The following is a 506,398-nucleotide window of genomic DNA, read 5'->3' as shown; positions in this document are numbered from 1 at the left end:
CCCTCGGGAGGATATCTGCCCTTGAAACAGCTCTGAGAGAAGAAAGAAACTTCGCGTTCAAAAACAAGGATGTAGTCAGCCCCGTGGAATCTTTATTGTGGGCCCCGGGAGGTGGGCGTCCCTCGGCTCCCGCTCTTTCAGCTTTTCTGTGTGTTTATAAAATATTGGGAGGACTGAGGGTGGCGCTCAGTGCCATAGCGCCTGCACCAAACCCTGGGTTCCATCCCCAGCACCTCGAAACCAAAGTAAAATATGGGGAAAAGCTAAACTTGGAATAAAAATCGCTGGTTCTGTTTTGAAAAGCGCCTCCCCCGCCCTCCCCGCCCCGTGGGGCTTCCTAGATAGAACTGCCTCGGAATAGGTAAACAGAAGGTGTTTATCCTGATGGCCCCTACTTCCTGTTGGTGTCCCCAGGGCCACACACCTAGCTACCACCCAGTATGTATTAAATGAATGTGTATTGTTGTTTGACACAATCATGTCTGTCACTCAGTCTTTTACCTTGAGGCAATCCTCCTGCCTCAGCTTTCCACGTGCTGGGATCACAAGGGTACGCCATGCCTGGCTAAGTTAACTGGTTTTGATGTTTTTCCCACTCTCCAGGCAAACATTCTGGCCTGGAGTCAACAAGCTTTTGGTAGAAGCATTGCCCAGCCATGTTTTGGCTAAGAGTCTGGAATGTTCCGGAACCTTGATGGTGCCCAGGGAGGGGAATTTCAAAGAGTAGGCTTGGGGAACTTGCTGATTCAACCACAAAGTTCCTGCTGTCCTTGGACCTGAGATACCATTCAGCCCCCTTTTAATGGGTACAGTCTATTACTCCCAAAGTTGCTCTCCAAGACACGTTGGTTGTTGGTAAAACCAGGACTGGATTTCACTTATCGGACCCCAGATCCTGCTCAACCAAGTTCCAACGCTGTCGCTTCTTCCAGAACCACCAAGGTCAAGGGGACTTAGGTCTGGATACTTGGGCATCACGGAGAGGAAATAGTCACCCGTTAGTTTAGGGCCAGGGGTGGTGTTGGGAAACACCTTGGCCTGACATCCATTCCTGAGAGTCAAAGATGCCCTGCCAAGAAGACTCACAGGACAGCTGGGGCTCCCCATGGGGACTTGAGCAAGACAGAGACATCACTAAGAGACCCTCATGGGGCTGTATAAGGATAAAGTGCCTTGACTTACCCCAAAGTCATCAATCACCATTTTGATAGACAAAACTGAGCGTTGTCATAGGAATCTCATTTGAGCCAGGACCCTAAATCCCACAATCAAATCTGGATTGTGGGGGCCTGGAAAGACGACCCAGCAGCCAAGAGTGTGCTCACTGCTCTCACAGAGAACCTGAGTTTGGTCCCAGCACCCACATTAGGCTGCTCACTACTGCCAGTAGCTCCAGCTCCAGGGAATCGGCCTCCTCTTCTGGTCTCCCAGCGCACCTTCATGTGCATGTGTATTGTAACTCATATATACAAGTGAAAAATAGGAAGAGATAAAAAATAGAAACTGTGGAGCAGATACACCTCTGTCTAGGCTGCTATATGTGGCTGTGGCTGGTCTTGTCTGGTTTGGATCCTCCCCTGCCCCCCCCCCATCAGTGAATTAAAAGACAGGAAAAAATCTCACAGAAAGAAGGGGGGGAAAGCGAAGAAGCACACGGCAAGGCACAGAAAGTGTCCCCAACAGAGCAGAGAGAGGCTCAGGGACACTGAAGTCCAACCCCCAGGACAGTCTGTGCGGCAGGATTCAGGTGCCCAGCTTTGTGAGCTGTCACACAAGCTGGGATGGGCTTTGGTGATGCAGCTGACTTTGAGTCATTTCCATTCTTGTGAGTGACCCCAATAAAACTCATTGGCTCACCAAATTGGACTTTGGTGGTATGCTGTGGGATGGTCCTTCTGTACACTGTGAATGTGTGTTGTTGCTCTCGTTGGTTGATAATAAAGCTGTTTTGGCCTATGGCAAGGCAGGATAAGGTTAGACGGAACAATCAAACTGAGGACTCAAGAGGAAGATGGGTCGAGTCGAGGCAGACAATGGGAGCCAGCCACCCAAGGAACAAGATGCCAGAGGACTGGTAAACCATGGACCACATGCAATACATAGATGACTAGAAATGGGTTCATTTAAATGTAAGAGCTAGCATTTTTTAAAAAGATTTATTTATTAATTTATACAATGCTATGCCTGCATATATGCATGCACACCAGAAGAGGGCGCCAGATTTCATTACAGATGGTTGTGAGCCACCCTATGGTTGCTGGGAATTGAACTCGGGACCTCTGGAAGAGCAACACAAGCTCTTAACCTCTGAGCCATCTTTCCAGCCCCTAGTTAGCATTTATAATTAAGCCTCCGTGTGGTAATTTGGGAAGCAGCTGCTGGGTATTTGGGCAAAAGTTCTGCCTCTGCTTACAGTGGTATCGTTCTTTGGTCTGTTGTGGGTTCCCTACCTAGGGTAAGTAGACATGTTGCATCTCCCCAGGAAAAGTTTGTCACACAATGCAAACAGCCATAGCAGGCCCTGCTGGCAGGAGGAACGGACTTCCAGGCTATTGTCTCAGGTCGGGAGGGTGAAAAAGAAGCAGTGAGCTTCTGATCTTCATTATCCATTAGACAGAATTTCCCTGTCTGTCTGTCTGTTGGAGATGTGTCTAGCTCCTAGTCACTCACACGCATTTGGTTACTTGCTCCTTTGCTACCCAGAAAGGTGAATGTCAGCCAGCCAGTGGTAGTGGCGCTCGCCTTTAATCCCAGCACTCGGGAGGCAGAGCCAGGAGGATCTCTGTGAGTTCGAGGCCAGCCTAGTCTCCAAAGTGAGTTCCAGGAAAGGCTCAAAGCTACACAGAGAAACCCTGTCTCGAAAAACCAAAAAAAAAAAAAAAAAAAAAAAAGAAAAGAAAGAAAGAAAGGTGGATGTCTCCATTCCCACTTTCCAGGTGAGTCCAAGAGACTCCATGACAGGAGAAGTCAACAGAAGGGTCACAATTCGAACTCAGGTCTCAGGCTGCTGAATCGTGTTTGTTTCATGAAGTACTGGCTGGGGATGGATGCCAGGGACTCTTGCATGCTGGGCAGGTTCTCTGCCACTGAGCCACACCCCTGGTCCTAGATGCCATGGGGTGGGGGTAGGAACGGACTGGGGTTCTGGCTGCTTCACGGAGATTGCATCAGCGGCCTGGGTCTTTCAAAACTCAGGCAAGCCGTTTTTGTGCCAATTATTTCTGCCCTACTCTTCCTGTCCCTAGAGGTGACTGAGAGATGAGTCTTAACAACAACAGAGGTGTCCCTTGGGACTTTGGGGGGGGGGGGCAGTAGGGACCAGCCTGAGTGGAAACCTGCTGCTGCAGCCGGCCGCCTGGATTCCGGAGAAACAAAATGGCAGATAAACAGGCAAACACTCCAAGAAGAGGGGCTGGCGGGGGAGGAGTGGAAAACAGAGTTTTCAAGGGAGCTTGCTGTTTGTAACCTGAACCCAGCCTCTCTGGACCAGAGACCCCAGGATGCTGAAGTTCTGTGCCTCCGAGACCCATGGGACTTGAAAGGAAGATCCACCCCCTAGAAAGTGAAATTGCCCTTCTCAGAGGGAATAGGATGATAGATGGCCATCCGGTTCCCAGAGAAACAGACCCTGGGGGCTGCTGCTAAGAGGTGGATGAGCCAGGTACACGTACAATCGGGGGCGGCCAAGCAGGTTCTGGGAGATAAAAAAACACACATAGATAATGAACCACACATAGTCAACAATCCTGAGCCCCTCGACTGGAAAGGTTCCTGTATGAAGTAACTCTCAAGTCGCTCTCAAAAAAGAGACCTGCTGGGAGCTGGACAGAGGGCCAAGGGGGTGACCTTGGTTCCCCTCTGCTGCACTTTAAATAGATACTCACCTATTTGCATGTGTCTGCGGCCAAGACGGTTGTTATTTCGCTAAGAACTGGGGCATGTAGCTTGACCTGTGTCTTCGTCTGTGGAGGCAGAAGGAGCTGAGTGGGCTGGGGGTGTAGCTCAGTGTTAGAGCTAGCATTGGGTAATAGCCTCTGGTCTTTAGGAATTGAGTCAGGCTGTACGGGGCAATAGCCCCTAACCATCAAGGGTTCCTAGGCACCACCTGCAGAAACAGTCTGCCTTGTGTGGAAAATGACCCACCCTGCTGCCAGCCAAACCACAGAAAAAAGAGCTGGAACTTCCTGGTGGCTACCCATGCATATGTAACATGTGCCCCGGTCCCACTAAATGCCACTAAATAACCTTCATCCCTGGGAAAGGTTGAGGCCCCTAGCTGTCCCAGTAATGCCTTCTCAGTCTGTTGCGCTCCAGGATGTCAGCCTCTTGACCTCATTTTTCTTACGTCTGGTGCAGAAACCTGAGATCCTTTTAGGGTCCTCTGGGCAGAAAGCCCCACTTCTCCATTCCCCCTTCCCCTGGGTCCTTCCTCTGGACACATGGGCACCCTCTAAGCTCACTATATAGGCTCAACAGCCACCAGTCTGACCTGCGACCTCTGGTCTTTTGTGGCCTCTGCCTCCAAGAGTAGGTAGTGCAAGCAAGTCTCATGGATGGACCGTCAGTTCCTGGGGCTTTGTTGACGCTCTGTGTAAATCCAGCTTGGTTTGACCATAATCCTCTTCTCTCTTCCGAGTCCTCCCCATCCATCTTCCTCTATCCTTTCCTCTAACCTCTTCCTCCCAGACTCTCTGAGGTGCCCAGACCAGACCCCAGAAGTCCAGGGAGCTTCTCACTCCTTCTCCAGATCAGGCAGTTTCATGGGTTCTGGGAACCTCCCAGATGTAACTGACTTTGTGATTGATTCTTAGGACCCTGGGCCCGGTGTTTATCTATTTATTTATTTATTTATTGGTGGTTTTTTGTTTTGTTTTGTTTGTTTTTTGTTTTTGTTTGTTTTTTATCTTTCCCCACCTGGGGGATGCCTCAGGCATCGGGATAAGATTTTCCACCAGTCCTGCCTGTCTTTTCAAATTTAAACCATAGAGTTCAACATTTTAACCTGAAGAGTTGGTTGTGTTTTAAGTTGGGGGAGTAGTTTGCCAGTAATAAAATGTAGAACCTTCCAAAAAAAAATTTTTTTAAACCAAATTGTTTAAATGGGCTCTAAAAGTTCTTCTTCTCTCCCCCACTCCCCACCCTGAGACAGGTTTAGCTGTCCTGGATCTCACTCTGTAGACCAGGCTGGCCTCGAATTCAGGGATCCACATGCATCTGGCTAACGTCTAAAAATGGAGATGAGCTCTACCAATACAAGAAAGCTGTTCTATATATTGAGTAAAAGCCCCAGATATTACCCAGCACCTCCTCTTAGAAAAATTTAGCTGGGTGGTGATGACGCACATCTTTAAACCCAGCACTTGGGAGGCAGAAGCAGGTGGATCTCTATTGGTTCAAGGCCAGCCTAGTCTACAGAGCAAGTTCCAGACCTGGACAGGGTTACACAGAAAAACCCTGTCTCGAAAAACAAAACAACAACAAAAAACCCAACAAACAAATTTCTTATAGCAAATGATTAGTTTACTTTTATGTCTCTACCTATCTATCTACAATCTATCTCTATCTATCAATCATCTATCATCTCTACCTATCTATCTATCTATCTATCTATCTATCTATTTATCTATCTATCTATCTACCTACCTCTCTCTATCTCTCTATCTCTCTATCTCTCTATCTATCTATCTATCATCTATCTATCTATAGTTGTAGTTCTTTGTTTGTTTGTTTTTCTGAGACAGGGTTTCTCTATGTAACAGCCCTGACTCTCCTGGAACTGACTCTGTAGTCCAGGCTGGCCTCAAATGCAGAATTCTTCCTCTGCCTCTCAAGTATTGGGACTAACAGCCTGCACCACCACCACCTGGCTGATGTGTGTGTGTGTGTGTGTGTGTGTGTGTGTGTGTGTGTGTGTGTGTAATTACAAATGTCTATCTCTGAATACCACCTTCTTGGTTCTTCTTAACTTAAAACCTGCAACAACCAAAAAAGTTAACAATTGAAATTCCATATACAGGTAATCTTAATTTGGTACAACATGATGTCTATTAATTCCCGAGATTATAATGGTCTGTTCACGTTAACGAAATCCAACTTATAGATGTATGTCTAATCACGTATATCTTTGCTAACTTTGTTAAACTTTAGCAACTTGGAAAAACTGAGTTTATATACAAAACTGTGATCTCTTATAAAAGTACACTATAAAAGGCTTGGGAGATATGGTTCCTGGTTTTTCCATGGACTGTATCTATGGTTTAAAGTTTACTTTAATATGAAAAGAGCTTCAATTCAAAGTGAAAACTTGTGTTTTGTTTGTTTGTTTGACACAGGGTTTCTCTGTGCAGCCCTGGCTGGCCTGGAACTCAAGAGATCTGCCTGCCTCTGCCTCCCGAGTGCTGGGATGAAAGGTGTGTGCCACCTAGCTCAAAATTATAACTTTTTTTGTTTGTTTTTTGGTTTTTTGAGACAGAGTTTCTGTCCTGGATCTTGCTCTGTAGCCCAGGCTGGCCTTAAACTCACAGAGATCCTCCTGGCTCTGCCTCCCGAGTGCTGGGATTAAAGGCGTACACCACCATTGCCTAGCTCAAAATTATACCTTTTAAGGCTCAAAATCTTTAACAGGAATAAAATTATAAAATCCTACTCTTACAAGAGTTGCTAACTTACTGTAAACTCTTAACAATAATTAAGACATAAAAGTTAATATCAGTCACCTTATAAATGATAAAATTCTTTAATGTGCTCCAAATTACGTTTGTAGCTATGTTAAGTACAAATTAATTTATTTACAGGGACAAGCTTGGAGGGAGAGAGCAATTTATATCTCCTGTTATATAGTCTTCTGTATATATTGTCACTGTCAAAGGAAGCCTGAAGCAAATAACTCAAAACAAGTTTAAAGTAAACTTGCTTAATGTAAAATAATATTCAGCTGGGCAGTAGTTGCCCATGCCTTTAATCCCAGCACTCGGGAGGCAGAGGCAGGCAGATCTCTGTGAGTTCGAGGCCAGCCTGGTCTACAGAGCGAGATCCAGGAAAAGCACCAGAACTACACAGAGAAACCCTGTCTCGAAAAACCAAAATAATAATAATAATAATAATAATAATAATAATAATAATAATAATAATATTCAAAATCAGGTATATTAGAAAAACTGGTTATAAAAAAATTAAATACTTGAGTAAAGTTGGCTAAATTTTTTTTTTTTTTTTTTGAGACAAGGTTTCTCTGTGTAGCTTTGAGTCTTTCCTGGAACTCACTTGGTAGACCAGGCTGGCCTCGAACTCACAGAGATCCTCATGGCTCTGCCTCCTGAGTGCTGGGATTAAAGGCGTGAGCCACCACCGCCCGGCTAAGTTGGCTAAATTTACAATACACTTGCATGGCAGGATGTTCCCAGATCCAAGTAGGACCTTTTCCCTTGGATGGGACACAGTCCCACCAGAAAAAGATTGCATGCTAGCCTCATTACAGGACAAGGATGCATGGGGAAGTGAGACCTGCCAGAGGCCTGCTGTTCCTGTCTCCAGCTGTGTGGGCCAAACCAAAAAGAACTACCTCCTATAAACTACAGGGAAGATAAATTACTTGTCATGTCTCACATGGCAGATGTGTATGTGTGTGTGTGTGTGTGTGTGTGTGTGTGTGTGTGTGTGTATTCTCTTGCTCAGTGAAGGATCTCAGAGTCAGCATCCACATCCTAAATGTTTCAAACAGTACAGAGGCAAATAGAAATTACCCTGCCCTCAGTGTCTCCCGAACTGACATATGACGATGCTGTGAACAGGAGAACCTTGCATCCAAAGCTACCATCCTATGGGAACAAGACCTGCATGCTGGTTCAGTTGGCAATGCCCTTTACCCTGGCTTTCAATGCTTCCTCTTAGCGAGAGCTAATTCCAGGGTCCACACCCTAACCACCAACGTTCCCTGATTAAAGGAGGCTGCCAGATATCATCACCAATCTCACAGCGTTGGAAAGTTATTCAGGATATCCAAGTAGGGTCTTTGAAAACTTTGCTAGACAATCCTATAAAAAAAAAATGACTCAATGGGATTTTATGTGTCTTCTAAATTGTCAATGAGATGCTGACTTTAGCTGACTTCTTTTTCAAAGCTTCCAGGTGCTTGTTCCTCATGTAGGAGGAGTCTGATGTCGCAAACTGCTAATTACAGTCACCTTATCCTTCTCCAGAACTCTGGAGTTGTACAATTGTATTTAATCTTATTAAGCAAAAGTCACGTTAGCTCTGTCTCTTAATGTTTCTCACAGGTTTGCAGTTACTAACCCCTGACTTTTGTTCTGGATTCTTGCCATCTGTTAACTTTTATCGTCCCCATGCATGGACCCTCCTCTGAGGCACCCTTAACTGCTGCCCTTTGTATATCATCCCTTTTGTCAGGTTGAAGAGAAATCTGCACCCTGAACTGTTGTAGAGTATTATTTTAAGCCGGGCGGTGGTGGCGCACGCCTTTAATCCCAGCACTCAGGAGGCAGAGGCAGGTGGATCTCTGTGAGTTCGAGGCCAGCCTGGTCTACAGAGCAAGATCCAGGGCAGGCACCAAAACTACACAGAGAAACCCTGTCTCGGAAAAAAATAAATATTATTTTAAGTTGTATTAATTTTTTTTTATGTTGCATTTGTTTAACTCTGTGAAGCTGTGTCACTGTGCCTGTCTAAAACACCTGATGGTCTAATAAAAAACTGAATGGCCAAAAGCAGGGCAGGAGAAAGGATAGGCAGGGCTGGTAGGCAGAGAAAATATATAGAAGGAGAAATCTGGGAGGAGAGAGAGGAAGAGAGAAGGAGAGGAGGACACAAGGGGCCAGCCACCCAGCCAGCCATGGAGTAAGAGTGAAAGTAAGATATATAGAAGAAAAGGAAAAAAGGCCAGGTGGTGACGCACGCCTTTAATCCCAGCACTCAGGAGGCAGAGGCAGGCAGATCTCTGTGAGTTCCAGGCCAGCCTGGTCTACAGAGCAAGTTCCAGGCCTTTTCTCCATCAATTAACCTGTCTCTCCAGCTCTCAAAAAAACCTTAGAGAAATTTCAGACCAGCTTAACATCTTTCAGGACCGACTCCATTCTCCGGCTGCTGCAGTACTTCGTGACTAGATCTGAGTACCACTAAGGATGAGGTCTGTGCCCTCCTCCTCCAGGAAAGCTGCTTTCACCATCAGCAAATCCTAACTAGTTTGAGATGAGGCCCAAAGACACGGGGACCAGACAAAAATTCAACCACAAGCCTCCTCCTATGTGTGGACTTCTAGTTCCCCCCAACTCTGGCTCCTCCCTTGTAGTGTCCACCTCCTCCTTGTCATTCTCATATTCACATTTTACCCTGTCTTCTCAATGTTTTAATTACTGAACCCAAACAAAAGGCTCTCTGTCAGCCCACTCAGCGGATCTCACCCTACAATAGCCTCCCGGGGAACAGCGATAAGACTCCAACAGGAACAAGGCAGTCGACCCAATCACCTTATGGAAGACCCGACCTTGGTACAAGAAAGCATAGTTACCCTAAGATCAAAAGGATCCCCTGGCTGGGGTGGTCCTCCCAAACCTGAGGATGAGACTTAATGACTGCCAACAGGGAGGCATCTATGTCTTCCTGGAGAAAGAATGCTGTTTTTATGCCAAACCAATCTGACTTAGTCCTGGAAACTGCCAAACAATTATTAGGAAGAATCCCGAACAAAACAAAAAAATAGACAATACTTTCTGGAAGGACATCTGGACTGCTTGGGAACTGTGGAACACCTCCTTGGCCGGCCCAATCGTTATAAATTTACTAACTTTATCTTTGGTCCCTGCCTTTTCAGTAGTCACACCATGTTCCTTCAACAAAAACAACAAAAAAAAATGACAAGCTTCACTGCCCAGAGGATCCCTGAGTTCTTCATGGCTCAAAACTACCAGCCCCTATCCCACCTCCACACGTCCCCTCCAGCTGGAAGAAGCGCCCTCCCCTGAAGCTCTGGCCCTTCTCCCTTTTTCTTTTTGCCCTTCCAGAGTTGGGACCTGCTGGGTAATAGCCTCAGGTCATGAGGGCTTGCGTCAGGTTGTCCTGGGCAATGGTCCCTACCCATAAACAGTGGCTTAGCCCCAGCCTGACCATTCAGCTCCAGCTGCAGAAACTATATGCCCTGTACGGTAAACAACCCACCCTGCTCCAAGCCAATCCACAAAATAACAATGGTAACTCCCTGGTAACTACCTATGTATGTTTACATGTCCCCCAGCCCCTCCAAGGGCTGATAACCTTCACCCCTCTGAAAGGGTGGGCCCCTTGCTGCTCCAGGAGAGCAGACCAGCGTGGTGAGGTCAAGTCTGTCTGCTTTATTTTTCTTACACCTAGCGTGTGTCTGTCTCAAAAACAAACACAAATAAAGACAAAACAAGACAAAAACACACATAAAGAAATTTAAAAACAAATCCAGGACCAAACAAGCAAAAAAAAATGTGAGGTGCTCATTGATTTTGTTTGTTTTTGTTTTTTAAGTCAGGGTTTCTCTGTGTGACAGCCGTGGCTGTCCTGGAATTTGCTCTGTAGACCAGGCTGGCCTTGAACTCAGAGATCTGCCTGCCTCTGCCTTCCGAGTATTGCGATCAAAGGTGTGTGTCACCACAGCCTGGCAGCTCCCTCTTTTTTGTTAAGATTTATTTTTTAATTTTGTCTGAGATAAGGAACCCCAGAAGCAAGCTAGCTAGTTAGACCACCTGGATACAGCAAGCTCTGAGTTGGAGTAAGAGACCCCGCTCAGGAGGAAGACTCCTGATGTTAACCTTGGCCTTCACATGCCCACATCCCTCATAGCACGGGCTGTAGTTTGGGTGTAATCCCCAAAGTTTGTATCTTGAAACCTTAATTCCTAGTGTTGTTTTAATGGGAGATCACTAGAGTAGATAAATCGTGGTCTAGGCAGAGGTCCTTAGCTGGAGGGTAGATGGCTGTATTCTTGTGTGTACACTCCCCCCCACCAACCCCCACCCCGCCATCCCCTCTTCCCTCCCCTGGGAGGCAATGTGGCCCAAGCTGGCTTGAACTAGCTATGTAGTAGGAAGTAACCTGGAACTTCTGGTCCTCCCTACCTCTACCTCTTCCCTGCTGGAGTCGCTGTACCTCCACATCCGGTTCCAGCCAGGTAGCCCCGTAGTGACTGAGCCACACCCCTCCGTCCCACCTTTTCCCTTTTGCGCTCCTGTGTATATACACACACACACACACACACATACACACACACACACACACATACACACACATACACACACACACACACACACACACACACACACACACACACACAGTCACTTCCCTCAGCTTTCCGAGGTGTGACAGGGTTATAGAATCCTCTGGAAGCTGACCCACGTTCTTGGACTTGTCAAGTGTCAGAACTGTAAGCCAAACGCACTTCTTTTACATTCTAACTGATGAATCATCAGGTATTCTGCTACAGCAATAGAAAAAAGACAGCACCAGAAAGGAGAGTTCGTTCTCACTGGGCACCACGGCACCAGCCTTCCCAACTTTTAACACACTCTACTCAGAGTTCATGTCCCTGTTCTACAGATAAAGAAATGGAGGCCCAGAGAGAAGGAATTAACCCCCAAACCATCAGAGCCTTACATCCGAGCTTATAAAAATGAACTCCCTGGGTTCTGATATTTCCTCATCAAGCAATGGATTTGGGTTTTTGTTTTGTTTTTTATTTATTTTTAAATTTTTTTTTAAAGACAGAGTTTCTCTGTGTGGTTTTGGTGCCTGTCCTAGAACTTGATCTGTAGACCAGGCTGGCCTCGAACTCAGAGATCTACCTGCCTCTGCCTCCCAAATGCTGAGATTAAAGGCGTGCACCACCACTGACTGGTTTTAATTCTTAATTAATTAATTAATTAATTAATTGTGTGTGGTTTCCCCCCCTCCTTAATAATCTCAGAGTTTGAGTACAAGTTCCTACAGAGGCCAGAGGTGTGGTCTGATTCCCTTGAGCTGGAGTTACAGGCAGTTGAGAACGCTGGGAGCCAGGACTCAATGGCTGAGCCATCTCTCCAACCCTGTTTTTGCTTTGTTTTTATTTGACCGAGGGTTTTTATTTGTTTTTATTTTACTATGTTGACCAAGTTGTCCTCGAACACATGGGCTCAAATCACTCTTGTGCCTCAGATTCCCGAGTACTACTTGAGACTGTAGCTGTCCGTTGCTATGTCTGGCTTCAGGAACTAGTTGTTAGCTCCCAGGACGGAAAGGTTTTGTGATAAAAGCTATGTCCCCTAGCTACAGGACAACGCGCACACTTACACCATTGTCAAAACCATCAGGGCTGGAGTGGTGGGGCACCCCTGCCACTCCAGACTCTCTGGAGGCCAAGGCAGGAGGAGGCTGAAGCAGGAAGATTCCAAGTTTGAGGCCAGTCTGGGCTACGTTGCAAGGCCCTGTTTCAAAATAACAATGTAAAAGGTCAGTGTGGTGTCGCATGCCTTTAATCCCAGCACTCAGGAGGCAGAGGCAGGTGGACTGCTAAAGTTCGAACCAGCCGGGTCTACAGAACCAGCCGGGTCTACAGAGTGAGTTCCAGGACAGCCAGAATACACAGAGAAACCTTGTCTTGAAAATAAATAAATAAACAAATAAATAGGCCGGGCGGTGGTGGCACACGCCTTTAATCCCGGCACTTGGGAGGCAGAGGCAGGCAGATCTCTGTGAGTTCGAGGCCAGCCTGGTCTACAGAGTGAGATCCAGGAAAGGCACAAAGCTTACACAGAGAAACCCTGTCTCGAAAAACCAAAAAATAAATAAATAAATAAATAAATAAATAAATAAATAAATAAATAAATAAATAAATAAAATAAATAAAAATAAAAAAGAACAAAAACAACAACAAAACCAAATTAACAATTTTAAAACAGCTGGGGTTGCAACTTAGTAGCATTTGCAAGACTTTGGGTTGATTCTCCACAACATTAAAATACATTGGTTAGGAAAGGGCTCAGTGGTTTAGAGCTGGTACTGCCGCTCTTCCAGAGGACCCAAGATTGGTTCCCAGCACTCAAGTCAGGCAGCTCTTAACCGCCTCTAACTCCAGTCCCAGAGAGTCAGACCACACCCCCTTCTGGCACACACACATAAATAAGCCCTTAAAAAAAAATTACAAATTTTATAAAAAAAAAACAACAACAACAACAAAAGATACACTTACAACATACATTTTAACACGCTTAAAAAAACACACAGCAAACAACAAAATAACAAAAACCAGTCCTTGCAGGTCTAAACTGCAATTATAAACATGTTGTTTCAGCTGGGCATGATGCACACACTCCTCCAACGCTTGGGAGGCTGAGGCAGGAGGATCAGGAATTTGAGGCCAACTTAACCAGTTTCAATAACAAGAAAAGAAAGGAAGGAAGAAGGAGTTCTAGTTTTCTTTGTTCTGACAACCATTATGACCAAAGACAAACTGGGGAGAAAGGATTTCTTTCATTTTACACCGAAGTCCATTCACTCAGAGAAATCAAATCACAGCGTTCCCTGCGGTAGAAGTCAGGGAACGCTGCTTAGCGGCTTCGCCTAGGCCCACTGCCTAGGGATGGCACCGCCCACAGTGGGCTGAGCCCTCCTACATTACTTAGCCATCAAGAAGATGCCCCACGGATGTGCCCACATGCCATAAGACCGAGGCAATTCCTCAGCTGAAAGTCCCCCTTCTCAGGTTTGAGTTTTGTGAAGTTGATAACCAAGACTAGCCATCAGAGAAAGGGAGGGGGGAAAAAGATAAAACAAGAAATGACTGACCAGCTTACTTACAAACTTGGGCACCAGGTGGCGCTCTCGGCCCTGAGTGGACCCTGGATCTCTCAGCCAAGGCCATCTAGATAACAGTCATCATAACAAGCTGCTTGAAACTCAAAAGAATTTTAGAGATTTCGGTTTAGCCAATAGCCACCGCCCGTCAGAGAGGAGCCAGGACAGGCCCAGAGTTACTAAACATCTCATTCAAGGTCACAGCTCATGGGAAAAGCCAAGACTCACCCACAGTCCAGGCCCTGATTGTATAAAATGTATCATCGCACAGTCCCTGATCCATTGTTCAGAGCTGGGGACACAAAGCACTAATTCCTCTGGATAATCCAAGGACACCTTCCTCCCTGCTCTCCCCACCTCCCACCCCTGTCTGGGAACACTATAGACAGTGACTTCTGTGCAGTGTTAGCTGTGGGAAATAGAGACATTCACCCCCAAAATGTGATTTGTTTGTCCCCCAACTACTACCTTCTTAGAATACCCACTCATATTTTAATTGATTCCTTCCAAAGGGCAAGAAGTTCTGTTTAGTCTTTTTTTTTCATTGCTACTGAAATACTGAAGAGAAACAGTTTTTTTTTTTTATTTTCTTTCTTTCTTCAGTTAGTTATTTGGGTTTTTGAGACAGGGTTTCTCTGTGTAGTTTTGGTGCCTGTCCTGGATCTCACTCTGTAGACCAGGCTGGCCTCAAACTCACAGAGGTCCACTTGCCTCCGCCTCCTGAGTGCTAGGATTAAAGGCTTGCGCCACCACCGCCCTGGCACAACTTGCTTGTTTGTAAAGTAACTGTGTGGAGGTCAGAGGGCAGCTTCCAGGAACCAGGTTTCTTTTTCTAGCACGTGGGGCCTGGGGACGGAACCAGGCTGTCAGGGTTAGCTGTATGTCTTTTCGTCTCCAAGTCCTCTTGGCGGTCCCACCCTGCCATGTTCATTACTGTGACTCTGCCGATTGCATTTTTCCACTTAACGCAGTTGGGGGTCTTCTTCATGCACGGTCCAGCTGGTGCTTTGTGCAGGCTGCATGGTTTTCCATAGTGGAGATTGTCATCTAGTTCACTGTTCACCCAGTGGGCATTCAAATTCTTTCCTCTTTTTAAAAAAACTCTCCAGTGGTAGGTGAACAGCACGGCTTTCGGAGCCTCCTGGAATTTCGTGGAGGACTCCAAGTGTGGAGAGGGGAAAAAGACCCAACTTTGTCTCTCCTAGATTCTCACAACACAATCACATCTGTGGCTGAACGTGCAGCGGTTCCCCCATCCCCCGCCCACCCTCCCCCCATCTGTCATTCCTGCAGCAGCCACCTGACTCCAACTCATGCAATTCTGACAGTCCCTGCAGGTGGAGATCCCCCAGCCTCCGACTTCAGCACCCCCCAGAGTGGAGGCTGTCTTCCTAGTGCTTCGGACGTTCCTACAACTCCCTCCTCTTTCTGGCTCAGTTCATTCACTACAATGTGGCCCAGACCTCTCCTGGAATGACTTCTTTATCATAAAGAATATCACAGAGGGGACAATCACCCTTAGAAGCAGAGGCCCATGAGGCAAGGCATGTGGGAACCAGTGCGGAACTCCCTTGCCCTCCCTAGGTGCCGCCCAAGGTCAGCTTGTCTCTGTCCCTCTGAGCTATGCCTCGCTGGTTATTTTTTTTTTATTATTTTAATTTAATTTTATTTATTTAATTATTTATTTGGTTTTTTTGAGACAGGGTTTCTCTGTGTAGCTTTGCGCCTTTCCTGGAACTCACTCTATAGACCAAGCTGGCCTCGAACTCACAGAGATCCACCTGCCTCTGCCTCCCAAGTGCTGGGATTAAAGGCGTGTGCCACCACCGCCGGCTAATTTTATTTTTTAAGAACCATCCCTGTATACACAATTGATCACCTTCCACCTCTTTCCTCTCATGGAGAGCCCAGGGTGAAAGTCCCACCCTCTCGCTTCCACCCTAAATTACCCAGCCAGTCAACTCAAAAAAAAAAAAAAAAAAAAAAGGGGGGGGGCACCTGTCACTCTGAATGCCCAATGATCTCAAGAATTCTGTGCCAGCAAATGGGACATGTCTATTTCACAATGTAGCACAGGCAGATTCTCAGATGAGATGTTACCGGGTACAAGCAAGCATGTGGGGATTTTCCACAGATCCCTCCAAGTTGCCCCCTAAAAAGATGTCACTCCAGCAGCTGTGTGCAAGCCGACCCTTTCCCCACATTCCAGGAAGTACCACAAGTTTCAGAGAAGACTTAAAAGCCCCGGACATCTCTTAGCAGGCAGAGTGCTTGCTTTTAGTGGGTACCACATCCTGACTTCCATCCCCGGCACTGCGTAAACCGGGTGTAATGGGGACCTATGACCCTAGCACTGTGTAATTGGAGTATAATGGGCACCTATCACTTTGACAGACTATGACGATGCACTTTTCAGGGGTGGGGGGACGACGGGTAGGAGGGTCTGAAGGTCAGGGTCATCTTGGCTACTTACCAAGTTCAAGGCCAACCGGGGATAAAGAGAAGCCATCTCAAAACAACAACCAAAGAGCTGTTGATGTAGCCACCTGGTAAAGACATTGACTCATGAGTCTGACTCCTGAGTTTGATCCTGGAAACCTACCTGGTGTGAGACAACTTATTCCTAAAAGTGGTCCTCTGACTTCTACACAAGCACTGTGGTTTAGATGTGCTCAAGCACACACACACACACACACACACACACACACACACACACACACACGATAAAGGAATAAATGCAACAATTATTATTTTTTTAAATCAAAAACAAAAAATTCAAAAGAAGGCCAGGATTGGGGACACACACCTTTTAACCTCAGCATCCTGGAGGCAGAGGCAGGTGGATCTGTGTGAATTCCAAGCCAGCCAGAGCTATGTAGTGAGACCCTGTCTCAAATTGACCCCCACCCCACCCCAAACAAAAAGGAAAAAAAAGGAAAGAAAATCCAAACACACAAATAATAAATAGTTAAAACTCATTTTCTCCTGATTACTTCAGCTTGAAAATTAATTATATGAGAGAAAATGATAATTGGAATATTGGTTTAAATAGATGTATTATTGAAACTAATCGTACCTATTTCTTTTTTGCCTTTGACATATGGCTACTAGAATTTTAAATGACTTAGTTAAGTGCAGTGCCAGAGACAGAATCCAGGCCATCACAGATCTGGTCAAGTCTTATACCTTTGAGCTATCCCCAGTGCTAGACTGAAGATTTTAATGTCTGAGTTTCTTTTCTTTTCTCTCTTTTCTTCTCTTTTCTTCCTCCTCTCTCTCTCTCTCTCTCTCTCTCTCTCTCTCTCTCTCTCTCTCTCTCTCTCTCTTTCTCTCTCCCTCTCTCCCTTTTATTTGAGACAGGGTTTTCCTACATAGCTCTGGCTGTCCTGGAACTCACTCTGTAGACCAAGCTGGCCTCGAACTCACAGAGACCGGCCTGCCTCTGCCTCCTGAGTGCTGGGAATAAAGGCGTGCACTGCCACCACCGGCACCTCGCGGCTCTATGAGGTCTCTTGCTTCCCTTTGAACGGAGAGGGGATGCAGTGAAGGAAAAGGATAAATGATTTAAGGAGTTGGAGAAGCTGCACTTCATTCGCCGTTAACACTGACATTAGACCTACAACTGTACATCAAATGATGTGGCTGTTGTTCTCCGTGAGAGCTCCTAACTGCACCGTGGCATGCCTAATTGACACGAGAGGACTACAGATTTTACTTCTAATCTGCCTGTGTCTGTGTGAGTGCAAGTGCCCAGGAAGTCCGGAACGGAGCAAGGTGTCAGGCCCTCTGATGCTGGAGTTACAGGTGACTGTTGCCACCCAATGTGAGTGCTGGGTCCTCTAGAAAAGCAGTGTGCACTCTTAACTGCCTAGTGAGCTCTCCAGGCCCGCTGAAGAGGACGAAGAGAAAATCCTCCATCTATCTCTCTGTCACACCCCTCCTCCCACCATGAAACATGGAAATGACCTCCCAAGTCTATTATTTGTGTCTACAGCAGTGGTTCTCAACCTGTGGGTCTCACATCAGACAGCCTGCATGTCAGATACTCACATTATGATTCGTAACAGTAGCAAAATTACAGCTATGAAGTAGCAATGAAAATCACTTAATGGTTGGCGGGTCACCACACGGTGAGGAACAATATTAAAGGGTCACAGCATCAGGAAGGTTGAGGACCACTAGACTCTACAGCAACTCATAATCATGAATGCACCCAGCTGACTGCATTGCAGGCTAACCAGAGCAAAAGTCTCTCCCGGCACAATCACACGTGTCCACTGAGGACTTTGTCCCCGCTCTGAGGAACCGACTTGGTGCTCTCATGTGTTTCCCAAGGTCTCTGTTTACTCACCTTGAACTTCTGGATGGACTGTAATTACAGTGTTCCCGTGCCAGTTCAAACCAGTTTGGGAGGGCGTAGTATTTCCAAGGTTGCTGTGTTTTCCTAATTCCAGATGCTTAATTTCCGGAGGACACAGAATGTTTCGGCAAACTTGTAAGGTTTTGATATGGAGAGACGGAGTCTATTTTAATTAAGTGACAGATACTGTACACAATTTTTATTAAGTGTGCACCAGGGCAAGGTGTTAATCGATATGGCGTAATTTTTTTGCCCTTTCAATTGAGAAGGGACGTCTGCAATGGTGTGGGTACTGTTCATACACCCCAGAAGCTGTAAGGGCAGGCAAATAGCCAGCCATGGTCACTGTTGTAACAGTGGCTCTGTATCTATAATCCCAGCCATCTGGAGGCTGAGGCAGGGGGATTGTGAGTTCTAGGTAAGCCTGAGCTAGACAGCAGTAAGACTATACTTCTCAAGAGAATCCAAAACTGGGACCAGGAGGATGGCTCAGTGGATAAAGACTGCCACGCCTGATAACCTGTGTTTGATTCCCGGGGACTCACATGGTAAAAGAACAGAACCAAGTCCTATATGTTGTCCTCTGACCCCTCCCCACCTGCTCCCGTACACATAAACAAACAAACCAAAAAAACTTAAAAGACCCAAAGAGGCCAGGAACTGTGGCACACACCTTTAATTCATGTACCTGAGAGATGGAAGCCCATGGAGCTCTGTGAGTTCAAGGCCAGCCTGGTCTACACAGTGAGCTACAGGCCAGCCAAGGCTACACAGGCTACATAGTGAGACCTTGTCCCCATGAGTGGGGGATGTTGAGACACAGAGACCTTCCCTCTGTGGTCTCTGTGTACTGGCCTGGATGTCAGCAGGCTGTAAGCAGTAGTGGTCTCCTCGCTCATCTACGGCTGTGAATGGAAATCCCCGCCAACTTCGAGTCTCAAGACAACACAGATTTGTCACGTCTCAGTATCTGTAGCTCAGCAATACTGGGTCCTCTGCTGACCCAAGGCCTCTCAAGAGAGGGTCTAAAGCAGATGGTCTCAACCTGTGGGTCGAGACCCCTTGGGGGGGTCGAATGATCTTTTCCCAGGGGCCGCCTAAGACCATCGGAAAACACAGGTATTTACATTATAATTCATAACAGTGGCAAAATTACAATTATGGATTAGCAATGAAAATATCTTAATAGTTGGGGTCACCACCACTTGAGGACCTGTATTAAAAGGTCGCAGCGCCGGGCGGTGGTGGCGCACGCCTTTAATCCCAGCACTCGGGAGGCAGAGCCAGGCGGATCTCTGTGAGTTTGAGGCCAGCCTGGGCTACCAAGTGAGTTCCAGGAAAAGGCGCAAAGCTACACAGAGAAACCCTGTCTCGAAAAACCAAAAAAACAAAACAAAACAAAAAGGTCGCAGCACCAGGAAGGCTGAGAACCATTGCTCTAAGGTATCAACTGAGGCTGAGGACTGACTGAGCTCAGGGCAGACCTGAGCTGTCTGGTATCTGAACAACCAGATAAACAGGAGAAGGATCAAGAGTTCAAGGGCAGCCTAGGCTACTGTGGTAGTTTGAATGTAATTGGCCCCCATAAGCTCATAGGGAGTGGCACTGTTAGGAGGCGTGGCCTTGTTGCAATAGGTATGGCCTTGTTGAAAGAAGTGTCTCTGTGAGGGTGGGCTTTGAAGTCTCATATATGCTCAAGCCATGCCCAGTGTTTCAGACCACTTCCTGTGCCTGTGGGTCGAGATGTAGGACTCTCAGCTCCTTCTCTAGCACCATGTCTGCCTGCACACCACCACGCTCCCGTCATGATGCTAATGGACTGAGCCTCTGAACTGTAAGCCACCTCAGTTTCCTTTATAAGAGTTGCCATGGTCATAGTCTCTTCACAGCAATACAAACCCTGACTAAGGCAGCTATGTAGCCAGTTTAAGTCTAGCCTGGGCTACATGAGATGCTGTCTCAAAAAGAAATATGTATTTCCTGACTCCTTTCAAGGATTTTTTTTTTAAGGTGCCAGTGAGAATATGAGGTGTGTTTCAGCAGCTTTGACACAGACACACAGACACACACACAGACACACACACACAGACACAGACACAGACACAGACACACACACACACACACACACACACACACACACTCATGCATGCTCATGCACACATCCCAAGCCACGGGAATCCAGACAATTTCCAAACCACATCTCAGTCTGGGTCCTTGGCCAGCAGTCAGCTCCTGTGTGCCCTGAGGTCACTATGCTCAGACCCTCTGTGCCTCACAGTGGCAGCTTCCAATGGCAGACCACGGCCACAGGACACAGAGCTTTGATTTCCTCTAAGCCTTTCTTGAAGCCCTTGCCTGGCAGAAGCAGTACTCTGGAAGGAAGCCGCCCTGCTCACCAACCACATTAGAGAACTTCCCCACACTCGGCAACCCAAGGTTCCACTCGTTCACTGGAGTCTACCCACTGCCAGAGCCTCCTGGAGCCCCAAGCTGGACCCACAAGCTGGCCCATGACAACCCAGAAAAGCACACAGACATTGGATGTGTGTCAGTAAATCTAAAATAAATATAAATATAAAAATCTTTCTCCTTTCTCTTGTTGCTTCCTCGACTTGTTTTAACACATGCTATAATTTTCATACTTTTCCCCCCCTTTTGAGACAGGGTCTCATGTAGCCCGTGGTTGGCTCCCTAGGTCCCCCACAGCTGTGTTTTTACCTGGAGGCTTAGTGCATGTCGCTGAAGCTGGAGACAGAGGAGGCTTTCCAGACATTTGCAGGGACACCCAGCTCCTTAACCCCGGCTAGGAAATGTCACTTCCTTGATGTTCTCTCTGTTCCACATCCTGAAGACATCTCAAGCCACTCTTGGCCCACAGCAGGCCACATAAGGTCTCGTCTCTTCTGGGTTTAGGCCTTTGGCAATTCCCTGAGCTGGGGAATGAGGAGGGAGAGGAGAAGTCTTGATATCCAACAATTAACTCGAGATCACACAATTCAAGATCTGTGGACACCAGGCAATTGCTTTAAAATGCACATTTTAGGGGCCAGCAAGATGGCTTGGCAGTTAAGGAAGGGGAGTAGCTGCTCTTACAGAGGGTACGAGTTCAATTCCCAGCACCCACATGATGGTTCACAACTAACTCCCTGTTACTCCAGTTCCAGGGAATCTGATGCTCTATTCTGACTTCCTCGGCTATCACATACACACTCATGTGCTGTCTTAGTTTGGGTTTTATTGCTCTGAAAAGACACATGACCATGGTAACTCTTACAAAGGAAAACACATTATTGGCTTGCAATTTTAGAGGTTTAGTCCGTTATCATCATGGGGAGACATGGAAGTGTGCAGGCAGACATGGTGCTGGAGAAGGCTCTACATCTTGACCTGCAGGCAACAGGAAGTGGTCTGTCTTCCTAGACTTGGCTTGAGCATATGAGACCTCAAAGCCTGCTTCCACAGTGACACACTTCCTCCAACAAGGCCACACCCTCCTAACAGTGCCTCTCCCTTTGGAGCCATTTTCTTTCAAATCACCGTACCTGGCTAGCCTGGAATTTAATATGTAGACCAGGCTGGCCTCAAAAACTCACAGGGATCTGCCTGCCTCTGCTTCCCAAGTGCTGAGATTAAAAGACTGTGTCACCATGCCCAGTTAAAATACACAGTTTTGCAAAGTATTTTATTTTTAGTCAGATTCCCAACACTGTAACAAATGCCTGGGGAAATCAAAGAGAAAAGGCCTGCTACGCTCACAGTTTTGTAGGTTTCCATCTATTATCAACTGCTTTCATTGCTCTTGGGCCTGTGGTGAGGTAGTTCATGCATCCTCGTGCACACAGTGGAATTTAATCACTCCCCTCACGATCAGAAGGAGCGCACTAGAGAACAGGGTCCACAGTGTGCCTCATTGACACTTTTATCCATTGCCTAAGACTGCCCACCAGGCCCTACCGCACAGTACTGCACAGACTGGGGACTCAACCTTTAACACATGGGTCTTTGGGGAACTCTTATCTGAACTATAGCAATTTACATATTAGAAAGTTGTCTTAGTTAGGGTTTCTATTGTGTGAAGAGACACCATGACCTCGGCAACTCTTATAAAGGAAAACATTTCACTGGGGTGGCTTGATTATAGTTTCAGAGGTTCAGTCCATCACCATCATGACAGGAGCATGGCAGTGGGCAGGCAGATGTGGTGCTGGCTATATCTTGACTGGAAGCACCAGGAAGTCAACTGAGACCCTGAGCGGTATCCTGAGCATAGGAAACCTCAAAGCCCATCCCCACAGTGAGACACTTCCTCCAATAAGGCCACACCCACTCCAACAAAGCCACACCTCCTAATAGCGCCACTCCCTATGAGATTATGGGGCCAATTACATTCAAACTACCACAAGTGTTCAACTAGAGTGCTCAAAGAGGGTGAGGTGGATGATCTTGTTAAGGTGATGGGATTTAGAATGATGTAGGAGGCAAACCTCTGGGGATGTTTGTGAAGGAACTTCTAGACCGAGTAAACTGAGGCAGGAAGACCCACACTAACTGTGGGTGGTACCATCCCATAGATTGTGGTCCTGGACTGCATAAAAAGGAGAAAGCGAGCTGAATACCAGCTTTTATCACTCTCTGCTTCCTAAGTACAGGTGCAATGTGACTGGATGCCTCTTGTCGCCATGCCGTCCCCCCACCCCCCATGGCCTGTGCCCTCAAACTGTGACCCAAAATGAACCCTTTCCTCTTCACTTAGCATTTGTGAGGCACTTTGCTGAAGCATGAGAGAAACGTAACTGAGAGAAAAAGCATGTAGACACATGTATGCATTTTCATGTGAGTAGTATATGTTGCATGGGTTTCTTTTTTAATTAATTTTTTTTAATCTTTCATATGTGCTCAAGGAGGGGAGAGCCTTATGAGCCTACAGATCCTTTCACCTCCTCCAGGAGGCACTGTTAACAGGATCTTATATCAGAAGGTCTCCTGTGGGTCATCATAGCTTCTCTGTTCAAAATATCAAGTGTGTGTGTGTGTGTGTGTGTGTGTGTGTGTGTGTGTGTTGGCTTAGTGGTAAAGGTACTTGCCACCAGCCAATCCTGAACGGAGCTCCATCCCTAACACCTCATGGTAGAATAGGAGAGATGGGACTGCCACAATTTTCCTCTGACCTCTATACTCAGACCTGTGGTAAGAATGTCCAATACTCCACTCCTACCCTCGCACACACACACACACACACACACACACACACACACACACAATTAATAAATAAATAGAAAAAAAATCAGTGGTCATGTCATTCATGGAGATTAGAGCGCCCCTATAATAGATATACAGTCTATTAGATATACACTTAAAAAAAACCCCGCAAGATGGGTTGCAATCAAATCCTCTTCACATCTGCTTCTTTCCGGAGATTCATATATTTTCTGACCGCTTCTAGCCTTTGGAGGCTGCTCTGTCTAACTGCAAAGCTGTCGATGGCTGGTCCAGCTTTGCTCACCCTTCTCAGTCTGGTCCTGCCAACCCCGCTTTCCATTTCTCTCTTTCAGGGCTTCTGGGATGACCTGGGAGCCACCCAGGAAATATCCACATTCTGAGGCTATCTGATTGGCAACCTAAATTCCATTTTGTCTTGTAAAGTCACACACTGTCCGTAGGAGAACTTGTTCAGGTCTCAGAAAAGCAGCCGCCATCTTCACGAGCTCAGCTGTTCTTCCTTGGCAAGCCACCGTCAAGAAGGGGCTTGCTTGTAGACTGTGGACAGTCTCTCATAGGAGGGGGGGCGGGGCTGTCGTTGAAGCCTCAACCAAGATCCAGCCACTCCTCCCAACCAGGTGTATGCAATTCTGCCCTAACTTGCAGGCATACAGGCTGGGAAGGTTTATTGAAGAGAGGTTCCAGTGTGGGCATTTATGGGGCGATGGGGAAGGCCATCATCTGTGTTGGGTGCAGAACTTTCAGTCCTGCTGCTTTGGGGTCACCCACACTCTGCAGATCAGTCCAACAAATTCACTGATTCCCCGGGGTGGGGGGGGGGGCGGTGTTGAACTTGGGTGGCACTTAAAAGTCGTTTAAAACAACAAAAAAAAATAATTCAGGGAAGAAACCGTGCTCGTTTTAAGAAATGCAAGAGAAAGAGCAAGGCCTTATCATTGGGAATTGCGAAATGGGACAAAGCATCCTCCAAACACAGAGAAGAAGCAGCAAAAGCAATCTAAACCCTAGTAGCATTGAATGCAGAGCCCCGCAGGCGCGGGCGCAGGAAGGTTCGTAATCCCCTGGGCTCTTGGACCGCCCAGCTCCGGATCAGCCAATCAGAGGGCGAGGGGCGTGACCTGCCTTGAGATTGGCCGAGCGGCGGCGGCTAATTGCGCAAGCGCCATGGGTTCGCGGCACTCGGGACTCAGCGCGTGTGTCCTGGCCGTCGTCGTCGTCGCTGTCGCCATGCCTGCCGATATCAGCCAGTGGTCCGGGCCGCTGAGCCTGCAGGAGGTGGATGAGCGTCCCCAGCACGCTCTGCGGGTCGCCTACGCCGGAGTGGAGGTGGACGAGCTGGGCAAAGTGCTGACGCCCACCCAGGTACCGCGCAGGCCTGCGGGCGAGGGAGGCCCGGGAGCAGCGGGACGGAGCAGGCCTCGCACCCAGGGCCTCCGGGCTCAGCTTTTGCAGCCCCAGCTGCGGGACAGGAGTCCCACCCCACAGCCGGGGGCGTATTATGTAACCCTTCTTCACTGTCCAGAACTTGCAGCCACCCCCAGCGAGCGGCCTGCACTTTGCTGGGCTGCAGGGCCAGCGCCTTCCCATTACCTATGTTGTTGGTGGGGGTGGGGGCGGGGGCGGGATGCTGAACCCCAAGAGCGGCTCCAAGCTCAGAGAAACTAGGTCTCACCCTTCAGTTTGTGTATTTAGAGCACAGGGTTTGGGATGGTGACTTCGAAGTTTCCAGCGGGAGGCCTGGCCGGTCTCCATTGTCCCAAACTTTGTGCGTGTCCTTGGGCGTTCTCATTTTCTGAGCTCTTGAACTTGTTCAGTGAAGGCAGATTACGCATCAGCTGGCCACTATATTCAAAGGCGTGGTGGCTCAGGACCCCAATAAGATTGTGGAGGAGGACTTGGTGCCACGGTTGGACATCTGTCCCACCGCTTTCTGTTAATAACATGGGAATAGTGTTGGTAAGGCTGGTATGTGTGTGTGTGTGTGTGTGTGTGTGTGTGTGTGTGTGTGTGTGTGTGTGCTCAACTGTGTAGCTCTGACTGGCCTGGAACGGAGCTCACTATATGACCAAGCTGCCCTTAAACACACAGAGATCCACCTGCTTCTGCTTCCCAAGTGCTGGGAATTAAAGGCATGCACCCCATCTGGTTTCTTCTTTTAAGATGTTTTATTTTTATTGATATGTCAATGTGTGGGTGTATGTGAGTGAGAGCAAAGAGCGTGGAGGTCAGAAGAGGCATCAGATCCCCTGGAGCTGGAGTTGCAGGCAGTTAAGAACCGCCCTACCCCCCACATGCCTCCCCTCCCCCACGGGTGCTGGGAATGTCAGTTCTTTGCAAGAGTTCTTAATGACTGAGCTGTCCCTCCAGCCCCAAGATTCAGGTTTTAATAGAGGTCATACTCAGGAACTTCTATTAATCTGCTGTTGCAGACTATAGTAGAATACATGGATGAAAATACAATAAATATTTTTGCATCCTTAGTTAAAAAGTCAATAAAAAAATAATCTTCATGTTTTACCTTTTAGGAATATAAGGCTGCAAAGTGTTGAGTTTGAGAGCGTTTCTGAATCTTTAACCTCAAACTGGTTCCTTCCTCCAGGTTAAGAATAGACCCAGCAGCATTTCATGGGATGGCCTCGACCCAGGGAAACTCTATACCCTGGTCCTCACGGACCCTGATGCTCCCAGCAGGAAGGACCCCAAATTCAGGCAAGTTGGGGAAAAGATGATGAGAGGCAGTCATCCAGATACGACCTGTCCGGTGGAAGTTCCTTGCTAGACAGGAACCCATAGACCTCCTGGGGTTACAGCCTGGTTTGTAGTGCTGGGGAGGAAGGCCAGCTGAGCCACATCCTCAGCCCCGGAAACGGGGTTCCTACAGCCCTCTCGTTTGTATGGGAAAGCTCTGTCATCTGCCATTGCAGCCCAGCGTGGAGTAGGTGGGTGCTCGTCACATCCCTGTCATCTGGTGCTCACAGTCGTTTGTTCTGTCTCCTCTCTCTCCAGGGAGTGGCACCATTTTCTGGTGGTCAACATGAAAGGCAATGACATCAGCAGTGGCAAGGTCCTGTCCGATTACGTGGGCTCTGGGCCTCCCAGTGGCACAGGTCAGTAAAGGTTGCTTCAGGGGTGGGGTGTGAGAGCAGACCGGGGGAGTGTTGGGATGGCCCGGGGGGGGGGGGGGGGGCGCGGGGGGGGGGGCCGGGGCGGGCACAGCCCCGCTTTATTATTTCCAAGCCTTACCCTCAGGGAGACACAAGCCTGCTTGCTCACCCCTCGCTTGAAGGACTGTGGGGGTTCTGACTGGGCGGGTCCTCTGTAGAATCACTGCTTGGACTCCTCGAATGCCATGTCAGTGTGTGATTTCTGGTGGTCCTGAAAAATTACAGCCAGGGCCCTCAGACGCTTTAGGCAAGCTCCTGTCTCTGGGCTGTCCAGTGCTTTGAATGAGCAGGGGCACAGGGAGCAGGCGGTGCTGTGGGGAGCGTGGCGTGAGTGTCTGGGGGCTGCGTGTGGGGCAAATGAAGTTGAGCCCTTCTGGTCCCTGACTGATCGGCTTCGTGTGATCTTAGGAGTTTCCGATCTTATGAACAGGTAGTGATCACCATTTTCATACCGATGCCCAAAGACTGCCTTTTATATCTCTTTATAACTCCTTTTCTCCCCACTGAAGAGACAGACACACACACACACACACACACACACACACACACACACACACACGCACGCTGTAGCGACCGACATTGAACACACGCTATTTTGTGTTTACATGGACAGTATGAGTCAGTGAGAGTCAACTCCGACATCGAAATTCCCCAAAGCACCCGTGGAGCTGGTGGGGGACATGGTTACTGCCTGTTGCCTGTTACACGGTGTTCCCATCCGCTGGAACATGGCCACGGCGGTGATGGGTGATGCATGGCAGAATGCGACCTTCTGTGCATTGTTCCGCCCTGAGGACTGACTGGAATACTAATAAGTACCCGATAAGGACAAGGACCGTTGCTCATGGCTCACGGTGTGGCCGCAGGCCCGGCAGCTTCCAGGTGCCTTGAAGGCCTCTCGCATGTTCATTACAGGAGAATCAAGAAGCAAATTTCTGGGGACTCTGAGGTTCTCTAGGGCACCTACGAAAGGAGGTGATTTAATTATAGACGGATGGCCCTGGGGAGTAAAGCCATTCTCTGGAGGAGGAGCTGTGCTCTGCTTCCCAGACTAGAAACGCCAGCAGCTCTCGGGTGCTCTGAAGGGTTAGCCTGTGTAATAACTGATGGGTCGTGAGGTTTCAGGCAGAGGATTTGAGGCACACACACATCTGGACACCCCAGGAAGATGCAGGCTCTTCCTGCCCCCGCGAAGGTTTCAGAGGTGGCCTTGTTCCTGTGGCTCCCCTAGAGCTCAGCGTTTTCTGCCCACCCGCCTCCACGGTCACTTTGGCCACCACATTTCCAGTGGGCAGAGTGTGTGGGGTGTGTTAACCTGGTGAGCGGTCATCCTGGTTCTAGTTCATTTCATTAATTAGTATTCTCTGTTCCCGTGCCTCACGGTTCAGCCTTCCTCCTCCTGGGCACTTGGCCAGATTGTGGGTGTCGTGAAGAGAGCCACTGTGTACCTTCCTGGCTGTTCTCAGCAGGGGGTTCCATCACTCTTGGGTAGACATCCCAGGTCTAAGAGTTAGTTGATCTGGAGTTCTCCAAAATGGACATTCTGCACCCTGATCAGCTTGTATGAGGCTTTTGTGAGTTTGTAAAATCCTTGCAGCTCCCCAGGAGGTCTTTTATACTTTTGTGACAGGTGGCATACTGTGGCTTCCTTGTCCAGCGCTCTGATGGATGATGGCCATTTCTGTCTTTACCATCCTTGTACGTGTAAAAAAAAAAAAAAAAAGACTTTTTAAAAAGTGGTTAAAACCATACGATTTTGACATAGTTTCATGTAGCTCAGATTGGCTTTGAACTTCAGAATGATCCTTAACTCCTCCTCCAAGTGCTGGGGATGCTGGTGTGCACCACTACACACTGTGGACCGTTGTGCTGTCTAGAAAAGCAAGCCGGGGATTTTTGTACATGTTAGGCATGAGTCTTCCCAACTGGGGCTCACTCCCACCCCACACTTACAGTCTGGGTGATGCTTGCCTCTCCCTGCAGGCCTTCACCGCTATGTCTGGCTGGTGTACGAGCAGGACAAGCCGCTGAACTGTGATGAACCCATCCTCAGCAACAGGTCAGGAGACCACCGTGGCAAGTTCAAGGTGGCGGCCTTCCGCAAGAAGTACCACCTGGGAGCCCCAGTGGCGGGCACGTGTTACCAGGCCGAGTGGGACGACTACGTGCCTAAGCTGTATGAGCAGCTGTCCGGGAAGTAGGGAGCCGGCAGTCCTGGGGACCCCCCACAGTATTGTCAAGTTGTATAAAGCATGCTGTTTCTCCTTCCTTCCTTCCTGCCCCCTTTGCAGGGAGTCCTGAGCTGTGCTAGGGTAGAGGTTTAGGGTGATTTCCCGCTACCCATCCTTATGATTCTACTAGTTGCATCCTGGTTTATGTTTGCTCGAATTTAGGCTCCATCTGCGGGGTGGTTGGTGTTCTGATGGAGTCATTGTATCGTTAATTTAAGAAGCGCAACTCTTAGGGCCGGGTCCACGGGCTAGTGTTGTCTGTACGTGGTCTGACAAGGGCTAGGTGCAGAACCAGGTACGGTGGCATCTTCTGAGATGTGTTTTGAGAGTTCTGTCCCCCGACTGAGACAACCCAAGGCTTCCATGTCAGCCAAGCCCCGAGAGTCCATATGGGTCAGGTGGCTGCACAGGTGTTGATGTCCTGTAGCTAAGGAACAAGGGCTGCTGTGCTGAGGCGTGGCCATGGAGAGGATCCCTGCTAAGCCTTGCTTCTCAGTGTTGTGAGCGAAAGTCACTGGAGTTGCTACATGTTTTAATTGTGTGTGTTCATCGGCAAATAAAAATAAAAGGCATTGGAATCAGACATGCAGGTACTTTCCTTACTGTGTCTGGGTTTCACACGTGGCCGGAGTCAGAGCCCTCTTGAGGCAAGCAGCAATGCGATCCGGCCACAGGGAGGGTTCTGCCATCCCTTCCTTCTGGGTGCTTATAAAGGCTGTGGGAACAGAGGAGTCAGGAGTGGTGGCGCATGCCTTTTGTCCTACCGCTTGGGAGGCAGAGGCAGGTGGATCTCTGTAAGTAGGCTAGCCTGGTCTCCATAGTGAGACTGTGTCCCAACAAGAATGAAAAAACAAAACAAAACAAAACAAACCAAACTCCCAGGCTTCAGGCTGGCCTGGGAATGGTGGATCAGACCTGCAATCCCAGCATTTGGGAGGCTGAGGCAGGAGGATTGCGTGAGTTTGGGGACAGCTCGGGCTACATAAAAAATAATGAAGGCCACTGAGATGACTCAGCAGGCAAAAGCACTTGTCAACCCTGATGGCCTGACTTCAGACCCCGGGACCCAGTGTTGGAAGGAGGAAACTGACAACTGTAGGTTCTGATGTCACTTCAACACGTGCGGCTTAGCACACGGACACCCGAGCACAAACACATCATTTTAAAAGGTATTTAAAGAGGAAGAGGCTTGCTCTGGGCCAAGAAGCACCTTTACTTCTGACGAGTTCTTTCTTGTCAAATGCCCTTGCTCTTGTCCTCCGTGACGGAGCTGATGAGCAGAAGGGCTTGTTTTGGCTCGTGGGTCTGTCACAGCAGGGAAAGCACAGCTAGATGGCCCAGGCTGTGGTGGTGGGACTGTCTGGTGACGGGGGTTCACATCCCGGCAGAGCAGAGAGCATGGGGCTGGAACCAAGCGGGCTAGAACTCCCAGAGGCCTGAGCCTTTGGCCTTCTTCCTCCAACCAGAAACGAACTCTTAAAAAGTTCACAGCCTTCCAAAACAGCACTCCCACCGGGGAAAAGAATCCCGTGAGAGATGGACCAAATCCAGAACACAGCCCTACTGCATCCCTTGGTGCCAGGGATGGGACCCAGGACCCTTCTGCGCTCCCCACATTCTCCACAAGCCTTCCCCTTTGGTGTGGTGAAGCTGTCAGTGTCTCAGAAATAAACACTCCTGATGGTTCCCCCACGGGTGTCAGAGGAGCAGGTGGAGCAGACCCAGCTCCTGCCTGGTGTCAAGAGGTTCCTGTCACTGTGACTGGGCTCATGGGGAAGGATCTGGAGTTAGACCTCCCCATCACTGCTATTCTTGGATGGTGACAGGCCTTACAGCCTACCTCAGGCTGGCCTTGAATTCCTGATCCGGCTCTGCGTCCCTCTGTCCCTGGAGTTACAGGTATGTGCCATCTACCCACCTCCTAGTACTTTCTTTGAAAAATGTTGAGAACATGGCCTCATGGTTCCTGGGTGGGATCAGGTAGGTAGAGTTTGTGGAAAATGTATTTTTAAAGTAAGTTAATAAAATAAAAGTTCTAATGAATGATGGGGTTGGGGTGTAGCTCAGTGGTGGACATGCACTTTGCATGTACATGCCCCCGGTTTGATCCCAGCACCAAAAGAAACACACTACACACACATGCAACAGAGCGTGGAAAGAAAGTGCCTTCCAACTCAACATGGTGTCGTGATGGCAGACAGTCCCTGGCTTAGATTTTCTTCCAGAAGAAACAAAATGTACATTATCTTTACATCCTTAAGATAAAGAGATAAGTCATGGTCTGGACACTGGTAAGCACTGTAAGGCACTTACTTAACAAAATTGTCTTGTTTTTTTGAGATAGGGTTTCTCTGTGTAGCCGTGATTGTCCTGGATCTCACTCTGCAGCCCAGGCTGGCCTCGAACTCACAGAGATCCGCCTGCCTCTGCCTCCCGAGTGCTGGGATTAAAGGCATGCGCCACCACCACCCAGCCAGTGCACCCTCTTAATCACTGAGCCTTCTCTCCAGCCTTTTCTTTAAAATTAAAAAAAAAAAAATTTTTTTTAGCCATCCATCCATTCATCCATCTATCATGTGTTGTGTGTGGATGTAGACACATGTGCACATGCACACACACGTGTATACTGCAGCATGTGAAGATCAGAATTCAATTTGTGGAAGGTGGTTCTTTCTACCCTGTGGGTCCTGGGATCAAACTCCTATCATCAGGTTTGGTGGCAAGCACCTCTATCCGCTAAGCCATCTCACCGACCCAGGTACCTATTTTCCAAACCTACTAACTACTCCATACAATGGTTCTTCGGGTGCTGTAGTTCCATTTTGAACCACTGTGTGGTTTTGCCTATTTCCATTCATTTGCTGTTATAAATAGTGCTTCAGCAAACACCCTTCATACAGGTGTGGGGGGAGCCCTAGTATTGTCAACAATGTGTCCGCAGGTATGCGTCTTTTCAGTTCTGATATGTGCAGACTGCCCTCCAGGAAGAGTGGTGTGTGAGTCCCATCGCTACTGTTGGGCCAGTTTTATTGAACTTCAAACATTTTGACTTAGTATTTACATATATTTAAAATCATCCACTAGCTTTCTTCCTCTTACGAGATTTTTCATGTGATTTTGCATCACTAATTGCAAGATGTTAGGTTTTCTTAAAAAGTGATAATCAGGGTGAAGCAGTCCTCTGCTTCCCTGTCTAAACACGCGTAGACTCAGGCCAGCAATGAGGCAAAGTCACTGCCACCAAATCTGACCCAGGGGACCCACAGTGTGGGAGGAAAGAACTGACTCACCGCTGACCCTCGTGTGTGAGGTGTGGTACACGTGGGCATACACACATACACAAAATAAGAAATGTAATAAATGGGGACTGGAGAGATGGCTCAGAGGTGAAGAGCACTGGGTTCAAGTCCCAGCAACCACATGGTAGCTCACAACCATCTGGTGCCCTCTTCTGGCCTGCAGGCATACATGCAGACAAGCACCTGCATACATTAAAAAAAAAAATCAATCTTAAGAAAAAAAAGAAATGTAATAAATGATTAAACTGAACCTGATTTGACATGCCTGAGCAAAGTCCAAAGGCTCAGAGCCGTTCCCTGATTACAGCCTTCCCAAGAGCTTAACACAACGGTCTGGAATGAACACAGAGACAAGTGAGAGCGGTTTGAAGGCACAGGCCATCCTGGCGGGGAAGGCGTGGTAGGAGGAGCTTGAAGCAGCTGTCACGTGACACCCACAGTCAGGAAGCAGAGAGAGCTGAATGCTGGGGCTCACTCAGCTCGCTTTCTCCTTTTCAGGACCCTGGCCCGTGGCATGGTGACACCCACAAGTACAGTGGATTGTCTCACCTCAATTACCTTAATCCGGATAATCGCTCACAGGCCTGCCCAGAGGTTTATCTATGATTTGAGTCTGGATCCTGTAATAATAATATCAGCCACCACAAGAGGTGTCTCACCATCCAGCCGGGCTCACAGCCCAGGATTACTTAAAATGGTATCCTGTTACTTTGTGTGTGTCCGTGTACGGTTGGCATATGCATGCATCATGCGGGGGTGTGCAGCCCAGCGTGTGTGGCCAGTGGAAGACTTGGTGGAGCTGGTTCTCTCTTACTAGTTCAGGTATTGAACTCACGTCAGTCAACAGGTTTGCACAGCAAGCCCCTTCCTTGCTGAGCTGTCTCGTTGGCCCTCAGCCCAGTGGTGTGTCTAAGGTTGGAATCTGGGGACGTGCCTGTCATTCTGACCGCATGTGGATGGGAACATGTGCTGCGTCAGTCCCTCTGGAATTCCTGAATTCACCTCTAGTTAACGGAGACCACGTCCCAAAAGCAGGGCTAATATCTCATCAGTGTTTAAACCCAACTGCACAGGGTGGAAACGTGTCTTGACGTGGGTGCAATGTCAGGCAGCCTCACAGTTGATTGGAAATCCCTGGTTGAAGCTGGGCAGTGGTGGCGCACACCTTTAATCCCAGCACTCCGGAGGCAGAGCCAGGCAGATCTCTGTGAGTTCGAGGCCAGCCTGGTCTACAGAGCAAGTTCCAGGACAGGTTCCAAAGCTACACAAAGAAACCCTGTCTCGAAAAACCAAAAACCAAAACCAAACAAACAAAACCCCCAAAACAAAAACGGAGATCCCTGGTTGATTGACAGATGCTGCTGGGATAGATAGAGCCTCGGTCCTTCGCAGGGCCTGGGAGGCGTTTGTCATCAGATCCCCACAAGTCTCTTGACTCATGCAGCTCCTACCTTGCAGGAGTGCCTCCTGGTTCCTTGAACTTGCCAGGCACTTTCAGATCTGGCCCTTCACACACACTGTCATTTTTCTGCTCTCTCTGTTGACAGTGATGACCCTTACAGTACCTTGTCTGAGCGGGCTAGGTATTCCCATGGCTCTGTGGCCGTGTTTCCAGTGCCATTTAAAGATGCATGTGCATATAGGTTTTCTTTCTTTCCTTCTTTCCTTCCTTCCACCCTCCCTCCCTCCCTCCTTCCCTTCCTTCATTTTTAAGGCAGTGTGTTACATCTCTCAAGATGGCCTCAAACTCAGACCTCCTATCCTCCAGCTCTGCCTCTCGGCTGCTGCGATTCAGCTGAGCACCACAGCCCCCCGTTTATGCAGTGCTGGGAATGGAGCCCAGGGCTCTGTGCGTGGTCAGCAAGCACCCCATCAGCTGACTGGCCTCTCCAGCCCCTGTGTGTAGAGTTTTTTGAATTCTGGTCTTGTAAGAGATTATTTTATTTTTTTATTTTTTAATTTTTTTAATTTTTTTATTTTATTTTATTTTTTGGTTTTTCGAGACAGGGTTTCTCTGTGTAGCTTTGCGCCTTTCCTGGAACTCACTTGGTAGTCCAGGCTGGCCTTAAACTCACAGAGATCCGCCTGGCTCTGCCTCCCGAGTGCTGGGATTAAAGGCGTGCACCACCACCGCCCGGCTAAGAGATTATTTTAAAATATGTCTATGAGGGTATTTCTGTGTGGAGGTAGATGTATGTAAGTGCAGTGTCTGTGGAGAGAGGGCACTGGAGTTAAAGGCGGTTGTTCATATATGTGTGTGTGTGTGTGTGTGTGTGTGTGTGTGTGTGTATGTGTATGTGTGTGTTCTATGTATGTATGTATGTATGTATTTAAATTTAATATTTAGAAGGTAGTGCTCTTCAGGATGTCAAGGACTGAGAATGTGTTGGGTGGAGGCATGGCTCAGTGGTAGAATCCTTGGATACTGTCTGCAAAGCCCTGGGTTTTTCCCCCAGCGCTACAGGAAAACCAAACAAACAAACAAACAAACAAAAAAAAAAAACGCTAACGAACAATAAGAAGCTACAGTCCCCAGCAGTGGAGGACACCGCCTGTGTCCTGAAGTCTTCTGAATGATTGACAAGGGGTCCTTAGCTTCAGGGACTTTATTTTCTCTCTCTGTTTTGAGATGGAGTCTAAGTGCATAGCCCATGTTGGCTCCGGTCAGATCGGTGTCTGATAGCCCAGATTGGCTCTGGTCTGATGGGCACCTGACTCTTTCCTACATGGACTTCTGTGTCCATAGGACTTATTGTTTTTTTTTTTTGTTTTTTTTTGTTTTTTTTTTTCCGAGACAGGGTTTCTCTGTGTAGCTTTGCGCCTTTCCTGGAACTCACTTTGTAGACCAGGCTGGCCTCGAACTCACAGAGATCCGCCTGGCTCTGCCTCCTGAGTGCTGGGATTAAAGGCGTGCGCCACCACCGCCTGGCCCATAGGACTTATTATCAGTCACTCATCATGACCACTAGTCACTGGGTGTCTCCCAGCCCTGCACTGTGACGTCACCTGTGGCAGGGACATGGATGGGCACATGGAAGGCACTCATGTACAGCCACAAGAACCACAGGACAAGGCTTACCAGCTACACCTTAGCTATATGCTTGACAAACTTGTTTTTCTAAAAAAAAAAAAAATTTGATTTTGTGTGTGCTTATGTGTACACACATGCCATGGTGCATGTTAGAGGTCAGAAGACAGCTTGCAGGAGGGGGGTGTTGTCTTTCCTCCTGTGGGCTCCAGGGTTTGAACTCATGTTATCAGGCTTGGCAGCAAGCACCTTTTACCCAATGAACCATCTTGCCAGCCCATAAACCTCTTTTTATAATCCTCTTTACACTCAGGGGAGTTTACTACATGCTGCAAGGGAGGACTCTGGCTTTCTGCCCTGTCCTTGTGTTTCTTTTATACCTGGGTTGCTGGTTTTTGTTTTTTGTTTTTTTTGCTTTGTTTTGTTTTGGTTTTTCTGAGATAGAGTTTCTCTGTGTAACAGCCTGGGCTGTCCTAGAACTCACTCTGTAGACCAGGCTGCTGTCCTAGAACTCAGAGATCTGCCTGCCTCTGCTTCCTGAATGCTGGCATTAAAGGCATGTGCCCCCATGCCAGGCTCCTCCAATCTTACTTTCAATGTGCTGACCATAAACACTAACTGAGGGGCCTGGGATGCTGGGCGGCTGTTACCATAGGCTTTATGGAGGAGTGAATCCATGTTAGTAACTGTGTTATTTTACAGTTGTCAGATTTAGTCACAATGAAACCGACAGGTTACATATGTGCTTGATAACACTCTCTTTTAGGATCTGAGAATGGTTCTCAGGTTCCTCATTCAAAAGAGCAGTGTTAGGGATTTAGCTCAGTGGTAGAGCGCTTGCCTAGCAAGTGCAAGGCCCTGGGTTCGGTCCTCAGCTCCGGAAAAAACAAACAAAACAAAAAAACGAAAGAGCAGTGTTGGCAGGGGCAGGGGCAGGGGCAGGGGCAGGGGCTGGGCCGGGGCTGGAGAATAGTCCTACTACAGTTGGAATAGTGCCTACCTAGCACACAGGAGGCTGAAATTAGACCCCTGCACTGCAGAATCAGAAAACTGCATGTGGCCTCAGCTTGGCTGAGCATGCCTAAGCAGCCCAACTCTCAGGTCATTAGGAAAGCACAAAACAAGGCTGGGTGTGTAGAGGCACACGCCTCTAATCCCAGCACTTTGGGGAGGTGATGGGGTAAGGGTAGAAGGATCTCTGTGAGTTCGAGACCAGCCCAGTCTGCATTGTGAGTTCCAGGGGGAAAAAAAGTGGGAACACCAAAAACAAGAAGAAATGAAGAGACAATAATAACAAGAAAGCAAAATCCAATTTCAGTATGCACGGCTTGCAGAGCTAAGGGTATAGGTGTGAGCCATCCCGGAAGTCCTGCTTTTACTGCATGGTTACTCTAGTGACAGGAGGCCGGGAAGGGATGGAGTCTGCACTACAGTGGGACAGTTTCCTTCCGCAGCTTGCTCTTCTTCGTGGGGTGCAGTCGTCTTGCCTGCGATCCTGTGTGGCTTGTGCTTCTAAGGCTAGGGGCACTGAGCTGGGCCGGTCTCTGTGAGCATGTCAAAAAGCGCACCTCCATCTTGGTCCAGAAGAAACTGGAAGATTCGGCTTCCCCTCAGCGTCCTTCTGGAAGGAAGCCCTGGAGCACGGTTCCAGGAGGACTCAGCCTTTGGAGTGAGTCATCCCCCAGAGGCACCTAGAAGGGAAACCCTGCCACAAGAACACAGCCAGGCAATGTGACGAACACTTTTATTTACAAATATAATTAAAAGCCCTGACAGTTAATCATGCTCTTCCTCGGAACCTGAAAAAGGTTTTTTGTTTTTTTTTTTTTTTTAAAGTGGTTTTTTTTTTTTAAGGTGCATGCCAAAGGAGTAAAGCCTTTTTTTCTTCATCATTTTTTATTGTAAGAAAATACACAGTTTGAAAGGATGAATAATGCAATATTTATGACCAAAGATAGGGGGCGCGGGGAGGGAAGGAGAAATAAACGGAGATGATCGGACTGAAAAAGACATTGAACTCGAGACTGAACTGGAAACCGCCGGGAGGTGGGCGTGGGTGGGTAGGGAGGAACAGGAGGAGGAAGTAAAAAAATTTTGATCAGAGAAACAGTTAAAATACAATATGAAAATAAGCAATTCCTCTCCTTAGATTCCCTCTATACACAAAATACATGATTTGCCAAAGCCCAATTTTGTGCTACTGGGATTCTGTGAGTTCCGTACGTGTATTCGCACCGTCTGCAACAGCAGAGGATGCCGGGATACAGTAGACCAGGCTGACGGCAAGGCAAACTCTTGCCGGCAGGTTCTTAAAAATCACAAGCTCTCTGCACCCCACCCCCCCACCCCGGCCCCAAAATAGTAATAATATGTTACCACTTCATATGTACATCACAATTAGTTCCTGTAAAATGTATCAAATTTTCAATCTTTAATAAAACTTTGTTTTTTTTTTAATTCCTGATGAATAAATACCAAAAAAATAAAATAAAATAAAATTATGCAGCAGCTGGTTAAGGTGTAAGGCTGCGGATTTTGTGTCTCTCTCCCCCTTGGCATGTATTATTTATTTAGTTTTCTTTCTTTAGTTTATTATTTTTTTTTGCTTTATTTTCACTAGTTGGTGACAATGAGGGATTGCTTAAAGCAATATCCATCTGTGTTCCATCGCTGTTTGTTGGTTGACTGACCCCAGAACCACCTCCAAGGTTTTCGCCAGAGCATCTGTGAGCCACACCGGTACTTCGGTGTGGGTGGTGGACGGTAGGGACGGCCGGGCGGGCCGGCCGGCGCTGAAAGTTGACATGGGGGAGGAAAGGGCCCCTGATGGAGTAAGAGTAAACAGGCACTAGGTCCGACACGATGTCAGGAAGAGAGAGAGAGAGAGAGAGAGAGAGAGAGAGGGGGAGAGAGAGAGAGAGAGTGTGAAGTGAGAGCGACGCCCGTTAAAATGGGGAATGTAGTTTTGCAGGGTCTGAATTTTTTTGTTTTCTTTTTTTCATTTTTTTTTTTTTGTAAATGGCAAAAAAAAATTTAATCTCATCTATAGTCCTCCTTAGGAAAATCTAATGTCACCAAATTCCCAAATCCCATTCTGAGGCTCTCCATGTCAAAAGTCTCCGTCTCTCGCTCTTGTCTTTCCAGGAGAATCTTGATCCTCTCGCTACGTTCCTTCTGCAGGGCGGCCAACTCCTCTTCAATCTGCACGAAGCACAGAAGTGGGCCTCAGTGCCAGGGCTCATCCCACAGCCACGAGGAACCCCCCCCCATGAGTTTGAGCTCGTGCGTGCGAACACACACACACACACACACACACACACACACAAGTGGGGAACAGCCTAGACCTGAGAGCCGGGAGCCCAGGAATAAAGTATCTTGGATTTGATCCACTATGTCTCAAACTTGCTAGGGCTGGGGTGTGGCAGTGGTGTGGTGGGATGGTAGTGGTGTGGTGGTGGTAATGGTGGTGGTAGTGTGGTGGTGTGGTGTGGTGTGGTGTGGTGTGGTGTGGTAGTCTGGTGGTGTGGTGTGGTGGTGTAGTGTGGTGTAGTGGTGTGGTGTGGTGTGGTAGTGTGGTATGGTGGTGTAGTAGTGTGGTATGGTGATGGTGTGGTGGTATGGTGGTGTGGTGGGGTGATGGTGTGGTGGTGTGGTAGTGTGGTATGGTGATGGTGTGGTGGTGTGGTAGTGTGGTATGGTGATGGTGTGGTGGTGTGGTGGTGTGGTGGTGTGGTATGGTGATGGTGTGGTGGTGTGGTGGTATGGTGGTATGGTGTGGTGTGGTGTGGTGGTGTAGTAGTGTGGTATGGTGATGGTGTGGTGGTGTGGTAGTATGGTATGGTGATGGTGTGGTGGTGTGGTAGTGTGGTATGGTGACAGTGTGGTGGTATGGTAGTGTGGGTGGTGCTAGTGGTATGGTGTGGTGTGGTGGTGTGGTATGGTGATGGTGTGGTGGTGTGGTAGTGTGGTATGGTGATGGTGTGGTGGTGTGGTAGTGTGGTATGGTGACGGTGTGGTGGTATGGTGGTGTGGTAGTGGTATGGTGTGGTGTGGTGTGGTGTGGATGGGGGTGGCGATGCTATCTGAGCCTGGGCTGATCCAGGTCAGTGTCTTCTTCCCTCTTGAGTCCAATGAGTCTGTGTGATAGCTTTTTTTTTTTAATGGGGGTGTTGGGCTAGAACCCAGGTCCTCCTGTCTGCAAAGGACACACCTTCCCCACTGGGCCATCTCCTCAGCCCCAGCTTTGAGCTGCCTCATGGCAGTTTCCACTCGACCCTCCTACAGCAAGGCATAATTCCAGGGGGTTAACATTTACTACACGTGGCAACACCAACCTATCTTGGTTTTTACTTTAAAAAAATTATTTTTATTTAATTATTTACGTCTATTTGTGTCTGTGTTTAGGTGTGTGCATATGAGTGCAGTGTCTATGGAGACCAGAAGAGGGTGTCAAATACCATTATTATTATTATTATTATTATTATTATTATTATTATTATTTGTTTGTTTTTTTCGAGACAGAGTTTCTCTGTGTAGCTTTGGAGCCTATCCTAGAACGCTCTCTGTAGCCCAGGCTGGCCTCTAACTCACAGAGATCCACCTGCCTCTGCCTCCTGAGTGCTGGGATTAAAGGAGTGCACCACCACCGCCTAGCTCTCATTTTATTTCTTTTTTTTTTCTTTTTTTTTTTTTTTTTTTTTTTTTTGGTTTTTCGAGACAGGGTTTCTCTGTGTAGCTTTGCGCCTTTTCCTGGAACTCACTTGGTAGCCCGGGCTGGCCTCGAACTCACAGAGATCCACCTGGCTCTGCCTCCCGAGTGCTGGGATTAAAGGCGTGCGCCACCACCGCCCGGCTCATTTTATTTCTTATTTAAAGAGCCTGCGGGTAATTTCATTCGCTGAAAAAATTCAAGTCTTATTTGACGTTTTTTTAGGCCCCTGGGCCGCCATGTTGGCATTCCATAGTTCTTATGTAAGTGATGTCATCCAGCTGGCTAAGATGGCAGGCTTCCTAAGCAGCGCCTCGGATGGTTGAATAACCTTCCTGAGCCATCGTGTCCCAGGCCTGGAGATAATGCCTGCCTCTCTTGGGTACCAGGGGTAAGTTGAGAGGGTCACTAGGGAGGGCTCCGTACAAAACCACGACCCTGCCCCACCCCAGCCCCAGCAACCCGCTCCCTACCCGGAAACTTCCTACCTTCTGCTCAAGATGCGCTCTGCGCAGAGACACCCTCTGCTCTAGCTTCTGCAGCTCGCGCTCGTGCTGGGCCTCCGTCTGCATCTTGATTTTGCTCTGGTAGGCGTTGAGCAGCTCCATCTCCTGCTGGAGCTGTAGTCTCAAGGCCTGGCACTCCGCCTCTTGCGCCTCGTCTAGCCGTAACTGTGGGTACAGAAGACACACGCTATATAGATACACACAGCAGTCCACGCGCGCACCACTCTGGGGACGACTGGGAATGGTCCCCTTGCTCGGACTTAGGCGGAAGGGCAGAAACTCGATAGACATTGCAATTTGGATTAGAGCCAGAGGAGTCTGCCCGGGCAGCCACAGGATCCTAAGAGTACATTTCCTTCGGTGCGGGCCTCAGATCCCAGAAGGCTGTCTACTCTAGACGCTAAGCATGAGCGCTCTGGAGGTGAGCTGGTGACCCTGAAGCCTGGCTCTGCTGCTCCAGGGTGTCACTTTGCTAATTATTCAGCCTCCTTTGGTTTCATTTCTTTCTTTTTCTTTTTTTCAAGGAACCAATCATAATAATTCCCATTAAGGTTGGCATGAGTTTTAAATGAAAGACTCCATATAGGATCCCGACCCTAAGACCCCCATACATACTACAATGTCCAATAAACAGCAGCTATTACATTATTTTGTTTCTGACAAGACAGTGTCCATATTTAAACACCTTTAACCATAAAACCATGACATCATATAGACGTGTTTAGTGCTACAGAAGTGAATTCAACAACAATTCATATTCATGAAGACCGTGCCCACTGTAGCTGTCATGACCGAACAAATCATGCTGGCCATGGCTGTGGCTATACATGGCATCTTCCTCGCCACCAACCCAGAACCCCACGGGTTCAGAAATCTCACTCCTCGAGAGCAGCTGATAACCTCAGGGGACGTATCTTGCTTCAAAGCAATGGGATCTAGATTATGCGCGCATCCTGGCCCAGTTCCCTTAACTTTACATTTTGTACCAAGATGCCCAGATCTTATGTGGAGATGGGCCAAGTCCACCTGCAGAATCTAGAAGGCCGGAGCTCAAAGATGTTCCTGGGTCAGATCATTAGCATAGCACGGGTTAGGTCCTCTGTACTAGGCAGTCCCTCAGTTTGGCTGGGATTACTGAGGTCAGAGCCCCGAGTCAGGCAGCATGGCTACCCTGAGTTTCTTTGCACCTTTCCATACAGTCCATTTCCCCAGTATCATCTTCAACTGATCTACGCCTGTGACACCTGACAATCTTTCCCAGCGTGTGCAGTGGGAAGTGACTTTGGAAACATTAAGCTACTTGTAGAGTGTATTCTCGAGTCCTTCTGTGGGAAATATGCCATGAAGTTAAGGAGAAGAAGTGTGTTTTCTGAGTCCCACCCTAAGCAGTCTATGTTAGAATCTGCTAGAAGACAGGCCATTCTCTTCCCATTTTCCATTTGGGGCAGGGTTGCTGCACACACAGTCTACAGCCAGAATAGTTCACAGATGATGTTGAAATGTCCCGTGGCTCCCAGTGAGGACTGTTACGGATTTTCTCCTGATCTGAGAGGTTCCTTACCAGGAAAGAAAATGACAGCCCAGCCATTCTCTGCTTCTACACATTAGCTGCTGTGAGCCCTGAACAAGCCAAGAGTTTAGACCTCCAATGGGCAGTTTAGACCCTTGAAGTGTCTCTCTCTGAGACAGGGTCTCATGCAGGCCACGCTGGATCTGGAACCTGCTGTGCAGCCAAGGATGAGCTTGAATTTCTAATCCTCCTGCCTCTACCTCCCAAGGGCAAGTGTGCACCACCATGTAGGGATTACAGGTGTGCACCGCCATGCAGGGATTACAGGTGTGTACCGCCAAGCTGGAATTTCAGCAGTGCTGGTGACAAAACCCAGGACTTCCTCCATGCTAGACCAGCCCTCTCGAGCTAGATCCCCAGCCTGCAGTTTCTAGCATTTAGCTATCCTCTGCTCTGTGCCAGCTCTGACCACCCAAGTTCAGGTGCTAGAAACCACAGGTGTTCCAGATTTTGGAATGTATCACCCGCAGTCAGTCACACATACAAATGCACCCTAAGGTTTATAATGATGTGGGTGACTATCACGCTTGCTTCCTCCAGTGGTTTACACACAAGAGGAGGAGGCAAGGGAGTGTGCAGTATAACTCAGTGGTGGCCTAGCGTACAGCTCACAGCCTCCACCCAAGATGTGACTCCCTCCACTCCCCCAAATGCTGGAAACGGGAATGCTACAGCCCCTAGGCTGTGCCTGTTTATAACTAAAGTTTTACTAGGGCATGCAAGCTTGCTCTCTCTTACACACACACACACACACACCCCATTTCTGGCTGGTTCTGCAGAGGTGAGCTGGCTAGTGGGATGGACACCTCAAGGTCTACACAGCTTCTCACATTTATGACTTGTCCCTTTACAGAAAAAAAGTGCCAGCTCTTGTGCCAAGCAGTAGCTAATGTGAACGGCCTTCCTTCAGTGAGCCTCCAGTTCGCACAGGTAAAGGAGGGAGTCACAGCGGGTACTTAAAAGGTTACACCTGACTCATGGCCCAAGGCCAGTGGTGGACAGCTGTCATGGCCATACTCAGAGTCTCCTCCTCCCTGGTTTAAAAGAGAGGGCACTGCTCTCCTCTTAGCCCACATTCCTTACCCTGTGTCTGCCAGCTTACATAACATGTTCACTAGACCTTGCCCCCTTGACAAGGGCCAGCCTGGGGTGTGGCTGGGTTGGCAGAGTCCATATGGGGCACGCATGAAGCCCTGGTCCCATCTCAAGCCCAGAATAAACAGGGTGAGGTGATGAACATCTGTAATCCCAGTGCTTGGGAGGTGGGGAGGCAGGAGAATCAGGAGTTCAAAGTCAACCTTGGCAACATAGTGAGGTTCAGGCTAGCCTGGGCTACAAGAGACCCTGCCTCAGAACAAAACAAAGACCAAGACAGGAATCTACCCAGTGCTACCCCCATCACCTTTCTTGCTCCTTACCTCTCATCTTTCCCTCACCGTCCTCCACTTACACCCTCATGCTCAGGTTTCTGATCATCTTTGTGAGGTCCCTTAGTGACCTCACCTCCCAGCAGGGCCTGCCGCCGCTGAGGGCCTCCTTTCTTCCAATTCCTTCCTCTAGCCTGGACTTTGTCTCTGATTTCTGAGACACTGCGTCGCACCCTCCCCGTGTTTTTCTCCCCATTCTACTTTCCCAGCTAGTCCCTGCCAAGCAGGACCTTAGGAAATGTGGGCGCTGCGGGCCTTTAGCCTGGGTCCTCTTCTAACTGCTCCTCCTGAGGGCTCCTGTTTCCTCCAAGAGTATCTCTTGGGCAAATGCTGGCACACCAGAGTTGCCTGGGAGGGTAAGTCCTCCAGTTTTCTCCCTTGGTTTCTTCTGTTTAGGTGCTAGGCAGATTCACCTGGGCTGTTTGGTAGACCCACGAGTTCAACATGACCACTACAAACTCAACTTCCTGCTTCCCCTTCCCCAGACTGTCCCATTGCCTTTTTAATAAGCCATCCCTGTCACCTACCATTAAGCTCAACCCAGAGACTTAGGTCCTTCCTTAATCCTCACTCAGCATCTTGGCCCTCTCCCAAGCACACTCCCTGAACCTCTAGCCTGTGTCTCAAACATGGCCTCTCCCCTCACCCCAGCATCACATCTCTAGTGAAGCCAGCGTCCCCTTGTGGCCGAGCGAGAGCACAAACACCATAGTAGGCTCCTGTCGCTCTTGGGGACTCTCAGGCCATTCTCGTGTGTCTCTCAGGGATGGTCCCCTACACTTTAGTGACAGTGCACTGTGCCGAGGCCTGCAGACCTGACTGTCACCTGGCCCCTGTGCAGCCCTCCTGTCTTATTCCCAGGCGAGATCCGTGGCTCTCCACATCCCAGACAGAACTGATGCCTCCGAGTTCTTCAGGGGGGCTACGGTTTTCCCACTTCTGCCACTATAGACCAGGCTAGCCCTTCTGGGTCCACTGCTCCCTTCCTGCTTCTGCCCTCCTCCATGCACAGCAGCCCCCTTTTGATGTGGCTTCCTCCGTTGTCCCTGGGGACCTGGTTGGGGAGTGAGGATCTCTTATTTATCATGTCCTCTCCAGGGATGCCTGGAGCATGGTGCAGTCAGTCATAAGTGCTGGATGGATGGATGGATGAAGGTGTGAATGAGTGCAGCAGCACCCATCAGCTTAGGAACATGTTTAAGCCTCTCTCTACTGGCAGCAGCTTCCTTTAACTGTCCCCTCCATGTGCTACATGTCTATCTGCCTCTACTGACGAGGATGGGAGAGGGAGTCCCGTGTGCGGTTTCTTCTTTTTATGGGCATTCTTTATTTTTGAGACAGGGTCTCATGTAGCCCAGGCTGGCCACAAACTTGCGAGGTGGCTGAGGATGACTTTGAACTTCTGATCCTCCTGCTCCATCTCCCAGGTGCCGGGATCACAGGTGGGTGTCACCATGCCGGTTTCTGCAGTGTGGAGGACCAAACCCAGGGCCTCATGTGCGCTGGGTAAGCACTCTGCCCGCTGAGCTGCGACCGCATCCCTTTGAAGGGGAAGAGTACCTTCCGCTCCTGCTGCAGTCCCGCACTGGCTAAAGCCACTGTCCAAAGCGGGAGGTCACCGGGGTTTCCTGCTCTCGCAGCTCCTGCACATTTGAACCCTCCGGTGGGAACCTTCGCTCTGCCTTCCGTGACTTGCTCTCTCCTGGCCCCTCCTGATCTTTGGGTACTCATCCACTTTGATCTACACCTACCCAGCCTTCAAACATGGATGGCTACCAGATCCTGCTCCAGCCTGCTTCTCAACCCCCCCCCCCCCCCCCCCGTAGATTTTACTTACTCCTAACTGTCACAGCTGCTCCCACGAGGCAAAGGCATGGGGCCTTTTGTCTTTACTCCTGGCGTCCCTTCTGACCGGCAGATTTCAGTATCTAGATCTCTCCACATGGACACCTACAGGGCTCAGTGGCACCCTACTCAGTTACTGTGCCCGGCATCTGAGTCTACCCTCTTTCCTCAACCCTCCCAGTCTCCTGTCAATTCCACTCTGAAGCTCAGTTCTTCCTGCCACCCCTCCAAAGTGTTCCCCAAACCCTGCCCAGCCCTCGCCATGTCCACATGCCTGCCTCCCACCTCCCTCTTGTGCTGTGGTGGACCCCAGGGCTCACGGCAATGACACACTGGACATCTGAGGTCTCTTGTTGTAGAGTAACAGCTCACCTCCTGCCTCGGAGCCTCTGACCCTCACCTGCACCCCCCCCCCGTGTGGTACTCCCCTGCTGTGGCAGCTGGTCGGGCTGGCCATTCATTCTCAGACCCTTTGGGGTTTCTGCATCTTTGCCGGCTGCACCCTCAGGTGGAACTAATGCTTCTGTTGAGTAAACCATTGGCCATTGGGGCTGGGTGCTGTGGGATGACGTCATTCAATGACCTGACAGACCCATTTCCCAACCTACCAACATCCTTGGGACACAGTGGAGAACCAGGAGAGACTAGCCTGGGAATAAGACAGGAGGGGTACACGGGCCCCCCTTTCTCCTTCCCTTTCCCTCCCTCTTTCTTCCTCCCTCTCTTCCTCTTTTCTACCTTTTCCTCCCTTCTTCCTTCCCCCCTTCATCTCCTTTGCGGCGCTGGGGGCCCTCCTGCAAGTGGTCTACTGACGAACTACATCCCCCGCTTTGTTTTGTTTCGCAAGACTAGGTCTCGACAGTAGTCCATGCTGCCACGATCCTCCTGCCTCAGTCTTCTGAATGCTGGGATCACAGCTTTCCTCCTCCTTGACCCTCCAGCTCTGAGCCCCAGATGCACACTCTCCTCGTCTGGACCTTTGTCTATATCGTCGGCCCATGGATTTTCATGGCTTCCTTTTTGTTCTCCAGGTATTTCCAGGCCAGGTATTTCCCTGTTCCTCCTTGTCCTTCCAAGGCCCTGGGTACCCCGACAACTAAGGACTCAGTGTGCTTGGCTATTCCCACTCAATGACCTGGCTTCCCAGCCTCCCTGACACAGCATGAGACCTAGCTAGCTAGCTCCACTGTCTCTGGGCCCAGCGCAGCGCTGCCTGCCGAGGCTTGGCCAGAGTTTATTTAGCATATATGTCTGTGTGTGTGTGTGTGTGTGTGTGTGTGTGTGTGTGTGTGTGTGTGTGTCTCCCCTCACTTGACCGTGAGCTCAGAGGCAGCAGGGCCATGCCTGACATTAGTTGGGGTGGTGGTCAGTAAACCTCTGATGAATAAGCGTAAACACAACACGCGGTATCCATCCCGTCTCGCCCTCCCTACGTGCGCCCCCCGCCCCCGGCTGGACCGGCACTGCTCCTTCGGCTCCATCTTATAAGACGCATTCCGGCTTGTATCCGAATGGCCTTGGCTTTACTCAGCTACTCAGCGTCGTCGTCTTCCCTCCGTTCCTCGGGCAGGAAAAGAAGCCACCAATAATACCCTAAACCAATGTATCCCGGAAGGTGCTTGGGAGTGAAAGCCGGATCTTGCCTTTTCTTGAGATTCCCAAAAGCTCTCGGAGCCGTGGCAACGAACCTACCCACTTACCGCCTGAGAGGCCATCATCTCATTTATACTCTGTTCGTACTGCTCTGCCAAAATGGCCAGTTTTCTCGTCTGCTCGTCTTTCAGTGTCTTTAAGATTGTTTTGTGCTCATTCTTTGGAGTGACTTCCAACTGGTGGTTTTTGAGTGCTTTGTACTGTTTGGTCTGTACTTTGCAAGTGTCCTGAAACTGTTTTTTAATTTGCATTTCCATGGCCTGGCAGGGAGAAAAAGCAACAGAGAGAAAAAGAGGGTCAGTCCACGCGGAAGTCCCTGGGTTGTGTGACACAGAACAAGCACGGGACTGCCACAGGACAGCCAGCAATCCAGAAAAGGACAGGGACAATGTATGCTGGAGGTCACACTATGCATGCTCTGTTTTTTGTTTTTTTTTTTTGTTTTTCTTTTTTTGGTTTTTCGAGACAGGGTTTCTCTGTAGCTTTGGAGCCTGTCCTGGACTAGCTCTGTACACCAGGCTGGCCTCGAACTCACAGAGATTCACCTGCCTCTGCCTCCCGAGTGCTGGGATTGAAGGCGTGCACCACCGCCGCCTGGCTGGCCCCACTGAGTTTTCTTTCCTCTGGGCAAGTGTGTACATCCATGTATGCACTATTCCCTTTTATTTCCAAGCTCAGAAAGGGGTGACACTAGACAGTCAGCTTCCATGGCCCTCGCTCCAAATGTCTCCCTGAGACACTGATAGAAACAGAGCACCCGAACGGCACTTCACAGCCTAACCCATTCCTACTCGACTTCAAGAGAAACTGAAAGAGAAAAGTGGCCTTGGATCTTTGATTCCATTAAGAGTATGATTTCAGCTGGGCGGTGGTGGCACACGCCTTTAATCCCAGCACTCGGGAGGCAGAGCCAGGCGGATCTCTGTGAGTTCGAGGCCAGCCTGGGCTACCAAGTGAGTTCCAGGACAGGCGCAAAGCTACACAGAGAAACCCTGTCTCGAAAAACCAAAAAAAAAAAAAAAAAAAAAAAAAAAAAGAGTATGATTTCACTCTGGAAAGTGGGGAGAGGAGTATGTGGCAGGCACAGGCCACTCTGTGGTCACATGTCCCTTGAACACTCAGGGCTTCTGCTGGCAGGGGTCAGGGATGTGCCAAGGGTTTGCACTGGAAGACGTGCCGGTGTGACTAAGGGTGGCCTGCGTCTGTGCCAGCACTGACAATCGGCCTCTCTTTGTGACACATGCCGGTGGCTGAGGAGGACACAGAACTTGGCCAAGGAGAGCCATGCTCGGATTAGCTGGAGGCTGCAAGGGCCACCCCCACTGCAGCCTGGAGAGCCAGGCCCGATTCCCAGGCCCACGGCAGATGTCGCTAGTGAGCTACACCGGAGCCTACTGACTCTGGCTGTGGCTTTGGAGTAGCCTCTATTTGTGAATAGCAACCTTGAGGATGGCTGTTCTCACTGACTGGGGCTAGGACCATGGACAGTTCCCGAGCCACTTTTGCTGGGAGCACTTGTGTATATGTAGATGGGGGTCAGAGAACAGCCGTGGGTAGGTACCACAGATACTGTCCATTTTTCTTTTTCTTTCTTTCTTTCTTTCTTTCTTTCTTTCTTTCTTTCTTTCTTTCTTTCTTTCTTTCTTTCTTTCTTTCTTTCTTTCTTTCTTTCTTTTTTTTTTGAGACAGTATCTGGCAAAAGCCTGGGGCTGTAAAACAGGCTAGGTGGGTGGGCAGCCAGCACCAGGGAGCTGCCCAGAAGAGCTTACAGACAGCATTTTTTGTTTGTTTTTTTCCTTTTTATTTGGTGGCACAGGGTCTCACTGTGTAGCTCTGCCTGGCCCGGAGCTCACTACGTAGACCAGGCTGGCCTTAAGGGAGCCTGTCTACCTCTCTGTGTGCACCACTACTATATGTGCCCAGCCCAACTTTTGTTTTTTTTTTAAAGATTTACTTATTTATTACGTATACTGTGTTCTGTTTGCATGTATCCCTGTAGGCCAGAAGAGGGAACCAGATCTTATTACAGATGGTTATGAGCCACCATGTGGGTATTGGGAATTGAACTCAGGACCTCTGGAAGAACAGCCAGTGCTCTTAACCTCTGAGGCATCTCTCCAGCCCTAACCTTTTTTTTTTTTAACATAGGTTCTAGGGCAGTGGTCCTCAACCTTCATAATGCTGAGACTCCTTAATGCAGTTCCTCATGTTGTGGTGACCCTCCACAATAAAATGATTGTTGTTGCTACTTCATAACTCTAATTTTGCTACTTTTATGAATTGTAATATAAATATCCATGTTTCCTGATGGTCTTAGGTGACCCCCGTGAAAGGGACATTTGACCTTCATAGGGGTCATGACCCACAGGTTGAGAACCACTGCTCTAGGAGATAGCCCTCGGGTCTTTGTACTTGCAAACACTTCACTGACTGAAACGTCTTCCGAGCTGTCCTTGCTCACTTTCAATTTTTTAGCTTTATTTTATATGTATGAGTATTTGGTCAGAATGTGTCTGTGCACCGCATGGGTGCCTGGTACCCTTGGAGGCTAGAGGAGGGCATCAGATGCCCTGGAACTGGAGTTACAGATGGTAGTGAGCTGCTGTGTGGGTGCTGGGGATCAACAATCTGGAAGAGCAGCCAGCGCTCTTAACCGCCGAGCGGTCTCTCCAGCCCCTCTTCACTGCCTTTCCAAGACGGTGGGGAACCAGTGGCTCAGGTAGGCGAAGGATTGAACTACAGGGAGGGCCAAGGTCCCTGAAGCTTAGAGGGATTCCAAAGCCGCTTCCCAGCCTGCAGAAGGAGCCCTGGACACCACACCTGGAGAGCCCGATTCTGTGGGGTGGAACACAGACAGGCCGCTGCGGCCCCGCCCCCTGCGGCCCCGCCCCCCTGCGTGAGGATGCGCGCCAGGTCCTCTTACCTTTAAGTTTTTCGGCTGTTGCCGAAGCTCCATGACGTGCTTCCGATGCAGCTCCCGCTCCCGCCTCTTATTGTACTCCAGCTGGTTCTCCAGCTCCGTCTGGTGCTGTAACCGGATCAGGTCCATGCGGAGCTTCTGCAGGGTGTGCAGCTGCCTGTACTCTAACTCTCGGGTGGACTCGTCGTGACGGATCAGCATGGCGTGCTCCATCTCCTTCTGGGTCCTCTTTTTATTTAGTTCCTGCACCCAGGAGCAAAAAAGATGAAGGGAGAGAGATGAGCGGAGCGGAAAAGGGAGGGACACACGGGCGCGGTGAGGGATGGCTCCTAATTAGTCCATTAGTGTTTGCAGCATGACTTAATGAGATCAGAGGGGCGGGCCCCTGGAGCTTTGCATTCTGGGATGAGGCCACCACTCACAAGATGGAAACTTCCCAGCGGTCACAGCTGTACTATCTGGGAAATGGGGTTAATCCCCCATGGTCTTTCCTGTCTCACAGAGCGGCTGTGGGTCTTCGATTGTGTGAAGGGCTCCCGTGCTGGCTACCCATTAAAATCATATAAGGAAACACATGCCCAAATTCTGACAGTTGTCTGGGACTCCTCCGTGCCCCATTTCAATTTTAAAGCCTTCTCCAGGTGACTCTTGTTATGTGACCAGGGTCAAGATCTCCAGGTGACTCTGATATGGGGCCAGTGCTGAGAACTCAGTTGGGAATGCCCGCATTGCCCTCAGCTTTCGGGGAAATACCCTGTTTTTGTACATAACAGAAGTAGGCCAATTATCTATTTTTTAAAAGCAGAGCTTAGGGCATGCTGGGAGAAATCTGAGCACAGCACTTCCCTTTCATCTTTCCCACGGCAGACGGATCGTGTCTAGATCTAACACTTGGTATTTTCAGTTCTACGTCTTCCTTCCTTCCTTCTCCCTCTCTCCCGGCCTCTTCCTATGGCACTGGAGACGGAAGCCAGAGCCTTGGACATGCTAGGCAAGCGCTTTTCCACTGAGCCACACCCCCAGACTGCTCCTTAGTTCTACTCCTGCCCGTCTGATGCTTTTCTCCTCCTTTCCTCCCTTGGAGAGTGGGGAAGGATCTACCAGAAAAAAAAAAGAAAAGATCAAGTAAAAGGTTTTCCCCACTAACCTGAGACTGTTTTCATCTCTCATTCCAAACTGGGGATTTGAACCTCAGGCCCTGGGCTTTGCATCCAGAGCATTGCACACCTGGGCAAGTGCTCTACCACTAAGCTACACCTCCAGGCCCTTGAGACTGTGTCCTCAATCCACTAGTTGCAAAGATCTAAACCAGGAGCCCCGGATTCAGGCCAGCGTTCACTAAGCGGTGGCTGCTGCCCTCGACTTGGGGATACTCTAATGGTGAAGGAGGTGCTGGTCTCACAGCCGAATGGATCCAAGGTGGGCCCAAGGCATAATAACCAGTCTACTTTCTCTCTTTGGAATTTGGAGCTGTGACTCGGGGCGGCCAGTTGTCTCTGTGGTGGCTGGGGTGACGGTACATGCAGGGACTATGGGATGGTCACCTGCTGCTAGGAGGGATGAGATGTAGATAAAGCTAGACTTCAGAAGAAAGGGAAGAGGGAGAAGGGAAGGAGATGGAAGAAGGAAGTGGGGAAGGGAGACAGGGAGAGGGAGAGAGAAATGGATGCAGTGAGTATTTTGTACCCACGTCTGGGCTGCATTTCAGCCCATCCCTATGTCCAGCTGTAGTAACAGCTGATGAGATTGTTGTTCATTTCTGTTTTGGATTCCCCCCCACCCCCCAGACAGAGTCTCACTACGTAGTCTAGACTGGCCTGGAACCTGCAACCTAGACCAGGCTGGCCTCAAACTCACAGAGATCCACCTGCTTCTGCCTCCTGAGTGCTGAGATTAAAGTCACTGTGCTTTGATTGGCGCTTTTCCTGTATTTCTACAGTGTCACTCCTGGTTTAGACCGAAGACAACCCAAATAAATTCCAGTTAGCATGCAAGCCAGAGTCTTTTTTTTTTTTTTTTTTTTTTTTTTTTTTTTTGATTTTTCGAGACAGGGTTTCTCTGTGTGTAGCTTTGCACCTTTCCTGGATCTCGCTCTGTAGACCAGGCTGGCCTCGAACTCACAAAGATCCATCTGCCTCTGCCTCCCAAGTGCTGAGATTAAAGGCATGCGCCACCACCGCCCAGCTCAGAGAGTCGTAACCAGCTCAGGGAAACAGGATCTGTACACATTGAAAAGGGAAAAGAGCAGGGCCCGGGAAGAGGATACTCCAGAGAGGGTGTGTGTTAGGAAGTTTGGTGGAAGTAAGCTCGGAGCTGGGCTTGGCAGGGGAACATCTGGGTGCCCCGCCTCTCTCGGCATCTGTGAGGGGAGGAGATGGGAGGCATGCGTGTTTACAGGGATGTCAGAAACGGATGGGTATGGGTGCTTGTAAGTATCCTGCATACACCGGCTCTCCACCCACAGCATCTAGCACTAGAGCACTGCTATAGAACATTCATTTATTCACTCAGCAAGCATCATTACATTCTTGCTGTGTGCCGATGCAGACACAGACACAAGGGATGGAGCTGGACCAAGGGCATCCCTGGGGCTCGGCTTTTAGTAGCTACAGTAACAGGAGTAGCTACGGTGTAAACATGGTTTAAATGTTTCAATTCACAAAAGCGAATCCTGCCAGCTTCCATGCTTTTCTTTCTAGTGTTTTATTTTTGCCTCTTTACAGAGACTACCAAATTCTTCTTTTAAAAAGAATGATTTTTATGTCTATGAGTGCTTTGCCTGCATTATAAGTAAATGCACCACACGAGTGCTGGAAGAGGCCGGAAGAGGGCATCAGATCCCCTGAAAAGGGAGTGACAGATGATTGGGAGCCACCATGTGGGTGCTGGGAACTGAACCCAGGTTCTCTGGTAGAATAGCCCATGCATTTAACCACTGAGAGACCTCTCCAGCCCCAACTAAATGTCTTCTTTCAAAGACTAGTGAGTGACCTCTAGGTGGTAACATAGGAAACTGGCCCTTCCCAGATCAGGTAATCAGGTAAACCCAGGGAGTGCCAAAGAAAGTGCCATAAGTGAATGAAGGTCCCTGTCCCACAGTCACTTGAGCCACAGTGCTGAGCTTTCTAGCTCTACACTAACTCCTCTGAAACCCAAATTGAGCTCAAGCTGCTCAGAGACTAAAAGTAAATAACATCAAGTACTAAAGTAGACATCATGGGCTTCTCTTCTTGAATGGACTGGCTCTGGGTGCTGGGAGACACCTGCACAGGATGCTCTAGGTGCTGGGGGACACCTGCACAGGATGCTCTAGGTGCTGGGGGACACCTGCACGGGATGCTGTGGGTGCTGGGGGACACCTGCACAGGATGCTGTGGGTGCTGACAGCACCTACATTGGATGCTCTGGGCTTGAATGGACACCTGCATGGGGTGCACTGAGCTATGCAGTGGCTGCTGACCAATACTAACGTCCAGGAGTCATCCAAGCAATGCTCAGGTGAGAGTTAGCTTTGGTCCTGCTGGTGACTCGAGGTCTGTGGCTTTGGCAAGCTTCCTATGCAGGGAAACCCCTTAACACACATTTTAGTTTCTTCAGGCATAAATTCAGGGCCTTCCCACCCAGCACAAATAATGCTTGTGAAGATGATATGACAGATCCTAAGAAAACGCTTCAGAATGTAACCATGAGTCACTGTTTTTCTGTACTTAGAAATGAATAACTGGCATAGAGTATCTTAGACTTGGTTTTGCAAATTATTTAGAGAATGTAAGTATGGTAACAAAAATGGTTTTGGGGTGCAATTTCTAGGCCGGTCCTTTATCATAAATCCTATATCTGAGTTTTGAGGTGTAAGATGGCCAGCTGCCTGTAATAGTTCCAGCCATGGAGAGCCCTTTCCTATCTTATTTCATATCTGTCTTATCCTGAGTCCAATGCCATGCCTACATGACAACATGCAAAGTACTTTCAACTTTTTTCTTTTATGTGGGAGTATTGCTATGGTGCCCAGGCTGGTTCCCAACTCCTGCACCCAAGTAATCCTTCTGCCTCAGACTCAGCCTTCCAGACAGTGGGGACTTCAGGTATGCAACACTCTACCCACTTCTCAAATTAAAAAAATTTTTTTTCTTACAGCTCACCCAGTTCTAACTGTGCCTCTCTGTAAGGTGAAAACGTTGCAAAGATTTTTATTTACTTGTTTGCTTATTTATTTATTTATTTTTGGACAGTATAGATGGCCTGGGACTCTATGTAGACCAGGCTGGTCTTGAACTCACAGAGAGCTGCCTGCTTCTGCCTCCTGAATGCTGAAATTAAAGGCATGTGCCACCACTCTGAGGGCTCCTTATGAAGACTTTCATAGGTAACCGTGAGGCACTGGGGAGCTGAAGGTCTAAGATCACATACAACTTCTGTGCAGTTGAATAGAGGCTAATAAAATTCTGCTTTTCAGGTTTGCAACATTTTCTGTGAAAAGATATCCCAGTGAAGTGTATCTTCCTGTGTTAGAATGCTCTAGACACTGACGATACATTATATGTTAGAGCCATGCATGTCTGTGGCTGAACCATAGTTGATGAATGAGCTGAACCATAGTTGATGGCATTGGGACCCTGCCTGCCAAGCACTCAAGGTCCACATGCCCCGGGGGAGTGGGGGCAGAGGCTCCCTTTGCCAGGAAGGGGTTCTCCCACTAAGCAAAATCTCCAGCCCTTCTCAAGTGGTATTTTGAGACAGGGTCTTGATAAGCTTCCCAGGCTGGCCTCCTGACTCACGATTCTCCGGCCTCAGCCTTCCAAGTGCTGGGATTATGGGTGTGTGCCACCCACACCTGGCTTAGAATTCAAACTTCACAATGGTGCTGCTGTTGGACTGTATATTTAGCAATTTCTTAGTTCTGGTATTTGGAGTTCTGGTTCTTGGACAGGGTTAGGAAGACTCAGACAGACACTGGTGTTCCTTTATACCTGCTTTGTGAGCTAAAAGAAGTACTGACAGTCAGCTCAGAAAGGGATGAATGAAGTTATGTTCGCTGGTAGAACTACAGACTCCTAAGAGAGTGACTCAGTAGCATCTGTCTGTTTTTAAATTTTTATTACTCTATGAGTGTACATGTGTGGGTGCATGTGGTTTTTAGGGATCAAGCTCAGCAAGTGCCTTGTACTGGGTGGTTTTGTGTGTCAACTTGACACAAGCTAGAGTCATCAGAGGAAGGAGCTTCAGCTGAGGAAATGCCTCCTTGAGTTCCAACTGTAAGGCATTTTCTCATTTAGTGATTAACGGGAGAGGGTTCAGCCCATGGTAGGTGGTGCCAACCCTGGGCTACTGGTCCTGGGTTCTATAAGAAAGCAGGCTAAGCAGGCCACGAGGAACAAGCCAGTAAGCAGCACCCTCCATGGCTTCTGCATTAGCTCTGGCTCCAGGATCCTGCCCTGTTTGAGTTCCTGTCCTGACTTTCTTCAGTGATGAACAGTAATGCTGAAGTGTAAGCGAAATAAACCCTTTCCTTCCCAACTTAGGTATGCACTGAAATGCTTAGTGACTGATTTTTTTTTTTTCTGCAGTGCTGGGGATGGAACCTGTAGTGGTATTTGCTCCCAAGGTCATGGGCGGAGCAAATACCACTACAGGAACCCATGGCCTTGTGCATACTAGGTGAGCTGTCTACCACTGAGCCACACCTTGAGACACTAAAAACACTTGCATACAGAGATGTTCTTGGTGGTGGTGGTGGTGGTGGTGGTGGCATTCCCATTTCCACGGATGCCCTGAGAGGAGCAGCATTAGCTACAGCTCTGTGACTATAGGTGAATCCTGTGATGCTCTGGAGAGCAGGGCAGTGCTCTGCATGCTCCATGGTAAATGGAGAAAGGTGAAGTCGTGTGGTGGACATCTGATATTTCTGCACTCTCCCTGCCCTATCCTTCCTCTTCTGCTTTGAGAAAGGACTCCATCCTTGCTGGAGTCAGAGTGTTACACTGAGGACAGACATATTACCCACTCAAGTTCTCTCCCTCCTAGGAATTGGATCCGGTACAGAAATGATACAGTAACAGGACTGAAGAGATACAGCCCAGTGACAGTGCCCAGAGGGGCAGAGCTCTTGCCTTTTGCATCACGGAAGGTGCTTTCCCAGCACATCTCCTCATCATTCCTGGCTCTTTCCCTCAGCTCTGTTACCTACCCCTTACCCTTCCAGGTAATTCTGGGGTTGGAAAGATAGCTCAGTGCTTAAGACAGCTTGCTGCTCTTGCCAAGGACCTGGGTTGGGTTCCCAACACCCACATGGTGGATCACAACTGCCTATAATTCCAGTTCTAGAGGGACCTACCACCCTCTTCTGGCCTCTTTCACATGCAGACAAAACATCCATACACATAAAATAAAAATAAATTCTTGAAAAATGTCATTACCATGCCTAAGCCAGCCAGAGTTTGTGTCTATTGCTTACAGATAATGCCACAGAGCTAACGTCATACATAAGATAGGGGGAGGTGGGGGTGGGGGAATCTAATATATACTAAATGAATGGGAGTAGAAACTGGATGATAAGAAATTATGAAGAAAGTCTGATTGACCAAAAGGCACCAAATTTTCATTATGCAAGATGAATAATTTCTGGATATCTAAAGGACAGCATGATGACAATAGCTTGCCATGTGTATATTTGGGAGGATGGGACAGAAATTTCCTCACTCAATCAGGAATATACACTTTCACATAATGTATGCATATACACTTGCACATAATATATGTATATACACATATATACTTGCACATAATGCATGCATATACACGTGATACATGATGCCTGCACACATAATGAATGCACATAATACACAAAGACATATACATACACACATCATGCATGCACACATTGCGTACAATGCACACATTGCGTACAATGCACACACATACAAGCAGAAACTGTGGGGCTGATGGATGTGACAATGAATTCAAATACAATAATTTCACAATGAACACTATATCAAAGCACTGAGTATATATACCTTAAGTAGAGACAACTTCTATTCCATAATTAAAAATAACATTTTATATTACACTTTATGTTTTTCTATTCTTCAGTGTTTCTGCTGCTTTTTTAAGTAGAAAAGCACTGATCATTTTCATGAAAGCAGGTAAGATTAAAAAAGGAAAATCTGAATCCTTAAGAAAAATACTCCCACAGGGCTATCGTTTGCTTATCTCTGTGTGTGTGTGTGTGTGTGTGTGTGTCCACGTGTACTACCTATGTGCAGTACCCGTGGAAGCCAGAAGAGGGCACTGGATTCCATGGAACTGGAGTTACAGGTGGTTGTAAACAGCCATATGAGTGCTGGGAACTGATCCCAGGTCCACTGCAAGAACAATGAATGCTCTTATCCTCTGAGCCATCTCTTCATGAATATAGCTTTTTTTTAAAAATCATGTTGGGGAGTAGTTACTTTCTATAATTTTTATTGGTGATAACTGACCCCTTGACCTCAAAGTTTCCCTAAATATCTGCTATTGGAGTAACAGTAATTGTCAGATGAAAAAAAAAACCCAAATATTTTATTTCTAACTAGCTGTAGGGCTTTTCATTTTTATTTTATTTTATTTTATTTTAATTTTTTTATTTTTTTGGAGACAGGGTTTCTCTGTGTAGTTTTGGTGCCTGTCCTGGATCTCACTCTGTAGACCAGGCTAGCCTTGAACTCACAGAGATCCACCTGCCTCTGCCTCCCGAGTGCTGGGATTAAAGGTGGCCACCACCATCGCCCAGTGTTTTGTGCTGGAGGTGGAATTCAGGGTTCTGTCACGCTAAGCAAACACTTGCCAGCTGAGCATCCCAAGCCCTGTTCACACTGTCTGAAAGCACAACTCAGACTGAGCTGCCTTTTAGAGCCTCCCACCACCATGGTGTGGCCCCCACCCGAGTTCCCACCCCTGACCCTTTGGTATCTAGTCTCTCCTCTCTAAAGAGCTTTTCTCAAGTATTGACTGTTGTTATCACCTCTGTAATGAATCTGTCTAGTTTTCCTCTCCTTTATTTACTCAGATCCCTGACACATCAATACAACAGCTCACTGTGCCCCTCTGTCTACGACTGTGAGCCAGCAGAGCGCCCCATGCTACCACAGTGTCTAGACACCTCTTCTCACCCTAGAACCATTTTCATCCCCTTGGGGTAAGTTTGAACTTCACTAGGGCCCCTCATCCTCATCAACCCATGTATCACCCCAAATGATGTTCATCTCTCTCTCTGGTCTATAGTTTATCAAATCACTGCCCCGATGGGAAATGTCCACCAGTTTCTCCTTCCCAGACGTCGAAACACAAACACAGAGCCTGGCTGGTCTAGAATGGTTGGTGGTCAGCAAATTCCAGTTGGCTTTGCTCTTTCTTCCGATTTGAACCCTGCCGAGAGCATGCCTATGATCCCAGCACTCAGGAGGCTGAGGCAGGAGGATGGACAGTTCAGGTCAACTGGCCCACAGAAGGAGACCTTGTCTCAGAAAACAAAACAAAAAAGGTGTTTTGGTTTTTTTTTTCTGAAACATTTGCCCCAATTGCTCTTCTGTTAATGTTAATGAAGCGGTTGCTGCCCTCCTGCATGTGAACATCAGAATTTCACAAACCATCAGTATTTTTACCAATGGTTCACAGCATGTCTTCTCAGATTATTAATGCTTTCCTGACAGACATGCCTTCTATATCCTCAATCTCAGTGAGGGCCATCATGCCCCTCTAATCTTCCAAACTGGAAGACTGGCAGTTATTACTATTATAATTATTATTGCTATTATTGTTATTGTTATGATTGTGCGCGCGCATTTATATGTGTGTGGGGAGGCCAGAAGTTGATGTTGTGTGTCTTCCTCAATCCCTATCCACTTTATATTTTCAGACAGGGTTTCTCATTGAACCTGCAGCTCCCTGATTAGCCTGGACTGGAGGGACAGCAAGCCCCAAGTGTCCTCCTGTCTCTACCTCCCCAGTGCCGGGATTACAGATGCACACTGTAGCACCTGGAGTTTTGCTTTGGTGCTGAGAACCCAGGTCCTCATGCTTGTGTGGCAAGCTCTTTACAGACCGATGCACCTCCCTAGCTCCATCATCATTACTTTTGAAATGTAGGCTTCCTATATAGCTCAGGCTAGCCTCAAACTTGTCAGCCTGCCTCAGTCTCTAGGCAGAAACCATTCTGGACTCCTCTGTTTGAAATCCCCATGGGAAACTGGTAAGAACTAGCAGCATCTGACTTGAGGCATGCCGCTCTGATATGCCCCCCCCCCTTTCTGTGCCAATGCCTCCTCTGGGCTGGAACTCATAGAGGAAGAGCACCTGTTTCCTCCTTGCTCTTGGCTTCTCACCAGCGTAGCCTGGGTCTCACACTGATGCTCTGGGTCTTCAAAGCAAAGCTAGTGCTTGCCAGGTCACTCCCCTGCCTAAACACCTCTGATGGCTCACACTGCCTTCAGGGTACAGTCTGTAGGCCTCATTTTAAATGAGGCCTGCAGCCTGCTCCAGCCAGCTCCCCTTGTCCCCAGGCTGCATTCCACACGCCCGCCCGGATCTCTGGCTGCCCTTGATTTCTCCTCCAAGCCCCCATCTCAGCCTGTCACTGCCACTCAGGCAGGAGATTGACATTCAGTCAGTTATGTCTGTTTCCCTCCCCAGACTTCAGCAGCCAGGTGTTGCTTGGTCGCCCTGGTGTCTGTCACAGAGCCTGGCACAAAGGAGGCACTCTGTGGGCACTGGATGACAGTGAATGTGATGATGTGCAGAGCATCGCTCCGTCATTTAAGTGTTTCTTGTAGAATCACAAAACCTAGGGCTCTGACAAGCAGGCTGGAAGCAGAAGATTCCCCCCCCCCCACCGCCCTCTCTCATGCCCCGCTTCGTGTGATAGGATGCATGTGCACCTTCGTTATAACACAGCTTTTCACCCATTTCAGGCTGGTCCTTATGCTGAAAATGGCTTTATCTTATCGGAGGTGACATCATCCCCTGACACGTTTTGCATAGGACCCCTGCCTTGTGCGAATGGCTAAGGACATAGGAACGGAATGGAGGAGACGGACCCCCCCACTGCCCCTCAGACGGCTTCGGTGTGACAAATACCTCCCGAATGTTCTGCTGTTCCACCTCATGGCGCTTGATCATTATTTTCCGCTTGAAGAAGCGACAGTTTCTGTCATAGTACAGTCTCTGTTGAGTGAGCAGGTGGGCTTCCTCCTCGGCCTGCGTGTGCTGCAGGTTCTCTTTATGCTTCGATATCCGCTCCTGCTTCTCCTTCTTGGGTGTGCTATGGTCCTCGTTCATTTCCTTAAAACGACAACACAAACGGGCTGGAGAGCTGGCTCAGCGGTGAAGAGCACTGGCTGCTCTCCCAGAGGTCCTGAGTTCAAGTCCCAGCAACCACATGGTGGCTCATAACCATTTATAATGAGATCTGGTGCCCTCTTCTGGCCTGCAGGGATACTTGCAAGCAGAACACTGTATACATAATAAATAAATAAACCTTTAAAAAAAAAAAAACCACAAACATATTCAGGCCCATCAAACGGGATGGCACTGAGGACAGGTCAGATCATGGAGATGGTAAGTGTGGATCTCAACACAGAAAGGTTTTGTGGTACACCCCTCCCCCCCCACTTGTCTTCTCCCCAATTACTTGAGTGTTAAGTGAGGGGGTACTTGAGTTTGCCTCCATCTGTCTTCTCACGCTCAGAGATCATGTATTCAGTCAACAGCCAATGACTCTAAGCCCTGACCACAGGGTTAGTAGGTGGCAGGTGAGCAAGGGATCCCAGCACCTCGACACTCAAGGGCTGGACAATCCAGAGTCCAAACTGGATTTCAGAGCCGTGGAAAGGAATGAAGTGATTGTCAAAAACCTGCCTTTGAGGGAAGGACCGGCGTCCTCCAAGAGGATTTGGTGGAAAGCATTTGACCTCAGTAACAACTATGTGGATATCGGAAGGAACGGATGGGAGGTAAGTAGGGGACATAGGCTGACGGAGGGAACAGCCTGGGAAAAACTCTTGCATGGGGTGGAACTAATTCGGTCAAGAAGTGATGGGAGGCAGTGGCCTGTGGGGTCTCACAGGCCACGAGGCTGGTCGGCCCAGGGACGTGTAGACCAAGTTCAGATTGGTGTTTTACTCAGTTCTAGGGACTGACCCCAGGGACTCAGACATGCTGGGCAAGCACTCTACCTGTGAGCTACATCCCAAGCCCACCAAGGACCTTGGGTCTGGGAAAAATGGCTATTCCGTATGTGGGAGTTGCCGTCATGAGGAAGTGGATGCTGGCTGCTGTGTGGAGAGGCAGGACCAGGACCAGCTGTGCAGGCAGCTGGGAGTCTCCCGGGAAGGTCAAGTTGGGGGACACAGAGTGGCTTGGAACAGGGAGGAGGTAGAAGGCTTAAAGAGAAGTGGATGGGTTTCAGAGTTGGGAAGGGACTCTGCAGATGTGGCTAATTGAAGTTCTAGGAGAAAAAGAACTGTGCTTCATTTGGGATCAGAGAGTGAGGAAACCACGCATAGGAAATCTCTACTCTGGCTTCCCAGAATACATGGGCAATGTGAAGAGGGCTGTCTACCGGAAGATCTGGGATGCTAGACTGTGGAGAGGGCAAGAGGACTCTTCTGGAGAGCATACAGAGTACCGACCTTCGTTCATACCAACGAGCTTGACCTAGGTTCGGTTAACCCTCACACATCCGAAACCACTTGCTTTTCTTATTGATTGTCAAAGCCCACCATTATTTAGGTTAGTTTTGGCCTCTGCCGATAAGTCCTTGTAAATCAGAGAACCTGCGACAGACAGGCTGAATGATGTCTCTTTATGCCATGATGTCACCCCGAGGTTCAGTGTGAGCCCCAAGTTTGAATGTCTGAGCTCAAATGTGACCATAAAGAATCACTCTAGAATCAAGACTGGATTATTAATGTCCTTCCCGTACCGCTCTGGTTGGTCCACACGTGAAATTTTAGAGGTATCTGAACACAGGCCATGAGCATGCTCTACTCCTAAGTGGCCAAGGCCACCTCAGGTTGACTTTGGACCTGCTTCTTTCCAGGAAAAGGCCCAAACCTTTTACATTATCTAAGTCTGGTGACCCAAAGCTAACCTGAGGACTGGGTTGGGTGTGGGACAGGACTCCGGAATAGATGTCTGGTGGGGAATCTCAGCCGACCCCCAATATCCTGGTGTTGCAAAGGCCCAAGATGGCAGTCATACTTCTAGAGGATGGCCTTGAGAGCAGGAACAAATACGTAGAGTTTATAAAGGAGAAAGTATTTGGAGTTGAGGGAAATAGCAAAATTTCCTATTGGAAAAAAAAAATCAAAGCAACCTCCAAGATCCAGCAAGATCTTGCCAATCACAAAAGAAAAATACCAACGAAAAGCTGAAGAAAATGTGGACCCCTTTCTTCCCTGAGCTGTTTCTATTGACTCTCTAGTTTCCAGAACTCAGAGAGTCAGAGACCCCCGGCACTCAGACAGTGTGGATCAGCTTACCTGGGCAGAGCCTGAGATCCTCTGGATACCCCACCCACCCCCTCCCAGATCCCTCACTAGGCCCTGTGCCCTTTACCCGCCAATCAGATGGTGGGCTCTAGCATAAGACTTCACTAGGGCAGTGCCCCAGGCTGTGCTTTATTCAGCCTCGGGGGACGCTCTTAAGTCCATCTGCGTTCTTCAACCAAACGTTCTGGAATCATCTATTCAGGTGGCAAATAGACTCATGTATCATACACAGTCTTGGGCAACACCAGACATGCTCTCTGCTTTTATGGTGTTTAGCAGCTAAGTAAGGACTTTGAATAATTAGTAAAAAACTCTAGTTTCGTGAAACGGGAGAAGTGTATCTTAGCCAAGGCAGTTAGAAAAGGCCTCTCTGGGGAAATAATATTTGAGTTAAGATTTCAATAATCGATCCTAACTTTTACAAGGAGGAGGAATGAATTGGGCAGAACTGCAGATGGGGTAAAGAAACACCATGTGTAAAGGCCTTGGGAGGGAGAACTTGTTACATCTGAGGAACTGAAGGGTATCCTGGGGATGCAGCAGCCTTGAGGAGGCTGGGGTGGGGAAGGGAGGTGAGGGGAGACTGGTGGTTAACCACGTGGGGTCTTCAGAACTTCCACCTTCTCTGAGAACAGTGGGAAGATGGTGGATTTTCCAAGGACGAGGTGGGTTTCAAATGGCTTCAATCTACTTCTTTGGCTGATGTGTGGAGAAAGGTTTGGAGCATGGTCACACCTTAGATCAATGATTTCCTGAAATGCAGCCCCTCGCCCAGCAACATTGGTGTCCCATGGGATTTGTCAGAAAGGTGAGTTTTCGAACTCTACCCCAGGCCTAGCGAAGACGGGAGGATGGAGGGGTGTGCCGATCTCGGCTTTACTAAGCCTTCCAAGGACTCTAATGAGAAGTCAGGGCTGCTGAATTCTAATGCCGATCCCAGGGCAAGATGGGCCATTTCAAGCTCTTAGCCAGTTCAAAGTGCAGGTGACCTCGGGTGCAGGCATCCTTACCTCTTTTATTTTTTCCTTACAAATCTTGTACTGCTTCTTCTGACTTTCTAAGAAAGTTGTCAAGTCCTTCTTCTGCTGGGCCAGAATCTGCTGCTGGAACTTCTTCTCATCTGCTGCGGCTACCTTTGCCTGAGAGGAAGACAGAGGTGGCCGAGGTCAGCCTGAGCTCCCCAGACTCAGCTGTCCATGAGTGCCAGACAATGTCACCCCTGGACGGAGAACGAAAGACTATCTATCTAAAGATATGCCTTCCAAGCCAGGTAGGTTGTGGTGGTGGTGATGGTGCACGCTTTTAATCCCAGGCAGAGGCAGGTGGATCTCTGTGAACTCAAGGCCGGCCTGGTCTACATAGCAAGTTCCAAGACCACCAGGGCTGTTACACAGAGAAACCCTGTCTCCAAAGAAACACACAAAAAGACAATGCTTTCTGTGGCTCTTCTGCATCTTAAAAAAATACATTCCCAATGATAGGGGAGATATGAAGGTAGATCAGATATGAAGGTGCCTCTGTGTGTATGTGCACATATGTGTGTGGATGCATGTGGACACCAGAGGCCAATCTCAGGTGTTGTTCTATGAGGGCCACACACACTTATTTTTTTCTTTATTCACCCACTTTATTTATTTATTCATTTATTTATTCATTCATTCATTTATTCATTCATTCATTCATTTATTTATTTATTTATTTATTTATTTATTTATTTATTTATTTATTTATTTATTTATTTATTTATGCGGTGTACGAGCATGGGGGGTGCTTGTGCTTGAGTGTGCACACTCCTGGAGACCAGAGGAGGACATGGAAGCCCTGCTCTATCCCTCTCCACCTTACTGGTTTGAGACATGGTCTCTTGCTGAGTCTGAAACTAGACTAGTGCCCAGCCAGCCCCTGTGATCTTCTGGTCTCCATCTCCACCACACTGGAGTTACAGGTGTGCACACAACCATGCCCATGTAGGGCGCTGGGACCCGAACGCAGGTCCTCACGCTTGCATGGTAAGTGCTCTTATTTATTGAACCATCCCTCGCCCCCACCCCACCCCATCCCTCGCCCCCACCCCACCCCATCCCTCGCCCCCACACCATCCCTCCCATTGGTCTGAGGTTTACCACCGATTAGGTTAAGCTGGCTAGCCGGTGGGTCCCACGTATCTGCCTGTCTCCACCTTTCCTTCACCTTTTCTGTGGACTATGCCTGGCCCATCATTCCCTCCTAATATTAAACATTTGATAGTAACAAAGACATTATCTTGATTTGTCTTATTTTATCTTTTTTTCTTCTTTTTTGATGTGACAAGGTAGCACGATAGAAGCCCGGAAGGCCTTGAGTTGGGAATCCTCCTGCCCTGGCACCCAAATCCCTGAGATTACAGGTGCCTTCCAACACATCCAGAGAGAATGCTCTCCAAATTAGTTTAGAGGGCCCGAGAGTGACTCTCAGGTGAGCATGCAAGAAAGTCTTGGTTCCATCCCCAGCACTACCAAAAAATTAACTCAAATAATTACACTGGCTAAAGACCTGGATGAGGAAGAGAGCTCTTTCCTCAGAAAACCCGAATCACAGCCAGATTAACTTCCTGGTGGCCAGCGGCTGATACAGTAGCAGTCACAAGCAGGGATGGATGTTCCCCACTAAAGGGGCTGTTTGAGGGGAACAGGGGTGCTGCCGGCGCAGACAGATCTGAGCTCTCTGGCCACTGTGGAGGGAGCTCTGCTCTCGACACATCAGAGTGAAGCCACCTGATAATTTTACCTTCCATGGCGATTTCAGGGAGGACCCCCAACCCAGCAACAGTGCCCCCCTGCTACTCCCTCCCTCTCCCTGCTGACTCTGCCACCGGTGGAGACTGGCTAGGGCTGGCAGCACCTAAAGGTCCCCCCCAGCCCCTGCCTCCTGGCCGCCCCCCGCCCCCAGCACCCGAGGGCGCCCCGCCCCCCACACCCCGCACACTGACCTCCTTTTCTATGGTAGCCACCTGCTTCTTGGCCAGCTTCTCCAGCTCGATGGACGAGTTGTTGGCATGTGTCTCCACCTCCTTCTGGAGTTTGAGGCGGTGCTCGTCCATCTCAGCCTTCAGCTTGTTCTCCAGGGCGATCAGCTGCTTCTGGTGCTGGCGCCGCATCCGCTTATAACCTGACATCTGTTCCCGCAACTCGTTCTCCTGCTCATGCTCATGGATCTGCCGTGTAACCTGAGGCAGGTGGGGGGACAGAGCTCGGGTCACCGGGTGGACCGGGGGTGCCCTTTCGAGTAGAGAGTGCCCGGTGACCTCGGCATCCTCACCGGCCTGTGGTGGCCTGGAGCGGGGGCGCTGCCGGACACTCTGTCATCCTCAAAACGTCTCATTTGCTTAGCGCTTTTACACACTCACGAGGTCGGTGTTACTGCTCTCGTTTAATAGAGACATTGAGACTTGAGGGAGGTCATTCATATATTTTTAACAGTCATTCACACACACACACACACACACACACACACACACACACACACACACGGGGTAGTGGGGCTCTCCAAGTGAGAAGCTGTGCTTTTTCAAAGGATCATCCTAATAGGGAGACAGACAGACAGACAGACAGACACACACACACACATACACACACACACACACAAAGTTTTTAAACTCTGTCTCCCTTAGCCACATCCCTAAAAGATCTGCCCACAAGTTACAATTTTTTTTTCCTACAAAAGAGACAGTGTTCCTATGAGTGTCCCTGGACCACTTTTCCCGATTTCATTTCGAATTCAATGTCCAGCAAGCCCAAGTCTGCCAGGGGAACCTGCAGCCTGGGTATCTCGACTCCTCCTCTGACTCTTCTGGGAATTTCTAGCCTCCTTCGTTAGTTCCCCCCCCCCCCATGGAGCTGTCCATCGCTTCCTTCTCCTTTTCCCTATTTTAGAAAAGCCCTTGGATTTCAGCATCAGGATGCTAACTTTACTTTTCACGGTATCATCTGGCTGCTCCCCTGGAGAAGGAGCCCACTCCCCACTTCACCCCCAAAACAAGTTTTCCTGGAAAATCCCACGCTATTAACGCCCTGCACTGTTTGCAGTTTGTGGGCCAAACTGTGTTTCACGGATGGCACACCCATCAGAAGGGTGTCCCTGCACTCTCCACTGGGCCCTTACTATAGAGCAGAGGTTCTCAACCTGTGGGTTGCGACCCCTTAGGGGTTGCATATCACATATCCTGCACATCAGACATTTATGTTACGATTCTTAACAGTAGCACAATTACAGTTATGAAGTGACAACAAAAGTGATGCCGTGATGGGGGGTCACCACGACATGAGGAACCGTGTTAAAGGGTCACAGCGATAGGAAGGGTGTTCTAGAACCGCACTATCCTAGGAGCGGACTTTAATCCTTCCTGATGAGCGAACATGCGGTTTCCTATGCATGCCTCACTTGGAAGGACATTCCTCTCCAGGACTGAGAGCAGAGGATATTTTAAGACCAGCCGACAAAGAACACCCTGGCATCACCCTAAAGGCCTCTAGTACTCCGAGAGAAGTGAGTGATGTGTTTCGTCGCTACAACACCAAGTGATCTATTTATTTATTTATATTCTGGGTACGGGAAAGGAAACCAAGGTTTCCGGTGCCAGCCTGCCCTTTATGCAGGCTGGTCTCAACACGCTCCATCCTTCTCTTTTAGGCAGGTGTGTTTATGCCATGTTTGCCCCCTCCCCCCGATGCTGGGAGTGAGACACTAGCATGTTCTCTACCCCTGAGCTAAATCCCCAGACATCTTTTTTTTTTTTATTTTCCTTCTGGAGACAGGGTGTCCCTGTGTAGCCCAGGGACCTTGACCTTCACGGAGAGCCTTGGCCTCCGTTTTCCGAGTGCCAGGATCAGCAACTCATCTCACTGTACCTAGTCCCTTTATTATTTTCTTAAATGTGTTTATATCTGGGTAGAGGGAAACACAGAAGTATTTTGAGATATGTGTATAAGTTTCAATCCCATATGCTTATATCACACACGAGGATGACTTTAGGGAAAAACAAAACAAAAACGGCCCCTTTTGAAATCAGATCCCCCCCCCCCCCACACACACACACAAGTACAGTGGCCATTTCCAGGTAGACATATTTTATCCAGATATTAACTTTTCACTTTAGTATTCCCGTGTGTGTGTGTGTGTGTGTGTGTGTGTGTGTGTGTGCGCGCGCGCGCGCGCGCGCGCAGGCACAATCACCCACGAATGTGGGCATGGAGGTCAGGTGGTTGGCTTTCTCTATCATTCTCTACCTTATTTTTTGAGAGAGGTTCTCTCACTCAGCCTGGAGCTCACAATTTTGACTAGGCTGGCTCCCCGGAGAGGCCTGGGAATCCTCCGGTTTCTACCTCCCCAGTGTGCTGAGATCCCAGGTGCACACTACAGTGCCTGGCTTTCACATGGGTGCCAGGATCTGAGCTCCGCTCCGCAGCAGGCACTCTATCCACTGAGTCATCTCCCCAGCCCTCTGGAATTCCCTCTTTAATGAGATTCCCAGAGGGAGCCAGGGCTTACCCTAACGCCACCACGATGCATCTAAACCCTGCACATGTCCCGGCCCACAGCTGACACTCTGGGATGACTAACCTTATGCCAGGAGGCCTCACGACGGACCGGGAAGGAGGCGAGGGACGTTTCCTGTCTTACCAGGGCCTGGGTCCCTGCAAACAGGGTGGTCCCACTGCCTGTCTTATCACACCCAGCTCAAATGTGTGACAGAGGCAACTGGCAGAGCCCAGCATGCCCTCCTTGTACCTGGCTGCCTTCCAGGAGGGCAGCTTTGCTTTTGGCGCTCCCCACGGTTAGGAGAATCACCTTCCTCAGACTCCAAACACAACCTTCCATTTGTCACCACCGAACTTCCTGACTTTCAGACTGTCTTCCTGAGCACATACAGAGAAGGGTTGTTTTTTTTTTAAATTTTTTTTTTTTTTTATTTTCCGGAGCTGAGGACCGAACCCAGGGCCTTGCGCTTGCTAGGCAAGCGCTCTACCACTGAGCTAAATCCCCAACCCTGAGAAGAGTGTTTTGATATGAGGTCTCTCTCTGTAGCTCAGGGTGACCTCTAACTCCCAGGTAGGAGGTTAGCGGGTGTGAGCCACCAAGGTAGACACACAAGCTTAAGCGAAAGTATGAGCAACGGTCAGTTGTGAAATGCAATGTGAGATATATTGACCATTTGTTAATTAGGTTATGAATTCTCATTTCACTTTTACACCATGTGTCTGAAGAGCATACCGTTTGGTCCATAGCATTTTAAAAAAAACTGGTAATTTGGGGCTAGAGAGATGGCCCAGCGGCTAAGGGCCCTGGCTGCCCTTCCAGAGGACCTGAGTTCAGTTCCCAGCACCCAGATGGCAGCTCATACCTGTCTGTAACTCCAGCTGCAGGGCATCTGACACCCTCACACAGACATACATGTAGGCGAAACACCCATGAACGTGAAATAAAAAATAAATTATATATTAAAAAAACTGATAATTTCATATACTTTATATGTACTTTATAATTTATCTTTTAGACTTGTGTCCGCGTGTGGCGGATGTAGTTGTTAGTATGGGTGTGTGCACATACTTGTGAGTGTGCCTGCCTGCTGACGTGTGCGGAGGCCGGAGGGGAGGCTGACACTGGCTAGCTCTCCTGAACCTCTCTCTACGTTTATTTTTTGAGACAGGGTCTCTCGGTGAGTCTGAAGCTCATGAACCCTGCTAGACTGGCTGGCCAAAGTCTGCCATGGATCTGCCTTTTGTTACCCCTTCTGTGTTGGGGTTACAGGGACCTGCCACTGGGTTCTGGGGATCTGAACTCTGGTCCTCCTGCTTATAAAGCAGACACTTTACTGTGTAACCTGGTCAGGCCCCAAACTTGTTACTTTCCCTCCTCAGCCTCTCAGGTACTGAGGCTATAGGCTGCCACACTTGTGGCTACAGACTACCACCCTGATTCTCTCTTTCTCTCTCTCTTTGTAGTGTTCTTTTCTTTTGCAATGGGGTCTCACCGTGCAGCCCTGGCTGGCCTGGAACTCACTATGAAGGCTCTGTCTCCAGCGTGCTGGGATTAAAGGCTTGCATTAACACACCCAGCTACTTCTTTAATTTTTATACACCATGGGTATCAGAACCAAGGGCCCACGGTTCTTGAACTTCCTGAGGGACCTCATCATCAAGGAAGATAGATAGTGATCATTTTCTGTTATAAAGACACCAAAGAAATCACCCCCCCCCCCCAAAAAAAAAAGTCAAAGCTGGGGAGAATGGTAAGTCTGAATCACACATTGAGTGTCAAACTGCGAAGAAGCTGTGGGGATGTGGTGACTACAGTTTTACAAGGGCATCTCAATGGGACCAAATGTAAGTGGGAAGTGCCACAGTGCCATGCCAGGCTGCTTGGAGAAAACACCCATTCTGTCCTAATTATGACCTTGGGCAAACATTTGACCTCTTCAAGTCTTTTGATGCTTCCTTAGGGAAAGAGGGGTGAGCCCAGGTCTCCTCAGTGTGGTGGACTGGGTGGGGTGGCCTGTGTCAATGTGTCGAGGAGCCTCTGACTCGAGGGAACACGAATGACCTGTTGCTCCCCTGCTCTCTCCCGCCAGCCCCGGAGAAATGTCTCCCCTGTGCCTCTGCTTCTGGTGGGGCAGGTCTAGCTTTCAACAAGTGGACAGGAGAGAAAGGGCTTCGTTTCATTTCCATTCTTAGACAGGATCTCGCTCTGTAGACCAGGCTGGCCTGGAACTCACAGAGATCCATCTGCCTCTGCCTCCCAAGTGCTGGGGTTAAAGGCATGCACCACCAATCCTGGTGAGAGAGCACATTTAACAATGCAGTCACCTATGGCCAGTGTGTGGGCTTTAAGGTGGAAACACGATAGAACACATGCTTAGCATGCTTGAGGCCCTGGCTTCTGTACTCAATACCTGCTCCCCGCCCCCAACTAAAAAGGGATCAAGTATGTATATTTCCCACTGTGTCCCGCTCTACCACTGAGCTATGCTCCCAGGCAGGCCACATATAATTTCTGAGTCAGAATTACTGCTCACCTCGCATACCTGGAATAGATACACTATAATAAATAAGCGACAGCTAAGGAGTCATAGCCAGGAGGCCTGCAACACCTTTTAAAGGAAGATCACAGTTGTTCAACACCACCCTGTTTAATCCTAGAAGACCTGGCTCTGAAGCAAACCGTTTCACCTACAGCCCAGAACACGCCTTCCACGTGCGAGCATGAAGGCTGACAGTAACTACTCAACAATAGGCACTCAAGTGACCAAAGCCCATGAACAGGATTAAGTCTTCCTAAGGAGCAGAGCAGTGCACACAGCGGATGTGGTCACCTCAGCGCTGAGCAGTAATCACCCGCCAGCAAGTTCTCAGAATATGGTGAGTGCCTCAGGTTGGCTGCAGAGCCTCGACAAGATGCCCTTCAGAACACCCAAGGGAAAGGTGTTTTAAGTTCTCCACTAACAGCTGAGGGATACCAGGAGATTTCTGCGTCTCTCTCTCTCTCTCTCTCTCTCTCTCTCTCTCTCTCTCTCTCTCTCTCTCTCTCTCTCTCTCTCTCATTCACACACACACACACACACACACACACACACACACACACACAGAATAAGCGACACTCATCGTTTTTTTGAAAAACGGGAGCTAGGATCTCCTTATGTAGCCAGGCTGGTCTTGAACTCGAGCTCTTCCTGACTCTGTTTCCCATGTAGGGGCATCACAGGTTGCCCTACAACACCCAGCTAAAATGCGCACTTCTCAATCCAAATCCTCATGTGGCAGTGGCTATGGGGACATCACTCATTCAATTATGTGTTTACTGAGGGAGTGGCCATGTGGGTTGGACATATTGATTGACAGACAGCACAGGTGAAAGAAACTGGGATCAAATAGTGAGTTAAGAAGGCAGGCAATGGGAAAGAAGTATGTAATATTCATGTGTGCGCACGCATGTGTGATATGTACATGTCCATCTGGGTGTGCACATGTGTACAGAGGCCAGGGGTCAACATGTAGTTGTCACTCTCCATGTTCTCCACCTTATTTTTTTTTTGGGGGGGGGGATGAACACATTAATTCAGCTAGGCTGGCTGGCCAATGAGCTCTAGGGATCTGCCCGTTCCTACTCTTACCCCTGCCTTGCCCCGCCCCCGCCTGAGAACTGGTGGTACAGAGTCACAGGTGGCTGGCTACACGGGTGCAGGGACAATCTGAACCTCACTGACCGAGTTGTTCTCCTAGCACTGAGATTTGTGGTGTATCGATAACGCATCCTCTGGTGCACCGTCCTGAAGGAGACATTTTCAAACTTAGCTTAGCGCTGGGCTCCCGAGAGTCGCCACTGGAGTGCTTCCGGTGGGCCACACTCATGGAGATGTTACCAGGTGAGTTCAGCAGCTAGACAGCGCTTCAAACATTCCAAATGCAGATCCCCCCCCCCCCCAGCTCTTAGGAATTTTTCCTCTCAAGCTGATGAGGCCAAGTGAGAGAACCAGCTCTACAGGGGATGGAACAACAGTTTCTCTTCCATGTTTTTCTGAGGACCTTAAACCAGACTTTCCTCTCATGCTCTCTCCCTAATGTGTGGTCTGTTACAAACTCGCTCGTGTGGCCAGACCATTCCTTTCCAATGAGCCTTCCTTTAGGAGGCAATGAATGAGCCATCCAGTAGACATGCGTGACCCTGATGCTCTTTATGACACCGTCTACTACAGAAGCTGCCAGGGACCCAGAACATCCCAACATTTGAAGAAGTGACTTCAAACATCCAAACAGCCAGAATCGCTCTCATGGGTCAGTCGCAGAATGCAAACACTGGGCGTTCCGTTCACTGGCAGTAAGACGCAAGGAGGGTCCCCCTCAAAGGGCCAAGGACTCGGAGAGACAATCCTGAAGAATGACATAAACTGCTTTCTTCTAGACAACAGACCAGCTCAAGCCATGCTTCCTCACAGAGGGTAGGAGAAAGGCCATGACTTTCCTTTCCTTCTCCTAGGTCTACATGAGGCTGGTAAAGGCTGCTCATGGGAGGCTTGAAAGAAGCAGCTGTATTCTAAAGCCCCACCACGGCTTGCTTTTCTTTTGTCCCACAAGCAACAGAAGAGCAGTGTGTGGAACCCAGAACACTCTGTTTTAAGGTGCCCAGAGAACCACGCCCCCAGGAGCAAGAGCCCACAGCTCATGGCCACCACACACCCAGGAGCAAGAGCCCACAGCTCATGGCCACCGCACACCCAGGAGCAAGAGCCCACAGCTCATGACCACCACACACCCAGGAGCAAGAGCCCACAGCTCATGACCACCACACACCCAGGAGCAAGAACCCACAGCTCATGACCACCACACACCCAGGAGCAAGAGCCCACAGCTCATGACCACCACACACCCAGGAGCAAGAACCCACAGCTCATGACCACCACACACCCAGGAGCAAGAACCCACAGCTCATGACCACCACACACCCAGGAGCAAGAGCCCACAGCTCATGGCCATCACACACCTCATCCAGAGACACAACACAGAGAGCCATACTGAGTGAGAGGAGGCAGTGTCCAGCGAGGGCCTCCTTTAGGTTTGTGTGGAAAAGGTGGGTTCATGAGACACATCTGAGAAGTGGTTAAGTGTTGGCCTGGGTTGGCAAGTCAAGTGAAAAACGTTCTCAGCATTTACTGAGCTCACAATGGAAGAGTGAGCTTGTGTGTTTCTGTCTGTGCTCTTTGCTAGTCACCTCCAGATCTCTGTGACTCGTCAGCAGCCACCAGAGGGAAGCCACGGAGAAAGGGTACAATCCAAACCAGCCAATGAACTCATGGTGGACACACCAACCCATCAACCTGGTATTGCCGTCACCTGTCAGTTTGACCAGTGGCTTGACTACTGACGAGAGGATCCCCGCTGTCCCGTGACCCTGCGCTTAATGAAATGCAGTTTACACTACCTAAGTCCTTTGCACTTGAACTGGGATCTATGGAAACAAAAATAGGATGTGTGATCCATTTTCTAAAATTGCACACTTCTTTCCACTACTCTAGTGTCATGGCTTGGGCAGTCCTTGGGTTGAGTGTCTGAGACCATGTGGTGAGGGGCAGGACTGACATACTTGATAATATACATGAACATAGCCGTGGCAATAGTTAGATCGCCCCAAATGGGACATAGACACGACCATCCAATGCCACACTCCATTCTTCCCTTCATTCCTTTACTTGTCTCCCTCAAAATTTGCCAGCTACTCAGAAGAACTTCCAAGATAGATATCATCATGACTCGGACAGCATCCCATCTGGAGAGGGTATGTGCCCAGAGCGCCAGCTGCCGCCCCACCCAAACCCAGGCTTCTCGGTCTTTAGGTCAGGATCGGAACAGAGACCTTTCGACACATCAGAATTCCACCGGAGGGATGGACCACAGCAGTTTCCTGCACTGGGGGGTGGGGTGGGGTGGGGTGGGGTGGGGTGGGTTACTCTGAAGCCTGGAGCATCCAGGGAGGCTTCCAAGGGCTCTGCCCATAGCCTGAAGTGGCCTGGCAGGGGAGCGGCTTCTATTAGGCACTGAGAAGGCGGCTGTGGTGGCTGGAGCCCACGCTGAGCGGCCCCGGAGGGAGTTTTCAGAGGCCGGCATGAGACTATACCAGCATGGCTGTAGTAATGAAGGGCGGGAGGAGAGAGTCATGAATATATGATGTGGGAAGGAGGGCGTGGCTTGAGGGAAAGCAGAGAACCTGTCCCACAATGGGGGAGACTGCCGGGACTGGGGTTCACCTCCCTGCAGCCTGCCCCTGCTGCGAGGGCTCCCTGTGGCCTCTCTTCCCACTCCTCGGAGAGCAGGTGGGGGGTTCAAGGGACGAGCCCCACGGGATCCTGTGGTGAGTAGTCACAGTTTTCTTGTCAGACACCGTGGCACAGAGGCAACTATGGACAGCCCCACCATGTTCTAGCGGATTCACAGGCGTGTTTTTGGAGATGCTTGCCAAGCATTAGCAGCCACAGAGTGGACATTTTGAGATCTCCGTCACACGGCAGGGTGTTCCTTTCAGATGAAAAATTGCCCATTAAAGAGGTTACAAGAAACTTCAGCATCAAAGAACTCGGGAGTGGGATTCTTTATGAACAGACTACGTTAAACTGTGTGATTTTTTTTTTTTTTTCCTGACATGGAGTGGGCATGAGCAATAGACTGCTGCTATGGTCTCCATTTTCCTTCCATTTGCTCTTTCAAAGATTATAATGCCTTCTAAATCTCAAACATCACTGGAGCCTTAAAAAAAAGGACTTGGTGGGGTGGGGGGGGATAAAAGTAGAAATTAGGTTTGAAAAATAGGACAAGAAAAAACCGATTATTTCTGGGTCGGCCTCAGATGATGTCATCATGGGTTCTGGATGTAACGGCCAAGCAGTGTACAGTAACTCTTCCCGCTCATGTGACCTCTAACATCCATCTGGGCAAAACAACTAATATTTCAATAATTTTCCTGCCGGAGAAGTGAGATTCAGGTGGAAAGGCTGAAAGAGAGTTCCAAATGCTAAGGATGAAACGGGGAGAGAGAGAGAGAGAGAGAGGGAGAGATTGTGTGTGTGTGTGTGTGTGTGTGTGTGTGTGAGAGCGCGCACGCGCACGCGTGGGGGGCCAAGGGGAGGAGGCATGAAAACTAAGTCTTCCTGCGCACACCCCTTTTGCTACTACAAGGGCACCCGGCAATCACATTCGCAGTAGTAAAAATGCTGAGGAATCCGGCAGCCCCTGGGCTCCCACCGCTGCTGCCAGCCTCCCCTACAAAGCCCTCCTCGCTTTATGGCTCTCAGGAAATTCTTCAGGGGTTAAATGGGGGAAGCTCGGCCACTACCACCATTGCAATAAATAAATGAATGAACCAGAACGAACCAGTGGACTATCCCTGGGAAGCAAGTGTCTGATTTTTCTACAATTATACAGATGGTAGCCGGCAACCATCTATACATATTTTTTAAATCGTGTTTTACCTTTTGATGTGTATGTGTGTGTATCATAGAGACACACATGCACCTATATAAAAAGCATAGTGTCCTACACACATCCATACCTTAAAAAATATTTTTAGATTTATTTTGATTAAAACACAGATCGCTTTAAAAAAAAAAATTGGTCATGCCAGCAACTCATCCCCAAACCTTATATTTTACATATACAGCACACACACACACACACACACACACACACACACACAGAGGCTTTTTTTTTTTCCTATGCCATAGACAATGCTAAATATCTCAGATCAGGTTGCTATGCCAACAGATTTTTCCCCCCCCTAAAATGAATAAAATTATTTGGAGGGAGACAACATCCCTGGCTGCTTTTCCTCCCATCCATGAAGCCGAGGGAGGCTCAGGGAGGGCCAGAGGCTGCCAGACAGGGAGGAGGGGAAGGCAAGGGAAGGTGGGGAGAGCAGCATCAGCTTACCAAAGACGCGGATTTGATCGTGGCAAAGCGCTCTCGGTTCCGATAGTGGAGGGCCTGGCTCTGAACTGACTGGGTAGGCCGCGGCTCAGGCCTGGGATCGCCGTGGCCCGCCTCATCCCTTACGAATACATGATCCTGCAGAAATGGATGAAGAGAAGGAGGAAGTCCAGCTGCGCTCTTTCCTCGCCGGCTGCCTCTCTCTCACCCCTCTTTCTGAACAAGCACCGCTGTTTGAAATGCATAGTTCAGCTTCTCTAGTCCCCGCAGCTCCCACGGTATAAAATGAATAAGCAACACATTGCAGCCTTCGGTTAGGAATGTCAGCTGATCGCTCGTGGGATGCCTTCTGACGCCCTGGCAGGCTTTTTTTCCCCCCTTTACCTCCGGAATCACATAGATGCAAAAGCAAAAAGGAAAAGGAGAGAGAATGGCGCGGACGGACGACGCTTCAGCACGGTCTGCTTAAAACGCGGTGACCAGATAATTCCTTTAAAAATGTCATGTCCGTGTCTGGCGGGGAGGATGCTGGTGGCTTTTAACATAAAAGCGAGCCTCCGCCTCATTCCCTTGAAAGAGCTGCGTTGTCAATTGAATTGGATCTGTGAGCTGGTCGGTGGGGTCATCCTTCTTCTGGGGGGTGGGGTGGGGGGATCAGGGGAGGCTTGTGGCCAGCCGCCTCTCTGTCTTGTGCTGGGAAGATTCGGCAGTCACTGAGGGATCCTGCTTTCCAGTCATGATCGTACACAGTTCTAGCACCTTCTCTCTACAGCTTCTGAAAGGATTTTTTTTTTTTTTTTTTTTTTTTTTTTTTTTTTTTTTTTTTTTTTTTTAGATTTAAAGAGACAGGCGTACAATTCCAAACCAAATGATACTTTCACAAACGGTCCCTCAACTTGGCATCGGTATGCCAGCAGACTCAGCGAGGCTGGTATTTAATGTCCTTGACTGATTTAATCGAGTTCTGTGCTTTCTTGATGGCCAAAGATGATTAATCTCATTCTAATGCCCCGTGGAAAGAAAAAAAAAAATGCCCTGGATGGATGATAATGGATGTTCCTTAAATGCAACTGAAATGACTTTTAAAGGAAAAAATGTTTTCAGAGGACCATGCCCCCACAGTACAAGATGAGCTGGTCATTCAGTTAGTTGGGAGGTTAACCTTTAGAAAATTAAAAACAGCCCTCCCTCACCCCCAACAGTACTCTGGCAATTTGTAGCTCAAAACCATGTTCAACAGTGGGGGATTTTTAAATAGCACATGCTCAGATGGGGAAGGAGAAATCAATTTCTTATTCCCCAGGGTTCTAGGAGAAACCGTTTGTTTGCATTTTCTCCAAGAGTACCTGGAAATTTTAAAAAACATAATTGCCCTCCCCTTCATTACAAAGCAAGGACCAAAGAGATTCAGAATATACAAAACTATATCATTTATCTGAAATTGTCAAAAAAAATCAAAATATGTAGACTTTTTTGAGGGAAATAAAATGTTATAACCAGGTCTTGATGTAAAAGCTACAATAATAATAAATAAATAAACAAATAAACAATGCATTACTTATGCTGGGTCAGGTTGTGTCCACCTATAATCAGCACCCTCCAAGACACACCTGCACTTTGAAGCACCCAGGAGGTAGGAGAAATTGCAAATTTGAGGTCACTGTGGGCAGAACAGTGAGAGCCTCGCCCCACTCCTGAAATAATTAAAAATAAATTAACATAGGTATTTAACATAGGTATTTTGAAACTTAGGAAAAAAATGTTTGAAGGATCCTTTTAAATTAATTTGTATTACTTCCCAGGAGGTCTGAACTTGCGGCACACAGACAAAAGAGCTTGGCGTGAGACGGCGACCCTGCAGTGGGCCTGAGCTTCTTGCAAGGCCCTCTCTCATCATCGTGTACTTACTAATGAAATCTCACCATATCTAAAACTGAACTTACTTAACACGACAGGTTCAGAAAAGCATGAAACTTTTCAATGCCAGCCTCGTAAGAGACACAAAGTCTGGGGCTCCGAGCCGTGACTTGGGTGAGAAGTCAGCAGGGCCATCGAGAGAGGACGTGGGGTAAGGGGCAGCGGCAGTCACTCTTCAAATGGTGGTGACTTCACGTACAAAGATGGCCAGTGGCACCAGAAGCCACAGTGCTCACAGCACACACACCCATATATAATAAAAAACTAGAACCCAGGGTGTGGCGATGTATGCCTACAATCCCAGCGCTCAAGAGGCCGAGGAAACAGGGCAGTTGGGGGCCAGCCTGGGCTACGTTAGTACGCCTCTGCCTCAAAAAACAAAACCAACAACCAAGAAAGAAAACCCCAACCAAACAAGCAAAATTATGACTATTTTAGGTTTAGGACCCTGATGATTAAAAGTCACTGGTGTTTTTATTGTGCTAGATGTATGGGAATTGGAATACATTCAGAAAGTTAAAATCTGACAGCACTTTTGATTGTTATCAACAGATCAAATAACTCACTAAAGTATGTATTAAAAATGCTACACACAGTGTGAAACCTGTCTCAGAAAAAGAAAAAAAGCTAAGACACCACTTTAGCAATTAGTTCAAAGACGAGGGCCAAACTTTTAACTTACTTTAAATATAACAGACAAAATGAATAATGTGAGTCTTTGCTTTACCCTTTTTCTTGTTTAAGAATTACATTTATTGCCGGGCGGTGGTGGCGCACGCCTTTAATCCCAGCACTCGGGAGGCAGAGCCAGGCGGATCTCTGTGAGTTCGAGGCCAGCCTGGGCTACCAAGTGAGTTCCAGGAAAAGGCGCAAAGCTACACAGAGAAACCCTGTCTCGAAAAAACAAAACAAAACAACAACAACAACAAAAGAATTACATTTATTAATGTATGTTTGTGCATGTGTGTGTATATACATGCTACGGCACGTGTGTAAGGTCAGGGACAACTTCAGGAGTCAGCTCTCTCCTTCCACAATGTGGGCCTCGGGTATTGAACTCAGGTCATCAGGCCTGGCAGCAAACGCTCCTACCCACTGAGCCATCTCACTGGCCCTGCAGGTTTTTTTTCCCTAAGAGAAGTCTTAGATTTGCTGATCAGTTTGGCACCAGGTCACCATCTCTAATCTAGTACAAGAGAGGCAAATGATCGGGCTGTGAGTCATTCTAACAGTGGACACACCCATCCCTAGGGTATCAGGAAAGGAAGTCTGCTTGTCTTACATTTTATTTATTGACTTCTTTGGAGACAAGGTCTTGCTACTGTAGCCTGGCTGGCCTGGAACTCACAGAGCTCCATCTGCCTCTGCTGAGTACTGGGATTAAAGGGGTGGCCACCATATCTGGCTTACTTGTATTTTGTCTTTTGGGGCAACCATTTGCTAACACTGAATGACATTCCCAGGCCCAAGAAATAAATTTGCAAACATTTGATCTCATTGGATTAAAAAAGGCTGAAGTTTCCAAGTCAACTAATTAAAAATAAGGGGATGTGGCCTGAGATCTGAAGCCCAAACACAAGGATACGTCACCTTCGTTGAACATTGTCCCTTCAAGTCACAGACCCTCAGAGTTTAACCGCTGTATATGGTGCTCACAGTTTGTGTGAGCTGGGCATGATTTAGAAGTAGCCGTGGAGAGGGTCAGTTAACATAATAACAGTAAGAGCCTGCTCTCTGCCCACGAGGAGCTCAGGGCTGACATCTCTGAAGAACGTTTCTATGAGATGAAAGGCAAACACCACGCTACACTCTACCAAGACCAAATATGTGTCTTGGTGGTAATTTACCTTTAAAAGATTATTATCAGGGGGGCTAGGGGTTTAGCTCAGTGGTAGAGCACTTGCCTAACAAGCACAAGGCCCTGGGTTCGGTCCTCAGTTCCAGAAAACAAACAAACAAACAAACAAACAAACAAAAAACATTATTATCAGGGCTGAGGAGATAGGCTCAGTGGGTAGTGGTACTTGCTTCCCAGTCTCAAAACTTGCATTTAACTGACTCCTGTGGGTTGTCCTCTGACCTTCACAGGGACACTGTGGCACACATATACACACACATGTGCACGCACAGTAAGTAAATAAAAAGTAATGAAATATTATTGTTCAACAACACATGAAATAGTCCTTTGAAATTTTTTTGGGATTAGAGGCCCATGTTATTAAGCCCATGTATTTTAATCTGGCAAATGTACATGTGTGCTCATGGTTAAAAAACACCAGAAATATTTCCTCAGATTAAAAAACTGATGTCACTCTGTGGGCAGACCTCCAACTACTACCTGCTCAGCACCCTCTTACAGTATATGTAATAAATTTGCTTTTCCTTAAATTGTATTTTTTATTCAAAAAATTTTTTTTTGGAAACAGGGGCCTTGCTTTGTAGCTCAGGCTGGCTTGAATCTACAATCCTCCTGCCTCAGCATCCTGAGTACTAAAATGACAGGCAGGTGACAGGTTAAAAAAGAATTACATTTTTATATAATAGAGTGAAATATATCACTTGAGAGGCACAAACTTATGTCCTGGCATTACTGTGTATGTGTGTCAGCACATGCGGAGGTCAGAGGTCAACAGTGGTGTCTTCCTCTATTGTTTCCGACCTTGTTTTTTGAGGCAGGGTCTTTCACTGAACTAGGAGCTCGGATGGGCTGGCCAGCAAACCCCTGGGATTCTCCTGTCTCTGCCCTCCCAATTCCAGGATTACAGGTGCGTGCTGGTGATGGAACCTGGGGCCCTGTGCATGCTGGTAAGCACTTCATGAATGGGACTACATCGGCACTGCTAAGATACTGCTTTTAACTTAGACGGAAGCTTCCTCCCAGACAGAACTGCCTCGTGGTCACAAGTCTAGAAAGTATATGAGGCAGAGCCAGGTGGATCTCTGTGAGTTCAAGGCTAGCCTGGTCTCCAAAGCGAGTTCCAGGAAAGGCACAAAGCTACACAGAGAAACCCTGTCTCGAAAAACCAAAGGAAACAAAAAAAAGTATATGAACTTGGCAGTGATTTGGGTCCTTCTCCTCCTGACTGCCTTGTGGGCTTGGCTCACTTTTCCCAGTTCACTTCGATTTCTGCCTGGGACTGTGAGGCTTGGACAAACCCTGTCTCCCTAGGACTTGGCCTGAGGTGTGGCGCTTTGTCTGGGAGGCCATGGCTCAGTAAACTCAAGAGGAGAGGAGAAAATGGCATTTTCTCTTGGGTTATTTAACAGAATTCGTATTGGTGTTTCCTCAAAGCCCGCTACTCTGTTTACAGGGAAGCTGTAAAATGGTGACACACACACACACACACACACACACACACACACACACACACACGCACGCACACACGACACAGCCCACGGGTGTGACCCGAAGCAGCTTTTCTCTGACTGGAGACATCCTCTACAGACACCCTCACCGACCTGTCCGTGGACGAGGGGCCAGCAAACTCACTGCCCCCATCTTCAAAATATCACTTTGGTTTTGTTGAGACAGGCTCTCTATGCAGCTCGCGCTGACGTGGAACTCACTCTGTAGACCAAGCTGGCTTCAAACTCAGCGGCCTCAGCCTCCCCAGGACGGGGTTAAAGGTGTGAGGCACCAGACCTGGTTCCCAAGGCTGCTCGATGGAGCTGGAGGGGAATCCCGGGTCTGAACCAGAGAGACAGGGAGGGAAGATGGCAAGGACTGAGGACAGGGCCATGACGGCAGGATGCTCCTCGTCCCTCATCTGCACCATCGCTCCTTCGGGTTCTCTTTGCTGAGTGTAAGCGGAAGCAGCAGTGAACCTGGCCCTCTGTCCGGCAGAAATAACCACAGGCCACGGGAGCAAAACGTACCTAGGATGCCCTAGCCCCTCAAGGACTTTTCTTCCTGCCAAACAAACTGGGGAAAGAAAGCTGTTCTTTGGTTTTCAAAGATGACAACAGGGCCGGCAAGAGGGCCGGGCGGGTAAAGGCACTTGCTGTTAAGTCTGATGACCTGAGTTCTAGCCCTGGGAGCCACACGGTGGAAGGATAGAACAGACAGAAATCTGTCCTTTGACCTCCACATAAATGCTCTGGTGTGCAGTGCATGTGTGCACATGCACACACAGACATCCATACTAAATGTCATAGAAATGAGTTTACACTCATGACCTGCACACATCACACACACACACACACACACACACACACACACACACACACAACTTTAGACTTAGGTTTTACATGAGACACAAGAGAATATAATAGGACACATATGGGTGAAAATGCCATAATAAAATCCATTACTTTTCATATAAAAAGTAACTAAGAGAATGTAAGGGCAGGGTATATTAAAGAAATGATAAATTACTTGAAGGTAACTGACACAAATATTCTCTTGGTCAGCAAATACTTTTTAAATTTTGAGTTTTTCCATTGTATTATAAACAGTTAAGAGTATTGGAAATCATAGTTTTAATGTTCCGTGGTAAGCCTGAGAATCATTGGCATGTGTGTAAATACATGTGCATACATGAATGGTGAAACTGTAATCAATGCACATATAGGTATTTTTAAAAGGTGAGCTTGATAAGATGGTCATCTTCTAAGACGGTAACCACCTGTAGCTCCGGCTCCAGGGGACTCTGATACCCTCTTCTGGTCTCTGAGGCACCTGAATGCACATGCTACACAGTCATCCAGCCTCACACACATACGCATAAATAATAATAATAAACAAGAAAATGAAAAGGGAAAGTTCTGTCTTGGCTCTCCTTCCTAAAAGTGTAACCAGGCACCCAAATGTCTGACCGTGTGGTAGTGCGGCTGCCGTCCATCAGCATGGGCAGGGAACCGACTTGGGCAGGGCGTCTCGAAAAAATCCCATTACAGGGAAATCTCAGGTGGACTGCATATCCCTACTGTAATACAGAAAAAGCAGCCCTTCTCCTGGCCGGGGTGGGTGTGAGGCCGCTGTTTCCCGGATCGTGGAAACAAAGGCAGGAGAAGCCAGTCTGGTGGAGCCCTTGTCACCTGTGCCACGCCCACTGAGCTATAGCTCCCGTAGCCCCAGATCCGTTCTAATGCCTCCCTTGTGCACTCTACTCATGAGACCCCAACGGGTGGTAGAGAGACAGCCAATGCCTGTGAGCACCCACGGATACAAAGGCTTTGTTATTTTACATTTTTCTTTACTTTATGCCTCCCCGACCTGTAGCTGCACATGTTCCCAGGACATAGGTCAGGGGACAACATGCGAGAGTTGGGTCCCTCCTCTCCTGGGGACTGAACTCAGGTCATCAGGTTTGGCAACCAACACCTTTACCCACTGAGCCATCCTCCCAATCCAATCCTTTCTTTTCTACGCTTTACATACATGACCATTTGCCTATAATCCAAAGAGTCCAGCTAGTACGGAGGCAAATGGCTTTCTTTATCTGATATCGCCCATTTATTTCCTTAAACTTCCTGGTCCCCAGAACCTGACGTCTTCCCAGTCTGATGAACACCCACTTTCCAGGCTCCAACCTCCTCGACCTTTGCCCTCTTCCTTGATATGTAATGCTCCTCCTGCCCCAGGGCCTTTGCACTTCCTGCTCTTGGATTCACTCCTCTCCCAAGCTATGAGGCTTCCACATGTCTGTAAAATTTCATCTAAACTGTCATCCTGTGTAAACTTCCCATTATTCTCTGGTTGATTAAGATTTCCTGTTACCCAGAACAAATTTTGCAAGAACACTACACACAAATGGCTCAGATACTTAAGAAGAAAAAATTAAAAAAAAAAAAAAGAAGAAGAAGAAGAAGAAGAAGAAATGACCAGGGGTTGGGGGGAGGTGCAGAAGAGATGGCTTGGAGGAGGTTAAGAGCCCTTGCTGCTTTTGCAGAGGACCTGGTTCAGTTCCCATCACCCATCATGGCCTGCAAGTCCAGTTCCAGGAGGGTCAGACACCATCTTCTGGCTTCCATGTGTACTGCATGCACATGGTACATAAATACATACATGCAGACAATACATGAAATGCTCAGCTACATGAAATAAAAATAAAGTAATAAAATTTTAAAATGACAAGGGATCTTTTTTATAATTTTATACTGTGGAATGTTGACCTTGAGCCAAAGCAATGGCTTTGAAGTAAGCCTTAACTTTTTTCATAAAGAGTCTTAACTTAGGACAGGTTTGTATAAAATGGGCATTCTGCAGGTTAGGTTTTTGCCACCTTGATACAAGCTAGGATCACTGGGAAGAAGAAACTTCAACTGACAAACTGCCTCCATCAGACTGGCCTGTAGACAAGTCCGTGTCACATTTTCTTGATCAATGATTAATGTGTTAGGGCCCTGCCCACTGTGGGTGGAGCCATCCACAGGCTGCTGGTCCTGGGTTCTATAAGAAAGCAGGCTGAGCAAGCCAGTCAGCAGCACCCCTCCATGGCCCCTGCATCAACTCCTGCCTCCAGGTCCCTGCCCTGTTTGAGTTCCTGTCCTGACTTCCATCAGTGATGGACTGTGACCTGAGAGTTGTAAGATGAAATAAATCCTTTCCTCCCCAAGGTGCTGTTGGTCGTGGAGTTTATCACAGCAACAGAAAGCCAACAGGACAGACATCCTAGGACAGGCATCCTAGGACAGACATCCTTAATCAGGACCATTCAATCAAAAGTCAAAACAGGGGCTGGAGAGATGGCTCAGAGGTTAAGATCACAGGCCGCTTTTCCAGAGGTCCTGAGTTCAATTCCCAGCAACCACATGGTGGCTCATAACCATCTATAATGAGATATGGTGCCCTCTTCTGGCATGCAGGCAGAACACTGTGCACATGTGTACTAATAAGTAAGTAAATAAATAAATAAATATTAAAAAAAAGTCAAAACAGTTAACGGGGTAAGGAGGCTTGCCTGCCACCAAGCCTGATGCCCTTGGAACCCCCTTCCCCCAATAGGGGAAGGACAGAATCTACTCCTGAAGGTTTTCCTCTGATCTCTACATGTGTGCTGGTCACACATATGTGCACTCTCCCCACAAAACAAACAAACAAACAAAATAAATCTGTACATGTAGTTAGCTGGCAAAGAGCTAGCCTTAGAAGGATCATAAACAATAAATTCTAGAAACCACATAGAAGAATAAAAACCATCCCTAAAATAAACAGCACTCAGGACTGTAGATTCCAAAACACTTCCTACCCCTGCACCGGGTAATGGGGGTGGAACCAGGGGACCTGCCTATGACAGTCATGGACGCCACCAGTGAGTTCTATCTTCAGGCTTCATCTGCTGCTGTTTTGTCTTTGTCTTTTCGTGTTGAGACAGGGTCTTTGTAAGATGTTCACCTTGAACTCACTCTGTAGCCCTGGCAAGCCTTGAACTTGCCATCCTCCAGCCTCAGCCTCTTGAGTCTCTGGGGTTAAAGATGAACTGCCAGGCCTGGCTGTTAGCTTTCTTCTGATGGTCTGAGGTGTGGAGGTCACTGCTTTACAGAGGATCTCTCCCTCTGTAAAGATGAGTGTCTTTCCATGAGGCTCTGGGAACTTTGACTTCCTCTTCTTCTTCTTCTTCTTCTTCTTCTTCTTCTTCTTCTTCTTCTTCTTCTTCTTCTTCCTTTTTTTTTTTTTTTTTTTTGTGAGACAAGGTTTCTCTGTGTAGCCGTGGCTGTCCTGGAACTCGCTATGTAGACCAGGCTGGCCTAGAACTCACAGAGATCCGCCTGCCTCTGCCTCCCGAATGCTGGGATTAAAGGCATGCACCACTACCACCGCCGGGCATGAATAGGTGTTTTACCTGCATAAATGTCTATGCATTTTGCATGTCTGGTGTCTGAGGAGGCCAGAAGAGGGTGTCAGAGCCACCTGATTGGAGTTAGATGATTGTGAGCCATTTATGTGGGTGCTGAGAATTGAACCCATGTCCTCTGGAAGAGCAACCAGTACTTTTAACCTCTGAGCCATCTCTCCAGCCCCCCCTTTTTTTGTTTGTTTTCTTTCTCTTTCTTTTTCCTTTCCTTTTCTCTTCTCTTCTCTTTTCTTTCTTTTTTGAGACAGGATTTCACTGTGTAACCTGGGCTGGCCTACAGTTCACAATGTAATACAGGGCAGTCTTGAACGGTGGTAATCCCCCTGCCTCAGTCTTCCAGGGGCTAGCATTCTAGACCCTGTGCTACTTGTGCTCCACTGGGATTTCTTTACTGCCAGCCATCAGAGCAACCGGAGAGGGTAAAGCCACAGGAGGAGTAGCCAACATGGTCTTCTGTCAATCATTCCCTGAAGTCCTTCCTGCTCTTCCCATGCTTTGGTCGCAAAGCAGAAGCCCACCCACCTGGAAGCAGTGTGTCCTGAGCTGGCTTTGCTGTGACCACCCAGCCTGGCTCGTGAGGGTCCCGGGATGCCTACCTTCTTGTGCACCATGGAGGAGCCGGGGCTGACAGTGCCTTCATCCTCCTGCATCATGACGAGCTCGGGGCTGCTCTCATCCATGACCTCCTGCATGCTGTTCACACTGCTGCTCCGGCTGCCTGTGCTCACGGACACGCTGGGGATGGAGTGGATGCTGCCCAGGCTGTCCACCTCCCTGCTCAGGTTGCTTCCATGTTCACTGTCCTGTAAAAATGGGCAGTGGGATTAAAAAAAAACAAAAAACAAAAAACAAAAAACACCTGGAGATCTAGTGCCGACTCACTGACTGGGCCACTGAGTACTCAGTTCTGCAGCGTCGAGTGCTTTTCTGTTGGTGTGAAAAGATCAAGTGTGTGTGTGTGTGTGTGTGTGTGTGTGTGTGTGTGTGTGTGTGTAGTAGACAGAGGTCAACCCTGGGTGTTGTTGCTAAAGAGCTATCTACCTTGAATGGTATGCATGTCTACTGGGCCAAAGACTAACAGCGGGCTGGGGTGAAACAGTGTGGATATAGCAGTTAACCATCACAGAAGAAGCTCTTCCCCCACAAGATTGAATGTCACTAAGTCAATCTAGGTACAGATAAGCCTTGTTTTCCAACCCTACTCTACATAAACGAACTCAGTAAATTGCTATGTAGACTCGAGAATACAAACAATCACTCAGTCATACAAAATGGTAGACGATACACCACTTTTTCACTTTTGTGTTTTGAAGACAGGGTCTCAGTATGTAGCCAGGGCTGACCTGGAACTCAATCTGTAGTCCAGGCTAGCCTTGATGCACAGAGATCAGCCTGCTTCTGCCTCCCTAGTGCTGGGATTAAAGATGTCTGCTTCTATGCCCCACTATTAACATGTCATATTCCATATTGGAGATGCCAGAGCTATGGGTACCTGCTGAGGAGAGCTGCTAACAGGGAGTAGAACCAGCCCAAGAGAAAGAAGTGTGTTGCAGTCAACAAAGCTGAACAGAGGTGGAGATATGAAGAGCTTCTTGACATCAGACATGGAGATGCAGAGTTTGGAGTTTGACCAGCTGATCTTTGTCTTACTTTGGTCCAGTGTTTCCTCACTGTGCTTCCTTCCCTATGTTTTGGAATGGTAATGTATATCCAGTGCCATTATATGTTGGAAGTATGTGATCTCATTTTTGATTTTACAGGGAATTACAGTTAAGAGATTGCCATGACTCTCAGAAGAGATTTTGAACTTTAGACGTTTATATAAGTTTGAGACTGTTATGGACTATGGGGACTTTTGAAGTTGGACTGAATGCCTTTTTGCATTATGATATAGCAACAGGTCTTTGGGGGCCAGGGAGTAGAACGTGGCGGTTTGAAAGAAAATGCCCCCCAAAGGGAGTGGGGACTATTAGGAGGGGTGGCCTTGTTGGAGTAGGTGTGGTCTTGTTGGAGGAAGTGTGTCACTGTGGAGGTGGGCTTTGAGGTTTCATATGCTCCGGCCACACCCAGCAAGACAGTTCTTTTCCTGTTGCCTTTGGATCAAGACGTGAAGACTCTCACCTCCAGCACCACGTCTGCCTGCATGTTGCCATGCTTCCCCCCATGATGATAATGGACTGAACCTCTGAACTGTGAGAGAGCCACCCCAGTTACATGTTTTCCTTTATAAGAGTTGCCAGGGTCATGGTGTCTCTTCCCAGCAACAGAGACCCTGACTAAGATAGGGTGGGTGGTAAGGTCCTGAAAGAGCTGTAGGGAGAACAGGGGCTGAATGTGACTGAAAGGATTTGTATGCATGTGTGAAATTCTCAAATAAAAATATATTTAGAAATTTGTGCTGTGCCCATTCATGAATGTCTATTCCATTCCACTATACCCTCACTCCTACCCAGCACTGTGCCCCGCCCCCCATGCTGGGGCTGGACCCCCCAGCACTTTTCACAGTCTACCTTAAGCAAGAGTTGCTGCACTTATGTTACTTCGAATGTTTCATAGGGGAGAGAGCACCCATTCTGTTCCCATCCTCCAAAATGTTTTCCCTGTACCAACTCGGGAAGCTGAAATCAGGGGGACCTACTTCTTCTTCTTCCTGGGACTCATTCAAGGGTCCGTTCCGAGTCTCCTGGAAGAGGATCTTCTTCATTTTTCTGTATTGCAGGTTGTCCAACTCTCGGACAGCATCTTTTGTCCTCTGTATGAGGTCAATGAGGACCCGTGGTGGCCGCTCCCTCCGAATGAAGTCGTGCTGATTGACAGGGGAGGAAAACACGGATGATGAGTAAGCCTTACCTTTATGAGCAATGGATACACAGAAGCATCCAGGGGAGAGGGAACAGGTTCACGGACCTTAGAAATAAACGTGATCTTGAGGCTGGTGTCCCTCAAGGGGACTCCCCCTTACAAAGACATTACAATGCTTCTACATTCTGTCCCAAGCTCCTCTTTGCAGACTTGGCTCTGGAGTCTCCACAAGACTTTTTTTTGTTTGTTTTTGTTTTGTTAAGCAGGGCAGTAGTGCACAATTTTTAATCCCAGCACTAGGAGGCAGAGGTGAGAGGATCTCTGTCTCTGCATTTGAGGCCAGCCTGGTCTACACAGTGAGTTCCAGGCCAGCCAGAGATACATCATGAGACCTTGTCTAAAAAGACTTTCTCTTTTTAATTATATATATTTATGGTATACAATGTGATACTTTGGTACAAATTGAGAAGTAACAGAAGGCAGTTACTACATCATCATTTCCCATTCTCGTGTCTGTAGCAAAGGTGCCTAAAACCCACTGCCTTCAAAATTTGCATGACATTTACAGTTTTCAAGTCAGACCTTAGGTCTCACTACTCAGTATACTGCAGAAGTAAAACACTGGGCCCAATACCCTCCCCAATTCTCTTCTACATATTCATTTGTATGTGCGTACACACATGTATGTCCAGGTCAGAGGACAACCTGCTGGAGTCGGGTCTCTCCTGGGAATTGAACTCAGGTCTTTAGTCTTGGTGACAAGCCCCTTTCCCTACTGAGCCCTCTCATCAGCCCTAATTCTCATTTCCATCCCTGAAACCATCTTTCTACTTGTTTCCTGTATCTTTGATTTTTAAAAAAGTGTGTCATGTATACAAGGCCGTGTGGGGCCTTTCTTTGTATGTCTGGTTTCTCTGACTTGTAGAATGCTGTCTAGATTCAGCCATGTCATCACATATCATAGGTTCTCTCTCTCTCCCCTCTTCTCTCCTCCTTTAATTGAAACAGGGTCTTATGTGGCCCAGGCTGGCCTTGAACTCACTACGTAGCCCTCTGATCTCCTGCCTCCACCTCCTAAGTGTTGAGCTTACAGGCGTGTGGTACCATGTCTGGCTGGGAACTCTTATTCCCAGGCTGAAAACGATGGTGTTGTGTTTGTGTTCCTCTGTGTGTGTGTGTGTGTGTGTGTGTGTGTGTGTGTGTGTGTGTGTATCACAGCTTCCCTTATTTTTTATCCCACTGATGGACATGTAGGATTGTTTCCACACCTTGGCTGCTATGGGTAGTGCTATAGTAATTATGGGATGCAGACATCTTTACAAGATAATGAATTCCATTTCTTTTAGACGTAAACCTGGAGGAGGGAATGTTGGATCAGATACAGTCCTTTGTTGTTATAGTTGTTTCTTATTTTCTGGGGAAATGGCACACTGATTTCCACAATAGTCACACTGATTAATAAGCATTCCCTTTGCTCTGGGGTGATGTTATTCCCTAAGATTTACTTTATCATAAATATAATATAATAAAAACCACTAGAACTTAGGGCTGTAGTGACGTCTTAGTGACTGGAAGTATGTTGTAGAGGACCTGAGTTCAGGTCCCAACACCCACATGGTGGTCCACAACTGTCTGTGACTCCTGTTCCAGGGATCTAATGCCCTCCTCTGGCCTCTGTGGGCACTGCATGCACATAGTGCACATACATACATGGAGGCACCAAACACAAAATAAATAAAATCCTTAAAAAACTCATGACGGGGCTGGAGAGATGGCTCAGAGGTTAAGAGCACTCACTGACTGTTCTTCCAGAGGTCCTGAGTTCGATTCCCAGCAACCACATGATGGCTCACAACCATCTGTAATGAGATCTGGTGCCCTCTTCTGTTCTGCAGTCATACATGATGTATACATAATAAATAAATAAAAATCTTTAAAAAACAAAAACAAAAAACAAAAACTAATGACAAGAACCTTAAGTAACAAAGATAGATTTGTCCCTTCCAAAGCTGAGGTGGGACAAGGTCTATCCCCACCACAATTCGCCTCGCCTTCTACCTACCTCTCACCAGCTTTTGGAAAACAGACTTGTGCATATTTTGCCTTCTCTTTCTTTCAGACACACCATGAAGAAGACTGCATAGCTTGCTCACTGGTTTATCTAAATTGCTCACAATTTAGATAAAAAAACATGGCAGCTGTGCAGTCCACCAGAGGCCAGAGTTCCTGTGAGGCTGCCCTCCATTAGGGAGCTGGACAGGCAGAAGCAAAGGACCAGGGTCTCCGAGGACCTGCACCCCACCCCAGCTGCTATTGGTGGCAAGCAGCAGCCCAGCACACACAGGCAGAAGCCTCTGAGGTTTCTTTTGTAGATCAAAAGGAAGACGTGTAAGGAGAAAAAAAAAAAGGTGTTTTGTCTTTAGCCCTGTGTCCTTCCTGGTCTGGAATAAGGATTGAGTCCTGGAGTTGTGGCAGTCATTTTCCACCTAAGAAGATGGAGGCCACGAGCTGTGGAGAAAGCGGACAGAGGAGTTGGGGCTCAGAGTGACATTGCTGAGTCACAGTCACACATTACTTTAGACCTCACACTAGGAGAGGACTCAGCCCTCCCCTGTGTACACCTTCTGAAACATAGAAGTACTCAACGCCTAAGTACTCAGTGCCTAAGTACATCTCTCCGTCTGCTGGCGAAAGCCTGCTGCACTGGGTTCCTGCTTTTATTCCAGACCCGGTTCTTCCTTCTCATCCTCCTAGCCAGTGCACAGAGCACTCTAGAGGATGGTTGGCCCTGGCCCTGCCGCTGCCACACCTGTGTTGTGCTCATACTCCTTGCCTGCACCCCCACACCCCTGCTGCTCTCCGCACCCCTGCAATCAAAAGGTCCAGACCCCTGTAAGAGAATAATCTGTAAACCAGGGGTGGCTCATGCTTGTAATCCTAGCGCTTGGGAGGCAGAGGCAGGAAGAGCTCTGGGAGTTTGAGGCTAGCCTGGTCTACAGAGTGAGACCCTGGCCAGGCAAAGCTATAGATCGAGACCCTGTGTCAAACAACAACAAAATAATAACTTTATTGTTCTTTACAATGTTTAACTACTCAAATAATATAGAAAAAATGCTTAAAGGAAAATAAGGGAATTCCAATTTCCATCATCCAGAAGAAAATATTGTAAAATTATAGGATGTCAACTTAGGTCTTAACAATTCCCCCCCACCCCAGAACAAAGACTTTTAATAAAAAAATTTCAAATGGGAACCATATCATAGATTCTAATTTAAGTATAATCTACAAAGCTAAAGATGTACTTGAATTTAACAGAATTAGAAGAGAGTGAAATAAAATAATTGCTTCATTTTAGTTATATATTTTTTTCACTGCCAGCATTATCTATTCCTAAACCCCCCCTTTAAAATTAAGGAGAAAAAAAAATAAAATAAAGGAGAGCCATGAATTTGAGAGAAAGCCCTGGAAGTGGGGTGGGGTGGGGGGCACACGGAAAGGGATGTGGGAAGGTTGGAAGGAGGGAAGGGAAGAGGGAAAATTATGTAATCATATTTTAATTTCAAAAATTAAAAAAATACGTAATAATCTAGGTACAAATGCGATCCTCAATAAGTAAATAAATCAATAAGTAAATAAATTTAATTAAATTAAGGAGAGGGCTGGCGAGTTGGCTCAGTGGGTACAGGTGATTGCCGCCAAGACCGATGGTGACCTGAGTGTGACAGCTGGGACCCACACAGTGGAAGGGAAACGGAGAGCAGGTGACATGTGTGCGGGACACACATGCTCGTGTGCACACATACGCTCTCTCTAAATAAATACGTCATTGCAACAAGACATTTCAAAAAATGAAGAGAAGATATCATACAAGGCCTAAGAGAGCGGGTCACCTGCATCAAAACACTATATTTCAATCTGAAAAATAGGAAAATTAATACACGGGTAATTTCCTGGCCCTAGTTTTCTCTGGTTGCCTTTGTTTATTTCGCCAGTGTTTATCACGTCACATTGCGGTTTTTAAACATTTCAATAATTTTTGCCTTAGTTCTCTATATTTAGTCAATGCAAAAGTGACATTTTAATGGCAGGAAGAAAATATGAGGGAAAGAAGGATTATTGAAAAATATTCAGGAATACGTAGATAGCCAGCTGGAGGAAAAAGTGAGACTCTTACCTTGTGCCTTTTCAAAATTCATGCAAGGCAGTCTTCGGCACAGAGGAGGCTAAAGGCCTCTCGAATAGCAGTCCCGCCAGGATTTTTACTTTTGCTCAGGACTGCTTTGGCTGTCAGTGGTCTTTTCTGGTTCCATCTGAATTTTAGGATTTTTTTTTCCTATTTCTGTGGAGAATGCTTAGGTACTTTGATTGGGATTTCATTGAATCTGTACATCACTTTGATAGGACGGTCATTTTCACAATATTAATTCTACCAACCCATGAACATGGGAAGTCTTTCCATTTTCCAGTGTCTTTCTTAATCTCTTTTTTCGGAGATTTGAAGTTTTCTTTCTTTCTTTTTTTTTTTCTTTATTTTATGTGTAGGGGACTGAGTCACAGACAGTTGTGAGCCACCATGTGGATGCTGGGGATCAACCTGCGTCCTTTGGAAGAGTGGCCAGTGCTCTTTTTTTGTTTTGATTTTTTGTTGTTTGTTTTTTGAGACAGGGTTTCTCTGTGTAGCTTTTTGCCTTTCCTGGAACTCACTTGGTAGCCCAGGCTGGCCTCGAACTCACAAAAGAGAAGTGTACCCATGCCCTCTTTCTCAGCCTGTCTGTGTTAGTAGATAGAAATGCCTACTGATTTTTAAAGTTGATGTAGGGACCAACAAAGGTCCCAGTCCAGGCACAAGTAACCCTCTTTGTAATGGTTGGTCAAGGCAGTCTAAGTGATATCCAAAACAATATAGATTATGTGTAGCCCTAGGTTGCCTCTCAAGGGTTGGGGTAGACCTCTATTGCTGAAGAAACTACACACTCAGGACACAGGAATCATGTGATTTGAGCTGGAACTGACCTGATTGTCTCTTTCCTGTGTCCTAGCTCCCGTGGTTCCAGAAATTACTGTGTAAGCTACCAAGGGAGGGAAACAATTAAACAGCCCTACCCAGCTATAACACTTATGAACCATGACAATTACCAGTGTGGCAGGGTATTACACCTTTATGGTGTAAGAAGTGGTGCTCACATGTCAGTGGCAACCGACAGTTGTCTAATTGGACTCAAAGGAGGGACATCATGCCTGGTGCTAGAAACCTGGCCATAGTCCTGGGGCCGACGAAGCCATCGACCTTAGAACAGAATCTGCTGCTGATACTTTGCCAGATCAGCCTAACTGCTTACCACATTCTAAATTTTATCTTTATACCCCCAGATAAGTGTGGCTACCATCCTTCATCAGAGAAGCCTCTCTTAACTATAAATGGAGACCACCACAAAAAAGCACGACTGGACACATGCAGACGTCAATAGATATGGGAAGCCCAGCCCCAACATCCACATCCACATCACAGCTCCTGCATCCATGGCTCAGGGAATACCAGGGAGGAGGGGGTGGGAAGATTGTGAGAGTCAGAATCACGAAGTCGGCTGTGAATCAATCCCTCCTGGAAAAGGCTGCACAAACATGACCAGAACAATGGCAATAGCGATGGACATGCGACCATGGAAGAGAGACATTTTTAACGAGGTCTCACCCCTGGACAAAGAACTACAGGCCACAGTTGACTGCTGGGAAAGGAGAATTAGACTCTCCCAGGGATAAGCCCATTAGCGGTTGTCTAATGCAGAATGATCAGCCTGACAACTACACCACCAACAAAAATGGACTGAGCAGGGTGTATTTTTATATATTTTATATATTTGTGCACACACATACACACACACGTGTGTGTGTGTGTGTGTGTGTGTGTGTGTGTGTGTGTGTGTAATAAGAATGATAAAAAAAGGCTATCAACTTGAGATTGGGGAACACGAGAGGGGTTGGAGGGAAGGAAACCGGGAGGATATGGTGAAAGTGATGGAATTACTCTCATTTCAATTAAAAACATTGTAATTTACAAAAGAATGCTAAAGTAAAAGTAAGAAAGATGTCTGCAAGATTCGTTATACACGAGTGAGGGGAAAAATCAACAACAGACAGACAAATGGCAAAGATCACAGAGAGGCCTTAGACCAGGGAACAAACGGCATTGCAGCTTAGGGAAAAGACTTCTCCAAGTGATGAGAAATAAAACTTAAAACTACAGTCAGAGGGGCGGGTGAGTGTGTGTGTGTGTGTGTGTGTGTGTGTGTGTGTGTGTGCATCTCTGTTGGCACAGTGCAGGCCTTACAGGGGTGAGGCCCTAGCTTTGACCCCCAGCACTGCCCAAGACCTCCAAACCAAATGAAAACAACCCCAATGAAGTTGAAAAAGATACTATAAAAAAAAAATCCAGAAAAAAAAAGACAAAAAACACCCAAACCACAACCAGAAACTTTTTTTTTTTAAATCACTCTAAGCTGTGCAATTCAGATGCTCACTTGGTCTGGGGGGTAAACCCCAGGGTGATCTGGCAGTATGCATTCCAACCTAAGATCCGCCTTTTCCTTCCTGAGGGCTGTCATGCCTGTGGATGCTCACTGCAGGGCAGGGTGTAAGGAGGTAGAGGCTGGGAGTGAGTGCACAGCTCCCACTTCCAAGCATGCATAGCTGGCCACTTTCCCAGCATGCATCAGGCCCTGGGATCAATACTCTTTGTGTAGCTGTTTCCTCCTAGATTAAAGCCTTCCAAGCTTGTTTACAGAAAGGTAGAACAGCTGCGTGTTCTAAGCAGAGATGAAACACTCTATCCTACAGGGAAGCTCCTTAAGCTCAGGAAGGAAACAACTCAAAAGCTTCAGGAAGTCCCTAAAACTGACCAGATTCATTAGACTTTCCCTCCTGAAGCTTATATAAACAGGAAGGACTGCTGAGGGTCACTCTCAGACCAGCTGAGATACCTGGAAAGGACACTCTCTAGCCTGCTGAGTTGCCTGCAGGCTGTGCAGTGTGCTCTAGATGTCCAGCTTTGTGAGCTGTCACCTGTGCTGGGGTGGGCTTTGGTGATGCAGCTGTCTTGGAGTCATTTCTGCTTCTGTCAGTAGCCCCTCACCCATAATCCTGTAGCCCAGTAAAACTCACAGTTTACCACGTTGGACTTTGGTCTGTCCTCAGATCCTAATCTGCAGTGAGCAGACTGCTGTTCATGTCTTCACATGAGTAGTGTCACACAAAATTCCCCAGTACTGGGAAAACATTAGTGTGTGTGTGTGTGTGTGTGTGTGTGTGTGTGTGTGTGTGTGTGTGTTATGTGTGTACACATTTGCCTGTGAGCACAGGTGTGGAGGATGTTGGGTGTCTTGCTCCACCACTCCCTGTATTATTCCTTTGAGGCAGCATCTCTCACTAAACATGGAACTAGGCCGGTGGCCAGAAAGCATTAGTGTCCTTCCTGTCTCTGCCCCCAACAACACTGAGGCTACAGGTTCATGTAGCCCTGCCCTGCTTTTCATGTGGGTGCTGGGATCAGAACTCAGGTCCTGATGCTTAAGTGCTCTTACCACGGGGTCATCTCCTCAGCCAAAAATGTATTCATTTTTATTTCATATGCATGAATTTTTACAACTTATTTTGTGTGTGGGGTGTTTGCCTACACATAAGCAGTCTGTGCGCTACAATTGTGTGCAGTGCCTTCAGAGGCCACAAGGGGGCACTGGATCCCCTGGAACTGGAGCCACAGATGGTTGTGAGCCGTCGTGTGGATGGTGGGAACTGAACCAGGTCCTCTACAAGAACAGCCAGCACTCTGGACTGCTGAGCCATCTCTCCAGGCCCGCAGCGGCCACTGTTTTAGGCCTGACACATTGGAGGAATACAACCCTTCTGGGTTTTTCCTCATAAACAAACCAACAAACAAAACTGCTCAGAAGAGGATCCATTCTCAGGGGGAAATGAGCAACAGGACTAATAAACACACACACATAAAATGGTAGAGGTCTGCATTATCCTATGCCAGGCAGGAAATGTTTACACCATGGTGGATTCCCATCCACTACATGCCTGTTGATGGACCACAGCATCATCACATAAAATCAACACACACAAGCAAAGAGAGGCTCAGGACTGTGAGGTTCAAATCAAACCAATGCGTATTCATTTTTAAAAAAGGTCAGAAGTCAAAGAAAAGAAAAAGGAAAATATCACAGAATGGAAACTTTCTGTGCTGATGGAAATAGGCTCTCATGCAGCCAAGGCTGGCCTAAACTACTGATGCTCTTGCCTCCACCTCCAGAGCTGGGTGTGATGACAGTATGCTCCTGTAATACCAATGCTGGGGACGTGGAGGCAGGAGGATCACAAGATCAGCCTGGGCATGTGGTGAGATTACAGGCATGCCACCATGGCCTCTTGAGTATAGTTATGTGACACTCTTGCAGTTCATCTGTATGACCCGAGTATCTGGTTTTAGACTGTCACCCTACATCTTCACTGCCTGGATTTGTCACCAACCTAACTGAGATTGGCAGAGTGGGCATTGGTGTTGTTGGCAGATCATCGTGAGAGCTCACTCGAGTTCAGTCAGAAAAACCCTGAATGGCAAGCAGAGCAGGGAGGAGAAACTGACTGGACTCAGGCAACTCAGAAGGGTGGGGAGGAAAACACTGCCCACAGGGGTGGGGTGGGGGACGGCAGGAAGGACATGGATCCTGACAACCTTGCCATTTTTATGCCTATTTCCATCCTAGGGTTGTAACCAGGGAGCACACCATACACCAGTGTATCACAGTGCTCAGCCATGGAGTAACTCTTTGCCCGGTGGTCAGACTTCATGGCCCCTCCCTGGATGGAAACTGGAAAAATTTACCCGTAAGAGTTCCACTGCGGCTGGTCTTTCCTGAGGTATCTTGTGCAAGCAGTAATCAACGAATCTCCTGAAGGAGTCGGTCCTGTGTGAGTGAACACATCAAGGAGAGCAGTGAGGGGCCGAGGGACACAGCATACAGAAGGCAAAGTGCATGGGAGAGAACACTTGGAACTTGGGACTCGTGTGTGTGTGTGTGTGTGTGTGTGTGTGTGTGTGTGTGTGTGTGTGTGTGTAGAGGCCACAGGCTGACATCAAGTGTCTCTCACAGTCACTCTCCACCTTAGATGTTTGAGGCAGGGTCTCTCCCTGAACCTGGAGCTCACTGATTTGGTTAGACTGGCTGGGCAGTGAGCCCCAGACATTCCTTTCTCTCCATCTCCCCACACTGGGATTTCAGGGTCCAGCTTTTGCATTGGTTCTGGAGACAGAACTGATATCCTCTTGCATGCCACAGCAAGACTTTGCTGACTGGGCCATCTCCCAGCCAGGAGATTCCTTTTCATAAGGCATTTTGAAATATCAGGAGACCTGGACCATTTTCAAGTTATGGCATTGAAAATTAATTCTTTTGGATAATGAGGTGGACACAGTCCCAAGCTAGTCAACGCAGTTATACACATAAGCAAGGCTAGGTCAAATCACAAAATAGATCAGAAAATAAAAACACCATACTTATGTGTAATAGTTTAATATGCATTCCCCCCTCAAAGGTAACACCATTCCTAATGTCCAGTCTGCATTCTTCATTACCACTCTGCTAACCCCTCTGCCACCCATAACCTCTAAGGAATAAAAATGAAAGCACATCGGGACAGGGAACCTGGAAACACACTTTCTGAATGAAACTAAGTCCTCTCTTGGAGACTTCTTTGGGTCCACTCTGGTTAGATGGCTCATTCCCTGTAACTCTTGTGGTCTCAGTAGTTACAAACATGCCATGATTTTCGGCCAACAACAACACATCTTCTGAACAGAGGGTAACGTGTTCTGTCCCAGCCCGTTCGGATAGACACGGAGACAAACAATGACACCAGCCAGGGCATCTCACAGCTGCTAAAAACTACAAATGAGATGTGATGAGCAGGACCTGAGGGCTGAGGTGTGGGAGGGAGGTAGGGGGCATGTCCGTGTGTGTGTGTGTGTGTGTGTGTGTGTGTGTGTGTGTGTATACAAAGGTACACTGTTTGTGGGGCATCCATTCTTCCTATTGCTGTGATGGAAGAATGCAATGGTATTTTAAGGCAGATCTATAAAATGTAGTTTAATGAGAATGTCAGATACCCACAGTGAGTTTCTTGGTGATGTCTTACCATTCCCTGGACTGTAGCGTGGGCGAGTCATTCTGGGCGATGTGGTAGAGGGCGCTCATGGCGTTCATGTTGAAGAGGGGGGGCTTCCGCTCCGCTGGAAGAGGAAGCAGGCACAGTAAGGCATTCTCAAAAGAAGTAAGGTAGGTAGCAAAATCAGGATTATCAATCAACGAGACATCATTCTCCTGTTGTACTCTTAGGGCCAGCTCAAAGGAGTCATTGCTGGCTGCTGGTCACTCACTGTCCACTGGAAGGCTCCCAGCAGAACCCATTTTGGAACAATGGGAGAAAATGTCCTTATTTTTTCATAGGTTCTGCATAGATTGTTGTTGGCCTGTTTTTCAATGACAAGGTGTGAATATGTGTGTGTATTTTAATAAAAAAAATACATATTCATTAAATAAAATCAGAAAGCAAAGAAAAGTAGAACAAAAAATATTACTATGGAATGGAAGGGCTGGAGGGATGGTTCAGTGGTTAAGAGCACTGTCTGCTCTTACAGAGGACCCAAGTTTCAGCACCTATAAGGTGGCTCACAACCATCCATTAACTCTAGCCCCAGAGGAGCTAGCGCCCTCTTCTGGGCATGCATGCACACGGTGTAGTAAATACAATACAGGCAAAAAATTTATACATGTAAAATAAATAAATCTCTTTTTAAAAGAAAAAATCTTACTGTGAAGTGGGACAGACATTTAATTATTTATTTAGAGCCAGGGTCTTTCTCAGCCCAGAGGCCAGCCTGTTTAAATAGTGAGTTCCAGTACAGCCAGGGATACATAGTGAGACCTCGTCTCCAAAATAAATAGATAGACACATTAAAAAAAAAGAAAAAAAGGCGATGATGTGGAGGGACTTCTTAGTCTTTTAAAAAATATTTATTCCTTCATGGTCTCATAGTGCATTTTGATGACAGTCCTCGGTGGGTCTTTGCTGACCGGTGTCTGCAGATGCCTCTGGGATGGCCCACTAGAATCCTGCAAGGATTTCTTCTCTGCCTTTCCTGCCCCTCCTTCTTGCCCACCCTTCTCTCTCCAGGGTCTCCAGCATGGCCCCAGCTGGTTGGCCTCCCCCGTAGCTGAGATCACACACGTGCACCACCGTGCTGCAGAAGACTGTTTACATGCATCAAGCAGAAACTGGCAGAAGCTGGTCAAAACTGGCCGATGGTGTGTGAACTGGTCTGAGCCGGAGCAGTGTGGACAAAGGTTTTCAAGCACAGGGAAGAGACAGAAGTGCTTTCGGGCTGTTTTTCAGGAAGTGGACTCTAGAGGTTTCTAGAGCGTGGTCTTCTGGTGATGTCAAGTTCTAAAACCGCATGGAAACTGGGAACTCCTGTGGACACAAGTGCCTTCCCACTCCTTCTAGCACTAAGTTCAGACCACTGAGCAGCGTCTGCAGACCTCCATGAGCTTGTCCTGTCCCGGGAACAACATGGGGCTCGGTCCCCCTTGGTCACCTCTCTCCAGCCATCAAGAACAGCCATTTCACATGGATGTTTTCAGTCCAGATTTTAACCTTATCAGGCTAATTCTTTTAAACAATGCTTTTATTATTATTATAATTAATTAATTAATCAATCAATTAATTAATTAATTAATTTTTTAAAGAGATGAGGTCTTGCTATGTTGCTCAGGCTGGTCTGAAACTCCTGGGCTCAACGGTTCTCTTGTTTGTCTCCTGCGTAGCTGAGAGCATGTGTGCTCCTGTCTCAGCTCTGGCTAATTCTTAACAATCCTGTTGTGGCTTGAACATGAAATGCCCCCACAGGCTCATGAATGGATGAAAAAAGAAATCAAAAGGAAAAGAAAGGACATGGCTGCTCCTAGGTGTGGTAGAGGAAAAAGTTTATTGTAGGTAAAAGGGAGAGCATAAACCGGGCCGTGGTGGCACACACCTCTGATCCCAGCACTTGGGAGGCAGAAGCAGGCGGAGGTCCAGGATAGGCTCCAAAGCTAGAGAGAAACCCTGTCTCGAAAAAGCCGAGAGAGAGAGAGAGAGAGAGAGAGAGAGAGAGAGAGAGAGAGAGAGAGAGAGAGAGAGAGAGAACATAGGCAGCGACAGGGACATCTGGGAGAGTCCAGCGTGGACATGACCATGATGAGCTGGGTCATGTGCGGGGAGGGTGAGGGGGAGAGAGGGGAACCAGGTGCAGCAGCCAAGAGATTCAAAGGTACAAAAAGAGCAGGAAGCCAAAATGTCTGGATTATGGGGAGAGCCCCTAGGGGAAGGTCAGCCTAGCCCCTGGACTGGAGAATTCAGGATAGAGGGTGGGGTATGCCAGCCATACCCCAGTGTGGGTAGGAACTGAGGGATGCTGTGAGAACCTTGAGGCCAGGTCCACTTTGGTATGTTAAGTGGCATACTTAAACACTGGGTCCCTCAGTTTTGGAGGTCCTGTTCTAGAAGGCTATGGAGCCTCCTGGAGGTGGACCCTCACTGGAGGAAGTGAGTCAGGGAAAGAAGGTCTTTGGATTTTTATAGCCCTGCCCCACTTCCTGTCAGTCAGCTCTTGCTTCCTGACAGTGGAAACAATGCAACCAGCTGACTTAAGTGCTCTTGGCCATGCTTTCCCTGTCGAGGAGGGACTGTATCCCCTCAAACTGTGAGTGCTAAACAAACCTTCCTCGCTTACAGTGTTTCTTGTCAGGTATTTTGGTCATAGCAGTGAGAAAAGTAACTGAGATGAACTCACTTTGTTTTTGCAGTAATTGAAAGCATGTTTATTAAGGGCTTCTGCCATGTGAACGGTTACTTCCTCAGAGAAGCCTTCTGTAACTTTTGTCACTGCGGACTGTATCTGTGCTGCTTTTTTTGGCCATACATTACAACTCTCATTATCTTGTGTCCCTTACTAAGTGTCTAAACTTCACAGGGGCAGTGACCATGCTCATTATGCTCATTTTGTTCTTTACTGTCTGGTGCCGAAGACTCACCTTGGAAGGCAGTCCGCACAAAACCTGCTAAGTAAATTAATAAAGGACAACTTAATGCAAAGAACTGTATCCACAAAGAATCTTTGTGTGGGCTGCTGAGATGGCTCAGCATCCAAGGTGATTGCTGCTGAACCTGAGGACCTGAGTTTGATCCCTGGGTCCGGATGGTGGAAGGAGAGAAATGACTCTGGCAAGCTGCTTTCTAACCTCCACTTATATGCCAAAGCACCCACATGCACTTCCTCTACCCCCCATAGACGGATAAATAAGTATTTATTATCTATATAAAATTATTAAAAAATGTTTTAAAAGAATCTATGTGTAACAAACGGGCATAGAAATGATGAAAAGAGACCAAGGTCTTGGGGCTCACATCAAATACCATGTGATTGCCTCACCATAAGAGGGATAAGGTCACTCTCGTTCCCAGGAAAATGCAAAACGATTCAAGCTGTGCAGAGGAACACTGAGTTGCATAGGAGAAGCAGTGAAAAGGGGACCAGATAGAGAAAACAGAAGTTTAGAAAGAGGATGTGGGAGCTGGAGATGTAGACCAGTCTATACAGTGCTTGATTACCATGCAGGGGGTTCAACCTCCACACTGCACAAACCAGGTGTGGGGAAGCATGTTTGTAACCCTAGCACTCGGAGTGAACATAGGAGGATCAGAAGTTCAAGGTCATCCTATGTTCGATAGTGATTTCAAGACCAGCCTGGGCTATAGGAGATCCTGTCTCAGAAGAGAAAATCGAAACCAAAACTCAGCATTAGTGTAGAGACAGCAGCAACTCCGACTCGAAGCCTAAGGGTGGGCCCAGGACAAGCAAGCAAAGTGTCTGGGAACAAGCCATAACAGCCAGCCCTTAGATGGTGGGGAAAATCACTACAGTAGAGAAACCAGAGCCTGGGGCCACCCTCCAAACACCAGATTTGAAAGGTCTGGGCTACCTTTGAATTCTTTACTGGAAGAACTCTCCTTGAGCCAGCTGAGCCTGGTGCTGAAGGCTGTAATCTCTGGGTAGGCTAAAGCAAGAAGATCTCAAGTTCTAGAACAGCCTGGGCTGCACAGGAAGACTGTCTGCAAGCAAGCGAGCGAAACCAGCCTCACAGCCACAGTGACGGGGCTTGTCACCGAGACAGAACGCCACAGAGCAAAGGCCAGAGCCAGCCAGCAGCCCACTTCTGCGTAACGAGGTGTTTTCCACAGGTGTTTCCTGTTCCAGTGGGGAAGGTACAAGCAGTGCGGACACTCACAGCGGGGCCTGCGGAGTCTAAACATCCATCATCTGGTCCTTCCCAGGGAGTTCATCACGGCATTGGAGGGGCACATCAGGGGGCCTAGGTCTGTACACAGTGCAAAGCAAGGACTGCTGGTACCTGAGACAAGGACCCATGAGTCCTTATTTTGTGTGTGTGCGCGTGGGTCTCTGTGTTTGCACAGTATTTACAAGTTTGCAGGTGTGTGTGTCCGTGTGTTGGGCATATGTGTGTTTTTGTGTGTGGTGTGCATGTGAGTAGATGTGTATACTCACGTGTATATTTCATATGTGTATATGTATATTTGCATACGTGTAGGTGCACAGGTGTGTGCATGTAGATGGAGGGCAGAAGTGGTTTTCCTTGACCGTGCTCTATAGGGCCTCTCACTTGAACCCAGAGCTTGCTGACTCGGCTAGTCTAGCTAGCCAGTTTGCTCCAGAGGTCACCTGCTGCTTCCTCCTGAGCTCTGGGATTAGTGTGTGTGTGTGTGTGTGTGTGTGTGTGTGTGTGTGTGTGTGTTCCTGTTTACCTGACAGACAATGGTCACATCTCTGCGGATGCGCCATCTGTGCCAACCAAGATCAAGGTTTAGGGAGCTCAGTTGAGTGGGTTGTTGCTAACAGCTCTACCTGGATGTGCTAACTTGGAACCAGTGGGTTGTACTCTTTTTGAGAAAGAGAGGCGACCCAAAGGCACCCCACTCTTAGATCAATGCTTTTTGTAAGTCAAGGTTTTCCCATAAACAAATATGGCTGGCAGCCCTAGCTGAAAGGCAACACTAACTGCCATGAGTTGCTTAGTTCCTATCCCATATCTGGCACTCACTGCCTCAGGCATGGCACGGACACCATTCATCACGCCCACCGGAGCCTGGCAGCTAAGTGTACCCTCCAGTTTCCTAAGGGACAGCTAGGCTCAGTACTGAAATGGGTGACAGATTAGTGGTCATCAGCCCAGACCCCAGGAGCCTCCCAACTGCTGGGACGTGTGCACACCACTGTGCTTGATGTGTGTGAGTGTGTGTCTAGGTGTACAAATAAATGCCAAGTGAGTGCAGGTGCCTGCTGAGGCCAGAAGAGGACATGGCATTCCCTGGAGCTGGAGTTACAGATGGTTGGGAGCTGCCCAAGGTGGGTGTTGGGAACAGAATTCAGATCCTCTGTAAGGTAGCAAGTGGCCTTAGCCCCTCCCTGAGCCATCTCTCCAACCCCATGACTTAAATTTTTTGATTTATAAACTATGTGGATATGTGATCTCATTGAAAAAAATTAAGTAAATACCCTAATGTTCCCCCTTGAATCATTTTCTTCTCACTAATCTCTCTTTGATGCAAAGTGACAGACAGGTCATGCATCTAAGTTTTTCTGTTGGAAGATGTGGATAAAGTGCTGGGAACAGCATGAGTATCCCAGGTCTCCTCTACAGGACAAACTTCTCAGGAATTCTGACAGGGTTCGTGCAGAGACCAGGAAAGAAGAATTTAAATTAAAAGAGATATAAACCTTAAAAACTAGACAAAGAATTTTTTTAAAAATGTAGTTTTAAGTTTCTAGATAAGGCAGATTAAACCTGGACCTGGTTACCCTGGCTTGGGAAGGCTAACGGCCCCTCCTGTCCTCAGACCCATATCTAGTGAACAGTGATGGCAGCTTACACTATGGAAACACGCAAAGGCTACCCTGGGTCCTTCCCTCCAGCATCAGATCGGTTTGTTAAGTTTATTGGCAGGTATACTGTGGGACAGACGTCATTTAAAGACAAACCAAAATTCAAATGTGCAATCAGGAAAACCAATGTATTTTAGGTAGTTTTAGGTTATAAATATTTGGGGGACAACTTTAAAGATGTGTGTGTGTGTGTGTGTGTGTGTGTGTGTGTGTGTGTGTGTGTGTTACCCAAGGAGGCTAAAAGATGGCATCAAACACTCTTGGATCTGGAGTGACAGGTGGTTGTGAGCCACCCAGTGTGGGTGCTGGGAACTGATTCAGGTCCTCTGAAGATTAGTAAGTGCTCTTATCCACTGGGCGTCTCTCCAGTCCCTGGGGGACAACTGTCATGCTAGTGCATCCTTTACTATGAAGTTTCCTTCAAGGCTCCACTGTCAGGTCAATGTTAAAGGCATATATTCGATAAGTCTTCTAATATTTCCCCTATAGGGTTGTAAATGTGAAGCAAAGCAGTGGGGGTTATTGTAAAGACAGGGTATGCGACGTCACCCCGAGTAAGGGGTGTTTCTCAAACATTAGCAATTACTGGCTTGTTTTTCATGGAGACACAGCAGAGAAGGGACAGTCTTTTGGGGCGCACAAGAGCACGGGAAGTGTCTACGACAAATTCACATTGCCTGGCCTGTGCACAGCCGCCAGTCACTGAGTGAGTTCTAGACAAGTTAACCGATGAGCGGGATGAGGACCAGTTTGCAAAGATCCAGGGAAAACTGCTCTTCACTCACCCAGTTCTATACAGGTGATGCCGAGCGACCAGATGTCAACTTTTCCATCGTACTGTCCTTCGTCCATGGCTAAGATCACCTCTGGGGCCATCCTGCCAAACACAACGTACAGAACTCAAGTTGTCAGTAGAAACAGAATTTCCATTATAAAACTACTCGGCACAGCAGATTTAAGGGTACTCAAAAGTATTTCTAAGGTTATTTAAAAGTTTTTTTTTTTCTTTTGTTTTCTGGGAACCAAACCATGGTCCTCTGTAAGAACAGCAAGTGCCTCCAACTGCTCAACCATTTCTCCAGCCCCTGCTTAAAGTTCTCAGCGTTTGTCGTGGTGTTTTTTGTAGAAGCCATGGAATGAAACCAGCCTTGACAACCAACAGAGGCACAGATAAGGAAAACACGGTCCAGGTACATGATGGAGGTGCCTATGATGTGGTGGTCTGAATGAGAGTGGCCCCCATAGGCTCATATACTTGATTTCGGGGTCCCACTGGTGGAACTGTTTGGGAAGGATTAGAAGGTGCCGCCTTGCTGGAGGAGGTGTGTCAGTGGGGGTGGGCTTTGAGGTTTCAAAAGGCTCCTGCCATTCCTAGTGTCTCTCTCTCTTTCTGCCTCGTGGTTATGCCTTAAGATGTGAGCTCTCAACTGCTCCTGCTACCATGCTTGCCTGCCTCCTGCCACGCTCCCTGCCCTGACAGTCACAGACTCTAACCCTCTGAAATTAAAGCCCCAAAATAAACACTTTTTTTTTTTTTAAAAATAAGTCGATTCGGTCATGGCATTTTATCACAGCAATAAAAAGGAACTAAGATGTGGGATGCAACAGGGGATCATCATGTTACGTGAAGTAAGCCAGACTTAGAAAGATAAATCCAGGAGAGAAGGAGGGAGGGAGGAGGGAGGAGAGCAGAATGGGGACTATTGTGGTGAGGGAGCCAGTGGGGTGGGAGAATGGAGGACACGGGGATGAATGTGAACCAAGTACAAAACGTGACTTATATGTGAGAGAATATGTCACAACCTATTCTTCCGCACAGCAGCTAAAAAATTAATTTAAAAAAATTGAAGATTCCCCCCCAACAGAAGTTTTCCTTACACAAACCACTGGGAAGAATATCGTTCAAAACACAAACGTCTTTGGTGATGTCTAGGAACTACTACACGATTTTCAACACATCCCGGCTCTATCCATTGCTCTCTGTTTGCTCTTGAGTCTGTTGCTCATTCATGGTCTGTCTGTTTCTTCATCTAAACAATGGAGAGACCTGTCATAGGGACCTCAGGCAGATACGTAAACACTTAGTGTGTTGTGAGCACAGACAAATGAATTACTCTAAAAGACATGAAAACATATCTGGAGGGACAGCCTAAAGGACTGCGATCTGTGCTTCCAAAGACATTGTGATTTACAGACCCAAACAGGTAAAGGTGGGCAGCATGTGTGACCCCTCAGAAGGGAGAGGCTCTCGGCCTTGAGTTAGCTTTGGTTGGTGCTGCGGTCTATTCCATGTCGGAAGTGGCTTTGTAAATCCTATCTTACGATGAGGGCACAAGTCGAATAGCAGCTGCTCTTAGCGGGTTTTTCCAGAATGTGTCTTTCTCAAAGTTACGATAACATGACGGGCGTATCTGTGAACGTTTGGAAAGGGGATCTGGAGCAGAAAGTGGAGGACAACTCCAAGTCAGAATGACGTCAAAGTGGATGAAGTGTCAGAGAACTCGATAGAGTTGGGAGCTTGGATTTCTTCCATCCCGGCTTGGTAGCCAGCCAGAGGGCTGTAAAGAAGATCCCTTGTCCTGAACACGCTGCCTCTGGGGAGCAGTTCAAAAGAGATCTCAAGTGAAACCTTAGACAGAGCTAGCCCAGCAAATCGATAACACACAAAGGAGACCCAAAGCCAGCTCAAAGCCATTTGAGCAATTTCAGGTCACTCTGTTTGGCTAGTGAGGTCTCTAACCTTCTCAAATGAAATCCGATTGGGGAACATTGGGAACACAGTTGTTTTTTCTTTCTTTCTTTTCTTTCTTTTTTTTTTTTAAATAGAGTCTCTCTCTATGTAACCCTGGCTGTCCTGAACTCACTGTGTAGACCAGACTGGTTGAACTCACAGAGACCCATCTGCCTTTGCCTCCTGAGTGCTGAGATTAAAGGTGTGCAACATTCCTGGCTGGTAACACATCATTGAGAGACAAAACAAGGCTAGGCCTGGTGGTGCAGGCTTGTGTGCTCAGCTCCACGGTAGCTTGAGGCAGGAGGATTGCATATTCAAGGGCAGCCTGGGATAGAGAATGAATACGAGGATAATCTGAACAAATTAGTGAGGCTGTGTTTCCAAACAAAGGAGCTGCGGTGTAGCTCAATGGTTGAACACTTGCCCAGCATACTCCAGGTCCTGGGTTCAATCCCTACCACTGTAGAAACAGCAAGGCCGATGCCAAGTGTCCCTCCTGCTCACACTTGTGTATTTTAAGCCTGCTTCATATCTTCTATGTCTACGCACCAGTAAGGCGTCCCCACGAAGGAGTTGGCAGGAGAAGCCATGGAGGCGGATCCAAAGTCAGCCAGCTTCACCTGCCCGGGTTCTGTGAGGAGGATATTTCCAGCTTTAATGTCCCTACAGGAGAGAGAGAGGGGAGGATTCGAGAGTTAAGGTCTCAATTCTTACTATGCAGGAGGCCAGAGCATGCAATTAGCAAGATAAAAAAGTTTCTGAAACACACAAGCATACTTTTCTCAGCGGTCACTGCGTGTTGTAAGGGAGCCCGCATTCCTGGGCGGTCATTGGAAGGACTTCCAGGAGGAGCTGTCTTCAGAGGGAGGGGTGGAGCAAGGGAAAGAAGTAGCCATGCCAGTCAAGGAGAGCTCCGAGTTGGCGACCCTTACAAAGCGGGTTTTTCAATGTTCTATCCCCCCACCGCCAACATTCCTCGTGCGGGGAAAGTTGGCGCCATTCGGAAATGCCTGCTGCTTTCCCCCTTCCAAAGCTGTCTGACATGCCTGTGTGGCCCCCCTGGCCGGGGCTCCTCAGCTGGACACATACCTGTTCTGTCTTGCCCGTGACCCTTTCTCTCTGCCTTTAACTGTAACTGCCCCTCTAAGGCATGGGAGGGTACAGGCTATAGAAAAAGGTGTTATTTAAGAAATAACACTGTACAGTAAAAAGAAGACCCTGAAAGATCAAAACAGACAAGGATTAGGGGTTAGGAACTTGCATTTCAGTATTGCAATGGCGGGTTGTGGCTGGTTTGCTATTAAAGATGTTTGATATTTGATGCAGTGAAACGTTAGGGGAAAAAAAATACCATTTGAAAATTCAGAATGAGAGGATGATGTGGATGTCCCCTTATTTTTCTTAAGGTATGAATGATGTGTAATGAGGACTGGGACCCACGAACAGCAAGTTGGTAATGGGCCGTGGGAAGATACAGCTGAAAAAGTGGAGAGAAGGTGATAGGCTTAAACGCTTCCAAAAGTCCCCTTGAAATGACAGGTTCCCTCCTCCGAGACGACACTGGGCAGAGGGGCTGCAAACAAAGGTACTGTTTATTCTCTTACAACAGAAGGGCTCGGAGACGAAATGTCCCTCAAAGCAATACAAAGTTGAGATGAACGGTATTCATGTTGTTTGAAGACTGGGCCCCACATAGCTCAGGCTGGTCTCGAACTCTTTATGTAGCCGAGGTTGGCCTTGGACTTCTAATTCTCTGCCTCTATTTCACAGGTGCTGAGATTATACGCCTATGCCGCTGTACCTGGCTATGGGCTCTTTAAAAACAATTTTTTTTTTTTTTTTGAGACAGGTTTTCTCTTTGTCCTGGAGCTCACTGTATAGACCAGGTCGGCCTTGAACTCACAGGGATCCTCCTGCCTCTGCCTGTTGAGTGCTGGGATTAAAGGTGTGTGTCATCATGCTTGGCTTTCATTTTGAAATGTAAAGAACTTACATTTTTGATTTTTGTCTTCTCAATTTCTTTCATAAGTACCATGCGGATTAAGGTAAGAGGGACGCATACGAACTGAACTGTGGCTTCAGAAAAAAAACAGCAGACTTGCAAGCAAGTCACCATCCAGAAATTATACCTTGGCGCCAAGGAAACAGACCTCAAAGATTTGCTAAATCCATTGATTAAACGGTAAATGGGTTTAGTTCTTATTTACTGTATGCGATTGGTTCATGCTTTGTCTATTTCATTTATTTTTTGTGGTGCTGGGGATGGACAAGGACATGATGGCCTTGTATGTGCTATGCAAATGCTCTGGTACCCATCCGCACACACCCCAGTCTAATCTAGCCTTTCTAAAAAAAAATTATTTATATTTTGTGTATGAACATTTTGCCTACATACATGTCGTGCACCGTGTGCATGCAATGCCCACAGGGGTCAGAAGAGGGCGTCAGAACTCCTAGAACTGGAGTTACAGGCAGCTGTGAGCCACCGTGTGTGCTGAGAGCCTTCCTGACACAGACTTCAGGAACGAGAAGCCTTTGGAATGGGAGAAGAAAAGGCAGGGGCTCAGCTTGGCTGCTGTTCCGTGCATGGAAGTCAGTGGGTTTCTGTTCCTGGCTCAGAGTGGAAAAGAGGATGGACCGATCCTTCTTCAGATTTGCCTGTGCCACCAGGAGGCCAAAGCCAGGCATGGCACTGCCCGCCACAATGTCAGCCCCTGGAGGCTGAGGCGGGACAAACGGAGTTCAAGATTCACCTGGGCTACATGGTGAGTTCAGGGCCAGCCTGGGCTACATTGTAAGACCCTGTTTCAGAAAAGAAAAAGAAATCTAAATTAAAAATAACCACCACCACCCGCAAACAACAAATAAATACCCCACCCCACCCCCAGCACCCAAACATCAGAGGGATGCTGTCTTCATGGAGCTGTGGAGAGGCCTGGGGGTCTCTGCTTGTTCCCTGTGGTCCCTTGGGCACGGAACTGGAACACACACTGATTCCCACGGTCCCTGGGCTCCGGAGTTGGGAAAGCGAATGGAAAGGAAGCTGGGGTCTGGACTTACCTGTGGATCAGGGAGTGAAAGTGGAGGTAGGCCAGCCCCTGCAAAGCACCATGGGTGATAGCAGCAATCTCCACTTCCTGAAGTGGTTTCTTATGAACTGAGGAGGAAGGGGAGATGGTCAGGATGGATGACCAGCCTTCCACACCGCACAGTGACACACACTTTACCAAGGGACAACTAGAGAGCGTTGTCACCTAAACACGTGGAAGCTGTCCCTTCCGTAATACAGCAGGAGACGAGGAAAACCAAGCACATTAAAAAAAAAAAAAAAAAAAAAAAAACGAAACCAACAAAACAAAACCCACAGGCCGGTGGCATTAATTTACTGGTCAATGGTGAGTTAGAGCTGTATGGATTCTAACCCAGCTGGGCCCAGGTGTACCAGTGCCCCTGACAGTGATCAAGGCCATGCTCTTCTCGGCTGCAAAGCCTTCGTAATTACCCCCCTTGACCTACATACAGGTAAAGCGGCCATGAAGCAACTTCTGCTGAGAGACCATGGGCGACTTCAGACATTTTTGTTTATTTATCTTTTTTTTTTCTTTCTTTCTTTCTTTCTTTTTTTTTTTTGGTTTTTTGAGACAGGGTTTCTCTGTGCAGCTTTTTTCCTGGAACTCACTCTGTAGCCCAGGCTGCCTTCGAACTCACAGAGATCCACCTGCCTCTGCCTCCTGAGTGCTGGGATTAAAGGCATGTGCCACTCACTGCCGCCCGGCTAGACATTTTTAGCACTGGTAAGGAGGGATTGGGTCCGTCCTGACACCTCACATGGGTAGATACCAACATGAGTTGACAACACGTGTGAGCACACACACACACACACACACACACACACACACACACACACTGTCTCACATACATGGTCCATCGTGACACTGGCAAAAGGTAGATAGCAACACTTACACATGGTTTTGATGGTTTTTGGCTATGGGTATCGCAGCCTGCCCTGGATGGCCATGGCCTCAACAGTAGGAGGACCGTTGACATCACCCAGACATATAAACTACATGGCAGAGATTATGTCTGCACAGCTTACCCACATGACCCTTAACTTTCAACCAGAGGCCCAAACTGTACTTTGTCTATTTTTCTAGAAGTAGATAACATCCATAAAAAAAGATTTTATTTTAGAGGGTGTGTGTGTGTGTGTGTGTGTGTGTGTGTGTGTGTGTGTGTGTGTGTCCATGTGTACGTGAGCGCAGGTGACCGTGGAAGCCAGAAGAGCGCATCAGGTCCCCAGAGCTGGAGTTACAGGCATTTGTGAGCCACCTGGGAGCCAAACTTGGGTCCTCCCCAAGAGGAGAGTGTTTTTGCCACTGAGCTGCCTTTTCAGCCCCACAGAGAACATGGTGGAGGGAAGAACAGGAGAAACACAGTGATGTCATCCTTACCTTCTAACAAGTCCGAGGCTGACCCTAAGCAGTACTCCATCACCAACTGGAACAGATGAAGAGATCAGAATAATCAAAGTTAATAAGAAGTTCCTCAACTTACCAACCAACCAACCAACCAGCCAACTAAACAATCAATCAACCACAAAACCAACCAACAGCCGGGCGGTGGTGGCGCACGCCTTTAATCCCAGCACTCGGGAGGCAGAGCCAGGCGGATCTCTGTGAGTTCGAGGCCAGCCTGGGCTACCAAGTGAGTTCCAGGAAAGGCGCAAAGCTACACAGAGAAACCCTGTCTCGAAAAAAAACAAAAAAAAACAAACCAAAAACCAAAAAACAAAAAACAAAAAAAAACAACCAACAACCAACCAACCACACAACTAATCAAGTATCCAAACAACCAACTGAATAGCCAATCAACCAAGCACACAACCAACCAACAACCAACCACCCACAAAACCAACCAACCAAACAAACAAATAAACAACTAACCAAGTACCCAAACACTCAACTGAATAGCCAATCAACCACGCACACAACCAACCAACCAAAGCACAAAGAACATCAAGAGAAAAGACATTTGGCCTGACCTAAACCTGTCTTATCTGGTCACTTGATAATGAATTTATTTTTAATTTTCCACATTTCAGTTCCTGTCACCTTTCACTTGGACTTGGCCTCTTACCATATGAGGGTTGATATGAAATAGTCACTGTAGATGGTCAAGCTGAGATTGCCAATTCTGACCTAATACTTTCTTCCTACAGTCTTGTTTCATAATTGGTTTTGAGTGGCTAGATATTATTGCTTATTATTTACTATAAGATAAAATTTGTTGGGGCTGGAGAGATGGCTCAGCGGTTAAGAGCACTGGCTGTTCTTCCAGAGGTCATGAGTTCAATTCCCAGCAACCACATGGTGGCTCACAACCATCTGTAATGAGATCTGGTGCCCTCTTCTGGCCTGCAGGGATATGTGCAGACAGAACACTGTATACATAATAAATAAATAAATCTTAAAAAAAAAAAAAGATAAAATTTGTTACTTAGTGTCAAGGAATACACAAACCAGAAAAACCTGTGTTGGGCTCAGGACTTTGCACCTCACTTATTTGGGGTTAAATCCTTAGAACCCAAAGTAAACAGAAACCCCCAGTTAGCAGGCCTCCTTGTCTACACTGTCTAGAGCTTGACACAAGGAACGTGTCTTTGTAGGGCTCAGTATAAAGACATGGCCTGCCATGTGCTATTATTACCTTGAATCAGTCTAGTGCTACTGCTTTGAATTGGAGTCATCTGGAGATTTCAATTTGTATCTTAAAATATTTATTTAATATTTAACCCCAGAACCCACATGAAAATATTCAGGCTAGCAATGCTCATTTGTAATACAGCCAGCCTAGACTACCAGAAGAGGTCTAGGCCAGTGAGAGACCCTGTCTCAAAAAACAAAGGGTGAGCACCTGAGGAATGGCATCTGAAGAAGTCCCCCGACCTCCATGTACCCCCCCCCCCCAAGAAGTGTTTATGTGATCATGCTACTGAACGTTCTCAGGTAGGCAGTCTGAGAGGCTTCCTCAGAGCAAAAGTGAGGAGACACTTCCTCTGCTGCCACCCCAGACACTGTGTCCCAGACTTCCGATTATGGCCAAGGCCACAGCTGTGAATTCTCTGCCACCCACGTGAGCACACACTCCTGCCAGTGATTATTTTGTTATTCTAAAAGAAAGCATGAGTGCCAATTCCTGTGACCACCCAGACATAACCAGTGTCACCAGAGTGGTTCCTTTCATTATGAACATTAATATGAAGCATTAATATACTATATACTTCACAGTACTCAAATAATCTAGATTTTTATAAGTTGAGGCACTTTATTATAATATTCTTCTTGGCACATGAAGACAAATTCAAGCAGGGTGTGGTAGCTCACATCTATAATTCTGCACACAGGAGGCTTAGGCAGGAGGATAGTCACAAGCCAGTCTGTACCACATAAAACAAAACAAAACAATCCCAAACTGAAAACCCAAATGAAGAAGATCAGAAAAACAACAAAGATAAACATTCATAAGTGTTTTCTTTTATGGCTGGTAAGATAGCTCAGTGGGAAAGGAGCTTGCTGCCAACCCGGGAACCCTAAGTTTGATCTCCAAAACCCACATGGTGGAAGGGGAGAACCGACTCCTGCAAGTTGACCTCTGACCTCCACATGTTCAACATGCATGTATGCACATGCATACACATAAAACAAACATACTTTAAAAATTTAACAACTATATTTTATTTCTTACTGAGACATGAAAGAGCCTACAGAAGTAAAAATTTTTCATGAATGTTAGTTTTACATGTAACCTACTTCTTTTTAAACTAACTTGGAAGGAAAACTTAGTAAACTATCACTTGCTTTTTTTTTAGGTAAGCAGCTAAATATGCACACTAAACTTCCTTAAACTGAAAATGTAAGCTATGAGTACAGCTGTTCCTCTGCCCCATAAGCCCATGATAAGTTGGGGATATCTTAGAAATTCAACTTCAGGACATGGGATATAGCTCAGTGGTACAGTGCTTGTCTTGCACATCCAAGACCCTGGGTTCAGTTCCTAGCACCATCACCAAAGAAAAAGAAACTACCAAAGGAAAAGACCAAAGAGGATGAATTCAACCCCAGGAAATAACTGAGCATCACAGAGCAGCCACAGAGCACAGGACCTCATGTCTGTGATACAGTGTAAATTAGCCACACAGCACAGAGACCCCATGTCTGTGATACAGTGTAGATGAGCCACACAGCACAGAGACCCCACATCTGTGATACAGTGTAGATTAGCCACACAGCACAGAGACCCCACATCTGTGATACACTGTGCTTAGCCATACAGCACAGTGTACAAGCTGTGATTTTTCCTATCTTGGTTGAATTTTCCATAGTCAAGTGTGGTCCAAACATAGTAAATGAAAGATTCCAGAAAAACAACAATTCACAAGCTTTAAGTTGTACATCTTTCTTTCCTGCTCTGCATGAGAATCAGCCCCTGTACAGAGTATCCACTCTGTATACACCATCCACCCAACAGACCCATGGTCACAGTATCTGTGTCCAAGTAATCCTAAGTAATTATCTTAGTCAATAATGGACAAAAGCACAAGAGTAGTGATGCTGGCAATTCCCCTGCAGCAGACACCTGGAATGGCTTTGCTTCAGCTCTTACTGCTGTTAATCTACGTCTGATTTAGAAATTGGCACCAGCTGGGTGTGGTGGCACGTGTCTTTAATCCCATCACTCAGGAGACAGCGGCAGGCTGTTCTGATTTAGAGGCCAGCCTGATCTACATAATGAGTCCTGGACTCATTTTTGGCTCTGCCTCAAAAACAATTTATTTTATACCTTATCAAAGGCATGTATAACCAGGAAAAAAATCATAGCATGTACAGAGCTCAGTACTATCCATGGCTTTAAATACCTACTGGGGTCTGGGAATATGCCCCATGGGTGATAAGGGGCCACCATGCTCTGTGGAGAACTGGCTGTGGGTGCTTGTGCTCATGAGACACAGCCCAGCATTATCAGGGAGGACTGTAGTACACATGCCAGCCCAGGAAAGGGTTAAAACCAAACTCAGCTTGCACTTTCCACTTAGTGTGGTGGTTGTGCACCACTGTGATGTCAAAGAGTCATATGCTGAGTCACTGGGTCCTCACACATCTTTAAAACAGGACAGGAGGGAGCTGGGCTGTGTGCGTTAAAAGGCCCTGAACATTGCTCTCCCAGAGCTTTCCCCAGCCCTTCACACCAAGCCCTGACAGCCCCGCTGCCCTCTTGTGCTCTCTCTACTTCTTCCACATGGTCAGGTCACTCTTGGTGCTGTTTGACTCCCTGCCTCTCGCTGCTCAGTGCCTATGAGCACCTTCTAACTAGTAGTCAAACTAGTTGTCGATGGAAACCAGGTAGCCAGGCTGGTTAGCACTCCACGAGTCAACAGGCTGGAGGAAGAACTCCTGAGGCTTTGCCAAGACTCCTGGCTAAATGGAATGTGCAGCATTTACCCTTCCTGAGTGACATCTCTCCAGACTCCTCCAAGGCAGCTGAGCTTGCCCAGAGCAGCTGATGTCCGGATAGGATGCTCCTTTGATTGACAGCTGCTTGGAGATGAAGCCGTGGTTCTGGACCACTGAAGGACTGCTTAGGGGCTGGAGAGATGGTCCAGAGGGTAAAGCTTGCCCTGTAAGCTTGAGGGTCAGAGCTTGGCCTCCATGTAAAAGTGGGGTATAGAGGTGTACGCCTGTAATCCCAGTGCTGGAGAGGTGGACACAGGGGTTCCCTGGGGTCCATTAGCTAGCCAGTCCCATCAACTGGGAAAACCCCAGGTTCAGTGAGAGACACTGTCTCAACAAATCATGTGGAGAGCAACTGAGGAAGACATGTGACTTTCAACTTGTGGCATTCACATGCTCACACAGAGAAATGCATGTGTACACACACACACACACAGAAAAATGCATGTGCACACATGCACACACCAAATGAACTCCTTGAGCAGAAATGTTTACACATAATGTTTGGGAACAGACTGTCCATTTCCTGTAGGCAACAGGGTCCAGAAAGGTCTTGGCTCATCACAAGCAACTCATCACAGACGGACGTTAAGCTAAAATGCCCAATGTGACTAACTGCAAAGTTTAACATTTTCATATTCTAATTTGTGTGTGACATGCTACTTCAAACAGTGACCGTCACATAAACAACATAAACAAACCATGTGGAAGGAAAGGGTACCCACTCCAGCGGCACAGTGGTGGTGTCATTTTGTAAATGTTGTACAGTGACAGTGTCTAGCAAAGTGCCCATGTTTTGGTCAGATGGAATGGGGAGGAGGGTCGAAGTGGCAAAGATGAAATTCTAGAATGCGGGCTGGAGAGAGGGCTCAGTAGCTGAGAGCACTGGCTGCTCTTGTATAGGACCTGGGTTCAATTCCCAGCACCCACCTGGTGGCTCACAACCATCCATCACTCCAGTTCCAGGGGATCTCACGCCCTCTTCCGACCTCTGTGGGCACTGCACACACGTGGTGCACTCACATGTATGCAGGCAAAACATTCATACATACAAATAAAAATAAATCTTTAAAAAAAAACCCTAGGATAAAGACCAGCTAGATGGCTCAGTGGGTAGAGACAATTGCTGTTGATGACTTGGATCCAGTCCCTGAAACACATTTTGTGGAAGGGAGAGACCAGCTCCACAAGTTGACCTCTGACCTCCACATGTGCACATGGCAAACAGGCACACACAAAATAAATGTGACAAAAATCTTTAAAAATTCTAGCAGACTAAAAGGATTTACTTTTGGGTTTTACAAGATGACGTTAACTTTTTCCCATCCCTTTGCTAAATATTTTCAGAATGATGTTTCCAATAGGCTAGACTGGCATACTTAATCTCAGGGAATACATATCATAATGCAAGCTGGTGTGCACTGGTAAGTGTTAAATCAGCAATTCCAAAAGTCAAAGGGGACAGAAACAGGGCTCATAATTTTATAGTTCAAATAAATAATTAAGAAATTAACAGAAGGGAAGGGGAGGGGGGAGAACAAAGGAATCCGTGGCTGATATGTATTACTGAATTGTATTGTAAAATAAAATAAAATTAAATTAAAAAAAAAGAAATTAACAGAAAAAAGAAGATAGAGACTCTCTGACTTACCCAAGCAGTATGCTCTTTTAAATAACAACCTTTGTACTCGATGGTGTTTGGATGCTTCAACTGTTGTAAAAATTTAACTTCCTTAAGAATATCTTGCCATTTCTATGGAAATCAGAAAAATGGTTTTAATTATCAGACTGAAAACAGTATTTATCAAGTGTGTATATACATAGATCAATACATTTTATATATTTCTTCTTCTGTGTTAGAAGGACATAAGGTAAATTTTAATAAATGAACCAGATAATCTCTCATCAAATATATCAAAATCAAACCACTGCTTAAGTCCATGTTCTACGCTGGAAAGCTGTTGCTTAGATGTAATACCAAGAAGCGTTGCTAGAGGCCCCACAGAGACAACATGTGGTCAGTAGTGCTCCGGGTTCCAGCTACGCGGCTTCCGAAGCCGGCCCACTCACTGAGTAACCCAGAAAAGCCTAATTCCCTTTTCATCTTTCTGAGTCTTTTCTCTTCATTTCTTTTTCTTTTCGAGACAGGGTTTCTCTGTGTAGCCCTGGCTGTCCTGGAATTCTCTCTGTAGACCAGGCTGGCCTTGAACTCAGAGATCCCTCTGCCTCTGTCTCCCGAGTGCTGGGATTAAAGGCGTGTGCACTGTTGCCTGGTCTACAGGTTTCCCTAACACTTTGAGCCTCTTAGCTGTTTCTCTACAGCAGTGGTTCTCACCCTTCCTAATGCTATGACCCTTTAGTACAGCTCCTCATGCTGCGGTGACCCCCAGCCATGACATTGTTGTTGCTACTTCAGAACTGTAATTTCATTACTGTTATGCACCGTAATGTAAACACCTGACATGCATGATATCTGATATGAGACCCCCTATGAAAGGGTCATTTGACCCCCAAGGGGTCACAGCCCACAGGTTGAGAAACACTGCTCCAGAGCCTCCCTCCCTGTCTGCCATGTGCCTGACTTCTATGCCAGCTCAAATGGCAGTTTTTTGGGTTTTTTTTGTTTTTTGTTTTTTTTCTCGTCTCCACGCTCTCTCTCTTATGGACAGCTACTGAGGTTTACAATTTGCCTTCCTTGGGAGGGTTTTCTTTAAAATTCTTATAATATTGTCCCTGAGCAAGGGCTGGAGAGATGGCTCAGTGGTTAAGAGCACTGACTGTTTTTCCAGCGGTCCTGAGTTCAATTCCCAGCACCCACATGGTGGCTCACAACCATCTGTAATGGGATCTGATGCCCTCTTCTGGTATCAGGGCACTCATATACATAAAATAAATTTAAAAATCTTAAAAAAAAAATTGTCCCTAAGCTTAAAAGAAAAAAAAAAAAAAGAACATTGTGATAAATACTTAGGTAACATCTACGGATTACCGTACCGTAATTACCCTGAGATGGTGTCTAGCACGTTCATCATCTCAGACACTGACCACATCCCTGTGATGAGAACAGAGGACCATCCCTTCCCGTGAGTTTTGAAATACACACGGTGACCCTGGGAACCAGCTGCCCTCCTCTGTGTGGGATGCCAGAGCTCAGGACTTGGCTAACCTCACCCTAAACTGACACATCTGTGGAGGCATGGGGCTGTCTTACCTCATGGGTCTGCTTCCCACTGTAGGACATTTTCTTAACTGCAACCACCTCGTTGGTGTGAGCATTTGTTGCCTGTGATAAGAGAGGGGAAGAAAAAGAAAGAGTTACGATGTCCAGTCACCTTAACTCAAGCACTGGACTGGAGCCTTGCAGCATTTGTCCCGACATCTCAGCAAAGTCGTTCTTAAAGACAATCCCACTGACAGGCTAGAGCGCCACTCCACCCTGACTTCATGGGAACCACTCCCTCGAATTCCTTGCTGTAATAACATGCGTATGACGTGTGAGAGTTATAACAGGACTTGAAGAAAACACACGGTCAAACGGAAGAAAAGCAAATTTATAAACATTGGGATTCATCATCTTAGATGCTGGACAATGGAGAACCAGCTAAGAGACCAACCAGGAAGTGAAATAACCAATCAGGCCGGAGAGAGGGCTCAGCAGGTAAGCTCTGGCGCTCTCACAGAGACCTGGGGTCAGTTCTCAGCACCCACATGGAGGTTCAAAGCATCCTAACTCCAGTTCCAGGGGATCTGGCACCCTCTTCTGGCCTCTGTGGGTATTGCACACACATGATATATACATGCAGATGAGTACTCATACATACAAAATTTAAAAAAATATATCTTTAAGAAAAGAACCAGGCAATCCACAGACAAATGCACACACACTCATGTTTATTGCTCTACTATTCGGTAGGTAGCCAAGACATAGGCTCTTTAACCCCAGGTTCCTGATGCTGAAGTGTAGGGAACATGAATACACATTAAAAAAAATTTATAGACTCACTAAGGTGACAGGATTTGTTATAAAAGGCATCTACTAGTTAATTGTTTCCAATTCTGAAGGCCTTTAGAAAGGCACATATAAGGTAATTATTGATTTAGAAGCTATATATAGACTTTCATTAAAAACAAAATCTTGTTCTGGGAGTCGGCCATTGGTAGAGTACTTGCTTAGCATGAGTGAGGCCCTGGGTTCCAGCCCAGAACCACAAACAAACAAACAAACAAAGAAACAAACAAACAGTTATGCATAGCACATGCCTGGTCACTGAACTACATTCTAACCTGTAAAAAAAAATCAAATTCTTCACATTTATAAGAAGAAAACAGGATAGAAGTCTAGCTTGATGGAAGAGCACTTGGCCAGTGTGTGTGAGGCCTGGGCTCCACCACCCCAGGGTCAGGGAGCAGGAAAGAGGAGAGGAGACTTGGGTGGAATTAGACAGTGCCACTGAGTAATTGCTCATTAAGGAAATGTATAGTCAACGTTGTTTGGCGTTGCTTTCCTACATCTACAGAGCCATCCGAATTAGACCTAACAGTGCGCACTTTCTCTGGGACCGGAAATTTGGAAACAATTTCCATGTTGATTTTCTTGTAGACACACGAAGGTGCTTTGGACATGCATGTGCGTACATGTGTATGTGTAGATGTGCGTGTGGAGGCAAGTGGAGGAAAGAGTGTCCAGCTCTGTCACTTTTCACCTAATTCCCTTGAGACGGGGTCACTCACTGGACCTGGAGCTAGACTGGCGGCTAGTGAGCCCCACCCATCCATTCCCCTACATTTACTTAACTCCTACCATTGGCAGACATTATATTAGTTCCTAGAAACACAGTAATGAATGAGATGGACAGACCCCTGTTATCATGGTGCATAATTTAGGGCGAGGGACATAAATGACTAGGCACTCTGCTAGCATGTATCTAAACATAAGCACAGGCTGTTACGAGGCAGAGGGCTGAATAGTAAAAACTATCTTGTGGAAGTAACGTTTACTGAAACCTGCCGGACTAGCCAGGGCTCCGAGGTTGGGGTGCAGGGTTTAGAGGCTTTGGGGTGAAGGGATAGAGAGCAGAGGCTGAAGGAGCTTGGCATCTCCAGGAAACACATGGGGCTCAACTTCATGCTTATCACTTCACCTTACAGCCGCTGGAATAGAGCCTAGCGCTCCGGAACTGCCTTCAGCAATGACCGCGCATCTCTACACGGAACACAAGTGTGTTCTGCAGCAGACAATGGGGATCATCACCCTTTCTGAATCTACTCTACCCCATCAACCTGTTACTTACAAAGTACACGGCTCCGAAGCTCCCATGTCCGATCTCATGCAAATCGATAAAAAGCTCTTCGGGGTCATCTTTGTAGAAGAGATCGGCAATCTCTGGGTCCCTCAGCACTCCTTTCCGCATGGTGGCCAGTGGGGCAAGCACGGTGCTTTTTGGTGGCCCAGTCCCTTGGTCTCTCTCATTGACCACTGTTTTTGTTCTTAGAAACCTTCAGTCCCTGCAGAAAATGAGATTTGCCGGTCAGTTCTTTCTAACACACTGTTTGGATGACAATACAAACACAGGCTTGGGGATTTAGCTCAGGGCCTAGCAAGCGCAAGGCCCTGGGTTCGATCCTCAGCTCAAAAAAATAAAAAAAATTAAAAAAACCCAAGATAATACAAACACAAATGAACATTAAAAAGTACTTATCTCGGCCAATGAGATGGCTCAGCAGGTAAAGGTGCTTGCTACCAAGGCTGATGACCTGCGTTCCATTGCCAGAACCCACAGGCAGGAGAGAACTGACTCCCGCAAGTCTCCTGACCTCCATATGTACACTGTGGCATGTATGCACTCACCCACCCCAGAGAGAATAGTATGTAATAAATTCAAAAGTATCTTTATCTTACAACTCAACAGTAAAAGAACAAGAAAACCAAATTTAAAAATTGGCACAGGATTTTAATAGACTTTTCCTTAAAAAAAAAAAGAATAAGTTACAAAGCTTGACATCATCATCAGAAACAAAAATTAAAACCCAAAGCCAAAACCATTTTGTGCTGAGACAGCTATAAAAACAGACAAGTACTGGGAACTGGGGAAGGCAGGGACAGAAAGGGCTCTCTGTCCCAGCAGGCAGGAATGCAGAACGGCACAGACATCTTGGGAACAACAGTTCATAAAAAACAAAAACAAAAACAAAACAAAACAAAACAAAAACCAACCGATCAATCAAACAAACAAACACAACCTAGTACCTGAAGTCAGCACTTGCCTAAGGAATTCTGCTCCATGGAACTAAAGGGTTAAGAGCATATGTTGCTCTTCTAGAGAACCTGAGTTCCATTCCCAGCACCCATGTTAGGGGGCTCACAACCACCTATAATTCCAGCTTCAGGGGATCCTAAAACCATCTGGCTTTTTCAAGCATACACACACAAACACACACACAACTAAAAATAAAATAAAATATAGCACTGTTAGGTACATACCCAAGAGAAAGGAAAAGATATCCATACAAAAAACTCAGACACGTTTCAGAGTGGCATTATTCCTAATCACTAAAAAGCAGAAATAACCCAATGTCCGTTAACTTGTGAATAAATAAAATGTAGTAACCCATGCAGTGGAATGTGGAATATAATAGTTAGCCATAAAGAGGAATAAAGGGCCAGGCATGGTGGAGTATGCCGGTATTCCCAGCACTTGGAAGTAGAAGCAGGTGGATCGAGTTCAATCACCCTTGGTTTATAGTGAGTTAGATGGCAGTGTGGGCTTCATGAGACTCTGTCTCAAAAAGGAAAAGATAAAAAAAGGATGAAAGTAGTGGTCTATGCTCCGACATGAATGGATCTTGTAAGCATTATGTTAAGTGAACAAAGCCAGCCATAAGAGACCACACATGTATGACATTATCTACATAAGATTTCCAGAACAGGTAAAAAAGGAGAGACTACTGGCTACCCAGGAGGTGTGCTCAGGGACAAATCAAGTTGGCAACTGGGCCATCAGGATGCTAGAAGTGTCCTAAGTTGATTGGGGAATGATGGGGTAGTGCCAGGTGGATCCAGCTCTAGATGGTACAGGAAGGTCCACGCTCTAGACTGGCATGTGATGCTTTCTTGCATCAAGGCGCTCAGGTGACCCGACAAACTGCTATAAACTGGAGCCCGTGGCCACGCCCATTCTGAGAGGCCGCTGGACGACTGGAAGTGCCCAAGAGTAGCAGGACGCCATTTGACTTGTCTGTGTGTTGATATGAATGAACACAAGTTCATTCTGTGCCAATTCTATTCTTTTCCTTGATGTCTGAAAACTACTGAGGTGTTACTTTCCCTCTGTCGTTTTATTCCAAATAACCTCTCCTATACACACATAACCACTGATTTCTGTTTGACCTAATTATAGCATAGACTGTCTCTTCCTTGACCCCTGGCTAACCAGGCCACACATTTAGTTATTAGCCAGTAAATCGATTTTTCTTCAAAATATGATATTCTTGAATTCTAAAAGGTCACTTGTTAAGGAAGTAGAGGTGACGGTGGTGGCAGACACATGTCCTCTTGTGCTGTGAAAGCCTGGGGTGACAGTGCACACGACATCATGCCCTCAGTTTACTCCAATCATTAGTATATGTCGGTGAACAACCTAATCATATCTACCCATCAGCTGGACCCATTCTTTCTTTTAACACTCACTGCATGCTTAGTGTTTTCACAACATTGTATTGGGCTGAGCATTAGGGTCAGAATCCATGTCATCCTGGATTTTATGAAGGACTTGGGGTCGCTGCTTGGCGGTGGTGGTGCATGACTTTAATCCCAGCACTTGGGAGGCAGAGCCAGGCGGATCTCTGTGAGTTTGAGGCCAGCCTGGTCTACAGAGCGAGATCCAGGACAGGCACCAAAACTATACAGAGAAACCCTGTCTCGAAAAACAAACAAACAAACAAATAAATAAATAAATAAATGAAAAATAATAAAGGACTTGGAATCAAGTGAAGTAACAGATACCCCAAAGACAAAGCAGTTGACTGTTACAACCAAAGGGGAGTGTCTCTCAATATAAGGGTTTAGAAGGCTGGCCTGGTCTAGTTTTTTTTTTTTTTTTTTTTTTTTTTTTTTTTTTTTTTTTTTTTACTTACAAATCAAAAAGCCAAGCCTTCTTAGGGAAAAGTAATGCAGTTCATTTACTATGAATTGGTGGGAGAGATGGGAGCAGAAAATACAAAGCTGTTTTTAAGCCAAGAAAAAAAAGCACAAAAGGCCTTTAAGCCGGGCTAAGAAATCTGGACTTGATGCTGTGTGGACCAGGGTGCCACCAAAGGCTTTGAGTAGGAAGGGTCTGGCTCGTCAGCGCTGCATCTGTCCTCTCGGGCAACGGTCCGGCTCATCTTTAGACACTGACAATCAGGTGCAGAGCCACCACACCAATACTTCTGGGGAAGGAACCGAAGTAGAACCCCCTGTCAGTGAGATAACTGAAGACACAGAGGACTGCTCAGAGTGGGTTTGCCTTCCTCGTTCCTGACAGGAAGGGGTCCCAGCAGGAAGTGGATGGGACCCCCTTAACAAAACCAGAGAGAGCTAGCGACTGCAATTCAGTCGCTGCAGTGCGTTTTGAATGTCTGAATGCTTTGGCTTCACTTTGGACTAAACTAAGTTACTAGCAATCATTTTTGAGAAGACAAGGATGATGCTGTTCTACTATAGACCAAAAGGAGTTTTTTTTTGTTTTTTTTAAGAAACAGGGGCAGTGGTGGTGCACGCCTTTAATCCCAGCACTCGTGAGGCAGAGGCAGGTGGATCTCTGTGAGTTCGAGGCTAGCCTGGGCTACAGAGTTCCAGGAAAGGTGCAAAGCTACACAGAGAAATCCTGTCTTGAAAAAAAAAAAGAAAGAAAGAAAATAATTATTGCTGGACAGTGGTGGCACACGCCTTTAATCCCAGCACTCAGGAGGCAGAGCCAGGTGGATCTCTGTGAGTTTGAGGCCAGCATGGTCTACAGAGCAAGACACAGGACAAGCACTAAAACTACACAGAGAAACCCTGTCTTGAAAAAAAAAACCCAAAAAAGAAAAGAAATAGATATTTAACTATTAAAAAAATGAGATCTTAAAAAAATCCCAGAATAAATGAGTGAATGTTTAATTACCAAGCACTACAGCAGAGGCAGAAGCCATACACTAAATCAATAAGCTTGACTACTCATAATTAGTAAGTTCAGCAGTAGAGTGAGGAGATTTCTGGTTCTAGCCAAGATGGAGGAATGGGCACTTGATTTATTTTATTTCCTGTCACCTGAAACAATCAAAGCATTAGATGAAACACACGTAGGAACGTAGAATGGTATTTGAAGATCAGGCCATGGCCAAAGATCCCTAACATAAGAAGCAGATGTAAGCCACAAGAGCTCCAGTGTGCGCCTGGAGACGGTTTCCAGGGGGTGTGGGTAGAGGCTGGGGGACCGTGAGAATCTGAGGTGACCCTGGTGGTTAGTGTTCACAGGGCACAGCTCCAATAGAAGGGAACAGCACAGGAGAGGGTGTGGGGATCCACAGCCGGTGCCCCCCACATCTGCAGTATGGATTGGCAGCGAGGAAGCTATGCCAGCCCAGGACAAGGCCATCTGAAACTGGAGAAAATGCTATCTGGAACTCACTCTGCAGCCCACGCTGCCCTTGAACTTGAGATAACACAAGGACAGTAAACAGGACAAGAGCCCACATGTTAAAAACAGAACAAGGAACACTTACAGCAGAGACATACAGGATGGAGAGACTCAAACAGCCAGCATTGGGGGAAACCAGCTGTGTCTGGGATAAGAATGTGTTGTATGGAATGCAAAGTGGAAAAAAATATTAGTGAATGTTTTTGAATGAATCTATGAAATCCAAATGAAAAACAGAAGAAAAGTGAATAAAAGAGAAAAAGGAAGGGAGCAAACAGCTGGGGACACCTTCGTGCAGCCTTGTACATGTTTAGCTGGCAAGGAGAGGCAGATCTGTTAAGACGGTAAAGCAAATGGGGCTGGAGAGATGGCTCAGTGGTTAAGAGCACTGTCTGCTCTTCCAAAGGACCTGGGTTTGATCCCCAGCACCCACACAGCTGCTCACAACTGCCTGTAACTCCAGTTCCAGGGGATCTGATGCCCTCTCCTGGACTCTGTATGTACCAGGCATGCATGTGGTACATAGACATACATGCAGGCAAAACACTCATACACATGAAATAAACAAGTCAGATAGAAAAATGAGGTAAAAACAAAATAAATACACATTTCTTTGGAGAAATCATGTTGGGAACACTCACAAACTGGTGAAAATCAGAAACTCAGGGATCTACAGATGTCTATGAAGAGTCGGGGACAAAACACATGAAGGACATTACACCAAGGCGTGTGACAGAAAACTGTTCAAACTTGTGGTAAGGGGCTGGAGGAGTGACTCCGGTGAAGAGCGCTGGTTGTACTTCCAGGGGACCAGGGTTCAATTTCTAGTGTTCACATGGTAGCTCACAACCACCTGTAACTACAGCTCTAGGGTATCCAACAGGCTCTTTTGGTCTCCATGGGTACCCTGGGCAGCGGGAAACTCACACAGTATACAGACATAGACACAAAAAAAACCACCCCCACGTGTAGAAATAAAAACTAAGAAAACGAATTGCGATAAAGTCATAAAAATAGTGCGGTGGCTTATCTCAATTGTCAACTTGATATGCTCCAGAATGGCCTGGCAGATGGAGCCTCAAGTCACACTTTTATAGGGATTATCTTGACTATTAATTGAGGTGGGAAGAAAGACCCACCCACTGTGGGTGGCCCCATTCCCTGGGCTGGGATCCTGGGCTGGATAAAAAGGTGGAAGTGAGCTAAGCGTAAGCATTCACCCCTCTCTGGTCCTGGACTGTGGAGACTGTGACCAGCTGCTGCACATTCCTATGATGTCCCTGCTACCTACAGACTGTAACCCAGAACTGTGAGCCAAAATCCCTCTCTCCCTGGAGTTGCCTTTGTCAGGGTGTTTTATCACAGCGACAGGAGAGTAACCAAGACAGACAGTCCGGGGAAAACGGAGACAAGGATAACAGCAGATTCCTCATTATAAATATCATAACCGAGAAGACAACAGAATGCCGTTCTTAAAGTGCCAAAAGGAAGAAAAAAACCACCAAACTCCAAATTCTATACCCAGGGAAAATATCTTTGCAAAGTGGAGGCAGAAGAAGGGCTTCTGGACACAGAAGCTGAATGAATGCTAGCGGCTTACACTGTAGGAAATGCGGAGGGGAGTCCTCCAGACAGCAGGGAAGCCACACTAGACAGAAACACAGGCCTGCACGAAGGGAGGAATGCACCAAACCGGAAACTCCTTGGTGAGATGTGTGAGGTTTCCCATTACGCACATTTCTTTAAAGCACAGTCAATTGTTCCAACAGAAATCACGATGCAGCGTGAGGTGTGGAGCATAGAATGTGACAGCCCCAAGACTGGGATGGAGGGGAGAAGCTGGAGTGTGTTGTTGTAAAAATACCGCACTGGCCTGAAAGGGTATGTCAGTAGCACCCATTTCAGCACAGAGCACATGTATACACAAGTCACCTATAAATACATATGCACTTCAAACAGAAGACACAAAGAAGCTGAAAGTCAAGGGACAGAGGACATAAGCCTGCTGAAAAGAGAGCCGAGTTTGCTACTACCATGAGGAGATTTCAAAGCAGGTCACTATTGATAATGAAGGGCACAGATGATATTGATAACGTTAAAGGCATGGATCCATTAGAGAATATAATGACCCCAAGTGTGTAAGTTCCACAGATCAGGACCTTAAAATATGTGGTTAAAAACTAACTTGATGGGGGCGTGTGAGGTTAAGATGCACTGCTTACATGTATGAACTTGTCAAAGAATAAGTACATATATTCTATTAAAATACTTTTTAAAAGACAATTGAGGGGCTGGAGAGATGGCTCAGCAGATAAGATCACTGGCTGCTTTTCCAGAGGACCCGGGTTGAGTTCCCAGCACCCACGTGACAGCTCACGCCAATCTGTAACTCCAGTTCCAGGGGATCCGATGCCCTCTCCTGGCCTCTGTGGGTACCAGGCATGCATAGAGTGCCCAAGTATACATGCAGGCAAAATACACATACATAAAATAAAATAAAAATAAATAAATCCTGAAAAAAATAATTCATGGGTTAAAGAGCAAATGAAGAGAGAAATAAGAACCCATTTGGACTAGATTGAAAACACAAGCCCAGCTAGGGGTGGGGCAGCCCGCAACCTTAGTGCCAGAAGAGTCTGAAATCGGATTGTTTGACGCCAGCCTGGGCTACAGAGCGAGACTCTGTCTCAAAAGGAAACACAATGGAATAAATGTAAAAAGAAAAGCAAAGACAGGCACAATGTATCCAAACCACATCAGGCTGCTAACCTTCCAGGGAAATGTAAGGCACAGAAGAGGGAAAAAGTTTCAAGTCAGGGGCCTCGGCTTGCACTGTGTGTTCAAGAAACAAAACAAAACACCCAGCAAAAAGAGTCCCCTGAACCTAAAGCGAGCAGAGGAAATAATGAAGATTAAAGAGGAAATCATTGAATCAAAACAAAACACAAAGCAAAGCTGACTCTTTTAGGAAAAGAGTTGTATTTATTAATCTCATATCAAATTTATTTGCTAATAAAAAAAGAGCGACGAAACAATGACTAATCAGGAATGAAAGAGGAGACACCGGTCCAGCTTCCCAGGCGCTAAGGTAATGAAGAACTTTTCCCAACAACGTTGTACAAAGAAATTCAAGGACTTGGAAGAAATGGCCGAATGCTTCAGAAGACACAAATCGCCACAGTTGGCTCAAGGAAAAAAAAAAAAGTGTCTGACCATTCTGTTAAAACAACTGAAATCTGAGCTGGTGAGGTAGGTGGCTCAGCATATAAAGATGCTCGCCAATGAACATGCTGAGCTGAGTTCAGTCCCTGGAAGCCACGTGGAGGAAGGAGAGCACTGACCTCTGACCTCCACACGTGCACTGACACACACACACGGAGCCAGGGTGCTTGTGGCCAGGACCAGGGAGGAGGGGCTGAAGGGGCGCAAATGAGCTATGGGCAGCAGAGGATCTGTTTATCATCACGGGGATGATAGCTTCACATGCATGTCTGGATGAACTCAGAGTCAGTGTCAGAGGCGGAGCAGAGACACATACATGTGCCTAGCCACTCAGAGGACGTGAACAGGAAATTCACACGAGAGACACCAGTGGCCACGGAGGACAGGCAATGTATGTGACATCACAAGCAGTCAGAGAACTGGCCTTTAGCCAGGCAGTGGTGGCACATGTTTTTAATTCCAGCACTAGGGAGGCAGAGGCAGGTGGACCGTTGAGTTTGAGGCCAGCCTGGTCTACAGAGTGAGTTCCAGGACAGCCAGCACTACATAATGAGACTTTGTCTTAAAAAAACCAAAAACAACAACAACAACAACAACAACAACAACAACAAGACACTTACTTTGCTTACCACATTGGACAAAGAAACTACATTTCTGCAAGTTTATCTGCTTTGGCCTGGCAGTGTCCTCTGAGGGCTCATACAAGGCCATGTCTTTCTTTTGAAATTTTAAAAATTATTATTATTTTATGTGTATGTTTATGTGTATGTTTTACCTACACGTTATAATTACATGCATGCCTGGTGCCCGCGGAGACCAGAAGAGGGCGCTGGATTCCTTGAAACTGGAGTTACAGACAGTTGTGAGCCTCTGTGTGGGTGCTGGGTATTGAACCTGGTCTTTTGGAAGAGCAGCCAGTGCTCTGAGATACTGAGCCAGCTCCTCAGCCCAAAACACTTTCTTTAAATTAAATATATATATATGTTTCTTTTGGTTATTTTTAACCGGGGTGCTGCGGACGTGAAAAGGTTGGCTCTTTAACTGACAGGCACGGGTTTCTTGGCAGCCTGTGTTGGATCTGAAGCAGGAACTGGGATTTCTGGTAACGTTTAATGCCCTTCTTTTTGTTTATCTGTATTAAGAAAAACATGTTTTGAAAATCCTAGTACATCTGGGAAAGTGATATGAATCCACTTTGGTTTGGATCCTGAGCACCCCTCCCCACACACACACTGAAGCCCCGGTGAAGACTCGGGTGAAGACTCGTGGGTTGCTGTTACTGGGCACAGCGGTGCCTGGGAGAGGCAGAGCCCAGTGGGGGACCTTTGGGTTGTGGGTTCACGCTCCGAAAGGTGCTGTGGAACTTCACCTCTCTCTCATTTCTTCTCTTGCTCCTTGGGGATGAAGGAGAAGTTTGCCTCTACCACGAACTCCTATTATGAACGGTTACCTCACCAAAAGGGCCAAGTGATCGTGGACTGAGATCCCTAAACTGTGTGCCAGACAGACATTTTCTCCATATAAGTTTATTAGTTGGGGCTGGAGAGATGGCTCAGCAGCTAAGAGCACTGGCTGTACCCCCAGAGGTCCTGAGTTCAATTCCCAGCAACCACATGGTAGCTCACAACCATCTATAGTAGGATCTGATGCCCTCTTCTCAAAAAAAAAAAAGTTGTACATGCAGATAGAGCTCTCATATGCATAAAATAAATCTAAAAAAAAAAGTTTATTAGTTTAGATATTTCATCACAGAGACAGAAATGTAACATGGAAACTATTTACAAAATTCATAATCTAAAACCTAACTACAATAAAAATAGTGCTGTCTCTCTGTATAGACAAGTGTATATGTGTGCGTGCGTGCATGCGTGCGTGCCTGAGTGTGTATATGCGTGCATGCATGTGTGCATGTGTGCATTTTCCTGGAAAAGGGCATCAGCAAACCATTTTTTGTAACCAAGTGATTCTCCATGGTGATCTCTGACAGAGAATCTGTAAAGAAAAGTGTGTGTGTGTGTGTGTGTGTGTGTGTGTGTGTGTGTGTGTGTACATGTTTATATGGGTGTGGATGTGCTCAGCCATGTATGTACATGTAGAGGCAGGAAGTCAGCAAAGGTCTGTTCCTCAACTGCGACTCCATCTTACTTTTTTTTTTGGGGGGGGGGGTTTTCGAGACAGCGTTTCTCTGTGTAGCTTTGGTGCCTTTCCTGGAACTCACTCTGTAGACCAGGCTGGCCTCAAACTCACAGAGATCCATCTGGCTCTGCCTCCCGAGTACTGGGATTAAAGGCGGGCGCCACCACCGCCCGGCTCCATCTTACTTTTGAGACATGGTCTTATACTGAACCCAGAGCTCATCAATTCAGCAAGGCTGATGGCCAGTGAGCCCCAGGGTGCCTCTTGTCTCTGTCCCCACAGTGCTGGGATTACAGCTCCATACCACCATGCCTGGCTTTTTATGAAGGTTCTAGGGGGATCAAAGTGAGGTCTTCATGCTTGTACAGCAAGCAATATGCTGACTGAGCCATCTCCTCAGTCCTAAAAAAAAGACCACTTTTAATAATATAAGATTTAAAAAATTTATTTCATTTTGTAAATTGTGTACGTGTATGTGTCTCTGCGGGTTTGTACACATGGGTGCAGTGCCAGTGGAGGCCAGAAGAGGGCGCCAAACCTCCTGGAGCTGGAGTTATAGGTAATTGTGAGCTGTGCTGTGGGGGTGCTGGGAACAGAACTGAGGTCTTCTGCAAGAGCAGAACATGTTCTTAACCACTAAGCCATCTCTCTAGTCATTTAATGTACTATTTTCTTACTTACGTGCTTACTCCTTTTATGTTCTTACAAAGACAATAAAATTTCACCATAGAAAGCATAACTTGTTCCTATTTTCTTAAGTGGAAGCCATGCGCAGTACCTTCCATCACAGAGACACAAGAGTGCACAGTACCTTCTGATGTGTGGCACAAGACCCGCAGGATCGCTCAGGTTCATTGTAGCAGCAACCTCTTCTCGCTGGCAATCCCTGTCTCCCACACCTGCGGACAGAAGGGGAAAATACATAATTATAGGAGAAAGGAAGGGAGGGAGTCATTAAAGCTGGATGTGGTAGCAGACATTCGTGGTCCCAGCAACCCTGGAGGATGGGGACTGTGGATGGCTGGAGTCCAGGAATTTGATGCCTGTGCGACCTAATGAGACCTTTGTTGTTTGTTAAAAACAAACTAATGATGTGGTAGTTTTAAATATTTACAAAATCATATAAAGCATTAATTGTCGTGCAGGGATGACAAATGTAGAGATCCAACTCTCACCCTGGGCTCCTTAGATTCCCACGAGACAAACATGTCACTAGACTCAGGGTCTACACAGAGGAGGCCGCAGAGCCGTATGCATCCCACGTTACTCAAGACTACCCGCCAGGTGCAAAAGAGCTGGCTCAGCCGTTAAGAGAACCTGCTGCTCTCTCTTCCAGAGGGCTCAAGTATGGTTCCCAGCACACACGTGGGAGGTCACAACCTGCATGCAGCACCAGACTTCTCCTAACCACTAAACCATCAGTCACTCCATGGCTGATCTCTCCCGATAGTCTAGTCTGACTATAGCCTCCAGAAACCAAGGTATTCCTGATGACAGTGTGTGAAAGTTACTGAGTAAACTTGTGATGTGAGTGTGTGTACATGTGTGTGTATATCTATGTAGAGACCAGATGTCAGGTGTCTTAATCACTTCTGCCTTATCTATCTATCTATCTATCTATCTATCTATCTATCTATCTATCTATCTATCTATCTATCTAATCTATCTATGCATCCATTTATCAGTCCATCTATCCATCCATCCATCTATCTATCCATCCATCTATCTATGCATCTATCTACTATCTATCTATCTATCTATGCATCCATCTATCTATGCATCTATCTATCATCTATCTATCTATCTATCTATCTATCTATCTACCTACCTATCTATCTATCTACCTATCTATCTACCCACCTATCTATTTACCCATCTATCTATCTATCTATCTATCTACCCACCTATCTATTTACCCATCTATCTATCCATCCATCCATCCATCCATCCATCCATCTAGACAACGTCAGGAGCTCACTGACGGGGCATGGCTGGATGGCCAGTGAGCTCCAGGGAGCCCCCATCTTCCTCCCCAGCACTGGGGTTCCAGGCACACACTGGCCCACTCCTGGCCTTTCCTGTGGGTAGAGAGCAAGCACTTTGCTGACTGAACTACCTCCCCAGGCCTGGCTTCTAATTTTAACTCTTTCCTTCGGTGCTAAACAAACAGATAAACACACCCAGGAGTGTCTGGAGTGTCCGCCTCAGAGAAAGGTACACTTTCCAGTTTACTTCTTGGTTGGGCTATGTGTTCTTGAGTTATCATTAAAAAAAAAACCTGCTTTATTGGAATATAATTCCCATATCTAATCTGCTCATTTCAACTGAGAAGTTCAGTGTTTTTTTTTTTTTTTTTGGTGTTTTCCCAGGTTCTGTACAACCATCACAACAGTATTTTTAGAAACCCACAATCTTCACTCTCCCGCCCTTCCATGCTAGCAAACACTAGCCAGTGCTTGTCTCCTTCCATTTCCTGGTTCTTAATAGTTCATGAGAACAGGTTCATGCACCATGTGCTCTTTGGGAGCCTGCTTCTTTTTCTTTTCTTTTCTTTTTTCTGGAGCTGAGGACCGAACCCAGGGCCCTGCGCTTGCTAGGCAAGCACTCTACCACTGAGCTAAATCCCCAACCCCGAGCCTGCTTCTTTCATGTGATATAGGCCAGCATGTAGCATGAATCAGTGTTTCATGTCTGGTCAATGCCACGTAGCATTCCATGATGTGGACATACCACAGTTCGCCTGTCAACAGACCAGCTGATGGACATCTGGACTGTGCCCACCTGTTGGCTGTTGTGAACAATGGCGTTACAGTCATTTGTGCCCATTTTTTTTTTTTTGTAGACTTCTGTTTTTATTTCTCTTGAGTATATACCCAGGGCTAGACTAGCTGGGCTCTTTGGCCTCAGTAAGTAGCTGATGATCCAGGAAAACCCACACCAATCTCCTCTTGTCCAATCCAATCAGAACCAAAAATGAGAACTGAAACCCACCCTCCCTTCCAAACACAACTGGATACATTCTCCCCTGGGGGGATTTCATTTTGAGCGTTCGCTGAAATGACATGCAGCAAATCCTCTCCCCTCCTCAGCTTCCTGCAACCTTAAATGTCACATGGACAGTGATGGGTGGGGACAATGCCAAGAATGTTGCCTTTCAGGTCTTGGGCCTTTGGGTCAACTAAACAATCTGGCTAGCTTAGCTCTCATCAGCGACAGCAACTGAAATAACACCGTTTACTCTTGTTCCTCAGAAATGGAAGCCTTCCAACGATGGGAAGCCAGTAAGTGGCTTGTTCACAGACCTCGGGGGGGGGGGGGGGGGAGAAGAAACAGAGAAATAGAGAATAGAAACACAGCGTTTCCATGACTTCCCTTCCCAGAAACTTTGAGAATGATTCACTGAGGCTCTTTACTGCTTTACCATTTTTAAAAAAGATTTATTTATTTTTATGTGCTTTGGGGTTTTGCCAGCATGTATGGCTGTGTGAGGGTGCCAGATCCCCTGGAACTGGAGTTGCAGACAGTCGTGAGCTGCCATGTGGGTGCTGGGAATTGAACCTGGGTCATCTGGAAATGAAGCCATCTTAACCTTAACCTCTTAACCTCTGAGCCACCTCTCCAACCCCAGCTTTGGCATGATTTAATCACACCACTTCTGAGACAAACCAGGAGCCAGTGAAGCCGAAAGCCTACAGGATTTCAACATCAAGGAAGGGAGGAAGAGTCAATGCTTCATACTGGAATACCACCTCCCTCCCCGCTCCCTTCTTTCTTCCTCTTCCTCTCTTCCCCTCCCCTTCTCTCTTCTCTCTTCTCTTCATTCCTTGAACATGCCGAGTTTCAGGAACTTAACTGTTACTCCACACCTGCACAGAAGTCTTTCCTCAAACTGAAACTCAGAATTTCTTATTTCCCAGTCTAGAAAGTTTCCCCTGAACCACACGCCCGGGCCCCAGTCAAACTTCCATACAGCCCAAGTCGTTACGTTTTGGAGGGCAATTCAGAAGAGTTTAGTGTCATGTGAGATTGGGTTCCTGTGTCTCCTGTGCCCCTGAGGATCTCCTAACACTTGGTATATATGTGTATTCGGTACTTCAGCCCTTGGAATGGAGAATTGGGGGACATCTTTAAGGAAATAATACAGGGCTGGAGAGGTGGGCTCAGTGATTAAGAGTGGGTACCGATCTTGCCGAGGACCTGGGTTTGGTTCTCAGCACCCACATCAGGTGGCTCACAGCTGCCTCTCACACACACCTGCTCACATACATGTGTGGATATACACAGATATCCATGCCTATAAATAATTTAGAATAAATCCTTTAAAAAGAACATAAAATTCTCACATAAATATATGTCCAGAGGGCTTGGGATGTGATTGGACAGCCAAACACTTGCCAAGTGCATACAAGGTCCTGGGGTCATCCCTTAGCAGAGCACAAGAGAAACAAAGGAGGTGTGGTTAGAGAGCCTTGAGGGGGACCAGCCACTTGGGGTCTACACTGAAGTCAGTCTTTTAAAATAACCGTTAGTCATCATTTGCTTTCAAAGGATGGGCCAAGGCATTGGCGGGCTGGAGGGATGGGGCATTAGAGGACAGCCTGGGGTATCAGAGATAGGGTTGGGTATCAAGAGGGTAGATGGGGCATCAGAGGGCAGATGGGCATCAGAGGGTGGGCTGAAGCATATTAATCCTTGGGCAGGAGGGAAAACTGACTTCAAATAGGAGTCAGGGCTTTCTCAAAGTTGGAATTAGTGGTGTGGGTCACCACGCCCCCATGCCTGCCACTCAACCCGGGTACAGACTTGAAGAGAGTCACCTGCCAAGAACGTCACAGAAATCTTGGTCTGCTAGCTGCTGGGCCTGTCCGCCACCACTAACTTATTCCGAGGTAAGAAAACTGCTTTTTATGGCACTTACATGTTTGGCAATGAAACCAGACAACAGTTAACTTTTACATCACCGAGATCGTATAGTGCAGGGTGCTTGTGTGCCACAGCACTTGAGAGCTGGAAAGGGACCTTGCAATCACCTGAGCGCCACCTCCAAAGTATGTCCACGTTTATTGATTTTTCATAATAAAGACAACGTTTAGCCTGCTTCTGGGAGAACTGACATTAAATTATATAACAAAGACTCTTCCTGTCCCTTTTTAAGACTAAGGTCTATATCTGTGTGTTAAAAACAAAAACAAACAAACAAGACATCAACAAAAAAAAAACTATTGCTTGTTCTGATTGACTGGACTGGTCGACAGAGGGAAGAAGATAGATTCCTTAGATCCTCAACTGCATGGATTTTTATTTTGTGTGTGTGAGTGCTTTGCCTGTGTGCATGTCTGTGTACCATGTGTGTGGTTGGTGCCCAAGGAGATCAGAAGAGGGTATCAGATTCCCTAAAACTGGAGTTACAGATAGTTGTGAGCTGCAATGTGGGTGCTGGGAATTGAACTTGGGTACTCTGGAAGGGCAGCAAGTGCTCTGAACCACTGAGCTTTTTTTTTTTTAAAGCCTGGATCCCTTAAACTTGAATACAGAGTAACTTTGTACTGTCTGCTACTTTGATAGGAGGCCAAAAGCTTGAGATCAATGCTACATCTATCTCAGAAAATAAACACTACTCGCTGGGCAGCGGTGGCCCACACCTTTAATCCCAGCACTGGGGGGGGGGGGGGTTAAGAGGCAGGGGGATCTCTGTGAGTTCAAGATCAGCCTGGTCTACAGAGAGAGATCCAGGACAGGCACCAAAACTACACCGAGAAACCCTGTCTCGAAAAACAAACAAACAAACAAACAAACAAACAAAAACAAAAAACCCAGTACTCCATGCAGGTCTTAAATCAAGACCAGGGGGCTGGAGCAATGGTTCAGAGGTTAAGAGCATGTGCTGCTCTTGCAAAGGAAGGACCTTGGTTTGAAAGGACCTGTGTTTGGTTTTCAGCTCCCATGTCAGGCGGCTCACCACTTGTAACTCCACTTCTGTCTGGCGCCCTCTTCTGGCGTCTCTGGCACTGCACTCATGTGATACGCACATAGGCAGACACATGCACACATACACATTAAAAAAAAAATCAAGAACAGTACAAAAATGGTATTCATCTGGATTTATAAATTCCAAATTATTCTAATAGATTTACCAAACTGTAGTTGTCATTATATACTACAAACTTAATGATATATCGCTATCAAATGCATAATATGAAATAAATGATTGCAAAATAAAATAATAATTTATATTAACATTTATCTATATCCATTATCAACCATTTTTACAGATCTCTAATTCTTTTTAAAAACTTGTTTTCAGTTATTTGGTTAATTCACTCATCACATATTTATTCATTCACTCAGCAAGAATATTAAATGTGGACTGCATGTTCAGCACTGAGCAAGGCTTTAGGTTCTGAGACAGGCTTTACCTAACACTTAGTACCTTATACCTTAAACGTGTGTGTGTGTGTGTGTGTGTGTGTGTGCAGGTGCACGTGCTCGTGGGCAGCATGCATGCAGGGGGCAGAGTAGGATGCCAGGCAGCCTCTGTCAGTCTCGGCATTAGTGGCTTGAGACACAGTCTCTCACTGGCCAGCACGTGCTCGGATCCTCCTGTCTCTGTCCCACAATGGTGGGGTGACAGGCACACACAATATGAATGAGCAGCTTTTTAAGTGGGTGCTGGGGATTTGAACTTAGGTCTACGTGACTGAGGAACGAGTGTTCTTACCCACTGAGCTGTCTTTCCTGCCCTGGCACCTGATTTCTTGACCTGTGGGCTATGATGTCGGGATGAAACTGTGTAACTGAATGCAGGGGTCACAGAAAACCTGTCAGCAGTACAGGGAGGTTTCTGTGTGTTCAGCGACCAGAGATTAATTCAAACTCAAATGCTAATGAATACCAGGTGTTTCTGGCAGCCCTTACTGTAGAGCATGATATCACTGCAGCCATGCTTCTGAACACTGAACATGTGCACTTGGCACTGTGCATATTGTTGTACTATGCAGAGCGATGGACACTTCTGGAAACACCTGGGCTCAGAGTCAAGACTGCTGTATGTTACAAACTGCAGTGGGGGTATACAAAGTTTCCTATTCTTATAGAAGCATTATTGCTGAAATACACAAAACAAAGACTTTTTAACATTTTCCTACCATCATTCCTAGAGTCTACAACTCAAAAACTCTAGTGGCAAAAAACAGCCAAATCGTCCAACAGGTTAAGCAGACAGGTCTCAGAAGAAGACAGGCAGAAAGCATGCACAGGATTAGGAGCTACGGTGGGCGGGGGGATGCAAATCAGAACTACGAGGACACGCTGCTTCCCTCCAGTAAGGATGGCTATTACCAAAGAGACAAAGACAACAGGAGCTGGGAAAGGGAACCCTTCCTGGCACAGTGTGGGTAGGGACGCACAAGGACGCACATGAACACACCCATGACGCCCAAAGGATGGAGGCTCCTCGGAAAATCCGATCCCTGTTTACCATAGCGCTGTTCAGAGCTGAAAATGGGAGCAACCTAAGTGCCTGGCCGCTGATGAATACCCAAGCAGGTGCTGCTTACACACAGGGTTATTTTTTCAGTCATTTAAAAGGGTGAACTCCCATCATTGGCAATGGCATGGAGAGAGCTGGAGATCATTGTAGTTAGATCTGAGCCAGATTGAGAATGACATCATCGCTGTAGGACGTCACTGTGTTGGTTTCAACAAGAATGTCCTCCAGTGGGTTGGGCGGTGGTGGCACACACCTTTAATCCCAGCACTAGAAAGGCAGAGCCAGGCGGACCTCTGTGAGTTCGAGACCAGCCTGGTTGACAGAGGCACCAAAACTACATGGAGAAACCCTGTCTCGAGAAAAAAAAAAGTGTCCCCTGTAGGTTCATATATTTGAATACTTGGTCCCCAAGTTGGTGAAACTGTTTGGAAAGGATCAGGAGGCGTGGCCTTGTTAGAGGAGGTGTGTCACTGAAGGTGGGTGTTGAGGATTCAAAAGACTGTGGATCAAAATATAAGCTCTCAGCTGCTGCTCCAGTGTCATACCTGCCTGCCATGCTCCCCACATGACGGGCATTGACTCCAACCCTCTGAAACTGTAAGCCTCAAACAAACCCTCTTTTCTGTAGGTTGCTTTGGCCATGGTGTCTTATCATAGCAACAGAACAGTGACTGAGACGGACACTAATCCCAGGATTTGAGAGTAGAGTGGTGCTCACAGGCTGAGGTGTGTACAGGGGAGGGAGAAATGGACACAGGTCGACGGACAGGTAATAAGACACAGGTAAAGGGGGTTCTAGGAAGCTGTGGTGCTATAGAAAGAACCAGAAGACTACAGATCAAGTTTCAATAGAGATTATTACCGGTGCTGGGAACATGGGTATTGTCTGTTCTTTTTACCTTTTCTATTACTTTTATTTCCTTACTGATGGCCATTCATCACTTGTGCAGTGAGACCCTGTTAAAAAGTTTATTGTAAGGATTGGGTTGGAATAGCTGGGGACACGTGTAGGGAGGGAGGGCGGGGGATGTCAAACAAAACAGATGGTTTATTCTAGGATGTGGCAATAGAACCGAGACCAGGCCGACACCCTCCTGTTGCTCCATGAATCTGGATGTATGAAAGGGGTAGCACCCTACTAAGGGACTGACAGCCGACAGGCTTGTGTATCCCAGAAAACACATGGAGTCTGAGGTAGTTCCGGGGCCCTAGGAACACGTGACAAGGTCTCCCTTTTTGTTTGCTTGGCAGGTGAAAGCCGAGAGCTGAGCAGAAGGATCAAGCCTGGTGGGGAGAAAGATGAGGGTTTCTAGCCAGACGGAGTTAAAAACACTAGATGGGCACCCAGGAAGAGGCACACAGTGAGCAAGAAGAAACGGACGTCTGGGGTCAAGGTCTACGATAGAGCTGGGAGAGACCTGGAGAGCGCTGACCCAGAGAAGGAGGCTGTTCAGAGCAGCAGCAGTGACTGGGAGGGAGAGAGAGCTGAGGACCACGCCAAAGCTGAATTCTTACTGAGGGCTGGATGGATGCTGAGCGTATTCTTCCCACTGAACATGCAGTTGAAACGCTGAAATGACTTCCTTATGTCAAACAAGTGAGATGAATAAGTGGATGAATACTAGTAGTAAAATTGAGGTCCTTATTTTTAATTTTATTTATTTATTTATTTGTTTGTTTGTTTGTTTGTTTTTCGAGACAGGGTTTCCCTGTGTAGCTTTGCGCCTTTCCTGGGACTCACTTGGTAGTCCAGGCTGGCCTTGAACTCACAGAGATCCGCCTGGCTCTGCCTCCTGAGTGCTGGGATTAAAGGCGTGCGCCACCACCGCCCGGCCTTATTTTTAATTTTAAAGATTATTATTTTATTATATGTATGAGTGTTTTGCCTCCATGCATGGATGTGTATCACACGTGTATCAGGTGCTTGCCGAGGCCTAAAGAGGGCACTGGATGCCCTAGGACTGGAGTTAAAGATGGTTGTAAGGCACCACGTGGGTGCTGGGGATGGAACCCAGGTCCTCTGCAACATGTGTTCTTAATCACTGAGAGACGTCTTCCAGGCCCAGGTTCACGTGTACACACAAGTCTAGGATTTGGGGAATGTTGATCAATATATACATATATATTTATTTTTGAAGACAGAGTCTGACTATGCAGCCCTGGCCGGCCTGGATCTTGCTCTGTAGACCAGGCTGGTCTCGAACACACAGAGATCCGCCTGGCTCTGTTTCCCAAGTGCTAGGATTACAGGTGTGTACCACCGCTGCCTGGCTCCTTAAGTTTTCAGAAGATGACTATACACTTGCTTCATTGTAAAGAAAAAGAAAAACAAACAAACAAACAAAGCCACACACAAACCACACCTTTGTCCTTTTTCTGTTTTAGGACATCTTCCTCCCCGCTCCCTTCTTCCTCTTTCTTTTCCTGAAGTATGTAGGGCTTGATACCACGGTGAACAAACTGAAATTCATCCACATATTTAAGTGTGTGCTTTAAGGGTCGATGTATAAATAGCACTTAGGATTTGGAGTGGATCTGGGTGGGGCTCTGGAATGTTGAGGTGTTTTTTAGTAGCTTCGGGGATGGAATCAGCTGGTACTTGGGACCTGACAGCCGGGACTGAATTCCTGTAAGGTACCTGTGCCTTCTATGCTGCGCTTCAGGGAGGCAGCCACTGGGGACAACCGAACTCAGAATAGGAACCTTGGGAGAAACAACTCAGAGCACAGCCAGAATGTGGCGGCCCCGCAGGAAGAAAGGCCAAAGCTCGAGCAGGCTCTGCAGGCACACTGGGCTCGGACTTGCAGCCTCCACTAAATACACATATGCACACCGAGATAGACACACTTTTATACCTATGTAGATGTATTATCATATCATGCACAAGTGTATTTTATATTTATATATAAATGTTATATCAATATTTACATATACAAATACATATGTAAACACACATATATGGATGTGCATATACACATATATTGTATGTCTTAGTTAGGGTTTCTATTGTTGTGATGAAACACCATGACCAAAGAGCAAGTTGGGGAGGAAAGGGTTTAATAGGCTTATACTTCAGCATTGCTGTTCATTACTGAAGGAAGTCAGGACAGGAACTCAAACATGGCAGGAACCCGGAGGCCAGAGCTGATGCTGAAGCCATGGAGGGGAGCTGCTTACTGGCTTGCTCCTCATGGCTTGCTCAGCCTGTTATTCTTATAGAACCCAGGACCACCAGCTCAGGAATGGCCCCACCCACCATGGGCTGGGTCCTCCCCCATTGATCACCAAATGAGAAAATTCCTTACAGCTGGATCTCAAGGAGGTATTTCCTCAGCTGGGGCTCCTTCCTCTGATGACTCTAGCTTGTGTCAAGTTGACACACAAAACCACCCAGTACATTATATAAACACATAAATATGTGCATGTTTACATACATATAAGTCCATATTTTATATATAGATTTTTCTGCATTGATACACAATTCCAAGATAACAGATGAGAGAAAACATATGGTATTTGTCTTTCTGCACTTATTTTTCTTAACGTGCTGATCTCCAATTGCTCCATTATCCAGCAAATAACATCATTTCATTTGTCTCTGTGGCTGAATAAACAGTAAGAGTCCATCTCACCCCAGTCAGAATGGCAGTCATCAAGAAAGGAGGTAACAGGAAGCGCTGGTGAGGAGAAGGGAACTCTAATTCGCTGCAGGGGGGAATGCAGATTGGTGCAGCCACCATGACAAGCAGTATGGAGATTCCTCAAAAAACTTCAGAGCAGAACCACCATGTGACCCATCTGGTACTTATGGGTGCATCCTGAAAGACTGAGTCAGCATGACACAGCATCAGCCGATATGGCACTAGTAGTGAGAGCTGGGTTACGAGTCGGTCACAGAGGAATAAAGAACATTATTTCCTCTCAAAATGTATCACGGGGGCTGGAGAGATGGCTCCGCAGTTAAGAGCTCTTACTACTCTTGCGCAGGCCTGGAGTTCAGTTCCTAGCACTCACATCAGGTAGCTCCCAATCACCTGTAACTCCAGCTCCACGGGGATCTGTTGCCCTCTTCTGGACTCTAGAGGCACTGCACTCACATGCACAGACACAGACAAACATAATTAAAAGTTTTTTTTTTTTTAAGAAATCACGAAAAAAAATCACAATAATTCAAAGAATAAGGTACAAATATTCTTTGAAATAGAGGGAACGTTTATAATATACTTAAGTCTTTGCCCAATAACTGGGGGTGGGAGGATGACCAACACATAAGATTAGAGTACACATAAAAATTAAGTACAAAGTCTTGACCTAAATGTGTCTGCAAGTGCTGTTTAGATGTATCTGAGCATCAGCAGTTCTGGATGGGCATGGATACATGAGTGAAAGTCCCTCCAGTCAGCAGCGGGTCATACTGCCTCATTCTCCAGCTACATAAGGCAGTTTCTTTACCTGTGGCTGATTTCCTCAAAATCTGTTAATGGTGTGAACTTAGCCGGGGGCAGAATGATAAAGAGTGTTTGCCCCTAAGTATCAGGCCCTAAGTCCTGCAAACCAAAAACCCAGCCAAATTCAAACCAACGGAAATCCAAAGAAGAGCAAACTGAATGAGCACTATCAACCCTCCACTCACTGTCCACGCCCCCCTTTGGTTTCCTGTAGCACAGGCTGGACTTGAACTCACTATGCAGTGCGGGTGACCTTGAACTTCTGATCCTCCTGCCTCCATCTTCTGAGTGCTGGGGTCCATAGACTAATTTTAAATGTTCTTTATAGCTGCTGACGAATGGCATCTACCCTGCACACTCAGCCAGCACCATCAAAGTCACAGGTTCCATAAGCCACCCCCAGGTGCCACGCCCACTAATCCCAATTGTCACACAGCACCCTTGGTCCTTGCAGGTGGTATAAGACATCCTTCTTGGTCAATATTGGGCTCTTGTCCTCAGTGACTCCAGGGCCCCACACAGATGCCACAGCTATCTCCAACTACTTCTCTGGGATGCCAAGAAGCCCACTGCAAAAAAATGAAGAATGGTGGGCTTTGCCCAGCTAGCTAGGAACTGCTCAAGAACCCACCTGGGTCTTGCAGGTGTCTGCTCTCTGTCTCTGTAGAAGGGTGCAGTGACTCTGTTATACACAGTACTTACTATACAAGATTTGGGTCATCTTAGGCATGTATCTCCCCTGCTAGAGGCCAGGGGAGACCTACACAGACACACATACCCATAACCAAAAATAATCATACCAGCACGCAACCGACGGGCCGATAGTGTGGCTCTAAATGCTGTGGAAGGGTCCTCAGCCCCCAGTCACACTTCTTAAAGTGGTTGATATTTTAAGGGGCCGGTAAATATTTTGTAAAATTCACAAACTTCATTCCTTCATGCACTTTTCTGGATTACTACTGTTGTTGAAAGATTTACTGAAGTTTTTTGTGCATAAGTGTTTTGCCTGCATGTATAGTATATATGTGCACTAAGTGGGTAAAGTACCCATGGAGGCCAGAAGAGGAAGTTAGGTTCCCCTGGAACTGGTGTTATAGGCAACTGTGAGATGCCATGTGGGAGCTGGGAATCAAACCAGGGTCCTCTGCAATAACAGCAAGTGCTCTTAAACACTGAGTCATCTCTGCAACTCCTGAATTCCTATTTCTACTGGTTACATACACAAATGAGTTTGCCCTTTATGTTGTAAATGTCTATTTTATTAAACCAGGTGATAGCCAACTGATTACGATTTCAGAATGATCTGTACTTTCAACTTATTCAAGAACCTCTGATGTTACAGACTGCATCAGGGGATGTTACTGGCCCTTTAAGCATCTATGAAGCACTTTGGAGTAGAATGTACATGTAGTCCTCTACAACAGTGAAATAAAATGCAATCACATGTGAAAAAAATTAATCCTTTTGTGTATTGTTCTTTTCTACACAGGAAGTCATAAGACCTGGTACTGTTTCTTTTAAAGATTTATTTGATTATTTTTGTTCCTGTGAGTGTGTGTGTCTCTGGGGATTTGTGCACATGACTGCAGGGACCTGCAGAGGCCGGGAGAGGGCCAGGGACGCCCTGGAGCTGGAGTTACAGGCAGCTGTGAGCTGCTACGTGGGTGCTTGGAACTGAACTTGGTTCCTCTGAGAGAGCAGCATGGCTCTTGGCTGCTAAGCCATCTCTTCAGGCCCTGTTCAAGTCTGCTTTCACTTGGTCACCCAGCCCAGGTACCACTTATCTTGATTTAAAGCATTAGTGTTGTCTTTTGTAAGTGAACAATCTTAGAACGAACAGGAGAGTATCACGTGAACACATACATCTTTTAGACTCATTTTCTTTTCAGGTCCAGGTTACCATAATTGTTATCACCATCATCACACATATTTGGTACTCACTCTGGCCAGGTGTTCTACATCCTTAACACAACACTGAGAGAGAGAGTAACAAGTGTTGATCCACACACAGAAACCTGAGGGCCAGTTCTGTAGAGCTGGTGTGCGGCGGAGCCAGGATGTGAGTTTCAGCTGTGTGACTTCAACCCTGTCTTTACACGGCGCAGTAGAAGCATCAGTTAAACAACGGTATAAAGGACTCAGAAATCAGTGACTGGGTTCAGTTATAAAGGGATCTGTGTAGTGTGCGAGCTGGTGATGCTTTATTGGGCTATCTATCACTTTGGTTTATTTTACCAAAGACATGCTGGTAGGTTTAACCTCTTCCACCTGTGTGGGGGACCAGCCCCACACTTATTTACCCCAGGAACTCTTGAGGAATGAGGGATGAGGGATAAGAGAGTTAGTTGGAGAGTTAAGAAGCAGAGAGAAAACACAGGATAGACTCGGGTGGGCCTGGATCCTTATCCACTGGCCCAGAACTTTATTCCAAAGGTCTATTTATAACAATGCCAAGGGGTGGAGCAAAAGACCTCCCCCTTGCTAGTTAGACCCTTACAAACACCTGGTACCCAGGCCCGTGGTCCAATCAACCTCTCATGCAGTCCTGCTGGGTACAGCCACTAGGAAACCTAGTGGGCTCCAACACATCTGTAACTTCCTTTTTAGTTTGTGCTTTTTCTAAGGCATTGAGTGGCTAGAGCGATGGTTCAGTGGTTCCTGGCACCAACGTGACAGTTCACAACCACCTGCAACCCCAGTTACAGGGGAATGTGATGCCCTCTTCTGGCCTCTGTGGGCACTGCACACATGTGGTGCACAGACGTACACATGGAATAAAAAATAAATAAATGTTTTAAAAGGCATTGAAGAGTTGGGCTGGAACTTGGTGATGGAGCGCTTATCTAGCATGTGTGAAGCCTGAGTTTCGGCCCTATTACTTAGAGAAAGGAGAAAAAAATAACGTGGAAAGCTGAGGCAGGGGGGTCCCTAGAATCTAGGAATTCCAGGCCAGCCTGGGGATCATAATATTTAACCCCCAAAGGCTATGTTATCACTGAGAATTTGTTTGGAGATTGCTTTATATTGGACACTTAACAATTAAAACCCAAAACTCCGGGGCTGAGGGGAATGGCCCTTCATATTTGCCGTGCAAGCACGAATACCAAGTTCAATCCCCAGGACCCACGCAAAAAGCCAGGCATACCAGAGCATTCCAGAATCCCAGTGTTGGGGAAGCTGAGGTCCCTGGGGCTCACTGGCCAGTCAGCTTAGCTGAATCAGTGAGCTCCACCTTCAGTGAAAGACAATTTCAAAGCACACACATGGACATGTACACATGTAAAAGAAGTATTTCTAGGGGCTGGCAAGATGGCTTGGTGGGTAAACGTGCTTGTATCTAAGCCTAAGGACCCAAGTTCAGCTCCTGGATCCACATGGTGGAGAGAACCAACTCCTACAAGTTGTTCTCTGACTTCCACACGTGGTATGCACAGGCACACTCTGTCTGACTGTCTGTCTACCTATCTCTCCCACTCCTCCTCCCTCCCTCATTCACTCAATGTAAATTTTAAATAAATGTAAAAATTAAAATATCCAACAAAAGTGTAAAATACTTTTTAAAAAATAAAAATAAGGGGCTGGAGAGACGGTTTAGTGGTTAAGTGCTGTGGTATCGCTCTGTATAAATAAAATGCTGATTGGCCAGTAGTCAGGCAGGAAGTATAGGCGGGACAAGCAGAGAAGAGAATTCTGGGATATGAAAGACTGAGGCAGAGAGATGCTGCCAGCCGCCATGATGAGAAGCAACATGTTAAGATACTGGTAAGCCACGAGCCATGTGGCAACTTATAGATGAATAGAAATGGGTTAATTTAAAATATAAGAACAGTTATCAAGAAGCCTGCCACGGCCATACAATTTGTAAGCAATATAAGTCTCTGTGTGTTTACTCGGTTGGGTCTAAGGGGCTGTGGGACTGGCGGGAGAGAGAGATTTGTCCTGACTGTGGGCCAGGCAAGACCAGAAAAATTCTAGTTAAGAGTTAACTATTAACTCTAGTTAATAGTTAAGAGCACTTGTTGCTCTTCTAGAGGACCCAGGTTCAATTCCCAGCACCCACATGATGGTTTACAACCATTCCTAACTCCAGCTCCAGGGGATCTGATGCCCTCTTCTGACCTCCAAGGGCACCGGGCACACATGTGGTGCACAGACATAAATGCAGGCAAACACTGACACACAAAATGAATAAATCTAATAAAAATTTTAAATAATAAAGACCCTCGAAACTCTTACCCAATTTCTAGTGTTGAAAGGGTGCATCTGTATCCTTGACCACTGTTAATTTGGCTTTGCCCTGGCAGCTGGGGCAGGAACCCACAAAGGCAGACAGCTGCATGTTGGAGCAGGTCACTTGTTGCCTGCTACGCTCAGGCAACCGCGCCTCTCAGGAGATGGAGATGTCTTATTTTAAAAAGATTTTAAAATATTTTATTTTTAATTATGAGTATGTGTGTGTGTGTGTGTGGGGGGGGGTCTGTATCTGGGATGTGTGCACATGCGGCTGTGGAGACCAGAGTGTTTGATCTCCTGGAGCTGGAACTGCCAGAAGTTGTGAGCGAGCCGATGTGAAGAGTGGGAACTGAACTTGTGTTCTCGGAAAGAGCAGCAAGAACCTGAGCCATCTCTCCAGCCCCTGGAAATGCCTTCTCGAAAAGAAGCTGAGACATTAAAAAAAAAAAAAAAAAAAAAAATCAGGGGACTGGAGAGACGGCTCAGTCGTTAAGAATACTGGTTTTTCTTCCAGAGGACCTGGGTTCGATTCCCAGCACCCACACGGCAGCTCACAGTCACCTGTAACTCCAGTTGCAGAGGACCCAATGTCCTCTTCTGGCCCCTACAGGCACCAGGCACGTATATGTACACAGACATACATGCAGGCAACATACCCACACACACAAGATAAAAATATCTTTAACAAGCAAGTTTAAAAGAATTGTTCTTCTAACGTCAATGGTCCTGCCATGATGGACCTGAGCTGCTTCCAAGTTCTCAAATGAACTTTGAGGGTTAGAGGGACTATGGTGTGGTTAATACCCAGTGGAGACAGCGATGCAGAGTGGAGATGAGACACCACACAGTGGAGAGAAACACCGAAGCCCAAAGTGACGCCCGGAGAGAGTTCAAGCACACCGAATCTTCTAGTGGCTCCCCAGATGCCGTTTTCCCAACACAGAGGGCTCTGAGAGCATCACCCTACTACTCAGAAACTATGAAGACACCCCAAAACCCACAGCAAGCACTGCATACTACTGAGACATAGTTTCAATTCAAGTTCACTGCTTCCTGAGCACCCCTCGGATGTGCCAGTAATTCCTGAGTGCCCCTCGGATATGCCCGTCCTCCCTGAGCGCCCCTCGGATGTGCCGGTCTTCTCTGAGCACCCCTCGGATGTGTCCGTCCTGAGCGCCCCTCGGATGTGTCCGTCCTGAGCGCCCCTCGGATGTGTCCGTCCTCTCTGAGCACCCCTCGGATGTGTCCGTCCTGAGTGCCCCTCGGATGTGCCGGTCCTCTCTGAGCGCCCCTCGGATGTGTCCGTCCTCCCTGAGCACCCCTCGGATGTGCCTGTATTTCTGTGTTCCCTAGGCTCCGCTTATATCTTTTATTTAGCTTTTAATTATTGCTCCCCTTCTTTAAAAGTCAAAATTCAATTGTTCTTTTAAGATGCAGTTAAAAGCTGAAGTGTGTGAAGAAGCGGTAGTAGACTGCTCAGCTCTCAGAGGGACCCACTGTGAAGCCCAGGGAATGCAGAGGGAGGGGAGAGAAGGGAGGGGAGGGAGGGCCATGCAAAGGTCAGAGGATGGGAGAGCCGCAGTACTGTCTTCTGCATATGACATGGCCCTCGCCCACGTGAACTCACTGCACCTGTAGTCACCTGCACAGGACAGCTTCTCTCAATGTTTCCTCACGGACCGGGGGCGGGGTGCTCATGAGACCTTCATCCCTCCAAATGGGCAGTTAATGGTTGTTGTGGAAAGAGTGTCACTTTCCTTAGTGGTTTAGCTACTGATAAACAGCACGTGTAAGCAAGCCTTCTTAACTCAGTAGGATACACACACACACACACACACACACACATACACACACACATTGACACACACACACATATACACAGACATACACACAGACACACACACATAAACACATACAGATACAAACACACAAACACATACACACAGACAGGCACACACACATACACACAGACAGGCACACACACACACACACACACACTGACAGACACACACACATTGACACACAGACAGACAGACACACACATAAACACAGACACACACAAACACATACACACAGACAGGTGCACACACACACATTGAAATAGGAAGGGTTTCAGTGCAAGAGGCATGAAGGAGAGAAGGGAATGGGGGTGAAAGTAACCAAGTGTGCTAAAATGCATACAACTGTAAATAAAATAAAGAGCCCCCACTAATCTCTGGTACTCTCCAGCCCCAGCCTTATTTGTGTCCATCCTGACATATGTCACCTTTCCTGATGTTACAATAATAGTTTACTGTAGACATGATGGCTCCCCCAGCTGGAAAGTTTTCTTCCAGGCGTGTGCCTAGCGTGCATGCCCAAGGCCCTGGATTTGATCCCAGTACCACCAGAACCAAACCAAACCACACCAAACCACACCACACCACCAGCAACAACAAAAGAAATGGCTTCTGTTCCTCTGCTGCTCTTAAAGCAAAGTGAGCATTTTTTCCTAAACAATCTAAGTTTGAAGCCCAGTGTGGTGGCGCACGCCTTTACTCCGGAGGCAGAGGCAGGTGGACCTCTGTGAGTCTAGCCTGGTCTATACCGCAAGCTCCAGTCAGGACTACATAGGGAGACCCTAACAAAACAAAAAGTAAGTTTAGATAGGGTAACTTGAGCTGCAGTTTCAATTTACCCACAATTCACTTACAGCTGTTATTTATGGCCCTCTGGACGCTGTTCTGGGCACTTAGAGGAACAGAACAAAGCTCCCCATTCTTGAGAAGCTTAAATTCTAGTGGAGAGAAATAAATGGGCAATTAATAATAAATATGATAAATAATTAGCATAGTAAAAGAATAATGAGGGGGAGGTGAGATGGCTCAGGGGGTAAAGGCGCCTGCAGCCAAGGCCAGGGGCCTGAGTTCAGTTCCCGGGACCCACAATGTTGAAGGAGAAAACCAACTCCAAGTTGTCTTCCGACCTCACATACACACACACACAAAATAAACATACAAATAAATGAGAGTATAATGAAAAGGGAAAATAGAAGTGTAAAATAAGATGAGATTAGAAACTCCAGGGGTGTGGGGCAAGCTGCGACTTGTATCAAGGCTGTGGGCCACAGCTCCGTGAGGAAGTGAAATCTGACCCTTCTCAAATCTGGAAGCAGGTGCCAGTGTGTGGGGGAGCCTCTTCTTCTGTTGGAAGGTGGGGGAGCACCCGGTGCAAAGGCCGCGCAGGAGCAGTGGGTGGCTGAGCAGAGCGAGGTAAGAGGGTGAGTTGGAAGCCAGGGTTAGAGAGACAGAACGAAGGGGCAGAGCCCTAGGGCCTGGTGGAATCCTGCTGCTGCCAGGTCTCACTCTGGCAAGGAGGCCACAGCAGAGCTTGGAGAGGTCCATCGCTACTGACTTCCTTTTTAAAGGGTCTATGTTGAGACTGAAGCCTGGAGCCCAGCTAGGGGGCTGCTAGGACGTGCTGGTGGCCTGAGTCAAGGAGCTGGTAACAGGAGAAAGAGCTCATTTATGCACAAAAATGTATACAATTCGGTATAGGTCACATCATGGAGACACAATGATCACGTGGCAGTTCCCTAAGATTCTAATGGTGACAGGCTATGGAGGTGGCTCAGCTGGGAAAGCAATTGAGCAGGTGTGAGCATCTGAGTTTGATCCTCAGCATCCACATAAAAAAGTCAGGCATGGTACACGCCTGTAAGCCCAGCACTTGCTGGCCAGCCAGCCAAGAGCAATAGCTGAGCTCCAGGTTCACCGAGAGACCCTGTCGCAAAAAGCAAGGTGGAGAGAGATTGAGAGAGACACCTAACACTGACCTCTGGCTTCATCATGTACATGCACACATACATGCATAGATATATGCATGCATACCCCTGACATGTCCACATGAATATTTACATGCATAAACACACACACACACACACACACACACACACACACACACACACACACACACACGACTGTAACGGTTCTAACAGCTTCCTATTGCCGAGTAACGCAGCTACACATGGCCGTGGGGATGCCGGGGCAGACAACTGTATTTTGGCATGTTGAGAGACACAAGCTCTTGCCTCTGTGTCACAGCAGTTTCCTGTGTGGAGCACTGTACTGTACTACCCCAGTTAACAGCCTAGGATCGCAGCTTACCACGGAGCTCAGTGTGTCCTGGTCATCAGCAGCCAGGTTTGTGCGAGCCTGCCCTGATGCGCTCCTCAGAACTAACCCTCTGTCGGACAACGCGGGACTCGATTCAGAAATGGGATTAGGAGCAGGGTGAGGTGGTGTACTCACTCTTCCAATCCCAGTATTCTGGAGACTGAGGCAGATGGATTCCTGTGAGTTTGAGGCCTATCTGGTCTATACAGTGAGTTCCAGGCCAGCCAGAGCTATGCAGTGAGACCTTGTGTCAAAGGGAAAAAATGAGGAGAGGGGAGGGAAGAGAAGAATGGAAGAGAGAGAGAGACAGAGATACAGACAGAGAGACAGACAGAAAGAGAGGGGTTGGGAGAAAGGGAGGAGAGAGAGAAAGAAACTGACTTTAGGGCTGGCTCAGTGGTCAAAGCGCTTACCACACACATGTGAGGACTGGAGTTCAGATCCCCAGAACTCATGCTGCTAAGAAGGTGGAGACAGGTGATCCCCAGAGCAAGCTGGCTAAGGAAACTAACCACATCAGTGAGCTCTGAATTTGATTGAGAGACTCTGCCTCACTGAATAAAATCGAAGTATGATTGATGAAGATTCCTGATGTCAACACAGGTCTCCACATTCTCAAGTACACATGCACAAGCCTGTGCACCTCCAAACACAAGTAACCCTGACGTGCAAACCTGCATACATACATGAAAATGGAGAAATAAAAATAAAATAAAAAAAATACGAGATTAAGCTGAAAGGATAGTTACACCAAAATGTTCAATTAAAAACCAGGATCCTGGGGCTGGAGGGCTGGCTCAGCAGTTAGAGCACTTGCTGCTCCTCTATAACCCAGGTTTGGTACCCAGCACACACATGGTGTTGTGCAACCATCTACAACTCCAGTTTCAGAGGATCTAGTGTCTTCTTCCGGCTTCCATGTGCACATGGTGTATGGATAAATGTGCAGGCAAAACACCCATCCTCATAAAATAAAATAATAATGATTTTTTAAAAAGGATCATTTTGGCATATAGAATGTTATCATCTCCCAAAGTCTGCAAAGGGCCAGCACGTCATACACACGCCTCCCAGGTTAACACAGGGCAAGCTCAGATGTCTACGGCCCCATCCCCTCCCCAACTGTGGTGCGCTAGCTTGATTTTGAAATACAGTAGCCATCTTTAAAAAAACAACAATAAATATCAGTTTTCAGCAGTCTATCAGAGTGCACAAAATCAGTTTGGAAATGCTTTTTCCAAGCCTGAGGTACTTAAGGTTTCTCGAGTTTTCTCAATTGTTGGCAGAGTTCTATTTCATTAGGCTGAAACTGAACTTATTTGGAAAGAACTGCAAGTGTTTACCTCTGTGAGTGATGGGGGGAAGGGTTCTGATGGTGTAGCCCCACACGCGTGTCTGGGGAAGAGGATCAAGCTTGTCTTGCCGAGCAATCAGGGGCAGTGGGTGGCTTTGCTATTCTTCCTCTTCTGTCCCCTAACCTACAATTAAAGCTTCATGTGTACGACTGGGGCATGTTCACTGGGCCAGGGCCTTTCTGGGCAGGGTATGAATTGCTTTTGTGCTCGATCTAGAATGTCGGCCAGGAAACCTTCATCAAAAGAAATCAAGGATTCAGAGACGCAGATGAGATGCTCACCCGAATGAGGAGCGTGCACTGGGGCTCCGAGAGCTGGACCCAAGGCTCAAATCATGGAAGGTGCACAAGAGTAAATCTGGTCACTGCTTTGGAACACGAGGCGCTGGGTCTGCACCTGCCTGAGGGGTAACTTTCAGAAGTCTGAGCTGGGTATCAAGTGAGAAGAGAGAGAGATTTCTGAAACTATCTATGTAGGAGGCTTGGGAGCTGCGATCCAAAAATGGAAGAATTAGTTCAGGGGAGGATGTTCACAGGCCTAAAACCACCATAAGGGGCCAATGCCCACAAACCGGCTTTCTGAATAACCTCCGTAGAGTGAACATTAGAAACTCTCGAGCCTGTGCACACAGGCGGCCTTTAACATGCTGAAGGGTATTTTCCAAGTTTCCTCCCTCCCAGAATTCTGCTATACTGTCCTTCAACAGTTCCTTGTGTCAGTGGCCCAGTGGGCACAAGTCATCAGATGGAGTGAAGTACAAATGTTTTACGTCGTGAGCCTGCCTGTGTTACTGCGGTGCTTGATAAATTCGAGATCAGTACACAGTACCACAGGCGGCTGCCAATGTCACCACTACAGACGACAATTAAAGCTGCAAGGAGGTGGAAATGTCAAAGCAAAACCACTCCGTGACAGCTTGAGTCAAGTAAGCACAGGAGAAACGTAAATGAGAAACCCCAGCGTACAGTGGTGTCCGCCATGGGGAGAATTTAATAATGAAAGTTTATTTGGATGTTTGTTGAAATGTGAAGGGCCTTTCTCTGCATAAGCTGAACCCCTCCCGCAAAGCTTAAACTCTCAAAGGAGAGTTCATGAATGTGAATTCAGCAAGAGACTTCGTTTTATGCACATGTGTAGTTATTAAACGAGAGAGGACCGGAGAGGGAGCTTGTAGGTAAAGGCACTTGCTCCAAAGCCTGATGAGTTGGATCCTCAGGGCGGAACCAACTCCCAGAAGTTGTCCTCTGACCCCAACCCCCAAATGCATGAAGCCCATGCCCATGAATACACAGAAAATAAATAAATGTTAAAAAATAGGGTTTGGGGATTTAGCTCAGTGGTAGAGCGCTTGCCTAGCAAGCGCAAGGCCCTGGGTTCGGTCCTCAGCTCCGGAGGGGGGTAGGGGTGCGAGCCACAAGTAGTGGTCAGAATAATCAAAGTTGGAAGCAAGACAAAAGGACATGGCCACCTTCTGCCACTGTTTCTTCCCATCCCATTTAACTATTACTAAATGGCATGATTTATGGGCAAGCTTTGAAATTATTTTATGTGTGTGGGTATTTTCCCTGCATGTATGTCTCTGCAACATGGTCATATCTGGTGCTCACAGAGGCCAAAAGAGGGTGTTGGATCCCCTAGAACTGGAGTTACAGACATTTATGAGCATGAAATGCCTTTTAAAAGACTTTTCGTAGGCTTCCTTTTTCTAGCAGGTGTGGCTTACCATCCTCTGCCTCGTCCTCTCCTAATTGGGCGAACCAAACACGGCTTTGTGCGCTAGTCCGAGAAGGAGATCGGGTGGCCGCAGCCTTGCACTACGGGCTGGCTACACTCACTCTCTGCCGGCAGTGGCAGAAGGCAGAGTGAGCATGTTGGCAAGAGGGAGAATTAGGCCAAGAGCCCCAGGTCTGGGGCTGAATGACGGAGTGGCCCAGACCATTCTGGCACAGGCACATCTCTCTGGCTGACTCCTGAAGGTAGCCCGGCATGCAAGACAGGGATGCTGGCTCAGACTCAAGTGGACCTGGGCTTGAGTTCCGGCTTCTGCCTCTGGCATGCAGTGCTGGTCAGGCAATTTAACCTTTAACCTTTCCCCATTTTCTCACCGGGACAACAGGGGTACTCCTTAGAGGTGGTGGGGATTATATGAGCTATTTCAAGCAGAAGGGTGACCGTCACATGTCAAATCACACCCCATGAAGTCTTGGCTGTGGGGTTAATGATAGAAGATGGTGCCTGCTGTTTGCTGTCTACTGATATGCCTATGAATGGTCTATACCTAAAAACAAACAACAACAACAACAACAACAAAATCCAGGGCTGATGGCGGCGCACACCTTTACTCCCACCACTCAGGAGACAGAGGCTGGAGGATCTCTGTGAATTCAAGGTCAGCCTGGTCTATATAACAAGTTCCAGGACAGCCAGGCTACTATATAGTGAAACCCAGTCTCAAAACCAAGCCAAACCAACAAAATAACCAAACAGAAAAAATTCCTTCCTATGTCCCTTCCTTCCCTTCTTTTCTCTTTCTCTCTTCTTCCCCCTTTTTCCTCCTCCTCTTCCCCCCTCCTTTCTGGTCCCCTGTGTAGCCCAGGCTAGCCTTGAGCTTACACCTACCCTGTTGTCTTCAGGCTCCCTAACACTGGGAGTACAAGCGTGTGCCATTACACTTGGTTCAGACAATATTTTTCTAACTCCTCAACTTATCTCTCACAGCACATGTCCTCCAGGTTGTAGCCCCTGCTTGAAGAAGATGGTATTTATTTGCTGGAAGATGGCTTGCCGCGGTTTGGATGCTTGGGACAAGTCCCAGTACAGAAGGAATGCCCTGGCAGACCCTGCCTGCTGGCTGCCTACCTGACACCAGTTCCTCCCTGCATCCCGCTGACAGACATTTCCTGTCCCACCATGCAGGGTGAGGCTTGATAGTCATGGCAACATGTTAATTGCCATTGTGGCAGTGAATCTAGGGACAGGCATGGGACCCAATCCTTTCCAACATAACCTGAGGAGACATCTGTCAGAGGCTCCTGGGCATGAGACTTGGCAGAAGCAAACACCTCTTTGGGCTAGGGATGCAGTTTAATGGATGGAATGTTTGTCCTGTATGGACAATACCCTGGGCTCCATCCTCAGCACCACATGCATAAAACCAGGCATGGAGGCACACACCTGGAACCCTAGCACTCTTCTGGAGGTGCAGGCAGGAGGGTCAGTGAATAAGGTTATCCTTGCCTAGGTAGTGCCTTTCATGCCAGCCTGGAGTCTATAGGATCCTGTCTCAAAAACAAACAAATACACAACACCATCAACCAAACACAAGCCCCTACCCCATTTATATGCAAAATTGTAAATTAGCCACGTGGGTCATTTACCCGGTGTATAAGACCATGGGGAAGGGATCTGTTATGTTACCCAGGCTCGCCTGGAAACCCTGGGGTCTCAAGCAAATCTTTACCACAGTCTCCTGAGGAATGCTGTGCTGAAGACTGTAAAATTTCATTTCTTTTTGGTTTTCCTGTTTTGTTAAGATTTATTTTTATTATTTTAAATGTGTGTATTTGTGTGTCTATATGTACATGTCTCATGAATGCAAGTGCCCACAGATGTCTGAGGTGTCACATAGCCCTGGAGCTGGGTAACAGGCAGCTGTAAGCAGCCTGATGTAGGTGCTGGGAATTGAACTCAGATCCTTGGGAAGAGCAGTACATCCTCTTAACCACTTAGCTATCTCTCCAGCCCCCTCATTTTGATGTTTCAACTGGCTTTCTGGAACTCATTTCTATAGACCAGAATGACCTCTAACTCAGAGATTCACCTGCCTCTGCCTCCCGAGTGTGGGGATTAAAGGTGAGCACCACAGCATTTTGTCTGTCTGTGTGTGTGTATATGCACCACATGCATGCTGCACCCAAGAAGGTCAGAAGAGGGCGATGCATCCCCTGGAACTGGAAACAGTTGTTAAGCTGCTTATAGGGGCTAGGGATGGAAACTGAGTCCTCTGCAAGAGTCGTCAGCACTCATTGCTAAGCCATCTCTCCAAACCAAGGCTGGTAGAATTTAAAGACAGAGATTTCAATGCCACTCTTATACAAATATGAAATTGCTAGGTGGTGTTGGGAGAATGGATGGACACCATGAGAACAGTGAGCTCATACCTGGGTGTTCTAGAACAATTTCAGGTATACCAGCGGGGCTACCAGGTAATAGCTAGTTGAGTGACCCTATTAAGTGGTTTAGTTATTTATTTATTATTTTTTTTTTATGCTGGCCTTGAACTTGCAATGTCACCGAGGATGACTCTGAAGTGTTGAACCTCAGCCCTGACCTCCAGAGTGCTGGCACTGTATATGTACCCCCCCCCCCACTGGTTTTCCTCTGAGTCATTTAAGAGTTCAAAGTCTAGGGGAACTGGAGAGGGGGGCTCAGAGGTTAAAAGTGTTTCTTGTTCTTACACAGGGCCCAGGTTTGGTTCCCAGCACCCCCACAGTGGCTCACAACTCCAGTTTCAGGGGATCCCATGCCGTTTACTGGCCTCTGCAGGCACCAAGCACACACATGGTCCATGCATCTATACACACAGCAAAACACTCAGGCATATAAAATGAAAGCATTATTTAAAACAAGAGTTCTCAGTCTCATTTTTGCCATCCATAAAAGACAAATCCTCAGATGGCAGCCACTGCATCGAGCAGTGAGAGACAATGGATGGAATTAATTAACAGCCTTTCATGTACCAGGTAACACCTGCGATCTTTCCCCTCAGCTTTCTTCCAGAAGTTATGTGGAGAGACCATCATCTCTGAAGATAGAATGGGGAAGAAAAAAACTGGGTAGGGTGGTACATGTCTGTAAGTCCAGCACTTGGGAGGCTAAGGAGGGAGGGTCATGAACTTGGGGCCAGCGGGACTGCAAAGTGAGATTCTGTCTCAATATCCTTTCCTACATCACAAAAGGGGAGGAAGAACTGTGAAAGCAGACAGAGAGGAGATGAAGGATCCTTTCTTTCTTTCTTTCTTTCTTTCTTTCTTTCTTTCTTTCTTTCTTTCTTTCTTTCTTCTTTTTTTTCTTTCTTTCTTTCTTTCTTTCTTTCTTTCTTTCTTTCTTTCTTTCTTTCTTTCTTTCTTTCTTTCTTTCTTTCACAAAATACACCAAAGTCTACTGAGTAGCTACAATTCATAAGGAAATGGAGGTTACTGGTTAGTGTAGAGAATACTATGTCGCCGCCGGGTGGTGGTGGAGCACGCCTTTAATCCCAGCACTCAGGAGGCAGAGGCAGGCGGATCTCTGTGAGTTCAAGGCCAGCCTGGGCTACAGAGTTAGTTCCAGGACAGGCTCCAAAGCCACACAGAGAAAACCTGTCTTAACCCCCCCCCAAAAAAAAATACTATCTCAATTAGCTGGGGAAAGTTTTGGTTAGGAAGGGGGAATAAAAAGAGAAGGAAATGAAGCCATGGGAAAGGGGTATGCCAGACTCCAGAAACAAGTGAGTAGCGGGGTCAAGCGCAAGTCTATGTAAGCAGGAGATCTGGGCTTGCCTGCCCAGAAGCCAGGAGGAAGGGGGAGACAAGCAAAGCCATTCCATTTCAGAACTGGCAGTGCAAGAGCTACTTAGGTATGCTTCCAAGGAAAATACCACCTGCCCAGATAGTCACTCAGCAAACACTGGTTAAATGAGCAAGTAACTAATGGGACAACTCTTCACTGTAGCATTTCCACAGACCCAGCATTACAAAGAGATGTGGGGACAGGCGGGTTTGTCCTAACTCTGAAGACCTTTCAGAAGTTTAGAAGGGTAGAGCAGTGTATTTCCCACAAACAAAAATCCCAACATCGAGCTGGGCGGTGGTGGCGCACGCCTTTAATCCCAGCACGGGAGGCAGAGCCAGGCGGATCTGTGTGAGTTCCAGGCCAGCCTAGGCTACCAAGTGAGTCCCAGGAAAGGCGCAAAGCTACACAGAGAAACCCTGTCTTGAAAAAAAAAAATCCCAACATCAGGAGCTCGGTGGTTAGGAGCACTGGCTGCTTTTGCAGAGGACCTGGGTTTGGTTCCCAGCACCCATATGGCAGCTCACAACTGTATATAACTCTAGTTCTGGGAGACTGTCACCCTCCTCTGGTCTCTGCAGGTGCTGCACACATGTGGTATCCAGACATACATGCAGGCATAACCACCATACATGGGCGGTGGGCTGGGGGGAAGGTGGGGGGGGCATAGGGGGGAGAACAAGGGAATCCGTGGCTGATATGTGGAACTGAATTGTATTGCAAAATAAAAATAAAAGTTAAAAAAAATGCCAACATGACAAAATAGCATTCTGTACAAGGGTTGTTTGTGATGGCACGCTGTGTGTATAGGGATCTCAGGAAGACGAGTGTGGCTCTGATCCATTATCAGGAGAATTTTTTAATCTTACGACTATCAACCCCTCAACTCCCTCACCCCTCCCATATACTAACAGCCACCCCAGCACAGGACTCACCAGGACCAGCACATAGGTGCATACCATCTGTGCCTTCCCCTGGTCCCTATCCTCACTAAAGCAGAGGGTTCGAAGCTTTCAGCTTCAGCTCCAACAGATGAATGCTGTGACTTCAGTAAGGAGAAACCATCAACACCCTGCTCAATTCAAAGCCTCCTTACCTCCACCCTTATCCTCTCCTCTGCCTTTTTACCTTAGGAATAGCATCAGTATCACCTTCTAAACTGCAGTATATTTTCCTTAATTGCACACTTTCTGTCTCCTGTTTTTAGAAGGTAAACTCTGTCAGGGTAGTCTCTTGCTCATGACTCCATCTCCAACCTTTGACAGCCGGTATTTGGTTAAAAAAATTAATTAATTAACTTCTTATACAACAAAACAATGTTGTAAAGCTTCTCTTAGAAATTAAGTGTGAAGAAGCAGGTGGATCTCTGTGAGTTCCAGGACAGCCTGGTCTACAGAGTGAGTTCCAGGACAGCCAGGACTACACAGAGAACCAGCTCAAGACTGGGTGTGGTGGCACACATCTTTGATCCCAACACTCAAGGGGTGGTGGTGGGGGGGGTGGGCAGAGGCAAGGGGATCTCTGCGAGTTCCAGGCCAGCCAAGGCTACCATAGTGAGACCCTTTCTCAAAATAAAATAATTTTTTTTTAAATGCCGAATGCTGTTTATTGAAGGAGGGAGGAGGTCTTAAATACAGGCTTACAGCACAGTGGGAGAACCCTGGAGGGCAGAAGTTCACTACTGATGTTTTACAATCTTGCATCTAAGCTGTTAACGCCCATTATGCAGGATACACAGACAAGGAACTTCCCTTAAGCATTCAGGAGGGTAGAACCCGGCAGGGAATTAGCATAGGGAGGATATCAAGGTCAAGGTCAGCAAGCAAGGCAACAGTTACCCAAAACGGGGGTCAGGGCCCTACAGGTCCCCCTTTTACTAAAAAATGAGTAAAAAATAAATTTTTTACTAAAAAATAAAATAAAAACAAAAATAAAAAAAAATTACAATAGTGGCTGGGGGAGGTGGTTCAGCACATAAAGGTTCTTGTTCCCAAGCCTGAATACCAGAGGTTGATCCCCAGGTCTCTTATGGTAGAAGGAAAGAACATGCTCCTGACATCTGACCTCCATACAGGTGCCATGGCACACATATGACGCATGTGCACACACACATGACGCATGTGCACACACACATATACACACAAATGACATTTTAAAGGATTTTTTTTTAATTGCAGAAGATTGGGATGCGGCTCAGTTGGTGGAGGGCTTGCCTAGCATGCACCTTTAAAGGTCTGGGTTTAACCTCCAGCCCTGCATAGAACTAGGCATGGTGGTGCATGCCTGTAATCCTAGTCCTGGGGAAGTGGAGGCAGAAAGATCAGGAGCGCAAGGTCATCCTGGGCTGCACAGAGCGTTTGAGACCAGCCTGGGCTCCACAGCACCTTGTGAACTGGGGGAGATATTATACACTATTTTTAATTGCTATGAAGGGCTGAAGGTAAATGGAAAAGAACATGGCATCTGGGACGGGCTGCAAACCCTACTCGCCGGAACTACCTACAGCTGCTGCCTGAGGAGGTGAGAGGCGGGTCCTGTTTAAAGCAGAATGGGGTTCAAGCCCCAGGTCTACCCTATTATGACCAGGGACAGGTCTTGGGCTCTGCTTGGCTTAGGGTCCTATCTGTACAAGAGACATAATTCATCTAACACACAGCTCGGCTTAACTGCTCCACAGCGTGACTCAAGCAGCAGAAGCCGTCAGCAACCTTCGATCACTACAAACAAGAGATGGACTAACATGGAGAGTCGGTGCCGGGCACACAGAAGACACACAAAGAACACACCTGTCACCTTTCTTCTGTGTTACACAGCGTTGGCTAAACTGCCTTCAGTTCCCTTCCTCGCTAAGCAGATGCAGGAGCACAACCTGAGGCTGGGCTAGCTAGGCTACCTCCTAACGCTGCGACCCTTTAATACAGTTCCTTGTGTTGTGGTGACCCCCAACCATAACATTATTGTTGTTGTCACTTCATAACCGTAAATTTGCTACTGTTATGGATCATAATGTAAATATCTGTTTTCTGGTGGTCTTAGATGACCCCTGTGAAAGGGTCACTCGAGCCCCAAAAGGGATTACAATCCACAGGTTGAGAACCACTGAGTTAGGCTTTCTTTACTGAGCCTTAAATTTTGCTACAAAAGCCAGGCAATGATGGCGCACGCCTTTAATTCCAGCGGTCGGGAGCAGAGCCAGGCAGATCTCTGTGTTCAAGGTCAGCATAGTCTACAGAGCAAGTTCTAGGACAGCCATGGATACACAGAGAAACCCTGTCTCAATCTCCCCTTCCTCCCCCACAAAAAAGATAATTTCATGGGAACTTTAGCTTTTCACAAAATAAAGACTATAGAAGGATCTTGGAATTGGCCTCTTCAATTCTGCCTCTTATTTATAATTACTTTCTCACTTTCGTCCTGTCTTGACTTAGATTCTTCTGGAACACCAAAGCACGTAACACTTTTGGCCATTTAAAATCCACTTGTGTCCCTAGAGACTAAAACTAACAAAATTCTGTCTTTACTTATATTTAGTGAACACAAATATTCAAAGCATGTCTCTACGTGTGAGGCATGTAAGTTTTCATGTGTGTCGTTGTGCATGCATATGTAGAGGCCACAGAATAACCTTGGGTGTCCTTTCTCACTATCCACCTTATTTGGGGGGGTCTCTCATTGGCCTGAAGCTTTGCCACACAGGCTGGGCTAGCTGGCTGGTGAGCCCAGGGACCCTCCTGTCCCCACCTCCCCACTTCTGGGATTATAGGTGTGTGTTACTGTGCCAGGCTTTTTATATGTGGGATGGGTTCTGGGGATGAAGCTCGGGTCTCACACTCATATGGCTAGCACTTTACTGCCTAAGGCCCCAGCCTCTGACTGTAACGCCACTCACACAAGGATAACGAAGTCACCCGGTTCTCTCTGCCACTCTCTCCCTCTCCCCTCCTTCCTTCTTTCCAGTGTTTCCCAACACAGTCCTGTGTATTTGAGGCTGGCTTTGAACATGCCATCCTCCTGCCTATTTCTGAGGTCACACCAGTGTGCCACCATATCAGCTAGGATCCGTCTTTAAAAAATGATTACTGCCGGGCGATGGTGGCGCACGCCTTTAATCCCAGCACTCGGGAGGCAGAGCCAGGCGGATCTCTGTGAGTTCGAGGCCAGCCTGGGCTACCAACTGAGTTCCAGGAAAAGGCGCAAAACTACACAGAGAAACCCTGTCTCGAAAAACAAAAAAAAAAAAAAAAAAGATTACTACTATATTATTATTTTACCTGTTACACTTTGGATTCAATCATTTCATTACAACTCGAACACAGTTAACATTCACCCCTGGCTTTCAGTTTATATAGGATCTGCACTTTGGAGTGAGCCTACCCCTCCCAGTATCTACCCTGGTAGCCATTTACAAGTGGCTGCTTAGGCAGCTGGCATATGGCCAGTGGGACAGAAGAACTGAATTCCTAACTTGTTTCCTTTGAATTAACCGAAATGTAACTATCTGTTGGGGTGAGCAGCCACATCACTGGAGATAGTTCAAGGTGGTGTGAAAAGGCTCCAGTAATTACAGTAAGTTGTATAATGACGAGACTCCCAACTGAAGTGCACAGGCTGTCTGTCTCACAGTCCACCCTGCAGACGCATTGGGTGGTGCCCGAAGAGTCAGCGCTGGTTTTACCACTTTATGAATCAACCTTCTGCCCTCCCCTGCCCCAGTGGTGTCCTCACATTCTCTGTTTGAAGTCATTTGTGAAAAACAAAGTCAAGATCAGAACTCTAAGGAGGGGGTCTAACACTTTGACCCTAGGCAACAAAGCCCAACTGCTTCCGGACTGATGATGCTCCACGGCCCCGCCCACACCTCCTCTTTGGATGGTCACGTTGCCAGTGATCTGCGGGTCTCTGCTCTTAAGCTGATGTCAGCTGGCCCTCAGCAAGGAAGGGGTGAGGGCAGGTGTGTCCCTGTGTCTTTTTTCATGGGGCACAGGAGAGCACCTCCACCTGTCCTCAGAAACACATTCCCAAACACTTCACAGTGGCATTCTATGGCTGGCTAGAGGTCATGGTTTCGGTCATGAACTGTTAATGAACTTTCAGATTCTAACAACTGGTTTTAAATGCCCAACTCGCCACCCCAGAGAATGCATCTCATAACTCAAGAACTGTGAAAGGTTAGGCTGCCGATAGCTCCACCGTCCTGCTACCATTTGTCCTGGCTGCACCACACCATGGCTGTGGTTCTTATCCCAGTAGCAGTCAAGGCAGCCTGCTGGGGTCACGTCTGGCCTCCACTCATCTTAGAATAACTGCATGAAAGCTTTTGTTTGCATAAGTGTTTTCGGGGACCTAACCAATTTCAATTAATTTAATCATCTCACAAGATGAAGGAATCACTCTGATCACACCCACCGTGGCCAGGGCATCACCCAGTGTGGTGGTCTGAATAAAAATAGCCTCCAGAGGCTCCTAGGAAGTGGCACTATTAAGATGTGTGGTCTTGTTGGAGTAGGTGTGGCCTTGTTGGAGGAAGTAGGTCACTGGGGGTGGGCTTTGAGGTTTCAAATGCTCAAGCCAGGCCCAATCTCTCTCTCTCTCTCTCTCTCTCTCTCTCTCTCTCTCTCTCTCTCTCTCCCTCTCCCTCTCCCTCTCCCTCTCCCTCTCCCTCTCCCTCTCCCTCTCCCTCTCCCTCCCTCCCTCCCTCCCTCCCTCTCCCTCTCTCCCCGCCTCGCTCTCGCTCTTCCTGCTGCCTGCCAATCCAGATGCAGAACTCTCAGCTCCTTCTCCAGCACCATGTCTGCCCACATGCTGCCATATTTCCCACCATGATGATAATGAACTAAACCTCTGAAACTGTGAGCCAGCCTCAATGAAATATTTTGCTTTATAAGAGTTGCTGTGGTCATGGGGTCTCTTTATAGCAATAGAAACCCTAATTAAGACACCCAGACACAGCCCTGCAGAAAAAAGGCCCCAGAAAAAGGCGACTAGCTCATGGCATTGCTGTGATAAAATACCCTAACAAAAGTAATTTAGGGGAGACATGGCTTATGCTAACTCACGAGTCCCCCTTTGGAGCCTAGCATGGCAGGGAAGTCAGGGTGGCAGGAGTCTGAAGCTGCTGGTCACAGCCACAGTGTGGAGCAGAGAGAGCCACTCTCTCTCTTCACCCAGTCTGGGGTTACTCATATTGGGGGGGGGGTGTCTTCCCACCTCAGCTAACAGCTAACCCAATTAGAACACACACACACACACACACACACACACACACACACACACACACACTCCACAGCTTTCCTTGGTGTGTCTATGGGGCACCTCTGATAGGGTGCATCTGATGGGGGTGCTGGAAGTCCTTTCTTCCTTTAATCCAGGACAGAGTGGAGGAAGACTTAGTGTGGGAAAGAAAGATGCCAGCGATGGGCAGAGTGCAGACAGGAAGCCTCACCACGGTGGAATCTCATCCCATGCAAAAGGTATTTTACAATATGTAATTATGTCTCCCAGTCATCCGGAACAACAGCCGCTGGCTTGATCTACAAAATCTGTGTAGATCCTGAGTCTTCAGAGCCAGCTTTTCATAGATACCGCCAGAAACTCACACACTATAATTAATGAACTCTATCAAATTTTTCCAAAATTAATGCAATAAAAATGCAAAATATGGGATCTCTAGCTGAGTAAAGGCTAAAAGAACTCACAAATATTTGTTTCCCATTTTTACCACACAACAAGGAAACCTCTTGCTAGCCTAACTACTACCTTAAGTGTGGCATCAAACCTTCCCCTCAGGGACCATGGAAGATGGGGAGACCAATTCCACGAAGATTTGAGTAGTTATAGGAAGGAAACAGCAGTAGCTGTATGCAGAGGAAGTGCTTTAAAAATCCATAAATAGGAAAAATGACGGGTGGAAAAGACTTTTCGGGAACAAAGGTGCCATATGGCAGAGGACAGCTGTATCAGGGTGTACTGCCAATCATAGGATCTCACAGCAAGGACAGAAGTCAACAGATGATACCAGGAGCCAAAACATGGAATGCAACATGGCTTGGAAGTCAAGAGAGCTGTGGGAAAAGGAAAACATACAATCACTGCTGAAATAAATGAAGTCTGCAAGGGAAGTTGAACAAAGAACTGGTAACGCTGAAAAAGGCACAGTGACTCAAGGATGCTACTGACTCAAGGATACTACCAAGCCTTTGGAGAAAACAGCATCAGAAGATGCTGAACAAAGTTAAAAAAAAATTAAAGGAAATTATAGACATGAAAGATGGACACATTAACCATCAGTATTCTTGAGGAAGATAATGAAAACATATTAAAAGTATAAAACTAAAATAATTCTAGAAATAAGAAAAAAGTTGAAGCTGTAGTTTGGAAGGACCACACTATCCCAGGCAAAATTATCATAGAATTAAATAGTGAGACATACTCTAAATTACTGAGTTACTCATGCTAAAAATAAATTCTATAGCACAGAGACGAAAAGACTCAAAGGCAAGTTTGGAATATTTACAACCTAAAGACTACTCCAAGGCCGATATTCCACATTAATACTTAAATTTACTGGTTAGAAATTATTATTTATCATCAAAAGTGTTTTCATGAGTATTATTATTTCACTGTTTTCTTGAGATGCTTTAAACAAAAATTGTTGCTAAGGAAAAATCAAAGCAGATGAAATGAATAAGACCCAAGGGAGTCCTCACATTATTAGGTGTTTAAAAATGAGAAAAGAGGGACTGGAGAGAGGGCTCAGCAGCTAAGAGCACTGGCTGCTCTTCCAGAGGACCTGGGCTTGATTCCCAGAACCTATATGTAGGTTCACAATCATCTGACACCCTCTTCTGGCCTCTGCAGCCACACAAGTGGTTCACAGACATACATTCAGGTAAAATACCCATATATATAAAATAACAACTGAAAACCATTTTGAAAATGTAGTGCTTTAATTCAATATTTGTAGCATAGAAGTCTATGGAAGCTGTCTGGGGAGGCAGCTCAGTAGGACAGCCCAGCATGTCCGGAGCTCTAGATTCAACCCCCAATAACCCCACTCTCCAGGTAAGTCTATGAAAGAAATACGGTTCAATTCTGTAGCAACATGGTCTGCTAGACTCAGCAATGTGGGCCTAGTACACATGAGGCCCTGGGTTCGGTCCCTAATACTGCAAAACAAAGCGGTGGAGAAAGAAAAGAGTGTGTGTGTTGGGGGGGAGACTATACAACTACACCATAATTTTGGGGTGCTAAGGTCACACATGCTGTTTCAGTCATCTATGGATAGTCTTGCCTCACACAACTCCAACCAAGTAAGGTATTGTTATGGGTTGGCTGGGCGAGTGGATGGTAATAAGGGAACAGGTTCTCAAAATAATGTATCTGCTAAAGGTCTATGATTAGCTAGGCATAGTGCTGCATGCCTATAGTTCCAGCACTGGGGAGGTAGAGGCAGAAGGATCAGAAGTTCAAGGCCAGCCTCAACAGCAAGGTTGAGGCCTTGCCTCACAAGAGAAATGCTAAGTTTATGGTTGATAGCTGCCTTAGATTTCCTTTTTCCTGTTGCTGTGATAAAAAACAAACAAACAAACAAACAAACAAACAAAACTAACGTTGGTAGAAGCAGCTTTATGGAGAAAGGGTTAACGTTAGCTCCTGGTTCCAGGTTCCAGTGCATCTTGGTGGGAAAGTCGAGGCAGCAGGGGCTTGAGGCAGCTGGTGGCAGATGTCTGTGATGACATCAGATGACAGTGATGCAGGAATGCTGCTGCTCACCGCCCCACCCCCTTCTCCATTGCCCCGCCCTCTTATCCATAGCCCGCCCCCTTCTCCATAGCCCCACCCCCTTCTCCATAGTCCAGGACCCCAGCCAGGCAACGCTGCCACCCACAGTGCCCCGGACTGCCCGCTTTAATGAACAAGATGATCCTCCACAGACATGCGGAGACCCGTCTCCTAGGAGATCCGGGAGTCTGTGGACAACACTGACCATCAACAGACCCAGCGAGTACTATAACCTACACATGTTTATTTTTTATAATCAAGTTATTCGCATCATCTCTCGTTCTGGTGCGACTTGAGAGTGAAGAAATGAAATGGAAGCCGAAGGGGCTAATGGCTCCCAGACGCCACTGAGTCAACAGACAGGAGAGGCTCACAGTTTGTGTCACGAGCTTGCACTCTTGGCACTATTTTTGGCTGTGGAGTAACACCAGTCCCCACTGGGGGCCTGTAGTAGTATCACCACCTCACACAACAATCCAAAAAAAAAAAAAATGAGAGTGCTGAGGAGAACACTGCAGGAGAGTGGGGAGAGGCGAATTCCAGCTACCAGAGGTGTGACCTTCTGAGGCCCCGCCCTGCTAGCCTTGTATCAAATCTGCAGGGAATTGAAACTGGGAGGGGGTGGGGAGGGAGGCTGTCCCTAAAGAAGGGGGAGGGAAGGAGGGGAATGCTGAGAAGAGTTGAAAAGAGCAAAGAAAATAAAATCTTATATAAAAAAAAAAAAGACCTTAGGGGACAGGGACGAGGCTCAGTGGGTAAAGTGCGCGCTTTAACATTCAGGAAGCCCTGGCACTCCCTAAGCACCACATAAACCGGGTGTGGTGGCACACGCCTGTAATCCCAGAAGGGAGGAGGAAGCAGGAGGTCTGGGAGATCAAGGTCATCCTTGGCTACATAGTGAGTTCAAGGCTGTCCAGGCTACATGGAAGTCTGTGTGTGTGTGTGTGTGTGTGTGTGTGTGTGTGTGTGTGTGTGTGTGTGAAAGAGAGAGAGAGAGAGACAAAGACAGAGACACAGAGAGAGAGAGAGAGAGAGACAGAGACACAGAGAGAGAGAGAGAGAGAGGAGACAGAGAGGAGCTTTAAAATTCATAACAGGGTTAGAGAGATGGTACAGCTGGTAAAGGAACTTCTTGCCAAGCCGGATGGATGACCTGGTTGTGATCCTCGGGACATGCTGAGGACTGACTCCTGAAAGGTGTCCTCTGACCTCCAAGCGTGTGCCATGGCATGCCCCTCCCCCAGCCCCACATTTTCACCAAATAGATAGATAAACAATAAATGAAAAGCAAGCCACCAAACAAAGCTCACATATAAATTAAACTTATTTTTAGATTTAGTTATTCTATGTATATGGGTGTTTTGCCTGTACGTCTGTGTGCTATGTGCATGTCTGGTGCCCACAGAGGCCCGTAGGGGGAGCCAGATCTCCCAAGACTGGAGTCACAGATGGTTCTGAGCCTATACCTTCAGATCTAAGTGGTGGGAATCAGGCCTGGGTCCTTTGCATGGGTAGCCAATGCTCTTGATCACTCAGGCACCTCTGCAACCTCTTGTCTGTCAATTAAGAGGGAAGGTGAGGTATTACACATGGAAGGCATCGAGCCCATTAAAACCAAGGAGAGGCTGCTCCGCAGGGCTTCACTGCCAGGCTGGGTCAATAGCAACCGCCTTACTGGGCTGAGCTTACAGGACAGGAATGACTCCGCACCGGGGCTGAGAGTTAGGGAAATGAAAACCAAAACTTTCAGATGAAAGCGTGCCAGAGGGACTTCTCAGGAGAGAGCTACGGGCTCTGCTTTGGTGACTCAGCCATGGGGGTATTTACCACAGCTGCCCTCCAAGTCATCTCTGCCCTTTCACAAAGCATTGGTCAGAACCTTCCTGTTGCTATGCCCGGCTCTTCAAATGAATCAGCCAGGGGTGGGTCCAAAGCCAGGCTCAGGAGGAAGTTCTAGGCCCCTCCAAGGCTACAATATACAAATCTCCCAGCTGTGACATTTGAATTTCTAGCATCTAGACACACACACACACACACACACACACACACACACACACACACACACACACACACACGTTCTGTACCTGTCACTCTGAACATGCTTCATTCCCAAGTCTATGTCTTGTGTGAAATCTAGGTTGTTGTCTAACAGGTTTATTAACTCAAATGCAAATTAAATGTAGGAAGACACAGACCACTACATGTGGAGCCACGGTGGGCTTGGACTATCTATACAAGAAAGCTAGCTGAGCAAGCCAGTAAGCAGGCTTCCCAAGCTCCCTGCCTTGCCTTGCTTGGGTGCTGGGCAGGGACCTAAGCTGAACTCAGGGTTTGACTCCCCTAAGTTGCTTTTGGTCATGGTGTTAATCACAGTAACAGGAAGTAAACTGGGCCTGGCAGTAGTGGCACTCGCCTTTAATCCCAGCACTCGGAAGGCAGAGGCAGGCCGATCTCTGTGAGTTCGAGGCCAGCCTGGTCTACAGAGCGAGATCCAGGAACGACTTCAAAGCTACATAAAGAAATCCTGTCTCAAAAAACAAAACAACATTGCCTTGCTTGCTGACCTTGACCTTGATATCCTCCCTATGCTAATTCCCTACCAGGTTCCACCCTCCTGAATGCTTAAGGGAAGTTCCTTGTCTGTATATCCTGCATAATGGGCGTTAACAGCTTAGATGCAAGATTGTAAAACATCTGTAGGGAACTTCTGCCCTCTGGGGTTCTCCCATTGTGCTGTAAGCCTGTATTTAAGACCTCCTCCCTCCTTCAATAAACAGCATTCGGCATTAAATAAAAAAAAAAATCTTATAATGAGAGGCTGGAGATATGGCTCAGAGGTTAAGAGCACCGACTGCTCTTCCAGAGGTCCTGAGTTCAATTCCCAGCAACCACATGGTGGCTCATAACCATCTGTAATGAGATCTGGAATCCCTCTTCTGTATACATAATAAATCTTTAAAAAAAAAACCCAGGAAATAAACTGGGACTCCTATATATATAAGATTCCGGATTTGGTCCCCGGCACGCAGAAAGCAAAATAATAATCTTGACTATTCAATAAAAACACAGCCATATAAGAAACAATTTAAAAACTGCCGGGCGGTGGTGGCGCACGCCTTTAATCCCAGCACTCGGGAGGCAGAGCCAGGCGGATCTCTGTGAGTTCGAAGCCAGCCTGGTCTACCAAGTGAGTTCCAGGAAAGGCGCAAAGCTACACAGAGAAACCCTGTCTCGAAAAACCAAAAAAAAAAAAAAAAAAAAAACTATGCAGCACATGGAAATGACTTGTATGGCTGGTACTAAACTTCCGTATTTCTAAGATTTTGGTGGCGTTTGTTATTTATTATCTCTTATTTCATTTTTAAAAGTGTGGCTCTGCCAGGTGGTAGTGGTGGCACACTCCTTTAACTCCAGGAGGGAGAGGCAGGCGTCTCTGTGAGTTCGAGGCCAGTCTGGTCTACAGAGTGAGTTCCAGGACAGCCAGGGCTACACAGAGAAAGCCTATCTAGAAAAACCAAGAAGAACAAAATGAAATAAGACAAAAACCATGTGGCTCAAGCCATTGCACTGGCCCACGTCTTTCATCCCAGCACTCTGGAAGTAGGGCAGACAGACTGCTGAATTCGAGGTCAGCCTGGTTTAGTTAGTGAACTTCAGACCAGCTAGGGCTGCATAGTGAGACCCTTTCTCAAAAAACAAACGAAAAATTAATGGTTCTTCTCCTCTGCACACACTTCCATCTACAGTAAGACCACAAGATACCAAGGCAAAGACCTTGCTTTGGAGGAAGAAGTTCAGACAGCAGGAATAACCCGACCCATGCAATCCAATCAATTCATTCCAGAGCTGAAATCCTAGCTCAGTTTTCCATCACAAGGATTACCAGACATTATCAAGACTGGAGTTTCACTCAGAAGTAAGTACAAGGACCTTCCTGACGGCACTCGTGAGCATAAGCTGCCGGCAAGAGCTGGTGAGGTTGAGGGTGTGCACGCAGCATGACTTGAGCACCCGTGCCCGGACTGAGGGGCTATTGTAATGGTAAACATAAAAGACGTGGTAGACACCCTCCATAGAGGAGAGGACTGTGACATGGTCACCAGACCTAAAGCCAAACTTGGGCTACATCAACAAATCCATTTGAGTTGCTCAATAGCAAAAACAGACGAGAGAAAGCAGGTTGAAGATCTGCACTTAGGACGAACGGAACTCAAACAGAATTTAGCGCAACTTCGTGTCACTTGTGAAGGACATATAAACAGGCATATGGAAATGGTAAACGGACCTCAGTGCAGCCACTCCTGAAGGGCAGGGATCTCCTGAAGGGGGTGGGGGGTTGGGGGCAAAGGAATGCACCTGGCGGAAAGGGAGGTGCCAACTATTAAATACTGCATTTCTTTCAAAAATCAGTTCTGCGACACAATGTCACTGATGCAGGATCTGGGACTGTAGGTTCTGGACAGGGAAGAAGGGAGGGATCTGAGGTTTACTGGACACAGATTCAGCCTGAGACGATGGCAGATTTCTGGGGAGAGAGGCTGGCTCCTGAAGTGATTTACAACAGATCTCTACAACTTAGACATAGTAAGTCAAATACTGAATATGCTCTAGTTTGTATACTAATAAAACTTGGCATTTCTCCCCCTACATGCTTGTGCTGGCTAGTTTTATGTCAACTTGCCACAAGCTAGTCATTTGGGGAACCTCAGTTGAGAAAATGCCCCCACCAGACTGGCCTGTGGCATAGCCTGTGGTTTATTTCCTTGATTGAGGATTGATGTGTGGGTAGGGCCTAGCCCACTGGGGGTGATGGCATCCCTAGGCCAGTAGTCCTCAATGGTATAAGAAACCAGGCTGAGCGAGCCAGTCAGCAGCACCCCTCTGTGGCCTCTGCATCAGCTCCTGCCCCCGGGATCCTGCTCTGTTTGTGTTTCTGCTCCAATTTCCCTTAGAGTGGAACTGAACTGTGAGCCAACTAAACCCGTTCCTCCCCAAGTCGCTCTTGGTCATGGTGTCTTGTCACAGCAATAGGAACTCTAATGAAGACAATGATTAACAAACTGTTCACAATATGGGATTATGGGTGTAGGACAATGGAGTGAACTTAGAGCGATTTGTGATTTTGCTGTTGCTTTCATTGATTCTTATTTTATACATTTAATATGTCAGAGGACAACTTTGTAGAATCCATTCTCTCTCTCTCTCCTGTGTGTGTTTCTGGGATCAAACTCTGGTCATCAGGCTTGGCAGCAAGCCCCTTCACCCCCTGAGCCATCTTGCAGGCCCCACTATAGGCTTTAAAAATATATTTATATAACTTCAACACTCACCAACATTTCTTAAAGTTGATGCTCCAGCACATGATAAGGTAGCAACCAGGCCACCCCTGGGATTTTTCACCCCTTTGTCTCTTCTCTTGCTAAAATGTATCTTTTTGCCTAGCTCATAAGCCATTTACTTTGTTCCCTACCCCCGCCAGGCGGCTAGCAGTTTACTCTGGATCCTCCAACACTCTTTATCAACTCCAGCCAGCCCACTGCTCTGTCACTGTTAAACAGCTGCTTAAAGAGAGGGCCTTCCCACCGCTCACAGTGCAGGGAGAAAGTGGGTTGCTGGGCCCGAGTCAGAGTCAATGAATCGAAAATGAACCGCTGCTCTTTACGAGGAGAATTAGAGCACGGTTTGTGAGTCCACGCGTTTAGAAACGGCCCAGATGTCCATCAGAAAAGGAACGGGTTCCATCCCACCTGTGATTTCTGGGTGGCTGATATGAGTCAAGCTGATCCCTGGGGAGGATGCCCTGTGAAAGCGGAAGGTATATAGTGTAATCAGCACGCAGCCTCGCAGACACAGCGGTGATGGCAAGCGCACCTGCAATCTCAGTGGCCCAGGAGGTGAGAGCAGGAGGATCAGATGGTCAGCTCGGGTCACAAACAAACAGACAAAACAGTAATATAATGACATGAACATCAGGCATGATAAAGGAAAAATCTAGAAACATCTGCCCAAAGTAAATAGAGTGGGAATGATTATGATAGGGCAAAGGTTTGGGGAATTTTTATTTTTATTTTTTTTTTGGGGGGGATTTTTAGATTCATAACTTTTGTTTTCCTTTTCTTTCTTTTTTTCTTGAGACAGAATCTCACTATGTAGCCCTGGCTAGCCCATCTATGTAGACACCAGGCTGGCCTTGAACTCAGAGATCCCCCTGCTTCTGGGATTACAGGTGTGTTCCACCGTGACCAGCTAGACTGGTAACTTATTTCACTGGAGTTGTCTATATGGCGCATTACTGTATTATTTTAATTAAAAATAATAATTTTAAAGTGATTTAGCCTTCAACCTGTAATTAAATTTAAAATGCTACAGCAAACCAACAAGGTATTTTTTTAAATGACCCTAAAACCCAGGAAAACATCCTTTCTCGTGCTCCTATGGCTCTGCTAAGTACACAGTTCCCATCTGCCTGGTCATTCCATTGGCTTGACCCAGATGGTAACAGAAAGACCTTACATCATGTCTCCACTATGTTTTATAATTAACCTTTTATTTATTTATTTTAATTACAAAGAAAAAAATTACATAAAGAAAAGACCTCCAGGCTGGTGGTGGCCCACGCCTTTAATCCCAGCACTTAGTTCCTGGTCAGCCTGGTCTACAGAGTGAGTTTCAGGCCAGGCAGAGTTGTACAGCGAGACTCGTTTGAAGAAAAAAGTATGATTATTCTGATTTACCCCAACAGTTAAAATACATAAATTAATTTTAGCTTCCGGGTTACCTAAAAGCAAGTGACAGGAGAGATTTAATTTGAGGGTTATAGTTTTCCAATTCAATCTGGAAGAACAAACATCAGAGCCATAAACACATAGCTAGGGATAGTTAGGGGGAAAACCAAGAAGGCATTCTCTCAGGTATTACTAGAAATTATCGGTGGATAGCAGAAACCAGAGGCCTGGAGTCAGACCAAAGACTCAGGCAATGAACACTTGCAAGTAAAGATGAATGGACTAAAGGGTAAACTGTGTGTCTCAATGGGCCACACTATAGCTTCCATAACAAGACTGTTCTTTTTTTCTGTTTTTGGTTTTGGTTTTTAATTTTGATTTGGGGGCAGTTACAAGGGCAGAGGGCAGATGTGAAGGGATGAGGTAAGTGGGATCGGAATGCATGATGTGAAATCCACAAAGAATCAATAAAAAAAAAGAAAGAAAGAAAGAAATGGAAAGAAACTGTCAGCCCAGTGAGATGGCTCAGTGGGTAAAGAAGGCACCAGTAAGCCTGATGGCCTGAGTCCCACACCTGGAACCCACATGACAGAAAGAGAAAACTGACACCTGGAAGCTGTCCTCTGACTTAAAAACCCACCCCACACGGTTGTGAACATTTGTAAATTCAATAAGTAAAATGTAATAACAGGGTTTTTTTTTTTTGTTGTTGTTGTTGTTTTGGTTTCTCTGTGTAGTTTTGATGCCTGTCCTGGATTTCACTCTGTAGCCTAGGCTGGCCTCAAACTCTCAGAGATCTGCCTGGCTCTGCCTCCAGAGTGCTGGGATTAAAAGTGTGTGCCACCAATGCCTGGCGTAATAACCATTTTATAACTTAAAAAAGAGAGAGAGATGGGCATGGTGGTGCAAACCTTTAATCCCAGAACTCTTGAGGCAGAGGCAGGTGAGTCTCTGAGGCCAGTGAGACCCTGTGTAAAATAAATGAATGAATAAATAAATAAATGGTTTAAACTAAGACAAGCCATGTAAGATAGATAGATAGATAGATAGATAGATAGATAGATAGATAGATGATAGACAGACAGACAGATTAGTTGATAGATAGATAAATGGTTTAAACTCAAGCAAATCAGCCGTTAAGGTCTGGGACTAGAATAGACACAATGAAGTAGGATGGGTGTTCTCAGGAATGGAACCAAACACGGGTAGGTGTGGGCATAGGTCGTGGGCTACATTTCACATCACCTTAAAAACTACTATGATGGCAGGCACTGGCCACTCAAGGTCAGGTGGGGCAAACACCTAGGCCTGATTCAGTATTCGGAAACAATTTTGAGTTTTATGGACAGCAATTCAAACCAGTTAACCCACGCAAACGTGGCTGTGTGTTTTTATGATCTTAGATTTGGAAATGTGACACAGAATTTAGAAACCTGCACACTTATTAATTTTGCTGTGTAAGATGTAAATGAATTTCCAGCATGGTGCCAGAAAAGAAACAATCAGAGTAACAGCTCTCACTGAGGCACAAAGGACAGCGGTGTGGGTCTAAAGACTATTGTTCATGGGGTTGGGGATTTAGCTTAGTGGTAGAGCGCTTGCCTAGCAAGCACAAGGCCCTGGGTTCGGTCCTCAGCTCCAGGTGGGGGGTGGGGCGGGGGTGGTGGTGGTGGGGGCTATTGTTCAGAATCCTCCGTGTGTGTCTGTAGTCCCAGCTACTGGGGGCGCTGAGGCAGGAGAATAGCTTGGGGCTGCCCTGAGCTTGGGAATAATATATGTGATGACCTTATATCTATTGGGTTTTAAGAGCAGTTTACAGGACAGTGGACATATGTGAGTCCAGTTCCCACTTGAGACATGATGAGCCATGTGGGTTTATGTGTGAAGTGTCATCTCACTGTGGCTGATAGGGAGGCTTTAAGGAGACGAGACAGAAGACCATCCGGCGGGTCTGAACATATTGAGGGGCTATTTATGGTTCCGGGAGAGAATATGAGAATGAATTACACAAGTTAATAGAAGACATGAAGCCGTTATTTACTCTGGGGGGGGGGGGAACAGAATGTCACATGGATAAAGCAAATTTAATCAGTCCACCGGAAGTCACAGCTGTGAATCACACACATCATCATCACGGAAGTCTAGCTGTTGAGCTAACCAGATATGATGAAGCAGTTGGATCTGGGAGATGGGAGGAGAACCTGTGTTGTATGGACAAAGGCTAAACTCTCCCATCATCTAAAATTGAAATATTTACATCACGGTATAAATATGCTGTTCAGAAATATGGAGGGAAGAACAACTAGAGAAAATGTCTATAAACCTGGAAAGTAGCTGCCATGGGAAGTAAGAACTGGGATGTCGTGGGGACAGAAGGCAGGAGACAGCCCCTTGGCATCAGAGTTCTGGGGTGGGAGGAGGGGGCTCTTTACTGATACAGAGTAATAGATAATTTTGATTAAAAAACTTATCAAAATTTTGATTACAGAAATTAATGTCACAGTCAGGCGGTGGTGGCGCACACCTTTAATCCCAGCACTGGGGAGGCAGAGCCAGTCAGATCTTTAGGAGTTCAAGGCCAGGCTGGTCTACAGAGCGAGATCCAGGACAGGCATCAAAACTACACAGAGAAACCCTGTCTAAAAAAAAAAAAAAAAAAAAAGAATTTAATATCACTTTGGCAGAAAGAATTAAAAGACAGAAAGCTGTAAGTAGCTAACGCTTACCTGATATTACAAAGCTAAGCAGCATCCAGAGATGGAGTATTTGAGTCACAAAGTGCAGAAAGATGTCTAGGAGGGCAGGGGAAGGATGAACCCAGCGCACAGAACACAAAGAGGTGGGGAAGATCCGTGAGACTGTCAGCCATAGTCACAGGCCAGGAAATGAAGACCCATGGGGGCCATGTGGCTGTGGGCAGGAATGCAGGACCTCAGTAGTGGACACTGACTGCTAAGAAAGGATCGAGGCCTGCCAATCAGGAGGCTGGGGCAGAGGGTGTGGTGGTGGTGGGGTCACAGGTTTAAGGCCAGTCTGGGCAACTTAGTGCGACTTTATTGTGAAATGCAAAGCTAAAGAGGCTAGGGATACTGGTGAGTGACAGAAAAGCTGCTGAGCTCGTGTGACAATCTATGACATGCTAAGAATAAAAGAAATCGGAGGCACCTCTTTATCTAGAGGTTCCTATGTCTTGGTACCCGTGCCGTGGCAGGTGAGTGGGGAGATGGGTGTAGAGGAGGCTGCCACATAGCAAGGAGATGCAGACAATACAGAGAAGCAACAGTACTACCCACTAAAACAGTGGTCCAACAGTTCAGAGGCTAAACAACAACTATCAAGCCAGTGACGGTGGCACTCACCTTTAATCCCAGCACTTGGGAGACAGAGACAAATGGATCTCTGAGTTTGGGGCCAGCCTGGTCTACAGAGTGAGCTCTAGGACAGCCAGGAGTAAACAGAAAGACCCTGTCTCAAAAACAAACAAACAAACAAACAAACAAACAAACAACAACAACAAAACCAAATGAATAAATAACTCTTAGAGACAAGAGGATTTCCACAAGTGCAAGGCCAGCCTGAGCTCTGTAGTGAGTTCTGAGCCAGCTTGGGTCAGAGTGTAAGACTGTCTCACAACAAACGAGGTATACGTGCGCACCGTCTACACAAATGTATTAAATAAAAAGAGTATGTTTCAGAAGCCAGGCGATGGTGGCGCACACCTTTAATCCCAGCACTCTGGAGGCAGAGGTAGGTGGATCTTTGCGAATTCAAGGCCAGCCTGGTCTACAGAGAGAGTTCTAAGACAGCCAGGACTACATGGAGAAACTTTGTCTCAAAAAACAAAATACAAACAAACAAACAAACAAACAAACAAAAAGGAGCGTGTTTTCAGAGTAGGGCAAATCAGGATGCTCATTTTGAGAGAAGCTATGTGAGAGCAGGATGTAGTTTGCTCAGCAGACAAGCCTCAGAGAGACACAGGTCTCTATCTCGATACGGAGGAAAAATAAAGGATGGAGTGATAGATGTACGATTTCTTGTGGGCTCAAATTCCCACAGGAAGAACTCACAGAAAACACACCAAGATACTAGAAATAAACAAACTTTGGTAGTGGTGGCCCTAGAGGAAGGTCACTGGCCACTTGTGTGCACTGTAGCAGTCTCTGGGGATCCACAGGGAAGTCAGTCACTCCAAGACCGCCACCACTTTTAGGTACCAAGATCTGTGACCACTTCAGATCCTTCCATGAGGCCCCACCCAGCAGAATGGTCATACTCTATGGCTGTCTGAACCCACAGATGTAGGGTCTGTGTCCATGGAAGGCTGGCTGTACCCCAAACTCAAAATCATGAAAGACACACTTTAAGTTATCCCCAATGTTGGTTACTTTACATTAACATCGACAATCTCTCTTGGTACTATTCACCTTTATAATCATGGAGAGTGTTCTTACTGTATGAGAAGAGGACTAAAAAAACCCCAAACCCTTCTTCTTAGATTTTACCAGCAAGGTAGGCAGTGTACTGGTTTGACTCACAATCTCTACTATCCCAACTGCTGCTAAAACAGTCCAGTGGTCTTTTGTTTTATCCTGGAGACAAATGTGTCAATAGTCTAGTCTCATAACAATATATAGACATTCCTCTTTCTACTTGACCTTGACCTTCTCATTGACCTTCTCATTTCCCTCCTTCCTCTTTTTTTTTTTTTTTTCAAGACAGGGTCTCACTATGTAACCCTGGCTGTCCTGGAACTCACTCTGTAGACCAGGCTGGCTTCAAACTCACAGAGATCTACCTGCCTCTGACTCCCCAGTGCTGGGATTAAAGGTGTGAGGAACCACAGCCTAAATTCAATTCCCAGCACCTACACAGGTCACCACACACCATTGGTAACTTCAGCTCCAATGGATTCAACACCTTCTTCTAGCCTCTGAAGGCAACTGTACACATGCATGCAGACTCATTTAGACACATAGATAAAAATTAAAAACAAAACTTTAAAAATGTATATAATGATCGTAACTTTGTTTTTAAAATTAGAGTCACGCTATAATATCCATCGGTGACTTGTTGACTGAGACTATCAAAACTCAGTCTAAATCAATAGCTGTGTGGTTACTCCAAAGTATTCCTTAGATAGATAGATAGATAGATAGATAGATAGATAGATTGATAGATAGATAGACAGATTTCTTCTGGAAGGGCCTAGGGCATGGGTCAGTGGTAGAGGGCTTGTCTAGCATGCAGGAGGCCCTGGGTTTGGTCCCCAGCACTGCAAAGTCAAATAATAAAATGGATCAGTGTTTCTTATGTAGTAGACACGTTGGGCTAATTTGGGGTTAGTGAGTGAACGCGAGCCAGCCAAATAGCCGAGTGGCTCCTGCATCTGGCTTTAATTGTGAAAGCCTGTGTGACCCCACCCTGTCACATCACCCACAGTACACTCACTTGTCTTCCAGTTTTTCTTTGCATTGGCCAATTAATCTCCACCAGACCCCAAGACCTGGTACTCCCATCCAACTGTGGCAGATGATGGAGCTGGGGGTGGGGGGTGTCTCAAAAGGGGGCCACGCCAGCACCAGCAAAAGTCTGCGGCTCCACTTTCTGCTCATGGCATGGAAGTTGAAGGCTGGAGTTTGAACCTCTTGCTTATCCAGTGTGAGCACGTGTCACCCAGGAGAGAAAACACTTACACATGTTGGGGAATAACAAGACCGAGGGAAAGCACTCCTTCAAACATGTATGCAAATGCTCCATGGAAGCTGTTTTGATCATTTGCCAAAAAAAAAAAAAAAAAATCTGAACTCCATCCATGCCAGAGTTAAGTTCATTCACTATCACGTCCTTGGGGACTAGTTCTCAAACTCAAGTTCCCTTCGTGGGAGGAGAGGGACATCTATAAAAATCCTAATCACGTGACGCCCACAAAGACGCCCCAGCTCGCTGGAACCTGGCGTTTGCACTGCATGTCTTCCCTAAGAGTCACCGAGTCCACAAACCACTGGCTGTCTCCATTCTTTCAGCAGTTCACACGTCCGCTCATTTTGGACGGCTTCATTTTTTTCTGTCCCATTCAGACTGAAGGAATGGCGCACAAAACTGATCCCAAAGCTGTGATTTTCCTAAGAGCAATAGGACCTTCCTGCTTATTTTCAGAAAGGGTCTGTTTAGACAGAAACCCCCACTTACTAACTTGGCTGTGTGTATGCATTCCACCACACTTAGTGCATATGCTGAACGAAGGTTCTGACCGTAGTACTTAGTCAACGTAAGTACAGAATTCCCCAGATCCCCAGACTGTGTGCTTGGAGGCCAGAATAGACATGGTAGATGTGTGCCCTGCTTTCAGGGAGCATCCGTGCACAGAAGAGACACATAGTTATTCACTGTAATGTTAGGTCCCGCCTCCCCCAGTGACTTGGGGGTAGAGGCAGGACCCTCTGCTCCTCTGGAGCTCAAAGCCTTACAGCTAGAGTGTTGTGCTACCAAAAACTAGCAAACAGGAGGTTGGAGAGATGGTTCAGAGGTTAAGAGCAGCCAGTGCTCTACCAGAGGACCTGGATTCAGTTCCCAGCACCCACATGGCAGCTCACACCTGTCTGTGAGACCAGTTCTAGGGGGTCCAACACCCTCTTCTGACCTCCCTGGGTACTGCATATACAGATACACGCTCAGGTAAAATACCCGTACACATTAATTAATTAAATATATGCACGCAAACAAACGCACACACACATACAACAGTTGTTAGGGTCAGCAAGATGGATCAATAAATAGGTAAGCTGCTTGATGCACAAGCCTGACAGCTTGAGCTGCAGCCTGGAAACCCACAAAGCAGTTGGATCTGTCAGTGCACATCTGTAATCCTAATTTTACTATGATGGGACAGGAAGTTGAGACGGGGAATTGCCCAGAGGCTTATGGACCAGCTGGCTTGGAGTACACAGAGAGGCAGACACGCCTTAACCCAGGGCAAGGAGAGACTCAACTCTGGAAGTGGTCCTCTGACCCCCACATGGGTGCTGTGGCACATACTCCCCCACGATAATAATAACAAATAGTTCTATGTGACATCCACTTAGGAGCCTTGGGAAGGAGTATTACAAGTTCAAGGCCAGCCTGGGCTACATAGCAAGACCCTATCTCAAAGACAAAAACAAACAAACAAACAAACAACAACACAGATAAAAAAGCCCAGCTATTCCAGAAATTCTCATTAATCAGTAGCATGTTAATCTTTCCCTCTGGGTAGCTAAGCTTTACTTTTCTTTTTTTTATATGTTAGTTTCTCACAAATGGTTGAAACTTTTCACTCAGGTAACTTGTGACTATTTTGGCCTACCTGGTTTATACTGGTTTTTTTTTTTTTTTTTCCCAAGACAGGGTTTCTCAGGCTGGCCTCGAACTCACAGAGATCCGCCTGGCTCTGCCTCCCGAGTGCTGGGATTAAAGGCGTGCGCCACCACCGCCCGGCTTATACTGGTTTTTAAGTCTAAAAGAAACGCAAAAGTGAGTAACTTCCCTTCCTCCTGTAACATTATCCATTCCTTTGGTAAATACCTGTTTCATATCTGTTAGGTGCCAGGCTTCATGCCAGCCAGCAAAGATACCACCGTGAACATGTTAAGGTCTTGTCCTCAAGGAGACTATATCAAGGGGGAGCCAGCCTGGGACACAGGGGGACAGGAGGATCGTCGGACAAAGGGGATTTGTTCAAGTCAATCACTTAAGGAAGTGAGAAGGTTCCAGAAAAACCAGAGTACTGGAGGCTGGGGCGGCACTCACAAAAGGCCCGGAGACTGAGTCCATCATGATGCAGAAGCACAGTTGAGCACCAGGCAGGCAAAGGGATGCCAGTGTCTGGGGCTCCCACCTTGACCTTGCTTTAACCCCTCTGTAAAAAGCTGTGCTGGCTCCTCCCACGGGGTGGGGTTTTGCTGGCTGGGATCTGGGTTCTTGTTTCAGAAACCAACATGGAGAAGACCAAGATTCTGGGTCTCGAGACCTGGATAGCAAAGGAATTGGGGCCCGCAGAGATGGCTCAGCAGTGAAGGGCACACGGTCCTGTCTCAGTTAGGGTTTCTATGCCTGTGCTAACACCACAGCGAAAAGCAAGTTTGAAAGGGTTTTTTTCGGCTCACAGCTTCGATCATAAAGGGAAGTCAGGGCAAGAACTTAAGGCAGGAACCTGGAGGCAGGAGCTGACGCAGAAGTCATGGAGGGGTGCTGCTTACTGGCTTGCTCCCCATGGCTTGCTCAGCCTGCTTTCTTGTAGAACCCAGGACCACCAGTCCAGAGGTGGCTCCATCCACAATGAGCTGGACCCTCCCTCATTAATCATTAATCAAGAAAAATGCCCTACAGAGTTGTCTACAGGCCAATTATATGGAGGCAGTTTCACTGAGGTTCCCTCTTCCCAGATGACCCCAGCTCATGTCAAGTTGATAAACAACAACAACAATAAAACCAAAACTAACCAGCACATTGCTCTTGCTGAGAACCCAGATTCAGTTTCCAGCACCCACATCAGGAGTCTCACACCACCTGCAACTCCAGCTCCCGGGGATCGGACACCATCTTCTGGCCTCCCAGGGCACTGGGCATGCACAAGGGGCATATTCATACATGCAGGCACTCACATATACACATAAAATACAAACGAACTTTTTTTTCAGTCTATCAAAAATGTCAGAAACAATGATTTCAGAGTATAATTTGGAAATAAAGAATAGAGAAAAATAACTTAGGCTTTTTTTTGTGTGGGGGTGGTGCTAAGTAGGGCATGGGACCCAGAACCTTGTGCATGCCAGCCAAGCCCTGGAGTTAACTACCAAAGCTAATGTTAAACTTTCCCCAGACTGATCATGAAGCCCGGGAGTGGATTCCATACCATGAGTCATTTTCTGTGTGCTGCACTTAGACAGGGCAGAGGAGTGAGGTGTTTACATGAAGACGGAGAGCCTGCTGCTCCCTGTGACTTCAGCCTGCTCTAGGAGGGCCATTCCCTCTGCCCTGTTCAAATGGAAAGGAACCTCCCATTAGCTACCAACTACTGCAGGACCAAGGCACCCGGAAACACTATTACTCCCTGATGGTGAGATTTCCTCTATGGGTCACGCTGAGGTCTCTGGGGATTGGCAGTGGGAATCAGAATGGAGATTTGCATAAATATTTGCACTCAGCCGATTCTGCTGCCAAATTTTCTCTCATGTGTCTGATTTGAAGCACAAGGCATGGATAGCAATAGGTTATTTGCCTTTGAACTCCCCTAAATAAAGACAGAAGACAATATATTATCAGTATCTGCCACTAGGTTACAGTTCTGGGTCAACAATATGGACAAATATTTGGCGATCTTGTCTGTTTTTTGACACAGATATATCAATATTTCAGTGGCGCATGCTTCCTACAGAATAATGAGAGAGGTCCTAAAGTAAAATCTGCCTTTCATTTCCTGTCCTCCCCTCCCCCCCTTTTTTCCCTCCACACAATTTATTTCTATGCAGGGACGTCTGGATGAGACACAAAATAAAAACTTTATCCATGAAAAGCCAAAATGACTGTTGAGAAAAATTAGCGTAACGATTGCATTCAAGCCCACAGATAAATGGTTTGTCTAACTGATATGAGGTTCCTGAGGTCTGGTGAGGCATCATCTGTCTCTTTTCAGACATCCCAAGGTATTTATATTTACTCGTGATAGAAAAGGTCCATTCCCATATGAAGCTTAGAACATGCCTTTTTACATGGTACCTCATTTACACGGACAGGTTTCATATCTTACATGTTTGTTTAGGAAATGGTCAAGAATTAACACATGACAAAGCAGCCTGGTGCTTTTTTTAGGCAGTGTTAGGACTCTGGGCCTAAGCTATCTTGTCATAGCTCGGCCTGATGGTTAGGATGTGGTGTGGGCATATGCTCTATCTGGGCCTGGTTGATAGCCGGGCAGAAAGGAAATCATCACAAAGGGGAAGTGTGTCGCCGGTCAGTTACTCATTAAACGTTAGACAGGTTGATTTATAGTGTGTGTGGGGGGGGAGAAGTGAAGGGAACAGAAAGCTAGATCCAAAAAGTCAAAACAGAAGAAGGGGTCATTAGAAAAAGGGTGAGGAAAAAGAAGGGAAGGGAAAGAAAGAAAGAAAGAAAGAAAGAAAGAAAGAAAGAAAGAAAGAAAGAAAGAAAGAAAAAAGCAGGGGATGGGGGAGAGCCAGAAAGGAGTGTGGAGGTCCAGAAGGCAAAGCCCTTGATCGACAGGACCCGTTTATCATCCTAAGTCTGAAACTGTGTAAACCCTGTGAAAATGGGAGATGTCTGTTTCCTTGAGAACCAAGAGCGAGATGGAACCGGTGCCCCCCGGGCTTGAATGAGAACAAGGCGCAGAGGTCTGGCCCTCCCTTTGTATCCGAGGAGGGAGGATTCCGGTACAGAATATATGACAGGTGACAGGTGATGGGTACTTTTCAGGAGTAATTACTACAGAACAGACAGGTGACCTGGAGTTCACTTCCGGTTCCTTTGGCATGAAGCATGATGAGTGCCTTTCCATGGCAGTCTTTATGCAGACATCCAGTGAACATGAGAGGCGGACAGTGTGGTGTTCCAGAGCGTGAAGGAGATGCGCTCTGCTCTGGCTGTAACCTGTGCTAGCCCTGTGACTTCCGGCTTCCTGTTTCCTATAAAATGAAGATACTACGGCCTGACTTTAGGATCATCTCTGAGCACCCGCTCCCCATTTTTTGAGACAAGGTCTCACTTTGTAGCCTTGGTTGGACTCAAACTCAGAGATTCGCCTGCCTCTGCGTCCACAGCGTTGAGATTAAGGGCGTGCGCTTATCCTCTAGCTCATACAGAAAAGTGCGTTATAAATTGCTTTAAGGTCTGGGGGGACTAGAGGTCAGGGACAGAGCACTTGCTTAGTATGTACAAGGCCGAGGTCTGATCCTTAGAATCAGAAAATAAAATAAATTGCTATAAGATATAATATGTTATTAGTAAGTAAAGGGATTTTGAAACCTATGAAGGAAACTCTGGTTACTACATTGAAAAAAATTGATGAACTGGCGTTTGTACTCTTTTTCTCTTTAATTGAAAATTTTATTTTATGTGTATGAGATTTTGCCCACATGTTATGTGTGCAGTACCCAGGGAGGCCAGAAGAGGGCATCAGACTGAGGTTGAAGGTACGAAAGCCGCCACGTGGGGGCTGGGAATTGCACCAGGGTCCTCGGCAAGAGCTGCCAGTGCTGTTAACCACCGCGCCATCCCTCCAGCCCCTGTACTGACTGTCCACTGTCGTGTGTGTGTGTGTGTGTGTGTGTGTGTGTGTGTGTGTGTGTGTGTGTGTGTGTGTGTGGTTCCCCCCGCCCAGTGCTGTTAACCACCGCGCCATCCCTCCAGCCCCTGTACTGACTGTCCACTGTCGTGTGTGTGTGTGTGTGTGTGTGTGTGTGTGTGTGTGTGTGTGTGGTTCCCCCCGCCCCCCGACCGGCCCTCTCCTCCCGCCCTTTGGCTCCATTTCGTCATGCGCTCATGCGCGGTTGGTGCCACAACCATCTTGGCTCGCACACCCTTGCTCTCCTCTCTCTTTCTGGTATTCACTCACAAACTCATCCTGTAAGCTTCTCTCTCTCTCTTTTCCCATTTGATGAACAGCCACTCTGCCAAAGCACACACTATTTCAGAAAGCACCAGAGCCTGCCGCCATTGGGTCTTGTCCCCATTCTTTGGTACGAGGGTCTAGTTAGAGCTGGGTAAACGACAGCGAGAGACAACTTTCTTGGTGTGCTCCTTCCTCGGGACCGGAGAGGAACTGCCGTGGGGTCTGCCCCTGCTCAGTTAGCTATCTTCAGCGGCTCGATGATATAATATTCCAAAAACAGACTCTTACACAACAGTGTGGATAGGTGGGAGGCTCTGGCCATGGGACGGGTTTAAGGCAGTTCCTGTATTTACTTAACCATTTGAAATTGCTCAAAATTCTCACTTGAACAAATCTATACAAACAAAAGAAGATTAAAAAAAAAAAATCAAACCCCGTGTGGGTTGTAGCACTTGGGGTTTTTAAATTTAGCCCTAGGGAGGGAAGCAGAGGCAAGTGGGTGTCTGTGATTTTTGAGCCCAGCCTGGTCCACATAGCAAGCTCCAGGCCAACCAGGGCTACACAGTGAGACCCCGTGTTAAACAAAATTTCTTTTGAAAAACTAAATAAATTGGTATTGCTGACTTCAGATTATATCACGCAGTTCAATTCAAGGACCAGTTCAACCCAAGCTCACACTGTTGTTTATACATAAAAACCATCCTTGTGTCTGGCATGCCTGTCAGGAAGGGTTTCCATGAGACTCCCTCATCCTGGCCAGCCCACTCCTGATCAAGTCCAACAGAAGAATCGAGGCCTAGGTGGTACAGGCCTGCAGCCCTAGCCACTTGACACACTGAGGTAAGGGAACTGCAAGCTCGAGGCTTGGTCTGGGCAACTTACTGAAAGTGTCTCAAAATTTGCAAAAATGGTTCAAAAAGGATTCGGGACAGAGGCCAGCCACAGAGTGCTCACTTATCGTGTGCAAAGTCTTCAGCTCGACTGCCTGTTCACAGGGAACTAGAAAGGGAAGTGTTTGGGAGGCTCTCCACTTTCTGAGCTGTTTCCAACAGACAAACCCAAATCAGGCGCTTTAAGCTTCCTTTAGCATTTGTTTAAGAAAGGTTCATAGTTAGGAGGTATTCCTGGTGACCGAAATCCCACAAGGCTGAGAGGGGGCAGACGCACCATCAGAACCTCTATTATATTCAGTTTAGTGTTAAGCAACGTTACTCATCACATCTAAGTATGTATAAAAAGGCCTAACTGTCCAACAGATTAGTGGATAAACATACTGCAATAAATACATATATGCACTGCACGTGCATACACACACACACATACACACACACACACACACACACACACACACACACACACACACACACGAGAATATGATTCAGCCTTAAGTAATGAATGCAGCATGGCATGATGGGGGAGCCTTAAGGCACTAGGTCAATGGTTCTCAACCTTCCTAATGCTACAACCCTTTAGTACAGTTCCTCATGTTGTGGTGACCCCAAATATAACATTATTTTCTTTCTTTCTTTTTTTTGTTTTGTTTTTTTGTTGTTGTTTTGTTTTTTCAAGACAGGGTTTTTTCTGTGTAGCTTTGGAGCCTGTCCTGGAATTTGCTCTATAGACCAGGCTGGCCTCGAACTCACAGAGATCCGCCTGCCTCTGCCTCCCGAGTGCTGGGATTAAAGGCATGTGCCACCGTCGCCGGACCCATAGCATTATTTTTGTTGCTACTTCATAACTGTACTTTTGCTACTGTTATGATTGATAATGTAAATATCTGATGGGCAGGATATCTGATATGTGACTCCCAGAGGGGTCACAACCCATAGGTTGAGAACTGCTGCCCTCGAGTAAATGAAACAGGCCACTCAGAGCGGGTCAAACATGGAGCATTTACAGTGGTCACGTGCCCAGAAGCAATAGCGTGGCCAAACTCGGAGTAGTAAACTTTGTCCAAGTGAGAAGAGCGTGAGGAATATGGAGTTGCTAAGCAATAGTCAGGTAGGACAAATGATTTCAAGAGGTCTTTTTTACAACACTGTATGAATTTTATGGTTTGGTTTGGTGGGTCTGGGGTTGAGATTCACTATGTAGCCCTGGCTGGCCTGGAACTCGTCATGTAGATCAGGCTGGTCTTGAACTTGTAATCCTTTTGCCTCTATCTCCTAAGTACTGGGACCACATGTATAAAACCGCTTGATTGCATTAAGAGTAAACATATTTTATGGGGTTGGGGATTTAGCTCAGTGGTAGAGCGCTTGCCTAGCAAGCACAAGGCCCTGGGTTCAGCTCTCAGCTTCGGGGGGGGGGGGGGGGTGAGAGGGAGGGAGAGTATACATATTTTTAAATGTTCAAGATCATTAAAAATCTGTTAAAGCTGGGTGGTGGTGGCGCACGCCTTTAATCCCAGCACTCGGGAGGCAGAGCCAGGCGGATCTCTGTGAGTTCGAGGCCAGCCTGGGCTACCAAATGAGTTCCAGGAAAGGTGCAAAGCTACATGGAGAAACCCTGTCTCGAAAAAAAAAAAAAAAATCTGTTAAGAAGATAGATTTGTGTCAAGATTTCTTATTTCAGTCAAGTAAGATAGACTAGAATACATCCCTAACATCAAGAGTCGGAGAGGAAACACTGCTACAGATCATGCAGCCATGAAAAGGCTAAGAAGGGTGGCTGGAGAGATGGCTCAGCAGTTAAGAGTACCGGCTGTGGCTGCTCTTTCAGGGGACCTGAGTTCAGTTCCCACCACCCATCCACACGGTAGCTCGGGACCACCCATAACTCCAGTTCTGAGGGATCTGATGCCCTCTTCTGGCCCCTATAGGCACCAGGCACACAGGTGGGTAAAGAAATACATATACAGGCAAACACCTATATGCACAAAATAAACATCAAAAGGCTGTTAAAAAAAAGGGGGGGTGGGTAGAGTGGTAAACAAGAGACCAGGAATGAGGCTACTTTGACAATTTAGAAGACACAGTCCAATTCATCTGCAACTCCCCCTAAAAGTCCACCAATGTGAATTAGATGTTAATGCCTTGAATAACCCTATACCCAGGAAGCAAAGTGAGTTTGTAAAGGCTCCTAAAAAAGAAACATCTAGGCCCCTTCCTATAAAATTTTTATGACGCACTTAAAGAGGAATTAACACCGACTTTGTACAACAATCTCTTTCAGAAAATGGAAGGGAGGGAAGGCTACTGCCCTCTTCCTATGAGACTAGCATCACCACGAAACCCAATCAGACAAAGAGATCACAGGGAAAGGAAATGGCAGACTAATCTCTCAAGACCTTAGACACAGGAGTCTGCAACTGATGCTGGGTGGAGGTGTGGTCCAGTGGGGCAGCCCTCGATGATCACGAAGCCCTAGGCTTGATCCCCAGCAAAAGTCAAGAGTGTGCATGTTGATAACTACAAGATGCAGATGAAAGAAAGGAGCCCGAGTAAAAAGATGCTATGTTTCCTCAGAGCAAGAAGAGCAGCACGGGAAGCTGTTCGTTCTCCCCACATGGACCTGTGATAGGAACAGAATTCCCACCACAGCCCAGCAAGGCATTTTCACACACAGGCAAACTTGTTCTAAGGTTTATATGCAAGGAGAATGTACTAGAAAGGCTAACTAGCCCTGAAAAAAGAGAAATAAACATCAGTCACTGTACTGCACATTAACATATATAGCTATGGTGGTCAAGGCAGGTTGGTGCTGGTGGAGAGATAACATACACCACTACACACACACACCACACTACACACACACACACACACACACACACACACACACAACTACTACTACTACTACACACACACACACATAAGCCCACCTGATTTTTTTCTCTTATATTTATTTTTATTTTAAATTATCTGTCTGTGTGGAGCATGTGCATGTGAGCTCAGGTGCCTGAGGAGGCTAGAGGCTGGATCTCCTGGCGAGGGAGTTACAGGTGATTGTGAGCCACCCATTATGGATGCCGGGAACCGAACTCAGGTCCTCTCTATATGGAGTGGTGCACACTCTTAACTGCTGAATCATCTCTCCAGCCCTCGGAGTTTTGACAAAGGTGCACTTGATCGGACACCTTTCAACAAATGTTGCTGAAACTACTGGACATCCGTAGATCAATAAACAAACAAACAAATAAATAAGTAAACCTTGGCCTGGGCCCAGTGTGCGAAAGAAGAGGCTGACGAACCAGGATGAAGTGTGAAGTGTGGAGGGGTTAGAACAAAAGGCAGGAGATGGACTTCCAGGAATCATCAGAATTGACAGTGAAAGCAGGTGCCCGGGAAGGGAAAAACCGGGAAACAGCACCCAGCAGAACACCCCCAGACCTTTGCCTTTAGGTTAAATGAAACGAGGAGGAGGAGGAGGAGGAGGAGGAAGAGCTTCAGACTGACCGTGTCTGTGAGGCATCCATCTGACAGGGTTAACGTACAGGGTCTATCAGGGACCCTCAGAAGTCAACGGTGACAATCCGAGGAGGACGTGGGGTCAGGGGTCACCCCTACACTGGGTCACCTCACCTCCTTTCAGCACACCTCCTCTAAGGCTCTGGGGTTTTAATGTGATTTTATCAGGCACATCCATCCGACCGTGTTCTTGACGCCCTTCCCAGATCTCTCATTTGTTTGCCGAACGTGCCACTGTTTTATTTTGGCCAAATACTTACTTCCTTTGGAATTGAGCTTGTGATCACAGGTTTGAGAGTGTGGCTTTCTGATCCGCTACTAGGGTGATATTGGCCCTCCCAGGGAGAGAGAGCCGCTGGGAGGGGGGCAAAGTAGCCCACAGCTGAAAGCCACATTCAAACCTGCTCCTCACACGGCACTAGGCAAATATGACTGGTAGCACACGGTGTGACTTTGAAGTTGGCCTTTTTTTTTTTTTTTAATACAGGTTGGGATGCTGATAGTAAGGTCTGTTACACAAGTGATATAGTACTACCTTGAGTTCAAGACTGGGGATAATAAAGGCTGGGAAACTCTCTTCCACAGTGGCATGGGGACATCAACCATGTCAGACTGCTCCAGATGACCAAGGGTTACAGCCTCACTGACTGTCAATCTGTAAAATGTAGATGTCCAATATCCCGTTGTACCTGGCAGGGAGACATTCTAAGGCTCAGATAACAAATAGCTCTTGAGATTGTGGCAACCAAGGACAAACAGTATGTCTTGGGTTGAAAGGCTTCTACAGGTGTTTCTTTATACATCTGTTGGTAATTTCTAGAAAAGCATCACACAGAAAGCTGATCATCAGAAGCAAGAGTTGTTCTTTCTGTGGGGAGGGGGATTGGAGATAGGGTCTGTATAAAAGCCCTGGCTGTCCTGGAACTCGCTTGCTTTGTAAAGAGCGGCTGGCCTCAAACTCACAAAGATCTGCTTGCGTCTGCCTCCCCAGTGCTGGGGTTAGAGACGTGCGCCACCAAGTCCGGCTGCAAAAGTTCTTTTATGACATCAGGATTCTCAGTGCACTCCATACACAGCATAACGTTAAACCTAATGGTTGGGATGCCCGGGGAAAAAAGAATTCAAAATACTTGCTGAGGGGCTGGCTAGAGGGCTGAATGGGCAAAGATGCCTGCTGCCAAGCCGGAGGCCCTCAGTTCAGTCCCTGGAGCTCACATGGTGGAAGGTGAGTCCCCAGAGTTGTCCTCTAACCTTTATAAGCACTCGCCCCCTCCCCACTAGCTCCCAATAGATAAAGAATTCAACATGAACAAGCATTGCAAAATATGGGCTATTCGCTACCTGCACGGGTTCATTTGCACGGGACAGAATAAAGTATGAGGGCGACGCCACACGAAACTGCTGCTGTCACTCATTTAAAGGACATACAGTAAGGCACCTCACTTTTTGAGAATCAAAACAGACACACGACTTGGCCCCAGTTCATCTTTACCGTGTAGTGACGCCCTTCATTTTCCCCCAGCAGCCCCGTACTCACTGGCCTGTGTCCTGGCGTCCTGTCCAGATTCCTCATTTGATTATCTCAACCCACAGATCCAAGCTCTTGAATCTTTGGCAGTGGTGTGAGTGGGGATAACGGCCAATTCGGACCCCCCTCCCCCCATTCCTACGCAGCAGGACCAGACTTGGTTGGCCATATCCTCATGGAAAAGCACAGATGTGACCAGAGTACCAGGTTCTAACCCACCCACCATCCTCACCTGCCTCTTAGGGAGCAGCAGCAGTACAACAATCCTCCTATTTGACAGAGATGGGCACACCACGAAGAGATGGGCCCCTGTTGGCACGAGCATGTTACCATATGGTTAAAAACATGAAAGGCACGGAGCACTAAGAACTTTTTTTTTGGATGGGGCTTCCACTATGTAGCCAAGACTGGTCTCGTCTTGCAGAGATCCACCTGTCTCTGCCTCTGCACACTTGAACTAAAGACGTGCACCATCATGCCTGCTCATCGATGGTATTGTATTAACCACTTGCACATGCTCTCCCCACCCCTATTCATGATGGAAACCGTGGAAGAAAGGATTTTTCAGAGGCTTCCCTTAACTGCACAATGAATGCTGACCAATTGATGTGGATGCGATTGATGTTGCTGTGTATCCTGACTGTGTGAACAACAGCGCTCACTTTCCTACACTCAGAAGCCAGTACTTCTTGCTCTTTCAAAGCGTGGAGCTGCTGGTGATGCTTACTCTTCCTTGTGTCTGGTCTTTTATTATATCACACAACGTGCATCCTTAGAGCTGGGTCCTTGTGTTAATGCCCATTCACCCCTTCACCTTGTCCAGGATACTCAGAGCGTTAATCTGATTTTCCAAGGTGTTAGCCAGTTGAGGATCCCCAGTAAGCTTCTGAGGCTTAGTCAGCTACTAGCTATTAAGTAAAGTGCTAAAAAACAAACCCCACATGGCCAGATCTACTATTTAGAAGCAGTTGCTCCTAAATGTTTAAATGAAAATGTTACATCGCAGGATCAGATCAGGACAAAAAACTTAAAATCAAACAGGCCAGTGAGATGGCTTAGCAGGTAAAGGGGCTTGCTGCCAAGCCTCAGAACCTGAGTTCAATCCCCAGGACCCATGTGGTAGAAGGAGAAACTCCTGCAAGTTGTCCTCTGACCTCTACATGTGTGTTTGCCCTCAAAGAAACAAATATTTGTAAAAGAATGATAAATAAGGGCTGGAGACTGGTGGGTTTCAACCTTCCTGATGTTGTGACCCTCTAATACAGTTCCTCAGGTTGTGGCAACCCTCAATCATTAAGTTATTTTGTTGCTACTTCATAACTGTAATTTTGCTACTGTTATGAATCATAATGTAAATATCCGATATGGTGACCCACAGGTTTCAAACCTCTGGGCTGGAGTGATGGCACAGTTGTTTAGAGCACTGGCTGCTCTTCTAGAGGACCTGAGTTCAGTTTCCAGCACCCGCATAGTAGATCACAACCATCCATAACTCCATTTCCAGGGACCTGATTCCCTTTCTGACCTCCTCTGACACTAGGCATACCACATAGGTACAGACATGCATGCAGGCAAAACACACACACACACACACACACACACACACACACACACACACACACGCACACACACTTAACTAAAATAGATTAAAGAGACTGAAGTATAGCCAAAATAGGTAAGGAGTAGTTATTAAATAATGTAGTCATTAATTAGGAATTGGCTACTTTGGACAGTGCAACATTTTTCCTTTCTTAGTTAAGATGTTAGAGAGGTTAAAACAATTAGGTTTGGATGTAAAACCTGAATAATAATAAAAAATATATAGAGAGAACAGGCAGGAGTATGAGGAAGGGTAGTGATCAGGTTTGGGAAGAAATGTGGCAGGAGCCGGTCTTGACCAGATGAAGGCCAAGTAAAGAGCCATCTGTGCAGAGAGCCAGGGCCACACCCTTTCGGACCCTCACAGTTTGAGGGAACTGTCAGACTCTGGCTGCATTTTTGGTGGGTGGAGAAAAAAAAGGGACACACAGCCAGGAAGTAAATGAATGCCTCTCTTAGGACACAGTGTAACAATTCTGTCCCCTCATCCTGTTTTGAAGAAAAGAGAGAAAGAATCCATATTTCTGGAAACCAAGGTTTAACTGCTGTGGAATCTTCTTGTGCCTGGAAAGGAGCCTAGAATAATAATAATAGTAATAATAATAATAATAATAATAATTATTATTATTATTTTAATACTTTAAAATTTATTTATTTATTTTGGTTTTTCGAGACAGGGTTTCTCTGTGTAGCTTTGTGCCTTTCCTGGAACTCACTCTGCAGACCAGGCTGGCCTCGAACTCAGAGATCTGCCTGCCTCTGCCTCCCGAGTGTTGAGATTAAAGGTGTGTGCCATCACCACCCAGCTATTATTATTATTATTATTATTATTATTATTATTATTTGTGGTGGTGGTGTATTGGGGGGAGAAAGGGTGAGAGAGGAAGGGGGAGGGGCAGAGAGAGACTCTAAGGAGCTGATTTCAACATTTATAACAATAAAGACTTCAGAAAGCTAATTTGATTATCTGTGCAACAACAAAGGCTTGGGAACGAGAGGGAAGAGGCACATTTTATGACAAAGTGATGAACATTTGTTGATACTTTCAGGTAAGAGAGCTACATGACATCAGCCATCCTAGCTACTACTTTAAAAACTATAAAGAAGTCTGGAGTGTCATAGGCAAAATACCCCTGGGGTAGGGTATGATTTGTATCTTGTAGTTACTTACAAATCTACCCCATTGATCAAGGCAAGAAGAATGGACTGCTTGTTTGTCTGGCCACCAGCACTCCAGGGGGAGGGTAGAGCCAGGCAGATTGCTGAGTTCAAAGGCAGCCTGGTTTATATTGTGAGATCTGGGCCAGTAAGGACAACACAGTGAGACCCTGGCATAAATAAATAAATAAAAGTTATTTTGATGCCTGCTATACTGTAGAAAAGATTACCACTCACACTGCCTATAGAAAATACAAAACATTATCCTTCCGGGACACCTTTTAGGAAAAGCAACACATCAGTATCAACGTGTTAAACTGGGGGTTTAGGAACTAAATTTTCCTTTGTTCTTTGTAACAAGGTTTCTCTATGTAACAGCTCTGGCTGTCCCGGAACTCACTTTAGACGAGGCTGGCCTTGAACCCATGGAGATCCTGAGTGTTGGGATTCAAGGCGTGGGGCCACCACCACCCGGTAAATTTTTATGACTTCCCACTATTATAAGCATCTAAAATACAAAGCCTGAACAATGACAAGAAACAGACTGGCTGGCCTACCTGGATGCTTGTACAATTCTACCACAGGGCCATGCTTTGGGGGAAGAAAGCACCTTTAAAAGAATAAGTGGAGGTCTGTTTCCTACCTACCTACAAGATGAACACTCATAGAGGATGGAACGACAGACAGTTCAGTCTCTCTCCAGGTGCCTGAAGTCAGCCGAGATGTTCTCTCATCCTAACTAGTCTGCAAGGAACTCCTCCTCCTCATGTATCTACACCTCACCTGGGGGCCATTGGCCATAAGCTTCCTCAGCCCCTCACTTGTCTTTACCCCCAACCCTCTTTCTTCAGGTTGACACCTCTCAGCCAGGACAACAAATGGCCCCTTCATCCCTTACCCTGTGACCTGCTCGCTGATCAGTCCACCCTCTCATCGTCTTCCATCCCTGCCAACCCGCCCCTCTGTGTGGCCTGCGTCACACTGAGGCATCACTGCAGAGCGTGGGGCCTTCCCTGTCAGGAAGACACTTCGGGGACTTGAAGATCACTAGCTCCAACTTGCTCATCTCCACATCCAGAAGGATTCTTCCCAGGTTGGATCTTTTGGAACCTCTGGGCAGGCCCTCCTCACGGGCCCTGGTTCCCTTCCTCCCTGGGGCCCCGTGAGAGCCCCTGCAAACCCCGTAGGTGGCTCCCCACCGCATCCTTCCACACAGGAGTTTGTGCCGAGTGACTTCCCTCCTTTGTACTCTTTCCCATTCCCACTCTCTCTGCCGATAGCTCTCTCTCCCCCGAGCTGCTAATGCCCTCAGAATCTCTCCCCGGCTGCTTTTCTTCTTTTTTATTGTGGCCGTCTTCGGTCCAGAACCTTGGTCCAAATTCTCATTCCCAACCTCTTTCTTCCTTGAAGTCACTCCACAAACTAGCTGTGGAGTGCTCCTTCAAAGGCTCTGATTGCACTGGTCTCTTCTATTCAAATGGCTTAAATGGTTCCCCACTATCTCTGGTTCAGAGTTCAACCCTCTTGCTATGTGATTCAAAAGGCCTTTGATTTCCCACTGTCCCTAAGTACCCTAGGCTTTGTTCGCACCCTCTGAACTTGGCTGAGCATGCATTGATTATGTCCTGCCACACCTGATGAAAAGCTGGCCAGCCTTTGGGACTTCGTTCAAATTCCGTCTCCACCGTGTGAAGCTGCCCCTGACAGCTTCCTGAAGGCAGCCGTGGCCTGTGTCTTCCTTTAAATGACGTCGACACGCCTCAACTTTATTAATTATGACTACCGTAGGATGCTCAGTCCTGTCTTCTGCATGGCACCCTCAAGGTGGCAGACGATTGGGACCATTCATTCAGAATTAAAGACCACCTGTCCAAGACCAAGTTGAAGTTTTATGTCTGTCTCGTTTCTGAAGAAAAGATCCAGGAGCCAGTTGACTAAATGAACAATGTTTTGTGTATTTGTATGGAGGACTTTAGAGGGACGTTTTCAAAGAATTTTCATTTCTATTATATAACAAAAATAATGATGAGCAATTCCACTCCTAGGTTCATACCCCAAAGAACTGAAAACATATGCTCCCATGAAAATGTATCCATGGGAGCCAGAGAGACAGCTCCGCCATAGAGAGCGCTTCATGCGCTCCTGGATCCCAGCATCCACACGGGGAGGCGCACAACTGCCTGTGACTCTGGCGCCAGGGGATCTGATGCCTTCTTCTGATCTCTCTGTGCACTTACACACACACACACACACACCAGTGCCTATGAGGATGCTCACCTCAACATTATCTACACTCACCAAGTGGCAACAACTCAAACGGCATCAGTAAATGGGTACACAGAATAGGATGTCCCCTACACCCTGGGATACTGCTGGTCTTAAAAGGGAGTGAAGTTCTGACACATGTTGTAACATGGGTGAGACTTGAAAACATCATGCAAAGTGGAAGACGAAGACACACACACACACACACACACACACACACACACACACACACACAACCACACATGGTCTGATTCCACACATAAAAATGTCCAGACTCAGCTGATTCATAAAGACAGAGAGTTAGCAATTGCTTGGTGCTGAAGCCGCTGCAAGTGTCTGCCAGCAGGGACCCTGCTGTCGGGGACATGGGACCGACAGAGTCAAGATTAGTGGTTCTCAAATGGTGGGTCGAGACCCCTTCCAGGGGTCATCTAAGTAAGATGAGTAGAAAACACAGATCTTTACATTCTGATTCATAACAGTAGCAAAATTACAGTTATGAAGTAGCAACAAAAATAATGTGGCTGGGGGTCAGCCCAGCATGAGGAAATGAATTGAAGGGTCGTAGCATTAGGAAGGTTGGGAATCACTGGGTTAAGATCATGGTGATGGCTGCAGGAGCATCATGGAGACACTACAGGCCTGAATTGTGAGCTTTAAAATGTCAAGTTTCATACTGGCCAACTACATATGTGGACAGAGGTGTGTGTGTGTGTGTGTGTGTGTGTGTGTGTGTGTGTGTGTGTGTGTGTGTTGGGGCCTCGGGGATTGAACCTAGGGCCTCCTACCAGGCAAGTGCTTTACTGATGAGCTGTACCCCCAGCCACCTTTTTTTTTTTTTTTTTTTTTTTTTTTTTTTTACTTTTAGGATCTCCCCAAGTTGCTTACTTAGGCTGGCCTCTGTAGTCCAAGTATATCCTCAACTTATGATCCTCCTGCCTCAGTCTTCCAAGGAGCCAAGACTATATAGGCCTGTGCTATGAGGCTCAGTTTAGTATAATTTTCTGCTTATTGGTTAAGAAAAAGATAGACCTGCCCCAAATTAGAAAAATATTCAAGTCCCTTTGACATTAACAGGATCATTGATTGAGTTTACACAGACACATGGAATAGATCTACTCTTTTATTTCCCTTTGAATCAAAGTCAGACACCACAGCATCCGGCTGAGAACAGTGGAGGATGCAAGCCTGAAGCAGGGTTCTTGTGTTGAAATGCTCACATTGATGGTTTAGCATCCTTACAGTAGAAAACAGACAGAGGCTTCTCAACACACTCAAAAAACAACAGGTGGGCTAGTGCACACCTTTCATCCCAGCACTCAGGATGCAGGGGCAGGAGGATCTCTCTGAGTCTGAGGCCAGCCTGGTCTATACGGCAAGTTCCAGGATAGTCAGAGAGACATAGTGAGACCCTGTCTCGAAACAAAAGCAAAAAAATCTCATTGAAAAAGAGAAGTATGGTCCAGGTTTGCCTCTCCTGGGTATCCACCTGGAGGAATCAGCCATCAGACACACCATGCTTATTGCTGCCCTGGTTACAGCAGCCAAGCCATGGAACTAGCCTAGGCTAGCTCATGGGTGAGAAGGGTGGAGAAGACGTACATATATTCAGCCATAGCCAAGAATAAAATCCTATCATTTGCATGAAAGTAGATAGAACCAGAACCACCAGAAGCCAGGCACAAACAGACAAGTGTCACATGTGTTCTGGGCTTTGTGGAAATGAGAATTAAAAAAAAAATTTACAGATGAGCCGAAAGTGGCAGAGGGCTGCTAAGGGATGAGAAAGCTGGGAACTGGAGGGGGCGGGGATAGAGGGTGGGTGAAGACGGGTATGGTGGAAGCATGATACAGGCCGGTCACACCAACATCACAGGGAAAGCCCTTCACTAGCATATATAATTAGTATGCACAGATTATAAAACCCCAGTGTGTGCACTAGTGAGGATGTGAGATTGATGACAGGGGCACACACACTTTTGGTTTTTTGTTTTGATCAATGAAAAGCCATCTTCTGCTGGTGGCGTGCGCCCTTAAATTTCCAGCACTCAGGAGGCAGAGGCAGGAGGGTCTCTGGGAGTCCAAGGACAGCCTGGTCTACATAGCAAGTTCCAGGCTGGCTGGGACTATGTAGTGAGACCCTGACTCAACAAAACAAAACAAAACAAAACAAACAAACAAACAAACAAACAAAAAAACAATAGATGAAATCCTATTGGGAGTTGGGGGCAGGAGAATCAGGAATTCAGAGTCAGCATTGGTGACGTAGAGGGTTCCAGGCCAGGTTGAGCTCCACGAAACCCTGGCTCAGCAATAAGACAGCAGAGCTAGGCAGAGGAAGAGTCAAACAAGACACTGGGTCTTGAAGAAAAAAGGTAACGTGTGAGTGGGTGGAGAAACTCTTTGAGGAAATAACCATGAGTACCAAAGGCAGGATCAGGGTGAGCCTGGGACATCTGACTGCAGAAGAGCAGAAGGGATCGCCTGCCTCAGAGCTGAGGAAGGGAGGCTGGATAAACACTGCAGGGATAGACTAGAAAGGGTGTGGGGAACACTGCAGTGGAAAGTGGGAACCTCAGGGGTTCTGTGCGCGGAGCTCTGTGCTGGAAGTGGCGCGTGAAGAAGGCTATGCAGCAGGGTGTGCCGATGCATGCCTGCAATCCTCGCACTGAAGAGACCGAGGCAGGAAGATGGAGTGTTCGAGGCCAGCCGAGCCTGCACACAGTGAGACCCTGTCTCCACTAACCACAAAGAAACAAAGGAGTGAAAAGGTTGTTCAGAAGGAGCTGGAGTGGGTGGGTGTGAGATCAGGAAGAAGAGAGGCAACTTCGGTGACCTGTGAAGGAGGCCACCAGGCTCTGAATCTGAAGGGGAAACAGGGAACAGTGTATTTTTACCACACTATTGAGGATGTCTGATCGGGAGCTTCCGAATACAAGGAACACACATAGAGGAATCCAGAAGCAGGAGGCAGGGGGTCATGCTACAGACGGAGACCAAGACTTTCAAGTGTCAGGACTATGTCCACAGAGGCTACATAGTCCTCAACAAGGGGATAGTTTCTTGGTTTATTCTTCATTTATTGCCAGTGTTTCCAAATTTCACACCTGCTTTGCCCATCCCATGAACATCATCATGTCTTCAACTCATCAAAGTTTACCAGCTCCTTACCAGAGATAGACAGTAAAAACAACAACAACAACAACAACACCTTCTTTATCTTCTGCTTCTGGCTAAAGAAACACCCAAGAGTTCTTCGGTTGACCCAAGGTGCTGAAATACATTCTCAACCTGATGTGACCACGCCAGAGAAAACAGCATGTGGACTAAGAGTCAGATCCCCAGCACCACATGGAAGCTGGATGTGGTGATGTATCCGTGACCCTACTACTGACCAGAGACAGAGGCCCGACACATGCATGAACCGTGAGTGCGCCCTCACACACATGCGCACACATGCACTCACAAGTAATTTGAAAATACACCCATACTTCATTTGCCACGTTGCTTTCCTGAGTTTTTCTGAGTTCTATCAGATGGAGAGGAAATTCTCAAGGGGAGTCAAAGAGGAAAACGGTGCTAAAGACGAATCTCCATCAGACCGAATAATCATCTTGACTAATAATTACTGCATCTACAGCCAACCCTGCTTCCTCCCCGACTTCCTCCCACCGTCTTGGCCTGGGTAGCATGGAACACAGTGAGAAGATGAAGGACACCAGGAGGTCCCATCTGCATGTCCACAGCACTGCTCTTCTCCTGACACTCTGTGACCTCACAGAGCTTGTGCACTATTTTTCTTCCCACGGTCATTTTCTGGTTCGGCTGTGAATGGGAGCTATCTTACTCCGAAGCAGCAAGAACAAATGTAGCCCACCAGACACCAGTCATGGGCTCTTGCCTCAATGTACGGTCAACTTTTGGCTTTGCAGACATTCTCTTAGTTATTTTTCCCACATTGATCTTGGGAAGTAGGGTCTCTGGCCAATGCCCACTTTCCGGTTTGAGACATCGAGTCTTCTGGGAGGTTAGCAGGTGTGTGAGGGGATGGAATGAGCAGATGGCAGACACATTCCTGTGCCAACCCCAAGTGCACGTGACTAAAACCAAAGGAATACAGTGAGGCTGACCACGAGCCACAGTGCCGGGGTCAGGGTGGGCCATCCTCTAAGAACTGTGTGGTGGACACAAATGACAGGTTCTCTGACGCCCTGAACTGTCCCAGGGGGTGGGTGGGACCCTGCTAGAGTTGGAGTCTTACTGTCCCCTTTTGGCAGGACACTTACATCACATCAAGGTCAGATGGTACACATGAAAAAAAAAAAGATGCTATCAGCTTGTGCAGGACTGATGAGGGCTGGCAGATGGCATTAAAATGCTTTAAAGTGTTTCCTGAGACTGTGCAGGGACAGGCCAATCTGGGGCAACTGAAGCTTACCTTTGAAAGGAACTTTCAATACTATCTATCTCTCTCTATGTGTGTATGTATGTATGTATGTATGTATGTATGTATGTATGTATGTGTGTATATATATACATATATATATACATTTATATGTGTATGTGTGCGTGAGTTATATATACATATATACAATGTATATGTGTGTGTACACACACAGACACACACACACACAAATACATACACTCACACACACACAGACATACAAACATACACACACACATACATACACACTCCTAAGACACTTCTAAAAATAACTTGCCTCTGCAATTCCTAAGCATCTGGGCCCAGATGTCACGTTTCCTCTGAAGGCTTCCTTTTTATGTTGCCACCAGGGCTGAACCAGAACAATCTAGAACTTCAGGCTCCTTCCCAGGAGTTTTTGATTCTTCTTTAACATTTTATATGATGGTCCCAATGTGTCGGGAGGTTCTCACACACTGACTCTGCAATAATTTAAAACAGGAAACACAGCACTCTCGCTGTGAAACTCTGCCTGCCCCCTCCCCCGCTTTCTGCTAACATGTGGCCTTGTACAAAAGGGGTCCATGTGATCTTCGAGGGCCAGAGATAAGGACTATGACCACGGGAAACTAGAGAGAAGGGTCAGCCTGTGTCGTGTCAACTTACTCGGGAGAGAGAGCCCTGTCATCTGGATGGAACCGGCACACGGTTGGCCCTGGGTAAATCAACAGGCACAGATGAATGGCATGCAGCAAGTGAGCAGCAAGTGACTGGCTTCCACCTTCCCTAACTCCAGAAAATCTGAAATCATCTGTCAGGGGGAGGCCACGCCCACTTCCTCTCCCCACTCCCAGCTCTGACCTGAAGCAGGCCTGTGAATCTACATTCAGCCCATCCTGGCAGTTCTGAGAGGCTGCAATTTATATTACACACACACACACACACACACACACACACACACTCACATACACATACACACCCACGATTTGGCATCATATTTCAAAGATTATCTGAAATTTTTAATTTCCTCTTTTCTTTAATAGACCTTCCCACCATGAGCAATACACCCCACTACACACATTCTTGAACAAACAATGCCTCCTACGCAGAACGACAAGAATCAATTTACACACGAGACATGGAGGACGCTAGAGTTTGTCCAAGGCTGAATGGTAGCCCACGCATCTCTTTCAGTCCTTGCTGGGATTGCCTAGTAAAGCTGTTGTTAAAAGAAACTTAAGACTCACGGGGCAGTGTTCGGCAGAGGATGTTTTAGACTAACTAACATACAAAGTAACGGGCTGCCAATCAAAAGTTACCTCCTTGCTTGCGTCATCTGACTTTATTTTATGGACTAGAGCTGTCCCAGAAATTAATGACCTCAACGCTAAGGTATTTTCCTTTCCACTTTACTAAGTAACTAACCCTAGTTGCTAAAATGATTTCAAAAAATTGCAAAACCAAGTAAATGTGGCCAAACTCTTTGATCTTTGTGTCTCTACATTTGGAATTATATGTGAGAAACTGCTCTGCTTTCTGCCCTATTTTCCCTTTCTTTGAAGTAAGAAAAATAGGAAGTGATATTTTTAAGGTCTGGGACAGACCCTGTGCCATTTTGAGTAGTTTACTAGGGAGATGTTACTTTAATGCTGGGGGGGGGGGCATCCATTAGGGTAGGCGGCATCCACCTTTAAAAAGGTAACCTTTAGCATATTTTGAAAGTTTTCTTCACGGGCTTTTCTGCCAAGATTATGACATTCTGTTGGCAGCCTGGCCTTCGCCTTGCTGGTCCAGAAGAAAAAGGAAAAACTTAAAAAAAAAAAAATCTAAGTTTTGAAAAATGGACACAAAAGCTCAACTCTGTCAAACTACTAATTGAACATAAGCCTGTGTGTCGGCCGAGCCTCGGCTTTCTGTTTCTCGGCTGGACTCTGAGCGAAGGTCCTAAGTACTCATGTGAAATTCAACATCAAGTTCAAGTGGCTCCCGTGTGTGAAGAGTGTGTCAACATAAGGTGCTGTATAATGGGACATTCAGCGTAAAATTAAAAACCAAGCACGCTGACTCACAATGGGCTGTCTGAAATGCAGGCCCCTCGACGCCCAAGCCGACATGACAGAGGCTCTCCATGGAAGCCCGCCTCCCTCAGCAGTCAATAAGCCTGCGAGGTGGATTTCTTTGAAAGGCTGGCTCCCAGGCAAGATAAACCTGAGATCAACTTCAGTGACAAGGACACCCTAGGCTGTCAAGCGCCTTCATCCTGAGAAAGGAAGCTCTTCACAGACACTCAAGTGAGACTTAAGCAGTACTTCCTGGTCAGACCCGGAGCCTCAAGAGCACTTTACAGGGCTTTGTATTTTGACATTTGGGGAAGGAATGTTCTAAAACAAGTCTCTCGTCCGCACCTCCCCAGCACCTCCCCACCCCTGTACCCCCAGTTCCCACCAAAGAGAGCAAACAGACGCTACCTAAACAAACACCATGTAAAAATCCATGACATTTGGTCAATGCCTGCAAACGCCAGGCCAGGCCAGGGCACTGTCCTCCATAGACATCCGCATCGTTATTAGCATCGGGCTATGTGAACGCGCCCCTCGTCCCTCTGCCTGGGTGCTCCATGAGCTTTCACGGGACACACCCTGTTAGGAGGCAGTGGAAACATCCCAGAAGGCACTCACCGGGTTCCTTGAGAATGAAGACCGGTCAAGATGCCTTCACATTTTACTCTTCGAATCTACGGTGCTGTCTCTTCAGGGTTTAGGGACGAGAAGTCTACAAGAAACCCCAGAAAATCCTTATGAGGAACTACAGATAAAGAAGCATGAGCAGGGTGCCCCACGGTGCTATCAGGCCCAACAGCCTGCATGCCGCATTTCCTGTTCTGACGCCCATTGGCCCTTGCAGGTGCGTGTGCCTCTGGGTGGTGCCAGTCTGCCGTTCGTTTGCTTTCTCTCTCTCTCTCTCTCTCTCTCTCTCTCTCTCTCTCTCTCTCTCTCTCTCTCTCTCGTTCTGTCTCTCTCAACTAGCAATTCCCTGAAGATTTAAGGTTGGTATTACCAATACCAGGAACATCTAGGATCTAGGTCACTACCACCCTAAGTTCAAACTGAGAACCATCCAGCAAAGTTCATTATGGACTGGTGATCGCCTGATTTGAAAGGGCTGCGGACAGTTTACTTCAACAGGTTTTCGTGATTTCTCTAAAACTCGCCATGACTGAGCCTGTCCTAGAGAGTAGGGAGGATGAAACAGGATGATTCCCAGTTTCAATCAAGTCTTGCTCAGGCTACAGAGGGTCTTCAAAGCCTGTGTGGGCTTCAGGGTGAGTTCAAGGACAGCCTGGGCAACTTAGTGAGAGGCTGTGTCAGAAATGAGCAGTGGAGGGAGAGGCTGGGAAGAGGGCTCCGTGGTTAGGAGGGCTTGCAGCTCTACCAGAGGTCTGGAGTTTAAATCCCAGCACCCACATCGAAAGGCTCATAGCTGCCTGCAATTCTGGTTCCAAAGGATCCAAAGCCACTTCTGGCTTCCCTGGGCACACACACCCATATGTGCATGACACACACACAAATTAAAAAAAAAAAACTTTAAAAAATAATGGAGGGCTTAGGAGACCGTTCAGTGGTAGGCAGAGTGCACATCGAGCCTATATAAACCTGAGGTCCAACTCAGTATCTACCCCAGTCACTTTCTCTACTCAAAACATGGTTCCTGGCACTAGAACATTGTGATGACCAGAACATGGCCTGGGATCTGGTAGATTTTGTATATAAAAGGGGAAGAAAGTTTCATATGACTGAGACTGAAGACACTCAGCTGGTAATTGGTAAAGCTGACAGCAGTTCACGTTTACTATAAAAAGTCTCATGATCAGGCCTCCACTTGAAGTCTGAAAAGGCTTTTCAAGCTTGGTGGCTCATACCAGTAACCCCCCTGCATTGGGTGCGGTGCTAAGATGGGAGGATGGCAAGTTCAAGGCCAGCCTGGTTTACACGGGGAGACGATGGAAAAAGACAGAAACCTTTTCCAGACCCCAGTACGTGGAGGTGAGGGTTTGTGTGTCCTTGTAATTCCAAGTGCAAGTTGGAGGTGGTGGCTGTGGGTGCCGGCAGGCAAGACGTCGCCAGTGCTCAGTTATTTTAATTCAGGCTTAAACGAATTTCAAATGAATTACTCATACATTCAGAAAGCTGATAACACCCCCAAAATAACATCAGGAGTTTGAGCTGACCAGTTCCCATTGTCAATATCACAACCAATGGAAACCAGGTGAAAAGTCTCCGAGAAGTTAATGCTCCTGCGCCGGGGCTCAGTATTACTGTAGGTTTAAGTGTTCTGCGCCTAATAAGGTGTCACAGGCACCAGAGAGGTTTCCTTACAGCGAATGGTGTTCATAGGTTTTTCTCCAGCCTGATATGCATCCTTCCTGGCTTGTACGGTCAAAACTAAGAGTGAATGCGAGGCCGGCCCGAAAGACAGAATCCAGAGAGTAAAGTGGACATGAAAATGCTTCCAAACTATATTTCCTTCCTCAGGATTTTTACTTCCTTATGTTCAAAAGAACGAAACTCCTGTAGCCAACCAATTGGAGAACTTGCTCAAGGCAGACTTCTACTAGACATTCAACACTCACTCACTAAGCAAATAGCTGGAGTGAAAGCATTAAGTCAAAGCGACAAGAACCCCTCCTTTGTGGACCCCAAATGCTAGTGGGGAGATTGAAGGTGAACAAAAGTGAAACAAAAACACTTGCCAGTATGATCAAAAACACTAATGACAGTCTGTGTTGGAGAGGATGCGGAGCAAGGGGAACACTCTTCCACTGTTGGTGGGAGTGCAAACTTGTACAACCACTGTGGAAATCAGTATGGCGGTTTCTCAGAAAATTGGGAATCGATCTACCTCAAGACCCAGCCATACCACTCTTGGGCATATACCAAGGAATGCTCAATCATACCACAAAGATACATTCTCAACTATGTTCATAGCAGCACTATTTGTAATAGCCAGAACCTGGAAACAACCTAGATGCCTGTGAACTGAAGAATGGATTAAGAAAATGTGGTACATCTACACAATGGAGTACTACTCAGCAGAGAAAAACAATGACAGCATGAAATTTGCAGGCAAATGGATGGAACTAGAAAATATCCTGAGTGAGGTAACCCAAACCCAGAAGGACAAACATGGTATGTACTCACTCATAAGTGGATTCTAGATATAAAGCAAAGAACAATCAGACTGCAACCCACAGAACCATGGAGGCTATATAGCAGGGGGGACCCTAGGATGACTGTGGCTTATAATAAGTTTTGGTTTTACTCAATTACTGGGCAAGCCTCAATGAAACATTTCACTATTAGGATAAGAATTTATACTGTATCAAGCTGATAATAGAAAAATTAATTAATTAATTAATTAATTAAAAACCACTTGCCAGAAGTTAGCAAGTGTTGGAGAGAAGAATTCAGTCTGAAAGGTGGAGACCACCTCAAGTTGATTTGTGCTCAGCTATTAATTGATCGTTCTAGAAAGGAAGGTCCTTTGCTTTGGAAGAGCAGTGTGTGGAGGTGACTTACATCAATCACCACCAACTTCTGTTTCTAAACCTCAGAGAAAGTACAAAATTCCAAAGGACCCAACTAATAAGAACATCATCCAAGGAAACAAAGTAATAGACCCCAACATCAACAGTCAAAGTGAAATCAGGAGGCAGAGGCAGGCAGATCTCTGAGGTCGAGGCCAGCCTGGTCTACAAAACAAGTTCCAGGACAGCCAGGGCCACACAGAGAAACTCTGTCTCGAAAAACTGAGGAAGTCAAAGTGAAATGTTAAAAATGACTATGGATCTTTCCAAGTCCTGGGTTCCTGATGCCTCCTGATGTCAGACATTCCAACTGTCATGCTCGGAGATAATCTTCCCTCAGGAACTTGTCCCTATTATCTTTGCCTGCAGCGACAATTGTATTCTATAATTATCTCCATAACTATACTTAAATACTAGTTTGGATCTAAAGTGTTACAGTTCAGTATAACTCAATAATTAAGGTATCTGTTGCAAGGTTAGAAATATAAAAGATTGTCCTTTTTTAAAACCAAGAAGATAAACATCTGCAACAGAGAAGGGAAGTGTAAACCCAGAATGGACTATCAGAAAGAATATTTTAGAACAAAGGAAGCATATACTTAGAGAACTCGAGAGAGAAGTGGAGGGTAGTTAGAGGTCTCACCAGCGATGGCCCTGGGTCCATGAAAAACACTCCAGAAACCCCCAAAGAATCCTGAAGATGAGGGACAGAGGTGTTGAGAGGGCTGGGCAATGATGGGATCATGGATGGCCAGGCAGGAAGTGCATGGCTAATAGGAAGGCGACATGGCTGAGGGGCAAGGTGGTAGGAGCAAATTGGCTCCCACCACTAGTCCTCCGACCTCCACAGGCGACCCCCAGCAATACCCCATACACAGAAAGTAAATGTGTGAGAAAAATGGGGTGCTCAAACCCAAGAATATTAAACCGGAGTTTAATAGGCCAGGAGATTGGTTGGGGGCTCTGACTAGATGAAGAAAATTGGTGTCCTCCCTTGAGGAAGTCAGAAAGTGTCTGTGTACCCTGGAAGGACAGAAAGTCGAAGCTGGGGGCTGGAGAGCTGGCTCAGCAGAAAGAGACCGACATACAGACAAGCGAACAGAATGACACCCACATAAAACTATAAAGTTTTAAAAAAAAAATTTAAAGGGGACACTGGACAATTGTCACAGTGTCCTAGCATCCTACTCAGGCCCTTATGGGACCATGGAGGATAGAAGGTGAGGATGGGGGGGGGGGTGGTGGCTTCCAAATGAAAAGCCAGCCCCGTGGCAGAGCTAGCTCCTGCCTCTGCCTCCAGCACCCAAAGACAAAGAAACCACACCTAGCTCACCTGGGTCAGGCTTGCTACTATCTTGGTGATCTTGGGAAGTCACTGGCTCTCGGAGCCTCAGTTTCCCTGTATGTAAAGTTACTCTTTGTTCTTTCTGGAGTTGGGTGTCGTTCAGTGGAGCAATGATCCGTGAGAGCACGGCAAAGGTGGCCAGAGAAAACGGTTCCAAGGGCTTGGGAGAAGCAACCCCCACCGCGGATGGAGTCGTCTATGCTTGTCACTGTGCTCGGAGTCGACACAGGGCCCTTCATTCACTTAGTCCAAGAGCCAGGAGAGCCATATATCCCTCTTGGACAGAAGAGAAAATCTGATGCTTCCAATGTCACCAACTTACTCAGGGCCAGGCAGGGGGCACACTAACTGAGCCGAAACCGGTGGCTTTTTTAGGTCTTTCTGAGCCCACACCACCTTTTCGCCACAGTGTCAAACGAGGAAATGCTAACATTTGTTCTTGTTCTTCAAGGGAATCCTGTCTCTCTTCCCAGCCTTCATTAAAAAGTTATTTTTAACAGAACACTTTTTAAAAAACATTACTATTATTTTTAAGTGTGTACACCTCTGGGTGTGTGCATGTATGAATGCAGGTACCTGAGGAGGACAGGGTTATTGAATGCCCTGGAGCTGGAGCTCCAGGAGGTTGTGAACCACGTGCTATGGCTCCTGGGAACTGAATTTGGATCCTCTTTAAGAACAGGGCCCATTCTTAACTGCAGAGCCATCTCTCCAGCCTACAGAGTATCCTTAATTTATTCGCTGACAATTCCATACATGTCAACAATGTATCTTGATCTTATCTACCCCCAACTTTGCTCTAAATGTGATTTTTTTTTTTTTTTTTTGGTTTTTCAAGACAGGGTTTCTCTGTGTAGCTTTGTGCCTTTCCTGGAACTCGCTTGGTAGCCCAGGCTGGCCTCGAACTCACAGAGATCGCCTGGCTCTGCCTCCCGAGTGCTGGGATTAAAGGCGTGCGCCACCACCGCCTGGCATGATTTTTTTATTATTATGGTACATGTGTGTGCACGCTGGTGTATATGGGCATGCATGACACACACATGTGGAGATACAGGACAACTTGGTGGAGTCATTTCTTTCCTTCCACCCTTATGTGGGTTACAGGGATTAAGCTCTGGTCATCGGGCTTAGAGGCAAGTGTTTTAAGGGACTGAGTCATCTTGATGCCCCCCCCCCCTTCACATCCTTTCAATGAGCTAAAAGCACCCAATGAGGACTAGACAGAAGACATAGACATGACCTATTAATTTGCCAATCACTAATTCATTTCCCCATTCTTATGCACACTACTGAGCATACTTTCTACTTCATGGGTCACGCTTAGCCTGGGGTGTGCGAAGATGAGTAAGGGCCACCTGTTTCCTCAGCTCACAGGCCAGTCAGTGAGAAACACATGGAAACGGGGACCTGGCATACAATGGCTGAAAGGATTTTGCAAGCCAGACGTGGTGGCTCAAGCCTGTGATCTTAGAACTTGGAAAGCTGAAAGAGAGGTTACTGGAGAGTTCGAGGTCAGCCTGGCTAGAGAGGAAGACCTCATCACAACACAAAACCAAACAGAAACAGAAAAGGAATTTTGCAGGGCCAATAAAAGCAGACAGTCTCACAAAACACCTTTACCATCCTCTCTGCTATCAAATCTTGACCCAGGTCACTTAAAAACCATGTCAATGTTGCTTTGGGACAGTATCTGTGGAGGGGCTGTAGCCTAGTGTATTTGAGGTCCCGAGTCTGAGCCCCATCATCTAAATAAATACAATAAAATACGTATATTTGCACATTCCCCAAACACAGTCTTCCTTTTATCCCCATGATGAGTGCTGCTCTCAGGCCTGGTCAGAGAGCCGTCTTCCTGCCAGTGGGCAGTGGGCGGTAGTGAGTGAAGAGACAGACTCAGAACTGGGCAGAGCGCTGATAGCTGAGTGCTGGGTCCTAAATGGGACATCTGTGTCGATGGAGCCTCCCAGGCCTCAGAAGGCTCAGGGGGACGCTGAAGAAGAGGGGAGCTGCAGGAGTGGGGTAGGGGCTGTGCGGGGATGTCTTCTGGGCATGGCATACCCACTACACTCAGGAACTCACTGCCGCTGTGGTTACCCACGCACGATGAAGCCAAAAGACCAGCCAGCGCTCAGCCAGCTCGCCAGCGGGTAGGACTAACTGGCCTCTGGTTTACATGCACGCCAGTGTGGGGGTGGGGTGGTGGACGTGAGGTGGGAGGGAGACATGTTGGAAGGTGTCTGGAGAGACAGAGAAGAGTGTCCTGGAGTGGATATGATCAAGATATATTGTATACATGGGTGAAGTGGTCAGAGGATAAATAAAAGATACTTTAAACACTAAAAAAATAAATGAAATTTAAAAAAAGGCTTATGTTCTCAACAGAAGAGAAAACTGGCCGTGAACTATGATTCTGGCTAGTGTGTTTACTGCCAAGACCAATTAAGTTATTGGTTTATTTAAGAAAGCTTTCTGACTTAATTAGTGGGCTCTCTTGTAGTGGGGAAGCAAGATGTATTTGAATTGCCATTACCCTTGTTTGCCATGGACACATGCCAGTGACAGACGGACAGAAAGTGAAATACACGAACATAAATACCGGGCTGGTAGGGCTGGAGAGCTGGCTGATCAGTTAAGGAGGACTGGTTGTTCTTGCAGAGGACCCGGGTTCGGTTCCCAGCACCCACATGGTGGCCTCACAACCATCTCTAACTAGTTCCAGGGGATTTGATGTCCTCTTCTGGCCTTTGAAGGCACCAGGCACACATGCAGTGCCCAGATAGAACAAAACACCCACACATAAAAAAAAAAAAGTGAGTATATACCATAGAACCCCAGCTTAATCTGGAAATGAAGTTTCCCCTCAAAATAGTAGAAGCTGGCGTTGCACTCTTCCGATGAATATGTCATTTATGCATTCCACTATTAAAATCAGGCATTGAAGCTGCAGTCGGTTTCACTTCCTTCATGGAGGCCGGAGGTAAAATGGAGGGACCACTGGTGAGGGACTCAGGCACGGGATGCTCCATTGGTTGGGAACTGAACACATCCTCACAAACAGCAAATCAGCCAATCCAATGGGTGATAAGGCTAGCCCACAAGGTAAATCACCCAGGCCAAACTACACCCCCAGAATAACAACTCAGAAACTATCTCCTGTGAGTGATAGGACTTTTCTCCCTGAAGGAAGATAAATTGAAAAATGTTTTCTCAGGAAGTCCCCAAATGTACTAAGACAGGATCTTTCCTGGTGTGTGTGTGTGTGTGTGTGTGTGTGTGTGTGTGTGTGTGTGTGTGTGTGTTCTGTGTTCTTTTTGGGAGAGGAAGAAGAAATGTAAACTGGGAGTAAATTATGAAGGAAAGAGTGTGTATGTAACTCTGGATGGAGCATGTGTGCAGAGTAAGGCTTCACGATCCCCCTGCATCAGCTCTCCAGGAGCTCCACTCCTGCACCCTGCTCCACTGAAGACCCATGCGTTTATGAATGTTGGCAAGCAATGAAAACGCTTGTTCAGGTTGGCTTGACTGTTAAGCCATGCCAGATAGGCGGGCAGCCTTGACGAGCACAATGGATCCACTGTGCAGGACTCCTGCAGTCAAGAGTGGGAAATGGGTGATTAGGTTTCCTGGGATCTGGCTAAAACCAGGTAAAGAACATGGAAGTGCTCACCTGAACCCCTTCTTGTCATTTTATTTCTTTAAACAAGAAACAAGGCTTTGTTTGTTTGTTTGTCTTGTTTTTTGAGACAGGGTTTCTCCGTGTAGCCCTGGCTGTCCGTGAACTCGCTTTGTAGATCAGTCTGGCCTTGAACTCACAGAGATCCACTTGCCTCTGCCTCCCAAGTGCTGGGATTAAAGGCGTGTGCCATCATGGCTGAAACAAGCCTTTTAGATGAAGAAGATCTCACAGAAATTCCTACCCTCTCACGCCCCTCCCCAAGGGAAGCAACTCTTATCTCTAAGAATTCTACCCTACTCTGTCTCCATCATCCCTGGATCAATACCATATCAGAAAGTGGTTGCCATGGCTGCCTGGGTGATAACTCAGGAGAGGGGCAGGGCACTTTCAGTTCCTACAAGGAAATACATTTCTTGTTCTGTCTTCAGAAATGACCGTGTGCACCAGTCAGAAGTGAGCTCACAGGATGGTGAAAAACTTCTATGCACTGACACTTCCCTGACTTGCTGGAAGGACTGGAGCGGGTTGTCCCACTCAGAGCACCTCAGGCACCCGCCATGCCCTGCCCTACCCTACCCCCCCCCCCCCCCCCCCCCGCCCAGGATGAATAGACACAGGAGTTAACTGACTTCATCATATCCCCCACCCCCTTGAATTCTGGGAAAATCTGTGCTTGAGGCAGCTGATTCTGTCCTTAGCCTCATTTGTCTCCCAGGGGAGGATTTCTAATGGCAGAGCAAGCCTTTTATCGCCCCGATGGAAACCATTTCAGACATTGGTCTTGGACTGAAACAGCATTGGGGCTGGCAGTGTGGCTCAGTGGGAAGATCGCTTGCCTAGTATTTGGAAGACCCTGGGTCTGATGCTCTGCACCTAAAGAGAGAAACAGCAGATCTAGGCCAAGTCTACTTTTGCTGTTGTTCTGGGGACCAAACTCAGGGCTTCGGGCTTATTAGGTAAGAAATCCCCACCCCTACCTTGTGTCTATGGAAAATAACACAGTAGACCTCTTGGTGGAGCTGCAAAATCTTTCTTTGGTCTTTTGAGATGGTGTCTTAGAGCCCAGGCTGGCTTGGTACTCCTTGGGTATGTAGCCCAGGCTGGCCTCCAACTCAAAATTATCCTGTCTCATGCCCAGTGAAGGAATCACACACACTGAACCTGACTCAGAGGAGACATCTAAATAACAGAAATGGGATAGTAGTTACATTCTCCATTATTTCCCTAAAACTATCCTTTTCTAAGTTTCTAAAAACAAAACAAAAGAAAAAAGAAATAAAACAGTGATGAAGAGAACAGAAGCAACATTAGAAACAGAGAAAAAGGAGACTAAAAGATGAAATACAAGAGATATATAAAAATGCCACAATGAAAATCCATCCATTTGTAACAGTAATTCAAAAAATAATTTAAGACAAAAAAAGACCCATCATGATTCCTTAAAATCATCAAATATAAAGTTGATGACCAAATAAAGTACATTGGGGCTGAATTCAGAAGGTGGGTAGGGCCGTGTCAACTTACCCCATGACTGAGGTCATGATATTTTCACATCCCTCAGAGTAGAAGGCTATCCACACACCGACCACCTGATTGCTTCAGCTCCTTGTCCCAGCCTAGAGTCAGACCTACAGTGTCTGCTTCGAATACGCATATCTGGCTCCTTAGAAAGTGCCATTCATTTATTGACCCCCAGTAACTGTTTTGAAAAATTGACTGTGACCTTCCGACTGTGTCTACCACATGCAAGTTAAACAGCCTGAACTACAGACACTGCTCCGGTTCTCTTAAATCTGCATGGTAAACAATGATAGGGACAGACTGCCAAATGGGAAAAAGTTTCTTAACTCCTCGTGGAGAGAAAATGAAAAACTAAAACCAAAACAACAACAAAAACCAAAAAAAAAAAAAACACGGTGCTTCAGGAGCACACAGCGTTAAAATGAACACACTAATTAATCCAAAGCGAGGAGGATATTCCAGAAGACATCTTCCTCCAACGTCTTGGGATGGGTCAAATGAAAGCCCCTCTAGGTTCCCCCCAGATCTGTCATCAAGGAATTCCCCCCAGGTCGAACTTTAGTAAAGAGACGGAAAGCCAGCCTGCTGTTTACAAGAGGTAAGGTGCTCGCTTGTCTAATCTCTACAAATCGTCAGACTAGCGCTTGGCCAGCCCTTACGATCCAGCCCTTCACTCCCGGGCCCATCACATGATCCCCCTTCCAGCGTCCCGGAACTCAACCCTCAGGGAGACCTCGGATTCGTAGAAGCGGAACATCGGGTGTCCAGGTGTCAGCGTTGCTGCTGTCCCCACCCAATGCCACCGGGACCCGGGCTGCCAGTGTTTTTCCCCAGGTGCCTGGCTGCCAGGTCAGAAAGCCACGCTCCGAACACTCTTCTCTGGTACCCCACTCACCCGTTCTCCCCGGACGCTTCGATGCTGGCCCTTCTCTGGGTCCCTCAGCCCACACCCGTCTGTCTTGTCCTTTCGTGGGGACCCCTCCCGTCACGCAGCTGCCCTAAACTTTCATGAGGTCCTCCTTCACATCCATTGAGAGGGCACAGTTTTCAGAACCACTGTCCTGGTCTCCCGTGAGGTCCTTTGCTTACTGTCTGTCTTAGTCCCTCTTGGGTCCCCTTCATTCCGCTGCCTGGGTTCTCTGGAGTCCACTTGCTCAGTCTGCAGTCCCGGTCCCTCTCGGTGTCTCCTCCGCTCACTCCACGGTTCCGGTCCCTCTCTGGGTCCGGTCCGTTCTCCCCACTGATCCATCTGGGGCGGATCTCCTCGTTCATCCCACCGTCACCGTCCCTCCGGGGTCCTCTCGCTCATCCCACTGCCCGTGGTCCCTCTCCAGCTCCCTCTTCAAGTCGCCACGTTAGTCCCACTGCCCAGTTCCCGTCCTGGGGTCCCCTTGCTCACCTGCGGTATTTCTCGGTCCCCTCCTCATCTTACTTTCCCCACCCTTCTCGGCGTCCCCTCTCTCACCCGCGGTCCCACTCGTGGAGTCCTCTCGTCACCCCGCCGTCCCTGTTCCCCATCCTGGTCCTCTCCCTCACCCGTGGTCCCTCTCGGGGTCCCCTCCTCACTCCTCGTCCCGGTCCTTCCCGGTCCCCCGAAGCACTGGCAGAGATCCGCTAGCAACTCTGCTCCCGGGATGCTCGTGGCCGCTGCGCCGGGTCCCCGCGCCGGGACTCCGGCTGTCACTCTGGCGCCCGCGCTCTCACCTCAGGGCTGTCACCCGCGGCCCCGGCGCCGCCGCCTCCCCTCGCTCGTGCCCCGAGTCGCTCTCGTGCTGGGTCCTCGCGTGCTGGGTCCCCACGCGCAGCCTCGGCTCAGCCAGCCCCGCGTCGCACCTCACTCTCCACGCAGGACCCTCGCTGCCGCGGCCGCTGCCGCCGCCGCTGCTGCTGCTGCTGCTGTCCGAGGTGCGGCTCCGCCAGGGGTGGCCAATCGCACCCGACTGCGCGGAGCGCGCCCCGCCCCCCACGCGGCCCCGCCCCTCGACCCCGCCCCCAGCCGCGCTCTGATAGGCTCTCTACTGACCATCCCTGGTCGCCGGCCTCGGGCCCCCTGTCGCATGTAGGCGTTCGATTGGCCTTTCCTGGGAAGCCCGAGCGGTCGATGGAGCCAGGGGATTGGCGGAGCTGGGCGTGGGCGTGTCCTATGGGCGGGGCTCTGTCAAACGCGGAAGCTTTCTCAGCTTGAGTTAGCCGTGGCCCTCTTCGGGTGCGGTCGGGCTTGTTTGTACAGCGCAGGGGTCAAAGTTCGTGGCTCTCTTCCCCACGCCTTGGTTTTTCTTGGGAGACCACCGTGGGAGAGCATGGGGAGTGGACCTGGTCTCAAGCTGGACCTTTCACAACTCCTAGTCACCCTTAAGGCAAGATTTCCTCCTCCTGGGACTTGTAAATATTTCCTAGCTCTCAGACAGGGGAATTGCGTTTTCTTGCCTTGCTTTCAGTGGACGTCAGTTTACTGCTGGAGAGGGGGAAAAAAAATCTGTAGACTGGATAAACCCTCTACATAGCTAAGTACTTAACACGGTCTGTGCACGTATTTGAAAAGTCAAGCCTCTGCACTCATTGTGGCCGGATTTGATGTGACCATCAATACCCTGCAGGCAGAGGCAGGAGGATCGCCTCAAGTTTGAGTCCAGCATGGGCTAGAGCTAGACCTTGTCACAAAAAGAAAGAAAGAAAGAAAGAAAGAAAGAAAGAAAGAAAGAAAGAAAGAAAGAAAGAGAAGTGGAAACTTCATTTTGTGAGTTTTGAATACCATGGTTGGACAAGGAGTTGGGGTAGGGGGACCCTGTTAGCTTTGGCAAGGTTCCAGCAAGCATATGCAGCTGAACCTCATTCAGGGTCACAGGCTTTAGGCTTTAATGAACCAAAGGTGGAAGGGACACTGAGTTTTGACCCCAAGCACACCCTGCAATAACCTGGATCCATCCTGATCCACGCTGAAACATAGTGCTTGCCAGGGATTAAAGTGCACCAGGACCTGTCTCCTATTTTTTTGCAGAAATGGCTGTGTTTCAGTTAACGGTAGAAGCTCAAAACAGCTTGCTGTAGGGGCAAAATTTCCCCGTAAGCCTTGTCAGATGTAGACACACCTAATCTCTTAGTAAATCCTCCACTACAAACTTTTTTTTTCTTGTTTATTTTTTAATCTGCGATTGGGTCTCACGATGTAGTCCAGGCCTAGAACTCTTCTGTGTAGACAGCTTGGCCTTAGACTCATAGAGATCTGCCTGCCCCTGCCTCTGGCTAGGATTAAAGGCGTGGCCACCGCCACACCTGCCCTATTTTTTTTTTTTTTAAAGCACTGGAGATTGACCAGAGCTACCCCAACAGGTTAGAAAATTGCTGCTGCTTCTTCTTCTTCTTCTTCTTCTTCTTCTTCTTCTTCTTCTTCTTCTTCTTCTTCTTCTTTTAAAACCACTGAGCTCTATCCCCCAGCCCACATTTTCATCCCAAACATTGTCTGTTTGCAAATCAAACTTCATTCCATTACCTGGACACCCTTAAAATCTGGATGGTGGGAACACAGGCTGCCTGGGAAGGCCTGAGGTTGTGAACATTGGGGTCCAGGGTGTGAGCTTCAGGTCCACTTCCGAGGTGGGTGTTTTCCTGAGGAGTCTGAGTACCATGTTTGGGAGAGAAGCCGTGGAAGACTTTAAGAGGTGAAACTTGATTTTGAAGAAAAGCTAGGTTTTATAGGCAAAGTTGGCCTATGGAGTAAAAGTTGGCCAAACCTCAAGTCATGAGGGATTTCTAAAACGTAGTTTCCCTCTTCTAGAAACACACTAGTAAACTGCTTATTGGGAGGACTCAGCAGTCTCCATGGAAGATAAGGGGTAAATTGTCATCATCCAACTGTTTGTTTGTGTCTCTGTAATACACACAAAACAGGAACACATGACTATTAACACAGGTTGTCAGCAATCAGGGAGACAGAAATAAAAGTTAAACGCAGGCAAGATTAGAAAAGAAGGGCCCAGCTTCTTGTAACTATTTAGTAACAAAGCCATCTACTTTTTGATTCATTGTATCAATGAATTCTGATTTCAAAAATGTTGCCCTTTATTTTTTTTTTTTCTGCTTTGGGCATAGTATTTCTAATGGGAGCTCCAGTCCCACAAAATGGATGCAGATAGTTTACATGTGATCCACACACACACACACACACACACACACACACACACACACACACACACACACGAAGCTGACCTCATTCGCTGCAGGAGAGACCTCTCTGCAAACCTCTGCTGAGACCGTGCTTGAAGAAAGACTTGAGAAGGGGTTTCAGATCCCAGAACTTCCGGGAAACTCATCCCATCATTGCATTCTGGAAAGTCTTGCATTTCACACAGAGGGAATAGCCCTTACAAGGAGAGCCAAGATTTAATTAAAACAAGGTAGTAAATAGGAGATGTCGGAACGAATGGGACTGAGAAAGAAGGTTCTTATTTTTGGAAGTCTCTCTGGGGCTACTTTGGAAATAAAGCTGATCACAAAGGATGTGAGAATCAGAATACTGCATTGGGTCCCACCCTGCCTCTTCACCACATTCACATCCCATTCCTATCTGCCTGGCTTTGTGACTTCTTCCCTTTTCGGTGCAGATTTGACTCAGCTGAAAGGTGTTCCTGTGACCACATCTTCCCTGCCTCCTGGTATTAGGAATTGAAGCTGGGGTCTCCAGCGTGCCAGGCCAGGCCAGTGCTCTGCCCAGCGGCATCCGTGGCCCTCTAGTTTACTTTTGTTTTCAGACGTGGTCTCACTAAGCTGGCTGACCTTGATCTTGCCTTCCCTCCTGCTTTTATCGTCCTGAGTAGCTGGGATGATAGTCCTGAGCCACTAGGCAGAGGCCACTTTTTAAAATTTTATTTTATTATTTATTTTGATTGTTTGTGACGGGGGTTTCTGTGTAGCCCTGGCTGTCCTGGAACTCGCTCTGTAGACCAGGCTGGCCTCAAACTCACAGAGATCTACCTGCCTCTGTCTCCGGAGTGCTGGGAATTAAAGGCCTGAGCCATCACCGCCTGGCTTTTTTTTTTTTTTTCCCCAAAAACTGTGACATTGCATTCCTCTTCTGGGACGGTGGGGTAGGGTGGGGGGCACATGGCTACGCAAATTAACACATGGAGAAACTTAGCTTTCTTGGCTTTTTTGTTTGTTTCTCTGTGTAGCCCAGGCTGTCCTGGAACTCGCTTTGTAGACCAGGCTGGCCTCGAACTCAGTGATCGGCCTGCCCTGTGCTGGGATTACAGGAGTGTGCCGCTACGCCCGGCATTGGCTTTTGAATTTTTAGCCAACATAATCCCTGTAGTTAAATGCTTTATTTGCTCACCTGAAAACGAGCAGGTTAACTAGTTACTGGATTATGTAAAAGTACCTTTGAAATTACTTTTGAGGAAACACGAGGCAGCTGTCCCATGGACAGCCTGGATCTGGGATTCTAAACTGATGCCACCATTTTCTTGTCACTCACTCTCTCTCTCTCTCTCTCTCTCTCTCTCTCTCTCTCTCTCTCTCCTCTCGCTCTCTCTTTTTCTTTTCCTTTTTTTGAATGGAGAATGATAGCTCTTTGATCATTTGTCAAATCAGGAAAATAGCTTACCCAGTAAATCTATTCAAAAGAAAGCACGGGAAAAGCCTGTTCACTTGACTCAGGGACAGAATGGCAGCAACTCGCCTTTAATTCTTAAGCCCCCATTACGGCAGGGGCGGAAGCGGACTCCCCATTTTCTGTGTCACATACACTCTTGGCTGTCCAGGCTTCCACACCCACCAAGGGATTGGTTCATGTCGTTCACCTGCTTGACTCAGAGACCATGCCACCTATCCATGGCTTTGCAAAGCCTCCGCCCATCAGGTCGCGTCCATCCACCCTTTAGTTTTGACTCCGGGCGCCGCCTGGCGGCCATTTCCGGAAGTGTCCTCCCAACTTTGGGGGGTCCTGACCGCAGGCGGGGCCGCCCACGGATGTGCCTGACTCCAGCGACGACACCGGCCTTCGCCCTTCCCCCGCGGCCGGCCGATCGAGCAGTCTTAAGACAGCGATGAAGGCGCTGCTGTGTGCGAGAACGTGGATCCCGGCGTCTCACCCACTGCCTCCAGGATGGCGGGATCAGGCCGTCACCGGGCAGCCTACGACCCGGAAGTGGCCGGCCGCCCGAGGCCCCCGTTGCCCAGCGCGGGCGCCGGGGGCGGAGCTCGGCACCGAGGGAGACCGGGTGGCCGCGGCTCCGGCTCCGCGAGGTGGGGGCCGTCCGGGGCGCAGCCAGGCGGCCGCGAGCTCCGCGGGACACGTTCCGCCGCGGGCCGAGGCGGCGACATGAGCGCCGCGGGGTTGCTGGCTCCGGCGCCCGCCCCGGCTGCAGCGCCGCCCGCCCCGGAGTACTACCCGGAGGACGACGAGGAGCTGGAGAGCGCCGAGGACGACGAGCGCAGCTGCCGGGGTCGCGAGTCCGACGAAGGTGCGTCCCCGGCCGGGATCGGGGTCCGGGGGGCTCTGGGGCAGGGGTCAGAGGTCGCCAGAAGTCCTCAGAGCCAGGGGTCGTCCCTTTGAGATTGTCCCTCCCCGCTCAGTGTCTCAGATCCTCTCTGGATGGCAGGGGAGAAAGTCATCCCTGGGAGTGCACTTGGGTCGGAGTGATGCCCAGCTTCTCTCCTCAAAATGCTTAACCCCCCTAGCTCCACTTGGGGACCTGGAATCTGACAGGTGTAAGTATTCATTTGGCGGGCACCTACCCCAGCTTTGTGACCCCCCCAGCCTCTTGTTTACCCACCTGCTGCGGAGTAGTATGGAGTCCTCACTTCCTGGGTAGGTGGGAGGGTTAAATGAAGTCCGCTTTGCCGCTGTGAAAGTAGACGCAAGGGGAGGTCGGGATTTGTTTTGAGTCCGAGTATTATTTTGCATTATTGCTTCCCAGAGCTTCACTTCTCAGTCTGGACTTTGTTTACTCCTGTGGCTATAGTGTGAGGGACGCCCAGAGAGATTGAGGAAGGAGCTAGCTAGGTGGAGAGGTGCGGAGGGGGAAGCGGGGAGGCCTTTGTATGAGTGGCGTGTAGTATAAAGTCGGCATAAAGTCGGGCTGTAAAAAGCAAAAGCTACTTCGCTGTCTGCAAGGAGGATCGTCTTACTCATCTTTAGTCTCTCTAGTGCCTAGGGACGTAGCTGACTGGCTCTAGACAGGAGCTCTGTGAAAGTCCCTTTCAAAAAAAAAAAAAGGGCAGCATATGCAGAGCAGAAAGTTGAAGGAACATTGCATTTGGCTTAACTATGTTAAAAGGCAAGGCTTAACCGGGGATTTTGCCTTGTGAAACGCTGCATTGCTTTTAATGACCACGAGGGGGTGCAGTGAAGACAAAACTGATCCCCTTCCTCTTCAATGTAAGGGCTATTGGATTCAGCTATTTGCTTAAAACCAGTTTAAATTGTTATTATTTATATATATCGGGCCTAGAGAAATGGTTCAGCCGTTTAGAGCGTTTACTGGTTTTTCAGAGGATCCAGGTTTTGATGGCTCACGACTGCCTATAACTCCAGCTCCCGGGGATTAGTACTTCCTGACCTCTGACCTCTGTGGATACCAGGCCGGCAAGTGGTGCGCTCACACGCAGAGTACTCATACACATAAAATGAAATAAATATAATTGAACGTGTTTTTAATTAATTAAATTTTGTTTATGTGTATGTCTGTGTGTCTGAGTTTATGTGCACCACATATGTACAGGTGCCCTTTGAAACCAGATGAGGGTTGCCAAATCCCTGGAACTGGAGTTACCAGACATTATAAACCATCTGATGTGGGGGTTGGGGAACCAGTCCCGTTATCCTCTGCAAAGAACAACTTTCTTAACTATACTGAGCCATGGCTCCATCCCTTGTTTTCAAATCTAGTTTTGGCTATGCAAGGTTTCGGAAAATTTTTTAAAAATTATCTTGTTCCTCTCCTGCCCCCCCCTTTTTTTTTTTAAATCTGTTAACTTTGGAAGCATTTCAGTTATTAGAACTGAATTTGTTGTGAGGATGGTTTCCTTCTTATTGTATATATCTAACGCGTGGTGGGATGAGCTTGTGCATGCTCAGAGCCTGTCTTGAACTCTGTACATTGTTGCTCTGTGGCCTCCATCAGGACTGCCCATCTGGTGTGACGTCTTCTCTGATTGTACATCATATAAAAGCAGATTTTCAGCATAAACCCAAGATGGGAAAGGCATTGGCATTTTCTTTTTTGCTTTAATCACATGTAATATAATTACTTTTGCTAGTAGGTTCACGCAGGCCCACGTTGGGTAGGAATTTATTATTCTCCCAGATGCCCGTTAATTATGCTGTCTCGGTGCCAGTTCTGTGGCTTTTGATCTCAGCCGTCACTTCTCCCCTCATCTCATGCAGACACTGAGGACGCCAGCGAGACAGACCTGGCGAAGCACGATGAGGAAGACTACGTGGAGATGAAGGAACAGTGAGTCAGGCTTTGTGCCTTTTCTCTGGAATACAGAGTTAGCTAGGTCGTTCTAGAGACTCCGATTTTGACCTTAGTGCTTGCAAAGCTCGAATGTTCCTGTCATTTCCCCTCCGGGCACATCTAAGAGTCTTTCTGGTTATGAGGTTCTGGGTGGAGGCTCCAAAGAGCCGTGACTGAAATGGTGGAGTGGGGGTGATGAAGCTGTGATTGATGTGAAAACTGGTGCCCAGAGAAATGGGTGTCTTGTAGACCCCCAGCCCCTGTCCTGTATTGTAGGCAATACGCTAGGTGTCCTGAGTATGCTCAGAATTCAGGGAAGCTGGGATTGGCGCAGGCATCCAAGCCCTTCCTGCCACACTGCTCTGTTTGCTCCCACACATCCTCACCTAAGCCCTCCCTTGTCTTCCATAGTCACATCTGCCCAGAGAGGCTAAAGCGCTGTTTGTTTTTTGGGTGGAGTCGGGGAAATAGTTTTGAGACCAGGCTAGCCTCCAGCTCACAGAGTGCTGGGATTAACGGTGTGCACCGCCACACCTGGCCTTCCTTTTTTTTTTTTTTTTTTTTTTAAGAAAAACACACCACCAGCCACCGCCAAGAAACCAAAACCAGAGTTTTGCCAGGTTGCCACACCGGTCTCAAACTTTTGGCTTTCACTTTTCCTCCTGCGTCAGCCTGCCACTGAGACTATGAGTGCATGCCACTGCCCAGCCTTTATCTGTGCCCAGATGGGTGCCAGGGTAAGACGGGTTAGAGAGAGGCCATCCATCGAGGGTGAGCTGGAAATCATTTTGTCGCCCAAGGATGCTTGAACTCATCACAATCCTCCTGCTTCATACTCCTGAGTGCTGGATTACAGATTATGAGGCACCACACCCAGCTTTCAGGAAGTGGTGATTGCTCTGTTTTGAACCCAACTGGATCTGTTTTGAGATCCCATTGGATCTGTTTTGAGGCCCCATTGGATCTGTTTTGAGAACCTATTGGATCTATTTTGAACCCTTCAGCTCCTATAGGGAAGGTAGTCCATGTTTCTTCGCCCCTAGAGTCTCCTTTCAAATGTGTGGCCATCTTTGGAATCTGTCATTTTCAAGTTTTTGAACCCAAAGGAGCACTTCAGCCAGGTGTGGCTGATGCTGGCACAAGGTTACATGAATAATTCACGCGTGTGTTCTCAGTTGCACCCTGGAACTCTGCCTGGCCTTTCTACTTTGCCAGCTTTTGACTGGTGGATTCTGGCCTGTTTGAAGTGCATTGTGACAAGGGATCCCGTGTTGGCCCCGCCCCCTTCCTTTATCATTCTGCAAGTATTCCATTTCCAAGAGGACTCAGGGCAGGAATTGGCTACTCCCTCTATGTGGTGGAGCTTGGTGCCCTGGGTTCCACAGACTTCTCAGACACTGGGCGGCTGCTCCTCTCTTGTCCTTGTCATGTAATACTCTTTTTTTTTTTAAGATTTATTTATTTATTATGTATACAGCATGTATAACTGCAGGCCAGAAGAGGGCACCAGATCTCGTTACAGATGGTTGTGAGCCACCATGTGGGTGCTGGGAATTGAACTCAGGACCTCTGGAAGAGCAGTCAGTGCTCTTAACCTCTGAGCCATCTCTCCAGCCCCGGTTTTTGGTGTTTTTTTAAAGATCAATTTCTTTTTTGCGTATGGGTGTTTTTCCTGCATGTTGTGCACCACATTTGCAGTGCCCTCGGAGGCCAGAAGAGGGCGTTGGATCTCCTGGAACTGGAGTTTCAGACCTCTGTCAGCTGCCACACGGGGCAGGCCGGAACCTAGAGCAGCCTCTCCAGCCCTCCTCAGCAGCAGTTTTAGAGATGAGCTTTTGACTGGCCAGACCCCCTTCGTGCTTACTAAGCTAGACAGCCATTGTGATGAAAACTGAATGCTCTCAGTCATGAGGAACATGAACTGCACATGAGGCTTGGTCATGAAAGAGGGGTTGGGGTGGGGCTCACAGGCCTCTCACTGTCCCAAAAAGACGGGCGTTGCATCTGTCAGCCTTTCTGAGGAGTGAAAAGGTCTCGTGGAAGGGTCTTCTCTTAGGCCTTTGCTATTGTTGAGAAATTGGGAGTGTTTTCCCTGGAGAAGCAAAAGATTTGACCCGGGTGTGATATGCCCGGAGTTCACAGCTCAGACAGACTTGCTGGCGTGCATGGTTGCCCATAAGCCCTCTGTGTGAGAGCTGAGAACAACTCGCATTGATCAGTGTATTCTGGGCCCTCGTCCTGCATTTTAACTTGTGAGCCCGAGTTAGCATTGCCTTTCTGATCCTGAAAATGCAGGGCCTTTAAAGTGACGTAGGAGTTGTGGACTTGGTGCTCATTGCTCACACGCTGTGCTGGCTGTAGAGGAGGTATGCTGGGGGCGTCTCCTTATCCCACCATCCAGGATCCTTTTGGAAATGACATTTTTTTTTTTAAATTTATTTATTATGTATACAGAAGAGGGTGCCAGATCTCATTACAGATGGTTGTGAGCCACCATGTGGGTGCTGGGAATTGAACTCAGGACCTCTGGAAGAACAGTCGGGCTCTTAACCTCTGAGCCATCTCTCCAGCCCTGGAAATGACATTTTTGTGTGTTCATTTTGTGCCTTGATGGGTTATCCCCCGCTGTGCTATGGCAGTCAGAGGACAACTTGAAGGAGTTGGTTCTCTCCTTTACTGTGTCGGTCCCAGGGGTGGAACTCAGCCATCAGGCTTGGTGGCAAGTGTTCTAACCCTCTGAGCCATCTCCTCAGTCCCTTTTTGCCACTAATTGTAGGGTTGTGTAGGCACGGTTGATACAGAAGTTATGTTTAACCTCCTTTCTTCTGCGTCTTAAATCCAAGAGAGCAGCACATCCTCCCGGTCTTTGCGGTGAGCTCTTATAGACACGTATTAGTGCCACCGTTCTCGTTTTCACTCTCCTTCACGGGATTGTGCACGCTGTGCTTCAGGAGTGCAGGGCCGAGTCTCCTTTCCCTCGAACCTCTTCAGCCAGACTCCCCCTCTCCGCCCCGAAGAGCACTGATGGTGTCCCCAGCATAGCCTGGTCCCGCCTCACTGTGCCGAGTGAGCTCGAGCGGCTCTTCCTCTCTTCCAGGATGTATCAGGACAAGCTGGCGTCTCTGAAGCGGCAGCTGCAGCAGTTACAGGAAGGTAGGTGGGAGGCTGCCCTGTGCCTCCACAGCACCCTGGTCCTTCAAGTCTTCAGTTTATGTCTGTCTGGGAGCCTGAGTGAGGGTTGAGTCTGGCTTGTGTTAGCCATCTGACACACGTTCTGTCTTTTACCAGAAAAGTGAGTTTCTGACTTTTGTATTTCACTGTTTTCATTGTGGAACAAATTCTTGAACTGAAGTTTCCCTTGGGTCCTCGGGGCACAGATTGGAGACCACCATGTCTAAGATAGACTTTGTTTTTTTAAAAGGATGTTGTGGGTCAGCAAGATGGCTCAGTGAGTAAAGGAGCTTGTCACCAAGCCTTATGACATGATATTGATGCCCACAGTTCACATGGTGGGAGGCGAGATCTCCAAGAGACGCCCTCTGACTTCCAGATAGACACACACAGGCACACAAACAGAAAACCACTTTTCCGTTATTTTGTTATTAAAGGAGTCAAGTTTTCCTTCTTCCCAAGCTGAGTCCACACTTCACCGCGCTGCTCTCTTTTCTTGGTAAATTATAAGTGGCCATGTCTTGCAAGTACGGTGGCCGTTAAAGGCTTGGCAGCCTGGCTGAGAGCCGGCTCCTCAAGTTCTGCGACAAGCTTGCAACCCAGTGTCACTGCTCTCTAAGGAATGTGACTTTGGGGCATGTCCCATCTCTTGCTTCATCTACAAAGTGAAGAAAGAAGGGCCCGGAGCAGAGTGCTGACCATAGTGTGAAGCGGGCAGGTTAGCTGCGGTCTCTGTGGCACACTGAAGTCTGTCAGGGCGACTGCTTCCCCGTGGGCACCTCCTTGCCGGAAGGTTGCTCCTGGGCCCTGGTCCTTTGCCGGGTACTGTACCAACAAGTGCTTCCTACAGATGGAGGCTCGTGACAGCTTCCTTGGGGCGAGATGAACAGGCAGAGGTCTCAGGGTTGGTACCTGCACCGTCTGACTGCCACGGGCCACGTGACTAAGTCTCATTGAATTGATTGAAATTAGTGATCTATCCAGGAGGTGGTGGCGCATGCCTTTAATCCCAGCACTAGGAGGCAGAGCCAGGCGGATCTCTGTGAGTTCAAGGCCAGCCTGGGCTACCAGGTGAGTTCCAGGACAGGCTCCAAAGTGACACAGAGAAACCCTGTCTCGAAAAACCAAAAAAAAAAAAAAAAAAAAAAAAAAAAGAAATTAGTGATCTGGTTCCTCGGTTGTATTGATCGAGTTTCAGCGCTGAAGTAGCCCCTCATGGCTACTGGCCACTGTATTGGACATTGCGAAGGTAAAGTTTTCTGCCATTACAGAAAGGTCTCCTGGATAGTCTTGACCTAGACGTCACTGTAAGAGGATGAGCCTTCTCCAGGAGAGTAGGGCCCATCGTCTTAGACTGTAGGATCCCGTGATCAGTATCACCTGGGTGTCTGTGCCCTTCTACTCACCTATACTCTTCCCTAGGTTCTGATGGGGGGGTTCCACGTGGTCTCTGGTACTGTCTGCTGTGTGCCTCTTCTCTGGTACGGCTCTCTAGGCCTGTTCTGGATGCTAGAAGGTGACTTAGAGACAGGTGCAGAGCCGGCTGATTTTCTGAGTCTCTGCTTTGTGAATGCCCCATCAGGTACGTTACAGGAATATCAGAAGAGGATGAAGAAGCTGGACCAGCAGTACAGAGAGAGGATCCGGAACGCAGGTAGGCGCTCCATTGTGCACAGGGCACCTGCGTGCCTGCCTCCCGCTTGTCCATGCTCATAGAACACACCCGAATCTCCACGGGGGTGGGGGGGGGGGTGGGGGGGGTGGGGACCACGGACGGACACGGATGGGACGTGAGGGACGGGTGTGCCCAGGCTGCAGTTAGGTAAGGTTGTTCACCTACCCTCCGGGAGCTCAGCGTGTCAGGGCTGCCCCTGCGTGTGCTGCTCCTTGCTTGGTGTCCACTTGGTGGCTGTAATTCATCATGCCTGTGCTTAGCTTGGTTTCTTCTGTACCTGAGAGGAGGGGTGTGGTCTTGTGATGGTCTCCATGTGTTCAAGCACTTGCTGGCATGGAATGCTTTCGGTCTGCTCTACATAGCATTTGCTCAGGGTGTTGGAACATCTGTGCCCATTAGTACTTCGAACAATGTGAAGTCACCATCACGTTGTCCATGGCTTCAGGAAACTTACCATTTCATTGGCCATGAATACCCATCTACAGAAAATTAATGAATGATAAGTGCTAAAGAACCATGTAACTGCCAGGTGGCAGTGGGACACACGTTTAATCCCAGCACTCTGGAGGCAGATCCAGGCGGATCTCTGTGAGTTCGAGGCCAGCCTGGGCTACAGAGTGAGATCCAGGATGGGCACCAAAACTACACAGAGAAACCATGTCTCGAAAAACCAAAAAAAAAAAAAGAGAGAGAGAGAGAGAGAACCATGCAGCGGGTTCCTGCGCCCACAGTTCCCTGGGCTGGAGTGACCCTGGCTTCTGGAATGAGTGGTTTGTTTGATCTCAGTGCTTTTCATCAGACAAAATGTCTGGGCTCTTAGTCAGAGTTCTGGAAGTCTGAAAGCTCCATAGAGTATGTGAGTGTGCTTTTCACAGGGAAATGTGGTCTGTAGGATTTGAGGCTTGCCAAGGAGACCACGGAACCTGTGACACCCAGAAGTTTCTGGTCCATCCATGGTCTTTGTGGACCAAATGTAGCCGTCTCATAGTGACCCAGAAAAGATGGGAGTCACAGACTTGTTTTAAATGCTGGCTGCACCGGAACTCACAGCCTCCCAGTGGAGGCTGCTGGGCTGTATTAGGGTCTGTAGAGGAACAGAACCGATAGAATGAGTCTCTATGTGCAAATGCGGTTTATTAGAGTGGCTTGTGGGCCGTGGTCCAGCTAGTCTAGCAGTAGCTGTCTCCCGATGGAAGGTCTGAGAAGCCAGCCGATGTTCGAGGCTGGTTATCTCCGCCAGTCTTCAGTAGATGGTGGACTCCCAGGTGTACCCAGCCGCTTAGGTTTTAGTTAATTCTACATGTAGTCAAGTTGACAACCAAGAGTAAATAGCCATCACATAGGTAAACAGTTATTTCTGTTTATAAATTGTTTTATATAATAAAACAATTAATTTTGTCCAGCACACAGTAGGACTAAGGGAGCTTAGAGTAGGACTTGATGAATTTAGGTCTGTCAGGAAGGCCTCAGAGTTAAGTCCCAGCTGAGCCCAGACCCTTGTCCTCTGGAGGCTCTAGAGGGTCCTGCCCACTTTGAAAGCTTCCATGTGGCCTCTGCCTCCAAGGTGACTGTGTTGTGTCTCACTGGGCTGTCCTGGGTGGGTTTCAGTGGGAGGACAGCTTTGCATTTTGTCAGGCTGCTCAGGTAGAACTGCCAAGTCTCAGTGACTCCTGACACTCTGTCTAGAAGATGGTGGCCGGGCGGGCGACTCTAACTGCGCTTTTCTCTCTTTCAGAACTCTTCCTCCAACTGGAAGTAAGTACCCAGGGGTCTCTTGGGTCTGCAGGCTCCTTCTGAGGCTGCGGTGCCCCTTGATCTCCGCCCTCCTCTGTCAGCGAGTATACGGTTTGGAAAGCTTCCCCACCGTCTGCTTGATGAGGGGATGCTCAGTGTCTGCTCAGACCTTCCATTCACTCAGGAGTCATCACGCAGGGTTGGGACATCACACCTCACTGTTTCTTGGTTTTGAATTTGAAATCTAATTTATATATGTGTGTGTCAGTGAGTGACTACCACGTGCGTGGGTGCCTCTGGAGGCCAGAAGAGGGTGCTGGACCTGCTGAAGCTGGAGTTACAGACAGTTGTGAGCTACCCAACTCGGGTGCTGAGAACCAAACTCAGGTCCTTTGGAAGAGCAGCAAGCATCCTCACCGCTACCCCACCTCTCCAGACCATAGCCTGTCTGTTTTAAGTATCTCAGGACTGTTTCCTGAGATTTGCTAGCCCCTCTCTCCTCCATCTTACGCTGGGACTTCACTGGGTCTGGAGCAAGATGGAGTTAACATTTCCACTCATGTCACAGACAGCTTCGTGCTGTGGTGCTGAGACAGGGGCCTGGTTCTGGAGGGATAGGCTGCCCCTGGGGCCTCGAGGGGGTATGGCAGGGTGCTCTTTGGTTTGTCAGAGTCACATTACTTGGAAGACATTTTTACTAAAATCAGTTCGGCACACATAGTCGCGGCCAGGCAGAGCGTGTACTCCAGCCACACAGTCATCTCCTAGGACATTGGTGAGATTTCACAAGTAGGCTTTTAGGCAGTTTTTTATTTTATTAATAGCTTAATTTTGATACGTGAGTACTTGAAGGTTCAGGCCCCTAATGAATGGTCTGTAGTTGGTTTTGTTCTTAGGGATCAAACATAATAGCATGCTGTCTGCTTTAGTATCATGTAATTAATTCTGAATGCAGAAACTTCATCTGGAATGGACTGTTTTTACTTGAAATCGTGTCCTTCCAAAAGGGACTGCTTGCCATCTTGAGAGACTCAAGTTCTGTTTTGGCGCTAAAGCCCCAGACTCATGACAGGGAGAAGAGGGCCCGGGTAGCAGCGTAGTGCCTTGGAGTAAGCGCTGTAACGTGACTGGGTTTGGGGCACCTCCTGGGATTGTCCCCAAGACCCCTGGTCCCACAGGTCAGTGTGGGTGAACTGAGGTCTCAGGCTTTCTCTGCTTCTGAGGTCAGAGCCGGTGGCGGGCTGGCACCTGTGGCCGCGCCACCCCAGCCCACATCTTCATTTTGATCAGACCGAACAGGTGGAAAGGAACTATATTAAGGAGAAAAAGGCGGCAGTGAAGGAGTTTGAAGACAAGAAGGTGGAGCTGAAGGAGAACCTCATTGCCGAGCTCGAAGAGAAGAAGAAGATGATAGAGAATGAGAAGCTCACCATGGAGCTGACGGGAGGTACGGAAGGAAGCCCTGGGCCTGGGGGCTGCCTGGTCACTCCCCTGCCTCATACCTCCATGGCAGGGCGTGGTCTGGAGAGCAGGCTTCCTGACCAAGTCAGCATCTCACCTCTACCCCGAACCAGCTGGGGATTTTGTCAGGCTGCTTAGCTTCCCCCTGTAGAGGGTCAGATGCCACCACATCTCACGACTGTGCCTCTGCGTGTCCGCACATGACAGGCCTTCCTGTCACGGTGTCAGGTGCCGTTTGTGTCTCTACATTTCCAAGTTTCTTAGCAGGTCCACCTGGAGGGTGCTGTAATTACACCAAGGAGAAAAAGGGCGTTGGCCTCTGACAGTGTGAGGAAGGCGGCTTTGTGCTGTCCGTGTGTCGCAGCTCTTCCCTCAGGCAGTGCTGTGAGGCTGGAGCCGCCGGTTCCTTCAGGGTGGTGAAGGTAGTGGTCTCCTGAGCGGCTAGAGCAGATTTTGAGACTAGGTCCTCCCTAGCCAGCCGGGATTGAGTTATCACCAGGGAACTAAGCTGGTTACAGACAGGTTTCAGGGGAAGCTGTGGGTGACTCCCGTTGCCATCTGCAGACTGGTGAATCACAGGAGATGGAAGAGTTGACAAGAGGCAGCCATGTTAGAACTTGGCAGGGAACGTGGTTGCAAGGCAGCATTGAGCTTGCCACATGGCTGCCTAGGTGGTGTGCTCTTCAGGGGCTCTGGGATAGCCGATTTTAACAGAGCTCTGTAGGACATGCCGCTTTTCATGGAAATCTTGGAGCTGACTTTGAATCAGGAAGTAGGCGGTTACAGCCTGCGTGCCCCTCTGTCTCTGTGCTGTGAAGCAGCTTGGCCATCCCTTCGACACAGACCGAGTCCCCTCCACAGGTCCCCAATGACAGTGAGGAGTGTCATGTCGGGGTGGAATAGAGGAATGTGACTTGTCAGAGGCAGGAGCTCGTGGAGGGCACGAGTGTGGCTCTGAAACATGAGGTGGGTGCTGGAGGAGTGCCTGGGGCCGCGCACGCGTGTGCTGCTTACCCTGTCACAGTGCTGTTTCTGTCAGGCTGCAGCGTGGTGCCACCCTGTCAGGTGGCATTCTCCCCACCTGTTTGTGACCTACATGCCGTTCTCCTGATGGTGGTTGTGACTGGCATTGACGCTTCATTGCCCTCTACCAGAGCCCCCAGCTGTTTGGGAGGCTCCATTAGGCTAGTGGGAAATCCCGTCCGTTTATGGCTGCTCCCGCTCCATCTGCAGGGAAGGACGCGCTCACCTTACCTAGGCTTTGGTGTCCTAGTTACTGACAGGCAGCAGGCACTGCTCAGGCGCTTTTATAGCCAGCTTCTCAACTGAGACGGGAGGAGAAGAGACAAATAAAGCCCGGGAAATCATTTGTAATGCAATAAAGCAGATAGCAGACGCGTTTAGCGCCGTCTGAGGGCATAATGGTCCTGACGTCCTTCCTCAGGCCATTCTGTACTTCGGTGTGGAGAGCACTGCCAAGGTACTGATGGAGGGCGGGAGGGAAGGCATCGAAGCTGGAAGGATAATGGGCCTTCCACAGATGGTGCTGCCGTGGTGTTGGACGGAAGGCTGATTTCCTTCTAGTCCACTGACTTGCTTCACCTCTGAGGATTGATGGATTGATGCCTAAAACCACTGCTTCAGCTCCATCCAGAGAGGAGAGGTCTTAAAATTGCCTTTTTGGCTTCAACCTGGATCTCTCTCTTAAAAAGTAGATGAGAGGTTGGTGAGAGACCGGAAGAAGCAGGTGTTTCAGGCCACCTGCTCTGTCTGAGCATGAGTCACCTAGGAACTGGGATCCCTGGGAGTGGCAGGAGGTGCTCTGCATCCTCAGCCACCTGGAGACACCAGGGGCTGATTGCACATGCAGCATTGTGCTGTGGAAGCTGCAGCAGACCAGCCACCTGCTGCAGATGCAGGTTACCTGGGGGCTGCTGAGGGCCTGGAGCTAGGGGCTTTCCCACTCCCAGGGCCTGCCTGTGTGCTGTTGGGCCACTCTCTAGGAGGGAGGTTGTAGGCAGAGGACGCTGAATGGGACGCTTTCATGAGGCCAGGGTTATAAGTAACCTGGATAAACAAGGAGATCCGCATGCCCTTTAAAACAGGGGCCTTACCATTTTTTCCCAAGATTGACTTGTGCGTGTGTATGTGCGCTTGCGTGTCACGCCACAGGTCTGCAGTTGCCTACAGAGCCTGGAGGGAGGGCACCAGATGCTTTGGAGTTGGAATTGCAGCCAGCTGTGAGTTGACCAACATGGGGCTGGAAACTGAACCCAGGTCGCCTGCAGGAACAGGCACTCCTAACCACTGAGCCACCTCTCCAGCCCAGGCTTGATAATTTTTTTTTTTAAAGATTTATTTATTTGATGTACATTGGGGTTTTGCCTGCAGGTCTGTCTGTATGAGATTGTCAGGTCCCCTGGAACTGGAGTTACAGACATGTGAGTGCTGGGAATTGAACCTGGGTCCTTTGGAAGAGCAGTCAGTGCTCCTAATGGCCGAGCCATCTCTCCAGCCCCAAATCATTTTTAATTTGCCTTTCTTTTCATTAGTCAGCTGTTCTGTTGCCGCTTGGCTTTTTGATGTTTTTCCAGACACTTGCTCACTCGGGTGTCTTCTAGCCCTCAAGCCCTTGTTGGAAGCCACGCATGATCTCAATAAAAGCTGTAGATTTGATGTAGGAATCCTGGCTTTGTAGCTGGTGCTATGAGTAATCATAATGTCAAGGTAGAAGTCTGTTGCTGCCTGTGAGGCCTGGATTGCACCTCTGTAGGCCCACATGCTGGGAATAGCCCCATTCAGTCACAGGCCTCTTCCTGTGGGGAGTTGTCTTACCTGGTGAGGGGGGATGGAATGTCTGGAGGGTTGGCTGGCACACAGCAGACACCTGGCAGCCTTGTTTAGTTGCACAGTTTCGCTTGATTTGGGTGTCATTTCCAGGTTTATAAATGGTGGAACTGACTCAGAAGTACAGCCACTTGCCTCAAGTCCCCAAGGAAGCTAGCTAGTACTTAAGCCACAGTCTCTCTGACTTCAAGCCTGTTCTCCTAATTGCATTAGGCTGACTCCTTCCACACCACCGAGTCAGGAGAGTCAGGCTGCTGGCTGGTGTGTCCTGGCGGAGTTTGTATTTGGATAGCTCCCAGATGACTGAGCTGCCACACCTTAGGGGTTTAAGGTGAGGTAAAGATGTGACAGGCTCGTTTTACTGTGGTTGTGTGAGACAGCACCTAGTGATCCCCCGGGAAAGGGGCCTTTGGAAGTCGGGGCAAGGGCTGAAGTGTCAAGCTATGTGCAGAGACGAGGTGAGCTGACTGGTGGGTGGGCTCCGTCTAAACGTCAGCCCCTTATCCGGGGCAGGGCTGGTGTCTTCGTTCCCACCATGGTCAGGCCTCCAGACACCTGCTGTTGATTCTCAGTGCCTTGCTCTCCTCTCCACTGCGGTCCTCCTGCAGCGGTGGCTTGTGACAGCGCAGGAGCCTGGCAGCCTCCCGAGGTGGAGGTGGCTGGGCCTCCCTCCAGTGGGGCCCCATGGTGACTCCCTGTCTGCTGCAAGCCTCAGCTGGAGTGTCTGTTACAAATGTTTGCGGCTACTTTCTTCCCAATAGCTAGACAAATTGTGATTTTTTTTTTTTTTTTTGCATCTGAAGAACCTGTGTTCTACCACTGGGTTACATCCCTCACCAACTGAGCCTTCTCACCGGCCTTATGTATCATTTCCCCATGGTGAAAACATTAAAAATAACTTGGGTTCTGCTGTTTTGAAACACTCAATATTCTATAGTTAACTATAGTCAGTACTGTGCAGTAGGACCCCAGAACTCATTCCCCTTATCAAGCTGGAACTTCATAGTGACTCCCCCCTCCTTGTTAGCCCCCCCCCATCTCCCATCTTATACTCAGCCAGTCTTTCCGCCCTTGCTTCTTTGGGGTTAGCTCGCTCCCTTGACTCCACTTGGGAGGAAGACTGCTTTATGGCTAAAGTATGTCGAAGGGAAGCTTGAGCTGCAGCTGGGGGTGGGGCAGGAAGTGAGAGCGCAGCCCAGGGAGCTCAGAACAAAGGCAGTGGCTGTGCCTAGCAGTGCTAAGGGCAGGAGGCCCCCTAGGGAGGTGCTCGAGATTCTCCCTGGCACTCACCATGTCTTCCATGGTCTCTGCTTGTTGTTCCCGTGTCCAGCAGGTTTCCTGGCGAGTGCATTGGAAGGACTAGACTATTAAAGGCAGGTGGGAGATGGGTTTAGAGAGGCCTGTGGCCTGTCCAGTGGGATGCAGGTGGTGCCTCTCCCCACAGAAGCCAGGGAGCCTTCTAATAGGAGGCAGTTGGATTAGGTCTTTGGAGCTCCACACATGACTGAGGCATGTTGACCTGCTTAGGTGTCTTCTCTGGTGTTATCATACTCCATAATCTGAGCTTCAGTTCTGGGAGTTTGATTTTTTTTTTTAACATTTTTAATGATTTATTTATTTTTATTATTTGCATTGGTGTTTTGCCTGCATGCATATCTGTGTGAGGGTATCAGATGCCCTGGAACTGGAGTTATACAGACAGTTGTGAGCTGCCATGTGGGTGCTGGGAATTAAACCCTGGTTCTCTGGAAGAGCAGCCAGTGCTCTTAACTGCCAAGCCATCTCTCCAGCCCCGGGGGTTGGATTTTCTGTGGTGCCCATGTTGAGCTCTCTTGGGCTCACTGGCCAAATTCACAGGAAGCTGATGTTGAAGCCCTTGAGTAGTAGCAGCTCTTGCTGCTGTGAGAAACAGAACTGTGGGCAGATTTAGACTCTGGTGGCCTGGCTGGCCCATCCCTCTTGGGTGCATGGCTGCTACTGGGGGAGGAGAGATTTCCCTGTGTGGAGTCGATCCACTGCAGCCTCAGAGAAGGTCCAGTAGGAGAGTTGGTCCTATTTCCTGTCTTCACCTCAGGTGGCTACCAAGGGTTAGGAAAGAAGGAAGTTGGGAGTTTAAGTGAAGACCTCATATAAAAACCTTGGCTGTGGTCAGTGGCCCCATGAGCTTCAGCACCCAACCTCTGGGGGAGCAGCAGAGATGTGGCACCTGCTCATCCCGAGCTCCTTCCAGTCCCGTAGCCTACGACTGTGGGTTCTCAGCCGGAGGGAAAGGAGGAGGAGTCCCCTAGGGTTTGAGGATGCCGGAGGAAGGCTGCATTAGCTATAATGCTGGGGTCTTGGGCTGGAGTATACCTAACTCAGCTGGGCATCTGGCTGAGGCTGTGTGTAGACAAAGCATGCTCAGTCACACAGCTGTGGTGGGGTGGCCCTGGGACAGACACTCCTATACTACAGGGACTCCAGCTGGCTTCGGGGGTACTTGGATAGAGTCACCCATTTTCATTCTTGCCACAGATTCTATGGAAGTGAAACCCATCATGACCAGAAAATTGCGGAGGCGACCAAATGATCCTGTCCCCATTCCAGACAAGAGGAGGAAACCGGCTCCCGATATCCATTTGCGCCAAGCTTGAATCATATCAAATCCGTTGTTTACCCACTCGATAGCATATACAGGGCCATCATCCCACAAAATCGCAGTAATACTGGATGGAAAGCGTATGTGAAGTATTTACCCACAGCTCGGGTTGCCATTTTCCACTGGAGTCTTCAATTATTGCTTTTTGTGGGAGAAAATGACTATGTGGAGAGATACTCTGTTGGAAAAAGCCTTGTTTTAACACTCCTTTTTAGGTAGGGGCAACTTACAATGAGATGTGTAAAGGACAGACTGCCTGTTGTGGTCCCAGTTACCCATCTCTGCACTAGTGGACTGCGGACTGTTGTGGACTACCCAGTTATCTGCACTACACTAGTGGATTGCAGACTGCTGTAGCCTACCAGTTATCTGCCTCTACACTAGTGGGTTATGGACTGTGCCAAAAGTAGGTAAGCTGTTCATAGAAAGAAGCAGTAAAGCCATAGACATGGCCAGTGGGCCAGCATAGAGCAGCTAGTTTTCCAGAGTGGGTCTATACTTATGTGCCCCCAGCAGAGGGCGTACTCCAGGCCCCTTCACCTTCACAGCGTGATTTAAGTCACTGTGAGACTAGACTTCCCTTGTATGTCTGGAAGCCTTCCAGTTTGGGGCAGCAGTGTTTCCTAAACTGAGGTGAAATTGTCCCCTACTCCCTGTGTTTCACTGCTGCCGACATCTGATGAACAGCTTCCCTTCAGAGCAGTTTGTATGGTGGGGGAGTGTTCGGTGCTTCTCTGTGCCTGATGACCACAATACCTAGCCTGAGTCAACTTTTTAAAGGGCAAGCTCTTACCGCCTTTACTTAGCCTGGGCCTCGCCAGTCCCAAAGCGCCAGGAGCCTAGTGTGCCTCTGTGTCCTCGGAAGCCATGTGTTTCCAGCATGTTCCCTTAACTCTCCACACCTCAGCTCAACTACCTGTTAACGGACGAGCAGATCATGGAGGATCTGAGGACGTTGAACAAGGTACAGTTGGATACTTTGGATGTATCTGGAAGCTCACACTTGACGTAACTTCCTGTGTCACTTTGTTCCCTGTCACCTGCTAAGTCACCACGACATCTCTGACACTTGAAGTTGCTTCTAAAACGATTTTCTCTGAGACTTTTTTGTTGTTATTCTTCCTACAGCTTAAGTCACCCAAGCGACCAGGTGAGTGCTTGATGACATTGCCAGTCTTTGTGTCCTGTCAGTGGGAAAGCGTGTGGGATTTTCAAGAGTCAGTTGTTCACTATGTGCCTGCGAGAAGTCATGAAAAGCGATGGGGATCATAAACGTGCCTCTCCCATGCTGTTTTTAAGGCCCCCTGTGTTATTTCGTCTTTTCCTTAGGATTTATTATAAAGGAGACATTGGATTGGCTGTTGAAGGCCCCCTCTATGTAGGTGTCAGGCATTAAGTTCAGGTCCACGTTCAGTTCTGAACTTGAAGCCATAGGAATATTCAGTGTCTTGGCTTTCTGGAGCCCAGCCCCCGGCATTACCAGTCCAGTGATGGTTCTGGTCCTGGTGAGGCCCTCAGGCTGCTCCTAGCCCTCATTAGTACATGGGACATGGGCCCTTGAGACATTAAAGAATTTTTGATTGAGCTGTGCTGATTTGGTATCCACACTAAGTCTAGGATCAGTGTGGTGACCGTCTGGCAATGAAGGGCCACCAGATTGCGGATACTTGTGCAATCAACACCAGTGACCTCCTGTGAATAGCAGTGGCCCCTGTGAATAGCCAGTGGTCCCCTGTGAATAGCAGTGGTCCCCTAGGAATAGCAGTGGCCCCCCCTAGGAATAGCCAGTGGTCCCCTGTGAATAGCAGTGGCTCCTGTGAATAGCAGTGGCCCCTGTGAATAGCAGTGGCCCCCTAGGAATAGCCAGTGGTCCCCTGTGAATAGCAGTGGCCCCCTAGGAATAACCGGTTGCCTGTGAATAGCCAATGGCCCCCGGGTATAGCCGCTGTTCCAACCAGGCAGCACAGCGACTTCCTCTAAATAGAACTGAAGGACTTGCTGGTCAGGATTGTTGCGGCGCTCTGGTGTTATCTGTTACTGCGTGTCATTGTTGGGCCCCACGCTCAGGCCCAGGTTCACTGTCTGCTCGTCATCTTGGTGTCTCTGATTCCTCCAGCTTCCCCGTCCTCTCCTGAACACTTGCCTGCCACACCTGCAGAGTCTCCAGCCCAGAGGTTTGAGGCTCGGATAGAAGACGGCAAACTGTACTATGATAAAAGATGGTAAGTTAGGAGGGACTTGGAGTGCGGACCATTCATAGCGGTCTCAGAAGAGCCGTTTGGAGGGTTGGGGTCATGTGAGCTGCTGTGTCTCAGGATTTTCTCAACTCAGGTTTTTATGTACTTGTTTAATTTCTTTTGCTGGTGCTGAGGCTCTAACCCACATGCTGGGGCTCTGGCCAGATTTAGAGTCTTCAGTGATATTCCACTGGAGGACTGTGAGTGGCCAGCTGGTGGATGCCTCCATGAGGTCACTGAGAGCAATGTTCCCCCAAGTGTGCCCTGTGGATGCCAACCCCCTTCCTGCACCATGTTGTTGTCTCCATGCTAGAGTTTACAAGCTGTCCCTGTAGCCATGACAGGGTGTGTGTCTGCTCCACCCTCTTCTGTGTGTTAACTGTCCCTGTCCAGCCATGACGGGGTGTGTGTCTGCTCCACCCTCTTCTGTGTGTTAACTGTCCCTGTCCAGCCATGACGGGGGTGTGTCTGCTCCGTCCTCTTCTGTGTGTTAACTGTCCCTGTCCAGCCATGACGGGGTGTGTGTCTGCTCCACCCTCTTCTGTGTGTTAACTGTCCCTGTAGCCATGACAGGGTGTGTGTCTGCTCTGCCCTCTTCTGTGTGTTAACTGTCCCTGTCCAGCCATGACGGGGGTGTGTCTGCTCCACCCTCTTCTGTGTGCTCCCGGGTGGTAGGAGAAAAGATTTTGTGATCTAGCCAGGTTAGGGAGGGTCTCAAAACTGCAGCTTTCTCACACGTTAGCTGCTTTTTATCTGGTGGTTCTTCTCTTTTCTCGGACGTTATTCCAGCTTTCAAGTGTTCCAGATAGTGCCATCAGGAAGTCACATCCTGAAACAGGGCTAGTGTAGGGGACAGCTGTTGGAAGCACCCGGATTGCCTGTGACTTTCACTGGGAAGAATGGAATGGAGCTGGAGAAGCTCCTACATTTATTTATTCATGCAACAAACACTGGTTAGACGTCCTAGGTATTCAGTTGGCGTTAATTCTGCTGTCTTCTCAACGGTCTCAGTTCTGCTGTTCTGTGTTGCTATGCAGTGTTTCTGTGCAGGCAGGTGCCATGGGTAGACACCGTACACCCTGACTTCCTATTGGCTGTATGATGGAGGTGTGGGTCACTAGAGGGCTTCTGTCACAGCCGATTATAATGGCCTATGATAACTTTTGTTTCAGTGTATTTATTTGGCCAAAAGTTGACAAATGAGAGTGATAGTGTGATCTTGTGACTTCACGTTAGTCACACTTGAGGTCGTTGACCTCGCTGTCCGTGGTGGTCCCAGGACCCTGGGTGCCAAAATCATCATGCTCAGTTCTCTGCATAAAACTGTAGTGTGCACATAAAAACTAATCCTGGGGCTGGCCAGGGGGCTAAGCAGGTCAGAGTGCCTGTGCCGGCCTAGCACCTAGGTTTCGTCCCTGAAACCCACACTGGAAGGTGAGAACCAACTCATTTTTTTTTTCGAGACAAGGTTTCTCTGTGTAGCTTTGCGCCTTTCCTGGAACTCGCTTTGGAGACCAGGCTGGCCTCGAACTCACAGAGATCCGCCTGCTTCTGCCTCCCGAGTGCTGGGATTAAAGGCGTGCGCCACCACTGCCCGGCGAGAACCAACTCTTAAAGTGTCCTCTGACCTCCCCATATGAACTTTGGTTTATTCTCTCTCAAACAGAATTTAAGAACTATATCGACTATAGTACAAATGTTGTATAGATATGCCATGTTATTTAATGGTCAGATTCCCAGCAACAGTGTCACTTTGACATGCAGGGCTCATTTACCAAGGCTCGTGCTAATGTGGACCCCTATCGTGGGCCGTGGAACCTTGCATGCAGAGGAGATCCAGGCAGGCGCCTGTTCCAGTGCCTGTCAGCCAGCTGCAGTGACTCCTGACCCTCACAGGGGTCTCCTCTCAGGCCGCCCTCCAAAAGGTCTAAAACAGTGTGCCGCCACTAGGTGGCAGCACCAGGGGCAAAGTGAGGTAAAAAAATGTTTGTAATAACGAAAACCAAATAACCTTTAAAGATCGGGCCCGCAGGTGAGGACGGCCTTTGGGAGTGAGGAGATTTATGGCTAATGTTCTACGGATCTGTGAGTCTTGCAGCCAGTGTGGTATTTCAGAGTGTGTTCATTTTGTGACTGTGGCCTCCTCGCTCCTCTTTGGATTGGATTCTGAGACTATGAGATGTGTCTTGAGGAGGAAAATGTAGTAAAATAGTTTTCTTTTTAAAAGAGGGACCCACAGCAGCTGGTGCCCGGTACTCTTAGCCCAGGAGTCTAATTTGAACTGTCAACTTCTAGCCTTCTTCCTTATGTCACAGAACAAGTCCCCAGACCAGTCTTTCGAACATGCCCCTTTTTTTGCTGAATTTCGAAGTTGTTTATTGTGCTGTTAAACACATTTCAGAATGTCATTTTCTTTCTGGGTTTAGTGCTGTTCCTCTTTGGTTTCCACAGTCAGAGCTCCCGTCGAGGCTCTGGCGACTCGGTCTACCTTGTCCAGTGCCTGTCCTTATTGCACTGGACTTATTGGGGAGTCCCACCTTGAGGTCTCACCTCCTAGAACCAGCCTGTCACCTCCATCCGGGTGTTCTCCTTTTGTTCCTTTGTCTCTGAAAGCTGCCTTTGCTGTTCTTCCTCCTTCTGCAGACATGGCCCTGGCTGAGAGGGCTGAGTCCTCGTGTCCCTTCCAGAGCTGGGCTACTTTCTGCAAAGCACGTTTCCTGGGGGCTTCAGTGACGTCAGCAGTACAGTGCTGAGGAGGGCGCCATCTTGGCATGGCCCAGCTGCGTCCCTGACTTTGCCTCGGTCCCCTGCTTTCGTGTCCGTTAGCCCGTGCTGTGAGTTTGCCTTAGGTTTTGATTTAGACTAACGACCCCTCACAGAAGACACTCTGAAAAGAGCCGAGGTTTTTAAATAGCTAGCTGAAGACGCTGCAGGGTGTGCACACTTTTTCTCTCTCCCCCTCTTCCCTCTCCCCCCTCCCTCTACTCCCTTCTACAACCGCCCCCCCCCCCACCACCACCACACACACATATACTTTAAATCTGGAGCCGCCAATGTGACCAGAGATGAGTCACTCCTTGCTGAGGAGATTGAACCCTCTAGCTGTCAGCTGACCCTGGGTCCTAAAGGACCTGTTTCCGGCCCCTGGAGCCTCTGGAGCTGTGATGTGGGTCGGGTTTCGGGAAATGTTCATTTTATTGTGTTACTCCTAGGATTCCCTGTAGTACACAGTGCTCTCCCCACTCCACGTCCCTCCTGCGGACCGACCAGAAAGTAAGCATCCAGGTTTGCTGGGCCAGCGTCGAGGCCCAGAGTGTTCAGGTCGTAGCTGGGGTCCAGGTCAGAATTCGTTAGTGGTGAGCCAGTCTGCCATGCAGGACTCGTCTTGGAGGCGTGTGGAGAGTGTTCTGTTCAGCAGCTGAGCTGCAGCTTGTGCAGTGGGTTAAGGGGAAGGTGCGTTTTCACTACAGTTCTCGTCTGTAGTCTGAGTCCTCCGACTCGGAGGGTCAGTGTGTATTAACGTGGTCCTGTATCTGCTGCTCTTCTCTCTAAGAGGAAAACCTTATTTGAACACGTAATCTCTGAGGACTTAGTTTTGAAGAATTTCATAGAATTCAAAGAATTTAATCAGTTTGATATCCAGGGTGACAGTTCCCCAAGACCACTGGGGTGTGTGAGAAACCCCCTGGAGACTGAGGGCCAATTGTTTTGGAAGCCTGGCCAACTGGGCTGTGGAGCAGCCAAGGGCGGTGGAGGACACTGTGGCCCCCACTGTGTGGTAGGAGACCAGAGGTGCTGCTGGCCAGGTGGCTGCCTTTATCCTGATGTCTAGAGCAAAGTCATCTCATGAGAACTGTTGGGGTGTCCTCCAGAACCAGCCATTTCAACAGACCTCGTGGTTCTGTTGTCTCTGTCTTTCTTCTCCAGTAGCGTGGCTCAGAAGCGAGTTGTTCCTTCCTTCCTTCCTTCCTTCATAAAGACGTGTGCTTATTGAGCAGAGGAGACTCACAGTCGGGAAAGTGTGAACGTGAGGACCTACGTTTGATCCCCAGCACCCATGGGGGCGTGATGGCACATGCCCCTTTCATTGTGGTGCTGGGGCGGAGTGACAACGATTCCTGGGGTTCATGTGACGGCCTTTCTAGCAGAATCGGAGAGTTCCAGGTTTAGTTCCCACCCTGTCTCAAAGAAACAAGGTAGAAAATGATCGAGGACACCCAGTGTTGACCTCTGGCCTCCACAGGTACATTTGCACATACACGTGCACACGCACACACCTGTTTATTGTAGTGAAGTAAAAGCTGTGCAATAAAAATAACAATTTATATTTTATAGGTTGTATTTAATGGAAGTTTGCCCCAATTTTTCTTTGTGTATATAATACACATGTAATGAACATGTTTTATTACCCACACTATACCATAGTAGACATTGTGTTTCCACTCAGCTCCATAGTGAGTGCTCTTCCAGGCTAGTGATACATGTGCATTCTCTTGTGACTTTTGTTATTGAAGTACTGGAAAGGAGAATTAGAACGTCTGGCCAGCTGTGCTTCGTTTCATGTTTCCAGTGCCATAATGACTGGTCTCCTTAGAACCTCCTTGGGTCCCAGCCTCCCTCTTCCGAAGGCTGTCATTGACTAGGAGCGCTGACTCCCTGCTGCAGAGACTCCAAGGGAAGTGTGGGTTGCCGTGAATGGTTGGCGCCCTCGTGCTATCGATGTGTGCTGTGGACCTTGGGATAGCCCCATGCAGCATAATGAGGCTTCTCTGGCCAGCAGCCGCAGCATAAAGGCTTGGATCTCAGCCAGTCTCCTGCTGCAGTTGTTTACGGTGCACACCCTTACAGAGTTCTTCTCAGGGCGGTCATTGACTCGGGAGCCTGCAGAGTGCATGGAGCCTGGGCCAGAGCCAGCTCCTGTGCGCAGCCTGTATCTGGGCGGTAGTTCTTTCATCGGCCCCATGAAATGGGCTGCTTCTTTCCCCAAAGACACACCAGCAAGATGCAGTGCCCTGCCTGGGGTCATGCTTTGCAGCGGTTCATGGAGCCCGAGGGTCTCTGCCAGATTTGTGTAGCCAGCACGAGCCAGAGGTTACACTCCTGGCCGACAGGGCCTGGCCAGCCAGTTGTGCTTTCGTCCCTTTGTCCCACTGGGCCTGTGGCCTGGCCCCCTCCTTGTCCTTGGTCCTGTGCTGAGCTGGAGTAACTTGGACATCTCGCTACCGTGAAGGGCATAGAGTCTGTGGTGGGAAGAATGAGGATCCCTGACATGATGCTCCCGTTCACAGCCTTCCCAGCAGTCCCAGCCAGCATCGGCCAAGGCAGAAGCCCTTAGCTGCTGCTCGTGTTGGGACCTTCAACTGTGCCTAGTGTTTCCTGTTTGCCACCGTAGGGTTTAAATGTCCTTCTTGATGGTGTCGTAATCGGACAAGCAGAAAGCCAGTCACCAGACCCCTGTGTTTGTTGGAGTGGCCAGCCTTCTGCAGTGCTGGGGAGAGGCCAGAAAGTGCAACAGTTTTGTAACTCTTTGAATTTGGTCATATAGTCCCAGTAATGAAGCAAATTATAACTGGGAATGCTTAGGCCTATAATCCAGCTACTTTGGGAGGTTGAGTCAGGAGGATTGCATTTTCAAGACCAGCTTTAGGCACTTAGTGAGACTCTGTTTCAAAATAAAAAAAACAAGGTGGGCTGGGGTCATGGCTCCATAGTAGAGCACTTGCCTTGGGAGTCAGCTCTGTGGTGGAGCACTTGCCTTGGGATTCATCTCCATGGTGGAGCACTTGCCTTGGGATTCAGCTCTTGGTGGAGCACTTGCCTAGGGAATCAGCTTCTGGTGGAGCACTCGCCTTGGGATTCAGCTCCTGGTGGAGCACTTGTCTAGGGATTCAGCTCCTGGTGGAGCACTTGCTTAGGGAGTCAGCTCCGTGGTGGAGTACTTGCCTAGGTTACAATAGGTCCTGGGTTCAGCTTCCAGTAACCCTGAGAGAAGGCAGATTTCAGGCTCTCCAACCTTCCCCTGAGCCTTTGTTTCCCTTCACAGGGGCTAAGGTAAGTTTTGGATCCACAGGATGGAGGCTTCTAGTCTCCAGGTGGAAGTGTGTCTGCCTTCTAAGCCCACGCTCTTCCTTGCTGACGTGTTCCTGAGATTCCTGGAGTAACGGTTTCTGTCACTGTGCTCTTTTGTTTTCCTACCCCACTCCTGATTGTGTGTTTGTGTCCTGTTCTCGGCAGGTACCACAAGAGCCAAGCCATCTACCTAGAGTCAAAGGACAACCAGAAACTGAGCTGTGTGATCAGCTCAGTGGGAGCCAATGAGGTAGGGATCAGATTTCTTCCCCCTGAGGAGAGCAGACTGCTCTGAGAAGTGTGGAAAGTTTGACAGACAACAGAAAGCCCCACCCCAAAAGCACCGTGGAGTCCTGTCTCTGGGGGTTGGGTCAGCACTGTCGGGGGAACTGTCCACACACACAGTCATCTTTGGTCCCTTATGCCTGCCTGAGCCAGTCCCTGCAGCTCCATGTGCTGCGGGGCCCATGATGTGCTCCTGTGCAGCTACTCAGAGCCCCTGAGCTGACGACATCAGGAGAGGGCAGAAGGCAGCGTGCCCTGGTGCGGGTGCCCCGGCGCGGCTGCCCCGGCGCGGGTGCCCTGGCGCAGGCTGCCCTGGCGTGGCTGTACACTGACGGCCTCTGGAGAGGACTCATCCTGTTGCGGTGTTGATGTAGAACTTCTCTCCCACGCACCAGCGGAGATGATTCTCCTCTGAGGCTTAGTGGGGCACTGGGCACAAGGCCCAGCACCCAGGAAGTGCTGGGTAAGTGGGTGCTGGTGTGCCAGCCTGCAGTTCTCGCTGTCCATCAGTCTGCCATGCCCCGCTGTGCCTCTGGACAGCCAGCTGCTGGGCCTGCAGGGTTAGGTCCCGACCCAAAGCTGCTCAGTGTGCTGCCCGAGGATGTGGGGACGCCCTGGCTCCCTCTGGCCCTTCATTAGGAAAGTGTCAGCCACGCCTCACTTATGCTGTTAGAAGTTTTAAAAAGTCTGAAACTTTAATAGCTGCCTTGGCCTGATCTTTTATCAGCCCACAAATGTCTGCAAAGAAATTGATTTGTCTGTGTCTCCCTCTGTTAGTGATTTGTGCCAGTGCACGGTAAATCTAATGAAACTGGATTATGAAATAACTTCAGCCTCTGGTATTCTCTCAGCCCTCTGAATCGAAAATGCCCTCCTCACATGTGACCGGTTTGCAAAATGATAGTTTGCCTGGAAGTTGGGGACAGCCTCAGATAGAGGAATGCCATTCTTCCCTAGGCTGAGTTTTTGACTGTTGCTTCTAAGCCAGCACCAGAATGGGGGTCGACCAGAAAGACATGGTGCTCCCCAGCCAAGAGGCCTTTGTATGGTGGGCTGCTCTGCAGAGCATGCAGGCCTCTCTAGGACCTAATGAAGACCATGACATTTGTCACACATCTGTCAGAGTGTACCAGTGAGGTCTAGTGAGCAAATGGTGATAGTGAGGGGTCTCTCAAAGGGATGAAGCCTCAGGGCACCAGAGCTCTGCCTGGTGATGGAGGGGCAGCCCTCAGTCCTTGGGGTGTTCCAGCTCAGTTTTCAGATGCACTCTCACTTAACTCTGGAGCTGCTTGGCCTTTGTGGGCATGTTGGGCCGGTAGGCCAGAGGGTGGTGACGTGTGGCTCAACCTGGCTCAGCACCACGTGGGGTTGTTTTTCTGTTTAAGATCCTCTGGCAGGAGGCTCAGCTTCCCTCTGGTCTTTTAGCTTGTTTCAGTTTTAAGCTGCGCGTCTACTTCATCTTTCTGTCACTCAGTGATCACATGAGATGTGAAGCGTGACTGAGGAGACCTGGACCTGAAGCCTGATTTGGGAAGAACTCTGTCTGCAGAGGGCAGACTTTGGTCCAAACCTTGCTTCAGGCCGTTTAGTTATCCAAGTCATGGAGAGCCAGTGAGAGGAAGAAGTGTTGTGAGGCGAAGCACCCCACAGTACACCCCGACAGGGCTGCTGTGAGAGAAGTACTTCATAGTACACCCCGACAGGGCTGCTATGAGAGAAGTACTTCATAGTACACCCCCACGGGGCTGCTGTGAGAGAAGTACCCCATAGTACACCCCAACAGGGCTGCTGTGAGAGAAGTACTTCATAGTACACCCCGACAGGGCTGCTGTGAGAAGTACTTCATAGTACACCCCGACAGGGCTGCTGTGAGAGAAGTACTTCATAGTACACCCCTACGGGGCTGCTGTGAGAGAAGCACCTATACTACACCCCATAGGAGGGGCCAAGGAGCTGGTGAGGCAGGAGGACTAGCCTCAGCTCTTTAGCAATGGAGGAAAAAGTGATGGAGGATTTCCTTGGGTTTGAAAAGCAGTTGCTCCTGAATGCATGCCTTTTGGGTGTTGAAAACGCAGTCACCAAGTCCAGAGTCCTGGTGACTAAGGCAGAAATGGAGCCGGCGCCGTTTGAGGTGTGTGGGGTGCTGGCTGAGGCTCCACAGCGGTCCCCGTCTCACTGTCCCACCCCCTCTCCTGTGCCCGCAGATCTGGGTGAGGAAGACCAGTGACAGCACCAAGATGAGGATCTACCTGGGCCAGCTGCAGCGCGGGCTCTTCGTGATCCGCCGGCGGTCAGCGGCTTGACTTTCTACGCACTTCCTCTCCCCTTGACCCTTTTTCTGGAGTGGTTTTTATTTTTGTTTTGTTTTCTTCTTAATAGAAAATTCTTAACTTACCGGGACTAGCTACTTGGCCTGGGACATGGAGAGCGCTGTGGAGTCTTCAAAGGCACCCACACGGCCGGCCACCTCCATCTCTGTCGCTCTTCCTGCCTCGGCTTCTTCCAGAGTCAGTCGCCAGAGACTGACTGTCGGGAGTATTGGGGGTTTCCTCCACCTGCCTTTTAGTCCTTACTTTTTATTTGATTTTTTTTTTTTTTTTTGTTTATACTTGGTCCTTTTTTTAAACCCTCCTTTGAGTTTGAAGGGGAGCTCCTTTTAATGAGTGTCTTGAGGTCTTTCTCCCATGAGGAGCAGTGAGTGTGTTTTCCCGTCTGGATCTGATTGGTGGATTGTGTGCCTGCTTCCCTCGTTAGGCCCGGAAGCGTGGGGCAGGAGAGCTCTCTCGGCTCCGCCTGCTCGGAGAAATAAAGGATGTGTAACATCTCATCTGCCTTGCACTTCTCGCCGGGCTGAGTGACCGGAGCTTCAGTCTTCACCCTGGAGACTGCAGCCAGTGGATGGGGCTGGGAGTGGGGACGTGGCGCATTCCCAACACGCTGGAGAGCCCACTCTGAATGTTCTTGAGTGCACATGATTTATTTAGACATGCCTGTCCCTGTTCAGGGTGAAGAAGTGGTAATTTCAGAAATTTCCATTTGTAATTCCTCTCTCCCGGCTCCCAGTGGCTGGAAGATCACGTGCCCCACTGTGGTCCGGGGTGGCAAGGTGGGTGGCACAGTAACCGGTCTGGTGTGACTGGACCCCCCACAGACCCCAACCTCCCCTCAGTTTGCCCACGTTGGTGACAGGGAGAGCTCTGTCATGCTGCGGCCACCAACTCTGCTTTTTCTCGAGCACCCCCGGTGAAGCCACCTGTCATGGCGCTCCGTTCCTGTCTGGCCTTCTCTTGAGTCGTGACTCACAGGGCGGGGCAGGGGATTCTCTGTGCTCCAGCTGCCACCATGCCATGTGTAAAGAAGAGGTTGGAGCACCTGTCACCGTCTCTCTGGACTACCAGTAGGCTGTCCATGGTTTAGAATCCCCCCCCCCCCACCCCCGAGACAGGGTTTCTCTGTGTAGACCAGGCTGGTGTCGAACTCAGAGATCCTCCTGCCTCTGCCTCCTGAGTTCTGGGATTAAAGGCGTGCGCCACCACCGCCCGGCTTTTAGAAGTCCTGACAAGTGATCTGTTTTGCTCTTAGCCCCTTGGACTCCGCTCATGTTGCCTCTTGATGTTTCTAGCCACAGTAGTGGCTGTGACTCCGAGGAAAGACTTGTACAGACTTGTTGTTTTAATTTATATCCACTCTCTCTCATTGGAGTTTTTAAGAAACCATGATAAATGATGATGTTTATTAATTAAAAGTTGCCAAGTGGTCTGTTTCTTCTCTGCTCTCTACCTTCTACGCACTGTCACCACGGGTACTGCAGTGATGCCCACTCTAAGAGTCTTCATAGTGAACCCAACTTGACTACCATGTGCACCACAATGAGCTCCACTTTGTTACACGCTCACTGAGTGAACCCCACTTTGTTACACGCTCACCGCAGTGAACCCCACTTTGTTACATGTTCACCACAGTGAACCCCACTTTGTTACATGCTTACTGAAGTAAACCCAATTGTTACATATTCACTACAGTGAACCCAATTGTTACATATTCACTACAGTGAACCCCATTGTTACATGCTCACTGCAGTGAACCCCATTGTTACATGCTCACTGCAGTGAACTCCATTGTTACATGCTCACTGCAGTGAACCCCATTGTTACATGCTCGCTGCAGTGAAACCCATTGTTACATGTTTGCTGCAGTGAAACCCATTGTTACATGTTTGCTGCAGTGAACCCCATTGTTACATGTTTGCTGCAGTGAACCCCATTGTTACATGCTTGCTGCAGTGAACCCCATTGTTACATGCTCACTGCAGTGACCCAAGCCCAGGATAAGCAGCGGCTTCCATAGGTGGACTCAGTCGCCCGAGTTCCCTAGGGTTTGGGGAAGTACCCTGCTGAAAAGCTCAGGTGCCCATGACGGAAATCATTTAGATGTATTTGGTGTTTGTCACCAAGGGGGTAAGTCAGGACACTTCCTTAGCTGTGACCTTCCTTGTCTCCCTGTACAGCATTTGGAAGTGTGTTTTCATCAGGAGAGGCTGGGGGTGGGGTGGGGCACTCCTCTGGTGTCTCCTCCACCTTGCCTGGTGGCCACACTGTACTTTGTGAAGTAACTTTAAGACCAGGATGTTGACCCCTTTGCCTTCTGTAACTTCCGAGGTCATCTGGGGCCATACTTGGACATGACCTTGACCTTCACTGCCTGCCCAGTGCCCTTAGAAGCCATGAAGGGGACTTGAGATACAGCCTTGGAAAATTAATATTCCAGATCCCAGAACACTTGAGATTTTTAGTCACGCTTGACGTGAGGAATCTGCAGTCTGTTGTTCTCGTGGGCTCTTATTTGTGGACAGAGATCCTTCAGTGAGGGACAGAGGCTTAAAGGGGAAGCAGATAGATGCTGGAGGAGCAGGAGGCTGGCCTTCAGCCTGGGGACTGTTAGAACTCCACAAGCTCCTTGTCTCTGCATAGACCCCCACAGAGCAGATGACCTTGAATCCAACCGTCCCCAGGCAGTTCTGATGCTGTTTACATCAGGGTGTTTTCTTCCAGTGTTAGCTGGCCACGAGTCCAGAATGTCAACCTCTGCAGTGGGATGTCTGTGTGTCGTCTCCCCCATACCTCTTGTCAAGCCAGTGTCCTGACAACTTCCAGATAGATTTCCGTAGCCATAACCAAAGCCAGGGTGTGTGTTTCCCATCAGATACTAGTATTCGATGCTTGTCTAACTGCTAACGTGATTGCTTTCTCTACACTTGTAACTGGGGCCATGAAAGGCCCCAGATCCTTATCTTCAGGTTAAACTGCTGATTCTGTGAAGCCCCTGTGCAGGACTGGGTGCCTTTTTAAGTGAAATGAGGCTGGTGATTGTACATAAGGTTGATGCCATTTCTTTTTCTTCTTCTTTTTTTTTTTTTTTTGTTTTTTGAGACAGGGTTTCTCTGTGGTGTTTTGGAGCCTGTCCTGGAACTCACTCTGTAGACCAGACTGGCCTTGAACTCACAGAGATCCACCTGGCTCTGCCTCTCAAGTGCTGGGGTCAAAGGCATGCTCCACTACTGCCCGGCCAGATTCTATTTCTTAAGCGCAGTGGAGAGGAGTGGATCCTTTTTACAGTATTTTCTGTTTCTTAGTTTTTTTCTTTAATTTTTTTATGTTTTTCTTGAATTTTTAGTAGATAATCTCCTTATTTAAGAATTTTGCTTCTCATCTGGTAATTTGGAATTTCTAATCTTGGTATCTCGACATTGTTTCCAAAGAGCCCAAACCATTTCAAATTCAAGGTAAATCGGCAGCTGTTGCAAGCAGTTGGTGGGCCTCCTTCAGTGCCGTTAGCGGCTGCCACCTCAATGTTCTGAGAGGCGAATGTCAATTGTGAAATAATTTTAAAAGTATAGGTTTTTTTTTTTGTTTTGTTTTTGTATTTTGTATTTTGTTTTTTTGGGTTTTTTTTTGTTTTTTTTTTTGAGACAGGGTTTCTCTGTGTCACCCTGGCTGTCCTGGAACTCACTCCGTAGACCAGGCTGACCTGGAACTCCCAGAGCTGTCTTTTGAATAATAAACTGTCCAAGAGAAAGCTGCTGTGAAGACTGTTGGATCGGTTGACTTGCCAAGTGATCAAATTTGTATTTTAGGTTTTCCTTCCATGGATCACGGGGATGGGAGTTTGCAGGGGAGTGTGGATGTTGTGGCGCGATGTTGAAAAGCTCTTGGGGCCCTCTGTTCATTCCTCATTTGTGAAACACAGGGAGGGGTGCTGCCCCTCAAATTCTGTGATTGGGGCGGTAACCCACAGTCAGAGATGAGATCCAGTTGGCTCGGGTGGAAAACCGTGGGAGCAGACTCCTGACTGAGGCGTCACTCGGTGACATTGTCAACTTCCAGTTCCTCTTCACAATCCAGTTTTCTGTCTTAATTCCTGTACTTTGGGTCTGAAATGTTAAAGGCTTCGGCCCCAGCTGTGTTCTATTGAGGGGTAGTGGGATTTTTTTAAGGGGTGGTTCCCAGGGAGAGGTCTTGGGTCATTGTGGGTGAGTCCTTGAAAGGGATTGAGGGATGCTAGGCTAGTGCCCTTCCCACTACGACCACAGGCGATTGGCCATGGACTGACACCCTACTCCCACCCCCGCAACTGAGCCTGAACAAATGTTTCTTCTTGTTAAGTTGCTTAGCTTAGATGTCATGTTACCATAGTGATGAGCTGACTAATATGTGTCCTCCCATAGCTCTAGCCAGACACCCAGTATGGGGCAAAGATATACCAGAAATGCCAGAGCCGGCAGGAACGGACATAACCCAGTGGGTAAGTCTGCCACCACTTATTCTCCTGCTTGTTACCTGGATGGATAAAGCCTGAGTACCTTTGTGTATACCAGACAGTACTGAAACCTTATGGAAGGGACTCTCTCTCTCTCTCTCTCTCTCTCTCTCAACTTTTTTTTTCTTTTTCTGGGGACTTTCTCATTTAATGAGGTAGTTGGCGAAGGACCTTGTGCTTCCAGATTCAAGGCTGGTGAATTAACCGAGTTTCCATGAAAAACCCAGAGCTCAGCCAGCCGCATGGAGAGCTGGACATCCTGTGCCTGGATGCTCTCTGATATGTGAGCTTTCTCTTGCCTTGTCCTCCTGTGGAGACACTTGTCACGGGAGAATGGAAGGACACACCAGTCCTGACTCGCCGCTTCAAGCCTCAGTTCCATCCAGTGCCCTGCTTAGATCGGCAGTCTCCTGGCAGAGGTAGAGACGCTTCTGATCTCTGAAGGATGGTGACTCCTGGCTACAGCTGAGGCTGATAAGTACTTGCCTGCACTTTGAGCAGACTGGGTGGAATGAAGGAAGACAGAGGGACCATTTGCTCTGGACGTGTCATTGACACTAGGAACACAATTGCTTTAGGATCTTTCCAGAAGACACGGTTTTTCTAATAACCACTGTACCGGCTGGTTTTATGCCAACTTGACACGAGCTAGAGTCATCAGAGAGGAAGGCGCCTCTGCTGTGATATTTTGTGATATAAAGCTTGCTTGCCTGAAGATCAGAGGGCAAAGCCACCCACTAGTTAGCCATAGAGGTCAGGCAGTGGTGGCACACACCTTTAGTCTCAGCACTAGGGAGGTGGAGACAGGAAGTGATGAGTGGGCGGAGAGAGGAATATAAGTTGGGAGGAGAGAGAAGCTAGGCCCTTTCAGTCTGAGGATTCCTAGAGGTAAGAAGTCTTTCTAGTGGCTGGCTGTTCTGCTTCTCTGATCTTTCAGCTTTCACCCTGATATCTGACTCCCGGTTTTTATTGTAAAGACCAATTAGAATTCATGCTACAAGTCTCAGTGGAGAAAAATGCCTCCAGGAGATCCAGCTGTGAGGCACTTTGTCAATTAGTGATCCATGGGGGAGGGCCCAGCTCACCGTGGGTGTTGCCATCCCTGGGCAGGTGGGCCTGGGTGGTAAAAAGAAAGATTGAGCAAAGCCACGGGCAGTACGCAGCATCCCTTGATGGCCTTTGTTTCAGCTCCTGCCTTGACTTCCCCCAGTGGACGGGCTGTGATTAGACTATGTAAGCCAAATAAACCCTCTTCTCCTCAAGTTGCTTTTGGCCCCTTGTTCCGTCACAGCAACAGAAAAGGAACCACAAGAGACATGATGTGACGTCAGAAGGGAGCAGCATTTGGCACTCAGAGGCCATGAGAGTAAAGATGCCAGTCATGAGATCACATGACCACATCAGTGGAGGCCTGGTCACAGAGGTGAGAGGGTGCAGTTTAGACACAGCTGGAAGGGTGACCTCACTGAGTATTATTATTATTGTTGTTGTTGTACATGTGTGCTTGCCATGCCATGCATGTCCTGGTCAGAGAACAGTTGTGGAGTTGGCTCTTCCCCCACCTCCCCACTGCCCCAAGTTCATGTCCTCTGTCTCTTTTAACCCTCTGAGTCCAATGTGTGCGGCCCGTGTCCTCAGGCCTGTGGGGTCAGCCACTGTAGTGTAGCAGACTTGAACGTTAGACCCTCTTGCCTTGACTCCCGAGTGTTGGAATTGCAGGCGTGCACCTCCGCAGCAGGTCTATAAAGGACTGAGGGATTCTAGCCCAGGGCTTGGAGCATACCAGGTGAACCTCCCAACTGTGCTGCATCCCTAACACCCCCCCCCCCCCCCCCGGTTGACTTTGTTTGCTTGTGGACAAACCATTCAGTTTGCCATCCCCGACTTAACTTTCACCCCTTCATGAAAGCAGCCAAGGCCCAGCAACACTAAACACCCGGGGCCAGATGGCTAAGGAGAGGTGGTGACATCCCTAGAATGTGGGAGGGATGATCACTGGGACCTGCAGGTGCCGGGTCTGCTGGACGGCACAGGGCACATCCCGTTCTGTATCTGTCTCACTGTGGCCTCTGTGGCTTTGCCTCTTCAGTGCGGTGGTTGAAGTGAATGGAGTCCAGAGTTCATGAGCCTGGCAGAGCCACTTACCAACCTTGGGGCATTTACTTGGTGTCTGTGTACATTGGCGTTAGGATGCACTCTACCGACATGCCTGGGCGTTTTCCGATTTTAGCAGTGAACGCCTTGCTTGCATCCTTGAACCCCTGGTAGGCCTCGGCACCCATTCCCTACTCTGTTACTTATTTCTGGCTTCTGTCAGATGGAGATGACCATTGATGGCCCCCTTTTCCTCAGAGCTGATTTACCATGGGGAGAGTGGTGTTTGGGACCACATTATTCTCAGCACAGGACTATTGTTTCCATAGAGATCGGAACAAAGAGTCTCTGTCCTAGGGCTTCTGGTGAGAGACTCACTGTCACCCCAACAGGACAGGGACTTTGGCCATAGTCATCTTTGGTCAAGTGCAATCATTCTGAGATAATTGTTTTCTTCTACTTGAAATGAAAACCATCACCCTCCTTTTAAAATATTACTTTATATTCTTTGAAACCTCTGTACGTTTATACGGTGTGTATTGTTCACGTCCACCCGCCACCTCCTAGGTCCCCCACCTCCCTCCCTGCCTCACGTCATCATTTTTAAAGTTGTTATTGATAACCTGAGTCAAGTCCTGCCCCTATGTGCATAGGCGTGTGACCGTTTACCAGTGGCCACCCCCCCCCCCCAGGACTGTGACTCTTCTTGTTCAGCATCTTCAACTGCCAATATCTCCTCTGAGGTGGGTGGAGCCTCGGGGCCCCTCCTCTCTCCCTGCTGGACTTTTGACTGGTTTGATCAGATCATCACCATCCAGAGGACCACATGCCTTAGGTGCCGAGTTCTCTGCCAATGACCTTGATTGAAGTCCACTGGCTAGGCTTGTGTTCTCAGGTCTTCCGTGGGGTCAGAGGAAGGCAAGGCTGGCACACAGAGGTGAGTGAGTATAGGCCACGTTTAAAGCCCCAGAACACGTATTTGGCAGTACTCCGGCAGTCCATCTCTGAACTTCAGAGTCAGCTTGTCCTGCAGCGGGTATCTCTTTCTTTTCCGTTAGACTCTCCTGTCTCCCTCCCACCTCTTTCCTTTCTCCTTCCTCTCCCTGGCTCACCTGCTCGCCACTCCTCCCCTTTATGTCCCCCGGGGCAGTGGCTCGTGGCTGGCCTGCAGTGACTTTCCAATTTCACACTTACATGCCTCTGAAAGTCTCCGCACACTAACGCGTATGTAAAACCAACGAAGGGCGGCAGCGCCCCGCCCTGTTAGACAGTTGTCTGTCTGTCCGCCTCCCTCTCCAACACACAGCTCTCCCCTGTGAGATTCCAAATGTGTTAGATGAAATCTGTCAATATAGGCATTGAAAAGAGACTGACTTTATTGATACTGACTGTGTTCCTCCATGTGTGCAGCTTCTCATGCGGTCTTTTTTTGTTTGTTTGTTTGTTTGTTTTTTTATTTTTTCGAGACAGGGTTTCTCTGTGTAGTTTTGGTGCCTGTCCTGGAACTCGCCTTGTAGACCCGGCTGGCCTCGAACTCACAGAGATCCACCTGCGGAGTGCTGAGATTAAAGGCGTGCGCCACCACTACCGCCCAGCTTTCCCACGTGGTCTTATTTACTACACAAGGCCGGGCAATCTGTGTACAAGGGAGAAACTGAGGCATGGAAGAGGAAGGTGTGCCTGTCGCTCCATTCCGTTCATGTGGTGTCTTCCCATGGGCCCTCCCGTCCCTGCCAGAGTGCAAGGGACTCTTCCTTGTCACCTGAGCGGGTGTCCCACTCCTGTTTCCAGTTTCCAGGCTGGGAGCGGGGGGGTGGGGAGGTGTGGGGGGTGTGGGGTGGGAGCTGGTCTGATCACAAAGGGGTCAACAATGGTTGGGCAATAGCTAGGACCCAGATCTGAGGTTAAACAGAAGAAAGGTCCAGTCTCAAGACTGTTCCCTAGGCTGGGACCTGAAAAGCTGGGCTTGAATTTCAGCTCGCTCTTACAAGCGGTGTGATTTTTGGAGAAATCCCCAAACCCTTCTGAATAGGAACCCTGGGACGACGTATCGACCTGGGCTGCTCTCAGCCTCGGTTGGAGAAGCTGCGTTTGGACGTTTTGACGTGGGCATCCATCCGTTAAGACAGAGACTGAAACTGGTCAAAGTGATGAGAAGTAGTGACTCAGCATTCAGTGGGACATCTAGAGCTAGGCCTCCCAGCCCCCGCCCACGGTTCTGGGAGGGGCTCTCTCTCAGAGGATGGGGGGAGACCAGTGAACGCTCTCCTCTGTACGTGACATGGCTGTTGCATTCCTGGACCCACAGCAGTGTGGTTACCCGAATGACTGCGGGGGGGGGGGGGGGGGGATTTATTTTGGGGGTGTGCGTAGCCATTGGTAGGTTGCGTATACACCTGTGGGTAGGCTCTAACCCAGGTGCAAATGGGCAGCACTGATTGGACCCAGTGAGTTATTTAAAACTAAGATGGAGGGAAGGATGGGTTAGAGTTGGCGGGGCCCCGAGGGAGTAAAGGGGCTTGAGGCTAAGCCCTAGCCAATTTCCCACAGCTGTTTACCCAAGAAAGGCCAGTGACAGCCACTAGTCACAAGTCCTGAGTCATTCAAGGCAAGTCGATGTCCTGCCCCCCCCCCCCTGTTTATCTTATTTTAACTGCTGTGTCCCTGGGTGGGTTGAGGAAACCGCTTTACCATGTTCCAGGGAGGACACAGACAAGGTTGGCATTTCTTTTTTCTCTAACACCCTGTGAAGTGAACCGTTTTTTCTTTTTTCTAGTGGGCTGCAGGTGCCCACTAGATGCTGGCGAAATGAAGTAAGTGTTCGGTTTTAGCCTTGTCATTTATCATGGTGCCTCTCTCCCTGTCCTCTCCTCTCCTCTCTTCCTCCCTCTCCCCCTCCCTCCATTTCATCTCCCCCTCTCCCTCCCTCCCTTTCCCTCTAGGGGGGTCTCATGTAGCCCAGAGTGGCCTCAAACTCACTATGTAGCCAAGACTAACCTTAAACTTCTGATCCCCCTGCCTCCACCTCTGAGTCCTGGGGTTATGGGGGCACACCAGCATACCTGGCTTCATGCAGTGCCGGGGCTTGAACTCAGGGCTTCATATGTGCTGGCCAAGCATTCTATCATAAGCTACACCCCAAGCCCTGAATCTCTTTCAAGACAAAATGAGGCAAGCGCACTTAGAAGCTTCCAGACACTTTGGCCACCAAATCTAGGGATCGGGTTTTCCCCTTCACTTGCTGGAGGTCACTGCACTATGGAGCTGGTCGCTGTGGCGTTTCGCATCTGACTCTTGGTAGTCTGCTATGAAAGCGGGTGTTTTGGGGCCCGGCATCACCTTTTCCACTGTGGAAGCCACGCCCACTCTCATAGTCAACCCGTCACTTAGGTTGACATTCAGTGTTTACATTACTGTGACTATAATCTAGTCACAGCTCTCTTGTACTGTAAACTAGAATTGCTGTTCTCTCCTTGACAGCCTCCCCCCCACCCCAGTTAATAGTTGTATTATCATTTTCTTCTTGTCATTTGCTTGGCTGTCTACGTGCGTAGGGCTAATCCGACTCCAGACTCATTACCAACTGATTAAGTTCCTTCAAAAGACATGTGCTGTGCAAAGTCTTCTCTGAGCATCGAAATCCCTCTTCCTGCAGACCCTGTTCTCCTGGCCTGGCCCACAGCCATCCCCCTGCAGGCCCTTTCAGCCGTCTTTGCATCTGTAGCTTCCATTTCTTGTCTGTCTGTCTGTCTTCCTGTGTTTGTATAGGACACACTTGCTGGTACCCCCCAAAGCTGGGTTGCAGATGCCTCTCTTCTGTTCCTGCTTAACTGAAAGTCTGGCTGGTGGGGGGACAGTTTCAGGTTTCGAGAACTGAAAAGCCTCACACCAGCTTGATGCTCTGTGTGTTTCTCTGAGCTCTGCTCTCCTTCCCTTCTGTTTCTAGAAGTCCTTTGTGCTCCTGATTCATCGGGGTGTGTGTACTCCGAATCCATCTTCGGCTTTTAAAATCTGGCCCGTGCCTCTCCAGTGCTACCCATTCCGGCCGGTTTAATTTTAGCCCGGGAACCATTTACCTTTAGGATTTGAAGGCAATGCTTATGGCTTCCAGGATTTCCTCAAGAAGTCAGAATCCATCCCAATTATCAGCCGTTTTGGCCTGACTTTGTCACGTCTCCAGGAGCTTAAAGGACTCAGTATCTTGAAACCTCACGACGATTGGCCTTGGTGTGTGCCCATGGCACCGAGCAGTTAGAAATTTCCCAGTTCTAGGAACTTGTGTTTTTAATGTATTTCCCTTATGTCCTGGGAATACAGTAGCCTCTATATCCACAGAATCCGCGGTCAACCCTGAACCGCAAGGGGAGAAGGTAGTTAGGCCTTGTGCAGTCTTTGTATCCTGGTCCTCAAACAACATAGTAAGTATTTAACTAGCATGCTCCTGTGTCTAGTATTCTAAGCAACCGTGAAGTGATTAAGAATAGACTGGAGGATGTGTGGAGGTTATATGCAAATGCTATGCTAATTATACCAGGGTCTTGGGTCACCACAGATTCTGACATATGGTGTGTGGGGGGGAGGGGGGGAATGTCGTATAGCCAATGCTTCCATAACTCTGAAGGACAACCATATGTATGCAAGTGGGGCCAACTTGCAAGATGGCAAGATGGCAGCTACACCCTTGCACCATCAGCTCTCCTGTTAGCCCAGAAATGACGGGATTGTTTCTGAGGTTGAGATCTAAAGGGCCTCTGCCTTGACTTGGGTCACTTGCTCTGGGAGCATTTGCTCCCATGTTAAATAGGACTCAGAGGCACCCATGTCAAGGAACCAAGGACTCCTGTTGGTGTTCAGCTTGGAACTGAGGCTCTTCATCAAGAGCAGTAGGACCCAGTCATTTGCTTTGGAAATGGATCCTCTAGCCCCAGTCACTCCTTCATGTGGGACCCCCTGCCACCTGAGCGACCCTGGGCCATAGTCACTGAACTGTGCTGTTCTTAAAGGCACCCCACCTTCTTGTGGGGGGGGGGGCTACAACTGCTGTACTGTCACCCCAGAGCCCAAGGCAGGAGAACTGTGTGTTCCAGGCGAGCAGGGGTGTTGTAGTTTAATATCTGTTGCTGTGATACGATACTCCGACACAAAACAACCTAAGTGAGAAAAGGCTAATCTTAGTCCCAAATTCTAGATTATTGACAGTCCACTGCTGTATGGATGTCAAAGGCCACACAGGAATGTGAAATGCTTACTCATGTGACATCCACAGCCAAGAGCAGAGAGAGAGGGATGATGCATGCCTACTGCTCAGCTGTTTCTCCACTCTTAAACAGTCTGGGACCCAGACTCGGGGAATGCTGCCACCCATGGTGGGCATATCTTCCCATATCAAGTAACTTCATCAAGACAGTCCCCAGCTGCCACACCCACAGGCTAACCTAGTTTAGGAAATCTCTCACTGGGATTCTCTTCCCAGGTAGGATACTTGTATCAATTGTTACATTTCATGTCATTTAATATTTTCTGTCCCTTTGACTTTTTATTCCATGTTCTGAGAGAGCTTGCCAGTTTATTTTCTAACTCTTCTGAGTTTTTTTTTTTTCTACTTTCATTGAAACAATTTCTAGAAACAATTTTTTTTTTTATGTGCATTGGTGTTTTGCCTATGTGTTTGTCTGTGTGAGGGTGTTGGGTCCCCTGGAACTGGAGTTACAGACAGTTGTGAGCTGCCATGTGGTTGCTGGGAATTGAACCCGGGTCCTCTGGAAGAGCAGTCAGTGCTCTTAACCGCTGAGCCATCTCTCCAGCTCCTAGAAACCATTTTTAATCTCTACTTCTTTTCTCTGTCTTCTCCCTTTCTCTTTCTCCTCCTTCTTTTTGAGGCAGGGTTTCTCTGTGTAACTGCCTTGTCTATTCTGGAACTCAGTTTTATAGACTAGACTGGTCTTGAACTTACAGAGATCTGCCTGCCTCGCCCTTCCGAGTGTTGGGATTAAAACTTTACACTGTCATGCCTTGCCCTTTCTTTTGTTTAAAGATTTATTTTATTTTTATGTGTGTGCGCGCGTGCGCGCGTGCGTGTGCGCGCGCGCGCGCAAACACAGGTGCCCATAGTCACTAGAAGAGGACATTGGATCCTCTGGAGCTGCAGTTATAGGTGGTTGTGAGCCCCCCACCCCAATGTGTTGGAGTGTTGGAAACTGAACTCCCATTCTGTGCAAGAGCAGTACATGCTCTGATGAAGCATCTGCCCAGCCTCCCCCCTCCTTTGCTTTGCTCTGGATGTTGATCCCAGGGCCTCACACAAGCTATGCATCTGCTTTTCACAGTGCTGCTCCTGACCTCCCACACTTACATTTCTAGATGGTCCTGGAACCTTCTCAGCTTGCCACCCTGTCCGCTGAAGATTCGGTTGTGCTTTTAATATTCGCTTTTAGATTCTAGAATTGATTTTTCCTTTTCAGGCCCCTTCATTCTAGTGAGATCTCTTTTATAACTTTACATTTATTTTAGTGAGATTTCATGGAAGAAAAAAAAAAGAGAAAAACAGATATATGTGTTTAACCAATGCCCTACCTCAACCTTTTAATTCCTTAATTACCTGTTCCCCTCCAGACCCCTTGTGACTCATTCAGCCCCTTGCTCATCAAGATAGCTGAGGGGGACATTGGCTGTTCTCAGTCACGTGGTCCTGAGGTCATGGCCTATGAATCGCAGCAGAAGAAGCATGAGTAGATCCTTTCCAAGGATTCAGTACACAAACTTATTTCAAAGCTACTGATTTGGACCCAGAAGTCATGCCAATGGCCTTCATCTGGCGACTTTGACCTCAGAGCTGAGAGTCAAGAGCTGAGGGAAGGAATTTATATGCACGTGACCTGAAGGTCTGAATGTGTGTGTCTAACACGATGCCCATGGGTTCAGATGCATCTATATGCTCTCCACGCATCTCAAAAATGAGCTTTGTACAAATAAAAACCACCTCTGGTCTGTGGGAAAATTGAGAATCATGAAAAATGCTTCGCCTAGAGTATATTTAAATATTCATGGCATCTTCAAAGCAAAGCTGCTGGGAAAGGATGAGCTACCAGGAACACAGCTGGGACAGCATGGTCACACTGCCCTGAAAGTGCAGGACTGAGAGGAATTCAGGGGTGGCCTAGCTCACGCCCCCGCTGCCACAGCGAGAAAAGCTATTTTGGATGTGTTGTGTCTGTTATTAAAGGGACTAAGCTCCTACTGAAAATATGTACTTAATTGTAACATCTTGAAGATAATTATATTTTGTATTACAGAACTTATTTAGGGTAGTAAATTATTTCATTTGTTTCCTTCCTAACATCCCTCATGTGATAAGGTTTTAGGGATGGCTATCATATCATGATGTATGTTTGTTACTTTTCTCCTTACTCCGCCCAAGGCAGACATTACTAATCAATCATGCCACTCACTCTCTTTAAGCTCAGATGTGAGATCTCAGAATTACTTTACTATTTGATTTTGAGACAAAATCTCATTAAACCAGGCTGGCCTTCAATTCACTTTGTGGTCAAGGATGACCTTGAACTTCTGATCCTCCTGACTCCACATCCTTTGTGTTGAGATTACAGGAATGTACTCAACTCATAATCTTTTCCCACAGCATTCTTGGTAGTCACTAGCAACGACTGTGATGTGGGGAGCATATCTTTGACTTCTGGTTGGGTAATCTATCACTAACCTCAGATACCGAGAACAGACTGGAAATGGGTCTTTCCAGAAGAAACTAAACTAGAATTTGGGTGTTTTCCCCTTCTTTTATTTTGTGTGTTTGGAGCCTGCAGCCTCCACAACAACTGTGTTTTGTTTTGGCTTTTCATCTTTTGGCTCTTGCCTGTTGCCCAATATTTTCTTCATGTACACTGAAGTCTTTGATTAACCTACTTAATTACACCTTCACCCCGCCATTTACTCCATTATGCTCACAAAGTCTCCTGAGTGACGTTAATAGCAACACTCTCCACTGTTTGCTGAGCACAGACTATAGTCCATTCAATGCTGAGCCTGCTGCATGCATCAAATGCACAAAAGCTTTGAGAGACTTGTGATAGTGCCTGGCATACCGTGATCCCAATTATTATATTTAATCTTTAAAACTGCTCCCAAAGGCATAGGCATTATTGATTAAAGAGTTTAAATATTCCTGGTAGCTGGCTGGTAAGTAGCCGAACTAGATTCCAGTTCAATCCAGGTAGCTTCCCAAACTTGTGACACTTTCATTCAACCTTGCCTGATTCCCCTATAGTCTTCTGTAATTGTCATATCATGATGACCGTGGACATTATAGAAATGTGAGTACCGTTGTCCCTCAGCTTCTGCAGGTGACTTGTTCTAGTGTCCCTTGCCCCAGGGGTTCCCAACTCCACAGATGCTCACATCTCATCTCAAATGGAATAGTGCATGCATACACCTGTGCACATCTTACTGTAGACTTTCAGTCATCCCTGGTTACTTATAGTACCTAAAGCAAGGTAAATGATGAGTAAAGTGTTGTTGTAATGTCCTGCTTAGGTGACAATGGCAAGAAATCAGTCTGCACACGAGCGTGTATACACACTACAGTCGTGACTATTATAGGCTTAATGACGAAGCATGTAATTTGCAGCTGCCCGATCCCACAGTAATAGATACAGAGGGATGGCTGTATGTCTTTATATATTCTGTATCGACTGATATAGGATATATACATCATGATCTGTATATACATATACATATAATATACATATTGTATACATATGGATGCGGTAAGGTATGTTAGCACAGATCTCCCTAGCAAGTGTTGTTATATTATTTTTGTTGTTGTTTTTCTTTTTACAGATAATTAAACTGAGCCTGAGAACACCGTATGGCCAGCATGCTGCTTGTTAGTACATTCAAAGTTGATTTGATTAAAGTCATTATATCCTACCGCTTTCATAACGAACCATGAAACACACTGACCGACATCTGCCCAGCAGCTGTTATGTTACCGTCCATCAGGAACTTTTCTCAATCCGTGAAACATTTCTTTTCTAGATTGAGTTTCCTTTCCAAGCATTTGCAAGGCACAGATTACCAAACAGGTAGCTGTACTTGGTGACAGACAACCAGAGTCCCGCTGTAAACTCCTCCAGATAATTTGAAATCTTTAAAACATTACATTCATTTCCTTAATTACTTATTATTGTGTGTAAGGGCATGTGCATGCCTCTGAGTATACATAAAGAGGCCAACTTGTAGGAATCAGTTCTCTCCTTCCATTGTGTAGTTAGAGGACTCAGTTTGTCATGTTTAGCCACAAGCTCCTTTTATCTGCCGAGACATCTCCCTGGCCGAAGAGTTTGAAATCTTAACTCTTGTTTTGTACCTCAGTTTCCCCATCAGAAATGGGAAGAATACCTACTTGACATCAGTGTCCGAGATCACAAGCGGGAGTCTTTATGAACAGGTTGCCAAGTAGAAGTGTGGAAACTCACTTTGGTTTACATTGTGAATTATAAAAGATTGAATTAACTTTTAAAAATTTAGCAATGAGATTTTTTTTTTTTGGAGACAGGGTTTGTCTGTGTTGTTTTGGAGCCTGTCCCGGAACTCACTCTGTAGACCAGGCTGGCCTTGAACTCACAGAGATCTGCCTGCCTCTGCCTCCCGAGTGCTGGGATTAAAGGCATGTACCACCACCGCCTCACAAATGTGATGTATTTCAATGGTAAGGTGAACCACATGTTACGAAAACACCCGTGTGGGACCTGGCTGTCTTACCGGGCACCTGGATGGGCACAAGGGCAGTTTCCCTCTTGACTGAGGTCATTATGCTGTTAGTGTGTCCCCACCACAGCATCTGTGTCCTCCTCCTGCCAGGACCATGTCAGTACTTAAAACTGCCACACTACAGCCACCAACATTTCCCGCTGGTCCTTGTAGACCTCCAACTTTGAACTTCCACGTTGGAGCAGGAGAGAGTTTCCTGGATAGTTAGAGCGTCGGTGGGACAAAGTGTCTGCAGCCCTTTGAGCTGTGTTGATGAGAGACTTTTATTCCCCGATTCTACATGTTAAAAAAAAAAAATGGCTTTAAACCAGAACAGGGCGTTTGAAAGAGTAAATGAAAGAAATGTTATTTTTAACATACGTATTCACCGGTATGTACTGTGACCACCACCTGCCTATCCAGGGCAAAACACTGGCTCTGTGTAAAACTGCCAGACTGCCCTTGGTACCTCGGACAGCACCACACCGTCTTTCTTGAATTTGATCTTCTGCAGGGGACAGTCACCCGTCACTCAACAAGGTGGTTTTTCTGCTGTGAAATACTGTGCAGGATCCTGTGTCCTGAATGTGTATGTAACACAGCTCTGCCATGAACTGTGAGTAATGCAGTGTCACAGTGTCCCCTAGATGATAGGATGTATATATTTTTACTTTCTAAAATTTATTCCATGAGAATTTCATGTATATATGCAATATATTTTGATCATATTTACCCTCACGCCTTCCTTCTAACTCTTCCCAGATTCCTCTGACATCCCCTTCCCACCCGAGTGTGGTCAACCTAGCAGGGGTCACACTCCTAAACAAAACTGACTCTTCTTCCCTGAGCATCCACCAACTGCCTCACCAAGCTCCTCCACGCTCCTCAGGTGTGGGAGGGTTGCGTGCCCCTACAGATTGGAAAGTTTTCCATTACGTTTGCACCCTAGGAGACCACAGTTCTATTTATGGTCCGTCACAGAGCCGGGCATCACTACATGGCATGTGACACACTGTTTTGAAGTCTAGCTGACTCAGGACCTTTGCTTGTTTGTTTGTTTATTGAAACAGTCTCACTGTGAAGCCCTGGCTGTCTTGGAACTCGCTCTGTAGACCAGCCTGGCCTGCAACTCACAGAGATCTACCTGATTCTGCCTCCTGAGTGCTGGGATCAAAGGCATGCGCCACCGCACCTGTCTTAACTTTTACTGTTAAACTATTTATTTCTAGAAAGGGGATTAAGAAAAGGTGCTGGAGAGATGGCTCAACAGTGCAGACCACTTACTGTTCTTGCAGAGAACCCAGGTTTGATTCCCAGCACCCACATGGCTACTCACAACCATAACTCTAGTTCCAGAGGATCTGGTGGACTCTTCTGACCTCCCTGGGCACCAAACATGCCTATGGTTCACACACATACATGTAAGCAAAACACACATGCATATAAAATCAAATAAGTTAATCTTAAAAGAGGCTACAATGTTGCCTCTTCAGAACATGTACAGGTTTCCTTGGCTTCTCGAACTGCCTCCTTTAAGGATTGGCCAGTGGTGGTGTGCATGGGCCCTTCCTGAGAGCTCATGTGTTTGCCCCACACATTACAGTGTTAGCAGTTCTAGGGACCTGACAAGCAGCCAGCTGTGCTCCTGGAACACATATGTGTCCTCCTGTGTTGATGACACAGCCTCTCATCACCGTCTCAGTAAGCACAGTGCCATCCTGGAGCAGATAGGGCATATGATCCCATTGGAGGGGGCATGCCTTGTTTGGGTTCCCTGAAACAGGCTGCATCTACTTCCTGCTGCCAGCTTGGTTCACATGGAGGGTGAGTGGCTGGTGAGAATTGGGTCTAGCCTCTACTCATTCAGCACACACACACACACACACACACACACACACACACACACACACTGCTATTTCAAGAGCACTCAGCACAAAATAAGACACAGGGCTGAGCTTCACATTTGGGTCAGCGCCAGGGTCTTGGCCCTTGCTCCAGGCACACACTTCTCACTTGTCTTTAGGCACCAAGCTGGACAGCACTGAGGGATCATGGGACTGAGCAGAAACCCATTCTGGGCCCATACCCTTTCTGCTAATACCATTTGTTTGTACTAGGTGCTCTGCAGGTAATCATTCACACCTCCTGTTCTATTATTTAAGCCTGACCTTTAACCTCCAGTGCTACTATTTATCCCCCCACCGAATCATATGCAAATGGACTCTACAGACAGATACAAATCAACACGTGTCCCTGTAGTGGGTAGCTGGTCCAGCTTTGACCTGGAAGTACCACCTCCATTGAGGCTTCGGTAACTGTCACGCCTACAAGGCGGAGCCGAGAGAGGACCCCTGAAGACCCGAGATCTGGATGGGCCAGCTCTCTTGGTTCCTGGATCCTGGACGCTGGAGGTAGACAGAGCAGAGTTCTCCAGGGAATACCGCCGGACTGCGCTACATCTTTCCCAGACCCTGTTACCTATCCCACAAAATAAACCTCCCTTTTAATAGAGACATATTTAAACCAGTATGTCTCTATACATAGAAGATCTGTGTCTTAGTTTGGGTTACCCCAAAGCATGCTTTGACTCAAGGTGGGGCCCAGCTAACTGATCTTGGAGGTGGTCCCTGTAACATGATAAGGGAGTCAAATATCGAGACCCATGAAGGAAGGAGAGGATACAGGCATGATAGTGAATGACCACTGTGGGAAGTGGGCGTGGTCCTACAGTGACCCTCTGACATTGCTCTCTTGGAGAGAAATGATGCAGCCCTTGTGTGCAGTTCAGTTTTTTGAGTAGCCATGTTAAAACAGTAAAAAAAGAATAGGGTGAAGTGTACCTTTTTCACTTCTTGAATACTTGTATTCTTTTTTAGGTAGTGTGCAAAACTGTTTCTCAATGTGCCAGTTTCATTTCATACATATCATCCTGGTCCCCTGATCTGATTCACTCGCCCAACTACACTTCTTTGCTAGTCTTGCCCCTCTAGCAAACAGTCCCCTCTCTGTTCTCTCTCTCTCTCTCTCTCTCTCTCTCTCTCTCTCTCTCTCTCTCTCTCACACACACACACACACACACACACTAGCATATACTTCAGTCTAGATTCTGCATATGAAAGAAAACCAGGATATTTGTCTTTCCTAAGTTCATTTCCCTTGGCACGATGACATCCAGTTTCATCCAGCTTCCTGCAAATGGTGTGGTTGCATTTTTCTTTACAGCCAAATCAAATTGGATTATGTACACACTCCACATTTTCTTTATGCCTTCGAGATGAGATTAACTTAAATAATGCATTGCATGTAACCCAAACACCCGTGATATTATCCTCTTGGTGTATAATCAATGTAAAAAATTAGGCACCAGGTCTATTATTTTCCTTTTCTCAAAGCAACTGGTATATTTTAACTTCCTGTCTCTGTCTTGTAATGGGTGTGTGTGTGTGTGTTGCATGCTTATTGACCAGTTCTTGTTGAGAATTGGTAGAGAGTCAGTCTTAGGAATCTGACCTTCTGGGTACTTCTGGCCTTCTGGCCCGCCCTACTATTTGAGGATACCTCCTGATGGTGAGACTCATGAACTTGTGTCTTAGTTATGGTTTCTGTTGCTATGATAAAACACCATGACCAAAAGCAACCTGGGGAGGAAAGGGTTTATGGCTTACATACCCTGGGTCACAGTCCACTGAGGGAAGCCAGCTTGAGGCTGGAGCTGAAGCAGGGGCATGGAGGAGTGCTGCTCACTGGCTTGCTGTCCATCACAATGGGCTGGCTCCTCCCACATCAATCGTTAAATAAGAAAATGCCCACAGGCCTGCCTACTGAGGCATTTTCTCACTTGAGGTTCTTGATCCTCGATAAAGTTAGCTTGCGTCAAGTTGGAAAAAAAAAAAAAAAAAGAAAGAAAAGAAACAAAACAAAACAAAACAAAAAACCATGACAATTGGAAACTAGGAACTGACTAGATGAGCCTCTGGGATACAAACAGTACCTTTCATTTCCACTGTTAACCTGAAATAATCCTGTGCTGACTGTGTGGCTTGTGACATCGGAGGCCTTTTTGCTTTAGGTTTTGGTCTGGGAATGATGAACTTCCAACGCATGGCTGTGTGCGCCAACTACTAAGTAACTCTAGGCGGCGCCACTCACCTAGGCTTTCTACAGAGACCCAGCATGCATCATAACTCCTACTACTGTGCAGTAGCCAACCTGCCCAATGCCCATGCAAGGGGCTGTCAACTTCTTACCCCCGACTGCATTCATCACTTTGGGAAAAGGGGAAGGGGTTGTCAGAGAAGACACATCCACTTGGGCTGAGCTACAGCATTGTCTTTTAAGGGTCACTAAACACTTTAAGCTCCTGACAAGTCTCCCTTGCAAGCCAGCGTCCTGAGTAATCAGCCACAGCCGGTGCCCCCCACCCCCAGCCCTGAGTTAGTCAGCTTTCACACCCGCTGCTAATTTTAGCTAGCGATCTGCAAAAGCGGTCCGTGAGGCTTTGTGCCAGACTTACAGACGTGGCCGGGAGGGGAAGATTGTCTCACCAGTGTATCTATCCTCACCTCCCCCTGCCCACACTCTCTGACACAGGCTTTCCCCCTGTGTCACCCCCATCCCCTCCCCACCCCACCCCCACACACTGAGGGTGTCTGGGCTGTGGCGGTCCGCGCCTCTGGGTGCCTGAGCCAGGTCCTGCAGGCGGAGGGGCTCACAGTTGATTTCACTCCTCTTTCATTAGGTTTTCCTCAGTGAGTGGCAAGCCGCGCCGACGGTGTCACCTCATTCTGATGGGTAGAACCTACAAAAAATACACATGAAGCAGTCTGCAGGGAGGAAGTCATCGAATCGATTACAGCGGGAGAGCCACTGCCCACCCAACATCCTAGGGAGCGGTTTGCTGTTACAGATGACAAGCTGGATCTGCGAGGTCGCTGGGCTCATTCAAGGTCATATGGCGGGTTAGCAGCTGAGAAGATCCAGCATCCTCTGCGGCAGTGGTTGTGTCTTAGGACCTCTCCGATACACTTGAGCCTGGCAGGAGGTTAACGTACAAACAGATGGACGAATGCGTTTCTTTTTTGTTTTTTTGTTTTTTGTTTTTCCGAGACAGGGTTTCTCTGTGAAGCAGTCCTAGCTGTTCTGGAACTCACTCTGTAGACCAGGCTGGCCTCGAACTCACAGAGATCCGCCTGCCTCGGCCTCCCGAGTGCTGGGATTAAAGGCGGGCGCCACCACTGCCTGGCGTGATAACTTTTAAAAAGATTTTATTTTTATTTTTTTAGTGCATACGTACGTGTGTGTGTGTGTGTGTGTGTGTGTGTGTGTGTGTGTGTATACAGTGACTCCAGAGGCCAGAAGAAGGCGCTGGGTCTCCTGGAGCTGAAGTTGCAGGCAGTTGTGATCCACTTAATGGGGTGCTGGGAACAGAATTCCCATTTTCTGGAAGAACATTAAGCACTTTTAGCCTTTGACTAATCTCTCTAGCTCCAGGACATGATAGTTATATATATATATATTTTAAAGATTATTTATTTTTATTTTATGTGCATGAGTATTTTGCCTACATGTATATATGTGTACCATGTGCATGCATGGTGCCCACAGAGGTCAGAAGGGATCATCAGATCCCCTGGGATTAGAGTTACAGATGGTTGTGAACTGCCCTGTGGGTGCTGGGAACTGAACACAGACTGAACATCTGCAGGAGCAGCCAGTGATCTTAACTGCTGACCTGTAGATGTAACCAACCGTCTTATTAAATAAGAAACACAGAGCCGATTCAGAGAAGAAAGCCAAGAGGTCAGAACTAAGAGCCTTACCCTTCCTGCTTCAGCTATCCTGCTTCAGCCAAGAGAGCTCTCCGAAAAAGAGGCCTACTTCCTGTGTGTACGTCTTTAAATACTCTAGATGTTCTGCCTTCTCATTGGTTGTAAACTAAACACGTGACTGCCTTGTCATTGCCTGTATGTACCGCCCTCCAGGTCCTTAAAGGCGTGCGCCACCACCGCCACGCACTTGCTATGGCTCTATAACTCTGACCCCCAGGCAACTTTATTTATTAACATACAATTAAAATCACATTTCAGTACAAGTAAAATACCACCACATTTCCCCTTTTCTATTTTAATAAAAAGAAAAAAAAGAAAAAGGTTATAACTAACAAAAGAAAAACTATATACAAAAGTACAATAACTATATACAATATATACAAATAATAAATGTCTAAACAATGTCTAGTCCATTTGTATTTGACAAATTCAGAGATGATAATTTCATTATCCTATTTTGTTAAGTCCAAAATGTATCTAATTCACTTTCTATCCTAATTAATCTTCAACTAACTAACCTTCAACTATAACTAACTAATCTTCAACTATAACTAACTAATCTTCAACTATAACTAACTAATCTTCAACTATAACTAACTAATCTTCAACTATAACTAACTAATCTTCAACTCCCTCAGAGACCCAAGAAGGAAGTAATATTAGCTAACAAAAATAAAAACAGAAAGTGCATGCAAGCAACTTCCAAAAAATTTGTGAGTTGACAGAAACAGCCAACTGCCTGGACAGTCACCTGAGGTTTCTCCGCAATGCTGGGGCATCATCTTCAGCCTATATAGGCTTAGCATATCTGACAGACTCATTTGTGAAGTAGGATGTACACAAGGTCAACAGTTCAACCTCACATTGGGTGAGAGCAGTCCATGCACCAGAAACACCTGAATTCCACTAATGTCATGTCATGATTCAGGATTTTAAATTCTGGAAATTGTTGATGGTTTTTTTAGTTCAGCTCTCCATTTTTCTTGGCTGTGTACATATGGCTTCATCTCAGCATCCCGTTCTTCTCCACATCTCTCTATCAAATGCCAGTCTACTATTGAGAGGCGTGAGCTTAGTTACTCTTCAAGAATAACTGTTTCAGCTGCTATTCCACAGCACATCAGAAGCCATCGGCCCACTGCCTGTTCAGCTGCCTTTGAAGAAAAGGGCACTGTACCTTTTCCGAGTTGCGAAGGCCACGTCAGGGATGGTGCCATATTGTCCTGGCCTCAGAAGATGCCTTTTGATAAAGCCATAACCACGCTTGTTTAGGCAAGAATCAGTAGTCCTTTGTTTCATGTCCTGTCTGTCCATTTTGTCATCAGTTGATTCGAGGATACTTTGTTGTCCAGTGGCTAACTTTTGCCACAATGAAAGCTAACTCCATACGCAGTTTCTTCAATGCCCATATTTTCTCTGAAGTAGATTGGTACTGCCAGGAGCCGACATGTCTCATAGTCATAACAAAAAAGAAAAATTTTCTAAGTTATTAAAACATTTTAAATGCCATATTCTGTAGATCTCTGAAGGGTTTGAAGATGACCTATCTAAAATATATCTGCTCAATTTTTAAAACATATCTAATATGACTACAAGTTCTATTGTAATGTCTAACTACTAACTATCATTTCTTTATATCCTAATGGTAATAATAATATTCAAGGATCAGAAAATTGCATTGTTAAATGAACGATATAAGTACAATTAGAAATATACATATAGTATTTTCTAACAATATCAATTTCAATATATATAATTTGTATACAATATAAAACAATCCAATCCAATGTAAAGTATTTAAAACTAGTAATTGTCTTTTTCTTCTTCTTTCTTTCTCTCTTTTTTTTTAAAATAAGAACCTTAAATCTAATCTGCTTAGTCTTTTTCTAACCCTTGACAACAACTTGTAACCAACCCCCCTAAACAATGAAAATTATCCCAGACCCAAAACCCATTAAAAAGACCAAAAAACCACCCACCCCACACCACCTCTTTGGGAATGTGGGCGTCGTATTCTTAACATTGCTTCCTGCTGGGTATGGGCGAAGTTATCTTTATCCTGAAAGAAAAATTTTAGGTTAATTGTCAAATTCTAGGAAAGGTAACTATATCCTTCATTATCCATTCTGTGTATAATGCCAAAGTTCAGGTTTTATCTCAAGTCCTTATTCAAGTAGTCTTTGAGACTGGATCATCTCAGCTAGTCATCTCAAAATTGCTCTGAGCACCGTGTAGTTCAAAGCTGATCTGTAGGTGATGTTTGTCAGCTTAGTGATGTTATTATTGTCCACGTGGAATGGTTGTTGTTGTGGGGCCCCAACTTCTTCCTGGAGACTTCAGTTGGTGTTAGGCCTGGCCGTGAATTCCTGCAGAAAACTGATAAGAGACTCGAACACAAAGACATATATATATATATGCAGCTAATTGAAGCCTTTTTTTTTTTTAGAATTAATCAGTACTCTATATGACCATTCATATCTTAGCAAAGTTTAAAATGTATATATATCTATATATCTATATATCTATATATATTAATCTTGTAAGTTTTGATATAAAATTTATACTTTAAGAAAAGTTTAAAGAATCAGAATAGAATCAAAGAGTTGAGATTAGTAATAGAATAGTCCCTTAATTAATTTGGCTTTTCTCCTGTCTCATAGCAGAAGATGGCTCTTTTATTCTGGCATGATACAGGGAGTTTGCATTTTCCTTTTACCAACATGCTTGAGTTTAAAGAAGGAGAGAGCCATTCTCCAACTCCAAAGTCAGCTTTAAATTTTAATTGGACTGGGACTATTAGAAGACCAATAGTGTTAAATCTTTAGAGAAAAGCAGAAACAAACATTTAGGAAGACATAAAATTTTTAGATAATATATACCCATACGCCATTTCACTCTGCTTCCTGGGATAGATGATTTATCCCTTTTCTTCAGTTGTCTTATTTGTCCAGTGTTCTTCAGATTCCTTAACCTTCATTCTCCTAAAAGACAAAAACAAAAACCTTTCCCCAAGACTAATTTTGGGGATGTTCCTTTTTGGCAAGTTATTATCTGATTAAATGAAAAGACATGTGTTACTGGTATAAGTTAGTTTAAATTGGATGTTCATGTTGGTTGATGAGCTATCACCTCCTCTAATTAAGAGGTTTCTCTTGTTCAAATCGAACCTTTATCAATTTTGATGGTACCCACAACTTATCTTCTCCTGTAGAAACAAAAGCAAAACCTCGTCCCCAATGTAACACATACCCTGGTTTCCATTCTGAGGTCAGCACATCCTTAAAATATATAGGCTGATTTAATTCTGTAGTTTTTTCTATTATCCAATGTCTTTCTGCAGCTGTTGTTCCTTTCTCATTGGCATTAAGAAAATTCAAAGTTAATAGAGCATTATGCAGTCTATTTCTGGGGGTTTTTGTTGCCCCTTTCTGTTTATTTAGCATACATATCCTTTAGAGTTCTGTTTGATCTTTCTATAACTGCTTGACCTGTAGGATTATGTGGTATGCCTGTAATATGCTTTATATTGTAATAAGCAAAAAACTGTTTCATTTTAACAGAGACATATGATGGAGCATTGTCAGTTTTGATTTGTGCAGGTATACCCATGATGGCCATAACTTCTAGCAAATGAGTGATTACAGAATCAGCTTTTTCAGAACTCAAAGCAGTTGCCCACTGAAATCCTGAATAAGTATCGATAGTGTGGTGTACATATTTCAGTTTTCCAAATTCTGCAAAGTGAAACACGTCCATCTGCCAGATTTCATTCCTTTGAGTACCCTTTGGGTTACATCCTGCTGGTAATGGTGTTTGATTGTAGAAGGAACAAGTAGGACATTTCTTTACTATTTCTTTGGCTTGTTGCCAGGTTATGGAAAAATCCTTTTTTAAACCTTTACTATTGACATGATGTTTTTTATGACATTCTGAGGCCTCCAGCACATTTCCTATTAATAACTTATCAATCTCATCATTGCCTTGTGCTAGAGGGCCTGGCAGACCAGTATGGGATCGAATGTGAGTTATATATAAAGGATGACTCCTTTTCCTGATTGTATCTTGTAATTGAATAAATAATGAAGTTAATTCTGAAGCATCAGGGATAAATTCTGCAGTCTCAATATGTAATACTACTCTTTCAGCATACTGAGAGTCAGTTACTATGTTGAGAGGTTCTGAAAAATCCATTAATACCAACAGAATAGCATATAATTCTGATTTTTGAACTGAATTATAAGGACTTTGAACCACTTTACTTAAATTTTCTGATTTGTAACCTGCCTTTCCTTGTTTGTTGGCATCTGTATAAAATGTACGAACTCCAGATATGGGCTTTACCCGTACAATTCGAGGCAAGATCCAATCAGCTCTCTTTATAAGATCAATTCTATCGCTTTTGGGATATTTGCTGTTAATTTCTCCCAAAAAATTACTGCAAGCTCTTTGCCAAGGTTCACTTTCTGTCCATAATTTTTCAATGTCCTCCTTAGTTAAAGGTACGACAATTTCTGCTGGGTCTATTCCTGCTAATTGACGAAGTCTCAATTTTCCTTTCCAAATCAAGTCAGAGATTTTTTCCACATAAGTTTTTAATTTTTTGTTTGGTTTATTTGGTAAAAATATCCACTCTAATATGATATCTTCCCTCTGCATTAATATTCCTGTAGGAGAATGCCTAGAAGGTAAAATAACCAAAATGCAATCCAGCTTTGGATCAATACGATCGATATGCCCTTCATGTACTTTCTTTTCTACCAAGGCCAATTCTTTCTCAGCTTCAGGTGATAACTCTCTTGGACTATTTAGGTCCTTGTCACCTTCTAAGGTTTTGAACAAATTATGCAGTTCATCATTTTTTACCCCAACAATAGTTCGTAGATGAGAAATATTTCCAAATAATCTTTGAAAGTCATTAAGAGTCTGTAGTCTATCTCTCCTAATTTGCACCTTTTGGGGTCTAATTTTTTGTAGCTCTATTTTATATCCTAAATAATTAATAGAATCTCCTCTTTGTATCTTTTCAGGAGCAATTTGTAATCCCCAGCAAGGCAAAATTTTCTTTACGTCTTCAAATATTCTTTCTAAAGTATCTGCATTTGAGTCAGCTAGTAAAATATCATCCATATAATGATAAATTATAGATTTAGGAAATTTTTTACGTATCACTTCCAATGGCTGTTGTACAAAATATTGGCACAGAGTTGGGCTATTCAACATTCCCTGTGGGAGGACCCTCCATTGAAATCTTTTAACCGGTTGAGAATTATTATAAGTAGGCACTGTGAAAGCAAATCTTTCTCTGTCTTTTTCTTGTAACGGTATTGAAAAGAAACAGTCTTTTAAATCAATAACTATGAGAGGCCATCCTTTTGGTAACAGAGTAGGCAGAGGAATTCCAGATTGTAGAGAGCCCATTGGCTGAATTACTTTGTTAATTGCTCTAAGGTCTGTTACCATTCTCCATTTACCAGATTTCTTTTTAATAACAAATACAGGAGAATTCCAAGGGCTGGTTGATTCCTCAATATGCTGAGCATTTAACTGTTCTTCTACCAGCTCTTCTAAAGCCTGGAGTTTCTCTGTTGTTAAAGGCCATTGCTGGACCCATACAGGCTTGTCTGTTAACCATTTTAAAGGTAGAGCTGTTGGTGTCTTTGGAAGATCATCAGTTGTTGTGCCCTGTTCTTGTATAATATGGATGGCTGGTGACCACTCAGAATAATGCCTTCTAATATTTCTCTCAGAAACATGTGCTAATTTATGATTTGTTTCTGAGATTAGAGGGATGTTAATCTGAGTATTCCATTGTTGCAACAAGTCTCGACCCCACAAGTTCATAGCTATGTTAGCTACATATGGTTTCAATTTTCCTCTCTGTCCTTCTGGACCTATACACTCGAGCCATCTTGCACTCTGTTTCACCTGAGATAATGTCCCAATTCCTAACAGTTGAACATTTACCTCCTGAAGAGGCCAAGTTGGATGCCAAAATTCTGGTGCAATTATGGTAATGTCCGCACCTGTGTCTACCAGACCAGACAACAAAACACCATTTATTTTTATCGATAATTTTGGTCTTTGTTCATTAATAAAAGTTTGCCAAAAAATTTTCTTTATATTTGCTCCTGAATTTTCTATTCTATCTGTTTCATCATCCTGACCAGCATGACTTATTCCAATAGGTATTTGGTTATTTAATTGCTCTGGGTAGGGGTTTCCTCTACGACTGCAGGAAAGGTTTGAACTGGATTTGCTATTGGGGCCTGCATGAGGCCCCTCTGGGAGTTTCCCGAAGACTGAGGCAAAGGATTACCCTGTCTGTCCCTTGTTGATCTACATTCGTTGGTCCAGTGTTTTCCCTTACCACACCTTCTGCATACTCCAGAAGGAAGGGGCTTTCTGTTGCCATTGTTCCTTGAAGAAACATTGTTTCTAGGAATGACCTGTTTACAGTCCCTTTTCAAATGTCCTTGCTTTCCACATCCAAAACATCTAACATTCCTCAAACCTTTTGAAATTGCTTCTCCTACCCATGTATCATCATGCTCATGAGCTTCAACATTAACCGTATCTCTAATCCAATCTTCCAAAGGTGCAGATCTTGCCTTTAACGGCCTGATTATTGTTTTGCATGCTGCATTCGCATTCTCAAAGGCCAAAGATTCAATTATTATCTTACTAGCTTCTGAATCCGGGACCATTCTCTTTACTGCTGAAGCCAGTCTTTGTAAAAAATCTGTGAAAGATTCTTTTGGGCCTTGTACAACCTTTGTAAATGACTCAGTTTTTTTTCCTGGTTCCTCAACTCTGTCCCATGCATTCAAGGCTGCTGTTCGACATAAAATTAGGGTTTGGACATCATATAAACATTGTGTTTGTGCTGAAGCATATTGACCTTCTCCAATAAGCTGATCCTGGCAGACTTGTATTCCTTTATCCCTCCACTGCTTTTCTATGTTTTTAGCTTCGTCCTTGAACCAAGTTAGCCACTGAAGCCTTTGACTGGGTTCAAGAACACCTTGTGCCAGCTCCCGCCAGTCCTGTGGTACAATCCTATTATATGTTGACCAAGAGTTTAACATTTGCTTTACATATGGGGAATGCATACCATAAGATACTATTGCCTCCTTAAACCTTCGTAAATCTATCATATCAATTGGAGCCCAAATATTTTGTGTAGTCATTTGATCAGGCGACTGCTGTACGGTTACTGGACAAACTAAGGGTGACTGTGTGAAAACAGGCTTTCTTTCTGTAACCCTATGATCCAATCTTGAAGCAGCTTCACTGTTAGTTTCTTCTGTCTGAGTTTTTACAGGTTTAATAGGTTTTTCTAAAGCTGTCATCCTGGCACTTAAATTGACTATCTTTTTAAATAGTAAAATGAGGATAAACATAGTAATAAAATGCATAATTCGATCAACAGTAATCTTCTCATATAGCTGTTCCATTGTCAGACTGTCTAAAAGTGCAAACAAATTTTCTTCCAATGTACACAGAAAACCCATTTTTTTTTTTAATGTGGAAAAAAATTTTTTTTTTTTAAATAATTTTCTTTAAAATATCTGATATGTTAAGTGACTTACCAAGTCCTTGTAGAACAGTACCAATCCGAGGGAATTTCAAACAGCCACCTAGTGTCCGAGGTGCGAGTCCAGAGAGAGAGAGAGAGAGAGAGAGAGAGAGAGAGAGAGAGCAAGCAAGCGTAGCCACAAGTTGTGCCTAAGAGCTTGAATCCAGCCACGTGTTCCCGCTTGAGCCTAGTCAAGCCTTGGCTCTGGCTACCTTAAGCTCCAACCACGTGCGTTGGTTTTACAGGCAGGGGCCCTGTTCGGCAGGGCAGGCCTGAGTTGTTTGTAACACTGGCTTTAAGCAAGTAGCTCAAGGTTGGTCCGGCCTGAGGCCAAGCCGACCTGGGCCCGGGCTAGGGAGCCGGCCGCCCTGGCGGGAAACCAGACCTGCCGGCCGCCCTGGCGGGAACCCGGACCTGCCGCCAAGCCAAGTTAAGCGGTTTTAACGGATTCTTATCACGTTGGGCGCCAAATGTAGATGTAACCAACCGTCTTATTAAATAAGAAACACAGAGCCGATTCAGAGAAGAAAGCCAAGAGGTCAGAACTAAGAGCCTTACCCTTCCTGCTTTAGCTATCCTGCTTCAGCCAAGAGAGCTCTCCGAAAAAGAGGCCTACTTCCTGTGTGTACGTCTTTAAATACTCTAGATGTTCTGCCTTCTCATTGGTTGTAAACTAAACACGTGACTGCCTTGTCATTGCCTGTATGTACCGCCCTCCAGGTCCTTAAAGGCGTGCGCCACCACCTCCACGCACTTGCTATGGCTCTATAACTCTGACCCCCAGGCAACTTTATTTATTAACATACAATTAAAATCACATTTCAGTACAAGTAAAATACCACCACACTGACCCATCTCTCCAGCCCCAGAAGTGTGATCATTTGAAAATCTTTTCATTTGGGATTTTGTTATTTGCCAATTTCCTCTAGAATTGTTGACATCATAGGGCCTTTCATCTGGCGAATAAGTAGCCTCCCAGCTAACTTATTATCCTGGAGTAGTTTTTGAAATTTGGCCCTGTTTGGGGGGCCATACTTCTTGGCTGTGGAAGGCCAAGAAGTGGAAGGCGGCTGTGTGCATGCAAGGAGTTAGCAGCCCTCTCTCCACAAGGTGTCAGCACAGTACCTTGTCAGAGTCACCAAGATTCAGATGTCTTTGGACTGCCTAGTGCCATCTAGAGTGTATATGCCCCTAACTGACGTACCCATTGCTGACTCTATTTATTCATTCACTTATTTATTTTGAGGCAGGGTCTCTCTCTATAGCCCTGGCTGTCCTGGAGCTCGATATGTAGAACAGGCTGACCTATATATAGCTCACAGAGATCTTCCTACCTCTGCCTCCCAATTGCTGGGATTAAAGGCGTGCACCACCACTCCTGGCTGCTGATTTTATTCAAGTAAGTTTATTATCCTGTAATGGCTGACTTGGCATGTCAACTTGACTGAGCTGTAGGCTGCCCAGATATGTGGTAAAGCATCACTTTGGGGTGTGTCTGTGAGGGCGTTTCTGGGAGAGATGGCGATTGAAGTCAGTAGAGTTATAGATGTGGTCCTGCATCACAGCGTGGCCACCGTCCCATCAGCTGAAGGAGACGAAGCAGAAGGTGAGGACAAGTTCACTTTCCTTGCGTGAGCTGGGATACGTTCTGCTAGGTTTCAGGCTGTGGTCATGCCCCTGCAGCAGGAGGAAATGGTGAGCTCTCTACGGAGAGCCTCTCTGTGAGTCTCTAAGCTCCAGACTCCTCAGATCAGGAGAGCTGCTCTCACTTCCTCAGGGAAGTTTATAAGCTTGGGTTGCCTGACTCTGGGACATCAGAGGGCTGTTAGTGGCAGCCCATTCCCCATCATACAATGGGCACAACCTAAACTAGACATTCCCCTCCTCCCCCACACCTTCAGGGTCATACATTCCTTACCCAGAATTCCATCCCCTCCCCCTGCTGCCAGGGAACCGGAGAAGGCTTGATTACATGAACCCCCTCTTCCTCTAGGCCTGTGCTCTCTTCACAGCCCCTGCTGTGCTGCTGTCTGTCTGTCCATAGTGTTCATAGCTCTCCTTAGAAATCACTTAGCCAGGCTGGAGAGATGGCTCAGGGGTTAAGAGCACTGGCTGCTCTTCCAGAGGTCCTGAGTTCAGTTCCCAGCAACCACATGCCCTCTTCTGGCTTGCAGGTATATATGCAGAGCACTCATACATAAAATATAAATAAGTAGAAGTTAAAAAGATTTCTTAAGCCGGGCGTTGGTGGCGCACGCCTTTAATCCCAGCACTCGGGAGGCAGAGCCAGGTGGATCTCTGTGAGTTCGAGGCCAGCCTGGGCTACCAAGTGAGTTCCAGGAAAAGGCGCAAAGCTACACAGAGAAACCCTGTCTCAAAAAACCAAAAAAATAAAAAAAAGATTTCTTAAAAAAAAAAATCATAGGGATTGGGGATTTAGCTCAGTGGTAGAGCACTTGCCTAGCAAGCACAAGGTCCTGGGTTCGGTCCTCAGCTCTGAAAAAAAAAAATCACTTATCCACAAGGACATCTCAGTGTCCCGCTTGAATTCCAAACCCTCAATTTTCCACTCTCCTCTCCCAATCATGGGTGGTGGAACCACTGCCTCTCAGAGCTTTAGAATGGAGTCACATTACACCATTGACTTCTTTGTCCTCCACATTGCCTTATGGGGCTTCTCAAAACCAAGCCCCCTGCCCAGTTCCTAGAACACACACACATACACACACATGCACACACACACACACATGCACACACACACACATGTGCACACACATGTGCACACACATGCTCACACAGGGAAACATGCATACATGCATGCACATTCAAACACACATTTGCACACATGTCTATACACACATGCACACACTCATGCCTATACGCACTCGTGCGCACACACTTGTTTCTCTGGAGCACAATGACTAATGCGTAACTCTACTAATCGAGGCACTGCAACCCTTGTGTAGTTACCGTAGTATTCAACAAAGCTCTCCCTCAGATTACACCCAAAAGAACCGAAAGCAGAGACCGAAAACAGGTATCTGTGCGCGAATGCTCACAGCAGCAGCCTTTGCAGTCCCTAAGGCGTGGGAACAACCCAAGTGTCCACAGGTAGGAGAGTGACATCACATGAATTCAGTACATGCCTGTGCTGGAATACTATTCAGCCTTCAAAAGGAATGATGTTCCGGTACACGGTCTAATAGATGGGTGGTCCTCGAAGACACTTCAAGTGAGGCAAACCTGCCACAAAAGGACAGATGTTCTGTCCTACTGATCTAGAATAAAGAGGTTTGCAGAGACAGAAAGCAGAACTGGAGGCTGTTGGCACTAGGAAAGGAAAGAAATGGAGGTATATTACTTAATGGGTCCAATTTTGGGGGGGGGCGCTAAAGACTGGACTAGAGGGTGAGAGAGGAGTGGGCATAATTACCGGAGAGTGTAATGAATGCCACCAAATCGTGTACTCAGAAACCGTTTCATGCAGTCTATAGTTTAACACAATGAAAAGTTGACAAGCCCCCTGCCCCAGTGAATTAAATCACGAACCTTGGCCAAGTCTTAAGGCAGTGTGGCGCCGTACAGTCTGAAGACGCCTTGATGGATGATGGAAGGTCAGAGGAGAAGAAGGTGCACTGGGATCTGGGGACTTGGCTTCCTGGCAGTTGGTGGAAACCGCTGGGTTTGCTGACATCACTTAACGTGCACACAGCCTCACGGAGCAGGCGCTGGCGCACCTTGATCTCTATGAGGATTGTAGGGACGCAGAGGACGAGGCTGACATCCATGGGGATGTGTGCATTGTGACCTTAGGCTTTTAACAGTGGGCTCAAGTGTGGCTTGCTGAGGGTTGGAGCTGGCTTGCTTAACTTTGGATCCAAGAAGCTATTTGAGAATTTACTTAGTTAAACGCTAATGAGAGAGAAATGAAGTTAGAAGTTCTTAAGCAACCCCAGGCTTTCTGAGCCTTACAGTTAAAAACAAATCACATTTGCCGAAGATGTGTTTTTCTCAGTACAATGTCAATTAGATGGGGGAAGTGATCTCCCAAGGAGAAAATCTGGAGCTCAGGGACCCTTTTTGTGTGGCCCCTGATGCTCCTGACAAGAATCCACGGCTCCCTGCTGGGGCCGAGACAGCCATATCCGTATTTCCTTGTCTATCTTTCCGACTTATCAGGGGGTGGATGGCATTTGATGATTTAATCTGTGTAATCTCTAGACAGAAAATGTCTCCACTTGGCTGCCACGAAAATGTTAATTTATTCTACTTCTGGAGCTAGACGAGTAAACGAAGTGATTGAAGATGAGGCGTGTGCCCCGAGTGTGTGTGTGTGTGTGTGTGTGTGTGTGTGTGTGTGTGTGTGTGTGTGTGTGTGTGCGTGCGCGCGCGCGCGCGCGCACGCATGCATAGGGGTCTGCAAAGAGAAACAAATCAATTTTTAACTAGAGGTTGCACACATCTCCTTGTATTTAGAAACCGTGACAGCACTACCCTTCAAAAATTGCAAAATGTTGTGTATGATTGTTTTTCTGAGGGTTGCATGGTGGGGGAGGGTGTGCTCTTTACATCTCCCAGGAATGGCGTAGAGGATGTCAACCTGTGACTTTGCGGGGCCACCTGGTTCACCTTTGAAGAGCCACAGCTATCTTAGGTCTAAGGATCCCTTGATATTTAAGAGGCACGTTTATTTGGATGAGGGGCTAGGGGCAGAGAGCAGCAAGGGAAATTGTTATTCTCTGCCCGTGCCAGCTTGCACCAACATAAGCTTCCTCGAAACAGCTTTAGCCAAAGGAGCTGGCATGTTCCCTTCTGCTCCTTCCAAAGTCTCCAGCAGCTTTCGGGGGTCTTCTGGTTCTTCTCTCCTCCATGTGAGCCCTGGCCACTCTGTGTGCTACAGATCAGCAGCCAGCCAAGGGCATACAAAGACCAGGGCCTGGCACAGAGGAGGAAGCCACTAAGAGCTTCAAAGAGCCCAGACATCTGGTCTTTGAGAATGATAATTTGTTCTAGAAAAAAAAAGGAAGTTCTTCCCTCCTGCCCTGTCTCCCTCTCTCCCTCCCCTCCTTCCTGGGTTTCATGCATCCCAGGCTGGCCTTAAACTCACTATGTAGCCATGGATGGCCCTGATGTTCTTCCTGCCTCCACCTCCTAGCGAGCTGGGATTAAAGGCATGCACCACCAAGCCTGGTTTATTTGGTTCTGGGATGGAATTCATGCTTGCTAGGTGAGCACGCTACCGGATGAGCTCCGCCCCACTCCCAAGATTCCTAGACATTCATAAACAAGATAGGAAAAGCAGACAGACTCACAGACCACACCTCGACAGCCAACAGGAAGAGCAGGTTGTTGTTTTTACTCAAGCAAGTGTGATTTGCTCCATGTTGACTTCACTCCAGTGTTTACCGTCTCCGAACATGGCTTTGTCCCCACCTGCCATCAGGCAGGCCAGGGTTGCTCTCTCCAGCCTGTTTTACAGATGAGGAGGTCTACTGAGATGAAGAGGTTGGAGGTCACGTAGAGTTGGGGTTTGAAAGTCCTCTGTGTGCTGCTGTGAACCTTGCAGTGCCCTGATTTGTTTGGGGAAAACTTCCTTCGTGAGGAGGACCATGGACTGAACGCTGAAAGGTGTGATACGGTCAGTGGGTGCAAGAGATGTCACAGTTCGCGTGTAATTAACTGGCTCAGGGTTGAGCATCTTATGTCAAACGTCACGGCACGTGAGTCACTAGAGAGTCCGGGTGGAGCCGAGGTTCCCCGGTGATGCTGTTCCCGGAAGCTGTGGGCCTCACAGTAATCAGGAGAGCAACGGTGTTAAGATGAATAAGGACGTTCTCATCTTCGCCTGGCTTGGCGGTTTTGTAACTCTGTGAGGTAGCCATTATCTCTTCAGCATGGACAAGGGGACGGAGACCTGGGCTGAACACAGCTGCTGTTGCCAGGCATTAGGCAGATCCAGAGAGGCAGCCTCAGACATGACCGGGAGTGGTTGTCATGTCAAGATGTGGGCAAGCCAGGAAGGAAAGCTTCAAAGAATGAGACCTGGGAAATCTGAGCGTCAGTGAATGCGAGTGAAGCAAATGAACGGCTTGGGCTCTGGGTGCTGCTGTTGCTCAAAGGAGGGAGAGACACAAGTGTGTGTGTGTGTGTGTGTGTGTGTGTGTGTGTGTATCTCTGTGTCTGTGTGTATTGTGAGTGAGTGTATATGTGTGTACGTATCTGTGTGTGTTGTGTTTGTGTGTGTGAATGTGTGTATGTATCTCTGTGTGCGTGTCTGTGTGTGTTGTGAGTACGTGCATATGTGTGTATGTATCTGTGTGTGTGTGTGTGTGTGTGTGTGTGTGTGTGTGTGTGTGTTTGTGTTGCTACACAAGGGTCTGGGCAAAGAGAAGCAAAAAAGTCTAAGCCTAAGAGATTTTATTTATCTTTATGTTTATCTATATACATGTATGTTCATGTTTGTTCATATATGTGCAAGTGTGTGTACATGCCTGTGGAGGCCAGAAGCCAACCTTGGGTGTTCTTCTAAAGGAGCCCCCCCTACTCCATTTTTAAAGACGATTATCTCATTGGTCTTGAGTTCACCACGTAGCCTAGCTGGTTGGCCAGTGAGCTCCAAGGATCTACCTGGACCCATTTCTTCATGATGGGATTATAAACATACGTCACAGGGGCTTGGGAGATGGCTCAGCAGCTAAGAGCACTGGCTACTATTCCAGAGGACCTGGGTTTGATTCCCAGCACCCACATGACAGCTCACAACCCTCTGTAACTTCAGTCCCAGGAGATCTGATGCCTTCTGGCTTCCACAGACAGAAAGCATACATGTAGTGCACACACATACATGCTGGAAAAACACACCTACACACACACACACAAAATAAATCAGTCACAAGTATCCACCAGTGCTCCTAGCTTATTTTTATTTTAAATGTGGGTTCTGGAGGTCCACTTCAGGTTCTCTTGCTTAGAAAAAGCAGTTTATGGACCCGGCTATCTCCCCAGCCCCTCAGGGTATTTATTGTAAAGCAGAACTTGCATGTGTCATCTTAGGTGGCTTCAGTCTCCTTCCCACACCACATTGTATACATGATGTTGTGTGACTGTTTTCCTGTGGGGTGCAGAGGAGAGGCCCCACCACAGTCTCCAGGGGCTTTAGAGAAGTCCAGTCTGTACTTTTGTGATTCTCTGTTACCTGGTACATTTTTCTCTTTGAAGACCTGCAAACACCAGGGGCAGCTTCTGATGTGGTTGGCTGTGGACACACTTTTGGATACAGCTGCCTGGTCTACAGGTCTGGAACCTGGGAGTGAGAGCTGGGAGGAGAGTTGAGAGGTAGAGAGTCACAATCCACAGGTGATGGCTGGGGTCATGGGTGATGTCTGGGGTCATGGGTGTTGGCTGGGGTCACAGGTGATGGCTGGAGTCATGGTCTGGAAGGTTAGACTCAGAGTTCAGGAGGGCACAAAGGAAGAACATGGAGAGAGGGTGAGCAGGGGAACCCACGTGACCTGTGAGGACAGCAGCCATATTGGATTAGGGAGCAGGACTTTATCACGTAATCTTCTGTGATTATTTTTGTTATTTTTGAGATGGTAATTTAATTACATTTCTCCCTTCCCTTTCCTCCCTCCAAACTTTCCCATATACTCTCCCCCATCTCCTCCAAACTCATGGCCTCTTGCTTCATTAATTGTTATTGCATGCATATAAGTATATGTATATACATATATATTCCTAAATATAACCTGTTCAGTTCATATGATGTTACTTGTATGTATGTTTCCAGGGATGACCACTAGTGCTGGATAACCAATCAGGGGAGGACCCCAGCTTTCCTTGTGTGAGGTTTGTGTAGGGTTGAGGCCTCATGGGCTTTTCTCCATCCAGTTTGGCATGTCTGTTAGTATTGTCCCTGTTCAGCTCACAACCGGGCAGTCATGTTGGTGAGAATTTACAGGTAGAGCTTCTGCTGTTACCAGGGACCTGGACAAAACAACTTTCCATGACCTCTTAGAAGGCTCTTGGAATTTCCAGCTGTGCCTGAGCCTGGCTGAGAATCACATGGAACTTCCAGACTCTCCCCAAGCCAAGAGCTAAGCGGAAACTGCATGGATGTGCTCAGCTTTAACACGGCCCAGACATTAAATGCTGAAAACAGATCCACCTGAAAGCCAGCTCAAATCCAATCTCCGTCTAAACACCTTCTAATACAATGGAACAGGAGTAAAATGCGTTCTGAGTCCCTGCTTAATGTTGAATTTTATCTTCGGTGACAAGCCCGACACCATTCGATTAGGCCATATGCTGGCCTGTGGTGCCATGCTGGGGAGTCATGTCACAGCAGACACCAGCAATGATTTTATAAATGCTCTCTCCCTGGCTGCCTACCTTTGAGCCTGAATCGATTTCCGGTCACGGTTTGCACATTTCATGCCAAAAGACTACAGCGAGGGGTCCCCAGGGTTGGTGTGAAATCACCTGTCCTGATCTTCAAACATGGGTCAAAAAAAAAAAATCTCCTCTCGATTCAATGGTTTTAGTCTCTGTTTAACTATAAGCAGGGTTGATAGGTTCTATTCAGTCCTTGTTTATTTATTTATTTATTTATTTATTTATTTATTTATTTATTTATTTTATTTTATTTTATTTATGTGTGTGAGGACAGGTACCTGAAAGGGTCATTAAAGGTCATCAGATCCCCTGGAGCTAGAGTCACAGGTTGTGGTGAGCCACCCGACATGGGGGCAGGGAGCTGAACGCCAGCACTCTGAAAGAGCACCGAGTGCTCTGAACGGCTGAGCCATCTCTCTCTCGTCTTGTTTGGTCTCTGGACTTTTCATTCATTCAGACCCTTACATTGGCTGCCTCCTGTGAGCTAGATGGAGCCTTGCTGGATACTGTAGACACAGCAGGGTCCAGATAGAGCCCTGGAATTCATGGTTCTTAATTTAGACAGGTGGAGAGCTTTAAAGAAATATGCAGTTAGAACAGGGAGGAGGCCAATGGGAGCTGGGGGGTGAAGCCAGCGTGTCCTCTAGGAGAATAACCGAGAAGTCTAATTTGGAGTAGATGGGGAAAGAGAGATACTTCCTGGAGGAATTTAGACCACAGCCTAAGGTATGAGAATTGCCATGAGCTGAATTATGGGTTCTGAGACCTGAACTCAGGGTCTCACACTCATGCAGAAAGTACTTTACCCAATGGGCTGTGTCATTTCAGTCAAAGCTTTGCAGTATCAGACGAAGGTAGGTAGATGGGTACATTGAGGCTGAGTCAAAAGGATTTTTTTCTGCATTGAAGTAAAGATTTTAGATGATGGGGTGGCCATTTTAGTTGACACTGAAAAGCTGGCAGCCATTTTGAAACTGAAAAAAAATCTAAGTGTTAGTGAGATGGTGGTAAAAACATATAAAGATGCCACAGAGTGAGCAAGACTATGTACCTTGTGAGTCGACATGTATATATGACACTTGTAAAGTGTACAGCAGTGCTGTCCAACGAGGCTATCATGGCTACCTCGTATGTAGGTTTTTTTTACTACATTATAGAAACTTTTAAAATGTGAAATTAACAGTGCTCTCTTTGACTCAGACTATCCAGAATGAAGTGTTAGAATTTTAGCACATCATATATACGAGCTAATGCAAGAATTGCTGCTCTTTCCCCCTATGCTTGGTTATTAAAAACCAGTGTATGTTATATTATACTTACATGATGTCGATGAACGTGGCTTCCACAGGCTTGTGTGTTTTAATACTTGGTTCTCCAGTTGGTGGAACTGTTGGGGAAGGATTAGGAGGTGTGGCCTTGTTGGAGGAGGTGTGTCACCAAGGGCACACTTTGTGGTGTCAAAAGCCAGTGCCGTTCCCAGTGTGCCTCTCTGTCTCCTGCATTTGGATCAAGATGTGAGCTCTCAACTGTTCCTGCTGCCATGCCTTGGGCTCCGCCATCACGGACGCTAACCCTCTGAAACCCTAAGCCCAGTTAAATGCTTTCATTTACAAGTTGCCTTGGTCACGGTGTCTTTATCACAGTATTAGAAAAGTAATCAAGACACTTGTCAAAACCGAAAAGCCAAATTTCTCATTTTTTATGTGTGTGAATATGGACATGGGTACACACTGTGTGTGTGTGTGTGTGTGTGTGTGTGTGTGTGTGTGTGTGTGTGTGTGTATGCTTTTAGATGCTACAGTCAACCTCAGATATTGCTTCTCAGGTGCCGTCCACCTTGTCTTTTTGAGGCAGGAGCTCTCATTTGGTTGATGGTTTACACTGATTGGCTAGGTTGGCTGGCCAGTAAGCCCCAGGGTGTGGACTGTGTCCACCTCTCCAGCCTTGGTGTCTGGATTTATATGTGGATTCAGCCAGCACTTGACCACAGAGTCATCTCTGCTGAAAACTGGAGCAGCCTGATTTCAAGTGCTCAGCGACTACACACACCTACCTGCTCTTGTGTTAGGAGGCACAACACGGGACAGGGACCTCCAAATGGCTCTGACTGGAGTTTTATTCACAAGTTAGTAAACACACAGGGAGGGGGAAGGAGGGGGGAGGGAGGGAGAGAAAGAGAGATGGGCAAAGCATTCAGGAAATACTATTCAACCATTCGATAAAGCATGCATTCTGATGCTTTTCTATTCTCCTCTGTTTCCTTTTTTAAAAAAATGTTGGTTTTGACTCATTAAATTGATTTAATGGCCATACAATGGAGACCTATTGAAAGCCATCAATAGAGAAAGCTGGTGGGGTTGTATTTTTGAATGGAGGTTAAAGGTATAGGTTCTAATGTTAGCCCTTAAGGCAAATATCTTTCATGGGCAAGATTAGCTTAAATTTCATGGTCTTTGCAAGGTCAGAGGGCACGAATTAACCTATTTTGGTTTCTTTGCATTTTGCTCATGACCTTCCTCTCCTGAGGAACTGGGGCTAAATTCTAGTATGATGGGCATTCAAAGGCCCAGAATAAAAATTTCTCTCTTTCTGATAAGTGAATTCAAATAAGCTAGTGTGTGTGTGTGTGTGTGTGTGTGTGTGTGCTGCTAGCATACTGGACGCTGTGTGTGCGCTTGACTTGTTTCTTATGTAGTTGATGTTTATAGGTGTATATCCCATTTATGAAAATGGGCTCGGATTGAAGACAATGGATCTGTGTGCCATGTGCAAAGGTCATTCGTTGTCTTCCAAGGGCTCTTTGTTCCAGTAGAAGCAGTGTAACCACACTGGCGTGGTATGTCGCTAAGACAATAGGGAGAGAGAGAGAGAGAGAGAGAGAGAGAGAGAGAGAGAGAGAGAGAGAGATATGCCATATATAGACCCTGGGGCAGGTTGTGCAGCGCTTTAACAGAGGGTGATAAAATGAAGTAAGAAGACAAAGGGGGAGGTTGGGCTTCCAGAGGCAGAAAATTGAGGATAAACAGAGTTGGAGAACAAGAGTTGGTGAGGTTTGCTTGTGCAAATTCGTTTAGTGTGCGTTTTTGTCTCTAGCAGCGTTGGTTGGTTTGCTCCCTGCATTCGAGAGGAAAAGGAAAACCTTCCTTCCCATAACTCAGGACCAAGAGCCCATGCAAGATGTATGTGCTGCCATTTTACTGTGTCTAACAACCCTTGTGCCAAAATGGTGCGTCCTATGTGGCATATTCTGGCCCCCTTTAATCAACACGGGCATTGCATTCTTCTTGCAATCTTAGCTTTCTGAGTCAATCCTGAGAATCCAAAGGGTGTAGGAATGGACTCTGAAGACGCAAAAGAAATGCCTTAAAGGGCTGGAGATAAGAGCTCAGTTGGTAGAGGGTTTATCTAGCATGCCTGAAGCTCTGGGTTCAATTCCCAGATAAACCAGGCAAGGCAGCATACGTCTATAACATCAGCACTTAGGAGGTGGAGGTAGGAGGATCAGAAGTTCAAAGTCATCCTCATCTCGTGGTGGGTTTGAGGCTAGCCTGGACTACACGGGACCGTCTGTTAAAAACTTATCTTGAGCCGGGCGGTGGTGGCGCACGCCTTTAATCCCAGCACTCGGGAGGCAGAGCCAGGTGGATCTCTGTGAGTTCGAGGCCAGCCTGGACTACCAAGTGAGTTCCAGGAAAGGCGCAAAACTACACAGAGAAACCCTGTCTCGAAAAACCAAAAAAAAAAAAAAAAAAAAAAAGAAAAAAAAAACTTATCTTGAATAACAGTTCATCTGTGTTGAAAAATCTGTGACTATATCATAAAGCAAAAATTGATAGCCATGCAGGGTCTAGGCTACGTGGTGGTGGGAGATGTGTTTGAAGTGTATGGGATTAAAAAGAGAGAAAATTGACAGTATAGGTACATCTGCCTCGGTTATGGAAGCATCCAGAACCTCTGCTGGACAGGGTGCAACTGCCTGGGGCTTTCATCCTCACTCTGGGTGAGGATTCTCTCCTGGTCATCTTTGATTGGATTGGAGGTTCACACTGAGCCCTGGCTTAGCCAATTAGAGCCTTTGATTCATGAGAATGAGCACAGCATGATTCATGAGAATCAGCTGTATTTGGTTCTGGAGTTTTTTTTTTTTTTTTTTTAAATGTATTTGCTTTGTTTTGTGTGTGTGTGTGTGTGCCTGAGTGCATTCATATGCACCGTGTACATCCAGGTGCCCAGAGAAGCAAAAGAAGAGGACATCAGATCCCCTGGGACTGGAGCCTCCATGTGGTGCTGGGAACAGAACCCAGATCCTTTATGAGAGTATCAAGGATATTAACTACCGAGTCATCTCTCCAGCCTCATCATGGGAGTAAAAAGGTTGACAGCTGCAGGGAAGCACTTTGCATCATGATTTAAGAATTAGGAAGAAGCCAAGCAGATAGAGCTGGAGGAGCTAATGACTTTCCAAGGTCAGGAAAGGGTAGCCTGAAGGCTGTGAACAGAAAGTGATTTTGTCTCTCCGGGGGAAACTTGGTCATATGGTTTGGAAGGAAAGGGGTCCCTGAGAGATTCATGCGCTGAAGGCTGGAGCCTCAGCTTGGTCATTGAGAAGTCATTGCATCACGAGGACTCTAATCAAAGGATCCATAATTTGATGGTATTGTTGAGAAGGGGAAGTAGAGTCTACTGGAAGAAATGGATCCCCAGATGAAAGATCTTGTCCTTGGTCTCTTCCCGCCTCTTCTCCCCTGAGGTAAGCAGCTTTCCCCCACCATGCCTTTCTACCACCATGTCTGTCTCATGGTCACACAGAAGATCAGAAGCAACGAGACACGGGACCACGGACCAAAGTCTCTCAGATCTAGAGTCCAGATCAATTTGTCTCCCCTTATGTTGTTTCTATAGGTATCTTGTCATAGCAACAGAAAATGTTAACTGACTTGGTGAGGTCTGGAGAGCTTTCCGAGTGTAACAAATGGGGGGTGGGGGATGGCGCTGGCATTTAGGATGTAGAGGACAAGGGTGCTGCTGAATTATGCCCTTCCCCACCATGCACAGAGCAGCTCCGACCACAAAGGACTGCCTGCCCCCAAGTTAACAGTGGCCGGTTGAAAGGGGTGGAGAGGTTATGATTTGGTGTGGTAGCAAGTGGAGAGAGACAGAGACAGAGAGAGACAAGAGACAGAGACACAGAGACAGAGAGAGACACAGAGACAGAAAAAGAGACACAAAGAGAGACAGAGATAGGCAGAGAGATAGACACAGAGGCACAGAGAGACAGGCAGAGACAGACAGACACAGAGGCACAGAAACAGAGGGAAGCAGCAATAGAAAGACAGACACACAGAGAGATAGGCAGAGACAGGCAGAGACAGACAGACACACACAGAGACAGGGGGAAACAGCAATAGACAGACACAGAGAGAGAGACACACACACAAACACAGGGACAGGGAGGAAGTAGGGGCTGGCAGACTGGTCAGGTGACACGTACCTGAGTCAGGAGCAAGGTGAGGATTTGAGAGAGACTTGAGGAGTGGAAAGGTTTGGCTCAGTGAGTGTCTGGATCTAGGCAGAAGGGAAGGAGGGATGTCTGCTGGGGACTGAGTGGCCGGAGAACCTGGGAAAAGAATACAGCACACGAGGCAAATTAAAAATATAATTCAAAGAACTAAACACAGTACAACATGTCCTTCACACAGGGGCTATGAAGTCAAATTCTCTAGATCTTGGGAAGAAGGCCTCAGAAATAACCCAATTTTATTTGTAATGCATACACCCCGCACCCACCCACCCACCTCCTCACACACATATGTGCACACTGCATGAGTGTGCTTTCATACAAGTGTGTGTATGTGTAGTAACCTTAGATATCTATCTATCTATCTATCTATCTATCTATCTATCTATCTATCTATCTATCTATCTATCTATCTATCATCTATCTATCTATCTATCTATCTTTTATCTATCATCTCTCTATCTTTCTATCACTTATCTGTCTATCTATCTATCAATCAATCAATCAATCAATCAATCTATCTATCTATCATCTATCTGTCTATCAATCATGTATCTACCTATCATTACTATTATTATTACCTGGTGTGTGTGTTTACCTTGGTGAGCGTTTGGAGGTCAGGGGACAGCTTCATGCAGTTGGTTCTCTCTTTCCCCTTTACGTGGGATCAAACAGGTCACCAGCTGTGCACGGTTAAGCACTCTACATCTCTCTGGCCCTTGGACAACTTCTGTTTATTGCTTTAGTGGTGCTGAGATCAAACCTGTGGCCTCACAATGCTAGGGAAACCTCTAACACTCAGCCGTGCCCTCAGCGGGACATTGTCCTCTCCCACTGGCCACGTGCATCTTTACAAGCTCATCACTAACAGCCACATAGCATTACACCACATGGTACTATTTAGACTCATTTAGCTCACTAAATGTCCAGGAACATTTTGCAGAGGGAATGGGGGGGGGGCTCTCTTTTCTGTTACTGCCCACACAGCAGGGAGAATGAGTGTGTGTGTAGCTAGAGTTTTCTTGCCTGGCCCACGGTCAGGGCAAATCTCTCTCACCTGCCAGTCCCACAGCCTCTCAGACTCAACCAAGTAAACACAGAGACTTATATTGGTTACAAACTGTATGGCCATGGCAGGCTTCTTGCTAACTGTTCTTATATCTTAAATTAATCCATTTCTATAAATCTATACCTTGCCGCATGGCTCATGGCTTACCGGCATCTTCACATGCTGTTTGTCATCGTGGCGGCTGGCAGTGTCTCTCTGACTCAGCCTTCCACTTCCCAGCTTTATTCTCCTTCTTGTCCCGCCTATACTTCCTGCCTAGCCAATGGCCAATTAGTGTTTTATTGACCAATCAGCAACACATTTGCCATACAGAACATACCACAGCATGTGTGTGTTTGGCTTTCTATGCCAGCGACTTCGTAGGAAAAAATTTCAAGCTAGCATTGCTAGGTCAAAGTTTAAAACACATTTAAAGTTTTGATAACTTCTCCTAAATTGCCAGATGGTCAGAATTTTAGGAAAGTCTAATGAGCTTTGTTTGGGTCAAGTGTAAAGTCAAGATGCCAGAGGCCAAAGGTCACTATTGATGTCCCCAAATCAATTAGTAGCAAAGGGGACTCTAAGGAGAGGTGACAGCTGTAGATATGCCCAAGTCTGAGGTATTGAAATGCCCATCATGACTCAACTACGCTTCACACACAAATAAGAATCCACCAGACACGTCCATCAGAGAAGGTCTTGATGTGCCATGGAAGGGTACACACCACACACACACAAAAAAAAAAAAAACAAAAAAAAACCCAATTCCATTTTGAATTCACTGCAAGTCATTTGCTAGCTGTGATAAATATTAAATTCCATGTTCAAATAGCATTTCTCATCTTCCTGGATTCAGAATTGCTTTTGGAGGCTGGCTCAGCCTCTTCAGATCTTTAGGGAGCATTTACAAGGGTCAGCATGGCTCAGCAGCAGCCGGGTAGGAACACACCACCAGTTGAAGAGGCTGAGGAGGAAGGGGAGGAGAGGCAGAGGAACTTTCCCATGGGGCATTGGGGCAAAGGTGCTAGAAAATTTTTATTTTTATTTTTTATCTTTGTGCACACACACACACACACACACACACACACACACACACACACATACACACACAGGATTAGATTTTGGCTGGCAAATTCAGTGGATAGAATAAAGAAACGAGACTTTGATCCCAACTGGATACTGAGAAAATGAGAATAAACCTGATGGTGCTTTTGGCTGAGGATGATGCAGAGCTCCTGATTCTCCTGCCTCTCCCTCCCAAGTGCTGGGGTTACAGGCATCAGTTACCCGCTTTCTGTGGTGCTGGGGTTTGAACCTGAGGTTCCATGCATGCTGGCAAGCCCTCTACCACTGAGCCATATCCCCAGCCCCATCCTAGGGCTCCTTAATACATCTTACCAGGAGAGAGAAAAGTGGTCAGTTACTGAGATATAATTGGTAAAGAAACAAAAGGAATATTTGATCATTTTTGTGGCTTGGATAGTGGTGTATTTTGTCCATGGCCATGCTTGCCTGTTTCAGCCCGACTCCCCTGTGGTGTCCATGATGACATTCAGTAATGTGTTTGTATCCAACTGAAGGGTACCATGGCTAGCCAGCCATGCATGCCAGCAGATCCATTCATCACAGTACCAAAGCCGGGAGACAGCACCAGACTGGCTTCTGCATATTAGGGCAAATTCTCTTCCTTTCATGCAAAAGTTTTCGTAATTCTTTTATAGTTAGTACCCGCTTTTTTTTTTTTTTTTTTTAAGTTAGGGAGAAGATAGGATCTCGTGTATCCCAGACTGGCTTTAAACTCACTCTATAGCCCAGGATGACCTTGAACTTCTGATCTCCCCATCCCTGCCTACCATTGCTCAGTTATAGGTACAGGAAACCAGACCCAGCTCTGCGGTGCTGGGGCTAGAACTCAGGCCTTGCTGCACGCCAGGCAAGCTTTCTACCCTCTGAGCTACATCTCGAGTCTCTCCCCCTATGCCTCTTCCACATCAGCCTCAACTTCTTCGTATTCTAAAGTCTTCGTGATTTCCATTTCCACACAGAGTAAACAGGCTGTGCCTTCCTTTTGCAGAGCTCCTCACGTCCTCTTCCTTTCCTCTCCAGCCCTCATCACAATGGGCATTGCTTCACTGGACCGTGAATTATCTAATGCATGTCATCAGCTGGCTTGTAAACTCTGGGAGAGCAGACACCATGGCTGTCCTGCTCATCATAGTATCCCCCAGTGGCTTGCAGCAGTGAACGCCAGGGAGATGCTCAAGGACAGCGTTTGAGGACAGATAATCGGATGAACGCAAGACGCCGAGCTTCATGTATTTACTGTGCCTCATTTATGTCTGAGCCTTAAGCAGGGCTTGTCACATAGTAGATGCCCTATAAATATTTGCATGTGTATGGTGATAAATTTTGTTGGTCAACCTGACTTGGCCACAGGATAGCTGGTTTGGTGTTATCATCGCTGAGCATATCTAGAAAGATGTTTCTGGAAGAGATCCACATTTGACTGCTACTACTCCCTTCCTCACTGATTCTGAACTTGAACATGGGACTTTCACGGTCAGTTAAATGTGTGAGCCTCGGGCTTGGGTCTCAAGTAGTACCATGCATCCCTATTGATTTTTTTTGTGTGTGTTTCTTCTACTGATGTGCCATGCTTGGGAGGCCAACCACAAACCTATGAGTGAGATGTCTTTATTTACTTTCATAAGTCATTCAGTGGTTGGGATTGTTTGTTACACATCAGAAACTAACTGATACAAGGGTGTTTTGGAACCGGTAAAAATGATAGGCGCTGCATTCTACCTTGCTTCCCAGGAAGGAAGCAGTTAGCATGGCACACGCAGAGTGAACGTGATGTTCTGTCCACATCACGGGGTGGTGACACATCTGGACACTTGTTGCTAGAGTTTTTCTGCCTGACCCACGGTCAGGGCAAATCTCTCTCACCTGCCAGTTCCACAGCCTCTCAGACCCGACCAAGTAAACACAGAGACTTATATTGGTTACAACCTGTATGGCCGTGGCAGGCTTCTTGCTAGCTGTTCTTACAACTTAAATTAATCCATTTCTATTAATCTATACCTTGCCACATGGCTCGTGGCTTACTGGCATCTTCACATGCTGTTACTCATCATGGTGGCTGGCAGTGTCTCTCTGACTCAGCCTTCCACTTCCCAGCTTTATTCTCCTCCTTGCCCTGCCTATACTTCCTGCCTAGCCAACGGCCAATCAGTGTTTTATTGATTAATTAGCAACACATTTGCCATACATCCCACAGCACTTCCCTTTTTTTTTTTTTTTTCAAAAAGGAAGGTTTTAACCTTAACAAAGTAAAATTACATATAATTTGGGAATTTGGGCATAGCTTCTCTTACTACTTCCTGCTGGAAGGGGGCGCTGTATCTTATGGGGAAACAAAGAAAATTTTAGAATTATGGAATAGTCCATGAGGCTGTATCATCTGAGCCAGATGCCTTCAAACCATTCTGGATGTTGGATCATCTGGGCCATGGTGTCATCGGAGACCTTTCAGGGGGTCTTGGCTGGTCAAACCTGATGTATCTTAATCTGGAACAATTCCATAGCCTTTGGCTTTCTGTGGGAACAAAAGCAGAGACTCCTTTCCAAAGTAACATATCCTTATATCCAAATTTTGAAGTCAAGGTACCTTTAAAATATACATTTTGGCATAACTCAACAGCTTTTACAATCAAATGTTTTTCTGCAGTTAAAAATCCCAAAGACAACACAATCCAGATTCTCTGTGTAATATCCATTTTTACATGGCTTATTTTTTATACTACCTTTACTGTCTCTTTAATGACTTTATTTTTTAAAACTATGTATTTGTTTCTATAACTCTATATATCACCTTTTTTGTCTCTTTCAAGCCTACGTATCTTTTACACACATTGTAAACTATTACATCTGAATCTGTCTTATTGTGAATCTCTTGCCTTAAACTGCAGCAGCTGTGGCTGCTGGCTCCGCCCACCTCAGCTTCCCAACATGGCTACGTTTACCACCAGCTCTGGGAGCTATCGTGGGTCTATGCTTTTATCCAAGCAGTGTGTAGCCCAAAAACCTCTTTTTTTGTTTTGTACCTGCAAAGGCTAAATCCACCACGCAGCTTAATGTGCCACTTGCAGAGGCCTGATTCCCGCCATACTGCAGGTTGAGCATGCACGCCAGGAACCCACCAGTAGCTGAAACCAGCAGCTGCTGCTCATTTGAGAGAGACAATTAGGAACTGTTTTTAGCTCCGTTTTAGAATCTTTTTTCTCAGTTTTTAGGTGGAAACTCTTGCCACCACGTTGGACGCCATTTGTTGCTAGAGTTTTCCTGTCTGACCCACGGTCAGGGCAAATCTCTCTCACCTGCCAGTTCCACAGCCGCTCAGACCCGACCAAGTAAACACAGAGACTTATATTGGTTACAAACTGTATGGCCGTGGCAGGCTTCTTGCTAGCTGTTCTTACAACTTAAATTAATCCATTTCTATTAATCTATACCTTGCCACATGGCTCGTGGCTTACTGGCATCTTCACATGCTGTTTCTCATCATGGCGGCTGGCAGTGTCTCTCTCTCAGCCTTCCACTTCCCAGCTTTATTCTCCTCCTTGCCCCGCCTATACTTCCTGTCTAGCCAACGGCCAATCAGTGTTTTATTGATTAATTAGCAACACATTTGCCATACATCCCACAGCAGACACTCGCTCAAGAGTTGTGTACACACGCAGTTTTCAATCCTCAGGTTTCGGGGCTCAGCAACTGCTACCAGACTTCTGAGTGCCAAGGTAAGTGGGGTCGGTCCAGGAGGATACAAATTGGAGAGTGAGCAGGTCAGAGATAATTGATGGGCACTCTTCCTGGAAAGGATATTTGGCACCATAGCAACCATAAAAACATACAGTTTTGTGACTATGGATTATAATTACCAAGTTATTAACCAGAGGGTTATGTGCGAGATTGATGGCCCTCGCTCCTTGTAATGTGTCCTTTAAATGCTAAATAATAAGTTAAATGCAAGGAATAAATAAGTTCGATGACTTATTTATGGGGCAATTATAGGATATTTTCAGCCTATTAAGTAGGGCATCTGTAGAAGCTCAGGGCTGGGAGGAGAAAGAACCCCGAGGAAGAAGCTATGAGACCAGGTTTTTCTGCCACCTGCAGCTGGTGCCCTTGAACAGGTCAGGTGACCGCTCTGGATCCCCATGTCTGCGGTTGGGAAATTAGAGGTAAAGAATGGAATCCACATTTCACTGTGTGATTTGAGGAGCTGATGACATGGTTACATGTGTGGACATGTAACCATGTGATGACATACCGAGTTAATATTTCTGTGATGCTGAGCACAGTGCTCCACACATGGTAAACACTCACAGAAATATTTTTTTTTTCTTTTTTTTTTTGGTTTTTCGAGACAGGGTTTCTCTGTGTAGCTTTGCGCCTTTCCTGGAACTCACTTGGTAGCCCAGGCCGGCCTCGAACTCACAGAGATCCGCCTGGCTCTGCCTCCCGAGTGCTGGGATTAAAGGCGTGCGCCACCACCGCCCGGCCACTCACAGAAATATTAACTCGGTATATCATCACATGGTTACATGTGTGGTGCTGAGCACAGTGCTCCACACACCATAAACAGTCACAACACTATTAACTCAGTTTATCATCACATGGTTACATGTGTGGAGTTGAGCACAGTGCTCCACACATGATGAACAGTCACAACAATATTAACTGAGTTTATCATCGTTGGAAAGGAGAGCCTTGACCCATCTAGTGAGAGACCCCTGCTTTTCATTTTCTCTTAATAAGTGATTGATGTAATTTTCAACAGATTACCAATGAATTCATATCCAGCTGGAAACTAAACTCAGGTCTTCAGCAAGTGTAGTACATGCTCTTAACCACCAAGCCATCTCTCCAGCCTCAGAAATAGCCTCCACCTGCCATTTTCTACCTAAAAACAACCTTAAACTCGGGTAAGTACCGACAAGAGTAAAGACGAAACTGGGAATCACCCATCACACTCTCCCATCAAAATAGAAATACCATTAAGATTGTGTGTGCTTGCTTGTGTGCGGGGTATGGCCTGTGTGCATACATGGACGAGTATATGTCTGTGTTACTCTGAACCTTTTAAAAATTGTAAATTTGTATACTTTCACTTGTCGGTTCTACCATGTTAAAACTGGGAGAAGTTTTTTCTTTAATTTAGTAGAATCACTTTTTGTTTTGTTTTAAGACAGGGTTTCTCTGTGTTGTTTTGGTGCCTGTCCTGGATCTCACTCTGTAGACCAGGCTGGCCTCAAACTCACAGAGATCCACCTGGCTCTGCCTCCCGAGTGCTGGGATTAAAGGCGTGCACTACCACAGCCCGGCTGAATCACTTTTTTTTTTTTTAAATTAACTCACAACAAAAATATCACCGTCATAATCTTTTTTCTTTTTCATGGTGGATGAATTGATTCAATGTTTCTGTGTTTTAAAGTAGCAAGAATCATCTAAATAAATAAAGGATATAATTGATTGTAAAAGTGTAAAAATTCCATCTTACTATTTGAGGCAGGGTCTTTCGTTGATACTGGAGCTTCCAGATTTGTCTAGACTGCCTGGCCAGTGAGTCGCTGGGATCCTCCTGTCTCTGCCTCTCCAGTGCTGGGGTTGCTGCACAGGCTGCAGAGCCCAGTTTTTTACCTGGATCCTGGGGATCAAACTTAGTTCCTCATGCCTGTGTGGCAAGCACCTTACCCACTGAGCCATCAGCCCAGCCCTACTCTTAACATTTCTACATGGCTCCTTCTCTATGTTTTTAATCCAGGATTAAATCTCTTAAATCCAAAATCAGAATCATCCCGTCGGTGCCGATTGGCACCTGCTTTGGAGACGTCACTCAATGTCCTCCTAAAAAATACTTCTTAAGGGCTGCGGACTGCTGCTCTTGAAAAAAAAAAAAAAAAAAAACGTTGCTCAGGAGGAGTTATTTCAGGAGGCCTGCTTAGCACATTTACCCAAATTACATCTTCAAACTTTCTGAAGTCTTCATTTCAAATCGGTCTTAAGTGGGCCGGGGTTTGGCTTTAAGATTCCTCTCCACCCCTCCCACCCTGCTGCCCCCAAGCTCTCTGTCAAGTAGTTAATGATCCTACCAGGCACTTATGCAGTCAGGAGCTCTCGGAGTAAAGGGGCTCCATGGTGAGCCATTTTGTAAAAGGGGGAAAAATGCCATTCAAATAACCACCCTTTAATTTTTCATCAGGGCTGGGATTTTTCTCTCCTTAAACTGAATTCTTCCTTAACGTCCAGCTACAGGTAAGCTTCCCTACTGGGGCTTCTAAAGTCACTTTCCTTGGTTCTTTGAACAGCAAGAACCCGCCCCCACCTCATGTTTTCTGCCTCCCATGACTTGGGTGTATGGATGCACACAGACAATATTTGTGACAGATTTAAGGGATTTGTAACTTAATCGTGAGAAGAGTATGTTACAGGGATGGAATGATGGTTCATTCGGTAAAGCACTTGCCTTGTGGGTGTGAGGACCGAGTTCGACCCCCAGCATCTATTTAAAAAGCCAAGCACAGTGGTGTTCACCTGTAACACAAGCATTGGGGGCGGGGACAGAGAAAGCAGGATCCCCGGGGGTTCACTGGTCACAGGTCGCCAGTGAACCTTTACTGGCTAAGTCATGTCGCGGTCCTCAGAACCGAGTATTCTGATTGGCTTAAGCCTGGGCCCCTTGTTCTGACCCTGCAGCACCATCTCTAACCCATTGGCTGAGCGTGGACGGAAGGTATTCCCCAGAGATGAGATGGCAAAACGTGTAGACATCCCACAGCTAGCCTAGGACCTTCCTCCCAAGGGACATGACCCTGCGCACCACTGTGGGAAATTCAGACTCGCGCAGGAAAGAGAAGGAAAGAAAAGAGAGAGGTGAAGGGCTTTTGTGTATCTTTCAGATGGCGCCTCAGGGCAGTGGCTGTTTTCGACCCCTTCCACGGGCGACACTTCTCCATCAGCCTGCCTGGTGGCTGGGTTCTCAGAGGCTGCCACTGTGCACCAGGAGAACCGCCCACAGCGTGATGGCTGCTGGCCTCTTGGAGTGACAGCTCTGGTCACGTTGCCCACTTAATCGCCATTTCTTTAAGGTGACAATAGAGATCTAGTCTTGTGTCTGGAAGTTGAAACTCCACCTCATCCTCAGAAACCCTTTCTTTCTTTTTTGTTTGTTTGTTTGTTTGCTTTCGAGACAGGGTTTCTCCGTGTAGCTTTGCGCCTTTCCTGGAACTCACTCTGTAGCCCAGGCTGGCCTCGAACTCACAGAGATCCGCCTGCCTCTGCCTCCCGAGTGCTGGGATTAAAGGCGTGCGCCACCGCCGCCCGGCTTCCTCAGAAACCCTTTCACACGTCTTTACAATGAGCATTGATGGCTCTTCTTGAATCACAAAAATAATTTGTCAAAAGGAAAATACAGAGAACACTGGCTAGGTATGCAATTGTAGTAGAATATTATTTTAAGGTATGTTACTTTTGTTTTAAATATGTATTTTATTTATAAAGTCCCTATATATTCTTAAAAATATTCTAAAGTTGGGAGGGGTATTAAATAATAGTGGAGATCCCATCCACTTCCCCAAAGGTCTTTCCTGATGCCATTCTTCATATTATTTCTTCCAGACCCTTTCCTATACAAGCGCACACCTGAGTATGTGTACATGTCTGTTGCCCCCCTGTGCGTTTTCAGACGGCCAGGGACAGGCATGGGTGACTATTTCCGGGAACTTGCAGTCGACAGTACCATGTATGTAGGAAACAAAATACATAAGACATGCACCTTGGCACTGCCCATTAGCCATGGCTGTAGGGTTTTTAACTGACCTGAACACTCCGGCAGCTGTGTCCCCTTTCCCTGCTGATGGGAAATTTGGGTCCCAGAGCCAACAGCACATCCAATCTTTAGATTATACCGTGATAGCCCACAGTGCACTGACCAGAGCTCAGACCTTGCAAAGCTGTCAATTTCGTCAGCTGATGAAAAGACAGTGGTTTAAGCTGTTTTTCTTTATTGAGGCAAAGCTTGTGTAACATAAAACCGCAGCTCCATCATCACCATCTCGAATCAAAATGTTTCCTCACTCATGAAATCCATTCACTCATTGAGTGGTCACTCCCCCTCCCCCCAATTGCATCCCCAAAGACTACTTATCTGCTTTATCTGCTGCTATGGGATGGTCTGCATGTCAAATGTGTTGCTCTGATTGGTCAATAAATAAAACACTGATTGGCCAGTAGCCAGGCAGGAAGTATAGGAAGTATAGAGAGGAGAATTGAGAGAACAGGAAGGCGGAGGGAGGCACTGTCAGCCGCCTCCATGACAAGCAGCATGTGAAGATGCCGGTAAGCCACGAGCCACATGGCAAGGTATAGATTTATAGAAATGGGTTAATTTAAGATATAAGAACAGGAGCCGGGTGGTGGTGGCACACGCCTTTAATCCCAGCACTCGGGAGGCAGAGGCAGGTGGATCTCTGTGAGTTCGAGGCCAGCCTGGGCTACAGAGTGAGTTCCAGGAAAGGCGCAAAGCTACACAGAGAAACCCTGTCTTGGGAAATAAAAAAAAAAAAAAAAAGCCGGGCGGTGGTGGCGCACGCCTTTAATCCCAGCACTCGGGAGGCAGAGCCAGGTGGATCTCTGTGAGTTCGAGGCCAGCCTGGACTACCAAGTGAGTCCCAGGAAAGGCGCAAAGCTACACAGGAAACCCTGTCTCGAAAAACCAAAAAAAAAAAAAAAAAAAAAAAAAAGAAACAAGATGTAAGAACAGTTAACAAGAAGCCTGAGCCATTAGGCCAAACAGTTTAAATAATATAAGCATCTGTGTGTTCATTTTATAAGTGGGCTGTTGGACTGCCAGGGCTTGGCGGGACCCGGAGAGAAAACGCTCCAGCTACAATCTGCTGTGGGCTTGCTGTTCTTCATGTTTTGTGCACATAGACTCATGCCATCACTCATGGCTTGCCTCTTCCCTGTAGTGAGATACCTTTAAGCTCATCAACCCTGGAGCATGCAGCTGGGCTTCATTTCTTTTTTTTATTTATTAAAGGTGAATCATATTCCCTTTTATGTCAGCTTGACACAAGCTTGAGTCATCTAAGAGGAGGGAACTAAAAACAAAACAAACAACAAACAAACAAACAAAATGCCTCCATAAGATCGATCTGTATGCAAGACTGTAAGGCATTTTCTTAATTAGTGATTGATGCGGGGAGGGCCCAGCCCATGGTGAGTGGGGCCATTCCTGGGCAGGTGATCCTGGGTTCTATAAGAAAGCAGGATGAGCAAGCCATGAGGAGCAAGCCAGTACGCAGCACCCCTCCATGACCTCTGCATCACCTCCTGCCTCCAGGTTCCTGCCTTGAGTTCCTGTCATGTTTGAGTTCCTGTCCTGACTTCCTTCAGGGAATTACTTTCCAAATTTAATTTTGTTTAAGGATCAGCTTTGGATAGAGATTCTTGGCTCATATTTTGCTTCCTTAAAGATCCTAAATAGGCCATTTCATGTTTTCCTGTATGAAGGATGTTATTTACAGTCTTTACTGAGTGCTTTCAATTACCTAGAAGTGATTTGGTCTTTTTCTGTTTTTTTTTTTTCTGTCTTTTTTTTTTTTTAAATCAATGTTGTTTTCTTTTTCCATTTTCTTTTGTGTATGTGGAGTGTGTGTGTGTATACATATTTGTATGTGTGTGGGCTGCACATGCATGTGGAGTTTCACGGTTGATGCATCCATCTTATTTATGGAGGCAGGGTCTCTCAATTAAACCCAGAGCTCACTGATTTGGCTAGTCTTGGTGGCCTGCTTGCCCTGGGGATCCCCTGTCTCTGGCTTTTGAGGGTAGAATTACAGGTAGGTTGCCATACCCACCTGGCATTTATATGGGTTCTGTGGGTGCATGCCGGGTGGGGGTGGGGAGAGCTCTGAACTCTGGTCCCCACAATTGCATGGCAAGGGCTTTAACCACGGAGCCATCTCCTCAGCCCCTGAATTACTACTTTTAAAAGTCTTTGGGGATTAAAGGTGCCTGCCGCCAAGTCTCACAGGCTGCATTTGATCCCTGCCTCCCACATGGTGGAGTGAGAGAACCAACTCCTATAAGTTGTCCTCTGGGCTCCATGTGTGCACTATGGCATGCACCTATGAACTCACAAAATAACAGATGAATGGAGAGGGAGCTAGAGAGAGAAAAAGAGAGAGGGAGAGGTCTTTTGGGTTGATTTCCTTGAATTATTCTGTGCGGTGGGGGTGCACCATTGAGGCAGGATCTGGCATTAAATTTGGGGTCATTTTTGCCTTGACCTCTCCAGCAGCTGGGGTTACAGGTGTGAGCCCCGAAAAGTGGCGTTTTGGGTTTATTCCCTAGGGACTTGTATTATATCACTCATCCAGTCACACTTTTCTAAATTCTCTTTGTCTGTTTGGAAACATTAGACACGAGCATTTGGGTTCCCTTTGTTCCCCTTTCCACGGCTGTGTACATTTGACCCGCCTTTGTTGTGTGAAAATTGTTATTTTCTCATAACGTTGGATGAGGTTTGACTCCTAGGCCACTCTGTTCCTTGTGCTTAATTGAGTTTTCCTGTGTTGTTAGTCGACAGTCAGGCTGGGATAACTCCCCAAGCTTCCCTTTCACAGAGCATTGACTCCAGTGTCTCTGACTTCATGCCTTTCTCCTTTTTGGCTTTTGTGGATACACCCTGTCTTCTGGCCCTGTTCCTTCTGCCCTGTGAGGATTCTGTTCTCCATACAGGTGTGGCCTCGCTGGAGGGCTTTGGTTCAATCAACTTGGGAATTCAAGGAGCAAGATCTTAGCGAGAGACCCTCTCGCGTGGTGTGGTCCCCATGCACTCTCTGGGCAACTGCCATCTGCAGATTCTGCCAGTGTGGACCGATGCACTCAGGCTGGCCCACCTTGATTCTCTGTGAGTCCCTATTGGTGGTCTTGTGGGAAGCATCGGAGCTGAGAGGTTAGCTGGGGGAAGCAGGTTGCTAGGGGTGTGTGCTTGGGGCTGGATCTTGTCTTGGACTCTTTCTGCCTCTTTCTGCTCCCTGCCATCCATGAGGTGAGCTTTGTTCCACCATGATGCTCTACCTTTCGTGAACCCACTATCAACAGAGTCGAGGCTTCTTCTGGATGAATCTCTGAATAAGCACTAAGTTGTTAGTGACAGGTATTCTGTCACAGTGGTGGACAGTCACAAGGACTGTCAGGTTCCCTGGGCAATGCATGGTGAAATAGGGAGTATTAGTGAAACTATTAAGGCCACTCCACGTAGTTAAAAGGGAGGTTTATTTTGTGGGGTAACTTACAAGTGAAGGGATAGGCTACAGGGTCTGGGAAAGGTGTGGCGCAGTCCAGCGGTGTTCTCTGGAGAACTCTGCTCGGCCTAGCTCCAGCGTCCAGGATCCAGGAACCAAGAGAGCTGGCCCATCCGGATCTTGGGTCTTCAGGGGTCCTCTCTCAGCCACACCTTGTAGGCATGACAGTTACCAAAGCCTCAATGGGGGCTGGAACTTCCAGGTCAAAGCTGGAATGGCTACCCACTACAAGGGAGTGCCCTCAGGAGAGAGGCAGGGGACAAGGCGCTGCCAAGCAATGCCCCCAGAGAACCCTTTATGATGTCACCTGCCTATGCATCCCTATCTATGTGAAGTCAGCCTGCCTGCACCGTGATGCCCTTTTTTCCCTCTGCTCCCGGAGCCAGGAAACTCCACCCATGCATGCCTCTTGAGTTCCTGTTGAGGTTCTAGTACTCTGCCTGGGCCCAGAGGAAGCATGTCAGGCTCTTTGAGTCTTCTCTTGGCTTGAGGGGAGGGGACCCCTCCTCTTGTGGTTCGATGTGGGAGAGTGTAGCTCCCGACAAACACGTGTCCCAACATTTTCACTACACCTTCATCAATTCCTAACTTAATTTTAAAAAATACACTTTATTTGTATGTGTTTGTGTGTATGTGTGTGCGTATGTTCATTTGTGAAGATGTGCATATGTATGTGTACATGAGTATATATGTGTTAGTCAGATGTTCCTCAGTAGCCATCCATCTTAATTTCTGAGATGGGTCTCTGGCATCTGGGGCATACCAGTTTGGCTAGGCTTACCAGCCAATGAGTCTTAAAGATCCCCTTTACCTCCATCTTCCAGTACTTGGATTAGAGGTGCGTACCAGCATACCTGACTTTAAAAAAGGTTAATTTTTACCTTTGTGTGTGTGTGTGTGTGTGTGTGTGTGTGTGTGTGTGTGTGTGCGCACACACACATGAGTGCAGGTGACTGCAGAGTCCAGAAGAGGTCATCAGATCCCCTGAAGCTGGAGTTACAGATGGCTGTGACCGCTTGGTATAGAGGATGGTATCTGAACGTGGGTCCTGTACAACAGCAGTATGCACTGTTAACCTGTGCTTACGCAGCAAGCACAAGAGACGTAAGAAGGTTAAGGTCTGTCAATCTGGCACCATGATGCTTTGACCTGCCCTGTATAGGCGGTACTGTAGCTAAACTTAAGATATCGAGGTGTTGGCCCAATTCCAAGAAATGAGATTATTTTAATATCCTTCTCTTTAGTCCATTAAATAAATATTTGCTTGGTGGCTAGCTTGTGTAGGATTATATTAATCTTCTTTGTTGGTTAAATGAAGTGGGTAATGAGGACATTGTCCTGGGATTAAAACAGCAGGAAAACTTTGGGGACTCAACCAAGGTCACCTCTCCAGTTGTCTCATAAGCAAAGCTCAGAGAGAGGGAAAAGAGGCCGGTTTGTAGTGACTCCTGGGACTTCTTGGAGGACAGGGGTGGATACACAAGTTTCTAGGTTACCACATGGATAGTTAGAGAGCAACTGGTAGGGGTCTTGACCTAAACCCAGTGGCAGAGAGATGGGCACTGGGAACTATAAAATGAAGTCAAGTTGGAGAAGAAGGGAATGGATTTTGATGACCTAGGTTCAGCCAGACACTATGACAACTTCCTCCAGAATTAAAAGGCAGGGTGTGGTGGTGAGTGTTGTCACCTTGACAGAGTCTAGAATCACCTGAGAGATGTCTCTGGGCATACCTGTGGGGGCTTATCATGATTAGGTTAATTGAGGTGGGAAGACCTACCCACTGTGGGTGGCACCATTCCCCAGGAAGGAACTTGGAGTTGAATAGCCACCTGATCCTCCACTTTCTGCTTCTTGAGTGTGGATTCCATGTGACCAGCTACTTCAAGATCCTACAATCATGTCATGACACACTATAGCCTGTAGCTGTGAGCCAGAATAGACCCTCTTCTCCATAATATTGCTTTCGTCAGAGCCTTTTATCCCAGCCACAGGGAAAGAAACCAAGACACAGACTCAAATGCTTGTATGCCCATATTTGTAGCAACATTCTTCATAATAGCCAACGACAGGTGGGGACAACCTATGTGTCTGTCAACAGCTTTAAAAAGGAGTAAAGTTTGGACCCACCCACTTGTCCCTTTGAAAACACTGGCTTGAGATTAGTTGATTGAAGACGAAATCCACAGTTAGCACACTTGGCTCAATGGACAATTGAGAAGGGTGCCATGGTGTCTTGAGTGTGAAATGTCCCCCATAGGCTCATGTGTTTGTTCACTTGGTCTCCAGATGGTGGCGCTGTTTGGAGGGTTGTAGAGCCCTGTTAGGAGGAGCAAGGTTTGCTGCAAGAAGTGGTTCACTGGGAGAGAGCCTTGGCTTATGATAACCTTGCCTCACTTCCTGTCTGCTGTGTTTCCTGACTGTAGAAACAGTGTCTCCAGTGGCCTCATACTCCAGCAGCCATGCTGTCCCTGCCGCGACTGACTGCATCTTCAGATGGTAAGCTGAGATACATTCTCTTTCCCTTACATTGCTTCTGATCAGATATTTGGCAATGAGAGAGAAGCAATTAAATGCAATGGCCTAATCCAGGAGCTGGTCCCCAGAGATGCCATGGCTGAATGTCCTAGTCTGAGCAGGCGCACTGTGATGTTGCATTTTTCTCTGGAGTGTCAAGTGTCAAAATTAGCCAACCTCCACCCCACAGAGATGAAGGTGTTGCAAAAGATGCTTCTCTGGTCTGTGTACTGTCCCTGAGAAATAGGAGTCATTTAGGTCCTAGTGGCTAATGATTTGACTATGGTTTTAAATGACATGATCAGGCCACACGGGGGCAGTGCTCAGTGCAAAGGAAGGCATTGCTAAGGGGAGGATTTCAAGGTAAATAGGAAGACTTGGTTTGTGGAGGGGCTTTCTCTTAAATCATCTTCCTGTATTTCATCAACTATAGCCATGAGCACAGCAGTGGGTGTGAGTCTATGTGCTTTCAAGAGAAGGGGGTGGGGTCGGGAAATGAGGGAGGAGGGACCAAAGAACAAGAAAGAAAGGTCCAGGTTTGCCTTTGGAGTGCCTTTGATAAGGATGAAGGGCCACCTGGGAGTTTCATGACAGGGCGTGAGCTTGAACTCCACTGGACAGCAGTCATCTCTCAAAGCTGCTCTCGATTACCCTCATCACTCTCTCAGACAGCCGCAGCATCCACAGGACCATTTGCGGGTCAGGTCCACTCTGTTTCCCTGACAATCAGATTACCCTAGCTAGACTCAGGTGCCGCTTAACCAAGTTAGGTACGGAATAATTTAAAGTCTCAGCACTCAGGATTTGAAAATCTGCCGAAGGCATGACAGGCTAAAGGCTGATTTATGCTGTATTTGACTTGGAGGGTAAAAAGAAGAAGAATTGAGCACATGAGTGTTGGAAAAAAAACTGGTATGAAGGCCTCTTGGAGAGGGTTTTTATATTCCCTGAATCTCATGATGTTGCAGGCGTCACTTTTATCACCAGGACAGCATTTTTATATCTATTCTGGTTACTGTTAATAAAAAAAAGTCCCTGTATGTGTAAAATACTCTATGCAAGTGGACTGGGTGCCTTTGAGGGTCTGCTCATCACCCATCTGTGACCCACCCACCCATCCACCTACGTATCTACTCATCTATCTACTCACACATCCAATCACTCATCCATCCACCTATATATCATCCTATCACATAATCATTCATCCATCTCTTCATTTACCACCCACCCACCTATATCCACTCATCCACACATCCACTCACTTACCCATCTACTTTAGTATCTATCCATCTGTTTATCCACCCGTCCACCCCTCTATCCACTACCCGTCCATCCACCCATCCACCCATGCACACATCTAGCCTCTGATTTATCCACTGATGTACCCATCCACTCATATAAGTCATCCTTCTTTCCATCCACTATCTATACATCCACCATTCATCTCTCTCCCCATTCATCCATTTGTCTACAACCTGTTTACCCATTCCTCCATTTATCATCCATCCATCCATTCATCCACCCATCCATCTGCCATCCATCCATCCATCCATCCATCCATCCATCCATCCATCCATCAAACTATCCATCCATCCATCCATCCATCCATCCATCCATCCATCCACCCACCCGTCCATCCACCCACCCGTCCATCTGTTCATCTGTCCATCCATCCATCCATCCATCCATCCATCCATCCATCCATCCATCCACCTGTCTGTCCATCTGTCCGTCCATCCATCCACCCACTGTCTGTCCATCCGTCCATCTATCTATCCATCCATCCATCCACCCACCCACCCACCCACCCACCCACTCACTCACCTGTTCATCCACTCACTCCCCTCACCAGCCTTCTGAAAACCTTCCCAGTCTGATAACTACTCTCCAGCTCCGACTCCTTTACAACATATGCGCAGTAGTCTCCTCACTGGCGTTGGCCTCCAGCTTTCTGCCTAAAACATTTGAGGGCTGCACTGCAGGATGGGAGGCCTTTCTCTACTTCAGTGCTCTTATTTGCAGCATCCAGGGCTGTAAAACCTGTTTCTATAGATTAGAAACAGAACCATTATTCAGCCAATCATTATGTGTGTGTGTGTGTGTGTGTGTGTGTGTGTGTGTGTGTGTGTGTGTGTGTGTTTGCGTGCATGTGTGCATGCATGTGTGCCTGGCTGGCCAGAGAGCCTCAGGGACTCCCCTGTCTCCATCTCCCCATTACTGGATTACAGGACTATGCCTCCACCCTCAGATTTCTTTTTTTCCTCATAGGTGCTGGGGATCCAACTCAGGTCCCCATACTTGCCAGACAGGCACTTTCTCAGGTGAGCCACTTCCTCAGTTTCTATTGAACGTTTAGCCATGTGTCAATATCAGCTCTAGGCACCTGAGTGTCACTGAAATAGACCCCTCCCCTGTGGACCTCTCATTCTAGCTGGAGAGCAGACAGTGACTGCGCTGGGTGCATTTTCAAACTGTGTGTATGACATCACCGGAGCTGTGACGGCAACAGGGAAGTGGCTTTTCTAACAACAGGTGTCATACAAATAGTATTATCATATAATGAGTCTTCTAAAGCCTTTCCATAGCAATTATTGCTGAGGCTTTGTTGAGCACCTTATGTGACCCAGCCGTTAAGCTGAGCACCACAAAGTGAATGATTATCTTTCATGCTAGATGCGGAGGCTGAGGCTGGCTCTCACTTGCCATCTCTTAGGAAATACCCCAATAGGCCGTTGGGTATCTAGACTTTTCTTTTTCTGGGAGGTTTTCACTATATAGTCTAGACTGGTCACTCATGATCCTCCTGCCCCAGCCTCCAATGTGCTAGGATGATAGGCATGCCAGTTTTACCCAGGACTTGAGAGCAGGGAGCTGTCTCTGCTGTTTTGAGTCTTGCCAGTCTCCATTCCATTGCCCTTTAACTCCCATTTTCAGAGCCTCTCCTGGTACGGGGCTTTCCTTTACCGGGGTCCCCTCTTCCTCATGGTCCTGGGCTGAGTGATGTTGTTTTATTCTGGGCTTATGGCAGCTGCTCCATCTCAGTGCCCATTCCACAGCACTTCAGTCACCTCCTGCGGCTCTTCTGAGAGCGTTCATTTCTTTCTCTCCAACCCCAGGATCCCATCCAACACCAACTGCATATGTGGTGCACAATAACTGAACGCCTACAGATGTTCTATGTGGATGCTGTGTCTGTACAGGGAAGACATGCTTTGTCTCCGACAGGTTGAGTACATTAGAAAGGGGGTTTCTTTGGGACCCAATGTGAATGAAGACCCAATTCTAATTCTGACTTGCCGTGGGCTGAGTGACCTGTTAGCTGGTTTCTCAACTGCTTGTGCCTCTTGCGAGATGGCACAGACAGCTCTGGGTCCTTTTCCCAGGTCTGTCTAGACTGTCTCCGTCTTCTGTCTTCTCAGGGGTGGGTGGTACCTCTGGTGTGAATTCCTCAGGACCTTCTGAGATGGCTGATGTGGGCACGGCAACTGTCCTCATTGGCTTCTGTTGCTGAGATAAACACCATGACCAGGAGTGACTTGGGGAGGAAAGAGTTTATGTTCTCTGACAGATTATAGTCCATCGATTACTAAACTTCATAGTCACAGGGTTGGGCAACCACCACGGCAATCTAATTCTAGGGCATTTTGTCAACTCACTCCCAGAGAAACCACATACTTATCCTCAGCCACACCTGGTCCATACTCCATACATCTACGTTCTGTATCTGGCTTGGACACTTCTAGACCATTTTACGTGCGCGGAATCGAGGGATACATGGCCTCTTATCACCAACTCACTCCATTTAGCATAGAGCTTTCAACAGTGCCTTTGACGCTGCAGCACAGATAAGAACTTCAATCCTTTTGAGAGCTGACTAATAGTCCGCCGGCAGACTGCCTTTGGTTTGCATACTCATTAGTTGGCTGATATCTGGGGTTTTCCCAACATCATTTCCTTTGGAAACAGGACTAATCTCCCCAGCTAAATGTTCCTAGCGCTGAGTTTTGTGTATGTCTTACTCCTCAGCTGGGAAGTCCTGTCTGTTGTGTTGGAGTCTCTCTGCTAAGCATGGTTCCTAGGGCAGACCCATCCATCCGTGCCTGCTGTGATAGACGGTGACAGGCAGCCAGGCGTCAGGTGCTGTCCCAGGCCCCCATTCACTTGGTAACACAAAAGCACAGTATTGGGGGTTAAAAAAAACACTGTTCAATATTTGGGACTTGCTTCTTTTCACTCATCTAGGTGTGTCTAGGAACTCTTAATTTGCCGCCATGAAGCCTGGGAAGATGGATCAGTGAAGTGCTTGCTATGTGGTCCTGAAGACCAGACTTTCATCCCTGGAACCCACTTAAAAAACTAGACTTGGTGGCTTCCATTCATCATCCCAGCACTCGCAGGGCAGGACGGGAGGTGGAGGCGGGAGGACTGGCTGGAAGCTCATAAATGTAGCATAGTGACAGATTTAAGAGAGACTCTGCCTCAAAACAAGGTGGGAGGAAACAACTGACTTGTAAAAAGTTGTTCTCTGTTCTCCACGTGTGCACTGTTGCATGTGTATAGCAGTGTGTATGCACACACATACACGCACACACACACTCACACACATACATGCATGCACACACATAATTGCATTCACACACATGATCGCACACATACGTACTTGTGTGCACACACATACAGGCATGAATACACACACGCACACACACACACACACACACACTTGCACATTAAATAAAATAAATAGACCCCAAGAGATCACCATGACTTCTTCTATCATTCTGCTGGACAGTTCAATGGTTAATCTTGATTGTCAAGGACGGGATCTACTAATGCCTATGACATGAGATCTAGATGAAGTTCTCTGAGGTGGGAAGGCCCATCATCGCATGAGCTGGAGCCCGGACTGAATGAAGTGGGCCGAGCAACAGTGTTCTCTGCCCTCTGCTTCCTGAGTGCAGATGCGATGTGACCGGCTGTCCAAAGCTGCTGCTGTCATGACCTCCCCACCATGGTGGTCCTCAGAAGGCAAATCCAAATAAACCCTTTCTTCCCGAAATGACTTGAGCAACAAGGATGGAGATAAATAACACTGACAGCCTTGTGTGAGGTGAGGCTGGTCTGAGGTGTGGGATGGGCCTTCTCCATCTCTGTGGGAAGCATGTTTGCTGACGATTTATTCTGAATACTTAACCTATAAATTTCAAGGAAGGCTACAACTCAGGGCACATCTGTCCTTCTTCCTGTCTTGGGACTTATAAGTGTTGAGTTCTTTTTTTTTTTTTTTTAATGATCTATTTATTTATATTTGGTGTGTATAACCGTTTGGCCTGCGTGCATGTATGTGCCCCGTGTGGGTGTCAGGAACTGAAGGAAGGTCCCCTCCAAGAGTAGTATGTGGTCCTAACTCCTGAGCCATCTCTCTAGCTCCCTCCTCTTTTTTGCCTCACTGTGCCCTTGCTTCTTCTACCAGGTTTCTCTCTGCACGATAGGGCCAGTTTGTTTAACTAAGTCATTATTTGATGGATCTTACACTGGCTGTTATTCAAATCAAAGAGGCCTTTTCCAAAGGCCACCATTGTACAGAGGCTGGCTTGGAACCCACAGAGGCAGCTGCTCAGCACTGCCATCTCCTAGTCCCTCAGGGCAGTTCAGAACCCAGATGGTGACCTCCAGAGGGATACCGCTAGGGCAGATTTATTTCCAGCAGGCAGAAGGGCAGATTTGTTTCCAGCAGGCGGATGGCTCTGGCTTCAGGAAACAGAGTCGATTCCAGAGGAAGCCAAAGAGAGCGGATCTCGTTCCAGGAAGGGGTGTTGCCTCAGGTGCTCCGATGGGGAAAAAAAAAATGGAGAAGCAGCAGATGGGGAATATTGGCCAGGAAACGATGGCGCTCGTTCAATTAAAATATCAAATAAAGAAGTAATAGAAACAGGGTGTTTAGTCGTGGGCTTCTGACGGCTCAAACCAGGCTGACTGAGCTAGAAGATCAAAGTGGCATCATCACAGGCAGAGGAGAGACAGAGATGGCCATCAAAGTTTCTCCCACTTAAAATAGCTTTTCCCGTCTGAGTCCTTTCAAAGAGCTGAGGCATTGATGTGGATTTGACAGGTCCGTAACTATTTATAACCGCCATTGAAAGAAACTTAAAAAAAATTATGCAAAGTCAAGAACAATTCTCCTGCTTAAGATGCCTCAGTTTCGAAGCTCTGTAGTCCCATCAGGCCTTGGGGGATCTGCTCAATTTCCTGCCAAGGGGAAGCTGGAAAGTAGATTCCTGAGTGATGAGGGCTGAAGGGGAAAGGGTAGCCAGTCAGCTCTTCATGTATTTAGCCTTTGGGAGAGCGTGTCTGGTGGTTCAGTGGGTCTTGTCATCCTCAGGAATCTTCTGGTTCCTGAATAGAAATAGGTGGGTACTGAAATGACCAACATGCACGTAAATAAAAATTAATAAGAAGCAAACAGGGAGATGGGAGTGGAGAGGCTGTGGGCTCAGGCTGAGCCTCAGTTTACTCACCAGGGAGAATGGGTAGAATGAAATGCCTGTGAGACTGAGCATGATAATACAGGGAAAGAGATTAGTAAGAAGGAGGGCCAAAGATGGGCTGTTGGAACACAACAAGAGTGCTTGGTGAGTGTTTGTGTGTGTGTGTGTGTGTGTGTGTGTGTGTGTGTGTGTGTATAAGTTTGTGAGTGTGGAGGCCAGAGGATAACCTTAGCTGTCATTCTTTAGATGCCTTCCACATTGTTTTTTTTTTTTTTTTTAAACAGGGTGTGTTGACTTGAATGAGAATGGCCTCCATGGGCTCATATGTTTGAATATTTGGTCCCTCCTTGGTGGAACCATTTGGGAAGAATTAGGAGGTATGGCCTTGTTAGAGGAGGTGTATCACTGGGTTTCAAAAGACTCCTGCCACTCCCAATGTACCTCTCTGTCTTCTGCTTGCTGAAGATGTTGAAAGGATTTTTGTGGTGCTCGGCCCCAAAGGAAAAGTCACGACACACAACAGAACCACTAACAAGAGTTTTATCAAAACAAAGGGACAGATGTGATCAGGCCTGTGGAAGGACACGAGAGAGAGAGAGAGAGAGAGAGAGAGAGAGAGAGAGAGAGAGAGAGAGAGACTGAGGGAACATGGTGTTACCTTATAAAGGCCAGGACACACCTGTGCACACAGGCTCACACGCAGAGGTCACGTGGTGGACTATGTGACCATGTAACCATGAGGCATAGGTCATGCAGGACATGTGACCCAGAAATGACTAGGCGGAGATGACTAAGTGTCCCGCCAGGCCTGCACGACCATGGGGCGTGGTTGGAATTCCTATCAGCTGTGAGCTGTCAGGTTTTCCTATGGCCATGCCTTTGCTCTACCATCATGGATTATAACCCACTGATACCCTAAGCCCAACTAAATGCTTTCTTTAGTAAGTTGCCTTGGTCATGATGCTTTATCACAGCCATAGAGAAATAACTAACACACCGGATCCCTCACTGACCTGGAACTCACTGATTTGGTTAGGCTGGCCGGCCAAGGAGTACTAGGGATCCACACTACTTCCCCAGCTCTGGAAGTAAAACTTTTCATAACCTTGTGCGTGGTAAAACAATTTTAAAAAAAATATTCTTTGGGGCTGGGGAGATGTATTAACTGCTGTCCACTCTGGACAGGGCTGAGAGTATCACTAATCTATGGGTATAAACAAGAGTATGAAGAAGACGGTTTGATACCATGTATATTTAGCAGAAGGACAGTAGTAAGTTCCTCCAGATCTTGTGGACCACTCCAGCCATGGCTTTTGACCAGGTTTACAGTGCAAGGCATGGGATGCTGACCTGTGGGGCAGGCTTGAAATCCCACCAGAACCTGACTGGTTACCCCCATAAAAGTCATGCCACTACTCTACCAGTGATCACATTTGCCCGACGGGTCAGGATTGCTAATATGCAGGGTCCACCTCTGGGTAGGACCGTTGATGACATCTCTTCCCCCGCAGCCCAGGCTGCACCTTCCAGCATTATGAAAACTAGCGGGTGTGGAGGAAGCTTCTATCTCGGTGTCTGCGTGATTTCACCACGACGTGCATCCAGAGCGTGCGGTGCCTCTAGCAATTGGTCATTCCACTTAGCTTTGGTGTTGCTTGCCTTCTCTTTCCATAAACATGGATTCTGAGGACGGCACTCAGGTCTCTGTGCTTGTAGGACAAGCTCTACCCACTGAGCCGTCTCCCCAGCTCGAGTGTTTGCTGTTGATGGGCATTTCTGGCCTGTATTCTTCCTCTTCCTCTTCCCTTGGGGTGGTGCATGGCGGTTTCCTAATCCTTTTACGTTCCTAGGCATTTTTGGTGATGGTTGGGCCGCGATGAAGAGGCTGCATAGAGTGATTCGGTGGCTGGCTGTTGCCGAGGACCTTGTTTTAAGCAGCGGTATCCAAGCGTGAGTGTGTGTGGGGGGTGGGGGGGTGGTGGTGGTCAAGGGAACATCCGGGTAGTTCTCCAGGCCTCGCGAGCAACTGTTGCCAGGAAACGAAGGGCATATGAGAAGATGAGCGGCTGTTCCTGAGCTCGGCAAGCAGTGAGCTGGGATGGGGCTTTCCAAGCTCAGACCCGAACCTCTGTCTGAACAGTCTGAACCTCTCCCTGCCGGCGACGACGAGCTTTGGAAGCCTTGGCACATCAGCTTGCCTCTCAAAAATATTATCAATAGCGGTATGATAGTTGTAGCGATATGCGTGTGGGTGTTCATTCCGTGTACATTCACGTGTGTCCAGGCGTGTGCATGTGGAGGTCAGAGGACAATTGTGGCTGTCGTTCCTTACGTTTGGACCCACTATTTTTCCTTTTCAGATGAGGGCTTTCAGTGGCCTGAAACTCACCAAGCATGCTAGGCTGGCCGACTGGTGATCTCCACAATCTGCCTGTGTCTCCTCCCCAGTGCTGGGATTATTAATGCACACCACCATGTCTAGTTTTTTTTTTTTTCTAACATGCTTTCTAGGGATGGGACTCAGGTCCTCAAGCATGCTGTCCTCACGCACGACAAGCACTTTACTACTGAGCCATCTCCCGGCCCAGGAATCGTTGTTTGTTCCCTGTTTATTTATTTCTGTTGTGGATTCTAAAATGATTATTTTAAAATTGTATCTGTGTATGCGCGTCTGTGTGGGGATGTGTGCACATGAGTGTAAGTGCTCCCGGAGGTCTAAAGCATTAAATGCCTAAGTGCTGGAGTTCCAGGCAATTGTAAGCTGCTGGATACTAAACTTGAGTCCTTTGAAAGAGCATTAAGAATGCCCAACCACTGAGCCATCTCTCTAGCCCCAGGACTAGTTCTTATATCACAAGAGAGTTGAGAAAACCACAGAGACATCTACACATCTGCACATACACATACACATGCATGCCAGCCACACACTGAGCATGCAACCAATGGTAGCTGCAATTTGGCTCTCATTATTTGGAGGTAGGCTTCTCTGTTTCCCAAGAGAGCTTCTGGAAACCTTGCTGCCTCCCTGGCATTCATTCATTGGCCTGGATTCCGGCACACAGAGACTCTGTAGAGTTTTCACTTTGGGTGAGGGGGAGACACTCTACACATGGGCGCTGGGAAGATGAAGCGCTCTCCAAATGGAGTGTCATTCCTGAAAGAGAGGTAGGAAAGAGAGCCAGAGGTTAAGGATATGCTCGCGGGTGCCAGAGCCTCTGGGTGTACATCCCAGCTCCTCCCTTGGTGGCTGTGTGCTTTTCCGCAGTGACTATTTTTTTCTCCTTTTGTCCAACAGGGACAGCACTGGTGTCAGCCTATAAAGGTTAAGTGAGACACCCTTGGCAAGACGCCTAGCCTGCAGTTCATGCTGAGTGATGGTGTTTATGATTATCCAATTAGCATATGCAAAGCATTTCCATTTCTGGGTGACTTTACACGCTCCGCATTTTTCTACCTATTTTTTTTAAAAAAGCCAATGCACTATATATTTAACTTGCGACTGATTATCTTTATGGTGCCTCACTCTGGGGAGGCAGAAATGAGCCCCTGACACGAACCCTGTTATCAAGGGGTTTACATTTCAGTGAGGGAATACAGGCATTGGACAAAGAATGACAGGTGGGGTTAGAACAATGATAAAAAAAAAAACACAAACTGCATGCAAGGGGCTAAATCAAAGGGAAACAGTGTGTGTGTGTGTGTGTGTGTGTGTGTGTGTGTGAGAGAGAGAGAGAGAGAGAGAGAGAGAGAGAGAGAGAGAGAGAGAGCTCGCAGAAGTTCTATCCAAGACTGCAGATCTAAGCTAAAGGCAGAGCTCCAGTGTGGAGTAAGATCCCTCCCGGAGTCATAGGATGAGGGGTGACCGTGCTAAGTAGAGGGGACAGCTTGTGCAAAGGTCCAGTGGCTGCAGAGAATGTGGCACGCTCCTGACCAACACATGTAATCATGCACGTAAGTGGAAAATATGGTTATAGAAAATATCTGCCTGCTTTAGAACGGCCCCTTCAAGAGACCCTGAGGTTAGAATTTGCATGCAAGAGTTCTGTGTAGGAGGTAGTCCTAAATAACTGTGTAGGGATGGGGTTGTGGAACCGTGTGGGCAGAGCAAGGAGCTGGTAAAAGGTTCTTTATCGAACATATGACCACTGGTATGTGTTGTGGGAATTCTTTTCCTGGGGGAGTTGTAAACAACATACATCTTCCTTCTCAAGGTCTCAGTGACAAACCGGAGTTCGATTCCCACCAAACTTCAGCCTGGAGAATCAACTGTGCTTACTTACAGAGCAAGATGTGAGTGTGTGTGTGTGTGTGTGTGTGTGTGTGTGTGTGTGTGTGTGTGTGTTTGTGTGTGTGTGTGTGTGTGTGTGTGTGTGTGTGAAGGGCGGGCTCCCTCTAGGAAAGTCTTCTATTAGTGTGGGCGATGGCCTCTCCAGAGCCTTGTAGTTAACCGCCCACAAGCTTATACACCCCAACATTTCCCAAGGTCATGTACATTTGGGGCAGAATTACATACAAATGGCTAGAAGGAACCCCTGGAAGCACAGGGGAGGCTTTCTCACCCCCTACGTCTATGAGGGAATTAAAACAGCCAAGGAGCCCCATCCCAGTGATAAACAGGCATAGGGGGTCTCATGAACATGGATAGTACGGTACAACAGCAGTCAACTAGTGAACTCTGAGGGCCGAGGAAACACACTTCGATTGTCCCACCCCAAGGGTGATGGAGCTGGGAACACAGATTCATTCATATTCTCTCTCTCCTCTCTCTCTCTCTCTCTCTCTCTCTCTCTCTCTCTCTCTCTCTCTCTCCCTCCCTCTCTCTCTCTGTCTCTCTTTCTCTCTCTCTCTCTCTCCTTCCCTCCCTTCCTCCCTCCCCCTCCTTCTCCCTCCCTCTCACCTCTCACCCCCCTCTCTTTCCAGGGTTTCGTTGTGTAGCCCTGTCTGTCCTGGATCTCGCTCTGTAGACCAGGCCGACCTCGAACTCACAGAGATCTGCCTGCCTCTGCCTCCAGAGTTCCAGTTAAAAGTGCCACTACTGCCCGGCAGGATACAGATTCTCCATCTTCTATTATTGCCCAAGGGCAGCACTCTTCCCCCCAGCATCCATCCTGCTGTGCGGCAGTGGGCTAGCTCTAGCTACCAAAGGCAGTCCTTGAAGCAGATGTCAGCTTTTAAATCTGGGCCGGTATGGTAAAGGCAAGGGAGTCAGGCACGGTACCAGAACACCTGACACATACCATGGCCCTTTTTGGCGCTTCGAAGTTTCTGAGGTGGGCCAGGAACAGCTTGTGGAGGACTCAGGGGATGGTGTAAGGGATTTGGGAGTCTATGCTCAGGGGAGCCATTGCTTTAAATTAATTCTGTTTTTACCTTTAATTTTGTGTGTGTGTGTGTGTGTGTGTGTGTGTGTGTGTGTGTGTGTTGCCTGTGGAAGCCAGAAGCATTGGATGCCATGGAGCTGGAGTTATAGGCAGTTGTGAGCTGCCCACCATGGTTGCTGGGGGGGGGGGAGGATGAACTTAGTCTTCAGCAAGAGCAGTCCATGCTCTTAACTGCTGAGCCATCCCTCTGGCCCTCACTGCAGGCCTTCAAGCACAAATGAGACAAAATCCAACGGGCACCCTTGAAAGGCCACATTGGTCACTGGGTGGGGAAATGGATGAGCCCCACACGATGGAGCGTTTGAGAGGCTCTTCAGGCAGGAGGAGGTGGTGGCGGCCGAGAGCTGGCAGGCTGGGGGTAGAAGGGAGGAAACGTCGGAGAGACCGTTAGGAGACAAAATGATCTCCGTTCCGTGAGAATGATTGCGGGGAAGGTAGATGTGTTTTTCCATAAAGACTTCCTTATGTTAAATTAGAGGCAGGTGTCCCCGAGACTTGGCAAGTGGGGCTGTAATTTTCCAGGCTCCCCCACCCCCACCCCCACCTCTCCTTACTCGATAAAGTTCTGTCATCTGCTGAGGTCTGGCCTGCCCACTCTTCACGGTGCCTTCCAGGCTGCTGGGGCCAGCAGAAAGTAAATAGCCCCTACCTCGGTCCTTGCCAGCTTCCCTTCTGCCTTGCCCACCCTGCTGTGCCTAGCAAGGGTTGGCTCCAAGTGCCAGCTTCTGAACCAGCATTATTGTCAAGGAATGTAGAAGCAGCCGGGGCCAGGGAGCGGGGGGCGGAGCGAACCTTCCATTTGCCATCTGTGGAACCATCCAGAGCTGCTCTGATGGCAGCTGGGGCCAACTCTGTACGACACAGAGAGATGCGCTTCAGCCAAGCTGGTGACCAGAGTCATCCGGAGGCTTATGCGTGTGTCCACTGGGGCCGCCATCTTCTTTGACAGTAGGGTTGAAAGGCCAAGGGTTGGGGAGTGGCTCATGTTGAGTTGGTTTGTCCCCAATTGCAACTCCCCTGCTGGACTCTGCAGAGCATAGATTACTGTCACATGCCCTAGGCAGCTTAAGGGTAGCACTAGCCCTGGCTGAAGATCATTATTAGAAAAAAAAAAAAAGAAAGAAAGAAAGAAAAGAAAAATCACATTATTAACCATTTTCAACAGTGGACACTTTATCTGGAATTCAGATCTTCAAGCTGTCAGGGTTTGAAGGGATTACTCACCAAGATTTATTCTTGGGGAAATTATTTTCTCAAGTAAAGCCAGTTCCCACCCAGTCCCACACTCTAATCACGAGGACCTAAAGAAAGTGGCTATAGTTACTCCTCAGAGTCTACATTCCGCCTTAGGTGACGGGTGCAGAAATAGATTCCTGACCTGTGATGGACCAATTAGAAAGTCCCCTGGAGAGTCTGGATTTAGAGCTGAGAAAGCGGTGACTTGTCCCACGGCTGTAACCCCATACCTGACGCACCAGACTTAAAGAAGAAAGGGTTTATTTTCAGCTCACCGTTCTAGAGGGTGTGGCTATCATGGCGGGGGAGGTATCGGGAGGTTGGTCACGTTGTGTCAACAGTCAGGAAGCAGAGACGGGTGGATACCTCTGCCCTGCATGCTTCCTCGGTTTCATTTGGACCAGGACCCCCATCCTGTGGGATGGTGCCATTCAGATTTAGAGTTTTGGTCTTCTCTGTCTGTTAACCCACTCTAGAGAACCCCTTGCAGACACACCCAGGAAGTCCTTTCCATAGTGTTTTTAAATCCCATCAAGTTGACTATGCAGTGCCTGGATTTGTGATTCATGAAAGGAGACAGGCAGCTGGGAGGAGGGGGAAGGGAAGTGGGTAAGGAGGAGGAAGGGGAGGTGGTTCAATAACGATAAATTACGCTACATTTAAATACCAGGACAGGACTGTCTTGAAGAACAAACTCAGGCTGGAACAGGAGACCAAACTCTCCTAGCAAGCTCCTCCCCAAGCCTCTGTGTTTCATTTGTTATGTAAAGGGATTGACCAAGTCTAGTGTTTTCCATTCATTCATTCGTTAATGCATTTGTTCATTCATTCATTCGTTAATGCATTTGTTCATTCATTCATTCGTTAATGCATTTGTTCATTCATTCATTCATTCATTCATTCATTCATTCATTAAGTTTTGAGCCTTTAAAATGTTTTTGTTCTGTCTTTCCTACTTGGGTAATCGTCCTTCTGCATCCAGGAACCAGAGAACAAAAATCTCAAAACCTCTAGATTGGGCACCATGCCCGCTTTCTTTCTTCTCCCTCACTCCCCAATGTGTCTCACTTTCCCAAAGGACTGGCAGGTCCTAAATGCTCCCCGCCACGCCTCTGCACCCTCCCCCATCTCAGCCCCTCTGAAACATTTTTCTCACAGTGCCTTCGGCAGACCATCAGCTCTGATGTGTGTTTACTACCCGGGCAGACGTCTATTCTCCTTGGAAGTCTTTCTTGCTATCCCTTGTAGGCAGGCTCAGCGACCTGGCCTTCCACAGAGTCCCTGAAATCCCCATTAAAACCACATTGCTCTCTTGGTCTAGGGGTGCAGGCCTGGAGTTTCCACTGCTTGGGAGGCTGAGGCAGGAGGGTCACAAGTTCAAGGCCAGTATGAGCCCCAACAGTGAGTTCAAACCCAGCGTGGGTAACTTAGTTGATACAATGTCTCCAAGTAAAGAGTGAAATGAAGACTGGGGAGGTAGCTCAGAGTTCTTACCTAGGAGGAACAAGGCCCACGGTCGAATAAAAAAAAATTAGCAGAAACAAGCCACTGTCACCTTGTTGGGATTGGCAGGTGACCTGGCCACTGTAGCTCCTGTGATAGTAATCGGGGCCACGTCCATCCTGTTAAAGGCTTCCTGAACACACATGTATGGAGGATCTCAAAAACCCAGGGCATCTAAGCATTTGTTTATGACATTTACTTATTTATTTGTGTGTGAGGAAGCACTTGCTGCAGCATGCATGAGGCCAGGAATTGGTGCTCTCTTCCCAACCTATGGCTCCTGGGGATCAAGCTCAGGTTTTGGGGCTTAGTGGAGGGCCTTTGCCAGCTGAGCCTTCTGGTCAACCTCATTTCTTTGTTTAGCTTCAAGAACAAATAGTGGACTCGGGAGATGCTCTCCATGAGCTTCCTCTGCTCTTGTCTGCTTTGGTCAACTTCCAGCCAGTGTTTCTATCCGAGCTTCTAGAATCCATGCTGCCCATGAGGAGCAGGCTGGAGGGTTAAGTTTTAACAATCCTACCTTCCACCAATGACCACGCCCCCCAGGAGCTGGTGTATATTAAACACTGTAGCTCTGGGGCTGGAGAGATGGGTCAGTGGTTAAGAGCACTGGCTGCTCTTCAGAGGACCTAGGTTTGATTTGCAGCACCTACATGGTGGCTAACAGTCATCTGTAACTCCAGCCACAGGGGGTCTGACGACCTCTTCTGGCCTCTGTGGGCACTGTACTGAAATGATGCACAAATGTACATGTAGACAAACACAGAATAAAAACAAATAAATCTTAAAAGCAAAACAAATGCAGCACCCCAGTGCCTTTGTTCCTATTACTTTGAACATGTTAAGCCAAGACCCAAGGGGTGAACAGGAGGGTGCTGTGGAATGCCGTTCTGTATGCTGTGAATATGTGTTGCTCTGATGGGTTGATAAATAAAACGATGATTGGCCAGTAGCCAGGCAGGAAGTATAGGTAGGATAAGCAGACAAGGAGAATTCTGGCAAGAGGAAGGCTGAGTCAGGAGTTGCCAGCCAGACACAGAGGAAGCAAGATGACAAGGCAGAACCGAGAAAAGGTACCAAGCCATGTGGCTAAACATAAATAAGAATTATGGGTTAATTTAAGCATGAGAGCTAGTCAGTAATAAGCCTGAGCTAATGGCCAACAGTTATAATTAATATAAGCGTCTGAGTGATTATTTTATAAGTGGGCCATGGGACTGTGGGGACCTGGTGGGACTGGAGAAAACTGGCTACAGGAGGCAGAGGTGTTTTTGTATGACCTGGAACTTCTGATCCTCCTACCACCACCTCTTCAGAGCTGGGGTTGCAAGCATGCACTACCACTCAGGTTTATGAGGGGCTGGGGGATCAATCCTAGAGTTTCATGCTTTCTAGACAAGCACCCTACCACCCAAGTCACATCTGCACTGCCCTCCACTTTTTAAGTGTACCAGTTTCACTCAGTTCCCTGGCCAAACTCCCAGCATGCACCATTCTAGTCCAACTCCAGCATGTGTGAGCTCCTGTTTTCTTTAAGACCCTAATGACAGGAGCCTGAATGCACCCAGCCAACCAAACACAGCCATAAAGCCAATTAGTTGTATTGATGAGCAGGGTTTATGGGTTCCCACAGATCGATTCATAAATATTATAAATTGAAACCATTTCTAAATAATGCCCTGTGACTAATGGCTTGGGTTGTAGTGGGTTTTCCCAGTCTGTTGAGTACCTAATTGCGCTCAGCTTCAATGAATGTTTTTGTGACCTGCATCCTGCCGCTTCAAGGTCAAAGAGCCTGCATTTCTAGCCACTGGACTGGATGACAGAAACCCTGGTCTTTCACTTAAAAGTTATTTATTAGCACGTATTTATTATATGTAATGGGTTTCATTATGATGTCTTCATACCTGTATGTAATGAAGTTGGTCATATCATCATTACCCTCTCCTGTTTTCCTCACCCTCCCACTGATTCTATTCCTCTTCTCAACTAGTTGCCTCCTCCCTTTTAGTGAATGGGCAAGTTTAATTAGAGTTGCTTACAGGAGAATAGGTGAAGGGTTATTTACAGAACATGGGCATGCTTCCTGTGGGTCCACCATTGAAGAAATGTCTCTATCCCCTAGGACCATGAACTGCCTGTAAATCCTCAAGGAGGGGCTGGGCCATCCTGTCAGCTCCATGACAGAGTGTTGATGGACAGTATCTTGGTAATCACAGATGCTATGAATTGAAGAGTGTAAGGGTTGTGTCAAGCCCAGGAGACAGCATCCACAGCACTCCACCGTTATTCCAGCTCTTATATTCTTTCTGCTATAGCTTCTATTATTTTCCCTGAGCCTTGGAGGGGGTGCTAACTGTTCCATTTATGGCTGAGCATTTCACAGTCACATGTTCTCAGCAGTTGGCTGGTTTTTCGCTTTGGGGACTAACTAGTGTCCTGGTTTGCTTTTTTCTTGGGGGGCAGGTTGGCAGTGATGCTTCATCCTCACTGATGGGAAATATTGTCTGTGGTTTCAGAAGACTGCCATTCATTTATTTCTGTGTGTTCTTTGCTGTGCTGTGCACAGTGAGCACAGTAATGTATTGGTCAGGATGGGCCAAGTCTGCAGAAATGCAAATATCTTAGCTTTGAAGTCCCAGACTGTGTTAAGTAAGCCCCCCTCCCTTTTCTCACATCCACTGGATATACTCAACATAGTCAACAGAGGGCGCTCTTCGGATAGTCACTCAGTGATGCGGGTTGATGGATGCCATCCTTCTCCGCCCTGGGGATGTTGGTAACTAGAGAGTTACCATGCCAACTTTGCTGAGCGTCTTCCCAGACGTGACACACATGAGCCCATGAGACAGAATCAGTCACGTGGTCTCAATTAACAGCTGTCCTTGGAGAGCTCCTGCTGTTGAAGAAGTCAGGGATCAAACAAATTATTACACAAATAATTACTTAATAATTGGGATTATGGCTACAGAGAAAACCCAGGATCCTATGAGAGTATTAAACAGGAGACCCGATGCTTTCTAGTGGGGTCTGAGAGGTTTCCCTCGGGGAGGGTTGGAGCAGAGGAGACTTGAGGGGTATGTGGGAACTCACCAGGTGCTGAGAGGGAAGGACACACCAGCCATGACACAAAGGTGGTTCTCACAGGAGTGTTGCTGGCAAAGGTCAGAAGTAGATAGAAACAGAAACAGCAATGCCAGTCACTCCATAGTGGCAGCCTGTGCGGTTGACTTTGTGCTGGGCTGAGAGCATCCTGTGCCTAACACGTTCATGGACTTCTTAGCTGGTTTAGAACATATGGCCCAGCAAATGTCTGAGTGGTACTGGAAGTTGTGTATGCCCCTGCAGCTCGGGCCCTGGAGTACTCTGTGCGATGTCTTCAGGAGATGACTACCCGCTTAGCTTGAGAGCTCCACAGCCTTGAGGTATGGGAACACCTCCACTTGCTTTTAGGTCTTCCTGTGTCTAGTTGGTGACTCACTGGGTCCCCTGGACCCCAGCTCATCACTAAAATAATGAGCTGGGCAGAGCTTTTGAAAGTGTTTTAATGCAGTGGGAATGTTTCTAGAAAGCAGAATCCAGTACTCGTAGCAGATAGGGGTGGTAAGTAGCCTGAGGAAAGATCTCCAAATGTAACCTCCCCTTTAGCGGAAACTGGGGCTTCTCTGGGGAGCCTGGCATATGGTATGTGTCCAACAAACTCCGGCACCAGCTAAGGTCCAAGCTACCAAGAATGCAGGAAGTTACAGGACCATGATCGGCACTCAGTTTTCTCTCTTATCTCTGTGGTAGGTAGAATAATGCTTCCCCAACAAAGGTGTTCACATCTTAACTGCTGAAACTTGTGAATACCTCATGTGACAAAAGGGACTCTGGAGATAATGTGCTACTAAGGGGATTGATTTTCAGCTGGGATGGTTATAGCCACCTTCCTGCCTATCTGGGTCTGGTCTCATGTTGCCCACACCAACCTCCAAATTACTTTGCAGTAGAGAATGACATTGAATTTCTGATCCTTCTGCATCTACCTCCAAGTGCTAAGATTACAAGTGAGCACCACCAGGTCCTATTTAAGTGGTGCTGGGGAGAACCCATGGCTTCGTGCATATGAGCAAGCCCCTGACAAACTATCATACCCAGCCCCCACAGAAGATTTTTAAGGGTTCTTATAAGGATAGGTGAGTCCAATAGAGGGAGGAGAGGGAAAGAGAGGAGAGGAAGAAACAATTTCAAGATACCACCCTACCCTCCAGCCCTCCCTCTCTCCCTCTCCTTCCTTCCCTTCCTCCCCTTCTCTTTCCTTTATTCCTTCCTTCCTTCTTCCTTCCTTCCTCCCTCCCTCCCTCCCTTCTTTCCTTCTTTGCTTTTTTAAAGACAAGGTCTTACTATATAGCCCTGGCTGGCTCAGGACTCACTCTGCAGCCCAGGCTGGTCTCAAGTACACAGAGATCCACCTGCCTCTGTCTCCTGAGCGCTGGGACTAAAGGTGTGCACCACCACACTCGGCCCTACCCAGCTTGTTCTGAAGATGGAGAAAGTGGCCACTAGGCAAGGAGCGAGTGTGGAAGTTTCTAGATGCTGGAAAGCAGATTCTCCTCCACCTGCTCAGAAGGAACACAACTGCACTGTCAGCTTGATTTTTAACCTGTAAGAGTAGTTTTGGACTTCTGACTCCCTGGAACTGTCAGGGAATAACTCTGAGAATGGTCTTTAAAGCCAACAGGTTGTGTAATCTGGCATGTCAGCAACAAGAAGCTTATACACTCCTCTGTGACAAGAACCTACTTCACACCACAGATACTTATGACTCCTATTAACTGGCCCAGAATACAAATGGTCCAGCCCAGCCCAGGATACCCCAAGTCAGTCACTACACTTCTCTTAGTTACTTATCTCAATGGACACTCCAATACACACACACACACACACACACACACACACACACACACACACACACACACGCAGAAAGAGAGAGAGAGAGAGAGAGAGAGAGAGAGAGAGAGAGAGAGAGAGAGAGGTTCATTTAGCCTCTGAAGGTAAATCAACAACCCAGGGTCACACAGGGACAAGTATGTGGTGAGGACAGCTTTGAAGCATGTCCAAACGCATTTGGATCTGAAGCCATCACCTGATCCTTTACCTTCACAAGGAGCCATTTGCAGAGAGCCCTGGAGAGGCACACAGACCCTGAACTTGCAAATAGTGCTGTGTACAAGGCTGAATTCTCAATTCCCCTTCCTGGTACAAGAAGCTGGTGTCTTTGTGGGTGTTTATGCTGCCGTAATTTTATGTCAACCTAGGACAGAATCTTCTGAAAGGAAGAAACCTCCATAAGATCCAGCTGTAGGGCATTTTATTAATTAGTGATTGATGGGGGAGGGCCCATCCCATTGTGGGTGGGGCCATTCACAGGCTGGTGGTCCTGGGTTCTGTAAAAAAGTGGGGTGAGCAAGCCATGAGGAGCAAGCCAGTAAGCAGCACCCCTCCATGGCCTCTGCATCAGATGCTGCCTCCAGGTTCCTGCCCTGCTTGAGTTCCTGTCCTGACTTTCTTCCACGATGGAGCACTCTGTGGAAGTGTAAACCGAATAAACCCTTTCCTCCCCAGCTTGCTTTTGGTCATGGTGTTTCGTCACAGCAATGGGAACCCTGACTAAGCCAGTGTTGGTGTGTGTGGAAGGAGAGTGGAGTTTTGTTCCCTGTTTAATTTCATCTGGGCAGCATGCTCTTTGGAAGTTCAATTTTCTCCCCTGAAAAGGGAGAGAAACAAACCTTCCCACAACTCTTTAAATTTTGTGTAGTATTTTCCATCCGAAAGGGGGAGGCTGAGAGAATATGGAGATTGCGCCTAGCTGGAGCTAGAGCCCAGCACTAGGTTTAGTTGGAAATGTAACCAACTGATCTTGCTCTTGGGAGTGTGGGGTCCCACTATGTGAATATTCATGAGTTTGGGAAAATCAGCAGTTGAACGAACAGGCCTAATCAGAACACATGTAAACCCAAAGCCACTGTGCCCTTTTCAAGTATATTTTGCTAATTTCTCTTGGTACATGGGATGAAATATTGTTTTTGATATTTATTGATGGCAAAAATGTCATAGATGTGCATTCTGGAAGTGCTGAAAAAAAACACAGAGAAAGATCCAGAAGGGTGGTCATCTTGACCTCTACCCACCAGACCCATTTACAGTAATGTTTTAGGTATTTATTTTTCTCATGATTCTGGCCTTGATGACATCATTTAACTTCGGACTCATTTTTTTTTTCCACATTTAATGTCACTTATATCATGGTGTCCTGGTTAGCTTTAATTGTCAACTTGACACAGCCTAGGGTCATCTGAGAAGGGAGTCTCAGTTGAGAATTGCCTGGATCAGCTTGGCTTGTGGGCTTGTCTGTGGGGGATTGTCTTGATTGCTAATTGATGTAGGTGGGCAGCACCGTTCCCTGGGTACAGGTTGTAGAAGAAAGCTAGTTGAGCATGAATGTGTGAGGGAGCCAGCAAGCAGTGTTTCTCCTTGGTTTTTGCTTCAACTTCCTGCTTGAGTTCCTGCCCTGACTTCCCTCGGTGATGAACTGTGACCTGGAAGTATAAGCCAAATGATCCCTTCATTCCCCTAAGTTGCTTTTAGTCACAGTGTTTTATCCTAGCAACAAAAAGGAACCTAGGCCACATGGACCTTTTGCACCATAATTAAACACAATTTAAAATTACACAGCGCTCTGGTCACAAGCTTTGTCTGCAGTATCCAGGTTGGATCCCGGTCCCACCACTTACTGGCTGTGTGTTCTCAAGTTATCATCTAACCCAGTGGTCCCAACTCTTAGGAGCCTCTCAGATTGGAATTTATACCCCCCCACATAGGTCTGGAGCCTGAGGGACAGTTGGTGACAGTAATACACAGAGACATTTTTGGTTGTCACAACTGGGTTAAAGAGATGGCTGCTGGCATTGACATTGTTAACCGTCCTGCAGGGCACGGGTCAGCTCCCAAAGACCTCATGACAAAGATTTAGCTAGTCATAGATGCCAGAAAACCAAGGTGAACCCTGACTTGACGTCTCTTGAGTTTCAGGGTTAGTGTGAGAGGTGAATGACAGTCCCTTTAATGTCCTTAGCAGGGTGAGCTCAGTGCTCTCCTCGGTTCCCAGGACACACACGTTTTCACTGTGTTCTCTGTCCTTCTTTAGAATGACCTTCTCTGTCTGCCCATGACTCAACATCACCATCAGCCTTGCTCTCTGTGGTCTGACTACTCCATGTATGCCACAAAAAGATAGGAAGGGAACAAAGGGAGAGGAGAGAGAGAGAGAGAGAGAGAGAGAGAGAGAGAGAGAGACAGAGACAGAGACAGAGACAGAGACAGAGACAGAGACAGAGAGAAAGATTTTGAGTGAATTATTGATAAGGAAAGAGCATTTGCCTTCCCTTGAGCCACCTGTCCAGCCTTCATCCAATCAGCTGTGACTATGGAAAGCCAGGTCTTCTCAACCACTATGGCTGCCTTGACTTGCCTTTCAGTTTAGGAATTTATCTCTAGAAGAGTAGTATTGGGGTAAGTCTGGGGAATAGAGGGCCCAGAAACATGTCTACTATTGCCTTCCTTGAGAGAATTAGGCATAGTTGGGTTGTGCCAACTGGGGCAATGAGAGCTTTGAGGTAGAGTTGGAGCTAGGATCCAAAGAGTCCTAGAATTCTTTTCCAGGCAGGACATCTGAGCATACAGGGGACCCCATTGATCCCTCTGGCCAGCACTGCTGGGGAATGGCCAGGCTGGGAAGCTTCTCGGAGGGGCAGAGTTCAGAGAGGGCGGCAGGAGCCCTGTGCTCTGAATTCACCATCTCACGCCTTTCCGTGTGTCTCTGCTGGTCTTCCCAAGCACTTTAAAGAAGTGAGTCCTTGGAGGCAGTCCTCTCAGATCGGCTTCTGCCTTTGGGGGCTCAGAGGTACCCAGCCATTTTCCATCAGGAAAAATTTGAGGTTTCAGATCTGAGTCGTACGACTTCCTCTTTGTCCCCATCCCTTTTCCTCTTCTTCCTTTTTAATGGAAGTAAGGTGCGCACTGTCATTTTTACGTAACAACATACCAGGGGACTTCGGGGGGTCTATCCTGTTCGTGTGCATGTGTGTGGAGGCTGGAGGTTGATGTGTGTGGGGGTCTTCATTGATTACTGATTACTTTCCCCTTTTCAATTTTTAGATTTTATTTTTAATTATGTGTCTGTGCATATTGGTGTAGATACCTGCAGAAGCCAGAAGAGGGCATCAGATACTCTGGAGCTGGAGTGGTTGTGAGTGCCTGATGTGGGTGCTGGGAACTGCTCTTGGGTCTTCTGCAAGACCTGCAAGAGCCCTGCCCAGCCCCCCAGCCCCTCCCTCCTTTTTGAGACAAGCTGTCTCACTGACCTTCAGCTTATTAATTCAGCTAGGCTGGCTGGCCAGTGAGCTCCAGAGATCTACGTGTCTCTGTACATCCCCAACCCCTAGTGCTGGGATTACAGATGGACGCTACCATACTGGCTTTTACATGGGAGCTGGAGACCTGAACTCAGGTTCTCATGTTTTTGAGGCAAAAACTTTACTGACTAAAGTGTCCTTCCAGTCCCCATAGCATTGATTTTAATAACTACCTTTTCTGTCATGTTAGATTGTGACTTATTTAACAGATCCCCTGTGGGTGGACATTCAGGTTATTTCCAGTCTTTTGTGATTATTTTTGAAGGGCTTTGATGAACATCCTTGCAGCTAAATTCATCACTAGACACATTTTTTTAGGAGGACATTCACTGGTCAAAGGCTCTGCTCAATTACAAAATCTGATGTTTAGGCACAGTCACATTATCTAAAAGAAGACAGACAGACAACCTTATATCTTTACTACTCAGAGCCAGGAAATGCTTCGGAGTTTGAACATGGTGCTCGGCCATCACTCCCATCATGCTCCCAACCTGCTGAGGCCTCATCCCAAGCTGATGTTGTTCCATAGGTCAATCCTCCAGATGCCATTGTCTGTATGGCAGGTCTCTGCGGCTGGACCAAAGGGTAGGTGGAGCCAAACCCTTTTCAATAGGTAGACATCAGAGCATTCAGTTCTTAGCCTGGGCCAACTAATCATATATAGAGAGATTTAGGTTCATGGATGATGGCTTATTTACAGCTCATTGCTCTCTTCAGCCCCAGGTACATTTTGCAAAAAACAGCATCCGAATCATGAGCAGGTTAAGTGCAGCCATTTGGTTTCTGGCTTGTGGTGTCCAACATGGGATTGGCTTTTGCTCTTTTAGCCTTTGGTTTATGCTAAGAAGAAGGTGAAGAGTCCAGGAGATGAGAGCCTGGGAATGTTTTAGTCATACTTGAGCCTTGGGCCGCTGGAAGACCCTCTCTGGCAGCACTGATCTCAGATTCCAAAAGGGCAGAGGAACGTTGACAGTGGATGGAAGACCTTCACTTGACTTAACCTCACAGATGAGACTGGTCGAGTTTCCATGAAGAGTTTTGCCACCACCAAATCAGTCAGTCAATCAACGAATCATCAGCTAATTGTTGGTCAAGCAGTCAATCAACTAACTAATCCAACAGCATACATTGACTGTGAGCCAGGAACTGAGAATGCACCGACCTGTATTGCAGAGAAACTCCACTGTGAAGAGAGTCCAGCGTTCAGCATGCATGTCAGGGTGAGCACTTGGGTCCATATCTGTGGGTACAGGGATCCCCACAGGACTGGGCAGAGGGGCATGAGAGCAGCTGCATGATCTAATTGGAGGCTTAGCCAAGCTTCTGGGGAATTCTGAAACTGGGTGACCTTTTAGGATTGTCCTAGTTTGGGTGTAGAGGACCAGGCTAGTATGCCACCAAACGTGGGCCACACATCACTGGATGTGAACATCTCTGAGATGCAACTGTGGCCTAAACAGCTCTGTGTAGCTGAGGTAATCCCTGTAGGAGAGTGAGAGCCAAGGGCAGCATGCTCAGCAGTTAGGGGAGGAAGTCTTTTGGTGCTGATGGAGGGCCTGCATGGTGCATCCCTTTGTCCAACACAATCCTCAAAGTGCTCACACTGTAATGAATGAAGATTGTGGGTGGGTTAGTTTCAAAGCAGGACCTGATACCAGGACTTGAGAATAGTTAATTTATTAGGGTCAGCTCTAGTAAACAGGATGCGAGAACAGGGGCCTGGGGAGATGGCTCGGGGGGCAAAGTCTTTGGAGCACAAGCTTGAGTGATTTGAGCTTGAATCTCCATCCCCCACCCACAAAGCTGGGCATAGTGTGAGCTCCTGTAATCTCAGCACTGGGGAGACAGAGACAGGAGGGTCCCTGGGGCTTGATGATCAGCCATCTAGCCAAACTGGTAAGCTTTAGGTCCAGCGAGAGCCATTGTCTGAAAAAGTAAGGTAGAAAGTGGCATCCACCTCAGTCTCCACATGCATGCACACACACAACATCTGTACATGCATACAATACATGCACAAACATATGCATATGTACACACCACACATGCGCACACATAACACATGCACACACATGCATACATACACATGCATAAAGGAACGGGGAGAATGAGACAAGGGAAGACAGAGAAAATAAATAGGTTCATTATCAAAAAGGTCCGTGCTGAGGAAGCCGGGAGGTGTGGTTCAGAACCAGCCACTGAGGGATGGGTGAGATGGCACTGACTACTATGTCTCATGGGCTGACGGTTGCTCCTGGGGCCTGGACCCCCTGTGCTTGAAGAATGCACCTGGGAAGACTCTTCCTGCACCTTTGGGAAAAGCTTAGTGGTACAGTCGGGGAGACAGCTGGATGTGGGGGATTGCCAGAGGACACGGGTGCTGTCGGCATGGGAGAGTCAGAGAACTGTGGAGGGAAAGATAGTCTGCAACCGAAATAATGAGGAAATTAATCTCACAAGTGATAAGATCCCTTATGAAGATACCCAGGCTGTCTTATCTCTTTGAAAACCTTTACTGAAAACACAGAATTTAAAAATCCCATTCTTTTCTTCTAAAACAGACTGATTAACCAACCAATTAACCAACCAACCATCCAACCAACCAATTAACCAACAAACCAACCAACCAACTAATTAGCTAGCTAGCTAGCTAACTAACTAACTACATGTATATTCTACTGAGTGCCAGGCACTGTTTTAAAGGCCATCAAAATCCTCCTAAAAGTGGCTACTGAGATAGCTCAGCTGATAAAGCATGAGAACCTGAGTTGGGGTCCCTAGCACCCACATAAAAGCCAGGCATCCTAGCGCTCAGGAGGATGAGACAGGGGTTCAGCAAAAGGGAAGCTGAATAACTAGACTAGCTGAATTAGTGAGTGCTGGGTCCAGGGAGAGACCTTACCGCAGTAAGTAAAGGGGGCATATCTGATGTCGACTGCTGGTCTCCACATGCACACACATACACGTGCATACACCTGCATACACTCAAGTGAACACACACACACACACACACACACACACACACACACACACACAGACTCATCGTCCCCAAAACTTGTCCTGTCTCTTCTACTTTACTCAAGTCCCCAAGTTCTATGTTCTGCTCAGTCTTTCTTCTTGGGTCCTAGAAGATGAACTTGGTGAGTTTGAGGCTGTCACACCCCTGAGCTGCTTCAGGTCATCACTGCCCCTTTATCTCTGTCATCACTACTGGGTCTCCTGTCTGCCCAGCCTTGAGGACGGAAGGAGTCTCTTTTTCATCATATCAGCTTCCCTTTAAGAATTCTCTCTTTCCCCCAGAATTTTATCACATTTATTTATTTACATAATTAATTAATTTAGTGTGCCTGTGTGTGTGTGTATGTGTATGTTTGTGTGTGTGCATGCACATGCGAGTGTGTGCTCTGGTGCTTGTGTGGCGGCCAGAGGACATCCTGAAGGAGTTGGCTCTTTCCTTCTACTATGTGGGTTGGAGGGATGGGACGCCATTATCCCACTGAACCACCTAACCCATTCTTCTCTGGCATTTTTTGACCTCAGACTCTTTTTTTCTCCTTTGAGAGGTTTATTGGCCCTAAAGACTATACAATTAAAATCAGGACTTGGTCATTACTTGACACCCCCAGTTTAACTCTTGAATGATGCCTTTCCAGGGTTCTCAGATCTACCTCTGCTTGCACGGCTGTGTCCAATAGCGTGTCAAACTTACCCTCTTCTTTGTCTCCAGCTTCTCCTCTGGCAGCGATTTCTGGTCAGTCCACCCATCATTAGCCACTTACTTTATGGCCTCAGGATGCCGGCATCTCCATCTGTTTTCTTGCTGTGATGAACACCAGAGACGAAGTAGTTTTTGATGATTAGAAGTTTATGTGGCTCCACTTTGGTTGCCAGACATAGCGAAATCAATCCTGACCTGATCAGGAGACACCCTCCCTGCTGCCTAGCTTTCTGAGTGCTGGGAGGGGCTATGCTGGCTGCCTGGGAGAGAAAGGACATCAATGGTCTCACCCAACTCTGTACTCTGCATGTTAGGCAAGATGTGCCCACTGGTGTGACAGTGGCGGGGCTGGTTATGGGGGCAAACAACTGCTCTCTGGATAGAATTGGAGACCTGCTTCACTGGAGGGAATTTACTGCTGGTGCCATAAACATAATCAAAACCTCTGGCTAAGACAATCGCGGGCCCTAAGGGGTAATCTATCGATGTTGTTTTCCTAAATGGGGTTGTCAAACAGCTTCTAAATGTGTTTATATCCATAGAGTGAGGCTGCTCTCAACCTTGGTCAGAAAGCTTATTGTGGCAGGCATCAGTTAATGCAGAGACTCATGACAGTTCAAAGTGCTGAGGGTGAGCATGTGCTCAGCAGTAGAGGGGACATCTATGCCAATTCCTTCCCCATCAAGGCTCAGGGAACATCTCTGAAGAAAGGGCAGAAGGAATGGAAAAGCCCTTTGGAAAGGACACTGCTGGTACACACAGGAACACAGCAGCTGTGATTACCTGAAAGCAGAGTTTCTGTGTCACGGCAGCTGCTGCCAAATGACCACAAAGAGGCTTAATATTAATTATAAATGCTCGGCTGATAGCTCAGGCTTGTCTCCGGCCAGCTCTTACAACTTAAATTAACCCATATTTCTTATCCAAGTTCTACCACGTGGCTCATGGCTTGTTACCTCATTTCCTACACATCTTGCTTCTTCTGTGTCTGGGTCACAACTCCTCTGACTCTGCCCTTCTTCTTCCTGGCACTCTCTCTGCCCCCCAAATCCTGCCTAGTTATTGGCCAATCAGCTTTTTATTAACAACGAGAGCAACGCACTTTCACAGTGTACAGAAGGATTATTCTACAGTAGTTACCTGAACAAGACCTAGATAAGATCAAGTTGGTTAAAAAAATTCCAGCATGGATCAGAGAGGTACTCCTGGCCCCCACTCTTGACTGAGGAGACAGTTGGAAGTTGGTGGCTGCTTGGGGGAGGGAGTCAGTCTTCTCTGGGGGAATGGCAGCTAGGAAGCTAGTGTCTCAGTAGATGATTCCACACCCATACGCATATGGGTGGTGTTAATTAGACTCAGTGTGTTACAAGAATAAAAAGAGAAACATGAAGTCAGGAGGGAGATGTGTTGTGAGGGTAACATGGAGTTGAGTTGGAGGGAGGAAATGGGGGGGACAAACATGATTAGATACATTGTATATGTATACAGAACTTTCAAAGATTAAAGTTTTAAAAGTTTATGTAGCTCATGGTTCTGAAGGCTGAGAGGTGCAAGAACACAGTGCCAGCCTTCAGGGTCTTCTTGTTGCATGAAAGCATGGCAGAGGCTATCCCCTGATGACACACTGCTAAGGTACCAAATCATCTCTCTCTTCCTCTTCTCAGAAAGCCGCTCACACTGTTGCCGGAGCTCCACCCTTACAACTGCATGCAAGCCTCATTTACCTCCCCAAGGTCCCGCCTCCAGATTCCACAGACATAGTCTTTTGAGACTGTGCTTCTAACATAGGAATTCTGAGGACCACTCTCAGCACCCATGATACTCTGAACTCCAACCTCTGACCTCTTTCCCAAAGCTGGAACTCCTAATCCCCATTTCCTGCCCTTGCTCAAATCTATAAAACTTAACGTTCAGCAAAGACCTTCTTCCCTCCCAGGAACTCTTTTAGGTTTCTTTCTGTGCAGTCAATTCATGTGAATTGTATGTTAAAAAAAAAAAAAAAACAGGAAAGCAGAACAGAGACAATTAAAACCACCCATTCATTATATCATTATATATTGCCTACTGGCTACTGTTATGTTTTGGCATATAAAACAATAAAAAAGAGAGAAGGGGACACTGGTGTGTGGTTTATGTCATTGTTCACTGGCTTTTCTTTCGTCATAGACACACTTCTGATTCACTGGAAAGAATTTATACCTTATTTTTTTAATTATGTATATGAATGTGTGTCTGTGTAGGGTATGTGCACATGAGTGCACTTGCTTACGGAGGCCAAGAGAGGGTGCTGTATCCTTTAGAGTCATTGTAAGCTGCCTGATGTGGGTGCTGGGAACCGAACTGGGGTTCTCTGGGAGCAGCAAGAGCCATCTTTCCAGACCCCTGAAAGTAATTTCTATTTTAAAAAGTCTTGCCTATAAAAGTAATAAACTGTCCTGGGCAAAAATCAGAGAAAAATGAGCAATAAACTCTCCCCCTCTCTTCTCCCATTTTTCTTGCTAGGGGAAAATTTTGGTATTTAAGAGAAGGCATTTTTGACATTCCTTATGCTGACTTTCTGAATTGATTTTTTTTTTCATTGACTTATATAATCTCAGAGCTCAGGGCGTCTAGAGGTTTTAAGCCTGCTCTTTGGAAGCTCTTCCTGGGTTCCCTGGGGCTGACCCCTCTAAATAATTCCTATGAGCTTTCTAATGGCTAATGCAATCTTTCTTCTTAAGGTTGGAAAGCTCCATTTATTTTTATTATTATTTTTTTACTTTGTCTTAAAATGGCTTCTGTCCTTTCCTGTGGGGTTCAGGCTTTCTTTATGGTTCTGGGGAGAAAGGGCAGAGCAAAGCAAAAAAAAAAAAAAAAGAAGGCCAGAAGGATTTGTATCTCTTTTGACAAGTCCCCCTCCCACTGCGACCCCCTCCTCCTACGTACCCCTCCCCCCTGTGTCCCCTTCCTCCCTGCATCCCCCCCTCCGCCCCCTCTCACTTGAGCCTACTTCTGTAGCCAGATCTTGGGCAGCTCCTTAATCCCCTCTGAGACTCAATTTCTTTAACAGAGAAATAGGGATAATAGGAGAACTCACCTCTGAGTTATTGCGGGACAGCGAATGCATGTGGGGTCCTTAGCTTGCTTTTTTTTTTCTCCTTCTGATGTGCAATTGTGTTCTGTGTGCAGATGTTCAGTGTGTGCAGGTGCAGGTGCTTGTGCAAGAGTAAGTACACACTGTATGCACTGGCATGTGGAGGCTTGAAGTCAGCATCAAGTGTTGTCCCTCAGGTACAAGCCACCTTGTTTCTTGAGACATGGTCCTCACTGTCCTGAACATACCAGGTGAGGCTAATGGAGGGAGGGAGCCACATGTCTCTGCCTCCCCAGGGTACCACAGGCAGCTTTTTTTTTTTCCACATGGATTCTGGGGACAGGACTGAGGTCCTCATTCTTGCATGATGAGTCCTTTAAGACTGAGCCGTCGCCTGCCTCAGGTCTCTGTGTTACTGACTTTTCTCATACCTGTGACAGATCACCCAATAGCCCCGGGAAGAGATGTATTGGGGCTGATAGTCCCAGGGGGCTTAATCCACGGTGCTTTGGCCCCATGGCAGAAGCGTGTGTTTGGCTCTGTGGACTTGAGTGTCACGGTGGCAGAAGCGTGTGGTAGAAGCAGTCCTTCACTTCTTGACAGACAGGAAGCAAAGAGAAAAAGCATACAGGAAAGGGTGGTACAGAGTAGAGCCCCCAGTGACCGGCTTACTCCAGCAGGGCCCTGCCTCCCACCTTTCGCCGCCTCCCAGCAATGCTCTCAACTAGTCTGAGGGTGAAGTCAGAACCCTCAGGATCCAGTCCTCTCCAGAGACACTGCCACAGATACTCAGAGCACGTTGCCAAGCCCCTAGGTGTTTCCTGCCTCAATAACCATAAGTAACCATCGCAGGTACCATCAGGTGTCCTGGGGTCTGGGATTTCTCCAGAGAAGGGGAAGGAACTCTCCCGAGCAATGTCCCTGAGGATGAGAACCTAATTTGGTCTGTGTGAGTGATGATGTTTGATGCCTGCCAGTGTCTACAGAGCTCAGCAATGGTGGGAAGAACAGAGGGCCAGGTTTGGCACAAAGGTGAGGGTAGGCACTGAGCCCAGTTGTGGGGTGCTGCTAGAGGGTGACCTGAGAGTCTCAGGCCCCAGCACTTCTTAGCTGGGTGAACCTGAACAAGTTGTCGAGGCTTTGTTTTCTCATCTGCAAAATGGGTTCAGGAGTGAACAAGGGCAAGGCGCGGCAAACCTTGCCTCAGTCACTCAGCTCCTACTCGGGGCCACCTGTCCTCCCTCCTCTTGTTCTTAAATAGCCCTCTGCAGCAGAAGTGACATCCCCATGGAGCACGGTGGAGACACAGAGCTGCCTCGTCTGACTCACCCTCCCAAGAATGCAGCGGGGCTGGGGTTAGCGGCAAGCGGACTCCAGAGCCTGGGATTCGGTGTTAGTGGATTAGAGGCAGAATAATGAGCCGATATATTGAGCTTCTTGTTACAACAGCCCCGATTAACTGACTGGCCCCAAACATCAGCCAGTTGGTGTGTGGGTTCTGTTCCCACAAGTGGGAGTTTCGGCTCAGAGCTGGGGTGGGGCCGGGAACAGCTTGTGTATTTGCTTTACATAGATGCTGTTATAAACAGCGGTTCCAGGGCCTAGGATGGAGCCTAGTGGCAGAGTGCTGGCCTACCTGCACATGGCCTTGGGTCCCACCCCAGCAGCACAAAAATAAAACAAGACCGGACTCCAAAAGCTGATGTTTGGGTTGGGGCCATTGAGATGGCTTGGCACATTAGGGTACTTGTCATCGACCTGAAGTTTGGTTCTCGGGACCCACATGGTTGGAGAGAACCTGATTCTGCACATTGTCTTTTGATCTATACTCCTGTGCCTTGCACACATGCATACACACACACACACACACACACACACACACACACACATGCACGCACGCACACCCCAAATAAATTTAATGAAGATGGGTAGAACTGAAACGAATTAAAAAATTATTAATGTGTTTTATGCAAGTGTGTACATGCATGTGTGTGTGAACTTGTGTGTGTGTGTGTGTCTGTGTATATGTGTGTGAGTATGTGTGTGTGTGAGTGTGAGAGAGAGATGCACATGAAGGGCAGAGGATAGTCTCAGATGTCATCCTCAGGAGCTGTCCACCTTCTTTGAGACTGGCTTTCACTGGCTTGGAGCTCACTAATTAGTCGAGGCTGGCTGGGCAGTGAGCCGGCAGAGATCCCCACCAATGCTTGGATTACAAGCATATGCCACCACACCCACCGATACGAGTTTGAGAAATCAAATTCAGGCCCCCACGCTTGCCAGGCAAGTGTTTCACGGGTGAGCTACTCCTCCGCCCTCTCCCATTTTACAGACAAAGAGAGTGAGGGACAAGTTCACCAGTGACAAGTCAGAGCCAGCCCACTGTCAGACAGGACACCGGATCTCTTCCTTCCCAGCCCTTACATGGCATCTGGGGCTCTGTGGGAAGGAAGGTGGGAAGTGTTTCCTTGGCTTCATTAGACTTTGAACCTTCAGCTTCTCTCTCTCAGAAGCTGAGGACTCTGTTATGAGGTCCTTTCCCCTCCCCAAGGGCTGTGCCCCCTCTGGGTCGGGAAGACTGAGTTGATCCCTTGCAAGTGGGTGTTGTTTTGGTGAAGATCGCCTGCCTGCCCTTGGGTCTGTCCAAGGACACACTGAGGCATCACCAGACTCCAGATCAGCCTCTTATGCTCTGGGGAGAGACTTGGATGGGCTGATTATTCCGATATCTCAGAAATATCATCTGAGATGCAGAGTCATGGAGGACTTGAGGACATAATTGTACACGGCGCTCTTTAAACACCGTCAGATTTTCTTGGGATAGTTATGAGGGAGAAATGAGAATGGGCGGTCTGCTTTCTCCACCAGGTATCTATGTATCTACCTAGTACTTCCCTGGTGTGTGCAAGGCCCTGGGGCCTTGGTCTCATTGCCCACTGCCAAAGCCGTGCACCCAGGGCACAGAACCCAGCACGAAGTAGGTGCTCAGTGAGGAAATGAACTTGCCTCCCAGCATGCATGTGGTTTTGGATAGTACACTTACAGGGTAGGTGGGACTAAGTGAGGGCGGACTAAGCTTGATCTGTGGTTGGTGGGGATGGGGTGACGGGGTGGGGACCACAGCAGGACAAGGCTGAACTGAAGGTACAGTAAACCAGGTCAGCAGCAGCTAGAGCTGCTGTCTCTTGCAGCCCATGGCAGATCTTTGCTAGCGGCTCTCTGCTAATGACTTCCAGGCTAAGCAGCCCCCAAGGTGAAAATCCAAATTATCTTCCAGATCTGGGGATGGACCCCAGGGCCTTGTGCACACCAGGGGCGTGTTCTGCCTCTGAGCCACTGCTGGCATGCTATAGCTGGATGTGGTGCCTCGTGGATGTAATCCTTGCTCTTGGGAGGCTGAGGCAGGAGGATTGCTGTGAGTTCAAGGTCAGTCTGGTCTCCATAGTGAGCTTCAGGCTAACTTGGGCTACAAATATGAGCCCCACCCCCAAAACAAAAACAAAAAACGAAATAACCAACCCATGATGTCACAGATGGAAAATTCTATACCTGATCTTATGTGCTATCAGAATAAAGGCATGATTAAAAGACATCACAGTTGCTTCCCAGCTGTGGGTCTGAGGTATTTATGAAGCATAGATGAAATTTCTGTGTAGATTTGGTTCCCACCCTGCAAGACATACATGCAAATATCTGAATCTGAAAAAAAACAATAAAAACAAAACAAAAACAAAACAAAAAACAAACAAAACCCCAAACAAACCCAACACCAACAAAAAAAACCCAAAACCCCAAGTACTTTCTGGCAAATTAATATTAATGGAGGAAATCCTCGTACCATGTCTCCTTGTAACATCTCCACTTTCCAAAAGGGGACACTGAGGTGCTGACATGTGCCTTTGTTCAAGCTGGCTCCCTGACCTGACCTCTCCCAGAATCTGCAAGGCCATAGCTCCTGATGCCCACATGAGCCTGTGGCAGGTGGGGCCTTCCCGAGGCCCGCTGTCACCCCAGCTTTGGTGGCGAGGGCCCAGCTGACATCTTTGCTGCTCTGCGGCCCTCAGGCACTGGCTCACTCAGCACACGCCCCTCCTGCTCCCGTTTGAACCCCGGGCCGCTGTTTCTGCAAGTTTCCATTTTTAGCTCCCTGGACTGGAACGCAGTGTTCAACGCACCGTAAACCGCAATGTCAGTTTGATTAGAGAGAGGCGCGTGTGGGCTCCGGCTCGCTCCTCCCGGTGTCTAATAATAGCGCGCTGGATTCTCTCTCTCCCCTCTCCTTCCAAAGCATTGCCTAAGCAATGTCCCATTTACGCTCCCAGGGCTCTGGGGAGGCAGCTGGCTGGTGGCTATTGAGTGGAAGGACCTCTAGAACTATTCAGTGCTATTAAATGGGAAAGGTTATTGACGTCTCTGTTTTAAAAGGGAGAGGAACAGAACTGGGGGGAATGTGAGCCAGGTGCTACAGGGAGCTGGTGTCTAAGTGAGCACGCGCCCTGCGTGTCTCTCCTCTTGCCAGCTATGGAAAATGCATCTGCCAACTGGCTTTTTTTTTTTTTTTTTTAAATGGGTCAGAAAAAGGGCTCAGAGAAATCAGGTGTCTGGTCCAAGGTCACGAAGCTCCCAGGTTAAGATAAACTGTGGGTTTGACCCAGGAGTTACTTCTAAGGCCTCTGGGCCCTCTATTGTGTCACTAAATAGGGTATTCTGGAAACAAAGACACTGTAAGGTCTTGATGCTCTTGACTCCCACACCAAATCAGCACCCTGCCTCTGTCCTTGGAGTTTTACCCGAGGACATTATAAACAGGAAGAGTTAATTCCAATCAGATGTGGGCATCTCTCACCCATGAAAAATGCAGAAAATAGCAAAATTCTTGTTTGCTTTTCCATCCAATCCTACTGTTCATTCATTCATTCATTTATTCATTCATTCATCCACCCGTTCCTCCAGAGCCTTGATTTCAGGTAAAATCCTGGAACAAGCAACATCACCCCTCTGAGTCCCAGCTTTCCTGTCTGTAGAATGGGAACAACAATGAATCCAGTTTCACAGGGTCATTGTGAGATGGGTGGATGCGGGACACAAAAATATTTGAGAGCCAAAGAATAGATTGACTTCTGGGTAGACTTGAAGGTTAGGTATATGACGTCACCACCTGCTCTGCTTCTGTTCACGTCAGTGTCTCGTCTCCCCGGTGAGATAATCCCTTACAGCTCAAATCTTAGTCATTATCCACCATCTCAGCATAGCAGGACTTCCGTCTCCCAAGAGCTACCGCAAAATCCACAGGCTCAAGTCCCATTGGACTAACTTGGGTCCCGTGCTCACCCTCAACCAATCCCCGGAGTCTTGAGTAGTGACAAATAAGCGGATTGGCCAGACCTCAGTCATCATCTTCAAACAAACCACAGGGAGTAGACGTGGGTCTTAGTAGGAGAAGCAGAACCGGTCGGTGCTGGGTGCGTGCAGGCATGCCATACCTCTCGGGAATGTACTGGACACGAGAACTTATTTCTAAGTAGTTTATTTCTTAGGAATCCCTTATAGGGTTGGCTTAGCATTCAAGAAACCCTGGATTCCACTCCCAGCACTGCAGAAAAACGAGTATGGGTGGTACATGCCCATTTATCCCAACACCCAGGAGGTGGAGGTAGGTGGATCCGAAGCGCAAGGTTAACCTTGGCTAGGTAGTAAGGTCGAGGCCAGCCTGGGTTATATGAGTACATGACCTCCTCCCCACTCCAGTATACACACACACACACACACACACACACACACACACACACACACACACGATGTTCTTATAAGAGTAGGGAGCAGAGGAGGCAAGACCCAGAAAAGGAGGAAGCGGCAAAGGGGTTTTTATTACAGGGGAGGTGTCATTACAGTTCTAGCCTGGCCCTGAGAGATGTTCTGAGTGTAAATGACACCACAGTGTATGTCCCACTTTGAAAAGCAAGGCAAGCGGGGGGTTTTAATTCATGAACCAGTCACTGACAGTGAACTTCCCAGAGTATGTACATTCTCCAGAACTCTTGGGCCTCCATATGAGGGATGCAGCCCTCATAGCTCAAGGGTGATGCTCTGAAGCACACAGACACTAAGCTGTGTACAGGGAGTGGTGAGAGGCATTACAGATGCTCAGCTGTGTACAGGGATGGTGAGAGGTATTATAGATGCTCAGCTGTGTACAGGGATGGTGAGAGGCACCCAAAGGCTCTGGATACAGCACCAGAAAAATCCTCTAGAATATGGGAACTCAGTCATTTCAACAGAAGGCAATAAAAGAGGAATGGAGACTAGATAAGGGGTTGGGAAGAATGGATAAGGGGTTGGGAAGAATGGATAGGGGATTGGGAAGAATGGATAGAGGATTGGGAAGAATGGATAAGGGGTTGGGAAGAATGGATAAGGGGTTGGGAAGAATGGATAAGGGGTTGGAAGAAAGGATAGGGGATTGGGAAGAATGGATAGAGGATTGGGAAGAGTGGATAAGGGATTGGGAAGAATGGATAAGGGATTGGGAAGAATGGATAAGGGGTTGGGAAGAATGGATAAGGGGTTGGGAAGAATGGATAAGGGGTTTGGAAGAATGGATAAGGGGTTGGGAAGAAAGGATAGGGGATTGGGAAGAATGGATAGAGGATTGGGAAGAATGGATAAGGGGTTGGGAAGAATGGATGAGGGATTGGGAAGAATGGATAGGGGTTGGGAAGAATGGATAAGGGGTTGGGAAGAATGGATAAGGGGTTGGGAAGAATGGATAAGGGGTTGGGAAGAATGGATAAGGGGTTGGGAAGAATGGAAGCCCCTGAAGAAGTAGGCACATGTGGTGAACTTGAATCCTGATCAGGAAGAGGAACAGAAGAAGAGCAGGGCAGGGTCCCACCACCTCCCCTGACTGTCACTGACAATATCTATCATAGTTTTGCCCACACCTCTGCAGAAGCAACTGAACAGCTGTGTGAAGGGGCAGAAGCAACAGGGAATCCTGGGAGACTACTCAGCCCCGCCCCCTCAACCCCACTAGGTTGGTATGGACCCACTGAGACCTGGGAGACCCTTTGTCATCCTCAAGCTATCTGCATCTGGGCATCCACAGAGGATACTGAGAGGCAGAGAGAGGAGAGCGAGTGACTGCAGCAGGCTAAGCTCCACCCTCCATGTCTAGACTGCTTGATTTGCTAAGTATCTCAAGGGGAGGGAAGGAGGGAGGGGGGGTCAGGCCAGCAATGGTGAATAAAAGTCCTCCTGCCTGCGTGCTGTGGGCGCCACAAGTGGATTAATTGCTTTTCTGGCCACTGTGACAAAATAATGACGAAGGTGACGTAGAAAAGGAAGGCTTTGCTTTGGCTCAGTCTGAAGGTGCAATCCATCATGGCGGCGGCGAAGGCATAGCAACAGGAGCGTGAGTTCACACTGCACCTGTAGTCAGGAAGCAGGGCAGCGTGTTTGTGCTCAGCTGGCTTCTTTGTTTTTCTTCACTCCAGACATCCACACTCCACCTCACAGGCGCGATGTTGTCCACAACTGGAGTTCATCTTGCCACCTCAGTTAACCCAACCTAGAAACTGTCTTGTAGACATTCCTGGAAGTGCGTGTCCTAGGTGACTCCAGACCCTGTCAGGGTTGACAATCAGTGTTGGCCATCACAACAGATGTCATGTCAATGCATCCTGTTCAACAGTGACGGGCCCTTTAGGATGTATTTGGTTACCTCAGCATCATAGCTGAGGAGAGAATTTACTGTCTCAGGACACGGTAAGTCCAGGGAATTGGGACACTGCTGGGCCAGGGTTGAAGTCTTATCATGTAAGTTCTGTCTTTTCCCGTCTTGGCCTTCATTCCTCTTCTGGGTTGTCTTTACTTTCAAGTACCTTCCCTTCAGCAATGGCTAGTGAGTTCGAAGGCTGCTGGTGACATGCTCAGCCCACTCATAGGCTAGAGACTTTCTCATTCTCAGTGGTTCACTCTGTAACTGTGTCCTCCCCCAGTTCAGATCCTCCTGTGGTCTCTCAACCAATGACTGAGGCCCGGAATGTGGGGAAGGCTTTGATTGGTCAAGCTTCGGTCACCTGCTCATACCTGGAGCTGTGGTGAAACACGTGGTCTGAGAATGAGGCAGCAGTGGACTCCCAAGAAAAATAAATGTATGTCTTCTTGCCAGATGAGGTCCTGAGAAAAAGGGATAATGAGTAAGGGGCGTGTTGAGGGCTTCTGTATTATTCTCCACTTACAGATTAAAAAAGGCTTAGAAAGATGTATTATTTTCCTTAATGTCACATGTCTAATAAGTGACAGGGTGGTCAGTGGGAGACTAGGTCAGTTGCCTGCAGGTCAGAGCTTGGGACCACTGCCCCAGCTTACTGCTCTGATGGGAAAATACGTTCCCGGAGTGTCCAAAGTAGAGGGGCATTTCTTAAACCACTAGGCCATGATCCACTTATTAAAAATGAACTTGGAAGGTGCGGAGATGGTCCTGTGGTTTAAATGCTTCCTGCCTAAGCATGCGGACCAGAGTTTAGATCGCCAGCATCCACGTAAAAGCTGGGTGTGAGAGCACATGACTATAGCCCCAGTACTGGGGCCCAACTGAAGCAGGTGGACCCTGAGGGCTCAGTCTAGAGGAAACAGTAAGGTGCTGGTAAGAGACCCTGTCCCAAATAATAATAATAATAATAATAATAATAATACTAATAATGTGTAGAGAAAGTGAAGACACCTCATAGTCACTTCTTGTCTCCACATGTGCATATAAGGGTGAGTGCACCCACCGCCCTGCAGTGAGTGAGAGTGTGTGTGTGTGTGTGTGTGTGTGTGTGTGTGTGTGTGTTAAAAAAAAAAAAGGAAGAGAGGGCTGGAGAGATGGCTCAATGATTAAGAACACTGGCTGCTCTTCCAGAGGTCCTGGGTTCAATTCACAGCAACCACATGGTGGCTCACAACCATCTATAGTGGGATCTGGTGCCCTCTTCTGGCCTGCAGGTATATATGCAGGCAGAACACTATATGTAATAAAAAATAAATTTAAAAAATTTTTCTAAAAAAGGAAACAAGCCTGGGGTCGGGATTTGAAGGCGTGGCCTCTACTTCTGGACTACCAAATATTAGATATTATATTAGAACAAAATGCAAAACAGATTCTCAGTTTCCTTATCTGTGTCTAGCCTTCGGTGTCACACCGTCTGTCTGCATCGCAGGGAAGCCAGCAAAATGATGTCTTAATCAGGGTTTCTATTACTGTGATGAAACACTATGACTGAGAATCAGGCTGGGGAGGAAAGGGTTAATCCAGCATACACTTCAGCATCGCTGTTCATCACTGAAGGAAGTCAGGACAGGAACTCAAAACAGGGCAGGATCCCGGAGGCAGGAGCTGATGCAGAGGCCACGGAGGGGTGCTGCTTACTGGCTTGCTCCCCATGGCTTGCTCAGCCTGCTTCCTTACAGAACCCAGGACCACCAGCCCAGGGATGGCCCCACCCACCATGGGCTGGGCCCTCCCCCATTGATCACTAAATGAGAAAATGCCTTACAGCTGGATCTCAAGGAGGCATTTCCTCAGCTGAGGCTCCTTCCTCTGATGACTCTAGCTTGTGTCAAGTTGACACATAAAACCACCCAGTACAGATGAGAAAATGTCTTTGCCTTTGATGCTCCTCTGCTGGGCATGCCTTCCCCCATGGACTGAACTAAACGTCTCTGTCATAGTTTCGGTTGACTTGACACAAACCTACACACACTTGGGAAGAGGGGATCTCAGTGGAGGAATTGTTTCCATCAGTTGGCTGGTGGGCATGTCTATAGGGGATTTTCTTGATTGCTAGTTGACGTAGGAGGGACTAACCTGTGGGTGGTGCTAATGCCTGGGCAGGTGGGCCTGGGTTGTGTAAGAAAGGCTGCTGAGCAAGCCAGTAACAAGCGTTCCTCCGTGTTCCTGCCTCCAGGTTCCTGCCTCGAGCTCCTGCCCTGGCTCCCCTCAGTGACCTACAAAAGCCAAGTAAGCCTTTTCCTCCCCAGGTTGGCTTTGGCCAGTGTTCTATCACAGCATCAGATGGCAATTCAGGACAGTCCCTCTTTTGAGCGACTGGAGTGTCAGAGCCTGTTTCCTCCCTGTATTAGTCTGAGTGTATATTGTATGTCTGGTGTGGGTCTACCCACTGGAGAGTAATAATGTGCATAACATGGACAAATGTCTTCCCCCTTCTGGACATAAGCTAAATAACAGAAAGAGAAATAACTCAAAGAGATTGTTACTGGAAGTCTGGTAGCCAGAGGAAGCTGTTCATAGGGGATTAGGGAAGACTGTGGGGTGTTGGAGACACAGCTTAGTTTGCTCTGGATGCTGGAAAGCTTAGCATGGGATTCTCTGTAGAAAACAACGTATGAGTCATAAAGGGGCTACCATGGCGATGCAGCAGTGTGGGTGGGGAGCAGTGGCCTGGGGCTGTCCTGCTTGCTGGTCACTCCCTGCAGTGAAGATCCAGGGCTCTATTGCCCTAAAGCCACCTGTTATTACTTCTTGCCTTCCTGACTCCAGTAGTCCCAAATCCAGGACTAAGCACAATCTCCAGGAGAGTGTGGAGAGTGCCAATGTGATTCATGTTTTATATGATAAGATCAGAGATGGAGATACAGGAGCTTAAAGAATGGATTAAAGAACAACCAACAAAAGGAGCCAGACCTGGCTGGGTTTAGAGATGGCAGAGAACTCTCAAACTCAAGAGGGTCACAGGTCAGAGGTCATGTTGAGAGTGGCTGAGAATGATCCTCTACCCAGACTCCAGAAAGTCCAGGACAAAGCGCTCTGGATCTTACTTGTATGTCCTGTGCGCCCATCTAAGGAACAGAAAGCCAAAAGATACTAGGGCTTGTCCCCAGTCATCACATGAGCATCAAGGTAACCAACCGGTAGGAACAGGATTAAGTCTTTTGGACAGCTAGGCCTCTGGTCTCTTTTGGGGTCCTAGTGTCTGGGCAAGGACCTCATTTTTAATCACTTACATAGGACAGGGCATTCCCCCCGCCCCCCACTCGTGTCTCTGGCTTCCCTTTTTGTGATTTCTTTCATATTTTGTTTTGTTTTTCTTCTACCAAGTCATGGGTTATTGTTAATCATTTGAGGATTCTCCAATAACTGGTACCTAGTTATATTCTCAAATCCTTTTAACTTCTGAAGTTTCATTTTAACATCTGGGTCCAACTTCTTAACAGAAAGCATTGTTGGCAAGTCTGAGTCTATGAGGATAATTACCTGGTAAGCCTCTCAGGGGTGCTCCAGGAACCCAGTGGGCGATTCTTGGGACTCTTGTATGACCTCATTCATCTTAGACAGATTGGTGGGTTTGAAGGAAGCTGCCTTCATTCTTCCTAAAAGGAGCCTGGTGAAAACTGTCCAGACCCTTCCTACCTTGGTCAGTGCTTGGGTACCAGTCAGGTTTGATAGAAAGGAAAATCCCGTTTATCCAGACAGAAACACACAGAGAGACACATAGTAAAGACAACCAGGGGTGGCCATCACACATTCATACACCCGAACAGGCCAGTGGAATCCGGTGACATTTCACATGGATCCTGGACACTGGATCAACAGCCATGTCCATCCTCTTCTTTGTGTCCTAAACAGAAGGCATCTTAATTAGACTTAATTCCAGAGGTGACAGGCCAGGTGATTTTCATTTTTGTTCTCTTTTGGTGTGGAGGTGTCAGACTCCTTTGAGGTGTTAGGCAGAAATTGATCAGAGGGAGTCCTGGGGCCATCTCAGGTTATGCATCCTCTTGAAGCCCTTGACCACCACAATCTTCCCCTCAGAGGGGCTCTGAGACCCCTGGTGTCTCAAGGTCTGGTCTCTGGAGATCTTGCCAGGGCCTCCAGAAATGTTGTGAGCTATCTACCAGAGAAGACTGCTTGGACAAGAGTTCAAGGCAATAGAAAATCTTTTTTAGCTAGCTGGTGACTACACTGGATGTTGGGACCCAAGTGCAGTCTCGAACCTTTCTCAAGGTGAGTTTTTAAGCCCAAAAACCACACCCTGGGTCAACACACACACACACACACACACACACACACACACACACACACACACACACACACATTCTGGAGCTCTTCTCACCCCTCTGGTCAGGTGGTCAGCCATATCTGAGACTCTTTGTTTGTTTGTTTGTTTGTTTTTTTGAGACAGGGTTTCTCTGTGTAGTTTTGGAGCCTGTCCTGGAACTTGCTCTGTAGACCAGGCTGGCCTTGAAACTCACAGAGATCTACCTGGCTCTGCCTCCCAAGTGCTGGGATTAAAGGCATGTGCCACCACCGCCTGGCTGTGTGTCTGTCTGTATAATGCAGAATACGAAAGTGCCCCTGTCTACTCCTCCTGTCCCCTATCAGTCTTGATACCATTTGCTGATTGTAGTCTCAGGGAGATGCAGTTGTTACCATGGTTATTTTGTTAACTTGATGCAATCTAGAATCATCTGGAGGAAAGGCCTCTGAGAATTTCTAAGAGGGGATTATCTTAATTATGTTAGTTGGTATTGAAAAACCCACCCACCATGGGCGGCCTCATTCCCTGTGCTTGAGTCCTAGACTGAATAAAAAAGGAGAAAGCAAGCTGAACATGAGTATATACGAATTAGTTCATTTGTGCCCTCTTCTGATTGTGGGTGTCAGGTGACTTTCCTGCCATAACTTTTAATTGTGGGTGTCATATGACTTCCCTGCCATGATGGCTACAACTTGGAATTGTAAGCCCAATAATTTTTTCTTCCTTAAGTTGCATTTGCCAGGGTATTTTACAGTTGTAAACGAAACAGATACAATTGTTCACTCATGTTGTAAGAATCAGGTCTGGAGTCTCAAAAAAATGACCACACAATCCAAAATATTTCAGCAGGACTAAGGTTTATTTCTTCAGAAGGGTGTACAGCCTTGATTAATCAAGTAAACACACTCAGTGGGATCCTACTGGGTTTTTCTTTCTAATGCAAGAAGGTCCTGTGCCTCACTCTGATTGGTCAGGGCTGGGCTTCATTCTTTTACTCAATTGGCTAGTTCAAAACAATGCAGTTTCTTGGGAGAAATAACTTAAGCATACATTTTTATTTCAAGAAACACTCACCCTGGAGGAATTTGAATTTATACTAAGCAACTTTTTTACAATGTTTTTTAATGGAGTTTTGCTTCATATAACCCTTCAATAGAAAAGACAGTGCATTTATGTTTTATTTCTCACCTCACCAGGGAAACCAACCAAGTTTTCCCATCACTTCACACAGGCTGGTCCACGTGATGTCCAAAGCCACCCTATCACCATGTTATAACTGTGACAGATGGTGTCTCAGAATGATGATGTCTGTCTTAGGGTTACCAAAACATGGCAACTCTCATAAAGGAAACACATTTAATTGGAGTGGCTTACATTTTCACAGGTTTAGTTCATTATTATCATGGTGTGGCATGGTGGCGTGCAGGTAGACATGGTGTGGGAGAAGTAGCTGAATGTCCAACATCTTGACTTGCAGCCAATAGGAAGTGGTCTGAGACATTGGGCAGTATCTTGAGCATATATGAGACTTCAAATCCTGCCTCCACAGTGACATATTTCCACCAACAAGGCCATACCTATTTCAACAAGGCCACACCTCCTAATAGCGCCACTCCCTTTGGGGGCATTTTTTTTTCAAACCACCACAATGCCTAAATGTGACCAACGGCGTCTATCTGAGGTGAGGAGCGAGTCCCCAGCACAGCAGCAGACTCATGACAGTCATTCAGCAGCTTCTGATTGTGGGGATTCTGAAGAAGAAGGTGGGTACAGGTGAGTCAGTCAGGCACAGAAACCCCAGACAAAGGAGGCAAGAAGTGCCAGAGTCCCAGGACACAGTGTGACTTCTGGGAAGCAGTGCTTGGAAATGCCTTGGTTACTCCAGTGGAAAAAAATCAAATTAAAGTTTGCATCTGAGAGTCTGGCTGCTCTAGCCAGGAAGCTGAGAAGGGCTGCTGAGGCCTCAGCCCCAGGAAAGCACCCTGTTGTCCTGGGACGACTGACATACCCCTGGGGCTAGCTGTTCTCCATCCCAGCTGTTCCTTGCCTTGTACTTGAAGCTTAGCCCTGGCCTCCCTTGCTCCTCAGAGAGAGCCAGACGGATGGACGGACGGACGTTGGTAAATGTCAGAGTAACAGAAAGCAGCAAAGAGGACCCGTGATTAGAAAAAAAAAAAATCATTCCCTCAAATTATCTCAGAATGTTTTTTTAAAACTTTTTTTTTGGGGGGGGCAAGGTCTCATGTAGCCCAGGTTGGCCTGGAGCTATGCAATTGGGGATGGTCTTGAACTAATTGTCTTGCTTCTACTTCAGGAGTGCTGGGATCACAGACGTGAGCCATCACATCTGGTTTATGAGGTGTGTGGGGGAGGAACCTGGGCGGCCACTCTACCAACTGAGCTACAGCCCCATCTCTTAATTTTTTTTTTTAAACCAACAAACCAAACAACAGAGTCTTGTAGGATATCCCAGGCTAGCCTTGCACTTGAGATCCTCCTGCTGTGACTGCTCTGTGGCTGGGGTCACAGGTGAGTTCATTACAGCCGGCTGGCAGGATGCTTCGGTGTAGCGGGCCTTTGACAAATGGAATATAGATCTTTGCAGGGCCTCCTTGGTGTATCCTGCTGGGATAGCATCGTTATAATCCCTGGCAAAACAAAAGAAACATACGTGTTTTCTGTGGTGAGCAATTCCCCTCACTGGTCTGTTTCTAGAGATTTACTTTTTAGACTTGAATGGGCAGGTGGAGAGTCTGGGGGTCTGATGAAAGTGCTGGGGTGCAGGGCTGGAGTGCTGGCCTCGCACAAAACCCTGGGTTCCATTCCAGCCCCGCAAGCAAACAAAGGAAGAAGCACACACAAACACACACAAAGAGAATATGGGTCTCTGCTCTAGCAGGTCTAGGACGGGGCCCGAGACTCTGAATCTATTGTCAGCCCCCAATGGGGCAAATGTGGGTCTCCTGACCACACTGAGCAGTTAGACCGTGGGGAATTGTTTCCTCAGTATTTTTCTTTTTCTTTCTTTCTTTTTGTTTTTTTGTTTGTCTTTTTTTAGATTTATTTTTTTATGTATACAGCGTTTTGTCTGCATGTATGCCTGCAGGCCAGAAGAGGGCACCAGATCTCATTATAGATGGTTGTGAGCCACCATGTTGGTGCAGAGACTTGAACTCAGGACCTCTGGAAGAGCAGCCAGTGTTCTTAATCTCTGAGCCATCTCCAGTCGTGTGTGTGTGTGTGTGTGTGTGTGTGTGTGTGTGTGTGTGTTACATTGGCTGTGACTGGAAGTAAAAAAAATACATTCTGTGCTGCAACCACACACACACACACACACACACACACACACACACACACACATCTATAATGGAAACAAAAGTTTTATGAGGCAATATTGTGTGATGCACCCCAATATTTTATCTTCTATTTGGGACAGAAAACAAAAAACAAAAACAAGAAAGCTGTGTTGACTACAGAGCTATGAGAATGATTTCATTCTTTCCCATCTGTGATTGTCAAGCCCCAACTGTGAAACAGCTCAAGAGTGTTCTTACACAGCGCAGACCCGGAGACTTCCAGCTTCACGGATGCATTGTTGGCAATAACCAGAATTTGGCAAACCAAACCAAAACAGTAACCTGCAATGCCTACCCATAGGAGAGAATATCAATAGATTTGTGGTAGATGCCCACAGGATGGAGACAATGAACACATCTGAGCCCCTGGGATCAGGAACAATGTTACCTAAATGCATCTCTGAAGCAATGTCAAATGGGTCTGCAATCTTCAAACATACCCACATGCTGAGATACTGGGCTTAAGTCTTAGACATGTCTTATGGGCAGGGGGGATGAAATTGAACCCACGCTGGGGTCATAAAATTCTGCCCATCCCACTCTTTCCCCTGGATTTTTATTGTCTCCTGTAGGGGTTCATCACCTCAGCACTGACATGTGGTTGTGTAGTTGTCATGGGGGCTTTTCTGTGCCTGGAATGGGTTTTAGCACCATCCCAGGTCTCTATGTATGAGACGCCAAAAAATGTGTGCAGATACTGCCAGGAATCTCCCAGACAAAGATGCAAGATCTCGGCCAGAACCTTTAGTCAAAAAGAGAAACATGGATAACTTGTCAGTGTGCTGAAGATGTTCCATGGAATATAGTTATATTAACAATTATTCATTGCTAATCTGGACATCTTGTCATTTTGCCAATGTGGTGTCTCCCTCCAGGGAAGTGCATGTTACCCTTTGCTTAACCACCATCACAAACAGCTATTTATTGAGTTATTCTGAATGTCCCCACCATGCTGGTAGACTGTCCACAACTGACTGCATTTATACCTTGCAATGCACCACACAGGTACTGTAATGACCTCCAGGAAGTCAGTGGAAGTGCTGGGATTCGAACTCAGATTGCTATCATCGTTAAGATTTTGAGCTGGGATACAGTGAGTGACTCTTGAAAATTGAGCATCCTATGGGATCAGGGGAAAAATGTCACTGATGTCCAGGCTTTACCAAACCTGATAATTTGAGTTAAATCCCTGGAGCCTACACAGAAGGAGGGAACCAACTGCTGCTGTGTTGTCCTCTGACCGCCACATGGGTGCCATGGCAGGTGTACACATGCCCCCTGCTCCCACAAACAAACAAATAAACGTAAAAACAAAAATAAAGGAAGAAATGCCCGCTGGGTGAATGAATGTGTGAAGGTGTAATGAGTACAGAGTGCAAATCAGTCTTCTTTTCCAGCACAGGTGTGGATCCAGCTGTGAGACCTGTCACAGCTGGTCTGAGGACTATAGATGAATGTTGTGTTCCAATGAGAATGCTGTCATCTCTCTGGAAGATGAGGACAATAGTGTTCCTTACAACACTGTGGAGGCTTCTCAAATGCCTCCAAAACCACCTTAAAAACAAGGCAAAAATGATGACATTTATAATTTACTCCTGCTTAGGCATGGTGGTACACACTTGTAATCCTAGAAGCCAGGGGAAGAGGGTTGTGAGTTCGAGGCCAGCTAGACTACATAACACAAACCTACCCCCCAAAAACCCCCCAAAAAGCAAACAACACCACAACAAAACAGAGAAGCCAAGCAAAACGATTATTTTAGAGATGTTTCTTGGTGCAGGAAGAGGTTATGGCTGATTTTGAGATAACTAAACCCCACATGAAGATGCTCCCTCCCCTGATTTAGAACAAAATTAGCCCAATTTCTTCTGTGCTGTGCCATTCCATCTTCCTCCCACTCAGAGGTGCTGTCTGGTTTCAGGAACATTTGCTGTTGAGACAGGAACTTTCTGTGTTTCTATCATTTAAGACAATTATGTCAACTGAAACCTTCCCAGGGCCTTATCCAAGCCCATGAGATAGTTAGGAGGGCCACAAGGTCATTTGCATAATCAACAGTGATTTGCATATACTTTGCATGCAGCCTACCTTGCTCTGTGTCATTATGTATTGCTTGATTTTTGGAAAGCTTTTGCATTCATTTTTATATAATATAACAACAGGCAAAAGTCTCAGGCCATACATGGGATGCAGTCTCCCAGAGTCCCCAGAGCTAGGATGAGGGGACATTTGTTAGTAGCTACTGTATGCTTACAAATGATATTCGGCTAAACCCACTGGATCAGAAATTTGGCTGGGGTCCCATGGTTGTGGGTCATGTGACTGGTCTGGAGCTGGAAGTAGCCTTGTCAGGAACTGTTTGGCCTCCCTGGATGACTCTAAGGTACAGCCAAGGTTGACAGCCACTTATTTTAGCTTGACAGCAGACCTGTGCAGAAGTATTCCCTACCTCATGCTGAAGGTGGAAACCGAGGCTTGGAGGACAGGGGAAGCAGCTCAGTGTTTTTAACTTTAAGAGTCGAACATTTCCTCACGTTCATATGCTGGATTCTATAAGCATCCTGTGTTTTTAGCTCTTGAAATGGCTTTAAAATGCTTATTTTTTTATTGTTAGTGTGGGTGTGCATAACCATGTGTGTGTCTGACCATGTGCATGCATTCGTGGGTGTGCACGTGTATGTGTGAGAATGTGTGTTTGTGGATTCTTGTGTGTGCATACCACGGTGCACGGTCAGAGGACAGCTTTGTGGGTTGGTTCTCTCCTTCCACTTCTACACAGGTTCGAGGGTCTAATTCCGTTTGTCAGGCATTCATGGCAAGCACTGTTTCCCACGGGGCCATCTTGTCAGCCTCTGGAATGCCTTTTAAAAGAAGGGATTCATAGAACCATTTCATAGACGAATAAGCAGAGGCATGAAAAATACATTTCCTGAGGTGCCTTTACTGACGTGAGACTGCCTTCAAGACAGATCCCTTTGCCAGGGTTAGGATTAGATGGTGCTGGTATCTCAACTTGGGCTCAAATCTCCGATTTACATAGGCTCCATCCTGAGTGATCCCTGAGTATTCGCTTTTGTTTCCAGAGGTCCTGGGATGGGCTGGTGATGGGCTGGAATCTAGGAGATCCTCTAGAAAACACTGAGGATTGGAGGGTGGTGTGAGTCAGTAAGGCTGAAGATCAGACAGCTAGGAAACAGGTGACTAGATTTTGTGGTTTGGAAGGCTGGTTCTTTTTCCTCTTGCCCTTCCTCCCTGCCCCCTATCTCCCCCTCTGCAACCCTGCCTCCCCTCTGCCTCCCTCCCTTCCTGCATCTTTCCCTTCTTCCCTTCTCCCCTTCCCTCATTTGCTCTTATTCCTTCAGTATGTATCGAGCTCTGTATCAGAGACACAAGCAAGCTAGGGCTGTGTCCTAGCCTCCGCCACCGCTCACCAGAGTTTTGAAGGAACTTACGGTGTTTAGCTTTGCTGGTGTTCCCCACATGGGAGGTGATGGGAGGCGATAGTTTCTGTACGCCGAAGGGAAGAATGAGGACATCATTTGTAAGTTGTGTGTGTGTGTGTTTTTTTTTTCCTCCTCATCTGGTTGGCAGCAAGAAGAAGCCAAAGCCATCACATTTCTCCAGCCAAGCATGCTCCTGAAATGGAGTGTTTTGGCGGCATGCCAGTCAAATATAAATCCGTTCATTCAGTCCTCCCTGAACCCCTGCCAGGTGCACGTCTCCTGTGTAGATGATGGAGATGTGTTAAAACACGAGGCAAAACCCTTTTTATCTGTGGCAACCTGAGTGATGAGAAGCAGTTGGTCCACGGGGATTGGGGGACAGTGATCTTAGCAGCGGGAACGGAAAGTGCAGAGGTGGGGGTGGGGGCTTAAGAGGCAGCCAAGACAATGTGGCTCACGTTGAATGGAGTGGGAGAAGGGTCAGGGTGATGGGTGAGAGCCAGGAGGAAGAGTATGGTTGCTATTTCGACTGCGAGAGAGGCTACTGGATAGATGGCTTTACCAGAGAGGGGTTAAGATCTAAGAATTTCCAGCACTCTGCTGCTGTAGGGAACAGAGAGTAGGGGCGGGATTGAGAGCCTAGGACTGTGCTCTGAGGTGATGGAAAGATGCAGGGAGAGATGATGATGGGTCCTTGCTGAGGGTAGTAGATCCGGAGAGAATTGGAGAGGGGTGTCGAGGCCTTTGCAGGACTTGCGCTGTTTGAGTGAAGACACATCTTCTAGAGGGAAAGACTGCTGTGGGGCATGGGGAAAGGGGGCACTCCACAGCAACTCAAGCTCAGCGCTGTCCTCTGTTGCATTCCTTTGAAGCAAGTTCGCCAGCAGGCCCCAAAGGTTCTGAGATGTCCTGCAATGGGGTTAGAGCTGCTTGACTTTGCGTGGTACCACGTGTTCCAAACTCACATGGCAATGACCAGAAGCTCTTCCTTGGATGACATCCAGGGTTAGCATGCTAGAGTTGAGTGTGTTTGTGTGCAGTTGTGTGTGTTTGGGAGAGAGAGAGAAAGAGAGAGAGAGAGAGAGAGAGAGAGAGAGAGAGAGAGAGAGAGAGAGAGAGAGAGAGAGAGAACACTGATTGATTGAGAATGCCTGTATTTGCCCAGGCTATGGTGGTAACTGACACATTCAGGCAGTTTTCTAAATTCTGATAAATGCGCTTTTGCTCTTTGCACTCCCCCTGCCCCCAAATCTCTGACATGTTTAAGTCACCATTATATTCCCTTGAACTCCTGCCCCATGGATTCTGGAGTATCTTCACAGTCAGGAAGCTGATGGGAAAACACAGCCATCTCTTTCCTTCCTAGGGCCTTCAATGGCTCCCCATTGCCTCCAGGATATATTCTGAGTGCTTGCCTGTGCCTTTCCCGTACAGCTCTCAATGTGGCTTCTGCCTGCTCATTGGCTTCTTCACTTTGTATCCAACTAAATTGAATGTTTAGATGCTTCTTTACACTCTCTCTCACCTCTGATCTTCTGAGCACGTATGTCGTGTACATGTTCCTCTATATGGTGGCACGTGTAAGTCATGTTTCTGTTGCTGTGGTGAAACACGCAACCAAGGTCACTTATAGAAGAAAGTGTTTAATTGGCTTATAGTTTCAGAGGTTAGAGTCCATGATGGCGGAGCCAAGGCATGGCACCAGGAACAGCTGAGAGAGCACATCTCACATCTTGATCCACAAATACTAGGCAGAGAGTGAACTGGCACAAATCTGTTGAAGCCACAAGGCCTGCCACTGTGACACACCTCCTCCAACAAGGCCACATCTCTGAATCCTTTCCAAACAGTTCCTTTGCTGGGGACCAACTATTTGAATGTGTGAGCCTGTGAGGGCCATTCCCGTTCAAACCACCACAGGGTGCATGCGGGGGCTAAAAGCTGATGCTGTACATCTCCCTCTAAACTTGAGGATTGGCTAAGCTGGTTAGCCAGCAAGCCCCAGGAAGCTGCCCCTTGTCGGGGCATGGAGGGTGGCGATTTATATGGCTTAGAGCCAGGGGATTGGATGAATCCTGGGAGAAATGAACAGTTAACCTGGGACGAGTTTGACATCTAGGACTATAAGGAAGGATCTGAGGGACAAAGATCCTCAGGGCGGTCGGGGCATGGAGGGTACCAATGGCTCATTTGGGGCCTGGAAGCCATCTTCCTATCAGATCTGTCCAGGGTTGTGGCCAAGGCTAGATCCATTAGAATGTTTTGGTAAAGAGATCCCAGCCACAAAGAAAAAGTCCCTCTCCACCCCTGCCTCCTTTCCTTTTTCTTTTCAGCGTTTTGAGATTGGTTGTGTTAGGGAGCCCCTGGTGACTTTGAAATCTCAGTTCTGCCTCAGCCTCATGAGTGCTGGGATTGAAGGTGTATGCATCATGCCACACCATGCCAGCCTCCTTTATCGACTCCCTATGAGTGTCTGCTGATGGAGGATAAGCTTCTGAAAATGCCACACCTTCTCTCTGCATTGCATGACGTCTCTGTCATCCACCAAGCAGCCGTACATGGTGTCTGCTGTGTCTCTAATGAAACTGTTTGTCTGTCTGCACCCATGCCCTTCACTGCCTCAGTCACTACAGCTTTACTTCAGGTCTTCATATCTGGAAGTAGGAACCTCCAGCCTTGTTAACAATCAAGATTGTCTTAGCACATCTTGGCCCTCCTAATTTCCATGGGAACGACTGGACCAGCTTGTCTTCTGTAAGGACAAAGCATCTGTTGGCATTGTGGTTGGAATTTAATTCTATTGATAGGCCAATTCAGGGAGAATAATTGTCCATGCATGTGGAGGCCAGAGGTTGACATTGGGTATCTCCCACAATTACGTTCCACCTTGTTTTCAGAGACAGCATCTCTCATCAAACCTACAGTGAGGCTGGGTGGTGGGTGAGGCTGGGTGGTGGGTGAGGCTGGGTGGTGGGTGAGGCTGGGTGGTGGGTGAGGCTGGGTGGTGGGTGAGGCTGGGTGGTGGGTGAGGCTGGGTGGTGGGTGAGGCTGGGTGGTGGGTGAGGCTGGGTGGTGGGTGAGGCTGGGTGGTGGGTGAGGCTGGGTGGTGGGTGAGCTCCAGGGATCAACCTCTCTCGGCCTCTCCAGGAATGCTGTCATGCTGCTCAGCTTTTTATGTGGGTGCCAGGGATCTGCACTCAGGTCCTCACGCTTGTGCCACAAACACTTTAGCAACTGACTCGTTTCCTTAGCTTCAAGAACGACTTGCTTTTACAGTATGGAGGTTTTTTTTTTCTATTCCAGGACAATGATACCTGAATTCACTTTGATCTGGAATCGGTTAGGTTCCAGGGACCAGATCTGTAATCTGGACAGTGAAATTTTAGCTTACAAATTTGTTAAGTCATATAACTATCAAAAAGTGAAGGACTCTCGGGGGTATGAACTGTGTAAATGCAGAAAACAGTTGAGGTATAGGTACAGAAAATAGATGGGCAGTTAAGAGGACCACTTACTCGTGGTTCAGGCTGTCTCAGACCTCTTGGGGAGGAGTGGTTGTCTGATAACCTCTATAAAGGAGCTGGAAGGTGCTGGCCTCAACTGGTCAATAGTTCCTGGATGACAGAGAAAGCAGCTAGAAGGTTTGTGCCACAGAGCTGGCTGGACTCCTACAGATCTGACCAGTCAATGTGGTGATAATTCACACGCCCCACCCATTCTGAACCTCACAGGGCAATTTTTCAATGTCCTACCATTACAGGCAACTTGGCAAACAGCTTGCTCTGTATCAAAACGATTTCTCCTTTGCAAAGATTAATCTATAAGGAAGCACTGGAGTTTTAAACACTTTCCCCCCTGACTCTCTTGGGGTGGGAATCATTTTTCTGTTGCTGTGATAGAGTACCCCAACCAACCAAACAAACAAACAAAAAAACAAGTCAGGGAAGAAAGGGTGGTGTATAGCTCCAAGGGAGTGTCAGCTGTTATGGTGGACTGCTCGGTGTTGTGGAATCAGAAGTGTGAGGCTAGCCTGGAAGTCAGGAGGCAGAGTGGTCTTATTTTATCTGCACACAGGAAGCAGAAGCAGGGTGGGGAGGGAGGGAGGGAAAGAAAGAAGGAGAGAGAGAAAGAGAGAGAGAGAGAGAGAGAGAGAGAGAGAGAGAGAGAGAGAGAGAAACAAGAAGTGGGCCAGGCTATAGAACCCCAAACTCTGTGCCAGTGGCAAATTTTCTCTACCCTCTAAATGTTCTATCACCCATCCAAACAGTGCCACCTACTGGGGACCACGAGTTCAAATACACAAGCCTGTGGGGGACATTTCTCATTCGAACTCCAACTGGATGATTCTACTCCTTCTGTTCTGAATTCCATTCACGTGGTTTCCTTTCAAATATGAAGCTCTTGTCACACACAGAACTGGTTCATGGCAGAATCCTTGTTTTATGCTGTTGTGTTGGATTCAGTATTTTGTTTATTTATTTTTTATTTTTTTCTATTTGGGTCTGTGTGAGAGAGTGGCCTGTCATTTTTTTTCTGGTGATTTACTCATCTGGTTTTTAATATATGCATGTTTGCACCAAGGCTGTGTCAACTTCAAAGAGCTGAACTGAGAAGTGTTTCATTGTTTTGTGTTTTCTGTTAGAGGTTGGGGAAGGTCATTCTGATTTTTTTCTTAAATACTTGGAATAATTAGGCAGTGAAAACCACTGGGTCTACAGATTTCTTTGTGGAAAAGGTAATTACAGTCTCAATTTTTCAAATCGATGCTGAAGCAGTTAGAGGTTTTGTTTCTCTCTGTGTTAATTTTTTCCCCATAAAGTATGCCTTTCATTTGTGTCCTTCACCTAGAGTTTTTAATTCCATTGAAATAGTTTTTCTCTTTTAAAAAATAACTTTCTGTTGTTTTTTTTTTTCAGTATCTTGGGATCTTGCTTGGAGTTTATCAATTTTCAAATAAACAATTTAGGTTTTTGTTGATTTTTTTCCTCTATTGTGAGTTTGCTTTCTGTTTTTATTGATTTCTGCTCTTTATTATTTTTTCCTTCTTTGATTTGACATGTACTTTTCTAGATGCTTCAGATGGCTGTTTATCTCCGATTTCCAATCTCTTGTAATTTGCCCATTGAGAATTGTGACTTTGTATCTAACCAGACTTAGCTATGTGCCACAGTTTCTGATGCATCCTCTTTTAATTTTCATTTACTTAAAAAGATACCTCTAGACTTCTATTAGTTCTCAAGCATCATATTTTTAAAAATATTTTGTCATTATTGATTTCTAACATAATTGTGATCAGAAAATACATTCTGATATTTTTTTTTTTACAATTTTGTTTAACTTTGCTTTCTGAATCAAATTTTGATTCATGAGGTAAATGTTTCCTGTGTGTTTAAAAATTTTTGCTTTCTAGCTCTGCAGTGGTGACACACTTGGGCAGTGGTGGTGCACACCTTTAATCCCAGCACTCAGGAGGCTGAGGCAGGAGGATCTCTGTGAGTTCCAGGCCAGCCTGGTCTACAGTGAGAGTTCCAAGATAGCCAAGGCTACACAGAGAAACCCTGTCTTAAAAAACAAAACAAAACAAAATTGTGCTTTTTGTATAGAGTAAATTTTTATTTATCTCCTGTTTCACCAAAAGTGTGTGTGTGTGTGTGTGTGTGTGTGTGTGTGTGTGTGTGTGTTTATTTTTGCAGCTTCATCCAACCTTCAGGCAACCATCTGTTAGGTTTTTAATTTCAATTGTATTTTTAAGTTTTAGGATTTATATTTGGGTCTTTTGTGGATTTCCTCTGTCTGGCCCAATTATGTAAGGATTAACTGCTCAGATTCATTCATGGTGTTGTTTGTTTCTTCTAAATCCTTGACACGCACTAGTTCACTTTTTAAAAATGAGTTGCTAAGTAAGGGTGTGAAAATAGTCAACTCTGATGGGCTTATCTTCCTTTTCTTTTCTGCCAGCTTCTTGATGTATACATTTGAAAGTTAGTTGTTACAAATATGAAATTGTTTCATTTCCTTTTGGGTCAGCTCTTTCCTTGGAAACTTTCCCTTCACATCTAGCTACACTGTTGCTCTCAGGTTTATTTGCTGGTTACTTTTGCTTTTATCTTTTTATCTTTTGCACTTTCAGATTTCTGGGCCCTTATATTTAGGATGTGTGTCATGCAAGCAGTGTAGAGCTGTGTTATTCTGATATAGTTAGTCAAAGTAGGTCTTTCAATTGGAGTATTTAGTCCATTTATATTTAATGTAGTTTCTGATGCATCCTGTTTTGCATCTGTCCATATTAGTGCCTTTTTCTATTTCTCTCAGCTGTTTTTTTCCTTACTCTTTTTCTGTAATCCAAGTCAATCAGTTTTTAAAAATCAAATGAGTGTTTCTATTATGAAGCTGTTAATTATACATTTGTGCTGTTATGAATGACAATGGGCCCATAGGCTCATATATATGAATGCTTGGTCTCTAGTTGGTGACACTGTTTTGGGAAGGATTAGTAAGTGTCAGAGAAGATGTGGTGTAGTCAGAAGTTTTCCTTTGTCCCACCCAGTCTCACAGCTACTGGGATCCAAGTAAACACACAGATGCTTACATTACTTGCAAATTGTATGACCTAATGGCTCAGGCTTCTCGTTAGCTAGCTCTTACAACTTAACTCAGCCCATTTCTATTAATGTATGCATTGCCACATGGCTTCGTGGCTTATTAGTACTTTCACATCTTGCTTCTAGCAGTGTCTAGAAGCATCTGCCCCACTCTCCTTTCTTCTCTCTCGCCATTTGGAATGTACCACCTAACCTTCTTCTGCCTCACCATTGGCCAAGCAGCTTTATTTATCAACCAATCAGAGCAACACATATTCACACTGTACAGAAAGACATCCCACAGCAATGTGGCCTTGTTGGAGTAGATGTATCACTGAGGGTGAGCTTTGAGGTTTCAAAAACCCACACCAAGCCCAGTCTTCCCCCACCTCCTGTCTCGTGCTTGCAGATCAGATGTAAACTCTCAGCTACTGCTCCAGCACCATGCCTGCCTGCCTGTTGCCATACTCGCTGCTATGATGACCATGGACTCATCCTCTGAAACTATAAGCACCAATAAACTCTTCTATAAGTTCTCTTGGTCATGGGGTCTTTTCATAGCAATTAAAAAAGCAACCAAGACACTATCTTTTAGCAATTACCCTAAAAATGAAGGCATGATGCTTCTGTTTATTAGCGTCTACTATAAACTAGTATTTTAAAATCACTTTCAAGACTAGATAATATGAAGGTCTATTACACTGTAAACTAATTTGTCTGCTTTCTGACTTTTATGTGTGTGCATATTTTTCATTTAAATCTACAGACGTTTAAAGCCTCATTAGAAATTGCTACTGTTGTTTTCAATGTTTAATTGTATTTTTTCATATGCTTTTCCTGTGGGGAATATTTTTTGTGTTCTTTCTTTCTGGGGTAACTTTCCATTTGCTTGCAGAAGTCTCTTCCATACTTATTTGCTTTTGGCTTTGCTGGCACTGTGTTTTAGTTCCCTCAAAGTTGAAACATTCTATCATTAACAGTCAGGAAGTAAACAACTCATAAGTCTCAGGAAGCCCCTGAAACCGACTGGCTTCACAAGACCCCCCTCCCTCTCCAAGGTTATATAAGCCATACAGACTTTCAGACCCATTGAACTTCCTTGGTGTTAGTGATCTCCCAGGCTAGGGTAGGCTTTCTAAGGAGGCAGCTGCCTTTCTATGAGTGATCACCCAGGCTAGGGTAGGCTTTCTAATGAGGCAGCCTGGGGTCCCACCCACTCAGGGTGGATCTTATATCCTTGCTTAATCCTCCATTGGAAATGCTTTCAGGTGTGGCCAGAGTTGTGTTTCCTAAGTGACTCAAAATCCAGTCAAGTTAACAGTGAAGGTTGACTATCACAACCACACAGACATTAATGATATAACTCCAAAATACAAATCACCTGTGATTTTTCTCTGATTGGCTATTTCTTTCTTTGTGTATGCCCTGCATACATTTATTTGACTAATTTGGGCCATAGGAAATGAAATCAGTATGTTGATGAGATGCAGTACTATGTATAATTACGCCATTTGTTTATTTCTATTTACTATTTATTTATTTAGACAGGGTTTCTCTGTGTAACAGCCCTGGCAGTCCTGGAACTCACTCTATAGGGCAGGCTATCCTTGAACTCACAAAGATCATCCTGCCTCTGCCTCCTTAGTGCTGGGATTAAAGGTGTGCGCCACCACACTAGGCCCATATATTTTCTTTTATTACTTAATTTCTCTTACTTTTGGTGATAGCACTTGAACTCAGGGTCTTGCACATTCCGAAAAATTTACTAAAACAAAACAAAGCAATTATACTGAACTACACACTTAGCTCATGATTTTTGAGATGGACTCTAGTTACATTTCCCGGGCTGATCTTGAGCTCCTTGGGCTTACATGGTCTTTGTCCTCAGCATCCTGAGCACTGGCACTACAGGTCTATGCCATGACCCCTTGCTTTTTAGTGAAGCATTATTCATAACTGCTAAGACAAGGAACCAAGCTAAGTTATGGGTACATGGTACACTATGCACACATGAGGTTATTATTACGTCTTAAAAAACTAAGCCATTACATAATGTTTACATATTTCCAAATACTGGTTTTACACAATAAAATGTAAAAATTTTGTCAATGAAATATAAAGAGATTTTGAAAAATGAGCCTTACAGTGATGGGAGATGAAGATAAAGGAATAATATGGATATTTTTCAAAGGGTTTACCACTCACCTTAGTTCATGAGTCACCTCTGTAATTCTTGCTTGATAACTATTTTGTTATATAGAATTTTATTAGGTTAAAGTTAAAACATTCCTTTTTGATTAGACAGAAAATGGGAAGTGCTGTGGGATGGTCTTTCTGTACGCTGTGAATATGTTTTGCTCTCATTGGTTGATACATAAAGCTGCTTGGCCAATGGCGAGGCAGAATAAATTTAGGTGGTACATTGGAACTGAAGACGGAGATGAAGAAGGGTGGAGTCAGGGCAGATTCTGCGAGCCACCACCAGGAGAAGCAAGATGTGAGAGAACATGTTTTGCCATGTGGCAAAATACAACTTAATAGGAATGGGTTGAGTTACGTTGTAAGAGCTAGTTAGCAAGAAGCCTGAGCCATAGGCAATACAGTAGTAGTGTAGTTTTGGTGCCTGTCCTGGATCTCACTCTATATACCAGGCTGGCCTCAGACTCACAGAGATCCGTCTGGCTCTGCCTCCCAAGTGCTGGGATTAAAGGTATGTACCACTGCTGCCCGGCCATGATAGGCTTTCTTTTTAAAGGCAGATAATATTCTATTGTGTATGTGTGCCACCCATCCATCCATCCATCCATCCATCCATCCGCCCACACCCCCATCCATCCACCCATCCATTCATTCATCCATCCATCCACTCATCCATCATCCACCCATCCATCCATCCATCCATCCATCCATCCATCCGCCCACACCCCCATCCATCCACCCATCCATTCATTCATCCATCCACCCACTCATCCATCCATCTATCCATCCATCCATCCATCCATCCATCCATCCACCTATCCACCCATCCATCCATCCACCAACCCAATCACTCATCCATCCATCCATCCATCCACCCATCCACCCACCTATCCACAGACACTAAGACCACTAATCCCATGCATAGGGGGCTCTGACCTCATGACTTAATCATCTCTGAAAGACCCAGGTGCCTACTATTTCACGTTGGGTGTCAGATTTCCCACATGAACTTTTGGGAAAAGTAAATAGTCAGACAATAGAAAGATAAAGGAATGTTCCTGGAGAGAGAAAAGAGGGAAAATAAAGGAGAGAAACTGACAACTTCTTTCTGTTATCTCAGTACAAAATGACATTGCGGTTTTGGTAGAAGAATTCTGTGGGCCAGTCTAGAAATGCCAATCCCCTCAAATGGCCAGTTGAAGGACATAAATTTGTTCAATGGACATTTGCTAATTTTAGTTAAAAAGAGATCCTAACAGTTGCAGCAGTAATTGTTATTTGGTGAGGACCTACTGTGTGCCATGCACTAAGATAGGCACTTTGTTTACTTTTATCTTTAGTCATCAGCACATTTTGGAGAAGTTACTAATTTTAATCTTTTGCACTTATTTATCTACTTATTCCTTTGTATATGTGTATGGGTACTTGCACACCACAATAGGTGTGTGGAGGTCAGAGTATGATTTTGAGGAGTTGGTTCTCTCCTTCCACTTTGTGGGTCCTGGGTATCAAGCCCAGGTCATCAGGCTTGGCAGCCAGGGCCTTTACCCACTGCGTATCTGGCCTGGAAGTAGTTGTTTTTACTTCTGTTATTGCGGACTTGAAAACAGAGACATGGGGAAATGAAGAACTCACCTCAGTACACTTCAGATGCAGAATTTGAACCCTTTTATGAACTGCCCGCCAAGAATGCTTATATTTCTGTATGTGCTACTTAATGCTCCAATCCTGCTTTAAGCCAAGGAAGGAACAGAAGGAACCCAATAAATGCAATTTGTTTTTAGTGATACCGTAGTAGACTTCCCAGAAAAGAGCCACAAAATAATATTAGTGAGGCCTCTCTGTCTTGGCAGGAATTGTGATAAATATCTCCAAAATGACCCTTTGGAAGACCCCACCAGAGTTCCACATCAAATCCAGTTTCCAAGTGTCAGGAACAGATTATGTCCTTTTTGGTTGCAGGCTCCAAGGCTGCCATTTGCTCCAAATATTTCCTGGTTGCGAATGTTACTGATCTGACAGTTTATTTCCCAAGATATATTAGTTCCAAAGTGATATGATATGAATGTGCCACTCTAAGGAAATTGGCCTTGTGATAGGCTCTCTCCTGGGAAGATCACGCCATCCTGACGACAGTACTAATTTGATGAAGAAGTGGCAAACATAATTAGTGGGCTCGCCTGGTGATTTTCCAATCATGATGTTTGGGGGCCGTTATTGGTTTAGCTGTAATTGAGCCTAAGATGATCTGAAAATGTCTAAGTCAGTGTGAAAGTCACTCACGGTTTTGGCTCCCAGGGTGGATGTTCAGGAACCAGGTGGATCGGTGACATTTAGATGTTTGGGGACCGGAGGGCATGTGCCAGGTTGGTGATGTCTGGTATCTCAAACAACACATTTTCATTTTGTGTCTTAGTCGCTGTTCTATTGCCGTGAAGAGACATCATGACCACGACAACTCTTATAAAGGAAAACATTTAACTGGAGGTTTGCTTACAGTTGTCCATTGTCATCAAGGCAGAGGGCATGGCGGCATATAGGCAGACATGGTGATGGAGAAGAAGCTGAGAACTATGAGACTCTGTGTGTGGCAAGGGCTTTTGAAACCTCAAAGCCCAACCCCAGTGATACACTTCCTCCAACAAGACCATACCTCCTAATCCTTCTATTCCTTTTGAATAGGGCCACTGCCTGGTGACTAAGCGTTCAAATCCATGAGCCTATTCTTACTGAAGCCACCACACTCTGCCACTGATGAAGTGGTGGCTTCTGTGCTAATTCCTAAATCTACAGCATTAACATTGGGATCACTACACAGGACCTTGTTCTGTGTGTCGTCGTCTTCTTCTTCTTCTTCTTCTTCTTCTTCTTCTTCTTCTTCTTCTTCTTCTTCTTCTTCTTCTTCTTCTTCTTCTTCTTCCTCTTCTTCTTCTTTTAAAGATTTATTTATTACGTATACAATGTTCTGCCTGCATGTATGTCTGCAGGCCAGAAGAGGGCACCAGATCTCATTACAGATGGTTGTGAGCCACCATGAGGTTGCTGGGAATTGAACTCAGGATTTCTGGAAGAACAGTCAGTGCTCTTAACCTCTGAGCCATCTCTCCAACCCCCGTTCTGTGTGTCTTCTGTGAGTGTAACCAACTAAAAGTCGTCAAAGTCGGCAAAGATGAAAATCATCTCAAGAGACACTTCTGTCCCTATCTGACTATCAGATTATTGAAACAATGGACCCAGAAGAAATGGAGATTTCCTCGGGAACCTCATGCTGGGAAGAGGGGGAGCTAATTTCCTGGAAACAAACACCACACAGTTCTAACAACTCTTCACCACCCTATAGGAGGAGACTGAGGCCCAGACAAGGATGGGTCAATGGGGGGCGGGGCAGGACCATACCTTGACCAGGACTACTGATGTGCCTATCGCTAGCCCCCTATTTAAACTTTAATTCTCTTCAAGACCCCAAAGATAGTCTTGGGGGTGTCACTGGATGTCTGTCTCTCTTCCCAGTGTGGCCACACTGACTAAATCTCCCTTTTCTGACTTGTACTATTAACTTGTCCATTTAATTTGGCTTCTGGAGAAGGGGTGGCTGAACTTGGCTTCTCGGAGTCCACACCGTGGACTGAATTTGGTAACAGTGTCATTTCTTGAGTGCATGTTAAAGTCATATTTATTGGTCGCTATATTTATCACCAGCTGTCACAACACTCACCTGGAATCTTGGTGGATGGGCAGGAAGTCGGAAGCAGTGTTTGGTGGAGTAGTCCGCCCTGCAGGGAAGCACCACACACCCAGTGCATCAACAATGCAAGGCTTCAGGAAGTCCATGAAGCCGATCAGATTCACTAGGCCCTTCCTTCTCCAAACATATATAAATGGTAGGGACTGTGAGAAACACTCCCAGGCCAGTCAAACCACCTGAAAGAGAGAAAACAACTGGGCTAAAGAAGCTCAGACCAGCTCAGTGGCTGGCAAGAGATTCTCTCCAACTTGGGCTGCCTGCAGGTGTCTGGACTTCATGAGCTGTCACCCATGCTGGTCTGAGATTTTGGTGATGCAACTGTCTTTGTGTCATTTCACTCCTGTAAGTGACTCTTTATCCACACTCCTATAAGTAACCCCAATAAGATGTATTGGGTCACCAATGTATTGGTCATTCCAATGGATTGGAGTTTGGTGGTGTCTCTGTTTTGATCTGTAGTTGATTCCCTATCTAGAGTGAGTAGACTTCCATTGACACAGCATTAGGATGCAGAGCAGAGGGTTTCATGGTGGCATTTTCCGTTACATGAGTCATTAAAGTTTACTCTGCTGTTTCTGTTGCAGCTACTTGCTGGTCCTACTTGCAAATCCCTGTTGTCTTTGGCAGTTCTCACTGGTGGTAATGAAATGACTGACTTAACACCATCTCATCCTGACTCCATTTTGTCTTTACTTAGAGCAGTGGTTCTCAACCTTCCTAGTGCTGTGACCCTTGAATACAGTTTCTCATGTTGTGGTGACCCCTGACCATAAAATTATTTTTGTTGCTACTTCATAACTGTAGTTTTGCTACTGTTATAAATCATAATGTAAATATCTGGTATGTAGGATATCTGATATACAACCCCTGGGAAAGGGTTATTCAACCCCCAAAGGGGTCATGACCCACATGTTGAGAACCACTGGCTTAGACAGTTCTCAGCTCCCCACCCTCCTATCCTAATAGGCACATCCACCTTGGCTTTGGGAACTGTCCCTAATCCTGACCATGGTCCAGATGTAGTAACCAAAATAATTTAATGTTTGTGCAAGCGAAAATGTGAAACTAAAATAACAAGAGGAAATCAAAACTAATTGTCGTGTTGTGTCTGGAAAATCCCGCTAAGCTCTGCAAAAAGACAGATGTTACAAGGTCACTCCAACCCCCTCGAACACTGTCGTAATTGTGTTTTTTATGATTTTTGTCTTTAAAATCACTGTACCCTAGCGCTTTGGCGCCAAGAGATATTTGGAGGCGTCAGCCTACTCCTGGTCTGACCATTATTAAAGGACTCTTATACTCTTAATTTGCCTAATTAGTGTAGTTGTTGGTAACTATCTCTTGTGGATCATTTCAGTAAGAAAGGAAGGACACAGGAAAGCTAGTTCAATAGAAAATCCAAGCCATGGCTCTTGATAAAAAAATAAAAAAATAAAAAAATAAAACTAACGTCTCCTTGACAGACCTGGCACACGTACAATGGTGAATATGTTTGAAAATCTTCCTCGAGTCTCAGGACTCCATGGAGCTGATAGAGGTGATGTTAGAACAAACCCAGGTGTGACCCACAGGAAGTCCACCATTCAACTGAGACCCACAGGGGCAACTGTATGACAATATGGTGGCTGTTTTAGTTGATGGATGTACCATTGTCATGGCAACTGTTTGAACTGATCGATCAGGGCATTATAATGGCTATTCAATATTTTTATTATCGCCTCAAGGTGAGTTAATGGTTGAAGGGAAAATGTGATAAAGGAGAACTACAGGGTGGGTACTTCAAAAGAGAAAGATTTCCACATCAAAAGATTCAGGAGGGCTTCGGGGAAACTTGGCAAAGCCCGAGGCTCTTTTTTAAATAACCCTTTTGCTGCTGGGCTCTGAAGGCCATACCTGAAATGTAGGATTTTGTCAAAAAAATTACACCCCAAAACTCAATGCTTAATTCATTTTCTCTTCTGAATCGGAATACGTGCAGAGTAGAAATGATAGCCCCAAATCTTGCTATTTTTATAAAGTTTCATTTCTTCTTTTTTTTTTAAAAAAGATAGTACTCTTGGAGTCAAGCTCCTTCTGGCTTCCACAGTTTTCCAGGGAAATACGATTTTGAAAAAATGTCTTCTTCTAAGGTTGATTTTCCTACCAGGAATCAAGAGTGGGGAGGAAGGTTCTTCCTCCTCTTCTCACAGGGAACATACTTCCTTATGTCTTCCTGCCTTGGTTGATCTATGTCCCTGCATCTCTCTTTGATTCCACACTTCTCCTTCTGGCTGAACAGAGACATCAGTGTGCACAGTTTTTCTTCTTCCCACAACCCATAAGCACGCGGTCAGGGATAGGGAAAGCTATTCCACAGGCTGGCCAGGAACTATACTTGATTGACTGTGAGCTGAACCAATCAGAGTCACACTGAGGAATCCCTAAGACTTGATTGGTCCTTGAGCTTGGCCAATCAGAGCCTCTCTTAAGGATTTCTACCGACTGATTGTCCCTGAGAGGGACCCATCAGAATAATTCTGAGGAATCTCTAAAGCGCCTGGTTAGCCCGTAGCTAGGTGTCACAAGGACCTGCTTGTCAAATGAGGAGATGTAGAGAGAAGGCCGCAAGGGGGCAATGGGTCAGAACAGCTCTGCGGAACAGAGTCACATGCAGGCGAGAGTCCTCACCCGTGCTCTTCTATCACGACACACATCAGGCTACAACCCTCTCTTCTGTGACAACACGTAAGGCTCTCAGTCTTGTGCTTAGATCTTGGTCATCCTGCAACCCAGTTGTCGCCCCTCACGTTATCATAGTGCCTTAGCCATGGCGGTGAGTTATGTGCTAGGCACAGTGCCAAACTTGGCTCACTAAGCATCCAATGAGGGACTGTTGTTTAATTTGGGGGGGGGGGATGAGACCACATATAGATATAGACCATAAGTAGATATAGATGTGAAGTTGCAAGCGGCGGACTTGTTGAGAAAGGAACACAGTCGAATATGAGGACTGAGAAGGGATAAGAACACAGATTTGGATGTCAGGGTTTTAAGAGGCTGGCTCCCATCATGCCTTCAGGATTCCGGGCATCTTTCTTAGCTTAAGCTGTTTCTGTTGCTTGTTACCGTAAAAGTCACAACCTACATCTCATACTTATTGGATTGTGACAATGTGTTGTGTGACACTATTCCTGAGGAGTTGTGAATAAGCATCTACTCACTCCAGATAGGAGACCAAAGACAGACCAAAATGTGGATACCACCAAAGTCCAACTTGGTGAACCAAAGAGTTTTATGGGGTTTCTTACCAGAATATGGGTGAAGGGTTACTTACAGGAACAGAAATGACTCAAGGGCAGCTGCATTCCCAAAGGTCACTCCAACATGCGTTACATCTCATGAAAGCTGGGAACCTGGAGGCAGCTAGGCAAGTTGAAATGTGTGTTTTCCAGGGAGATCAGCTGGTCTGAGCCTCTTCCAAGGCAACTCAGCTTATCTGACAGTGTCTCTCAGCACTGGGGAGGGAGGGACCTAGTGAATCTGGTCAGTTTCAGGGACTTCCTGAAGCCTTTGTGTTGTTTACTTCCTGAATATTAATCAGGGTCCTTGAAGGATGGATGTTTTATCTCGGGGGAAATGGCTACAATACATAGCAATGAGAGGATTGTCTTTTTAGCTATCCCAAGACATTTTTTTCTACCCATCACCCTCTCTGATTTTTCCAACAAGCTGAGATCACACAGGGAAGATTGTGACCTTGGTCAAGTTCCTGCTGGTTTCAGTGGCTGCAGTAGGATTTCTTAAGTACTTAGAAGTAGAGAAAGTGGCTGGATGTGGTAGTGTATGCCTGTCATCCCAGCACTTGGGAGATGGAAGCAGAAGGATCAATTCAAGGTCATCCTTGGCTATAGAGCAATTTTGAAGTCAGTCTAGATTATAAGGGACCTAGTCTTAATAAACAACAACAAAAAAAAACCAACCAACCAACCAAACAAACAAACAAACAAAAAAAAGGAATTGGGTATATGGTTAAGTTGCCTAGCATGCCTGAAGCCCTGGATTCCACCCCCAGCGCTATATAAACCCACTGTGGTGGTCAAGCCTGTAACCTCAGGATTCTGGAAATAGAGTCAAGAGGATGAGAAGTCCAAGGTCACCCTTAACTACACAGCTCAATTTGAGACTAGCCTGGGATAAATGATGTCCTGTCTCTAAATAAATGAAGGAGAAGAAAAAAGAAAAGAAAAGAAAAGAAAAAGGAACAGGAGGAGCCCGACTTCTGAGAAGTAAATCCTGAAGTCAATATATTCTGGATCAATGCAAAGGAACACAAAGTCACCTTGCTGGTGGCTCCCAGGCCTGCCAGGCTTGGCTGTCACTTAGTCGAATGCATTAGCATATTTCAGAAAAGATGATGTCCACCATGACCCACCGTGAATGCACCAAGGATCGAAAGCTGCCAGGAAAGCCTCTCCAGCAGACAGGAAGCTTGCTCTGAGTATTTCCGGTGGCAATGTTGAGAGCAGATCTTGGAGATGTACTTCTATCGGGTCCATCATGGTGGTGGTGGGTGGCTCAACCTCCCATCACGAGGCAGGGTCTCATTCCTTCCCTTTCCAGGCCAGGCTCACTCTCTGGCTTACTTTGGAAAATAGAACGTATTAGTTTCTTGTCTCGTTGCTGGGACAAAATACCTGGGAAAGGTAACTTGAGCAAGGAGGAAGCTCAGCTTTGAGGGTGAAGTTCATCCTGGCAGGGAGGCAGCAGTGGGATGTGACTGAGGACATTGTGTCCACAGCCAGGAGATAGATGCTGCTGCTCTGCTCACTTTCCTCCCTTCTGTTCAGTCCAGGGTCCCAGCTTAAGTCCCAGTTAAGGTGGGTCTTTCCACATCGATTGTCCTAATCTAGGCAGTGCCTCACAGGCATGCCCAGAGGTTCATCTCTTGGGGAGTTCTAGATCCTGCAGAGTTGACAGTATTAACCGTCAGGTAGAGCGATTGGGACTCGAGGCTGTGGAATTCTCGAGGCAGAGCTGTGAAAGATGCGCAATGCCCACTTCTGCGTCATTGGCAGACTCCACTTTGTAGGTTGAGCATCCCCTCTGCGGAAAAAGCCCGTACCTGCTTTGCAAGGCTGCTGTTAGGACCTAGAGTGCTGATATATAGAAACTGCTTAGCACAGTATCTGGCTAGAACCGGTGTTCCCTGATCCATGGCTATTTTTATGCTTACAGACATTGTGTCGTGACTGAAGTGGTCGGAATGCCTGGTCACCCAGAGCCACACTTAACCACCCTTAAAGCTCCATTTATACACTCTGCCATGATTCATTGAGTTTTCAGTGGTGTAGTGACACCCCGGTCAGCATTAGGGGCAGGATGAAGGACAGATATACCGGACATGCTTCCAGGCCCCAGGGAGGCTGCCATCTGGATGAGGAGGCAAGATAAGGCCACTGCAGTCATGGAGAGAGGCCATGCACACTTCTTAGGGAAGGGCTTGCTGTCCAGCTTCAGAGAATATGTTAGCAGACACCCCCCTCTGCCCCCATGCTGTCTTTTCCTTTCAGATCTGCAGAGAGATACTTTGCTTAAATGTCTGTTCCAGGGAAACCTGCAGCCAGAGGCTAAGGCAGGGTAGGGTTTGGGCACTGCCCAGACATCCCAGCCCAACTCTGGACAGATGGCCTGTGATGCTACCTAGCTGTTTATTGGGTAGAGAGGGGCATGGAGGTCACAGTGTCATTTCCCCACACCCTGCTCTACACTTGCCCTTCTTCTCTCTGGGATGGACCCTTAGGAATCATCATGCACTCCACACTCCTATGAACCCAACACAAGAGATTATGGGGACCCGAGGACCGATGAGGGGCTTTCTGCTGGGGACAAGGTGGTCGCTGAGGATGTGTGTGTCCGCATGTGTAAATGCCATGTGTGTGCTGGTGTCCATAGAGGCCAGAAAAGTATATTGGATCCCCTGGAAGTGGAGTTACAGGCAGTTGTGAGCTGCTTGGCATGGGTACTGGGAACTGAACTCAGGTCCGCTGGAAGAGCAGCAAGTGTCCCAAACTGCTGGTGGCTCTCTGCTTCTTGACTATGGATTCCATGTAGCTAACTGCCTCAGGCTCCCACTGCCGTGACTTCCTGCCATGGTTGGATCTGTAACCCCGAACTGGGAGCCCAGAAAACCCTTCCTTCCTCAAGTTGCCTTTTTTTTTAGGGCGTTTTATCAAAACAGGGAAAGGAGCCAAGACAGACATGGAGGCATGCAGAGGGTCATAGGTACAGACTGTTGACACTTGTACCCCTAAGAGTGACATGGGTGACAGAGGCTCAGTGAGCTCTGATGGAGCTGGTTATTATTCAAGCTCCTCTCTGTCTCTGTCTCTGTCTCTCCTCTCTGTCTGTCTTTCTGTCTGTCTGTCTCTGAGCTTTTTGCCTAAACAGCATGGATAGCATTTTCCCTTCTTCCGTCCTCTCCTCTCCTCTTTCTCTCCGGAAGTTGGTGCACCCCCAGCTCTCTTGCAGTCCCTCAGAAGAAGGACAGGAGCTGGTGGCAGCCCCAACCGGCATTCACCCCTGAACTCAGAAGCAGCTGCATCAGGGAGTGGGCAGAGGAGGTGTCAGAACGGGAGGAAAGCATGTGATTACTCTCTCCCAATAATAAATAATCCTCATCAAGGCCTCCCTGACGCTGCAGGGCACGCTCCTGGGGTGGGCCTTATTGCTTTGATAAAACTGGCAATATCTGGAAATTGTCTCTGGTGCCTGAGCACACTCCCTGTTCTTGACTTGCTTGTGTTGAGGATAAATTGTTTCCACTGCCTTGTTATATATAATTCAGGCCCCACGGATGCGGTGGGGATGCACGTGGGCTCTCCTGTGATGGTTTATTTATCTGGGAGGAGTTGACTTCACTCACTGGGTTGTGGGTTCACTCTTGCAGTGGGCGGAACCTGCAGGAGCTCTCCGCCATCTTGGAAGGCAGGCTTGGCTGGGAGGGCACCAGAGGTCACGAGGTCCTCTTTGAAGTAACTAGCTGAGCTCCAGGCTTCAAAGGGGTGATTCGAAGCATTCTCACAGTAGCCTTGGGGTGGTGGTGGTACTGGTGGCCCCAGTTAACTGATGAGATTATGTAGGTGAGAAACGTCCTGAGACTTGCCCAGCTAACCAGTGAGGGGGGTTTCATATCCATGGATGGGAGCTCATCTGCCGAATACACCTGAGCAGGTGGCAGCGTACAGATGGCAGTGAGATGCTAGCCTACAGGAGGACTCGCCTCCTTTAGGCCACCACCCTGTGGGGTATTAGGTGAGTCACCTGCCTAAAATAGTCAGGAACATGACTTGGAGTGCTCGGTGCCAGAGGCCAGGGATGCCCCTTTAGGAACTGGGTACCTAGGACTTAACTCAGGGAAATCAATAGACAGCTGACTGCCTCCATCCTGCCTCGGCCTTCAAAACACTGGGACTGAGGTGTGGGCCCTGCTCATGAGTTTAAGACTCGTGTTCTGGCATACTAACTTCTTTGAAACTGGGCCGCTTCTCACAGCAGGTAGTGCTGTGAAGTTGCTGGAGGCCAGCAGCAGCCAGGACCAGGGTGGCCTCAACAGGAAACAATCGTGACGCTACATTTTGAGAATTCATAGGTCTCTAATGTCCTTTGTGGTACAGAGGACAATATCTTGTAGGGAAATGTCAACCTTGGAAACTATGATTTGAAAAATTATTATGTAGAGACCAAAAAAGGATTATTTAGACTATTCATTCAGTCACACATATTGATGGTAATTTGGGGGGCTGGGTGTGGTGGCTAACACTTATAATTACGGCACCCAAAATGCTGAGGCAGGAAGATTACTGCAAGTTCAAAGCAGGCCTGGGTTATGTAATTTATTGCAGCGGACCATCCAAGGCTATATAATGATTCTCTGTACAAAAAACATGGGGCTGGGGCATAGCTCTGTGTGTAGCGTGCTGGCTGAGCGTGCTCAAAGCTCTGGGTTTGACCCCAGCCATAAACTGGAGATGGCAATGCATACCCCTCATTGCAGTACTCTCAAGGCAGAAGCCGGAGGATCAGAAGTTCAAAGTCATCCTCAGCTACACAGTGAGTTTAATGCTAGCCTGGAAGGAAGGGGGTAAAAAAAGATGAGGCACTTTGGAATATCTGCTCAATGTACTTTGCCTCTGCTTTCTTTTCCCTGGATGTGTGTGCAGAATGGTACATAATGTGATAAACAGTGATGTCTAAATAAATCCAAAAGTGTCTTTCCAATGAGTGGAAATAAAATTCTGTGCGATAAGAAAGCATGGTGACTGCCAGATATACAGCAAGTGTCCCGCTAACAGACACCCACATAAAACACATGTGCGCATGTTTATGGCGGCCTCCATCACAAGTCAGAACTCAGAACCACCCAGTGCGCATCCTCAGAGGAGTGAGTGGAAACAAGACCAGTGGCTGTCCACTAAGAGCTTATGTAGCCCCACCCCTCCGGCCGTGCTGCCTGAGTCACAGGCTCTCTCTTAGGCTGGCTCTACTCCAGGAAATGAGCCAGAGCGCTGATGCTTGGAACTTCATGGATGAACTTTGAATACATGGTGCTAAGTGGAGAAAGTCAGTCACAGAAATCCATGTTATGATTCCATGCCTGGGACGATCCTGACCGAGGATATCTCTAGAGAATGTAAACAAATTCACGGTGGAAGGCAAAGGGGATGGAGGTGGTAGCTGGGTCTTGAACCCAAGACTTTCTGCATGCTAGATGAGCACTGGGCCCACTGAGCCACATCTCCAGCCAAGGCTTATTGTTGAAGGGAAGAATATGGGTGAGAAGGGTACTTTTACGTTGTATATGATATAATTTCCTTTTTTGTTTTGGTACTAAAATCCCTACTTCCCTAAATCTCTAAGTGAACTTTATGATTCAATGTGTGTGTGTGTGTGTGTGAGTGTGTGTGTGTGTGTGTGTTATTTAGTCTCTGAAGAGATGCAGGGAAGAGCAGGAGCTTTGGATTACTGTGTCTTGTAACCAGCCCTTGCTGCCACGTGGATGTGGCTTAGAGCACGGACCCCGCTGTGCTGTCCAGAAAGAGATGGTTAGCCTCAGCCCTGTGGCTCCCCAGCCCTTCCAGTGAGGCATGCTGGGAAGCAGACATTCAAAGGCACTGAGAACCAGCCAGTGCTGCCTGCAGCTCCCTGGACAATGTGGAGGGTTCCCTTGTGGACCTGCCACTCTGGTTCCCATAGCTCTGCCTAGGAACTGAAGTCGGCCATGCAGGGCTCATGCGGGAACTTTCCATCACTCTCTGGAAATTCTCTTGGGCCGCATTTGCCGCGGGGCCCGCCCTGGTTTTGCTATGACAGATGCTATGAGAGAGTGTCCTGCTCACAGGTTAGAAAATGAGCAGCCACGGCCCCAGGAGACCAATTTCTCTTCCAAACTGCTCAGGGATGACTGGGCTTAGCCTTCCGAGTCCCCCTGTACCCTTTCTTTCTTTGCATGGCTGACAGCCTGACCCTTCTACCTTCATTTTTCTTTTCATTTTCAATGTTTTTTTTCTTTTAAAAATAGAGGTTTAATGCATGCTATCAGCAGCATAGATCTGAAGGACACAGATGTGCGGATTTTATGTCTGATCACACACAACCACCCCATGGATCATGTGCAGGAGCATCCCTTAGCACCTGGCAGACTCTCATTATGCCTCTCAATTGCAGTCACCCCAAGGATACTGGGGTGTCTATAGCCCCCCCCACACCAAGGATTATTTTTGTCCATTCAGAGCTTCCTGTAAACAGAATCACACAGAATAGACCATTATGACTCTGTAGTCTCCATATCATGTCAGGAAGGTCCATTCATGTTATTGTGTATAGTGGCAGTCTACCCTCTTCATGGCTGTGTAGTAGTTCGTTGTATGAATTTAATATAATTTTTTTACATGGTTTACAGTTGGTGGGTAGTCTGAGGCCATTATAAATCACCATGATATTCTTGCATGTGTTTTTAACAGCTAAAGTCTTTATTTCCACCATCCTTTCTTGTTTGTGCCATTGTTCTGGTTCCTGGCTCTTCCCACTTACATTCTACGTAGCCGAGAGTGTGACACTATGTGACTCAGCCACTTAAGACTCCAAAGCTCCCTTTTGTATTAGGTGACCCCCTCCCCCCAGGGTCTCCACTCCCACCTTTCGCAGTCCTGTGTGGTCTCACTTCTGCTGGCCACTGGCATTTATGAAACTTGGTTCTGAACCATCCTCTATGTGACATTTCGGCTGCCCCAGCCTTCCCTTGGTCCCCTGAATGTGCCAACCCTGCTCCTCATGTGGCCCTCGGTACCAGCCGCTCCATCTCTCTAGGACTCCCCTCCCTGACCACCCTACCAGGCAGTGCCCCACTGTTGGCAGTGTCCCCAGCCTCTGGTGCTTGTCTCACCGACCCACAGCCTTGTCCCTGGTACCCAGGTAAAAGGAAGCAGAGGAAGGAGAGAACAAGTAACTAGCCTCATTTTTGAATGCACCTAAGATCACAAGTGCGGTTAGAATAAAAATATCCAGTTGGGTTCCATTTATATTTGTCTTCTACCACCAGAAGTGTGGAAAATATACACAAGGCCATTTGGGAAACCTTCAAGCAGCCCCAAAGGGAAGGCGAGCCAGGAGCCACCTGCTCTTTGCTGAGTGTCAAATGGGTCCTGATGGTGCAGCCATTTTTCCAGGCTCACGCGGAGGGAAGACACTTGCCGCTAAGTCCTCGATGTGATATTCCATATTGCACACGAGTTCTGCCCCTGCCAGACTTTTCCCTTGTAACAAATGCTGTCTCCCCGTGAAGCTGGGCACGGCACCTTCCCGGGTGCTTCCCTGCACAGGTGTGGGCTGGGAGCATCTCCCCGCTACCATATGGGGGTCAGGGTGCTGTAATCCATCATCGGGTTCTTCGCTCCCTGTGCGTGCTGAGCCGCTGCCAGGGATAAGCGAGCAGGTGCTGTGGAGCTATCCCTCCTTAATATGCTGCCATCACTGAAGACAGCACCTTTTTTGTCCCTTCCTTGCCGTCTCTGTCTCTACATGCCTAGCCCCTCACACAGTAGGGTTCCCCAGAGGCCAGCATCTCCCATCTGTTTAAGATGAAAAGCAATACTAGCCCCTTCCACGCATCGAGCCAACAGTTGTCACCACACTGTGACTTTGAAGAGCAAGCGGCCGCTGAGCCTCCACCCCAGCTGGTACTACGAAGTATAAACGAGTCAGTGTAGCTTGGCTATGTTCAGCATAGTGTCTGGTATGCGTCAAGCACTCAGTGTGTGCTTTTCCATTCTGTCCTGACTATTTATTCCTTGGAAGGCGTGTCCAGATTAGCTTTGACACTGAGTGGCTCCAAAGGGAACGTGCCAGATGGAGCAGCCAGAGGGGCCAAGGGCCAGATTCGTTCACTGTTGCTCAAAGTGTGGCCTGTGCAGCAGTGGACACACACACACACACACACACACACACACATGCACACACATGTGCACACACACACACACGAGTGCACACACATATGCATGCACACACACATGCACACATATATGCACACACACATGCATGTGCACACACACACGAGTGCATGTACATATGCACGCACACACACATGCACACACATACACACACACACACACACACGCACACACACGTGGTGACAATGAGGCCAGTGATGGTGCAGGCCACCTTGGATGTCCCGTGTCTGTGCCATCACAGTCCTTCCTTCCTTTCACCCCTTTCCTTCTCTTCTTTTAAGCAAAAACGTGACACATTGATTTAGAAAAGAAAAAGTAGCAGTTCACAGTTTGGAAAAGACACATTCGTCTAACATGATAAAACATTTATGTTACCGTGTTATAAAAACAAGTCTATTCTTTCGCCTGGTTTCATTAGCTTGTGGACATGTAACATCTTATTTCCCTGCCCTCTTTCTGGTCCTTTCTACCTCCCAAAATGTACCGTTGTGTATGGCCAGGAGAAAACCTTTTTTTTGAGGCTCATAGCAGTAACAGAATACATTTATTTAGTGCTGTCTGTGTACAATTGGCTCCCTCAAGCCCTTTCACGTGTGGACTCAGTAAATTCAAACCACAGCCCGGGGAGAGTAAGTACTGTTCTCATCCACATTTGACAGATGGGAAACTGAGGCACAGCACAACTGCCGATTGACTCCTATCTGTCCATTCTGACTGAAGCCTCCCTTTGGCTGTTTGGGGCTGTGTTACGTCAACTCTGCAGCTTCAAATAGAAGCCAAAGCTACAAGCTTGTCAGTGGGCAAGGCACCTAACATACGAAGCGTTTTTAGTCGGCGGTAGACAGGTGATCCAAGAACTTCGAGTTTCTGAGGCTTAAATTTTGAACTAGGGGTGGGAAGCAGAGCCGAGTGGTACAAGATCTGTTGAGTATGCACAGGCCTGGGTCTCTCCCCAGCATCCTCTCCTTGATGATGCTGCAGGTTTTGCAGGCAGGAATGGAGGAATCCTGGAAGGCCACGTCCAGTAACAACTTAACATTGTCACATACTCAGCAATAGCAGATGAAGGAGGCAGCAGCCATCAGCTCTTGTTAAAGAAGTTTCACACTCTCAGACTCACGGTGTGTTTAGTTCCCAGAACTTCACTCCCCACATCTTTTGGGCTCAGAAACTTTGGTGTCAAAGCTTCCTACTCACGGCAGGTGGGTGAAATCCAAAGAGTTGAGAGCCTGGGTCAGGTGCTGATTGACGGAAATCAAAAGCATGGTGGCTCTGAGGAGTGGAGCACTCAGATGTGCCCACATACACAGTATGGGTGGACAGAAGCACACACACACACACACACACACACACACACACAAACACATGCAGATATACACATGCACACATAAAGATATAGAGACACACACTGGCCCAGGCACAAACACAAATATACACAGACACACATACAGACAAAGATACATAGACACATACACACACATATACACATATAAAAATATATATGCACACACAGACGCAGACATGCAATATACCCATATACAGATACATACACACAGACACACAAATATACAGACTTATATGCATACAAAAATATGGACACACAGAGACAGGCATGCAACTATATGTAAACATACATATAAAGAGATATAAATACACATAGGCACATACAAACACACATATCTGCACACACAAAGATATATAGACACACAGAGAAATCACAGAAAAATCTATAGATACATACAGACATGTAGAGACCAAGTCACACACACACACACACACCACACAAAGATATATACACGCACACAGACATAGACATGGAAATAGATACAAACACAAGACACGTGCATAGAAAGATGTGTAGACACACACATATACACAATATATGCATAAAATATAGACACAGACACACATATGCACATAAAGTTGTATAGAGGTGCACAGACATAAGACATGAACACATATATGTGAACACAAACACACACACATGCAGCCCTCTGCCTACCTGCTCTGTTCACTATCTCTGCTTCACAGCATGGGTCTCCTGAGCCTCAGGTCCCTGCATGTGGCCACCCCTCTGCCAATGCCTGTTGGGTGAGTCAGTGCATCGGTGGACTTGCTCCTCTGTGACCTGTCCCTGAATGTTCTGGCATTTGTTCTCTGCTGGACTGGACACGGAGGAACAGGAAATTGAAAGGAGTCTGGTCTTCCTTTCCAATGCACGACAAGCTCCATAATCAGCCCACCCCTCAGCCTCATCCCCCTCAGCCCCACTCCTCATCCCCACCCCTCAGCCCCACCCATCTGCTTCATCCCCTCAGCCCCACCCCCTCAGCCCCACCCATCATCCCCACCCCTCAGCCTCATCCCCTTCAGCCCCACCCCTCAGTCCCACTTTTCAGCTCCCCTGTGTGTCCATTTCCATCTCATTCTCAGTGACCTTTATGTTTTCTTTTTTTTTTTTTTTTGGTTTTTCAAGACAGAGTTTCTCTGTGTAGCTTTGCGCCTTTCCTGGAACTCGCTTTCGAGACCAGGCTGGCCTCAAACTCACAGAGATCCGCCTGGCTCTGCCTCCCGAGTGCTGGGATTAAAGGCGAGCGCCACCACCGCCCGGCCCCTTTATGTTTTCTAAGCCACAGGATCTTCTGCGGATCTATCTGATGGAAGCTAGGCACCTCTTCTCCAATGTGTGTTCCAACAATGTTCATGGAGAATGCCTGGCTTATTGATTGTTCTCTATACACAGACAGGATCCAGGCTGGGGACCTCTTTATGGTCTCCCTACACCGGGGTACATGGCTGGGAAAGCCCAGAACAGGGAAGCTGCTTGCCCAGGGTTATGAATGAGAACCAAGGGCCCAAGTGTCCACATCTCGGATCAGACGTTCCCCTTTTCATCCTGTGTTGATGAATGAGTGCTGTGTAATTACTTGATACAATGAACAATTAACTCAGACATTCTCCTCCAGCCTTCCCATCCATCAAACCCTCAGGGCTGGCAGCTCCTTCAGACGCTCAAATGCCAGTAGTTCCCCGAGAACAGCATCCTTCCTTGTAGCTCAGCTTTTCCCTGATGGTTATAAATGGCAGAGATTAAAACGGGGACCTGCTGGATGGTCCACCAGCATCCTCCATCTAACCGAGAAGGCCCATCCTTTCCCAGAGACTGTCAGGAGAGCATTCAGAACAGGCCATTCATTCTAGCCATTGTGACTTCCCGTGTTCAGAACTCTTGGGCCTGGGAGATGCAGCCAGCGTGTTCTACAATTATGCCCCACTACGGTTTGGTTCTGGAATGTTCCAGAAAGCTCATGCACTGAATGTTTGGTATCCAGGGCAGTGATATGACTGAGGAGGATCAACCCACCGGTGAGGTGTTCAGAGACGGGATGAGTTGGAGGGAGTGGATAACGGGGGATGTGCCTTCCAAGTGTGTACTCTGTCCCTGGAGGAAGAGAGGAAGAAAAGGAGAGACAGAGGGAGGGATGGAGGGAGGGAGGGAGAAAGGGAGAAAAGGAGGGAGGGATGGGTGGAGGGAAGGATGGAGGGATGGATGGATGGAGGGAGGGAGGGAAAGGAGGGAGGGAAGGAGGGAGAAGGAAGGGTTGAAATGAGGAGAGGGTGTGACTCAGAGTTTGTTCTGTCTCCCATAAGTTGAACGTTAAGGACTTGGCTTCAAGTGTGGACATCTAAGGGTGAGGAACCCACAAGTCCTCTCTGATGCTCTGTCTTGCTCCTTCAAGTGTCAAGGGGACCAAATGTCAGTGGTGGTTGTGAGACACACAGCTGTGAAGTTTCCTCAGAGAGAGGAAGTAGTGAATGAGGGTTCTGTTAAGGTTCTATCACTTATCTGTCATCTACCTGTCTGTCTGTGTGTCTGTCTGTCTATTTATTTACCTTTCATTGCTCTATCATCTATCTCCTTATATCTATCTATCTATCTATCTATCTATCTATCTATCTATCTATCTATCAATCAATCATTGATCTATCTAGCCTATTTGTCTATCAATTAGTCACTGATCTCTGTAATCTATTTGTCTATTAATCATATATCTATAATATAATCTACCATCTGTTTGTCTATCAGTCATCTATCTATACCTATCATTACTATATCTTTTTGGTTATTATCCATTTATTATTGATCATCTATCAACAATATGCCATCTATCTATATATCATCTGTTCATCCATCCATCATCTGTCAATCACTTCTTTCTCCCTTCTTCCTTCCCTCCCTTCCTCCCTTCCTCTCTCTCTCTCCCTTTTTCTCTGTAGGAACTCAAGGAAGGAACCCAGATCATGTAGTAAAACTGCTGCTGGGCTCATCCCCAGGCCTATGCTTGCCTAGCTTTCTTCTAGCACCCAGAACCCCCTGCCTAAGAATAGTCACACCCATGGGGGCAGGTTCCAGGGTGGGAGACTTGGCCACGGAGGAAGTGCTGATGAGCTCTCCAGGTGAGGACCACAGATGGGTGCGGCAGCTCCTTCACATTAAGATCTTCCCACCAGAGCATAGGACTGGCGTGTGCATGATCCCTCTGGAGGCAGGCAGGCAGGTGGGTAGGATGAGGGACCTGGGGGAGAATAGACCCCTAGTATATACAAGCAGCAACTTGTATCCCATCTTAAGAGCTGGGAACACTCCTTGTGCATTAGGCCAAACAGGTCAAACATCCCGTATCAAACTGGGTTCAAAGACAGATATTTTAAAAACTGTTACTATTTGCTTATTTAGCATGGGGAGTCAGAGGACACCTTAATGGGGTCAGTCTTCTCTTTCCATTACACACTGGGAATCGAACTGAGGACATCAGGTTTGACAGCAAGTGCTTTTACCTTCTGAGCCTTCTCACCAGCTCCAAGACACTCTTCTTTGAGCTTTCTTGGGACCAAGACTGTGCTACACCAAAGTGCTAATGAAAGTGTCATCCATACAGGTGACAGCAACATACTCTCCCTGGTCCCCAGTGAGTAACCTGGAGTTCGTGTTCAGAAGTTTTTATAGCAATTTGACATTGCTGTCACATCCAAATGGATTTTTTGTGTTTACTTTACAAAAGCAGAGGTATGGGTAGATAGGAGGGAAAAGGGTTTGGTGGGGGAGGGGGTGTCATTCCTAAAAGGCTGAAAAGCGCGGTGCAGGATTGCTAAGTGGCTCCTCTTGTTTGTGAGTTTCTTCCTAATCCATTTTCCCCGGCGATTGTTCTAACATGCAAGTCAGGTGCTCACGCGCCTCTGCCTGCTGCCCTCTGAGGACTCTTCCCCGAGCTTCTGAATACGAACTAAGGTCATGTTCTACATCCCCTGGTCCAGCTCACCTCCCTAACCTCCCCCTTTCTCCCTCCTCCAGCCTGCTTGGGTTTCTGACCGCTCTGCCTTTTATAGAGCTTTGATAATGAATCTCAGCCATCAATTTGTTTGGGCTGAAGAGCGTAGATGATCAGGAGAGCAGAGCTTTGTGGGGTGTCTATGAGGGCGTTTCCAGGCAGGATGGACGGGTGGGCAGCACCCTCCCGTAGGCCGAGGATTTGCGTGGGATAAAATTGAGGAAGGAGAAAGACAATGCACAGGACACCCTCCCTCCTTCCCTCTCTCCCTCCTTCCCTCCCTCCCTCCCTCCCTCCACCAGGATGTGAACCACTCTACTGAGCTACAACTTACAATCAGTGATGAACTGAGCCCCCTGAAGTCATAAGCAAAACAAGTCTGTGTGTGTGTGTGTGTGTGTGTGTGTGTGTGTGTGTGCGCGCGCACCTCCATGTGTAGATGGTTGCATGCTCACCTGTGTGGAGGCCAGGGGATACCTGTTTTTGTTTGTTTTTTGAGACAGAGTTTCTCTGCGTAACAGCCCTGACTGTCCTGGAACTAGTTCTGTAGACCAGGCTGGCCTTGAACTCCCAGAGATCTGCCTGCCTCTGCCTCCCAAGTGCTGAGATTAAAGGCGTGCGCCACCACTGCCCAAATGACACCTGGGGTTTTGTCTCTCAGGCTCTGTCTACCTTGTTTTTATTTTTATTTTTTTAAAGACAGGGTCTTTCGCTGACCCGGAGTCTGATAAGTAGAATACCTGTCTGGGATCCACGAAGCACGCACCAACATGTCTAGCTTTTATTTCTTCTTTAGTGCGGTTCTGTGGGTTAAACTCATTCTTCACACTTGCAAGGCAGGTCCCTTACTGACCGAGCCCTCTCCTCAGACTCACAAAGGAAACTTCTCCTCCCTTATATTGGTCTGTCCGGTATTGGTCACGTAGGTAAAACCGTGACACAAGATCCTCACACACAGCATACTCTCCTTAGGCTGGGGCTGCTGCCTGGCGGGCTGACCCCTGTGTGGTGCAGTGACTCCTGACCCCTGTGTGGTGCAGTGACTCCTGTCCTGACATGGAGTGATGTCTCCTGAATCACTTCCCTCAGTGGCCAGCAGAAGCCCCTGCTTCTTCTCTTGATAACATCTCACACATACTCAACCACCCCATGGGTCATGTGTTCGTCTTCTCCACAGGTGTGCAGACTCCGAGAGGGCAGAGGCCTTGTCTATGTCTACCCCACAAGCCTAGCCAGCTCTAGGTCCCCAGGAAATATTTGTTGAATAAAGGAATAATGAATGCAACACCCAGACGTCCCGGACCAGACATTTGACATTGACATTTGACATTGCTCAGTGTCTGTTTTGGATGCCAGGACTTCATACAGTAAGGGAGCCTCAGGCTTCCTTCTGCTCTGAGCCTGGCAGCCTGTCCCAAGCTCCTGCTGAGAAATCACTTTATAGGCACAGCTGGACAGGGAAGGACAGAGTGAATAATAGGAGTCGGGCACCATGTCGTGGACACAGGCCCCAGCTGACTTGGTAACAACAGGCATACCGACGTGGCCCAGCTGTAGTCTGGACTCTTGACATGCTTGCAAACAGGCCTCTGGTCATTTTTCCCATGTGCCGGGGCATGTGAAAAAGGCCAGGGATGGACAGAGAAGGGGCTGGCGGAGTCTTACTCTTTCCCAAAGCAGCTCGTAGCTCTGACTGGAGACAGCCTCAGCCTGTAGTGCCGATGCCCTGTGTGTTGAGGCCTGAGAATACTTCATCTAGACATTTTTCATGTACAAGCTGAACATTTCCTGTCTGAAATTCTTGATTAGGGCCTGGAGAGATGGCTCAGCAGTTAAGGGAACATTTGGCTCTTGCAGAGGACTGGGGTTAGATTCCAGGACCCATGCTAGATGGCTCACAATTGACTGTAACTCCAGCTCTAGGGGATCTGACCCTTTTCTGGACTCCACAGGGTCCTGTACTCACATATACCCATGCACAGATGCAGTCAAACACATAATAAAAAAATAAAATCCAATGGTTTTAAAATATGAAGTGTGGGCTGGAGAGATGGCTGAGCCGTTAAAGGCTAGGCTTATAACCAAAAATATAAAAAAATGAAATGCTTGATGAGGCCAGAAGTGTTTCAGACTTGGGATCATTTTAGATTTTAGAATATTTACATATTGTTAATAAGGTGTCTTGGGGGGAGTAGATCTGAATATGAAATTCGCTTTTATTCCAAATGCACCTTATTTGAATGACATGAAAGCAAAATTAATTGTACGTGGTGTCTGTAATGACTTTGAAATAAAATTTCATGGTCTCAAATTTTTGACTCATAGTGTCACGTTGGCTCTGATTTTTACATTTCATAGTTTGGATGCTCAGGTTATGGGCATGCAGCCTAGCCTATAGGGCATACAGCAATAGAGTGTCAACTACGACCTTAGTTTAGGTTTTATATTGTAGCATGCTCTAGAATTGCAGAAGTCAGTCTGGGCTTTAGGCAGGAACTGCCCCAGGAGGCTCTGAGTGGCCCCACCATATAGGGTTAGGTGTGGCAATCCACGGCAGACACTTGGCGTCACCTAAGCAGCAATGCCTGCTTTGGTAAGAACAGCCAAGAAAACTCGGATAGGCAGTCTCTAATTTCTGAGTGTGTGTGTGTGTGTGCATGTTCATGAGTATGTGCACATATGTGGTTGTGTGAGCCAACATTTGGTGTTTTCCCCTATCACTCACCACCTTATTTTTCTGAGGCAGGGTCTCTCACTGCCAGCCAGTGAGTCCCAGGGATCCTCCTGTCTCTATCTCCCCTGTCCTGAGATTGCAGGGTCATACAAGCACATGCCACCAGGCCCAGTCCTTACGTGAGTGTTGGGAATTGAAATCAGGACAGCAATATACTTATCAGCTGAGCTGTCTCTCCAGCCCTTCCAATTTCTAAGAACTACGTATTCAGAGAGCTGTGTCTGCCCAGGTATGTAAACTTCTGCAAGCCCAGATAGGTCAGGGTAGGGATGAAGAGGGCAAATGAGGTGTGTGTGTGTGTGGGCGGGGTACACACTGCAGTGATAGGCTCCTTCTCAGAGCAGGTCTGCAGTTATAGGCTCCTTCTCAGTACAGGTCTGTGGTGATAGGCTCCTTCTCAGTACAGGTCTGCAGTGATAGGCTCCTTCTCAGAGCAGGTCTGCAGTGATAGGCTCCTTCTCAGAGCAGGTCTGCAGTGATAGACTCCTTCTCAGAGCAGGTCTGCAGTGATAGGCTCCTTCTCAGAGCAGGTCTGCAGTGATAGACTCCTTCTCAGTACAGGTCTGCAGTGATAGGCTCCTTCTCAGAGCAGGTCTGCAGTGACAGGCTCCTTCTCAGTACAGGTCTACAGTGATAGGCTCCTTCTCAGTACAGGTCTGTGGTGATAGGCTCCTTCTCAGTACAGGTCTGTGGTGATAGGCTCCTTCTCAGTACAGGTCTACAGTGATAGGCTCCTTCTCAGGACAGGTCTGTGGTGATAGGCTCCTTCTCAGTACAGGTCTGCATCTGCAGATACCTGTATGTGAGCATCCCTTTCAGTTTTGTGCCCCGGATACCTCACTCATCTCAGCCTAGACCAGACTCTCACATGGGAAATGAGGCAATTTCTGCTGACAGTGCCAGCCAAGGTGATTTAGACCAGCCCTTCCACTAGACATGGCCAATGGAATGTACGTACATCTCCACCTTACAACCTTTTAGGATTCCAGAGAGCCCCTAAGGAAAATTCACCGAAACCTTGGATGCCAGAGGCCCAGAGAGTTGACACCAATATCTGTAAAGCCTGGTTATAATGGAGAGCTAAGAAGTCAGGGTCATTTCAAGGCCCTTCCAGGGCAAGAGCAGAGGGAGGCACTCAGGGTTGGCCAAGGGGAGGAGGCCTGTGAACTCTCCTGACTTTTGGTTTGGATCCTAAAAGGCCAAATTCTAGAAGGAAGGGTGATGTGGGAGGAGCCAGGCTCTGGCAGAGACCACAGCTCATCATTGACCTGTTCGAATGCCTGGACTTGGTTCAGATGACTCCTGATTGTTCATTCCATCAGCAACTTGAAAGAAGCAACTATACAGGCCTCTAATGACTTCTACAAGGAAGTTTACTAATGTGAGTCTGGTATGCATTTAAAGATTTATTTAGTTTTTAATTTCGTGTGTGTGTGAACACACATGCATATCTGTGTCTGTGTATGTGCATGTGAATGCAGTACCTATGGGGGCCAGAAGGGGGCACTGAAGTCTCTGGAGCTGGAGTTACAGGCACCTGTGAGCCGCTTGATATAGGTGCTGGGGGCCAAACTCTTGTTCTCTGCAAGAGCAGAATATGTTTTTTAACTAAAGATCCATTTTTGCAACCCCAGTCTGGTGTGCATTTAAACAATAATCAGGCACATGAATAGCTGAGACGAAACAACAAATATAGAAAGAGCAGACTAATCAAACAGACCTGCAGGGCTTCTAATATTAGGATTACCAAAGCAAGACTTTCACTGTCCCTGTCACCTTGACAGAAATAAAAGACAAAAGTGGGACATTGAGTAGAAAACTAGAAACCACAAAGAAGCAACCAGGGAATTTCAGACACGAGGAAAAAATGGCTTCAGTTGAGAATTCAGCAGATGGCTGAGCAACAGATTAGACGAGTCTGAAGAGAGACTTAGTGAATTGGAAGATGAGTTAGGAGGAAATTCTCCAAATCAGGAAGAGAAAGTTGCCAGGTAGGACAGAGGACATACCAACAAACACAACGAGAAGGCATAACCTGGGTCCCAAAAGGAGAAGAGAAAGAATGTGGTAGGAATCAGTGCTGAAAAATCCGACAAAAACCATCAAGCTGTAGATGTAAAACATTCTGCAAGCCCCGAGCAGGGTAAGAAATCTATACCTGAGAACGTTATAGGAAACCAAAACAAAGAGAGAAATCTCTTCTTGTGTAGCCTCTGAGTAGACATTGCCCCCATATTCACCCTGCAGAAGGGTTGTCAATAACCTGTTTCCATAAAACTTTGCTCTTTCAGCCTGTGACTATGTGGTGGTTTGAAAGAAAATGGCCCCTGAAGGGAGTGGCACTATTAGGAGGTGTGGCCTTGTTGGAGGAAGTGTGTCACTGTGGAGGCGGGCTCTGAAATCTCATATATGCTCAAGCTGCACTCAGTGTCTCAGACCACTTCCTGTTGCCTGTGCAAGATGTAGGACTCTCAGCTACCTCTCCAGTACCATGTCTGCCTGCATATTGCCATGTCACACCATGATGATATATGACTAAACCGATGAAACTGTAAACCACCACAATTAAATGTTTTCTTTATAAGAGTTGTCATGGTCATGGTGTCTCTTCACAGCAATAGAAACCCTAATTTGCAGCACGAATCCCAATTGGTCTTTTAATAAAAACCCAGAGCCAGACATCAGGGTGAAAGCTGAAAGATCAGAGAAGCAGAGCAAGCCACAGCTACCACCTCTTACCAACTCCTCAGCCTGAAAGAGAGAGTTCCTGTCTCTTCCCACCTTCTATTCCTTTCTCAGTCGAGCCATATCACTTTCCGTCTCAACCTTCCTAGTGCTGGGATTAAAAGTGTGTGATCTCAAGTGCTGGTATTAAAGGTGTGTGCCACCACTGCCTGGCTCTGTTTGTGTTTTAAACTGGTTTAATCTCATGCAGCCCACTGTGGCCTTGAACTCACAGAAATCCAGATGGATCTCTACCTCTGCCTCCTGAGTGCTAGGATTAAAGATGTGTGCCACCATTGCCTGGCCTCTATGTTTAATCTAGTGGTTTGTTCTGTCCTCTGATCTTCAGGCAAATTTTACTTGTTCAAAATATCCCCACACTAATTAAGAGAGACTGTGTCCCTGTGTATTCTGAAAAAGTGCAGGAGGATGGGGTGGGAGTTGAGCATAGTAGGCTCTTCTGTATTTCACTTGGTCAGCTTTTAAGTATAGCTAGAAGTTTTCCTGTGTCCTGTAGCTGCTCAGTCCCAAGTAAACACATAGAGGCTTATATTAATTATAAACTGTTTGGCCTATGGCTCAGGCTTATCATTAACTAGCTCTTACAACTTAATTCAACCCATTTCTCTTAATCTATGTTTTGTCACATGGCTTTGTGGCATTACCTGTGTTCCATTACATCTTGCTCCCCCTGGCAGCACTCAGCATCTCCCTGACTCTGCCTGTCTTCTCCCTGTATCTTTGCTTAGATTTCCTGCTTGGCTATAACCTGTCTTGCCATAGGCCAGAGCAGTTTCTTTATCAACCAATGGGAGCAACACATATTCACAGAGTACAGAAAGACAACCCACATCATCTAAGTGTGACCTTGAAGCCAGGCTTCCCTTAAAATATGACGTTGTCAGTCTATTGGGTATCAGCTTTGGGCCCCAGTCACAGCCTGGAACCTTCGTTAATTCATTCAACACACATTTATGAAGGGACAGGGTTTGGGTTTTGAATAGAGAGTCAGCAAACCTCTCCTATAAAGTGGCATTTGAGCAAAAATCTGAAGGAAGTGATGGTGAGCCAGGCAGACATCTGGCATGTGCTTGTGGAATTTTCCTCTTACATTTTGTTCTAAGTAGAGAGTTTAATTAAATACTTCAGGTAAAATATGTGTTAAAAAGAGAGGCACTGTCTCCATGAATGTTGAGTTAAATGCTTTAAACTGACTCGAGAAAGACAAGTTTTGAGGAAATGTTGTCAAATCGGGGTGTTGGGCGGGGGGGGGAGGGTGAAAACTTGAGAAATTAATAAAGAAAATTCTCCAATTTGAAAGAGCACGGTGCTCAGGTGACTCCACGGGCATGTTTTAAAGGGCTCCACACTGAGGAAACTGGAGCTGACTGTCAGAAGTGTGTGAGTTTTAAAGACATGAGGGAATCCCAGGAGGGTGTCTCAGCTCCAGAGAGGACCTCCTCCCTCCACCAGGAGGTTAGTCGGCAAATCCCATTGCTGTCTTCCCATTTAAAAGAAACCCTGAAGGGATGAATAACACATTTCGAGTGTCTACTTTGGCTTTCTTGATTAGCCCACCAGCGATGAGTTCTGATCCGGGGCATGGGCCAACTTGTTGAGCATCCTTGAGATGAACGCTGTTTTTTCTAAAAATCAATGTGTCGGGTGGCATTCAGCCTTCCTGCCAGAATCCATCCACTTTTTCTTTTCTTTTTTTTGTCCTGGAATGCACTGCAGAGAACAGGCAGGAGATAGAGGAGTCTAAGAGAAAGAGGGTGCCTTTCTGTTCAGGAGATCTAGCCTCAAGGTCAGATGGTGTCTTACTGTGAAGTTGAGCAAGCATGTTACTGACAGACCTATTGCCTAAGTACTTCCGGCTTTGTTTGATGAGGGGGTCTCAAGTAGCCCAGGCTGGCTTTTCACACTCACTCTGTAGCTGAGGATAACTCTCGGTCCTCTTACATCCACTTCCCAAGGGATTGCAGGTGTGAGCCCTCGTGCCTGCCTTGGACACTTGCTTACCCATCATTCTTCAAATGTAGCTTTACACTGTTTCCTGTGATGATAATGGGTGATCTGTGAAAATGTTTCCACGCCATGTAAATCTGGAAAAGTGTAACACCAGAGTGACGGTGATTGTGGGTAGTACTTTTGGAGGGAGAGGAGCATTGTGTGTCTGAGGCCCCTTAAACATCTTCCACAAGCACATATACTAACAAGTGTTTAGGGGAAAAAAAACCGCCCAGGTGTCTGTCACCATGCTAAGTTCATGTGGAACTGGGGTCAAACACAGAGCTTCCTGTCTCCTAGGCAAGCATCCTACCAATGAAGTACATCTCAGGCCAGTCCTTGTGTTTTTGAAGATGGTGAAGCCAGGAGATAGAAGGGTTTGGGTCATTATGTCACTGTTTAGAAAGAGCTGTCCACCACTAAGGAGATTTGCCTTTGAAATACTACTTGAATGAGAAATTCCTGTTATGTTTGAGCTATGATACTGCTAGGGTCATTGTTTATAAGGATGAATGTCTGGACAGGGCATTTGCACTCGGGGGTGGTTGGCGGTACGCTTGGGTGCAATGCACACAAAAGACCTTGGACAGGTAGGGGTTAACATATTGACTCTGCCCTTCACATGTCTCCCTGACCTTGTGTACACTCTGATTTCTCTCAGCTTTTGTGAGTTCCCTTTAGAAAATGGAAATGATATTTACCCTTGTAGGCTCATTGTGAAAGTTTAAAGAAAATGCATTTAACGTGTCTGGTGCAGTGATGGGAATATTATAGGTGCTCACCAAATGGAAGTTGTTGACTCGATCACTCTTCCACGGCGTGTTGTTCTTCTGTTGGGGCTCCACAGGCTCAAACAGTACTCTCTTCCATAATGCTTCATCCTCCGGTAAAATGAACAAAAGCAAGACACCGAGGGATGAGAATCTTGTCTCCCTTTTGTTTATGATAGGTGCAATCCAACAGCTACATACATGAAACTCACATCACTATCTCTCTGTCTCCTAGACAGGGTGATGGTTGTTTGGTTTCATGTGGCTGCCCCACTCACTGTGCTAGTTATTTTTCTCTTTCCTGTGACAAATATGATAAAAAAAAAAGCCACCTAAGGAGGGACGGGTTTAGTCCATAAACACAGCCCACTAAGTCCACTTAATGTTGCTCATATGTCACGTGTTTAGGGTTGCTCACTTGAGATTGGATAATCTCTGTCCCTGGAGAAAACAGTTTTCTCTCTCAGTTACCATTCATTGCTTATCACTCTTCATCCAGGCATGGGGCCTCATAAGACTTCCCCCATTCACGCTGGCATGTCAGCGGATGCTGTCATCATTCAGATCTTGCTTAGGTAACCATACTGTTTGGGTTTCATGGCTGATGCTTCCCTGTGTTGTACAGAAGACATAATCTCAAAGCAGATACCCTGGTCCTCTGTCTCTCACAGTCTTCCTGCCCCCTCTTCCGCCATGCTTCCTGAGCTGTAGGCAACTAACATTCCTTGAAAAGATTAAAATGACCAGAAAGCAAGATCTTGACGGGATGGAACAGAGTATGGGTAAATCTCTCCTGAAGTGGGTGACTGGAGTTGGCGTTTTCCCTAGGGTGGAGTAGGTTCTTAAAGTACTTGTCAGAGTTTGAACAGTCTAAAAAGACCTGGAACTAGAGCTTCCTGGGGCATCATGATTGTGACCTATGAACGTGGTGGGTGTGGGAGTCTCTGGAAGGAAAGTGCCAGATGCAGGAACTGCCCACTTCCCTCATCTGGTCAGAGCATGCCCCTGCCTTTCCCAGATCTGGGAGTGCAGGTTTAGAACTTATGCTTCACCCTTCCCTTGCCTTCTGTGCCTTCCCTGACTCTCAAGTTGTGTTAAAACAGATATTGATATAAAACAAAACAAAATAAAACAAAAAACAGATATTATTTTGCAGATGTGGAGCAGCTAGATCTGCATGAAGCTAGCAGTGAATGGAGTTCATCAGCATTCGTCAGCCCATAGGGTTGGGATTCTTGTGTGTTGTTGGTTTGTAGAGCACAGGGCAGCATAGAAGTCCCTTAGCAAGAGTGTCCCCAGACCTGGGGAAGAGTGATGGATGGCATCTGCCGCCCCTGTCTCATTCTTTATTTTCATTATAACATGGCTCTTTTGGAGGTAGCATGCGTCAGGTGGCCTTCTCATAGCGCTGCTTGGGTGACATATCCTAGCTTTCTGGGCACACACTCCCTGGGTGCTGTTGGCCTTTCTGTCTGACTAATGACATCTCCCTCAACCTGGCTCTGTGTGCCTGGTCATGTTTCCCTGGTACCCTGCAGAGCTGGCTTCTCAGCACGTAGACAGCTGACACAGGGAGACTTCACTGCAGATTTCAAGGTCACTCCTTGTTTGTTCACACACACACACACACACACACACACACACTACCAAGAGTGGGTCACTAGAAATGGTCTCAGGGTACAGGCTACTAGCAGCCTGAAGACTTCTCTATTGAAAACCTGCATGGGAACATTAAGATATACAGGTCTTCTGGATAAATCTGCATTGGCTCAAAGGACAAAGCTGGGAGATGGCTCTGATTCTCAGGGAGTCAGATGGGGCAATTAAGAACACGGAGTCTGGATTTTTTGCTTAGCATAATGATTTTCTGTTCAATCCATGTTTCCTACAAATGTTCTGATTTCATTTTTCTATAGAGCTGTGTAAAACTCCATTATACCTGTGTACCCTGTTTCTTTTATCCATTCATCAGTCGATGGGCATCTAGGCTGATTCCATATCTTGGCTGTTGTGAATTGTGCTTCAAAGATCTCCGTGGTGTGCTGATATAGAGTCCTTTAGAAAAATACCTAGGAGTGGTACAGCACTGTCACATGATAGTTCTGTTATTATTTGCATGAGACACGTCCATACATACTGATTACCGTGGTGGGTGTACCAGTTTATACTCCTACTAGTAGTGAGCAAAGGTTCCACTTTCTCCTATCTTTTCCAACATTGGCTGTTTTTCTTTTTAAAATATGTATTCATTTATTGTATGTATGTGTGTGTGTGCCTGGATGAGTTTATGTACACCATGCACGTGGGTGTAGATGCCTGTAGAGGCCAGAAGAGGGCACCAGAGCCTCTGGAACTGGAGTTCCAGGCAGTTAAAGGCACCATTTGGGTGCTAGAAACTGGGCCTGGGTCCTCTGCAAGAGCAGGAAGTTTTATTAACTGCTGAGCCACTTCTCCAACCCTCCGTTATTTTCTTGGTGTTAGCCTCCTAGGGTGAGATGGGATCACAAATTATTGTTAACTTGCTATCCCTGATGCTAAGGGTGTTGAATGACGCATGTACGTATGTACGTACACACATAGTACACGTGAATGAAACTATAAAGAGGGTAAATAGAGGGGATAGAGGTCTTAAGTGTGTGGGGAGCGAACAAATAAGAAGAGGGTAACAGAAGAGAATGCAGAGTGGCCACAGTGCAGGAAAAACCCACAGGAGCGGGGTTTTTTTTTTTTTTCTTGGCGGATTTTCTGGCTTGATCCTCTTAGTTTTTTTACTTTTTTCCTCCTTTTTCTCTTGGAAGTAAAGATCTGCTGTGTGATCTGGACACATCTTAGATCTCACAGCCTTTGGGGGGTCCCTGCCAGCTGTGGTCATTTTTGTGTAATCATCATCGTCTGAATTTTCACAGACTTAGCCATCTGGCTCCAGTAGCCAACTTGGATCCATAACTGTTGTTGATTCAGTCAATAAACCGTGCGGGATCCTTGTGGAGGGACTCAGTGGAATTTGGTTGTCATCCGCAAACTCCCCCTTGAAGCTTTTGGAAGAGTAAGAAACACCAGCATCAGCCATTTGCAGAGGAATCCAAAGCTTGTAGGAAAAAACACCAGACAGCAAGGCTGTGCTGTTTAAGGGAAAAGCTTCATGGCCCATGCCACAGTCCAACAGGAAGCTCTGCGTGGAAATGGCAAAACAAAACATAGATATTTTCGTCCAGGAGATGAAAGGGGTTAAGAAGAATTGGGCTTTGAAAGGAAAACACTGTCATTTCCTTTGCTTATATTTCTGGCTGTGAAGAGTGTGAAGCCTAGGGAAGTGGCTTGGTGTGTAAAGTGCTCGTCGGACAAGTGTGAGGACCTGAGTTCAGATCCCAGCACCTATATAAGAAGCCAGGAGAGCCGGTGCTTTTCTGTGATCCCCGTGCTGGGAAGGAGGAGGCAGGGGGATGTCTGTGACTTGCTGAGAAGTCAGCCTAGTGCAATCTCCGTGGGCTCCAGGTTCGGTGAGAGAGCACGTCTCAAAATTAAGGTGGAGTTGAGGCGGCTGCTATCTTCTGAGAGACTGGCACCCACCTGCCTCCTGACTGGTGGCGGTCACGTGGGCGTGGGTTTTGAGATGACCCATGGAGCTGTGCCTTCATGCTCTTGTGTGTGGTGTGCTTCCCTATTATGAAAAGCTTAGAATTATTAAGATCTTCCATCCGCTGAGGGTCAGGGATGTTTGTGTGTGTATATCTGTGTACTTGTGTATCTGTGTGTATATGCACACACGCATACGTGTAATGTGTTTATATATGCATGTATGTGTCGTATCTGTGTGCATAAGTGTATATATGTTCGAGTGTATGGGTATATGCATTTGTGTGTGTCTGTGTGTGTGTGCGCGCGCACGTGTGCGCGTGTGTGGAGTGTGCATGGGTTGCGGGTGGGTTTGTTTTTTCTCTTTCCTGGTAGGCATACCACCAGGGTGACTCAGGAATTCAGCTGGCCTGGGAAGAATAAGGTTGACACCAGTGGGAATGTAGTAACATGTACATTTGTTTGTTGGTAACAAATAGGGACTATAATAGAGTGTGACAAATTTGTAATATCTAGTTACAAATTAACATGAAATTACACAAGTATGGATATGTGATGTGGCATCGCTAAATATATTGAATATGTATTATGCTAAATGTGTGTAACAGTATATTATCATAAATACAGAATAACAAACACATTGTAAAGGACCTATGTTGTGGTGGACACACCTATTATAATAAATGCACAGTGTGTGCACACATTTAAATGTACAGTTCTTGGCTTACAATGTAGTCCCTTTGTAATCCTAAAGGAAGCGCCTGCGGGGGCAGGGTAGAAAGCTGGCACTAAATCTCAACAGAGAAAAGTGAGAGGGGACTTTAGTGAGTCCTACTGTTCAGCCTGAGGTCCTGAGGTGTGGAGGGAGGTGAGACGATGGGAAGTGGGAAAGCTCTGAGGAGGGACCACAGGCACAGAGCTGGTGGAACCCATACAGAACTGAGTGGAATCAATGGTAGACAGAGTCAGGCATTTCCCATGACCAGTTACAGCACAAGGGGATAGAAGAAATCGTCATGTCTACTTCTAATGATAATAACATGCATTTACGAAACTATTTGCCTTTTCCAAAGTTACCATGATTAGCATTTAGCATATTGCATTATGGGAAAATACATTTTTGATGTGTGATGTGGGTGCACGTCTGACGTTTGTGTGTGGGAGGGCATGAGTGTGCACATGCCACGGCACATGTGTGGAGGTCAGAAGATGATCTTTGGGGTAGGACCTTGCCTTCCATCTTGTTCAAGGCAAGGTCTCTCTGTTGTTCTCCATGCTGGCTGGTCCACCAGCTTTCAGAGATGCTCCTGCCTCCACCTCCCTTTCTGCTGTAGGAGATTACAATTGTGTGCTACTGGTGCCTAGCTTTATTAGTGTTCTGGGGATTTGAACTCAGATCCTCATGCTTGTGAGGCAAGGCTTTAACTACTGAGCCATTTCTCCAGCCCAGAGCGAAATTTTTTTTTTTAACACTTAAACTTATGTGCTGGAGTTAGCCCTCCTCTCCATGTTAGTTTGTGGTTGGGAGTGGTGCCCGTGGATGTATTTACAATCCCGGGAATGCATTTCCAGCAGCTTAAATCTAGCCCAAATCTAGCCCATTCTAGCACCAGTTTCCTGAATGCCAAAGGCAGAGCAGTCAGGTGTGCAGACAGAACACTGTGCAAAACCATCATTTGGAATATTCCAGGCTTCCAGTCACCCACATTTCATCTTTGTGCCTTTGTCTCGTGAACATGGGTGACGGTGCAGCACCCTGGACACGTGTAATCTCTGTGTGTGTGTGTGTGTGTGTGTGTGTGTGTGTGTGTACATGGAATCGGTTTAAAATGCTCTTGTTTTGCCAATAGCAGCAACTTTCCTGTCAATTATCACCCAGCAGAGCACTTCAACACATAGCCTTGCTCCGGCCCTCGGTGAGCGCCTCCAGGGGCACCTAGACACACAGAACAGTGAAGCTCAGCATGAGCCCTCAGGGAAATCCTGTCTCCCAGGGAAACTAATGGCACAGGGCTCATGAAAATACAAGTTGAGATCATTATGATGGAGTGGGAGGGGGACACATTTTCCTCTTCCCACCCCACCTTCCTGGCATAAATGAAGGCCAATATCACAGCAGGAGAGACATGCTTTTTCAGCATAGTGATGAACATGGGATGAGCTAGTAGGGGGATTAATCTTGGCAGGGGGGGAAATATCTGATTGCTCTTTTTTTCCCCCTCTTTTTCCAAAATAACTCGCAGTGAGAGAGCCCAGGCTAAGTGCCTCGATGCTCTACTCCAAAGATATCCCACCTCAAACTCTGCCACAGTAGTGGGACAAAAGCAGGTCTGAATGGTCCGGAGGGAGCTGTGCTGGAACCAGAGCCACAGAGGATGAGGAATGTCTTGTACAAGCAGATTGTGCTGGCTGGTTTTAACTCTCAACTGGATGCAACCTAGACTCACCTGGGAGGAATCTTAATGAGGAATCCCCTAGTGTAGGTTATCTGTGGGCATGTCTGTGGGGGATGGTCCTAATAGATAATTGACCCAGGAAGACTCAGACCATTGTGGTTGGCACCATTCCCTGGGCATGGGGTCTAGAACTGTATAAGAGAAGAGAAAGCTAGCTGAGAGCCTGGAGGCTAGTAAGAGTACCTTTGTTCTCTGTTTCCTTGACTGTGGATGTGATGTGACCGGCTGCTTGAGTTCCTGCCTTGACATCCCCTCCCCCCACATGTGGTGAACCCTAGACTTGGACTGTAAGCAAAATGGACCCTTTCTGCCCCATGGTACTCTCTTCAGGGTATTTGTTAGAGCAATGGAAATGAAGCCAGGAAGTAGAAGATCCAGAGGAGAGAGAAGGCAGACACTGGGAGAGTGTGAGGCTGAGGTCGCAGGCAAGCCTCCTGGGATGCCGTTCCTGATGACCCGTGGGAGAGTCCCTTTGACCACTGAAACAGCTTTGCTAGAATCTGTAGGTTATAGTAGAACGTTGAAGGGTCCCATCTACTGTGGCTTAATATATCTGTAAAAAAAATCAAGAACCCACAAATGAGAGGAAACGTGATATTTCTCCTTCGGAGCCTGGCTTAGTTGACTTAACATGATCTCTGGTTATATCCACGTATCTATCAAGCAATGTAATTTCATTTGATGTCGTGTTCTCAGTGACTGCCCTTCTGGGAGGGTGAGATGGAGTCTTGGTGGCTTTTGGTTTGCATTTATTTGGTGGTTTGTGGGGTGGAATAGTTTTTCATATGTTTATTGGCCATTTGGATTTAACCTCTTGAGAACTGTCTGCTCGCTTCCTTACTCCCTGTGGTAGTTTGAATGTAATTGGCCCCCATAATCTCACAGGGAGTGGCACTATTAGGAGGTGTGGCTTTGTTGGAGTGGGTATGGCCTTGTTGGAGGAAGTGTGTCACTGTGGGGGTGGGCTTTGAGGTTTCCTATGCTCAGGATACTGCTGAGTGTCTCAGTTGACTTCCTGCAGCCTGCATATCAAGATGTAGCCAGCACCATGTCTGCCTGCATGCTGGCATGCTCCCCGCTACGATGATAATGGACTGAACCTCTGTAAGCAAGCCACCCTAATTAAATATTTTCCTTTATAAGAGTTGCTGTGGTCATGGTGTCTCTTCACAGCAATAGAAAACTAAGACACTCCACTTATTGATTAGGTTGCTTGATATCTTGTTGTTTACTTTTGTGGCTTCTTTGTATATTCAAGATCTTACTCTTCCATTGGCTCTCTAGCTGGCAAAGGTTTTTGTTCACACTGTGGGTTCTTTTCACTCAGTTAATTGTTTTCTTCAGTGTACAGAGGCTTTGTCATCCCATGAGGCCTTTTGGTTGATTGTTAGCCTTATTAGTGTTTTTCAGCACATAGGCTGTCTAATGGGGGCAAGGTGCTAGTCTCAGTCCCAAAGATTCCGTTCTTAACAAAGCTAAAAGCCACATTCTCTTGGAATTTTATTCTCTGTGGGAGAGACAGTCTAGTGGGGTACAAGGGAGAAAGTAATCACTAGTGTCCGATGGAGTGAAGGTCACCAGGACTTTCTAGCAGTTACACACATTGGCACTGGACCTCAGGTGAGAAAGGCTTGTTCAGGGGAGGCAGTGTGAGAAGGCAGGGTGTGGCCCAGGCTGGGGTTATGCTTTTAGGGGGTGGTCATCAACAGAGTTACACCATGGAGCCCACATGGCGGAAGGAGAGAACAGACTCCTGAAATTTGTCCTCTGATCTCCACACGTGCCTCAAGTAATGTGCCCACAATAAATAAATGACATTGGAAAATTAAAAAAATGCATCCAATTTGCCTAGCAACCAAACATCAGTTAGCAGAACAATGCACTGAATTTTTATTTTGCTAACAGTTCATTTGCATGGCTGACTGGGCAGGTGGCGGGGGCGGGGGGGGGGTCCTAACTTACTGCCACCGCCCAGAATCATAAAAAATATCATACTACATACTGAGAGGGAAAAAAAAATCAAAATTCCAAACGTGAAATGTCTCCACTGGACACTGTCACTCTTGCAAACTGAAAAATTTAAGCCGAGTCATTGTGGGTCAGGGTCGGTTGATATATTATCTCGCTTGGCTTTGAGCCTTATGTAAACTAAATTATATGCAAACATCCTGGCATATTGCTCCTTTCATGGGACATATTCACTCATATTGAGTTATGTACAGGTCTCTCTCTTTTTTTCTCATCCCTGCACTCCATTCTATGGCGACATTACCGTATGTATTAATTTTTAAAAACCCATTCTATGTCCTCTCCCATGGGCAGGCATCTCATTTTCCCATGTGGGACCCTGGTAAAAGGTTGTGCTTTGACCATTTTTGTGTGTTTTTTCAGTGGACACCCAGGAGTGATTTTTATTGTGTGTCTAAGATGGACTTACTGCTTGCCTGGCTCGCCGTGTTTAACTTGCACTGACAAGTCAACTTTGGAAATGACATATGTAAATTTGCACTCCTACAATCCCTGGACACCTGCCTTGCCTAGAGCGTCAACCGTGCTGTGGAGGCTGGAGAGAGGCCGAGCTGGAGATGTTGACAGTCGAGATGCTGCTACAAGAGATGATACTCACGGTTGGAAGGATGGCTCAGTGGTTAAGATCCCTTGCTGCAGCTGGAGAGATGGCTCAGCGGTTAAGAACACTAACTGCTCTTCCAGAGGACCCGGATTCAATTCCCAGTACCCACATGGCAGCTCACAACTGTCTGTAACTCCAGTTCCAGGGGACCCAACACCATGGCAAAACACTAATGCACATAAAGAAAAATAAAAATAAATTAAGAAAAGGGGAGGAGGCTGGAGAGATGGCTCAGAGGTTAGGAGCACTGACTGCTCTTCCAGAGGTCCAGAGTTCAATTCCCAGCAATCACATGGTGGCTCACAGCCATCTGTAATGAGATCTGGTGCCCTCTTCTGGCCTGCAGTCATACATGCTGTATACATAAAAAATAAATAAATCTTAAAAAAAAAAAAAAAAGATCCCTTGCTGCTCTTTTAGGGGGTCTGAGTTAGGTTCCCAGCAGATGGCTCACAACAAACTATAACTCCAGCTCTAGGGGATCTGATGCCCTTTTCTGGCTTCTGTGGGCTCTGGCATAGATGTGTGCACACACACACATGGGGGGTGGAGATTCATTCACTTAAACACGAGCAGTGAAGCCTTGCTGTCTGCCTGGCACTGTGCTGGGCTCTGGAGACACACATGTAAAAGGTGCACAGCGTCCAGCTCTCACGGAGTTCACAGTCCGCTACAGAAGCAGGCATTCTTGTCGGAACTGCAGCACCAGTGGAAAGGCCTTGTCTTTTGATTTTTTCATTCCTGTCCTAGGCTGCAAATAGATTTCCTTTAGACTCGGTCCAATTTCTTTTTGGCCACAGTCTGCTGGGCTCCAGCTAATTTGATTGGCTTCCTTGGGGATTATTGACTGCTTGGACATCTGGATACATTTAAATTCCAAAACTCCAATGTCAGTCCTGGAGGTTAATTAGTGTGCGGACGGATCTTTGCTGCCTGACAAGGCTTCCAGGCTTCTGATTTATCATCTTGGTTTCTCTTGCTGAAGCCAGCCAGAAGAGATCAGGTTCACCCACACCACTGCAGCAGCCTCATGAAATGCATGCTCCTCCATTTTCTTTTTTTCCAGAAGCTCTACCCTTCCACACACCTCATTTCGTGACATTATTGCAGGTGAATATTTGTGTTCTTCCTCTTGAGGACCAAATACCAGCCTTCTTCTAATTCCCAAGCACAAGAAGTCATGATGCTCTTGGCAGAAGGGTTGGTCAGGGAACAGAGACATCCTCCTGCCTCACAGTGGGGACATACTTATTATGAGTCAAAAAGAATTACTGGAACTAGAGTGATCTGAGAAGAAACCACCACATTTTCTTGAGTAAATTGAGTAAATGCTACGTGGCAGGTATGCGGGGCATTTGATATTAGTGAACAAGTCATATAGTCTGCCCTTAATGTGACACACACACACACACACACACACACACACACACACACACACACACGCAATTCAGAAATGCATTCTATCAGCACACACCCCATCAACAGGGAGTTTGGTGGGTTTCTCCAAAGGAGTCATCCATGTGACCTGTGGGACAGAGAAGATTTCCTGGAATGTGACTTATTTAACTGAGCTCTGAGATGGGTGGGTGGATAAGTGTGAGAAAGTTGGGAAGAGCATAAAAAGCAAGAGGAACAGCATATGGAATGGCCTTGAGGGCGGAGAGAGCATGGTGAGTTTGGGACGTGTGCCACAGAACTGGGAGGTGTAGATGGGATGGTGGAGAGGCATCAGGCTTCAGTGGTGGGGAGGGACCAGGTGAATCTTTTAAGTAGAGCCGGAAACCTGGGCTTCTTGCCCTAGTGATGGAGGCAGGATGTGGCCTTAGGCAGTCGGAGGAACCTCCATGTTCAATTTTGGATTTTCAAGAGTGGACTCTCATTGGGCCAAAGATTGGTTCTCTTCGTGTTCTGACCATTGGGCACTTGTCGGGGGTGACAGAGTTGTGTTGTGTGACATCCAAGATCTTTTTGAGTTGCTCTTAATTAACATTTGATGCTCTGCCGTATGTGGTTGGGGCCCCACAGACCTAGCCATTGTCCTCATTGGGTTTCAAATCCTCAGCCCAAGGCTCCCCGAAGCCAGCACATGGAATCTGCCGATGCCTCTCTGTAGCAGCTGGAACAAGTTTCTTGGGGGTGGGGGAGGGAAGGCTAGGGGGGAGGGGGGATAAGAGGGGGATCTGTGGTTGGTATGTAAAAATGAATAAAAAAAACTTAAATAAAAAAAGAGACCATCCCCCATTCCCTTCTTAAATTTAGTGAAAAGCTAAATTTAGTGTTGAAATATCCCACCTTGAGAGGAGGTGGGGAGTATAATACCATAATAAAAAGACTATTTTACTTATATAGATTGACTTAAAGACTCTGTATGAAGTCTATTTAAATCCCCTTAGTGGAGTCCAATCTTTGGATTGGACTGTGGACCCATGAAAGCCTCCTTCCTTCGGCAAGCCCATTTTCTAGTCCGGGAGAAAAGATTAGCATGTTGGGGGCTGGTGCCTTGCTGTGGTCACAACAGGACGAAAACATCTGGCCAGGGCTGGGTTTGGAAGGAGCCCCGAGCAGACAGCCACCCACTTTTTCTCCTCTTGTGTGCTTTGCGGGGCCGGTTATTTCATTCCACGTCACAGATTTCGGAAGGCCCATCTGCCTGTTTGATTAATGAGCCCTTTCTACAAAAGCAACGAAGACGAATGTCCTCCGGGAGCCCCGGCAAAGAGAAATGAAGAAATAGGGTGGCTAATTTTCAGCCATTATTTTGGAGTCTGAGCTCCTTCGCCGCATCAATTTAGCTATTATTTCAAAAACTAATTAATCTTCACTCAGGCAGCTCCGAGGGGCCCCGTGTTTAGATGATTAACAACTCGCCGACTATGCAAAGTCTCACTTGCAAATTTGGCTCCGGTGTCTGGGAAGAATGGTTTGGTGTTATTCTGCTATAAGCCCTCTCCCATCCAGCCTTCATTTCCTGACAATTAAGAACAAATAATTAACCGTGATGGATCTTGCTCGCCTACTCGCTGCTCGGATAATGTTCTCGATTCTTCTCTGTTCTCAAGCTGCCTTCTTCGGAGCCTTTTTCTGGACCAGCTTCCCAGATAATTGTGTTTTATTTACCAGGTGATGGTAGGCTGCATCCGTGGTGAACAGGTACCAGGAACGCGTGTGTTTCACCTGTCTGAGTGGGTGGGAAGAACTCCAGGGCTCTTAGAGAAACAGCAGTTCTCGGAGCTCAAGGCTTTTGGGTGTAACTCTATTTAGGAAATCTTTACTCTTCCAAGAATGAGGAAAGGTTTAAGCCTATCTGCACAAGGCAGAAACATCTAGAACAGGCTAGCAGAGAGGACGAGCCTTTCTGCGAAATTTCAAAACCACGCCCTCATTCAACAAAATAGCTGCTGGCTGTGTTCCAGGCACCGTAGAAACTTCTGGAAATACATCTGCCATGAAAGGGAGTGCTATTTCTGGCCACATGAAACTTCTAGGGAAGAGGCCAGACATTAGTGAAACAATGCTCAAATTAAAAAAAAAAAATTACATGTGGGAGATACAAAATGATACTGAGTTATTTAGACGGAAGAAATGACCTGTGCTGGACGCCGTGGGCAGAGGCAGAGAAGGCTACCTGGAGCTGGAACAACATTGCTTCCAGAGGGAAACAGCACAGGAAAAATCTCTTGAGATTTTTAAGGACCTTGAGTGGATGGTAGAAAAGTATTCCATTAGATTTGAAATGCTGAGATTGAGACGATCAGCTCAAGTTAAATTTAGCTTCAAGGCTTGTGTACAGGGCTCCCTGATTTTAAATTAATATGTAATAAAGATTGGACTGGAATAAGCCAACCCCGGAAAGACAAGTGACATGTGCTTACTCCTAAGTGAGAGTTAGAAACACAACTTCAAAGAAGGGAGTGGATGCCACCAGCAGGTGATGTCTTGAGTAGGGAGGGGCGGGGTGATGGAACCAAGACGCAGTTCAATAGGAAGGATCAGTTCCAGTGTCCACAGCACAGTGGGAAGACAATACCTTACAATGTGTTGTATGTTTTTTAGTTTTCTATTACATTTTATAAAGGGTGTGTGTGTGTGTGCGTGTGCGTGTGCATGTGTGTGTGTGTGTGTATACACACTTGAATGCTCTTTCAGGTGTAGATTGGAGGTCACTTCTCTCCTTGCACCATAAAGGACTCAAGGCTCAAACTCAAGTTGTCGACCCTTGGTGACATTACCCACTGAGCCATCTCATTTCTAGAAGAGATGAGCTCAGCTGTGCCAAATGTAGTGGTAAGATAGACATGTTTGTCACCCAGTTTTGCTCATTGTGAACCAAATACCATGTTCCATGTCTTGAATATGCACCGTTGTTACACATAAATTAAAAAGACAAACAAGAAAATTATATGTATATTCATAAAGTTTTAAAAAAATAGACAATTGGGGGAGAGAAAAGTGGGATGCAATCTTACAAAATTCAGCTATGTAAACATGTTGTTAGGGTTTAAGGAAAGAGGCATCAGGCCAGCTCAGTGAGGTTGAGTGACCCTGTTAAAGCCACAAAGCTAATAATTGGTGGTGAGTGTCAGGACAGAAGTGTGTGTTCAGTTGGAGAGTCTCATGAAGATGTTAGCTTGTGATAAGTTTTTTTTTTTTTCTATTTGAGCAGTTAGGTTTGTTTGTTTGTTTGTTTTTTCAAGACAGGGTTTCTCTGAGTAGTTTTGGTGCCTGTCCTGGATCTTGCTCTGTAGACCAGGCTGGCCTCGAACTCACAGAGAGCTGCCTGGCTCTGCCTCCTGAGTGCTGGGATGAAAAGGCGTGCGCCACTGCGGCCCAGCTTTTGAGCAGTTAGTTTTTAACTAGATGATATCCAGTTTGTCAAACTGTCTTGAGACAGGGTCTTGCTGTGTCAGGCTGGCCACAGATTCAGTCCTGTCTTACTCTCTGGAGAGCTGGCATTACAGATGTGTACCCCCATCCCCCCTTCACCTTAAAAAACCTTTAGTCTCATGAATCATGGTGCTCAGAAGGAGGCTATGTGGAAAAAAAGCAAGCATGAGTTGTTTTAAGAAATGACAGAACAATTGCTGCGCATACAAGGTAAAAACCATCAGGGTGCTAAAAAAAAATGAGAGAGTGAATGCTGCATGCCATGCTGTTGGGAGCCACTGTTCTTGCTCCCAACAAGGATTAGAAACTGAGGTGGGCAGTTTCCTGTGACCCTCAGAGAGTCCCTAGAGGCTTTCTGGTTCCAAAGCCACAAGAGTCTTTAAACTTCATCTCTCTTTTCCGTTTCCTCCCCAAGAAAAATCTCCCATCAGCTCATTTCACTTTAAACTTTATAAGAAAGCCGGTGGTTACAGACTTCACATCATCTGAAGAGAGTGCCAAGGAACAGAGAACACTGTGTGGCGGGTAAGAGGGTTTGGAAGGGGCTGTCATGGAGCAGAGAGACCGAGTGGTTAAGGAGTGCAGACTTCGGGTACAGAGTAAGGCATGGCGATCTACCCTTTCTCAGGGTGCTCATGTTTGTCAAGCAGCCCTTAATTTATGTGGCACCTAGTAGTGGCTAGCTGTTCCAGCCTTGACCTTGAAGCACTGCCCCAGTGAGGCAGCCAGTAACTGCCACTCAAGCCTATGACCTGCCCCTGGGGCGTGGCCGAGATGGGAGCCCTTAAGACCCAAGATGCATATGTGCGGGCTCTCTTGGCTCCTCGTGATCCTGGATGCTGGACAGCAGACAAAGTCAGAGTTCTCCAAAGAACCATGTTGGACTGCAACTCACCTCTGTCGAATCCTGTAACCCACCCCTTTAGTGGTTGTAAGTTACCCTGAAATAAACCTCTTTTTAACTACCATATAAACAACAGCTCTCAGGGTGAGCCCTGAGGCGACATGGAAGGACACGAAGTGAATTCTTGTTCATCTTTTTTTTTTTTTTTTTTTTTTTTTTTTTTTTTTTTTTTTTTTTTTTTTAAGGATTTCCTTTTGTTTGTTTTTGGAGACTGGGTCTTGCTGTCCTTGAAAGTACCATCCCCTTGCTTCAACCTCCCCAAAGCTGGGATTGCAGGCGGGGCTATCACACTCCCAGAAGGTTTCATTTTGAAAGCCAGTCTAGTTCTATTTTCTCTTAACTGATTTTTAAGCACTGGGCAGCAGGGAGATGGGCCTCATATTCCAAACACCCCCAGTGGCCAGCACAAAAGGCTGTTATCTAATCTGGATTGTGTTTGTCTTTATACACCCCCCCATTATTTATAAATGATGCACAGATAACACATATTTTATCAGAGGAAGTAAGTTATGGGTCTTAATGTGCCTTCAGACCCACCAGAGTTATAATATAGCCCTGGGTCCATCTTCTGACAATGGAAACTCAGTTTCCCGTTGGGCACCCTTGCCTCCCATGCTCTCAATACTGTGATGGATTGCTAGTCATGGCTGTAGACCATCTGAACCAGGCCCAGCCAATCAGACCCAGACATCCTTTATCTTCTGGGACTGGTTGAGAACAAGGAAGTCATTCAAGTGATGTCCACTAGAATTAACAAAACTTGTCTTGGAACAATGGGGAGTTTAGGATAGAGCATAGGCCTAAGGGTGTTGTGTGTCTTCACCAGCATAGGAGACAGTTGGAGAAAGAAGTAAAGCCTAGGGTCTGAGCCTCCAGTGATAGGAGTTTGGGACATTAAACTTGGGACAAATCCTTGTCTATGTTCCCAAGGGAGAATCTGATAGGTTCAGTTTGGGTGGCCAACTCTGGCCAGCAGGAAGTTGGGGTGGGAGGGAGTTGGTCAGAATGAATATGAGTCATTATGATTACTGGGATTTGGAGAGATGGCTCCCTGGTTAAGAGCATTCACTGCTCTTCTCAGAGGACCTGGACCCAGTTACCAGCACCCACATCAGGTGGCTCATAACTACCACTAATCCAGCTCCAGGGGACCTTACACTCTCTTCTGGACCCTTCCACACACACATAAGTAAATAATAAAAAAATAAATCCTAAAATAAAACACTAACTCACTTAGTGCTTCCTGGGAATTTGGGGTTGGGCACAAGATGTCAAATACACATTATTTGCTAGAAAGCATCTTAGTTGAGCTGTATGGCCACAGGATATAAGGTGATAGGCTTCTCTTGTGACATGAGAATGTCACACATTTTTGGTCAGAATGTCCCAAACTCTGTCCATGGTGTATCAGTGTCAACGAAACTGTGTGGAATGATTTTGGGAAGAAGGCTCTGTGACCTAGGCCATGCAGACTTAGTTTTCAAGTCTTGTGAGACTTCACAGATCTTCAGCCATGTGAGTGTGCTTAGTGGAATTCCAAAGAGGATAGTGATAGATGCTGTCAAATGTGTGTGGCCTCCTAACTCAAGTTCAAGGATTCCCAGTTTTGAAGAACCAAGGGGTAATCAAGTTTGTGAGACACTGAGGATGTGGATCGCTGAAGAAGAAGAAATTTAAAACCTGGGATCTTAAGGAATGCCCCTTTCTCATGTGTGCATCTAGAAGTGAGACTTGGAACTGTAAGCCAACTCCATCAGTATTAAAATAGTGAAAAACCATCGTTTAGTGTATATTTTAAGCACACCAAGAACTATGCTGAAGTGGGTGTAGTCTGTAGCACATTTGATGGTCTTCATAACATATGAATGTGGGTGTTTCTCTTAGACTGTTTTTAAATGAGAAGACAGAGAGGGGGTGGCGCAGGGGCCTGGGAATCTGAATTGCATCCAGGTGGTGAAAGGCCCCCATAGACTCCTATGTTTGGATGCTTTAGTCCTCAGGGAGTGGTACTATTTGAAATGGAGCAGGAGGTGTGGCCTTGTTGGAGGAAGTGTGTCTCTGGGGCGGTGGGCTTTGAGGTTTCAAAGCCTGTGGATACAGATGTAGAACTCTCCGTTCCTTCTCCAGCACCATGTCTGCCTGCATGCTGCCATGCTCCCTACCATGACGATGATGGACTAAACCTCTGAAGCTGTAAGCCAACCCCAATTTAGTGCTTTCTTTTGTAAGTGTTGCCATGCCATGGTGTCTTTTCACAGCAATGGAACACTAACTAAGTGTTCTGGGTTTGGAGTCCTGCTCCTAATTCCAACAGAATTCTAAAACCACGTGTTTTTTTGCAGTAGGTGAGTCTCTTCTCATTGAATCGGTTTCTTGATCTGCAGACTTTAAACTGCTCTATCCAGATTTCTAAGATTTCATGATTTGATATCTCTAGATCACACCTTGAGAAAGTGGCCATGGCTGAAATGTTTTTCTTGTTCTTCGAGATGAAGCAGTTAAGAGCATGCAGGGGACAGGAAGGAGGGCTGGGGAGCTTCAGGCAGCTGTTTATAGACAGAAGCAGCCGCCTTGAATGAAGTTCTCACTGCTGCACAGTGACATGCCGGCCAGCTCAGCGAGCCTGGAAAATGACTCTCGGAAGGAGTCGCCATCGATTGCCAGTCTGAATTTAGCTGAGAGATCACATGCCCTAACAGACATCAATGGCTGTTCAAGTGACCTGGGCTGCTTTTCTGGGGGGTGTGGCAGATGGGTGTTCCAGCCAGACTCAGCACTTCACTGGTTTGCTATCCATCAGTCCAGGGTGGGTGGGCGGGCCTTGAATCATCTCACAATCTCCCAGGGACCAGACAACATGCAGCAAGATTGATGCTTCCTTCAGAACCAGAGTGGAGGATGCAGTATCAGGGAAGCCCTTGGAGATGCTGTGTGTGCATCTCTGGACCACTTTACCCCTGTTATCTCATGTGGTTCTCACATCGGCAAGGGCTGGGTGATAATGGAAACAGTGGAGATGTACTGAACCCACACTCTGTAAGCCCTGAGGGTCATGCCTTATTTAGGTGCATTGTTTGTTCAGGGCCACACAGGTGGACACTGACTATGTATTCTGGTGTACCTGGGATAGTTCCAAATCCATCCGGTAACCTGCCCTTGACATAATCACCACTGGACCTCAGCCTCTGAAAAGTGTATGTGTGTGTGTGTGTGTGTGTGTGTGTGTGTGTGTGTGTGTTGATACAATCGAAACATATTGTATATATGTATGAAATTCTCAAAGAATAAGTAAAAAATACATTAAAGTGTTATCTTTCACAATAAATTATATAGGCCCCCAGTCAGGCTTCCTGGACTGAATTCTAACACTATCCTTTGGGGGGGGTCTCCTATGCTACTTGTCTCAACTTCTTCACAAGACACAGGGTGGATAATATAAGAGTCTCTCACACTTAGATCAGTTTTTTTTTTTAAAAATCAAAACTCAGGAACATTTTAGATCCCTGCACCAAAATATACTACCATATCTCTGTGGGATTGTGGATGGGCAATTGCAGAGAGAGATGGAAACTACATATGTGTGCGTACATTTCTCTATGTCTTCACAGACTGCCTGACATTTATCAAGTGTCCGGGAATGTAATAGTTTATTACCCCTCTATTTTTTTCCACTTGTAAAATTACAAAAAAGTGTCTTGTATTCCCGTATCAGGCACTTAGTGACTGAACGCCACTTATTGTCTTAATTCTGCTAAGTGTATACATCGTCTCCCAAGCTCCCTTGAAGAGAATTGCCATATGTGAGGCCAAAGAAATGGTTGTCTTGGTTGACAAGAAGGCTCGCTGGTTAGGAGCGCTTTCTGCTCTACCAGAGGACCTGAGTTTTGTCCCTAGTACCCACATTGAGTGGCTCACAGCTGCCTGGAAGTTCAGCTCTGGGGGGTATCTGACGTTCTCCTCCGTGGGCATCTGCGCACATGTGGCTTATACACACACACACACACACACACACACACACACACACGTATATGTTTCAGAATGGTTTTATGAATCACGGCCTTGGTTTTTGTTTGTTTGTTTTCCGGTTAATAGGTCCAGAAGCGTCCTATTCAGCCATCCTCAGGATCGTTGAAGAGGAGCTGGAGAAGCTGATCTTGAGTTAACCGCAAAGGGCACTCTCCAGGGTCCTGAAACCCCACAGGTCTCACTCTGTGCTCTGAAGGGCGTTCTGAGACACCTGGGTGCATTTTTTTTTTGCGGCCGACAAATAGAAAGGGCTTGTGTTCAGTGAGTACCATGGCCTTCCAATTGAGAAAAAAAGAAACGAGACCCGATATTAATAGTTCTTACCAACCGCTGGGTGATTACAGAGTTGAAAAAGTACAGAAAGCCTTCCAGACAGAATTGCTATGTGGAAAAGCAGAAGTAACCGGAAAGGAAAGGCCTGTGAGCTAGGGGGAGTGGTGGCTAAATTGAGCAAGGCTGCCATTTGAGGGCAGGGACCACGTAGTCTCTCTGTTATGAGGTGAATTGCGCCCTTTGGCTGATCAATATGCCCCCCTGGGTTCATAATGGGGGCGCTCCTCCTCAGAGGTGAGTCAGATGATGTTAGCAGATGCAATGACAGCTGGAAAGATGGTTATATTGCTATGGCCTTTTCATCCTCCATGACAGCCTCATGGCTCATTCTGTGGATCTCTCCCTGCATCCCGTGGAAGGATGCATGGAGTTAGGAATACATGGAACTGCCAAGTTAGACTCATCCGTGGTGTTTACATCAAGGAGCCAGGGTAGATGGTTCACTGGTTACTGGAGCTGGTTCAGGGAACGGGTTTCGAATGACGGCTCAAACGTGTTTCTACATCACGGCTACGCAGTGGTAGCTTTGATCTCTGTCATCTGACAGATGTTCACGACAGAGAGGGGGAGGGGCAGAGGAGAGGGCACAGGCATGGGCTCGGGCTGTTGTGCTTCTCTTTCAGGATATGAAAATGGTTCTCTGTGAGTTCCCTGTCAGGAGACTTCTGTTCACAGTCATTGGCTGCACCACAGTCACATGACCACCCCCAGCTGCAAGAGAGGCTTGGGAAAAGGGGGTAACAATGCCATGATCAATAGAGGTCACTTTGGCCCATTTTGGGCAGCTTGCACTTCAATTTTAAATAAAAACTGGTTCTACTGTTAAGAACAATAGAGGAATGGGCGTGGCTGAGGGGGTGACTGACTGATAATGCCTGTTCCCTTTAAAGTCTGAGTGGCAGTCTTGGAAGACTTAGTTTTATTATTATTATTATTATTATTATTATTATTATTATTATTATTATTATTATTATTGCCTTAGAGCCTTAAACTGTGTTTATGGCTACTGAGAAACCTTTAAATGAATAATAAATGATGGGGCAGGTTTTGGCTCAATTAGCAAATACAGTCTGCATCTCCGTTGCTGTGATAAACACCATGACCAAAAGCAACACAGGAGGGAGACGGTTTATTTCATCTTACACTTTATAGTCCAGCATGAAGGGGAGTCAAGGGAGGAACTCAAGGCAGCAGCCTGGAGGCCGAAGCTGAGGCAGAGACCATGCTTACTGGCTTGCTCTCCATGGCTCACTCAGCCTGCTTTCTTATACACCCCAGGACCACCTGCCCAGTGAATGGCACCATTTACTGTGGGCTGGGTTGTCCCACACCAATCATTCATCGAGAACGTTTCCCACAGACATGCCCACAGGCTAATCTGAGGAGCCCAAGGTCTGTTCTCTCAAACCCCTTGTTCTAGAATCAACAAAAATAAGAGACCATGAATCTCCCCAAGAATGAGTGGATATTGGGAAGCGTGTGAGGTGAGGATTTTAACTCCAGTGTGCACACGTGACTTCCGATAACCTTTGAAGACACTCTTACCCCGAGTGCCTGCAGTTTACCTAAGGCAAAGCTGAGCTCTCGCCCGTGTGACTGGCGGGGCTTGGGTATTCGGAGTGGACTGTCACTTATGGGTTCAAAGCAGGTCATCTACTTGTAATTTCTTACATAAAGGAGAGAAAACCTGATTTAGGGGAGCAGAGTATGTTGGTGAGGATGGCATAACTGCTACTACCTTCCCATCATTAGCTACAGTGTAGTCACATGGCACCTGCGAGGCCGTTTCCGGCTGCAAGGCATACTGGGAAATGTCTTGATACTTGGTCATCTACTGGGAAAGGGAAGGAGGGAGTTTAGGACATTGGCGGTTAATCAGTAGTCTAATCACAGAGGAAATGGAGGTTTGGAGGGGAGGAGCTATACAATGTCATGTAGTGAACGGTGAGCAAGGACTGGGGAAAATTTTGAAGAGGATTAGAAGTGGCCGTGCTTGGAAGGGTCATCAACTGTGCTGCTGTAGATGGATTATTTAGGGCTGCAGGCTGCAGGGTGGAGATAGGCAGAGCTTCAGGAAGCAGCAGCTGTGCGAGGCATCGAGGAAGCAGCATCGGGAAAGAGGGAAGTCAGGGGCGGGGTGTGTGGGTGTGAGGTGTGTTCAGTCAGTACAGTGCTTAACGCACAAGTATGAGGACCTGAGTTTGGATCCCTGGTACCTACGTACAAGGCTGGGTGGAGTGGTGGTACAGCACCCATTGTATCCCCCCAATCAGCATCTCGCCCATCACATCTCCATCCTGGAGTCAGAGTGTCTTTAGGACTTTGGACCCTTTGTGAACTCTTTTTCAAATCTCCAATACTTCCAGGTTTGTGACGCAGGGGTATTTACAGTTCAGATGTTACTATTTAAGTGATAGTTTGTTGCAGGGTCCAGACAGATGGCTCAGCTGATAAAGGGGCTTGTAGGCAGCCTGATGATCTGAGTTCAATTCCTGGGATGAACACGGTGGAAGAAAACACCCACATCTCAAATTGTCCTCTGCCCTCTGAAATAAAGGCTGTTGAGACATTAGTTAGTCACCTCTGGGGGGTTGGCATCTCATGCAGGAAGTCGTTCTGGGGCAGACACCAGGAAGACGAGTCGAAGGCCACCAGGAAGTGGAAGAAAGCCAGGAGAGCTCAGTCCCAAATTCTCTCCCTCTCTTCACATGTGACAAACTCTGTCTGGGGCAGGGAAAGAAGGGGATCTGTGGGGTGCTGATGTCAGACTCTCCAGCTCCAGTTTTGACTAGGTCACTCCTACCTCAGCTCCCCTATTTCTTCTGTTTGAAGTTCTAATTTCCTGTTTACCAAGATGGCCACCTTTCAGATGAATGAAAGATCACAGTTTGATCTGACTCAGACTTTGATTTTTTTTTCTCCCTCTCTCCCTCAGAGTAACAGCTCAGGCATCTGAGGGCTGTGGCTGAAAAGTGATTTTTAAAAGACTTCTCATTGGCGAAGAAATCAATGGCGAGAAACCTCCCCCACCCTGCTCCTCTACTCTGTCTTTAGTTTCTCTCCCTCTCCAATCCCCTGCTAGGAAAGTTTAGTCAGAGGCCTGCTAACACTCCCTGTCAGGGAGTTGCCTTGTTAAGGATCGGGGTCCTGCTGGGTGAACTGAGGGGGCGGTGCAGTTTCCCCACAGCCTTGGCAATTAACTCAGCTCCAGAGAGGTGGAATCAAAGGGTTTCACCAGGGCGACAGAATCTCAGAGCAAGTGCAGGTTTGTTACAGCTGTGGTACTGGAAGGGATGGGGCACGGGAACTTCTCACATTCCAGGCTCTGCTCAGCCTCTCCATGGCGGCTGTGCCCCCTTGGACAAGCTAATGAACATCCCCGAGACTCGGTTTCCTTATCTGTAAAATAGGTGAATGGCATCAGTGAGGTAAGGCAATGAGGTGACTTGCAAAGGACGCTAGCATGTGTCAATCAAAGTCTACATCTTGGAATAGGAAATTCCAGAAACTCAAGGTCCTCCAATGGATGTCTCCTCCCTCCTTCTGTCTCTGTTTGCTCTGTGCTCCTCTACTGTGCTCCGTGCTCCATGCTCCTCTACTGTGCTCCCTCCGGCCTTGTCTTTAGCTCTTGGTTTCAGCTCTTCCAATTTGCCAAAGATGCTCAAGGATGCTCCGGACCCACTCTGTGGCTTTCCCTTCCTGTGGAAGAGATGGCATCATGACGTGTCTCAATTGCATTTCTGAGAGAAAGAGAGAGAGAGAGAGACAGAGAGACAGAGATAGAAACAGAGAGACAGAGACAGACAGAGAGAGAAGTTGAGGTGGTCAGCTCATTTCTATGTTCTAAGACTCTGGATTGGCTGTGTTTAGGTCAGAGGATTAATGCTAAGCCAATTAGCTGTCCATGGAAGGGTGGACTCATATCACCTGCTTCAGACAGAATCTCATGGTTTAAAAGTCCCCAGCCAGCAGCCAGGACCACCCACATCACAATTAGTGTGCATATCTGATCTTATTCGTGAACAACTATCACATTTCTTTATTTTTTTATGGGGGCAGTTTGCACACATGCCGTGGCTCACATGGGGAGTCAGAGGACAACTTTTCTCTCCTTCCGTCAGGTGGATCTGGGACAGAGTTAGAGAATTCAGGTCGTCAGACTCGGTGGCACCTTTATCCACTGAGACATCTTTGGTTTTTCGAGACAGGGTTTCTCTGTGTAGCTTTGCGCCTTTCCTGGAACTCACTTGGTAACCCAGGCTGGCCTCGAACTCACAGAGATCCGCCTGGCTCTGCCTCCCAAGTGCTGGGATTAAAGGCGTGCGCCACCACCGCCCGGCCCACTGAGCCATCTTGCAGGCACCAAATTTTATTGGATTTCTTTAAGACTGGAGCCCTTGGGACCATGAGTTTGTTGTGAATCCTGGCACCACCCCATCTCACGGAACTCATTTTACATCCTCTTCCTGGGTCTCCCTGTTTCCCTTCCTCAGTGGAGCACTGAGCTTTACCTCGGTACCCATATGGTCTCTAAGGCAGCTACCCAGACTTCCCAGGGAAGTGACCAGATGATCCAAAGCCCAGCTAGGCCAACCAACAGACCAAAGTGGCTCAGTGTGATAGGCGACTCTTGTCTCCTTTTAGCACTGACGTGATCAAAACTGCTTGTGGGATGCAGTTCCTTTGGGTAGAATTTAGGAAGTGGTCTGGGGTGATTGTGGCAGAGGTATGGGTTACAGTATCTTCAAGCCCACATGCACTTCTATGGCCTTATGTAATGCAGGTGAGGTTGAACCCTCTCCCCTCCCGAGAACCTTGGGGATTTTCCACACAGTCTTCAGCAGTACAATATTATTGAAGTGGCACCCGAAGATGAGCCCAGCTATTTCATAAGAGCTCACTCCTCTGCCTCCGCGTTCTCATTGGGATTCAGCCACCATGCTGTGAAGAAGCCCAAGGAAAGGTCCATGCGGAAGGAAACACAACTTTCAGCCCTTAGCATTAGCTGAGTTCCTGACCCAAATTTGGCACCAATGCATGGGCAGTATTGTGAGCCTCATCTCATAGTGAATAGAATGGAGGCAGGACATGCACTGCTGCGCCCCAACCAAACTTCCTATGTGATGGCAAAGCAAACATCCATTGTTTTAGTTTACTAAGGCTTTTTTTTTGGGGGGGGGGAGGCAGGGGGATGCTTGTTAGACAGCAGTAGCTAGCAGAAACAGAGCTGCATAAACGCTCTCAAGAGCTTTACTAACACCGGGTGTGAAAGGGTGGTGAGGAGGGTTCCAGACCCGGAATGGGGGGGCGGGGAGGCTGGTGAAGCTGTACAGAGCGGGGAGTTCACAGGCTGGAAAGGGCAGGTCACCATGGCTAATGGTAACCGCTTATGGACAGCTTACTGGGCACCACCCCTGAGCTTCCCAGAGAGGCAGGGGTCATTATGGTTCCTCTTAGCAGAGGAAATAGGGATTGGGAGAGCTGATCTGTCACCCAAGGTGTTAGCACTCAGGTATTTACACCGGCCTGCTCTCAGGGACCTAGCAGGACAGACACCTCAACAGGTGCAGCCACACTGTAGCTACCACAGCCACCCAGCAGAGCACTTTCCCTATGCGCATGCGCTGTATCCCCTTATAAAAGGCAAGCCCTTCCTGCCTCCCCCTTCTGCTCTCTCTCAGAGGCCGCCTCCACACCTCTAGTCAACAAACCTCTCATGGGAGCTCTGCTGCATGGTGTGACTCTGTGGTGCCCCTTGGCTCTAACCCACCAAGGTCACCTTCCTCTGCTAAACTATTACCCAAGGTCACACGTGGCAGAGCCTACATGTTGTGTAACAGGCTTTTTTTTTTTTCCAGGGAGAGGCAACTCACAGGTCTGCTCACCCTGGAAAGGGAATCCACAATAGTCCAAAGTAATGGCTGTATCAAAGTCCAACTTGGTACAGTGAGATTTTATTGGGGTTGCTAGCAGGAGTCCGGCTGAGGGGTTACTCACCGGAGTAAGGACAACTCAAAAGCAGCTGCATCTCCACTAAGCCAGCCCAACACAGGTGAGGACTTCAGAAAGGTGCATGTCCTGAGCTCTGGATGACTAACAGGCAGCTAGGCAGGTCTGAGAAATCTCCGGGGCAGAAGCTCAACCAGTTAGTCCCCCTCTCCCAGCAGTGTTTACTGCTCCTGTAGAGCTGAGGAAGGGCCCTCAAGAATCTTGCAGGTTTCAGCTTTTCCAGACAGTGTTTTGGCATCATCCCTCTACCCCCTAAGTCTCACAAGTATCCTGTTCCCTCCTGGAAGGAATGCTTCAATTCTGAAGAAAGTGACGTACAACACTTTTGAACCCAGATCACTCACCTCAACCCTAGTGTGATGGCAGACCAAATCTACCCTTGACGAAAGGCTCATTCTTAACAGTTACGAACCCATGCCCATGAGGAAAGTCCAGTATCTGCTGAGATTCATTATTTGTTTCAAAATGACTGCTCACGTACATTTAGCACAAACCACATATCGGCCCAAATCCTAAGCAGGTGCGGAGCCCAGTCCGTCTGCACACAAGCTTCGTGTTTTCAGGTAAAGATTGATTCAAGGCTCTGAGAGGCTGAGTGACTCTTTCAAGGTCACACAGGTAGCCATGACAGAGGTGAGTCTGACACCATATCCACAGCTCATGACCACTCCAGCTTCCTGTTACAGCAAAGAATAACAATGGGAGGACCCAGTGGGGGAGGGGAAGAGATGGGGGAAAAGGAAGAAGTCCCCATGTCCCGCCCAGGGAGACAAAAGGAGAGCCATAGAAGGGGGGTTCGTTGAGGACAGCAAGTGAGGGTCCAGGTGCACGCTGGGGACATGCATGGGCTGACACCAGAGTCTGCGTCCTACGGACGCTTTTTCCAGCTACGCCAAGAAAACATGCGGAGCCCAGGAGAGCGCACTAACATGGAACACCCTGCCACTCACTCATCTTCTTTACAAAGGAAATCCCCCTATAATTTATCAGTGGGAAAGGTTTAAGTGTGTTTTGTAATTCTCTTTATGTGTCCCTAAGAAGAGAGTTCTGCTTTGCCTCAAGGGGCTTTTTATTGTTCTCCGAAGCCCAAGTGGAGCTCAGAATTCAAAGGATGGAGGTGCCTTCTGTGAACAATAAACAAGAATTTTTCACAATAGACAACTGTGTGCAAAGTGAGTGGGGAAAATGGCCCAGAATGTGAGCACACACATGTAAACAATCTAGCACATATGTGTAGATACACACACACACACAAAAAAAAAAAAAAAAAACCAAAAAAAAACAAACCTGCGTGTCCTTGGGTTTCTTGATTAACCTTTCTGGGGGTGGGGTGCAGCGGGGGAGGGGGCAATAGTACACAACCCAGATGCATCCACGTGAAGAGTTTATTATAATAGAGAGATAAAGAGGCAGAGAGAGAGAGAGAGAGAGAGAGAGAGAGAGAGAGAGAGAGAGAGAGAGAGAGGAGAGAGAGAGAGAGGAACGGAGAGGGGAGTGTACACCTCATAAGAGGAAAAGGTGGAAGAGAGAGAGAGAGAGAAAAGGGTGTTTTTCCTTAAGAAGAGGCTTCTATGGCTTCTATGTCAGGATGCAGGGCGGCCCCAAGGGGCAATCAGAATATTGACACCTGGATCGGTGGCAGCCATTTTGCAGAATGAGGATAAAAGCCAACAGGATTATTCTGGAGTGCCAGTGTGCTCATATCACCTGAACAAACCGGTCAGAGAACCATCTCAAGAACCATCTCAGGACATGTGAAGAGTCTGGGTGCAGGACGAGGCGAGAGGCTGTGAAGCATGCTGAGAGGTGTATCCAAAATCCAGAGAGGGAAGTCTGCATGACCCTGTGCAAATGGTGTCATTCAGAGAAAGCTCTGGTATCACCCTGAGGGAAGACCTCTCCTCTGTTGACCAGTGAGTCCCTCCTGCAATCTCTCCAGGTCCCTTGACTCTAAGTGTGAAGTAAGAGGCAGGGCTAGTGTGTGGCAAGGGGTGGGGGCTTTGGGCAGCATGCTGGGTGCATCTTGGATGTGGCAGGAAGCCATTGAAAAGATACCCAGCAGGTATTTCCTGACATTGAAAGCCACAGCAGAGAGCAGGGGCAGCTTCCCCTTGGCTACTCAGCTCCTGTCTGCTTCAGGACGGGGGCTGGCATTTCCTCCTGTGCTTGCAGTGACAATACTCACTCCTCCAGCACAAAGGGGCTCCTCCCTCCCACTCTGTCTGGGTCACAGATTCCAGAATAAACAGGGGTTTCGGATTTCTTATGGAGGACACACCGGAGCATGTGTTAATCTTCGGCAACGAGGTATTTCTCATGTACTTCATTTAGCGGCCTTGTCTCTTATTAGATGTGATTCGTCTCTCTGTGGCTGAGACGGAGCAGGGTGTCTTCAAAATGAAAATACAGCTCGAGTCACATTTAGCAAGGGAGTTTCTTCCTCTTTCTTTTCTAAAAATTGTCCTGTGTGCCTTGTTTCCATGCAGGCACATGTGTATTCCCAGCTGTGCACGCACATACGTGTGTGTGTGTGTGTGCGCGCGCGCGCGCGCGCGCGCGCACGCGCGCACCTGGAGGCCCGAGGACACACTGTGTTTTGAGACAGGATCTCTCATTGGCCTGGAACTCACTGATAAGGCTAGTCTGGCTGGCCAGGGAGCCCTGGGAACCAGCCTGTCTTTGTTCCCCCGGTGCTGAGATTACAAGCTCAGGACATCATGCCTGATCTTTTAACGTGAATTCCTGGAATCAAACTCAGGCCCTTAAGCTTGCAAGGCAGACTCTTGGGCAATCCCATGAAGCTCATCACCATGAACTTGCTATGAAGCTTAAATACAAGACCTGGAGTCTTCACAACATACTGGGATAGCATTCATTTGAGAGAATTCTGCTCTGTCCCAAGCAAATCATCCAAAAACACTTCCCGGCTTGAGAGTCAGAGCATGGAATTACAGCAACCTAATTACAACTTGAGGTTGTTTTAATATGAGAGATAAACAAATTTTCCTAATTTTAAATTTGATTTTCAAGATTAAAATCCCAATCAGAGCTTTCTTGCTATTACTTTTTATGAGCAAGGATTTCATCTAGCTGAAAGGAACACCGATCTAAGTAAGTGGTTTAGTTTTTTTTTCTTTTCTTCTTCTTCTTCTTCTTCTTCTTCTTCTTCTTCTTCTTCTTCTTCTTCTTCTTTTTTAAATAACATAAGGATTTGAGGGAAGGTGGCTTCTGCCTCTGGTGCATTGGCTCTGTCATCCCAGAATGAGGACTTTATAATTCACTTGCATTTCCCCTTGAGGTTTCAAAGTGGCTGGTGCCATTTCAGCCTTCACATCTGTTAACCTGATCTGAGCCCAACTTTTTAAATTTAATTTTTTACTTGTTTTAATGAACAAGTAAATTTTATGTATTTATATGTAGCATATAACATGACATTTTGGTATCTGTATCTGTTTTGGAGTTACCAAGTCAAGCTTATTTAACATATAAAATGTTTTGTTTTTGGAATGGCATCTCACTCTATAACCCAGGCCAGCCTGGAATGCATGTAACACATACTAGCCTTGCATTTGCAACAATGCTCCTGCTTCAGCCGCTTGAATACTGGGATTGCAAGTGTGTGCCACCATGGCTGGCTTCACATACCTCTTATGAATTTACTCATCAGATTCCAAAGTACCACATGTTATAGTTATTATATAATACAATCATCATCCTCATTACCAAAGTGTACAAAGCTTGACTGTTTCAGATAAAAAAAAAATCAGAGACTTTCCTGGGAGCCTTTGCAGGTGTTTTATTGGTGTTTATGGGCTATAGTCCTTCTAGCTGCAAGAGAGTCTGGAAGTTGGGAACTTGATGTTCCCATCTTTGAGCAGAGGGGAACAATGACTGTCTGGTGTGTTCACTGCAGCATTCACTCAATTGGCCTTTCAGCTAATGTTGGTTTGAATTTTTCTGTATGTGGAAATTGACCCTGAAGGCCCAAGATGCTCCCAGAGGTCATACCTGGTGTACATTTAGTAGATTCCATGGTGAGATGTGTTGGTTATGCCACGGCGCTGCCCCTCGTGGCTGGTCACTGCCCGCGGTGGCCATGCCGGCGGAGGAGCATGCTGATTAAAAGAATCATAGCCATGGTTACCTTTTTAGAGCTTTATTGGGGGGGGAGAGACAGAGAAAGACAGAGAGAGAGAGAGAGAGAGAGAGAGAGAGAGAGAGAGAGAGAGACATGTGGGGGAGAGGGAGAGAGGGGGACCGAAGGGGGGAAGGAGCACAAAGGAGAGGGGACAGAGAACCCACAGAGGGCCCAACCGCTTTTTTAGGCTGGGAAGCCGGCAAAGGCTGATGACGTAATTAAGGACGTAAATAAGGACCAAATCCTTACAAGATGGAAACTTATTAGGGCAATGCTGACTTCCTCTTTTTCTAGCTTTGAAAAAAAAAGTATTAATACTTTTGGCTTCTAGAAGCAGCAGCCAGCAGTGACAATGTGCAAGCAGTCCACTTTCCACATGTAGTATCTCTATTTCTGTAACAGCCCCTGTGCATTCCACGAAGGAGGCTGTTCTGGTTTCCTTTTTGTTGTTGTGATTTAAAAAAAAAATCTTATAAAAGCAACTCAAGGAGAAAGGGTTTAGTTGGCTCACAATTCTAGGTTATAGTCCATAATTTCAGGCAAGTCAGGGAGGCAGGCACTTGAAAGGAAACTGAAGCACCCAGTTGCATCCACAGTCAAGAGCAGAGAGAGAATGAATACACGGATGCTAGCATTCAGCTCACTCCCCCCCTTTAATAGTATAGGACCTTAAGCCTAGGGAGTGGTGCCGCCCATAGGGGGCAGGTTTTTCTACCTCAAGTAACTTAATCAAGTTAATTTCCTCCATAGACATGCCCACAGGCCAACCTGATGTAGACACTCCCTTTTTGGAACTCCTTTCCTTGGTGATTCTAAATGGTGTCGAGTTGACAGTTAAAACTATCCATCCCAAAGGTCTTGTTACAATTTGCTTCTCATGGACAAGGACACAGAAAATCACTTGGACTGAGTGGCTCACTAAGGGTGGAATGAAGTACACCTAGAGTCTAGGCCCTGGCTCATCTGGTTCCTCACTTCTTGCTCACTTCTGTTAAAACAGCACATGCCATGTACCACTATCACAAAGTGTGTTCCTCAGGCACAGAGGGAAGGAATTTCAAAATGGCAGAGGCATAATATGGTTAAATAACTTGGAGACTCTCTGGGCAAAACAGACAAAGTCTTCTTAGATATTGCACTGCAGATGCACTTTTGGGGAAACTATGGCATGCCATTTATTCAGCATGTCTAGGGAGGAGGAACCCCCAAGGGCAGCCAAGGGGCAGATCCTAGAATGGGCTGCTCATAGTAGCCTTGAACCATTCTGATGTTCCAAGTTGGCTTTCCAGGTATAGAAGGCCATGTTCTTCTCCTGTCTGCCCCACACAGGAGGAGGGAGAAATGTTAATATGGGAAGAATGTTCTAGAGCAGTGGTTCTCAACCATCCTATTACTGTGGTGCTTTAATACAGTTCTTCATGTTTTGGTGACCGCCCCCTCCCCAACAATCATACAATTATTTTTGTTGCTATTTCATAACTGCAATTTTGCTACTTTTATGAACTGTAGTGTAAATATATGTGTTTTATGATGGTCTTAGGTGACCCCATGAAAAAACTGTTGAATCTCTAAAGGGGTCGTGGACCCACAGGTTGAGAAGTTCTGTTCTAGAGAGAGGAACAACAAGAGAGGAAAATTAATTCTCCAGGGATCTAGTGAAGGATGTCTCACAGGCTTAGCATCCACTGAGGCAGGTGCTCTAAGAGCCTTAGCTCCCCCTGTGGCATCAGTTAGACCCCTCACCCTCTCTACTGTCACTTGTTTGTCCTCTGCTGTGTCACTTTTCCTATTTTAGTGCTGGCTTTCTCTGATGACAGCTGGCCACTCTGTTCTTGGGCTATTGCTGGAGAGAACAAACGGTTATATAATCTTAAATGCCGGGAAACACTAGTGCCACCGCCACTGCATACAAATTTAGCCTTGTCATTTGGAAGGCTCAGGACTGAGCTGGTGACAGGGTCAATCACGCCCAGCTACCACTGTGCATGCCAGCACCCTGTCACACATTACTACCACCACCACCATCACAAATGCCACCTCTAAGGACTTAATTAGATCCCCTTGCCACTGGGAAGCCATCTCATTTGTTTCAGAGAACATTCTTTTTCCCTGATTCCTGGAGGCACTAAAGGTGCACACAGTAAGGCCATTAAAATTCAAAAGGTGATGGCCCAGCCTTAAGAACACTTATTTACTTCTCTTGCAGATATCCCAAGTTCAGTTCTCAACCCCCATGTTGGGTAGCTTATAACCATATGTAATTCTAGCTCCGGGAGAGCCCATGTCCTCTTCTGGCCTCCATGAGCACTACATTCTACACACACACACACACACACACACACACACACACACACACACACACACACAAACACACACACCTTGATGGTGAAGCACACCTCTCTCTGCTGTTATTTTGCATCTCTTCGCTGGCAGGATGGGCAAGATCATCCATGAGAACAGTGTAACCAAGTGGGCAATGATTTGTCTCAGCATTGACAGAAGTTGCCCATTTGCACATTTCTATTTGCTCTTGCCTTCAAAAGGGCGAGGCTTCCTGAGTGGATCTCTGTGTGTGTACATGTTTATGTATGTGCCTGTGCATCTTATTCTTCGAAACTGTCTCTCACTGAACCTGGTACTCACTGATTGGCTAGTTTGATTGTTCAGGGATCCACCTGTCTCTCCCTCCCCAGTGATGCTGCACCCTAGGCACTGGGATTCACACTCAGGTTGTCCTATGTGTACCTTCAGCACCTTGTCCGCTGACCCTCAATCCCATGAGTGGGTTTGTATAAGCAAAGCATAAAGCCCTTGTTCCACGCACTGTTCCAGCACACTGTTCAGATTGTGTCCTGATGATGACCATGCCAGCCCCACTCTGCTGAACACAGTGAAAGGGGAGAGGCTACTGGAAATGTAGACCATTGAGGGAGGGATGGGAGGATAGACCAAAGAGGGTGTGGGAGGGAGGGCTTGGCAACTCTTTTGATGATAGAGGGCTTATAACTTTGGTATAGTAAAAGAGCCATGCCCATTAAGAAGGACTAGAGCTTTTCTGGCTTGACACAGTATCAGGAAACAGTGTGTGGGGAGGGGGGAGGTGTACCTACAAAGAGGGCAGGAAGGAGCTGGAGAGATGAGTCAGAGCTTAGGAGCAAATACTGATCTTGCAGAGGACCTGCATTCGGTTCCTGCACCCACGTCAGGTGGTTCACAACAGCCTGTAATTCTAGCTCCAGGGGATCCGACACCCTCTTCTAGCTTCTGCTGGCACCTGGATTCTTGTGTGCATAACACACACACACACACACACACACACACACACACACACACACTAAATCTTGAACTGTTTTAAAAAATGAAGGAAGGGATTGCCTTAAAGATTCACAAGGCCTCTGGGCAAAGATAAACCCCCAGATTCTTCGGCATTTACTTCCCCCTTGTGCTCTTTGTGCTTCCACAATCACAGTGTGCACTAAGGTGCAAAGAGGCGAGGGTGCAGGGAAGTGTAAACCTCACGAAGCCTTACTCTGAACTTTAGTTCCTCATGCACACTTGTGTAGTCATACACACACGTGTATAAATATGCCCTTCCTACCTACCTCACTCCAGGCCTGGATTCACTGGGATATTTTGATGCACAGAATGAGTTTAACTCAAAATGGCTTAAAAAAAAAAAAAAAAAGGACGTTTATTGCCAGTTAGGAGACCGCGCCATTTGTCATCCAAACCAGGAAGTGTTTGTTCTTGCCAGATACAACAGGGGACAGTGTGTTGGCACAGACAAAAAATGGGAACGATTCTAACAAAGCCAGCACGTACCATGGCATGATTCTCCTCGGCATCAAGATGTCTTTAGATGAGACAACTCCAGAATGAACTGCAGGATCTCCCAGCATCTCAGGGGCTGGCTTCCAGTCCTATTCCTTTTCATTCTCTTTCCAAGATGACTGAAGCCCCAGGCACCACGGCACCAACCTTGACAGCAGGGTCAGCTTTGGAAGATGAAGATGTCATTTCCCAGGTGTCCCCATCAGATTCCCCATCATGGTTAGAACCACGTCGGGTGGTCTTGCTCCAGTCACCGACAAGGGCCAAGGTGTTATTGTGGTTGGTACATCCCTTGGAGATGCCATTTGGTACAGTTTAGCTTCAAATATCTGGTTGTTGAACGTCAAAATGGCCCATTTGGTAAAGTTCTTGCCATTGCAAGTGGAAGGAACTGCGTGTGATCTGTAGTGGCTGTCCTTTATAATCTCTGCAATGGGGAGGCAGAGACAGGCAGATCCGAGCTGGCTGGCCAGCCTAACCTCCTGGGTGAGTTCCAGGCCAGTGAGAAATGCTTTATCACAAATCAAGGTGACCCTGCCTGAAAAGAAAACCCAAGGTGGATGGCACTTCTCAGGTCGGCCTCCACATACATGGGCACACACAAGCATACAACGTTTAAACTCTGAAGGGCATGAATAAATTGGAACTCAGTGGCAAGCATGATTGGGCAGCTGTTGACTATCCAGAGGACTCACCAACCACTCACCACCTCTAGAGGGTTCTGTTCTGGGGAATCCTTTGAGAAACAAATCAAAATGAGAGGTACACATCATTGATGTAAAACATCAGGGCTAAAGTGTCTATGCACATGCTGAAAGATCCTCTCATCCCTCCTAGTTGGCTTTCTATTACGGTGATAAAAACCATAACAAAGGCAACTTGGGGAGGAAAGGGGTTATTTGGCTCACACATCCTGAGTCACAAGACATTGAGGGAAACCAAGGCAGGAACTTGAGGCAGGAACCTGGAGGCAGGAACTGAAGCAGAGGCTATGGTGGAATGCTGCTTACTGGCTTGCTCCCTATGGCTTGCCCAGCCCATTTTCTTACACAACTCAGGAACACTTTCTCAGAGGGGACACCACCCAAAATGGGCTGGGCCGTCCCTCATCAATCATCAGTCAAGAAAATGTACCATGGGCTTGCCTCTGGGCCAACTGAATGGAGGCATTTTCTCAATCGAAGATCTTTCTTCCCAGATGACCCTAGCTTGTGTCAAATTGACAAAAATTAACTAGCCTACCTCGGTCACCTCTCTAGATTCCGTGACAGTCCCGTCTCATTGGTAATATAGATATGAGGGGCCCTGTTGCCTAACAGCAGCCAGAATCCAGAGGTTAACATGCTGATGGCTGGTCTGTATTCTCAAACCAGAGCTCAGGGTTCCTCGGTGCCTTGCTGCTCGTCTCTGAATGCGTATGTGCTCAGGGAGGGGGTAGAACAGCAGGTCTTTCTGTCTGTATAAGGGTCTGCTGATACTGCTATACTGTGGTGGTATCAAAATTCAAAACAGTTTTTCCCGTGTGTGGTGGAAGGTGGGATGTGAATATCCCCCCTGGAAGCACACCCTTCGTGACTGTATGGGGAAAATTAGAATTGGTTGGGTCCTAACCTGGAACCCTCCATGTTTCTTCTTCTGCATAGGATGAGATATTGGAATATATAGGCAGAGAATAACATGCGAGAGACAACTTGAATGTATTGTAATTGATTTTTCCCCCTAAAGGAATAAAGGAATAAATGAAGATGTAGAAGGGAGAAGAAAATATTGTTAGACTTTGATATTTTTGAACTGGTTTATAAATCTTAATCATAATATGAAAACTTTGCCCACATTTCATAAGCAGTTTCCTTACATCAGGGAATGGTAGACTTCCTTGGGGACTGGTGCCCTACTGGTCATCAGTAGGTGCAGTGGATGTGTGTGGGGAGCTATAGAACCAGCCTTAGCTTCTTCAAAAATGCCCTATTTGGGAGTTGGAGAGATGGCTCAGTGGTTAAGAACATTGACTCCTCTTACAGAGTACCTGAGTTTGGGACTGGAATTGATCCCTGGCACCCACAAAAATACCAGGTGGGTACCTCAGAAATTGGAGACAAAGGATCCCCAGAGCAAGCTGCCTAGGAAGAATAGCCATATCTGTGAGCTCTGGGTTTGATTGAGAGACCTTGCCTCAATAAATCAGGTGGAAAAGCAGGGGAGGGTGATTCCCAACATCAACCTCAGGCCTTCCCATGCACACACAAACATGCACAGATGCATGCAAATGACACACACACACACACACACACACACACACACACACACACACCCCAATGGAAAAAGAAGAAATGTCCTGCTTTGTGCATGTGTTATACCCAGTCCATGGCAGCCCACCCACTTCTTCCTTTCCACCCATGCTCTGCCTCCTCCCCACTTCTCCTCTTCCAATTAGGGCTGTCGAGGATGCGTTTCTAACAAGGAGCTGTGTGCAAGGGCTTCCTAATGATTTCTTTTTCAACATGTCATGCGTCAGGAGGCAGCTGGGAACAGAGCCTTTCGGTGCGAGCAGCCCTGGCTAATTAGGTTTCTGGCTGCCTTCTCTCTGCACCCACCACCACCGGCCTGCCCTGTCACGCCCTGTGTTGGCTCAAATTCTGCTCGCTGTCTGGGATCATTTGAAGATCCCACACAGAAGTACGCCATCTTCTACATTTATTAAAGGTTTCTCTGCTAGGGCTGATAATGCCAAAACTAATTAGGAAGTTCTTTATCCCCCACCACCTTGGGGTATCTTCTTCATGGGTGAGCCTGTAGCAGTCGGGGGAGGGGCGGTACCACCCAAGGGATGCCTGTCATTTTGTGGGGACACTGTTTGGCTGATGATGAGACTGGAGAAGGGATGCTATCTTCTGGGGGAGGTAAATACAAACAAATAACCACTTTCCCTCTTGATGGGCCGCCAAGAGCTGATCAAAGAACAATGGTGAAGTCCAGCTCGGCAAACGAATGAGTTCACTGGGCTTATAAAGCATGGGTAAAGGGTTACTCACAGGGCAGAGATGGCCCCAAGGCAGCTACATCACTGAAAATTATCACCCCAGCATAAATGATGACATCCTAGCTGCACAGATGGAGTCCCCTCTTTCAGTCAACCTGCAAGGACCATAAAACCACTGGCAGTTCCAGTAGAGTCGTATACAGTTGAGCCATATGGGAAAGAGTGGGTGGACTGTCCAGTGAGGGAACAACCCACTCTGTGAGAGATTATCAACAAGCTCCATCTTGAGGGTGGCTCTGCATAGTCCCAGCTTTCAGTTCAGAGGATGACGTTCAACAGCGCCATCTAGGTCAGGGAGACACAAGGCGAACTTCTTGCCAAGTCAGTCTCTGTCCCGAGAGCCCCAAGAGCTGCTTACATCAGCTTTGACTATGGGCTGAGTGGTTCTAGGGCTTGGATGGAATTCCATGGCGCGTCTGCTGCCCCACCAGGGTTCAGCAAGGAAGGGTGGGAACCCAAGCAGGCATTTTAACGGAAAGGATTTGATACAGGGACTCAGACAGATGCAGGTTACAGGTGAAGCAAGTGCCACGACTGAGCAGGAGCTGCTGGAAACCAAGTGACTAATGTGGAGTCAGGTGATGGCGGTCCCCTACATCTCCCACTGCCTCAGAGACACGTGGAAGAGCAGCAAGAGGAAGCTGGGAAGCTGGGTGGGCTTTGGCCTTAAGACTTAGATCTAACAAGTTGTCATGTCCGATCTGAGCTGCCCTTGTAGGTGGTCCATAAGGCATGTAAAGTCTGCTGGAGGCTTGAACCACTTGGTGGGAGAGGGTGTGGTGGGGAAATGCAGGCTGGAAGGCTTTGCCAGGGAGGTGCCCTCACAGGAGGCTCTTCTTCTCCCTCCTCGGGCCTTGCTCTTTTCTGTTTGTTTACTGTCCTTTGAGGTCTCTGTCTCCCAGCTGTTGACAGAACGCTCGAAGAAACCCAGCTGGCAAAGTTGAAATGCAGTTTGCCAACCAGCACCCTCAGCCCGATGCAGACTAGGCAGGTTAGCAAGCCACAGCTGAGTCAACCAGCCAGACAGCGCAGGAGGCCCTGGGAACCCAGAGGTGAGTCTGGGCTCTCAAAGGCCGTGGTCTATCCGGAGCCTACAGACTGGGGACATGGGTAATTACACACAGTTAATTAATTACCTCGGAAAGCAGATGTCACAGGGCCACATGAGTGTGTCTGAGAGGCTCCTCTGGAAAAAGGAGACACTTAAGAACCAGCCTGAAAAGTTAGGAGGAGAATCTGTGGGAGAGGGGGGAGCTTTGGGAGCTGGAGAAAGCAGAGCCTACGAGGAGAGAGATGCACAGAAGAGCTTCCCCTTTGCTCAGGGCTCCCCCCTGCCTCCTCCTGATACCTCCCCTCCAGCTAGAGGGCAGGCTGAGCTCTTCCCCCGCTGAACTTGGCCCTGGCATGCGCTCTGCTGTAGCCTAAACTGTCCCTTTGGGCTTCTGCCTTCTGCTGCTGCGTGGTCCTCACATTGATAAATAACTTCTCACGTCACCCACGCACTCCCAACTTACCTTCTCCCTGTTAAACGCAGAGCAGCCATTCCCACAGATGATTGATTTAACCTCACTGGTGGTAAAAATTGCAAATCAAACTACCCCTGAGATGCCATTTCTCATCTCTCAAATTGAAAGGTACATTAAAGACGTGGAGAATGCGAGCGGAGGTGGGAACGTGAAGGACCCGCCGTGTGGGATGGCAGGTCCACGCTAGCTTCCCAGGAAAGAACTTAACCAGGTAAATAAAAAACTAGGTGCAGAGCCCCCAATAATTCATCTCCCTCCAGCAGTCTATGCTGGGGACACCGCACCCGGGCTTCTGTGTATGCAGATTCTATGTTGGTGGACACAACTAAGACCAGATTGAAGATATTTGGGGTAAACCTGCCTCCTCTTGAGATCTCTCTCCCAGCTCCAGGGCAGACCCTGAGTCCTTTCCCGCTGAACTCTATCTTGTGACCTTCTCTGGCATGCAGCTCTGTAAGAGACCGGTGCTGCTCTGTGGGTTTCTGACTTCTATGTTGGGTATAGACGGTAAAGCAGAGATGGTTGAGAGACCGTGGAAGGATGCGAGGTAAGTTATAGGCAAATGTGACACCATTCTGTGTAAGGAAACCGCGTGTGGGTTTCGACATCAGCAAGGCATCCTGGACCTCACCCTTTGCACCCACTTTGTGATGCTGATGCTGGTGTTTCCTGACAAGAAATAATATCAAGTGTCCATCAGCTGATGAATGAGAATGTGGTAGGTACGGACCATGGAATACTATTCAGCCATGATAAAGGGTAGACGCTGCTTGTAACTTGTAACAATGTGTTATGAATTGGAGGTCATTTGTTAAGTGAAACATGGAAAGACAAATGCCAGAAGGGTAGGTAGGTAACGGCTCACCAGCAGGTATTAAGTTAGAGTTAGGTAAAGAAATTCCGGTGGCTACAGATAATTATAATAAACTCCATACCTTTCTAAAACCTTGAAGAATGAAAGCTGAGCATTCTTTTTACCATAAAGAAATTATGCTTTAAACAGTCAACATGTTTACCCCGATTTGAACATTTGTGGACATGTCACATGTAGTACATGCAATTTTTTATCTTATCAGTGAAAACTAAATTTAAAAACATGGAAATGCTATATATCTTTTTGGAGACAGTCTTGGACACACTAAGAAACAGCGTTTTGCTGGATATTTGTGCATCACTCAGCCTATCTAGGTTAATGTACAGCTTAACTGTTGTACTGTGTGCCATTAGGCAGGGCTTAGTAAGCTTTTGGTTATGTGTGGTAGGGATGACTTTGGATCATGGAGCCATTGTGGGAGCAGATGAAGCTCAGCCTCTCTGTGGTTTGGGCCTGGAACGTCCCCCCAAACTCACACATCGAAGGCTTGGTCCCCAGCGCAGCAGCGCTGAGCCTCAGGAGTGATTGTACCATGAGGGTTCTGACCTCATCAGCGAGTGAGTCTGTCGACAGATTCACAGTCCAGTGGAGTCTTGGGAGGAAACTTTAGGAGGTTTAGTTGGAGGAAGAGGATCACTCCGAGTGTGTCCTGCCCTCACCTTTCTCCCTCCTGGACACCAGGGGTGACACCACACACTACACCAGGGGTGCCAGCCCTGCTCTACCACACACTACACCAGGGGGCGAGCAGCCCTCTTCACACATTGTCCACCATGATGCTTTACCTCACTGCAGCCCAGAAACAGTGATGCCCTGTCACACCCTTGAAACCAGGAGCCAACTACATCTTTCAAGTTGATTTTCTCAAGTTTTATTTATTTATTTATTTATTTATTTATTTATTTATTTATTTATTTATTTATTTTTGTCACTGTGATGGAAAGCTGAGTCACTAGAAGGATATGGAGAAGGCAGACTTTCTGCAGATGTCCACAGTGGTCCCATAGGGTACCAGTGGGATGGAGCATAGGTATAGAGACTTCTGTGAGTGGTATATCAAGAGAGAGACAGAGATGGAGATGTAGGCATGTACACACACACACACACACACACACACACACACACACACACACACGAGTGTTTCCAGTGGCCCTGGGGTATCATGGTCCTTGGTCACTAAATAGGACTTGGGAATTATGGGATAGGAGAGAGAGAAGGAGGCTGGAGTCAGCAAAGCTGACCCTGGAGCTTTAGGCAGAGGACACCTGGGTAGAGAGGGAGGGTGTGTCCCACCCCAGAGAGCAGCTCTGAGGAAGGAGGGCAGAGCCATGGACCAGGTTTCAGCTCAGTGGATGGAAAGATGGGCCTGCCAGCTCCTCCCATTGATGACACTTGGTATTTAATCCTCTAGCGGAGCTCACAGCTTCCCCTGGAGCGGCGGAGTGAGGAAACCCAGATCTGATATGTTTAACTAAAAATCAGTGAGAAAAATAAGAATGGCTGAAGCGATTGAGTTTGGGAGTGCCAAGATTAAATGCTCTGGTTCAGACAAGCCTGTGGGATTAGAGCGAAGTCCAGTGGGAACACATGCTTCTCACATGCGTGCACACATGAGTGAATGTACCCATATACACATGGGCAAATCATACACGGACATGTGCATGCACACAATACAGCCCCCCCCACGTACACACACATGTGCACATGCATATACACAGATTGCATGCACACAGGTACACACATATGCACACACATATACACATCATGTGCATGTATACTTATGAAAGCATACAGTCACATGTATACACTCAGGCAAACAGGCATACACAAGCACGCTTGTGCATACACGTGCATACAGGCATGCACACACATTAATGCGCACACACACGCATGCACGCACACACACACACACACACACACGCACACACACACACATGTAATGTGTTCTCATCTCCAAGATGATGCCAGGAGATTGACAGCCACTTCATTTGCAAAGAGGTTGGCATAAGTCACCTGCTCTACAAATGGGACAGAAGCAGGTGCTACACGATCAGGATCATAAAATTTCAATCTGCCCATGGCAGTGGTCAGAGCTGTACGTTGACAGCAGGAATGGGAGCGGAGAAGCAGGCCCAGTCCAGGCCTTTCCCTCCTTTCCGGGGACTGCGTTCCCTTTATTGGGCCCTGCCTCCCCTTGCCAAGTCTTGAAAGCAGAACACAGCAAGAGGCCATGGCCTCTGAGTGTGCCACACTGTAAATCCTTCCAGCGGGAAGAGAGATTTATGGCGTCCTGAGTGAGGGCGGCAGGCCCAGTTTGTGTTAATAGCCTTATTAGTTACATGGCTGTAAAACCCAGGTCTCCACACTACTGAACAGCTACCGCACCGCTCAGCAGTGTTCAGGCAGCGCGCTGAAGCTCCTTGACATAGTCTTAAAGCCCCTGGAACCTCATTAGAGAAGCCCTCCTGATGCGTTAGAGACAGACAGAGCTTCAAGGGGGATCAGTGACCACAGCACAGCCATCTCTGCCTGGAATTTGGGTCAGTTCCTACCTATGATCCCAAATGGGTGCGGCTTTCATCTTGACTGTGCAGAGGCCAAGAAGTGTTGCTGATGCAGCCCAAGGCAGTGATCTCATAACCCCATTAGAGCCGAGTGCCTCTGTGGCAACCAGTAGCAGAAACCCCCTAGGAGGAGTCAGCACAGCCTAGGAACACAGTGTGACAGAAGAGTGACACCATTATGTTGGCTGGAGAATGAGAAGTCTGGCTACAGAAGGTTGTCAGTCCCCCAAATACCCACCTCCGACAGAGCCAGGGAGCCAAACAGCAAACTCCTAAAGCTCAGCTACAGTGAAGAGATGCACGAGCCTGCCACTGAAGGATGTGCTCATCGCCAAGACACACAGAAACAGCGTAGAACAAATCACCAGGAGACGTGGCTATGCAGGAAAAACCTAAAACCATTCAGATGGATTCACCCAGCACTTACCTTTAAGGGGGTCGAATATCACGTACATATAGAGGGAATTATTGCCAACAGTTAGGTTCTTTGAGTAAATGATGTTACTTGCGAGATAACAAAGTAAGTGGTTTAATTATTAGTTAATGATGAATTCCATTCTATACACTTGGAGGCAGGGAGTGGTCCCATGAAAGAGACTAGGGAGGCTGCTTCCATGACTTTCCACTTTTCCTCCCTAGAACACCTCACAGTCGTTCAGCCCCATGACAAGCATCTTGCACATGTTGCATTCATCATCCCACGTAGTCCTTATAACCGCCCTGTGTGCCCTCGGAGGGCTGGACTTGAATACTGGCTCAGACACAAACTATGGGATCATGGGTGAGTTACACAAAGCAGAGATGGAATAAGTCTGGGGCATTAGAAGACTGTAAATAGGTAAAGAATACGGGGGCAGCAACAGCAGTTGCTTTTCAGGCTGTTGGGGGTGAGGGGGTCAGGTGAGGTGCTGGGTTGCAGTTGGTGATTCACCTGTAGGAAGTGTGCAGTGGTGTCATGCGTCCCTACGTCACTGTGAGGAGCTTACAGATCAGGAAGGTAAAGGATGGGCTGAGCCGTGAAGCCACCAGCTCAGTGCTGCATGGGCCTCGCCCAATGGCTGTCAGGGTCCTCTATCTCTACTCAACTCCCTCTTTCTCTGATTCATATATAAATATTACTGGAGAGTTTAATGCACGCTAAGGAATGCACAGAGACAAAGGTATCTTGTGTAATCCTTGTCCACAAGCATCCAAAATGGGCACTTAGGGTTGGGTGGCCATGCCAGAGGAGCAGCAGGTGGCCATTGAAGTTGCAGGTGTCAGCCCACCAGGAGGTGACTCCCTGATGGGTGAATCTCAGATAGGCAAGGCCCGGAGACCACAGACCCAGGAATGTCTTTTGCTTCTGCTGTGCCTTCACATGTTTGCTGCTGTATCTGGCATGGTGTGAATCGGTGTGGGGAGATCCCCACTACCTGTAATGTAATGTGTTTATCTCATGGAAACATCTTGTTCTACTGGGCATTTTTACCTGTGGCTTATTATGAAGGTAATTTCTTCCTAAGATGTACCGTCTAATTGATAATAGTAATGTTAGTTTAAATAGAGTTTTGATGATTAAATATATAAACAAGGAAGTGTCACACTGCTACAACACATGAGTTTCCACTGAGGAGCCATATAGACTGTGGCTTAAGTTAATGATTAAGAAAAGCAATTGAGTCCCAGAAGCCCAGCCAATTCTACTAATCTTAATGTTGGGAGATGTGTTCACAGGTTTCAGGGTGCCACATAGCTGAAACAAAGCTTTGAAAATAGCTTAAAGTTAGACTAAGATGTTTTTGTAAAATAGCTTTGAGGTAAAAAACCCAAGAAAACAATCTAAAGTTTTAGAAAGGCACAGAGTTGAGTGAGGAACTCATTAAGGTCAAGGAACAAGAGCAAATCAGCCCAATTATCATTAGCTGATGTGCCTTTCTTGCTAGGGTTGGTTGATGTCCAAAGCTGATGATTAATTCCTTATGCTCATTTTTGTCCTCAGTCCCCTGATATAAATAACTATTGATGAGTGGGTGTGTACCCTAAAGATTTAAAGTAGAGCTGACTGATTCTTTTTCATATATAAAAGTTTAGGTTTGTGATTCCTTTAAGATTCCTTATAAGATTACCTTCAAAGATGAGTAATAAAGTAATTGGACCTTTCTTTGTAACTGCAAAGCTCAGTCTGACAGTAAAAGACCTGACTGAGAAGAATATCTTGCTTGCCCACACAGTTAATCTGTAACAGGTTGCTTGGGTAGGAATGTACGCAGGTTCTTGGAATAATTTGTCTTTCACCTGTAATATATAAAATGTTTAATCATGTAAGGGATATGGAAAACACACTGTTTCTTACTTGTATTCATTGTAATCATTCACTTGAAAAACAGAATGTAACCACATTGTAATTTTTATATTATCTGAAGGATTTTACTGGGGTATATAAGCTGTCAGGGAAAGAATCAAGATAGAGTTAAAATGGGTTAGAAGGAAAACACCAGGAATGAGAGAGTTAGAAGGAACTAGAAGGGAAAAATCCAGAATAAAGATAGAGTTAGAAGGAAATCACCAGCCGGGCGGTGGTGGCGCATGCCTTTAATCCCAGCACTTGGGAGGCAGAGGCAGGTAGATCTTTGTGAGTTCGAGGCCAGCCTGGTCTACAGAGCGAGATCCAGGAAAGGCGCAAAGCTACACAAAGAAACCCTGTCTCGGGGAAAAAAAAAAAAAAAAAAAAAAGGAAAACACCAAGAATGAGAGAATTAGGAGGAGAGCATCAAGAGAGTTAGAAGGTGAAGGAAAACATCAAGAGAGACAGAAGGAACATTTCTGAATAGAGATGAGAAAAGAGAATATAGAACACAGAATGAAGAATACAGAAGAACAAAGAAGAAAGCCACAAGCCAGTGTGTGAGTGTCTTTTCCCCTACCCCCTCAGATAAAAAAGTCTTAGTACGTGCTTGCCAACTCTGTAGATTCCCTTTGAGCCCTGAGCTGCGTGTAGGGTTAGAGCTGGGGATGGGATTCTCAAGGCATGGGCTTCCTGGGAGACTATATATATGGCCTGTTCTGGTGGCTGAGGTTGGCTTGAACTCATCACTGTTAGGTCCTCCTGTGCTGGAGTGAACCATTGACCTCATGACCTGGAAGAGGAGTGGGTTTCAGAGCTCACAGGACAAGAAGGTTCTAGTTTCTTCTGCCACATGCATGTGATTGACAGACATGTGCACAGAGACCTGGTCCCTAAAGTGTTCTTGCCAAGATTAATCTCACTAAAAGTTGGTGAATGAGAATGTCCCACATAGACTTAGATATTTGAATCCTTGGGTCCCAGTTGGTGGTGCTGTTTGGTGAGGTTTAGGAGGCGTGGCCTTGCTAGAGGAAGTAAGTCACTGGGAGCGGGCTTGGAGGTTTCAAAGCCTCAGACATTCCCAGTGTGTTCTCTCTGCTCTGTGCTTGTGGCTCAAGATGTGAGCCCCCAGCTTCCCTACATCATAGGCTCTAACCCCCTGAAACCGTTAGCGCCGATAAACCTTTCTGTAAATTGTGGTGGCCCTGCATGGTGTTTCACCACAGTGACAGAGAAGTAACACAGCACATTGGCAGAATGCCTGTGCATCTCTGCCCAGTGTCTTTGTTCACCTCTGATGGGAGGTAAAAGAGTCTCTGCAGCCTCATGCAGCTGGGAGTCGGAAGCTCGGAACACCACCTCTGCCTCATTCTACTGTTCAAAGCCAGTCCAATGCTCAGCCTGGACTAATGAGTTGGGGACAGTCTCCATCCTGTGGTGGGAAGAGCCACCAACAGGGAAGTGACTAGATGGAGGGATGTTGTATCATCTTTGCAGACAGTTTGAGGGGTACAGGTCAGGGGGGGGGAAGCATCCCAGAATAGGCAACATCTAACTTACACGTGGCTTACTCGGGAGTCAGTTAGAGACCATGGAGTGTTGAACCTAGGGCGTAAGTGAAAGCTCAGCAGCAAACAGTACATAGAACCTTCCAGAGAGTTGAAGGAAGATTACCGATCCAGGGGATCTGATGCCCTCCCTTGGCCTCCTTGAGCACTTCACTCATGTGCACAAACACATGTACAGTTGCTCACACATACACATAATTATATAAAAAATTTTGAACATTGCAGTATACACTTGTGACCTCAGTGCTGGGAGATGGAGATGGGAGGATCCCTGGGACACATGTATTTGAAAGCTTAGTCACAGCTGCTGGTGCCATTTTGGGAGATCCTGGGACACTTGAGGCAGGACCTTCCTGGGGGAAGTAGGCTCTCTGAGGGCAGGCCTTCGGTGGTATTTTGTACATAGCTGCTTCCCGTCTTTCGTTCTCTACTTCCTGACCATCCTGAAAGAAAGGAGTGCCTAAGCCATATGCTGTCACCACTGGAATCTTCTGTGTCTGCATGCAGGGCCAGAGACCAGGCATAGAACCCTCCAAAGCCATGGGAAAAGCATATTTTTTTTACCCCTTTAAGTCTTTAAAAGGAAGATGTATGTTTCTTGTTGTTTGTGTGTCTCTGTGTGTGTGTGCATCTATGTGCAGGGACGCTTAGAGGCCAGAGGAGGAAACCCTGATCATCGGGAGCTGGAGTTGCTGGTGGTTGTAAGCTGCCTCATTTGGGTGCTGGGAACTCAACTTGGTTCTTCTGTAAGAGCAGGAAGCGCTCTTACCTGCTGAATCACGCCCCCCACCCCCAATCTTTTATATAAGGCATTTGAATTCTGGTAACACAAAACCACTAACACAGTGTGTGAGATGGGACAGAGCAGTGTCCTCCATTCCCACAGTGCCGGCCACCGGCAGGTGCACACCACCTTCCTTTCCCTTCCGTCCTCTCCCCTTTCCATTTCTGCAGAAACCACCACCTTCCCCATCTCATGCCTGGCTGGCTTCAATAATCTGCTAATTAGTCTCCCTGTCTTCTGGGTCTCCACTTTCCAATCCATCTTGCCTGCTGTCACCGGGCCAAGCATTCTAAAACGAAGCTTACACCATGTCAGTTTTCTACGGAAAACAACCGCTACCCTGCTGGGCTCGGTGATCCATCCAGGAGGGACTGAAGAATCTGTCAAAAGAGACATTGTAGGTCTTCCTTGGTGTGGTCTCCACAGCATATCTCTTGCTGGTGTTCTCCTGTGCCAGATGCGCAAATATCACCGGCCGTTTGGATCCCTTTCGTGTCAACAACAATGGCCTGCTGTGGCCATAACTGTCCAACTCAGTCACATTTGCCTTTTGACTTGGCAGAGTAGATCTGGAAAGGGGTTTTCAGATTCCCCCCTCCGGGGTGGGCTTCCTGCCCAGCCTGGGGGAGTGCTGGTCGGCAGATGGCCTCCAACTGTCAGTGTCCAAGACAGCTGCAGAGACGCTCCCTCCCCAGCGCCATGCCCTTTCTGGCTGCTCATTGGCCAGAGTAAGACAGAGGGAGGGGCTTCGTGGTTTTGACTCTGCCTGGCTGGCTGGCACTGTTGGACGTGTGTCGAGATACTTTTTTTGTTTGTTTTGTTTTGAGACGGGGTCTCTAGCCTAAGAGAACTGAACTTGTAGCTTAGGATGACCTTGGACTCCTGATCCTCCTGCCTCCACCTCTGAGCTGTTGACGTCTCAGGTGTGCACCACTGAACCTGATCCATGCGATTCCAAGGGTGGAACCCAGGCTTTGCACATGCTCGACAAGCCCTCTGCTCACCGAGCTACATCCTACGTTCCCAACCCGACATTGCCATTTTGACCTTCGTGCCTGATCCTGCTTCCTCCTCCTCCTCCTCTTCATCGATGCTTTATTGATGGCTTTATGGAAATGTAACTTACATAGTATGTCATGTATCTTTATGTAGTTATTGCAGATGACCACAATAGTTCCCAATATACTTGATGCCGTGTGGCTTTCATCACGTCAGATTTAGAAGGTTCACCTCCCTGAAGCCAGTACTTGGGAACATCCATTCTTTCCCCCCCAAGTACTGAGCCCTAGACAACCACTAACATGCTTTCATCCCAGTAATCCAGATGTTCAGGAAAGCTCCCACAAATGGAATCATAAATGTGGCTTTGTGAGTGTGTGTATGTGTGTGTGTGTGTGTGTGTGTGTGTGTGTGTGTATGTGTGTGTGGCTTTTTACTCCTTTTCTATTTTTTTTAAGACAAAGTCTGATGTAGCCAAGGCTAGCCTAGAACTTCCTGTGCACTTGAGGATGATCTTGAACTCCTGAGTCCCTGGTTTCCACCCCCCTATGTGCTAGGATTACAGGTGTGCCCCCTGCACTACTCCTATTTTATGCAGTTCTTGGATGGAGCCCAGGGCTTTATGCATGCTAAGCAAGTACTCTACCAACTCACCTACATCTCCAGCCTGGCTGGCTTATTTTTCTTAGCATGATGTCTTCAGTGTCCATCCATGTTATAGCATGTATCCATAGTTCATCCTTTTCTTTTATTGTTGAGTACCATTCTCCAGGGTGAGTGTACATGTTTTATCCATGTCTTCATCAGTGGATGGATGTTTTTGGCTATTTACACTCAGTTGGGCTGCTCTGAGCACTCTTATACAGGTTTTTGTGTGGGCACACTTTCCTAAGCAACATTTTTTAATCCAAGCTCTTATCTCTGTGTGCTCTCAAGAATGCAGGCTGTACTGACCCATCAAGGATTTATTTTACAGACAAACTTGCAAAAATAGAAAATGGGAGCTGCAGAGATGGCTCAGAGATTAAGAGCCCTTGTCTTCCGCAAGACCCAAGTTCAGTTTCCAGCACCTGTATCAGGTAGCTCCCAACTGCCTGTAACTCCAGCTCTAGGAGATCAGATGCCCCCTTCTGGCCTCCAAGGGCACCTACACTTACATGCACATACACATAGGGAGACACACTGGCATACAGATAATTAAAAAGAAAGTATGTATACATATAAAATGGCACATGCATTATTATGGAATTATCATTTGTGCCAACAAAACATTGGAAACAACAAGATTGAAGTAGTTCAGGCTGATCAGAGAGGTTCTGTGACCTGTTAAGTAACACAGTAATTAAGTGGTGATCTTAGCACTCAAATGCAGCTCTGTGACTCTGTATCATATGCCTTCTCTCTCTCTCTCTCTCTCTCTCTCTCTCTCTCTCTCTCTCTCTCCCTCCCTCCCTTCCCCCTCTCTGCTAGATTCTAAGTGATTTTTTGTACACCACCCTGACAGCAGCTACCTCCAGTCTAGAAACAGCACACCCATAGCCTTAGTCTGGACAGTACAAGTTCACAATGTTCAAAAATCTGTGACTCTACCTGCAAGTACAGATTATGCAAGTCATTTATTTATTTAATATTTTTATTTTTATTTATTTATTTATTTTTTGTTTTTTTAAGACAGGGTTTCTCTGTGTAGTTTTGGTGCCTGTCCTGGATCTCACTCTATAGACCAGGCTGGCCTCAAACTCACAGAGATCCGCCTGCCTCTGCCTCCTGAGTGCTGAGATTAAAGGCGTGTGCCACCACTGCCCAGCTATTTAAGATTTATTGATGTATGTTTTTTATGTACACGGGTGCTTTGTCGGCTTGTACATCTGCACACCAGAAGAGGACAGTTGCGAGCTGCCATGTGGGTGCTGGGAACTGAACTCAGGACCTCGGGAAGAGCGTGCGTGCTCTTAACCACAGAGCCATCTCTCTAGCCCCTCATTTTTTTCATTTTAAAGCTGAGGGCACCGACTGAGGGCATTTGGCTTGCTGCCTCCGTAGCAAGGCGCCAAAGCTGAGTAGTAGGTGAGTGTGTCTTGGACTTGGGCTCTCAGCACCCAGTGCCCTTCTCCACTTCCCCACCTGGCCCTTCTGGGCATTTGAACAATGTGGTGCTGTTTTGACCTCAGCATTTACTCCTCCAGGTCATGACCTCCATCAGTGACTGCCACACTAGCAAAGCCCAGGTCCTAGGCACCCCCTGTGCTGGTTCTCTTCCTCGTGCTGAGAGGAAGGGGTGAGATGGGAAACTCAGATGGCGTTTCCAGTTGCCATGGTGACCAAAAGACACTCCTGCAACAGTTGGGAGGCGGAGTCAAACCTCAAGGGACCTGCAGGGTTTGGTTCCTGGGGCGGGCTCCCATCCTGCCTTGAGGGTGTATATTCCCTCCTGCTGGATTCTCCCATGGTTTGGGGCAGAGCTCTAGATCTCTGGGTGTGGGGTGAATGCCTGTGTGTGCATGAGTGCGTGCACATGTGCATAGCTGTGTGTGCATGTCAGAGATGGACATCAGGTGTCTTCTGTTGCTCTCCATCGCATGGGTGTGTGCACATGTGTGTTTGGGTGTATGGGTACATGCATGTTTTGGGATTCACTCACCCGTGTGTGCACAGAGAGTCCAGAGACTTGACGCAGAGTGTCTTCCTCTGTGGCTTCCCCACCTTATTTTCTGAGACAGTGTCTCTCAGGGAACCCAGAGCTCACTGTTTCTGCTAGACCAGCTGTCCAGTGAGCACTGGGGTCTGCCCGTCTCCACAGCTTCCTAAGGCTGGAGTTACAGAAGCATGCCACCATGCCCAACTTTTACATGGGTGCCGTGATTATGAATGTGGGTCCTTATGCTGTTAGGCGCTTCACCCATTGGCCCATCTATCCCCCCCATCTACCTTCTTTTTATTAAGGCATCCGCTCTGTGGTAAGATGAAGTCTCCATGATTTTGACCTTATCTTACCTTCGGCATCTCCTTGAGGGCCCTGTCTGCAAGGGCGGTCTCCATGGTGGTTGGGACTTCAAGAGTGACTTTGGGGAAGACAGACACACCATTCCTATGGGGATTGCTTCCTACAGCAGCTTGACATCTAACTCCAGGTGGTACCTGTGACCCGGACCATGCCTTGCTTGTGGAGTCTGTAAACACCCTGACATTGTTCCTCGTACAGATTGTGCTAGCATCCATAGGCAACCATGGCGGCTAGTTTTATGTCAACTTGACACAAGCTCAGGTCACCTGGAGAGATGGAACCTTAATTGAGAAAATGTCACCATCGGCCTGTGGGCATTTCCTTGACTGATGATTGGTGTGAATGGGGGCAGTCCATGGTGTGTGGTGTCACGTCTGGGCAGATGGTTCTCGGGTATACAAGAAAGCAGGCTATGAGGAGCAAGCCGGTAAGCAGTGTCCCTCCATGGCCTCTGCATCAGCTCCTGCATGCCTTCTCATAGGATAGACTGTGAGCTGTAAGATGAAATAAACCCTTTTCTGCCCAAGTTGCTGCTGGTCGTGATGTTTATTGAAACGATTTGAAAGCAAACCAGGACAGCTCCTGATACTTACAACCAAAGGGGAATAAAAGAAGAGTGGATAACAAGCTTCTAGTTCACAACGGCTGTGAGCATGGCTGTGAACCTGGTTGTGAGCATGGCCGTGAGCCTGGTTATGAGCATGGCCGTGAGCCTGGTTGTGAGCATGGTTTCGAGCATGGTTGTGAGCATGGCTGTGAACCTGGTTGTGAGCCTGGTTGTGAGCCTGGTTGTGAGCCTGGTTTCGAGCATGGTTGTGAGCATGGCTGTGAACCTGGTTGTGAGCCTGGTTGTGAGCCTAGTTGTGAGCCTGGTTGTGAGCCTGGTTGTGAGCCTGGTTGTGAGCATGGCTGTGAGCATGGTTGCGAGCGTGGTTGTGTTCACCTGCAGGCAGGTGACATCAGCTCTGGGACCCTCAGTTGCCTTCTCTATAAAATGGAGATCAAATAATATCCAAAGGTTGAGTTAGTGTTGGGGTTTCATGACCTGATCTATGTAGAGTCTTGGCTTCATTAATGGTATGTAATCAGTACTTAACAGGTGATTGGTTAAAATAGTATTGATTTGTTTGCTGTGTGTATGTGTATGTGTGTGTGTGTGTGTGTGTGTGTGTGTGTGTGTGTGCACTAAACATCTGACTAGAAGTCAGAGGACCACATGTTCAGTTGGTTCTCTCCTTCCACCATGTGGGTTCTGGGGATTGAACTCAGGTCTCAGGCTTGGCAGCAGGCTCATTTACCCACTAAGCCATCTTGTTGGCCCCCACAATTATTTTTTTTATAATAGCCATAATTGTTGTTATTATTTTTCAGCAGCCCACCTGGATCTGGTGAGTCCCAAGTCCCTCTCAGCTTCAACTGACTCATGCCTGAGTATTAATAGCCTAGTGTCAGGACAGGGTTTTCAGACGTCTCCCAGGGTCCCAGGGTTATTCCCAACATTTTTGCACAAAAGACGTTTCTGTTTTTTTCTTTTTCTTTTCTTTTCTTTTTTTGTCTAGAGGGACTGGCACTTTCATCAGATTCTTAAAAGGGTCCACGACCTCCCACAACAGTTATGGATGCTTCTCGAATATGAGGGTTTCCATGGTATTTCAGGGTGACCCCGAAGAGGGGGAAGTTTGATCCTCCTGAGTACTAAGGCGACAGGAAGACAGATTTCAGCTCTGAGCTGTAACATAACTTTCAGAAAAGCCGGGCAATCTAAGGCTCACAATCAGCTTTATCAAAGCAATTTAGTGGGGATGTTCCTATCTCCCAGCCATGGGCAGTCCCATGGGGAGATAAAATTTGATGGGAGCAGCAAAGACTCTTATGTCCTTGGTAAAGGTCAATGCTGTTTGCAGAAGTGTCAGTGAGAAGGGCAGCTGGGCTGTTCCAGAACGAGGCCCCAGGCTTGACCTCTTGTCAAGACATACACAAGACCTTGGGGACATTCTCTGCAAACTGGAGGCCTAAAAATTATGGACAAATGGCCATAGAGTCACTTCCAAATGTTAGACCGGCTACTGTCCATCACAGACACCTTTGATGGCTGCCTCTTTCTTCCTTCTTCGTGTGTGTGTGTGTGTGTGTGTGTGTGTGTGTGTGTGTGTGTGTGTGTGCCAGAAACAAACCCTAGGTGGCCTCCTCCACACACTTGGTTTTTCAAGATGGAGTAGCTCTTTGACTTTAGACTAGCTGGCTCACAATCTCCAGAGATCTGTCACTACTCCACACTGTGACTACAAACATGCTTCGCCACACTTGTTTTTTGTCCCTCCCATTTCACCCCCCATGACGTGATTCCAAGGTTCAAAACTCAGGCCTTCCTGCCAGGCGGCGGTGGCACACACCTTTAATCCCAGCACTCGGGAGGCAGAGGCAGGCGGATCTCTGTGAGCTCGAGGCCAGCCTGGTCTACAGAGCGAGATCCAGGACAGGCACCAAAACTACACAGAGAAACCCTGTCTCGGGGGCGGGGGGAACCAACCCAAACCTCAGGCCTTCCTGCATGTACAGCAAGCGCTTCACTAGTGGACCCATCTTCCTAGCTACCAGTTGCTTCTTATTTAGAGCTATTTGTCTTAAATTCAGAATATGGGTGCCTAATAGTCAAGATAATGCAGCAGGAGGAACAGGGTTTTTGTTTTTGTTTTTGTTTTTTTTTTTGAGACAAGGGCTCAGTATGCAGCTCTGACTGGCCTGGAACTCACAGAGATCCGCCTGTCTCTGCCTCTCAGGTGCTGCTGTTAAAGGTGTGCACCACCACACTTGGCCTTGAACAGCTTTCGTGGGGGTGAATTTATTAATGATTAAAATAGATAACGGAGGTTTATGTACATGTAGGTAGGCACAAAGATAAAAGCTGGTGGGAGAAATTTTGCTGTTGAAATTACAAGCTCAGAGCCTCAAAACAGGGTCACCAGGGCTGCTTTTTGCTCATAAGACTAGGTGAAAACACTGGGGATAGTATCCTCAACTTCAGGGCGGAGTCTTCGCTGTACTTAGCATAGCCCAAGTGGTTCCTTACTGTTTGATCTAAATCTTATGAGGCCAGATATCCCCAGTCAGCCAGAGCCTTGGAGGGGACAGCTCAGCCATATCTTACAGAACAGATTATTCTTGGGGCTGGCAGTGTAGCTCAGTGGTAAAGCGCTTGCTCAGCCTGTGCCAGGCCCTGGGCTCGACCTCAGCGTTGCATAGTGAGAGAGGTGTGTGGCACGCACCACCTTTTCTTAGAAATGTCAACAGAACTTAGGGCCGATGTGCGTTGCTGTTATGTGGGCTCACGTGCACATCTCAAAGCTGATTGGCTGACTGGTATTGGTGAAATTATTAAGGCCACTCCACATAGTTAAAAGGGAGGTTTATTTTGTGGAGTAATTTACAAGTGAAGGGATAGGTAACAGGGTCTGGGAAAGGTGTGGCGCTGTCCAGCGGTGTTCTCTGGAGAACTCTGCTCCGTCTACCTCCGGTGTCCAGGGTCCAGGAACCAAGAGAGAAGGCACATCCAGATCTCAGGTCTTCAGCGTCCTCTCTCGGCCCCACCTTGTAGGCGTGACAGTTACTGAAGCCTCAGTGGGGGTTGGAACTTCCAGATCAAAGCTGGAATGGCTGCCCACTACAGACTGGTCCTCAGCTCCATCTGAAACAGAGAGGCTCCAAGCCGCTGGAGTCCTGCTCTTAAACAGCTTTGCAGGTGCTTGTGAGTCAAACTGGATGCATTTGTCTGCTTCTCACACACACCTCCCTCCCTCTGTCTCTCTCTGTCTCTCATCTCCTACCGTGGGATGGTACAGCATGCAGATTTGGAATTCCCAGCCCCCATTACTGTAAATCTGTTCTTTAGAATGTACCCAGCCTGTGGTCTTCTGCCATGGTAACACACAAGGGTGGAGTGGACACTCTGCTTGGTCCCCCTGTCAGTTGTGATCCTCATATTTCTTGTGTGTTTCTCAGGATGAGTTGTAAAATCTGGATCATACAGGACGGAGCCAGCAGGGATTTATGAGTGCTCACGTACTAGGTTTGGTGCTGGGCATATGGAAAATAATACACCAGATAGGAACACCTGGCACATACCAGAGACGGGGATTTGGGTCCGATAATTCCGAATATGACAAAGTGCCAAGTGGAGACTTCTGGGGTCAGGGAACTTGGTGGCCCCTTGAATCTGTGCCTAGTAGGTAAGGCCAGCCTGACTCCTCTACTTTCCCATGCTCCTCAAACCCCCAAGTCAAGGAGGGAAGTGCTGAGGAGTGGTGGCTTGCCAGCACTCGGCCTCAGGGACCTCTCCTGGTCTAAATCAAAGCTGGATGCACAAGAGTCAGCCCTGAGTTCAGTGTGGAGTTTACAGGTCAGGGAGGCTGAATGGACTCCAGGACTGGTGATAAACCGCTGTAACTCCTGCTGGCTCTGTCCAGTCCATGGTTGGCTCTGTGTCTCCATGTCCCAACATGGTAGGGAGTGGGGCAGAAGCTCGAATCTGCTGATACCCAAGCTGGAGCTCCACCATCCAGCAGTGGTGGTGGCGGGGTAAGCATCTGCTGTGGGGGTCCCTGTGATCAGGGATGGTCTTCGTCCTGGGAAGTGCTTACTTACAAACAAAAAAACAACAACCGGAGGAAAGGGGTGGGACATAGACCCACTTATGAGCAGAAAGAGACAAAGTTCTATGGAGGGAGAGGAACAATGGAGGCATTGTGGGTAGTGATATGGTCATAAATGGAGAGAGAGAGAGAGAGGAGAGATGTGGTGAGGTGGTGGGAAAGAACAGGGCCCTTGAACAAAACGTTTATGTCCACCATGAACTTAGTCCCACTTTAGCGGTGACCAAGAGATGTGGAGGTCTAGAACAGCATGCCTTTAGTTATATGAATTCTACAGTGCTCCAAACTAAGCCCCATGGGAACATGCTCTGATTAGAGTTGTGCATGTACCCTTGAGTTAGTTCTAGCTTCTAAGTAACCACAGAATTTGAACTTCCTTCTCTCTTAATGTCACAGGGGTTGGCCTTGCACATCAGCTGTGGATGACTGGTAGAAGTTGACTCTGGGCTAGTTGCTGGGCAAAGACAGATTAAGGTTTGTGAAGAAGATAAAGAAACAGATGGCTGAGGCCAAGCAACCGGCCCTGGTTGCACAGTCTGCCCATGGGAGAGGTGGGTGTGGTTCTGGGAATGAAGGACTAATCTTTCTTCTAAGTATTAACCCAGAACTTTTTGTGTCATGGCTGCTCATGGCTCATTTGTGATTTTTAAGACACTCTATGGTGTCCTTTCTGCACTTTTATGAGGTGGTATCACACTAGGCTTCTCAGATGTTCTTTTCCTCCCAAGGACATACACACTCACAAACTCATCAAACCCTTAGCAGATTCCAGGTTCCAGGGTGCTCTTGTTACATGGATCTCATTCAGACTAATCTGTCTAGTCTACCTACTAGCTGGTCTTCTTTGTATGAGGACATTTCCCTCAGATCCTGAGGCATCAACCCCTGCAAATGGTCTCCCATTGCCTGCTTCTTTTCCTTCTCAGAAGACATTTGAGTATTTATAAATCCCATTTACAGGAAAGACTCATGTCTGTTGGAAGGAATATTACTCAACCATCCAGGGGGATATTTAAATCCCAGCCTTGACCCTGCAGGCTCTAAATCATTTGTGTGTTGCAATATAAATCATGGTAAGCAAGGTTATTAATAACACACATATTGTAAAAAACAGCTATGGTCACTGTGAAGTTTTGTGGTATGGTGGTCAATCTTGATGGTAAACTTAGCTTCGGTGAGAGATGGCTAGGAGGTAGAATTCATCCATGGGCTCACATCTGCATAGGGTGCTGGGAGGTGGGTTCTTCATGGAGGATGTACATCACTAGGTGCCTGCCCTTGGGGGTTGCATCTTACTAAGGCTCCTTCCTGTTACTGCTTCCCACCTCCTAGGAAATGGACAACTATCTCTCTCACATTCTCCTGCTGCCACAATGTTCTGCTTCACTGTGAGGTTCAGAATCAGTGGAGTAGGACTGTGGGACAAAGTCTCTGAAACCATGAAGCAGAAAAATAAATAATTTCTCCTTCGGCTGTTCTGTTCACGGCTTTGAAAAACATTATAGAGTTAAGCTCTTCAGTGCAAGCTCTAGTAGACATTTTTGTACCTAATGTATAGCCCCCCCCAATAACTGTTCATAAGCCGGAGGCTTGTTCTGGGCAGTATCACATTTGGCTCGGTAAATAGAGGAATAAGGATATCTTATCATTTACTGTGCAAGCCTCCCTTGCAGCTAGACATGGACTAGATCAAGAAAACAAGGACCCAGTGAAATTCTATCCTTGGAGCCTTCCAAGAGAAGGAAAAAAACACAGTTAGGCCATCTTTCCTCCCCTTGTTTTTTGTTTAGAAAGAGCATGTGATGTCTGCAGAGGAGGTAGCCATCTCGAAATCCCGAAACAGCATCCCTGAGGAACACTGACATACTCAGAAAGGCCATCCCCCTGCACTCCCAACAGCTGTCCTGATGCCAGCGGACGCCTGCTCTGGAACATTGTGGGGAGATTGGCACCTCTCCTGTCTAAGCCCATGGTTATTTACTTCATTTTGTTATTTGTAACCAAAGAGAGCCAAATGATATAAAATAATTTATTGCTTTTTTTATTTGCAATGAATAAATGGCTCATTTCAAAAAACAACAACAAATGAGTCAATATAAAAACAAACCAGAAACACAAAAATTCAAGGCTATTGTCATTTCAAAAATGTCTGTGATCCCGGGCGGTAGTGGTGCATGCCTTTAATCCCAGCACTCGGGAGGCAGAGCCAGGCAGATCTCTGTGAGTTCAAGGCTAGCCTGGGCTACAGAGTGAGTTCCAGGAAAGGCGCAAAGTAATACAGAGAAACCCTGTCTTGAAAAACCAAAACAACAACGAAAAATGTCTGTGATCAAAAGCAGATAGTTCGATCTGTCATGGCCCTCAGCTTAGGACTGGACATTCCTGCCCCCATCTTGGGCTCTTGGTATCAAGGAAGAAAGAGTTGTGAGTACTGAATAAGGCATTTACTTAGCCATCATTCTTACTATGGTGTGACAGTCAGTGGTAAGTTTTTTATTTTGGTTTTTGCTTGTTTGTTTTGTTTTAAACTTGTTTTCTCTTTTTTTTATCCTTGTAGCAGCTCACAAGGTCTTATTACAATTTAGAAAAAGCTAACATTACTGCTAATTTATTCTTATGATTCTTTATGTCTTCCTACATAGTTACGTACACACTAAGGGGATTTTGTTTTATATACTAAGCAGATGGACTGAGGTACATTGCCCTTCAATGTACTTCTTGTCTGTATCTGTCTTGGAGATATTTCTGTGATGGGTCAAACATCTGCCTCAAAACTTTCCACGGCTGCTGTGACGGGGAGAGCTAGTTGTAAACTTGACAGAATCCAGAGTCTCCTGGGAGGTGGGTTTCTGGCCATGTTCATGGGGAATTATCTTGATGACATTAATTGAGGCAGGAACACTTGCCCACTGTTGGCGGCATCATTCCCTCCCTAGGAGCCTGGACTGTGATGGAGAAAGAGAGCTGAGCATCAGCATACATGCATCACCCTCTGCTGACTGTGGATGTGACATGACCAGATGCTTCAGGGGTTTGTTTGCTTTCACCTCCCTGCCGTGATAGGCTGCACCTTGAACCCTAAGCTAAAGTAAACCTTTCTTTCCTTAGGTTGTTTTTGTCAGAGTATTTTATCACAGCGATAGAAAACATAGTAAGACAGCTGTGCATCGAGGAAGGATTTACTAGGAGTTAAGGAAGTTCAAAGTCAAAATGGGTCACTTAAGTGCTAATGGTCTCCGTATCTCTTGAGGAATCAAGTCCATCAAAGGCAGACACATAGACTATGGTGGCCTTTAAGGACCATACTTAGCCTGAAATCTTACTTGTTTTTTGGCTCCCTAGGAGACAGAAAATTGCATCTTTTCCTGTCTTGGGCATGAGGTTGCTTAGTTACTCAACAGTGGCTGATCCTGCTGTGTTTAAAAATCAGGATTAAATCAATGATGCCCTGTGAATGACTGAACAGTGAAAACGCAGGTCTGTAGGATACCAACAGCTTTGAGTATTTCTTCCGGATATGCTGGGCTATAGTCTGGATACCTGCAGTCAAGGCAAGACACATTGCTTCTGGGGACCAGAGTTGGTGATGCTTTGGCTAGGAACGAGCAGTCTCTGTGGTGGGAAAGCATGCAGGGGAGGTAGAGGAATGTGTGTGCCCCTTCTTCTCTCCAAGACATCCAGTCTACATTCTGTACTGTGAGGGAGCAGCTCACTGCTCAAAACTCCAGGTTTGGTCCCCAACACTGCAAAAACAAACCCAAGATGGATATATTACACGGCAAAGTCCGCCACTGGAGTAACTTGCCCATTAGCTGACCTTAAGAAGAGCGATTAGCCTGGATTTCTGAGACATGCATAATACAATTGCAAGATAGTTCAGTGCTGAAGAGGGAGCAAACAGCTATGGTCAGAGCGGTAGAACGTGATAAAGCTACATGGCCCTGGCTCTTCCGAGATCCATGGGATTCATACTCTAAAGCTTAACAACAGCCGCTAAATGACATTGCTCTCAGTCAGACTCAATACCTCTTTTTATAAAAGAAAAAAAAATGATAACACCCTGTTTACCATTCAGAAATGAATTTCACGGCTAGTATAATCTACACATGCACTGAGCGTCAAAAGATGAATACAGCGTCCTGACGGCATTGGAATAGGGAAGAAACCGAAGGCGCCTGCAATCAGATGGCTTATACCTCCGTGTGTCAACGGCAGCGTGGGACCGTACAATAAAACACAGCAACGCAGCCGGATAATTGCTCCAATCTATAACCACTGTGGCTTTCCGCAGCTAGGAGAGCAAGCTCCTACAGACGCGTCATGTCCCTAGTGAAAGATGATGCTAGCAGCTTGGCCAGCAGCAGCCGGGTTTGTTGAGACAGTCTATATGGCTCATTAACATTCTTAACAAAGCAAAGACGAACCCTTCCACAATTAATCCAATTATATTTCTTTAAAATTCAACGTTGGGCCAACAGATGGCTCAGCTGATAAAGAGGCTTGCTGCCAAGCCTGATGATTTGGGTTCAAATTCTGGGACCCACACGGTGGAAGGAGAGGATGGACTCCTGCAAGTTGTCTTCTGACCTCCACACATACTGTCTCACACACTCACACACACACACACACACACGCACACACGCACGCACGCACACATGCACGCACGCACGCACGCGCACACACACGTTTGTGTGTACAAAGGTTCTGACACATTTAGTTCTCAGCCTGGGCTTGCAGCAGCTCGGTGTAGAATGCTTACGTAGCATGCAGATCCAGTGCTGAAAAAGCGCTCAACATCTTTATGGATGCCAATACTTGTTGCTCAACATCTTTATGGATGTCAATATTTGTTGAATACTTTTGTGAGCCCAGTATGACCGTACCCACAGCCTAGTGATGATCTCCATCCTCCTCCTTGTGACTTCCAGATCTCCTTAGCCCTGTGACCACAGCCTGGACACTCTGGGGTTCAGGGTATGCATAGATCTCTGTTTGCTCCCAGAGGGATTTGTGTTTTGAGTTTGTCTTCTTTTGTCCTTTGCTTTTAACCCAGAAGGCCGTGCTCTGGGTGCCACTATCTTACGAAAGGAAATCCATACAAACCCACCAAAAGGAGCCATTATTTACTTCAAAAGACCCAGGCATGATATCCGCAAAGTGGCTTCATGATTGTGATCTCACAGGTCATTGGAAGGATTAATGCTCATGAATGTGCCAGAGTACCTGCCATGTGTTCACATTGCCCTTATGATAATTCTGCCAAGGAGGGAGTATTAACATAATCAACCCATTTCACAGACAGAAAACTCAAGTCCGAGATTTGAGGCAGTCTGGCTCCAGACCCTGAGTGTCAAAGTGCTGTGCTCAGTTGTTAAGTGATCTCAGCATATCCAGTGTGGTCTGGGAAAGGACAGGGTACTTAGCGCAGCGCTCAGCCTATACAAGCCCTCATTTGGTGGAGTTTGGCTTTCCTCTAAAAAAATGTCCAGTCTTATTCAGACACAGAAATGGGGATGGAGGGCTAGCCTGCAGCCTTTGGGATGCTTGGGACGCTTCTGGAAGTTGCTCAGCCTCACATGGAGAGGTACTTTGACAAACATTTTCATCACTATCATGGATTTTGTGCCTGGGGCTTAGTGCTCTAAGCCTGGCTTTCCAACGCTCTCTAGCTGGCCTGGAGCAGGCAAGTATAGCCCTTTCCTCTTTTGGAATCAGCTCCATGTTATTCTTAATCCCAGTGCCGATTTATTAAAAAACTACACCAGGGGAGTGGGGACACAGCTCCTGTCCCCCAGGACAGCACAATCTTATAGGTTGGGATCAGAGAAGCCCCTTTGAGTCTTGGCTGTGTTATTCACTAGCTTATTGACAGCTGAACAAGTCAAATGTGTCCGGCCTCCATTTGCTCCCTTAAATGGGATGATTAATCTTGATGGTCAAACCTGTTGGATTGAGGGACACTTAGGGAATTAGTACATCTCACTTATGGGTGTGTCTATGAGGGCATTCCAGAGATGATTGGCAACTGGAAGCCCCACCCCAAATCTAGGTGACACAGTCCCATAAGCTGAGGGCTCAGATGGGACAGAAATGGAAAGAGCAGGAAGCCGATGGGTCAGCGGCTGCCAGCTCCACTCTTCCTGAATGAGTGGCTTTACAGTGGCTGTCACTTCGAAGGGACATCAGAACCCAGCTTCTTCAGCCTTTCAGTGTGGACTGGCACCAAGACTACTCCAGAGACCTTCCAGGCCATCTGCTTTAGGCCGAGTGGCTGAAAACAACGGGAATTGATTTTATGTAGCCTGAAAGGTCAGAAGTCTGAAATCGAGGTGCCCCTGGGAGAGGGGGTTCAAACTCTGCTATCCCTAGCTTCTAGTGAGTAATCATTCCTGGGCTTATGGTCCCTTCCCTTTCTCCCTCCTCCACCCCCCCTCCCAGTCCCCTCCCCTCTCTGTCCTCTGTGTCCTGTTCTTCCTCTTCTTTCTCCCCGTTCATAGACTTTTCTTCTCCCTGCCTCATGAGGTGGGTGGTGACAGTCTCTTGGCTACAAGAATTTACCCATCTTCATTTTAAACATCTAGAATCTAAGTGGCCAGGTTCCACTCCAGGGTCCAGGAAGGGAAGATCTGACTGGTTCAATTCAAGAGAGGTGTCTTCCACTATCCAACCACCATTGGCTAAGGGGTGTGACGTGGAGGGCGGGCTCTGGACTTGGCAAATGTGCCTGCCAAGGGCTTCCCTGTGAAGTTATTGATATTCTTAAAGAAGGACAAATCTTAGAAGGGATGCTGGGTATTGCTTGGCCAAGGATTTATTGCACACCACCCATGAGCCAGGAATTGTGCTAAGTGACTTCTAGTGATATTTTGTTTGTACTCTAACAAATAAAGCTTGCCTGGAGATCAGAGTGTGGACTTAGCCACTAGTTAACCATAGAAGCCAGGCAGTGGTGACACATACCTTTAATCCCAGCACTTGGGAAGAGGAAGCAGGAAGATCAGGAGTTCAAGGCCACCCTGGGCTACATGAGATTGATCCAGTCTAAAAGAGAAACAGAGCCAGATGGTGGAGGCTCACACCTTTAATCCCAGCGCTAGGGAGGTGGAGACCGGAGTATAAAGTGGGAGGAGACAGGAGCTTGGCCTTTTTGGTCTGAGGATTCAGTAGAGGTAAGGCGTCTCTCTGGTGGCTGCTTCTCTGATCTTTCAGCATTTACCCCGATATCCAACTGGGTTTTTATTATTAAGACCAATCAGAATTCAGGCTACAGTGACTCCTATGTTGTTCTGGTACATCCTCCTGATGGGTTGTCCTTCTGTGCTGTGCTGTGTGTGTGTGTGTGTGTGTGTTGTGTGTGTGAGTGTGTGTAAGTGTGTGTATGTGTGAGAGAGAGAGTGAGTGTGTGTGGTGTGTGCTGTGTGTGTGTGTGCACATGTGTGTGCACATGTGTGTGCATGCTCTGTGCATGTGGGAGCCAGAGGTCAATGTCAGGTTTCCACTCTCTCACTTTCCACCTTACGTTTTTTGAGAAGGTCTTTTGCAGAGCCTGGAGCTCACAGACTTGGCTAGACTGGTCGGCCACCGAGCCACAGGGATCCTCCTGTCTCCGCCCCTCCAACACTGAGATTGTAGGTGCGCCTGGCTTTTTTTTTTTTTTTAAAACTTGGGTTCTGGGGGATTGAACCTTACACTTAAGAATCAAGCACTTACTTTCCTAAGTTTATTCCCCAGCCCAGAGATTAATTTTATTTGTCTTTATAAGATGAGCAAACGGAGGCTCAAAGCAACAGAGCAATGCTCCCAGTCACACAGAAGCAAGGGCGCCTTCTCCCAGCCTCCCTCCAGACTATAGGTTTCCCAGGGAGTTGCTTCCAGACCGACATGGGCTTTCTCCTTGGGTCTTGGCGACAGGCGACTCCATGCCTTGTCTGGAGCTTCAGCTGCCTGGTGGTGACTGTCACGCAGTCGGGGCCCCTGAGTTCTGATCACTTAGCTATGCTGCTCACACCCCGTATCCCAGAACTGTGTTGAGAAATGCAATTTGTAGCATCCCAGGTGGAAAATTTCTGATTCTCTCTGACGGAGGATGCCGAGGAGGATTGGTCTCTAGCCTGGTGGAAACATAAACATCAATTCTGAGAATGAAGGGGGGCGAGGAATGAAGTCCCGGAAATTGATGGAAAGCTGACTGTTTGGAATCTCAAAATTAACCAGGACTCTCCCTGGAGCTGCCTTCCTGGGCTCCGTCTGTGGGTTTCTGAGACCCGTTTTTTTTTTAATCCTCCTGTCATCTTATTTGACCTGGAAAAGAATATAAATTGTTAGGTACTCTGGCTGTAGAATTTACACACAGGGAGAGTTGACCTGTTGGGGACTGATGCAGCTGCTCACTCATCAGCAACAGTTTTCTGTGCACATGATGGACATGCCCAAGACCCCGGCTGGGACATGGCTCGGTCTAGGACCAGTTAAACCCACTGTCTCATGCGGAGTTTGAGAGGTTTTGTTGCTAATTCCAGCCAGCAGAGGGCGCGATGGACGCAAACTGGAGCACTTTGGAGAGAGGCCTTTCGAGGAAGGAGGAAACAGTAATCATAACGAAATGCCACACTGAGTAGGACGTGGGTTGAGATGCTGAAGCTTATTTTATTTTTTTAAGATTTGTTTTGATTATTTTTTGTGTAATTGTGTGTGTGTGTGTGTGTGTGTGTGTGTGTGTGTGTGTGTGTGCATGTGAATCCAGGTGTCCTGTTCTAGTTGGCTTTCTGTTGCTTTGATAAACACAGTGGCGCAAAGCAACATGGGGAGGGAAGGGTTAATTTATTTAGCTTACACTTCCAGGTTACAGTCCATCATCAAGGGAAGCCGAGGCGGGAACCTGGAGGAAGGAATTGGAGCTGAGACCATGGAGAACACTACTTGTGGGCTTGCTCTCAAGCTTGCATTTAGCTACCTACCTTGGAAAGCCTGTGCCCACCTGCTACGGATGGTACCGCCCACGGTGGGCTGGGTCCTCCTCCACCAATTAGCAATCAAGAAAATGCCCCACGGATGTGCCCATGGGCCAACCTGATTTCTCAACTGAGGTCCTCACTTCGTAGATGTGTCAAACTGACAGCCAAGATTAGCCATTCCGTGTCTGTGGAGTCTATAAGAGGTCTCAGATCCCCTGGAGCTGGCGTTACAGGCAGTTGTGAGCCACCAAATGTGTGTGCTGGGAACCAAACCTGTGTCCTTCTCTGGAAGAGCAGTATGTACTTCGAACCACTGAGCCATCTCTCCAGCCCCTAAAGTTTATTTTAAACAACCCAATGTACTTGACTCTGGGCTTGAGGGTACAAGGTCTGTATGGTAAGCTACACTGCCCCCTCCTCCAGCAGGTGCCGGCAGAGCAGAGTCTCCAGCTGATAAGATTTAGGGAGAGGGTTAATCAGAGCCATAAAGTAGTGGCTACTTCATAACTTCATATACCAAGTGCCGTGCTAAACGTTTCCCGTATATCATTTCCTATAAGCCACCGAACAATTCCAGGAAAGAAACCGAGGCTCATGAACAGAGGTGAACAGAACATAGTTTGAATGGCAGAATGTGGATCTTAACTCCAAAGCCCACACATTTAGCTTCAAACCATAGCGGTTTCCACAGATAGTTTAGGCAATGAATAGCTGGGAGTTATGGGGGCCATGAGAGAAATGGTTCTTCTACCCCAATGCCTCGAACACTTGTGTTTGGTATTAAAGTCTGTGTGCCTATTGCGAAGCTGATTTAGGAGGCTACTTAGTGATCTCAGGAGTTTAGGGACCCAAACCATGTAGAGCTGCACCATTCCCTCCATCCCATGTATTTATCTGCTCTTTCAGGTGCTCAGTAGGAGAGACTATCATGTTTTCTCCCTGGCGAGCTCCAGCCCCCAACACCTGCTCCTGGATCTGATGTTAGAGTTTAAATAGTGCCCCATACCATCAGGGCATTACTTATTTGTTTGTTTGTTTATACCAGGCATATTCCCCCAGGTATTTGGCATGGCCCCCAAGCATCCACAAAGGGGAACTGAGGTAAAGCAATGAAAATTAGGATAAGTAATTTGGAAGAGGGAGACAGTTCAGAAAGCAAGCCGGGCTCAGGGGAGGGGCAAATGGGGAATTGCATGTCAAGAGTGCAATAATTCTGGGAACTCTGTGTTATCAGTGCCAAGAGGGGCCGTGCTGGGTAGAGAGCGCACAGAGGTCACCAGACACAAGGGTCTGGCAGGTCAGGAGACACTCAGTGCTGATTCTAAACCGAGAAGGCATTCGTCCCCGTCTCGGAGCCTCAGAGAGAAGCTACTACACAAAGTCATGAACAACTTTAGTGATGTATTTCATTGGATGTGTGTACACACCTGTGTGTGCATGTGTGCGTATGTGTGGGGTGGCCTGCATGCACGTGCTGTGTGGTACACGTGTGATAGAGGTCAGAGGACAACTTGGAGGGACCCAGGGATCGAACTCAGGCTTGGCAGCCAGTGCCTTTACCTGCTCAGCCTCTTCACTGGCCCGTTCATTTTACTTTTTCGGAGTGGGCTTTTCACTGAATCTGATGCTCACCAATTGGGATAGGCTGTCCCACACGCCCCAGGCATCCTCCAGGCTCCGTTTCCCCAGAGCTGGGATTACAGGCGATGCTACTAGACCTGGCTTTTCAGGTGGGTTCTGAGTGAACCCAGCCCAGGTCCTCATGCTTTCAAACTAAGCACTTACCAACGGAGCTACCTCCTGGCTCCCCTCAGTGACAAGCTATAGTGAACACAGATTGCATTTTGCCATTGTGCATATCATTATTTACATTTTTATTATCTCCATGCCCACATGTGTCTGTGTATGCGCCTGGAGAGTCAGAAGATATGAGATTCCTGAAGCTGGAGTTACAGGCAGTTACCAGTGAGCTGCTTGATGTGGGTACTTAGAATCAAACGCGGCTCCTCTGTAAGAACAACGCATGCTCTGAACCACGGAGCCATTTCTCCAGCCCCACCATTGTGTATTATGTTCCACTAAAGTGAGGTTAAGAAAAGCAAGAGAATCGCCGGGCGGTGGTGGCGCACGCCTTTAATCCCAGCACTCGGAAGGCAGAGGCAGGCAGGTCTCTGTGAGTTTGAGGCCAGCCTGGTCTATAGAGCGAGATCCAGGACAGACACCAAAACTACACAGAGAAACCCTGTCCCCCCACCCCCACCCCCCCCCCCAAAAAAAAAAAGGAAAAGAAAAAAGAGAGTTATGGAGACTGGGGAGGTTGGAGGTGGGGGTGGGGTGGGGTGGGGTGGGGTAGGTAGGGTGGGTAGGTGGGGCTCTGAAAGAAACCAATGGTCTGCTCCACGCTGATGTGCTGATGTCATTAAAACTGTACCGTCTGAGTCATTAGAGGAAACCAGGCAAGGAGGTCTGTAGATGACACAGGTGGTGTGAGCATCTAGGTCAGATTTGGGGAGGGAGTTTAATGCTATACGGTGGCTAATAGATTAGTAGTGGCTTGCTCCAATCAATGGGATGGGAAGCATTTGTGTCACCAACTAAAGCGAAAGCATGCTATAATTGATTAGTGATGTCTGCCATGGGTAAACAGCATCCGTTTCCCACCCCAAGCTTGGAGTGTTTGCTGAGCATAAGGACCCTGGCTTTGAAGGAGGTTATACATAGGTCACTATTGTCTCTCAGTTGTGCTTTGGATCATGACAGTGTTTGTTTTTCTTTGCTTGGTATCTTTTTTATTTTGGTTTACTTCCTAATTTGGCCAAATATAATGTTTTATACGGCATTGGAAGGGAGCCTATACATCTATCCTTGTGTCTGCATCCCAGTTTGCCTTCAGCTGTCTGTGGCAGCAGAACATATTGGAACAGACTCTCAGAGAGCGCTTTATTGAGGAAAGGCTGGGTTCGGATGTTTCTGGAGCTCTGATGTCTCCACGTTGGAACCGGTTCTTCGTTCTCCAGGGTCTTCATCCCACCCACAGCAGCATCTGCTGCTGTACCTGCCTCTCCACTCTTCACCAGCTCATGTGGTCAGATGTGCGATGAACAGGACCAATGGGAAGGACTCAAGATTTTCTAACTCATCTTTTGCAGCAACAGTCAGGAGGGAGCCCTGTGGACCTAGGTGTCAAAATCGCAGAGAGCACAGAGCAGAACAGAGAGTATTTATTTCACACACTTGTTCTGCGATTCATTTATTCAATAAACATCACCTCTATGTCAGGGTACTGGGGTTTATTGAAGACACGGACACACACATGTAGGCTGTCTTACTTGCCTGCTGCAGCGTGGAGCCTAATAGACAGGTGCACCCATAATTCTCATGTAGTATGGCAGCTTCTAAGTCAGAGGATGCTCAGGGTACTTAGAGAGATGAAGAAGATTAACATGGAAGCCATAAGGCAGGTGCTGTGCACATCTCCTACCTGATGTGGTTCGGATGAAAATGTCCTCGGTGGGCAGCTCTGTTTGTGGAGGAAGTGGGACAGCTTTGCTGGATGGAGTACATCACTGGTGTCAGGCTTTGGAATGAAAAACTGCTTGCAATTTCCAGTTCGCTCTCTCTGCATTGTGAAGATGTAAGCTCTTAGTCTCCTGCCCTTGCCACCATGGATGGCCAGCTACTTGCTCCCCTGCCTCTCTGCCATCATGGACTCTGATCCCTCTGGAGCCATAAGCCATAAATAAACTGTTTGTTCTAATTCGTTTTTTGGTCACGGTGTTTTATCACAGCCAAGGGCGGGCACACCAGAGTTATTGGCATCCATAGCAAAGCACATAATAACTGGGTGCTAATTTGTTCCCATTTCACAGACCAGGAAATGGAGGTTCCTGGGAGGTACTGAAGGTGTCAAGTTGCAGAGCTTGAAGACAACCTGATTTAGACAGACCAGCAGGACAGGACCAATGGGACAGGCGTAGGATAGCTGCTACTGGTTTTCCTGCTCAAAACAGAGAGCGTGTGAACTGGGAGGCCCCTGGGAGCCCTTGCTCTATGGTTGTTCTGAAACACAGCGGAGAACACATTGGCAGTTCCTTGGTTCAAACTCAAGCTCTGACTCTTCCTGATGACTCCTACAGGAGTCATATACCCTGTAGGTACTTAGGGTGAGACTCAGTGGTAACTTCCCACTTATTTGCCAGTTAGTTTTTTTCTACCTAGCCACAGGAAACCTTTTTGTATTAACCAGCCAACAGCATGGAGTCAGAGAAAGGGGCCATTTAAAACAGGAAGACATGGCTGGGCGGTGGTGGCGCATGCCTTTAATCCCAGCACTCGGGAGGCAGAGCCAGGCAGATCTCTGTGAGTTCGAGGCCAGCCTGGGCTACCAAGCAAGTTCTAGGAAAGGCGCAAAGCTACACAGAGAAACCCTGTCTCGAAACCCCCCCCCCAAAAAAAACCCACAAAAACCAAAAACAGGAAGACATGAATCCCAACATACACGAAGAAACAAAGAAACACAGAGAATGAGAACCTCCCACTACAACCCATCGCCAACATCCCAGTTCCCCTCACATCACCGAGATAAGTGAGATGTCTGAAGAAGAATTCAGAACCCTACTGTAAAAAAGGGTGGACGGCCTTATAAAAGGCTTAAATAAGTAGATGAACAAAGGAAATCTAGTTGTGCTGGATAGTTTCCTTTCATCTTGACACAAGCTAGAGTCATCTGAGAGGAGGGAACATTTAAGAAAATGCCTCCATAAGATTGGGCTATAGGCAAGCCTGTAGAGTATTTTCTTAATTAGTGATTGATGGAGGAGGGTCCTTCCCACTGTGGGTGGTGCGAGCCTTGGGGCTGGTGGTCCTGGGCTCTATAAGAAAGCAGGCTGAGCAAGCCATGAGTAGTAAGCCAGTAAGCTGCACCCCTCCATGGCCTCTGCATTAGCTCCTGCCTCCAGGTTCCTGCCCTGCATGAGTTCCTGTCCTGATTTCCTTTGATGATGGGCTATGATGTGGAAGTGTAAGTGAAATAAACCCTTTCCTCCCCAACTTGCTTTTGGTCATGGTGTTTCATCACAGCAGTAGTAATCCTGACTAAGACACCAGTCAAGATCTTGACAAGATGGTGTCTAAAGTGAGTAAAACCACAAGTTGGAGGAGAAAGTAGAAGATATAGAAGATAAATTCGGCAACAGATTGAAACACCTATGAAGAACCAAACGGGAATTCTGGAAATGAAAAAGCAATCAAAAAACACACTAGAGAGCATCACCAACAGACAAGACCACTCAGAAGAACAAAATCCGGGAACAGAGGACAAAGTCAAGACCGTGATACAATTGTTCATGTGTGAAGAAAAATGTCAATGGGCATGACTAACAATTCCTAGAAGTCTGGGATACATTCAAGGGGATAAAACCTAAGAATCCAGGGGACAGAAGGAGCTAGGCTAAAAATCAAGAAGGATAGACAAATTATCATAGAAAACAAGTTATAGCAGGCAAGTTTGCAAATCTAGGGAAAGTTGTTGACAGCCAAATGCAAGAGGCTTTAGCATCACAAACACATGACCAGAGAAGAATTTCCCCACAGCATGTCACAGTGAAGATGTCAGAAATGAAAAGTAAAGACAAATATTAAAATCTACAGAGGGAAAAAGCAGACTCATGCACAAAGGCAGAGCTATCAAAGGAACACTGGACCTTTCATCAGGAAACCCCCAAACTAGGAAAGCAGGAAATTATGTATATTTCAAGCCCTGAAAGTAAACAGCTGTCAGTCAACCCAGAGTGCTATGTCAAGCAAAGCTATCTTTCAAAATGGATGGAGAAATAGGGTATTTCAAGACATACAATTAAGGACTCTGCTCTGGTCTCTCAAACACTGAGCAATGTGGAACTGGAGACTGCTAGCTCAGGGCCGTTAGAAATTGGCCCATGAGTCTTCAGAGTCTTGAAGCACACATCCAGTGCTTGGAAAGTCCAGACTTCTACTTTGGCTGCATACAGAAAGTCCATCAGTCCTGAGGTATTGGAGTTCCTAGTTGAGAAGCTTGTCTCTCCAGGTCTCTGCCTGTCATAGGGATGGATGAATGAATTACGCCACATTAATGGCCATTTTCATTGAGCAACTACTGCCTCTGATCTTACAAGAACCCCATGGGTCTGATTTGTTCACCCTGCGGATACTTCATTAAGACTTCCAGAGCCTCTGCCTAATGCTGAAGATAATTCAAAGTCCTGTGTGTGATTCATCTGGGCATTGGCGTCTCGCTCCATCACACCCCCAAGCCCCTTGTTTTTCCAAGCTGTCTTGTGATCCATGAAGCCACATGCGTCTCCTCAAGGAACTGACTTGCCCTGTGCATCCTATTGTCCATTCTGGGTAATGCAAGCCCGAGACATCATGGGGTTTATCCATCTTTCAAAAGGCATTTTAAATCCCTTTAAATGAACATTTGCAAGAGCTGTTTTTGTGACCATGTTTGTTTTAGGTATCTGTTAAATAACGCCCCAGTGAGCAGACTGGCGGGAGAGTTATGGTCTGTAGGCATTCATCAGGGGACTCGGAGTTGGAAAAAGAGGCAGGTGATCAGGGCAGTGGTTCAGTTTCAAGAGGGGCTATGAAATGAAATAATACAGAGGAAACTGTGTTGGTTGTATTATCTCTGAGGATCCGGTGTGTGGCTAGATGGAAGACCTGGCTAAATTCCTCTGTGAACAGGGCTAAGAGGCTCATTCAGCTTCCTTCCCGGTAAGCGCATTTTAGCTACTCTGCTGGGCATCTCCCAGTGTGCTGTGCACATCTGAGGCTTGAGATGATCCTCTGGGCAAGATTAGAGGGGAATCTAGTGACTTAGAGGGGGCTTTTCATGAACATCTATCTGATTTGTTCATTCACTCAGGGATTCAATACTCACTCCAATCAATCATTGCCGCTACCTAGAACCATAAGCCGAATTCCAGACCCTGAGGATAAAGCATTAAATATTTCAGGCAAGGTCCCTTGCTCATTAAGAGTGTTCTAGTGAGGGGCAGGGCCAACAAAAGACAGATGCATGAATAGGGCAACCCCAGGCACAACCCCTATGAACTGGCCTTTTACGGAATGAATTTGGTTGGTGATTTTAATTAGACGGTTGGTAAAGCTGGCTGGCTTGTGGATGCAGGAAAACAAATCCTTTTGCCTCTCTCCTGCCCAGTCCAGGACATGGTTCTCTCCACATAACAGCCTTCGCTCGTGCCCATCCCTTCTTCTTGTCTCAGTCTTCCCAGTATGGGGATGAATAGATGGTTTGTTGGTGGCCTTGGGGACAATGCCTGAGCACGCCTGGTTCTATGTCTTCTTTAAGCTGTTTACAGAGTCATTCTGCTCTGAGGAACATCCACTTTCGTTTTTTGCTTCTCTCTGTACCCCTCTTGCTGACTCTGTGCGGGGCAGAGAGGCAGGCAGGAGAGCCCACCCGTACTCAAGGATGTCCCAACTGAATTTAAGGTGGGGGGGGCTCCTTTGGTTATTCCTCAACTGAGTCAGAATCCACAGAGCTCTCAGGGGAACCAGAGAGTTATACAAGGGGAGGAGTGGGAGTTGGGGAGAGGGCTGGGGGTGGAGGGTGCCTTAGCATGAGATCTTTAGAGAGAGGGTGCACAAACATCTTGTACTCAGGACCTGAGTACAAGGATAGCTCAGCCATCAGAAGTGTCTCCCAGTCTGAACCCCCGCCCCTATTCTGTTCCCTGCTTGGCGCTCAGTGACGGTGTGAGCTGTTCTGTAGTTCCCCAGAGATGCTCACCCGTATCCTACAACCGCGGCCTTGTGGCAAACATCTTTGCTTGTGTGAGACTGAGTGAGCTCCAGGCAACCAGAAGAACCTAGCTGTAAGGCAGGATGAAAAGAATGCTATGGGAAAGCGGCCCTCTGTCCCCAGAGATTCCGTCTGCTTTGAGAAGCAGACACTGCATTGAAGTCCCAGCAGGAGCCAGGCCCCCTCTCCAGACCTTCATATAGTCATCACTATTACTTCCAGGATTCCCTGCATATTGGGTACTTTTCAAAGCTTGACTTAGCACATTGGAACTCACCTCATGCTCAAGACCCGATGCCGTAAGACAGTGAGGAAACGGAGATGCAGCAGAGCGCTCCATCAACATGCCTGAGCTTCCACAGACAGCAGGGACAATCCTCATTTGGATCTCTCCAGAAGCAGCCTTGGAGACAAGGATTTGAGTTCAACAGTAGGAGAGAAGAGGCATGAAGGAGAAAGATAAGGAAAAGATGGCCATTACTTAAAGGTGGATTATCAAGCCATCCATTGCCTTTGGGCAGCTGGAGCTTAATCCCATTAGGAGACCCTGGGAGCTTGGGAGGTGGAGCCCTGCCTGACAGATACCCACCAAAGGATGAAGGGAATGGCCATCTGTAGCTCACTTCATTGGGCTGCCTAAGTCCTGGTTCTGGTTGGGGTGCGTATTAATTCTTTGATTGTGTCTGTCCAGAGTTAAAAGAGCATGAGTCACCGTCAAAGGCACTCAGCTAAAGGACTTTAGGCAACCAAGGGAGTCTGAGCGGAAGATGAGAAACTCCTAAACTGTGAGGTGTTCATAGCACAAACAGAGAAAGGGTGTGGGGTTCAGAATGTGCTCGTCTGTAAGAGGAGTCAGGGAGCAGCAAGTGATGGCGGTAGGATTTGAACTGAAGCCGATCTGGCCTGTATTTAATGCTGTCTTGACCTAGATTGAAAGTCTCGGTGACAGGTTGGCCACATCCTCTTCTTGAGAAACTGAGTAAGCCCAGGCTGCTAGTCATCCCTCATGGGAATCATAGCTCTCACACTAATCCTAATTACCCAAAGCCAGGTACCAGGCAGAGGGCATTCTCCCCTTGGAGTTTATGAAGTGATTCAGGCCTCCGGATCTACCAGGAGTCTATTAGCACCCACCACCTTCTCTGTGGTCCAGCTTGTCTCTATCTTGTCCCAGGATGTACCCTTGGGTATGTCCCCACATAGAGGACTGGTTCTCTGGAGCTGCTTGTACCGAAGAGCTCTGCCTCTCACCTGTGCGTCCAAAGATTGTTGTCACAACCTACATCAAAGCTCAGCCTTTAGTCTTCTGAAACACCACCAGGGCTTAATCCCTGCTTCCGCCACCCAATCCCTGTGTGATCCTGGGGCCATTGCTTCCCTCTGTTGTGTGACTTTTCCTGGGGAGACGAGAACCAATATCTGTTCATCCCAGATGGGACACCGAAGAGAGGTCAAAGAAATCCTTCCATCCAGGTGCAACTTGGTGAACCAAGTAAGTATATTGGGGTCATGCACAGGATCATGAATGACCCAAAGGCATCTGCATCACCAGGGAGCCCACCCTAACATGGATGATGATTCAGGAAGGCTGCATCCCTGCCGCTCCCTGCCCGGCACCCTCATGGAAGAGACCCTTTTCCAAGCAACCGTTTCTACTTACATTACCTCGGGACTCTGGTAGCTTTCTGAGCTTCCTGGGCCCTCTAAAGTATGCAAGCCTTTCTCCTACCTCCTGGAGAGGGTATCTTAATTCAGAGGAACTGGCCATAGAGCACCCTTTTTAAGGGTCAGCTTTTCCATCCAATATATATGCATGCCTTGTATGGCCCAGGGACAGACAAGAAGCAATTTTCACAGACTAAGTCTCGGGCTTGCATTGGAGTTCTCGTCTTATTTGCACAAAGGGTCAGCTTGGGCTTGGAGGGCAGAGGAAGCCTTTGGGGCTTGGTGTAGGTTATGTGGGTTCCTGATGACCTTGAAATGGTGGAATGAAAGTGTAATCTACCTCAGGACCCAAAGATCCTGATTAAGTCTCGGGTGGAAACATGAGCACAAGAGATTGTGAGGGAACGAGGGAGCATCTTGGGAGGCACACCTGGGACGAAGAAATGAGCTAGCCACACTGTGTGTTAGCCCCTGGCTCCTGCCTACCCACTTCTTGGCTTAGAAATTCCAGAACACAGAGAAACACTGCCTGCTGGACCTGAGAGATGTTTACCCTACAGGGCAGGGAATCTCTCCAAATGGCTGTTGGGATGATGGGGGTAGACTCCAAATCACAGCATGGAGCCCCCTCCCCTCCTCCAGCTCCAAGATGCCTTTCCCCACATGAGCCGGAGATGAAGACTCTCCGGAGACCATCAAAATGTAAAACATCAGCTTATTTTCTACGCATGGGGGCTCGTCGACGCACCCGGAATCAGCTATTCCGAAACCTGTTTGTCCGGAATCTTATATCTAAATTATGTTCCTCAAAATTTAATAAATGAGGTTTAATGGAATGCACTCGGGCGGCACTGATGAAATCTGCTGTGAAAATATTACAATTTCATTGTTTTCTGTAACCCTCGGAACCCGCTCCTTATCGTTTCCGCACGGCCCCTCCCTCCTGTGTTCAGGCTTCTGACGTCTTCGGCTGAGCTTTGGGGTCCAGAGAAGCCCCTGGGGGGTGATTCTCTCTCTACTCCGTTGCCCATGGCAGGGAGGGGCTGCATGCCTAGGGTAGCCCTTGCGGGGAGTAAACAGAGTTGTAAACAGTTGTCTTAAAATGCTTGGTTTCAGATGAAACATTTCTGGATTCAATTTGTCTTGTGTGCGTAGAAGGCAGCGGTAGTGCCTCCCTCCCAGGGAAGGATGCTGAGCATCAAGGCTGGGAAGGATGCTGAGCATCAAGGCCGTCACGAATGCTATGGAAACACTGTGGAAGGGCCAGGTGAGGTCATCGGAGCCACAGAGACCCTCACGCCCCAGCTCTGTGTTTGAGCACCATGCTAACATGATGGTCAGTCCTTAGATCAACTCTATGAGGCAGACACTCTTTTCAAGACCTACTAAAATGAAAGTCAAGGCTCAGAGGGGTTTAGTAATTTTCTGAAGTCACACAGCACTAAGGGATTGACGCAGGATTTGAATGGATGAGTTTTAGGATTTAGAGCCCAAAGCTTTAGCTTCTTCACACTACTGTTCTCTGCTGCTTCACTTTATAAACGGGGCCAGACACGCAGAAGAACAAAGCACGGGTTATAATGAAGAGCACTGGGCCCTGGAGGTCAAATTTAAGTAGACTGTCTGCTTTGCAAGTGAGAGGTTCTGGATTTTATCCCCCTGCCCTAGTATCCTGGATAGGGTGAGGTGTGTGTGTGTGTGTGTGTGTGTGTGTGTGTGTGTGTGTGTGTCTAACACACAGACAGACAGACAGACAGACACACACACACACACAGAGAGAGAGAGAGAGAGAGAGAGAGAGAGAGAGAGAGAGAGAGAGAGAGAGAACACTCAACTTTATTTGCTGTGTTATCTTGGGTTAATCACTCACCGTCTCTGAGCTTTGTTTTGTGCATCTCTGAGATGGATTGTTGACAGGATTGGGACACGTGTTTAGCACCCGATGGGCCCAGAGCAGCTGCAAAACAAACAACTGACTGATTCGAGCTCAGCTAGAATATCACAGGTCTGTGAATAACTGAGATGTGGTGTTTCCACTGGTCCGTGAAACAAGGAACTTGTTACCATCTGAAAAGCATCCTCAGGGGCTCCAGATTCTCCAACGTCCCGCTTCCAGCCTTCTCCACTCTCTCTGGGTGGCTCTCTTCCTCAGACTCATAGTAGCGGCAGCTGCAACACCTGCATTTGGTTTGTGATCCAGGTAGAGAGGGGTGTTCATGGCAAGCCTGTGTTCCTCTCCGGGATTCCATCGCAGAGAAGATCATCCGCCTAGAGACGCCTCCTCCCAGGCCAGAGCTAACCCTATCTTCAGGTACCTCTGGGGACAGAAAACCCAATTTTCTTGTCTATGATAAGGAAGAAGGTAAAAATGGAGGGCATGGATAACTAGAGGGGTGCAGCTGCTGTGTGGCCGGCCACATGGCTCAGCTGTCTAAGGTGGGATTGTTACTCCACCCTTGTTCTTGTCTCTCATGTGGCCCTGGAGCACAAGGGACAATTGTCACTGGGGGTGGGTGGATCACAAGATAGGGGGGCCAGGCTTTCCAAAGGCACTGAGTAATCTTGTCAGTAGATGCTTCTCATTTACATGATTAGAAAGAACACATTGGTTCTAATGCTGGAAATCACCTGCAAAGAAATAGCTAAGAAGATGTATCAGAAGCAGAGGGAAAACGTCAATCACTCAGTGGCCCTCCCCTAACTTCCTACCCAGAACCCACTGATGCCTTTTGAATGCCTGGACTACCCCTTATCCTCATTCTCACTCTGGGTCTTCACGACCAGCATAAGTGGCATCACAGTTATCACCCTGTGTCTGGCCACCTGTAACCCCACTCTTTCTGGATGAACCTCGAGTCTGATGGTGCAAGCATTGTGGAACTTAGTGAGTTAACGAAACAAGTCCATTGGATGGATGAAGTTGTTACATACCCAGAAATACGTTCCACCAAGCGCCAGGGCACGCCACAGTTCAGTCCAACTGACACATGGAATTAACCATTACAGTGTTCAGCGACTGTCGGCTGACGCCGTTGTCTTAGAGTTATTCTGCATGCTGGCTTCCTCAAATCTATGAGGGGTGGACTACGGTACTGTCTACTCCTTGTGGAGGGGGGGCAGTGACGAGACCTGAATAATACAGTGTTGATAACGGTGCTGGGAATCTTTTCAAGTGAGAGTTGCCCTGCATGACCTCTGCAGATTTTCTTCACTTAAAATCTATGGCCATCAAAGAACTTCAGTTGTATGAATAAGCACTGCCCATGGGTGTCCTCAGGGGAAGACCTGTCCTTCTTTTTTCCTGCCTCTCCTGTTCTCTTTTTTCTTCCTCCCTTCCTTCTTGTCCATAGGGTCTGACCACTAGGCCAGGATAGCCTAGAACTCATTATTTAGCATAGGCTGTCTTCAAACTCACAATTCCCCTGCTGCCTCCCGAGTGTTGGGATAATGCGTCACACTCAGAAAGCGTCATTTCCACTCTTAGACAGCGTCTGACTTCATTGAGAGTAGGAACAGCGAAGAATCTACATGTCTTTAGGCTCCTGTCTGTGCTTAGTGGAGATGCTTAGTTGGAGCACATACTGGTTTGATGCTCAGTCATCTTTGCTTTCGCTGGCACATGGGAGGATCAAATTTCCCAGGTTCCTTTGCAGTTAAATTGGAACAACATGGCTGCGTTCTCACCAATGACACTCGGGTGCTCTTTGAAGGCTTCCCTGACTCCTTCTGCTCTCCTGCCTCAGTGTGGAGGTCCCGTATTGAAGAGTATGACTTTACTCGGCGAGATGAGCCTGTGTCCTCAAATCATCTCTTAGAATAGAACTGCCAGTGAGAAACGCCTTGACTGATGGAGCCATTCAGATGCAAGGTGCTTTATTGTATAATCCAGCAATGGGATCTGTTTCCAGAAACCAGCCTTCCTGTGTCTTATTAAAGCTGATCGGTGATGGAACCTTCTGTAGGACAATGACTGAATGGCACTAGTCTCAGTGACATGTTCAGACTTAAGGAACAGCTAGGACAGCTCAGAGCAGAGAGGGTAGGCTCAACGAGATGGGATTCTAAAGTGACCATGGGGTTCATTTAAGAGAGTGTCCTGCTAGGAATAGATTTATTGACTGCAGTGGCTCCATCCCAGCAGAGGAGTGGCTGGGGTAGTAGTGGTGGTCTTTTGTCATCCTGGATTTGGAAAGGTTGGGAGGAAGAGGTTGTTTGTATAAGAATTGGAGGTATAGTAACACCAGCTCACAGCCCTGGTGCTGTGGGGTCTCCAGTGGAGTAGGCAATGGACGGATCTCACAGTGTGGAGGTGGGTACCCTTCCTACACAGCTGTGAGTTATACCACTGGAAACCCGTGGGAAGAGACCTCAGTGGCTAATGTGTCTCACAGGAATGTGGGCTAGAGTTCAAGTCTCCAGAATGCCTGCAAATGCTGGGTGGACCCGGCTGCTCCCCTGTAATCCCAGCACCCAGAAGGTAGAGACAACCCCCCGAAGCTGGCTAGCTAGAGTAGTTGGGATCAGTAACTTGAAGTTTAGGGAGAGACCCTGCCTCAGTGAATAAAGTGGAGAGTGATCGAGGAAGACAGCCAACCTCAACCTCTGGCCTCCTCAAGGATATACACACATGTACATGGGCCCCATACGCATGCATGCAAGCATGCAGACACATATGTATGCACATCATGCACATATACAAGCTAGAAGAGGAGGGGGGAGGTGGGGAGAGAGAGGAAGAGGAGTCAGAGGAGGTTTGGGAGGCAGTTGCTTCTGGGAATGCCAGTTGCAGAGGAGACACCATCCCCCAGACTTCTAGGTTGTGCCTTCTGGAAGGGAACTTGTACAGTGGAATATGAACCTCAAAATGGGCAGGAGGCCCGGTGAGTCATCTGGTGGGAGGGGCCCAGGGAGCTGGGGAACTGGGTTCAGTGAGGTGCCGTGATCACACCTGGGCTCAGCAGCTGGACAATCCTGGCTATGCCCAGGGGTGCCATGCTGAGCAGAAAGGCTGTAAATGCAGAGCCAGCCCAGAGAAGTCTGGGCAGAGAAATACCAGGGGGATGTAGAGCAGACAGCAGGGGGCCGTGGACTCAGCCTCTGTTGCTGGAGGACACTGGGAGATTGATGGTGGCACTAAAATGTCACAACAACGCCCATCTGGTAGGGGCCCTGACTCCTCTTCCCTCCTCCATCCAAACCGTGTGTGTTTTCCGCTATCACCGCCACCCCCTTCCCTGCCATCGCTCTACGGGAGATCACAGCCTTCATGTGCCAGGGCTGGTCCATCTCTCACCAACATGTAGCTGCTTGGAACGGGGACACCAAAGGAAGAAATTCAATTAAAAAAAAAAAGAACCAACAACATGACCGTAACTGATTTATTAATAGCTCATAATGCCAGTAGGTAATAGGCAATCCATAAGTCTGTTCTTAAGAATTTATAGGGAGAATATTCCAGAGCTGTATTAAAGACACCACTCATAAATGCCCGAAAGCCTCAATCTGTTAACTTAGGTAGTGGGGGAATATGGATATCTGCAGGAGAACAAACAGAGCTCTGGCCCCCAGCTCCCCTTTCTTCAGATGCTCTGAGAAGTGCACAGTAAGTAAGCAAATTGTTCCACTCGCCCCGGGCAGATGTGTCCTGTGCATAGAAAGTAGACGCTGGCTTTCTTAATATATGTGCATGTATTTCAGAGAGAGCCTGAACTTGGGATAATGCAGGAGGGGGCTGGTGTGTGTTTGCTGGTGGGAGCAGGTTGGGGAGAGGAATCAGTCCAGACTCTGGCTGTGTTAGAGGCTGTCACAGGCAGCTCTATTGCCTGGTACTTTAATCCCCAGTATAAGTAAAATACCCTCCCTGTGAAACTGGTTTTAGGGGATCTGCCAAGCATGCCATCCACCAACTGAACTGTATCCCAGGCCCTGTAAAACCCTTGATCCATACAGGCAAATATTTAAAAAATAGGAAAAATATAACCCATGCAGGCAATCAGAGCTAACATTTTTTTGAGATTTATTTTGCTTTTATTTACTTCTCTCTCTCTCTCTCTCTCTCTCTCTCTCTCTCTCTCTCTCTCTCTCTCTCTCTGTGTGTGTGTGTGTGTGTGTGTGTGTGTGTGTGTGTGTGTGTGTGTGCTGGAGCATGCATGCATCAATGTGTGTCAATGTGCATGTGAGTAAAGATGTCCTTGGAAGCCAGAAAAGGGTGTGTGATCCCCTACAGCTGGAGTTACAGGCAGATGTGGGCTGCCAGATGTAGGTGCAAGGCACTGAACTTGGGTCTTCTGCAAGAGTGGTATGTGTTCTTAACTGCCGAGCCGTCCCTCCCCCTCTGATAACCTTCTTGGAAGTCACCTTTCCTTACAACTTGGTGTGTAGGTCACTTTCATCAGAAATTGCTTCAGACATACGATTAAAATAAATTATCTTCATTAAACGTGAAGATGCCTATGCCCTGCTCAGATCTGTGGAATTAGATGACCCAGAGGTGAATTGGGGTGAGGTGCACGGACTTGGGGAGGCCTGCTTTTGTAAGTGATGGTGACTTGAGGGCCCGTCCTCAAATGTCAGCTCTCTAGTCAGTAAAGTCTGAGTCATGTGACATGCGGCTTGTCCCCACTCATCAGTCTTTCCCATCCTTCCCGTCTCCACCCTCCCCAGGCAATGCCCTGTGCTCTGCTCCGGTGAACTCAGCTCTTTCAGTTTCTGCAGCCGAGTGAAATCATGGGATGTTTGTTCCTCTTTACCTGGATTAATTTTCACCACAACCCAATTTCTGGGTCCATTCCTGCCACTGCCAATCAACATCACAGACAGAAAGGAAGAATTAGTTCTTAAGTCTTATTAGTTCTGGAGCCTGGGAGGGAGGTTATAGTTAATGATAGTGCCTGGGAAAATTCAAGGTAGGTAGAAAGTAAGGTTTTTGGATGTCCTCATCGCAAAGAAATGGCAAATGTTTGAGATGCAGGGAAGCCATGACAACCTGCGTTGATCATGGCCAAACATCTACATGTCCCAGAGCATTACACTATACCCTATGGAGATTTACAGTTAATTCTTTGTCAAGAACATCAAATCTAAATAACAAATTCACTTGAAGACTCGCAGTCAATCGAAGGCAAAAAGCTGCTCCAATGTCCATCAGTTGATGAAAGGATTAACACATTGTGGTGTATCTATACAGTGGAATATTATTCAGCCTTTAAAAAGAGCAGAGGACCAATGGATGCCACAGTACGGATGGACCTTGTAAGCATGATGCTCAGTGAAAGACACAGAAGGACACATCATGTCGTTCCATTTGTATAAAATAATCAGAACAGGCAAGTCCGTAGAGACAGAAGGTGGAGTCGTGGTTGCCTGGAGCCAGGGGAGGAAGCTTAATGTGTGGGACTGTTAGGAGGGCAGCTGATGGCTACACACCACTGAGTAGACTCAGTGCCACTAAAACACAGACTTTAAAATGGTTCGTGTTAAGTTACATGAGTTTTTATCTCAATAAAAGTTAATTAAAAATAATTAGAAGGTCTCGAGAGATAGCTCCAAAGTTAAGTGCACATACTCCTCTTGCAGAGGACCCGATTTTGATTCCCATCATCCATGGTGGGAGCCTGTAACTCCAGCTCCAGGGAATCTGATGCCCTCTTCTGGTCTTTCTGCGCACTACACTCCCACGTCCCACCCCACACCCCCAATTTAAAATAAAATAACTCTTCAATAAACAAAAAATCATTTGAGGAAAAAAAAAACCCTCATACTTGCTGGCTCTTTCCTGGGCAATTTTGCTTCAGTATATCTGGAGCAGAGCCCAGGACCCCAAATTGTATGTGAAATTCTTGCAATGGCTTCATAGGGGACGTCAGGTTTGAAAGCCCCCATCTGAACCAAGATTAAAGACACAGCTCCAGGGAGGAACGTAGATTCTGCCAAAGATGTGAGTCATCGCAAAATATTACTGTTCCTTTCCCTTCATGCCCTGTCCCAAGAGTGCCGTTATCAGGTCCTGCCTGTCCACTCCCCAACTGCATAGACAGTCCTGATCCAAATGTGAGCTGGCTGGAAAATGTAGATGAGGTTGTGAGGGTGGGGCTCCAGGATGACACTTCTATGAAGAGGAGGGAACCTGAACTCCCTTTCCAGCATGCAAACAATGCAGCAGGAAGGAAGAGGGCCTTCAAGAGCCCAGCATGCTGGAACTCAGTCTCCAGACTTCATCGTGTTCAGTTCCTAGCAGCTGGAGCTGACTGTGGTGGTATTGTGTTCCCCCCAAATATTGTGCACTCTAATAAACTTATCTGGGGTCAGAGAACAGAACAGCCACAATATTAAACATAGAGGTTAGGCAGTGGTAGCACACACCTTTAATCCTAGCATTCCAGAGGCAGAGATCCGCCTGGATCTCTGTGAGTTCAAGGCCATACTGGAAACAGCCAAGCATGGTGACTCACACCTTTAATCCCAGGAAGTAATGGCAGGAGGCAGAAAGGTATTTAAGGCGTGAGGACGAGGAGCTACAGCCTGGTTAAACTTCCAGGCTTTTGAGCAGTAGTTCAGCTGAGACCCATTCGGATGAGGACACAGAAACTTCCAGTCTGAGGAAACAGGATCAGCTGAGGAATTGGCGAGGTGAGGTAGCTTTGGCTTGTTCTGCTTCTCTGGTCTTTCAGCGTTCACCCCAATACCTGGCTCCAGGTTTGTTTTTATTAATAAGACCTTCTAAGTTTCCTGCTACAGCTGACTGAGAGAATCGTTCAAGACTCGATACGTCTGACTTCCATGTCCCGTCGGGGTGGTCTCTCCTCTGCCTGGGATGTTCTTCCTCTTCTTGGTCTCATCATTCTTCTCCTATACCAAGTTTTCGAGTTTCAACAGTGGGGTGTTTCTCAAACAGAGTCCTCTCAAGGCACTGGGACCCAGGCATCTGGTCACTCACTACCCACAGCTTGTAACGAGTCCAATAAGCCAGCCCTGACCGTACTGTTTGCTTCTTCCCATGCATGCTTTTACTGGCTGTATTATTTTTCACCCTCATGTTCCTGGAGTTAGGCTTTGGGGATCCCAGTGGACCAGGTCCAGGTGTTCGCCTCTACGGACCAAATAAAGAGGAAAATGGCAACGGTCAAGCAGGAAAGGGACACGTTTTCCCTGGGAAGAATTCAGAAGCCGGGTAACCTAAGACCTGTCTTGGAGGTGCCGAAGAGAGTTCTGGGGTTACCCAGGGAAGGAGGAAGGGCAGAACCAAAGTGGGGGATGTCCCCATAGCTGTCAGGCCCAGCCATGCTGTGGTGAGACTCATCATCACCCTGGGGCTGGTTGTACCATCTTGTTGGTGCCCAAGAAATTTCTGCCACTTGGAGATGGGGATTTTTTTTCTTTTTTCTTTTTTTCTAAATCTCCACTGCAAAGACGTTTATCTTGTGACCCTGGAGTTTAAGGTACAAGGAGGAAAGAATAACTCAGAACCGAGCAGATCACAGCAACATGAAATGGAATTAATTAGGTCAGTGGTCGGGTCCTCTTTCAATAGGTCTGTTTCTTTTTAGTTTGTGTATGTGTGCATGTGGGCGGGTGTGAGTGTGTGTATGTAGAGGCCAGAGGACAGCTGTTTTGTTTTGTTTTATTTTATTTTATTTTATTTTGAGACAGAGTCCCTTATTGGAACTAACCAAGTAAGCGAGGTTGGATGGCCAGGAAGTCCCAGAGATCTCTCTCTGTCTCTGTCTGCCCAGAACTGGGATTTCAAGCCTGAGGCACCATGCCCAACTTTTTTACATGGGCCTTTGGGATTAAACTCAGGTCCTTAAGCTTGCAAGGCAAGGGTTTTACTCACTGAGTCAACTCTCTATCCCCTTTTGCATGGGTTACAAACATGGCTTTCACACTTTGACCCAGCTGAGAAGTTACCCATCTCTTCAGGTCAACTCTGAACTCCTCTAAGGTGAAGCACCCCCTGCTTGTCTAGGGGCCCCCATGGGGCCTCACATCACAGTGATCCTCCCTAAGTTAGCAAGTCAATCCCACCCCCACGTCACAACAATGCCATAGGCCCCGGATGTTCACGGAGAGGTTTTCTGAATACGTTGTTCTGTGTGCTCTAGACACACTACAAATCCTTTATATAAATCCTTGATCCTTACAGTAAACTTAACTGAGATGTTAACTACCAGCATTTTATAGAGAAACAAACCGAAGTCACAGATTTTCCAGAGTTAAGTCTGAGCTCACCCCTGCACAACTCCTAAATCTATTCCTGACCACCACCCACCACCACCTCCCAAGGCCATTTTTTTGTGCCCCAGTTGGTCCCTTTCTACCACTTGCCATACATTCTCTCTACCAACCACCCAATTACCCACCCACCACCTACCCACCCATCCATTTATCCACCACACATCCATCCACCCACCCACCCATCCATCCACCCACCAACCCACCCATCCATTCATCCATAACACATCCTTCCATCCATCCATCCATCCATCCATCCATCCATTCACCCACCCAACCATCCATCAATCATCCATCCATTCTTCATTGAAACAGTTTCATGAGACACTGAACACAGTGTTAGAGTCTCGAACAATTGGGATGGGGTCCCTGACTGAATCAGGCATGCATTCACTGACCGGCACCCACTCTTACTTTCCAGGCCAGAGCCTTCATTGGGGTGACCAGTTCCCACTGCAAATGGCATGGTGGATTCATAACTATTGTGGAATATTAGTTTAAGATGTGTTACATTTGTTTATTCTGCGAAATATTTGTTTAATGATCAAAGATGTGTTGCATTCTTTTATGTTGCATTTATTTAACTCTGTGAAGCTATGTTAATTTGCCTGTTTAAAACACCTGATTGGTCAAATAAAGAGCTGAATGGTCAATAGTGAGGCAGGAGAGGGAAAGGTGGGGCTAGTGTGCAGATAGAATAAATAGGAGAAATCTAGGCTCAAGATAAGAGCTAGGAGAGAGAAAAGGAGGAGGAGAAGAGGACACCAGGGGCCAGCCACCCAGCCACACAGCCAGCCACAAAGTAAGTAGTAAAAAAAGGTACATAGAATAGAGAAAGATGAAGGCCCAGAGGCAAAAGGTGGACAGGATAATTTAAGAAAAGTTGGCTAGAAACAAGCCAAGCTAAGGCCAGGCATTCCTAAGTAAGAATAAGTCTCCTTGTATTTATTTGGGAGCTGGGTGGAGGGCGCCCAAAGAGTTAAAAAAAAAAAAAACTACACACAACTGGTTGCAGAATGGGCTTGTTCCTCCAAACAAGGCCAGGTTACCACACACTCTGCACAGAGACAGAGTCCTATGTATGTCTTGGGATCTCCATTTCCATCTCTACAGAGGTATCTTGTTCAGGTTTTACTTCCCAATTTGCCCCCTTCATGCCATGGCCCCATTTCCAGCTTCACCGTGGCTTCTGAGTGCTGCTAGCCTTCCAATATGCTCCCACGCTCCTTCACATTGGCTGAAGCTGTCCAGGCCTCTCACAACCCATGAGACTAACCTATACTGGTGAGTGGTGTGTACACTGGAGTACATGGTCAGGGCACCCTTACCAGGAAGTAAGGGACAGAAAAGACATGGCCAGGAGTGACATCTAAATGGAGTCTTGGAGGACGACTATGACATCACGGGCTATAGAAGGGGTGGGAGGAAGGCACACAGGCAGGGGATATCTGCAAGCATCAGTAGCTCTTGCTCCTGCAGTCTCAGCCATCACCTAGTGTAGTTGGTGCTGTCATTTTTTGTTTATAGAAAAGGCTCAGAGGGGCAGTGTGGTTTGCCCAAGGCCACACAGTTAATAATGGTCAAGAGAGGATTTGTGACCAGTTCTCTTGGCCTCTAGAGGTCTGATTTCATATTATAGGATTAATGTACAATCCCTAGAAAGTCAGCCAAGGGACTACTCTGCTCTTTGGGCCGCATCTGCCTGGAGGCAGTGGCCTTTCTGGTCGTGTGAGACCCATCTCTTGCAATTTCTGTGTGTCTCAGTGAGGCCTCTCTGCCTAAGCCTGGAGCTCCAGGCTGAGCTGGCTCTGTTTTTCTGCCCAAAGAGTCATTGTTTCTTTCTGGGAGGGGCGTAATAATAAACCGAGCTTTTGCAGGTTTGCATGCAGCAGATACTGTGGCCAAGGTACAGCAGGAGGATGCTGTGTATCTGCCTGAAATGCTGCAGGGAAGGAAGAAAGGGAAGGAAGGAAGGAAGGAAGGAAGGAAGGAAGGAAGGAAGGAAGGAAGGTGAGCTGCAGTGTGTGTGTGTGTGTGTGTGTGTGTGTGTGTGTAAGAGACACAGATAGAGGATGGGGATGGAGGATAGGGGATGAGGGATGAGGAATGGGGGTGAGGGATGAGGGATGGGGATGGGAGATGGCAGATGGGGGGTGGAGGATGAGGGATGCTGTAGGATGGGAGATGGGGGATGGAGGATCGGGCATGAGGGATGGGGGATGAGGGATGGGGGATGAGGGATGAGGGATGGAGATGGCAGATGGCACAGCCACAGGTCCCAGCTTGAGAGCCTGCATTTCATGGTCTCCTGTAATCTGCCTTTAAAAGCCTCACTGAGCCCCACAGCATAACTGTTTCATAGCTCTATTTTACTGCACACTATTTATTTATTTTTTTATAACTGTTTATTGACCAGCTACGTGTCAGACACCTTTCTGGATGTCAGAGATGCATCAGTGAACAAATGTCCTCAAATGCCTGTCCTCTGATGAAAAGCCAAAGTCCTCACCGGGACCCAATGACCATGTCTACTGCGTCTTTCTGAGGTTGTCTCTCACCCACTGCTGCTCCAGTTGCTATTCTCTCTCTTCCTTGTTTGGTCTTAGGCAGGGTCTCCCGTATAGCTCAGGGTGGTGTGGAGCTCTTGGTCATCTTACTTCAGCCCGTGGGCTGCACTTCTTCTCTGTTGGAGGGCTGAGGTGAGCTCCTGCCTCAGGGCCCCTGCCTTGGCCAGTCTCTTCATCATCTTAGACGCTCCTTAGATATGACAAGGATCACGTCTGGTTCCTTCAAGGGTGTGTGTGTGTGTGTGTGTGTGTGTGTGTGTGTGTGTGTGTGTGTGTGTGTAGGGGGGTGGGGGTGGGGAGCTCACATGTACGCATGCATGCGTACATGCTCATTCTTGTGAATGTGGGTGCCTATGTGCACAAAGCACCTATGGGGGTTGGAGGACAACATCTGGTGTGGGTCCTCAGGAACCTGCACCTTCCGTTTGAGACAGGGTGCTCTCATTGGCTTAGGACTTCGACAAGTTGGCCAGGCTGACTGGCTGGTGAGCTTCCAGGGGTCCTCTGTCTCCAACTCCCGCCATTGAGATTATAGTTGTATGCCACCATACCTGGGAACACCACACTCAGGTCCTCACAGTCCCAAAACAAGCCCTTTTGCCAGTTTAAACCATGCCTACAGCTCCCTGGATTTATTTTCCCAGCAACGCCCCCTCTGGTCAATCTACTTAAAAATGGAAATTCACATACATCCCCACAAATTTCCGGGTCCGCTGCCTTAACTTTTTACCTTAGCAGATGTCACTAATAGACCCTACACTGTGCTGTCACAGTTGGCTTCGGCTGTCAACTTGACATACCTAGGAAGAGGGAAGCTCCCTTGAGGAACTGTCACCACCAAATTGGCCTAGAACCATGTCTGTGGGGCTGTTCTCTTGTTTATGGATGTAGGAGGGTGCAGCCCACTGTGGGCAGTGTCGTCCCTAGCCAGGCAGGTCTAGGCTGTGTAAGGAGAGGAGGGTCACTGAGCAAGCCGGTAAGTGGCATTTCCTCCACCTTTGCCTCAGCTCCCACCTCCAGGTTCCTGCCTTGAGTCTCTACCCCAGTTTCCCTCCACGGCAAATGGTAACCTGTAAACCAAATATACCCTTTCCTCCCCAAGTTACTTTTGGTCAGAAAGCAAATGAGGTATGCATTCTTTTTTTGCTATGTTCAGTCTCCAAACTCCAGAAGGATGTTTTACTCCTGGTTTATTTGAAGTTCCCAGAGGCAGCACATACCGATTGCTATCGCTCAGTGGTGCTTTTTTAATTGACTGAAGGAAGGAGTGAAAAATCACCCCACCCACCTTTTCACATACTTCCTGAAAGGATGGGTGTAATGTTGTCTTGTTTTAGATTGCATTTCCTTGGCTACAACTGAGAGGATTTCTCACTTGAGTTTATCTTAGGTCTCACAGAAACTGGGGACAAATGGCTAATGTAGGACGTGGGCCAGCTTTCCCAGCATTGCTCAGTACCTGTGGCTCCTCCCTGCACTCCTCACCCCGCCCCTATCCTAGGCCCCTCCCACCCAGGGGCGGGGCTTCTGCTTCCCTTCTCCCTAGCCTGATCCCTATATAATTCAGCCATTTTGGCTACACCGGTCTCTTGACCTCCTTGGCTTGGGTCATCTCTCTTGGTCAGTGGCTCCTCTCTTCTCTCATGTGCACATCCTCCTTTTATTTCATTTTCTCACTCAGTTTCAAGTGTTCTCTGTGTGGTTGCACGCTTGTGTGCATGTGTGTGGAGGTCAGAGATCAGCCAGGGCTGACACTCCTCAGACATCATCTACCACCTTGTTTTATGAGGTAGCATCTCCCATGGATCGGGAGCTCACCAAGTAGGGTGAGGCTGGTTGCTCATTGAACCCCAGAGATCTGCCTATCTCTGCGTCTCCAACACTGGGAATGCAATCCTGTGCCATCATGCCTGGCTTGTGTGTGTGTGTGTGTGTGTGTGTGTGTGTGTGTGTGTGTGTGTGTATTGTGAACGTGGGTTCTGTTGATGGAGCTCAGGCTCTCATGCTTTAGGTATCTCTCCAGCCCTGTGTTATCTGTGGAAGGACTCTTGCATTTAACCCTTTCCTGGCCATGCACATTGTGACTGTTTTCTCTGGTCTGTGGCTTGCTTTTTTATTTCATCTTTACAACTTGCAGTGTCCTTTTACTTTTGGTTAGCTATGTCGTGTAGGGAGTTTTCAAAAGTTCTGTTTTATGGAACTGCTCTATTCCAGAGGGAAAATAGCAAAGAGAATGTTAAAGCACTTGTATATTACACCTATATTTCCTAATACACATGTGTATTTTAGAAGGACATAAAAGCCAGGGAGATTAGAGAGAAGGGATAAGGAAGGTATGGGACTTCTAGGACAATGGAGGAAAACATTCTGAGCATGCATTGGTGTGGGAACAAGGTCTGCACATTTGTTACCCTGGCTCTGGGTGCAAGCTGCAGAAATCCTCTGGACCTGGGAAATTTAGAAGAGCATTTGTTGGGAGGGTGGCGCTGGGGAGCCACAGAATCCCAGGACAGGTGTTTGTGTGAGGGCTGCAGAGGTTGAAGCAGAAACTGGAAAGTGACAAGGAAGCCCCATCTTCCGTTCCACAGATGAGATTTCTCTAGGCTTCATCTCTGAGGAGGGATCCGGGCTGCTGGACATCAGAACCCAGAGTTTCTTGGTTCTGAGGCTGTGTGCCCAAGCACCAGAATCTGATTGGATCGTCTTCAAAGATGCTCATCTTTGTCCAATCAGCATCAGGAACAGGCATATGTTGCAGACACGAGCCTGCTGCAATGCATTGTGGGTATGGTGGTTCTTGTGTCTGGGTAAGAATCGAACTCGTGCAAGCAGACACTTGCCAGTTATCCACTGTTCTCTGAGCTTCGTGCAGCTTTATAGTCAGTGAAATGGCCCTTGGTCTTAACTAAAGAGATGACTGGAAACACTTTTTAGCAAACCTGGGAAGGGAAGTGTTTCCGCCTAAATGCACACCATTGTTTGATAATCCCAAATCCTTGCATTTTATGACTACCGGTGGAGTGACGCTGTTCACAGTGGCTGATCTTAGATTTCCTGCTTCCACCCCTCTCTCCTGCAGAAAGAAATGAGGGGAATGAACATCCCATCTCCACTCTGGCTTACACCAGGAATGAGGGACACAACCTTGGAATTGCAAAACAATGATGTTGCATAGCTCTGGTCCCCAGGGAGCTTGCGGTTTGAGTGGAGGAGATAGACAAAGCCATTGTGCTGCGGGTCTGTGACTATAAACGGAGGCACAATATGTGAAGGACATATTTGCATCTGTGAGCACACGCAAGGACACATGGACTGAGCCAGGGAGTTAAAAGCATGGGCATTAGATTTGACATAGAAAGAAAATTAGCCACCAGACAAGGGAGAGACCAGGATGCTGGAAACCAGTATTGCAAGTCAAGGTTTAGTTGAGACAGTCAAGGCACTGAAAGGAGGCCAGAGTGGTTGATAGGAAGAGCATGACAGGTTAGAAGGTTCCAGAAGGCAGATTCAGGATGCCTGCTGCATGGTCTTCTGAGCTGAGAAGAAAACCTTTGGTTCTTCCTCTGAAGAACACAGAGAAGCCATTTAAGGGGATTAAAGACAGAAGCAATAGCATGTATGTGTTTTGAGAAAAATTGGTCTAAAACTTAGGGAAGAATAGAGTCAGGAGAGATGAAACTCTCTTGATCAGTGTGGTGTAGGTGGGGAGGACAAGCAGACAGAGGAGGCCTTTGCAGGAGGCAACCGGCAAGTCAACAGAGTCTAATGATAGGCTGGGAAAGGACAGGGGGAAGGAGAAAGGAGAAGAGGAAAAGGAGAGGAGAGAGAAGAGAATGAGGAAAAGAGGATGAGGAAGTAGGAAGGGAGGTGGAAGGAGGAGGGAGAAAAAGGAGGGGAAGGAGAAAGGGTGGAACAGAGGGAGAAGAAGAAGAAAGGAAGGGAAGGGAGAGGGAGAGAAGAGGAGGAGAGGAAGGAGGGTGGAGAGAGGACCGCAGGAATGATGTCTGGGGACTTGGGGGAATGAGTGGTTGCCAAAGCTAGGTCAGGTTGGAATAGAGGACTTCCCAGTTGAGCCTGGGTATATTGAGTTCCGTTTGCACATTAGGGAACCATCGTGATGCAATGTGTTCAGTAAAAGAGAGTGGATTTAACGTGATGTAAGGAGTTTTATGTGAGTCTACAGTTGAGAAGTCTGAAGACAAGCATTTGGTCTGTTAATGAGTATGGATAAAATAGGGTGAGGATAGAGTGGGCCTCAGTTTCCTTCCTAAAAAGAAAAGCATAAAAGAAAGGAAGCTTATAGCTACAGCAGATTGATCTTCTGTTCTTCTGCCTTGGAGGCAAAAACAAGGTGTGGGATTTCAAACACTGGGAAGCATCTCATCTATAAAGTGAGGGCCATGGTTGCCATCTCCTAGGATCTGATGTGGGCATGTGACTGGCATTGACTGGCTTGCCTACGTGGCTTTATGAGCAAGTGGCACCATCAGAAGCCCCCTGGGTGGGACTTTGGAGCACATGGTCATGTCATCATAGCAAAAGCAAGAGACAAGTCACTGCAATGGATGGTGGGCTGAGTCTCCTGTGTTCCTGTGGAAGAGGCCCCTGACTCACTCAGCAGAAGCGAGAGACAGATGTGTCTTTCAGCATGAAGACCTCACTTCAGGATAGGCAACTTGGCACAAGGGCTGAGTGTCTAGTCAGTTTGGGAGTGGTAGGTGATTGTATTGGCAATAATAATAATAGCAGGATTGTGGAGGCAAGGGGCACTGGGAGCCCCAGATTTTGGGGTATTGACTGGGAATATCTCTGGCCTTGAGGAATAAGTGCCCAACACATAACCTGGAATTTGGAAATATCAGAAAAGAGAGCATAGACAAACTTCTGTATGCATTGGCAGGTGAAGTTTCTCCATTGGGACACTTTCAGGAGGCCTCACCTGTCCCTAGCCTGCTGGTAGACTGATTAGGTGGAACTCACAGACCTTTAGATGGTACTCACACTTTTCCATGATCAACGTGCTGCCATGACACCTGAGGTTTCATGTGTCTTAACAGTGGGAGATGATGTAGAAGTTAGTTTGAGGAGATGTGGGATGGATGGGTGGATGGATCAATCATGGATGAATGAATGGAAAAATGGATGGATGATGGATGGATGATGGATAGATGGATGAATGGATGGATGATGGGTAGATGATGGGTAGATGGATGAATAGATGGTAGATGGATAGATGAATGGAAGGATGGTAGATGGATGGATGGATAGATGGTAGATGGATGATGGTAGATGGATGGATGGATGGATGATGGGTAGATGATGGGTAGATGGATGAATAGATGTTAGATGGATAGATGAATGGATGGATAGATGGTAGATGGATGATGGTAGATGGATGGATGGATGGATGGATGATGGTGGATAGATGGATGGTAGATGGATGGATGGATGATGGTGGATGGATGGATGGATGGATGGATGATGGTGGATGGATGGATGGATGATAGATGGATGGACAGATGGATGGACATCCTTCTAGCCTGGAGACACAGCAGGAGAATGCCATCCCTGAATGAAGGGAGCTGGGCATTGCCACTGGTCAACCCTGAATCCAGAGAGCTTCCAAAGCCCCAGCTGTGAAGTGGGAGTGATGACATGGGACACCTAGTGGACTAGTTTTCTCCACACAGGATGGATTTCTTTTGGAATGATTTCTTCTTCAGTCTGAGTGCCTCACCCTTTCCCTCACCATCTGATTTGCACAAAGCATCATTACTGAACGCTGAGCACACTCCAGACGCTGTCGGTTAATTTGTACTTCACACTTGTTGCTGTGACAAAATATTGACAATTTACGGAAGAGAGGTTTGGTGGGGGTGGGGTGGGTTGTCCGTGCTCACTGATCTAGGAGCATGTGGAGGTTAGGGGTTGACATTGGTCTGTTCTTCCTCAGTCTCTCTCCACCTTGTTTTTTGAGATAGCATCTCTCACTGAACTTGGCACCTGTTGTTTTAACTAGTCTAGCTGGCCAGTGAGCCCCCAGCTGAACCCACCTGTCTCCACCCCCTAGTGCTGGAGTTAGAGGTGAGCGCTACCACACCCAGCATTTACAAGGGTGCTAGGGATCTAAACTCAAACACTTTTCCCACTAAGGCACCTCTACAGCCCCTGGAAAGAAGGGTTCATTTTGGCTCACAGTTTGAATGGTGAAGATGGGGTGACAGGACTCTGAGGCACAGTATGTCTGCAATCTGCAATCAAGAGTGTGGTGTGGCTCTTTCCTTCACATTGTAACATTCAGGCCTGGAGGGGGGCTTGTTAAGACCCTGGAAGAAAACAAAACCTGTAAGGCTTAGGAAGTCAACAAAACTCACAAGGTCCTGGAAGTTCCTGAAACTTACAAGATTAACAAGACCCCCTGCCCAAGGTTTTATCAGCAGTAACACTTGCTGAGGCAAGGAGTCTTGGGGTGTGCTTTTGGGAGCTGCAGCTGGCTTCGAGTCATTCATGCTCCTATGTCTGTCACCTCTACTCTTCTAAGTAACCCCAATAGACTCAGAGGCTCATTAGGTTAGACTCGGATGATATGGTCCTTAGTGACCTTTCTAAAGAGAATGGACACATCTCCCCAGGAAAAGTCACACACACACACACACACACACACACACACACACACACACACACAGATGCATACCAATGCTCAGCTCATTTACTTTCTTCTTATTCTTCTTAGTCAGGGACCCCCAGCCTGTGGGATGGTGCCGCTCACATTGAAGGTGGAACATCCCTTCTAGGTTAAACATACTCAGAGGTGTATCTCCTAGGTGGTTCTAAATCCAGTCAAGTTGAAAATAATTATCACAGCATGTGTAGGAGTGCTCACCTCCACTTAAAATACCCAGTCTAGACCTCAGAAAATCTACGTGCTCTATCCAAGATCACTGGCCAGGAGAGAGAGTCTGTTGAGAACAGAACTGATATTCTTTCACTCTCTTCATTTTTTTTTTTTTTTAACAGACAGACTGGGATAACCTGTTTCTTTTATTGGCTGGCTCTCTCAGGATGAAGCACAAAACTCTTCAGGAAAAAATAAAAAGCTCAGCAAAACCAAGCATTCTGCAGTTAAACAGTAAATAAATAAATAAATATAAAGAGAAGTACATTTCAAAAGGACGTAACAAGGTTTTTAAAAACACCCCCTTTTCATTGTTTTCCTTTCTTCCTCGTTATGCAAGTGATTCGTATTCAGTGTGAAAATTTGGAAACTACAGAGAAGCATAAAGGAGGAAATAAAAATCACCCTAATCTTATCACACGAAGGAAATGGCTGTTAACATTTGTTTTATATCCACGGTCTTTTTTATATGCCGAAATGCATATGCATATATATTTTTAACATAATTGGGATTATTCTGCCAAATTGCTTTCTAGAAAGGTACAACTAATTCACATTCTTCCACCATGCCGAGAGCAGCTCCCTCACTGTGACCAGCGTGGAAGGGTGTTCTTTGTTTTTTTTTTGTTTTTTTTTGTTTTTCTCTTTCCTTTCTATTTTTGTCTCTCCTGGTTGAGTAGATTTTAAGGCTGGTATGTCTTTGTTTCCACTTGGATTTCTTTCTTTCAAATTATTACTAGAAAGGCTATGTTGTTTTTTTTTTTCAGTCCAAAGCTTATTAGGTAAATATATTTATTCTGCTGAGAATTATTTGTTCCTACCTTTTGTTAATTTTCTTTTATTGATGTTTTACTTTCACATTGTTGATTCCCCAGAACTCTTGGTATATGACAGCACTTTTTGTTGTTGGCTTAGACTAACTTGAAGATGGACACATTCCTCTTTTTTCCCATATTTACTACAGTTTTTTTTTTTCCCTAAGGACTTGGCTGTTTAGTTTTCCGTAGGTGAGGACACAGTGAAACTGTCAAACTGGACCACTCCATGTATAGAAAGACAGGTTTATTGGGGATCAAACTGCCAAGGTATCTCTCAAGGATGGTGGTGGGATGTCAGAGAGAAGCAAAACGGTGGCAAAGCAAGCTTTCTTTATATGACATTCAGCAGGGTATACGGGTGCAGGAGAATCTTTGAGCTGATACAGGACGATTGGATTGATGGGAACTAGATGCCCTTGTCAGAGGAAGTTGACTGGGGGGTGGATTCGGGAAGGTTCCTGGTAAGCAGAAACCCAACCCACACTAAGAGATTCCTGAGGAATGCTGAATGCTGAATTGGTCTCTGTACCCAATAACAAGCCTTCTGTTTACTGAGTCAAAGCCCTTCTGTTTAGGACATTGCCACCAGCATGGCCATTTTGGGGACTCACTTTGGACCTAACACTTTACAATTTAGTTTTTGATTTCGAGGGTGCAAAACTATTTAATTTTTAAATTGTGATCAAATATATTGAATTTTTCTTTATTATGAAGTTTAAAAAAAATGTGGATTTAAGGTGTCAGTCCTCTCTTCTTGCTGGCTAATCAATGCCCTAGTTTCTCCAGCCCTGTCTTCCTCCCAAGTAACTCCCAATAATGACAATCTGGGCTTTAAGGAAATTCCACTCGCTAGACCACACCCAAATCAATTAAAGCAGAATCTTCTTGGAGCATGAGGTTTGAGCCTGCGTGTCAACACCCTCAAATATTTCTAGGTGACACTGGAAAAGAGATTGCCGCCACCACCATGGCTGATCTCATGAGTTCATGGAGTGTATCAAACCCTGTAAACTCAGCATAATGCAGTGTCTGATGCCAACAGCCTAATAATGTGCGCACTCTTGCTGAGCACAGCATGGCGCAGAGTAACCCCAAAGGGGCAGGATGTGCAGGCCAGGGAGGAGTTTGTGTGGCCTGGTGTGCTTGGTGCCTGTGGAGACAGAGGAGGGTTTCTGATCCCCTGAACTGGAGTTACGGATGGCTGCGAGCAGCCACATGGGTGCTGGGAATCGAACCTGGGTCCTCTGCAAGAGCAGCCAGTGGTGCAGAGCTCTTTCTGGCCCTCACCTTGTTTTTGGGGGCAAGGTCTCTCACTGATTCAGCTTGACTGACTGGGGGGGCGGGGTGGTGGATGTTGAGCCTGAGGGACCCACCTGTCTACCTCTTCAGCTCTGGGACTGCAAGTACATTATTGGTTTTATGCAGTGCTGTACTATTCATTAAGCGGCGCTGTTTACCTTGCAAGAAAAACCACGAGGCCCACCATAACGGTTTCTTAAGGAAAAATGTGTTTAGGCCTATGGAAATGGTCATGCAAGGAGAGAGAGAAGAAGAGGGGAGGAGTCTGTGACCCACTTTTTATGAATTCCCCTGGCACATGAGCGGATATGGGCTCACATAGCTACGCCACGCATGCACATAGATTGCATGGTCACGCTGCTTGCAAATTATGCAACCATGCAGCACACAGAGTACGTCAGACATAAGGCCCCCGGATGACCAAGCCTCCTGCCTGGCTACTGGACAGCGCATGTGCCGCCACGTAACAACACACATTCTGCTGCTCCCGACATTCTTGTATGTGAGTTTTGGGACTTGAACTCAAGTCCTCACACTTGTGCAGCAAGCTCCCTCCCAGCTGAGCCATCTCGTCGGCCCACTGTGCTCCGACTTCCAACCGAAGGGGAGGATTAGTCACTGGGTTTTGTGCCATCTACTGGTCCTTGGAGGGTGCTTGGCGAGGGTCCTTCCTCTCAGAGTCTTGTCTCCATCTTGACCCACTGAGACTGCCAGGTACGTGAAACCTCCTTTCTTAGTTTTCTCCCACATTGGCAAAGTTTCTGACAACAGTTAGGTCCAAATATAATGTTTTTGCTTCTGGTGACAGGTGAAGCGGGGGGTCTATTATGGGCTACCTTGCTACTTTTCTTTCTACATTTGAAAGTTTCAGAGTGGGCAGCAATCAAGGTGGACTCCCCAGCTTCCTATATGTACAGCCCAAGCAGTGTCTTGTCCACGAGGGGCCAGTGAGAGCTTGTCTGTGTCCACTATGAGGGGCTTCACTCAATCTTACCAGCTTTCTTCCCATTATACAGATAAGTAAATCGAGGGACATCATTTAATCCACAGAGCTTCAGGCTCCTACCTTGAGTTCCTGCCGTGACTTCCGTCAGTGATGGACTGGTAACCTGGAAGTACAAGCTAAATAAACCCTTTCCTCTCCTCAGTTCCTCAGGGTCAGTGTGATTTTTCATAACGGCAGAATGGAAGCAAGACCAGCTGCCCAATCTTCCTTTTCTCCCTTCCTTTCTCCATTCCCCATATCTTCCTAGTCCCTCAGCCAAGTAGCCTCACCCCCTCAGAGTTCTTCATCAGGAAGACCTTGCTCCCCTCCAGCCTCTCTGGGTGCATAAATACTAACCATGTGTAGGCAATCAGCCATGTCTCCCCCTCATCCCCCATGGGACAGCTTTCTGGGGAGGGGAGGTGACTCCTTCAGGGATTTAGATTAATACCAACAACATGGGTGGGGAGGGGAACACATCCGACTCACGCACATGGGAAGGACAGGGCCTCTCGTGCGGACTTTACTCTCTTCTAATTTTAAGGGGATTCATTTAGCATAATATTTGCATCATTTGTGTCTGAACCCATAATTAGGCATAGAGACAAATTCTTCTCCTTCCCAGACTAAGGGCGTCGGGGTGGAGAATAAAGGAGACTCTAGAGACGGCTCCCAGGCAACAGAAGCTTTCAAATCAAGGTCCCCAGGTCCTCTTGCTGAAATTCCCTGAACACTATGCAGGACCAGGGTCATTGCTCATTGTTTGGCTTCCAGGCGTCTGTGACCCCTCTGGAACTCTGAGCAGAGTTTTGTGTTTATGAAATTGTTTATAATTGTCATGTCCTCTGGGAGAAGACCCTCAGCTTCCATCCACTAAGGAGTCTGCAGATAAAGCCTGGTATCATTTGTCCTCCATCTTGATTTTTCTCTGGGGAGACCAAACTGTTCTCCCAGCCCCTCTGCATATGAGGGCTATTCAGTGGAACTTTCTAGAGTGACGGCAAGGAGCTACCCAGTCCAGTTCTCTTTCAAAGAGGTGCAAGGAACTGCCTGTGATGACCAAGGGTCCCAGGGTCTCTGGTTCAGCCTGGCTGCACAGATTCCTTCTCCATTATCTTCCAGTGGCTACTGAGGGAAGTCCCTGGTTTAACTAATTTAAATACAAAACACCATTATCCGTTGTTAAAAGAGCTGTGGCCATGGGCCTCTGTGGAGGGAGGTGATGTGCCATGAAGAAGTCCTTACCATGTAGCCCAGGATGGACCAGGGTTCCTGCCTCCCGATGCTGCATCCTCACCAAACTCACTGAGGGATGAGGATGAAGAAAGAATCTTTTAGGCCTCTTCCTAGGGCTTTCTGGATCCACTTCCTGCCTCTCTTTTGTGGTTTGTATCTAGACTGTCTTCCAAGGCTCCTGCCTAAAGGCTTAGTCACCAGATAATGGAGCTATTGAGAAGTGCTGGGAGCTTTAAGAGGCAGGGCTTATGGGGAGGGAGTTAAGTCACTGGCCACATGGCTTTAAAAGGAAGAATGAGATCTCAGATCCCTCTTCTCCCTCTTTTGGCTTCTTGGTGACCATGGTTACCATGAGGTGAGCAGCCAAACAACAGAGCCAGGTAATCATAGACAAAGCTCTGAAGCTAGGAGCCGAAAATAAACTTCTATCTTTAGGTTGAATTTTCCTCGGGTATTTTGTCATAGTAACAGAAATCCGAGAATAACATTCTCTGACCATCAGATCTTTAAGCCTGGCTTGAAATCCTCATCCTCTGTCAGTATCTTTCTAGAAAATTCTACTCTGTTGTCTACCATTTGGCCTTTTTGAAAGGTCTGTTCAGTGCCTGAGACACTATGAATTGAAGGTCAGAAAGAGCAGCACAGACTTTGGAGTTGGGCATAATTATATTTATGGACCTGGCCGCTTGTTTGCTGTGTGAACTTGGGTAAATCAATTAACCTCTCTGTGTCTTAAATGTTAACACATGGTTGTGGCAGCTGTTGCTGGTTCCTCTTCCGGTGGCCATGATTGTTTCTCATTTTCACACTTACCTCTCACTACTGAGATGAGCCAAACAATACGTATCCTCAGCTCCCCCACTTCCCCTGGTGGCCAAGGGCAGCCATGCTACTGAATTTTGCCTAATACAATAAAGTAAAAGTTAGCTTAGAGAATTCTGGAATGATTTTTTTCCCTCTCCTACATAGAAGGCAATAGTGGCTGGGGAGAGATCTTTTCCTCTCTTTATTGTGCTCTACTGTTGGAGGCTGTTGTGTGTGGGTTGTGACATCTGGAGCCATGATAGCCATCCTGTAACCATGAGGCAAGCAACACATTTGTGAATGGAAACCGTCACTCTGGGTGCGGCAGATCAGCAGGGCACAGCAACTGGGATTCTCGATGATGTCATTGAGAAACTGGACCAATGGCAAGACATTCATTTCCCTCCTTAAGAAAGTCTTTATGGTGTTACCCGCAGGTAGCCAGGCTTCCTGTTACTGGCAGCTGAGGGTGTTTGTGAATGACACACCAAGCTTAACCTCACCAGAACCTTGTGAGGAATAAGCGAGATGAGGTGGAAGATGTGCTGGCTAGTGTTATGTCTTGACATAAGCTAGTGTCATCGGAGGCTTCCATAAGATCAGGCTTCAGGCAAGCCTGTAGGGCATTTTCTTAATTAGTTATTGATAGGAAGGGCCCACTCCACTGTGGATGGTTCCATTCCTGGGCTGGTGGTCCTGGGTTCTATAAGAAAGCAGGCTGAGCAAGCCATGGGGAGCAAGCCAGTAAGCAGCACCCCTCCATGGCCTCTGCATCAGCTCCTGCCTCCAGGTTCCTGCCCTATTTGAGTTACTGTCCTGACTTCTTTCAGTGATGAACAGAGAGTGATATGGAAATGTAAGCTGTGTTTCGTCACAATAGAAATCCAAAGACAGTTGGTACCAGGATAGTGGGGTGTTGCTGTGACAGACCTGACCATTGGTTTTGGGAGGATTGTGGAAGGACTTTGCAACTCTGGGCTAGAAAAGCCATTGAGTGTTGAGAGCTCAGTGAGCTGTTCTGAGGAGCTTGGAAGATAAGAATGTTGAGAGCAGTGTGGATGATGGAGGCCTGGCTTGTGAAGTGTCAGAAGGTAGCAAAGACTCTACCAGGCTTTTGTGTGAAGAATCTGTGGTTCTGGTCAGCTGGGGCTGAATCAGCTGTCATTATCAAGAAACCAGAATCGCTAAAGTAAAACCTTTGCTTTGCTTGGACAATGGATGCTGGTCAGCTGGGCCTTAGAAATTAGCGGTGATTAAGAAGAGACCAGGATCACTGAGGTGAAGTCTTCTGGGAAGGGTTTCCTCAGCGTCAGCCTACAGAAGCTGTGTTCCAGAGGCAGCCAAGGTTACACCTCATGCTGGCAGCTGAACTTGATAGTGTAAAGGTCACCCAGGTGGTGATAGTTTTGAAGGCCTGAAGGGGTCACGGAGACTGCTAAGGACTGACACTCTATGGCGGGGCTGGAGTCTCTGAAGAGAGCCCAGGAGAGGCTATGGGTGAAAGTGTGGTCCAGTTACAGCAGAGACCCCAGCATTTTGGAGATGCCAGTACCATGGGACGACCACCAAGAACAGCAGCAGTGGAGTGGAGCCAGCCAGAGCCTAGAAGACAAGCTGTGTGTGCTGCAGAGGGCGGAGCCAGAGAAGTGACCCAGGTCCCTTGGAGGAGTCCAGAAGATGGTGAGTGAATCCCAGATATTTTTATTACATCATCCACACCGTTAGAGCTTGGATTTGCTTTGATCTGATTGTGACTGTACCCTGGTTCTTCGCTCTTGAAGTAGGAAAGTATTTAACTTAATTTTGATTTTTACAGGAGCCCACAGTGGGGAAATTTTGAATGTTTAAAAGATTTAGAATCTTTAAAGAGACTGGATATTTTAAAGGGACTGAACTTTTAATGTGTTTGAATTTGTACAGACTGTGGGACTTTTAAAGTTATTTGATTTTAATGTGAGATCTTGGAAATGAATTAGAAAGCAAAGGTTGTGTCTTAATGGTGCTGTTTTCGTGTGTCAAGTTGTCAAGGGGTCAATTGTGCTGGCTGGTTTTATGTTAACATGATACAGCTATAGCCAGCCATCAAAGAGGAGGAGCCTCAGTTGAGAAAATGCCTCCATGAGATCCAGGCATTTTCTCAATTAGTGATTGATGTGCGGAGGGCTCAGCCCACAGTGGGTGGTACCATTCCTGAGCTGCTGGTCCTGGGTTCTATAAGAAAGTAGGCTGAGCAAGCCAGTAAGCAGCACCCCTCCGTGGCCTCTGCATCAGTTCCTGCCTCCAGGTTCCTGTCCTGACTTCCTTTGATGATGAACAGTGATATGGAAGTGTAAGGCAAATAAATCCTTTTCTCCCCAACTTGCTTTGGTCATGGTGTTTCATCACAGTGATAGTGACTCTGACGAGTATAGCAACATGCCCTGCAGAGGCCTGTGCTGTGTAAGAAAAGCAGCACAGATAAAAGTTATTGAGGGAACAGCTATGTCCAGTGACAGGCAGGTGAGATGTGAGGAGGCCATGGGAAGTGTGAGGTACCAAACTCAGACCTGTCTTTCTCTCCCTTCCTGCTCTTGTGGACGCTGAAATCCCAGAACACTAACACTGGAAGGGACTCCCTCCATCTTAGATCAGTCTGAATCATTCTTCTTTGATGAACAAGAAAATCAGCCTCTGGAGAGGCTGGGGGTGGGTATTAGAAGGTCACAGACCAAAGCTCTGATAGATGACCTTGGACCCAGGGCTACAGCTTAGCATCTTTTGGCCTGAGAAGCTGAAGGTCCTTTATTCGTATTCATGTGCCTTCTGTTCCTATTCCAAGAAACCCAGAGGGTGTCACGGGGGATGTGGGTGGTAAGATTGACAGATTTGGACAGCCCTCTACTTGCACGGACATGTGTGTGAGGCTCTAATTCTGATTCTATATAGTTTAGTATTTTACTCCTTTGCCCGATGGGCAAGAGGGGCAGAGGGGTGGGTTGGCACCTCATCTCAGCTGAGAGCTCTGTGCTTAGCTAGATGGCATGCCAGAATTCATCAGCTTGTGAGCCCATCCCTAGATAGACTTACCAAATGTCTGCAGGGAGCTGAATGCCGGGTCGATTCAACACTGGGGGAGCGGGGAGAGGATGAGTTGTAACATGGAGGTTCCTCCTGCCATCCCAAAGCAAACCTACAGTGTGTGTGTGTGTGTGTGTGTGTGTGTGTGTGTGTGTGTGTGTGTACGGCTGTGTGTGAGTACTTGTGCCTACGGGGTTACATGTACACACGGATGCCAGAGGACCTTCTCAGGTGTCTCCCCCCCACCCCCAGGAGCTGTCCACCTTCTTTTTTGAGGCAAGTCTCTCATGGAACCTGGCACTCACCATAGTGGGTTCGGCTGGCTGGCCAACACACTCCAGAGATCTGCCTGCTTCCTCCTCCCCAGCACTGGGATTTTAAGCACACACTGTGACACCTAGCTCTTTTTGTTTTAGTGGTTGCATTTACATTTTACATTTTAACCAAGGTTCTGACGATCCAGCTCCTGTCTTCATTCTTGTATGGAGGACACGTTCCTGACTGAGCCATCTCCCCAGCCCCAGAGCTTCTGAGGTAAATCATGAGGCATAAGGACTGGTTTAGTATCCACTTCTCTCAACAGATTCCTTCCCTTTTGTGACTCCAAAGACATAGCTGGTGGGACTCCACTGTTGCGATGTTTCTTCAGACACCTGTCCTGAGAAAGGCTTAGCTACTCCCTGGCTAGTGATGGTGTTGGGAGAGATGTGCTGATTTCGTGGGCTCTTCTTGTGGGCTGGGAACCATACTAGAATAAGGGCTTGGAACACTGAAGGTCTTAAGATACAAAATGGAAAGAATGGAGTGGAGACGGGTAGGACAGAGGGGAAGAAGGTAGGCTTTCATGGTACAGAGACCTGCATTCAAATCCTGCTCTGTTAATTCTTGGCTCTGTGACCTTGGGTACATGCTCCCACCCACTCTCTGTGTATCAGGTGTTTATGTTGTGGAGAATAAATGAGATGCTATTCTTAACAGTCATTTGCAATGTTTGGCATACATTTTCCAAGATAGAGATTTAGGTAGAAGTATTTTATTTGGGGGGGGCATTCCATTTGTTTCTGCCTCCCCAATGGTTGCATTTCAAGCCCTCATCATCATGGCTCACTTTTCTATGTGGGTTCCAGATCCTCACGTTTCTAAGACAAGCTCTCTACTGACTGAGTGGTCTCTCCTATTCCTGGGCCTCTCCTGGTAACTAGTGTTGGACTGTGAGTGCAGGGACAGATAGAGCACTTTGCCTCTTTGTCTGCTCCACCCTCAGCCCCTTGAATGGTGTCTGGCACACAGGAAGCACACCATGAATACTTCTAAAGAAATGGAGAAATGAATCAATAAAAGTCTAAGAATGTATTTGTTAAAGGTGGATAGAAAGAAGGGAAACTGAGGCAGAAGTCTGAGGGCAAGAGAGGGAGAGACAGCTGCCTTTGACTCCCTTTCTCTCCTTGCTATAGCTCTTCCTGATCTCAAATTTCCCATCATCCCCGTGGTGGCTCAGAACCATGTGTAACTCCAGTTCCCAGTGTCGTGGTTCCCTCTTCTGGCCTCTGTGGGTACTGCACACACACGGTGCACATACATGGCTCACACATAACACATAAAAATCTTTTTAAAATTTTTTTAAAATTGTTTTTAGAAGGTCAGAGCTGTCTGCTTCATGGAATGCATGGGATTCTGGGTCAATGTGGAGTTTCCTGAAGGGGAAGCCTCGTAGAGCCGGCAAGTAGTAGAGACAGGAAGTTAATTTGACCTCACTCAGACATAGTTGTCAGGATGAGGACTGTCACGGTCAGGCTATGCCTGGGGACTGCTAAGTCACTGGTGTTTGTACTTCAGGGAATCTTAGTTTACCTTTTTGGACTTCTGCCTCAGTTTCCCTTTCTTGTTCTATCCACCTCTAACAAGCACATTTTTAGACCCTTACTGATTCATTCCATTGTTTATTCAGGAAGTGTTTATGGTGCACTTCCTGTGTGCCAGACGCCATCCAAGGGGCTGAGGGTGCAGAAGGCAACAAGACAAACTGCCCTCTGCAATGTTCGCACTCTGAGGGATAAAGGAAGGAGACAGTGGGCAGATGAGTTAGCCAGCGCCAGATGACAAGTGCCGCAGAGAATTAAAAACAGGTCAGGATAATGGTTATTGGCAGAGCGTGTGGCAAGGTTAAATAAAGTGAGATGACTCATGGGAGGCCCCGGGGGGAGGGCACAGTCAACACAAAGGAGTCCAGAGCATGCTGGGTGGATTCAAGGAGTGTGAAGGATGCTAGTGTGGCTGGAACACAGCAAGCAAGAGAGAGTGGGGGGAAGATCTATGGCCAGAGAGGGGGTAGAGACTAAACTGACAGGGTCATCTTGGGGACTGTGGCTATTCCCTTGAGTGGCACGGGGGACTCTGGGTGGCTTCCATGAATGACCTTATTTAGCTGACACAGCCAATGGAACACAACACAGTCATGCAGTGTTGGGGATGGTCTATAAGAGGAAGAAAAGATAGGAGCGGGTAGATTTGGGGGGGGGAGGTTAGCACCTACCAGTGTTGCAGAGAGACATGGGGGCTTGGACAGGTGGAGGTGGTGAGAAACGGCCATGTTCTAGATACAGAGACCACGAATCCCCAGCAGGCATGAGTGGGGCTTATCTACCGCACCTTTCATAGCTGTTCAGGATGTGAGACTTGTGGAACTGGGATGCTTTGGCACCGAGAGCAGCCACCGAGACCCTTGCCTCCTCTACAGGGTGGCTTACATCAGACATGTCGGCACCGGGAGTTATTGCTGGCAGCCATAAAGCGGGAGCTTTTATCTTAATTGAGTTACATAGGGCGCCGTCATTCATCCATCTTCCCCAATTAACTCAGGGGAGAATCTGAGGGTGATGGAGGAAAAGGAAGGCAGCCCTAAGCTGATAAATATGGATCGCAACAGTCTGGCTGGAGTCTCTGAGGACTCACCAGACAGGGGAGGGAGGGAGGAGAGTCATCAAAGATGTTCTGGGGCGGGGCTGACCTGGGAGTTGTCCCAGTGGGCTGTGTTGGACCTCCTGAACCCAACTTAATGATAGGACACCAGGCTTGGGGTGGCTTGTGCGGTGAGGCTAGGCAGGATGCAGGATCCAGGAATCCGCTGGTATCCGCAATGGCAGTGGCTTGTGTAGCTGAACGGGACCCGGCTCTGTGTCTGTCTGTGCCTGAGTGTCATCTGTCATCGAGATCTAGGTAGAAATTTGGGGTAGGGGGGAAGGAAGGGGAAAAGAGGAAAGGAAAAAAGTGAGGGAGGAATGAAGGAAAAGAAGTGAGAAAGAAAAAGGACTGATGGAGAGAGGGGAAGGGAAAAAAGGGATCAAGAGAAAGGGAAAAAGGAGACAGAGAAAAGAAAGAGGAAAGGAAAATGGAGAGAAGGGGGAGAGGAAGAGGAGAGAAGGGGAGAAGGGAGGAAGGAGGGAGCCAGGGATGGAATTTCTGTTCTAACAAGAGCTCTCCATATGGCATCACCTGGGCGAGCAGAGAGGAAGGTCTGGGAGGCGCACCTCTGTCCATGGTTCTGAACCCTCTGTCCTGCCCATCAATGGTTAGTCTGGCTTCCCATTCTCAGATTTCAGCTAATTTACAGAGCAACCACGTGTCTCTCCACCCTCAGCCAGAACACACTATGGGGATCCAACCATGAACAAAACTGACAAGAATCCCTGTCCTTTCCAAGCTTATGTCCTAGTGGGCAGGATGGATGGAAAGCTGGCGTGAAGTTAACAGTGATGGAAAGCTGGGGTGAGGTGAACCATGCTATCCAGGAAGTTAAAAGTACCTTGGAGAAAACTAAAGCAGAGTTGGGGTCCACAAAGCGGGCTTTGTGGCGGCAGGCTGGTCAACCAAGATCTGCATATCTGAGGGAGATGACGCAGTGAGCTCTCCTGGCTGTCAGGATCCAGAGCAAGCAAGCTTGTGCTCATTTCTCACTCTCTTCCTACTCCAATACTCTTGTTTTCGGTGTTTTTACTCTTTCTGGAATGTTCTGATGCAGACTGCCACCACTTGGTTCAAATCCTACCCTTCCCACATAGATCTTATGACACATCACCTTCCACAGGAAGTCTGCCATGCCTGCCTATTGATAGGAAGCAATAGGACCCCATCCCCCCTCATCGTCATTCACACACCGCGTGCCACCCACCACCTCTTTCTTATTTTCTACTGTGTTTCTGCCATTGTTCGACACTCCAGCCTGGTTCCCCCAGTAACCTGTAAATTTGACAAGAAGCTAGCCTTCTAGGGTTAAGACTACAGGGGGTCAGCAAGATAGCTCAGCGGAAAAAGGTACTTGCCACCAAGTCTGAAGACCTCAGTCCCTGGGATTCATGTGGTAGACGGAGGGAACCAACTCTTGGAAGTTGTTTTCTGACCTCCACATGTGTGCCATGGCACACATGTGTTCTCTCACACACATAAATAAAGGAATGTATATAGCAAATATTTAAAGACAAGACCCAAGTAGAACCAGGGAGATTTGAATTGGAAGTCCAGTTTTCCTGTTCAGCTGCCAGGCCATAGATATGGCAGTTTTCATCTATGGGTTTTCTGTGATGGGAAGATAATGATACCCCTGACGTATGGGATATTGTGATGATTAAACACTAATAAGTGTGTGTGGGGTTTGGGGGATGTGGTTGGCATTCAGTCAATGGTAGCCTGCATTAGACTTCTTCCTCCTCTGCCCTCAAGCTGCACCCCTTAATGCTGGCATGTAGTCTTTCAGCCCATAGATTACATGAATGAGTTATCTGTTTGTAAATACGGTCTGTCAATCACCTGTACAAGTCAAGGCAGCAGCTGCTTAGGAACCTGGACTTGAGCCAGTGTCCTGGGTGACTGGCTTTGTCGCAATACAATTTCAGAACCAAGGAGAACAAATAAGAGGTATCCATACAGAACGGGAGCCTTGGAACAAGACCTCCTGGATTTGCATCCCGCCTTCATCTTGGACAAGCCATGTGGCCTTGGTGAGCGGCAGTGAGTGCCAACATAGAGATTTGCAGGGGAAGGTAGATAGAATGGCGAATAGCCATCCTGAGCTAAGTATAGAGAGCTTTTGCAACTCCATCCATCCACGCACACATCTAATCTTGCTTCAGAGGCCTCCTTGCCCAACAGCCTTGCTTTCCTCTGTGTGCACAGCTGTTCTGAAGATGCCTCAGACCGAGAGAATGAACCCCAAAGGAGCCCCAAGCATTTGCCCTGTTGCTGCTTCTGGTGGTAGGAAAAACCCACCATCGCTGCTCTTTAGAGACCTCCTCGGACTGATGTGTGCACAGTTGTTACACTCTCCCTGCAGACAGAGAGAAGGTAGACACTACAGAGAGTTTAGGAAGCTCTGCCAATACCACCTCAGGCAGATAGGCTCAAACAGCCCCCCTCTGCATTCTCACGTTTCTCCTTTATCTCACCGACAGGCGAGAGGCATCTCTCAGCCGCAGCTGTCTCTTAGACAGATGAGGGGCAGAAGGGGAATGAATTCTCCAGGGATGGAGATGGGAGTGAGGTAGAAGCTGGGGCTGACTCTTCTCACTGCTGGCATGGGATATCTGATGAAAACAACGTCAAGGAGGATTTAGTTTGGCTCCTGGTCTGAAGGGGAACAGTCTGTTGGGAAAGCGTGCTGTTAGAAGCATGAGGCAGTTTGCACACCACATTCCGCTGACCAGGAAGTTGAAAGAGCCATTTGAAAGAGAGCATGCTGCAACTGTTAGGGCCCACTCACTGGTGACCTGTCTCCTCCAGCGAGGCCCCTCCCAAAGAGCATCACCATCTGGACATCAAGTATTCAAACACCAGAGTCAGGGGGTGGGGCAGTGTTTCACATTTCCACCAAAGCAGTTGAGTTTCGTCCCAGAGACATCATCTTTTTGTGTGACCTTGGGGAAGTCACTTCATCACTCAGGACCCTTATTATAAGATAACCCCAGTGTAGCGGTGTGAGCAGAAACCATTTGGACCCATTCTGTGCTAATTGACAATCCTGACTTTGTTGCTACTGGGATGATCTCCTTAGTTCTTCACATCCTGGCCTTTCTCCATGGAAAGATTCATCCTATGTGCCCAGCAATTTTATTTCAAAGATGTGCCCACTGCATGCAAAGACATAGTATTTGGTTTTAGTTTTATTTATGTTGCCATGATAAAATACCCCGACAGAAAGCACACGAGGTGCAAAAGAAGGGTTTGTTTTTAGCTCACAGTCTCAGGTTTACAGTCCATTTTAGCAGAGAGGTCTAGGCAGCATGAACTTACCACAGCGGGTCACATCATGGCCACAGTCAAGAGCAGAGAGATGAGTGGCGTGCATGTCCACTACTCAGCACAGCTTCCTCCACTCTCAACAGCCCAGGACCCAAACCAGGGAACTGTTTTCATTTTTCTAACATCAATTAAAACAGTCAAGACAGTTCTCACAGAGCGACCTGATCTAGATAATTGCTCATTGAGACTTTCTTCCCAGGTCATGTCAAGTTGACAATTAAATCCTCCTGGGCTGTGAAGGGCTAGAGATGATGAGTCACCTTTTCCATCTCTGGAAAGTTTACTCCATCATCATCCCCCTGAAACTGCCTATTTCAAAGCCCTTGGGAGAGGGAGTAAACTGTTCCACAGCTGCCCAACATGCACTGACCCCAGTTGTATATGTGCTGCTGTTCACCCATCTTGTTTAGGTTCCTCTAGGAGAGCACTGAGGAGGTGTGGTACATGGCTGAGAACAGGGGCCTCATGCTATGTATCCTTTTAATCCCAGGCTGTCATTTTTTTAAGCCCTGTGAGGTTGGGTGAACCATTCAGAGTTTGAGCCCCAAACATCTCAGTGTTAAATGGAGACAACATCCTTGAGGATTTAAATGGGCAAGGGTTATGTAAAGTATTTTGCCTAGTGTCTAGTATGTTAGAGCTGTTCAATGAACAAATGCAAGTTCCCAGGCATGATTTGTCTGTATGCATCCATGCATGCATGTATGCCTCTCTCTCTCTCTCTCTCTCTCTCTCTCTCTCTCTCTCTCTCTCTCTCTCTCTCTCTCTCTCTCTCCCTGTGTATGTGTGTTGTGTGCGTACCCACAATGGCCTTCATCTGTATGTGTCAGGACCATTGGGATGCTATGACATCCGAACTCACAGAAAGTGCCCTATAAATTTAAAGGCCATATAGCTGAAAAGAGGGAGTGATTGTGTGTGAGAGCTGCACACCACATTGTACTTTGACCGTGAAATGCCCTTCAACATTTGTTCCCCGACTGGTGGTGCTGTTTTGGGAAGCCATGGAATTCTGAGAAGGGGGTCTGTTTGGAGGGAATGGGTGGCTGGGAGGAGGCCTTGAGGGCTCTAGCCATCCCCACTTCTGCCAGAGTTCTCTTCTTCCTGATCAACCAAGATGTATCTCCAGCTTTGACACAAACGACGCCCTCCACGGGCCCAGCCACTTCAGCCACCACCCTGGTTTCCTTTCTGATACCTTGATAAAATAGAGACAAAAAGCAACGTGTATGTGTGTGAGGAGTATTCTGACTTACACTTCCAGGTTACAGTCATCATTCTGGGGAAGTCAAGGCAGGGACTGAAGCAGCTGGTCAGACCGCATCCACAGTCAGGAGCAGAGCATAACAAATGCACCCATGCTCTCCGCCTGCTTTCACCCAGCTTTCTCCTGTATTATATTGCCTATGGCCCCTTGTCTAGGGAATGGTGCTGTCCACAGTGGACCATGTCTTCCTACATCAATTAACAGTCAAGGCAATCATCCACAGACATGCCCACAGGCTAACCTGAACTAGACAATTGACTTTTAAGATGCCTCCAAGGCAATTCTAGGCTGCGGCAAGTTGGCATTTAAAACTAACCATCAACGCTGCCATGCCTTGCCACATGATGATAGACATGTCCCTTTAAACTATGAGCCACATGAAGCCCTTCCTCCCTTAAGTTTCTTCTGTCAGATGTCTGGTCACAGTGACAATGAAGAGGACACCATCTTCCACTACACGCTGTTGGTGACACTGTCCTCAAGCCTATTGTGAGCCAGGAGGAGGCAGCTGGAATCTTAGTTCTCCCAAGTTTAAGTTCTAGATCTAAAAGGAGATGACATCACACAGCAGAACCAACCAGGAGTTCCTTAAAGCTCCCCCAAGTGGCACTTTCCTGCAGTAGCTGATCTGGGACAGTGCAACTCCTTGAAAACATATCCCAGACTGCCACTGACCCACCTCCACCCCCTCATGCTCAGGGCGCCATGAGAAAACCATTTCTTCAGCCAGAGTCTGAAGAAATTCTAATGACAATTTACTAAAGTCTTGGAAGACTGAGGTGGCACCTGGGTGTCTAGGCAGAGTGGGATCCTTTCGCACCCCTATGGTGGAATATAAAGGGAGGGCTGTGGGCTGAGAGCTTGGGAGAGCTAATGCCTGGGCAGAACCCGAGGGGCTAAAGCTGTGGAAGGACCTAGTCACTGTAGCACCGTGATGGGGAGCTCGGGGCTTGAACTAACTCTGGACTAACGTGTTTCTCATCTCTCTCTGAGAGAGGAGTCTTCCTCTGTATCTAGGGCTGTTCCCGAGTTGCAGCAATCCTCCTGCCTCAGCCTCCTGAGTGCTGGGACTACGGTAGTGTGAAGACACCTCTTGGCCTTTCAACTTTGTCTTCCAGCATTGGACTCTCTCTTGGTGACCCCCACTGGTGACACACATTATGGGTTCACATAGCAAGGCTGCCATGTTTATCACCTGTCATCCCGGGGCACAGGGTGGTGTAGTATGTGGGTCTGGCTGGGGGAGGGTCACACACAGACCCCAGCCTGTTCCCCACAGTCCCTTTCTCACATTCTCTGTTGTGTCTCCCCAAAACTCTCACAGAAAGCCATGTTAGCTACTTTTCTGGATTTTTTTCCCCCCAGAGAACTGTTACCTCCTTTGAAATGTCTTTATTGAGGACTTGGATTTCCACCAAAAAAAAAAAAGGTCATTTTTTTCTGGCGATCAGGCTGACAAAAATGAATTCAGTGATGACAGGCTTTCCACCTGTTTTTAGTTACTTTGTGAGCACTAAGCAATTTCTTTGAATACACATTAACATGTACACACACACACACACACACACACAAATGCACACACATGCACACACACACCATGCATTTATTAAGTCCTTTGCATATGTATTTATTTTGCATATGTATGTATGGGTGTATGGTGTGTGTAGATTCATGCTTGCCATGGTGTGTGCGTGTAGGTTAGAGGACAATTTATGGGACTCGGTTCTCTCCTGCCACGTCCTAAGGATGGAACTCAGGTCCTCAGGCTTGGCAGACAAGCACCACCTTTACCCACTGAGCCATTTCTCCAGCTAACAAAAGCAGCTTCCCCAAAGCCTGTTGTAACAGGGATACTTCTTCTTCTTCAGGCAGCCTGAGTGGCCCTTCCTGTTGGTGGTCTCAGGACTGTGGTCAGGAGTGTGGTCACACAGGCTTGGACCTTCTAGACCTGGCTGTGTAAACAAGGGCACGTTCATTAACCCCTCAGCTCTGGCTATCTTGCCCGCAGAACGGGAATACATCTCCTTCCCGGAGTTGTCACGGGGACTGAATGAGATGTGCAGAAGGAGGAGTCGGGGTCCGAGGAAGGCTGTCAGGAAGTGATAGCTGGGGCATTGTACCTTGACTGGCATGTGACCTTCTCTGGCGGGACTGACATGGCTGGAGCACAGCCCTCTCACCTCAGCGTCCTTGCCTCCATCCACCGCTGCTGCAGGCGGCTGGCCCGGTGCCTGGCTCAGCCAGCAGCGCTCTGGGCAGGAGAGGCTGGAAGAATGCAAATACGACCTTATCTGAGTCCTTCCAGCTGCTCCTTTCTTCCAGCCCATCCCCAGGAAAGAGGGCAGGCACCACACCTCCCAGGATGTTTTAGGCTTTCTCTGGCCCTGCTGAGAGTGTAATATCAGCAACAATAGTAATTCCCAGCCATGCCCTGGGTTTTTTAATTTGCAGGATGCTTTGATGTCCACCCTCTCTCTCCTCGTGGCCTTGCAGTGACCCTGGATGGTCACTGTTGATGGGATTGGAGGAAGGACAAAAAGCCGAGGTCAGGAAGGTCAAGACCCAGGGTCTCGTGGCCAACTGTTGGTCAAGTGGAGATTAGAACACTTTCAGTTTTGCACCAGAATTTAAAGTTCATCGGTAAATAGTGGTACTTCTGCCTGCAAGTGGTAGAGGAAAAAAAATCTGGATTTGATGCACTTGCAAAAGGCATTCATTAAGTCTGCAACAGGCAATCTGGTGTGGTCATCTGGCTCAGAGACCCACCAGGACTTCAACAATATCTAACTTGGATTTTTAAAAATCTCTGACCTCTTAAGATTTGCTCCTAGTCCGGCTTCTCTTGAGGTTACAAATGTGGTTCCCAGAGTCACATGCACATACCATATCTGGGCAAGAAGAGACACTTCCTCTTGATTTTTTTTTTTCTGTCTCTGTGGTAAGGGAGCATTTTCTGGAAGCCACCGGTCAGAATCCAAGCTCCATGTTTCATTCCCAAAGCAATCTGAGCAAGGGGGCTGGGTCGACTTGGACTGTTAAGCTTTACCTGTGGGTCAGGAGAGGGAGGAAGAAACCACAGGAGGGGCAGTGAGCTGCCATCCGCCTCAGGGCTGGTGGCCCATCCACACCTGTGCTGTGGAGACAGTTTCGTTATGTGTAAGACGAGCCTGGTAGTAGGAGATGGGCCATGAGCTCAGCTCGCGTCCAATCTGGAGTCCAGTGAGGAAAAGAAACCTCTCCTCTCTGGAAGGTGTAGATAGTGTAGAGGGTGGCATTCCACCTCTGGCTGCCGGTGTCAGCCAGGGACACGCCATTTTGTGAAGCTCCGCCATTTTGACTGAGCTGTGACAGTCCTGGGGCCATTTTGTGAAGCTCCTCCATTTTGGCTGAACTTGGAAAATTCCTGAAACTGTAGTCATTTGGCTTCCAGAATTTAAATAACCTGTTTTTAAAGATTCTCGCCCTCCTTGCTGACATACTGGATTCAGAGACAGCCCGACTACAATACTTTGGTCTACTCATCAACCATGCCCCGTAGACCCTTCCCACTTCCTCTCAGACCTATTAGGAAGGAAACCCCTCTCTGTCACATGGGCCTGTTTGATCCCTGCCACGCTGCTGTCTACGCCTTAATCACTCTTCTAATAAACCTCTTATTCAAGGGACAGTTCTCTGTGTCCCCCCTTGAGGCCCCAGCTTGAAGCCTTTTAACCAGCCTGGCTGTGTGTGTGTCTGAGCCTACCCCCACCCTGGCTTCCATTCTTCATTCATAGGTCCTTGTGTCTGGACAGTGGCAGGAATGGTAGAGAAAGTGGTCCAGCCCCAGCACTGTGTAGGCACCAGGCAGGAGCTTTATCAGAACAGCTTGTGTCACCGACATTTTCCATTTCTTCCCCAGTTTCCCATAGAACCCCATTCTGTGAATCTATTGGGCCTCAGTGCCCTTGGCTTCACGTTCAGCTCCTGTGGTCAGTTTACACCTCCCTGGCCTCTTCAGCAGTGAGGGGGGCTGGTGACATCCCCTCGGCTCCACAATGAACCTTCTTAGGGCCTCACATGCCCAGCCCCTCTAAGCTATCCCACAGCCCATGTGCCCTGCAGAAAATCCAGCTGGCATGTCTCTCCATCTTGTCTGTGCTTTCTGAAAGTAAGCATCAAGGGACTGAATGATCACAGCCTTCCCTAGACTGTGTCAAGGGCTGAGGATGTGGGAGGGACACTGGGAGCTGCTGAGTCTCCCTGGTGAGCAGCTCCTATGACCTTCCTGGGTCTGGCACAAGAGCAGCCATCTCAGAGAGCCTGTTGGAAGGAGAAATAGAAGTATCCAGTGTCACAGGTCTCTATGGGACATGTCTGGGAGGGGTCAGCTCAGCAGGAACCCCATGCCATCAGAAGTAGCCATCTATCCAGTGCTGGCTCTGCCCTCTGGCCTGAGTGAATAGGTGAGTCACCATGTCCCCCAGAGCTTCAGTGTAACCCTTGATGAGGGCTAGGGCTCCGAGTATGGATTCTAGATACTTCACAGGTTCAAATCTTAGCTTGCTGAGTAATGGGGGCAACCTTTGGGTATGGACTTAACAGCTGGGGCTTCATCTTTGAAACTGGGGTCCAATTCTGAGGTCATCTCCCACCTTGAAGTCCATTGCAAATCGCATTGGCTATCCCAGGTGATGTCCTCTGAGCCCGTCAATCATGAGTCTGTTTAGATCAAAGTCAAAATAGACTGCAATCAGTGGTCAGATGAATGACTGGCCTTAGTGGTGGGAGGATGCATGGAAGCCCTTAATCTCAGGGCTGATTTTTTTTGTGGGTTCATTTGTGAAAAATTATCCCCATCATTTTGATGAGTGCACTTTTCTGAGAATAGAACTTAGCATACAAAATAATCATATGTCACTTTACTTCGTTGTAATTCATCCCCCCCATCTCCAATGCTCCCCCCTTGTTGGTTCTCTTCTCTTCCACGATTGTCCCCTTTCTGATGCCATGACACACACACACACACACACACACACACACACACACACACACACACACAACCAATTTGAACTGGATATGGAGTATACACCTGTAATCCCAGGCCTTAGGAGGAGGATTTCAAATTTGGGGCTAGCCTGGGCTACCGAGTTAGATCCTGCTGGAATCCCAGCACTCTGGAGGTGGAAACAGAAGGATCAGGAGTTGAGGGGCATCCTCAGTCTACATAGTGAGTTCCAGGCAGCCTGGGATACATGAGACACTATCTCAAAAAAATAACATAGAGAAAACGGATCCCCATGGTGCCTCCATCAGGAGGCTGTGTGTGTGTGTGGTGGTGGGGGGGGGGTTGAATGTGCTCTGACATGTTCAATGTTTATTATAACAGGGGACAGAGGGCAGCCCTGAGTCTGTAGCTTACTCTTGCAGCAAATGCTCCTTTGAGTGGGGAAAAACATTCTACACACAAAAGTGAAGCCAGCATTCACTGTCCTCCCTGAGAGCGTTGCATGACTTCCGTCATGGAAGAAGCTTCAAGGCCACAAAAGCTCCGTCATCGTTGGTGTGGCTTTGTTTTAAATATGCATTGACGTGCCACCCGAGCAAAGCTGAGGAGAGACTTCGGAGTGAAGATGAGGTGCTGTGGAAGAGTAGGAGAGGGCAGATAGGAGAGATGCCAACGTGGGATACCTTCTGGTATTCAGCAACGACAGCAAATCCGTAAACGTTGGCCCGGGAGGAGGGAACGAGAGTCAGCGATTGAGTGCAAACTCACATTCTTCACTTACCCTATTCAAGCTTTTTGCTTATATGTGTTAGTTGTACAAAATCATGAGGTTCGGGGCTGGAGAGATGGCTCAGAGGTTAAGAGCACTGACTGTTCTTCCCAAGGACCTGAGTTCAATTCCCAGCAATCACACGGTGGCTCACAACCATCTGTACAGAGATCTGGTGCCCTCTTCTAGCCTGCAGGGACACATGGAGGCAGAACACTGTATACATAATAAATAAATAAATCTTAAAAAAAAATGAGGTTCACTACAACGTTTTCATACATAAATATAATGTGCTTTGATCATAAATACCCTATTGCCTTCTCATTCTTCTAACTGTTGATACCTTCCTACTTCCAAGTGTCACCCTGCCATGCTTTGTTTTTTTCTTGGTGACATATTAAATATGAATTTACTTTGGGCTTTGTAAAAATCCAGGTTCCATATATAAAAGAATGCATGCACTATTTATCTTCCATCTCTATCCATCACCCACTCATGTTCCTTCCTCTGGACCTGGTCTCTCACCCCACAGTCAACACGTTCACTTTCATATTATGTATTTGTGTAATTTTAAGAATTTAAAATTTAAGAATGAGAGAAAACTTGCAATATCTGTTTCCAAGCCTGTCTTGTTCCAATCAGAATGATGATCCTCCATGCTATCAGTTCTCCTGAGAATTACGTGACTTTACTCTTCCTTGTCTATAGAGCACATTTTATCAGTGCACATGTTAATAGCCACTTAGGTTGACTATATAAATAAGAGAAATCCCAGGATGGGATCTAATATGTCTATTATAAGTCAGAGCAGCCACTGTGGGAACCCATGTGGCAGTTCCTCAGAACCAAAATGTCAGCTTTCTTTAAGGGAGTGGCTTCTGGAAGGTTGACCGTGCTCCAGTCAGTGGCCCCACAGTCACGTGTATATGGGCAGTACAAGCTGGACTCAGTGGTTACAAAGATGAAGTGGAGAAGACATGAAGATGGAGGGGTGGGGGTAGATCTGGGAGGAGTTGGGAGTGAGAGGTGAATATCATCAAAATACCTGAATACATGTACGAAATTTTCAAACAGTTAACCAAGTGATGTATTAGAAAAATGACCAAAAGTCAAACTAGCTTTCTGTTTGTTTGTTTATTCTGCTCTATCCTGGCCTGTATTTATTTATTTATTTAAATGCCTATTTGTTTTCTAATGAGCGATGGAAAGAAAGGGGTATGAATTTGGGTGGATGGGGAGGTGGGGAGGACCTTGGAGGAGCTGGGGGAGGGGAACCACAATCAGAATATAATGTCTGGAAAAAATCTATTTTAAATAAAAAATTAAAATGTAAAACATAAATGAAAGGTAACTAGATTATTAGATCATGACCATTAATAATGTAATAGCTAAACCATTAATAACGATATGGTGAAGTACTTGTGCTGCCTGGGCTTTATGTCAGCTTGACACAGACTTAGACATACCTGGGAAGAAGGAGCATTCACTGAGAAAATGTTTCTAT

The 506,398-nt window shown here is 47.2% G+C and overlaps 3 protein-coding genes and 3 long non-coding RNA genes across 10 annotated transcripts; 3 read left to right on the top strand and 3 right to left on the bottom strand.

Moving 5' to 3' along the window:
- The first annotated feature begins 24,533 nt into the window (after positions 1-24,533).
- Positions 24,534-29,364, top strand: Pebp1 (phosphatidylethanolamine binding protein 1). Of its 2 annotated transcripts, none has more exons than XM_059249466.1 (4): positions 24,534-24,748; positions 25,986-26,099; positions 26,397-26,493; positions 28,534-29,364. In XM_059249466.1, the coding sequence occupies exons 1-4, from the start codon at positions 24,551-24,553 to the stop codon at positions 28,749-28,751; spliced, it is 627 nt and encodes a 208-aa protein (XP_059105449.1). In that variant the 5' UTR covers positions 24,534-24,550; the 3' UTR covers positions 28,752-29,364. The 2 variants fall into 2 exon arrangements, with proteins under 2 accessions (XP_059105449.1, XP_059105450.1); XM_059249467.1 differs by having other exon boundaries at positions 24,535-24,748; positions 25,986-26,095; positions 26,393-26,493.
- Positions 29,365-36,985: 7,621 nt separating this feature from the next.
- Positions 36,986-214,257, bottom strand: Taok3 (TAO kinase 3). The gene is made up of 22 exons (XM_059249138.1): positions 214,083-214,257; positions 202,931-203,024; positions 131,345-131,432; positions 120,808-121,021; positions 118,728-118,799; positions 117,168-117,269; positions 111,461-111,506; positions 110,070-110,166; positions 107,559-107,672; positions 105,061-105,152; positions 98,413-98,506; positions 97,103-97,184; positions 88,058-88,225; positions 86,016-86,222; positions 75,710-75,844; positions 65,230-65,466; positions 63,272-63,400; positions 59,848-60,051; positions 49,741-49,980; positions 46,865-47,077; positions 40,305-40,487; positions 36,986-38,309 (listed from the first exon to the last, which is right to left on the bottom strand). Exons 4-22 carry the CDS (start codon positions 120,925-120,927, stop codon positions 38,148-38,150), a joined length of 2,697 nt encoding a protein of 898 aa, XP_059105121.1. The 5' UTR covers positions 120,928-121,021; positions 131,345-131,432; positions 202,931-203,024; positions 214,083-214,257; the 3' UTR covers positions 36,986-38,147.
- Positions 214,258-218,644: 4,387 nt separating this feature from the next.
- On the top strand, positions 218,645-245,778 carry Suds3 (SDS3 homolog, SIN3A corepressor complex component). The gene is made up of 13 exons (XM_059249254.1): positions 218,645-218,836; positions 220,762-220,831; positions 223,932-223,987; positions 225,588-225,659; positions 227,416-227,435; positions 228,705-228,861; positions 234,237-234,332; positions 235,263-235,324; positions 235,489-235,510; positions 236,477-236,582; positions 242,832-242,916; positions 245,156-245,241; positions 245,331-245,778. Exons 1-13 carry the CDS (start codon positions 218,695-218,697, stop codon positions 245,353-245,355), a joined length of 999 nt encoding a protein of 332 aa, XP_059105237.1. The 5' UTR covers positions 218,645-218,694; the 3' UTR covers positions 245,356-245,778.
- A 1,502-nt stretch (positions 245,779-247,280) lies between these two features.
- Positions 247,281-266,843, top strand: LOC131898367 (uncharacterized). Of its 3 annotated transcripts, XR_009375909.1 has the most exons (5): positions 247,281-247,408; positions 249,676-249,752; positions 249,952-250,186; positions 251,059-251,190; positions 260,715-260,804. It is a non-coding gene; the product is annotated as an uncharacterized LOC131898367 (long non-coding RNA). The 3 variants fall into 3 exon arrangements; XR_009375908.1 differs by lacking the exons at positions 249,952-250,186; positions 260,715-260,804 and adding an exon at positions 266,365-266,843; XR_009375907.1 differs by lacking the exon at positions 249,952-250,186.
- Positions 266,844-309,646: 42,803 nt separating this feature from the next.
- LOC131897977 (uncharacterized) lies at positions 309,647-313,313 on the bottom strand. Its single transcript, XR_009375828.1, has 2 exons — positions 313,095-313,313; positions 309,647-311,274 (listed from the first exon to the last, which is right to left on the bottom strand). It is a non-coding gene; the product is annotated as an uncharacterized LOC131897977 (long non-coding RNA).
- A 16,290-nt stretch (positions 313,314-329,603) lies between these two features.
- LOC131898245 (uncharacterized) lies at positions 329,604-332,930 on the bottom strand. Of its 2 annotated transcripts, none has more exons than XR_009375883.1 (3): positions 332,798-332,930; positions 331,649-331,759; positions 329,604-329,868 (listed from the first exon to the last, which is right to left on the bottom strand). It is a non-coding gene; the product is annotated as an uncharacterized LOC131898245 (long non-coding RNA). The 2 variants fall into 2 exon arrangements; XR_009375884.1 differs by lacking the exon at positions 329,604-329,868 and adding an exon at positions 330,061-330,363.
- Positions 332,931-506,398: the final 173,468 nt, after the last annotated feature.

This window comes from Peromyscus eremicus, chromosome 23 (assembly GCF_949786415.1).
Source record: "Peromyscus eremicus chromosome 23, PerEre_H2_v1, whole genome shotgun sequence".
Taxonomy (NCBI): domain Eukaryota; kingdom Metazoa; phylum Chordata; class Mammalia; order Rodentia; family Cricetidae; genus Peromyscus; species Peromyscus eremicus.
The sequence above is the reverse complement of the archived record's forward strand: the minus strand, read 5'-3'. Positions and strand labels throughout refer to the sequence as shown.

Excerpts from the sequence above, each read along its gene's own strand:
- Pebp1 (XM_059249466.1), top strand. The coding sequence starts at position 24,551 with ATGGGTTCGCGGCACTCGGGACTCAGCGCGTGTGTCCTGGCCGTCGTC. Across the intron at positions 24,749-25,985 it reads AAGTGCTGACGCCCACCCAG|GTTAAGAATAGACCCAGCAG; the intron begins GTACCGCGCAGG and ends TCCTTCCTCCAG. Across the intron at positions 26,494-28,533 it reads TGGGCCTCCCAGTGGCACAG|GCCTTCACCGCTATGTCTGG; the intron begins GTCAGTAAAGGT and ends CTCTCCCTGCAG.
- Taok3 (XM_059249138.1), bottom strand. The coding sequence starts at position 120,927 with ATGCGGAAAGGAGTGCTGAGGGACCCAGAGATTGCCGATCTCTTCTAC. Across the intron at positions 111,507-117,167 it reads TAAAAGAGCATACTGCTTGG|TTGGTGATGGAGTACTGCTT; the intron begins GTAAGTCAGAGA and ends CATCTGTTCCAG. Across the intron at positions 75,845-86,015 it reads CCTCCATGGTGCACAAGAAG|GATCATGTATTCGTAAGGGA; the intron begins GTAGGCATCCCG and ends CCATTTCTGCAG.
- Suds3 (XM_059249254.1), top strand. The coding sequence starts at position 218,695 with ATGAGCGCCGCGGGGTTGCTGGCTCCGGCGCCCGCCCCGGCTGCAGCG. Across the intron at positions 218,837-220,761 it reads GGGTCGCGAGTCCGACGAAG|ACACTGAGGACGCCAGCGAG; the intron begins GTGCGTCCCCGG and ends CATCTCATGCAG. Across the intron at positions 242,917-245,155 it reads GCTCAGTGGGAGCCAATGAG|ATCTGGGTGAGGAAGACCAG; the intron begins GTAGGGATCAGA and ends CTGTGCCCGCAG.